This window comes from Lissotriton helveticus, chromosome 8 (genome assembly GCF_964261635.1).
Source record: "Lissotriton helveticus chromosome 8, aLisHel1.1, whole genome shotgun sequence".
NCBI lineage: Eukaryota > Metazoa > Chordata > Amphibia > Caudata > Salamandridae > Lissotriton > Lissotriton helveticus.
Window position 1 is genome coordinate 228419320 of NC_136069.1, and position 540269 is coordinate 228959588.

Sequence of the window (540269 nt, forward strand, 5' to 3'; positions counted from 1 at the left end):
GCCGCCTGAAACTGAACTCAGACAAGACGGAATTCCTCATCCTTGGATCATCACCCTCTGCCTGGGATGACTCCTGGTGGCCCCCGGCCCTGGGCATCGCACCCAAACCAACGGACCACGCACGCAACCTGGGCTTCATCCTAGACTCCTCCCTCTCGATGACCAGACAAGTCAACGCCGTCTCCTCATCGTGCTTCAACAACCTACGCATGCTCCGCAAGATCTTCCGATGGATCCCGACCAAGACCAGGAAGACGGTCACCCAGGCACTCATCACCAGCCGACTGGACTACGGAAACGCCCTCTACGCCGGAACCACAGACAAGATACAGAAAAGACTCCAACGCATCCAGAACGCCTCCGCCCGCCTCATCCTGAACATCCCCCGATGCAGCCACATCTCTGGCCACCTGAAGAACCTGCACTGGCTCCCCGTCAGCAAGAGGATCACGTTCAGGCTCCTCACCCACGCACACAAATCCCTCCACAACCTGGGACCCAAGTACCTCAACGACCGCCTGACCTTCTACACGCCCACCCGCCAGCTACGTTTGACAAGCCTCGCCTTCCCTGCCATTCCACGCATCCGAAGAGCCACCGCTGGTGGCAGATCCTTCTCCTACCTGGCGGCCAAGACATGGAACTCCCTCCCCATCCATCTTCGACTGACCCAGGACCATCTCACCTTCAGGAGACAACTCAAGACCTGGCTGTTCGAGCAATAGCAGACCCCTTCCCCCAAGCGCTTTGAGACCCTTCCTGGTGAGTAGCGCGCTATACAAGTGTTATGATTGATTGATTGATTGATTGTACAGATGATTTCTGACATTGGTCAAGAGACTTAGTGATTTTAGTTGATTTATTGTGCTTTTTACTGTATTGTATATTTATGAATGTGTACATTGTGGACATAATGACATGCATTTTAATAATTTAAATAAATACATATGATTTTTTTCTCATAAAAGGAAGACAGTCATCATTTATAGTATAGCGAAAGACTATTGACAAGGATATTGTTCAGTGCAATTCTGATTGACTTATAACGCAAACGATTAGTGGTTATATAGCATGAGCATAAAAAGGAAATTTGTTTTCTTATTAGCAGTGGCGGCTCCTCCGCTATGCGAAGGAGCTTCGTCACACTACTTTCTCACAGTGCGAGAAGCAGAAACATAAAATGGTAATACGCTTTAGATATTATCATTTTATGTTTAGTTTGCGGGCAGGCGGGTGGGCGGGGCTGCTCTGCTTACGGAGCAGGGCAGGGAAGGAGTTGTTTGCCCACACCTGGGTGCACAATGGCTGTTTGGTTGGCCCTCTCGGGCCGCCCAACCAAGTTGTATGCACTTTCCTCTTCTCCTTGCAGGCTGCATTACAGCCTGTATGGAGAATATGCCCACCCCTCCAGCCCCTAGCTGAGTACTGAGTCACGGTGCTCAGATCAATCACAACACTGCTTTTCAGCATTGTGATTGGCTTAAGGGAGAGAGCCTGGCTGCCTGCTTCCTGTTCCTGTCTGAGTCGGAGGCAGGAAATCAGGAGCAGAGATGACACGGTACCTGGCCGCAGGTAAGTGTTTATTATTATTATTTATCTAGCGCCATGGACCATTGCTTGGAGGTCAGCTCCAAGCCAAGAGAAGCCTACCATTTAAGTTTGATCTGGGTCAATGGGTCCATGCATCCCCCTGTAAAGCCACATAAAGAACTGAAAGCGCCCTATGGCTCAGCCCACGTGTCAAAAACCATTGCAATCCCTAGAACTATATCTTTGTCATTACAGTTTTGTCATGACCATTTGTATGCTTCTGGAAGTTATTGGTGGCATAATGACGAGGTAAAGGATTTCACATCAAGTTTAATTGTGGCTAATCTTTCTTCAGTGCTATTACAGTACCATGCTTTGTCACCAGCCTTTGCTAAACTCAAGGTGTGTTTACTTTCTTCTCATAGGCCCAATTATTTTTGAAACATTTGCTTTTGTTCCTTCTGAGTATATAGCTATTCCCTAATAGAAAAAGAAACTGAGGTACCTACGGCTTCCTTACACATAAATTTGCAAAATGTCATTTATGTACCACAGAAAGATCAAGATCTTCATCTCTATATTTATTATAACGTTTTAAATCAGATTATCAAGGATCAGTATACTATACTTCTCACTAACAACATTTTGGAGACAGCTCAAGGAGAACCAGTCTTCATTAAACTTGATTTGTGAGGTGCTTACCAGCTTTTGTGTATGAAGCAAGACAAAGGGTAGAAAACAGTCTTCCTCACCCCATTTGCGCATTTCAATAGCTTGTTATGTCATTTGGATTGTGCAATGCCCCTTCCATTTTTCAGAGTCTTATGGACACAATATTTTCTGATGTTTTGAATCTATTTGTACTACTCCATCTATATAATATTTTGCTGTTTTCTAGGACTATTTTAGAACATCAAGAACATGTGAGGTTTTTGCTATCATGACTTCAGCAACATCATTTGTCTTTTAAATCTTAAAAGCATGAATCTGAGAATGAAGAGGTGGAGAATCTTTGATATAGATTGAATTCCTCTGGTCTTTCCATACCGACAAATAAAGCATCAGCTATTTTGGAATCCCATTCACCTACTAATTATTAAAACTTTGAAGAGATAATCAGGGACATCACTGATGTTTTTGAAGAAGAACATTGAAAGAAGTTTTTGCTAGGAGGATCAAACTGGAAGAGTTTAACTCAAGCACAAATGTTCCATCTTTTCTGGGCATACAACACTAGTGGAAGAGATGTTGGGACAGTTTTTAATGCAAAGACAAGAAGCTGATGGACAAGAACATCTTGAATGTCATGTATATCATGTTTCCAAAATCTTCAAGGCAGGAATAGTTGTCAAGCTAGATTAGTATTTTTCTTTGCTCGGTATGGTTTTATTTTCACTTATGTTTCTTATTTAAATAATTGTTTGGCTGATGCTGTACCCTTATGCTGAGTCATACTCATTACACAGTTTTGTTCAGCCAGTGATTGTGTGGTCAGAATTGTTCAGTTTTTTTGGACAGAGTTAACCTGTCTCAAGAACAAATGATCTGGATTAATCGAAAGCTTTTTATCTAAACACTTCTTTAGACCAACAAAATGAATTATGTATCTCCAACAAGCTATTTCTAATCTGATTAAGAACAACAGTTAGACGCAGATATGTCATGATTGCCAATTCTGGTCACAAAGGATTTAGGATTACAGTGGATAAAGTTTCACAACCATTTTTGTGGCCAACTGTTTATTCTGATGTTCAAGAATTTGATGTTTCTCGTCCTATTTGTGCTCAACATACAATATTACAGTCAATACCTGTAGCTCTTGAACCTCGGCATATCATTTCTACAGATTTTATAACAGATTTTCTGCCTTCAGAAGGACATCAAGTCATAACTGTGGTAATGGACACCTTTTGACAGATAACTAATGTTCGCCCTTTTCCCTCATTGCCACCAACAGTTGGTCCAATGTTTTTGTCAGACAAAGTTTGTCTTCATGCAATATCTCATACTGTCTTTGCTGACAGAAGACTCATTGTCTTTCATATTTTTGGTGTTTGGACAAAATATCGGATAAGAAATATCGGCATACATAAATATCGTGTGTGCATCCTCTCCAAGGCTGCTGTGTGTGTATACCCCTGACACAAGTGGACACCATGTCTTCTGTGATCATAAAAATTAATGGCGTTGAAGTAGCTATGGTTAGCCCTGGATTGAGTACAAGTGTTGTCAACCTCAAACTTCCTGGGCATAATTACATGGGTTTGAGGGTGTCACAGATATTGTAAGGTTTGGTGTGTGTCATATTCTCCTGGACCAGTACATATGACTTTACTGGGATTTGGACAGGGATTCCGTTAATCTGTATTGGAGTTTTCTACATTATTCCTGAGAGTATGAGGCATCCTGGTTGGCCTCTTCGAAATTGAACATATTAAGTTTCCTGCTGGCTCCATCCGGATGCAAGGACCCCATTTCTTCACCCGGAGGCAGATTTTGTCTTGCTGGAAAGGTTGGCAACTGTACTATTGAAGGACGTTCCTTGAGATCCAAACGACATACAGACAGTTTCCACCACCAGTTGGGCATGGGATAAACTGCAGTGGCTAACCGGCGTTGCCACATTGTACTTGTCTGCCATACCTCTACCTAACCTTCCCTGGCTGCCAATAACAGGAGAAAAGCTGGTGCAGCGCACCTTAGCCAAATTTGATATCACCAAAGTGGAAGATTTATACCTGGAGGGGTATATCTTCTCGGTATCAGAGGACGCCCGTTTCCAAGCAGTCTCCTTCATTGACAACTTTGTGTTGGGGCGAATCCGCTCTGCTCTGCGCGCAACACTGACTACGTACCCCGTTGAGCCAGACTCTTTCACACCACTGACATTGATCATAGAGGGCGAGACTGGTGCCCATCTAATATCTAAACTGTACAAAGCATGCCCTAGCTTGCGGCCAGTGAACGTTGACGGTGTCCGCAAGGTATGGGAAAAAGACCGCAGGCGCACCATTACAGATGAACAATGGGCGAAATGCTGCGCAGTTACTTGGGAAGTTTCTCTTAACAGTAGGCATACACTTCTCCATTTCAAATTCCTATGCCGCATTTACTTTACCCCAGCCAAAGCACATAGATTAGATCCTTTCAAGCCACATAATTGCCCAAAATGCACCGCCCCACACGCAGACTTTGCACACCTCATGTCCAAAACTGCAGACCTACTGGGAAACACAGCGCACTGGGAGGCATGACTAAACTGACACTTATTCCAACACCGGAAGTGGCGCTATTGGGCTACACTGTCAATTTCTCCCAAAAAGTCAGAAAGTCCGCGTCCCTTGGACTATTGCTGGCAAAACGAGAAATTGCTATACTGTGCGGCCGCAAAACAGCTCCCACTCTGCAGGGTTGACTACGCAGTCTGGCATACTGTAATACTTATAGCAAGGTTTGTGCCAGCATTATGCCGAGTTCGTCCCACCCTAAAGATATATGGAGCCCATATCGGACATATGTGGAAATAATACGCAGAACTCAAACTCTCAAATGGAGTGAGGCAAAGTCCCAGAAGGTGTGGGGTGACAAATCTTATTCACTAGATTAGATGTTACATACCTCTAGACGTACGTGCTTTGGCAGTAATAATGCCAGCTTGGCTCTCTATGCATATGACCGCTAAAGGGCAAGGGACAGAGGAAATTACCAGCAGTGGATTGAGGGAGAGGTGGAGGCAGCAGCAGGGACTCTGTTATTAATGATGTACAGATTCTGACGCTATTGTACCTATGGATATGTTAAATTTACAATGCTCAAATGTGCATATGTGATTAATACTTCTATGCCATTTTGTATGACAGTGAACCAACACTTCTGTATCGTTGATATATGGGAACCATTTGAAAATAAAGTTAAAAATAAAAAAGTTTCCTGCTGGCTGTCACTGCCGTTATCCTGTTTTTTGTCGAGTGGCAGTGGTATAACCTGGAGGTTTTTGTATTTGTTGGTGTTGTTGGCAGAATGTTCTGCTCTCTACAAACCCTCTTTCCCCTTCGGCTTGGACACACTTCTCAGTAGACTTTGGTGGACACAAAGGCCCATGTTGGGCCCTCAAGCTCCGACATATGGAGAGAAACCTCTGACCTTGGACCCACACTAGAGGTGCTTTGCCAAGTACTTGATGCTGCCAGCATCAACTCTTTTGGAGATACCCATGGTTGTGAGCCATGTAGTTGTATTTGTAAAGTTAAGAGCACCAGCCTCAAAGGGTTTCTCCAGCACCAGGATCTATAGACATGTGAGTTTCTCTTCTATGCAGCACTAATAGAATATCGCCAAATGTATTGGCTCTATGTCAAAAGTATGTATTTTTCTTCAGTTCAATAAACAGTCCCTTAAACAAAATATTGTGTCAAGAATATTGGGACTTCAAATATTTTATAGTTTTCTTCTTAACACTCTTTATTGACTTATTTTATAAATACAACTTGAGTACACCCGCCCCCCACCGCCTATTCCAAGCAGAACAATTCATCAAAATACAATAATTTGTTTACTGGTAAAAAAATACAAAATGCAGTACATAAATCGGAGACGGTATTAAAACATAACAAGCAAGAGGGCTCCAAATTCATAACCATCACCCTCAATACAGTACTGCAATACATGAATTCAAGAATGGACAGGCCACACTCTTCCGAGCGCCTTACATATGAATCCCTAAAAATATCTGGTAAAAGTGGATTTTTTTGTAGTGGGGTATAAAAATTGAAGCGGCCAATTCCCAGTTTCTTCTGGACCATAGACCAGATTCTATATGCACAAATAAGCATTTTAAACTTGATTCTCTTGAAATATCCAAAGTCTAGTTGCCGCATAAGACAGCCCCTGGTCTTGTCCCCTAACAGTAACTCGTAAATCGTCGGGGAGTCACCGGCTTCTGATCCGCTTTCTTCTTTGCCATATAAGAATATTGCCAGCTGTTGAAATGAGGAGTGACAAAAACTTCAATGTGCTTCTTGGGCGAGAATAGGCCCATAAGAACCTCAAAATCATCTGGTCCAAAACCTTGAGCCAATAGCCCTCAACCTCCAGGGGGATAGCCCTAAAGAAGTAGAAGACTTTAGGTAGAAGCAGCATTTTGACTATGTTACTCCTCCCGATCAGGGTAAGCTTAAGATTATTCATTCTCCCAAAGTCTAGCTTCTTTCTCTTGATCAAAAGGTAAAAATTATTCTGCACAATTTTCTCCGTATCTGAAGCAACATTTACTCCCGGATATACCGCATTTGCCACCACCTGTCTATCATATAATTGTACCTTACTGTTAATAATGATGTGTGCTTTATTTTGATTCAATAGATACCCGAACAGATGACCTAATTTCCTTGCATCCATCTCAATTTCCCTCACAGCACCTTCTGGATCAGAGGTAACAATTGCTAAATCATCAGCGTATGCCAACATTTTGGCTTCCCATTACAGGACACATGCTGGTAGAATTGTTATATTGCCCTTAATTCTCCTTATCAGGGGGTCGATGTAACGAGCGAACAGTAAGGGAGAGCAGGGGCAGCCTTCTCTCGTATCCCGTTGAATCGTCACCGCTTCAGACTTGCCACCCATCAATAAGATCCTAGCCAATGGATTTTGTTAAAGCATTCTAACTGCTTTTATATATCCAGGCCCCAATCACTTTTTTTCCATGACCGCCCACAGATATGGGCAGGAGACTCTATCAAATGCTTTCTCCCCATTGAAATGTATTATTGCCATAGGGTCTCCTGATATCTTGGCCACATCAAATAGGGTAATAACCCTTCAAATATGATCAGTTGTGCCCCAACCAGGGATAAACCGGTGATGTACCGGAGAGACTATCTTCTGTATTAAACCCGCTAATCTCCTAGCCAGAATTTTTGCATACATTTTGGCATCACTATTGACCAAAGTGATTGGCTGATAGGACTCTAATTCCTGCACGGGTTTACCTTTTTTGGGAAACACTATTATGTTTGCAGATGCCCATGATTCAGGTGCATCAGCTCCCCTTTGTGTCTGTAAAAATAATTCCAGCAAAGAGGTTTTAATACAGGATACAAAAACCTCATAAAATTCACCAGGAATCAGATCTGTCCCTACTGCTTTCCCTGCAGGTACCGATGAAATGGCCATAATGACTTCCTCACTCGAGATCGGTTGATCTAAAAGCTCCTGATTTTCTGCAATTAATTCCTCCTGTGTCATTAAATCCCAATACCCCTTCAGTCTCCTTGCCCCCCTTCTCAGTATAAAGTTGCTGATAAAATCTTTGAAAGGTAGAGCACATTCCAACCGGGTCAGAGACCATTCCGCTTAGAGGGTTTCAGAATTTCCTGATCTCTCCTTGCGCTGCCTTCTGTCTTGGGCACACTGACAACAAACGCCTCACCCTTTCATTGAATTCATATGCCTTATTTTTACAGGCCTCGTGTTTTTTGCTGCTTTCTTAGCAGAGATATTTACTATATTGGCTTTAGGGACTGCAATGCTCAATTGAGCCTTTTCAATTTCAAGCCCTCTAGTAATTTGTTCTATCAGCTGCATTTCTGCGACGGCCACCTCATACAAATCTAGCAGATGCTTTTTTTCCTTCTTCTGCTGGGTACAGCTATATCATGAGGTCTCACTCTGAATCTCCGCTTTAAGGGCACCCCAAATGATAGCTATCAGGGCACTCCCTTTATTATCTGATATGAACACCGGGATCCAGTTTTTCATATGATTGACATATTCCTCGTCATACAATAGGGTCCTCTCAAAGGACCAGCTGCAGGCGTATGGAGGTATAGGTCCCACATCAACCTCTAACACCAATAGGTTATGATGGGACATTACCCATGGGTATTTATATATCTGGATTGCCTATACTAACCCATTGGAGATAAAAAAAATAATCCAACCTGGCATGTACCTGGTGGGGGGATGAGAAAAACGTATATCCGGGATCCTGCATTTCCTTCTCAGCCCATACATCGGATAGTCTGTGAGCCAACCCCAAGTTACTCAGTGATCTAAAAACCTTTGGTTTACTGCCTTGGTAGTGCTTACTGCCTGTCTTAATCTCCCATGGATATTAATATTTAAATCTCCACAGACAATAAGTGGAAGCGGCCACCCAATCAGTTCATTATTAAGCCAAACAAACACAGTGGGGTTGTCAACCTAACTGACCCGTTTACAGAGCAGAGGGTAAAAGACCTACTATTGACACAACATTCCACAATGGCCCATCGGCCGTATTTATCTGCCCTGTTACAGGGAAAGTTAAACCTCCCCTTCTGAGCTAAAATGGCAACCCCATGAGTTTGTGTCCCTTGTGTGGTAGTACAAATGAATTTGTAGCCCGCAAGCTCTAGCACAGTGTGTCTAGTCGCCTCGATATGCGTCTGCTGCAAATTTATAATGTCCGCGTTCAAATTTTGTACGTCAACATTAACCCTTTGTTTTTCAAGGGGTTATTTAACCCACATATATTATTTGTAGCAATTCGTAGCTTACTCATCTATACTGTGAGCACAGCCAATCCAAAACGTACCCATACACCTACCCATAACCTTCTCCTCTGCTTGGAATGCCTCCCCCCCACCAATCCAATATCGTTTTTAGTGTTGTTTTTAATATCGTAGTTAAAAATATCGATTTAGGAAATGTTGTATATAATATTGTTTTGAGGTCTAATTAGTATGTAATGTATTGTATTCATTTTTATTATATGTGTTTATGATTTTGTTTATTTATTTATTTATTATGTTTTTACATTTCTAGAACTTAAAAGAAGTTTTTTTAAATGTATTAATGTTTTTAAATAATTATTGAAATATAGTTTTACTAGCAGGATGTTGGGTTATTAGGGGATAAGGGTGGGGAGTGTTAAATAATATAGGTATTTTAGATTAAAGATATGTAAATTAAGTTTTTTGAATTGCAAAATATATTAAATAATATATATGTTAATGGAATGTATTTAACCTTATTCTAATGTACATTTTTCTCTCCATATATATATATATATGTATACACATATGTATGTATATATAATTACTTTAAAACAATTGTATTAAGTAGTATATTTTTTAAGTTTAAATAAACAGAAACGAATATTACATTTGACAAAATATTTAGCCATTTAAAGTATGAATGGTAGGAATTTAAAAAACAAATTGAGATTTGACATCAAATTTATAATATACAGATCACATTTTTGAGTTTAAACTTTTCATATAAATGGGCGGTTTGAGTTCATCCATCGTGATTAATCCATTAAAGGAGTCCCTCGCATGGTCACTTAGTGAGTTCAATGCTGCCTTTTTTCTAAATATTCTTCTGTTTTATATGATTTTATTTCGGTATTGGGACTATATAGCTTTTCTTTAAACCCTTTAAAAGTGCCTGAGATTTTTTGGGGGTTTGTCTGAACTGTTCTTTTTCCATCCCTGATACCTTTGATCGCGTACCTCTGGGCATTGAATTTTAAATAAGAAGCCAGAGATTTTCCGGATTTGTTTGCTTCACACAGGCGAATACTTTTTTGTTTGTTTACCCAGATACCCACTCTTGTGCTAATAATTTTATTATATTCGTATTTTTTATTCTGGATTCCTGTTAGAGTCCCGGGGTTGTTAGTACTGATGTGTGTTTTTCCAGTCTTAAAATATCTTCCACTAGCTTCTGTAATTTCGAGTTAGCCTCCTGGTTCATCTTAGATCTAAGTTTTATAATTACTCCTCTCACAGTTGTTTTAGGGCCTCCCATCTGGAAAGAGGTGTCATTCACTTTGTTCTCAACCAGAAAATTAATGATGGAATCTTCAATAATTTTTTTGTGATCCAATGAGTCTAAGACCTCATCATTAAATCTCCAGAGAGATTCTTTGTTTGTAAGGATGTGTCAGTAAGCGTCAATGTAATGCAGGAGTGGTCGGAGACCACTCTCGGTTCAAAGGTTGATTGGTCGACCCTGCTTATATCATTCCCTGATATCAAAAAGAAATCTATCCTTGAATATGAGTTATGGGGAAACGAGTAAAATGTGTATTTCCTCTCCGTGGGTTTTGCAACCTCCAAGCATCCTAATGCATCCTTTTATAAGACCTTCGAGGAACACATAGGTGAACGTCTGCTACTCCTGCACCAACAGTTTGCAACCTCCGGCTAAATAACTGGCACACCATCGGAAGCCATATCACAGTTATCCCAAAAGAAGGGAAAGATGATTCATTGACAAAAAAACTATGGACTAATTTCGCTAATAAATCTTGACTGCAAGTTGTATGCAATGATTTTATCCTCCAGATTACAAAAATATATAACTAAACTCATCCACCCCTCTCAAACAGGATTTCTAAAAAACAGGTTGTCCAGTGATAATACCAGAATCGTTTTTGCCATGCGATAGAGAAAGCCAAATTACTAAGCTCACTGACGGTCGCAATAACGCTTAAGATGATCATGGCATTATATCATGAACCAAGAGCTCGAGTGAGAGCGGGAGGAATGCTTTCAGAATTTTTCCAGTTAAAACAGGGCACCAGGCAAGGCTGCCCATTATTGCCCTCCTTATTCTTACTAGCGATTGAACCTCTTCTCCAACATCTACGGGCCAATCAATTAATCAATCAGTAATTTTTTAAGCGCGCTACATACCTGTGAGGGTCCCAAGGCACTGGGGGGAGGTGGGGGCTGCTACTGATCGAACAGCCAGGTCTTTAGTGTCCTCTTGAAGGTCAGCAGGCTTTAGGTCTGTCATAGGTTCAGTGGGAGGGTGTTCCAAGACTTGGCGGCGAGGTGGGAGGAGGATCTCCCGCCAGTGGTTGTTCTTCGGATGCGCGGCGTGGGTGAGAGGTCGGCGTAGCGTAGCTGGTGGTTGGGGTGTAGAAGGAGAGCCGTCTGTTGAGGTAGGCTGGGCCGGTCTTGTGGAGTGCCTTGTGTGCGTGGATGAGGAGCTTGAAGGATATCCTCTTGTTGACGGGGAGCCAGTGCAGGTTTCTCAGGTGGGCGGTGATGTGGCCGTGTCGTGGTACATCGAGGATCAGTCGTGCCAAGGCGTTTTGGATGCGTTTTAGTCGATTAATGAGCTTGGCCATGGCTCCCGCATAGAGGGCGTTTCCGTAGTCGAGTCTGCTGCTGACGAGGGCCTGGGTGACTGTCTTTCTTGTATCTGTCGGGATCCATCTGTAGATCTTGCGGAGCATGCGGAGGGTGTTGAAGCAGGAGGAGGAGATGGCGTTGACTTGCTTGGTCATTGAGAGCGTTGAGTCGAGGATGATTCCCAGGTTGCGTGCATGGTTGGTGGGGGTCGGGACTGCCCCCAGTGCCGTTGACCACCATGAGTCGTCCTAGGCTGACGGGTTGGAGCCGAGGATGAGGACCTCCGTCTTGTCCGAGTTCAGCTTTAGACGGCTGATCTTCATCCAGTCGGTGACGGCCTTCATTCCTTCATGGAGGTTGGTTTTGGCGATGATGGGGTCCTTGGTGAGGGAGAGGATTAGTTGAGTGTCATCAGCATAGGAGATTAAGTTGAGGTCGTACTGTCGGGCGACGTGTGCAAGCGGGGCCATGTAAATGTTGAACAGTGTCGGGCTGAGGGAGGATCCTTGAGGTATGCCGCAGATGATCTCGGAGGCTTCGGAACGGAATTGGGGGAGGCGGACGCTCCGGGTTCTGCCGGAGAGGAAGGAGGTGGTCCAATCCAGAGCCTTGTCTCGGATCCCTGCGGCGTGGAGGCATGCACGTAGTGTGCGGTGGCAGACGGTGTCGAAGGTGGCGGAGAGGTCTAGGAGGATGAGTGCTTCAGTCTCCCCGCTGTCTAGCAGGGTCCTGATATTGTCGGTGGCGGCGATGAGGGCGGTCTCGGTGCTGTGGTTGCTGCGGAACCCTGACTGGGAAGGGTCCTGGATTCTGTTCTTTTCGAGGTATCGGGTTAGCTGTCTGTTAACGATTTTCTCGATGACCTAAACCGGGAAGGGGAGCAGAGAGATGGGTCAGAAGTTCTTGAGGTTTCTTAGGTCTGCCTTGGGTTTTTTGAGTAGGGCGTTGATCTCGGCATGCTTCCAGCTCTCTGGGAAGGTTGCGGTCTCAAGGGAGAGATTGATGACGTTGCGTAGGTGGGGTGCGATGGAGCTGCTTGCTTTGTTGAAGACGTGGTGCGGGAATGGGTCTGACGGAGAGCCGGAGTGGATTGTGCTCATGGTCTTGATGGTGTCATTGACGCTCACGCTGGTCCAGGCTAGCAAGGGGACGTGGTCGATAGTGTGCGGACAAATACAAAAAAGCCCTAAAGCGACTAGAGACTATCCTCACAACAAAAATGGGTGCCTCTAATTGACAGGCGATCTGGAACAATCCTGCGATAAAAATAAATACAGAAACTGTATTCTGGAAAGATTGGTCACACAAACGGATCAACTTCCTTAAAGACCTACATAATGAGGCTGGTCCGATTCCATTCTCCACACTTAAAAAAGATAAGGGATTAACCAAGTTAGATTTTTATGACTTCCTGAAACTGAAAGTCCAAATCTCGAAACTTACCTCTAATTTTAACCCCCCCCCCTCACTCCCCTCGAGACTCACCTAATTAGTAGGAGCAGGCCACACAGTCTCTAGGATTTACAAACTTCTGATCAAGAGCCACGCAAACAACATTTGAATAACATGGCAAAGTGGGAAGCAGAACCAAACAGTAAAACAATTACACTGGGCAGGAAGCAAATACACACAATGCCCTTCAAACACAAAACCTCCCCTCCTCTCTCACAAACAAAATTTATGATCATAAACAAGTCATACTGGACCCCCAAGAGTCTAATTAGATTAAAGATAATCCAATCACAACTCTGCTGGAACTGCAACGCCCACACAGGTGACTTATCGCACATGCTTCTGTTATGCCCAATGCTAGAAAAGTTTTGGAATCAAATTTTCAAATGCATTTCACTGACTTTTAACATCCGCCCGGTTAAAGAACTATCTTATATTCTGGCTTGCTTTTTGGACCCTGACTTGACAGGAGAGGATGAACGCTTTCTGCTTGACTTAATGTTAAAACCTGCGTGTAAAATAGTCCTTTGCAATTGGAAGAGCTTTGGGAAAATCACATTCAAGAAATGGCAAGAATGGTTAATTTTTTTATGAGGAGCAGATAATATTGTGCTAAATACCTCTGGAAACCCAGACACAGGAAACTATGGAAGGCGCTTGTTGCTAACCCGAAGGTTTTTAAACCCCCTTGAGCTGCTAGATCAAAATGATCACGCTCCATATCACCTCACACCACTCACTGTCCTTGGAGACCTCGCTCTGGATCTAATTGAAGGCTTCCCCTTTTTTGATCTGACTTTATTCACAACCTCAAGTTCTTTAGCACCGAGCTCTAGCCTACCTCCTCTCAATTTCTCCTCCTGCTGTATCTCTTCGCACTCCACTTTCATTTTCTTATTCTGTTTTTCTAACCTTATTCTACGGGCTTTGTACTGTGCAGAATTCGGCCCTTGCTAGAATTTGATCTACCAGCAATTTCATGGATAATATGCTGTGCATGACGACCGGTCTGATTGTAATATGTTGTCCGTTCCATCACTCGTTTCTTCTAGTATTGGTTACATGAATTACGTGATGTACACACAATACTTCACCTGTTCTTTTTTGTTTTTTGTGTTGTAAGCAAACTCCAAAAAATTCTTTGAATTAAAAAAAAACAAAAAATACTTTTCATATAAAGATTAATAGTTTTGAATAGTGCGTTTTAATTTTTTTTGTTATTTACTGACATGATAGAATGACTAGTAGTAATTTTATATTTGTAAATTTTAGTTTATAATATTTTAGGTGCATATATTTGAATGTGAATTGGATTTATACAATTTTATGATTTTAGTGTCCAACAACTTTTCTCAAATTAGAATCGATTGGGGTGGGATGCACAGCTTAAGTGTAATGAACAGAAGTCAGAGATCCTGCTATTTGGTTAATTCCCTCCCAATTTCAGAGAGCAGCTTTGGCCGCCTAACCTTCCACTGCTCCCCATCACAGGGAAGCCCGTCAAAAATGTGGGGGTATGGTTCGATGAGAGTCTCTCTTTCTCGACACATATTAAGAAGCTGGCTGGTTGCTGTTTCGGGTTTCTTAAAACTCTTAGAAAATTCTTTCCTCTTCTACCTCAGGCAGAGAAGGAAACGGTTACGTGCACACTGATTCTGTCGCGGCTCGATTATGCCAACGCCCTTTATGTTGGTGTTCCAGGCTACCTGTTGAAAAGACTACAGGTGATCCAGAATACGGCAGCCAGACTGCTATTGGGCATTTCGGCTAGGAACAGTGTTCACTGCGATCCCTCCATTGGCTTCCCGTGGTGGACAGAGTTACATTTAAATCATTGGTTCTGGCCCATTGTGCTCTTCACGGGTGCATCCCTCTCTATCTGCAGAGATGGTTCTCTTTTTATGTTCCTTCGGGAGCCTTTCGTTCCATGTCCTTACGCTTTGCCCTCATCCCTCACCTTAAATATCTGAGGCTAGGGGGCAGTTTCTTTGCTGTGAAGGCTGCCGCTGCTTGGAATGCCCTTCCTCTCATCCTGCTGTCCATTCAGGACCCTGTAGCTTTTAAAAGGAAATTTAAGACACACTTCTTTGCCTGATAGTCTCTTTCCATACCCCACTAGGCTTTGTGCCGGGACACTCATGAGTATCTGCGCTCGTTATAAATGTTTGTAACATAACATTATCTGTTGACTGTTTACTGCTGCCATAAGAATTCCTGCCTATTTGCTGACTAAGTGGTTATCCATCTGCCCTTGTTTGCTGAGAACTATTTGTAAACTTGTTCATTTCATTTCTGTCCACATGCTTACATTGCAGAAAAAGAGTATATAAAGACGATGGTCTGTAAGTTCAGGGTACTACCTCCTGCAGCACTTGAAAGTGTTGTGTGGACGTGGTCCCACTCATGAGTGATTAATAAACTTGTTATTTTATTTCAACTCCAGTGCAGATCTCTTTTTGTTAGTCTTTGGAATCCGTGGACGAGAGGGTGACCCTGCACCAGTGTGCTCACTTTTGGGAACATTTCCACAGGTTGTCCTAGAGAAAATGAGCCATGTTAAGCTCTGCCTAGAAGAACTTCAAAGGGATGAGTATGCACCCCAAATCCTTCATTTCCGCCAACCTGAAGACAGTGTTTCAACTCCTGTAGCTGGCTCGTTGAAAAGCCAACTAGTAATACGGACGGCAATGAGACTCTTCAGTAGAGCCCTATGGCAGCTGCTTTTTCCTGATCGCGACCCTGGCAGTTGGTGTGCTGGGGGTGTCGGAGGTCCAACCGCTGTCTTATCAAAGGCAATCTGACAATCTCGTACTACCGCAGTCTTATCGCCTAGCTCTTGGCGGTTGGACAATAACCACAGTTCCGTCGGTTCACGGACCGCCAACCTCATAATAAAGGCCCTTAGTGTAATAAAACGTTGTCACACATATTTTACATTTTAATTTTTTATAATTTTCAATTTATTGTATGGTTTCTTATGCATTTATTAACTTTTTTAAATACATTTTTTCATATTTTTTCATCATTTTGTTATTGGTTTATATTAAATATTTGTGTATATTTTATGCTAATATTTAATTTATAGTTTACAGTTTTGTTAGCATTTTTACAACATTGTTTGACAAGTCCAGCATTTTAAAAAATGTATTACTTTTTATACATTTAATAAACATGTTTACTTTATTTCCCATTGATTTCTATGAGGAGATAGTGTTTTTTTTTTAAGTTTAATTTGGCGGCAAGTTTTTATTAACGCTACCTTCTATTTTGTAGTCTATTTGTGTTATTTTGGGTCATTTTTCCAAGTCACGGTTAGGTGCTGAACTTTGTCTTAACAGGTAAGTCCTTTTTAAAGTATTTTTTAAGGGTTTTGATGGTAAAGTGGATTTTCTATTTTTTTTATTTTTTTTACATAACAAATGAGACAACTTTACATACATTTGGTATATCATATAGTATGGCTTTTGCGGGCACAACTCATTTGCAGTCAGTTTTAAGATACAAATAATAAAAGGGACGTTTTGACACATTAGTACCTCATCATTACTTTACAACCGTATTTCACTAGTCTGAGTCCTCATCCTCCCCTGAAATGCTTGGTGGTTCACAAATATAACCCCGAAATTTGTTCCAAGCCCCCCAGATTTTATCCCACTTCCCTGGGCAGCCACGATGGATGTAGGTAGCCTTCTCTGCCACCATCGCCTCATCCATGTCTCTGCACCATTTTCTGAGTGTTGGCGATACTGCCGAACCCCACAGCATGGCGATTTTGCGCTTCGCTATCAACATCCCCAACATTACCCAGTCTTGTTGCCGGCAATTCAGATCATAGGGTTCCCACACATTCAGTAAACAGCGACGAGGTTCCGGCTGCAAGGAGATATCTATAGTTTGAGAAATCGTGCGCACTACTGCTGTCCAGTATGTTGTCATGTGTCTGCAGTCCCAAATAGTGTGGAAGAACGTTCCCTCCTCCCCGCAGTTACGCAAGCAGAATTTATGTGTGGCTTTCCCTATCTTGTGTAGGGTCGTTCTAGTATAATACGTACGATGTAATATTTTAAGTTGGACCAACTTTAGCCTAGAGGGGATAGCAGTTTCCTGGGATGAGGAGAGGGCCTTCTGCCATTCGGAGTCCTCAAAGGAGCCCACCTCCCTAGACCAGTTCTGTTTTAATATGGACGTCGTGTCTGGGAGGTTGTTAATGAGTTTCCGATAAGTGAAGGAAGTGGCTTTGTCCCGCATGTGTTCTGTCAGAAGTCTATCTTCGAGAGGAGATGATTCCTGTAGGACGGTACCTATCGGTATAACCGACTGTTGCGCATGCTTAATTTGTAAGTATCTGAACCTCTCTGTCTGTGACATCTCATACTGTGTCTGCAGGTGGGTGAATTCTACCACTTTACCCTCCTTCCAGAGATCCCCCACCACCGATATACCAATGGTGTCCCAAGCCTGGAACCCCTTACTGTTACGGAGAAAACCCAACTTGCAGGAATCCCTCAGTGACGTCATTTGAGTGATAGTCCCCGAGCATTGAAGACGCCTGTTGGCCTTGTACCATAACTGTACGGAGTGCTGCGTCGGGCCTATCAGATCTGGAGGCGGGCGGCGGCAGTAAAGATTACCAAGCAGTCCCTTACCTTCCAAAATAGTGTCTGTCAGCAAGATATGCCGGCTCGGTCTGTGGGGCGTGCAACCAGAAGTTAATCTGTGTAAGATGTGCTGCCCAGTAATATATTTTGACATTTGGTAGCGCTATCCCCCCATCATACCAGCTTCTAGTTAACTTATCTTGTGCAATTCGGGGTGGTCTCCCGCTCCACAATAGGTGGGATACTGTTGCAGCTATAGCTTTAAAATATGTTACAGGGACCAGAGACGGGGTGTTTTCAAGCACATACACAAAGCGCGGGAGCGCCATCATTTTATATACTGCCGCCTTACCCAAAAGCATGAGAGGGAGAGTCTGCCACACTTTAACGTCGCGTTTAAACCTCTCCAGAAGGGGGCGGAGGTTTAAATTGTAGAATTCGTCGGGGTCCGGCGTAATAAAGATACCCAAGTATTTGAACGCCGTCGTTGCGGCTCTCAGGGGGCAGCTCAGGGGCAAGACAGGTGGGGGACCAGCAAGGACATAAAGGATGGACTTGGTCCAGTTGATCTTATAACCTGACACTCTGCCAAACTTCTCACAGATGTTTAGTAATTCAAGATTTTTTGGGGGAGGTAAGATATAAAAGGATATCATCCGCGTATAGGGATATACGATCCTCCCACACATCGGTCCAGCAGAGTCCTTTGATAGAGGGTTCCCATCTGATCCAGATCGCAAGTGGCAATGCAAAAAGCAACGGAGACAGTGGGCACACCTGCCTCGTGCCTCAGCCAAGAAGGAAGTCTCGTGAAAAGTGCCCGTTGGCGGCGACATGCGCTAAGGGCTTAGTATATAACAGATGAATCCAGGCGCAAAATTTGGGACCAAATCCAATGTGTTGGAGCACTGCGAATAAATAGGGCCATTCCACTGTCGAACGCCATAGTAGCGTCGAGAGAGAGGATGACTGCAGGTTCCTTGATATGCGTTGTGCGCGCCAGGACCGCGTAAAGCCGGCGGAGGTTAAGGGCCGTGCTCCGATGTGGCATGAATCCCGACTGGTCCAGACTGACTAGAGACGAGAGGTGTGGAGTCAGCCGCATCGCCAGCAGCTTGGCTAGTATCTTAGGTTCCGCGTTAATGAGAGAAATCGGATGGTAGGAGGCGCAGTCCGTCCTCGGTCTACCAGGCTTGTGGATTGCAACAATCGTGGCCAGCCGTTGATCCCTCGGCAGCTCCCCAATCTCAAGGCTGTCAGATAACATACTCAGGAAAAAGGGGGCCGTTGTTTGCACCGTTCTTTTATGCAGTTCAACTGGGAGCCAGTTGGGCCCCAGCGCCTTGCCAGACGCCAGCGATAAGGTAGCTGCCTGTATCTCATCAGTGGTAATGTCCGCCTCCAACAGAAGCACTGCCTCCGGGGAGAGCTTTGGTATTGTGAGATCCTTAATATATTCATATGCCTCCGTGACCTTATAGGACGCCCGGGGAGCATATATTTGTTCATAATGGTCGGCTAAGACATTGACTATATCATCAGGGTCCGAGACCATGGAGCCTGCGGGCGATGCCAGTTGCGCAATGACTTTATTCGCTCTTTCTTTTCTGTCTAGCCAGGCTAGCATCTTCCCTGCCTTATCTCCCATCTCGTATATCCTATGACGAGTGGCTTGGATCTTACTTTGTGCCATTTCTCTTTGGTGAGCCAGAACTTCAGTTTGTTTAAGACGAACCGCACGGGCGGTTCCTGGAGAAGGGTGGGCCTCCTGTTCAGTGATTGCTGTGGCCAGTTCAGCTTCAAGGCTGTCTAATTCCGCCCTCTGTTCCCGCTTATGACCTGTGATTGATGCCATTGCTTGCCCCCGGAGGACCACTTTATATGCCTCCCAGAGCACGCTGGGTGAGTCCACTGAGCCCTGATTTTCTTGAAAAAATTGTTTAGTAGTGCGTGTGAGTGTTGACATGAGAGGTGCCACATGGAGGAAGCCAGCGTGCACCGGGAACATGCGTCTTCTGCAGGTTTGGTGATGGGTATATTTTAACATCATTGGAGAGTGGTCTGATATGCCCCTGGGGCGAATAGTTACCTCTTCTATACCCTGCAAGGCAAGGCATCTGCGGATATCAGAAAATAATCGATGCACGTGAGACAGTTATGTGCTGCGGAGTAGAAAGTGTAGCGTGTCTCGGTCGGGTGCTTGAATCTCCAGCTATCTGTAAGTCCTAGGGCGTCTATCAGACCAAGAAGACGTCGCCCACCCTGCATGTCCGATCTAACGGGGAATCTGTCCTGTATGCCGTCAAGTATATCGTTAAAGTCGCCCCCTATCAGAAGTGTCGCTACCGGTAGTGTCAGCAAAAATGCCGTGAGAGCAGAATGGGCTTGCGTGTGAAGTGCAGGCAGTATGTAAACAGAAACAAGATTAAACAACCGCCCTTCCCATTGACAGGTCAGTGCTGCGAAGCGGCCTTGATCGTCGACTCGTGTTTGCTGTACCACAAGTGGGAAGTTTTTCCTAATAAGAATCCCTGTGCCTCTGGAGCCTGAGGAGAATTCCGCATGTGCTATCATCTTATACCCCCATCTATCCATAGCCTTAACCGCTGATCCCACTAGGTGCGTCTCTTGCAAGAAGACCACTTCAGGGCCACAACGTTTCAAATATTGCAATACAAGAACTCTCTTCACCTTGTCCCCTAACCCACGGACATTCCAGGTAAGTACAGTGAGGGTTGTTAGGGGAGCCTGTAGCTCCTGCGAAGGAGTCTTAGCCATCAGCGAAATTGAGGTGTGTCGAACATCTAGGGTTGCATTTGTCCCGCAGGGCTACAATATCAAACCATATCGCTGCCTCACTAAGATTGTATTCAACCAAACCAAAAAGGAAAACCATATATATAACAGAATCAGCAGAATTGAACGAATCAGTTACCTTCCCATCCCAAGTCCCACCCACCCTCCCTGCCTCCCAGGCTAGCGAACCTACAACTGCCCGCCACCCCAACTTAGAAGAGTGCTTCTTCCCTCCCATAGCTGCAATACTTGCTTATCGGGGAAAGAGTCTTACGAGGCACCAGCCTTTTGGAGTCTCTCAGGCCTGCCCCACTCCAAAACTTCAAGACAGCTATAACATTGATGTCCATATTGCCGCATGAGGTACAGAGAAGTATCCACGGTACGGCCTATCTCATTCCTCTTCCAGGGGTAATTCGCGGTGGGGCTCTTGGCTACCGGAGCCCAGGTCTTCCGGGGTATCTTCTCCCTCTCGGCGGCGGTGTGTCTTGGTCTTCGGTCCGCTCTGTTCCCCGGGCGCCATCCCTCCAGCCAGTCGTGTGCCGCCTCTGGCGAGTCAAAGAACCAGGTCCGTCCATCAGCTGCCACCCTTAGTTTTGCAGGGAAGAGCATGGAGTACGGCAACTCCTGTGCCCGGAGTAATTTTTTAACTTCGAAGAAGCTGCAACGTCTCCTAGATACAGCTGCAGTGTAATCCGGGAAGAATGATATGGAAGAATTCAGTATTCGGATAGGGGGGGAGATCCTCGCCGCTTGCAGAATTGAGTCTCTATCCCTGACGTTAAATAGGCGGGCCAGTACTGGTCTCGGGGGTGCCCCCGGCTTCGGCCTGCCGCCAGGCACTCTATTAGCGCGCTCGACCGAGAAGAAATGGGAAAGTCCCTTAGGCTTCAACCTGGTTTTTATCAACTCTTCCACATATAGATCCATTGCTTGGGCTCCTTCTGATTCCGGAATACCTATAATTCTTATGTTGTTCCGCCTTGCGCGCCCTTCTTGGTCGTCAAGCTTTTCCGCTAGCATCTTGTTTTTCTTTTCCAGGCGCGTCACTGATATTTGAAGTTCTGACGTGTCCTGAACCATGGATTTTGCAACTATCTCCACTTCTTTCACAATGTCCGCCATTTTGTGGAGGTCTGCCCGCAGCAGAGATACGTCCGTGGAGATCGTTCCGACCGTCGCCTGGACATTCGCTAGAGCCTTCATGATGTCATCCAGTGTGATGTGTTCCCTCCGTCTCCCTCCTGCGTTTTGCCATGAGGTGACGTTGTGTTTGACCCTTTTTCGTAAGCGTACTTGTCCAGCTTAGCCTGGACAGCCTGGTTTCAGGGTCCTCTGCCCGCCATATTGACGTGGATCTTAAGGCACGCAGCAGGCGCAGAAGAAGTTGGCCCGCAGGTTAAATTGCTAGAAGTTGTCCAAACTGCTCCGTCGTCAGCGTCCTGCCGTGGCCGGACCCCGGGGTTTATATCCGGGGTGAAAAAGTACTTGGTGGTGTGGGGCCACTGGTCGGTGGAGGGGGGAAACCGGTGGAGTGCTGGAGCACGTATCTCCCTGGTAACTGCGCGGGCGTCACGCCTCAGTCACAAAGGGTCCCACGGTCTGTCTCACTCTGGGCCAGTACTCAGTTCCAAACCTCCCTGAGGAAGAGCAGTTCCAGCAGCACCAACAGTATGAGGTAGGTGCACCCCCTGACTTCAATGCTCCTTTCAATCCAAAAAGGGGTTCCACTCAATCTCAGAAGGCTATATTTCAGGGCCCACACCCTAATAGTTAATATGACGCCACGGGTCAGACTTATGGGGCTGGAGTGTCTCTTGAACAGGGTGATAGCGCAGTCTTGAGCAGTAAAGACGTGTCACAAAGAACCCGGTCCGCACTTGCCAGTCTTATATTGAGCGGGTAGGGAGGATGCGGTGGTTCCACAGATATCGCCGTCTCTCACCCAGGCCTACCTCCCTCGCAGCCGTCAGGCTCGTGCCAGAGTTGGAGAACGTAGCCGGACACAGCTGCAGTACCGTGGGGGGGGGGGTCCGTCACACGCGTTGAGGCCCCCGCAAGTAGGAATGGGGTGGGCACCTCAGGAGGCAGCAAAGGAGGCGGAATCGCCGTTTGTGTGTCCCAAGCGTCTGGCAGGGTTGAGCTCCGCGCCTCCGTATGCCCGCCTCTGGCTGCTGCAACAACTTAAGTCCCCGGTCTGCTGGGCTCTGCTAGGGCGGCGGTATCTTTGGATGACGGCATTGGATTTTTATCGGAGTTCGTCCGATGAGCGCCACTTGAGTTCCGACGTTAGAGGAAGCCCTCAATGGACTCCAATTGCATGGATTTATGCACGGATTTGGTGAAAGGGCTGGAACGGCCTCGGAGCTCCAAGACTAGGTGACCAAATTACTCGACCGGTAGCCACGTCCCCCTAACATGGATTTTTGATGCTTGTTTATCCCCCCCAACTCCCTGAAAACACTTGTAACAACATTAGCCCTGTCCAGATTAGACCACGGTAAAGCTTTGTACATGGGTCCAATCACAGTTTCTGCAGAGGCTACAGCACATCCAAAATGCAGCAGCTAGACTACTGGTGGGTATCCCTAGGTCCTAGCCAGTTTCCTACTGTCTGAGAACCCTGCATTGGCAATGGGCAAGAGGATCAAGCCTAAATCCCAATGCCTAGCTTTTGAGGCAATGCACAGTGCCGGTCTTCAATTCCATAAGAAACACCTGAACTGGTAAGTGCCTCACAGAAATCTAAGATCCGCACATAGCAAACTCCTACAAACTCCCAGGTTCAAGAAAGCTCGATGGAGCGGAAGAAGCTTTTTGTTAGGGACGGTCAAATCATGGAACTCGCTTCCAGCCTGCATAAAGAACAGCCCTATGCTGTTATCTTTTAGGAAATCGATAAAAACCTGGCTTTTTGCCAACTAACGTGGTCATCTACAGTTTCATCAGCACCTTATTGGATTCACTAGTATCAGCGCCTAGACACCCCTGGGAATTCGTGAGCTATATAAATGCACAACTCACATCAAATCAAAGACAAGAAGGGGCCTCTAGGGCAAAGAAAGATCTGTGTCAGAGCAACTACTTGCAGATAAAGCAAGGTAAAGTAAACTCTTCAAATGAGTTGCAACCCATCACCTTATCCCAACACTAAGACCCAGACCACACATATGCTCACAAGACAGTCGCTTGACAAATGTCCACAATCTTTTCCATATTCTACTTCTACAAGGAACTCGATCTCTCACATAAGAGCGACACAATTGGCAGCAGCTGTGCACTGAGATCAAGGTGCATGCTAAATAATTCACCATGGTCCATACTTAATAGGCCGGGCAGCCAGTTCTTAATTTGTAAAATAATAAGTGCCAGGGCTCTGACCACGAGGCCACTGCAGCTTGCACTACCCATCGCCCTTGTCATCGCTGCCAAAACAACTACTAACCATCTCTCTCCCATGTAAATGCAACTGTTCAGATTATTCCAGGTCCCCAAAGCCAAAGGAATAGCTGGAGAGGTAGGTGTTAGCAATTTCTTAATGTATATTGTATTCCTAAACATTCGTTCTTCTGCTCATCTCTAAATTAGATGAGCAGCGCCACCATGTGGTTGACTGTTCGAAGTATGGTGTTGAGAATTAGGTGTCGGTGCCGACCACCGGAAACCAATTAAATGCCGGTGCTGAGCACCGGAAAGCACCGGCTCAAATTAAACACTGCGGGCAGCTATAAATGCATTTGAGCCACTTTCCTGTTAGCCTAGGACCACTCCTCTGTTGGTTCATGACCATATCGCTACTAGAGTTCATATTTCCTCTCATCTCTAAAGGTAATAAGCACTGGCAAAGCCATAAAGTCTGATGTGGTCCTGCATCATTTTGTCAATTCTTGTTTTGTTTTGTCATGGTTTTAGCAAACCTTTATTGCTCGGGAAGTTGGTCGGTGTTCATCAATTTTTTAAAAATGCATAAACGCAAAAATGTTTTTGGTCTAAAAAAAGCACACATTATCATAGTACTCCATGGCACTGAAGCAAATTACTTTGTATGTGGATGTGCTCATTGTGAAAAGACAGCATGTGGTAACTCAGAGTGAAGTCAGCCAATGGCCGAAGTGGGCTTCTGCGTTGCCTCTTGATGCATGCTTGAGTGAGTTGGATAAAAAATGGAAATGGACCAACATCAGAAGAAATGGATGAAGTGTGGCTGAAAACCCCTATAAGATAAGAAGGCAAAAAAGAAAGAAGGCAAGTCATATTAACACAGTGTAGTGATATCCAAACCAATCCATTTGAGCAACATGTGCCCAGTCCACTCAAGGAACATCTACTTGGGTGTTGGATATCCTTTCCATACAGCTCGAGGGACATTCATTCCATGCCACATGAGTCTTTTTAATCAACCCATGGCTGTGCAATCCTCTCTCTCTAAAAGAGGTAGATTCCTACAGCAGTTGTGTTAACCTGCTAAACAAAGCAGGTTGAGCATGAGCAGTAGAGTCAGCATAGGTATGCACAAATCTGTCACACCTTATCAAAAAGCACTGTGCAAACAGGTATTTCTATTCAAATTCGTATAATGGTAAAAACAAAACTACAAGGCCAAGAATGTACAGTGATGTTCACTAAAAAGATGGGACTGGCTGATGGTCTCGCATATGACATAAGGTAACATGACAGCTACGGGTTTGCAACACCTTGCACAATTAATCTCTTTAAAATTCCTGTTTTGGACCTGGCAATGGTGCTCTATAATGTACTATATTTATTAGTAAGGAATATCAAAAAAGGGAGTGAAGAGGTGGTGCAACTCGGCACCGCGGTGGGCTAATCCTCCTCTTATGAAAGCATGAATAATCAACAAAGACCACCTGAAAAAAATATTCAGTACATATTCCGATGTTGTTGGAATATACTCAGTGTGTTAAAATACCCCTCACACACCAAAAGGGCCCTTGGTGTCATGCTTCATCATCGGGGTCTTCCCGCCCCCGCTGCGGGACGGGGCAGTGCTGCGACAAGCGGCTACGCCGGAGCACCTTTTTATTGTGAGTGCTATGTGAGTGATGATGGAGTGAGTGTCAGTGGGGTCAGGAGTGATAAAAAGTGAGATTAAAAGATACCTGGCCTGGTGTTTAGAAAAAATTATTTAATAGGCACTGGCTGGTATCGTTAAAAGGGGTGAGGCGGAGGGCAAGAGCGGGTTACTAGTCTTGCTCTCCTGTGTGGGTCAACATGTTTCGGGCGACATGCCCCTTCGTCAGGACCGGGTATATAGATCCCCCTGTCACTCACTAATGCGCTCCCACAGATAGAGAGTGTTATGTTTGATCAATGTGTATAGATAGACTTTATAGATACACGTGAAAAAGCTAGGTCAGAAATACTGATGATATAAGCCTGAAAGGATAAGAACACAGGTTTTAGAAAGAGCGCGGATCCCAATGCGCTTTACTAGTGAGTACCTGTAAGGAAAGAAAATACATAAAAGGGAGAGAAACACACTTATAGGCTGTTACATGGCACGCCAAAGATTTCTTGGGGGGACCAGGTTTGCCGAATATGGAAAGAAAAATATAAAAAAGGGAGAAATACATTCATGGGCTTTTGCATGGCACGCCAAGGATTTCAAGGGGGGGCCAGGTTGCAAAAAATGGTGATAATGGGAGGGAATAGACACACATGTATACACACACAACAATATAGAGCATCAGAAACTAGCAGGAAGATGCCTATTCAACTAGATACATACTTTTTGAATGAGGAGACAATGCCCCATGAGCCAAGCTGGGCGAAGGGTACAGAGGGTCCAACTGTGGGAAGGAATGGAGAAAAGGCAGAGATAGTATCGCCAGGACCTAGATTAGCTACTTACACTAAATAGATTAGAGTAGTGTATTCCAGGTCAGTTCTATCGGCTGTGCCGTACTTACTCGACCCCCACACCTCAGTGCTTCCTCCTTCGTCAGTGGCTTCCGTGGTAATGGTAAGCCTGGGCGGGGCGGGTCTTTTTATAGTCTGGCAGAGGCTTGTTGATTGAGCCCTGATTGATTAACTCGATACCGATGTGAGCGTTCGGTCGAGTAGTTAGGGCTGGTAACCAGGGTGGCCATTGTTAAATGTCCAAGGTCGGCTGGGCGGAGGTAGATTTTAGGGATTATTGCAAGGATCTGTATGTCTTGTTCTCATGTTAGGTAGCGGTAGGCAGAAGGTGTCGATAAGTGAGTAGGATACACCCTTTGTCCGCGCTGATGAGTGTATCGGCGTCTGTGCCGACACAGGGGCGCATGCGCGGTGATGCTCAGTGTTGAGTATTCACTCGGCGCATGCGCGGTGGTGCTTCGTTTCGAGTCTGTCTCCGCGCATGCGCGGGAGAGAGGCGTTCCTTCGCGCTGCTCGTTCAGGATCCATGGGAGATTCCCTAGTATTGTTCAAAAGCAGGGGGAATGGGACCTCTGAGCTGCTTAAGAAACGCCACATTAAAGACAAACTAAGCTCTTGTTATTATTAAATTGCAGTAGAACAAGGGGAAAGTATCTGTATTTTTGTCTATGCAGGCGTTATTCAACAAAAATAAAATACATATTTACAAATCATGTTCCACTGTGCCAGTCTACAGGTTATTAAGTTGGTTGGAAAATGAAGCCGCTCTTATTAGATAGCAGCTGTTCAGAGGGAATATCTCTGAATTCTCGTTATTGCAGACGTTATACCACACAATAAAGAAAAAATATACATATTTACAAGTCATGTTAACCTGCACCAGCCCGCAGGTTACTGAGTTTGCTGGAAGGAGAAAATGGTGTTGTGTTTTAAATTGACACTGTATTCAAGTCCCGAACTGTAACCAGGCGTTTACTTGGTACCTGGTTGGATCATGCCTTAAATTGCGACCAGGGAATATCATCATTTAATCCTGTTAAGTGGGTGCCCAAGCGGTAGACCCAACGTTGCTCTTTCGCAAGAAGGTCCTTGTCATTTCCGTAGGCTTCTATGACTGTCCATTTCAGGTCATCTACACTGTGACCCATTGTGGCATAGTGGGTGGCCATTCTTGTGGTAGTTTTTTTGCAACGTACGTTGCTGCGATGTTCGCCCATTCGTATTTTGACCGGCCTTGTGGTCATGCCAATATATTCTTTCTTGCACGGGCAAGTGATCAGATAGACCAAGTTCCGGCTGTTGCAGTTAGTAAAGGAACGTTGTTCCCATGTAGACTGGTTGGAAAAAGTTATATTCCGACTTTTTCTTGTGTACTGACAAGATGTGCATGAGCCACACGGGTGGTGCCCGCCAATAGTTGAGATAATTGAGGGTCCCTCGTTAGTGAGTTGTTTCGGTCTCGTGTGGACCAGCAGATCCTTCAGGTTCTTACCTCGCCTGTGTGCAAACATGGGTTTTGGGAAATCTAGTTTCCCGCAATTTAGTATTTTCCAGTGTCTATTCACAATCTTTGTGATCTGGTTCGAATTGGTGTTGTATGTTGTGACACAAATAGGGCGTTGGTCTTGTTCCTTTTCTGCTGTGGGTTCTAATAGGGCATCTCTGTTGTTATTCCGTGCTCTCTTAAAACCCTTGTTGACCACCTTGCTTGGATAGTTCCTGTTACTGAGCTTCGTTTTCAAGTCAGCTGCTTGGGTCTTAAAGTCTTGATTAGCGCTGCAATTACGCCTAAGGCGGAGGAACTGTCCGTAGGGTAAATTGTCGCGTAGATGTCGTGGATGGAAACTACTATATAGCAACAGGCTGTTTTTAGCCGTAGGTTTGAAGTGAGTACACGTTTCTAGATTGCCATTAGAGGGGTAGATATTCAGATCAAGGAAAACTAGGTTTTCTTTTGAGGCTGTGTGGGTGAACTTGAGGAACCGGTCTTGTTGGTTCAGCCAAGTCATGAATTGGACAACAGAGTCTTGATCTCCCCTCCAGATGACTAACACGTCATCTATGTATCTTTTCCATGCGACCACATGGTTCTTGTAAGGGTTCTGGTCGTTCAGGATTCTGGTGGCTTCGAGATGGTGCACATAGAGCCCTGCTAGGCTCGGCGCACAGGTGCTGCCCATGCTCGTGCCGTGTTTTTGTAGATAATATGTGTTTTCATACATGAAAAAATTCTTTTTCAGGGTCATGGAGATGCATTCAAGGACCACCTGTCTCGGGGTGTGGTACGCCCATGGGGTAGAGAACAGAACTTCCTCAATTATTTCGAGAGTCTCTTGGTGGGGGAGACTCGTGTACAGACTCTCTACATCTAGTCCTAAGAGGAGGTCTTGTTCGGGGTCAAAAGATATTTCTTTTACCAACTGTAGGACTGCTTTTGTGTCCTTTAGATAGGTACTCGTCTTCTGTACTATCGGTCTAAGGAAGGCATCGGCAAATTTTGATAAGGGTTCAAGGATTGATTGTATTCCGGATACTATAGGGCGCCCAGGTGGATATGGGGCGTCCTAAAAAACAAATCCTCTTTCACACCTCTAGATTCTATGTTACCAGTTGAACTGTTAACCTTCGAAAAGGCAGTTATGGCAGATCTGGAGAAGCTAACCACTGACGGTGGGGATTTCTTTAACAACACCTCCACAGCTGAGAGAACGGCCCTGCACGAACTGGCAAATAATGAAACTATTGTAATTAAGCCTGCCGACAAAGGCGGGGCTACGGTGATACAAACGTATACCAACTATGATAGGGAGTGCAGGAAACTACTTGAGGACAGACGCAATTATCAAATACTAAGGGAAGACCCGACTGAAGAAGTCAGGATCTGTATCCTCATAATGATTGAAGAAGCAATGGCACACGACTGGCTAACAAAACAAGAGAGCGATTTTCTGATTCAAAAGAATCCAAAAACTCCTTATTTCTACACTATCCCCAAGATTCATAAGGACGCCCCATATCCACCTGGGCGCCCTATAGTATCCGGAATACAATCAATCCTTGAACCCTTATCAAAATTTGCCGATGCCTTCCTTAGACCGATAGTACAGAAGACGAGTACCTATCTAAAGGACACAAAAGCAGTCCTACAGTTGGTAAAAGAAATATCTTTTGACCCCGAACAAGACCTCCTCTTAGGACTAGATGTAGAGAGTCTGTACACGAGTCTCCCCCACCAAGAGACTCTCGAAATAATTGAGGAAGTTCTGTTCTCTACCCCATGGGCGTACCACACCCCGAGACAGGTGGTCCTTGAATGCATCTCCATGACCCTGAAAAATAATTTTTTCATGTATGAAAACACATATTATCTACAAAAACACGGCACGAGCATGGGCAGCACCTGTGCGCCGAGCCTAGCAGGGCTCTATGTGCACCATCTCGAAGCCACCAGAATCCTGAACGACCAGAACCCTTACAAGAACCATGTGGTCGCATGGAAAAGATACATAGATGACGTGTTAGTCATCTGGAGGGGAGATCAAGACTCTGTTGTCCAATTCATGACTTGGCTGAACCAACAAGACCGGTTCCTCAAGTTCACCCACACAGCCTCAAAAGAAAACCTAGTTTTCCTTGATCTGAATATCTACCCCTCTAATGGCAATCTAGAAACGTGTACTCACTTCAAACCTACGGCTAAAAACAGCCTGTTGCTATATAGTAGTTTCCATCCACGACATCTACGCGACAATTTACCCTACGGACAGTTCCTCCGCCTTAGGCGTAATTGCAGCGCTATCCAAGACTTTAAGACCCAAGCAGCTGACTTGAAAACGAAGCTCAGTAACAGGAACTATCCAAGCAAGGTGGTCAACAAGGGTTTTAAGAGAGCACGGAATAACAACAGAGATGCCCTATTAGAACCCACAGCAGAAAAGGAACAAGACCAACGCCCTATTTGTGTCACAACATACAACACCAATTCGAACCAGATCACAAAGATTGTGAATAGACACTGGAAAATACTAAATTGCGGGAAACTAGATTTCCCAAAACCCATGTTTGCACACAGGCGAGGTAAGAACCTGAAGGATCTGCTGGTCCACACGAGACCGAAACAACTCACTAACGAGGGACCCTCAATTATCTCAACTATTGGCGGGCACCACCCGTGTGGCTCATGCACATCTTGTCAGTACACAAGAAAAAGTCGGAATATAACTTTTTCCAACCAGTCTACATGGGAACAACGTTCCTTTACTAACTGCAACAGCCGGAACTTGGTCTATCTGATCACTTGCCCGTGCAAGAAAGAATATATTGGCATGACCACAAGGCCGGTCAAAATACGAATGGGCGAACATCGCAGCAACGTACGTTGCAAAAAAACTACCACAAGAATGGCCACCCACTATGCCACAATGGGTCACAGTGTAGATGACCTGAAATGGACAGTCATAGAAGCCTACGGAAATGACAAGGACCTTCTTGCGAAAGAGCAACGTTGGGTCTACCGCTTGGGCACCCACTTAACAGGATTAAATGATGATATTCCCTGGTCGCAATTTAAGGCATGATCCAACCAGGTACCAAGTAAACGCCTGGTTACAGTTCGGGACTTGAATACAGTGTCAATTTAAAACACAACACCATTTTCTCCTTCCAGCAAACTCAGTAACCTGCGGGCTGGTGCAGGTTAACATGACTTGTAAATATGTATATTTTTTCTTTATTGTGTGGTATAACGTCTGCAATAACGAGAATTCAGAGATATTCCCTCTGAACAGCTGCTATCTAATAAGAGCGGCTTCATTTTCCAACCAACTTAATAACCTGTAGACTGGCACAGTGGAACATGATTTGTAAATATGTATTTTATTTTTGTTGAATAACGCCTGCATAGACAAAAATACAGATACTTTCCCCTTGTTCTACTGCAATTTAATAATAACAAGAGCTTAGTTTGTCTTTAATGTGGCGTTTCTTAAGCAGCTCAGAGGTCCCATTCCCCCTGCTTTTGAACAATACTAGGGAATCTCCCATGGATCCTGAACGAGCAGCGCGAAGGAACGCCTCTCTCCCGCGCATGCGCGGAGACAGACTCTAAACGAAGCACCACCGCGCATGCGCCGAGTGAATACTCAACACTGAGCATCACCGCGCATGCGCCCCTGTGTCGGCACAGACGCCGATACACTCATCAGCGCGGACAAAGGGTGTATCCTACTCACTTATCGACACCTTCTGCCTACCGCTACCTAACATGAGAACAAGACATACAGATCCTTGCAATAATCCCTAAAATCTACCTCCGCCCAGCCGACCTTGGACATTTAACAATGGCCACCCTGGTTACCAGCCCTAACTACTCGACCGAACGCTCACATCGGTATCGAGTTAATCAATCAGGGCTCAATCAACAAGCCTCTGCCAGACTATAAAAAGACCCGCCCCGCCCAGGCTTACCATTACCACGGAAGCCACTGACGAAGGAGGAAGCACTGAGGTGTGGGGGTCGAGTAAGTACGGCACAGCCGATAGAACTGACCTGGAATACACTACTCTAATCTATTTAGTGTAAGTAGCTAATCTAGGTCCTGGCGATACTATCTCTGCCTTTTCTCCATTCCTTCCCACAGTTGGACCCTCTGTACCCTTCGCCCAGCTTGGCTCATGGGGCATTGTCTCCTCATTCAAAAAGTATGTATCTAGTTGAATAGGCATCTTCCTGCTAGTTTCTGATGCTCTATATTGTTGTGTGTGTATACATGTGTGTCTATTCCCTCCCATTATCACCATTTTTTGCAACCTGGCCCCCCTTGAAATCCTTGGCGTGCCATGCAAAAGCCCATGAATGTATTTCTCCCTTTTTTATATTTTTCTTTCCATATTCGGCAAACCTGGTCCCCCCAAGAAATCTTTGGCGTGCCATGTAACAGCCTATAAGTGTGTTTCTCTCCCTTTTATGTATTTTCTTTCCTTACAGGTACTCACTAGTAAAGCGCATTGGGATCCGCGCTCTTTCTAAAACCTGTGTTCTTATCCTTTCAGGCTTATATCATCAGTATTTCTGACCTAGCTTTTTCACGTGTATCTATAAAGTCTATCTATACACATTGATCAAACATAACACTCTCTATCTGTGGGAGCGCATTAGTGAGTGACAGGGGGATCTATATACCCGGTCCTGACGAAGGGGCATGTCGCCCCGAAACATGTTGACCCACACAGGAGAGCAAGACTAGTAACCCGCTCTTGCCCTCCGCCTCACCCCTTTTAACGATACCAGCCAGTGCCTATTAAATAATTTTTTCTAAACACCAGGCCAGGTATCTTTTAATCTCACTTTTTATCACTCCTGACCCCACTGACACTCACTCCATCATCACTCACATAGCACTCACAATAAAAAGGTGCTCCGGCGTAGCCGCTTGTCGCAGCACTGCCCCGTCCCGCAGCGGGGGCGGGAAGACCCCGATGATGAAGCATGACACCAAGGGCCCTTTTGGTGTGTGAGGGGTATTTTAACACACTGAGTATATTCCAACAACATCGGAATATGTACTGAATATTTTTTTCAGGTGGTCTTTGTTGATTATCTATATTTATTAGTGTCTGGGCATCTGCAATGAGTGATTTTTTAAATTCATTTATGTTTATCGTTTTGTAATATTTGAAGTTCATACAATAATGCAATCAGTGGCTTCCTTGAACAAGGAAGTTGTAATTTTAATGCCCTTTGTCTGGTTAAATCATTTAAATGAAGGATTTAAAAACTATACTGTTTGCAGGAATAACAGAGATTTTTGTAAAATGGATAGCAAGTGGCCCCATCATCTGACACTTTGCTGCAGCTCCTTGGGTGCATGAGACATACACATGCACACACACACAAAAGCCTCCTTCACCCCTCCCTTTCCGTTGGGCTTATCCAGTCCTTTGGTCAGTGGCCCTTCATGTGAGAATTGAGAGAAGGCAAAGAGAACTTGAAAGTAATACGTGGGTTGCCTAGCACTGTCTTCTTGCAGGTCTGTTGGACCCACCACCTTGGAGAGGCCACTACCATACCTGCCATCCCACTCTGTTTCTTCACCATGCTCAGCTTAGCAGCTCGAGGCCTGCTTCGGTCCTTGTAGATGTTACTTTTTTTTTGACAATCAGACACCACGTGAAAGGATTCCAGTTCACCACCCCTTCCGCAGCCTCTGTCAAGCAGCCTCTCCATCAGCAACATTAACATGTTACTCTTTTTTTATGTCTTGCCTAGGTAGCGCATGCACTGTCTCTTTGAGACATGCTTTATCTAGAATATGGGCTTTAAGCACTGCCCCTTTTTTTATTGGCTTCTTTTACTGTCCTCCCTAAATGCCTGCTTTTCATTGGTTAAAATGCTTAGTAGTTCCTCTTTTTATACTTTTGTAACCGCCCATGAGGTCTGCCGATGTTACATGTGCTCTTACTCTTCATGTTAATTTAGGATACTTGGAGAGCACTCTTTTTTTGGTTGGCCTGCCTCTGCTTGCGCGTGTTTTGTTTACTTCACGCAGTCTGAAAAGTTCCCACCGATTGATTTGCCTTGCTTGTTTTTTAATGTGAGCTTTTGCTTCTGTAGCACTCACCAGATGGGAGTTCGCCCAATCCTATACACTTCCAATACACTTTTAGGTATTTGTAATTCTGTTTCAAATCGCCATTGTTTACTTTTTCTTCATAGTCGACCGCGGAGAGCTGGGTGGGACTCGAACCCTGTTCCACAGTTCCTAAGCCAGCAACACTGTTTATTACGCCACATCCTCTCTCTATTCAGGACTCAATGATGGTGCATTTTGTTATTGCGGTAAATTCCAGGCTGACAAGCCCTTCTTTTGTGATGCCCTGTAAACAGGGCTGTTAATTTTGGTCAGTTGGGAGGAAGTAGACAGCCTCTCACTTAAAACGAACTGCAGCAGCAGAGCCTGAATCTGAGCCCTGCTTAGCTGCACACAGGCCTCAACCCCCTACCCCTCCCCTCTCAGCTCCAACTTCAGTCTGTGTGTTACGCTCCACTTTCACATTTTGATCACCCCCAGCTCTTATGCAACCAATGCTAGTTTTTAATGCAATTCGACCACTGCTCTCACCCAGTCCCTCTCTTATCCAATCTTCCTTTCTCTTGCACTCCCTACACCCCATGTGCATCAAAGGATAAAACCAAAGTATTCTATGGAGTTAATGACAATGTCCTACAATAAATGTAATCGCTGAGCTGTAAGTAAAGTCCAAAGTGCAAATTAAAGAGTCACCTTTCTTTGTAAAGGCCAGATGTTGCACTTGCGTTCTATCATGACTGAACAATAATTGCCTAAGAGTCCGCCTCTACTGTGTTAATTATTTGCACACAAATCTTTTGATCTTGCCTAACATTTTTTAATTTGATGGTAGCCTTGCATGTCATTTCTGGGCGATTTTGCATAAGGCAAAATTGGAAACACTTCTTTTACTTCCCTTAAATTCAGCCAACCTCGTCTGGTGCGATAATGGATTGTGCCGGTGTGAATTGACGCTTCTAAATTACGCCCGCGCATTCACAAGTAAGCGAACAATCCAAAGAGGGATGTGTGTTTACTTCTGTAATGAGATCATGTTTAAGGAGTCAGCTCTCCCTGTCACTGAACATCAGAAGGACGTGCTCAGCACTTACACGCAGAGTGAGCTTGCTTGTTAAAATATGTTTTAACGAGAGCATGTTGTCATGCAGCACTGTTGCTGGCAGGCTTCTGTTGAACTTGCAGAGCACCGAATGTAGGACCATTTACAATGCCAATAGCTCTAAATCTCGCAAAAGTGAGACCGATTGCATAGAAAATGCTTGAACTTTTAACTGTAGCGGGTGCAGGGCTGATTTGGCCACCTCCCATCACTAGGGTCCAGTGCTACTAAACTAGCTGCATCACTGACAGCTGCATTCCTTCTTGCCATCGCCAGAACATCTTGTACTGTCGAATGACGGACTATGTGAGCTAGTGCTCGACAGGGGCACTGAAGGATCATTGGTCCATTTCCTAATAGACACAGGTATTGCCACCAACGTTGGGTAGAGGATGTGGCGTAACGTCTAGAGCGGGTGACTTTGAAGCTGGGTAACAGGTTTCGAGTCTCAGCAGAAGGCTCACCATTCTGGGATTCTGGGCAAATCACTTACTATCCATGCCTAAAAATGAATATGTCCCTTTGTAATGCAACTGGTACTCATATAAAGAGCTTCAGTACCTTCGGGTCGAGTTCGCGCAATAAGATACTGCAAAAAACTTTATGACTGACATTGATTATGGCAAACTACCCCTCAAACCTGATCTTCCACCAGTTCTACACATATGGCGCCAAATGACCTTTCAAGTGTCAGTGTTTGTCACCATCAGCACACACATATCTCAGGTGCCCTGTTATGAACACCTAAGTAGTTGAAGGTGCTGTTGGCATTGTCTCTCTCTCCTGAGTTTCAGATCAGCCATGAAAGTGGCCTGTTACAAGGACTGTGCAGAAATGTAAATGAGATGTTAGTTGAAGCCCAAGTGGATGTGGAAAATGTCTCTCCCACCTTTTTTCAGGGAAGAAGCAAATGAAAAAACCCAGAGAAATCCACCATTCACACAGATGAAACCATCAAACCTGTGATTCAACAGAGGCATTCCCCAACTCGATGGGTGTCTTCCATTATCCCAGGGCCTAATAGAGAAGTTGAATGGTAATTCTGGGTTGACATGAACCAACTAACTCTGGCTATTCAATGTGGGAGACACTTCTTGCCAAGAATCCTAGACATGATTCATCAGTTAAATTGAGCCTGCTGATTCTCCCACTAGCTTGAATTAGAGGAAGGATCAGGCTACATAACAACCTTTACAACTCATTGTGATTTGTTTCAATACAGGTGCTGTGATTTTGGCATTGCGTCATCTACTGAGGTATTCCAAGAAGAAATATGTCAGATTATCCAGGGAATACCCACTGCTTCAATGACAGTCATAATATAGGGGATGAACTGGAACCTCCCAAGCAAATCTTCTGTGCCACCTTATATCTTTGCCGACAGGTATATCAATTTCACCTCATACACACATGCCCTGCCATTACACAACAAAAAGAAATCGTAGTGAATGGAATATTGTTAGGACAAGAGTCCTGAAGAATGCCTATGTCCTCAGAAGGAGACAATGAGTTAAACCGAGTACGTCTACCCGGGTGCGCTGCGCACAATTCACTGAAGGACACCTTCCTTGTTTAAAACACACTTTTGAACTTAAAGTTGGTTATCAATGTATTTCATATGCAGAAAAGCAAAAATAAACATAAGATATACATAATCATAAATCCAAATGGTTATTCAAACACCAATATTATTATTATTATTATTATTATTATAGCATTTTTACAGTTTCATCGAATACTGCATTAAATCATTCATTGTTAACAATTAACAAGTATTCAAAAATATCAACGGCTTATTCATGATGGAGCCCAATGCATTTCTGGACTTGCCGGTCCCTTCATCAGGGGACAATCTTAGTATGAATCCTTGGCAGATGCAAATCTCTGAAAGCATGAGATGTAGTGAATGACTTCAAACTGCTGTTAATCCACGTAGTCTGCAACAGTGCTCATCTGTTCCCAATAACTCCAATCTCTGTAGTAAGATTCCAATGGTCACCAAAGTTAAATAGTGATTAACAAAGGTCCCAATACTCAGGACCCCGTGTGCCTAATCCTCGATTCTGGGTGCTTTTCTGCATATGAAATACATTGATAACCAACTTTAAGTTCATAAAAAAGTGTGTTTTAAACAAGGAAGGTGTCCTTCAGTGAATAGTGCGCAGCGCACCCGGGTACACGCACTCAATTTAACTCATTGGATTCCTCCACAGGAACTGACAGCGTGTGTTTCGCTGCTGCACCAGAGTTAAACAGAAGTCCAAGTGCGGTATAAATAAGGATTATAGGGCCATATGCATGAACACATTTTCCCATAAGCACAGAATGGGCAAAACCCTTTGATGCATCTGGCCCATAGTGTTTCAACAGGAGTGCACTCCCAACTCTCTAAGTATCTCAGGAGACAGGCACATGTCGGCTTTTTAAGACACAAAGGTTCCTAAAACACCATGTAGTGTCTGCTGTAAGCAAATCTGAAAATCTGGGAGCTTTCGTGTCCAGAATCCTGTCCAGAATTGTTGTTTCAGGTATGCCTTTGTGTCAAATTGTCTGTGCATACTACTACTGCAAAGCACTCAATCCTAACTGCAAAGACAAAGGTGCTATCATCTCTTGCCAGTTTGGAGAATGCAGCTTTCATTATTGGACAAAAAGTCATGTGCTAGATCTGAACCCAGAGTTTCACCCCAACTCAAGGAACTGACATACATTTATAGAATGAAGGAGAGGTAGGGGCATGCAAACCAAGTCCCTGCTTCCAAGTTTGATGGTAATAATCACCACTAACATTTCCACTGAATGGTCTGAGAAATTAGTGTATTCCAATCCATTGATGCAGCTGACCAATAATGACACAAACTGTCCAAAGTAAATCCATGCCCAGGTAATCACAGATATGCTTGTTGAGTAGAAAAGAACAGAAAAGAAAATAGTACGCTGTAAAACTAGAAATGGCCCAACTACCAACAAGAATCCTTTGGGGTTGTATTCTTACCATATATCTGCCTTGACTCAAAGAAATTCCTTGTGTGAGACTTCCTTTTACAATAAGAACTTGTTCAAGAGTTGCAGAAGTCTTGTTATTGGCAGTAACAACATCGTCTGATCTGTCCTGAACACATTCCATATGTACTCCAAGATCTGAGAGAGGAGGAGATAAGACTTTGAATAATTGATCACCCAGCATCCTTCTATATCTGAGGGGCCATCTTAATGCCTTTTAAGGGCTGTGCCAAAGGGGTTACTTGAATCAGAATATCATCAAGCATTGGTGAACTCTGATCCTCCTGACATACATAAGAGCTCTCACTCACGACAAGACCTTTGTGAAAATTCTTGGCGCAGACTTTATGCTAAAACTAAGTACTTGGAATCGCCAGTAAAAACCTCCAAATGCAAACCTGAGGAGAGTGTCTGATTGGAATACTTGAAATTCTAGTTTAATCAAAGAAATCTCACTTTTTTTATCAATAGAATTACTTGATGTGGGAAGTTCATCTTCTAATAGGTTGCCACCATGAACAGGTTTACTCATTTTAAATCTATTACCCCTTTGGAGTCTCCTATTACTAAATTTCTAGGACAGCTTTGGTATACCAACCCAACTCTATCCCTTATGGTACTACTGCAGAAGTGTGGTTTCTGACGTACGGAGCCTCGATGAAAAAGAACCTGGAGGGATTCTATCCAAATTTGCTTTGTACTCCTTCAATTCTACTTCCAGTATTCATTTGTCTGGTACCAATATGTTACAGTGTTTTTGAAAAATATCTAAATGATCTTAACTGGCCTTCATCTTCCTGCACCTGGATTGCCTTGAAGGAGAATGAAAAGAATAACTGTTTTGAGAATTTTTGAGTTGAAAATTAGACTAATTGAAAGAGAACTCCTGTCTTTTAAATCAACCCCTTTCAAAGATCATTCTAGCTCCTTCAAGGATCTGGACTTAAGACAAGTTGAGTATGCTTCTGTTTTATGAATGATTTATATGCCATTAGTCTACTACAAGAGAACGACATTTGAAAAAATATTTCTGTGATGCATCGAATTTGCATCTTCGCAGTGAGATGATGGACACGCAGCTATTACATCTCCTGAGGCCAAATCTGACACACTCAAAGCATTGAAAGTAACATCTGAAAGAAAGTTCACCTGAACCTCCATTTGTGAAAGTAATTAAAAACAGTCCAGACCCTCCTGAAAGATTGATGACAGAGCCTCGAAAGTTTCAACCGAGGGTTGAGAAGCATTGACTACACAGATTTCACCCTTCATGTACACATTTGCAGATGCTCTTAAGCACCTCTTGTTTTCATGTATATGGGATCTGACACTATTACATCCTTTATCTTCAGTGCTGACTGGCCAGTAAGATTAGTCAAAAGGGAATCATTTGTACCATAAGAATAGTCATTGTCGTACCACAATTACCACTATAAAAATAGTAATTACTACCACTATTCCCTCTAACACCATTACTGCCATTACTATCACTGCTGCTATTATCAATACAATTGCTACTATCACCACCACAACCATTAAAGCCATTGCCACCACCACTACTACCAGATTTACTACTTCAACCATTACCATCTCGCCCTTTCACATCCCCTGCTTCACTGCCACACTATTACTAGTGCAATGATTATCACTGAAACCACTTTCAGTCCCATTATTACCACAGACACTACCATAAATACCACCTCAGTTACAACCACCACCATTATTACCTCTACCATTACCCTCAACACCATACCACCATTATCACCATAACCCATATCAAAGCCAATAGACCTGGCTTTAATAAGCAAAATGTTGCCAATGGAGGCATGAACAAATGCTCTTTGAATGTATTACCTGATATATTGGCTTGTTTAACGCTAGACCTGTTGGCTTTGCCAATACGTATTTAAAACGCGTCTTTCAATAAGATATTAGTCATTTTCTGTGTTAAGGTTCTTGTTGTGGCTTTGTTTCCAAAATTGAGAGTAAGAGTGGCATTTGAAATACCTGATAATACCATATTCTCTATCTCAGTGCAATCCCCCCATCTCCCAGTTCACTGATAATAAATAAAATATCAAGACGTGTACATACTTTAGTAACATGTGAGTTATCTAAACCATTCCTTATTCCTGTTTAAGTGATGTCAGAAATTTAGGATCACTAGATCTGTAATCCAGTGTAATTTTAAGACAAGAATGTCACGGTACCTGGTAAATTGGGCTTCAACCTATTGGGTAAGGGGTCCAGGGAAATGTGTATATCAACAAACCTTACCAGATGTGCCCTAAAGAAGCCTTCTTGGTGATTGTTAATGCTATGGATGAAGAAGATGGCCACCTTCATGTCCTTCACTGATTCCCAAGAAATCTTCATTCCACATCCCTTTGTTGCAAACTCCGTCTTGCTCTTGTCGCTTTTTTTGTTTGTTATCAAATACCTTAAGATACTGTTTAGTCCCACGACACCCCTATGTTATAATAATTTGGAATGTTTGATTTCTGTTTTCAGTCGTCTTGTTTACTGTATTTCTTATTTTTACTCCCTAAAGTTGTATATGTGTACTCATTTCTTTCTCATAAAATGCCAAACGTATTTTTGAATTCAAAAAAACTCACTGACTTTATATGTTTATTTATGTATTTATTTATTTAAGAAGTTTTAGATAGCGCTGGCTTCACCCTTAGGTATCAGAGCGCTTTACATTGGAAAGACGATAGTACATGGGTTACAAAACAAATAGTAACGAAATGAAACAGTAAGATATGGTAGACTTAAGGAACAAAGTGAATAACATATCTTGATTATGATCAAAGCGAAAGGATGAAGCTATTTACTAAGCAATATATGAATACAAAAAATTACAAATTATTAAACAGTAAAAAGGAACTAGACTCATTTTTGTCAATACGGCGGATTGCTGGAGGATTGCTGGCACTGGATGGGCTAATGGATGCCCAGTCATCAAAACAGCCCTTAAAGGCTGAATACAAATTTCTTCTGGGTGCAGATAACAAAACAAATGCTCATAGTTCCTTTGTGAGAGCTGAAGGTTTGGAATGTTAAATTAGTTGGTCATGCAAACGGCGTGTAAAACCCATGCTCCTGCAACTGATGTATCTGTAGAGTTGTGCTGTGCCAAATGCCTGGTATGATGGCATGGTGGACTAATGCATCAAATGTAGAATCCTGTGTTTGACCTCGTGGTAACAGGTTCAAATTCCAGCAGGTCCATTCAGCTTTTTATCCTTATGAGGTCAATAAATGAGTACCATTGAGTTGGGTAACAATAAACATCTGTTATTCAGCGCTGAGATACCCTTGGGTGAAGGTGCGCTGTACAAATAGATGTTAATTTTCCATGAATTGTTAGACTTAGGGGCAGGTTTATGAGGCCCTTGCGCCTCTTTGCGCCGCAATTGCGTCACTTTATTTGACGCAATGGCGGTGCAAACAATGCGCCCTATTTACAACGTGACCCATCTAGGAGATGCGTCACATTGTTAACCCCTGCGCCATTAGGAGGCGTTCCTGCGCAGGGGGGCGTTCACTCAGTCACTTTCAGGCCAATGCTGCGTCAAAACTCTGCGCCTGCTTGAAGCAGGCGTAGGTCTTGACGCAGCATTGTGAAGATGGGGCACCCCCGAGCCTTGCTGGAGCTGCGACGCAACTCCAGCAATGCGCCACCGCTAGGGCACAGATGCGTCACGCATCTGTGCCGGTTTTGCCCCATGGTGCGCCGCATTGTAAATGCGGAGCACCATGGGTGGCGGAGCTGTGGCGCACTGTGGCGCACATTAACTGGCGCATCCCTGGGGATGCGCCAGTTAACATAAATCTGCCCCTTAGTTTTTTAAAGACATTGCTAGTGCGAGGAATCCCGCCCCAGTATCTCCTGAGAGGTTGGGGCGGTAGAGCAGCGGTATGGGAGCTTGGAAATGAAACATTACCAGGGCTCAATTGAAATAATTTCTTTATGTATGCAAAGAGCCAGCATAAACCACACTGAACTGAATCTCTAGCGGTAATAATAATAATGATAACAATAAGAACAATGTCAGCATCAACATCAGAAGGATGAAAAGCTATAATTGCACACTGAATAGTGCTCTCAGTATTGACAAAGGAAATTTAAAAGACAGACCAGTTTTTCAACCTGTGGCATGCAGGAATTGGAGTGGGGTTCTAGGGACAGATGTTCAAAGCTTTATTTCATTCGTAAACAGCCCGATTTGCAGAATCAGGCTTTTTGCAAACGTAAAAAGGCATTTTTTTATGCATCAAGGCCTAATTTACGATTTGGTAACCTACTACCGAATCTCAATTTGGGTTTCCGATTCAGTATTATGAAGGGGCGTGTTAAGCACGTCCTTTCCAAATACGAATCACAGTGGTATGTGTTAGTGTTTTTCCGACCGAAATGTGGTCGCAAAACATTCACATTTTACCACCTACTTCACGTAGGTGGTAACCCATTCACAAAGGGGAAGGGATCCCTGAGGGACCTCTTCCCCTTTGTGAATGTTTGTAAGAGCAGGCAGTGGTCCCACAGACAACTACCTTGTCTTAAAAAATGAAAAGAAAACGTTTTGTTTTTCTTTTTGAAATGCATCTTGCTTTCCTTTAAGGAAAACGGGCTGCATAATTTTTTTCTTTTTAAAAACAGACATGGTGGTCTACTGACCCAAGCAGGCCACCATCCCTGTGATTTGTTGCTATTTCCAATGTGTCACAAACCAAGACCTACCTTACGAATATTAATGAGGTAGGTCTATTTGCAACCCACTGGGAATCGCAAAATGTGTAAAGCCCACATTTGTACATGCGTGTTTGTGATTACCAATTAGCGAATCGCAAAAATTAGTTATTTGGTCATCGCAAATTATTACCTATGTAATCTGGCCCTTCGTTCACAAAGTTGTCCTACCAGTTCTTTTCTGCGGGAAGGTGCATAAACGATTGGAGTATGGAACATCAAGAAGGGAGTATCACGGTCACACACTATCATGACTAGAATGTCAAGGACCAAAGTATCAAGAGGTGAAGTCCATAGATTTACTATTTGTGACTGCACATCTATATACATTGAAGATATAAATATATTCAATCAAGGAAGGGGAGACTAAGGGCTTTACAGAAGTCCAGCATACATGCCTAAATTAGGTAAATCAATAAAGGTATGCAGTTCCTATTGTCAAGGTCTATATATGTGAAGTTAGGTATAGAAAATATACACATACTTACCTTACGATTTTTGGTCCTCGATACTTTGGTCTCGATATTGTGTGCCCTCGATATTCCCATCTTACTATTTAAAAAAAAAAACTCACAAAAACAGACAAAGAAACACATTCCTGGAGTACGAGTAAGATTACATTTAAGAATGAGTGGTTGGGCACTGGATGCTGCCTATACAGAGAATTACCATGCTGAACTAGTTGAAGTCAGCTTCTGAGTCCAAACCGTGCCTAAAACATAAACCCTGCAAGATACAGCAGTTCAGAAAGCTAAAAGTGAATCTTATTACTTTAAAGAAAAGAAGCAAGTGTCCACAGAGTTTTGTCAAAACCTAATATTTATAAAACACATCCATTTAATAACTTTTAAAAGCCACCTTCACAACATTCTAACCCCCATCACCAGATATCTTCCATGCCTCTGCCCTGCTCATCCAAGGAGCAAAAATACCTGATCATACTTTTCATTTTTGCTCCTCCTTGCATTGAGTTAAACATCGAGCTTCCATCTCCTGCGTTATCAATAAAGAGCTTCTACACAAAAGCAGTGGCGGCCAGCACAGGTAAGAGCGCTGGGGCAGAAGGGCGGGACAGAGTGGGGTGGGCAGCGAGTCGGCAGACGATGGAATAGATAAAATTAAATAAAAGAATGAATAAAACCACTTACCTTGTGTTCGCCGCATCGCCAACTCAGAGGGTCATGGTTGTAAAATAGGTTGACATGATATAAGCCACAGGCCAAAATGTATTCTGTGAAGTACCTAATGCAAGAAACCCCAGCTCAAGAATCAAAAGATTTTCGAAATCAACGAAAATCAGTGCGTTGGGGCTATAGAATTCAAACATTAATGCCAGGACCAGTTGCACTCTTCTGATAAAATGCTGTGTGCTTCTGCCAGAAATTAAAGTGTTTGGGCCATGGTGGAATAAAGTATGCATCATTCTAGCAAGGTGGTTGGCCAAAGCCTTAGTCAGCACATTGGCTTCCGTATTCATGAGTGAGATTGTGCAATAGGAGTGACAGCACTCCAGCGGCTCCCAAGGTTTGGGCAGGAAAGATATTATGGCCATCTAGATGTCTTTGGACAATGTGCCTGTGTAACTGGCTTCCTCAGGCATATTTAAGAGGAGAGATACTCATGATGAAAACCATTTGAAGAATTTCATAGGAACCCATTGGGATCAGGTGTCTTTCCCATTTGCATATGCAACACTGCCCTTAAGATCACTTCCTCTGACAATGGGAGGTTGAGTTCAGTTCTGTCCTAATCTGACAACTCTGAAAGGGGTACATCCTATATCAACGGAGAAGACAATTCCAGGACCGGCGTGGGGAGAGTATCATAGAGAGAACAATAGTACTCTGCAAACTGCTTTCATATCTGTCCTTACTAATACGGAGGCATCTCTGATACTGGCGACTATCCTAGGAACGTCGTCCCAATGAGGGCGCTTGTATCGGAGCTTGCTTTTTTTGTTTCCGCATTGGTAAATTCGATGTTGAGATGCCATCCATGTACGTCTGGCAGTATTCAGTGCTAGGTGTTCATTGGATTCTTTATCTTTCCCCAATTGTCGTAGTGTTGCAAACCAGCTTTAGTGATATAATCCCTCTCCTTGTTAAGAACCATTCATCAGGTTCTGATTTCCAGCACGCTGGGCTCAGACTGTGTTAAGGGTGTGTGGTAAATAAAATATTACCCTGGCTGAATTTCTAGGCATTAACAATTAGCATGCATCAAGTGAGAAGCAGAGTCCGTGGTATCTGAGTTAAAATGGGCTTTATTCCAATAACTCGAGTCAAAGGGAGAATTAGTTCCATCACCACAGAGGTTCAGGAAGAGTCTTCTAATCATTCAATAACAAAACATCATACATATACTTTTTACTCCTTGTACATAGGGAGCTCGAGGCAGAGCAAGACAGAAAATGAGATAAGAACATGTGGGTGTACACTTGATGAGTCATAGGTGTGTGATAGGTAGGTGTCATAGGTGGGTGGGTACTTAGAGGAGGAGTTGGCATGACCAGCTCGAACTGTGCCCTAATTGTGCAATTTGAGCATGACGTGCAATTGACGTGTAACTGGGAGGAGGCTGACTTTCAACCTAGCAGAGAGATCTCTTATGTCAAGGCGACTTGAGCACGTCTAGTACAACTGATATCTAGAGTCAGGGGATGTATTATCTGAAGAAAAGGTTGTTCGTCACTAAAAGACAGAGAGGGCATATTTATTTGTTCATTGCATGAGGGCTGTGAGCTCTTCTATGGTTGCAAGCACCGTGATTTACTTAAATGGAGTCAGAATGGCTAGGCCCTATCTCCCTCGGATAACAGTTATACATAATACAGTCTTGGCAGGCCTCTTGCTGGGCTTCTCTCGGCTGAGCAAGAAGTATGCGAGGTCAGAGGGACGTAACTGCAGCTTCAGTGTGTCAGGAGTCATGAAACACCCTTATTTCAGAAAAGTGGCTCGGGCTGCGCCACAAAATGGGTTCATTACAATATTTATTTAAAAGTGCACAATGCAATGCAAATACATGGGCCTTATGCTAACTTAATGTTTGGGAGACTTGATGACTGGCATTTCTAATGCAGAACATGTTTGCAGAGGCCTAGTGATTCAGGCCACTACAAGGAAATATGCATGGGTGACATGCACATGACATGTAACATAGGGTATATGTAGAGGACATTTTTGGTCAGGCAAAATATCATTTTCCTCATTCCCTCCTTGTCCCCTACATAACCCTTTAGGATACATCTATATTCATGAGACCGTATAGTTCATCATACAGAATCATTTGTTCATCTTTAACTCTTTGTTTACGTGGATGGGGAATACAGGCAGTGGCACACAGGCCGCAAATCACCGGGCCGCACTGTAAACAGAGACAGCAACCAAATACCATAAGTAGGGCCATTCCTAGGAAGGACATAACTTTCCATCCCCAAGCAGATATTATACCCCAGAGCCAACTGGACCAAGTCCATGTGCCTGGATCTTGATGTATGGCATGAGCAATCTTGTGGAGCCTTGTTATTGCTTCGTACACAGATGGTGCATTATCTGGGATGAAAATGCAACAACTAGATCGGATGACTCTACAGGCTCCGCCCCTATCCGCCAAGATGACGTCTAGAACGAGGCGGTTTTGAAGAACGACAAGTCTAATAGCAGACTGTTCCTGGGTCAAGTTCGCCAGGGCAGATGCAGTTACATTTACAACTGTTTCAAGAGTCCTTGTTAACCTGCTTATCAGTTTACTGTTTTGGACGGGACCTATGAAGAAAAAGAATCCTCTGTTGAAATCTGTATATTGCTCCCAAGCTGTTTCAGTCTGATCGATCCCTGCAGAATCTGTCTCTCTCTTTTGTCTAACATGTTCTAGTCGTGAATCTCTATGATAATTTGATGGGGCTAGAAAAACGGGTGGCAATAAGAATGCTATATAACAAGTCCCACCCCAGTCCAAGGGCAGATGTACATAGGCTGTCTGACCACAAATGAAATAGGTATGGCGTGATGTTTTGAAAGAAGAAAGTCCGTTATCATCAAACTCTACTACAGTGTTACACTTGCTGTGTCCCATATGTACTGAGCCTTTCTTACTAACACATAAATCACCTTTTGCTGGCAGGACTGATATAAACGGTGGACCTGTATTTTGCTTGGGCTGAACGTTTAACATTATAAAATTAACAGATGCATTTCCCTGTTCGTACTCTCATTCTCAAAATCGGTTCCCTTTCTTTGGGGGAATCCGTCTTTGTCTGGAAAGCATGCTTCATTCATTACTTTATTCAGGTTTCCATATATCCAGCCACCTGGATAAGCTATGTACCTTCTATCTATTGAGGTCATTAGAGCAAACCATGCTCCACACGAACCATTGTGTGAGAACGGTAAAGGGTAGAAGGGCAGAACTCCCTTCGTTTCTTGATAAGGAGGCAGTTGGCCACATACCCAGCAATCGGTCGCATTGCTGGTCTGATGAGAATGGTGTAACATTCGAATAAATGTATTGCTACGCAGTGCAAGTCGATATGACAGTTCATGGGGTGGCAGGTCACTAAATGTATGCTCTGCGGAACTGTTACTGGAAGAATGTATATGTGAGGAAATGGGAAAGAAAACATGTAGCAATAAACTAACACCAATTATAACAGTGCACAGAATAAAAAGGATGATCAAAGTAACTATACATCTACTGCGTAATAGCTTGCAGTACTTTTCCTTCTTATCTCTCTTCTTGCTATTCTCATATGTGATCTTATACATGTCAGAATCGAGTCTAACCGATTCACCACCGGGTGGGCTTAAACAATTAAACTACGTCTGACTTACTAGTTCTTAATCTAGACCTATACTCTTGCTGAGGGGTATTTTCTAGCAAAGGTCAGTGTTCTTTATTAAAAGTTTCAAAGTTCCAAAGTTCCAAAGTTCCAAATAGTGATGAAGGTGAGTTCGGCTTTTACGTCCTTCCACCAACTTCGGCGTCTTCCAACGTGGCTCAAGGGGACTTGAACGATCAAAGATCCTGAGGAGTCCAAATTCTCCTGGTGCTATGGCATGTTCCTTGACCTGGGTGTTGTCAGGGAAGGCGGCAGCAACCTGTGAATGAAAAGAGAGTAGTGCAGAAATCAAGGAAGCCAGGTAATCTGTCAGCATGTTACTGTCAACATCAGTAATTTTCTTTGGCATAGGCGTACCTCACATATATCACCACATAATTATGTGGTAAATAAAATATAGTTCATAAGGAGATAGGCCTGTTCTGGAGTGAGCTACCATACGCATGTAAAAGAGGGCAACCGGCAAGGCCACCATCCAATCCACGCCTTTTTCTGTACAGATCTCAGCAACTTTGTCTTAATTGTCTGATTTTGTCTTTCTACAAGGCCTGCGGCTTCTGGGTGTCTGACACAATGGAATTTCCATGTATAACCTAACAGAAGGGACACTTGTTTCATTAATTCAGAAGAAAATGGCTGACTGTTATCAGAATAGATGACACGGGGCAATATCTGGGGAAGAACTCGTGCACTAATTGCCTGGCTGTTGTCACAGCAGTATAACCTGGAACTGGATATGCTTCTGTCCATCTAGGTAGTGCACACATAACTACTAAGACATATTTGTAACCTCTACATCTGTCCATTTGGATATAATCCGTCAGGAGAACTTCAAAGGGTGGTCAGGAGGATGAAATCCACCTTGTTCCACCGGGATGCCTTTACCTGGATTGAACTGACAACAGATCATACATGTTTGTACTTTGTTTCGCTGCTGCACGTAGGTGCTTGTTAAACCAAATATTCTGTAAGCAGTCTATCATCATCTATCATCTTCTCTCCTACGTGTGTTGGACTATGTGCTGGGCTTATCATTACTTGTACCATAGAATCCGAAAGAAACCATGTGCTTTTTCCCTTAGTCATCTAACCTTGGTTAGTCTGGACCCCTCCTTGTTCAGTCCAATTCTTTATCTCATCTGTTGTGGCATGTGTCTGTATGTCGAGTACATCTTGAGTAGGGTCCCTGACTGTCATACTTTATATCAGTAATGGTACCTCTGTCCTTGTCGTGTCTGTTGGTATCTGGGCTGTCTGAGCTGTTCGGTCTGCCAGGTCATTACCCTGGGTAATGGTGTCTGTAACTTTGGTGTGAGCTTTATATTTCAGGATAGAAATGGCTGTAGGTAAATGTATGGCCTCTAAGGGCCTGAATAAGCTGGCCATGCTGAATCATGGTCCCATGGGAGGTAAAAAAAAAAAAAAACCTCTCTCCAAAATCATGAACTATGCCATAGGCATATTGTGAGTCTGTATAAATGTTTACTTTCAAGTGCTTAGCTCTTATGCAGGCTTGTGTCAGAGCAATGAGCTCTGCTGCTTGTGCAGACAGGGTGTCTATTTTCTGTGTCTCTATGACTTCTGTGGTCACGGCATACGCTGCTACTAAGTCTCCTGTACTTGTTCTCATGCATGATCCATCTACATAGAGTGTCAGGTCTGGGTCTAGAAGTGCAATATCTGTCAGGTCTTGTCTTGGTTTATTCATTACTTCCACACAGTCATGTGGTGATGCATTTACTGTACTTGAGGGCAAAAGCGTTCCAGGATTCAGAATATTACAACGTCTGGTCTCTATGTGTGGTTCAAATAATGTCAGTCCATATCCTGTCAGTCTCGCTACAGTCAAATGTAAAAATAAATAAAAATAAAAAACATAAAAAAGCATAAAATGTTTACTGTAACATGGAGTCGCTTAAAACTGGCGCTTGACATAATGCTCTTTCTAATTCCTCAAATGCCAAGGTGTGTTCTTGTGTCCTAGGGAGAACAGTCAAAATGGCTGCCTCCTGTGTAGTTAACTGTATGAGTGGTTTGGCTAGATATGCATACTGGGGAATCCATTGCCTACAGTAAGAAGTGAGGCCAATAAAGGCACGTACTTCCTTTTGTGTCCTGGGCTGTGAAAGGTTAGTAATGAGCTGTATGATTCTTGTGTTAGCTGTCTACCGTGTTAGCTGTATACCTGGTGTAACCTCCTTGGAAAGCAAGTGTTGTACACCACTTGCTTTACACAGAAAGTGCAAGACTGTCAGAGATGCAATGTCACAGTCTGGTTCTGATCTTGCTGTAATTAGAATGTCGTTTATGTACTGTATCAGTGCTGTGTTGGTAGGCATGTAAACACTGTCCAGCCGTTCCTTTAGTGTCTGACTGTAAATGCTAGGGCTCACTGTCATCAATCTAGCCAAAATAAATGACATAGAAATAAACAAATAAAGAAAAATGAATTTTCAATTCAAAAGCTCTGCAGTTTACAAAAAAAAATCCTACTCTAGATCTTGGGAACAGTATGACCATACTACCTACAATATGTTCTCTAAATGTATTTGAATAAAACCAAAGTATTCTTGTCATAGACAGAAGGCTGGAGCCTCTGTGAGAAACAGCCCCTCCCTCTAGAATTATGTTCGCGCTCGGAGTTTTGAATCAACTCCAAGCCGGGCTACACTGAGTTCTACAATTGAATGACTGCCAGATGCTGAACTCATTGCAAGAGCAAGACTCCTGCCAATTATTCTGTTTACACTACTGAGGGACAAACTTATACATTTGCAAGCGTGACTTATCTGAAGTCAATGAAGCTCTCAATGTTGACCGTTTCAGAGGAGCAACTTGGCCCCCCTTTACATAAACATTGTCTCCGTGGCTCGTCAAGTATTTTTATTCTGTTCGCGAAGGAAGCCTGACTTAGCTGGAGAACAGCCAATAATCGTCCGCGGAAAGGAATTGGAGGATGGCCAATATCAACAAGACAGGCACTCCAAGAGAGAAAAAGCCCTCCCTTTACATAAACATCATTTACTGGGAACCAGGCCATCTCGGACGGACTGTGTCTCAAGGTCAAAAAAACACATTCCTTGTACTTCAAAACATATCTGTTCCCAGGCCAGAGCTTTTCTAACTTTAACTGAAGCAAAATTTAAAACGTGGTAAAAAGTAAATTAATAAAGACATATATTTTTCTGTAACTGAGTGACATGCTAGCATTTTAAAATAATTCTGTACTGCTACTTAAAAGCTCCACTTTCTAAAAAACACTTTTGTCTAACTAATTCAGCTAGAATGCAAGACATTTTAAACATGGGCATTTGTTTAGCATGCAAATTAGCACACATAAAAGGGACAATTTGCTTCTGCACACAATGCTAAGCACTTTGCAGTTGAGAGAAAAAAAAAAACGAATTATCATGGACTGTTGCGTTGGGACTGTTCTCTGCATATATCAATGGAGCCTTCTCCACTTAATGTTGATCTGAAACCATCTGTGTAAGTATTGTAGCCCTGAATCAGACATAATAAATCCTATTTTCCAAGTCTTGTTTAATGAACACTGCTCTTACCGTGCAATATATCACCATTCTATCAGCAGCCTGTCAAAGTACATAGGTGAGCCTTGAAACTAAATGAATGCAAACTAAACTAATGTAGGGGACTCTTAGCAATGCACTAACATGGTAGTGTATTGTAGCTATCAAAAAGGGCCACGTTCATTAATTTCACAAATAGCCACTTTCCTAAGTGAGTGGGATAACTGTCACACGCTAAAGGGCAGCTTGCATTGGGAAAAATAATAATTCATATTTTGTAGAAACATCCCTATTTAAACAAAAAACACTGTTGCATTACACTAATTTAAAAGCACATTCTAAGATGGGTCTGTTTCATATTTTCTTTCCAACCGTGAAAACATTGAAGCACTCTTTGTGCAAACCCTTATCTCAATTCGACTGGTCTATTTACAACTATACCGACCTCTGAGCCAAACACATTAAATCAAGCGTTCCAAGGCATTTACCATTCAATCTGCAAACTGAATACGCCCATTGGATAACATGGCAAATCGCACCTCCACACAAAACATGCTTTGTCCACCACTTCCACAGCTCAGATCCCTTTCACATTTGGCATCACAGTAGTCCAAGCTATTCCCTAAATCCTCACAAAAAAGCAACCAAATCCCTCCACTGGAACGGGTACGAATTTCCGCTCAAAAACACGCCCCCCCCAAACACCAAAAAACGCCAAAATCCCTCCACACCTTGTTGATCAGCATGATAAAACAAATACTGCCTACTCAGTACAAGATATTAACTCTTTGGCAGCTGAAGCACAATCTTTCCCCAATGACTGCAGTACATGGGAAAGTCATGAACTCATCTCTCCACGTTATCACATAACACATACGCACATCTTCAAAACATTTTCTCTAAGCACTTGAAAGAGATCCAGCTCTCTCCTGCCTAACGTAACGGCTAGGGACCTGATGATAACATGCTCTGCACAAGCCATAACTACATGGCGCTATTCACAAGCCATATTTACAAGAAACTCAACAAGTCACAAAAATGACACGCTATTCACAAGGCATATTTACAAGGAGCTATACTTAAGAAAATTCAACAAACTACTCACAAGTCTTAATCTCAAGTCGCTATTCACAAGCAACTACAAGCCATTCACAAGGCGTTACACACATGGATGTAACAAACTATTCACAAGTCTTAAGCACAAAGCGCAATTCACAAATAAACCAACTAGTTACTCACAAGGCACTTGCGCAGTCCAGAAGGGACTTGTCTAGATACAAGGAAATGAACGCTTCAGATGCTGTCGGCTTTAATTCTACATACTCTAAAGGGTACAGGTGGTGGCGTTCTCTACCTACTGGGTCTTTCTGAGGTGGTCACTTGAACTAGTTCTTCTGACAGGGTGGGATAAATACCAGTAATGACGGAATTTCTTTCTCTAACAGTCTGTTCTGTCTTGACCTGTTCCCCCTTATCCCGTAGATCTTTTTCTTTGGCTTTATTTTTTCTCTGCTTGTTTTAGTTCTCTCTGCTTTATTGAATTCTTTCTCTGATCTCCTATGTCACTCTTTGCGCCATAACTCAATGGCATCTTCCTGAGAGGGTCTTGACTTCTTTCTCCAAATGGCGTTTAGCCCATGCTTATTATACATAAAATGACCAGGTGTGTCTCTAGGCCGGATATAAACTGTCTATTCTAGTAAACCTCTTCTGGTCCCTATCTGACGTAATTTTGAAAACAGAAACCAATACAATGGAAACACAATACACAAAAATAGACTGTAACAATCAACAATCATTCACACTAAAACAACATAACATTGAAACACTAAAACAGATACAACCTAAACTGATACAGAGAGTTAAACATGTACTTGAAAAACATTTTTGTGCACTGAAAATACAGTACAACCATACCGGTCCCAAAAATTGAGACACGTCTTTACCGGGCCCACGTTTTACTGTGGACACGTCTTGACCGTTCTCATCTAAACGGAGCCCGTCTTGAAACTAGATACATTCCCCATAGTGGTACTCACCGGGAAAGCAGAACTTGAAACTTGAAGGCCTCGGAAACTTGACTTGACTACGCTTGCGCCTTGGAACAGGTGGACCTCTGGAGACCTCGGACCTTGCTCTCTCACGGGCTGGGCCTCTGGTTGAGACGATCCGCGATTCTCACCGCCTCACATGGATGCCTGGTCCCAGTCCGTCCTCCTCCGTGGGCCTGAGGGAGTGGCAGGAAGTCCTGCTGGTGCGCTTTGAAGTCCGTCACGGCTGTAGAAGGGGGCAAAGACTAGACCGACAACTCCGGCGAGTGGGGAAAGGGATATGTACCTATTCGGGCGCCAAATTATGTGGTAAATAAAATATTACCCTGGCTGAATTTCTAGGCATTAACAATTAGCATGCATCAAGTGAGAAGCAGAGTCCGTGGTATCTGAGTTAAAATGGGCTTTATTCCAATAACTCGAGTCAAAGGGAGAATTAGTTCCATCACCACAGAGGTTCAGGAAGAGTCTTCTAATCATTCAATAACAAAACATCATACATATACTTTTTACTCCTTGTACATAGGGAGCTCGAGGCAGAGCAAGACAGAAAATGAGATAAGAACATGTGGGTGTACACTTGATGAGTCATAGGTGTGTGATAGGTAGGTGTCATAGGTGGGTGGGTACTTAGAGGAGGAGTTGGCATGACCAGCTCGAACTGTGCCCTAATTGTGCAATTTGAGCATGACGTGCAATTGACGTGTAACTGGGAGGAGGCTGACTTGCAACCTAGCAGAGAGATCTCTTATGTCAAGGCGACTTGAGCACGTCTAGTACAACTGATATCTAGAGTCAGGGGATGTATTATCTGAAGAAAAGGTTGTTCGTCACTAAAAGACAGAGAGGGCATATTTATTCGTTCATTGCATGAGGGCTGTGAGCTCTTCTATGGTTGCAAGCACCGTGATTTACTTAAATGGAGTCAGAATGGCTAGGCCCTATCTCCCTCGGATAACAGTTATACATAATACAGTCTTGGCAGGCCTCTTGCTGGGCTTCTCTCGGCTGAGCTAGAAGTATGCGAGGTCAGAGGGACGTAACTGCAGCTTCAGTGTGTCAGGAGTCATGAAACACCCTTATTTCAGAAAAGTGGCTCGGGCTGCGCCACAAAATGGGTTCATTACAATATGTATTTAAAAGTGCACAATGCAATGCAAATACATGGGCCTTATGCTAACTTAATGTTTGGGAGACTTGATGACTGGCATTTCTAATGCAGAACATGTTTGCAGAGGCCTAGTGATTCAGGCCACTACAAGGAAATATGCATGGGTGACATGCACATGACATGTAACATAGGGTATATGTAGAGGACATTTTTGGTCAGGCAAAATATCATTTTCCTCAGGTGAATATCCTGGGCCCTGCAGAACCAGTTAAGGATTACCATCAATAACATCCAGGGGCGCAGTGGTGCATGGGCACGCCTGCACTTTGTTCACCTCAGGTCAGTGACAGGAGAGAGGCCTTCTGATATTGGTGGACCTGGGGGTGGATGCTAGACAAAGACAGAGACCCCATTGGCCCATGGTAGGAAGTGGGGGTGCCAAGCAACGGACTAAACCTCACCACTGAATGCCCCTCAACCTGATATGCCTGCGGCCTTTTTGGGGGTGTCTGGGAGAGCGTGGGCCCCAGCACGAAACCTGTCGCTTTTCAGAGAAGATACATGAGGCTATTTTAAGACCCCATTGATGGTTCAACTGCTTAGGGGTGTGAGTCAGAGGAAGGAGACTGTGGGTGTTGCGGGGTGACACCGCTGTCATTGGGTCTCGCTTTGCTGCATACAGACCGCTTGCTGATTCCCACTGCACCCTATCTTGTCTGCATCACCAACCCAACCCTTGGAGACGGTAGGAAGGCCCCTAATGTATGTCTCGCTCACTGCTACCACTCATCTCGCAGCCATTGGGATGCTAGCCTTGTTTGTGGGCCCACCTGAAGTTGCAGGTATCAGTCCGGGGGCCGGGGGCACAAAGAAGTAAGAGCTGCACCGCACTGAGGTGCCTCCTCTTGGACTCATTGGTTCGAGCGATTATCCACCTCCCTCGGCTGTGGCGTTATGCATAATGTGAGACACCAACTGCATCAGTGAGACTGACCATTACTGCTTGTGACGGATACGGTCCTGGGTGGATTTCCATGCACTATCACCTGTCCCTGTTACTCTTGCCTAGTCACCATGTCAACAGCCCACTAAGCCAAGTAGGATTCCTCAATTTAAGACCTGCTCACAAAGTCAACTACGAAGAAAAATGATCAGGCGGGAGAGGGGTCGAAGTTAACAACAGTCCTGGTTGCTACTGTCACAGAGGGTTCTCATGATGACAATGCCCCAGCAACGCAGACATTCTGGGAAAACCTGTTTAGGGCTCTCAGAGAAGACATAGCGTCCCTTAAACAGGAAATAGTGACCAAGATTTAGGACATCAGAAGGGGTATAAGTGAACTGGATCAAAGGACCAACTCCTTGGAGCAAGCCCATGATTCCCACAAAGAAGAATTAGAGGCGCACCGTCGAGAAACTCTTTTCCCTCTGGTAAAACTGCTGACCTTAACTACCAACTGGAAGACCTTGAAAACATATCACAGTGCTACAATATTTGCATCAAGGGCGCCCCACTGCAGTCAGACTCTGGGAAGTTGGAAGACTTTGACCTTCACCTCTTCCGGCAGATGGATCCTGCCCTAGCTGACCAGGACACACAGGGTGGGTCGCCCGGCCCAATCCCCAGAGAAGCCGCAGGATATCCTCATGTTTCTTCATTATTATCGATAGAAGGAGGTCAAATGTCCTCCATGCACAACAGGAATGCCATCGAATTTGATAGTGCAAAGGTGTGGTTATATCAAGGCTTATCTTCAATTACATTGCAGCACCGCAGGGCCCTTCGACCCCTCACCAGTTTCCTTCGCGACAAAGGAATCGGATGTAAATGGGGGCATCCATTTAGCATTACATTTGTATGGAATAATGAAACTCGCAGCCTGCGCACTCTGCAAGAAGCCTGATCACTGTTGAACATGGGAGATTTAAAGAGTGAAGATCCTCCCTCATCTCAGCAGGGATGCCTGGTGTCCCCTTCGATGACACCGCCCAACACCTTCTGCTTGAAAAGGGTTATCGCAAACCTCCTGCACTGAATCGCCATCAGGAATGAGCCGCTCTCCTACATCAGCTTCAAAAGGAAGGACAGTACCTCCGATCTGGATAGTGATTAAAAGGAGCCTGACTTTTTTGTTGACCCCAATCACTTTTGAAGGCTTACGCTTAGTGACTTCTCCCCTCTTCTTCAACAGCCTGAGCGAGCTGGGGACATTATGCCCTTCTACTCTGGCTTTCATACTTGATGGCGCAGATCCTTTTTTCACCCCTACTGGAGGTTAGATATGACTCGTGCCAAAAACATTAAACCTCTGATTTTGAGTTATTATTGTGTTCCCAGGTAGAGAACTCCCCAGGTATATTGTTTCTTGTTTTTTCTTGTTCTTATCCAGGCAGTTTGTATCTGGTCAGGAACCAGACAGACACCATATGATCAGCAGATTACTCTTATATTGCCGACATGAGGCCTAGCACATATCCACGCAGATCGCCTCACACCTTCTACACAATATGGTTAAGGTCTTGAGTCTCAACGTACGTGGCCTTAATGCTCCTGAGAAAAGGCTGGCACTTTTTTGATCCTCAGGGACTTTAACTGTGATGTCTGCCTTCTTCAAGAAACACACCTCTTCAAAGCAGATTGGAAGCGATTGCACTCCAGATGGATCGATCACCAAATATTTTCAACAGGAGTGGGGAAGAAGGTGGGAGTGGCAGAACTGATGGCTACGCACTTTCTGTGGAGGGTGATTCAGACTCAGGCAGAATCCTAGGCCATTTACTTTCTTTACCCATTGACATAAAAGTTTACATCTTTACCCGCAAACATCTATACCCCCAATGATCACCAAGAAACCTTCATTAAAGATGTGGTGGGGTGAGATCAAGCTACACCAGATACAGATATTATGATAGAGGGGGATTTCAACTTGGTCCCTGATGCCTCGCTAGAGAGGTCAACCCAGAGGGTGGGGCAGGCGAGAGCAGTGAACAATTATGACCCTATACATTTTTTAAAGAAATTAGAGCCGATTTAGGGTTTGACAGATGGAATAGTGTCTGTCAGGATGGTGGAGGACATTATCTCCGCCATGATCTCTAACATTACAATGGTGCTCCATCTGCCAGATTTAGAGATGACCTCCATTAGAGTGGTTTCTCATCAATGTACTTTTAGTTTGGTGGGTGGCCACTGTCTGCTTTGATGGCCTTCCACCAATTTTATTTAAAATTTTTTGATTTTCAGTAACAAACTCTCAAATAAGGAAGTTGTTTCTGAAAAACAAACAACTAATGACCCCCACACCGTAGGAGTTTTTTCTCTTTTTTTTCCTGCTCCACGCTGCCAGGATTTTCCTGGCGGCGATGAATAGGAAAAAAACATTACACCATTTACCCAATATAAGGTAGGCAATGTTATGTCCTTCTGCCAAAGGCCCCTGCTCCATTGGGCCGTCAGAGGAAGTATTCTGATGTCAGGGCCAATGGTAACTCTATGAATGGGATACTTAGGGTGGTCAGTGTGAGGGTCTTGGAAGCAGGGTGCTCCATCACATTTACAACAAAATACCCTGCCACACAAACTCTAAATTGGGCCCCTACTTTTTAACAGAAATTAAAGAATAATTTACCAGCATGCACCTAAGGCCCGTGGTGGGATAAGAGGGGATAGTTGCCTTTCCCATTCCCACCCTACTCTTAAAGCCTCCTTCTCCCCTGCTGGACTTTGACTAAAGCGATACAAAAGGGGGTGATGGACGGAGCGTTTGAGCAAATCAAACACTCACCCCCAGTCAAATTATCTGGGTTTAATCCATCACCATTCTTTAGCCCACTCAGCCACCCCCTTTTGTATCGCTTTGGACTTTGACTAGGTTGTCACTCTCCTGGCAGGCATCCTGATTAAAAAGTAGTTTCATATTTTTGTTTCTTTCCTTCCTACCAGCCTCAGTGTAACCATGCCTCATTTAGGCAGTAGTTCACTCTTTCTTGTCCTGCTGCACTTTCTTCTGCAGCTGCTGGGCAGTGATAGGATTATCTGCACCTTCTGACCTTGGGCCATGTGACCAGACTTCTCCCCTTTCTTACAACCAGTCTCCTGCAAGCCTGAGCTTAATGCCACTCTGTCCCATGAAGAGTACAGGGTACATCAAGGGTACTGCTCACTATTTATTTATCACTCCACTCTTACCACCCTTCACAGCTGGGCTGCATCGCTGCTGTTTTATGTCATGTGACACATCTCCACCTTTTTGAGTTCAAAATAGTTGATTGAGTTTTCATAATAAACAATAAACAAGAGACAACACAACAAATAGTACCGTAAAAATACCCAATTACAGTATAAAGATAATGAAACAGCAATTAAATTACAGTAGGTAAAAACAGTCAATATAATGTTCCTAGAAAAACAAATGGGAGGGAGAGGGAGCATATATAAATATATTATTAATAATGTTTAAATAGAACTAAAATAAAGTGAAGATTGAACTATTAAAATAGCAATAAATAACTAGAAACAAATATGCATTTAAGAAGATAAATATATATCAACAGGTTTACAAAACGATTGATAAGAATTATAATTATGAATAATACCATTCAAAGATAGCTGAGCTCCTCTTCTGGTACAAATAACCCATGACCACCAACAACGAACAGATAATAATGAAACATCTTTCCAACAGGTTGTAATAGATTTTAAAACTGCTGATAACAAAAAATTAAAAAGTTTACCTTCTAAGTCATTTACTTTTTGAGAAAGAACAACAGATTTACAGATTAACAGTTTGAATGAAACATCATCATGAATATTAAGTATATTTTTATAATATCCCAAACTTCAGTCCAAAATTTAAAAACAAAAGGACAATCATTAAGCATATGTCGTAATAAACCCGTATGTCAATTACAATGCCAACAACTTGAAGACGGAAGTAGTTTAGCTTGAAATAAACGTAATGGAGTCCATAAACAATTATATAAAATATATGAATTTGTTTGATAGAGTGAAACAGGTAACCAACCAGAAATATTATTAAGCCAAATAACATTCCATGTATCGATAGATAAAGAGGTTGAAAGTTCATTGTTCCAGAATGTTGAGATCACATGAATGTTGGTACCTTGAGAGAAAGTCATTTTTTTTATATAATATAGAAACACCATGAGATAAAGTGGAAACAGTTTGAATATAAATTGATAAATCTGATTTAACATTAGAAGGAATATTATAAGGAAATGAATCTAAAATAGAATTACATAAAAATTCATATTTGAGAAAGTCAGAAGGAGGTAAAAAATATTTTGCAAAGCTTCAAATGATATAAAAGCATTATTGCAATAAACATCTTTAAGGTAAAAAAAATACCAGCTTCAATCCATGAATTCCAAAATCTTAAATTTCTATTAAGTTTTATGCCTTGGTTATAACATAATGACATGCCTTCGGTAGTGGATATGGGTGATTAAAGGATTAAATACAAATCATTTAAAATTAATGTAGTAGACTTTAAAATAACGGCTTTATGAAAAAATTGAGATTTATTAGATAGAGTTAACAAATTGGGTAATAGAAAACGTTAGATTAAAGATTTTTCAATAAGAAGCTAAGTAGGGGGATTACTCAAAAAAGAGTGATTGAACCAAAGAGAGCTTTGTTTTTAAAATAAAAGCTTTATGATAATGAAAAAAAGTCTGGTAAACCAAAACCCCAATTACATTTGGGCATTTTTAATTTTTTATAACTAATTCGAGATGACTTGTTGTTCCAAAGGAATTTTGAGAGGAGTTTATCTCCAACTTTAAAGAAAATTGAGTAGGAATCATGGCAAGGGTATAAAACTTTTTTGGTGTAATAGTCATTTTTATAAAGTCCATTCTACTCCACCATGAAAGATGGAGTGAAGACCTTTCAGATAGTTTATCTTTAATATAATTTAAGATGGAGTCACAGTTCAGCGATATTGTTGTTTTCAGAGATGAAGAAAACATAATACCAAGGTATTTAACTTGATCTTTTTGCCAAAATGATTTAATTCATGGGTAACATATCAGGAGTACAGTAAATATTTAAAGGAAACAATTCTGTTTTATTAGTATTTAACTTGTATCCAGAAACTGTGGAATAAAACGAAATAATTTCTAATAAAGAAGGGAACGAGGATAAAGGATTGCTAATAAATAAAAGTACATCATCAGCATGTGCTAAAAATGTAATAGTAACTTCCTTGATACTGATTCCAGTAATTTTATCACACTTTCTGATGGAAACAAGTAAGGGTCCAATACCAAGATGAAACAAAAGCGGGGAGAGGGGACAGCCTTGTCTTGTACCTCTGAAAAGAGAATTTTTTTTGAAATGTGGCCATTAATAAATAGACGAGCAGTAGGAGTAGAATATAGAGCAGAAATCATACAAATAAACATGTTCCTAAAATTAAATGATAACAAAGTACAAAATAAAAACTGCCAGTGAATTTTATCAAAAGCTTTTTCAGCATCTAAAGCAAGAACTCTTGATGGTAGAGATAGAGTGGGTCCTTGTTCTATAACATGGAGTAAAGTTCTTGTATTAGTGGCAGAATATCTATTCTTCATAAAAGCTGATTGATCCGGATGAATAATAGAGTCTAGCATGGAAGTTAATCTAGTATCAAGTATGTTGGCATACAGTTTACAGTCTTATTTTATTAAGGAGATAGGACGGTAATTTGACACAAGTGTAGGGCCTTTGTTAGGTTTGGGTAATACAATAATTAAAGCCTCTGTAAAAGAACTTCAAGCAATTCCCATATAACCAAAAAAGGTAAAAAGTTTAAATAAATCAGAAATAGGCTGTAGCTGAAATTCTTTATATTTATATGGGAATACCACCTGGTCCTGGGGACTTATTTTTCTTAAGAAATTTTATGGCAAGTAACATTTCATCTTGATTAATAGGAGAATCAAGTTCAGTTTTATCTGATTGGGAAATTTTGGGCAATTCACATCTAGTTAAAAAAGAATCAATTAAAGAGGAATCGTCAAAGTTAGGTTTGTTATATAAAGTACTATAAAAATCTAGAAATTCATTAACAATATCCTTTTAGGATAGAGCAATTTTACCATTAGAGCCATGAATTGAATTTATTTGTGCCATATCTTTTTTAATGCGTAAATAATTGGCTAAAAGTCTTCCTGATCTGTTAGCATTAAAACCAAATTTGGCTTTAGAATTTGAAAGTTGAATACCAGCTCTTCTGCAAAGGGTTGAATTAAACTCATATCTAAGCTTTTGCAATTTGACTCTATATTGAGGATCGTTAGACGTAATAAAAAACCTCTCATATTTTGCAATTTTTTGTATCTAAATTTGTAATATTTGTCTTAAAAGTGTCATATTCATGTGCCATAAGAGAAATAGAAGCACCTCTAATATAAGCTTTAAAAGCTTCCCTACTATTCACCATGGAAACTTCTAGGTTAAGAAGAAAGTAAACATGAATAGCCTTTCAGAGTTTAGGTTTATTTTGTTCATTAAGAAGAATACTAGTATTCATTCGCCATCTGGATTGCATTGTAAAATTTGAATTCAATTTCAAAATAAAAGAAATTAAGGCATGATCCGAAATATCAATATTATCAATAACAGGAGTGACCACAGAGTTAATTAGCTGTCTGGAAATTAATAGATAATCAAGCCTGAGTGAGAATTGTGTGGGTTAGAAAAAAATTTAAACATTTTTTCTGTAGGAAAGTGTAATCGCCAAATATCAACCAGCTTTGTAGTTTGAAGAAATGATTCAAAAGCAAAAAAAGCTTTAGGAGATCAACATTTAGTAAAATATAATCTATCTAATAAAGGATCAGATATAATATTAAAATCTCCTCCAACTATAAGAGGGATGTTACCCAATTTGATAACTTCAGTTGTGAGAGTAGACCAAAAAATAGGATCATCAGCAGTTGGACCATAAACATTTAGTAAAAACATGACCGAATCATGAACTTTAATTTTAGCTATAACATAGCTTCCATCTGCATCTGAACATTTACTCAAAATTTGGCAATGTAGTCTTTTTGCAAAAAGGATAGCAACACCATTTTTTTCTATTTGCAGGAGAAGAGACAATACTATCAACCCATTTTTCTCATATAATTAAGATTTTGTCATCAATATGTGTTGTCTGTATAAAACAAATATCTGCTTTACAACTACCTAAATAATCTTAAATCTTTGTACGCTTAACAGGATGAAATAACCCCTTGACATTTAAAGAAACTATCTTAACATTATGAACATTAGCCATAATAAAAAAGAAAGAAAAAGAAGATAAAGAAGAGGAGAAAAAAAGTAAAGAAAGAATGTGAAAAATAGCAGCTCCAGAAAATGGGAAAAGGAGAGAGTAGGTAAAAAAGAAAACAAACAAAACATGAAAAGAAGTCAAACATTAAACATTAATAACATGAATGAAACACATACACACTTTACAAGCATGACCAAAACCGCTGGAGCCCCGAATGAATATAAACCTTAAATTAGTCAGAAAAATATGTAAAATGTTATCTTAAATCTTCGAGTCTATGGAAAGACTTAGAGAAATTATCTTTCCAAATGCGCATTGTTGATGGGTCAAAAAGACCATATTTAAATCCAAGACTTCTGAGCTGAGGACGAAAAGTAGTAAATTTCCTGAAAATTGAAACAATATCTTTACAAAGTCTTGGTGGATCAAATGTTTTATTTTTATTGACCATCAAAGAAGTAATTTCTCGTGCTGCTTTTCTTATCAGGACCAAATGATGGTGGCGAAGAACTTTAAAAATCATTTGTCGCGGTTTTGTGTGATGAGAATTACGATGAGCTGGAATCCTATGTGCCTTATCAATTTCAATTTTTTTCTGAAAATTTGATGTTTAGAAGGTCAGGAATCAGATTCTCTAAATAAAATCTGCAATTGGAACCTTCAACATCTTCTGGTAAGTTGAAAATGCACAAGTTGTATTGCCTGTTACGATTTCCAAATCCAGAAGGAGGGCAGTCATAGGAGAAATTTTTGCCACAAGTGGAGTAAAAGCATCAATTTTAACTTTATTGTCTTGTATTTTAATTGAATTATCAGAAATTTTCATTGACATACTAGCCATGTCTTTGCGCACATTTTTAATCACTGATGCAATTGTATCCCTGTTAGTACGAAGTACCTGAATTTTGTCAAGAATTAATGACAGAGAAGTTTCACTTGACTCTACCACTTTAGATTTAGCTGGAGGTGAAGACACCTGTTTTATAAGGTGTTTGCACATTGTTATAATCCATTCTCTTGCCTTAAGAATTAAACTTGTAGAGAAATATAAAATTAAGTCAAATGGAATTATTGCTGAGAAAAAGCTTGAAATAATGCCTGGTGCAGCAGCTAAAACAGACTGTCGGAGTGGTTAGGCCAAATTCAGGCCCTCTCTTGAACACTCACTCTGCCCCCCTGACAAACAAACTGGGCATTACCTCAAGGCAGAGCTGGGAGCTGGAACAGGAAGGAGGAAAAAGCCACTTCCAATAACAGAAAGTCTTGAAAACACCTCACAGCAGCACGTTAGTGCTTCTAATCACAGTGACCTCAATTATGAGAAGATTCTGACTAGAATATTGTGCTAATTAGTCGAAACATGGGCAAAAACAAAACAGAGCTCACCGGGAAGCGGCCATCTTGGTTCGCGCACTCGAGCGCCTCCCACATCTCCACCTTTTAGGCAACCCCCATCTCAATCCAGGTTTCCAAACTCTGGCGTCCAATCCAAGGGCCTAAGATGTTAAAGGGGCATCCTGTGCAACCCTTGTTTGGCCCTTTGACTTTAAGTACGTATTGGGGATGTTTGAACGAACACATCCTCCTTTGGTGATTCTTTGTAGATTTTTCCTTAGTGTAACCCACAACCACAGCATATGCTATGATCTAACTGAGGGAGCCATTAGCTTTGTAACAATCAGTAGACTCATACATGGAAAAAATCAGTTTCTTAGAACATTTCCAACAGACTTCTCTTACTTTCGTGTTCCTGATGTCTGACAAATCCAGTCAGACCACGAGGCAGCCTCCCATAGGTTAACTCAACACAAGCAGCCATCGCTCTGCTAACTGAGATTGCCAACATTTTTATGCTTTACATACACAGACAATGGGATCTAAAGTGCATAAATTCAGGAATAATGAGCACACCGTCCATTAACCTCACCCAGATGGGAGGTGCTGGGGATTGGCATGACCTCAAGATCTGAGCTCAACCACAGAGCAAATGTTTAATTGTAATCAGAACCTGCTCTTCAGGTGTTTCTGAGTAGAGCATGCTTCACTAAAAGCCTGATTAGATCTCAGCGGACGGGTTCTCAGTCACAAAGGTGACGAATATCCCACCCGACGAAATATAAATGCCACAGGACATATAATGTATATTTTCGGCGGACGGGATATGCTTCAAAGTTGTGAAGGAGTAACCCATGTGTTGCGATCTAAATCAGGCCCTAAGTGAATTACTATTTGTCCAGTGCAGAATATAGACAGAGAATTCTCTGGACTGTCCACATTACCAACAAACTTTCAATGCACCTAGCTTTGTGAAAGTACAGATAACTCTGAATTCCCATACTGAAACTTTGGTATGTGACATATGTGTTAGATTCTGATTTGATTTCCTATTCCCATCTTGTATGTCAAAAGTCCTAACAGCTAAACTATTTCTCAGTTGTTACTCGTCCAGCACAGCCCTGTCAGTTGCCTATGACCTACTTCTTTGAGGAATGACTCCTTCACAAACATGGATAAGAGTGAGCTGAACACTCAGGGTGAAGGGGTCAGAATGTGGGCTTGCCTTTGATTTGAACAGATCCAGCAGTGAGAGTCAAAAAGAATATTGCATGAAAGGAATAATTGTGCCTATTTTGCCCCTCAGGTGATTGAGCCTATATATATAGGACATTGCCCCTCAATATCACACTGCTATAAAAAAAAACTAAGAATCTAAAATCTAGGACATTAAGGGTAACAACCGTGAGAATAAATCTCAATTATTTCCGAATTAAAAGGAAATAAGAATACCAGTTGTTAAACTTATTGCACACATTCCTCCCCTCTCCTTTTGAGTGTTTGATTTGTTTAATGTATCGCCATAGGTGGCAAGAGTATGCACAGACCTGGGTCCCATGCCCACTGAAACCAAGCTACAACCCCCAATCAGGGCGAAACCGGTCTTGGGTTGCTTATGTTCCAGTTCAGCGAGGATCTGGCCTGGCAGTTCAGAGTTCCTATTGGAGCAGAGTCAACACTGATTTGCATATGGCTAGGTCTAATCTTACGTGGCATGGTGGACAAAAGAACGAGGAGTTGGAACACTACCCTAAGCAATTTCGAGTAGTTTGACAAATTACAAGCATTCCTCTCATCACCTTTTGTGCGTTTTAGGTGTTCAACCCGACATGTAATAACGCAGAAGTTAGACACCTGGATACAGCATGCACACTAGTGGCGTTGCTGTCTTCCCGGCTTACACAGACCTAGAACGAGGCGCTAAAGGCTAGAACCTGGAGTCCCTTGTCCCATTCTTCCCTGATCCTGCACTTCAGTCTGCAAGACATAGATGTTGTCAGGTCATGGGGCAAGAACCTAAAGAGATCTCATCATTGCCCACAATCTAAGATTGCTGATATGAGAGCTAAAATTGCTATTACTCTTTTCCCTGATGTTTGAGCATTTCACCTCAAAATCAAGGCCTTACAGGGTAAGAGCATAAAGGAGTCTTGTTTTTTGCACAATGTAGGAGTGCTTGCGCAAGTACCCTCCTCCACAGCGCAAGCCATAATATATTGAACCTGTTAGAGATAGAGCCCTTAGATTTCAATTGCATAACCCCTCTGAGCCAGGGGGCTTCTTATGAAGTAGACAGTGCTTCAGGTTTCAGCATACAGGGAGCAAGAGACCTGTAAGAGGCATCTTTTTGATGGTATCCTTGCCCTGCCATTTTTGACACAGCTAAGTCCAGGACCCAGTATTGATACACATTTAATCTATTCCAACACAGGGCTCTATTTTGTTTTCATTATACTATTTCATTGGGATTTCAATGATGAAAAGTGCATAAGACATACTGTACATAGCATAAAGTTATGGTGGCAATATAGGATCAGTGCATCTAAAACTGGAGTTCAAGGTTGCAGTAAGTATAGCATGCGAACAAAACATTGCATTATTGAAGCAAACTTCTCCATGGTGGGGAAAAAGGTCACATTAAGAAGGATATTATAGCTATCCAAAGACTGAGGACATAGCTGGCTGTAAGGAATGTTAATATTAATAATAGTCTCAAGACACAGAACTGAATTTATACATAACTGTTGTGGATTTCCACGAAGGCATAATACAACATTATGGTGGGTATTATTCAGCAGGCTAGGCCTAGCCTTTCTGCGAATCAGCACTGCTAGAGAGACAGGCATGGCAGGTCTGGGAAGACCTGTTTTCACTTTAACAGGCAGTCTCTTTACTTCAAACTTCTAAAATTTTAGGACAGTCTAACTGTACAAATGAAAACCACACTGTCTAATTTATGTGGCACGGGACTTGTAAAGAAAAAAAACATTCAGCTTGTTATTACTACAAATGTTCAGAATACTATAGGCACGTTTGCAAGTAGTAATGTAAAGCTGAGTGTAGATGTAAAAAACCTAGTCATTTAGAGGCACTTGTCAGGATGCACTAACCTTGTGCACTGGATCCAACAGGAAAGATGAGTTTTTCCATCTCTCACCACACCCACCAGTGACCACATACACATGCATATGAGGGCCAGTACTAGAAGCGTGGAAAGGGGACTGGACGAAGAGAGAAATAGACTGAGGACACCACCACTCTGACTCATCTCTCCTGTTAGTCAGGAACTTCTGCAGGATACAACGGATATCTACAAAAGAGGGTTTTATCTAGTCATTAGGGTCTCAACCCTTAACTGTAATAGCAAATTAATTTATATTGGCAATATCTCTATGTATCTGACTCTATGTAGTTTGAGATGAATATGGTTCTTCCTGAAGACCAAACACACAAGAATAAGAACCTTAACATGTGCATTGACATACCAACAGGACTCCCTATGGTTGAAATAACTATCTCAAGATTCGTAACTGTATGCTGGATCAAGGTTTGGCAATTGACAAATTGCCTATCTGCACTGCAAATCAAAGAAATTAAGGATTGTTAAATAGTGAATATGTTTTGCATTTATAAAACCACAATTACCTAATTGTAAATCGGTAATCCAATGTATCAAACATTCACAAATTGTGAATAGTTGCAAATCAGTGTTTATGCATTTGCAACCTAATCCCAAGTAGAAGCAGGTGGCAACCAGGTGCAAAGTTTAAAGGGTGGGCTGGAAAGCAGATCCATTTCAGCTAAACAGCTGCAATTTATGCAGTAGAAAGGTGAATAAGGATTCTTCCAGTGCCGCAAAATGGGATGAGACAGGAGTGAATTTTTAGACTCAGGGTCATGATGTTTGATCAGAAAGAAAAGGAGATATATTTAAAGCAGAGGATAAGCAGGCAATCAAGCTATGACCTTATCATAGATTTGAAGCTTATTTTGGTAGGGCAACACCCATACGTTACGCCATTCTAAAACATGTTCAGGTCCTTTATAACCTGCATCTATTGGCTTAATGAAGTGACCCGGGAGTAGCTGCTACTGCAGGGGAGGTTTCTCAAAGTGTTTTTTCTATTTTTGTTTTTGGACCATTTCTAGAAGAAATGTTGAATAAATAAATGCATACATCACTTTTCATGATAATGAGCAACAACTCAAGAACATCCAGCTTGATTATTTTAGGATTGTACAATTCCCTCATTTCATTGAATGTGTGGAAGAGACACATGTTCTTATCAAGTTCAATAAGTCTTTATTCGATTAGTTCATCATAAAAGACATAAAAACAAAATAACATACATATAAAGTTAAACAAATATTAAATCAATTGGAACTAATCAGCTTCTTGTACAGATAAATAAGCAACTTATCAATGGAACTTAATACAGCCGTAAATCATTTTAAAACAAATATATAAATCATTTAGGGTTAATCAGTTTATTAAACAAATATACTAGATTATACATGAAAGCTCTAGAGCAACAGAAGGACAAGTAATTGACAAGAACTAAGCTATCACCAGTTGTGTACTTTTATTATACCTACATCTAAGCACCCAGGCCCAGCCTAGAAATTTAGCAACCCCGACAACAATATGGGAATCTAAATTAGTTCTTAACATTCTAGTGGCTTCCACAGCCATTCGGGTACCTAGATTTCTACAGACCGGTCCACATGTTCTTATCTGTCCAACTTCTGAAACTGAATTTTTGAATTGCGATTTCAAAAATAAGCAGAATCCTAAATGTTTACAGTGTTTATCATCTGAATTTGTCAACCATGCCGTTGTCAGTTTTATTTGTGCTTCTATTAAGATCAGGAAAGATATGTGACATTGATTTGTGCTCCATATGAATCTTTTATTTTAACTTTTTTTGTAAGAATTTTGTGCTGTACGTCTTTTATGGCCTTAAGGCTGAATAAAGTTTTACTTGACTTGACCTGAAGCATCCCTAAATATTGAAGATGTACGCAGAGAGCGTGTTTACTGACAATGTAGCACATTATTTTATTTGTTTAGGCATTGCTGTATGATCACTTGGCTAGGGTTGATTTTGGAGACACATTAGGTATTTAATTTCTAAATATTTATGAATACAATAACACTTACCAGTTTTACACTGAACTAACTGTTTTGCACTGCTACTGTATGTGGCAGTGCATATTCAGTACAATCTTGGATACTTATGCCTTTTGTGAAGGCAATTACACTATGGGCGCAGTTGCGTCAGTCCTTCACTGGTCCACTGTGCAAAAGCCGCGTGAAGACTACCCACCCTATAATGACTTTTTAAGTCATTGGCAGTCACTTCCTTTGCCATTCCCATGGAGGTGCCTAGCCTGGCTTTTTAAATAATTGACAAGCAGTTCCTTTGCCATTCCCACAGCGATGCCTATAAAATAGGCACTGTAATGGGAACGTCAAAGCAAGTTCCAGCACGGCATGGACTCGAAAGCCCATGCCATGCTGGAACTTCTGAGCATGCACACAGGCGGCACATGTTGTGAGCCCCTCTGTGCATTCACAAGGCGTGAGGCACAAGGGGGCCCTTTATTTTCTCTCCGCCACTGTTTTCTTGAAGGAAAGACCTCCATGAAATCAGTGGTGGAGATAAAAGTTGTAATATGGTTGGCGGGACCACAGCAGTCCCGCCAAGCATATGGATGCCTCTTGACCGCTGGGCAACCACCAGGGAATGGCGGTTCCCTGGCGGAGTTGATGGTCCCAGGCCGGCACAATCACTAGGGTTGTAATGTGGTGGTTGCAAGTTCGCCACCACTAGTCTGGCGGTACTCGGACCGCCAGGCTCGTAATCGAGAGGAAATATAACAAAGCACACAACCTAACAAGGGCAGTAGTAGAATGCATTTTAAAACTTTTAAAAAACAGATTCCCCTGCCTTTATATGGTGCTCTACAACACACCCCTGAAAGCTCCTGCAAAATAATTGAATGCTGTTCAATGCTGCATAATATAGAAAATTATAATTGCTACCTATCGATACAGAAAAGAATAGCTCAGATAGTGAGATACATCTCACCCTGGACAGGATGCAACAAGGGCATCCGAAAGAAATCTGTGCAGGGCTTACATTACAATTACTTTTATGCACATAAGAAGTGGGCATAGCCAACACATATATTTTCTCATTTTTTGCAGATAAATTCAGGATAAAAACATGTGTCATTCCCTTTAACAAAAAACATGAGATGTTTTTTAAAGACATAATGAAAATAAAAGGTTAACTCAATACAGTTTTTTCGTGGTTCTTTTTTCCTCTGCTTAATGTAACCCATATGAGAATGATTCGGCCCCTCCCTGTGCCCCTCAACTTCTAGCTCTTCTTAAGTGCACTGACTGTACGACTGGCACAGATATACTATTGCTACTTGATGCCTCCTCACTTTTCTGTAGTGTGTTTCCATATTCTACTGTGCATACATTAGGCCGTCTTCATTCTCAAACCTCAAGTGAGCACTGCTCTGGCAGATGTTCCATTTCACACACTATCACCAATGTGCACTGTTGATTACACCCGTTGTGCAATTATAATTCTAATATGCTCAGTGCTTTTTACCTACACAACTCCTCTCAGGAACATGCTAATTTAGAGCAAACACAAGGAGATGATGGACGGAGCGCTGAAACTTTTCAGGCACTCACCCCCAGTCACAGATCTGGGTTGAATCCATCATCATTCTTTAGCTCACTTCGCCATCTCAATTCAGACCCAGCTAAATGCAAATCAGTCTTGACCCTGTGCATCATGAGAACAGTCCAGCCCGAACTGCCAAGCCAGGTCTTCCTGGAACTGGAACTGGAAATTCAGGAATGATGATGGATTCAACCCAGATCTGTGACTGGGGGTGAGTGTCTGAAAAGTTTCAGCGCTCCGTCCATCATCTCCTTGTGTTTGCCATGCTAATTTAGAACCATAGTCACAATCCTATTTTTTAAAAGTCGCAAATTTGTTTCTGTGGAGTTACTTGTACCTATGGAGCAGATGTAAGGCTTTTTAAGAATTCATACAGAAATCCAGGATTTGACCTGAGGATCCGGTACTTGCCATGTTAAATGTTTCTGCATATAAAAATTAGGTAAGTGCACATGCCTATAAACAGAAATATCGCTCAATGTTCTATTGCACATGAATATGTTTTATTTTTTCTTCAAGGGGAAACAATGTTTCCAGATTGATAGGCTAAGTCCCCTAAACCCAGATCAAGGTGGGGGTTATTTCCTGTCTACTCACACCCCGTAAATGCTTGCCAGAATTACATTTACAAGTGTTTTCAGGTTGAGAAAATACCTGCAAATGGTCAGTGAAAACCTACAAACCTGCAAATCAAGTCAAGTAGAAATGTATTGTCAATTAATACAAATCATTACAGTATAGTGCAAGCAATTAAAATAGCAAATTAACAATTTGTAAAATATAAATATGTGATGTCTATACACTAATTTTAAAGCTTCATTGAGAATTAAATCTCTTTGGCAGACTCTAGAAATATATCTAATAAAATTGTTCAAAACGGAAGCAAAGACATGTCAAAGCCATTTCTAAAATAAAGAAAATACGAACCATGGACCAAAAGACATGCAAGGCGAGGTGAGACCTGTTTTTTACAGAACCTAAATAACAAAGTTATTTCTACTATTCAGCCAAGCACCTATCAAACTGGAGCAAACAAGACATCGAACCATTAACAGACTTTGATGGAGCAATTTGTTTAACTTTATTAAAATTAAATAATGTATCCAAAAGGGTAATCACTTAGGGGCAGATGTACGTACATGGGATTCGTTAAAAGTGGTCTCAATCTGTGCAACAACGTTTAGTGAGTCAAGCTGTATTGTGCAAACTGACATATTTACTAATAGGTTGGTTCACAAAATACTGAATCGCAATGAGTCACAATTGAATCTACCTCATGAATATTAATGAGGTAGGTCACAAATTTCGACCCACTTTTATTATCTGCTATCACAGGAATTGTGACCCACTGAGGTCAGCAGACCACCATACCTGTATTTGCTTTTAAATAAAGCAGTCTTTTTTTTTTTACATGCAACCCTTTTTCCTTACATGCAACCCTTTTTCCTTAAAGGAAAATGGGATGTGTTAAAAATAAGGGAAATTTTTGCAGAATTATTTTTTAGGCGTAGGCAGAGGTCCTACCAATACCCAGGCTATTATACTTCGCTTCCCTTGCAACAAGTCAATCACTGATTTGACACCTTCCTGCTCTTTTGGCAGAGAACCTCTAGTTTAGATTTAGAGGACCCCACTATGACCATTCTAGCTGGTGTAATACTGACATGACACACTGTAAATTAAAGACAGAGCTGCCAATGAGAATGTTGTCATCCACATACTGCAAAATGTTTATATCAAAGGACTCATTTTGGGATCAAGTATGCAAGTTTGTGGGTGTAAACAAACTTTTACAAGGTGGGCCTAACCAAGAACACAATCAAACCTCTGCTTAGACTTCATTTAAACACTCAAATCTGGCTCAGGGCTGAATTTGTGGATGACTAATTTCCATTTACCAGAACAAAATTCGACGATTGCCGGAAATTGAGTGTTGCCTTGGATTATGTTTTTTACATAACTGTGAGCGGTGCTTCGTTTGTGTGATACTTCATCAAGGGACTGGTGTGACCATTGACACTAATTATTTAGACTCCCAAAGCACAACATACCAGTTTGTGTGTATTTCACATCTGCTTTCTAGAAATGTGCCAGTTACCACTTTACAGTGTTTACATTCTACAGGGTGACCCTTGAACATTGGAAAGAGAGATGTCTGACGGGCACCGAGTGTGGGGTGACGTACAGTGATTGGCAGACGCAGGCTGTCCTGTGGGTGTGGTCTACGCTGTTTTGGGCGTGGCTCACGCTCACCTGGATGCATCTGCACGTTGCGTGAAGGGCGTGGTTCACGCGGTTGGGCGTGGTTTAGCGGAGAAGAAGGCGGGAAGTGATTGAGAACAGCCACTGCCTGCGGCGTGTCAAGGAAGAGAACACAGGTGGGTGTGTGCATGGACTCTGAAGGGTACAACTTTTGCTTTGGTGTGCTTATAGATGTTTTCCTGCCAGGTACATTTCTGTGCATATATATATTGTCATTACAATTTTTGGATAAGCGGCAGTGACATTAAGTATATAAAAAGTTTTGAGAGCAGTGTAGTATAGGAAAGTGACAAAGTTTGGGTATGTTAAGGGTAGTGGATAAGTAACAAGTTGTCATTTGCACTGGTGGTAGCTGTGTCGATCTATACCTAGGATGATTTTTTTATCGCTTGCAGTCAGTGGGCACGAGTTTCTCAAGTCATTGAGTCGGCTATGGTAATACGTGACATAGGCATAATGAATTGTCTGCATTTGGGGTTGGTGACAGCCACATTTCCCTCAGCGCATCCTGTCCCCCATATATCCCGCTTAGGTCTCCTAATGTACCGGGTTTATGCGGATCAGTGTAAGGAGTAAAAGTTGAGCCATGGTTTGGGGTTCGTAGCGCTGATTGGATAGCCCCATTAGTTCTGTTTAGCACGGGCTGTGGGGTTAGTTCAGGAAAGGGCAGTTTTCAATCAGATTTCTGTTGGTGTAGGGGCTCGTTGCATAGCAGCGACAGACGTTTACTGAGAGGGCTCCTAACCGCCTGGGCCTTGACAGCTGCTTCCTGGTGCAATTGATGTGCGGCTGCACGTGCTCGATTCCCGCGCTTGGTAGGCGGGGCTTGCGTAGGCGTGCCCAGAAAGTGCACTACTTTGAGCCTCAGCAAGTTTACGCGGTAGGCGGGTTTTCCGCGGGGGCGGGCCTGTTGAAGCTGACACGTGGGTCGCTGGGCGTGGCAGCAGGTAGATCGGCTGTGCATTGTAGCTGATTCAGCATCTTCCTCCCAAACAAACATCAGAGGCTGGTCCTGGGATTGGAGGTAAGAAATCATTCTGCGCGCTTTGAAGCAGAGCATCCATGGCTGCGAATTGCTTTTGTACCCTGTTTGCAAACACTACACTTCATTTTCACATACCAGATGTTGTTCACAGTGCTCACGAGTATGTTTAATCCCCTGATGTTTGCATTTCCTGGTAAAGTTGGCTGCAGTTAACCTGCTTAATTATTGAGCGGCAGTAGCTGTGCTGGTTCTTGCCTGATTTTTAGTACACACACCGTTAGTTATATTTATTCGTATTATTTTATTTTATGTATGCCCAAAATTATGTTTGCAATATTCCGTCGAGTGTTTCCCCTTTGATTTTGGCATCAACCAATGAAAAACACAGCGTCAGTTAGTCTTTTCATGTAGGGTTGGTTAAATACTGCCCTTTTTGTTGGCAGAGGTTCAGTTTAAGCCTGGTAGGATGACATATCCTGTGAACATTTAAGGCTGACAGAACGACCACGCCCTAATTGAATAGGAGGTCTTATAATGTCTGTGCCAAGGGACAATTCTACTGACAGTGGCTATACAAATTATCCATTTTCAAAACTAATATAGATCTAAAAAACCTAACATTTGCATCTAAATTGAACGTACTTAGATGCGTTTTTACATATCTAAAAACCAGTGACCGTGATCGTTTTTAAATCCATGTTCTTTCTACTTTTTCAGCCAAAATGACGGGGCGAGCTCGGGTTCGAGCCAGAGGTCAGAGCCTGTCCCTTGAGGCTGGAGCTGTCGGGATAGCGGGGTCTCCTTCGAAGTCACCGAGAGGGGTTTGTATTACACCTTGGAAATGTCTGCTTTGTTTAAGTTTGTAAAATGTCTATATAGGAAGGATGCTGCCCATTTCTCAAAAAGAAAAGGCTATTCTACCAACCCCCCCCCAAGAACGTGTGATGAACCTTTAAATGCTGTGGCACTGAGACTCTGATAACACTTATTGAGATAGAAAAGGAAAACTGTCCAACACGCTTTTTGTCTTTAAGTTTACATTATTATTCACGTGCGACGGATCTCCGATAAACGAAAGCCACTTCCCATCTTAAAAGGCACATTCTAAAATGCATTTTTTACCTTGTGTCCCGTAGCAGTAGGTTAAAGATTCTATTTTAATTGATTGTTTTTTACTCCAGCATTAAATATATGAACAATTTAGTTATTCCATTTATAAAATAAAACGTGATTGACGTGCAGTTTCATTGTGTATTAAACTGTATAATGGTAAAACAAAACAAGTCCATTTTCAAATGATGTTACTTGTAATGAGATTATATATTACAATATCCATTCTTTAGCTGCCCGGGATTTATCGTGGAAAATAAATGAGATATTAAGTTATAAACAACAGCTTCACTTGTGCCCTCGTTATAAGTGGCACAGATGTCTGTCTGTTGAGTCCGCACTAAAGTTACCAATACCGTGGGTATTGGTAACTCCAGGGGTTAGATTGAACAGTGATTATAAATGGAACTCATTGGTTGCGTTTAGAAATTAGGAATTACTGAGGAAACCGATCCGTTTCTGTTCAATTCAAATTCAATTCAAAAATACTTTATTCGGTTTCCAAGTTCATAGAAAACCATGAAAGTTAATGAAAAGACAATAGCAATGTAAAATTACAATATATACAATAAAAAGTAAAAAATACATTTTAGTTGTTAAAAACAATAAAAAAATACAGTTAAAAAATTCATAGTTATTCAATGTTTTACACAATACATAAGGCCAAAATTTCATGTTCTCATTCCCTTGGTTATAATGTAACAACGTGGATACTATAAATCATGTTAACGAAGGTTTACTCTGTGCCTAACACACAATTTTAGGAAGCGAGCAAGACTCTTTGTATAGGACAAGTCCTCGGCAAATTGTAGAGCTAAAAAGGCTGGACGACAGGTACGCAGAACCATGGTTCTTAAAATTGGGATAATCCAAATCTTTCTAAAGTCGACATAAAATGTACAAAATAATACAATATGTATAGAGGACTGGGGAGAGACATCATCACATGGACAAAATGGGAGATTCCTAGACCAATTATTAACATGTGGGAATGAGACTAAGCGATGGAAGATGGTAAACCTAAGACGGGTCACCAACAGTTTATCATAATTGCTCATCTCAAATGTTAAATAAGGCTGAATACGAAGGGAAGCCTGGGTGTTCAGGGAATGCTGAACCAAGCTTTTACCACTCTCTGCGGTTAGTCTTAACTCCTCAAGATGTGACATACAGATCTTCTTTAGTGTCAGTTTGGAGACTACCGCGATAGACTGGGGAGACAGATAGTATTTCTCTAAACCCAAATCATGAAAAAAAGTTTTCACATAGACTAGCCAATTAATTTTCTGACTATTTTGTAACAGAAGGCAGTCATTAAGGAGATTTCGTGTGATTTCGTTTTTTGGGGAGGTCCACACCGGTACCATAAGAGAATCGGTTGCATTTTGATGACATCTGAGATATATGCCAGACCTAGTTCTCGATGACAGCAGTAAGATGAGGAACTTTGGGGTAACACTAGCAGATACCTCAGAAATGAGTTTTCAATTTTCTGTAATGGTTCCACATTCCTATGACCCCAAACCCCCTCACCATAGCAAGCTACACTTAAACACTTCGCCTGGTAAATTTTTAACATTTCGGGGGGTGACTTTTTACCCAGCCTTTGTGTGAATTTTATCAAGGCTGTTGTTACCCTGAGGAGATCCGTTTCTGATTTCCCCTGTAATTTCTCGTTTGTCGTAGACTTTCACTCAGATACATTGGTGACAGACAGCAGCCAAAATCTTCTTGTAAAAAATAACAGGTCCTTTGTGTTTACTCGGATTCAGAATTCTGATAGGGCGTGGAAACACTGCTCTTGCTAGAGTGCTGCTGCTTTTGTTACAGGGGGTTGATATTGTAGCGCTGCTGCAAAACCGGCCTCCTGTAACAAAAATAAGCATTTACAATGGTCTCGCCTTTGCAAAAGTTAGAGCTATTGGCATTGTAAATGACAACATTTTTATTTATGTGTTGGTTTTGAAAACAGATAAATGGCATTGTCATTTACAATGCCAATAGCTTACTCTCTCGCAAATGCGAGACCTATTGCATTTGCACCCACACACACACACACACCCACACCCACACAGAGCCACACACTCACACACACACACAGAGCCACACACACACAGAGCCACACACACACAGAGCCACACACACACAGAGCCACACGCACATACACCGAGCCCCAGGGCATTATTCCAAGAGCCAATGTAGTTTAAAAATTACTTGTGAAGAAGCATCCGGGGCACCGTAGAGGCGCTGACAGCTCATTTGCTACCGAGCGCCCGGGGGTCCATCACAGGGTGCTGAGGTAAACACCCTGTGTCACGAGGCCGCTAGAGACCTAAAAAAAGCCGCACTCCTCCCAGGCTAGCCCTTTCTGCCAAACACTGAAAACATTTTAAAGCATTTTAGCAGATTATGTCACAAAGAGGTGTGCGGGGGGATGACACTTTTTTGGGTAAACGAGTGCTCGGCTTAAAAGGGAATGAAGAACCTTTGACCATAGATTGGTCATGACCTATATCGGAAAATATATGAAACCGATAGATGCTGCTTGTGGGTAACTCTATGTCACTGAAATACATGATGTTTAATGAACGGAGTGCATCCTGAGGGGGGGGCTCACTGCAATGATTGTCATATGGAGCAGGTTGAGTCCTCATTTGCATAAGGTGGGTGTCTGTGAAGATGACGGGGCAGGACAATGGGTTGGAATGCTACCTGGAGCAATAGCAAGTGTTTTATTGCACGTTCAATTATAAAGGGAATGTGAGGCAAAAAAGGCACTTATTGTGGCACCCTATGCGCAGCATTCATGCCGTTGAGCCATACACTGTATGATACAAGGCATCATAAAATGGGAGTGTTTTGAGAAGCCTAGAACTCATTCACATCTGGAGTATGGAGGGCGCTTAGTCCCATCAAACCAGATACACAGCTTGCACGCTGTGCCAGCAAGTTGGATGTTTGGCAAACAATTCTCACAGTGACATTAAAAATGTGCACAATGGGCAAGAGAGGGCCAGTAGAATAAGAACGTGGCTTTTGATACACAGCCAAACTGGTGCCTAGCATGTTTGAAAATGCAACAGTTCAGAGGGCACTGTGGACAAGACAGTCAATGAAAGAAAGAAAAAAAACAGGCTACTAAAGCAGGTGTACAACGGGTGACACATACTGAAAGCACCATCCAACTAGGGGCACTAGTACACTGCCATCTAACCCTCCAGTGATCATCATTTCATTTCATTTCATCACTACGTCAATGAACGGGCACATAGCACCGATTAATCTGAAGAGCGGTGAGTGACAGGCCCATGTAGTGGGGCGGGGGGGGGCACCAACGAACCGCTGCACAACAAAGTGTCAAAGACTGGTGATACCAAAGAGCGCAACTTAACTGGTCTCACTACGAAAGGTATTGCGATACTAAACTGGATACATAGCAGCCAATACCATGCAGTCAATGAGAGTGCATGGCATGCATTAGGTCACCAATATACCTTAAGCACTTGGGGCACTATAATGACCCTATGTAAGAAAGACCAGCCGGTCCAATCAAACCAGAAGCATGACCGGCAATAAATAAAGGGCGATCATAGCAAAGGCACAACAGGAAAAGCAACACATCAAAACTGAGCTATTCTCGTGGCACGTTCTAAATAGGGGCAGAGTCGCCACCCCTTACAGGCTTTCAGGATGAGGCTGATGACCATAGCACTTCGGAAACCAACGTACGACGAGCAATACAACGCCAATACACTGGGCACTGAAGAATCTAGGCCTCGCCTCCAATCTCAGTAGCTTATGAAGACTTGACATTTCTCGTCACCGCCTTTACCACCACTTCACCAAAAGCCGTCCTTTTTCAGCTTTTAGGAGGAAATAAAGGATTTAAGAGATATACAAATAAATACATATCAAACTGTAAAGAGTTGTGTCTGTCTGATCAGTGGTGCCCCCCCCCTTACTATGGATGCAAGGTCAGCGATATCGGGGTGAAAATAACACAGTGTTCAAATGAATTAAACTAGAAGTGCCTGGAGTGCACGGGGTGCGTGTCGGTGCGCTGTGGAGCCGCAGCGACCGATACCTTCTTCTCCTTCTGGTAATGGCGGCAGGCCAGCTCTTCCGCGAGCGGAGGCGGCTCGAGCCTGCTGACAAGCCCTCCGGGGAATGGTGGTTCTTCCTCCCGGGAGCTCTCCTCCTCCTCGCGCCCATCACCTGCTTCCTCGGCCTAGTCTACACGCGGGCTGCGGGTGGCACCGGGCCCACCTCCGCCCGGCGGACCCTCCATGCCAGGGCCCACCTGTGCCAGGTGCGGCCTAGTTGCTTGAGCCAAGGAGGGCACGGCGGTGCGCAGGGAGCAAGCAGGCTGCGATTGAAAGTATTTTGTTAAATCCCGAGGCCTAGCAGACGAACCGAGCAGGAAGAGGGGCTACAGGGACGGCCGCTGCAGCCCAGCAAGAGCCCAGTGACGTGGTGCCAGTGGAGAGCACTCCGGGAACCACGGCCTTTTTCTTCTTTTATTTTTATTTTTATTTGCAGCCTTGCATTTCTATCTACCCCTCCTTCCTCTCTCCCTCCCTCTCGCTCAGTGCCGAGGCTGAGTCCCTGGCGCAGCTTTGCAACAGAGGCCCTCAGCAACAGGGAGAGTCGATTTACACAGGCAGCAATGCAGCCTCCAGACTCTGCAGCCTGGGCCTACAAACAACAGGCAAACATGGACACGAAGAAATGCCATAGCAAAAATATATAAGTCTAACAGTGGAGCTCTTATGGGCTACCATTTGCACGGCTCCAGGCAAATACCAGATCAGGCATCTTTGGTTGTTAAACGATTGACAGTTATGACCCAAATCAATTAACTCTTGTTTTGTAAAATAGGAAAGCCTTGGCTGCCCCTGCCAGAGCACAATCCCCATACAGAGCAACAACGCCAATGCTCATTTGGTCTCTCAGTCAATGAGGTTTAAACATCTATTTCTTTAATTTTAGTATAATCACGGCACCCGCGCATTACTTTTACAATGTTATAAGTAAAGCGCGAGTGCCACGATTATACTAAAATGAAAGAAATAGATGTTTTTTCTATTTCTTTCATGTTGGTATAATTGCGGCACTCCCGCTTTACTTATAACATTTTAAAAGTAATGCGTGGGTGCCGCGATTATAGTAACATGAAAGAAATAGAAAAACATCTATTTCTTTCATTTCGGTATAATTGCGGAACCCATGCATTACTTTTAAAATGTTATAAGTAAAGCGCGGGTGCCGCGATTATACTAAAATTAAAGAAATAGATGTTTTTTTCTATTTCTTTCATGTTGGTATTATCGCGGCACCCCGGCTTTACTTATATAACATTTTAAATGTAATGCGTGGGTGCCACGATTATACCAACATGAAAGAAATAGAAAAAACATCTGTTTTTTTAATTTTGGTATAATCGCGGCACCAGCGCATTACTTTTAAAATGTTATAAGTAAAGAAAATTATCTTTTAGCCCCGTCCCTTTCAGACTGGGTGCCCCGACTTCCTGCTGGCATAAAAGGTTCCTTATCTTCTTTATGGGGCCATCTGGACAGATAAAGAAGATAAGAAACCTTTTACGCCAGCAGTAAGTCAAGTAAGCCAGTCTGAAAAGGACGGGGCTTAGAGAGAAAGAAGAACGTCACTAAGACCTCTTCTCCAATGGATGGCCACCGTTTAGCATGAACAGTGATGCCAGCCAATGGAGAAGAGGGGTGGGGCTTAAACTCACTAGTGGAAAATACTGAATATCATTAAATCTCGCCAGCTCGACTGCGCAGTCTTTCGCAGGCCGAGACCTAAAAAACGGCCACCACCCACTGCACCACCAAACTCATAATAAGGCCCTAAATCGTCACCACAGTGGAAGCCCAACAGAAGTGAGTTAATTACAAATTGAGGCTTTTAGGTAACACAAAGCATGGTTTTAAAAGTTTCCTTTACTTGGTCAAAATTCGCCATTCACTATTGAAGTATGTATGCACTATTAAAAAATGAATTAAAAAAAAAAACAGAATTGTTTCCTAACAGAAATAATATAAATGTATCTTTTAGTCATAACTAAGTTTCTCTAGACAAAAAAGCTACGGTTATACATCGAAAACATTATTTTCCAATTTTCAAATTTTGTATGCATTAAGCGTTGAGTTTCAATGGATAAAACTTTTCTTTGGACTAAATAACCGACACTCATTTTTTTAACTGCTTATAATTTTGTAGATCGTAAAACAGAACACACAATACAGCAAATTTGCACAAATATTGCACTGCACTATTTTCTTTTCGTAACAATAACAATTATCTCTAACAAACCAATGTGTTCTTTAGCACTGACATTCAATATTTATGTTCAGAACAGAAAATTCGAAATCTACTTACATATGTGTGTTTGTTTATTTATTATTTACTTTAATTTGCAACTTTTTTGACAATGGGCGGGCAATCACACACAATACTGCATCAGTTATTATGCATGTACGCATTGGTCAGGACTATGATGACTTAATTCATTGGCTTATTGTTGCAGGTGACATTATGGTTTTAATCCCTAGTACAAATTACGACCATATCAGCAGGTTGCATTAACCATCCAGTAGTACAATATCCCAATCCTGCCTTTTGTTTAACAATTCATGTGTAACACTGCTTTCTACGATTCAGCTTGGTTCATCAAACACATGTGAAGTAGGTCCCAAATATCCCAGTTTGGGATGCTGAGGGCAACATATGGGACTAAACTTCACATGATTCCCTACGCATTATTCATCTTTAAGCCAGTCTTTGAATCGAGGGGGCCGTGTTCTCCACCATATCATAGCAACTCTCCACTTTCCCAACAGCATGTCAATTGCTTTCCCTTTCCTATATGATTTCAAAATGTTCTTCACATAGACTAGTAGTGCAGTGAAAAGGGTGAATTCCTGTTCATATGGATCATGGATTCATCGTCTCACCACTCACGGCGAATAGGAATTAACCAGTGGCGGCTGGTGACTTTTCAAATTAGTGGGGTGTAAAAGTTGGGATGAGTGAAACTGAATGCTGTTAACCTTAGAAATGCCAACAAACATGTTATTTTCAGCAATTTAAAAAATGGGGCACTAGGAGCTACTAGAATAACATACATTTGTTTTTTATAGTGACAAGTTTCTACCAATACCTCACAAAAATGTACCCACTTGAAATGTGTAAATGTTGGCAGAAGTGTTAACATGTTTCTAAAAAGATGTCTTTTCATATTTCTTTCAAAGAGGCACCTTAAGACTCAGAGAGAATGCATTCAGACAGGCAAGTTAAGGGACAAGGTGCAATTTAGGCTTAATTTATTTACTGACATGCAAGGCTACAAATCCTGTAGTGAACTGAAATGCATACTTTTTAGACACAAACCTCTTATGAGATCGAAGATTCAGCTGTTGCTACTTTCCCTTACTTTTTTAGCTTGCTGAGCCATTGCAGTGTCTTCGCAGAACGCTTGGTCCAAAATGTAGCTGTGTGCCTGATCAAACTCCAACCCTGACACAGCTGTGGTCTGAAATGACCATAGCACGTATGTCTCTTTACACTTGCCCCTTCAAACTGCTGACCCCTAGAATCCGGCAGTGATTTCTGCGGTTGCCAAGAGGCACTTCTACAAGCCTTAGAAGCATACGCTGCCTGTCAGCAGAGTGCCACGCAGTATGGATAAAATCTAAACAGTCCTGGCTGCCTCGCGTTCTTCTCCAGGTTGATAAAATGCGTACCACCACGTGACATAAGAATAACACCTTTCATCGCTGTTAAGAACCTACGGTGAGTCAGCTACATAAAAGATAAGTTATTACAGTACAGCTGTCCACTGCAGACGCGGCGTCACAAATCCCTGTGCGTTCAATGGAAATACCACGTGTGCTTGCATTTTCCAAGGCTGCACAATCAGTGCGTGCCAGGATTAGCTCAAAGTATTCTGCCGCCGCTATCGCTGTAGACGATGAAATAATTCAGTAGTCAGTACTTTGTGAAAGTCTTATCACAGGCCGACAGACAGCAGCTCGCTCGGACACGTCCCCCTGGGATTCGCGCGCCGCTTTGTGTAAATGACTGCACGCAGGTGTCAACCGAAAGTCTCCCGAACGAGCTACCATTGTTCGCCGTCCGCCCAGCAATGTCTCTATACACCACCGACCCACCTAGCCTCCCTCCGGGCCTAGAGCGCACCTGTCCGTGTCACTGGCCTACACCGGCGTCAGCCCAAGAGACGTCGGTCTCCCGTGCTACAGAGAAATCTGGGAGTTCTTCCACCTCTCATAGGGAGGAACCAGTGAGGCAAAACAGTGTTCAATGAGACTATGTGAAAGTGAAACCTGCTCAACTCCCACGTGCCCACTGTGATTCAGAAAAACATGCACTCCCAAACGACATCAGTCGCGGGCCTTGGCCGGCATGACGGGCAGGTGGGGGGGGGGGTGAAAATGAGGTTGTTGCAGGGGGGGGGGGCAGAAACGGGACGTGAGGTGTTAAATCAAATGAAAAAAATATATAAAATAAAACTTACCATCAGCCACCTCAGCTTCTGTCCCGACTCCCGCTCCCTCCTTCCTGCGTTATTCCTGCAGCTCTCGTCATCAGGCAGCCTCCCTCCCCTCCACCAATCACAACACTGCTATGGTACTATGGCAGTGTTGTGATTGGTGAGGTCGCTGCCCCACCCGGGTCATTTTCTCTATGTATGCTGCAGCATACATGGAGAACAGGGAGAGTGGGCAGTCCTGCTTGCGGGCAGGGGGGAGTGGCTTGCCCACTGTTGTTCATACTGACTGTTTGGACGGCCTCAGGCTGCTCAAACAGTCAGTATGAACAACAGTGGGCAAGCCATTCCCCCTGCCCTCGAGCAGGACCGCCCACCCCCAACCAGGAACTTCTGCTTTCTCGCAGTGCGAGAAGGCAGAAACAAATGGTAGGCCCAAACACCCCTATAGAGGTGCCGCCACTGGAATTAACTGAGTGGCAGTGCCACGCCAAGTAAACAAACACTGCAGCAGAGGACAACAACAGCAGCGTAAACTATCACTAATACCAAACCTTACCAAACTGGCTAGGGTGTTGTACACTCTGGGCCAGATTCTGATGAGGTTAGGAATGGCTCCAACCCTCAGTCGGAGCCATTTTAACCTCATCGGACCTGCCCGTTCAGATTCCTTTCCAACCAAGCCATTCCGATGGGCATGGTTAGAAAGAAATCCGACTTGGTATTCCCGTTGGCTTCCGACAGGCTCGGAGAGCCCTTTTACCATTCAGAAACCCTTCAATACTCCCCGGGCGACTCTTTCTGGCTGAGGGAGTAGGATGGCAGTTTTCCATTGCCTTTGCGTGCCGGCCTTTCCGACACAGAAAGGCAGTGGGAAACTGTCTTTGGGGGCCCCCAGCAGGGCCCCATGGGTGCGAGGCCGCCAAATGGTGACTTAGGGGGCAATGATGCCCCCCTGTTGATCCGTGCACCCGGTGGCACACTCAATGTTGGTGTTGAGGTCAGTGTAGGCTGTCTTCAAGTGGATCCCCACCGAAACGAGAATAACAGTCACCCAGGCCCTCATCTCAAGTAGGCTGGACTACGGAAATCCCCTCTACGCAGGAACATCAAACAAGCTCCTGAGACGGCTGCAACGCATCCAGAACACTTCGGCATGACTATTCCTCGACATCCCCCGCCGCAGCCACATCACACCCCACCTGAGAGACCTACACTGGCTCCCTGTCAACAAGAGGATAACCTTCAAGCTCCTCATCCACGCACACAAGCCCCTCCACAACGCCAGACCAGCGTAGCTCAACAGACGACTCAGCTTCTACGGCCCTACCCGCAAGATCCGCTTTGCTGGCCTCGCCCTCGCCACAGTCCGGTGCATCCGAAGAACAACCGCCAGCGGCAGATCCTTCTCCCACCTCACCGCAAAGACCTGGAACATCCTCCCCACCAACCTTTGGCAGACCCAAGACCTCCTGGCCTTCAGAACACTTCTCAAGACCTGGCTCTTCGATCAGTAGCAGCACCCTCCCCCCCAGCGCCTTGAGACCCTCATGGATATGTAGTGCGCTTAACAAATGTCCTGATTGATTGATTGATTGATTGATTATCCCCTTCCCTGAAACCCTAGTTATAATTGTAGTCCTAACCCTGAATATAACCAGGACTCTATACTAACCTTATAGTGGACTGCTTCCTTCCCTTGCACAGCTCTGCCGAGTAGCTGCTGGCTCCGCCGGTGCTGCTGACCCGCTTGTCAGGAGTTTGAGGCCCTCCTCCACCCTCAGGCTCCTGCCTGCGCCTCATCCCTGGTGGTCTAATAGCAGAGCATCACTGCTCTGCTGGTGGGCTGCCCCTTCTGTCTCTCTTTTTTCTGCTTTTTTCCTTTTTTGCTGCTTTTGCCTTTTACTATTCCTTTTGCCCTTTGCTCTCTTGTTTCTCTGCCCTTGCCGCTGCGATCCCCTGAGACCCCGTCCCCTCCAGAGACTCTTCGCACGTTTCCCACCTCCCAGCTGTCCAGTCCCCAGCATGCTACTTAATGGTGGCTGTGCTGTGGGCGCGCCAAAGGCTGGCTAGAAGCAAGCCACTCTGCGCCCGTCCACACCTGGACCGCGGCCAGTGCCATGGACCCTGGTTCTCAGACCTTCCACCGATACAAAGCTAGCACCCTCCTCGCCCTCAACACAGGACGCCACACCGTCTGCCACCTCGTATCACCAAAGGACACCCAAAGACCCTTCTCCTGCCAGAGCTGCAGCCACACCTTTGTCCACGCCAACACACTCGCTCCTCTCACCGACCAACAGCACACCTTACCAGGTGAACTACATCCACTTCAACACGCGCTCCCTCCACAAACACCCCACAGAAATCTGGGACTTCCTCGATGCCGCCTCTCCCGACATCGCCTTCTCAGAAACCAGGACCAAACCCTGCTCTTGTCCAAACATCGCCACCGCCATCCCAGATGGCTACAAAGTCACCCGCAAGGACCCCGACAACCAATGAGGAGGAGGAGGCAATGCCATCATCCACAGGATCACCCTCCACCTGACCACTCACTCAAACGACCCAACGACAAACCATGGAACACCTCTATTTCCAGATCAACCCCAACACCACCCTCCACGGCACCCTCGTCTACAGGCCACCCAACCCCTGCCTGCCCTTCACTGATGATATCATAGACCATGTCACACCCCAGACTCTCGCATCCACTGGTTACATCCTACTTGGTGACCTAAACTTCCACCTGGACTACCCTAGTGACCAGAACACCGCATCCCTTCTAGAGAACCTCATCAACATCGGACTTGAGCAGCTAGTCACCACTTCGACCCACACAGCCGGACACACACTTGACCCTGTCTTCTCTGCCAGCAGGAACATTCCCTACAGCCACACCACCAAATTCCTCTGGACGGATCACCATTGCATGGACTCTGCCTTCGCCACTCCCATCATTCACCACCGCCCCTACTGCCCCTCCCATCGTAGCTGTAACAAGGCCAACGAAGAACATCTCATCGCCTTCGTCAGCTCTACTGCACCACCGACATCAACAGATGCTATCAGCTCAGCACGCAACCTTCACCAATGGATCTCCAACTGCGCCGACACTCTGGCACCCCTCTAGAAGGCACCAGGCAAGCAACAAGCCAAGAAAGCCAGCTGATTCACTACTTCCCTCTACAGATCCAGACGCACCTGCAGACAACTCGAGAAGAGATGAACAGCAGAACCCCATAAACCCATGCAACCTTCTTAACCACCAAGAATGCACCTTCAAAATTGCCGGCAATGCACACCACCTCCTCCTCAAACCAATAAAGAAAACGGCATTCCAAGGCGGAATCAAAGTCAACCCACACAGCAACAAAGAACTCTTCCCCATCTTCAAAGAGTTCACCAGGCCCAACAGCGAGACCACAGACATCCCACTCCCCCAAGACCTCTGCAACAAACTTGGCATCTTCTTCCACCACAAGATCAGGCAAATCTATGACAGCTTCAACAGTCAAGACCCTGCCACAACGGCACGCAACCTTGCCACACCCCAACAGACTCTGCTCAAATGGTCTCCAATTACTACAGATGACACACTCAAGACCATGAAGAGCATCCCCTCCGGAGCCCCATCAGACCCATGCCACTATCACATCTCCTATACAGCAGCCACCTCCTTCACCCCAGAGCTTTGCCACCCCATCAATTGCTCCATTGAAACTGCCACCTTCTCCGACGCCGCCAAGATCAACCCCCCCGCTGAAGAAGCCATCCGCTGACCCGACAGACCTCAAGAATTTCAGGCCAATCTCCCTCCTCCCCTTCCCAGACAAGGTAATTCAGATAGCCATCAACGCCCTACTCTCCGAGTTAATCGAAGAGAACCACACCCTGGACATTTCTTAATCCTGCTTCCAAAGTAACCACAGCACCGAGACTGCACTCCTTGCTGCCACTGATGACATCCACTCCCTCCTTGACCGTGGCAAAATGCAGTCCTCATCCTACTGAACCTCTCAGCCGCTTTCGGTACCATTTCCCACTACACCCTAATAACAAGACTCCACAATGCCGGCATCTCTGACAAGGCCCTGGACTGGATTACTCTTTCCTTACCGGAAAAACACAGTGAGTCAGACTACCTCCGTTCCTCTCAGAGTCTACAGAGATCAGCTGTGGAGTGCCCCAGGGCTCCTCCCTTAACCCCACCCTCTTTAAAGTCTACTTGGAATCCTTCATGGATATCGTCAGAAACCATTGACTCAACATCGTCCCCCATGCAATAACACCCAGCTTATACTCTTCCTAACCAACGAACCCACAGCCACCAGATTCAACTTTCACAGCTGGATGAAGGCTGTTGCCACCTTAATGAAAGACAGCTGCCTCAAGCTCAACTCGGACAAGACAAAAGTACTCATCCTGGGACCTGCCCCCAACAACTCCGGGTGGCCCACAGACTATGCACGTAACCTCAGCATTATACTGGACTCCTCTCTCACAATGAACCGTCAGATCAACGCTGTTTCCTCATCCTGCTTTCACACTCTCCACTTCCTCCGAAAGGCATTCAGAAGGATCTCCACATAATCCAGAAAGGCGGTCACCAACGCACTCATCACCAGTAGATTCAACTATGGCAACGCACTCTATGTCGGCGTCACCAAGAAACAGCCCAGGAATCTTCAGAACATACAAAACGCTGCAGCCGAACTGGCCCTCGACATCCCTCGCTTCAGCCACATAACACAACATGTGATGTGTTCCACATTGCTATATGGTCATAATTTTTATGGACTAATCTTTTCTTTCACATATCTTATCAGATCTTACAGAAACTTACCAATTGAGTATTGTAAGTATTATGTATTTTATTCATTGATCTAAATCAGAGTGCACTCAAATTATAGTTTTTTGCAACAGGAGTAGTATCCGGGATCATTCTTTGGTCCTGAAGAAAAGCCTTGGTGTAGGGCTTGAAACATGTAGGCTGCAGAAATTCATGTAGGTAATTGTTTTTCAAATATTCTCCAATTTTTAATCATACCAGATAGAGGCAAGAATAAAAATGTGTTTCCTAATAAGCCAGGTATTTTTAATTTCTCCACTAAAAAATATCCCCCCACTCTTATGTGTCTCTCCATCGTTCATTGTATATGATCAAAACTGCTCCCACTTATCGATCGGTCATAGCATGCCCCATTCCGCAGTGGAGCGGGAAGAAACCCAATGATGAATAGTGTCACCAAGGGTAAACCCTGGTGGATGAGGGTTATTTAAAGAAAACTGTCTGTTTTCTACTGAACATCAGGAGTGGAAAGATAGTCCCATTAAATGGATGAATTATCCATTGTTGTCAGTCAAATATTTTGGATCTCAGATTGCTTAAGCAGCCACCATGGTGAGGGCCTGGGTTGCTGCTGGTGTACATATACCTTGGTGTTGATATACCTTGAAATGCACAGTTGGCAGGTCTAGGGTTCTGGGAACAGGAGGCCCCATCCTAGGCCCCCCACTACAGCAAGACTTCCCCTGCTTTAATCCACCATTGCACAAGACCTGAAGAGAATGCCCTGCAACTGCACCCGAGCTTAGTGGTCCTCCAGAAGACCGGTGAGGCTTCCAAAACCACACTCACTATCATGATCTCATCCTGCTGAGCGTGGCGGGTCTTTGCTAACCCTCAGTTTGCCCTGGTCTCTGTCCAGCTACTGGAGCAGGGTGCCTGTTCCTCCGACACTTCCATTTAGCATCCTCCAGGTGCAGACACCAGCCAACAACCAATCACGTAGCAGCAACTGCCATCAGCAGCATAATGGACACCTTAGCTGGGGGTGGGAAAGCCCAAGTGGTTTTATGGATGGTTGGGTATGCTTCTTTGAAGAAACCTTTTTCAGCTAATTTAGATTGCTCTACACCAAAACCTCATCATATATGTTGTAAACGGCCCAATCTTGCTGATTGAGAATAGCGGAAGACAGCCTTTACAATATTTAAAGAGTTGTGGAATACTTCAGAAAAGCATTCAAAGTTGTTTCCACACTTCTGTATCTGTCATAATGATGGATTTAGCAGAGACGTAGGTGGACCTGGAAAGGCAGTCATGCAAATTGTTTACCCTAGATCTGTAGTATGCCTCCACTTTATCAAGACATTGTTTCTTTTCTCTGTTTAGGGTGAATGAGTATTTTTAAGTGTATGTTCTATTAAGGGTAATACGGTCCTCCTTGTCTTAGGCTATCCAAGACATAAATGCATTTTCTGCACGTGGCTTTAGGACAATATTGTGAGGTTTAACATAGTTATGTTCCATTGTCAGTATTTTGAATGTGATCTGCAAGACGTTTCAAGTTAGTACTCTGCAGTTGGGCGTGGCATGGCACGGGGTTAATGAATAGCTGTAGGCAAGAAAGGTATAATGCACCAGGTAACACCTGTCAATTTGGCACACATCAGGCCATTTTTTAAAGTTTATTTTGATTACTGTTTTGTTACATGTAATGAATACAGAAATAATTATACCACACGCAGCCTTGCATTGGCACTCTTCTAAGCCTGCAGGTTTGGGAGTCATTGAGAGGTTTAAATAAATATGCTTACAGGATTTCCCATGGCAAAGGCCCACAAAGGTAGCACACTTAATACTTTAGAATGGAAGCTTGATTTAGCTAGTTTTCCGGTTGACTGCAATACAGGCAGCCCCCTCTGAGAAAGATATAACCTCAACACTATTGTGTCCTAGGTCCTAATATACAGAAGGATATGAAGGCGTAGGATGTATGTTCCAATGCTTATTTGTTTTGCCTTCGTTGATTATTATGTTTCTGGTTTTAGAACAATTATGAACATGATATCCATGGTAAAAACTCTCCTCCTGGAAATGGATACCCCAACGGCAGGGGGCATGACAATGGAAACATCAATGGAAATGGACGTGGCAATGGATATCCCAATGGTAATGGACGCGCAAGGCCGCAAAAGACATCAATGCGAAGTAAGTTGACCTACCGTTGCATTTTGATAACACAGTGACAAACAAAAAATGCATTTGAAATGTACTAAACAGTGGAAAAGAAGTAGCTACGGAAATTCTCAGTATCTGTAAATGTGTTTGCTGCAAGAATATTCCTTCATCTCAAAATAATTAAGACTGTATCAATAATGGCATCTAACAGGAAACTTCTAGATTGACTTCAAGATGCTCAGCATTCAAATGCCCATAGTATGTGCCCGATTCACAAAGAGCCTCCGCAGATGTGACAGAGACTCCGCACTCGAGACGGAGACTTCACAATGAGAAACTGCAGCATATAGATTCCCCATGAGTGGGAAAACTCTTTGTGAATCAGGCCGTAAGTCTTCATGTTTTCAACCACTTAGTTGGGCCTTTGTGATCTTGAATGAGGCCACATTAGTGCACTTTGACCAATAGCAATCAAATCTGGTTCTTTTCTGTGATTTGTCATCTCACATGGAGACTACTACACTCGAATGTTCTTACGTAAGTTCAATCTCAACAATACTACCCTAGGGCCAAGCCACAGAGGTCATAAACACAGCCTTACACCACAAATATCTCAATTTATGTCCACCAAGGAGTAGTTCTGACAGGTGCATATTTGTCTGCAATAAATGTTTGGCAATGCCCACGAACTAGTAGGTTTGTGGGAATTCTTAAAATCTGACGCAGTCTTGGAAATTACCAGAGGTTTACTTTATTTCCAGGATGAACTGGCCACTACCAGATTTGGTGGCGATATAGACATGTGATTTCTCCACGGGGAAGAATGTTCTCCATGGAGAGGGAAAAAGTGTGCATTATACTCCTCAAATGTAATTCTATGTTCATTAGAATTAAGCCATGGGCAGAAACATATGGTATTCCCAGTAGTACTCAAGTAAACCTGAACCTGGCCCAGTTTTCCTGATCTTCTACTGGGAATGTATGCAAATTGAAAAAAGTAGTAAATCTGCTACTGTACCTAGATTTACATTTACTGGTTCAGATTTGCTTCTTTATTACTTTAGTACTTTCTTTGTGAATTGATCCCCCAGAGTGTGGAATTACTTCTTTGAGTATCATTAAAGCTGTAGCTAGTAAAGAACATGAAAGTATACAAGCATCTTATCCCATCAAATGCCTTTAATATTGAATTGATGTGGTCCTTTTGAAGGTTTCATTTCATGGCTCTTGAGCCACTCATGAGAAATTACTGACAACATGTACAGAAGGAAGGGATAGGGCTTGTTGTATAGAATTACTGTGCCATTGGTTAAGAGGGAGAGTTATTCTAGCTTCATGGATCTGGAATGGAGTTTTCATTTTTGTACCTTCTAATTTATTTGGTTTGTTCATTGGAGGCCCACTGGTGTCAGTAGAAACATGTGCATTTCTATAGAGAGCCCTAAGAGGCTCAGTTTTCTTGTCATAACTACACACGCCCTATCAGTGCTTAGACACCTGAAGGTAACTTTCTAGTTTTCAAAGCGCAGCCGAGTTGCTGCAGTTAACCTTCAGGATAGAAATCGCTTTGTAGAGGGACAGTATCTAGGAGATGAGGGGCTTATTAAGTGAGGTGCATGTATGAATATGAGCATATAGGCTGCATAAAAAGATACTCACTTCTAGCATTTTGTTTAATTCCAATCCCCAGAGGATGCCATCTCTGTGTATCCATGTGGCCAGAGGCTCAGTGGCCACTGCAAAGAGGTTGGGTTACAGAAGACATCCCTGTCTAGTCCCACGTTTTATGGGAAATGGGTCTGAAAGGTACCCGTTCACTCTGACTCTCACCCACAGTTTGTACAGCGTTTCCACATATGATATGAAGTTCAGGCGGCGGAGAACTTGAACAGAAACGACCACCCTATAGAGTCGAATGCCTTTTCAAAGTCCAGCATTATTAGCACATGAGGACCATTCAATTCTTGAGGCCTGTTACATATAAAGTGCGGCTGTGTGATACAGTGTCTGGTGCCTTGATCTGGCATAAAGCCATTTTGGTCTCGGTGGACCAAAGATGTAATGACCTCCACTAAATGGTCTGTAAGAATCTTAGCAAGGACTATCACCCCTAACTTAATTAGGGAGATTGGATGGTATAATGAGCAATGGTTTGGAGGCTTCCCAGGCTTGGGGAGAATCACACATATGGATCCCAGCAAATCATGTGACACACGTCCAAAATGGGCAGCTTTAATATAAGTGACATGTAAAAGGGGTCTCAGAATGGAGGAGAATTTTTTAAAGAATTACACTTGGAAGCCATTCAACATTTTCCCACTCTTTAGATCTACAATGGCCTTGCTAACCTCTTGTGGGATTATGGGCAACTCGTGTTCTGTAGGCAATAGGCCTCTCAGAAGAAGGTCTGCTAGGAGCAGTCTTCTTTGTTCTTTCTTTAAGGGTGCACAGGCTGCATAAAGTATTTTCTAATAAACAGCAAGAGCATTTGCCACTTGCTTGGCATCAGTAATGTTCGCGCCTGTGTCTCCTTTGATAGATGGGACAAGGCTCAGCATCATTGGTGGTTAGCCAATATAGAAGTTTACTTGGTTTAATGTCATGTTGGTTTATCCTGCTCTGTGAGCCCAACCATATGCACCTAGCCGAGTGAAGCATGGTATCTTGAAAAAAAGCTCTTTTAATAGCCCACGTAGGAGTGAGGGATCACTGGAGCCAAAAGCTTTGCATCCGAGCTGCAGAGTACAATTTTCTAGCACTGTTTCTAGTGTTGTTGTGGCCTGATATGCGTCATTGTCCTTTTTCTAATCACATCTTTAAAGGCTTCCCATAGTGTGAGTGTGGACTCTACTGAGCCCATGCTGCATTTAAAATATTCATCAATGTCGGTCATAAGCGTGGTGATTGTTTTGCAGCCACCAAGGCCTAAATTTGCAGTAGCCCATGGGTTTAGGTTCGGCCCCCTTCAGTTCCAACAGAATCGGTGAGTGATCAAATGCCACCTGGGTTTGCAACCTTATAGCCGAGATGCACGCAAGCTCTGCATTTGGCACAAAGACATAATCAAGCCTAGTAAAATTATTGTGTGCCATTGCGTGAAAGGTACAGCCTGCCTCATCCTGCTTACATGAAAGCCACACATCAGATAGTCCCATAGCAGCCAACCATCCTGGAAGACTAGTGGCTCTATGTGTGGCTGAAGATCGTGAGTATCAGACATCATGATGTCTGTCTATGACTGCATTAAAGTATCCTCTGACGAGCAGAGAGATTTCACGTAAGGAGCCATCAGGAAGGGGTGGAGAAGAAAAGATGCTGACAAGTGTCCATTGTTTACTGTGCATAACACCCGAGACAAGGACGTATCTACCTAAGTCAAGTGCTATGCCACTGAGTGAGTAACTCTAAAGGGGGTTGTCTTGTGAAGCAGGACAGCTATGCTGCATGAGGTAGATGTAAACCCTGCATGACACACTTTGCTGTAGCCTTACCATCCAAGGAATTTACAGTTGTAACCCAATAGTAGAGTTTCTTGAAGGAAAAGGATATTGGAGCATAGTATTTGATGAAATGCATAACGGTTCCTTGAGATTATGCGAACTAGAGTTGGGTGTTCTACCACTGTATGGGGATGTGTACTATTGTTGGATGTAGTACAATAGTGGTATGTGTATCCTTTGAAAACTATAGAAAATAAATCGAACCCAAAAATAATAAAGTACCTCTCCACCCAATTCCCCCACACCTCACACTTCTTTCCCTGAAGCATCTGTTGCCCATGTTATCCAGTACAAGGAACTGGAAAAGACCAGAACAAACTATTGCTTATCATTCCATATGCCAAGGTATACGATAATGAAAGGGGGGAGGCCGGGGAATGGAACAAAACCTTTTTCAGTATTGGAGGGGCAACCTCTCCAGCCCCACATGGTTTGTGTTTGAAGCTGGGTCCACGACAGATGTGAGCCAGCCATTCCTAGTGTGATCCTCTGCTGGTAATGTCAGTAAGTAGTATGTAGGCACCACATAATAGTGCTTTATTCATCGAACAGAAGCACCTGAATTCTCTAACGCACTGTGCAAGGGCTCCCTGTCCTTAACCACCATTCTCTGGGATAATCTCAAAATCTCAAAATCTCCGGCCACCTGACTCGTCTTCATCATGAACTTTGCTGGTGTAGCTGTGCTATACATTCTAGGGGTTTCTGTTGAAAGGGTTCCCCTCGTGGGGTGCTAGGATGCCGGATGCTATTGTTCACCTCGAGCCAGATCCATACTTCTTTGGGACTATAGAAAAATGTGCTTTGCCTTCATGGAAAACTTTGAGACATGCTGAAATTTACAACATGTATATAATTTGCATAGCTTGAAGTTTGTGTTTGACTTTAAGGAAGGATTGACGTTAGCGTTAAACCTTAACCCCTTCGCTGCGGGGGTTATTCCCCCGCTGTGCTGGGGGGAGGGTGGGGCGCACAGCGCCCGCTTGCTCATGACGAGCTCAGCTCGTCATGAGGCACAGCGCTCCAGTGCTCATGACGAGCTGAGCTCGCCTCAGGTGCATTGGCTCCCGTGGAACGCTCAGCACAGCGGGGGAATTCTCCCCGCACCTGAGCATTCCACGGCTCATGACGAGCTGAGCTCGTCATGAGCACCGGAGCGCCGTGGCTCATGACGAGCTCAGCTCGTCATGAGCACCGAAGGTGTTAAGAGTATAGTCATGGAAGAGTATAAATGTTTGCGAACTAAATGTGGAGGCACCCCTCTACCTTGCCGCCTGGAGGACCACGTCGAGGTCCCTGTAGTTAAGGAAGTGGACGATTTAGGGACTTCCGGGGTCTTAGTGAGTGACTCGCTTCACTATAATGCAGGTTGACAAGACCTCAGTTGGGAGCTAGGATTTGACCTAAGTTGTGATGGGAAGGGTCAGCTGAGGGCCCTCAATTCACTCAGGCATATCCAGCATCCAGATATTATTTTGATGGGAGTATCCTTCGATGTTTTTCGTGGTGTGGAGCAATTGTGCCACGTGAGTTTGTACAGCACATATAGCGCTTTCTGCCTCAATAATCCTGCTCTCTGTCGTTGTCACTCTGTCAACCACATTGCGGAGATCCTGCCATAGAAGGGTTAGATCTGTGCTTACTTCTCCAATTTTTGTTTCCAGGAAAGAGCAGGAGTTTTTGATGGCTTGTAGGATGGTGGACATAGTGTCAGGTGGTATTTGTTTCCTCAGTAATTGAAGGAGAGATTGGACTCTGCAGAGCTCGTAGGTTTAGTGACTTAGTCCATAGTCAGTAGCTTGTCAACTCAGGGGTTTTGGCTTATCTTTCTCCATGGTTGAGGCCACTAAGGATTATTTTCATAGAAGTATATCTCGCTGTAGGTCCACATATGTAAAACACAATTAATATTTCTGAGTGGCCTCTGCCACTGGGACCAGTTGGGGGGTTTCCTAGTGTAAAGGAGTCCAAAGGTGAATTATGGGTGAAATAAGCATTTATTATAGTATAGGATGTCATCCACAGGATAAGCAGTTATCAGTAGTAAGGTCTAAGATCAACTGCCTGGATACTCTAAACATCACAACCACAGAATCTGTACAGAGCATTCCAATGCATGTGGCAACCTGGCAACAGGTTGCATAACCAGGATGCCACACATCTCCCTCCTTATAACAAATAAGAATAAACAGAAAACATTACTTTACAAAGTCATTAAAACGAGTAGGTATACGTGTAATTCTTGAAGATCTCCTCGCGATGACAGGACCAACCACAGCCCGATGAGATGAAGTAGCTGTTGAAGGTTTCCTTGAGATGAGAGGGTCAATCACGGGGTGATGAGATGATGTATCTGTAGGTGAAGAACTTGGCACAGGAGATTTGGAATTGTCAACAAAGTCTTTCTTGATCACTACAACCCTGTTCAAGTTCCAAATGCGATGATCATTTGTTTTGACAGCATTGCCTAAAACCTTGATGACTTGAATAGGCTTCAAAAATGAAGCAGATAACATCTTGTTCTTTTTACATGGATTTCTTATGAGAACCCAATCACCCACATGCACCACTGTGTGTTTCACAGAATTCCTCAAATCATGAATCCTTTTCCTAGCTTGTATTTTCTTTTTTTTGAGCCGCTTTCCACTCCCCATTATCAGTTGAACCTTTCAGATGTAAATCATTAACCCAAGGCGGGGTAACCATAGTGTTGGGACACCTACATCTGAAGAGCTCAAAGGGTGTTTTCCCTGTAGTGGCATGTGGTGATAACCTGTAAAGCCTAACCTTTTCAAAAACATCTGATTTCCAATCTGAACCTGCAGATTTAGACATTCTAATTGTCTCCTTGAGCACACGGTTAAATCTCTCCACGGTGCCATTCGTCTCTGGGTGGTACAGAGAAGATTTTTTATGTTTCACACCATGTTTAGACAAGAATAATTCCATCTCCCTAGAGACAAGTTGACTTCCATTGTCCGTCAAAATGATGCTGGGAATACCCTCCCTAGCAAAAAGTTTCTCCAAAAAGAGTATCACATGCTTGGATTCTATGCCACGAGTGATGGCAATCTCTGGCCACCTAGAAAAGAAATCTACCAAAACTAGAACATACCATTCAGACCCTGCAGAGTATATAGGCCCAAGGATGTCCAGGCCAACTTCTTCCCAAGGGCTGTTTGGAAGTGTCCTAATAATCATGGGCTGGATTTTTTGTTTCGCTACCTTTTCACTCAAAGCACACTCCATGCAGTCTCTAACTTTTCTCTCGATTTCCAAATCCATGCTGGGCCACCAGTACGACATCCTCAGATTCTCTTTTGTCTTTGAAATACCCATATGCCCACTATGAGCCAGAGAAATGAGCTCACTTCTAATAGATGCTGGAGGAACCAACCTAGTACCTCTTACAAGTAAACCGTCATGTTCAGATAATTGATCCTTAACATGCCAAAATTTTTCCAAAACGTCACCATCTTTTGGCTTGACCTTCCATCCAATCTTGATCAATCTCAAAATTTCCATAAGGGCCAAATCTTCCCGTGAAGCCTCCAACCATTTGCACTTATCAATGACACTATCACTAACTGAACAAACCATTTCATCTTCACCTTCCAAATCATCCTCCAGATCTAAATCTTCCTGAGAGACAAGACGAGATAAGGCATCAGCTACCTTATTTTCAATACCCGGTAGATATTTATCCTCAAAGTTATAATCTTGTAAACCTACAACCCATCTTGTGATTCTACTGGAAACAGCATCAATCCCTTTGGTTTTTAAGATCTCACATAACGGTTTGTGGTCAGTCCTCACTTCAAAAGTACTACCCCACAAAAAGTTTTTCAATTTCTTTACGGCCCAAACGACTGCTAGCGCTTCACGCTCTACTACAGAATATCTTAGCTCTGGACCCCTCAAACTTCTTGACAAAAACAAAATGACTACCTCTCTCCCTTCAATCTTCTGTGTTAAGACTGCCCCTAACCCTTTTTGACTTGCATCTGTTATTAGAATAGATTTCCTCTCAGGGTCAAAACTATTCAACTTAGGGGCATTGTTCAATTTTCCTTTAAGTGTAATGAATTCTTTTTCACATTCATCACTCCATACAAAGTCAGATCCCTTTTTTAATAACGATCTCATGCTAACACACAACGAAGCAAAACCACATATAAACTTGTTATAGTACTCCGCCATACCTAGAAAGCTAATCAATTCCTCCTTGTTCTTAGGGGAAGACATCTTCATCATAGTGTTAATCAGACCAGCTTTCGGTGAAATACCATCTTCTGAGATTGTGTGCCCCAGATAATCTATGGAGTTTTTCTTAAATTTGCATTTTTCCAATTTTACTGTTAGACCAGATTCACACGAACGTTGCAAAACACCAATCAGTCTCAGATCATGCTCCTTATCACAACTTCCAAAAATCAGGATGTCATCCTGATACACTCTCACACCTTCCAAATTCTTCAAGACACCCTCCAACGCTCTTTGAAAAACTGAGGCAGCTGATACTAGCCCAAATGGAAGCCTCACAAAGCGAAAAGTCCCAAATGGTGTTACAAATGCAGTTAGATCTTTGGAGTCTTCATCAAGTCTTATTTGGTGGTAGGCAGATCTTAAATCCACCGTGCTAAAGACCTTCGCCCCTTTTAATAACATTAACATGTCTGCAATTTTAGGTAAAGGGTAGTGATCTACCACCACATTTTTATTCAACTCTCTAAGGTCTATGCATAAACGAAGAGAGCCATCCGATTTCTTGGCGGCTACAATTGGAGCGACCCATTGGGTAGCTTCAACTTCTTCTATGATATCCTCCTTAACCAATTTCTCCAACTCCATTTTAACTTGATCCCTAACAGTAATGGGTACATTACGTACTTTACAACAAACAGGTACAGCGTCCTTCTTCAACTTAATGTGATGATCATAATTCTTCAAACAACCCAACTTTTCAGTAAAGACAGTGGGAAAATTCTTTTTTAAGTTATCTGAAAAGGACTCATCACAATTCTGGTTTATATTGATCGAATCAGTGTTAATAAAGGGCAAATCCTTTAAGATGATGGGGGGAGAGGAATTCGGATCCAACACTACCCCCAAATCTTTTTGAACAAACCAACTCAAAATATTGTCCCCTTTTTGTGAAATATAGATTTTTGAGTTGGTAAGTCTCTCTTTATAATTAATGTTTCCCAGGAAGTATCCTAAAATTTCTATAGGTTTCCTACCATATGCAAGTGGTTTTATATCTGGACAAAACATCTTAATTTTAACTTGTAAATACTTTAGATACAATTCTTTTGCAACAATGGTGATTTTGGCACCTGAATCAAACAATACTTTAACAGGGGGACCATTGACCAAAATCTCATCAATAGGACAATTCTTTGGTTGTGGACCGAAAACTACCTGAACCAAAACTTGGCCACAATCAACATTCTCATCATAATCATTTGTGTCATCAAAATCATAATAAATCTCATTAACTTTGCCTTTGTACTCCCTCCCTTTGCAAACAGTAGTAAAATGTCCCTTTCTTTTGCACTTGCCACAGGTAGCTTTCCATCCAGGGCATTGTCTATCATTTGCAAAATGTCCTATTTTGCCACATCTAAAGCATTTCACTTGCGTAAAATCAAATTTCTTATCTGGTTTAGCATTGAGAGGTTTGTTAGTGGTTATATCTCTCATACTACTTCTCTGGCTAGCATTTTCTTTAGTTGTATTCGGAGTCTTGACAAGATTAATAGTACTACTGTTCTTACTTTCACCATTCTTCTTTATGACTTCTACACATTTAATAGAATGTTCAATCCTTTTGGCTATGGTAATCACATCATCTAAATCAGGTTCATCTTTTTGCCATAATTCCTCTCTAACACGTTCAATGCTACAACCTAGCATGAACTGATCCCTTATTCTTTCATCAGTAGAGGCAGCAAACTTGCAGGATGATGCTAATTTTCTTAGCGCAGTTATATAATTCGCTATGCTTTCTTCTTCAAGTTGTAATCTGCGACCAAAATGATACCTTTCTAAGATAGTAGAAACTTTCGGAAGGTAATGTTTATCTAACATAGCTATACAAATGTCATATTCATTAAGATTCCTATCTTGTATCTCTGGGAGGTGATCGAATACCTCCTGGCCCTCTGTCCCTAAACAGTGTAATAACAAAGCTGTTTTCCTTTCTGCACTTAAATTGGCCCCACAAACTTTTGCATATCTTTCAAAAACTTTGCACCACTTTTTCCACCTTATGGGAGGATCACCTGGATTTTGCAAAAAGAACGGTGGAGCAGTGACATTCTTCATTATGTGTACAGAAACAATGGTACAGAAAATATACAAGAAAGAGAATGTAAGCAGATTAAGTTAGCATTAAGAAACGTTTTCTCAGACCAAAAACAATGAATTGCTACAGCAATTTTAAACCTGGAAATAAAATGTAGAATTAAGAATGTATTTTTAAAAGAAGATTATCACATTTGAGTTAGAAAAACAAAATGTCTCTCTACTTTTCTTCCTTTTTTAAAAAAAAATAATTACAGTCTCAGTGTCTCTTTTGTTGATTAAAAATATGATGAAATATCCAGTTCAATACCTGTGGTTGCACAAATTTTCCTGAGGGAAAAACAGTTGAAACGCTTGAAAACGAGATAAATGAAAAATGTGACGAATCTGCTGTTTCCTGAAATAAGTAAAAGTTGTTTATAATGAATCTGTGGTCTCGAAGAAAAAAATTGTGGCCGCCGCGTCGTTATGGCAACCGCGTCATGACGCTCCTTCTTGGCGAGCGTGTCATGACGCTCCTTCGTGAAAGCAATTGTTGATGTCTGAAGTGTTGCGGTGGAACTGAGGCGTTCGTGAGTGAGCGAATGTTGCGCTCGAGAAGAAATCACGGTGAGCCTTTTAAAAGATGCGGCTGCCGGGCGGTTGCCTATGTTGGGCTGAGGTTGTTGTTTAAAGGCAGGTTGAATGTAGAAATAAAACGCTGGCAGGTTGAAGTGCGCTACGCTGGATAAGTCAGAAATGCGCTGCGCTCACAAAGCAAGATGTGATGAAAGGAGCGCTTTCAAAGTAAAGATCATAACCAACAAGGTTGTGCACGATGTAGAGCAGTGGGAAAAGAGCGCCTCCAAGACAAAAATCCTCAACAGCGCCGTGCAGACTGCCAAACAACAATCAATAAGTGTTAAAATTGTTAAAAGAAGCAAAGTGCTTTTCAAAGTACGCAATCAGCCCAAAGCAGCTTTCTATATGAAAGTGTGTCCAGGAAATCGGACACAATATAGATCAAAAGGAAATAAAACTCCTTAATCCATTCAGAGTTGAAAATTTAAAATAACAGTACCTTTTATAAGTTTCAAAATGAGGTAAAGGAGATATCCTTGTATCCTTGTTGAGATCCTTTCTTCTATTCTTCACAAATCCCGTCCCGTCGCCGATGTAAAGGAGTCCAAAGGTGAATTATGGGTGAAATAAGTATTTATTATAGTATAGGATGTCATCCACAGGATAAGAATCTTAGCAAGGACTATCACCCCTAACTTAATTAGGGAGATTGGATGGTATAATGAGCAATGGTTTGGAGGCTTCCCAGGCTTGGGGAGAATCACACATATGGATCCCAGCAAATCATGTGACACACGTCCAAAATGGGCAGCTTTAATATAAGTGACATGTAAAAGGGGTCTCAGAATGGAGGAGAATTTTTTAAAGAATTACACTTGGAAGCCATTCAACATTTTCCCACTCTTTAGATCTACAATGGCCTTGCTAACCTCTTGTGGGATTATGGGCAACTCGTGTTCTGTAGGCAATAGGCCTCTCAGAAGAAGGTCTGCTAGGAGCAGTCTTCTTTGTTCTTTCTTTAAGGGTGCACAGGCTGCATAAAGTATTTTCTAATAAACAGCAAGAGCATTTGCCACTTGCTTGGCATCAGTAATGTTCGCGCCTGTGTCTCCTTTGATAGATGGGACAAGGCTCAGCATCATTGGTGGTTAGCCAATATAGAAGTTTACTTGGTTTAATGTCATGTTGGTTTATCCTGCTCTGTGAGCCCAACCATATGCACCTAGCCGAGTGAAGCATGGTATCTTGAAAAAAAGCTCTTTTAATAGCCCACGTAGGAGTGAGGGATCACTGGAGCCAAAAGCTTTGCATCCGAGCTGCAGAGTACAATTTTCTAGCACTGTTTCTAGTGTTGTTGTGGCCTGATATGCGTCATTGTCCTTTTTCTAATCACATCTTTAAAGGCTTCCCATAGTGTGAGTGTGGACTCTACTGAGCCCATGCTGCATTTAAAATATTCATCAATGTCGGTCATAAGCGTGGTGATTGTTTTGCAGCCACCAAGGCCTAAATTTGCAGTAGCCCATGGGTTTAGGTTCGGCCCCCTTCAGTTCCAACAGAATCGGTGAGTGATCAAATGCCACCTGGGTTTGCAACCTTATAGCCGAGATGCACGCAAGCTCTGCATTTGGCACAAAGACATAATCAAGCCTAGTAAAATTATTGTGTGCCATTGCGTGAAAGGTACAGCCTGCCTCATCCTGCTTACATGAAAGCCACACATCAGATAGTCCCATAGCAGCCAACCATCCTGGAAGACTAGTGGCTCTATGTGTGGCTGAAGATCGTGAGTATCAGACATCATGATGTCTGTCTATGACTGCATTAAAGTATCCTCTGACGAGCAGAGAGATTTCACGTAAGGAGCCATCAGGAAGGGGTGGAGAAGAAAAGATGCTGACAAGTGTCCATTGTTTACTGTGCATAACACCCGAGACAAGGACGTATCTACCTAAGTCAAGTGCTATGCCACTGAGTGAGTAACTCTAAAGGGGGTTGTCTTGTGAAGCAGGACAGCTATGCTGCATGAGGTAGATGTAAACCCTGCATGACACACTTTGCTGTAGCCTTACCATCCAAGGAATTTACAGTTGTAACCCAATAGTAGAGTTTCTTGAAGGAAAAGGATATTGGAGCATAGTATTTGATGAAATGCATAACGGTTCCTTGAAATTATGCGAACTAGAGTTGGGTGTTCTACCACTGTATGGGGATGTGTACTATTGTTGGATGTAGTACAATAGTGGTATGTGTATCCTTTGAAAACTATAGAAAATAAATCGAACCCAAAAATAATAAAGTACCTCTCCACCCAATTCCCCCACACCTCACACTTCTTTCCCTGAAGCATCTGTTGCCCATGTTATCCAGTACAAGGAACTGGAAAAGACCAGAACAAACTATTGCTTATCATTCCATATGCCAAGGTATACGATAATGAAAGGGGGGAGGCCGGGGAATGGAACAAAACCTTTTTCAGTATTGGAGGGGCAACCTCTCCAGCCCCACATGGTTTGTGTTTGAAGCTGGGTCCACGACAGATGTGAGCCAGCCATTCCTAGTGTGATCCTCTGCTGGTAATGTCAGTAAGTAGTATGTAGGCACCACATAATAGTGCTTTATTCATCGAACAGAAGCACCTGAATTCTCTAACGCACTGTGCAAGGGCTCCCTGTCCTTAACCACCATTCTCTGGGATAATCTCAAAATCTCAAAATCTCCGGCCACCTGACTCGTCTTCATCATGAACTTTGCTGGTGTAGCTGTGCTATACATTCTAGGGGTTTCTGTTGAAAGGGTTCCCCTCGTGGGGTGCTAGGATGCCGGATGCTATTGTTCACCTCGAGCCAGATCCATACTTCTTTGGGACTATAGAAAAATGTGCTTTGCCTTCATGGAAAACTTTGAGACATGCTGAAATTTACAACATGTATATAATTTGCATAGCTTGAAGTTTGTGTTTGACTTTAAGGAAGGATTGACGTTAGCGTTAAACCTTAACCCCTTCGCTGCGGGGGTTATTCCCCCGCTGTGCTGGGGGGAGGGTGGGGCGCACAGCGCCCGCTTGCTCATGACGAGCTCAGCTCGTCATGAGGCACAGCGCTCCAGTGCTCATGACGAGCTGAGCTCGCCTCAGGTGCATTGGCTCCCGTGGAACGCTCAGCACAGCGGGGGAATTCTCCCCGCACCTGAGCATTCCACGGCTCATGACGAGCTGAGCTCGTCATGAGCACCGGAGCGCCGTGGCTCATGACGAGCTCAGCTCGTCATGAGCACCGAAGGTGTTAAGAGTATAGTCATGGAAGAGTATAAATGTTTGCGAACTAAATGTGGAGGCACCCCTCTACCTTGCCGCCTGGAGGACCACGTCGAGGTCCCTGTAGTTAAGGAAGTGGACGATTTAGGGACTTCCGGGGTCTTAGTGAGTGACTCGCTTCACTATAATGCAGGTTGACAAGACCTCAGTTGGGAGCTAGGATTTGACCTAAGTTGTGATGGGAAGGGTCAGCTGAGGGCCCTCAATTCACTCAGGCATATCCAGCATCCAGATATTATTTTGATGGGAGTATCCTTCGATGTTTTTCGTGGTGTGGAGCAATTGTGCCACGTGAGTTTGTACAGCACATATAGCGCTTTCTGCCTCAATAATCCTGCTCTCTGTCGTTGTCACTCTGTCAACCACATTGCGGAGATCCTGCCATAGAAGGGTTAGATCTGTGCTTACTTCTCCAATTTTTGTTTCCAGGAAAGAGCAGGAGTTTTTGATGGCTTGTAGGATGGTGGACATAGTGTCAGGTGGTATTTGTTTCCTCAGTAATTGAAGGAGAGATTGGACTCTGCAGAGCTCGTAGGTTTAGTGACTTAGTCCATAGTCAGTAGCTTGTCAACTCAGGGGTTTTGGCTTATCTTTCTCCATGGTTGAGGCCACTAAGGATTATTTTCATAGAAGTATATCTCGCTGTAGGTCCACATATGTAAAACACAATTAATATTTCTGAGTGGCCTCTGCCACTGGGACCAGTTGGGGGGTTTCCTAGTGTAAAGGAGTCCAAAGGTGAATTATGGGTGAAATAAGCATTTATTATAGTATAGGATGTCATCCACAGGATAAGCAGTTATCAGTAGTAAGGTCTAAGATCAACTGCCTGGATACTCTAAACATCACAACCACAGAATCTGTACAGAGCATTCCAATGCATGTGGCAACCTGGCAACAGGTTGCATAACCAGGATGCCACACATCTCCCTCCTTATAACAAATAAGAATAAACAGAAAACATTACTTTACAAAGTCATTAAAACGAGTAGGTATACGTGTAATTCTTGAAGATCTCCTCGCGATGACAGGACCAACCACAGCCCGATGAGATGAAGTAGCTGTTGAAGGTTTCCTTGAGATGAGAGGGTCAATCACGGGGTGATGAGATGATGTATCTGTAGGTGAAGAACTTGGCACAGGAGATTTGGAATTGTCAACAAAGTCTTTCTTGATCACTACAACCCTGTTCAAGTTCCAAATGCGATGATCATTTGTTTTGACAGCATTGCCTAAAACCTTGATGACTTGAATAGGCTTCAAAAATGAAGCAGATAACATCTTGTTCTTTTTACATGGATTTCTTATGAGAACCCAATCACCCACATGCACCACTGTGTGTTTCACAGAATTCCTCAAATCATGAATCCTTTTCCTAGCTTGTATTTTCTTTTTTTTGAGCCGCTTTCCACTCCCCATTATCAGTTGAACCTTTCAGATGTAAATCATTAACCCAAGGCGGGGTAACCATAGTGTTGGGACACCTACATCTGAAGAGCTCAAAGGGTGTTTTCCCTGTAGTGGCATGTGGTGATAACCTGTAAAGCCTAACCTTTTCAAAAACATCTGATTTCCAATCTGAACCTGCAGATTTAGACATTCTAATTGTCTCCTTGAGCACACGGTTAAATCTCTCCACGGTGCCATTCGTCTCTGGGTGGTACAGAGAAGATTTTTTATGTTTCACACCATGTTTAGACAAGAATAATTCCATCTCCCTAGAGACAAGTTGACTTCCATTGTCCGTCAAAATGATGCTGGGAATACCCTCCCTAGCAAAAAGTTTCTCCAAAAAGAGTATCACATGCTTGGATTCTATGCCACGAGTGATGGCAATCTCTGGCCACCTAGAAAAGAAATCTACCAAAACTAGAACATACCATTCAGACCCTGCAGAGTATATAGGCCCAAGGATGTCCAGGCCAACTTCTTCCCAAGGGCTGTTTGGAAGTGTCCTAATAATCATGGGCTGGATTTTTTGTTTCGCTACCTTTTCACTCAAAGCACACTCCATGCAGTCTCTAACTTTTCTCTCGATTTCCAAATCCATGCTGGGCCACCAGTACGACATCCTCAGATTCTCTTTTGTCTTTGAAATACCCATATGCCCACTATGAGCCAGAGAAATGAGCTCACTTCTAATAGATGCTGGAGGAACCAACCTAGTACCTCTTACAAGTAAACCGTCATGTTCAGATAATTGATCCTTAACATGCCAAAATTTTTCCAAAACGTCACCATCTTTTGGCTTGACCTTCCATCCAATCTTGATCAATCTCAAAATTTCCATAAGGGCCAAATCTTCCCGTGAAGCCTCCAACCATTTGCACTTATCAATGACACTATCACTAACTGAACAAACCATTTCATCTTCACCTTCCAAATCATCCTCCAGATCTAAATCTTCCTGAGAGACAAGACGAGATAAGGCATCAGCTACCTTATTTTCAATACCCGGTAGATATTTATCCTCAAAGTTATAATCTTGTAAACCTACAACCCATCTTGTGATTCTACTGGAAACAGCATCAATCCCTTTGGTTTTTAAGATCTCACATAACGGTTTGTGGTCAGTCCTCACTTCAAAAGTACTACCCCACAAAAAGTTTTTCAATTTCTTTACGGCCCAAACGACTGCTAGCGCTTCACGCTCTACTACAGAATATCTTAGCTCTGGACCCCTCAAACTTCTTGACAAAAACAAAATGACTACCTCTCTCCCTTCAATCTTCTGTGTTAAGACTGCCCCTAACCCTTTTTGACTTGCATCTGTTATTAGAATAGATTTCCTCTCAGGGTCAAAACTATTCAACTTAGGGGCATTGTTCAATTTTCCTTTAAGTGTAATGAATTCTTTTTCACATTCATCACTCCATACAAAGTCAGATCCCTTTTTTAATAACGATCTCATGCTAACACACAACGAAGCAAAACCACATATAAACTTGTTATAGTACTCCGCCATACCTAGAAAGCTAATCAATTCCTCCTTGTTCTTAGGGGAAGACATCTTCATCATAGTGTTAATCAGACCAGCTTTCGGTGAAATACCATCTTCTGAGATTGTGTGCCCCAGATAATCTATGGAGTTTTTCTTAAATTTGCATTTTTCCAATTTTACTGTTAGACCAGATTCACACGAACGTTGCAAAACACCAATCAGTCTCAGATCATGCTCCTTATCACAACTTCCAAAAATCAGGATGTCATCCTGATACACTCTCACACCTTCCAAATTCTTCAAGACACCCTCCAACGCTCTTTGAAAAACTGAGGCAGCTGATACTAGCCCAAATGGAAGCCTCACAAAGCGAAAAGTCCCAAATGGTGTTACAAATGCAGTTAGATCTTTGGAGTCTTCATCAAGTCTTATTTGGTGGTAGGCAGATCTTAAATCCACCGTGCTAAAGACCTTCGCCCCTTTTAATAACATTAACATGTCTGCAATTTTAGGTAAAGGGTAGTGATCTACCACCACATTTTTATTCAACTCTCTAAGGTCTATGCATAAACGAAGAGAGCCATCCGATTTCTTGGCGGCTACAATTGGAGCGACCCATTGGGTAGCTTCAACTTCTTCTATGATATCCTCCTTAACCAATTTCTCCAACTCCATTTTAACTTGATCCCTAACAGTAATGGGTACATTACGTACTTTACAACAAACAGGTACAGCGTCCTTCTTCAACTTAATGTGATGATCATAATTCTTCAAACAACCCAACTTTTCAGTAAAGACAGTGGGAAAATTCTTTTTTAAGTTATCTGAAAAGGACTCATCACAATTCTGGTTTATATTGATCGAATCAGTGTTAATAAAGGGCAAATCCTTTAAGATGATGGGGGGAGAGGAATTCGGATCCAACACTACCCCCAAATCTTTTTGAACAAACCAACTCAAAATATTGTCCCCTTTTTGTGAAATATAGATTTTTGAGTTGGTAAGTCTCTCTTTATAATTAATGTTTCCCAGGAAGTATCCTAAAATTTCTATAGGTTTCCTACCATATGCAAGTGGTTTTATATCTGGACAAAACATCTTAATTTTAACTTGTAAATACTTTAGATACAATTCTTTTGCAACAATGGTGATTTTGGCACCTGAATCAAACAATACTTTAACAGGGGGACCATTGACCAAAATCTCATCAATAGGACAATTCTTTGGTTGTGGACCGAAAACTACCTGAACCAAAACTTGGCCACAATCAACATTCTCATCATAATCATTTGTGTCATCAAAATCATAATAAATCTCATTAACTTTGCCTTTGTACTCCCTCCCTTTGCAAACAGTAGTAAAATGTCCCTTTCTTTTGCACTTGCCACAGGTAGCTTTCCATCCAGGGCATTGTCTATCATTTGCAAAATGTCCTATTTTGCCACATCTAAAGCATTTCACTTGCGTAAAATCAAATTTCTTATCTGGTTTAGCATTGAGAGGTTTGTTAGTGGTTATATCTCTCATACTACTTCTCTGGCTAGCATTTTCTTTAGTTGTATTCGGAGTCTTGACAAGATTAATAGTACTACTGTTCTTACTTTCACCATTCTTCTTTATGACTTCTACACATTTAATAGAATGTTCAATCCTTTTGGCTATGGTAATCACATCATCTAAATCAGGTTCATCTTTTTGCCATAATTCCTCTCTAACACGTTCAATGCTACAACCTAGCATGAACTGATCCCTTATTCTTTCATCAGTAGAGGCAGCAAACTTGCAGGATGATGCTAATTTTCTTAGCGCAGTTATATAATTCGCTATGCTTTCTTCTTCAAGTTGTAATCTGCGACCAAAATGATACCTTTCTAAGATAGTAGAAACTTTCGGAAGGTAATGTTTATCTAACATAGCTATACAAATGTCATATTCATTAAGATTCCTATCTTGTATCTCTGGGAGGTGATCGAATACCTCCTGGCCCTCTGTCCCTAAACAGTGTAATAACAAAGCTGTTTTCCTTTCTGCACTTAAATTGGCCCCACAAACTTTTGCATATCTTTCAAAAACTTTGCACCACTTTTTCCACCTTATGGGAGGATCACCTGGATTTTGCAAAAAGAACGGTGGAGCAGTGACATTCTTCATTATGTGTACAGAAACAATGGTACAGAAAATATACAAGAAAGAGAATGTAAGCAGATTAAGTTAGCATTAAGAAACGTTTTCTCAGACCAAAAACAATGAATTGCTACAGCAATTTTAAACCTGGAAATAAAATGTAGAATTAAGAATGTATTTTTAAAAGAAGATTATCACATTTGAGTTAGAAAAACAAAATGTCTCTCTACTTTTCTTCCTTTTTAAAAAAAAAATAATTACAGTCTCAGTGTCTCTTTTGTTGATTAAAAATATGATGAAATATCCAGTTCAATACCTGTTGTTGCACAAATTTTCCTGAGGGAAAAACAGTTGAAACGCTTGAAAACGAGATAAATGAAAAATGTGACGAATCTGCTGTTTCCTGAAATAAGTAAAAGTTGTTTATAATGAATCTGTGGTCTCGAAGAAAAAAATTGTGGCCGCCGCGTCGTTATGGCAACCGCGTCATGACGCTCCTTCTTGGCGAGCGTGTCATGACGCTCCTTCGTGAAAGCAATTGTTGATGTCTGAAGTGTTGCGGTGGAACTGAGGCGTTCGTGAGTGAGCGAATGTTGCGCTCGAGAAGAAATCACGGTGAGCCTTTTAAAAGATGCGGCTGCCGGGCGGTTGCCTATGTTGGGCTGAGGTTGTTGTTTAAAGGCAGGTTGAATGTAGAAATAAAACGCTGGCAGGTTGAAGTGCGCTACGCTGGATAAGTCAGAAATGCGCTGCGCTCACAAAGCAAGATGTGATGAAAGGAGCGCTTTCAAAGTAAAGATCATAACCAACAAGGTTGTGCACGATGTAGAGCAGTGGGAAAAGAGCGCCTCCAAGACAAAAATCCTCAACAGCGCCGTGCAGACTGCCAAACAACAATCAATAAGTGTTAAAATTGTTAAAAGAAGCAAAGTGCTTTTCAAAGTACGCAATCAGCCCAAAGCAGCTTTCTATATGAAAGTGTGTCCAGGAAATCGGACACAATATAGATCAAAAGGAAATAAAACTCCTTAATCCATTCAGAGTTGAAAATTTAAAATAACAGTACCTTTTATAAGTTTCAAAATGAGGTAAAGGAGATATCCTTGTATCCTTGTTGAGATCCTTTCTTCTATTCTTCACAAATCCCGTCCCGTCGCCGATGTAAAGGAGTCCAAAGGTGAATTATGGGTGAAATAAGTATTTATTATAGTATAGGATGTCATCCACAGGATAAGCAGTTATCAGTAGGAAGGTCTAAGATCAACTGCCTGGATACTCTAAACATCACAACCACAGAATCTGTACAGAGAATTCCAATGCATGTGGCAACCTGGCAACAGGTTGCATAACCAGGATGCCACACCTAGGTTTGCAAAAAAGAGGGGAATGAAGTAGCAATGGGGTTAGGCGAGAATACTAGGCAAAAAGGTAATGAGTTTTGGTGCCCTGGAACCCCTGGAAACTCAATGGAGCCCACAACACCCGTATTGATCACTAGAGGGCACGTGCAGCTCCAGGGTTGAGGAGTAAGTCTGTAAAAAGTGCAGGACTCTCTTGGTGAGCTGGCAAATGAAGTTATTAGTGGCTGTCGCAGAGAAGGGTGAAACTCAGTGGCAATGGAAGAGGACACCAACAAGGCCAGAAGCAGTTCCAGCAACGCATGCCTCATTCACTTTAAGTGGATACTTGGATGGTCTCCTTCAGAAGGAGACGGGTATGGGCAGTCCAGGCCTGGAAGATCCAATGTTCCCTTTTTTCCTGCCCACAGAGCCACGGTAGTCTCCAGGGGGACGACGCTTTTGCCGCTCATGCCGCTCATGCCAGTTGTCTATCTTTTGGTGGGGCAGTCGACTAACTCCAACGTGCCAACCATCAAACAGGTTTCCTCATCGGGACTCACTTCCAAGGCAAATGTGCTGTTGTGAACATCGTCCCTCTCTCCTGCCGTGGCCCCATCGACTGGCCCAGTCCTCTCCGACTGCCTCAGGTACTTTCAGCATGCAACTCTTCCGTTGCGACCGCCTTTTTTGTCAGTCCGGACCCACGCAGGGAACTGTGGCCCATTGGTGTCATCTGTTGCGATGTCCACTCAGTGGCCATGGCAGCACGGCATCAGATCTTTCTCAGTGAAATTAACTTTTATATGTGGTGAATTATGTTGGATTGCAGGGTTTGGAGTGGGAGATATTTTGGTTGAGTCTGCCATCTCTGACAGATAAGACACCCCCCACTTGTATTACAATTTTGAAGTCTGCATCTACGATGAACAGCTCAATCCCTTTCAGGAGTCTTAAGTTGGATGTTCAGATGTGTACTTGAATGTTGATTTTTTTATATAGAATGATGCCAAGGGATGGTGTTTAGCTGTGTAGCGAGGGAGGGCAACATTTTTATTTTTCCAGATTGGCAGCTGTTTCATCAAAAGATTTCCCAAAAAATAGAAAGTTGCTGACATGCTGTCAAATTGCTTCTTGAAGCTGTTCCCAAAAGATGTAACAATGGAAAGAAAAGCAATTCTTATACTATAAGCAAATTAAAGTACATAAATGTGACTTTTCTGCTTTTTTGTATACTCTGTAACCATATACAAAAACTTGTTTCTTTGTTTTTTTGTCTTCCTAATTCATTTTGAAGTTCAGGGTTTCCTATTGCTTTATTTCTGTCCCACTTTTTTAGGTGCTAAATGTTAGTCTATTCTGTTATTTTAGATGGTCAATCTCTTTTAGTTGTGTGCACCGTCATGATTTTTAATCTGTGAAAACACATCCTTTACTACAGACTAATTGACGAAATCTGTAGTAAAGTACTTGAAAAGTTGTGGAATGCCATTGACATTCTTCTTAACTGAGAAATGATCGGATAATTATTCTCTGTAGTGCATCTTCGCAGATATTAGCTAGAGAATTTTTGTCCAGTGAGTTTGCAAAATTGTCTTGCGGCCCTCGAGTAAACCTGCATTTAGAGAAGCAGTCAAGGGATGGTATTGTGGGGAGAACCATATAAAAGTGCAGGTTTCATAAAGAGGCAACTTTTGAATAGTGAATTTCTAACTCCAAAAAAGGCATTCAAACCCACTCTCGCTTCATGGCTAAACCTTGCCATGCTGAAAAGAAAAAAAATCCTTTTGCAGTCAGACAATCAGATCTCCGCAGGTTTTAGGTGCCAGGTAACAGGATGCATGCTAAGCATTTAGATTTGAAATCAGGTTCAAAATGATGTCTAAAGACTAGTTCGGAAAAAAACTAATGTGCACTTAAATTTGCTGAATCAGAATTTTTTGTTTTACTAATAACTCAGCATACAACACTGTAATTAAAACATTACCTGCACTATATACGATAAAAGGCAATTATAGTTTAAATGTTTAAAACTCTCGCACAGTCTAGTTTAGGAATCTAAATATAGTCAGAGTGGCATCTTACTTACTAAGGGGTAACATTGGCTTGATAGAAGTGTAAACCACTAAATCCTCTCCTAGCGCTGCTTTGTTCAGCAATAGCGAATGCACCCTTTTTAGAGTAGTCGTTCAGACTTCCTAAACCGGACACTAGGCTAGCAGTCAGTGTCCTGTAGACTCAAAATATTTGCCCCTGAGCAACTATAAAACTGTAGGTTTTCACACAATTTCATGAGAAAAATCTCAGAATTGACTTTATCGCTGTTCTCAGTGGCCACAGCCTGTTTAGCTACAATTTACATGAAAAAGTGAGGCAGATAGTACACAAACTGGAAATGTGACAGGGCCCAGTTGCAGACATTTACATAATATTTTTGAGTTGTTAGATTTGAGTGAGTCTGTATTGAATAGTTCCAAAGTGGTCCTACGTTACCAGTATCTGATGTGATCCTTCAAGATATTAAGTCTACCCAGTACTTTTCTATATTTGTACAATAAGTTGAAACATGATCAGAATTTTATTATCTGAGACCTAGGTTCAAATCTTGAATGATGAAGAGATATATTTTGGGATTAGCAATTTGTTTGTGTTAACTGGCATAAAAATGCATCCTGTTTGACCACACATGTGGGAACCTTTTTCTAGCAGATAGAGGAGAAAATTGTATGCACTGTGTGTTTGCCTTTCTAAGGTGATGCAATTGCTTTTTTTGCTTCTATATGTCTAAATGTACAACGTTTGACATATTTACAATATAGTCTCTCATAGCTAGGTCTGGCCAAGAACCATGTGATGAAATAACATTTCACAATATCCAGGAGCCATTTTGAGCTTATGCTCCATACCTCTTTGGTTTTACCCCACAGTTGTGCTTAGAACAGTGAACTTTGTACTCATGATGTAAAGAAATATGGATTTAGATTGGTAAATAGCAAAATTTGTGTGAAGAAATTTGCGTTTTGATTTTTTAAAGATACCATTTCTTTCGTTTTTAATTAAACTGTGTACCTATTAATCTTTCTAACTGATCACTTTTTTTGCTAAGGTTCCTTTTCTGTCGGTGATGGAAGGCGGTCCTTTCAAGAGCGCGGTGGAAAGATCGGTCGCAACCTTCATGATCTTGGGATAAATACGAGAGAAACTATGTCACATGTAAAGGACTCCAAAACAGGTATTGTCATTTAATTTACTATACCAGAGCCGAAGCCATGCAAGTAGTTAAACTTGTCTTGATTATTATGCATAGTTTCTTTTATTGGTGTATGTTATTACTGATTCCACCCTCCTGGTTACTAAGGGGCACATGTACGACTGTTTTTAGCTGTCGCAGATGGAGATTTGGGCCATTTACGACTGCTAAAAAAGGTTGTAGCATGTATCAACCCTATTTTGCTAGTCAGTAACCTGACTCACAACATAGGGATTGTGAGTCCCTATTAGGAAGGGGCAAGGGTGTCCCTTCCTAATAGTGAGTCTCAAGGGCACGTACAATTACTTTACGACCAGAATACAGTCGCAAAACAATCACAATTTATACCCTACTTCAAGTAGGTGGTATGCCACTCACAAATGGGAAGGGGTTCACAGCGGACACCTTTCCCTTAGTGATTGGCAGCAAAAACGTTTTTAAGAGCAGGCAGTAGTCCCACGGACCACTGCGTACTCTTAAAAAATGAAACTGAAACATTTCAATTTTGTTTCTGAAACGCATCCCATTTCCCTTTATGGAAAATGGGGTGCCTTTAAAAAAAAAGTTGCTTTATTCAAAACATTTCACAGATATGGGGGTCTGCTGTGCGCAACAGGCCACCATCCCTGTGTTGTTGCCATTCCCAATGGGTCGCAAATTGCGATCTGTCTCATGGATATTGATAAGGTAGGTCATTTGCAACCCCATTGGGAATTGCAAAATGTGTCTGAGACACATTAGTACATTTCCTTTTGCAACTTGCAAATTGCGAGTTGCTAAAATTTGCAAATTGCGAGTCATTAAAATTCGCAAATTGTACCTGGCAAAAGGACATGGCTGTACATGTGACCCTAGGTGTATATGTTCATGTTTGAGGATTCATAGAACCTGGTATAATTATTACTATTTGCAAACCAAGATGTGTAAATTGCCATATACAGAGGTTTGCAAAAATACCTACTTAATGAATACTGTTAACTAGGTTGCTATTGTAACTTCTTGGGATTGACTGTGAATGCAGGAGCGGTGGTCAGCTAGGAACAGCAGGGCTCTAGTCCAGCATTTGTGTTTTCAAACAGGACACATTTATTTAAAGCAGACTCTGCTGTTCTTAACAAACTGGGTTTCATTACGAAATCTTTTTTCCATTTTGGGGAAACATCGTTTTTGGGGGGGAGAGGCTGGCAGTGATTCCTTGGACCACTTCTTCCGTCTCTCTCTATCCCCTCACCCCCAAGAGGCCACCCAACATAATTCATTAAAAAATTGACCTTTTCGGCTCGAGTGGCAGAGTGGGCAAAGAACAGTGATGGATTAAACCCAGATCTGTTGACTGGGTGTGAGTGTTGGATTGGTTCAGATGCTCTGTCCATCACCACCCCCTTTTGTACCGCTTTGTTCGCCATAAGTTGGCAGGGTATACTCAGACGTTGAGTCCCTTGCTCACTTTGCCACTGGATTCAAGCAAGCCTGGCTGAAGATGACTGAAATGCCAGAAACCGGTCCTAAGAAGCTTGATTACGGTCCAGAGAAGGCATGGCTTGGCAGTTCGGGCTGGACTGTTCCCATGAGGCACATGGTCAGACTGATTTGCATATGGCCATGTCTGAAGTGGGGTGGCAGAGTGGGCTAAAGAACGGTGATGGATTAAACCCAGATCTGTTGACTGGGTGGGAGTGTTTGATTGGTTCAGATGCTCCGTCCATCACCACCCCCTTTTGTACCGTTCTGCTACTGTGAGTCTTTACCCCCAAGAGGTGCCACACCACACCCTGGACCCTTGATTTGTGTGAGAGTGTAGTCCAACCTTCAAACTGCAAGAACTGTCTCCTGGTGCAAATCCAGAGGCTCTTGGCTCTTCCCATTGAAAAAGAACCATACCCAGTCTCCCAGTGAACTTAAGCAGACTTCATTGAGGCCGATGTGGTACCAGCATCCGATTCCAATGGGATTTCCCTGGCTACAAACTCCGGACTTCACTCACATGGTGCTCTTTACATCAGCAATGACCGCCCTGTGTTTCCTTTCAAGGCAAAGCTCCTTCCGGTGACCAGCTTTTCAGACTAACAACGATCTCCTTGTGGTAATTCTCTGACCGGCGGGCAGTTCTTCACACCAACAACGGTCTCCTTGCGGACCTTACAAACATGAAGCTCTAGCATAGGCTCCTTGCATGGAACTGGACTGATGAAGAAGGTAAAGTTTCAACTGGGCTGAACTTAGTCCCAGTTTCCTACCAGCGCGCCATCGTGAACTTTTCACTTTGACCCGGTCTGGCTGCACCAGATATCCACAATTTAGGCTTTGGTTTTCTTGTAGCTATTTTTCCCTAAATTAAAAATCCATATTTCCTGTTCTACTTATTGGATTTTTGTCATTGGTATCATATTATTTATCAAACTGTACTCTCTTTTTCTAAATTGGTTTGGGATTATGCTTGGATTGTGTTTTTGCTTTATTATTCTTTGAGTACTGCATAAATACTTTGTACATTGCCTTAAAGTTAAGTCTGACTGCTTTTGTGCCAGCTACCAGAGGGTTGAGCATAGGTTAATTTAGTGACTTTTGTGGTTCACCTTGATGAGGTTTGTGCTTATTACTAGAGTGGGGCTCTCAATCCTCTCAAATAATGACCCAATTTCTTACAGTGAGCCGCTTCTTTGGGCCCAAACCTTGACTGGGAGGTTGATAGCCTCCTCCCTCTTATAATGAAGATGCTGGCGTTTACCTAGACTTAGAAAATACAGGCAGCCATAGAGCATTCCCTATTGCTCTGGGCCTCCTTCATAAGACGTCTGTTCTTTCACTCTTGTTTCAAATCTGCAAAGCCTTTAGAATTGGCCTTGCCCACCAGTGAGGCAAGATATCACATTTTGAACAAAATTTAGCAATTATAACCTTCAGTCCTAACTCCTCTGTTGCCATTCAATGGAGTGCTCTTGGAGCAATGTTGGTTGCCTGTAAGAATCCCTTCTGTGGTCCAGCTGTCCACATACAAATGTATGACGACACACACCAGCACCTTCTGATCAAAAATGTTTGTCAGACGCTTTTCCAGATGCTTTGGTGGTTCAAACCTCTTCTGACAAACTGAACCGCAATACTTTTCCTGCGGCCATTCCAGACTGCGAGTATGAGAGGCTTGACTATGGGATAAAAAGTGAAGTATTTCTACCAACAGTACTGACAATTTCGGGGCTGCACAAGAGCATGACTGTCATATCAGCAGCAACCTTTGCAGCTGATCCAAGCCCTCCAGATGATGTATTGTTCCTTTCACACAGGGGATTGAGCTAAGAAATGCCAACATCAGCAGCATCTCCAGTACCTGTCATCATCCATTTAAGGTACAGCCTCAAAATCTCTTTGTCAACACCACTTCCTCACCACCACCAGCTTCCATTAGGATTACAACCGACCACTGGGTGATCAGCTCATCCACAAGAGGTACCCTCTTCCCGTGGTCTTTTGTGGGCTGACATATTGTTTCCTGGATTTGATGTTCTCTTTCCCATTTGTTGATCTTGAAGGCAAAAATAATTTCCTTCCTGAACAAAGGGTTGTAGAAGTGGTGGACTTGAAGGATATGAGCTCAAAGTTTTACTCTCTTTACCTCTTGGTTCGAAGAAAAATTAATTCTGAAGACATCTTGGACCTTGGAGCTATGCCTCTTGAATGTGCTCATTCAGCAGAACATGGTTAAAATGTTGGTATTGAGCCAGGTCTTTTAGCCCTCAACCTGGGGTTTGTTGGTGGCCCTGGACCTCTTGGTCACCTACTTTCACTTTTCAATCCCAACTATTGAGTCTCAGCATTATCAGTTTGCTGTTCTACCATTTCATCTGTGCTAGCTCTGGTGACATCTCCACTAATGAGGTTCAGAGTCCCTGTATTTCCAGACTTGAATGACAGGCTGGTGAAGGCTCGGTCACTTGCGCTGGTCACAGAACATATACTATATACCTTGACCTTGATGCACGACTTGGGTTTTCCTGTCAGTGCATACAAATTTCATGTCATTTCCACACAGAGGTTGACAGTTGTAGGCACGCTGCTAGACACAACATTTAAGAATTGTTTTCTTTCTCTTCAATGCATTGCAGATATTTGGGCTATGATTTAAATGTTTCTGGCTCAGACACCGATTCCAGTGCTGACCTCATGCATCATGTTGGTGTCAGGCGGTGGATAAGGTTCCTCTGTGGTGTCTGAGAAAACAGTGACAGTAGTGCAGTGGCATCTCTGGGTGCTGATTTACAACTCTTTTCTTCCAGATCTGTACTGGTGGATGTGTCCCTTAAGCATGGGCGGATTTTGCGAATTGGCAATCCGCGAACTTGCGTATTTACGGATTCGCAATCTGCAAAATCCGCAAACTCTCGCGAATTTTTGTTTGTTTTGTGTTCGTAAGGGTTTCTGCCAGTTCGCGAGGGTTGTGTACCAGTTCGCAATTGCGAACTTACTTGTCGGCTCGCAACGGCTGCGACTATGTTGTTTCTACGTCTGGTTCATCATCACAGGTTCACAGCACCCTATGTTTCACCACTGCCACCCTCTGGTACACCCATGCCACCCTCTGGTACATCGCTGCCACCCTCTGGTTGGTTTATCACTGTAGATTATGGGGGTGAAAAAAAGCAAGCACACCTGCCCTGCTTCAACTGACATGAATTAATTTGGGGTTGATTAATGTGTCACTGAATTTAAACTTCCAGTCTGGCTGGCACCTGCTTCCTTATCTGTAATTTGCTTTCTGTTGCAGTGCAATATTTTTTTCACAGGACCTTTGTGGCCTACTTGTAGCTATTCTCTGAGCCTGCTGTGAGAGTCAGAGCAGGGTCATAGAATAGTTGCAAGTAGGCAACTGAACTCTGAAGGGGCCCCTCAGGAAGCACTACAGGGAATGGTTACTAATGATAAGATTGAACTTTTGCACCTGCTGAGTGCTTTCAGTTTTGTCTGTAATTGCTTTCTGTTGCAGTGTAATTTTTTTAACAGGACCTTTGTTGTATACTTGTAGCTATTCTCTGAGCCTGCTGTGAGGATCAGAGCAGGGTCAGAGAATATTTGCAAGTAGGCAAATGAACTCTGAAGGGGCCCCTCAGGAAGCACTACAGGGAAAGGTTACTAATGATAAGATTGAACTTTTGCACCTGCTGAGTGCTTTCAGTTTTGCAAAAATCCAAATATCCAGCAGCATCCACAAAAAGTAACCCTTCCAGGTCAAGATCCAAATCAAAGTGACCAGCACATGAAGAAAGCACTGGGAGGAGCCTGCTGGACAGGAACAGGAAGTTGGAGACTGTGGGGCACTTCCTTCCTCCCACCCCACCCCCAAAATGGACTCCTTGCAAAGAAAAAGTGCAGGCAAATGTCAACCTGAGGAGTTATTCTGATAAAAATCATAATTTTCAAGATTTATGCTGCCTGCTGGTGGATTTCTTGTGCGAAATTGCAAATTTTGCAATCTCGCAATTGCGAGATTGTCGCTGCCCGCCGCCTCTACGTGTTCGCAAGTGTTTACTCCCGCGAAATTGTATAGTATTCTAGTTGGCAAGTGCGACTAAGCAAAAAATCCACTTCGCACGGATTTTACGAATTTTCGGCAAGTTCGCGAGAGTTTGCGGATTGCGAATTTGCCGAAAATCCGCAAAATCCGTGAGCAGAACGGATTTTACGCCCATGCTTAGTGTCCCTCCAATTGGTTAATGGGTTGCCTTTGAATCCTCTGCAGCTGCAGGCTACTGTAGTTATGAAAGCCTCTTTGTTGGGCTGGGGCATCCATCTAGGCAATACCATTGTACAGGGACTGTGGTCTGGGTTGGAGCAGTGTGTACAAAAACTGTGGTGAGGATGTTGGCAGTACACTTTGCTCTGAAGGCCTTCCACGCTTTCGTCTCAGAAGGATAATTCAGGTGCTGTTGGATAACAACCACTTTCTAATATCACAACAGAAAGGGCAGTCTGAGATCTTGGATCCTGTTTTGGGATGCAATATTGATGGGCTCTGCAACAGGGCATCTTTCCAGTTGTAACCCATCTACTGGGTGTCCTCACTGATATGGTTGATACTCTTACCAATCTCTTCTTAGCGGACAACGAATAGTAATAAAAGAGATGCAAATGATGTTCTCTGATTAGACTGGCCATGCGCCAACCTTTTCTCTACAGTCCTGAACAGGAAGTGCCCTTATTTCGTGCCATACACTTACCTCAGAATGGTTCCCTGGTGAACAAGTCATAAGGCCTATTTTTCAAGTTTTCAATGATCGCGCTTCTCTTATGAGAACTGCAGAATGTGCAGGAGGATAGGCCATGATTGAACAAGGTCAAGAGGATTTGGTACACATTTCTTTTGAAACTCAGCAGACCGTCTAATTTCTGCTCCTGCACAGGGTGGATCTGATCTTGCAGCAGAATAGTCAGATCTTTCATTCCAATCCTCAGACGATGCGAATGGACACCTACAGATTGAGCTAGAGAGCTTCTGTTAACCCCCAGAAGTAGCTGACATCATCTTGGCTACTAGAAAAACTGCCACGAAAAATCCATTTATGCAAGTTGTTGGGGGCGTGGCTAAGCCGCCGTGATGGCCGCGTAGCCTTGCAGCTCCGCTGCTGTTTCCTGTTCCAACGCCCATCCAGGCGTACATGGTGGAGTCCCTGTCCAACAAAGCACTGCGGAAGATGTAGGGGCGACTGGGCGGCCTACGGTGCAAGCATCGGCTCGATTGGGACCCGCAGCGCGGATCGGTACCATACTGCATAGGCGAGGCGAGCCATGGCCGCTGGTGCACTGTGGAGGCGGGAGCTGGATTTGAGCTCTGTCTGGACCTGGCGAGGGGACTGCCGGTACTGCTTCAAGATGAGGATGGGTGGCAACCAGAGATAGGTGAGCGGCTGTGTTGGGGGTTTAAAATTGCTGGGCACAAGAGCGGGGCACAGGCTCTCCCCGGAAGCCCCACAGCGACTGGGGCCACGTGAGGGCTTGGGGACTGGCCGGCCGAGTACTGTAGCGCCCATTAGGACTACCCCCATCGCGGTCTGTGAGCCTGCTCCTGCTTGGGGCGGTGGGACTCCCCTCCCCTGATGCTGCAGTCTGAGATGCATTGTAGGCTCCATTCGGGCAGCAGATTGCTGCGCTACTTGGGTGCACAGCTGGCAGACCGGGTTCCTGGACCACATGTGGGCGCATAAATATGCATAGATGATGCCTCCCTAACGACCAGTGTTCATGCCTGCAACATCCAGAGTGACTGGGTAGGCGTCATATACTGTTCCGGGGCACCCATTAAGTACCAAAGAGGCCGGAAAGAGCCTGTTTATCACACTGGGCACATGGAGAGAAATAGCACTGTTACATTGCCACAGCTGGGGCTACCTGTGTGTAGCACTTCTAAAGGAGGGCCAGGGTAATACCGCGCAGTGGTCCACACCTCCCCACGACCTGGGTCTCACTACAAGGTGTCGAAACTAACTAAGGAGTGGGGCATGGGGGCCAGGATTCCAAACAAAGCACCTTGCCTTTCAAGCCACCGTCCACCAGTACTGAGCCACCGTTGGTTAACATGGCAGAGGGGGGAGAGACACATACCACGGAGTTGACAGGGCCTGACAGCCTGTTGCTAGAGCTGAGAGCGGGCTTCAGGGCACTGGATACTCGATTCGATGCCCTGGATAAAAGGCTGGAATCCATGGGGGCACAACTGGACCAGCAGGAGGGGCGGTTGACGATGGCAGAGGGCAGAATCTCCGATTTGGAAAATAGTGCGGCACAGACAACCAAGAGATGTGAATGCCTGGAAAAACTTCTTACAGCTGTCGCCATCAAGAACAAGGATTTGGAGGCTCGAGGATGGAGGAACAATGTTAGAAACATGGGTGTCCCCGAATCCACCAACACTGGGCGCCTTGACCGTTTTGTCGAATCGCTCTACACTGATCTATTCGGGAGGGAGTCTTTTACAACCATCTTCATGACAGAACATGCGCACCGTATCCTGGGACCACAACCTAACCCAGGCTGCCCACCAAGACCCATTATAGCCCATTTTTTGAACTTCAGAGACAGGGACACTACCCTACAGTTGGCACGAGAGAAGGGCCAACTTGAGTGGCAAGGCTTGAACATCTCCCTATATCTGGACTTCACTGCCATGGTGCAGAAAGCACGCAGGAAATATGTGGTGGTAAAAGTAGCCTTACGTAAGATGGGGCTACGGTACGGTATGCTGTACCCAGCAAGGTTGAAGGCCGACAGACAGTCCCGAGTGTTCGACTCGCCCCATGATGCCCAAGAATTTTGCTAGAAGTACTCCAATGCCAGGAAGAAGCAGGGTGCTCCGTCGCCACAGCAGTCTCAGGACATTCCAGTGCTGGTGCCAGTGCTGATCTCTTCACTACCAGCTAGGCCTATGGTACCCTTTCATACTTGCGCTGACTTGGCTAATAGCAACATAATTGTGCCAGTGCGCACCAGTATTTGGACATGATGGGACACTGCCATGGACCAAAGACATACTAAGCACATGCACTTGTGCCGGGATTCGGGGCAGGGGCAGGGTGTTGCCACCCCACCCCCCAAGTGCAGATGCACCTGTTTCTTTTTTTTTATGTTCATGCTATATTTTGCTTTCATATATGTCAGTATTCTAAACTACTTGTTTGGGATGGGGTTTTCGTTCTAGAGTTGGGTAAGGTGGATGGGTGGGGGAGGGGTGAATTGGTTAGATAGGTTAAAGTTTGCTGGTCTGTTCTTTATTGGAAGTTCTTTGCAGTGCAATCACATAGTGCCAGGTGCCTGGGTGATGAAAATTCCAAACATAGATTATGGTCAATGAGGTAAATGCAGAGGCCAGTGTGGTCGTTAGGGGCCTAAACAATTTGCATAAATGTTAAAAGGTGCCTAATTATATGCAATGCCATTAGGTGGACATTTCCTTTTTACAAGAGATTCATCTTGCTGTACACGCCAACACTTCATTGGCGCATGGTTGGGGGGCACTTAAATATTTCGCTGGATTCAACTCATATGCCAGAGGGGTTGCAGTGTTGATTCATAAGCAGGTGTCATTCCGGGAAGATGAGATATATCAAGATGCGGGAGGGCGATACCTTTTGGTGAAGGGTTGTCTTCTAGAACACTATGTCCTATTTGTTAACATATACGCTCCCAACATTGATGATCCCGACTTTTTTGATACTGTTCATTCCCACATGAAACGTATGGCTGCAGATCACATCTACCTACGGGGGGGATTTTGACTTGTTGCTTAACCCAGAACTGGACAGTACGGCTCACACGCTGGCCACAAAACCTGGGGCAAGAGGGGTAGTTCTGGACACTATAGAAAGGTTTGGATTAGTTGATGTATGGAGATATCTTTGCGCAGACCGCGTAGGGTACACTCACTATTCAGCGCCCCATGACACATGGACACGATTGGATAACTGGTGTCTATCTGCTGGTGCGGTACTGTGGGTTAAGGCGGTTTCTCATTTACCACGCACACTATCAAACTATCATATCATTCTCCCGTGCTAGTTACGTTGAGGATCCCCAGAGCGGGAGGTGGTGAAGCTGCCGTGGCGATTCCCCAATATGGCCCTGAGAACACTGTTTTTGCAGCTGAATTAGGGAAAGCCGTCACTGAGTACTTCCACATTAATGTTGGGTCTGTTAAAACTAATGCCACTCTGGGAGAAGCCTTTAAGGAATAGCTAGGGGGTGGTAGGTGTATTTCAAAGAACCAAACAACAAAAGAAGAGAGGTCCGGTCACGCACAAAGCTACCAGATAATATCTGGTAGCTTTGTGCGTGACCGGACCTCTCTTCTTTTGTTGTTTGATACTTAACTGGGGTGTAAGAGAGTGTCTCTGATTCTCCCTACCTCTCTCGTTGTTGATATATATGTATTTCAAAGAACACCAAAGTGCTCAGAGACCTGCGCCGCATGCTAGCATTGTTGGAAACACAAATTTGTGAGATAGATAGCACTGCAGTTAATGATACAGGAACCCCTGACCTACAGAAATGGGCGGTGCTACTGACTGAGTTCAGGGAGTCTGCAGAGCATGAGGCACAGTTTTTAGGCAAATACGCCATGGTGCATCGCTACGGGGAGGGTGAGAGGCCCAGTAGAACATTTGCTAGGATGATGCAACAATCCTGCAAACCTACATATATCACAGAACTGCTGAGGTTGAGATCAGGAGAGCATAACGGGCACAGTTGGGATCCTATAAGAGGTACTTACATACTATAAAGCTCTATACACCTCCAAAAAAACTGACACACCCTCGAACTACAGTGATTACCTTGATGAGGTATCGCTGGTCTGTATGGAAAGGGCGCACCAGGAGTTCTTGGTGGAACCCTTCACTGAAGATAAGGTGGCGGAGGCTACTAATGCATTGGATGGCTCCAAGGCACCGGGCCTCAATGGGTTTACGGGCTGCTTTTATAAAAGGTATTAGGGCCTACTTACACCTCATCTCATTGACCTGTATCAGGAGGCAATAGAGACAGGAGAGCGCCCACCCACATTACGGGAGGCAGTCCTAATCCTATTGCCTAAACCAGGGAAGCACGCTCGCAAATGTGGCTCGTACTGCCCCCTTTCCCTCCTAAATTTTGACAGTAACATATTAGCTAATATATTAGCCACCAGATTAGCTTTAATTGTGGAAAAGTAGATTTCTCCGGCACAATCGGATTTCATTCCCCATAAATCAACTGCCCTCAATCTGCGTACCCTGTCTGCCCCACTACACAGGATATCACCATCGGTCCTGGCAGCTGCTGTCCTCCTCGATGCAGAAAAAATATTTGACTCGCTTGAGTGGCCCCTTTCTATATGCCACTCTGGCGAGACTTGGTGTGTCGGAGCATTTCCTGGCAGTAATTAGATTGCTATACACCACTCCCACGGCCCGACTTCATCTCAACGGTACCTTAACAAGTACATTCCAACTCTCACGGGGCACGCATCAGGGGTGCCCGTTATCCCCTCTGTTGTTTGTCATAGCACTCGACCTCCTAGTCAGACACCTGTTGGAAAAGCATAGTCACTGTGGGCTCCAATTTAATACTGGCCCTCTATTACTCACGCTATATGCAGACGACATAATCCTATATGTACACAACCCAGACGACAACCTAACCCCCGTGCTCCGGGAAGTGACGAGATATGGTACTAAGTCCGGCCTGTACATAAACTGGGAGAAGTCGGAAGTATTTCAAATGACTGAGGCTAGCTGTAGTAAAGCGGAGGACTATCCGCTGTCATGGTGTAAGGTCTCTGTGAGATATCTAGGTGTCCATATCCACAGGGACCATATTCTTCAATTGAACTGTGGCCCGGTGATTGAAAGATTGAAATGTAATAGAACAATAGCTTAAACTGCCCCTATCAATGGCAGGGAGAATAACTATAATTAAAATTGTGGTATCGCCGCAATTTGTATATCTCTTCCAAAACATCCCTGTTCTGCTCTACAACAGTTTTTTCCCAACCCTACACACACTGCTGCTACGGCTAGTGTGGGGTGGCAAGCAACCCTGCGTTCGCTGGGAAACTTTAATGCTACCATATGAGAGGGGCGGGTTTGGGGTGCCGAACTTTCAGATTTATTACCTAGTGGCGCAGGCAAGATTTGTCCGCCACTGGTATCACACAGATACTGGGATTCTATATCATAGACCTGAGACAGACTTGGCGCTACCGGCGCCACTTCATACCCTACTGCCCTCTGGGTTCCCTCGTGACCCGCAAGAAATCCCGACGCTATCCACAACCAGTTGAGCATGACGCAAACTATTGCGTGTAATGGGTTCCCATATAATGTACTCTCCTGCGCTGGCTCTTGCGGGCAATGGTTGGGTAACCATCCTACAGGAGACATTAGTGAAGCGCACATTGGCTAAATACCATCTCACAACATTTGGAGATCTGTTCCAGAGCAGGCACATATTCACCCGCACAGATGATCCACGTTTTAGAAACACCAACATTATGGACCAATTTGTGCTGCTTAGACTGCAGAGGGCACTGTGCGTATGATTGAGTATCTACCCCTTGAAACCTACTGAATTCCCAATCCTCACAGGGGTAATTAAAGATGGAGACGGGAGTCATTTAATGGCTCGGATGTACAAGGCTGCAATAGCCCTGCTTCTGTGCCATGACACGGAGGTGCGACCCGCATGGGAGCGTGATCGTGGGTACCCACTAACAGATGGGCAGTGGAGTTGGTGCTGTGTACAGATACGTAGAGTGTCCCCTAATCATCGGCACAAGTTACTGCATTTGAAGTTGTATGGAGGATGTATGTGACACCTAGTAAGCTGTATCGCATTGACCCCGCGGATGTATGTGACACCTAGTAAGCTGTATCGCATTGACCCCGCGTGGTCGAGTGCTTGTCCGAAGTGTCATTCTCCGGAGACCGACTCCTCACACATGACATGGACTTGCACCAGATTAGAGCACTATTGAAGGTCGGTCTTTTGGGAAATATCCACGATGTTTGAGATGGAGGTTGCGTCCTCGCCTCCATTGGCACTACTGTGGTACATGCATGACCTCCCCAGATCCAGGCGCCGTTTTGGTGCTATTGCACTTCTAATTGCTAGGCATGAGATTGCCATTAGATGGGCATGCGCGTTCCCCCCCTCACTCCAAACTTGGCTACATAGCATGACCTATTACAACACCACCAGTGACACCTATGCACAGTTACAGCCACCGGCTTCTAGACCAGTAGACATTTGGCTACCGTTCCAAACCTACCTCATGACAACGCTGGATGGTGGTACCACCCCGTCACAGGGGCAGCCCGTGCCCGCTAGCTGTGTTTCCAACAATAATGTAACAGATGTGAATGCACTATTGTAGGATTTGTTATGTGCCTAACTGGTTATTTTGCTTTCTCCCTAATGTACAGTTATGTATTTATTGTTATATGGGTCTTGTTCCATGTGCACTTGGACACTTAACCATGTAAATGCTAGTTTTGCCTTGTTTTTCTCGACTCAAGCACTGCGAAGCCATGTTATTATCCTTAATTTGCAACTGTAAAACTCAATAAAATGTTTTTTAAAGTAATTATGCAAGTTGCTGGAATACGTTTGTGGAGTGTTATGCGAGTAAAAAGGCCTGAGCCTCTGTCAATCCATTCCAAACATGAAGAGGGGAAGGATGGAGTAAGGCCGTCTGGGATCGCGGTCTCCCAAGTATGAAAGGTATACTAAACAAAAGGCCAGCTGGACTAAGAGTATCTGTCTGTGGAGCGAGAAGACCCTTGTTATATACTTGTTACGCTGGGTGCGGGTAATGGCGCGGCAGATATGGGCAACAGCCGAGCTCGGGTCAATGGAGGTTTTATTAAAGTTAACAAATGGTCAGTACAACTCTGTCGAACTGAGGGGGGCCTCCGGGGCGATCTGCTACGGCTCCTTCTCCGACGATGGATCTTCTCCTTCTTACGGAAGACTTCCGGTGTTCGTGGGGAGGGCTCTTCCTCTTCGGAGTCCGTCGCGGCTGGTTCGGGCTCCCCCAAGAAGGGAAACAGAAAACAAGGACTGTGTGAGAGTTCTGTTCACTCAAAGTAACGCGAGGACAGGGAGTGAGGGAGGTTTCACCGGTGCTCAACTTTATAAACAGTGCACTAAGTGAGGGAAAGGGAAAGTGCCCAGGAACAGGGTACCCGGTATCAGGTTTCCCGAGGCTTGGTACCTATTGCACCTTTACTGCCCACCCAGCCCCGCAACCGGTCAAGCACCTGAGTGAGCCACGCACCTCCCCTGGGTGAGTGGCTGGGCGGCTCGTAGGAACGGTGGCCTCCTGGCGTTCCGCCGTCCGTAGCAGGCGCCGACTCTGCTCCTTTCAGGCGATTCTCCTCCTGAACTCCCCCGGCCTCTGATGGTCCTTGCCGCTCTCCATCGTCCTCCGTCTTTTGGGGTGCTCCTTCCGATTTCCCTCGTCTCGCGATCTCTTCCACTCCTGACTCCGTCTCCGTCTCCTGCAACTCCGCACTCCGCACGCTCCTCTCCTCCGACCTCCGGGTGAACAAGCACACCTGCGGCTCTGTGGGCTCGCCTTTTGACGGAAATGCGTAGTAGGCCGGCTCCTCCCACTCAGCCTCCTTCCAGGAATTAAAGGGCCACTCCTCATCGGCCGCCTCAGCAATGCTTGAGTCAATGTCCTGTGGTGAGGAAAGAGAAACAGGGGGGGTGGTAAAAGAGCATGCTCTTTCTCTTCCTTTCGTTTCATAGGGTCCCGGGGGATTCTGGGATGCGTAGGAGGTGGGGACGAGTCGTATGCCTGGGTTCTCCGATACACCCCATTACAATACTGTATGTGTGTCACATGGAGTACTGTGTGGAATTTATATAGTAAATTAAGACAATCCCTAACCCACCAATTTAAGTGACATGCTTCATCATCGCATTGATCTCCATCAGACAATTCTTTATGGGTACGGGTGGGGTGTATTTGAGATGGGTGAACCTCATTGATTTTGAGATGAGGGATCCTATCAAGATAATTAAAATTCCCTATTTATTAGCCTATCCCCATTATCTCTTAATTTTGTATATGGCTCTACAAACTCTAAAAAAGTATTATTGCATTGTATCCAAGGTGTACAGACAGACACTCTGTTGGATTGTTTTGCAAAACTTCCTTGGTTAAGCCTACCTACTGGAGGGTAATGCTTTAGAGCTCATTCATTGGGTTAAGAATCTGTGTCAGAAGAAAAATGTGCTTACCTTTGGTAATGATGTTTCTGATGAATGCTATATTTTCCTGCAGATTTCACACCACCCTCTCTCTTTCATTGAATTAGTGTCATTGTTAATAAGATGAAAGTGTATGCAATGTTGTGACAGTATAGCAGTTGCTTCTGCACTGTCAACAGATCATACACATTCAAGGATGACCACACAGTACAAAAAAACATTATCAAAATGTTATAATAATCATTTTTATCATATTCATAAATTGTGGTTTGATGGTCAATAGCTAGGGGGTTTACAAAACCATGCAATCTGTATGAACAGCTTCTGGATGAAACCTCCAGCAAAACACATGCAGAACAACACGAATTGTGAGGATTCATATCAAATCCTGTTCCGACAAACAGACAAGTTCAATTTGATAAGTCAAAAGAGATTAAACTAAAAGCACATACTTTAACTCTATGTTTACTCAAGTGTTTAACCTATACCTGATAGAGCAATTTCTCAAAAACATAATGTGCTTTAACTTATCAACCGGACCAATGGCCAACACTAGCTTGCACCTAGATATAATATTGAGTGGCCTTCCTTTCATGTGATGAACAATTGCAAATTAATTTCCCATGCTTAAATGTACATCTAACTTGAACAAGTATCATTCAGGTGCCTGTGCTGCAAAAATGTGGAAAGTAGATGAATAATCTGAAGACCTTTTGTCTATTCAATATATAGGGGTAATGATGGGTAACAATGAAGTGTTATTGAACCCCACCTGATTTTCATGGAAACAGTTGGGAATGATACACATTCCCAACTAACTGGTATCGCATGCAAACGCTCTTCCATATTACATCCCCGCTTTCACCAATGCAATTGACCTATTCTAGATAGAGGAGAGTGGCAACAGAACAAAGATTGGCTTGATCCTTTCTTTTTGTGTAATTTACTAGACTAAACTATTCTAATTGTAACCCATTTATTTTACTATTATAGGAACCTCTGGAATTCCATTGAGGCTTGTCACAAATCTCTTTGGCTTGGGATTGCCCAGTCATTGGCACCTGTACCAGTACCATGTGGCCTTCAGTCCAGAACTGGAGTCCAGACGCCTGAAGACAGCTTTGCTTTACAGCCACAGTGAGATCCAAGGAAAAGCAAAAGCATTTGATGGAGCAATTCTTTTCCTTTCTATGAAACTTGAAAAGCAGGTAGGACTCATTTTCTGAAATAGGTCTGCATATTTTTCTGAAATATTTGGCTTTTTAAATTGTTGAATGTGTTAGGAGATGATTAAGTCAATACTGAAGACTACAAAGCACCAGAGACTCAACAGTTGCATGTCAGCAAACTTGTGCACACCTTAACACTGAATTCTCTGATTAAACCATTTTTATTTTTAAAAGTATTTTATTTTGAAAAGAGCTTACTAGGTGTTTTACAGTTTCCCAAAGGTGATGAAACATCTACAGTGCTTGGTTCCTATACTAATATGTAACTTAATTTCCCCATTATCACATTTATCACCCAAAGAAGACAGCAACATGAGTGTAAGGTCAGTGGTGGGCTTCAATCAGCTTTCACAGCACTGAAAAGTTTATTTTCACATTAGAACATTTACAACTGTCTTCTTTGATTGTAATCTTGGTAGACAATGTGTATAGTAAGCTTTAAACCTAACATGGTTTGCAGACACCAATTTCTAGCTGTTGCCCGACATATAAAGTTTACATTTTTTTGAGAGAGCTTTTCCAGTCCACACTCGCCACCTCTGGAACCCTACCATGATCCTCTTCTGTGCCCATTCATAGGCGGAGAGGAAGGCATGCTCGTATTAGTACATGAGCTGCTCCTGCACAAATCCCCAGTTACCTGGTTAGTGGATAAATGTCGACAGTGCACTTCAGTTGGTGTGGGACACTTTTACGTCTGTGCACAGGTACAGAACAGTATAATATGGCACAGCCTATTGAATCTCTTGTTTCAGTTTGTAGTCCCTTTCCCCTTGCTTGGAGGTATATGTGCCATGTAAAGTGCTCTTTTTATTCAACTTCTTTGCTCGAGAGTGGGCCCTTGAAGGGCATCTCGTTGACTTCAGGTGAAGAAATTACTGGAAAAAAATGAGACACAGTTCTACATCACTTACTGTGCGGATTATATTATTTTTCTCATATACACTCATTGTCATAGTATTCACCCTGCATTCCTAATATGACATGCTACATAACCAAGATTCACCTTACCCTGTGAATGGGTGCACCTCCCTACCAACTTAGGTCCTCTTGGGCCGCTTTTCAACTCTTCCCTAGAGTGGGAAGACAGGAGGCAATGAGGATGAATCTAGCTCCTGATTGATTGTGAGGGATACACACTCCTATGTCCTAGACAGGCGCTCTGATTAAATGGGCAAGTTCGGACTCCTTAATGAAATGCTGTGTGCTAGGTTCTGTAGTGTAGTTCCTATATTCCAAATAGGCTCTGCGCATTGGAATAATATAAACAGCAGTGTAGACGTAATACTGAGGTCGACTAGGTCTCTACTGACTATATTAGACTTAATTAGTTTTGCCAGCTAGCTCAGAGGTCACTAGAAACTTTCTCGAATAAACAAGGAGGAGTTTAACTTCCCTGGATAGACGAGAAGGGATTAGCTTCTGACAACCATAAAACATGACAACTTTGCTCCCTCAGAATAAGAGTGTATCTCTAGAGTCGTGTGAAAACAATAGACAGTTATTTCACTCAGTCAATCGTGCGTACTTAGTTTCACCAGAGTGCAGAGAAATAGAGAGACGGGCGTTTTCAATAAAAGGTGTTATTTATTGAGCAGTCTTCTTTCTCATGCAAGAGAAATAAATCGCCACAATTGCAATACTTATCGTAAAGTAAAGTGCGTACAGTAAAAGGAGTATTATAAAATAATACTGTAAAAGCATTGATATGGTTTCTTAGCCATATACTTTAAAATAGATAAAATATATACATACATAAATACATTGACTAACGTACTCAACTGGTGCTTCTAAATACGCCTACCCCAGTGAACTTGACCTAAGCCTAATACGTGGGAAGGAGTAAATAAGTAGCAGTTTAAGTTAAGTTGGGTTTTGCCAAGAATCTGAATCAAGAATTCTCTTTAAGGGTTTAGTCAGCTCCGTACCTGGGTAATAGAAAGCAGGAAGTCTGGTATCTCTTTCTCAGGACTCGATATCCCAGCAACCCGCAAGGGCGGCTGAAAACACCGGTGTTGGATTTTCTCGGCTGGAGAAAAAGACAGCGTCTCTCTCAGTGCATCAAAGGAGAGGGGCGGCGTCCGTGGGCTCTCGCATCAGCTGGGCTCTCGGGCAAGTAGATAGCCGCTCTGCTCCAAACCACCGTGTGTTTGCTTAAGGCTACGTTGGTATATTTATACCTGAAAGGTGCCGAGTTTGACGTAAGGTTGGACATAAGACGTCAATAAAGATGTCACTAAGAACTGGCCGTTCTTTCAGTGCTCACAGGAGTTCTAGGACAAATCAAAACAGAAGCATGGGGATTTCCCAGGTTGCTGGAGGTTTGGTTTGTTTAAAGAACGCGTTGTACTTTCTAGAAGTCTAGGGAAGTAGCCTTGCCGTATTTGGACTGCATGGGCTATTACTAAATATGGATATGATTCTTATGCCTTTATAAGGATATTATTTATTATAGCCATACTAGGGCATAAATTAGGAATATTGAATTAGGATCCTAGATAGAAATACAACACCCACTCCACGATCTAATGTCCCTCATTACTAAAACTAAGCAATAGTAAACATATAATGGTGCATGTGTTTTCCAACCCATCCCAAAATACATACTTTGCATTTGAAATGGTATATGGTAAATACACGAAAATGAGTATTGGTACTGTACGCTTTTCAAGCAGTGGTATCATTCAGTTAAAATGTAAATATATATCAGCTGAACGATTTGCGAAAATTACACATGAAATGGCTCTGAATACAGAAAAGAAGGTCGAGACCATTCCATCACATATTAATACAAATGCTGTACATGTGCTAGAGGCTGAGGTAAAATATTGTCTCTAGAGTTCCTAAAAATAGAAGCTCTGTTCTCTAAGAATAGTTTTACTTTAAGCAGAGTACATGTGCCAGAAAAAGGTTAATATTTTGGAAGTGAAAAAAAAATAAATTCGCTCTCAAGGGGAAAAATAGTTCCAATTGTTTTCAGTAGCTTTTGTTTTTCAAAGCTGAAGGCCGAATTCAGAGTTCAGAGAAAGCTGTGTGCTTGTTGCTTAAAAAGTTATTCTTTCTGTTCAGGGGAGAACATCATTTCAGACAGACTCGCAAAAAATTGGTGTACGACATCAGGTGAAAGTTCGACCAAGTTTGAAAATGCCGAAACAGTGCATGTGTGAGAATGATTGCTATCATCGATGTCAGGATCAGCAATGCTCACAGAAGGTTGTACCTGTGTGATGCTGCTCTCATCTCGTACTCCACTGCCACATACTCGTAGTGGTGAAGTCTCAACGAATGCCGTCATCAGAATGGGTAGCCGCTGGGGACAACACGATGCATGAGCCATTACAGGACCTAGCAAGGTATCTGTATCCATTGGTACTGCTGATGGTAGTGTAAGACAGACGTCCAACACGCATTCTTCTCCGCGTAGCATACATCGAAGCACAGGTAAGATGCAATTTTGCCAGATAGGTCTGAATGAAAGAAACCAGGTCATATTCAGATCTCTTAGCCGGGCTAATCCAAGGACTTTAGTTATGCGGTCCCGGTAGCACATTGCTAGGATCGTTTCTTCCATCGTTGCTGGAGTCTTGTCTGTGGCAATGCTTGCCATATCGGAGCAGAAGAATCAAAAATAAAATTCCTGCTACGAGTCCCAAAAGTAGAGGTAGGCCGCCAAAGACAGAATGGACAAAATTGGGATAGATGCCCAGAACTGTTTAAAAGGGTGTTAACATTCTTGAAAAAATTGTCTTAAATACATGTGCGATGCCACTGGTATCTGACATGTTTAAGATTTGGCTTAACATTTCTACGAAATGCACGGGGCAATTTGTTGATAAAAGTGAATGTATCTCTGCCGTTGTCCTTGCAACTTGCAGATCATATGTTTCTTTGGTTGAGGTCAAAGGCAAAGTTGTCTGTAAAAGAATAGACTTCATTCTGCTTAAAGTATCAATTTGAATAGAAGAGATATTCAAATAAGGCCATATTGCCGCCTCCATGTCTGGAGTGCTGTTTGGATACAATACTTGCATACAGCAAGTGACCATGGAACTAACTCTTACGAGATAGGCTTTCCCTGGCACCTTGCCACACAGCTGTGGTCATTTATTAGAATATAGCTCCCGTTAGAAAGCTGTCTAAAGAATGGATCTATCTGTGTTGCAGGAGTGCCGTGCAGGTAACATGAAAGGTTATTAGAAGACCCTTCGCAGGCTCCATACAAGTTAATACCTTGACACTGAAGTGTACCGCTTAGTGATTTTTTACAATTTTTACCACTAAGAAATACATTCTTTTTCTTTTCACTGTAACATGTGTGTGTATAAGGTAATTTACATGTTGACTTGATGTACCCTTTACCCAACCTTTCATACTGGCCCGCTGGTATATACTCTTGGCAATATTTAAATTGGAAAGTTGTTATCGGGATTGTAATTATTCTGTGTATTATCCATTCAATGACAGGTCTTTCTGACATTGTCAATGGTAATCTCTCAAGTTTTTCAGTGCTCAGAATCATATAGTCTGCTCCTTTTTGTGCCAAACTGATTTGTTTATCAGTAAGGTTAAAGATAGAGAATAATTAATTTGTGTTGATTAAACGCCATGGTACGTAGCCTGAACGCAGATTTTGCAACGTCCAGCCAATCTGTACAATAGAACGTAATTGGGACTGACCATGTTATAACATTAGTAAGTCCTGCTCTATTATATCAATAGCAGATGATACGATACTGTCCAGTGAATATACTCTGGAGGACAGAGTCGTTAACCCATTATCCACAACAGAAATTGATTTTTCCAAATTAATACGATCAATTTCTCGTATTTTTTCTGCTGTTTCAATTTGCATTACTTTCCAAGCTTCGTTGTATGCAGCGTATATACCGGCCGCTATGAAACGTTTTTGACGATGTTTGCGTGGTCCCAGAATGAAATCACGCAAGTCAGCACCGTCTTTAAGTAAAGTCAAGTGTTGCTTAATTTCGGCCAGTGTGGATTTTTGTAGCCATTCGAGGCATAGTTTCCCTACACTGTATGTTGTAACTATCCCTGGATGTTGTCTCTGGGAGTATCTTGGGTCTGGCCTGGTCATTTTGAACCCCTGTATTTTGTTCAGGAATCTATCTTGACAGTTATTTGTGTCTGTGGGCCAGATCAACCATTTCTTCCAATCAGGATGTGTTCTGTTTTGGTATAAAATATGGGATACGTCTATCTCCATATCAGTAGTGCTATCACTATCAGGTATGGGCTTTGGAATAGACGGTTTGTTTAAGTCTTTAATTTTGGCTAGGCCAAGACAGGTTGTCTGTTGAATGGTGTCATTCAAGAATATTATTTGTTCTGGGATCATGCAGGCTCTAAATAATGCTTCTAGGCCTTGGACCTGCCATTCTTTTGTACCCAGATGGTTTTTGTTTCAATGTTGTTTTTCCAGAATTCAAAACCAAATGTAATCATTTTTTCATAAAATGTTTCAGAATAGATCAATTTAGTATTTGTCAGCATTTTTTTCATTCCTGTCTTATTTAACATTTTAAAATAAAACGTTTCTGCATCACTTGTGTTAAACCCTGAGAAGTATGGTGCCCCAGAGTAGGGGGGGAAGCAAGGCTTGGGTCTATCTCCACCGGGGTTACTAAGGGGGAGGACGTCAAGTGAGAGGCCGAATCCTTCAGTAGTGTTTTCAACAAAGGCTTTATTTTAATATAACAACGTCTTTGCCGACTTGTGATCCGTTCTCGGGCAAACGCTGCTGGGTCAAAGGGCGTCTTCCGCGATGAATCCAGCTTGCTTCAGTAAGGTCTCTTCGCTGAGCTCGTCTCTCCTCCTCTCCGGCTCCGGGGCGTGTTGAAAGAGGGAGAGAGAGAGACCGTGTCAGATCACAGTATGAGACCATACAGGTCGGCGGGGCCGGGAGTGAGGGAAACCGGTGAATCAGTGCAGTATATACACGCAGTGAGGGAAGTGCTCGTGTAGGGAGGAGGTTTAGGGGTTGGAGCTTCACACGGGGCTGTACAATCAGTCAGGAGGCTGGGCCCGGCGTTCCACCCAACCCGCCACTCGGCCCCGTAACTGTTGGAGTCACGCCCCTCCCGTGGGAGCGTGGCGGGGCGAAGCGTGAAACCGGTGGCCTCCTGGCTTCAGGTCCGCTTCTCCTTCTCCGCTCTCCGTTGCTTTTCTCAGTTTTCCTTCTCCCGACTTCTCTCCGTACTCCGCACTCAATACTCCTTTCTCCACCTGGGAAACGCCGTCCGCTGCTTCCGGGGCTGGTCTCTCTTTTGAAGTTCCGTTGTGGCTGTAGATGGGAGGGGCTATGTCGTTCCTTGCCTCGTTGTTAAAGGGGCCGCCGCTCATTGTCTCGCTCGGCCAGTATGATTCCGGCTCCTCATTCCAAGGGGGGTCAGGCGGCTGTTGGGAAGCAAAGGAAGTGGGTAATAGGGGGGTGGTGGACCACCAGTCAGTGTTCACTTCCTCTCCTGGAATACTCGCCCTGTCACATATGGGAATCTCTCATAAAACGTTTTTGAGCTGCTTTTAAGGCGGTGTTGTACAATGTTCCCATTGATTATAATTAAAAACATTTCTAGGTTGAGCAGATTGATGCAAATAGTGATGACCAAAATGATTGTAGCAATACATTTCTTCATAATTTGATGAACCCTGTAAATAATCATGTTCTGTGAATTTGGCTGACATTACTAAATCTGACCATAATATTTATATTTTCAAAGTCCCAATCATCAGAAAAAGTACTTGGTGTTACAAAGTCACTTAATGAAACCTTGAACTGATGTGGATATTTCAAGAGCTCAATCGGGCCATAAATTTCATAATCCGTTTTGTCCCATGCTACCCCACCGGGTATTTGATTGACTGTGATGTTCACTGGTGACAGTTCTCTTTTTGTGATGTGAGAGGATGTGTGAGGCTTTAGGACCAAGTTGATGTTCTGACGTGCTGTGTCCATTGTACTATATGTTCCATCAATGAATCTACCCAAACATAAAACCATGATGAGCCAAAGCAGGAGGAAAAGTACACCTAACATAATCCAAAATTCAATCCATGGAAAAATCAGATAGGTTTCTTTGAGTTGATGAAAGAGTTCAGTTACTTTGTCTTTGAAAGTTTTTGTTGCTGGCGTTTCTTCATGTTCACTTGGATCATCAGAAAAGTCATCGAAATTGATGAAGTAGCCAGATGCAGTTCTGTCAATTGTTGGAATTGCTTCCGGATTTTCATTTGCTTTTGGATTTTTCTTTGTTTCACTAGCATAGTCTGAGGCTACATCGTTGTAGACCGGTGTTTCTTGACGAACTGTTGCAATTTGGGTTTCAAGAGGTATAAGTTTCATGTCTTTGTTGCATAGTCCTTTTTTATTCACCGCAGGTTTATCAAATGTGATTAGTCTCTCAGTTTGAACCTCTTGGATTGTAGCAAATTTTGGTAGTCTGCTATTTCTTGGGAGTCCACTGGGCCTACTACTTATTATTGGCCACATGATTGTGGTTTTACCAGGTCGATGGATACAACTCGGTTCTCCTTTTTACCAGCAAGGGGCGGTAGTACAACTGATCTTGTTCGCTGACAGCTAAGACAGGTACTGCTTTTCTGTAAGAAGGCCCAAATTCCTTCTTTACCGCGATCTTCTCTCTGACCAGATCCCCAATCTTTGGAATCCAGACAGGTCTTGCTGGGACAGGTGGTTTTTCTTCAGTGGCTGTTGCTTTAACTTTATGTTGCTCAGGTTTCGTCTTGTTTCATTTAAGTCCTGTAAAACAGCCAAACGGTCTTTGATATCAAAGCATTTTTCTTCTACCACTGAAGTGTGACTATCAAGGTCCTGAATGTGCATTCTAGTACCAAACAATAGTTCGTACGGACTGAGACCTTTTAGAGAATTTCTTGGCAGATTATTAAGACTACGTTGGACACTTGTTAAATGTTGGACCCACCCATCACCCGAACCTAATACCCTCGCCTTTATAGATTGCTTTATGGCCCCGTTTTCTCTTTCCACTACCGCATTTCCCTCAGGATGGAATGGACAAGACTACCGCAATGCAATGCCCATGCTGGTCAAGGCCTCCTTATAAGACCGAGAGCTAAAAGCAGGACCCTGGTCAGAATGTAGCATGCCAATTGCGTATGTGTCGATAAAGACTCGCAAATCTTTTATAACAGTTCTGGCGTCAGCCGAGCGCTGGTGTCTGCATTTCAAGTGAATCTAGTCTTAAATGTTTATGGGGACGCATTTCTCCTGCTGGATTTCTGCGTATAGATAGCTTTATGCTTTCTAACAAAGGGGTCCTAGCAATACTCCGGTCGGTTCATGACTGCGATCTCGGTTGCAGTCTGGACAATCCTTTGCAAATTTGTAATGTTGCAAGTTCATCCCTGGCCACCAGTATTCTGATTGTAATTCTTTTAGAGATTTCGCGATCTCCTGGTGTCTTAGACCCAATCCCATATGTGCGTCTGCTATTAAAAAGACTCTCCTGTTCGTGTTTGGAATTACTCTATCCCCCACTCCAGGGATTTGAGCAAAAGGAACGGAGTTTGCATCAATTATGTATGTATAAGTGAGTGGATAGTTCAGAGGTAATGCTGCATAGTCGCTTTTTAAAGACGCTTTCACCGCTAGCATAGTTTCTCCATCTATGTGTTTTTTAGAACGCTTTTTTGTGGCTACGGAAGCCGGTTGAGCTGCTTCCGCTGTGGCTCTATGAGCCAATGAATTCCCTGCAACGTGAACGCCATCACGTCAATGACTCAGTGTATGTATCACGTGAGTCTTTTGTAGTTCTTTCTGCAAAAGAACTACCTGTTCCCAAAGCTTTTTATGCTTTATTGTGGCACCTGTGTCATCTTTGTTATCGTTTTGAACCCAGTTCTGCAAGTCATTGTTGTAAGATTTGACGCAGTAATGCGAATCACACACTATTAGTGTGGGGAATTCGCGATCGGCATTTTCAAGCGCCATCTTTAAAGATCTTATTTCAGCTCGCTGAGTTGAACATTTTCTGAGTGATTCAGTTTTGGTAATTAATGGTCTGAATTTACCAAAGCGCCAGCGACCTTTAACAATCGCGCACGCTGTGCTGTAGGATTTCTTCTCTACATCGTAGTGTTGTGCAAATCTGTCCATGTGGATTACACATGTGTATTGTTCGAGAGGCAGAATTTCGATTGGCAGAGGATATTCTTCTTCATATTCTAGATTTTCTAGTTTTTTCATTTTCGGGTCAAAATAGTATTTCACATCTTCTGCAGCAAGAGAAATTTCCCATTGTATCCATTTTGGATCTAATGCCACGGCAGTCAAATTGCGTGGGCTTGTTAATGCCTCAAGGGCTGATTCTGCTGTTAAAACAGTTATTCTTTTGCCTTTGGCTTGGGCTCTTTCTTTTGCTACAGCAGTTTGAACCGCAGTTAGAATTTTTTCAGTAGAACTGAATTTCATTTCAGCTTGTGTGTACAAGTGTGATTTGTAAGCTATTGGTACCGTTTCTCCCTCATTAGAGGTCAGGTACATGAATCCGCATCTTCCTGGGATGACTCGGATTACAAGGTTGTGTATGTTTTGGCGAGTTTGCAATTTTGTTTTAGCTAACATGTCTGTTTGCAATGATCTTAAAATTTCTGTGTGTTTCTGAGTCCAATTGAAATCAGGTTTTATTAATTCATAGAGAGGTTTAACTCTCTCTGCATAATTTAGGAATGTATGTTCTTCTGGAATTCAGGAAAACTAGTATTGATTGTAAGTTCTTCAGCGTTTTTGGTGCTTGGAGTACAGCACACTTCTCTTAAGAAGTTGTCTGCTAGGCTTTTGCCTTCACTTGCTAATTCATATCCTAAAAATAGGACAGTTAGATGGGCAATTCGTGACTTTTTAAAGTTGAATTTGTAACCCTCAGCTGCGAACCCAAGTATTATGGTGTTCACTCTTTTCAAGTGAGTATCCAGGTCATCATCTGTGAGATAGATGTCATCGACATAGGATAATGCCTCATCATCATATATTTGTAGTAACTCTGTTACTCTTGCTGAGAATAATCCTGGGCTATTCTTGAATCCCTGTGGGAGTCGACAGAAGTGTTTTGCGACCCCATTATTGAGAAAGCGGTCAAATACCTGCTTTCAGGTGCAATGTTTTGACAAAAGAATCCATTAGAGATGTCTAATGTCGTTTTATATTTTTTACACACGATGTTATTCATTAGCGCTGCATTGTGTGAGTTTGTACTGCAAAGGTTTTGCAACATGAGTTAAGGTGTCTGTAGTCCAAAACTAGACTATATGAATCTTCTGGCTTGGAGACAGGAAACAAAGGATTGTTCATTTGTGAGGTGCATGTTTCAATCACCCCCTGATATTCAAGTTGATCTAAGATCTCCCTGGCTTGCTTTTTAGCTTCTTGTTTAACTGGGTACTGCCTGTGTGCAGTGGGTTGACATTTTAACTGGATTTTGTGAGGAGGAGAGTCCTCATCCCATCCTACATGATTTTTATATAATGCAGGGGCTTGGGCCACTGCCCATTTTCTTGCAAGTGTATATTTTTTATGAATTGGAATAGGATTTGAGAAGGCAGGCATAATCATTTCTTCGCCATGAGGGCACTCCCTGACAAACTCTGGTGGCCAGTCTTTCTCAGCTAATAGGATGGCATAGCCTTTTGAAAGGTTATCCCAAAAGAGACCCCTTACTTTCCTAGTCTTGTCCCCCTCTATACGTAATGTTATTTTGTATATTTTATGAGGTTTGCTAACTCTGGTATCTGCAGTTTCCACTTGAATGTATTCATTCGTGTCCACTGTCTCCGGAAGATTCATCAAGATCTTGCGAGCTATGGTCACTTCTGCTGCGCTGTCTAGCATTGTCTGGGCCCACTCTCCGTTTTTCAGTTGTGTCCTCAGTAACCTCGGCATGTTTTATTATTTTAATACTAGCTACCTTCTTTCTTGAAAATTGTAATTTTTTACTTTGATGAGCAGGTTCCTTGTCTTTGGACTTGACGTGCTCTTCTTTGTGTTCTGACCGTCCTCTTCTTTCCGATTTCTTTGAGGAAGTCTGAAAAGATCGAGAGGGATGTGTATCAATATCTTGATATCTGTCAGGTTTTCTCAATTTATCCCTATCTCTAAGGTTGTATCTTTTCTCAGAGGGCTCCCTCTGGGGAGACTTGTCACCTCGTTCTGGAGATCTATCTCTTCGTTGAGGAGACCTTCCTCTGGATTGGAATCGTTTTTCTTTGGGAGTGGATTGTTTATTTCCATCCCAACTCTTTTCTGGAGTGTTTAGATTATTTTTAATGAATGTTTTTTCATGATTTTCAAGTAGTTGGGGTTTTACTGGTTTCCCACCCAAACTATCTCTACCTAGTTGTTCATAGGAATTTTCTATGATTCTGGCAAGTTCAAAAGGTTGTTCTGCTATATGTTTCTTTCAATTTCTGGAGGTAAGTTATATCCTCCATTGCCAATTGAACTAACTCTCTATATGCCTTTGTTAATTCTTGTATTTTAACTAAGAGTTTTTTGCTTGACATTTTTTCAATGTCTGGATGTGGTGTGTAGCTGGCTAGAACCGGCCACGTTGCTCCTGGTCTACCTAGTGGACCGAGCCCGGTGATGTGATTTTGATGTTTTAGGGCGCCTTTAAACCAGAGCAGGTGCTTTTGGTAATTTAGTGGGATTTCAACCTCCTCAAAAGGAGTGTATTCATCCGGAGGTTCCTCTATTTTATAATAGTGGAATTCGTGTGTTACAGCGTTTGCTGCAGGAAAGTTTATCCATGAGTAGAATACCTCTGTCTACCGATATTCATGGGCCTCTACCACGAATATGACTGTACCACCTTGTGATGTCAGTCCATTTTCTATAAGTTTAATAGTTATAGTTTTCCTTACATTTACCGGAATGATTATAGCATTCGGGTCATTTTCTTGGAGACTTGTGTCATCCGCTAGGAGTTGAGCTGCTATTCTAGCTGCCTCCCTTTCGTCTTCACTTTCTACCATTTTTACTGACAGAAAGTTTTTTGCTGCAGATCAAGTTTCAAGGGAAACAAAGATTAGGTGCACAATATTTTGGAACACTGTATCCTTCAACGTTGACTAAATCAAAAACTAATACGTAGGAATCTCTTCCTACTAAGTTCCGGCGGATTTTAACCTTTTACCCACTCCAGACGTCTATTGGAGTTTTTGAGGGAAAAGGGTCTGTGTGAAAAAGCACGAATGAGTTACTCTAATGTCTTGCGTTAGATTATCGCCTTACCAAACGTTGGGCGCCAAGTAGTGTAGTTCCTATATTCCCAATAGGCTCTGCGCATTGGAATAATATAAACAGCAGTGTAGACGTAGGACTGAGGTCGACTAGGTCTCTACTGACTATATTAGACTTAATTAGTTTTGCCGTCTAGCTCAGAGGTCACTAAAAACTTTCTCGAATAAACAAGGAGGAGTTTAACTTCCCTGGATAGACAAGAAGGGGTTAGCTTTGGACAACCACAAAACATGACAACTTTGCTCCCTCAGAATAAGAGTGTATCTCTAGAGTCATGTGAAAACAATAGACAATTATTTTACTCAGTCAATCGTGCGTACTTAGTTTCACCAGAGTGCAGAGAAATATAGAGACAGGCGTTTTCAATAAAAGGTGTTATTTATTGAGCAGTCTTCTTTCTCATGCAAGAGAAATAAATCGCCACAATTGCAATACTTATAGTAAAGTAAAGTGCGTACAGTAAAAGGAGTATTATAAAATAATACTGTAAAAGCATTGATATGGTTTCTTAGCCATATGATACTTTAAAATAGATAAAATATATACATACATAAATACATTGACTAACGTACTCAACTGGTGCTTCTAAATACGCCTACCCCGGTGTACCTGACCTAAGCCTAATACGTGGGAAGGAGTAAATAAGTAGCAGTTTAAGTTAAGTTGGTTTTTGCCAAGAATCTGAATCAAGAATTCTCTTTAAGGGTTTAGTCAGCTCCGTACCTGGGTAATAGAAAGCAGGAGGTCTGGTATCTCTTTCTCAGGACTCGATATCCCAGCAACCCGCAAGGGCGGCTGAAAACACCGGAGCTGGATCTTCTCGGCTGGAGAAAAAGACAGCGTCTCTCTCAGTGCGTCAAAGGGAAGGGGGGGCGTCCGTGGGCTCTCGCATCAGCTGGGCTCTCGGGCAAGTAGATAGCTGCTCTGCTCCAAACCACTCTGTGTTTGCTTAAGGCAACGTTGGTATATTTATACCTGAAAGGTGCCGGGTTTGACGTAAGGTTGGACATAAGACGTCAATAAAGATGTCACTAAGAACTTGGCGTTCTTTCAGTGCTCACAGGAGTTCTAGGACAAATCCAAACAGAAGCATGGGGATTTCCCAGGTTGCTGGAGGTTTGGTTTGTTTAAAGAACGCATTGTACTTTCTAGGAGTCTAGGGAAGTAGCCTTGCCGTATTTGCACTGCATGGGCTATTACTAAATATGGATATGATTCTTATGCCTTTATAAGGATATTACTTATTATAGCCATACAAGGGCATAAATTAGGAATATTGAATTAGGTTCCTAGATAGAAATACAACAGTTTGCTTAGGTCCTTTCTGGCTGAGGATCTGGGTCCCATTCTAGTCCCCCTTAACCAACCGGCTTGCAGACCTTGTGACTTGACCTCTGTCACCTACTTTTTGTTCTGCGAAGAATACAGTGAATGTGTGCCGTACGTCACCCCACCTTCTTCCAGCAAAATCCAATGTTGCAAGGACACAGTGGAATGTGTGTCAGTGGCTCATGGACGTGGGCCGTTTGATACAAGCATTTCCAGCCATTGGGTGCCCAGGAATTCTATCTCATGTGGCTGGTAGCTGCCTGTCCCAGGATTGAAACCTTCTATCAGAACCTCTGTTATATCCATGTTCCTCATAAATCCCAGTGCCAAGGGCTGTCGACTTGAAGAACTCTCACAGCCCTCTTCAAGTACTGACTGCTATTGACAGGCAATTGACTGACTAAATTTGCCATATAACATTCTACAGTTTGAAGCATTTGTTCTGTAAATATGCTATGTTCACTCTCTTCCTATCTTGTGCACACAATATTGCAGTGTGTTCTGCGTGCTGGTTCCTGGCATGCTTTGAATGGCTTGTTATAATGTCCCCTGATACCCACTCCATACAAGGACACTCTGCCTCAGATTTAATTTTTTCCACCATCTGATGTGTTGGTGTTTCCAGTACAAAGGCTTGAAAAAAAAAGCCAGGATGCGGAGAAGAATTTAGTTGCTGAGAGCAGAAATAATGATGAATGGAATGGTTGCTGGAGAATATTTTTTTGAGTGACTTGTCCCCTTTACAGCCCAGCTGCCCCTTTATATGAGAATCACTTGGGGAGGATTGATGTGGGCGGCAGTTCTCATCTCAAAATAAGCGTTTAAGTACTTTCCTTCCTATAATACGTTGGAATGAACATCACAAGGACTATCAAATGATCATGGCAAATAGAAATGCAGGGGGAGTAAAGCCTGTTGGTGAAAATGCCTTACTGTGTCACCGCAAAGAGAACCAGTGTTCTTCAAGGAATTGTAAATGCACAGCGTCGGCTTGTTAGGCATCTCCAAGCCGAAGGATTGCTGTCTCTTGATTGCCAGTCAGCATGAAATGCATGTCCAGGTATGTCCAGCATTGGCTACAACAATAGTGGGTGGCAAACACTTAATTGGCTGCCAATAAAAAAACACCATTGCAAACTTTATATAATGCATTGAAAGGACTGGTGCTAGCAGGCTGGCATTGCGTTGTCCACCTCACTTGTTAACATTCCCTTAAGGATATTGGGGTAACAAACGCCAGGAAGACAACTGTGGTGTGGAGCAGTTACAAACCTAAAAACCTATAAGCAGTTTGCTAAGCACCCCTAACTAAAGGACACTATCTGCAGAAGAATGGCACTCATCATGAAACATATGTCCAGGGTTACCCAAAACTGGCTGTTCCGATATTAGTTTGTGAATACTTTATTGCATAAGAACAAATACCTGTGAGAAGTGCATATAAAATAATGAACTTGGGGGGAACGGGGTGGGAAAAGAGATGATATCAGGCTGGCCTTGTGCTCTCTGACTCACCATTTACAGGTGGTAAAGGCTTTGGAAATCTGCTACAGAGAATCTTAAGAAACATGTAAAATAAGTGCATAAGTTCTAGATTTCAGAGGATGTGTAAAGGATCCAATTGACATCAAGGGACACGCATCACCGTGCTCCGTGATTGTTCATACCTCAAGAGAATAGAGATTTACATAAGACAAAGGAAAGCATTCGATTGGACGCAGCAGGTTGCAGGGGTGGCCGCCACATACAAAAGGTAGTGGGGCGTGGGAAGAATAAAAAATACGTTTTAAAACCGTACCTTAAGTTGACGCCGCGTCCCGCCTTGCTCTGGGTGCTTCTTCTCCGTGTTCCAGCAGGCACTGGGTCTGCAAAGACTGCCTGTCTAATCGAGCACGGGGATTGGCCTGAACAGGCTAGAAAGATGCCGTGCTCAGACAAGGGAGTCTGTGGGGTTTTCTCCAGCCCGGCTGCTCAATACAGCCAGGCTGGAGAAACCTAAGTGCGCATGTGCGTTTTGGTCGGCCTGAGACTGCCGACCAAACACACATGTGCTTAGAGAATTCACATATCACTCCTCCTACCCCCTCCCATGCCCCACCCCTCCCTGCAGACGCTGCCCGAACCAGCTGCTTAAAAATAAAATAATAATCAAATATTGTTTTATTTTCTTAGCTGCTGGCGCTGCCAATGGGGTGTCGCACCCCCACCATTGCGGAGAAGCCGCTCCTGGCAGGAGGGTTGGTGGTGCCCAGCTAATTAGTGTCACAGATTTGTATACTCAGTCTCTTTCCACAGATTTATCTTTTAGTGTCTAATAAAACACATTCAACATACAGATGGAGGCAAATTGACATGTTTCCTAGAAAGGGAAAAGTTGGAGCATCGCACACGACGACGTAAACCTTTTTTCTCGTTACAGTACTGAGTAATCAACAGGAGCGGATACCATAGCATTTTTTTGTTTATGATTATTAATGAGCTTTCATAGGATACAAGGTGTAACAATAGGAAGCAATCGATTTACATTCCAACATCATGATGCAATGTTCGATATAAACAGATAAACAAATCCCCAACAGCCTTCCGTACCCCCCACTGCTCTCGTGCCAGGTCACACAAACCATGCTAAGGGATATCTAGTGCAAATGGGCTGTGAAGTAGCTTAACTTATTCATCAGTGTGGAGGGAAGAGGAATTCTGGTCCGTATAGTTCCCCTGGGTCAGTACTGTGGCAATCAAATGGGAAAGGACACTGGTATCTACTATAACCATTGGTTATTTTTGACTACCCTCATAAACGCTTAGAATGTTACGTTGCGGTGTATCTTTTTATCCGCCCCTTCTCTCGCGTTATGGCATAGTCATCGGGTAGTCAAAAGAGACGTGCTGTATGCCTGCCTCGCCCGAGGCAACCTCCGGTAGCAGTAGAAGTGTCCAGGGATTTTAGGACAACAGCTGAACAATGTAGCTGGAGCAGTCACGAGGGATGTTAAAAGTCAGTGTCACACCAAACCAAAAATTTATTATAAAAAGGTGGGCACTGATGGTTAAAAAATAAAGGGTATATTGTATAATCGAGTTACTAGATTAAAATATCTTTCTCCAAAATGGTCGACATGTTTCAGCTCACCTGGGCCCAGCCGGGTCTATGGAGCTTTTGTCAGGACAAAACAAGGGGGTGTGTAATACTCACACAACTTGTGTAGTATTCAGGTAGTGTATGGAACTCTCATATTGAAATTCCTTCGTATTGGGTGAATTTCTCCTCATCAGGGTGCTTAGAGTCGTGTTAAGGTCGTGGTTTTGTCCACGTGTAGGAGTCGCTGGCTCCCTGTGCTGACTCTGCCCCACACACTGACTTTTAACATCCCTCGTGACTGCTCCAGCTACATTGTTCAGCTGTTGTCCTAAAATCCCTGGACACTTCTACTTCTACCGGAGGTTGCCTCGGGCGAGGCAGGCATACAGCACGTCTCTTTTGACTACCCGATGACTATGCCATAACGCGAGAGAAGGGGCGGATAAAAAGATACACCGCAACGTAACATTCTAAGCGTTTATGAGGGTAGTCAAAAATAACCAATGGTTATAGTAGATACCAGTGTCCTTTCCCATTTGATTGCCACAGTAGCTTAAATCATAACAGGATTTCTCAGCCGTCCCCCTGCTACAGTGACAATGGGGCTCCTGTGAGCATCATACTGTGGCCTCTGAGGGAATACTGTCTGAGGGTTCTTTTAAATAGACCGCATGGCTGCCCATGCCCTCAAATCATCTTCCAATTTATCATCTCTGCGGACATGTTTCATACGTATCTCCTCAGTAGTTTACCATGCAGAAACATTCTTAAACCAGTCTGAAAGTCTTGGGGATCTGTCCCCAAACATTTTATAGCTATGTGGCGTTTTCTGGGCCTTCTGGACCTTAAATTATACTATCTGGCTGGCATGTTGCAGTACGCCGCAATGTGGTGCGTTTCGTCCCTAAGGGGACTTCGTCAGGGCAAAAAACAGCGAATATTTAGAAATGAACCCAGGACTTGCTAATCCCAACACTAGGTGTCCACGTTGTGGGTCGACGAAATTCTCAATCTAATATAAATCGCAATGTAAGCGTGGTCAAAAAAGAGGGTGAATGGTCACTCATGTAACAACAGCTCAATCTGTCTATAATGTGCGGGAAATGATAGTTTGGGAACTCGGTCCTCGTGTCAACAGGGTGGAAGATAAGTAGATCAGGGGCATAAATATAAATAAATAAACCAATCCCTGGTTGATGGAATAGATGTCACGCCTGGACTGGATAGGTATTAAAAATAGTAACACCCGCTCGGAACAGCCGGGTACAGGAACTGCAATTATGCAAGAAACAGCAAGTGATAGGGCATGTATCAATAATTTTCACCGCTTGAGTAATATTTTCCCCATAATAAGGGAATGTACTAGGTTCAGAGTACCGATCTTCAAAACGCCAGAGGTTCAAAAAGCCAGACTGAACGCAGCGCTAAAATCAGACAGACAGATCAATATAGGTCTGAAACGCGCCACCTGGGTCGACGATTTAGAGTCCCCACTCACGGACGCAGAATGAAAGGGGAGCCTAGCACAAATACGGGAGGTGACCAGCAATGCCAGGTTTAAATAGACGCAATTCTAATATATATGAATAATGTGTACCTGACACCGCTATGCCTACAAAGAGTTTACCCGGGGAGGTCTGTATGATGCTCCCAGTGTGCTGTAGTCCAGATGAATTTTGGCCATGTTAACTGGAAAAGACCACTGCTCCGCCCGTTTTTCGACGTGGTACTAAATAAGATACGCAGAGTAACGCATGTAAATGCCAATATAACAATACGTCATTTTTTACTGGGATTGTTGCCACTGCCCAAGAAGGGAAAACATGCAGTACAAATTTGCCCAGCTGGGGGTTGTACTTGCCTGCAGGCATATGTATAGCAATACACTGGGCAAGCCTGACGCCCCAACACAGACTAAATGGGTGTCTGATCTTCTAGAAGGGACAGTAGCTGAGGAGTGCAGGCTCCAAAAAGCCCATACTGATTAAAACGCAGAGTGAGACCTTGAGATCTGGGGCAGCATGATTACGAAATTATACAGTTGTGAGACTGAGGGAGATGGTGACTCCGATGATAGATCAGCAGATGAAGGCTCAGCTGACCTACCTATGCTGGCTGCATTCCAGTTGCCTCCTGGGTGTCTCGCAGAGACCAATGTCACAACCTTGTTCATCAGCCATACATGATTGGGAGGTCCGGGTAGGACTTATTGGAAGTCATTGGCCAAAGAGTTGCAACCCTCTGTAAGGGTTGTACATCATATATTTGAATGGTTTGGTGTGACGCATCTCCTTTCTGGGATTCTACTACTTTCCTCCCCTCTTCTGCCTCTAGTCCTACCCCACATATAGGAAATGCATATTATTTTGATGGCTGTAATTTCACCCTTGCACGCTGGAGGATTATGAGGACGCTGGAGTTGCACTGTTTGCACTTTATTTTTTCTCTTTTTATTTGCTTCTATTGGCATGGGCTGATTTGACAGACAACCCCTTCAAAGGGTTTCTGTTTCTATGTGTCAAATTTCTGTCTTAGTCAAATCGTGAATGACCTCTATTATCTTGCAAATTTAATAAACAAAGTTTGCAGCGTTTTGTTAACAGTAGGCTAAGTAAAACAAACGTTCTACTAAGTTTCTTGTTAGTATGAGAGGGGATCAGCCCCAGCAGTACCTACTTCATCATAACCTGTATAGTCCACCCACTGGCTCTGTTGGTGTCTCCCAGAAATGCCTACCAGTAGGATGTCCCACACCATGGGTATGAAGTTTGCCTCCAATCCCCCACACTGTGGACAACTATTGCTGCCGGTATCATATATGGTGTGTAGAATTTTTTGGGGAAAGCTAAGTTTGGTGTACATAATTATATTGTAACAATTTAAATCTGGCATTGGAGCTGACCATCCTCACCCCCTCATGTACCCGCACCTAATCTTTCTTGGTCATGGGGCCCTCAAGCACTCCCTCCTACTGAGCCTGAACATGGAGCGCCTTAGTCTGAATGTCATCTTGCAGTGCCTTGTATATATTATAGATCAGTCTGCTTTCCCCTGCCATGTCCAGTAATGTCACCAGTGTTTTGGATTGTCATGGTCTGTCTAGAAAAGTCGGCCAGAGGTCCTGGGGTGTTGCCGAGATCTTTGCATATTTCAGATATTGTCCTGCTCCTAGTGTGAAGGATTCCATAGCGTCGCCTGTGTGATAAGTCATTCAGGAGAGTACAGGTGCCTTTGTGTGTGGCAGCCACTGCCTCTCAATCTCTGCACTGAAAGGGACCATAGCAGCATGTCTCGGGCATGCGCCTCTCTCTGCAGCACTCTTGTTACTTCTCCCTCCCACAATTCACACACCTGGCATACAATGTAAGGTGTGGTCAGGGGCACCCATGCCCCTCCTATCAGCAGGATAGGAAGTGATCCTCCTTCATGAGAGCCTCAAAGGAACTTCTCTCCAGTTATCATCAGGGTCCAACCAGTGGACCGCTTATTGCAAATGGGCAGCCATATAGATTTGTTTCATATGAGGGAACTCTAGCCCCCCTTGACCACAGGTCTATTTAAGTGTGGACAGTCCAACACACTGTCACTTGTTCGAACATAAGAGTTCTACCACTAGGCTGTCCACGATTTTAAAATAATGTCTAATTTTTTTAATCTTTTTAACAATTGCAACCCTGCCCATCAATGATAGAGGGAGTTCTTTTCAGACACAAACTGAGGCTCATAGTCTGGTAAAAACACCTCCCAATGTCCAGGAACCTTTGTTTTGTAGGTGCCAATCTGATTCCCAAGTACCCTACTCCATCCGATTTCAAGGGAAGTCTCACCTGTTGGAGTGCTCCCATTGATAGACCAGCTAGACCCAGTGGAAACAGTTTTGAGTTTGCTGGATTAACATGAAGGCCTGATAATTCACTAAACTACTGCATCACATTGAGGTGAATCGGAACAGAATATTCCAGTTGCCTCAGATAAATCAGAGCAACATTGGCGTAGAGGGAGACCACAAGGGTGTTTTCTCCTAAGGTGATCCTCAGGGGTGGTGAGTCCTGTGTAACCTCTCTTCCATTGGCTCCATTGCAAGTGTGAAAAGGAGGGGCAATAATGGGCACCCCTGCCTTGTTCCCCTCTGTTATAAAAAGAACAGGAGTAATACCCATAAACCAATTGGGATTAGGGTGCTGAGTTTAGAGGTAAGACAATATCCCAGAAGGTGTAAATATAAGGACAATTTACATAGTATGCAGTCAGCATTACATGGAGTACTGAAAGGAGACACCTATTCAATTAGTTTTAGAAAAGTACATTTTTAGTAATTTTATATTTCAGCAAGAATTTTTTCGATACATAAAGTTATATACAGCACATGAACCAAAATTCAGGGTGACAACCCAAAGAAAAACTTGGTGCACTATATGTACAAGTGAGGTGTAGCAACTCAAGTGAAGGCGTGTGCAGTGGCGGACGGCGCAAAGTGAGCAAGGTGAAATATTTACAGTGAGTAGCTCAACAGTGACATGAAATCAGTGACAATCTATAATACAGTCTATAATTTCAAAGTTCAATTGGGGTCACAATAATATGCGCCTGAAATTTGCGCTGGAAGGTCGACGACGTTTCGGTCCTTAGCCAATGTGGACCATCTTCAGGACAGGGTTGTCTCGATTAGGAGTGCTGAGTACGAGGGAATCACGACCGAGATCAGGGAGATCCGGCACGTTACGTCTGGCCGCCCAAGGACTGAATCAGAGGTCTGATGGAATGGGCGTCTCAGGGGATTCGGACAATGGTACGGTATCTGTGGTCAAGGACCTGAATTTTATTATTCCACTCGGCATCCCTCAGTGCCTGTGGTCAATGTGGAGAATTCCGCACCAGGGGACCTGTAAGTTAAGAAGGGTTCCCAGAACGAATAATCGTGGAAACATCAATGTTGGCGAGAAGCAATGGCGGCCAAACTCCTGTTTTTTAGGGAGAAGGCGAGGACCCACTAAATGTAGTCAGATATCGCCGGTCAGCGATCCGGGCGGTTGCTTCACGGCGTTTGCATCCCCTCTGTAGCAAGGAGGCTTCCTTACCCGACCTTACCCTAGCGCATGGGTCCGTGTAAATCTTCCATAGCACCTGCCAGAGGTAGTTCCAATCTAATGAATCAAACGCCTGCTCGATATTCAGATGGTCTAAGGCGTAAATGTCCTTCAGCAGTTACGGGGTGTAATACACGAGCGAGAGTCTTCTCAGATTATGTAGCGTACTTCGCTGTGGAATAAACCTGACTGGTCTGTGTGAATTAAATCTGCAAGATTGAAAAGCAGGCGCATCACCAGTATGCTACTAAACAGCTTAACATCTACATTTAATAATGATATTGGGCTACATGAGGAGGCCCCCATTGAGTCTTTGCTTGGTTTGTGTACCATTACAACTAAAACCTCCCACATTGTATGCAGTAGGTTACCTTTTTGGCTGGCCTCCTTATGGACCTCCAGTAGTTCATGGGCCACCTGGTCAGCATATCGGTGATATAATTCCGCATGCAGCCCATTGCTGCCTGGAGTTTTTGCAGTTTTCATACTCTCGATTGCTTAAAAAAATCTGTTCTCAGGTGATGGGGCTTTCCAGTTTTTCATGGTCTTCTGGGAATAGGCTCGGAAGCGGTATTTCTGCTAGGTACTCTATTACTTGTTCCCCCAAACCCACTCCCCAAGCAGCATAGGTCATGCTCAGATGTTTTGAACACCTCATTAATAGCCTGCTGGGTGCTAACTAGGGAACTTGTATCATTATATAATGTCAATATTGATGCTCCTGTCTGATCAGTCATGCAAGCATCACTCCAGTCTTGTCAACCTTTGCATGTATCCTTTGTCCGTATGTTGTATCGGTATACTTCTTGAGCCGGCACCAATCATCTAGTACCACCTTGTAGTCCTCCCATCATTCTGCCACTGTAGCTAGATGTGCATGCAGCACTTTCTCTATTGCGCCTAACTCGCATTCGTGTTTTTGAATGTCCCTTTCCAGCTGTCGTCTAGTCCCATATGTTGGCTTTAGGCACACCACTCGGAGACCAGTACTACTTTACTTGATTCCCAGTCCAGTGCTCTACTACTTGCCCTACCCTTTTTCTTCTCAAAGTAATGTGATATCACCTTATTAACAGTTGCTTCAAATAGGGGGACTGATAGTGCCTCCGCTCTTAACCTCCACAGTGGAATTGCTGTGTGCCTATGTTGTCCTGCAAATCTCATCAAAACAGGGAATGATCCAACATTTATGGGCTCAAATAGGATATATCCTTAACTCCTTGTGCCAATACATTGGAGACCAAACAATAGTCCAACTGGTTGTGAGTCCCCGACCACAGATGTGTAGCATGAGTTTATTTTCTTTGCCGGGGGGGGGTTTCTCTCCACATATCTAAGAGGTGGAGTCCTTGCATCATGTCCTGTAAGGCCCTTGTCATTTTTGGCTTAGAATGGCGTCTGGGTGGATCTCTGTCAGGTGTTCCATCTAGGACCCAGTTACAGATCCCTGACAATTGATGTCTGCAGAGAGGTACTTTGATGCGGCCGCTGTCACTCCAGCATTGAAGTCTGGACAGTTGATGTGTGGTGTATATACATTTACGAGGGTCACCTCCTGACCATCCAGATCACCATTTAATATCACATATCTACATTCCGGGTCAAGGATATGTCCTCTGTAATGAAAGGGAAACTACGGAGCCATCTATATTAATGTACCATGGGGAAACCCAGGTTAGGATGTGGCATAGAGTTGTCGTCTCCACCTGTAACGAAGTCAAGGAATACAGTCCCCCACACACTTGTTTCCTATAAGAATGGAATGGCCACTTTATAATGTCTCAAATATGCACACACCCTGCTGTGTTTCTTATACTGGGCTATACCCCTAGTCATGAATTTAATTGCATGTTCCACCATTTCCAATCATCTTCAACCATCCCCCCAACCAATAGACATCTGTTACATTCCACCACAGGTCCAATCCCTGTGGGTGCAGCAATCTAGACCACATTGTACAAGAGCAGCATATAATTCCCGAACTCTACAAACCTTTCAAAACAGTATATCCCCCCAATTCCTCCCTCCCCCTGAGCAGCTCAATGCTATTGTCCATTCCAGCAACAGGCCAGTCAGGAACCAGCTTCCATCGCCCCAGCCCCTGCACCATTTATCAGTGAAAGAACAAATTAAGGGCTCCATCATAACCATGGGATATAATGGGATTTATATTTCTGCGGATGGGATATCCATCACCATTGTGATGGTGTAACACATCCCCCAATATCTAAATCGAGCTCTAAGCCTGCTAAAACCTTTGCACTTTGCTAGAGAGCGGACCCCAGTGGAGGTGCAAGGCCAAAGTACTGAAGCTCCCCTTCCTTGTCTGCACCCCTCTCAAACTTTCCTCCTGCTAGCATATTTAGCTATTCAGTTAGTGTGATCCCATTGTATTTTTAGTAGGTTTTCCCACTCTACACCCAGCAACTATATGCACCAGAGTTCCTAGTACCTGACTGTTCATAGTTCAAACAGTGTCAGCTTCAGTTTCAGCCCCATCAGGTAAGCACAACAGATCCTCAGATTGCTACGGCAACTCTGGAAGGAGTCTCTTGAGTCCGGGACAACCGCAGTGTTGCGTAGAGTACCATCTGAATACACCACGATTCCCCATGGTGTCCGCGCATCACCCAAGCTTCTGTGGTTATTCTGCTGTTTTAGGTGGGCTGATTGTCTCCGTGTGCTCAGCCTCATCTAATCTCTGCTTCACTTCCCTCGCCAATATGTCCACCCAATCGCGGGCCTCTCCGAGATTGAAGAAAAAAAGCATCTTCCCTCCATGTAGGACATGCAGTTGTGCAGGAAATATCAAGCTATCCTTCAGATTTAAATCTCTCATCCATTCTTTAACAGATAGGAAAGTTTTCTGTTGTTCCTGGACTTTTTGTGTATAGTCGGGAAAGATTGAAATGGGTTCCCCCTTGAACAACGGTGTACCTTGTAATCTAACATACTGAAGTATAGCGTCTTGATCCCGTAAATTAAACCGGCGGGCAATTATGGTTCTTGGAGGGGCTCTGGGTTTTGTGGGGGTGCCAGTGCCCTGTGGGCTCTCTCAATCGTGGATGCAGGTTATTTGTCATCCAGTCTTCTTAGGTCAACTGCCCTTCAGTTTTCTCGGGGAACCCTACAAATAGTAAATTTTTCCTTTGGACTCTACCTTCTGCATTTTCTATTCGTTCATTGAGTTGGACGGTCAGCTTCTGGAGGGTAGAGACTGTGTCATTAAGGGTATGAACCTCATGCTGTAGGATATCCCCATTCTGCTCTGCAGCAGTGACCCAGCCCGTCACCTTTCCAAGGTCATTATGAAACAGATTGACTTTAATTGCATTGAGTCTAGCTTTGTAAACAGCCCATCTCTGGAGCTCTGTATCGCCATCACTAGATCTGAGAATGTTGGTGCAGTGTTTGGTGCTGCTCTGTCGCCTCTTTCCAGCCCCTTCTCCGTATCTTCCTTGGGTGGACCTTCAGACTGCATGGTATGGGTGTAGTTTACAATTATGTTGGACTTTGCAGGTTTAGTCGCCTTCTCTTTCCCCATTGTACTGGGAAATTCAGCCACCAATCTAAGAGCCACTCGCCTGCACTGCACCGGTGGGGCCTCCTCTTCTCCGGATCTCCCAGACAATCTTTTGGGGGATGGGTTTCTTTAGCTTTAGTCACTCTGGCTCTGACCCCGACCTCCAGGAGCCGAAACTCAGGGGAGCGCTTCTCACAGCAGAAGACTTGGAATCACACTCCATTGAGGGAGAGGGTGCTGTCATACCCCTCTTCAGTACTCAGCAGTAGTCCATGATACCACGGGTATATAGAACTGGCCAGGGGGTCCCCCTGTCCAGACTTCTCTTCAGGCAGGGCTAATAACTCATCAGCGGTCAACCAAATGAATTGTTGTGGGACCCAGCCTGAACATGTCACATCTGCGCCTCTGGCGGTCTCCCATGGGTGCCCCCCTCCAGCCAAGCAGTCTCTGCGCAGCTTACATCCCCTGGAGGGGAGGCCGCATCAGTTATGTGTTTGAGAGTACTGTTATGTGGCTGGTGTTCGGGGATGTGCTGGGGCTTATCAAAGGGGGAAGGTCCCAGCACAGAATCAAGTCGGTATTGCGCGCCATGTCTCAGGGTTTTTTCGTACTGCTAGAAGGGTTGCACTCCCCGTCACAGGGCGAGAGGCTTCAGTCTAGCCCACGGGATGGCGCTGTGCCACAAGCACTCTGACGGCCAGTCCCCACTGTTATCTTCCCTTGGGCAGGTCCCCATGTCCGCAGGAGTCTTGTAGGTGGGCCGAGCCAGCCAGGCATTCAACCAGAGTTCACTGGTTGCCCAGAGTTCACTGGCCACCCAGGTGGCATGGAGATACACTGTCCATTTTTAGGTATGAGATTCTCCGTCTTTAGCTGTTTGGCGGTACAATTTGGGCGCCTCTTAAATCTCAGTCCTTTGGCCCACAATGCAGTGCAGCTTGCCGTCTTTTCTGACAGCGTTATTCCGACACGGGACAGGTGTTTCGGTGTTGCATCTCATAGTGTACATGCAGGGCCTTGTCATGGCCTCCCAGCTCCCTAAGTTGCTGCTAGCAGGGAGTCTACTTCCCCTGCATCGTCCTCCCAGCCCAGCACTGCCCTATGTTGTACTCACATCGTAAGAGCCGCAGCATCCCACCACTGCAGCTGGGGGTCTCAGAGCAGTCAGCAGCAGAATCGCAAGGCTCGATGTGACCCAGTCCGTTTCCCTCATTTTGGTGCAGTCGGGCACATAAGGTGTTTTTTACAGTCTGGTACGGGCCCCCCATACTGCAGACAGCACTGCGGGTATGTGGAGGCAAAGACGACTCCCAATGGGTATGGATTAAATCAGGGTTTTTCTGTTGCTGGCAGGAACGCTGTTAAGGAGCGTTCAATCAGTCATGCTGCTTGGTGCTTGGTCACCCCTCCGCCTATACTATACTATAGCATAATTGTTTTGTGCTGCAATAAAACTAAGGGCCTGATTACAGGTCTGGCAGTCAGAGTACCGCCTGTCTTGCGGGGTGCGAAAGTCTCCTGACTGCCCGATTACGAGTCCGGGCAGTGAGACCGGTACAACCCTGCCGCAGCTGCCAGCTGCCAGTGAGACCGTTCCTTCCCAGTGTTGCAGCGGTGTAGACGCATAAATATGATTGGCGGGACTGCAGTGGTCCGGTCAAGCATATTATGAGTTACCTCTCCGCTGGGGTTTACATGGAGGTTCTCAATCCATGGAAATCCTGGCAGATAGGAAAAAAGGAAGCCCTCAGGGCCCCCTGGTGCCTCTGCGACCTGTGGATGCACACAGGGGGGCAGAACAGGTGCCCCCCTGTGTACATGCACACCAGCTCCTGCACAGCATGGACTTTTCAGTCCATGCAGTGCTGGAACTTTTTGGCGTTCCCATTGCGTTGCCTGTTTCAAAAGGCACTGCCTTGGGAACGCCCAATAAAAGCCTGGCAAACACGAGAAACACTCATAATCTGGAGTGGTCTCACCACGGGTTTGGAGGGGCGGCGGCAGGGCGGACCCGGGGCTGCACTACCAAACTCATAATCGGGCCCTTACTGGAAAACAACAAATTCAATTCTAAAAATGAAATTCTAAAATGTTCAGCTCAAAAAATTATGCTCTGTGACAGTGGAGAAAAGGAAAAGGGAAAAAGAAAAATGATCAAGGACTTGGCAAGGTATAATCAGGGGCGGCTCCGCTTTTGATGTAGAGGAGCGTCGCCCCTCTGCTTTGGGAGTAAAATATGAATGTTTTGCAACTGGAATTCAGTTGCAAAACATTAACCACATCGACGCTGATGACGAGCTCAGCTCGTCATGAGGTACACCTCTCGTACGCTCATGACGAGCTGAGCTTTTAAAAACTTTAGCACACAGCGGGAAAATGCGCCGCAGCGATGCGGTTAAAACATCCCATTCAGATTCGGTATTTGGAAGGGATGTGCTAAGCACTCCCCTTCCAAATACCGAATCCGTGTGTATTCGCAGTTCCAAATTGCAATTCAGTAACATGTTACCAAATCTCAATTTGGGATTCAGACATACTAAAATGCCTTTTTGCGTTCAGCACTTTTGCAACCTCAAAATAGTTTTATACATATGGCCCTTAGTAATTGCAGTGAGTAATTTGTGATTCATGCTTTGTCCACATGCCATCTTTTATTTTACGCAGATATACAGTGTGTTTATCTTATTGTAAAGCTCAGTGAAATGGTAGTTGATTTATTGCTACACTCGCAACAGATTTCACTTCAGTACATTAATAACTCCAGTAAACTGCACACTAATAACATATTTTGCACTCTTTCAATAGGTCACTGAATTTACAACAGTAACAAAAAGTGGTGAGAGTATAAAGATAACTATTACTCTAACCAACCAGCTGCCTTCGGGGTCCCCAGTGTGCATTCAGTTTTTCAATATCATCTTTAAAAAGTAAGTAGTGAATAATGCTGTATTTTCCTTTTTTATTGTTTCCTTTAGCTAGCTTGAATTTGCAGGTAGTGGGTCTACATTCTTTTTATTCACTGCAGTTTTGGGTGATTTAATCGCATGCGCGCTAGCGGTTTTCCTGCTGCGTGCTGAGTTTTTAAATTTACCGCGTTACATGACGAGCTCAGCTCGTCATCAGCGCACGGCACGTTACGCTCATGACGAGCTGAGCTCGTCATCAGCCCCGACGGGGTTAACATTGATGTTGCTCCATATCACTATTGAATGGGTGATCACATTTTCAAATATTTCCAAAGGTTTAAAATGTTCATTAGCTGCTCAGTAAATAGAGGAAAAAGATTAAAAATGCCAAGATGAAGGATGGTTTCCCACAGGCTCAGCAAGAGTGGCACATTTAAAAATAGGAATTAAAGTCAACACTTGTATGTAACGATATATATGTATCATGATGCATATTGACCATAATATTAGCAACCAATGTATTGTCAAGATAAGTTTAAATTTACTATTATTAACAATGCCGTAATTATATTTTGGAGTCGATGTTGCTGTCACCTTTCTGCAGGCCAATACTACTACCATGATATCATGGTGCAACACTGAGTAGGAACTATGTCTGAGAAAGAAAGTAGACTAGATTGATAGTTGAATTTTGCAGAGGGCTAAAGCTGTCCTGAATCCGTGACACATGCTAGTGCTCAATACATATACACTTCCAGCCTGTGGCACAGAGTCGGGGCATTTTAGTGTTGGTTACCCACAGTGCGGGCCAGCGGTAGTATTTTTCTGAACATGTTTTGAGAATATGTCTGAATGTGAGGGAAGTTTGATTTACAGCCCCATAAGCTTCTTTCTGCATGATAGTCAACCCATCATTGCATCTAAAATTGGTTGGATTTATTCACTCCAGTAGGTCAGCATTGACTGTGGATCCACTCACACTCAAGGCTTTTTCAGGACTTCATTCTCAATGACATTGTCAAAGACTGACGTTTCTTCCAACTCACAACAGAGCTGCAAATCATATTGGCATGTGCTGAGACTAGTGTGTGCATATTAAAAAAGGAAATAAATAAATAAATCCCACTATCCTCTCAAATTCTTCCTTCCAACAGTTACTAACATGAGATGAGTCAATCTACATTAGAGAAGCATTCTGTTCACTACTTTATTTCAAGTGTGAAAAAGCCACACACAGGCCCTTCCCTTATGCGGTCAGTCACTGAAAGGACCATATATTCAGAAGGCGACATTCTGTTTCGTTGCCTTGTGAGTGGGTGCCTGCGGGGTCCTGACATTGGCCATGGTTGCCCTTTGATGGAAAAAATATTTTCTTTCTTCTTTCTGAGGACATGTCCTGTGATGGGCCCAGATTTACAAGATTGTACGCAGGCCAATGCTAGGTATGGTATTTGTGTAAGCAAAAGGGGCCAGTCCAAACATTGGAAGTTAGGAAGCAAACTGCTAAGCTCAGTGGATGGTGCTTCAGTGTGCACACAAGTCTCCATGTGCAGTTGAAGAGACAATACAGCACTGATGATACATGGATTTGTGGTTGGCTTGTGGCTCAACGATTAAGCAGCAGGGGAAATTGTCTGTTAGTGGCAGCAAAGATACAGAAGGCCTCACTGTGAGAATGCACAGGGACTGCACTTGCATCTTTTCCTGAAAAAGTCAACTTTTTGCCTCTCAATCGTTCATGCATTACTCTTCCAGAGGCTCCTGCATGGCACTGCTTGGCAAAGGGACCTACATATTCCTGTGTCAGGTAAATGTGTCTAACATGAAGGCTAAGGGAAAACTTATGTGATTTAAATTCCTCGAAGAAAGATTAAGACGGGGATAGCATGTTCGTTACCTAACCCTTCTATACCAGTACCACACGATGAACAGTGTCTGGTAGATGTGACTGTGGCAAGAGCTAAGAAGCTTTCATACCATTAGTTAAGGTTGACATAAAACTTATTATTTACATTGAACATGAATTCTCATAGAAATAGTTTTCTGCACAAAAATAAGAAAAACATCTGAAAGAAAATCAACCTAAAAGTTTGAAAAATATAAAGAAGCGTTGCTATTTGTCCCTTTGCGCAAACACGGCTTAATTTCCTCTGAAACATTAACATATTTACAGCTTGGAGCATGAGAAATAACGCAGTGGGTTGCTTAAGGGTTGTGGTATGTTGTTTTTAGGAGGATAAAACCAACAAGTTGATAAAAAACAATCTTGGTTCATAATTTTATTATTACTGATCTGTTCAGCGAATGAAACATGTCTAAAAATGTTCTAATCTCTTTTAGGGTCTTGAAAATACTGGCCATGTATCAAGTGGGACGAAACTATTACAGTCCAAAAGACCCCGTGGAAATTCCCCAGCACAAGTATGTTGATTTTCGCTATTGTTCTTTATTGGTTTATATGTTTTTTTTTATTAAATTGGTATGCTTGTATAGCTTACAAGGATTTCAAATACACTTAACAGAGCTGCTGTCACCATTTTAACTCATACAATACGAATTGTACATTTTGATACTTTATATATAACCAGCAAGTTAAGTGCAATAGCAATTTAGTACAGGAGCCTCTCGTGCAGGTAAGGATGGTTGGGAGGGTTTGGGGTGGAGTCGACAGACGACGACGACAGAAAATTAAATTTAAAAAAATGTAATCGCTTCTCTTGCGTTCGCCACACTGCTGTGTAATTTGTCGACTCCCTCCTCACCCTGCCCCACTGCTCTTACCTGCACGGGTTGCTCCTGATGTGGTAGATTCATTTTGCGACAGCCCAAGTCTTCTCCTCGGTAACTTTGACAAATATTGACGATTGCATCATGACAAAGTAATAGCATGCTACCTAGTTCATGTGTCTGTAGCCAAAGGCAAGGGTGTGTAACAATGGCGAGTGGTAAAAATGTCATTCCTATCTTCTAAAAAAAAAAAAAGAACATTGCACCTTCCACATCATTAATTAACGCTATTAAAAGTAGATTCTTGGAAGTGGTATTGTTTTAAAGAACAGCTTGGACATCCGCCTAGAAAGATATTGTACACTGTGTGCTTTTGATTAATTTATTTGCTAAGCAATGTCAGTTGTCGGACAAATATGGTATTAGTGCCTTTGAGATAGCAGCAGAAGTTCTGACTGAGTGGTAGAATATTTGTACATCACAACTAAGGCCTCCACAAGTTGCCCAGTATTATGGGGCACAGTGTTATTGATGCTGGGCATATCATTATGACTGGATCCCCTGTCACCTGGAGTATCATGGGTTGATGTGCTACAAGCCCCTATACAACGTGCAACATTGTTGCTACTTCACCGATATTTGAATGTGACGCATGTTTCAGGGCATTTTCAAGGCATGACGTTAATATAATCTCAAAAATATTATGAGGCAAAAATATATTCAAATAGTATTGCGGTGTACGAGAAAATTGTGGTACAAAAAGTATTGATTTTTTAAGTGTTTAATATCTTTTATACATAATCGATTTTGCATTATTTTGTAATGCTTTATGATTGTGTTTGTTGTAAGTTATTAATATGCTAATTTAGTTGTTTGCAATTTTTTAGAAGTTTTATTGTTTTGGTCATATTTTTAAAGTGTTTTTAAGTGTACTTTTTTAACATTATTTACAGTTTGGCTTGTAGAGGAGTAGGATGGGAAGTTATTTATATGTGTATAAATATATATTTAAATTATTTTTACAAAGTGTAAAATGTAATTGTTAATTAAATTATTAGTTGTGTTAATTATTTGTTAATTTAATTCATAATATTCAAAACTTTTTAATTGGTTAATTGTATGTTATGTAATTTTTCAATTCATTATTCATAAAAACAAATTAAAGGTGTGAATGTATTCATTTTAATTGTATAATTATGTTATTAAATATTGAAAATACTTAATGAACACAGTTATGAAATAGTTCTCTTTCGCACAGCCTTTGCAGACTTGTCTGATGGCTGGACATTTGCCTTCGAGGGAAAATGAAAATCCACATCTGGAGCATAGCTTTGCTTTCATGAAAAACAGCGACATGCATGTATCTTGTTTATGCTTGTGATTGCTTTTCACAGTCAATGCATATTCATTGTCTGCAGTGCTTGCTTATATGTCAGCAGCTTGTTGGTCTGCTCATTCTTCTGCTCTGGCAGCCATCAGCTTTTTCTCTAGTCTGTGTGCTTCTCTCAGCATGTGCCTTCTAAACGAATTGTTAGAGCCTGCGGTGTGCAGGGCATGTCATGCGCATATGATACTCAACTACTGTTCTTCTTTGGTCCTCATTCTGACAGGGTGAAGAGTAAATTTGCAAACTTCATGATGGAAGTTGCTGTTTGGATGAGTAACAACTGTCTCCAGTTAAACAGCAACAAGACTGAAATTATGCTATTTGGCAAAGCAACCAATATATGGTCAGCCAACTGGTGGCCCGTACAACTCGGCTCGGCTCCTGCACAGGAAGTAAAAAATCTTGGTGTGAGGTTAGATCAATCTTTATCCATGAAAGAACAAGTTAGCTCCACCTGCGGCATCTGTTTCGATACCATGAGGCTCTGAAAAAAAGCCCTTCCATGACTTTCAGACACCGCTAGGAAGACTCTTGTCCAGGTTCTCATCACCAGTTGCCTGAACTATGGGAAGGCCCTGTTGACAATCTTCTGTCCAAAATGCAGGTGGTCCAGAAAACTGACATGCGGCTAATCTGTGATCTTCCTTCTCACTCCCGTTCCCCTCTGATCCTTTAAAAGCTTCATTGGCTGCCTATTAAGATGCGTGCCATCTTCAAACTGTTGTTTGACACACAAAGCTCTTTTTAAGACTCACCCAGTTTATATGTAATGTAATGTAATGTAATGATGTCTTGTAAAGCGCATGAATCACCCCACGCTGTAGACCGCTGGGGAACCCGTCCTGGCTTTCCCTGTGAGATGGTCCCTACTGGGTATCTCCAAGGTGAAACCAGGCATTCCCGGCGTATGTGGGGGGCCGTTGTGGAGATGAGGCAAGCTAATGCCCAGAGTTGCCGAGTGTGATCCCTGGTTAGAGTAGGCACCGAGGTGAGAATTATCGAGTCCGCTGACCCTGGTCCACGACCCTGCCGCGTCGGGAATTGAACCCTGGTCCCGGGCCATCCTCTGCTGCCGGGTCTGCCGCCTCGAACCAGTGAGCCACAACACTCCACATATATGTCTTCTCTACTAAATCTTAACCTTCCCTCAAGTTGTCTGAGTTCTTCGGAAAAGGCGCTTCTGGTGATCCCTCATATCCATACCTCAAGATCTTTGTCATACACAGCTCCCTATCACTGGAATAAACTCCCTCTTAGCTTTTGCTCTTTCCCAGATTTCCCCTACTTTAAGAAGTGGCTTAAGACTGGGTTGTTTTAAACTCTCTCCTTTTCGCTTCTTGTGCAGTGCAGCGCCGAGATACTCCTTCGGGAGTGAGTTGTTCGCTATATCGAATAACCAAATAATAATCAATCATAATAATCTGAAAGGCAACCATCAATGGGTTTCAGATGCATTACTTCTTCGTCAGTGAAGTGACACAACTTGTACTGTTTAATGAGTGCATGGAGTCTTTCAACAACTTGTCCATTGTTTCACCAACTTGTTGTTATGCTTGGTTGAAGACATACCTTTCATAGTTGACATTCAAAATTGGTTTGAACATGGACTCCAATGCTTCCTTTACCTTTTGGTACAATTTTACAACAGTCTGTGAGGTTTTCTTTAGCACTTCTCTCTCTCCATCACCCGTAAGGTTTTTTAAATATTTGATGATCTACTTGTCATTTTTTTCCTCTAGGGCATCTATGAAGTCATCAAATGTTTTGATACATGTAGTCCACCTGGCACCAATGGTCTGTTTCTTAGAAGTGTTGAAAGGCGGTGGTGGCTTCTGGCACACCGGCTGCATTGCATTTCGCAATCTCCTCTGCTGCCATTGAGAGCACATACTGTTCAGACTGCTTTTCCTAGCACCGTCAACTTCTGCAAGCACCAGCCTTGTGATTAAACTGAGGTAGCACAATGTCAGAAAATGTACTCACTGTGGAGGGCTATTCAATCTTACGTACCTTATTGTTGCCATTGTTGTCTTTGGCTTAGTTTGAATAATAGTTTATTTTGGGGCGCAAAGCGCTGAAACGTCTCTATCGACCACCCCTTCAGCAGTTTTGGCAGGTGTTCTGAACATGCTCCTCTGCAAGACCTTCAATCTTTTCAGCAGCCATGTACGTGCTGGAGCAGGGCTTTGACTGCGCATGTGCCACTTGCAGACAGTTCTACATCTATTCTGGCACATGTGGCATGCACGAGCAGTTTGCCTTATCTTTGCAAACTCTCAGGGAGAGCAGTCTTGTCTTCTCCGGCACGTATACATTACTCATTGCCAGTTGTAGCGTCTTCCCCAGCCCAGGAGCATGCTGATGAACCATGCCACACCAGAGCTGCGGTTAAACGTTAATTTATTCATCAGCATACATTCACACACTGCACATTAAATCATACTTTTCATTAACCACACCCTGACACCTCCCCTCATATTACGTGCCTCCTCTTTAGAGTCTTCACAGAACCAAGAAGGTCCTAGTGCGCAAAACATTAATATGCTACACTTTCTACATAGGGAGCCCTTGAGTGGATGTCAGCACCAATCATAGATTCTGTATAAGGAATTGCCAAGCCGCCACATCCCCATTATGAAGTCTTTTGATGATACGTTGATAGATTAGGGGATAGGGTTCCACATTTATTCTGAAGACGCCTAGCTGTGGAGTCTAAAGAAGATGATCCAGCCAGTCAGTCAAATATCTTTATTTCGGTTAATAAAAACTATAAAAGCAATGCAAAATTCATTATTATACACTTTAAAATTAAACAGAAATAAGATATGCACATGATTGCAGTTCATTTAAACAATCTAAAGCAGTAAAAATCTTTGATACAAAGAGAAAAAGGGACAAGATCAGTGTCATAGATCGATAGGCCCAACCCAATTTCAGACAATCCTCAGTATGTTATATGTCATCCTGGTAATGAATTCTTCTGGGTGAGTCTAATTTTATTTATACGTGCTGCGGCTACCAAAAAACTGGCTACGCTATAAGTAACCTGCATAGAATCAAGCATTTGTAAATGTAGGAGGGCAGACCTCACCTGGACAAATTGATCCAGCCATAACTGTAACGTTTTGGACTGCAGGCATCCAAGCTACAATGGTAGGCCTAAGGCCAGTCTTTTACTGTCATAAATATGAACAGTGTAAATGTACACAGCAGACCACATGTGGCATTTAAAGTTTGTCACTAGTTTGTTTCCTGTACCAATTTACTGTGACCTTACTGAAATGTTCTACATGGTACTCAACACCAGTAAAACCGAGCTGTTGTATGTGGGTCCAAAGTAACTGCTAGTAGTATACTTGGTGAGCCTTATAACATCTAAAGTATAGGTGAGCAAGAACATTGTTCTTTCTTAAAGAAAAAAAATTAGCTACGATAACAAGATGCATAATTGACCCTAGACTTGATTATTCATATTTTTTAATTGTTGTTGCTATCAAACAATTTTTGGACTCTTGCAGAAAATTCTGAATGTTGCAGCACTGGTTGGTGGAGCTAGGAATCGACGAGAGTATACTAGCCCAGCTCTATGCAGACTGCATCAGCTACCTGTGTTGGAAACGGCCACATTTCTGGCACACTGTATGGTGGTCTATCTTAGCTATTTGAAACATTAGAAAGCTAGGCTTAGAATCTATCAACCTTGCCTCGTGCTAAGACCTGTAAAGAAAAAGCAACAGTGGGCCTTTGCTTTTAAAAGGAGTGCCTTTGATTGAAAATAAATGGAAATGTTGGGAGTTTGCTCAATGAATACTCCACCTTTGAATAAAATCCACGAGCTTTGCTCAATTTAGGAAGAGGTTGACCCTTCTATATGGCTGTCTAGGGGTATTCTTCTGATTGTGACATCCCTTATAGGTATCTTAGAGTTCGATTTGGTTTTGAGAAACAGTAAGAAAGTACAGAGGTGAGGAAGGCAAATTGACTGAGAGCTTTGTCCAGGTGCGAAATAGGTCATGGATTAACTTTTAAATCTAAAGGTAAGGAACTTGATTGGAACTCTGCTAACCCACCTAGTGTTTGTGATGGGAAGTGAGCTGACATCAGGGAGTGTGAAAAATACTCTTCTAGCAAACATTAAGGTTTAGCCCAGGAGAGAAGAGTTGCTTGCAAGAGACTGTAGAGAGCTACATAAGACAAGGGACAATTCCTACTGTTACTGAGCAATTGATACCTGACTGTAGTTTTTATAGTGTTGTTAAAGGAGTGCTTGTGCATTTTGATTTCAACTAGTATTTCCAGGTTCCTGGCAGCAGGAAATGGAGTAGAGGCATTTGATGTACCAACAATCTATTGATTGTTGATGCCTTGGGGAACCCGTTTGGATGAAGAAATTAACTCAGTTATAGAATTAGCATAAAGGATCATAGAGCCATTCATTGTCTGCTAGAAGTGAGACAGTGGAGATTGTGACAGTCTGAAAAAGGTGAAGGAAAACATTATATGCAAGTTATCAGCATACAGGTGGTAAGAAAAACAGATGGAGGTTTACTATCACCCGCAGTAAATCTATAGAATGAGAGAAGTGATGGGACAAACATGGAGAATTGGGGGGCGCACCTACCAAAGAGGGATAGATGAGGGCATGTCTGTGCACCATGAGACAGAAAAAGATCGATTGTCGGGGAAGAGGAGACCGGTTCACAGACACTGCTAGCAGTGCCAAAGGAAGCTAGATGGTATGGTCGACTGTATTAAGGGCAGTCTCCTGGCCGAGTAGAATAAGTATAGCTGAACGATGGATGTGGTAGAATGAAGTAATTTATTTATTGATAATGGGAAAACCCAGTCCCAGGTCAATGGAGGATGAAGTAGATTATAGGTGGATTGATAGAAGATACGTCTCTTTAATGCAAGACTTGCAGTGCAGAGGCTTTAAGCCAGGAGCGACTGGCCTTCGGGTTCCTCAAAAGTGGCAATACCATGGTGAACATGAAACTTTGCAGATATAACCTGAATAGAGAAAAATAAATGAGAGAGACATGGGGAGAGAGAGAGGTGTCAACAAACATTGCCTAGGGATTTATAATTTAAGGGCAGCGAAAGAGGGCACAAGAGAATATCTTGTTTATGTTATTGTCCCTACTGATCTTCAAAACACCAAATATTCATTATAATCCAAAAGTGTGTCTGCTGTGACTATACGATTTTATTACTAATAGCCTCGCAGAACCTGAGAAATATGCTGTTGGGTTCATTCTTGTAAACTCGTTTATTTGTGACAAAGCTGCTTCTTAGCAGTATTGGAGTCAAGAGTTTACTAGTATAATGTATTATAATAATCTTTTTCCTGCCACACTCGGCATTTATTCCTTCTATCCTCGTATAAAAGTAACATCAGCTAGGTCAGTAGTGGCACCAAAGGACAGGCAATCAACAAGAAATTTACTTTAAAAATAGGTGAAGCGGGGGCGTGGCTATGATGGCGACCTGAGCGGACGCAGGTCTCTGTGGCTCCCTGCCCCGGCCCTCGCTCAAAGCACCTCACCACGGCCGATCCGGCCCCTATCACCACAGCACTGACCCTCGATTGATCGCCGCAGTGGACTGCACCGGCGACACAGCAGCTGGGCTTATCCGACCAGGAGTGGCCCGGCGGCAAGGTGGATTCGAGACTGCGGCGGGGGAAGATGGCGGATGCCGCGATGTGCCCGCCGGCGCCGCGCTAGCCAGCAGTCGCTGCCTGAGTGGGGCGAGAGCCGATTCGGCTCCCGCGGGTGCCTACCAACGTTCCGGCAGCCCGCTGCCCCCAACCTGGGGTCCGCGATCAGGGGCCCGGCCCTCCCTGCTGCATCCCGACCGAGAGGGGTTGGAGCGTTCCACGGGGCTGTGAAAATCGAGGCCCCGGCTCCCGGGCCTACCGCGGAGTGGGCCCTGTAGATATCAGCGGACAGCGCCCCGACCTGAGTGGCGGCCGGTATTGCTGGCTGGGGCTGGAGAAGTGTACGGCAGCCCGGATCCCGGCCGAGATGAGCTGAGTAGCGGAGCAGCCTCCACAGCGCCAATTCCGGGGACGACGCGAGAGCCGGCGTGAGAAGCGACCGGACGAAGGCCCGGGACACACACAGCGAGACCTGAAGCTGCTGCGACAAGAAGGTTGGAGGTGAGGAGCACTGCGGAGGGTGGCGAGCTGGGGACTCGGGGGGGGCACACTTGTGCCCCCGGCGTACGGCCTAACTGACTCATTGCGGCCTAGACGGCCGGGCACGAGGGGAGATGGCACGGGCGCTCTGCATGCAGATGCTAGGCCCCGGCTGACTGATCGCAACCGCAGCTTTGGTCCCCACGGGCCTTCCGCAGGCGCCGCGCTCCGGGGGACGGCCCATCAGCCCAAGTACGCGGGACGTGAACGACCGGCGGTGACCGCCGACCACCCCGGGCACCGACGCAGCCGCTCCGCCTCGGACATAAGTGGGCAAAGAGGAGGTGGAGACAGGGGGCTCGGCCGGCCGCTCCCCGAAGCGGTGACTCTGGGTGCAGCTGAATCGGGAGGCATGGAGGGAGCAGTATCCAACGGTCCGGACCAGGCTTGCCAGGCGCGGCAGTCGGCCGCCACCGACGAGACAGCCGGGGATTGTGGTGGAGCCCGGGAGGCGGAGAGCCCTCGGCCGGGAGCTGCACCTTGACCATGTCCTCTTCCAATCGCCGGAATGGACGCACAATCACAGACATGCTGGTGAAAGGGGCGGCCAAAGGCGAAAAGAGCCCTGACAAGCAGACACCGTTGGCTCAACCCAAAGATGGCGGCCGGGCGGACGGAGAGGCACCGGCCACGAAGTCCTTTATGGAAGCCCTATTCACATCCCTCAAGGAGGATATTCAGACCCTTAAACAGGAGTTGGCAGGGGGCTACAAGGAGCTGAGAAGAGATATGGACGACATTGGAGAAAGAGTGGCGGAAGTGGAGACAGCGGACATTGCCAGAGGCGAGGAGGTGCATGCTCTGCAACAAGAAATAATTTGACTCCAGGAGCAACAAATGGATCTGCAGGCGCACACAGAGGACCTGGAGAACCGCTCGAGACGCAATAACATACGCGTCCGGAACGTGCCTTCAAAGGCTGAAGGGGGGGATGTGACGACCTACCTACAGGGCCTGTTCCGAGACATACTAGGGGAACCGGAAGACTTCGAAATCAGGATCGATAGAGCACACAGGGTAGGCCTCCCGCGCCGAGCAGCTACCCCCCCGCCGGATATCCTCGCCTACCATCCAGACTTCCCCCAAAAGGAACGCATCTTGAAGGCGGCCCGGCACAAACAACCCCTCACTTATCAAGGCCAAGCGGTGGAACTCTTCCAAGACCTGTCCGCTATCGCCCTCCAGAAACGGCAGGCATTCAAGACAGTTACGGCCTTTCTACAGGAGAAGGGGGTCCCATACTCCTGGGGACACCCATTCCGCATCATTTTTAAATGGAACGGGTCCCTACAACAACTCAGATCTCTGAACGACACCTGCGACCTGCTGGGCATCCCACACGAGGAGGAGGGTCCTGGAGACGACTCGAGTACACCCCGTCACAGTCGGCGCTTCTACCAGGAGTTGGAGGGGGCTGGCAAAAAGTGAGACACAAGCGCCCTAAGAAAAAGGTTAATAAGCCAAACCCCGAGACAGTGGCACTAGAGCACGCGGCCGCCATCCAAGAGGTGTCCAAAGACACAGCCAGCATATCATGAGACACCGTGCTGGGGGCCGGGACGAGCACAGCCGCCAAGCGGCGACGGGGTGGGGCGGGGAGCCGACAGGTTGCCGTTGCCATTGCCTACCCGTCAACTATACACTCTACCACAGGTCCAGCTGGACTATTAACTGGACTTGGGACAATGTTCGCTAATGACTTACTCACAGTTGGGATAGGGGTAAGAGGGGGGGAGGCGGGGGAGGGGGAAATGGGTGTTTGGGAACTAGGGGTGTTGGGGGGGAAGAGGGAAGGGAAGGGGGGTCCTCCTTGTCCATGGGATTCAGAGCTTGCAAGCCAGATCCACAGACCGATCCACGCCAGTCAGGGGAAGACCCGACCGCAGACAACTGCAGGCCAGATGCCGCGCTTAGCTAACCCTGCGACCCACTCACAATGACACATACTTTGACAGTTCTCTCGCTTAACGTGAGAGGTCTCAATAACCCGATAAAGCGCAGAGCAGTGCTTTCCTTCCTGGAACACTCGAAGGCGGACATTTGCCTTTTACAAGAAACACACTTGGTACCAAAGGATCAACATAGACTTAAATCTCGATTCTTTCCCTGGCAGTTTTTCTCGTCTGGCCCCAAAAAGGTAGCAGGAGTTGCAATACTAGTAGCCAAATCCTTTGGGGGGAAGGTCCTGCAGAAGGAGGCTGAGATCAGAGGGAGGTTGCTTGTTCATCGCTTTCAGGTAGTGGGCCAAACGTTGCTGGTGGGCACTGTATACGCTCCCAATGGGGGTCAGGAAAAGTTTTTGCACACTGCCTTAGAAGCAGCCACGGCCACCACGCACCCACATTTACTACTAGGAGTTGACCTCAACCTTGTGTTTCACAACACTGAGGACCGCTCCGGCCAGAGGTCTGGCCAGGTGGGAGCACTGTCGACATCGGGGCACACGCATATCTCGGATTTAGATCTCGTTGACCTGTGGAGGCACGCTCACCCACACACAATGGCGTACACGTACTACTCCGCGGCCCACAAAACGTATGCGCGACTGGATTATTTCTTGTGTTCTTCCCAGCTGACCTCTCAGGCACAGGATGTGGAGATCCTCCCAGCCTCTTTGTCTGATCACTCGCCAGTGGTGGCATCTTTTCACGTCACGGCCACGCCAGGTCCCCAGAGACACTGGAGACTGCGGGATGGCCTCTTGCAGGCCCCGACCACGTGAGAGCAGATCACGACGGCGCTCACTCAGTTTCTGATGTACAACGCCAACGAGGATACGTCTAAAGCCACGCAATGGGCAGCCCTCAAGGCGGTCCTCTGCGGTGAATTCATCTCGATAGCTACGGCCAATAATAAAGAGCGGGCGCAGAAGAGAGCTGAACTCACTCAATGCGTGGCGGAACTGGAGCAGATGCATCAGCGAACCGGGGCGGCTCGGGCGTGGCGCCAATTATGCACCGAAAGGAAAATGCTGGCGGCCCTGGACCAGGACGTTGCGGAATACGCCGCCATGCACCTCAAACACACGTACTACACCGGAGGAGACCGCTGCGGGAAACTGCTGGCGAGTAGACTGCGGGAGCAGCACCAGAGACAGCATATACGATCCCTCCAGCTAGGTCGAAATGCACACATCACTGAAGACGCGGTCATCGCCGCGGCCTTCGGCGACTACTACGCGGCCCTCTACGCTGCTGACCGCCTCGACCCGCAGGTCGGCCTTGACTATTTGCAGGGCGCGGCACTCCCATCCCTGAACGAGGCGCAGGCGGCGTTTCTCGACCGCCCCATAGGCCTGGAGGAGGTCATCTCAGCGATCTCTCGCCTTAAGCTGGGGAAATCCCCAGGTCCGGATGGCTACACGTCAGCATTTTATAAGACCTTCTGCCCGCAGGTGGCCCCCCTGTTACGCGACCTCTTCAACACGTTCGATCAGCCCGGTGCCATTCCCCCTGATCTTCTAGAAGCGGCCATCTCAGTACTCCCCAAACCCGGACAAGACCCCGCCTGCTGCAGCTCGAATCTATGACATAATATCGGAACACACATTATCGTAGTACAAAATTATCGACACTAAAATATCGACATCAAATACATCGTCATCCTATACTTATTTAATCACATACACAAATATCGAAATTAAAATATCGCAATACATAAACATCGATATCAATTATATTGACCACATATATATCGCAATATTTAAATATCGATAATTAAAATTTATAAACAGTACGTTAAAAATATCGAGAGTAAAAATATCGACTACAATAATATCGTTATTTAAGCAATATCGAACAATTTTATTATTATTCTATAACACTTTTAAACATTAAAAAATTACTATTAGCACTACAATTAACATTTTACAACAATTTATAAATAAAAATATTTTCACATTTAAAAATAAATGATTTACACATTTATAAATTATTTCTTTAACATATTATATAAAGGTATGTATGCTCAACATTAATTAGCGTTTACCATATATGGTAATTAATTACACCAACAGTTTTTCAAAAATACAAACCAACGAATCAAAACAGTACAAACATAAACTCACCAATAGCTAACTAATTACTAACTCCAAAACACTATATAAACAATTACATCCAACAAACAAATTACCTGAGAAAAGTAGAAGACAGGAAAGAATACTGTGGATACATTTGACGACGCCTACAAGAAAACTAAGATTCAACCTATTATTAAGAGGATTGAAAGTAAGTAACAACATGTAACTTAATTAAAGGAACTGCTAAAATTACACAGTTAGTAAAAAGGACAAATTACTCATACATATGTATTGTATATTATCTCCTACCACTACAGAAAACTTCACTACTAAAGAACAGAAAAACCTAAGAAGAAAACTACGAAACTACTAACAAAGTAATCATTTTCTATTTTTTCTCGAACAACATTAATTAATTGAAGCTTTAACATTAAAACAGCAAACAGACCTGCTACCAAAAATATGTTTCTAAATATGGATTTTAATGATTAATTTTTTTTTACAGATAAAGACATCAAAGAAAATACAGGCCACAACAGAAAATTTAACAGATTGCCTTACACCTACAACAGCATTAAAACTCTGCATAACAAGCAACTAATACAAAGTAAGTCAATTAAATGATGTGACAAACAGTAACTCCTAAAGAATTAAAAATTGCTAACATATTGTAATAATTTATGCATATATCCTTCTTTTTTTCTAGCACCACTACAACATCCACTAACAACAAATATCAAAGAACAGAATTCAACAAAGATACAACTACCAAAGTAAGTATATCCAAACACTTTTCCAAAAGATAAAATAAGTAAAAGCTTTAACTTATAGGAAAACATGTAAAAGCTACCCAAAAAAATATAACTAAACAATTAACACAAATAAATGTTTTTTTCAAGCAAAGAAACACCAGAAAAGACAGACCACAAGGAAAAGAGTAAAGAACATCAAAATCACAGACTAAACTTCAACCAAAGGTAAGCATGCACAATATAAATATTTATAATTCCCACTTAAAATACATATAACTATAACGATAATAACTATACCATACATTTCTTATAGATTTAAAAAGGAGAAAATGACAGAAGGAGCTGAATTTGTTACCAGTCAAAAAGGGAAACTATTACTCTGCTACATGGGTTATACTTATACCCAAGAGAAACAATTTCGGATGAAAGTAAATTGGAAATGTTGCAAATATTACTCTAACAAATGTTATGGAAGAGCAACAACTAGAGAAGCAACTGTCCTTTACACCAGGGAACACAACCACCCTCCAAATGTAACAGAAATAGAAGTCAGAACAGCATTAGAAAACATTAAAGAAGCTAGTAGAGGTTCCCGAAAACCTTCAAGCCTAATTTTAAAAGAACAAATTCCACATATCCCAAAAACAGCCACTACCCAAATGCCTAATATAATTTCTCTCAAAAGAACAATATCACGTACCAAAAAAGCAACTACTACTACCACTCCACCACCTAAAACATATAGTGATATAAATTTAACTAATGACCAAACTATAACTTTAAACAAAATACCTTTTCATAATTTACGACAATAAAAACAATGAGAAAAGAATAATAATCTTTGGTACTGCTATAAATTTAATAAAACTCCAACAATGCCAAATTTGGATGATGGACGGTACTTTTAACATCTGTCCCAGACCTTTCTACCAACTTTACACAATACATGGCTTATATCAAAACTGTAACATACCTCTACTATATGCACTGCTTCCAAATAAAACTAATTCAACATATATGGATTTATTAAACATTATCAAACAAAAAACAAATGACTATTCCCCTGAAAAAATTATACTGGATTTTGAACAAGCAATGCTCTCAGCTATTTTAAAAATACACCCCCATACTTGTATCCAAGGCTGCTATTATCATTTTAATCAGTGTCTTTGGAGGCATTTACAAAAAACTACTCTAAGCATAGAATATGCTACAAGCTCATCTTTTGCATATCAAATAAAAAAACTGATAGCACTAGCTTACGTCCCTGAAACAGATGTGGCCGAACACTACAACCTTTTAATAGACAGCCAATTTTACAAACAAAATGAAGCAAAGTTAAGTCCTCTCTTAGACTACTTTGAGGACACTTGGATAGGTAGACTCCATAGATCTGGCCACAGGAGAAATCCTAAAATCTTAATACCCTGGTGGAATGTTTACAGAAGCACCTTAAATGGAGAATCTAAAACAAACAACGCAGTTGAAGGTTGGCACAATGCCTTCCTCCAATCAACAGGCCGAACTAAACCAACATTAGAAAAATTCATTACATGCCTCCAAAAAGAGCAAAGTTATCAGGAATTCAGAATGGAGCAATCCATTACTGAACTAACTCCAAAAACATCCAAACAAACAAAACAAATGCACAAATACCTAGAGCAACAAGTAAAGCTGTACCCTAGCACAACAGGCATGGAATACCTCTGTCAGGTTCGGCTTTAGGCTTCCTCGGGGCTGTGTTGAGAGTCCAATACCCGGCCCTACCAAACTACCTCAATGTTCAATATGCATTGACACGAACAATCGAGATAATTCAACGGGGCGCGGGAAAGGAAGGGGACAGCGGGGAGGGAGATCTGTAATGACAAATAACAAAAGATTAGAACACCCTATCTCCCTCACTATATAAAGGGTATTCCACAGTGACCTTCACTAACCAAAGAACCTCCCACTATGTGTGAGTAATACCTGTAAAGGAAAATACACAAGGCTTTAATCCTAGCGGAGAAACTGATGTGGAGGAGGTAAGAGGACTTGTACCCAGCTGCAAGACAAAACATACACTGTATAACGTATACGGGTGAAGGGGAACATGAATAACGGTTGTATAACAGCAAGTACCCTACACATACCCTGCATATTGCTTCATATCTACTGGTATGGGTAAACCACAAGTCCCTCTCTCAAGACCCCACCTGTCTCCTGCAGAAACGAAAACAAGAGAACAATAAATTCTGCTTCATGCGGAACCTCCCCGGAAATCACCAAGAGATAGGCTCCTTTAGAACGGAATGCAGTGTTGTCGTTACACTACTTTGCAGAATTACTTAATGTGCCTTACTTCTTAAAGGAGTCAATGTTTTACTCCTTCAGGGTAAATAAATAGCGAGGCTCAGTGTGCAAGTGAGTCCCATCGCATTTATTTTGAACGAGATATATACACACATATATACACTTAGAGTTGTGTTTGGCAATGAAGCTGCGCAAGGTCTCTGCAGCTCCAACTGCACTTGAAATGCCAAACACGGTTCTGGACCAACAAACAAGGATTGGAAACTTAGTTACACTCAGCCGAGTGAAGCTTCCTTTTTCTGAGACAGCCGGCCGGTGTGCTGTTGAGATCGATAGTACCAACGCCTCACACCGCCACCAGTAAGCCCTTTACTCACGGTTCGGTTGGACTTGGGAAAACAAGTCGGATACTACCCCTGGTCCGGAGCTCCAAAAGACTTCCCAGTATCCACGGAATTATCGGCGTTTCACAGCCGTTGGTTCCGCTCCTTTATTTCCTGGCATGCGCGCGCACTCGGCGTCATACGTGACATACGCGAGGCATGCCGGGAACTGTAGTTTCCTTGCTCCCTGCGACAGTTCGGGAACCGTAAACACCGCGGAACATGACAGTACATCCCCCTTCACAAAGGGGACTGACCCACCCGTGGTTTCGCAGGAAACAAACGATGGAAATGAGCCACCAACCGGGGAGCCCGAACGGCCCTAGCCGGTTCCCAGGAATCCTCCTCAGGTCCAAACCCCTTCCAGGACAGCAAGTATTGCAAGCGACCCCTCACCCATCTAGAGTCCAAGACCTTCCGTACCTCATACTCCTTATCCTGTTGCACCCAGACAGGCAGAGGGGCTCTACGCACCGGACACCTTGAGGGTTTCAAGAGCGACACATGAAAAACCGGATGGATATGCATCTGTGCCGGTAGACGCAGACGCACAGCCACAGGGTTCACATGCTCCACCACTCGGTAGGGACCGATGAACCGAGGGTTAAACACGCTGGGCCGTTTAAACTTGATGTTTCTTGTGGACAACCACACCAGATCCCCCTTCCGATAGACCGGATTGGGTCTCCTGTGTTTGTCGGCCTGGTGTTTGTACTTAGCTTTGGCCTTTGTAAGATTCCTGCGTGTATCCAAAAGAACTTGGCGCACACGCAGCAATCTTTCTTTCACCTCAGGTATTTTCACATTATCGGAAGGTAACAGCATGGGGGTGAACCGGGGGTGATGCCCATAGGAACAATAGAAAGGAGAGTGTAGTGTGGATGCGTGTTGGGTGCTATTGTAGGCCACCTCTGCCACCCACAACAATGTTACCCAAGAGTCGCTGCTTTCCTGTACATAACAACGGAGATACTGTTTTAAGGTTTGATTTAATCTCTCCGTCTGTCCATCCGTTTGCGGATGGAAGCTAGTGGACACGGAAGAGGTGATGCGTAAGGCGGAGCACCATGTTTTCCAGAATCGGGCTGTAAACTGGGCCCCGCGATCAGATACTATATCACGGGGAAGGCCATGTAGCCTTACTACGTTCACCAGTAGGAGGTGAGCTAATTGGCCCGCAGTGGGCACCTGAGCACAGGCGATGAAGTGGCCCATTTTCGTTAGGAAGTCCACCACAACCACAATAGCCGTCTTGCCTTGGTCTTTCGGGAGCCCTACTATGAAGTCCACTGAGAATCTTTCCCACGGAAGGGTAGGAGTGAGTAGCGGTTGTAACAACCCCTGCGGTTGTTGTCGGTTCGATTTCATCTGGTTACAGGTGACACACTCCGCCACCTATTGGCTCAAATCTGGTCTGATGGAAGGCCACCAGAATTGTCTTTGGGTTTTCTCCAACGTTTTGACGAATCCCATATGTCCGGCACAAGGAACTTTGTGGCACCAGGAGAATACGGTCTTCCGCAATGCAGTCGTGGGTACTAGGACTTGTGTTCCTCTCATTGGGATGCCTTGTTTCATCTTTCACTCAGGGTGATGCCGGAGCCATGTGCGCCACACACAGGTTTGGGCTCCTCTCCGAACACCCGATAGGAAATCGTTGGTGTGTGTTACACCTATCACCTGTTCTGGCTCGATGATTGATCGAATGGGTTTCTCCAAAGGGATTAGGTGATTTTCTCTTCTTGTCAGTGCATCAGCCTTTCTGTTATTAGTACCAGGCCTGAACGTAACCACGAAGCGGAATTCCTCGAAGAACAACATCCACCGAAGCTGTCTGGGGGACAGATGTCTTGCGGCTCTTAAAAACTGCAGATTTCGATGATCGGTATACACCGTGATCAAGTGTTTGGCTCCCATCAGCCAGTGTCGCCATGTCAGGAAAGCGTCTCTTATGGCAAGCAGTTCCTTTTCCGCGATAGTATAATTTACTTCCGCAGGACTGAGTTTCCGTGACATGTAGGCAATTGGATGTAGAATACCCGTGGAACCCTCTTTTTGGGACAATACTGCCCCCAGAGCAATCTCAGAGGCATCTGCCTCGACGATGAACGGGATATCAGGATTGGCATGCGTTAACACCGGGGCTGAGGAGAAGGCAGTCTTTAATGCGTTAAACGCAAGCTGTGCTTCCTGATCCCACACGAACTGTGTGTTCTTTTTTGTGAGTCTCGTGAGGGGTGCCACCATTCCTGAGAATCCTGCTATGAATCTTCTGTAAAAGTTGGCAAACCCCAACAGACTCTGTATGTCCTTGACGTTCTTGGGAACTGGCCATTCCACTATGGCTTGCACTTTTCTTTCTGCCATCACTTGTCCTGATGGCGTCAGCATCACACCCAGAAACTCCACTGTTGTTACGTGGAATTCGCATTTGGTGATTTTACAGAAAAGATGGTGTTCCCTTAGCGCCTGTAACACGGATTTGACATGTGTTATGTGCTCCTCTGTTGAATTCGAATAGACTAGAATATCGTCTATGTAAACGACTACGTGACGATCCAAAAAGTCGCGAAGTACTTCGTTGAGAAAGAATTGAAAAGCGGCCGGGGCATTGCAAAGCCCAAAGGGCATCACCAAATACTCGTAGAGTCCATACCGCGTCTTAAAGGCCGTCTTCCACTCATCACCCTGCCTAATGCGTACAAGGTGATATGCCCCACGCAGATCCAACTTCGTATAGATACGCGCTGCACGGACTTGTTCCAGGAGTACTGGGATCAAGGGCAAGGGGTATTGATTTTTTACTGTGATGGCGTTTAAAGCGCGGTAGTCAATGCAGCACCTTTTTTCACCATTTGCTTTAGGTATGAAGAATAAAGGAGACGCTGCAGGGGATCTGGAAGGTCTAATGTGTCCTAGTTCTGGGACACCCCCGCGCCGCACGGCCACCAGCTGCTGTGTGCGCTCACCCTGCCTGACTGCCTCGTTGCTGCCTCGCTGATCCGCGTGACCACGCCCCCCTGCCTTCACGCGGCGGAGCCGTGCTCGCCTGACCGGCCTCGGTAGTTTTTGCCTTTCTGCATTCTTCTCTTAGTTCTGTCAGTTTGTTTTTCCAATCTTTACTGCCTGTATCTTTTTACCCCGTGTTGTAAGTGCCTTCTGGTGCTGCTCTGCCCGTCGTCCCCCCTCCCCGCTTCCCGCCACCGCCGATTGCCCCGCCCCTTTTGCTTTCTGTACCCTCCCCGCTCCCGCCTCCCAGCTGCTCCGCCCCCCCGCGCTCTTGGCCATATATGGCGACCGTGCGACGCAGGTGAGTGTGTCCTAGTTCTGGGACACCCCCGCGCCGCACGGCCACCAGCTGCTGTGTGCGCTCACCCTGCCTGACTGCCTCGTTGCTGCCTCGCTGATCCGCGTGACCACGCCCCCCTGCCTTCGCGCGGCGGAGCCGTGCTCGCCTGACCGTCCTCGGTAGTTTTTGCCTTTCTGCATTCTTCTCTTAGTTCTGTCAGTTTGTTTTTCCAATCTTTACTGCCTGTATCTTTTTACCCCGTGTTGTAAGTGCCTTCTGGTGCTGCTCTGCCCGTCGTCCCCCCTCCCCGCTTCCCGCCACCGCCGATTGCCCCGCCCCTTTTGCTTTCTGTACCCTCCCCGCTCCCGCCTCCCAGCTGCTCCGCCCCCCCGCGCACTTGGCCATATATGGCGACCGTGCGATGCAGGTGAGTGTGTCCTAGTTCTGGGACACCCCCGCGCCGCACGGCCACCAGCTGCTGTGTGCGCTCACCCTGCCTGACTGCCTCGTTGCTGCCTCGCTGATCCGCGTGACCACGCCCCCCTGCCTTCGCGCGGCGGAGCCGTGCTCGCCTGACCGTCCTCGGTAGTTTTTGCCTTTCTGCATTCTTCTCTTAGTTCTGTCAGTTTGTTTTTCCAATCTTTACTGCCTGTATCTTTTTACCCCGTGTTGTAAGTGCCTTCTGGTGCTGCTCTGCCCGTCGTCCCCCCTCCCCGCTTCCCGCCACCGCCGATGGCCCCGCCCCTTTTGCTTTCTATACCCTCCCCGCTCCCGCCTCCCAGCTGCTCCGCCCCCCCGCGCACTTCGCCATATATGGCGACCGTGCGAACGCGCAGCGTTGACACGCAGCGGGCGCGCCGATTGTGCGCCGAAGGCGCGCCAAAGGTAAGCCCGTCTGCGCCCGTCCGCGCCTGGCCCGCGCCCAGCGCCAGGACCCCTGGCCCCCACCGACGGAAGCCGACCCGACGATCCTACAACGCCGCCGAACTCATCGCACTCAACACCAGCGGCATCCCAGGATGCCACCGAGCCACCCCGAAGAACACCCACGGACCCTTCAGCTGCCACGCCTGCAAGTTCACCTGCATCCGGACCTACCCTGCACCAACACCCGCCAAGCCGAACACCAGCAGCAACCACCTCAAGTGCATCCTGCTCAACACCCGCTCCGTCCACAGACACGCAATCGAACTCTGGAACCTCCTCGACACCACAGCCCCTGACGTCGCCTTCCTCACTGAGACCTGGATGAACGCCTCCTCAGCGCCCGACATCGCCATCGCCATCCCAGAGGGCTACAAGATCACACGAAGGGACCGCACCGCCAACCAGACGGGAGGAGGCATCGCCATCATCCACAGAGACACCATCCGCATCACGACCAACACCGACGACACCCTAACCACCGCCGAACACCTGCACTTCCAGATCCACACGGACCCCAGGACAACCCTCAGAGGCACCCTGATCTACCGACCCCCAGGACCACGCACACGATTCAGCGAGGACATCGCCGACTTCATCAGCCCGCATGCCCTCCCCTCCGCCGACTACATCCTCCTGGGGGACCTCAACTTCCACCTGGAGAACAACAGCGACCGCAACACCGCCACCCTGCTCGACAACCTCGCCAACCTCGGACTCAAGCAGCTGGTGACCACCCCCACCCACCTCGCCGGACACACACTCGACGCCGTCTTCTCATCCAGCAAAGACATCGCCTTCAGCCACGCCACAGGACTCCACTGGACGGACCACAGCTGCGTCCACTTCACCTTCAAAAGAACGACGATCCACCACCACCAGCAACAGGTTGCCCGAAGAAGCTGGAACAAGATCACACCCGCCCAGCTCACCGCCTCCCTGAGCCAGCACCCTCCCGCCGGCTCAGCGAACCCCAGCCAGGCCGCCGACAACCTCACCAAGTGGATCAGCAACTGCGCGGACGAACTCGCCCCTCTGAAGACCCCGCCCAGCAGACCCGGCAGCAGAAAAACCCCATGGTTCACCGACGAACTCAAGAGCTCCAAGAAGAACTGCCGAGCCCTCGAGAAAGCGTGGAGAAGGGAACCAACAATGGACAACATGACCAACCTCAAGCTCGCCACCCGGAAACACCACCAACTGATCCGCGCCACCAAGAAAAATGCCTACAAGGACCGGCTAGACAACAACGCACACAACTGCAAGGAACTCTTCAACATCGTGAAAGAGCTCTCCAACCCCAACGCCGGAAACAACGACATCACCCCGTCGCAAGACCTCTGCAACTCCCTCGCCTCATTCTTCCACAACAAGATCGCGGACATACACAACAGTTTCAGCATCCAACCGACGCACGCCACGACCACAGCAACGCCACCCACCACCACCCTCCGCGCCTGGACTCCGATCAGCACCGAAGACACCATCCGCACTATGAACTCCATCCACTCCGGATCTCCAACCAACCCCAGCCCTCATCACGCCTTCAACAAGGCCGACGCTGTCATCGCACCCCACCTGCGGGACATCATCAACACCTCCTTCGACACCGCCACCTTCCCGGAGAGCTGGAAGCACGCGGAACTCAGCGCTCTACTCAAGAAACCTACAGCGGACCCCACCGAACTCAAGAATTACCGTCCCATCTCGCTCCTCCCGTTCCCGGCCAAAGTCATCGAAAAGACCGTCAACAAACAGCTGGCCGCCTTCCTCGAGACGAATGGATCCCTCGACCCCTCACAGTCTGGCTTCCGAGCCAACCACAGCACAGAGACCGCCCTCATCGCTGCCACTGATGACATCCGAACCCTGATGGACAACGGAGAAACAGCGGCCCTCATCCTCCTAGACCTCTCCGCGGCGTTCGACACTGTCTGCCACCGCACCCTAGTACAGCGCCTCGGCAACATCGGAATCCAGGAGAAGGCACTGGAATGGATCACCTCCTTCCTCGACGGAAGAACACAAAGAGTCCGCCTACCACCGTACAAATCAGAGGCCACCAAAGTCATCTGCGGCGTCCCCCAAGGATCCTCGCTGAGCCCCACCCTCTTCAACGTCTACATGAGCCCCCTCGCGGCCATCGCACGCAAACACAACCTCAACATAATCTCCTACGCCGACGACACCCAGCTGATCCTCTCCCTGACCAACGACCCCGCCGCCGCCAGAACCAACCTGCACGAAGGGATGAGAGATGTAGCCGAGTGGATGACTACCAGCCGCCTGAAACTGAACTCAGACAAGACGGAGGTCCTCATCCTGGGCTCCTCGCCCTCCGCCTGGGACGACTCCTGGTGGCCCCCCGCCCTGGGCACCGCACCCAAACCGACGGACCACGCACGCAACCTGGGCTTCATCCTGGACTCCTCCCTCTCCATGACCAGACAAGTCAACGCCGTCTCCTCATCATGCTTCAACATCCTACGCATGCTACGGAAGATCTTCTGGTGGATCCCCACCGAGACCAGGAAGACCGTCACCCAGGCCCTCGTCACCAGCCGACTGGACTACGGCAACGCCGTCTACGCCGGAACCACCGCCAAGCTCCAGAAGAGACTCCAGCGGATACAGAACGCCTCAGCCAGACTCATCCTCGACCTCCCACGAAACAGCCACATCTCCGGACATCTGAGAGACCTGCACTGGCTCCCCGTCAAGAAAAGAATCACCTTCCGTCTCCTCACCCACGCACACAAAGCCCTGCACGACCAAGGCCCGAGCTACCTCAACAACCGAATCAACTTCTACGCTCCCAAACGCCACCTCAGATCAACCAGCCACGCCCTCGCCGATGTCCCACGCATCCGAAGAGCGACAACAGGAGGAAGGTCCTTCTCCTACCTAGCCGCCAAGACCTGGAACTCCCTCCCGACCGACCTGCGCCTGACCCAGGACCACCTCACCTTCAGGAAGAAGCTCAAGACCTGGCTGTTCGAGCAGTAACGGCACCCCCCCTCCTAGCGCCTTGAGACCCTATGGGTGAGTAGTGCGCTATATAAATGTATTGATTGATTGATTGATTAATGAATCCTAGAGCCAAATATTTATCAAGATAGTCTCTCAGGGTAGGGGCGTGGCTACGCAGGCGAACGGAATGGCCGCCTGACTGTAGAGCTCCGCCGGGTGAGAGAGAAACGGGGCCGTTCGCAGGAGATCCGGCGCTGCGCTGGGGTCGACTTCTGCCTGCCAATGATCCCTGCCGCCATCTGATGCCGCCTGCCTAGTCTGGAGAGCGGGGGACGGCGAGAACGGGCGGAACAGCTGAGGGGTGCTGAGGCCGGTGATGCCTCGTGGGCCGTTCCTTTGCAGCGCCGGAGCGACTGGTGAGTTTCCCTGATTGACCCCTCGTTGTCCCCCTCGGCCTTGGGGCCGCTGTTGTGCTCTCCCAGGGCCGCTGCTCGGCCCCGGTGGTGTCCGTTGGTGGAGGCGTGGCCCCTCGGTGCGGGACCGGCACTTGCGGCCTGGTCCGGCCTTGGGAGCCGGGGCCTCGATTTTCGGGGACTGCCCGGGAAGTGCGGCGGCAGGCGGGGAGCGCTGGCGGCGGGCTCCGGGGGTTGGGGGGTGATTGGCGGGGAGTGTGGCCGGGGGGCTCCTAGGCGCTCTGCGGACGGCTACACTTTGCTGCATTCGGTGGGGACCTACCACCTTTGCCCCCACCGCTTCCGTGCACCCCAGACCCGCGCCCGTCCCCCTGCAGGCCCAGACCTTCTACATGCTCCTGCTCTCCTGCTGCTGAGAATGGCCGTGTGTCGGACGCCTGTGCACCATTAAAAGGCCGACGCTTGTTGCGTGACCGGCGCAACATAGCCCATCTGTGCTGCTGCAGCCACGAGGATCTCACTACCTGGTCCCCACGCTACGACCTCATTGGCTACCTGTCACGGCGGGACCCCAGCCCTGCCTGCTGCTGCTGAGTGATCACCACGGCCGTCTGCTGGCCCTACTTCTTGCGCAGGGCCTCTGCCACATTGCTCCGGCCGGATTAATTTCCTGATGACCTGTGTGCGGCTGTCTTGGCGATTCTGAGGCCTCGGCGGCGCGACTTGGCCCTGGCGCTGGGAACCGGCGGGTACCCCTGATTCTCCAGTCCTGTCTTGACCACCTTGTTGTCGGGGTGCCCTGTCGCTGTGCTCGCCCATCTGGCTGCCGTGGTGGTTATAGGGTCCTGTGCCACTGGTGATTTGCCCGCCATTACTTCCAACATGGTGAAGAAGGACGCCACCCAGAAGAGACTTACCTTCAGTTCAGCGCCCCTCCGTACGGCACCGGTTTCGCCGGTGACTGAGGCGGACACCGGTGCCCAGGCGGCGGCAAAAGACACCGCGGGTATGGTCGCTGAGATGCTGGGTGAGATGCGGGCTGGATTCAAGGCCTTGGACTCTCGCTTTGATGCCCTTGACAAGAAAATGGCGGACATGAGCACGACGATCCAAATGCACGATAGACGCCTGGACCTGGCGGAATCCAGAGTTTCTGACATCGAGGACGGAGCTGCGTCGACGCTGAAAAGGTTGGAGCGTGTGGAGAAGATCCTTAAAGACGTTGCAATTAAGAACGAAGATTTAGAAGCGCGCAGTAGGCGCAATAATATCCGAATAATTGGTGTGGCGGAGACGACAGCTACCGGACGCTTTGACACCTTTGTGGAACACCTCCTAATCGAACTTTTTGGCCGCAACACGTTTACAGCTGGCTTCGTGGTGGAGCGCGCACACAGGTCGCTGGGGCCCCGGCCTAATCCGGGCCTGCCTCCCCGACCCATTATAGCCAGGCTCATGAACTTCAGGGACAGAGACGCGGCACTGAAGGCCGCCAGGGAGGCGGGCGAAGTTAGGTGGCAGGGTGACGTGCTTTCTTTCTACCCGGACTTCACGATCATGGTCCAAGATGCGCGCCGGAAGTACACTGGTGTCAAGGCTGCTTTGCGCAAACTGGGGTTACGTTATGGAATGCTGTACCCTGCCAGGCTCAGAGTGGACGTGGATGGCAGGTTCCGCATTTTTGACTCCCCCGCAGAGGCGCAGGAATTTTGCCGCTCCTACAAAAACAGAGGGTCGCCTCGACACTCAGAGGAAGCACAAAAGTCTCCGCCGCACACTGACTCGCAGGCTAGTGCTGACCTGTTCAATGAAACTGGACAGGGTTGACTCATCTCCACCCCATTTTTTCCTGGAAAGGCTATTTACCTCAGTGTTGTGCATCTGACCATGCGGTTCATTGTGTTCCTTTTTTCTTTAGCAGCGCTTTCCATAAATGCTTAACTTTGAACGTTGCCCCGATTTGATTCTCGCATGGCGGAGCGTCGCCTACCCCCATGGCGCGAGCCGTATTGTTCTTTTCTCTTACGTTGTCTTTATTTTACAGGTACATTGTTGGACTACTGTTCTTGTTTGTTGCTTTAGGTTCTCTCCGTAAGGGTGGGAATAGCCTCCTGGGGATTGAGGAGTGGCTGGGTGGTGGGTGGTTGGGATGGGTTTGTTTGCGCTTTGGTTCTGTTGTTTGTGCGCACGCACTATTTTACACATTGGATGATGCCTGTGCTGCGGGTGGGGGCGGCGGTTCTGCACACTCATGTTTTATCATATTTCCATTGCGCTTGAATGGCTAAGGTAGGGCAGTGGTCTGGTCCTTCCAGACTTACTTCCATGTCCTGGAATGTCCGGGGTTTAAATGACACGAGGAAAAGACGGCAAGTTCTAAACTACGCAGCGAGACATGGGGTGGATGTCTTATTCCTACAGGAGACACACCTAGTGGACGCTGACTCTTCCTCCTTTGCAAAAAGCTGGGGTACGCACAGGTTTTTTTCTAGCTATAGCAGATATGCCAGGGGGGTGGCGATCTTGATACATAGGCGCGTCCCTTTTGTGCTCTCGGACAGTGTCTCTGATGTAGAGGGCAGGTATGTTGTAGTTACGGGGGTGCTTCTGGGCTTCAAGGTCACCTTTGTTGGAATATATGGCCCCAATTCGGACTCCCCTGCTTTCTTCCAGGGTCTCCAGGATGTTCTGCTGCGTCTGGACACTGATATGATGATCATGGGAGGTGACTTTAACCTGCTGCTGAACCCTACCAGAGACAGTACCTCCTCTTCCCCGGATTGCAAGCCCCGTTCCCGCGCTGTACTAGCGGATATGTGCGCCCACTACCCACTGATTGACATTGAGGCCCGTTTGCACTCCGGCACACCCGCCTACACCCACCACTCGGGATATCACAACACTAGTACCCGAATAGATTATTGGCTCCTTTCCCCGGGGGTGGCCGGTTGGGTGAGAGACCACTCGACGCTCCCACGCACGCTGTCCGATCACTCTCCCATAGTGCTGACCCTGCTGATCCCCAGGCTGGGAGGGTATGAGAGGCAATGGCGCTTTCCTGGCAAAGCGTTGTCTGATCCGGTCTTCAAGGAAGACATTCGTACTGCCATAGAGGAGTATTTTGAGTTCAATGAGGGCTCGGTGGACACATGGGCTACACTGTGGGAGGGTTTCAAGGCCACTATTAGAGGGGTTTGCATTAACAAACATGTAGGGGCTTTGCGCGACATCCGTGCCTCCCTGACCCGCATTGAGAGGGAGCTTACTGCACTGGACGCGGACACGCTCACTAACACAGACGGTGGGGTGGAGGCGAGACGGCTTGGACTCCTACAAGAGTTCAGAGACGCTGCAGACAGGGAACTGACATATCTCTGCACACAACACTCAGCTAGGCAATATGGTGAAGGTGATAGGCCCGGCAAGCTCTTGGCCTACTTGCTCCGTCCCCCCCGCCAGGCTTCATACATCTCTGACATGGTGGATGATCTGGGAGTTCGTCATCAGACCACCCCTGCCATTTGTGATGCCTTCCTATCCTACTACAAGAAATTGTACACCTCGAGCCTGACGGCTGACTGTCGTGACCCTGGCCCCTATATTAACGAAATCTCCATGGTGTTCCTAGAGAAACATATGCAGGAATTTCTGGCGATGCCTATCGAACCAGACTGCGTTGTGGAAGCCATTGATGCTTTAAAGGGCTCCTCGGCGCCGGGTCTGGATGGCTTCTCGGCCGATTTTTATAAAGAATACAAGGAAGAACTGGTGCCTCGCCTGATAGAAGTGTATGCGGAGGCGCTTGAGTCAGGGATTCTGCCGCCCACGCTGCGGGAGGCAGTTATTATTTTACTTCCCAAACCGGGTCGGGACCCCACCAGATGCGGATCCTACAGGCCCCTTTCCCTACTGAATCTTGACTATAAGATTTTGGCGAAAGTCCTTGCCACCCGACTGTCTTTACTTATGGAATCTATCATTTCGCCAGCCCAGTCCGGATTCGTCCCCCATAGGTCTACCTCCTTTAATCTGCGGACGCTGTTTTCTATTCTTCACAGGATAGACCCGGATACACCGGCAGCTGCGGTGTTTTTGGACGCCGAGAAGGCATTTGACTCCTTAGAATGGTCCTTTTTCTTATCCGTCATGCACCGGATGGGCATGCCGTCCTTGTTTGTCTCCACGGTCGAGCTGCTTTATACTGCCCCCAGAGCAAGACTGCGACTTAATGGCACGCTTTCTGATAGCTTCCCTCTCTCCCGGGGAACCAGACAGGGATGCCCCCTGTCCCCCCTATTGTATATTCTGGCCATGGACCCGTTGGTACGGCACTTTCAGGAGCACCACTTGCACCGCGGGCTCCAGTTCCGGACGGGTCCGTTACTCGTCTCCCTATACGCAGATGATACCATTCTATATGTTAGGTCTCCGGAGACCAACCTGTCGCCCTTGCTGCTTGAGGTGGAACGCTTTGGGAAGTACTCCGGTCTTCGTATTAATTGGCATAAATCTGACATCTTTCCGCTCACCCCCTCCACTGCCCGCTGGGACTGCCCGTTCCCGCTTGAGTGGAATACTGACTCGGTGAAGTATCTGGGTATCCACATACATCTGGACACGGTATCCATGATTCGTCTCAATTACGGACAGGCGTTAGACTTTCTAGAGGATAGTCTCGCGCGTTGGATCCGCCTCCCTCTCTCGATGGCCGGCCGTATCGCCATAATTAAAATGATTATACTTCCCCGTTTTTTGTACTTATTTAACAACATACCGATCCCGCTCACTCGGGTCTTTTTCACCCAGCTGCGCTCTCTGTTGTTGCGTTTAGTGTGGGGGGACAAGAATCCTCGTGTTTCTTGGCGCATCCTGACACTGCCTTATGACCGGGGTGGCTTTGGAGTGCCAGACTTTTATATTTATTACCTAGTCGCGCAATGCGCCTATGCACACCCTTGGTTCCATCCGGACGCTCGGATCCCATATTTGAGACCTGAGGCGGACTTGGTACTACCACTTGCCCTCAACTCGATATTGCCCAAAGGCATACCCAGAGACCCACTTGACATACAAACTGTGTCCACTACATCGTGGGCCTGGATGCAGGTGCGTAGACTGCTCCAGTTGGACGTGCTGTACTCCCCGGCACTTCCGTTGCCGAGCCCACACTGGCTCCCCATCACCGCGGAGGCAGTGGTCTGCCGAACGTTGTCCAAATACCAGCTCGCCACGATAGGGGATCTGTTCCCGGACGGCCATGTTTTTTCGGTATCTGAGGATCCGCGATTTACGGACCGGACGTTCATGGACTCCTTTGTCCTGACTAGGGTGAGGTCCATGCTTAGAGCACAGTTTCCCTCGTTCCCACTACCGCCAGATGAAACGACAGCACTGACTTTTCTACTCCAGTCACAGACGGGAGCCCACATGGTCTCCAGGTTGTATGGACTCTGTGTAGCGGCACTTCCTGCTTCGGATGCGAAAGTTCGTGCGGCATGGGAACTTGATCTGGGTGGCCCCATCACGGACACCCAATGGGACGCCTGTTGCCGCTCCACTAAAGAGGTATCTATCAATAGTAGACACAAGCTGATACATTTTAAATTTTTGAGGCGCCTATACTTCACACCGGCGCTGGCCCACAGAATTGACCCGACCAGACCCCATCACTGCCCTAAATGCAAAGCTCCACATGCCGATTTTGCACATCTCACATGGACCTGTCCGAAAATACACGTCTACTGGCTACAGGTGCACCACATCTTGGGCGACATTTTAGAATGTGAATTGCAACACAAGCCGGAAATTGCACTGCTTGGCTATGTCGCTGAGTTCCCCCGGGCCACGCGTAAGCTTGCTGCCATAGGTTCTTGCTGGCGAAGAGGGAAGTTGCTTTACTTTGGGGGTCCAGACGAATCCCTGATTCCAAGTCCTGGTTGCGCAGCCTTGCCCAATGCAATACCAATAGCGTGGAATACTCCACACAGATACCAACAGCTTCACGCCCTGTCGACATCTGGGGCCCATATCGACAGTATCTTGGCAAGATTACACGGGATGCACACTCCCAAGCTGCTAGCTCTATTGTCCCAGAAGGGGTGGGCTAGGTGGTTTTGGCTACCCTGACGCGCGCTATATATTGCGTTCCACAGTGCTTGGAGTGTACGCTCTCGGAAGAAGGCCTGCGTGAGCAGCTGTTTTTAGATTGTATGCTGGTTGGGGCCGAGATGTTTCCCTCCTCTGTTTCCTTGCATCCCTTGCCCCGGCTGCAATAGTTGCTTCACCCCACTCTTACTTTTGTCGTTTTACCCACCCTCGTCTGCCTACGCCTATACTAATGCCATCTTCCTTGTCAATTGATGTGTTGCTTGCCGCTCTCTCTAGCACGAAGGCTCATTCATTTTTGTTTTGTTTGAAAAAGGTTATATCTCTTTGTGTCATCATTTCGCGAATGCAATTTTCCCCCAGATATGGAAAAAGTGAAAATGTGACTTTAGACTGTGTTACACTACTGGTAAATGTCATTGGTCTAGTCCTCCATTTGCTTCCTTTGTATACTGCTCACTAACGTCTTCAGTGTAAACAGTTTACTGTGTGATTGTACGCCTACACGGACCAATCTGATGCTAATAAAGAGATTTAAAAAAAAAAAAAAAGATAGTCTCTCAGGGTTTCTGTTTCGGGCAACGTAAGAGCGTAGATTCTCCCGTTGGGGATTTCAGAGCCTGGGAGGAGGTCGATGCGACAATCATAGGTTCTGTGAGGTGGGAGCTCTTCTGCTTCTTTATCACTAAAGACCGCCCCAAACTCTGCATAACAGGGAGGCAAGGTCACGTTTTTTTCGGCTGCTGTGGCTATCGTCTGCATGGATGCTAAGGTGGAAGTAGGGTTCCAAGGCTTCATCATACAGCGTTCGCTGCAATATGGAGATAGAAACTGGATCGTTTTAGTGGTCCAACGTATATCAGGGTCATGTTTCTGTAACCATGGGAGACCTAGTATGATTCCATACTGTGGAGCTTCTATGATGTTGTAAACCAGCATTTCATGATGATGGTTATCATAAACCAGTTCATATTCCATCGTGTGATAACGTATGGGACCTGCTTGTAATTCGTTCCCGTCTACAGCGTAGACCGTTTCTGGTGTGTTTTTGTGTACTAGTGTTACTCCTAGTCTCCGTGCTTCAGTGTAATCCATAAAACAGCCCGTAGCACCAGAGTCGACCATCACATGTACGTCTTGTTGTACGCCATCTATCATCATGGTCATTTGTAGAAACAGATGATTCTTCTCTGCTTCCATCCTTGGAGAGAGCGAAGGGATGATATGTGTGCTTGAGGGCTTCCCTTCATTCGCCATCAAGCAGTGTAGTTTCCCGGCTCTTTTTCTGCCACTCCGGCGAGGCTTTGTCCTCCCTTGAATCTGTTGCTTTTTGGTTTCACAGGGCATTCACGCAGGAAGTGGCCTTTCTTTCCACAATAGAGACATAATCCTTGTTTGCGCCTATGGTCTCTCTCACTAGTGGTTAATGAGGCTCGCACGGCCCCTACATCCATTGCTTCGGAAGGAGTAGCCGGTTTTTCTCCGCTACCGGCTTGTTCATAGGGCATCACTGTTTTGTCCTTTTTCTTATGTTCTCCTTTCCTTTCTTTCATACGATGGTCCAAGCGTAAGGCAAGCTCTATCAATGCAGAGCAGGTACGGGGCTGCGGATCGATCTGAGCCAACACGTCCTTCATTTCCTCACTAAGGCCGTGACAGAACAAAGCGGTTCTCTTGGCTTCCGGCCAATCCGTTTCGGCCACGAGTCGTCTGAAGTTGTTGAGATAAGTGACAAGATCGGCATCCCCCTGTTTCAGCTTTAACAGTTCTCTGTCTGCCGTGAAGGTTTCAGCCCTCCTATCAAACGTCTTTTCGAATTCTTCTCTAAAATCGTCCCAGTTATATAGGAGGGGGTCATCCCTTCTGACTTTCGGAACAGCCCACTGAGCAGCTTCCCCTCCTAAATATGATATAAGGAAAGCTACCCTCGCCTGATGTGTGGAAAACATTTTAGGTTTGCACATAAAGTGCATTTGGACCTGCGTCATAAACACCTGCACCTTTTTAATGTCCCCATGGTATCGTTCTGGTGGAGCTAGAGGTATTTGGGCCGGCATTTCTACCACCACAGAAGTGGTAGGGGAAGAGCCACCGGTAGCTCCCGTGGTTGTGGAGGCTAGTGGCAATCTATCCACCCTGGCCCGCAATTGAGCGTTCTCCGCTCTCGAGGCGGCTACCTCTCTATTGGACGCGGCCAACTCCACCTGCACTAAGGCCAAAGCAGCCAGAACATCCTCTAAGGAAGTCATGGCGACACTCAACACAGCCAAGAAGAGGTAAAATCCTTGGGCCGATAATTCTGTCAGGTTCGGCTTTAGGCTTCCTCGGGGCTGTGTTGAGAGTCCAATACCCGGCCCTACCAAACTACCTCAATGTTCAATATGCATTGACACGAACAATCGAGATAATTCAACGGGGCGCGGGAAAGGAAGGGGACAGCGGGGAGGGAGATCTGTAATGACAAATAACAAAAGATTAGAACACCCTATCTCCCTCACTATATAAAGGGTATTCTACAGTGACCTTCACTAACCAAAGAACCTCCCACTATGTGTGAGTAATACCTGTAAAGGAAAATACACAAGGCTTTAATCCTAGCGGAGACACTGATGTGGAGGAGGTAAGAGGACTTGTACCCAGCTGCAAGACAAAACATACACTGTATAACGTATACGGGTGAAGGGGAACATGAATAACGGTTGTATAACAGCAAGTACCCTACACATACCCTGCATATTGCTTCAGATCTACTGGTATGGGTAAACCACAAGTCCCTCTCTCAAGACCCCTCCTGTCTCCTGCAGAAACGAAAACAAGAGAACAATAAATTCTGCTTCATGCGGAACCTCCCCGGAAATCACCAAGAGATAGGCTCCTTTAGAACGGAATGCAGTGTTGTCGTCACACTACTTTGCAGAATTACTTAATGTGCCTTACTTCTTAAAGGAGTCAATGTTTTACTCCTTCAGGGTAAATAAATAGCGAGGCTCAGTGTGCAAGTGAGTCCCATCGCATTTATTTTGAACGAGATATATACAACATATATACACTTAGAGTTGTGTTTGGCAATGAAGCTGCGCAAGGTCTCTGTAGCTCCAACTGCACTTGAAATGCCAAACACGGTTCTGGACCAACAAACAAGGATTGGAAACTTAGTTACACTCAGCCGAGTGAAGCTTCCTTTTTCTGAGACAGCCGGCCGGTGTGCTGTTGGGATCGATAGTACCAACGCCTCACACCGCCACCAGTAAGCCCTTTACTCACGGTTCGGTTGGACTTGGGAAAACAAGTCGGATACTACCCCTGGTCCGGAGCTCCAAAAGACTTCCCAGTATCCACGGAATTATCGGCGTTTCACAGCCGTTGGTTCCGCTCCTTTATTTCCTGGCATGCGCGCGCACTCGGCGTCATACGTGACATACGCGAGGCATGCCGGGAACTGTAGTTTCCTTGCTCCCTGCGACAGTTTGGGAACCGTAAACACCGCGGAACATGACAACCTCAATATAATAGCCAAAACACTACTGTAAACTACTGTAAGCCACAAACAATCTCAATAGAAAAATGTTCTAATACAATAATATTACATTCATATAATGTATTTCGAAAAAAATTAATGTATGGAATATATATTATATAATTAAATATATATACACACATTAATTATGTTTGAAATAAATAAAACTAAACAATAATCATTAAAACATTACCCACCCACAATTATAAAAATTTAAAATAACTTACCAAAGATATTCCAAATGATGTAGAATCCATTTCCACCAAAATAATCCAGTTTCGAATACCAGTTACCCAAAAAAAAATGAAAAAATACAAGTGTCCCAAAATAGATAAATCCATTCCACGAAGCTCTTTCGAAATACCATAAAAAACCCGAAAAATGTAAAAATGTAGAAAAAACGCTCCAGGAAAACCAAAAAATTTGAAGAAGTGTCTACAAACTATTAGTTAATAAAACTAACGAACACTTCTCCCCAAAAAAAAACGCTTCCTTCGGACATCAGGAACTCCTGCAAGTGAAAGACATAAAAGAAATATTCCCACCCACATAAAATAACACATACAGTCCTACTAAAAGTAATAGCAACATAATATTTCGAATAATAAACTTAAACATCGTAACACTAACTCTACACACAAGCCAATACAACACTAAAAAGTACGTTAAATGTACATCCGCAAACACAACATATCATAATCTCCAATACAACACATTTACTTCTAACAACACTAAATACGACCAAACTACTCTCAAAATTAATTTAAAACACAGTTAAAACATATTAAATAAACCTTACCTTCAGAGACGTGAAGTGTTTCCCAACCGCTAGCTGAACTTCCTCAAAATGACACAAAACGACCTAAAGCGGTTACAAAATAAAGGACCCAAAACTAAAGAAAATGATAGAAATTAGACACTTATTATTTAATGCAAGCAAAGTATTTGTTAATTTAATAAACCAAGGAATACTATGAAAAAATAGTAATTTTTTATTTGTATTAAATTACTTAGAAAAAAGTACACAATTTGTAAAATTATAAAAATAAATATTATAAAATACATAATATTTATTATTATAATTGTAAAAATGTTGAAATGGTGTAAAAAATTTTAACAAAATGTTTAACAAAATGGATATAAAAAAATCTATTCTACAATATTTTCTTCAATTAAAAAGTTTGTTACAAAATGTAATATTAATATATTTATATTAATATAAATACTAAACTATTGTTTACTAACAACATGTATTTGAATATATACATTGTATAAGTATTTTTCAAACAGTATATTTTATTTGGATGTATGACGTTACAACTCATACTTTTACAACGCATACCATTACAACGAAATTTTTACAACGCAAAAACTATAACAACGCATGTATTTAAAACGCATGTTTTTACAACGCAGGTACCTTTACAATGCATACCATTACAATGTAAGTATTGGTAAGTATATAATAATTTTTTTAATTTAAATTAATTGAAAATAATATAATTTAATTTAATTTAATGTAATTTAATGTAATTTAATTAAATTAATTTAAATTTAATTTTATTTTAACCCTGTACCCCTGTACCCCAAAAACCCAAAACTGACCCTAAACCCTAAAAATACCCTTTTACCCAAAAACCCCAAACCCAAAACTGACCCAGAACCCTAAAAATACCCCTTTACCCAAAAACCCAAAACTGACCCTGAACCCTAAAAATAACCCTTTACCCAAAAACCCAAAACTGACCCTGAACCCTAAAAATACCCCTTTACCCAAAAACCCAAAACTGACCCTGAACCCTAAAAATACCCCTTTACCCAAAAACTGAAAACTGACCCTGAACCCTAAAAATACCCCTTTACCCAAAACTGAAAACTGACCCTGAACCCTAAAAATACCCCTTTACCCAAAAACTGAAAACTGACCCTGAACCCTAAAAATACCCCTTTACCCAAAATACTGAAAACTGACCCTGAACCCTAAAAATACCCCTTTACCTAAAAACTGAAAACTGACCCTGAACCCTAAAAATACCCCTTTACCCAAAACCCCAAAACTGACCCAGAACCCTAAAAATACCCCTTTACCCAAAAACTGAAAACTGACCCTCAACCCTAAAAATACCCCTTTACCCAAAAACTGAAAAGTGACCCTGAACCCTAAAATTACCCCTTTACCCAAAAACCCAAAACTGACCCTGAACCCTAAAAATACCCCTTTACCCAAAAACTGAAAACTGACCCTGAACCCTAAAAATACCCCTTTACCCAAAAACTGAAAACTGACCCTGAACCCTAAAAATACCCCTTTACCCAAAAACTGAAAACTGACCCTGAACCCTAAAAATACCCCTTTACACAAAAACCCAAAACTGACCCTGAACGCTAAAAATACCCCTTTACCCAAAAACTGAAAACTGACCCTGAACCCTAAAAATACCCCTTTACCCAAAAACCCAAAACTGACCCTGAACCCTAAAAATACCCCTTTACCCAAAAACCCAAAACTGACCCAGAACCCTAAAAATACCCCTTTACCCAAAAACCCAAAACTGACCCTGAACCCTAAAAATACCCCTTTACCCAAAAACTGAAAACTGACCCTGAACCCTAAATATACCCCTTTACCCAAAAACCTAAAACTGACCCTGAACCCTAAAAACACCCCTTTACCCAAAAACTGAAAACTGACCCTGAACCCTAAAAATACCCCTTTACCCCAAAACTGAAAACTGACCCTGGACCCTTAAAAATATCCCTTTAAAAAAACCAAACATATAAAATTTAATTTATAATTATATACTTACCAATACTTACGTTGTAATGGTATGCGTTGTAAAGGTACCTGCGTTGGTAAAAAATGCGTTGTAAATACATGCGTTGTAATAGTTTTTGCCTTGTAAAAATTTCATTGTAATGGTAGTGCGTTGTAAAAGTTGCGTTGTTAATGTTAATGTTAATGTTAATCAGCATTTATTGAGCGCTCGTACGCCCGGAGGCTTCATGGCGCTATAGAAAGGAACCAGGCGCGACAGTCAGTTAGTAGAGCTGGAGCAGCTCAGTAGTGTGCCTGAGAAAAGAGCCAGGTTTTCAGAGAATGTCTAAAGCTGAGGATGCTGTCGCTCAGCTTTAGGTGAAGGGGAAGAGAGTTCCAGAGGACAGCTGCAAGGTGGTCAAAGCAGCTGCCTCCGAGACGCTTCCTTTTGTACGGAGGTACAGTCAGAAGTGATTTATAGGTGGACCGGAGATGGCGGGAAGGACTGTATCTTTTAAATAAGTCTCTAATGAATAAGGGGCCAGTGTCATGTAGAGACCTGAATAGAATGCACCCCGCTTTAAAGGCCACACGTTGCTCAACCGGCAACCAGTGTAGCTGTTTCTGGCCAAGTCTAACTGATTGCCTCCTAGGTATATTCAGAAGGAGCCTGGCTGCTTGGTTCTGAACCAGCTGGAGGCGTTTGAGCTCACCAGTTTGGAGCCCAAGCTAGAGACTGTTAGAGAAGTCCATTCTGGACAGAACCAAGGAGATGACAATCTGTGTGAGGGCTACTGAGGAGAAGAAACGGGCGATTTTTTTTATTTTCTTCAACTGAAAGAAACTGGAGGACACAACTGCTCCAACCTGTTTTTTTAACGAGAGATCCTCACTAATGAAGATACCTAGGCTCTTAACCGAGGGTGACTTAGAAGGAGGAGCGCCCATGCTGGAGGGCCAAAAGCTGGGATTCCAACTAAGTGTGCTCTGTCCAGGCAAGACCAATTCGGTCTTGCCTGGATTGAGTTTTAGATGATTGCAGCTCATCCAACTCAGAATGTGGGACATGGTTCTTTGAAATTCTCCCACAGAGTCCTTGGTGTTCAGAGGAAAGATGAGCTGCAAATCATCGGCGTAGTTGAAAATGGTTGCCTTTGCATTCCGGAGGGAGTACAGAAGGGGGCGTAAGTACAAATTAAAAAGCAGGGGAGATAACGAGGAGCCTTGAGGTACTCCACAGGTAGTGGGTATAGTAGGAGCCGAGAAGGAGCCCAGTCTGACCGATTGTGTTCGGCCAGTGATGAATGAGCGGATCCAGCCCAGCGCAGGGCCCCTAAGACCTGCCTGCTCGACACGGTCGACCAAGATGGTGTGGTCGACCGTGTCGAACGCAGCAGAGAGGTCCAATAGCACCAGAGCCTGATGGATCCCTGCATCCGCGTTCCGCCTCAGAGTGTTCTGCACCGAGAGAATGACCGCCTCGGTAGAATGGCAAGGGCGGAAGCCAGCCTGATAAGGTGCAAGATACTCTGATTTTTCCAAGAAGGTGGAAATGCTGTCACAAACATGGGACTCCAGAAGTTTAGCACAATATGGCAGCAACGATATAGGTCTATAATTGAGCGGATCTAGCGGGTTGGCTCCTACCTTTTTTATAAGGGGGATGAGAAGGGCTTTTTTAAAATTGTTTGGGACTTTGCCCTGTATAAGTGATCCATTCAACATGGAAAGTAAGCGCCCGGGGAGGCTGGTGCCCACTTCTTTCAGAATGTGGGGAGGGCAAATGTTGTCAGGGGAACCAGATTTGATTTTTGTAAGGAGTTTGAGTAAATTGACATTTTCAATAAGGGGATAGGAGTCCAGGGTGACTAAATTATGAAAAGTGTCTGCAAAAAGAAGAGGGGACTGAGTGGTAGGGATACTTTGTTTAATAGTGCAGATTTTGTCAAAGAAAAAGGAATTTAGTGAGTTGCAGAGCTCCTGGGTGGGGACCATCGGGAGAGAGGTTCTATCACTGGTGCTGAGGTTTTCCACAATATTAAACAATTCTCTTGATTTATTTTGAGCCTTGAGAATTTTTTCCGAAAAGTAATCAGTTTTATATTTCAGAATAAGCTTTTGGTAGTCCTTGCGAGCCTTACAGTAGTTAGCTCTGTCTTGTCCTGAGTAGGCTGTTCGCCACTTTCGCTCCATTTGACGAACCTTGAGTTTGAGGGTTTTCAAATGGGGTGTAAACCACCTATGAGCGTCGTTGGGGCGAGAGCAGTTGGTACAAGGAGCATGAACATCAGCTGCCTGAAGTAGCCACTCAGAAAAGGCTTCTTCTGATTCTTCTATGTCCTGATCGAGTGAGGGAGGGGAGGAGGTTAAGGATCCAATAAAAGCGGGGATGTCAACATTCTTCCACATTCTAGTCTTACCTCCTAGCTGGGACAAGGGCTTACTCCTTTTTTCAATGGTCATGGTGAAATTGATCAAAAAATGATCCGACCAAATACAGGGCGTGATGGACTTGATAGCCAGGGAGATGTTTTGAGACCAAATTTGGTCTAGGCTGTGCCCTTTCTCATGAGTAGAGAGGTGAATGTGTTGGATGAGATTCAAGTCTAGAAAGGTCTCTTTCAGCATAGCTGCCTGAGAGTCAGACTCGACCGAGTCCAGCCAGAGGTTGAAGTCTCCCAACAGCACGATTTTGTTGTGGGAAATTATCAAGGGGGAAAGTTGTTCTGCTAGGGATGCAGTGAAAGTGGGCATATTTTGAGGGGGGCGATATATGAGGATCAAAAGTAGTGATCCAGTGTTCATATCCATTTTAAAAATCAAGTTGTCTGATCCTATTAAGTCAAAAGATGGTAAGGAAGAGACTTTGTGGGTGTTGCGAATAATCGCAGCAACCCCTCCGCCCCTTTTGCCAGCTGGCCTATCGACATGCAGTATATAGTAATTCGAGGGAACTGCAGCCAGAATGTCAGGTAGGGATCCCTCATTAAGCCAAGTCTCAGATAGACATAGAAGATCTGGTTGTTCGACCTGAAGCAGGAGAAAGATGTCCAAGTGGTGTTTAACCATGGACCTGGTATTTAAATATAGACACTTGAGGGTAGTCTCAGAGTCATAAGGAGTCAAGGGAGGAGACAGGGATATAGGCTTAGAAGCTTTGTCAAGATAGAGTTCAGGCTTCAAAATGCCATAAGTGGCAGCTCGCTTTAAAGTGTGAGCGGGTGGGGAGTGTCCAGCGCTGTCAGGGGATCTTAATGACAGCAACGAAGCGGAGGAGTATTTGTATTTTAGACCAGGGGTTCTGGCCCCAGGCCCCGGTCTGCCGCGGACGGGCGCAGACGGGCTTGACTTGTGCGCGACTTCGGCGCGCATTCGTCGCGCCCGCTGCGCTCGTCCGCTGCGCTCCTGGATACACATTGTTTATATGACCTGCCTCCCGGGATAACTAGACCGCTAGGTCCGGTCCAGCTACACCCAAGATGGCGGCAAGCCTCACCCTCCACACAAACGGCACCAGCCGCGATGGAACAGGGCGGGCTACAGAAAAATCAACAATGCAATCGGTAGGTGGTAATAACACAATGCTTTTTATGATTTAAAATGAGGATTAAAATTTTCAGTCGCGCTGGCGCTTAAATCGCGCTGGAGCAACAGCAGTGTCTGCCAAGTGACTGCGCTGTAAGAGAAATGATCTGCAGGGTTCCGCGAGGGCCAGGCTGCTGCCACCAGCCAAGCGTTCTCGAGTGGCCCTGATCCAGGAAATGTTTTATGGCCTGCCTCCCGGGATAACTAGACCGCTAGGTCCGGTCCAGCTACACCCAAGATGGCGGCACGCCTCACCCTCCACACTCACGGCACCAGCCGCGATGGAACAGGGCGGGCTACAGAAAAATCAACAATGCAATCAGTAGGTGGTAATAACACAATGCTTTTTATGATTTAAAATGAGGATTAAAATTTTCGGTCGCGCTGGCGCTTAAATCGCGCTGGAGCAACAGCAGTGTCTGCCAAGTGACTGCGCTGTAAGAGAAATGATCTGCAGGGTTCCGCGAGGGCCAGGCTGCTGCCACCAGCCAAGCGTTCTCGAGTGGCCCTGATCCAGGAAATGTTTTATGGCCTGCCTCCCGGGATAACTAGACCGCTAGGTCCGGTCCAGCTACACCCAAGATGGCGGCACGCCTCACCCTCCACACAAACGGCACCAGCCGCGATGGAACAGGGCGGGCTACAGAAAAATCAACAATGCAATCGGTAGGTGGTAATAACACAATGCTTTTTATGATTTAAAATGAGGATTAAAATTTTCAGTCGCGCTGGCGCTTAAATCGCGCTGGAGCAACAGCAGTGTCTGCCAAGTGACTGCGCTGTAAGAGAAATGATCTGCAGGGTTCCGCGAGGGCCAGGCTGCTGCCACCAGCCAAGCGTTCTTGTAATGGTTGTTTCCCATTTTATTTACTTCTAACAATACTTATGTTTATTAAATATGTATTCTTTGAATTAAGTAATATTACCAATATTGTTTGAAATGTTTAATAAAATGTACACAACTTACACAAATATATTAATAAATATAAATGTAAAAAATATATGTTATACTAATGTTTATTGTTGTTCTTTCTCATGTTAATAAAAAAATCAATTTGTTCCAAAAAACACTACAGTATTTAATATTTTACTTCACTAAAATATTTATTTAATGACATTTCAATCTACATAACTTTACTATTCCCACTCCAGTCTACATTAATTTGGTGTAGGTGCTGGACACTAATTAAATATAATTTACTATTCCCACTCCAGTCACCATTAAATTTGGGTAGGTGCTGGACACTAATTAATTATAATTTAATATTCCCACTCCAATCTACATTAACTTGGGGTAGGTGCTGGACACTAATTAAATAAATATTACTATTCCCACTCCAGTCTACATTAATTTGGGGTAGGTGCTGGACACTGCTTAAATATAATTTAATATTCTCACTCCAGTCTACATTAATTAGAGATAGATGGTGGACACTAATTATATATAATGTACTATTCCTACTCCATTCTACATTAATTAGGAATACTTTAGTACACTATTTACATATACAGTTAAATTCCCACTCCAAGGTACATAAAATGCATGTTATATATATGTTTAGTTAAATAAAAATACATACCTTAAACACTATATACAATAATAATGTATTAAAAATAATCTTTTCTAATTAATAAATTTTATTTTCACTATTCAAATGTAGTATAATATACAAAACTGTACAGCAATATAGATTGTTAACAATTTTACTCACTCCATACACTCAACAAACAAATATACTTAATCCAAATGTGTAAATATGAAATAAATTTTAAAAAATTCCAATTATTTATATCAAATAAATTGTTAAACATATTTTAAAGTAGAACAATATTGTAAAATGTAATAGAAAAAATGTCGCAATTTATTTCAATTTTTTTTCGAAATTCGAAATTTTAAATTTGTATTTAATGTACATATTGGTTTAATAAATGTTTTTACATATTTTAAAAATTTATTTTAAAATATTTATATTTAAATTAAAAAATATTGTGATTTATTTATTTAATTTTTTCCAAATAAATTTAAAATTTAAAAAACTTTTTTTAAGCAGAATTATTTAACCATTTTAATTTTTTTCTCCTATTTAAATATATTTATTTATAAACATTTTATATATTATATCAATTTAAAATAATTATTATAAAATAACATCTATTTCAAATATCAAAATTTTTGTAAAATATATTTGAAAACATATATTTTAAATAATTATTTTTTTTTAAATTATAAATTTATAATTTTAAAATGTTTTTTAAATTTTATTATATTTTTTCAATTAAATAAAAAAAAAAACATTTTTAAAACACTCCCCACCCTTATCCCCTATAAACCCAACATCCCGCTCCTAAATTTATATATCAATTAATTAATTTTTATATAAAATTTATGTATACATTTTTATTTTTTTAATATTTTCTAATTAAAATAAAAATTCTGCAATTTTATATTTATAATATATACATTTTTAATACACTCCCCACCCTTATCCCCTATAAACCCAACATCCCGCTCCTAAATTTACATATCAATTAATTAATTTTTATATAAAATTTATTTTTAAATTATTTTTTTTTGTAATATTTTCTAATTAAAATAAAAATTCTGCAATTTTATATTTATAATATATACATTTTTAATACACTCCCCACCCTTATCCCCTATTAACCCAACATCCCGCTCCTAAATTTATATATGTTTATTTTTTTTTTTTATTATATTTTATAGGTACACATTACTATTAATAAATTCTAAATATTATTAATTATTACACAACAATAACACATATTACTACATAATTATTACTATATATTTTATTTCGATATTTTTACTATTTATCGATATTTCTTTACAACGATATTTTTACTTAGATATTTTTGTTATCGATATTTCAGCACACATACTTATTACGATATTTTTGTAATCGATATTTGTGATTCCGATATTTTTCATCATCGATATTTAAACTTCGATATTATGTCACTTCGATATTAAAAGTTCGATATTATGTCTGCGTACCCTGCAGCTCGTGCCGACCGATCTCCTTGTTGAATATCGATCTGAAGCTTTATACCGGCATCCTTGCTAGTCGCCTGGCACCATACATGCAGCAACTAGTGGAGCCCGATCTTCTAACCATTGACGCGGAGAAGGCATTTGATAGGGTGCATTGGCCCTATCTCGACCTGGTACTACAGCGCTTCGGAGTAGGAGAGGCCCTCCGCAACCGTATATTTAATTGTTATCGCCAACCTAACGCGGCGGTTTAGGTTAATGGTCACACCTCTCCGCGGTTTGAAATTGGCAGAGGAACCAGGCAGGGGTGCCCACTTTCGCCCCTCCTGTTTGCGCTCTATATGGAGCCGCTGGAGCAACGGGTGAGACAACACGACCTCATCTCTGGCATTCCCTTTGGCGGAGACACGCACAAGATCAGTCTATACGCTGACGATATCTTATTATCCCTGACCAACCCGATGCAATCCCTCCGGGCTCTCTTTGTAGAGCTCCACACTTTTGCGCTGGCGTCGGGCTTCAGGATCAACGTGGCGAAATCTGAGGCCCTGAACATATCGCTGTCACCGGAGGTTCTGAAGGACGCCAAAGCGGAGTTTGACTTGCAGTGGTCGGACTCCACCATCCCTTACCTGGGAGTCCTGTTAGCACCGACAGTGCAGGCAACGACGGAGGCTAACTAAACTAGACTCGGCATGAAACTCCGAGACAATCTCAGGAGATGGAAACACCTCACTTTGTCCTGGCTGGGCCGAATCGCAGCCGCCAAGATGACCCTGCTGCCCCAGATTCTTTACATATTCCAGACCCTCCCCCTGCGTCCACCACCAGGGTGGCTGCGGAAGACCCAAGCGGATTTAGCACGCTTTGTATGGAACGGTCGACGTCCGCGGTTTAAACATGCGATTGCTGCGCTCCCTCCTGAACACGGTGGTGTGGGCGTGCCAGATCTCACGCTATACTTCCAAGCGACACAGCTGCGTACATTAGTGGAATGGCACCAACTAGAGTCAGGCAAACACTGGCTCTTTCAAGATCAGGCGGTGGCGGGCCGCCCCCTGCAGGGCGTCCCATTCTTGCCACGCGGTCATACGCCTCAATGATCACTCGCACAGTCCTCAGGGTGTGGGACACAGTGGCTGAGACCCGGGGGCTCACTTCCTTCCCCTCACCGATGACTCCGATCTTCGACAATCCTGACTTCACACCTGGCCTAGACCCCAAAGCTCATACTGCCTGGAGGGCGACTCCTTGCAGGGCGGTGGGACACATGTTCGACCTTAAGGGCATCCTCCCTTTCCAAAAGATAAAAGAGAATTATGGCATTCCCGAGACAGACCGCTTGCCTTACCTGCAGGTCCGACACTGGGTTCTGCACCCGTCGATCCAACCCGGGGCACAGCGCCACCTCACCCCCTACGAGAAGTGGCTGCTGACACGCACATCCGACAAAAAGCTGATCTCAGACCTCTACCAGCACCTGCTCCTCACCAACACACATACCTACAATGCAGGGAGGGTCAGATGGGAGAGGGACTTGGGACGCCAACTCACTAGGAAGGAATGGGAGGGGGTGTATTATAGAGCCAGGCACTCGGCGCACCACACAGGACTCACCGAAACCAAAATTGCTACCTACTGGTACCATACACCCGAACGGCTACACAGATGGGACCCCCGGGTTAGCGACCGTTGTTGGAGGGGGTGTGGGGAACTCGGAAAGTTGGAGCACCTGCTCTGGAGCTGTACCCGACTCCAGCCATATTGGACCCCAATCATTGATTTGATAGACTCGCATCTAGACACACAGCTGCCTAGATTCCCCGCTAATGTCCTGCTAGGCCTGCCTAACGCCCTGATGTACCCCTTGAAATCCTGGAGAGGGAGGTTTATTGCGCTAGCATTGGGGGCCGCGGTGCAGAATATTGTGGCTCACTGGAGGGCCGTACAACCCCCGCAACAATTGGGCTGGCTCCATAAGCTATGGGCGATACTGGGTATGGAGAAGCTGTCTCTGGTCAAGGCGGGGAAAGGGGAAGAGTTTGCAGCGCTTTGGCGGCCATTTCTAACCCTGCTGACTGGAGAATTCCGGGAGCTGAGCTGCCCCCGATATCTGCGACTGCTGCGCCTGGCGGACACTCCGCTCCCGGAACCCAAGACACAGACGCGCAAACGCAAAGCCCCGGCAAACACTACATTGGATGGCGCGCTCTAGGAAGGAGACCTCCTATGGTTTCTGTTCTGGCTCAGTGGACAAGGAGGGGGGTGGTTGTGGGAGGAGGGTGGGAGGAGAGGGGTTGTTTTTTTCCTTTGCTGGTTTCTCTGTTCATTCTTGCTTCATTTTCAGCTCCATCTACACCTACATAGCAATCTTTATGACGCGGCCGGCCCGGTTGGGTTGTAGGCGGCATGCTGTGTTAAACTTAGCGGTCACTGCCCCTGATAGTAATGTATACACACTGGAACCGTCTGGGACCGCCTGGTGCCCGGGCTGGTACAGATGGCTGTATGAGGTGCACTGCTCTTTTTTGCTGTTCAATAAAAAAGATTTAATACTAAAAATAGGTGAAGCCCAGGAAACTTCGAATATGTTTTACCATCGTGAGTGGAGACCTGTCTAGTACACTCTATACTTTGACGCGTAGGAATCTGTTTCAGGGTACTAGCATAATCTAGAAAAACATCTCTTTGAAACGTGAAATTCAACTTTCTTGTAAGAATCCTACTTGTTTTTGTGATCAGACCAAATAAGTAAAATGGCACATTAACTAAAATATCATGAAGGTGCAACAAATATCGAACAATTGAAGTACTGGAAAACATTATCCATCTATGTGTGGATATGGTATGAATGCCAGAAAGCATATGTTAGCATTGAGAATGAATAGGTGGAGTGTGTGTCTAGGCCATGAGGTTGGAAGCTGAAAATCTCTGAAGCTTCAGGCCGCAAAGGCCCCAACGCCCCTGAAACCACAAAAACAAACCAAAGAGAAACAGATATCTAAGCGATTAGTGTGAAGGAGTGTTACCCACCGCATGTAAATTGGAAAGGAGGTCTCTGCGACTCTACAAAAAAAGAGAATGGTAATGTAGATGCATGGCAGAATCGGGATGGTGCGGGATGGTGGACAATAGGTGAAGACACAAGGAAGAGCAGAGGAGAACCACTGATGGTGAGGGAACACTGGAGAGAGAGACCAGAGAGATGCCCTCTGAATTTGAAAGAATCAGGAAAAATGTGGTGACTGCTAGGTAGGAGAAGAAACTTGCGGTTGAAACATGTCGCAGTTTAGTAATATTAACGAAAGCCATTAGAAAGGAACACAGGAGTAACAGAATTTGTAACAGATATGGTTTAAAGTACAAGACACCAAACAATGCAGGTACCCGCTCCAATGTGACTGGCACCAAATAGCACAAACACACCTCTGCCATTAGCAGAATCCTCACCATTTAAAATACTTTCAACACACTAGAAATCATATGCCACTGGTGGAAAGGACAGACATGGTCTTCTCTGTTACACACCCGAGTATGTCACAAACCACAAAAAGATATAGGCCCCCTACAGAAGTAAATCTTGCGTGTCAAAAGGACAGTAGCCTAATACTGTGCAACAATTAGTAGAAATAGCTTCGCAGATAGAGGATCTGCACCTCACAAAAGAAGTTACTGGCACTTTCCTCCAAGATACGCAAAAGGAATGGCAAACAGCCAGACAAGACATTAATCAAATGAGGCAGAGAGTGGCCGAACGTGAAGACAAAACAATGAACATTGAGCGTGAATGCAACCACGTGAGACGAGATGAAAGAAGCAGATCATCAAATTGAAAGACTGTTGCAGACCTAAGGAGAATAACGTATGCATCAGAAATGTTTCAGAAGCTGAAGGTGACAGTACGCTGGAATATGTCCAAATTCTATTTTCCCAAATACTAGCTGTGATGGAGGGAGAGAGGGTAAGCAGAGAGACTGCATAGATAGCACGGGCATTGTGGCGAAGATGAGATCATTTCAAGAGAGAGACTACTAAAAATAGCAAGGAAAAAAGACAAGGATCTTTCGAGGAGTCAAGATTATGCCACTGCAGGATGTAGCACTACCTACGCTTGTTAGCAGAAGAAACGTGCACCCATTGGTGTACTCACTGACAAGGAATCACATTCCCTTGCAGAATGTACTTTCAAGCCTTCCCCTTGGAGGAGATGTGGCCTAATGATGAGAGCTGCAAGCTGGGAAACCAGGTTCAGGACCCGGCATCACTCAACATCCTGTGATTCTGGGCAAAATAATTAATCTCCCCATGCCTAAAGAAACATAATCAGGTATTGTGTAATGTAATCTGGTGCTCATGTAAAGCACTCCATCGTCCTTGGGCTGAGGTTGCGCTATATAAACGTGCACAAAAAAGTCAAAGGTTAGAATATTCAGATGACATCAATTAAAGCAGGCCTGGCGCCTTTAGGTGTGAACTCAGCCAAGAGGAAGCAGTACAATCGAATTAACCAGCGAAATACACTTCAAGAAGTGTGAAACATGAGTAGTAGAGACACAAGTTTAGAAGAAAGGAGGAATCCTCAGCAATGGGTAAAGAATAAATGAAGTATCACATGCCCCGCAATCCTACATCAGAAGCAAAAATAAATAAGTGGGGTAATGTGGAGTGGTGTGGCTCACTGGTTAGAGGCGGCAGACCCGGAAGCAGAGGACGGCCTGGGATCAGGGTTCAATTCCCGGCGGGGTCGTGGACCAGGGTCAGTGGACTCGATAATTCTCGCTTCGGTGCCTACTCTAACCAGGGATCACACTCGGCAACTCTGGGCATTAGCTTGCCTCATCTTCACAACGGCCCCCCACATACACCGGGGATGCCTGTTTTCACCTTGGAGATACCCAGCAGGGATCATCTCACAGGGAAAGCCAGGACGGGTTCCCCAGTGTTCTACAGCGCTGGGACGCCCCATTGCTGGGATAGCCATACGCTTTACAAGACAACATTACAACATTACATATATAACTTGCAACATAACCTGCCAAAGTTGCAAATCAAAGCAAGGATAGACCCATTCTTCAGATGTTCAGGATCAGAAATCAGAAGGTCAAAGGGCATGGAGGGGCTGTGGTTTATGCCGTAAGTAAGCCACGGGTTACACTCGTGGAATACATGTCTATTGATGGAGCTATTCTTTTTTAGGTCTCGCACCTGCGAACCGATCGCAAAGCGATCGTCGCTGCAAGACTCTATTGCAATCGTTTTTGCTTTCAAGGAGGTACTGGGAGCGCCAAGAGATGTGCACGCGTCGCCTGCCGTAATCCGATCAGGTAGCGCGCGCGTTCAACATCTCCTGTCTCTCTCAGCACGGGCGTGCTCGTACCCTCCCGCCTAAAGAGCCTCACCGCCTCCGTCGCACCTCTCCGATTAGTTAGTGGTCCCCTGGGAGACGATGCGTGCGCCTGTTTCTCCCCCCTGCCTTTAAACACTCACCGGCTGCAAGGGGGGGCTATTCTGATGGCGGCAGGACATCTGTGGCACTCACGGTGGGGGCAGGCACCGACAATGTGCTTCTCGCCCCCTCTGCTGTCCAACAATGCTTGCTGGTTCCTCTGCCGGGGCTCCCTCCAGTACATGGGAGCCCCGCAAAGCTGTGTCTTCTTTCTGCTGGCGGCCCCGGGCTCTCCACACTCCACGGGAGCCCCGGGCCACGGGAGGACGTCCCTTCTTCTTCCGGGCGGGCGCTGGCCAATCACAGCGCGGCGGCGGCCGTCACTCCACGTTAGCCTCGCTGCCGTGCTCCCTCCCCCCGCTCCTCTGTGGTGTGCGCACACCACTAGTTATGAGCGCAGGCCCCGCCCGGCGGCCACTGCTCCTGGACTGGTGGCCCTCGCTGGACTTCCTGTGCTTTACTTGCGGCGTACATTCTCCTTTAACTAAGGGGTAAGCACTATTTGTTTTTATTTGCTTCATGGCGACAGCTTGTTTTGTAATCCTGCTGCTGTTTTGCTAGTAAACTTATGAGCAATTAGCTTCCCCCACTTTCCAAACGCGAACATTGGTACTAGATGTTTAGCAGACTCTGTCTGGGCCGTTCTTGTTTATTAAGCTGGCAAGATTGTACAGTGCACCCACCTTTCTGAATTGGTGCAAATGTCTTTGTGTACTGTGTGCTTATGTAAAATCTCGTTGCTTCACGCCTGGCTCTGGAATATACCAACAATGATACAAAATGTATTCTTCGGATTTCATCCCGAGCGCAAACACTTCGAAATATCCGCCATGGAGCTCATCTGTTAGCTGGAAATAGAGCATGCCTTATTTATAAACGGCATTGCTACGCCATGTGATCTAACTGTGTGACCCTGGGCAAATCTTCTCCATTCTACCTTCATTTCTCATCGCTGCAGAACATTCAAGTGTTTTGAATCCGGCATATTCTGGAATAAAGCATAGCATATAGGTCTGTGCAGAGTGAAGACCACCGGACCGAGCAATGCTAATAATTAAAACCTGTCTTGTGTGTCTGCCATGCCTGTACAACACTTTACAGTGCAAACACATAAACTCAAAACCAAGCGTGTACAGTTCCTTCGATAGTTCGCGCCCAACGACAGGTTCTTGAGTGTCCTGAGATTCAAACAAAAGTTGTTTGGCATCTTCGCTGGCAGAAACTATTCCCTCTCCAGCCCACACATCGTGACAGCAAAGGCTGGGTGTCTAAGTAGCAACAGTGCACCGCTTTATTTGTAGCCGTCTTCTAGGTGACGGGCACGTGCGGATGACAGCCCACGTTACTTCCTCTGCGCTGCAAACGTTGTGCATTCGCACATGAACAGATTGGGAAGTCAGTCATCAAGGCATATGCCCTGTGTAGTTCACTATAATAATGCACATACAATTAAAGTGACAGCAGTAAATTACTTTTATTATGTCATAAAATAAAATAAATTACGACTCAAACTGCACGCACTATATTGTCCTTGCACGGAAGTGAGGGTAAGTTTGTTTCACTGCGGGCTCGAATCTTTGACCTGATAGTGTCACACAGGTAACTGTAACAGGTGCATTACAACTCTGAGTTATCTGGCCATGTAATCATATCTCTTTCAGTCACACCACAACTCTCCACTGGACGGACCACAGCTGCGTTCACTTTGTCTACAAAAAATCCACAACCCACAACCATCCTCAACCTACTCTGCGAAGAAACTGGAACAAAATCACCATCGACCAGATCTCCTCATCGCTTCTTCAAAACCCTCCTGCCAACTCATCGAACCCCAACCAAGCAGCCATTAACCTCACTCAATGGCTAACCATCAGCACCGACAACCTAGCACCTTTGAAAAAACGTCAAATCAAACTAGGCAGCAAAAACACCCCCTGGTTCAACGATGATCTTAAGAAATCCAAGAAACTCTGTCGCTCCCTTGAGAAGGCTTGGAAAAAAGACCCAAACATCAGCACCAGGGACGCCTTCAAAAACGCCACCCGTTTACACCACCAACTAATCCGGACAGCCAAGAAAGCCGCATTCAAAGACAGACTTGACAACAACGCCCACAACAGCAAGGAATTATTCAACATCGTCAAAGAATTTACCAACCCCACTGCCAACTCCAACGACATCACTCCATCTCAAACCCTTTGCGACTCCTTAGCTTCGTTCTTTCACGACAAAATCGCAGACATCCACAACAGCTTCAACAACCAAACCGGAGAACAACCCTCCCAACCATATGCCGAACCTTCACCCCCCTTGAACATCCTTAATAGCTGGAACCCAATTTCCACGGAGGACACCATCCGCCTGATGAACTCCATCCACTCAGGATCCCCCACCTACCCATGCCCTCACCACATCTTCAACAAAGCAGACTCCATCATAGCACCACACCTCCGAGACGTCATCAACTGCTCCCTAAACACCGCCACCTTCCCGGAAACCTGGAAACACGCCGAACTCAGCGCCCTTCTGAAAAAACCCACAGCTGACCCCACTGAACTCAAAAACTACCGCCCCATCTCGCTCCTTCCATTCCCGGCTAAAGTCATCGAGAAAGCAGTCAACAACCAGCTCGCCGCCTTCCTCGAAACCAACAAATCCCTCGACTCCTCACAATCCGGCTTCCGAGCCAAACACAGCACTGAGACCGCACTCATCGCAGCAACAGACGACATTCGAACTCTACTGGACAATGGAGACACAGTCGCCCTCATCCTCCTCGACCTCTCTGCAGCCTTCGACACAGTCTGTCATAGCACCCTGTTACAACGCCTCGGAAACATCGGAATCCAAGGAAATACTCTAGAATGGATCACCTCGTTCCTGGCCGGAAGAACTCAGAGAGTCCGCCTCCCACCGTTCAAGTCAGAAGCCACTGAAGTCACTTGCGGCGTGCCTCAAGGATCTTCACTCAGCCCCACCCTCTTCAACGTATATATGAGCCCCCTCGCGACCATCGCACGCCAACACAACCTCAATATCATCTCCTACGCTGATGACACTCAACTGATCCTCTCACTCACCAAAGACCCTAACACTGCCAAAAACAACCTACATGAAGGAATGAAAGAAGTAGCAGAGTGGATGAAGCACAGCCGTCTAAAACTGAATTCAGACAAAACAGAAGTCCTTATCTTAGGTACCTCCCCCTCCGCCTGGGACGACTCTTGGTGGCCAGTGGCCCTTGGAAAAGCACCCATCCCAACGGACCACGCACGGAATCTGGGCGTCATCCTGGACTCCTCACTCTCGATGACCAGATCCCCACCGAAACCAGAAAAATGGTCACCCACGCACTGGTTACAAGCCGCCTGGACTACGGAAACACACTATACGCCGGTACTACCGCAAAACTTCAGAAAAAACTACAACGCATTCAGAACGCATCTGCCAGACTCATACTAGACATCCCGCGTAAAGACCACATCTCTGGTCACCTGAAAAACCTCCACTGGCTCCCTGTCAATAAGAGGATAAGATTCCGCCTCCTCACCCACGCACACAAAGCACTTTACGAACTTGGACCCGAATGCCTCAACGCGCGACTCTCCTTCTACCCCCCCCCCCCCGCCAGCTACGCTCCTCCAACCAAGCCCTTGCTGCTGTTCCTCGCATCTACAAAACCACCATGGGAGGAAGATCCTTCTCCTACCTGGCAGCTAAAACCTGGAACTCACTCCCTATTCACCATCGCCTCACTCAAAACCAAATAGCTTTCAGAAAACAACTTAAAACCTGGATATTCGACAAGTAATTCCCCACCCTTTTTCAAGCACCTTGAGACCCTCCGGGTATGTAGTGTGCTATATAAATTATTTGACTTGACTTGACTTGGCCTATTGAAGGTTACAGGGTTTACTTGAATTTAAACCTCTATTTGGAAGGCTAAACAAAGACCCATATGACAGGTGCCCAAACCCAGCGAATTATTTTATTAGCATTGGAACCTGGCATCTGTAATTTGCACCCTACGCCCTGCAGCAGATTTTTCAAAACGCCGAGCTAACTTACTGGGACAAAATTGTTTGACTGTCGGTTTGTATGTCTCGTATGTTAATCCACTCTATTATGTTACTGGGATTGGAGCCTTGACCTACGTATTATACACAGATCTCCGAAACAGGCACTCAACACTGGCTCACTGACGACTCCCTCCCCGACATCCTTGCTGCACTACCTCCTGACTACTTTCTGCTGAATACCAACTGACCTGGAGGCCGCTCCGGTGGAGGGGTGGCAGCGGTAATACGGAAGAATCTTAAGATCATTGCCTCTGCCAATATGACCCTCCCCGATGTGGATAACCTGATCCTCCGTCTTGGGACCGAGGTAGACGCTGTCACCCTTATGGTACTTTACCGTCCCCCCCACCCCATGCCTTCCTTCCCCTCCTCCTTTATTGAACAGTTAACCAATCTTGCCACCTCTTCCCCCCGTACTATCATTGTCGGGGATTTCAATTACTGGTTCCAGAATGAGGATGCCGGCCCCCATGCGACCGAACTCTTCGAGGCCCTCTCGAGCTTGGATTTTACACAACTAGTCAGGTCTGCCACTCATAGCGGTGGCCATATCCTTGACCACATCTGGGCTCACGGGGTCAAGTCCTCCTGCCCATTCATAACACCTTGTGTGTGGTCCGATCACTTCTTAATTGACACCACCTTTTCGGCCGTTGGCCAGATCAGGACCCCACTGCAGGAGGGCGGTACCGCACGCAAGTGGAGAGCCGCCGACTCCTCCAAACTCTTATCTCATCTCTCTCTCACCCGCCCCTTGTTCCCCACAGACTCAAGCACTGACGAGCTTCAGGGGCAAGTTTCTGACTGGCTCACTATAGCCAGCGATACTTTCTCACCTTTAACCAAGTTTCCCCGATCCCGACACTGTCATTCCCATAAATGGTTTACCCCTCACCTTAAGACTTTGCAGTTAGAACTCCGCCGACTCGAGCGCAGGTGGAGGAGAGACTACTGCTTACCTAGCAGAAGTGCATATGTGGCTGCGCGGAACGAGTATAAAACAGCCATTTTCGCCGCCAAAAAAGCTTATGCCTCAGACAAAATTTTATCTGCCCCCTGCAAGTCTAAGGAGATTTTTAAAATCCTCAACGAATTTACCTCCGATCCTAGGACACTTCCGACTCAGGCCTCCACACAAGAATCATGTAACACGCTGAGCACTTTCTTTGTCCAAAAAATTGCCTCGATCAAAGATACCATTCCGACTACCCCCCCTGGCGCCGGCCCCGCTTCTCCCCCCCATAATGCTCTTTCTTTTACACTTTTCCCTCCCTTAAACCCTACCGCTTTGGCCACACTGGCCACCCGCGTTAAATCTGGATCCCCAGACGACTGTTGTCCCCCCACCATATTACGAAATATCTGCCACTCTTTACCTGATTGTATCCTTCCCCTGCTGAATTCTTCTCTGTCGTCCGGTACGGTACCCCGCTCCTTCAAGGAGGCCGTGTTGGTGCCTCTACTGAAGAAGCCTGGGGCTGATCCCGCCGTCCCGGCGAATTACCACCCCATCTCTCTCCTGCCGTTTTTCTCCAAAATTTTGGAAGCCCATGTCACCACCTGCCTCTCACAGTTTATTGAGAACTCCACCTTTCTTGAGACTAACCAGGCCGGCTTCAGACCCGCCCACTCTACGGAGACTGTCATCTTGGCTGTGCTGGATGCCCTGAGAGACGGTGATGACAAGGGTACCCCCCAGGCCCTGGTTTTATTAGATCTGTCGGCTGCCTTCGACACGGTGGACCAAAACATCCTTCTCCACCGTGTCGAGCAAGCTGGCATCCAGGGCCTGGCGTTGGCATGGCTCAAATCCTTCCTGACCGGGAGGTCTCAGACCCTTAGCCTGGGCACTTTTAGAGCTCCTCGGGAGCACTTGCCCTGCGGGGTTCCTCAGGGCTCCTCTCTGTCCCCCCTTCTTTTCAATCTTTATCTTCGACCCCTTCTCTTTTCCTTGAGGCAGTGGGACGTCACCGTTTTCAATTACGCGGACGACCTGCAACTCATCTTCCCTCTTGATTCCCCCTCTGCTATTCCCAACTTTCAGGCAGTTATGTCCCACATCCTATCGTGGATGTGCCAAAATCAGCTTAAGCTGAATCCCGGAAAGACGGAGCTTCTTCTCCCTGGCAAGAGCTCTACCCACTGGGGTCCGCATTTTTGGCCGGCAGAACTTGGCCTTCCCCCCACCCCTGTGGCCTCGGTAAAAAGCCTAGGGATCACTATTGACTCCGGTCTCTCCCTCGGGCCCCAGGTGGGGACAGTTGTCTCCTCCTGCATGTTCCAGCTGCGCAGGATCAGGAAGGTGGCTTATCTCCTCACTCCTGAAGCTCTCCTGCAAGTAATCATGGCCCTTGTCCTCTCCCGCTTAGATTTTTCGAATGCTATCTATCATGGTCTGCCCAAAACATCTCTCTGCAGACTACAATTCATTCAGAATCAAGCGGCGAGATTGGCCTTTGGGATTCCGAAATGGCAATCCGCCAAACCCCTCCTTCTAAAACTGCACTGGCTCCCCGTCATCTCGAGGGCAGCCTTTAAGATCGGCTGCCTCACCTTTAAATCCTTATCTGGTTCCTGTCCTGTTTTTTTGAAATCTCTCATCAGGACCTACAGCCCCTCTCGGAACCTGAGATCCTCTCATCTGCACCTCTTTTTTTTTTTTTTTTTTTTTTTTAGTCCTCATTAGTGCAATTTTATTAGTACGGAGTTGTCGGGGCCCCAAACTCTCTTTGATTTTAGCCTTCACCGTCATATATCCGAGTGTATGTATCTAGACAGTTCCCCTGGAGCGTTTGAAAGAGAGGAGGATTCCCTTATTTCCATTACTTTGTAGAAGGATTTAGTGTAGGGGGGAGAGCTAGCCATTTTGGCTACTCAAACAGGCCTTCTTCCTGATTTTCTATTGCTTACACATAATCATTGGACTTTTGTATTGGTCTCTATGCGCCGTATCAGCCTTAGAAGCAATATCAAAACAAATACAAGAACAGTTAATCAAACAAATTAGTTTAGGCTTATCTGGTAATTTTCCCAGATGTCCCAAAATTTAAGCTTTTTACTTGGGGCTTTTCTTTTATCAAATTTATATATTCTTAAAATCGATGTTAACCAATCACTATGGGATGGAGGGACTGGGTTTACCCAATTCACACAGATTTCTCTCCTTGCCAGCAGTATTAACATGAAAAGTAAATTTTCCTGTGCTATAGAGAGTTTTTCTAAGACATTTGGGTTCCTTACCCCAAATATAATTAAGTCAATACTTACATTTAGATGTCTTCCTAGGACCCCCTCAAGTGTCTTACCCACATCACTCCAGAATCCGTCGAGAAGGGGGCACTGCCGAAACATATGTAAGTCGTTGGCCCTTTCCAATCCACATTTTGGGCAGACTTTCACTACTGTCCCAGCAAATTTCGACAGTTTTTTCGGGGTCCAGTAGGCTCTATGAGAAGTGAACAGATGGTTTCTCTTTAATGCAGCTGATGTTACAATTGTCCAGCATTTATTCATAGATACTTGCCATTGGTTGTTTAACTCCAGCGTCGGCAGATCTTTCCCCCATACTCTCTCCGGAATCCGAAATTCTTCTTCCCCTGCCAGAATCAAGGCCCAGTACCAAAGCGAAATTTCTTTTTTTATAGTCTCATTTTTCTGCATTTCTTTTTCCAAGGTTAGATTGCCCGCTCTAACTTCTTTAAGAGATTTAGCCCAGCTAGATAGTTGATAAAACTTAAATTTTGCTAATAGGCCATTAGTTTTTGAATACAAGGTGTTCCAGTCCAGAAGGATGTTTTCAGACATTAGATGACCCCACTTGGTTATTCCTGCTGATTTTATCGGGAGTGCTAGTTTGTCTTTAAGACACTCTGGGGTGCCAGGGGAGTCCCATATGGGGGCCAAGTCACTGTGGTAAGGAATGTTCAATGTGCATCTTATACCGAACCAAGATTTGGCCGCAAACTTCAGCGTCTTAAGTTTAATTTTTTTGAAAAATTTGGGATGTCCAAATTTATATAGGAAGTGGCTGGTTTTGTTAGTCATTGTTTGGAGGTACGACGGATAAGTTTCAAATGTATTGAGGAGCTTTCTGGTTGACTTAAATTGAAAAGCTCTGCAGTACTCAAAGAGATCCGGGCTTGCGATCCCCCCCTGCACTTTTTTCCTTCTTAGTTTGCTCCAGGCAATTCTGGGGGTTTTTGAAGACCAAATAAAACTTGCGATTTCGCTCTGGATTCTTTTTATTACTTCTTTTTTGAATTCCAGCGGGATGGCACCAAAAGCAAAAGTAAATTTTGGTAGAATTGACATCTTTATTAAGTTCGATTTACCTAGTAGGGTCAAGGGGAGTCCCTCCCATACCTTTAGTAACTTTTTCACTTCCTTTTCTATTCTTTGTATGTTAATGAGGGTCACCCTGTCTAAGTCTTTTACTAAATCTATACCAAGATATCTGATTTTAACCTTATTATAAGGGCTAATTGAACTATCATTCCAACTCATAGTTTCCGTTTTATCTTGGTTGATTTGATAACCAGAAATACTTCCAAAGCTGGTTAAGGCCTCTTCGACTGTTGTTATTGATCCACTGAGGTTGCTTGTGAAAATCATCAAGTCGTCTGCATATAGGGCAATCTTCTTAGTCCAGTTTTGGAAGGAAAAAGGAGATATAGAGGGATCAATTCTGAGATGTTCCGCCATAGGCTCAATATAAAAGTTGAAGAGCAGGGGGGAGAGGGGGCATCCCTGCCTCGTTCCTCTCTTTATCTGTATATTAGAGGTAAGGCTTCCATTAATTAAGATTTGAGCTCTAGGAGAGGAGTATATTTTTGTGACCATGTTCAGGATATTTACCCCTAGATTAAATTTTTTCAGAGCTTCGCATAGATATACCCAGTTAACTCTATCGAACGCTTTGGCGGCGTCGATGGTGATTATTGATAGAGGGATTTTCTCGATGGTGGCGAGATCTATAACTGCGAATAGTTCTTGCGTTAGATCTTGTAATTGTCTTCCGGGTATAAAGCCCTTCTGGTTGTTGTTTATTAGAAGTCCCGCTATTTTTCCGAGTCTCTTTGCCATAATCTGTGTGTAGATCTTGTAGTCACAATTCAAGATCGAGATTGGACGGTAGGATTCGCATTTTTTGGGGCTTTTCCCCTGTTTTAGAAGGATGGTAATTGTCGCTTCATTCCATGAGTCTGGAAGATCCTCTTTTCCTATAAATATTTTGTTCAATAGTGTGGTTAGGGGTAAAAGTAATGCTTCTTTTAGTTTTGTATAAAATTCGTTAGGTAGAGCATCTGGACCTGCCGCTTTGCCTTTCTTAAGGTTTTTTAATATCTCTTCTACTTCCTGGGACGAGATTTCTGCGTTTAGTTCTTCTCTCAACTCTATTGATAAGGTTGGAAGAATTAGGGGATCCAAAAAATGTTTTATTTCTTCCAATTTGGGATTACAGTCCTCGTTGTAAAGATCTGAGAAAAAAGTGTGGAATTCTTGTTTTATTACGGCTTCTTCAGACCCATTCTCCGCTGGGTTTTTGGGGTCGATACAAACAACCTTATTCTTAGCTTGCTCTGTCTTAGTTTTCCAGGCGAGCATCTTGCCACAACCTTCACCATATTCATAGTGGGCGAATTTGCTGGCTTCCCATTTCTCTCGCACTTTGTTTTCTAATATTTCTGTTAAACTATCTTTTTGACTCATCCGGTCCACCTCTAGTTGTTCTTTGTGGGAGGGAGAAGTTGCTGCGGCTATTTGTATATCTAGGATTTTGATTTTTTCTTCCAACGTTAATATTGACTGTTTCATGCTCTTTGATTTATGGGCTGCTAGGCTTAGGATGTGTCCCCTGATCACCGCTTTATAAGCGTCCCAGGTAGTCTGTATCGAAGTACCTTCTTTATTATCCTCAAAGAAAGACTCGGTCCTTACTTTTAGCTGGTCAATGATCTGGGGGTCTAGGAGGATTGTACGGTCCAAAGTCCATCTTGTACTTTCCTTAATAGAGTCTAGTTTCAAGGTGATCAAGACTGCAGAGTGATCCGAAAGGTGGGCAGAGATATGTTCTACTTTAACTGTTTTTTCAACTAGACCACGCTCCAGCAAAAAGAAGTCGATTCTTGATTGGGTTCCGAGTCTTTTGTTTTTGAAAGTGAAATTGTTCTGTTTTTCCCCCTTTAGTTTCCATATATCCACTAGGCCCAGATCTCTTTTGTATACCCCCAACCAATCTCTCATTTTTGGCAAAGTAATTTGTTTTCTAATGGGTCGAGTATTATGTTGAAGTCTCCACCTAAAATTATTGGGGAAGAAGCCGAGAGTAAATGAGAATACAAGGTCTGCAGCGGAACCGGGTCGTCCATGTTTGGACCATAGTAACCTACCACGGTTAACGGATTGTTCCGTATCCTTACTCTAGCCAGGGCCCATCTCCCCTTTGGGTCAATTTCTGAAAATTCCACTTTTACCCTCAGAGATTTTTTAAAGAGAATGGCAATGCCTTTAACAACGCACTCTTGATCAGTGCAGATATATGAGTCTACCCAATGCAATTTTTTCATGATGTCATCCCACTCTTTTTTTTGTAAGTGAGTTTCTTGGAGGATTATGATCTCGCTATCTATTGTTTTTAAATATTCTAATATTCTCCTTCTTCTACTCTTAATTCTTAAACCATTCACGTTCCAGGATATTATTTTGACATGAGTTGTAATTTTATTCATTTTTGAGATTAGTTCGTTCTGTTTTTACGGGGCTCCAAGTACTCCTTCTATTTCTGATTGTTGCTGAGGACGTTTTTTCCTTTTTTTTCCCTATTTTGCTCCCATTTCCCGTGTGTAATTTTTGTTTCATTTTATCTTTTCTATAGTGCAAAAATAAAGTAATACGTTAAAAAATTCCCCCCTTCCCTGGAGAAACCTCCCTTTTACCTTGGGCTTGTTATGGCCCTCTTTTGAGCTCTGTGCTTTATTAACATTTGGGCAAGGCATGTAAAGGTGCAATCTACTTTTTCGTCTGATCACGTAATTGTTCCAGAAAATTTTCGGCTTCTTTGGGGTCTTTTATATTGTGCATTTTATTTCTCCACATTATCCGGAGAGAAGCCGGAAATTTCATCTGAACAGTAGCGCCCAGCGCTTTCAATTCCGGCATCATCTGGCCCAACTCCCACTGCCTGTCTTGCGTAGCTTTTGAGATGTCTGAACGGATCCTGAATGACCAATCATCTTTATTGTATGATCCCGTTTTTATTGCTTCGCTTAGTAGTCTCTCTTTGATTGAGTATGTGCGAAAATTCACCAGGATCTTCCTCGGATTCTTTCTTTCCTTATTTCTTCCAAACGGGTCTCTGTGCACCCTCTGAATATCATCTTCCAGCCCGAGCTCTTTGCACCATGGGAAGAATTCCTCCAGAAGCGCAATGGTGAACCTTTTAATGTCTGTACCTTCTCTGCCTTCCGGAACATTTAAGACTCTGAAGTTGTTTCGTCTGGAGTTATTCTCTAATGATTCCAGCTTATCAGCGAAGGTTTTATCCGCATCTCTCAACGATCTAATTTCTTTTAAGTTGGATTCCACTCTTCTGTTTATAGAGACTACCTCAGCTTCTACTGCAGTTACTCTGTCTCCTAAGGCATTTAGCTTGGAGTCTAGGAGATCACATGCTTCCTGGATCTTATTTTGATTTCCTTCTGAGATCATGAATCTGGATTTCATCTCTTCCATCATTTTTTCTAGGAATAGGTCGGTGGGAGTGGGAGCGGGAATGAGAGTTTTCATCTGACAAGGAGTTTGGGCTACTACTACTGTTTGAGGTACTGTTGAGGTATGAGTCTCTGTTTGGGTTTCTGTTTGAGCTGAGCATTGGTCTAGGTCTTGAGTAAGATGGTCTACATCCCTTGCTAGTGACGTATTTGACATGGTTAAGCTGATTGGGGGCCCTGGTGGATTCCGGGTGTAATTAGTGGAGACTCCTACTTTATTCTGGACTACAGTTTTAGGTTTTTGCTCAGAGTCTCGAGTCTTCTCTCCCTCTTTTTCCTTGTCCAATTTTTGTTCTTGTAATTTGAAGAAGGATCTCAATGAGGGAGTAATTTTGATCCTTGCACAGTCCGGACCCTCCCGTGTATCTGTAGACCCCCCTGTTTTTTTAGTGGTCTTTCCTGCCTTTGTTTGCACTTTAGCGGATTTCTTGGATTTTCTTTTGGTGCTTCTGGGGAGGACAGGGAGTTTGGTGCTCGTGCTCGTGTCTGGGTTAGTATTGAGAAACAGCCTATTTCTTAGGCAATAAGTTGATCTCCCCTTACTCTCTATGATCTGACCCGGCAACTCCAGAATTTCAGCACCCTCTGATCCCCCTTTCTCAATTTGTATACCAGGGCTTGCTCTAGCAGTTTGTTCCTGATTAGCCTTTTCCCAACCCTCTTCGTCCGCCCTCCTCGTGCCCCCCCCACCTTCTGGACTTCTTTCTGGCTTACCCGATTCATATACTGAGAGCACGGCCCCCCGGAGCCCTTCCTCACCGTGTTCACCTCCAGGTAGAATCGCGGGGAGTCCTCTGTTGGTTCCTCCTGTTCCCATTCACTTTTTTCAGCCTCTAACCTGCTCCGTGGTTTTACTGCATTCCCAGCACTGTATGCGCTGTATGTGCTGCCTCTACCTCCCTTGCCCCGGAAGAAGACGGCAACTCTCTGAGCAGCCCTCCGGCAGTTCCTGTTTGCCTCTGATGCCGCCTCCCACCGACCGATGAGTGTATGGAGCAAAGAGCTGGGTTGCTGTAACGGAGATATGCTTTTCCAAGGGATTGAAGCGACAGGAGGTGAGCCTCGTGTGTTTTTTACTAGCATCTCTTCCGTCTCTCCGTCTCTCCACAATCCAAGCACCCTGACCGGCCGTTGCTAAGGAGGGAAATTCAGTGGGGGGTATGAGTCAGAGTCAGAATGCCGCCGGCAGGAAGGTCCGAAAAAAGTCCATGGAAGAACCAAACTCTTGCCCGTCTGCTCTAGAAACCGGGATTGGATGTTTCTTTTCTTTTTTACCGTTCCATACCGAAGCCGACTGATGAATTATATGAAAAAAAGCTCACCGCTGGCAGACTGCACCATTTTCCAGCGTGAGAGTAGCACAGAGCTCACGACCGGGCTCACTGACCGGCCGCCATCTTTCTCCTTCGCTCATCTGCACCTCTTACTCACTCCCCCTGTCAAACTCTGCAGATCCGGAGGCCGGAGATTTGCATTTCTGGCCCCCAAACTCTGGAATTCCTTCCCCCTCTCTCTTAAAACCTCCAATTCCCTTACCCTCTTCCGTAAATCCCTAAAAACTTGGCTCTTCCCTCAATCTGGCTAAACCCTCCCAGTCCCCCAGTTGTCTGCCAGCGCCAGGAAACCCATGGTGTCAGCGCACTTTATAAATTCCCCTTACAATACAATACAATAAAATACAATACAACACACTGAGCTAGCAACATGTATCATGTCCAATGTCTGACTCAAGCCAGGTTCTTCTCCCAGTCCAATGGTGTTCCTCGGACTGGCGCTACTTCAAGGTGACGTGGCGCAGGGGGTGGGACAGTGGTAGGTGAGAACGTCCTTTTATCTCTCACACTTTTAATCACGCGGCGCGTGGTGAGAGGAGGCATTGCTTGTTGGCATAGGTTTACCACAGTGTGTACTGTAGGTGTTTTTTTATATAAACTAGACGGTTCTGCCAACATGTTTCTTCCAAGCTACCGTGCATGGTTTTAATTTATTTTAATTGCAAATATTTCCATATGTAATTACACATGGAAAATGGCTGTCCCAAAGAAGGTTGCATAACCAGTCTGTGCTTCCCAAGGTGCGGGGGAGGGGGTTCAGTATGTTTTTAAATCTCATTTTCAAGTCTGACATAATTAGGCATGCTAATTATCGTAACCACAGTTCTCACATGACAGATTCCAACATGATTCTCAGCTGCACACTGAAAGCACAACAGACGATTCGTCACCGCGTTTGCTGGCACGAGCTCCCAAAATAAAGATCTTGACCCCTGAGCGGGGTCAGGGCTGGTTCCTAATATAGAGCTGCCCGGAATAGTGCCCGCCCATCCGATCTTGCCATGACATGTACTCTGTGAGCAGCGTGGCCTCCGCCGAGCGTGCCTGGCGTCCCGCCACATCCAGGCAGGCAAGGCTAGCTCTTAAAACAATATGCCATCAGTGCTCCACGAGTGAAGCAGCTTTTGGACTCGTCTCTGCAGCTGATTCACTGTTCGTTGAGAAGCCTTCATCGCCGTGACGCAAGTGCACTCATACATTCCCTCTAATACTTCCTGGTCAACAGATGCCGTCTTTATCAGGCTGCTTGGAGCAGTGCATTACAGGCCCGCTCTTATCATTAGAGCTGCAATATTCCAACAAGCATTTGCAATGCAATAGGTCTCGCATTTGCGAGAGTTTAAGCTATTGGCATTGTAAATGACAATGCCTTTCATTTATGTTTTAAAAAGCAACACGTAAATAAATGGCATTACCATTTACAATGCCAATAGCTCAAACTCTCACAACTGCGAGACCTATTGCATTGCAAATGCGTGTTTGTTGTTACTGTCGTTTAGTCTCTCGTAAGATAAGAGTGGAAAATGTTTAAGACACTTTCGGAAACACCAACAGAAAGAGGCAGGGGGGATTCTCATATATAACAAGCTACTATAGAGCAGCTAAACTTCTTTTAATAGAATGGTCCATGACATACTCCATCAGACACTGGGTACAAGATGACCGAGCAGGAATAAGGAGGTGGCTGTGGCAACCAGTGTGCCTACTGGAAAAGGAACTGGACGCAGGGCTGCATTTTCAGATGGGTAAAAATTACAGCCTAGATGTCGGGGATGAATATGCCTCGTTACCTCGCATGCTTTTTTAACGCATGCCATTACAACGCGTTCATTACAACAACTGCGTTATAACATCACATGTCATTAATCTGCAAGTCGGAGCAACGATTTGCTCTAGGGGGGGGCGCTGGATGTTGGAATAGTATAATTTACTATTCCAACTCTAGTCTCTGCAACAGTAGGTAAGGGGTTGGATTTTAAATCCAACACCTTCTGACCCCTAGAGCAAGTCATTTTTCCGACTTGTGGAGTAATGGCATGCGTTGTAATGACCACGTTGTAATGGCATGCGGTGCTCCAGATTTGGGGTAAACGATGTTTACCGTCGCGGACGCAAGAGCTCCTAGTAAGTAATTGATATCTTTCCCATTTCCAGTGGCTGCCTATTCACAACAACCCAGACTTTGCACTGGCAGCAGCTGGAGAAAAGTTAAAAGCATGAAGAGAAGATAAATGGAGAGTTTTGATGCACCTGTATGATGGGACCACTTAAAGACACCTGAGGGAAGTAAACAGGCATTTGATATAAGGGATGTAAACAGGCATTTGATATAGGCGAATACAATTATACTCATATCCAAAAGCACTGGAGACAAATCTTGAAAATATATTAACTGGAAACCCAAAAGAACAACAAAGGTGGAGATATATGACAATCCCGGACACCATGATTGGGAGAGATAGACTCCAAGAATTCTGGGATACAGTATAGCAAGACGTAGTCACCAATAACAAATTAGCCCTCCACAGGAAGTACCATGAAGGGATGATATATGACAATCGGACAGACAGCACAAGATGTCCTCAAAATAGTTACATAGATATTGGAGGGGTTGGGAAGGGGTGGGAACCAGATGCACATTTAGACGACATGTCCCAAAATCACTGCATATTAGAAAGAAGTACTAGCAGGGCTCAGGGAGATAGTGGGGTTCCTGATACCAGATGATCCAGTGATAACAATTTTAGGATTAAGGTCTGATAATTGGAAACCGCCAACGAAAAGGAAATGGAAACTGTCCATTTGCAGGAGGTGGGAGACAAAAATAGCACTAGCCGCGCATTGGAGACCAGAATTTACTGGCATTGAGAATAGACTGGTACACAAAAATATGGGAAACATTGGCAATGGAGAGACTTTCCAATAACTTGGTAAAACACTGAGGCAACTGCATGGAAATTTTGCAGTCAATGTTAATATGCTTGGAAAAGACTCACCGAAAAGTCACATGCCCACTGATAACAAAACCAATCAGAACTTAAGAGTAAGTGAAAAATCATGCAGAGACCTGGAGAGTGAAACAGGATACCCATTAAATGCCACAAAATGTGATAATATGATCTAGAACAACGCTCTCTGGAGGGAAGGGAGAGGCGAGGGATGGGTTCTTTGTAGTTTAGCTGATTAACTGAGTTACCTCCCACATAGAACTCCATTGTTTGATTATGCCAAGGGAGTCGCAGTTCCCAACGAAAACCTTACACACAACATTAAGCATTCAGCAGGTGCACAGCTCCAGCCCCCCGCCCCCTGCACCCAAGGAATTACCTGCTCCAGGGCCCCTCACTAGACAAGACCATTCCGGACCCTGCTTCCTCATCGATCCACTCTGCCTCTCACTCTCAGACTTCTCTTTCTCTCTGTCTGCCTCTTCTGTTCTTCCAATTGTTCTCTGTCTCTTTTTATCTTTTGCTGTCTTTTGTGACTCCTGTTTTATTTTCTGCCACTATTTTCTGTCTCTTTTTCCCTCTGTTGTGCTTTCATTTGTGCCTCTTGTTGGGTTTTATTCACTGTTTTATGTTAACCTTTACCTATCATGCCCTCCTTGGTGCCTCTTGTGTTTTTAACACTATTTTTCTGTCTCTTTGCTCTCAGTTTTACCCTCTGTTGTTACTCTTATGATATTGACCACTGTTTTCTTCATTTGCTCTCTGGTTTGTCTCTTTTGGTATTTTTGACCACTGTTTTCTAGCTCCTGCTCTCTGATGTCCACTATTGTGCTCATTATTTGTGATTGTTCTCTGATGTTTATTATTTGTTTTGTCTCTTTGCGCTCCTCATTTTTTTACTTGTACCTGGTTCTGCTCATCCTGCCTCTATTCCTTTCCCACCACCTTCTTTCTTGCCACTGATTTCCCACCTCCGGTGCCCCTCTTTGCCTCATCCACTGGCCTCTGCAATCCTCCCTCTCCAGGACCTACATAATAGCTGCTGCAGTGCGGATACCCACCTTTGCCTGTTCGCACCCAGTACCAGGATCCTGGTCTATCCACACCCACTGCTACAACACTGCATTCCTACACGCTCTCCACCCTGAATGCTGCTTGATGCACTGCTGCTGTGCAGCACCACACATCGCGGAAAGCTTTTTCTTGCACCCCATGCAAGTTCTCATGCACTCTCCCACACCCCCTCCTACACCAACAGAATCTAGTACACAACTTGAAGGCACTCCCACAGATCAATAACCTCCAACACAGCACACTACACTTGCATGCATGCTCAACACACATTTACTCACAAAACATGCCCCGGAAATATGGGCCTTACTGCACGACCATGCTCTGGACCTGTTCTTTCTCACAAAGACATGTCTGGGTCCAACCTTGCAAAAACAACAATTGATGGACAGAATGCAAAACAATGTCATACATTCACCCCAGTACAGAGATCTGGGCCTAAATCCATCGCTTTTTTTGCAATCCACACCACCCCAGGTCAGACATTGCCATATGCAAATTAGCCTTGACCCTGTGCCTCATGGGAACAGTCCAGCCCGAACTGCCAAGCCATGTCTTTCCTGGACCGGAATCAAGCATCCAAGGACCGGTTTCTAGCTATCATCCTTCATCAGCCTGGATAGCTTGACTCCAGTGGTGTGGAGAGCATGGGACTCACGTCTGAGCATACCCATCCCACTCGGGGTGACAAATGCAAAAACAACAATTGATGGACAGAATGCAGAACAATGTCATACATTCACCCCAGTACAGAGATCTGGGCCTAAATCCATCGCTTTTTTTGCACTCCACACAACCCCAGGTCAGACATGGACATATGCAAATCAGCCTTGACCCTGTGCCTCATGGGAACAGTCCAGCCCGAACTGCCAAGCCATGTCTTTCCTGGACCGGAATCAAGCATCCAAGGACCGGTTTCTGGCTATCAGCCTTCATCAGCCTGGATAGCTTGACTCCAGTGGTGTGGAGAGCATGGGACTCACGTCTGAGCATACCCATCCCACTCGGGGTGACAAATGCAAAAACAACCTTGCAACCAGACATCACTACAGCCATCTCCACCGGGATACTAAATCTCCAGGCAACACAGAGGCGGAGTCACCATCATATTGAAAGACACCATTAATTGCACTGTCTCCTTGTGACGAACCGGGTTTTCAAGTACCCAGCGGCGTCAGGGACACGCCCAAAAGTCCTCTAGGTTCCTTTGCCTTGGTATACAGAGACACGGAATACTTCTAGGTGGCGTCAGAGATCAAATTTATTAGCTGCAGCTAGTAGCAGAAATCCCAGCAACACAACACGGTGTACAACTCAAGAAACTGCTCAATTTTACTAAGGCGAGACATCCCTATTTATACACAAAAAGGTACATTTAAAATGCACGCCCCTGCACCAAAATTTAACCAATAGAAAATACATGACATCACACAGCATCATACAGTAAAGCTCATTTTACAGTGTCCCAACCCACAAGTTAATATTTAGGCATATCTAAATAATAATCTGGAAGGCCCGCACAACCCCTTAATTGAAAGCGTAACCCATGAAATGAAGAAATAGTCAAGAAAAGTAGTTTCAGATAATGTGAAAAAGCAAATAACGATCTTGCAGGGAAATTGGCTTGGCAGGGTCAATTCCAGGTTAAAGGCCAGCTTCTGAAATTAACTCCAGTGCACCAAGAAATCCTTGGTTAATGTGTATGATTCACAATAGGTCAGACTGCTTTGCTCACAGACTAACTTCTAAGGCCTACATAAAAAGTAACACCAGATGGCAGTCACGACACATGGCAAAAACCCATGTTTCAGGAAAGAAAGTCTTAAGAAAAGAAACCATTTAGATATTGTTTAAGATAAGATATGTGCAAGGAAAACTAAAAGTTAACGAGGTCCTGAACAGTGATTGAAAAACTCAGACAACGATCAGCTAGTGAAACAGGTTTTGCAAAAGGTCAGTTTCAGGTGAAAAGGGTTACTCTCTCTCTCTGCAGTCATTCAGAGTCAGAGAAACCCAAATTAATATATGCACGAACTCAGAAGGCAAAGCCACTTGTTTTGGGCCTACTTTACTGGCCTACGTGAGGGCAAAACTAAAATGCAGTCAGGTTTGAGAATTACAGAACCACAGTCCCTCCTTTTGCCATTACATAGGCAATAACCTAAACTCATGTCAATCTGAATCTAGGTTATATCTATTCTCATCAGGTCATCAAGGTGTTGCTGTAACATCATCTTATTATCCTTCACTTCTCTCGGGGCTGGTCTTCTCACACAGATCATAGCACAAAGACTACAAATGGCGGGACCACACTGGATGCATAAACAACACGAGAAAAGGATAGCTAACGCCATCAATCAATCAATCAATCATTGCATTTATATCTCGCACTACTCACCCGGAGGGTCTCAAGGCGCTTCGGGAGGGGGGGTCCGCTACTGCTCAAACAGCCAGGTCTTGAGCTGCTTCCTGAAGGCGAGGTGGTCTTGGGTCAGGCGGAGGTGGGTCGGGAGGGAGTTCCAAGTCTTGGCGGCCAGGTGGGAGAAGGATCTTCCTCCTGTTGTGGCTCTTCGGATGCGAGGGACGGTGGCGAGCGCCTGGTTGGTCGATCGGAGGTGGCGTGTGGGAGCGTAGAAGTTGAGGCGGCTGTTGAGGTAGCTCGGGCCTTGGTCGTGTAGGGCTTTGTGTCGTGGGTGAGGAGACGGAAGGTGATTCTCTTGTTGATGGGGAGCCAGTGCAGGTCTCTCAGATGTCCGGAGATGTGGCTGCATCGGGGGAGGTCGAGGATGAGTCTGGCTGAGGCGTTCTGGATCCGCTGGAGTCTCTTCTGGAGCTTGGCGGTGGTTCCGGCGTAGAGGGCGTTGCCGTAGTCCAGGCGGCTGGTGACGAGGGCCTGGGTGACCGTCTTCCTGGTCTCGGTGGGGATCCACCGGAAGATCTTGCGTAGCATGCGCAGGATGTTGAAACAGGACGAGGAGACGGCGTTGACTTGTCTGGTCATGGAGAGGGAGGAGTCCAGGATGAAGCCCAGGTTGCGTGCGTGGTCTGTTGGTTTGGGTGCGGGGCTCAGGGCGGGTGGCCACCAGGAGTCGTCCCAGGCGGAGGGCGAGGGGCCCAGGATGAGAACTTCCGTCTTCTCTGAGTTCAGTTTCAGACGGCTGGTCATCATCCATTCGGCTACGTGTTTCATCCCTTCGTGTAGGTCGGCTCTGGCGGTGGCGGGGTCGTTGGTCAGGGAGAGGATCAGCTGTGTGTCGTCGGCGTAGGAGATGATGTTGAGGTTGTGTTGGCGTGCGATGGCCGCCAGGGGGCTCATGTAGACATTGAAGAGGATGGGGCTGAGCGAGGAGCCCTGAGGAACACCGCAGATGACTTCCGTGGCCTCTGAACTGAACGGTGGTAGGCGGACTCTCTGAGTCCTTCCAGCGAGGAAGGAGACAATCCATTCCAGTGCCTTCTCCTGGATTCCGGCGTTGCTAAGGCGCTGCACTAGGGTGTGGTGGCAGACGGTGTCGAATGCCGCGGAGAGGTCCAGGAGGATGAGGGCCGCTGTCTCTCCGTTTTCCAGCAGGGCCCGGATGTCATCGGTGGCCGCGATGAGGGCGGTCTCGGTGCTGTGGTTGGCCCTGAAGCCCGACTGAGAGGGGTCGAGGGATCCGTTCGTCTCGAGGAAGGCAGCCAGTTGCTTGTTGACGGTCTTCTCGATGACTTTGGCTGGAAACGGGAGGAGCGAGATGGGGCGGTAGTTCTTGAGTACGGTGGGGTCCGCTGTTGGTTTCTTTAGTAGAGCGCTGAGTTCGGCGTGCTTCCAGCTCTCCGGGAAGGTAGCGGTGTCGAAGGAGGCGTTGATGATGTCCCGCAGGTGGGGTGCGATGACGGAGTCGGCCTTGTTGAAGACGTGGTGAGGGCAGGGGTCGGTTGGGGATCCGGAGTGGATGGAGTTCATCATGCGGATGGTGTCTTCGGTGTTGATTGGAGACCAGGCGCTGAGGGTGGTGGTGGGGGGCGTTGGTGCGGTCGTGGGGAGCGTTGGTTGTGTGCTGAAGCTGTTGTGTATGTCAGCGATCTTGTTGTGGAAGTAGGAGGCAAGGGAGTTGCAGAGGTCTTGCGATGGGGTGATGTTGTTGTTTCCGGCGTTGGGGTTGGAGAGCTCTTTCATGATGTTGAAGAGTTCCTTGCTGTTGTGTGCGTTGTTGTCCAGTCGTTCCTTGAATGCTGTTTTCTTGGTGGCGTGAATCAGTTGATGGTGCTTTCGGGTGGCGAGCTTGAGGGTGGTCATGTTGTCCGGTGTTGGGTCTTTTCTCCAGGCTTTCTCGAGGGCTCGGCAGTTCTTCTTGGAGCTCTTGAGTTCGTCGGTGAACCATGGGGCCTTCTTGCTGTCGGGTCTGCTGGGCGGGGTCCTCAGTGGGGCGCAGCTGCTGATCCACTTCGTGAGGTTGTCGGCGGCCTGGCTGGGGTTCGCTGAGCTGGCGGGAGGGTGCTGGCTCAGGGATGCGGCGAGTTGGTCGGCCGTGATCCTGACGGCAGGCGGACGGCGGGCTGCGGGCAGAGGAAGGCAGCCGCAGGGTGTAGGTGCTGGCAGGCAGGCAGCGGGCAGTAGCAGTGGTTAATGTGTATGATTCACAATAGGTCAGACTGCTTTGCTCACAGACTAACTTCTAAGGCCTACATAAAAAGTAACACCAGATGGCAGTCACGACACATGGCAAAAACCCATGTTTCAGGAAAGAAAGTCTTAAGAAAAGAAACCATTTAGATATTGTTTAAGATAAGATATGTGCAAGGAAAACTAAAAGTTAACGAGGTCCTGAACAGTGATTGAAAAACTCAGACAACGATCAGCTAGTGAAACAGGTTTTGCAAAAGGTCAGTTTCAGGTGAAAAGGGTTACTCTCTCTCTCTGCAGTCATTCAGAGTCAGAGAAACCCAAATTAATATATGCACGAACTCAGAAGGCAAAGCCACTTGTTTTGGGCCTACTTTACTGGCCTACGTGAGGGCAAAACTAAAATGCAGTCAGGTTTGAGAATTACAGAACCACAGTCCCTCCTTTTGCCATTACATAGGCAATAACCTAAACTCATGTCAATCTGAATCTAGGTTATATCTATTCTCATCAGGTCATCAAGGTGTTGCTGTAACATCATCTTATTATCCTTCACTTCTCTCGGGGCTGGTCTTCTCACACAGATCATAGCACAAAGACTACAAATGGCGGGACCACACTGGATGCATAAACAACACGAGAAAAGGATAGCTAACGCCATCAATCAATCAATCAATCATTGCATTTATATCTCGCACTACTCACCCGGAGGGTCTCAAGGCGCTTCGGGAGGGGGGGTCCGCTACTGCTCAAACAGCCAGGTCTTGAGCTGCTTCCTGAAGGCGAGGTGGTCTTGGGTCAGGCGGAGGTGGGTCGGGAGGGAGTTCCAAGTCTTGGCGGCCAGGTGGGAGAAGGATCTTCCTCCTGTTGTGGCTCTTCGGATGCGAGGGACGGTGGCGAGCGCCTGGTTGGTCGATCGGAGGTGGCGTGTGGGAGCGTAGAAGTTGAGGCGGCTGTTGAGGTAGCTCGGGCCTTGGTCGTGTAGGGCTTTGTGTCGTGGGTGAGGAGACGGAAGGTGATTCTCTTGTTGATGGGGAGCCAGTGCAGGTCTCTCAGATGTCCGGAGATGTGGCTGCATCGGGGGAGGTCGAGGATGAGTCTGGCTGAGGCGTTCTGGATCCGCTGGAGTCTCTTCTGGAGCTTGGCGGTGGTTCCGGCGTAGAGGGCGTTGCCGTAGTCCAGGCGGCTGGTGACGAGGGCCTGGGTGACCGTCTTCCTGGTCTCGGTGGGGATCCACCGGAAGATCTTGCGTAGCATGCGCAGGATGTTGAAACAGGACGAGGAGACGGCGTTGACTTGTCTGGTCATGGAGAGGGAGGAGTCCAGGATGAAGCCCAGGTTGCGTGCGTGGTCTGTTGGTTTGGGTGCGGGGCTCAGGGCGGGTGGCCACCAGGAGTCGTCCCAGGCGGAGGGCGAGGGGCCCAGGATGAGAACTTCCGTCTTCTCTGAGTTCAGTTTCAGACGGCTGGTCATCATCCATTCGGCTACGTGTTTCATCCCTTCGTGTAGGTCGGCTCTGGCGGTGGCGGGGTCGTTGGTCAGGGAGAGGATCAGCTGTGTGTCGTCGGCGTAGGAGATGATGTTGAGGTTGTGTTGGCGTGCGATGGCCGCCAGGGGGCTCATGTAGACATTGAAGAGGATGGGGCTGAGCGAGGAGCCCTGAGGAACACCGCAGATGACTTCCGTGGCCTCTGAACTGAACGGTGGTAGGCGGACTCTCTGAGTCCTTCCAGCGAGGAAGGAGACAATCCATTCCAGTGCCTTCTCCTGGATTCCGGCGTTGCTAAGGCGCTGCACTAGGGTGTGGTGGCAGACGGTGTCGAATGCCGCGGAGAGGTCCAGGAGGATGAGGGCCGCTGTCTCTCCGTTTTCCAGCAGGGCCCGGATGTCATCGGTGGCCGCGATGAGGGCGGTCTCGGTGCTGTGGTTGGCCCTGAAGCCCGACTGAGAGGGGTCGAGGGATCCGTTCGTCTCGAGGAAGGCAGCCAGTTGCTTGTTGACGGTCTTCTCGATGACTTTGGCTGGAAACGGGAGGAGCGAGATGGGGCGGTAGTTCTTGAGTACGGTGGGGTCCGCTGTTGGTTTCTTTAGTAGAGCGCTGAGTTCGGCGTGCTTCCAGCTCTCCGGGAAGGTAGCGGTGTCGAAGGAGGCGTTGATGATGTCCCGCAGGTGGGGTGCGATGACGGAGTCGGCCTTGTTGAAGACGTGGTGAGGGCAGGGGTCGGTTGGGGATCCGGAGTGGATGGAGTTCATCATGCGGATGGTGTCTTCGGTGTTGATTGGAGACCAGGCGCTGAGGGTGGTGGTGGGGGGCGTTGGTGCGGTCGTGGGGAGCGTTGGTTGTGTGCTGAAGCTGTTGTGTATGTCAGCGATCTTGTTGTGGAAGTAGGAGGCAAGGGAGTTGCAGAGGTCTTGCGATGGGGTGATGTTGTTGTTTCCGGCGTTGGGGTTGGAGAGCTCTTTCATGATGTTGAAGAGTTCCTTGCTGTTGTGTGCGTTGTTGTCCAGTCGTTCCTTGAATGCTGTTTTCTTGGTGGCGTGAATCAGTTGATGGTGCTTTCGGGTGGCGAGCTTGAGGGTGGTCATGTTGTCCGGTGTTGGGTCTTTTCTCCAGGCTTTCTCGAGGGCTCGGCAGTTCTTCTTGGAGCTCTTGAGTTCGTCGGTGAACCATGGGGCCTTCTTGCTGTCGGGTCTGCTGGGCGGGGTCCTCAGTGGGGCGCAGCTGCTGATCCACTTCGTGAGGTTGTCGGCGGCCTGGCTGGGGTTCGCTGAGCTGGCGGGAGGGTGCTGGCTCAGGGATGCGGCGAGTTGGTCGGCCGTGATCCTGACGGCAGGCGGACGGCGGGCTGCGGGCAGAGGAAGGCAGCCGCAGGGTGTAGGTGCTGGCAGGCAGGCAGCGGGCAGTAGCAGTGGTTAATGTGTATGATTCACAATAGGTCAGACTGCTTTGCTCACAGACTAACTTCTAAGGCCTACATAAAAAGTAACACCAGATGGCAGTCACGACACATGGCAAAAACCCATGTTTCAGGAAAGAAAGTCTTAAGAAAAGAAACCATTTAGATATTGTTTAAGATAAGATATGTGCAAGGAAAACTAAAAGTTAACGAGGTCCTGAACAGTGATTGAAAAACTCAGACAACGATCAGCTAGTGAAACAGGTTTTGCAAAAGGTCAGTTTCAGGTGAAAAGGGTTACTCTCTCTCTCTGCAGTCATTCAGAGTCAGAGAAACCCAAATTAATATATGCACGAACTCAGAAGGCAAAGCCACTTGTTTTGGGCCTACTTTACTGGCCTACGTGAGGGCAAAACTAAAATGCAGTCAGGTTTGAGAATTACAGAACCACAGTCCCTCCTTTTGCCATTACATAGGCAATAACCTAAACTCATGTCAATCTGAATCTAGGTTATATCTATTCTCATCAGGTCATCAAGGTGTTGCTGTAACATCATCTTATTATCCTTCACTTCTCTCGGGGCTGGTCTTCTCACACAGATCATAGCACAAAGACTACAAATGGCGGGACCACACTGGATGCATAAACAACACGAGAAAAGGATAGCTAACGCCATCAATCAATCAATCAATCATTGCATTTATATCTCGCACTACTCACCCGGAGGGTCTCAAGGCGCTTCGGGAGGGGGGGTCCGCTACTGCTCAAACAGCCAGGTCTTGAGCTGCTTCCTGAAGGCGAGGTGGTCTTGGGTCAGGCGGAGGTGGGTCGGGAGGGAGTTCCAAGTCTTGGCGGCCAGGTGGGAGAAGGATCTTCCTCCTGTTGTGGCTCTTCGGATGCGAGGGACGGTGGCGAGCGCCTGGTTGGTCGATCGGAGGTGGCGTGTGGGAGCGTAGAAGTTGAGGCGGCTGTTGAGGTAGCTCGGGCCTTGGTCGTGTAGGGCTTTGTGTCGTGGGTGAGGAGACGGAAGGTGATTCTCTTGTTGATGGGGAGCCAGTGCAGGTCTCTCAGATGTCCGGAGATGTGGCTGCATCGGGGGAGGTCGAGGATGAGTCTGGCTGAGGCGTTCTGGATCCGCTGGAGTCTCTTCTGGAGCTTGGCGGTGGTTCCGGCGTAGAGGGCGTTGCCGTAGTCCAGGCGGCTGGTGACGAGGGCCTGGGTGACCGTCTTCCTGGTCTCGGTGGGGATCCACCGGAAGATCTTGCGTAGCATGCGCAGGATGTTGAAACAGGACGAGGAGACGGCGTTGACTTGTCTGGTCATGGAGAGGGAGGAGTCCAGGATGAAGCCCAGGTTGCGTGCGTGGTCTGTTGGTTTGGGTGCGGGGCTCAGGGCGGGTGGCCACCAGGAGTCGTCCCAGGCGGAGGGCGAGGGGCCCAGGATGAGAACTTCCGTCTTCTCTGAGTTCAGTTTCAGACGGCTGGTCATCATCCATTCGGCTACGTGTTTCATCCCTTCGTGTAGGTCGGCTCTGGCGGTGGCGGGGTCGTTGGTCAGGGAGAGGATCAGCTGTGTGTCGTCGGCGTAGGAGATGATGTTGAGGTTGTGTTGGCGTGCGATGGCCGCCAGGGGGCTCATGTAGACATTGAAGAGGATGGGGCTGAGCGAGGAGCCCTGAGGAACACCGCAGATGACTTCCGTGGCCTCTGAACTGAACGGTGGTAGGCGGACTCTCTGAGTCCTTCCAGCGAGGAAGGAGACAATCCATTCCAGTGCCTTCTCCTGGATTCCGGCGTTGCTAAGGCGCTGCACTAGGGTGTGGTGGCAGACGGTGTCGAATGCCGCGGAGAGGTCCAGGAGGATGAGGGCCGCTGTCTCTCCGTTTTCCAGCAGGGCCCGGATGTCATCGGTGGCCGCGATGAGGGCGGTCTCGGTGCTGTGGTTGGCCCTGAAGCCCGACTGAGAGGGGTCGAGGGATCCGTTCGTCTCGAGGAAGGCAGCCAGTTGCTTGTTGACGGTCTTCTCGATGACTTTGGCTGGAAACGGGAGGAGCGAGATGGGGCGGTAGTTCTTGAGTACGGTGGGGTCCGCTGTTGGTTTCTTTAGTAGAGCGCTGAGTTCGGCGTGCTTCCAGCTCTCCGGGAAGGTAGCGGTGTCGAAGGAGGCGTTGATGATGTCCCGCAGGTGGGGTGCGATGACGGAGTCGGCCTTGTTGAAGACGTGGTGAGGGCAGGGGTCGGTTGGGGATCCGGAGTGGATGGAGTTCATCATGCGGATGGTGTCTTCGGTGTTGATTGGAGACCAGGCGCTGAGGGTGGTGGTGGGGGGCGTTGGTGCGGTCGTGGGGAGCGTTGGTTGTGTGCTGAAGCTGTTGTGTATGTCAGCGATCTTGTTGTGGAAGTAGGAGGCAAGGGAGTTGCAGAGGTCTTGCGATGGGGTGATGTTGTTGTTTCCGGCGTTGGGGTTGGAGAGCTCTTTCATGATGTTGAAGAGTTCCTTGCTGTTGTGTGCGTTGTTGTCCAGTCGTTCCTTGAATGCTGTTTTCTTGGTGGCGTGAATCAGTTGATGGTGCTTTCGGGTGGCGAGCTTGAGGGTGGTCATGTTGTCCGGTGTTGGGTCTTTTCTCCAGGCTTTCTCGAGGGCTCGGCAGTTCTTCTTGGAGCTCTTGAGTTCGTCGGTGAACCATGGGGCCTTCTTGCTGTCGGGTCTGCTGGGCGGGGTCCTCAGTGGGGCGCAGCTGCTGATCCACTTCGTGAGGTTGTCGGCGGCCTGGCTGGGGTTCGCTGAGCTGGCGGGAGGGTGCTGGCTCAGGGATGCGGCGAGTTGGTCGGCCGTGATCTTGTTCCAGCTTCTTCGTGCAACCTGTTGTTGGTGGTGGTGGATTGTGGTCCTTCTGAAGCTGAAGTGGACGCAGCTGTGGTCCGTCCAGTGGAGTCCGGTGGCGTGGCTGAAGACGATGTCCTTGCTGGATGAGAAGACGGCGTCGAGTGTGTGTCCGGCGAGGTGGGTGGGGGTGGTCACCAGCTGCTTGAGTACGAGGTTGGTGAGGTTGTCAAGCAGGGAGGTGGTGTTGCGGTCGTTGTTGTTCTCCAGGTGGAAGTTGAGGTCCCCGCGGAGGATGTAGTCGGCAGAGGGAAGGGCGTGCGGGCTGATGAAGTCGGCGATGTCTTCGCTGAATTGGGTGCGTGGTCCCGGGGGTCGGTAGATCAGGGTGCCTCTGAGGGTGGTCTTGGGGTCGGTGTGTATCTGGAAGTGCAGGTGTTCGGCGGTTGTCAGGGTGAGGTCGGTGTTGGTCGTGATCCGGATGGTGTCTCTGTGGATGATGGCGATGCCTCCTCCTGTCTGGTTGTCGCGGTCTCTTCGGGTGATCTTGTAGCCCTCTGGGATGGCGATGGCGATGTCGGGCGCTGAGGAGTCGTTCATCCAGGTTTCCGTGAGGAAGGCAACGTCAGGAGCTGTGGTGTCGAGGAGGTTCCAAAGTTGAACGGCGTGTCTGTGGACGGAGCGGGTGTTGAGCAGGATGCACTTGAGGTGGCTGCTGCTGGTGTTTAGCTTGGCAGGTGCTGGTGTAGTGCAGGTCCGGATGCAGGTGAACTTGCAGGCGTGGCAGCTGAAGGGTCCGTGGGTGCGTCTCGGGGTTGCTCGGTAACATCCCGGGATTCGGCCGGAGTTGAGTGCGTTGAGGGTGGCGGCGTCGTAGGTCCGGAGGGTGGGCTGGGGTCTGCGAGGGCCAGGGGTCCTGGCGCTGGGCATGGTCCAGGCGCGGACGGGCGCAGACGGGCTTACCTTTGGCGCACCTTCGGCGCTCAATCGGTGCTCCCGCTGCGCGCGTCCGCTGCGCGGTCGCTCCGGGGGCATCATAAATGAGGAGCCGGGAGGGCGGGTGAGCTGGGTGGCGGGATCGGGGCCAATGGGCAGTGGGGGGGGCGGTGACGAGAATGGGCAGTGGCGGGAAAGGGCCGAGGGTGGCTCAGCGGTGGCTGGGTCGTCCGGCGGCTGGGGGAGGGGGGGCACACTAACGGCGGAGCAGGGGGGAGAAGGACACAGAGCAACAAACAGCGACGGCAGGCGGACGGCGGGCTGCGGGCAGAGGAAGGCAGCCGCAGGGTGCAGGTGCTGGCAGGCAGGCAGCGGGCAGTAGCAGTGGTGTGGGGGCGACCTCACCTGAACCAGGCTCAGCGGTCGCTCCCTAGCCCTGCGAGGGTCCCCCTTAAATGAGGAGCCGGGAAGGCGGGTCAGCTGGGTGGCGGGATCGGGGCCAATGGGCAGTGCGGGGGGGCGGTGACGAGAATGGGCAGTGGCGGGAAAGGGCCGAGGGCGGCTCAGCGGTGGCTGGGTCGTCCGGCGGCTGGGGGAGGGGGGGCACACTAACGGCGGAGCAGGGGGGAGAAGGACACAGAGCAACAAACAGCGACGGCAGGCGGACGGCGGGCTGCGGGAAGAGGAAGGCAGCCGCAGGGTGTAGGTGCTGGCAGGCAGGCAGCGGGCAGTAGCAGTGGTGTGGGGGCGACCTCACCTGAACCAGGCTCAGCGGTCGCCATACCAAGGAACGTCAGAATCTTCCATCCCCATTTGGACAACGACTCCCATAACCATCCCATCAACGACCAGTCTCCTTCGTCCACATGAATAGACTCCGAGATCTTATGTAGTCTGGAGATGGCTTGGTACACTGTCGGGGCATTATCTGGTATGGAAACGCAGCAACTAGATCTAATCAATTTGCATACCCCACCTCTATCTGCAAGTATAATATCTAAAACAAAACGGTTCTGTAATGTCATAAGGCGATCCGCTTGAAGCTCAGCTGTAATATTGCTAAGGGCACCTGCAGTCACATTTATAGTGGCCTCAACCACTCTCGTAAGCTGACGAATATTCCTACTATTAGCCATAGGACCCCAAAAGGGTAGGAAACCCTTAAAGAAGTCTCCAGCTTCTTGTGCGACAGTATCTTTCACATCGATTACACCTCTACCATATCTTGTCTTATGGTAATCGAAAACAGCAGTGTATGTAGGGGGAAGCAAAAATACCAAATAACATGTGCCAGAAAAATCAGATGGCAACCATGTGTATGCTCTATCGTGACAAACAAAATACGTGCCTTTAGCTGGCACGAACGGAGGAGATTTCTGGGATGTATAAACGTATGTGTGAACACACACACTCTTACCAAGCTGAGCTCTCGGATTCTGACCATTACCTTGCAAACAAAGATGACCTCGGTGGGGTACAATCCAAATAGGAGGAGACCTTCGCTGCCTTTCTTTCTCCGTCAAGCTAGCACTATATGTCGTCTTATTCCAACCGACATATGCTCGTACCTCATCTCTAGGGATAGCGTTATACGCATTGATATCTCTAATCATATCAACTATTCCCTGTATCAAGGCATTATTACTTGCATTGTCTTTGAAGGAACGTACAGGAGAGGCTTCATTCGCATAGATAAACATTGATTGGAGTGCCCAAACTGACCCGTTAGGCGAAAAAGGCAAAACCAAATATGGCATTCCCTTATCTGTAGTATGTGGCATAAGACCACACACCCAACAATTCGTGGTATTTATGACTAGCTGATGCTGGTGCAACATCTGTATAAACGAATTGTTCACAAATTCCGATCTTCGTGTCTGTTCATGTTCAGGTAACTTATGAAACTCATGTGGAGAAACAGTAGAAAAAGAAAGAGTAGGTTGAGAAGTTGGTGCTGACGTCAATTGTGTAGAAGAAACAAACCAAGAATATAATAGCTAATAGAATACATAAAAGTATTAAAATAGATAAAGCTATACCACACTTAGAGAACAACATTCTATAATATCGGTTTTTCATCTCTTGCTTTTTATTGTCATTCCTCAATACAATCTCCATTTTCTAATGTCGCTCACGCAATTTTGACAGAGTACTTCAGCTGTGAATATTAGCAGGTCATAGGGACACTGCAAGTCATGCAGACCTACTGCCACTACTCAGGTCACAAACTGAACCGTTGGTACTCCTACGTGACCCTGCAACTGGCAAATGGTAACCAATCAAAAATTTAACAGAAAACCATAATACAATTTCAGAAAAAGCAAGAGAAAAAAGAAAAACAAAAGTCAAATGCAAAATACTTGAAGAAATTGTCTCTTTTTGGTCTCAGTGTGCGAAAAAAAATAATGTTCAAAGTCCCTTTATTTATTCTGAGATCGGAGGTTGTAACGTGATTTAGTCGGCACTGTTTGGTCCGTAAACAAAAGTTCAGGTTCGGTAGTGTCCAATCTCAAACGTGGAGGAACAGCTTCTTGCAGCACATTGTCATCCTCGGGTTCTGACCGTGTGCATGTCAAATGAGCATCACTAAAAGGCACAAATGTGGGGACTCGCTCGCAATCTGTATCAGCTATACCATCCCTCACCCACTGATCATACGGTAAAGGCAAAGGGACTTTTTTCGTATGGGTGGCATGCACCCAGTTTTTCTTGCCAGCTACTCTAACAGCAGTTCTAGTGACCAGAAGAACTAAGTAGGGACCAGTCCATCTCGGTTCCAAATTCTTGGTACGCTGGAAGTTCTTGATGAGGACGTATTGACCAGGTTGTATTGAATGTCCTGGATCTGTAGCAGCTGTCGGCAAACTGTCATAGACCTGTTGATGGAGTACACGTAATTTAGCAGTCAAGTCATGTAAGTAATCCACCAACATAGGGTACTCAATACTGCTGTATTCTTTAGGACGAGGCACACCCCAAACATTCGCAGGACGACCAAACATGATTTCATATGGACTAAGTCCCACTCGAGAATGCACAGTCGTCCTTGTTGACAAAAGAGCCAACGGCAAGGCATCCGGCCATGTAAGACCAGTGCTCGCTTGTACCTTAGCTAATTTCAGCTTCAAGGTACCATTGTAACATTCAACAAGTCCAGCAGACTGGGGGTGTTTTGCTGCATGGAACTTCTGATTTATTCCCAATCCAGCACACACTTTCTTCATGATTTGACCCACAAATTCACTCCCATTGTCCGACCATACAATTCTCGGCAAACCATACCTAGGGAAGTACTCTCTCAGCAAAACCTTGGCTGTAGACAAGGCAGTATTATCCTTTAGGGGGTAGGCCTCTATCCACCTGGAAAAGGCACAAACAACCACAAGGACATACTTCAAATTGTTGCATCTCTCCATATGTATATAATCTAGCTGTATCACCTCAAACGGATACGTCGGAGGAGAAAAATGACCAGCTGGAGTTGGCGATCCCTTACCAGGATTATACTTCAAACAAATCATACAATGTTATGTTATGTTATGTTAAGGTGTGCTTATAAAGCGCTCTGTCACCGTGGGTTTCCTGGCGCTAATCTGAAACTGAGGGAGGCAAAGAGAATTAACCGGATTGTGGGAAAAGCCAAGTTTTTAAGGATTTACGAAAATGGATGAGCGAGTTGGAAAATTTAAGCAGGGGAGGAAGAGAGTTCCAGAATTTGGGGGCCAAGAGTGCAAATCTCCGGCCACCGATTCTGCAGAGTTTAACAGAGGGAACAACCAGGAGGCGGAGGTGAGAAGATCTGAGGTTACGTGAAGGGCAGTAGGGACTGATAAGGGATTTCAGGAAGGCGGGGCAGGGGCCGGTTAGGGATTTAACAGTGAGGCAGCCGATCTTGAAGGCTGCCCTCGAAGTGACAGGAAGCCAGTGTAATTTGGTGAGAAGAGGTTTGGCGGATTGCCATTTCGGGATCCCGAAGGCCAGTCTCGCCGCTTGGTTCTGGACGATCTGTAGTCTAGAGAGAAGGACCTTGGCAGACCATGATAAAGAGAGTTCGAGAAATCCAAGCGGGAGAGGACAAGAGCCATGATGACTTGAATCAGGGCTTCGGGAGTCAAGAGATAGGCCACCTTTCTGATCCTGCGCAGCTGATACATGCAGGAAGAGACCACCGTCCCTATTTGGGGTTTAAGGGATAGCTCGGAGTCAATAGTGACCCCGAGACTCTTCATCGAGGCCACAGGAGTGGGAGAGGGGCCAAACTCTGCCGGCCAGAAATGCGGACCCCAGTGGGTGGAGCTCTTACCAGGGAGAAGGAGCTCCGTCTTCCCGGGATTCAATTTAAGTTGGTTCTGGCTCATCCACTGAAGAATGTGGGCCATAACCGCCTGGAAGTTAGAAATAGCAGAAAGAGAGTCAAGAGGAAAGATGAGTTGCAAGTCGTCAGCGTAATTAAAAACGGTGACGTCCCACTGCCTCAGAGAAAAAAGAAGAGGTTGAAGATATAGATTGAAGAGAAGAGGAGATAAGGAGGAGCCTTGGGGGACCCCGCAGAGTGAGCGCTCCCTGGGTGCCCTGAAAGAGCCCAGGCTGACAGTCTGAGACCTCCCGGTCAGGAAGGATTCGACCCATGCCAGCGCCAGGCCCTGGATGCCGGCCTGCTCGACACGATGGAGAAGGATGTTATGGTCCACCGTGTCGAAGGCGGCCGACAGATCTAAAAGGACCAGGGCCTGGGGGGTACCCCTGTCAACGCCGTCTCTAAGAGCATCCAGCACGGCCAGGATCACTACCTCCGTGGAGTGGCCAGGTCTAAAACCGGCCTGGTTGGCTTCAAGGAAGTTGGAGCTCTCGATGAACTGAGAGAGACAGGCGGTGACGTGGGCTTCCAGAATTTTAGAGAAGTGGGGCAGAAGGGAGATATGCCAGTAGTTCGCCAGGGCTGCGGGGTCGGCTCCAGGTTTCTTCAGTAGAGGCACCAGAACGGCTGCCTTGAAAGAGCTAGGCACCGAGCCAGAAGAGAGAGAAAAGTTCAACAGAGGGAGAATACTGTCAGGAAGGGAAAGGCATATGTCCCGTAGTATGGATGGTGGACAGCAATCGTCCGGAGAGCCAGATTTGACCCGAGCGGCCAGTGTGGCCAAAGATTTTGAATCAAGAGGGGGGAGATGGGTGAGAGAAAGTGCATTGGGAGGGGGACAGCCAGAGTCAGTGCCAGGAGAGGTGGCCGGAAAGGTGTCCTTGATCATAACAATTTTCTCTAAGAAAAACGTGCTGAGGGCATTGCATGACTCTTGTGTAGGAGCCTGGGTCGGGAGCGTCCTGGAGTCGGAAGTAAATTCATCAAGGACTCTAAAGATCTCCTTCGATTTACAAGGGGCAGATAAGATTCTTTTAGAGGCATAAGCTGTTTTGGCCGCAGTGATGGCTTTTTTGTATTTATTGCGAGCGGCCACATAGGTGTCTCTGCTCGTGGAGCAGTAGGCTCTTCTCCACTTGCGCTCCAGTTGGCGTAGCTCCAGGTGTTGGATTTTTAGTTGGGGGTCGAACCATTTGTGGGAGTTTCTATGCCGAGAGCGGGGAAACTTGGTTAGCGGAGCAAAGATATCGCTAGCTGACGTGAGCCAGTGGGAGATGTTACCGTCTAGCTCATCGATGCGGATATCGTTCGGGAGGGAGGGACAGGACTGAGCCAGATGGGAGAGAAATTTAGAAGAGTCGACAGCCCTCCATTTGCGGGCGGCACCACCCTCCAGAGGGGGGGCCCTGATGTTACCATCAACGTAGATTATAGTCTCGACCAAGGAGTGGTCAGACCACACACAAGGAGTGATCTGCGGGCAAGAAGACTTCACCCCATGAATCCAGATGTGGTCGAGGATATGGCCACCGCTATGGGTGGGGAACTTAAGAAGTTGTGTGAAATTTAGGCTCGAGAGAGTTTCAAATAGCTCAGTGGCGTGCGGCCCGGCATCCTTGTGTTGGTACCAGTAATTAAAATCGCCAAAAATGGCGACACGAGGGGAGGAAGTGGCGAGATTAGCAAGCTGCTCAGTGAAGGATGAGGGGAAAGAGGGCATAGAGAGAGGGGGGCGGTAGAGTATTATGACAGTGACTGCACCCACCTCAGTTCCCAGGCTGAGAACCAGGATATCCACTTCGGGGAGGATCATGGAGGCGGTAGCGATGATTTTTAAATTCTTGCGTATTACCGCTGCCACCCCACCACCGGGACGGCCTCCAGGGCGGTTAGCATTCAGCAGATAGTAGTCAGGGGGTAATGCCGCCAAGATATCAGGGAGGGAGTCGTCGGTGAGCCATGTTTCTGATAATAAAAGAACATCTGGACTCTCAGCCAGGAGTAGGAGGAAGATGTCAGATTGGTGTCTTACAAGAGAACGGGTGTTTAGGTATAGTATTCGGATGTGTGAATCAATGGGGACGGCAGGAATATGTGGCGCATCCAATCCCAGATGGGAAGGAATATTCCCCGTGATTCCCAGTGTAGAAATGCGAGCTCTGACAGCGCGCGGAAGGGAGCATGGGTGGAATTGTAGGCTCTTTAGGGCAGAGGGAGTGTAAGAAATCGCGGCGGCAGCGTCCCTGGCCCCTGGGCCCGTCCGGCCGCGGACGGGCGCAGACGGGCTTACCTCAGGCGCAACTCCGGCGCGCCTACGGCGCGCCCGCTGCGCTGACGCATGATGGGTGTTTAAATAGGATGATGACGAGGGGGGTGTGGCGAAGATGGATCTCGCCGACCAACCCTACCCAAGATGGAGCCCACGGCCGCTGGGGAGCACCGTTAAGCGGTGAGGCCACAGCGGGTGGCTTGGCAACTAGAGAGGTGACAAGCAAGTTAAAAGGTGAGAGGCACTGCTAGTAGTCAGCAGGACAAAGGTGGGAGTGATTTTTAAAAGTAATGTCAACCGCTCGTAGTCAGCGGGACAGGAGTCAGGAAGCTAGGTTACACTGCTCGCGGTCAGCAGGGTGAGACAGAAAGTTAAAATTAAGTTGCAGTAACGCTCCAACAGTCGCGCGCAAGCCCTCTGCCACCGGGCTGCTTACGATCACTGGAGGAGGAAAGGAGTAGATCCTAAATAGGATGATGACGAGGGGGGTGTGGCGAAGATGGATCTCGCCGACCAACCCTACCCAAGATGGCACCCACGGCCGCTGGGGAGCACCGTTAAGCGGTGAGGCCACAGCGGGTGGCTTGGCAACTAGAGAGGTGACAAGCAAGTTAAAAGGTGAGAGGCACTGCTAGTAGTCAGCAGGACAAAGGTGGGAGTGATTTTTAAAAGTAATGTCAACCGCTCGTAGTCAGCGGGACAGGAGTCAGGAAGCTAGGTTACACTGCTCGCGGTCAGCAGGGTGAGTCAGAAAGTTAAAATTAAGTTGCAGTAACGCTCCAACAGTCGCGCGCAAGCCCTCTGCCACCGGGCTGCTTACGATCACTGGAGGAGGAAAGGAGTAGATCCTAAATAGGATGATGACGAGGGGGGTGTGGCGAAGATGGATCTCGCCGACCAACCCTACCCAAGATGGCGCCCACGGCCGCTGGGGAGCACCGTTAAGCGGTGAGGCCACAGCGGGTGGCTTGGCAACTAGAGAGGTGACAAGCAAGTTAAAAGGTGAGAGGCACTGCTAGTAGTCAGCAGGACAAAGGTGGGAGTGATTTTTAAAAGTAATGTCAACCGCTCGTAGTCAGCGGGACAGGAGTCAGGAAGCTAGGTTACACTGCTCGCGGTCAGCAGGGTGAGACAGAAAGTTAAAATTAAGTTGCAGTAACGCTCCAACAGTCGCGCGCAAGCCCTCTGCCACCGGGCTGCTTACGATCACTGGAGGAGGAAAGGAGTAGATCCTAAATAGGATGATGACGAGGGGGGTGTGGCGAAGATGGATCTCGCCGACCAACCCTACCCAAGATGGCGCCCACGGCCGCTGGGGAGCACCGTTAAGCGGTGAGGCCACAGCGGGTGGCTTGGCAACTAGAGAGGTGACAAGCAAGTTAAAAGGTGAGAGGCACTGCTAGTAGTCAGCAGGACAAAGGTGGGAGTGATTTTTAAAAGTAATGTCAACCGCTCGTAGTCAGCGGGACAGGAGTCAGGAAGCTAGGTTACACTGCTCGCGGTCAGCAGGGTGAGACAGAAAGTTAAAATTAAGTTGCAGTAACGCTCCAACAGTCGCGCGCAAGCCCTCTGCCACCGGGCTGCTTATGATCACTGGAGGAGGAAAGGAGTAGATCCTAAATAGGATGATGACGAGGGGGGTGTGGCGAAGATGGATCTCGCCGACCAACCCTACCCAAGATGGCGCCCACGGCCGCTGGGGAGCACCGTTAAGCGGTGAGGCCACAGCGGGTGGCTTGGCAACTAGAGAGGTGACAAGCAAGTTAAAAGGTGAGAGGCACTGCTAGTAGTCAGCAGGACAAAGGTGGGAGTGATTTTTAAAAGTAATGTCAACCGCTCGTAGTCAGCGGGACAGGAGTCAGGAAGCTAGGTTACACTGCTCGCGGTCAGCAGGGTGAGACAGAAAGTTAAAATTAAGTTGCAGTAACGCTCCAACAGTCGCGCGCAAGCCCTCTGCCACCGGGCTGCTTACGATCCCCGACAATGTTTCCCCACGTTCTCTGCACATTTCGGAATTCCAGCATTCTGCCAAACTGGAGCCAACAACTTGCATATTCCCTTCGAACTAATGTGAGCCATTCCATGAGCCATTGTTACCACTGGGAGCACATACGCATCTGGCAACAGCCATCGCTGGTGTTCTGACAACTCAACCCAACAACCTGTCGAATCCAACATACCCGTAGTTTCTCTCCAAACACTCACTTCTTTCTCAGTCGCTTCAGCCTGAATCATTTTCACACTTTCTATTGTGTCTTCACACATTCCACCAGCCATAACCCAATTAACTGGGCCTGCAACATACATACGGCTCATCATATCTTTCGCCGTTTCCTTCGCAACTTCATCCGCAAACGCATTCCCTCGACCAACATCGTCCACATCTTTCTTATGCGCACTACACTTCATGATTGCAATCTGCTTTGGGAGAGTGAGAGATTCCAAAAGTTCATTCACCAACTGCCCATGCTGTATTTTGGTTCCGTGCGAAGTAAGGAACCCATGCTCTCTCCACAAATGCCCAAAACTATGGGCAACTCCAAACGCGTACTGGCTGTCGGTGTAAACATTCACTCGCTTTCCTTCTGACAACACGCACGCTCTAGTCAATGCAATCAATTCTGCTGCTTGCGCAGAATTCTGTGGTATGCGTGCTGTCTCAACAACTGTATGTAAAGTTGTAATAGCATACGCTGCAGTCGTTTCACCATCCAGAAGCTTAAAACACGAACCATCTACCCATAGGGTACCATCAACATTCGCAAGGGGAGTATCCCTGAGGTCAACTCTAGCTTTCGTTTCTTCCTCTGTACGAAGAAAACAATCATGCTGTTCTTGAGGATCCGTCTCTGTAGAGATCGGTAACAACGTAGCTGGATTCAGCACATTACATCTTTTAATGTGCACATGACTAGCCAACAATGTCAACTCGTAACCTGACAGACGTGCACTAGTAAGGTGCTGTGTCTTAGTCCTGTTTAATAAGGTATCCACTGCATGTGGGACCATCACAATCAACGTGTTGCCCAATACCAAACCAGCAGACGGTCGGATAGAAACAGCCGCTGCAGCTCTCAAACAACTCGGCAACGCCTTAGCAACTGTGTCTAACGTAGAGGAGAAATACGCACATGGACGCTGCTTGTCCCCAAATGGTTGTGTCAACACTGACAACGCACAACCTTCTCTCTCGTGCACGTACAACGTGAAAGGCTTACTATAGCCTGGAGTACCCAACACAGGAGCCGAACACAATGAATCGCGTAGTTCAGAAAAACTTTTCTGACATTCGTCAGACCAAGCAAGAGGATGAGGAGTATCTTTCAGAGTCAATGCTAACAGAGGTTTCGCCAACAGTGAAAAATTGGGGATCCACTGTCTACAATACGATGTAATACCTAAAAAGGCACGCACTTCTCTCTGTGTGGATGGTACATTCATTTGCACAATTGCTTGAATTCGTTCTGGGGTCAATCTCCTTCCCTCCTTCGACAAGAGATGACCTAAGTAGGTCACTTCTTGGCGACAATATTGCAACTTTGAAGGTGACACTTTATGATGAAGGTCAGACAAATACCGCAACAAAGAAAGAGTAGCCTCTTTACAAATCTTTTCGTCATCAGCAGTAATCAACAAATCATCGACGTACTGAATAAGAGTAGCACCAACAGGTAACACAAAACCGTCAAGCTGAGTTTTCAACGCCTGACTATAGATGGAGGGACTTTCACAATAACCTTGGGGAGCTCTCTTAAACCGGAAGCTTCGGCCTCCTAATGAGAAGCCAAAAATATCCCTGCTCTCCTCAGCAATAGGAATACTGAAGAAAGCATTCTTCAAATCGATGACGGAAAACCAAGCTGCCGAAGCAGGAATCAAAGTCAACAAAGCAGTGATATCAGGTACCACAGGAAACTGTGGCACGACTATCTTATTCACCTCTCGAAGGTCGATCACAAACCGGTACACAGGTGGCTGAGAAGCATCAGTATGTTTAAGGATAGGCAAAACAGGACTGTTACAAACATTACCTCTTGTTTCCTCAACTACACCCTTCTCAACCAGATCATAAACAATCGCTAAAAGAGCTCTCTCACCATCATTCGAGATCTTGTATTGGGAAATACGAGGTAGCCTAGCATTTGACTTAAGCGTGACAACATAAGGTGGAATCTGCAAAAGACCAACATCATTTGGACCTATAGCCCAAAGTGTATCAGGAAGCGAACGCAATTCCAGTGGCAAACAATCCTTAGACAAATACATTGGAGAAATCACTTTCTTACCGAGGGTAAGTTGTACTCCTGAAGGAGAACAATGTAATGTCGCATACAATCTTTTCAGCAAGTCCAAACCCAACAGATTCTCACCACAACCAGTCGTTAAAATAAGTGGAGCTTCCAATTCACAAGGGCCAATCGAAAGGGACAAAGGACTAGAAACCGGATTACGAACTGGGGCGCCTGAAAATCCTACTGAAACATTGGTCAAGCCAGACAAAGGTGCACCAGGAAGTTTAGAGTGCATAATAGAACTCTTCATCGCACCAGTATCCAAAAGAAAAGGTTCTACCACACCTGCTGTAACCACTTCAACATAAGGTCCACTCTGGTCTACTGGAACTGACACTACTCCCTCACTTTGTCCTTGGCTGTCCTAGTTAATATTATAACCAGAACTCTCACCTTCGACATAGTAATCCTCAACATAATACTGGGCAGACTGACCACTCGGAACATTCTGTCTGTCAAAATAATTTGCAGAATTCTGTAGGGAAGAGGAACGCTCATTCTGGGGAAACACACCACGTCCCCTACCCCTAGGAGCTTGCTGAAAACTACCACGACCTCTCTGACCAGATACACCATTCGCACGCTGTAACAAAGCCGGGCAACTATTCTTGTAATGACCTACCTCTCTGCAATAAGCACACTGATTAGGGCCAGGAAAGAATCGCTGAACATAAGGCTCAGGCTTCTGTAACAATCTCTGAAATTGTGGAGGTTGCTGAAACTGAGGCTGATTCTGACGAGGCGGATAAGCTTGCTGCAAAAGAACTTTCGTCTTTAACTCTTTAGTTTTCTTCTCCACTTTATCCTTCTCATCTTTATCCCTATTCTTGTAATATTGTGCAGTAGCCAATATCTGGGCCGACGAAGAGACAGCCCATGAACTCTCAGAGTCCTTTAACTTATTAGAAAGTTCAGGAAGCAAATTAAAGACAAATTTATCCACAAACAACCTTTGACCACCCTCCGTACTCATATCCTGACCACTATGATCAATAAACGTCTCTTCAAACCTAGTGAAGAAATCAGATACACTCTCGTCTTTCTTCTGCTTACACGCTGCTAACTTATCCCAATTCACTCGTAAAGCAGGCATCATCGTTTTCATCAGATTAATAGTTCTACCTGGTAATTCTGAAACTAGAGGTTCAGGTTTAGCACCTCCCTCCTGTCTACCATCTGCAGCAACAATATTCGCCCAGGTATCACCTAATTCAGCAGCATGATTCTCATGACGAATCTTCGCCCACAAGGGTTGAGGGACTACATTACCCATCAACATATCAATGTCAGCTAAATTCATAATACACGCTTCAACTGTCTGGGACAACTCCTTGTAATAACCAGCAGGATTCTTACGAGGGTCAGGTAAGGTCTGCTTAAGAGCCAAGACCTCTACTCTCTTCCAAGGGACATGTACCCATACTCGCTGAAAATGAGCCGGAGCGGCCTGAATACCCAAATTTACATTAGCCTGAACTGCTTCTTTCCATACCGGAGGAACTTCTCTCATAGGATACTGTTTCACTTTCCTCCTAACAGAGGAATCAGGTTCATACAATGTCTGAGGCGGAAGTCTAGATCTGAAAGCAAGTATTGTCTCTACGACATCTGTAACATCCGATTCCACTATCATCCCTTTGGCAAAATCTGACTGAACATCGAGCACATCCTGCGGAATCGGACTCAACTCATTATCTTCCCATTCCTGACGCAGAAAAGTACACATTACATCAAAAATATACCTTTGCTTAGGCGGTTCCCACTGAAAGAAAACATCCATAACTGCTGGCAAATTATACCTCGGAGCATTTAAAATCCACCTACGAGCCAACAAATCCAACACTGTCCGTTCTTCAGAACTAGGAAGCTGACTACGACTCTGCTTACGTTCCGAAACAGGGGTCATATTCAGTGACCCAAACAATGGTGACAATAAATTAGAAACAGTTTCTGTCATTCGTTTTCGAACGGAAGGAGAAGAAGTAGACATAAGAACAGGAGAATAAGTATTCTGAGGCAAGGAAGGTGTAGGGACAAGAACAGTAGAAATCGAAGATGCAGAAGCAGAAAGCAAAGGAGTTTGAGGCAAAGCTGATAGCAAGGCTGGCAACCCTAGAATGGGTTGCGCAGGAGAAGGCAAAACCATCTGTGGAGCACCGGGTGGCTGAACAACAGCAGGAGGTTGAACAACAAAGGGTGGAACAACCGGGGGTAATAGAGGCGCAGTAGCACCCTGCACATAGGGAGGAGGCAATCTCAGTAAATGAGAGATCAAAGGATCTTTTTCAGGGTCTTCTCTCACTTTCGTCGGAGAAGACGCCAAGGCTGGATAACATTTATCTATGGCCATGCAACGCTGTCTATCTAAGACTTCACTCGCACGCTCTTCTCCATCTTCCTTAAACTGTCTAGCAGCTTGTAGTACTGACATATTTTTATCTTTCCTATCTCTCTTTGCTTGCTTAATTTCTCTCTGTTTGGCTTCCTTACGCCAAAGGCGGAAAGAGTCAAACATTGCCGGCCGGGCTTTCTTCTTAAATAGCTTAATTTCTAGATTGTCTAAAATCTCTGTTTCAAAACTACCATGTGGGGGCCATTGCAAAACACCATCCTTTTTAGTGTAGCGGACCCATACTTCATTATAAGTAATAGGGCCCACTCCGTGTTTTGAGTACAGTTCATAAGTCGGAGTTCCAACCGGAGGTATCGGACATGAATCTTCCAATCGGGAATCCCTGTTACTACCACAAACAAACCAATTACCAAATTTACCAAGACCAGGCATCTTGCTCACTAGTCTGGTTTCAAACTTCAAAGGGAATAAAAAAATGATACACTCATAAATATACAAGCCCTTCGGCTTTGGGTACTGCAGCAACCAAATAAAAAACAGCCAAATCAAAACCAAGGAACCAGACAAAGTCGTGGTAGCGACCCAATTATACTTAACTAAATATCTGTCACGCCACCAGAAGACCGTCTACCGTCTCGCTTTACAAACATCAATCGGAGGGTCCAAGACAAGGCGACAGTCAGGGCAGCAGTCCTTCGCAGCCGTTGGAAAGCGGGAAGCCTCGCAGAAAAGTCCTTTGGTCCACGTCGACATGCAGGGGTCGATGAAGTGGGGGCCTTCCTCCAGAATTTCCTCACGTGGCTCCTCGCAATCTTCGGGCTTGGACCGGTACCACTGAAGTTGGCCCGCGTTGGCAGCGCCAACTGAAGAACCGGGTTTTCAAGTACCCAGCGGCGTCAGGGACACGCCCAAAAGTCCTCTAGGTTCCCTTGCCTTGGTATACAGAGACACGGAATACTTCTAGGTGGCGTCAGAGATCAAATTTATTAGCTGCAGCTAGTAGCAGAAATCCCAGCAACACAACACGGTGTACAACTCAAAAAACTGCTCAATTTTACTAAGGCGAGACATCCCTATTTATACACAGAAAGGTACATTTAAAATGCACGCCCCTGCACCAAAATTCAACCAATAGAAAATACATGACATCACACAGCATCATACAGTAAAGATCATTTTACAGTGTCCCAACCCACAAGTTAATATTTAGGCATATGTAAATAATAATCTGGAAGGCCCGCACAAACCCTTAATTGAAAGCGTAACCCATGAAATGAAGAAATAGTCAAGAAAAGCAGTTTCAGATAATGTGCAGGATAACAGACGTAAAGAAACTTAAAAGTTAACAAATGTCTTGAATAGTGATTGGAAAAGCAAATAACGATCTTGCAGGGAAATTGGCTTGGCAGGGTCAAATACAGGTTAAAGGCCAGCTTCTGAAATTAACTCCAGTGCACCAAGAAATCCTTGGTTAATGTGTATGATTCACAATAGGTCAGACTGCTTTGCTCACAGACTAACTTCTAAGGCCTACATAAAAAGTAACACCAGATGGCAGTCACGACACATGGCAAAAACCCATGTTTCAGGAAAGAAAGTCTTAAGAAAAGAAACCATTTAGATATTGTTTAAGATAAGATATGTGCAAGGAAAACTAAAAGTTAACGAGGTCCTGAACAGTGATTGAAAAACTCAGACAACGATCAGCTAGTGAAACAGGTTTTGCAAAAGGTCAGTTTCAGGTGAAAAGGGTTACTCTCTCTCTGCAATTCATTCAGAGTCAGAGAAACCCAAATTAATATATGCACGAACTCAGAAGGCAAAGCCACTTGTTTTGGGCCTACTTTACTGGCCTACGTGAGGGCAAAACTAAAATGCAGTCAGGTTTGAGAATTACAGAACCACACTTGGCCACGCCCACCTGCTACATGGACCTTATGTTCAAGCTACGTATCACAGCCAACTTCTCCCTACGTGGAACTCTCATTTACAGACCACCACCCCAGCACCAACTACACCAGCAATATCATGTACTTCGTCACTGTCCTCATCTACTCAAGCACATTCCTCCTCCATCTCAGAGACCTGAACATTCACTTCGAAGACACAAATAAACAATTGGTTCTAGCAATCCCAAAAGGGAAAAACCGCACATCAATAGAAACAACAATATAATTGGTAACAAGTATAAGCGTGAGTATTATTAAACACTGTAAAACATTGGGGTACTAGAATAACTGGGAGCACCTACTACCAAATGGTGCTATCGACAAGTTACAAGAACATGCACATTAACCTCTATAAAAACACAGCTGCAGCACACCCTTATTAGTCACAATAAATTCAATAAAAGCATATATCTTGTGTATATACACAAGATATATGCTTTTGTTGAATTTATTGTGACTAATAAGGGTGTGCTACAACTATGTTTTTATAGAGATTCACTTGGAAGACCACACCAACTTAAACTTCACTGCCCTCATAGAAAGCCTCCGAAATCTCAGCTCCAGCCAGCACATATTTGAACCTATCCATACTGCCAGACACCAATTGGACCCAATTTCACCTTGCTCAGCAGTTTCAAATTGGCAAGCTATTACCAATGACCTGGACAGACCACACCCTTGTCAGTTACAGCATTCCTTACCTGTACCACCACAGACCTACCATCACCGAATCTGTGCACTGGAGCTGGAAAAATATCATAGAACAGGACTGGACCCACATCCTCTGCACACAATGACCCAAGCACTCCAACAGCTTGCCAAATGCCATTAAGAATTTTCAAAGGTGGATAACCACAAGCGCAGACACCCTGACCCTCTCAAGTGCAACCCAGCTGCTAAAGCCCCACCACATGCCAGCTCGTACACATAGGAACTCAGACTCATGAAACAAGACTGCAAGCCACTGGAGCACTGGCGGAGACTGAGCCAAGATGCCACAGACAAATATGTCTTCAAGTCGGTCCTAAAACACTACCACCAGCAGATAGATAACACCTGCTCTTGCTGACCCACTGGCACCAGCACAAACAGCAAAAGGGAAATCTTTGCCATCATAAAATATTTCACTGTGGCTCCTTCCATCTTCAGCATTGTCACCCCTTGCAAGACCTCTGCAACAAGCTCTCGGAATACTTCTGTAACAAAAGCACCTACATATATGGCAGCTTCATCACTGCTGTAACTCAACTTCCCATCAAAGCCAAATAATGAACCTTGAAAATGTGACCCGCCTTCACCACTGTCGAAACCAATACTCCAAAATGACCATCCACTCGGCGGCCAATTCTGACCCTAGCCTACACCACGCCATTGCCTAGGGACTCCTACCAATTTGTGATGCTCTTACACCCAACCTCAATGCCTCCTTTGACTCAGCCACTTTCCTAGACACCTGGAAATACCTCCCACCTCTCCCCTGCTCAAGAAACCTTCCACAGACCCTGTGTTAGAAATGGGGGTCTCTAGTTGGCAGAGGCAGGGACCTTTGTCCAAATAGAGACCCTTTTTTCTAGTCAGGGTAAGGGGGTTACTTGCTTTAAATAACCCCTGCTCACCCCCTGGGTAGCTTGGCACTTGCAGACAGGCTTATCCCAAAGGCAATGTGTACTCAAAACACACAGTAATACAGTGATAACACCACAAATGAACACCACACCAGTTTAGAAAAATTAAAGTATCTTTACCTAAACTCCAGACCAAAATGACAAAAAAACAACATGCATGTAATAAGAATATGACTTTCAAAGGTTTCAAGGAACTGGGTCAATAGACAACTATGGATGCGTGATTCTACACAAAGTACCTGTAGATGCGTAAAAATTCACAAGGCCAAACAGCTGCAGAGAAGGGAAGCATCGAGAAACAAAGAGATGCGTCAGTTCCTGGGTACTTGTGGAGGCAATGTGACACTTCTGCTGCATGAGGCCGGTCTGAAGGGGAAAGTAATGTGTTGACTCCAAGATGGTTCTGGTCCACGGGTGATGTGTCGGGAAAACTTGCCACACAGGTGCGATGCGTAGAAATCCGGGATGCGTCAGCAATCGATCTGGCGGCAGCAAACGGTGCTGCGTTGATTTCTTTAGCCGCGATCCCACAATGCATCGGTTCTTGCAGCCGTGTCAGGTGCTGCGTCATCTCTGCAGCGGAGCGCCATGGAGATTCTTCTCACATGGCGGTGCTGTGTGGGGAAAAACACCTGCAGGAAGGGCAATGTGTCGGTTTCTTCCAGCTCCCAACAGCAGGAACAACCTCCAATGCCCTAGAACTGGAACAGGCACCTCCTGGCAGGTCAGAAATCTCAGGAGCGGAGTTTAGGGGAGCTGGGGGTGAAGTCGTTGTGTCCCTGAGACTTCAGAACAGGAGGACAGCACACACAGATCCTTGGAGATTCTTCTTAAGACAGGTTCACAGCAAAGTTCCAGTCTTTGTCCACTCCTTGGCAGAAACAGCAACTGCAGGCCAACCCCAGACAGTAAAGGGGTAGTACTCCTCCTCACATTCCTCCAGCTCTTCTCCTTGGCAAAGGTTCCTCTTGTAACCAGAAGTGATCTGAAGTTCAGGGGTTTAAAGTCTACTACTTATACACCATTTTCTATTTCTTCTCTTTGCGCAAGGGTCTCTGAACCCAAATCAAACCAGTTCTGTCCTCACTGGTGCAGTATAACCACAGGGTGAGGAGACAGCATTGCGCAAGGGAGACAGTGCCTACTCAGGTGCAAGGAAATCTCCTGTCACTACTCTAAATGCAGCAAAGCCCCATTCAGTTCAGCTCTGAGTCATCCAGGAAGGGCCAGGCACACCTCAACCCCTCACAGTGGCTGTCTACAGTGAATGCACATCCCCAACCGCTGTCAAGCCAAAACCAGACAGTCAATCCACAAACAGGCAGAGGCACAGACAATGGTTAAACGAGAAAATGCCTGCTTTCTAAAAGCGTCATTTTCAAACACACAATATAAAAACCATCTTTATTAAAAGATGTGTTATTAAATTCTGAGTTCAGAGAGCCTAAACTTTATTTCTCTATCTTGTCCCAATGGGAAGTTATACTTGTAAGATGTTACAAAGCAACTCCTATTCTATCCTATGGGACAGATAGCCTTTCAGTAGTGAAAATCGAAATTGCCAGTATTTACCTGGGCGGAGTTCACGGAGTTCCACTATGGGGAACTCCACAAAGTACAAAAAAAGCTCCGCTGTGCTATGCGAAGCTCCGCAAGCTGCGGAGTGAGTTAATTAAATGCTGTTTGTGATGATTTTCAGTGCTAGGTGCTTGTCCGCACTGTGCAATCATCGCGAACGGCACAATGCACAGTGCATTTTTACACGAGCAGCATCTTTCTCGAACAAATGGTTTCTCAACGCTCGTGGTCGCGAGCATACGGGACCACTCGCAATGAGAAATCTAACTGCTGCGTTGCGAAATCTTGCCGAGAGGTTGATTTTCCACGCTCGCGCTCACCAACTTAATGTTGACGATAGCGAATGAGGAAAAAACTTGTGAGAAGTAGATTTTCCTTGCTTGCCAACTTGATGTTGAAGAACACGAGTGTGGAAAAATCTCCGCTATGCGAAGCAGAGTTTTTCTGAACTCTGCAAGCTCCGCGTAACAAGGAGTGTGGAAGACTCCGCAAACTCCGCGAGTAGAGTGGAGTTCACGACCCAGACTTAACCTCATCACTGCGGCGCGAATTCTGCCGCAGTGCTGAACATTCTGATCAATGGCGTGGTCATGACGGCTCCCGGCCGTCATCAGCACACGCCCACCGTGACTCATGACGGCCGGGAGCCGTCATGAGCAAGGAAGAGGTTAAGTATTTCACCATCAGGACATTTCACACACACACACACACCAGTACCTGTACCACCTTTCACATTCACTGCACCCTGCACCTGGTGGTACCTTAGGCCTACCATAGGTATGCCTTACATGTAAGAAAAGGGAAGGTTAGGGCCTGGCAAGTGGGTGCACTTGCCAGGTCGACATGGCAGTTTACAACTGTGCACAGACACAGCAGTTGCAGGTCTGAGATTCCTTTTCAGAGCTACCCATATGGGTGGCACAATCAGTGCTGCAGGCCCACTAGTAACATTTGATTTACAGGCCCTGGCACACTTAGTGCACTTTACTAGGGACTTACCAGTAATTCAAATATGCCAATCGGAGAACCAATTATAATAGCAATTTACACAGGGAACACTTGCACTTTAACACTAATCAGCAGTGGCAAAGTGCCTAAAGCATCTAAGCCAGCAAAAACGAAATCGAGCACAGCATCAAAAATACAGGATGTAGAGGCAAAAAGGCAGTGGAAATCATGCCAAAGATGTCAAGTCTAATACCCTACTACACTTACTAACTATAGAACGATCTCCCTCTAACTGTAGACCCAAGCTCGTAAAGAGACTCATCAACTGGCACTTCATCAACCACATCAACAACCACCAGCACCTCGCCACCATGCAGGCTAGTTTCAGGCCCAACCACAGCCGAGAATAAACACTCATACCCCATACTCATCAGACGTCTACCTGAGACTGGCATCGAAGGACCCACTCGCCACTGGATTTGCTCCTTAATCAATAGAACACAGTCAGTCAGCCTGGCACCATAATCCTTCAAAGCCTGAAGACTTATCCGTTGAGTGTCTCACTGTGCATCTTCAAAGCATACATGATCCCTCTGGTCAATGTGATCCACAACACCAGCATCCTCTTCTACGCTGACAAACCGCAACTCGTTCTCTCTCTCTCTTGAACATGTCCCCCAAAACAAGAATCAAGTTCACCACCTTATCAAAGTCACTAAATAGGTGAAAGCCAACTGTTTCAAGCTCAACCCCGATAGGACAGAAGCAGTGATCTTTGGCAAGCACTTCACCATAGGAGTCGAACTTGTTGCAGCACCCGTACCAGGAAACCCGGGATCATCATCAACCGCATACTGGACATAACTGCACAAGTCAGTGCTATCACTGCATTCGGCTTTCACACTCAGTCGATGCTTGGATCCCAGTTGACGCTAAACCATCACGTTAGCCCTTGTCATCAGGAAACTGGACTACCGAACACCTTCTGTGTCGATATTATCAAACACCTCACCAGAAGACTACAAATCATCCAGAACTTGCCAGCCAGGCTCATCCTCTGTCTCCCACGTAGAAACAACATCACACTGCAATTCAAGGAACTCCACTGGCTCCCGATACACAAATGCACCTAGTTCAGACTCCTCACCTATATATTCAAGACACTGCACAACTTAGTATCTGAACAGCCACATCTCCTTCCACCAACCGCCCACTCAGACACCTACGCTCTGCAGGATTCCTACTCGCACACATCCCACACATACACAGAACTAGATCTGGAGGGTGGTCGTTCTCCATTGCTCGCTTCACTTCAGAGCCTCCTCTTTTTTTCTTGAATTCAGCAAGAAACTCAAGACGTGGTTATTGAATTAACCCCCCTATTCTTAGGAAGGCTAATCACAGATTCCTGTGCAGTGCCAGCATACCTTCACGGGAGATAGTGTGCTTTTACAAATTCGTGTACCACAAACCACTACAGAGAATTATTGCATGAGGCACTTTGTTCCTGCATTTAAACATTAGGAGGAACACACTGAATGAAAATGAGTACATTTTTTACTTAAGACAAACTTTTTCGTAAAACTGCTTTTCACTGACAAAAGTATAGTATAAGGCTGTTTTCGTTGTAAAGGTACAACAGTCTTGTAAAAAGTGGAAGCTAATGGTTAAATAAGTTTCTATCCAGATACTGGATACTCCACTCTTGGGGCCTGATTCACAAAGGTAAACTGAAGGTGAGACTGAAGTCTAACTTTGCGAATTTCGGTATTCACAAAGGGCATTTACAAATAGTAAAGTTAGACTTTTGTCTCACCTTCAGTTTACCTTTGTGAATCAGTTAAACTTCAGACCAAAACGTAAGTTTAACTAAGACAAAAGTCTAACTTTGCTAGACTCCTCTGCCTCAGGCGCAAGGCAAGTGAGCCCTCAGAATTGGACCCTGGGAAATTTCAGAGGAATGACCTGAGGCGAGTCCTCGACAACTACAGGAGAGACATGAGCCACTGATGGACTCTTCCACTGTCTCTGATGGGCTGGGCTTCTCTTCACAAAATGAAAATTCTGCCTAAGTTACTATATATGCAACAGAATACACTGTACAAAGTGCCTAAGGAATTTTTAAAGGCACTGGATGCAGTAACCCGATCCCTGCTTTGGGACCGGGGGGGGGGGGTCATAGCGCCTCAAACACTGACCAGGAGCCCATATGAGGGTAGGGTGGCATTACCTGACCTCCATCTCTATTATTGGGTTGCACAGTTACTTGTTATAAATGACTGGATATTTTCTCCCTTGCCAGGAGCCTGACTGAGTGCAGACATGCATTCTCTAGATGCACATGGGTACTAAAGAAAGCTATAAAAACAATTCAGGCCAGACTGTCGTCAATCCCAAACAGATCTTGTGGTCAACATGTGGGCAATAGCTACTGTGAACATGAGCTTAGGGGGGTGATGGGGTGTGTGGCTGACACTGGAGACTGATGTGAGATTCTGCCATCCTAGGACTGGAGTGTAAGAAACAATGGGACATGATTGGGACAACAAAGTTGGAGGACACTTGGGGGCTGCAGGGTCTCCTCTCTTTAGAGGAGCTGCAAGGTAGTTCAATCTGGCTGCCACTCAGCTCTTTAGATACAGCCCGGTCCAACATTCTCTCTGGGGGTGCAAGAATTTGCTGCACAATGTGGCAGAGGAAATAGCACTAGAGTTCAGATTTTTAGCTGCACTATTGCACAAACAAACCAGTTCCCAAATATATCGGACACTGGTGACTAACAGCCAGCCACCCATCCTTTGAGGCACTATAGGGGAAGGTGGGTAGGGACCTAGAGGGTACTGACTGATGAGGATTTGGGGAGGCGCTTTGCTACCCGAGGTGTCGCCATTAAGTGAAGCTTTAGATTGGTGCAACTAAAAATACCACACCGTGCATACTGTAGTAGAACTAGACTCTTCCACATGGGCAAAGTAGAGGATGATAGATGTTTGCAGGGTTGTGGCCAGAGCTTAATGTTGTTGCATATCCTCTGGGACTGCCCCAGGATATAGACATTCTGGTCACAAGTGGGCCATTGCTTTTTGGCGGTCAGCGAGGAACAGGTGGAATTAACTCAGAAATTGGTTGCGCTGGAATATGGGGAAGAACCAGACTTTGGCCAAATATGTTCTGTAACATTGCTATGATGGTGGCCAGGAGAGCTATTGCTTGGATTTGGGAGAGAAGGAGCCACCTTCTGTGTTGCAGGGGAGGGTGGAACTGGAGTGGTGTAAGCAGGCTGAGCGTCCGGTGTACAAGGCTACGGGTTGTGACAGGAAACTTGATAAAGTGTGGGGGTCAATGGAGGGAATGCAAGGATTTCATTGCTTCTGCTAACATTGAAAGCTCATGATTTACTGTAATACGATGGGTGTGTCATACCAATGTCACTTTGTTATTCCGATTTTTTTGTTCAGTGCAAAAATGCAAAGACCAAAATCTATAAAAAATCTAATATTTAGTATTTGACCTACTTTGGCACACCAATGAGAGTAGAAAGTTCAATATCCCGAAATGTAATGTTTACGCCAAAATCACTGCACATTGAGCATAGTGCACCACACAGACTTCTTCCACAGTCACATGCAAATTGCAATCCTGCTGCCATCTTTTAAGCTGAGCTTTAATTTCCATGCAGTTCTTGATGGATTAATAGGGAACATCTTTAAGCATTGTTAAAACAAGTCACTCCAATACCGCCAAAGATGTGAGTCAACTAGTTCATAACTTTAATGAGTTGCAAATTTTCATTTCATTTTAGATTGACCCTCTGGCCCGGCTTTGCTGTTTCCATCATGCAATTTGAAAACAAGTTGATGCTGAGTGCAGACGTGAGCCACAAAGTCCTTCGCAATGAGACTGTTCTTGAATTCATGGAGGGTCTGTACAGCAAAATGAATGCAGAGCGGTTCATGGAGAACTGCGAAAAGGAGCTGCTGGGGCTGGTTGTTCTGACAAGGTAAACACTTCCTTTTACAGTGTATATGCTAGCACCTCCATAACCTTAAATGAGTTACTGAAACTACAATTTAATATTTCCATAACGTGCAGGAATACCATTAGCGTCAATACCTGATTCTGATTCTGCTAAGTTGTTGCTCTTCTTACCTCACAGCATTAACAATTCTAGTTTTTTACTGCGGTGATGCTGCTTGGGCAGGACGTTGTGGTTCTGGTCTTAAGCTGCTAACACTGTCTCCAGAGGCCCAAGTGAAGTGATGGAATAGTTGACAATGGTCCATCATCTTCTCCATCTTTCTCCTCCACTCTTGGGTTTCCATAGATTCGATGGAGGTGGTCGGGGAATTGGTGGTGCTTGGTGACCAGAAGCTCTGTTGTCCCTGTGTTAAATTAACAGCTGATAGAGAATTGCTCTGCATACTAACAACTCCTTAGAGCCCCTTTCAGCACAGGGTCGACTCGCAACTCTCTTGTTGAGAGCAGAGAGCAAAGACTCAGGCTGGGGTGCGGATGCATGTCCCAGAGCGTTGTGGAGGAGGATAACCGAATGGCAGGTATTTATTTTATAATATTTGAGCGGAGGAGGGGTGTTTCTACCGAGGGTTGTGGTGGAGGGTTCCATAATGTTAGGTTTACCTGGAGGGTAGGGTTGTACATCAAATGTTTTTCATCAGTTTGGAATTTGGGCCAGCTACAGCTTTGAAGTTATCATTGAGTTCCCTATAAAAAAATGGCTGCTATTTTTTTTAGATGGTCCATTTGCTTCAAGCAGTAACTGTTGGAATTATGCGAAGTATGTAAACAGATCGTTTCTACCCTGTATAAAGTTTAATAACTGTAGGTCCATGGATTGGGCAACAGATCTACCAAATGTACAACAGAGCTCTAGTTTGAATTGCACAACATCACAGAGTAAGGGAACGTGTTGTACCTCTAAAGGCACTGACCATGATGCATGGTCTCCAGAAATTATGATAACATGAACACTAATTTGGCTTCTGGAGTCAGCAGTGCTATAAGGATGACAACAAAATGCAAATTGCACTGAGTTATAAAATGTCCCATTCTTGGAGGATCACCAGTAAAACATTCAAGTTCAGCTAAAGGCAGTTGAGTTAGTGCTTCAAAAGAAGGTGCTGTGGTCACAGGATTTATGGTAGGCTGTGCGGTTCCTGGACTGCTGTGCAAAGCTTGTCCTGTGGAAGCTGTGGCTGGGAAAATGTGTGTAGACCTGTCATTAGGTGATGGTGTGGTCGGCCTGCCCATGTGAGGTCCCTACAATGTCCTGCCCTAACCACTGACTTTTCTGCATTTAAATTCTACTATATGTTTTGGTGAGCCTCTATAGCTTGCCCTAAATCTGCAAAGGAGTAAGCACCAGAATCCATGACCCCTAGACAGAGAAAGGACATGGGCTTTCCAATCTGTCAAATCTTAAGTGCCTCTGCAGTAATATTGCAGAGATAGAGGATAGTCCATCTTGGCAACTGAAATCTCCTGGAGCTCTGCGTAATAACAACTCAGAGAGAGATATGGGGGGGCAGCAGAATGTGTAGAGAAAAATTGATGACTGGAACCCTCGTTTCACATGGATCTTCGTCTAAGTTATGTTGCCTTTGAGTGGTGAAAAAAGGATCCCCATAATACTAGGGAGGTATTTTAGTAGGTGATTTGTAAGCTCATTCACTGTAGTCAATAGCATATGCCTATTCATATGCTCACCATAGCTCTAGCTTAAGATTATATATATATATATATATATATATATATATATATATATATATATATATATATATATATATATATATATATCTTCTCAAAGATGCCCTTGCAACAGAGACGCACTCCTCCTGCCAGTGATTTATCACAAACCATTTATTTCAAAGACACAGGAGTGTTTTAACACAGTACCAGAAGCCAAAAACAGTCTTGCAGTAGAAAGATAGCAACTTCATCACAGCAACTCAGTGATAATGGAAATAATGATCCACAACTTCCATAGGACCTGTTACAACACAATCCTATTATATACTTAATATACTTAATGGCTTTTAGAAAATCAAGACTTCCTGTAGATTGTTACATCACAATCCACTAACTTGAAATGTGTTCTCAAAACATCGAACAAGTAATTGAAGACAAAGGGGACCACTTCTGTGAAAATCCAACAGAGATGGAGATGTTTTACACAGTCATTGGGAAGCACTGACAATATAATATGCTGGGCATTTCCCTGTGTACTGTAAGGCCAAACATGGCCCTCATGCAGGAAGTCTTAAGAAATCTCGGGTAACTACCAGATCTCGCTATATTGTGGCTGCCATCTTGGATTGGGAATAAATCCTAAGGTAAACTTCATATGTTTGTCCTCCATGTTGGTACGGGAAACAAACACTGTCGAGTTTATAGATCATCCATAGTCTTTGGTGCTAATATATGCTGTCAACAAGTAAAGAGAAGGACACCATGTACTCTAAATCAATTGGTAATGTCATCTGCCCACGGTAGCCCATGTAATCACCTGTAACATGTCCTCCTCTATGTGTAGTGATTAAAGTTAATGTTATTGTTCTGTCTAAAGAGCGTGTGCACCCAAAGGTTTCATGGTGCTGATGTTACTTATGCGAGAAGAGATGCTTAAAGCTAAAAGCCAAATCTTGTAGCCTACCCAATCCAATCAGGGCCAGTGCTCTATCTGTGCTCTTGTAATAATGACTTGTTTGAACAAAGATGTTTTCAGTGCTGTTCCAAGAGATTCCAGATCAGGTTTAGAGCAAAGGTCAGGCAGGAGAGAATTCCATTTCAACAGAGCGAAACTAGAGAGTCTGCATCTGTCATATCAAACTATTTTAAACCATGGTATTTGCAGCCGATTTTCAGACTGAAGAGTCATTGAGGGAATACATTTGGAGATTCTTTTTTTAAACAACTTCGTGAGCTAAACCATGAATGGCTTTAAAAACAAGATAGCATGTTTTAAAATGTCTTCCCTGTTTTTTTGGCAGCCAATCAAGTTTTTTTCAAGAGGGGGTAGTATGAGACATCGTGGGTAGTTTACATACCATCTAGGCAGCAGCAGTTTGTATCAACTGTAATTTAGCTAGGGAGCCCAAGATAAATGGAGTTGGCATTGTCCAACCGAGATCCGACTACAGGAGACATAATCCTCTTCAATGCTTCCACTGAAAAATAAGCATGTAGTTTCCTAACGGTTCAAAGAATAAAAATCCGCTTTGAAACAACTGTATTAATATGTGGTCTCAAGAATAATACATTGTCTACAGTTACTCTTAAGTCTATCTCTTGTGGCCAGTAATTTTGGATCCAAAACAGCAGACTGTCCTTCAATACTACTATTTCAGTTGTATCAGGGTTCAACTTCAGCTGGTTCTCCCTCATCTATCTGCAGATAAAACTCAGTGTTCTGAAAGTTGCATAAAGATCAGGGGATAATTCGGATGCTTGATGGACTCTGCATTTTACCTCTATCCCTTCAGCTGTAAATAGAGGCAGCTGGACCACTTGTGTTCTATTCTCTAAGTAGGATTCATGCCATATGTAAGGATGTACCAATAAAACCCACAGCTTTGACACTTTGCAATAGCATGTTATGGTCAACAGTGTTGAAAGCTAGGGACAGATATAGCAGTATGGGTGCAGGTGTCAAGCCTGTGTCTAAGTCTGCTCTCAGGATATCAATAACAGACAAAATGGAGAAGTGTGGCTCAATGGTTAGAGCGGCAGACCCTGATGCAGAGGTCTAGCCCGGGACCAGGGTTCAATTCCCCGCCTCGGCGGGTCTTGGGCTCAAAAATTCCACGGACCTGATAATTCTCGCCTCGGTGCCTATTCCAATCATGGAGTCCCACTCTGCAACTCTGGGCAATAGCTTGCTTAATCCCCACAACGCTAAGGATGCCTGGCCTCCACCTTGGGGGTGCCCAGGAGTGGACACCTCACAGGGAAAGCCAGGATGGGTTCCACAGCGGCATTCGTACAAGTGCCTTGAGACCCTTGCGGGTGAGTAGTGCGCTATACAAGTCTCAATTTACATTTTACAAAATGAATCTCTCACTGTTATGGCTAGGGCAAAAGCAAGCTTGTAGGGGGTCCAAATAGTTGTTACTTTGCAGATGGGAACTGAAGTCTTTTGCTACGTTCCCTTACAGTATCTTTCCAGTAGCTTTGCTGTTTTAGAAGAACAGACAGTGATTGTACTCTTAATTTGATAGGGTACATTTTTATGGCAGAATGCTTAGCAGTCATCTCTCTTATGATCTTTTTATTTCACCTTTCTTGAGTGGATCTCATTCTTGAGTGATCTTGTCGATGGGCGAGAGATTTGCATGATTATATTACAAGTACAGTATGCAGGCCAAAGTTACTGATATCCTCCAGGTGCACACAGCTTGTTAACAAGGTCTCAGCCCTATAGGTATCCATACTAGTGTGTCCCAATCTACACCTTTATTATCTTGCATTGCACAATTTACCAAATTGCCCTGATGTGGGGCCTTTGGTTAATATGCTCTTGTGCATCCTACCCCAACTTTGAGCCATAAGAAAGGCAAGTAAAAAAGAGGAAAACTAAAACCAAAAATAAGAAAAAGAATTAAGTGTGACCCAAACTAGTGTATCATGGTGATTGTGTTCCAAAGCAGGCCGAGTGGTGGGATGTATCCGTGGGCGGGAGCTAGGGTCAGTTCTCTCTCACTGTATGCTCGCCAAAAGCACCCCCCTCAGTTAAATGTGAAAAAGGTGAAGTTACATTTTACATACATTATTACATTCCAAAAAGCTCACTTTACATCGTACCAACCCACAAGTTAATTATTAGGAATGTCCCAAATTCGATTACCACAAGCCGGACAAACCCATAATTGAAAGCACTACCCATGTAATGAAAAGTCGTAAAGGAAAGAAACAATTCAGATGTTCAGTAGGATAAGATATGTGCAAGAACACTAAAACTAACGATTTCCTGAACATTGATTGAGAACTTAGACAACGATCAGCTAGAGAAAACTGGCTTCGTAAAGGGTCAGTTTCAGGTGACGGGGTCAGCAGCTTTGCAGCTTACTCGCAAATCGAAAAGGGCCCATTTAAATGCGTACATGAACATCGAGGCCCATGCAACTTCGTTCGTCCGTTTTCCACCTAAGCCTACGTGAGGGCAACATAAAATGGCGTCTTCAGACGATGCAAACAAAATGGAGTCCGGTCCCGAAGACCACGGAACCTCAGAACCAAAAGGTCTCTTATATCAGATGAATCCAAAAAGTTATAAATGTCACTCGAATTTAGTATTTTATGAATATTAACAACTCTCGCTCTTGTGCATCCTACCCCAACTTTGAGCCATAAGAAAGGCAAGTAAAAAAGAGGAAAAGTAAAACCAAAAATAAGAAAAAGAATGAAGTGTGACCCAAACTAGTGTATCATGGTGATTGTGTTCCAAAGCAGGCCGAGTGGTGGGATGTTTCCGTGGGCGGGAGCTAGGGTCAGTTCTCTCTCACTGTATGCTCGCCTAAAGCACCCCCCCTCAGTTAAATGTGAAAAAGGTGAAGTTCTCGCAGGTTGGAGCCACATGCAAATAAGGGCAGAACCTCTGACAGATATTCCACCAGCCGGGACCAGATGTACTCGTACCCCTTTCTTTATCCCTCTGCTATGTCTGTCAACCGCTCCAGTGTTACCGCTCGCCACAATCTAGCGTGCCATTGTGTGATGGATGGGGCCTCCGCCTTTTTCCAGGCTGCTGCAATAGCCATCTTAGCGGCACCTAGGCACAACCACTTGATGGAGCGATCCCCGTACGTTTGCCGTTTCAGAATCGGGTCTTGTATCCCAAGAAGAGTATGGTCTATGGTGTCCGGGATGGGGTATACTAGTATTAGTTTGATCTGTGATAGTATCTCCTTCCAGAATGGTTGAATAGAGGGACAGTCCCATCAGAAGTAAAAACACATTGGAATTTATGAGTTTCCAAAAAGGACAACAATTTATGTTAGAAATAGCTGCAAGAATATCTTCGCAGGTCTTGTCTTTTAATTCATTTTTCCTAAAATTGACACACCCTCTTTGCACTGTGACCTGCATGCTACTACTTTCTCCTTATTTCTTGGCAATCAGTGAGAGCACGTCCAAAACTCATTTCTGCCTGTGAACATGAATAATTAAACCACTTATTGAATTTGGAACAAGGAAGAACCAGGTACAACTTCTAAATAGATGTTAACAGAGTCACCAATACTTTAACAGGAAACAAGAACTGAAGAACCGGGTTTTCTTAGAACCCAGCGGTGCCAGGGACACACCCGAAGTCTTCACCTGTCTTAGACTACAGAGACACGGAATACTTCTGGTTGGCGTCAGAGATCAATTTATTAGCTGCAGCTAGTAACAGTGAACCAAGCAATACAACACGGTGTACGACTCAGGAAACTGCTCAATTTTCATAGAGCGAGACATCACCTTATATTGACAATTGCGACCACTTACGAATGCACACCCACTGCGGCAAATTCTGACCAATAGAATACATTTTACATACATTATTACATTCCAAAAAGCTCACTTTACATCGTACCAACCCACAAGTTAATTATTAGGAATGTCCCAAATTCGATTACCACAAGCCGGACAAACCCATAATTGAAAGCACTACCCATGTAAAGAAAAGTCGTAAAGGAAAGAAACAATTCAGATGTTCAGTAGGATAAGATATGTGCAAGAACACTAAAACTAACGATATCCTGAACATTGATTGAGAACTTAGACAACGATCAGCTAGAGAAAACTGGCTTCGTAAAGGGTCAGTTTCAGGTGACGGGGTCAGCAGCTTTGCAGCTTACTCGCAAATCGAAAAGGGCCCATTTAAATGCGTACATGAACAACGAGGCCCATGCAACTTCGTTCGTTTGTTTTCCACCTAAGCCTACGTGAGGGCAACATAAAATGGCGTCTTCAGACGATGCAAACAAAATGGAGTCCGGTCCCGAACACCACCGAACCTCAGAACCAAAAGGTCTCTTATATCAGATGAATCCAAAAAGTTATAAATGTCACTCGAATTTAGTATTTTATGAATATTAACAACTCTCGCTTCAATCGCCAGAAGCCATGTATGGATACAGTCAACAGTAGGTTCCAGAATTGTAACAATATAGGGTAGAAACATATTGACCATCATATTGTGAATAACTGAAAGAGAATGGCTATTGACTATAGGGCTAACATCAGCAGAAGATAATATTTGCAGGTTTTGGTAGTGTGATTTCTAGATACACAGTTGCCAAGATCTTCTACAACTGGGGTTGTAATTTCAAAATCTTCCTTCACTTCAATGATTAGAAGCATTTATAATGCAGGGATTAGAAGCTAGCATAGAGCCACTTTTTCCTGATCTTTTAGATAACGTCTTATCAGACCCGGGTCTGGTGGCTTAGTGGACTATTGTCTCAACTGTTGGGGTCTGTGTTCGACCTCATGATCAAAGGGTCTAATCCCAGCAGGTCCACTCAGCCTTTCATCAGTCTGAGGTCGATAAAAAGAGTACTATTGTGTAGGGTAACAATAAACATCTGTTATTCAGCACCAAGATACCCTTCGGTGAATGTGCGCTTTATGTTAATTAAAATATCCAAAGAAAGGTGAGATAAACCGTGCATATAGCTTTCAAGACACTTTTCAGATTCAACAATTTTCTCACTGACTTCACGAGCTTAACAGGAGTGAATTGATGAAGAAAGTGGTTGTTTCTTATTGTATGTTGAAGAGAAACGTACGATGCTTTTCTCCAACCAATGATGAGGAGAGGTCTCAAAAATATGAAGATATCATCGGTGGCCCAGCCTCTTCCTAGCTCTGAGGGGTGCAGACAGGCTGGACACAGCCCCTGTTGTCCAAAATGCTCTTTATAGCGCCGCCTCCTCATTTTCCTCCAGCAGGTAGTGAGTCAGACAAAAAATGCAGGGCAGCCTGAGAGGTGTAGTTCTGTCTGCCCTAGAGGATCATTAGTTTGTAGAGTTCCGCGCTACGGCAGCGCAGAGCAACAAGCTTCATAGGCTTCTTCCTTCTTCCCGCTGCAGGCAGGAGGACAAGGATGCAAGGCAGCCTGGGAGTTGTAGTACTGCCCTCTCAGGAGTCCACTGAGACCCAGTGTCCAGTCAGAGCAGTATCTTACAAAGATGAATCTTCGTGTAAAGGTGGGAAAGATAAGGCAATCAGAATGGCACCCCACAGAATGCACTAATGTCTTTACTCTTTTTTGAGTCAAGGAATGACCTCTCCCACTATGTGTGAGTTCTGTTTTTTTCATGCCAGCCCCACAGGCCTTGTTCCAGTCCTGCTTCCCTCCAGAGCCTGGTTCTGAGTGGCTGCAGCACTTCTCCAGTGGGCCTGAAGCTTTAGAAATGCTACAGACTGGAAACAAAGTTTTGTTCATTGTATCTACCGCTGAATGACTGCAGCACTGATACATTTGCTTCAGGGAATAAGTGCTACCTTGATCCAGTGGTTTTGAAACGCTGAGAACTGGAGACAAAATATCACTCGTTTTTGTCTTTACTAAAATGACTCTTTACTGTCGCAGCTTCTGAGAGCATTGAAACAAAGTAGCAGCAGAGCAGCTCTCAGAGCTCGGCTTGAACATGCAACAGGCGGGAATGGGTCGGAAATACTGATACAACATATCCCCTCCCAGCTAGTTTGTCCCCGAGGGCCTTCAGACACCAGCCTTACTTTGTAATAAAAGGCTCCTGCTGCAAGTGGCACTGCAACTGTGCTGTGTTCGGCCTTATAAGCAGGGTTTCCAATGAGATGTGGCCTACCCCTCTGATCGAGGCGGAACTGGCGGAATGTGTGGGCCGACCTCTGGGTTTACTATACATTTTAGAGCATAGAAGTCCTGAAACTTTGGAGTATCTCATATCAAGACCCAGTGAGCTCTTCACCATAAGAACAACTCACCCCCACATTATGCAGCAGGAAGCATGGATGTCGATTCACCAAAAAGCCAGTGGCGTAACATTGGCTCCTGCAGCACCTGCGGTGTGGGGGGTCCACAAGCTTCAGCGGGACCCATCTGGTAAAGCACACGGGCTGCTGGCCCCCAGCCTGAAAGCTTTTGACTGGGTCCTGTTGAAGGGGAGGCCTTCATGCACTTTGCACCATGCAAGGGAGTTGCTCATGTTTCGTTATGCCACAGCAAAAAGCCAGGGGTGGCGGAAGTGACGTCTGACACCCTTTGACCAGAATTACATCACAGGAAGTGACATCACAGGATCCCGATGTCTTTCCAGGACAAAGGGGTAAAGCTGGCATTGGAAAATGCAGATACTAGGTCCTGCTGCGAGGCCCTGCTGCATTGTGTCACATGTTAGTAATACAGTGAGCCCCCTGCCTAGTCTCTTTCTCTAGAGCACAATGCTTTCTGCTAAATGTACATTTTAGTTTTTCTCTCGTTTGAAATTGTTCTGTAAAAAGTTATCACAAATGCAGTTCAAAAATGGCCACCTGTTCACTGATAGGTGGTCATTTCAATGGTCTTTGTAAAACGGTATTACAAAAACATTTTAAAATCCGCTCCTGTCCGTACATGTGTGCCTGCTCATCAGCCATTTCTCAACTGTGTTTGTGATAACATTTTACAAAAAACTATTTCTAATGAACACAAGAAATGGTAAAGGCCAAAGATCAGCAGTCAAAGTTAGACCTATTGGCCTTATCAATGCTTGTTGATTTTTTTGCAGTAAACATCAGTAGGAACCGGGGCTAGAAACAAGAAATAATGTTCCTGAATGGCCATGTAAATGAAATATTTACATTGAGCAGAAGGCATTGGGGTCTGGTGAAACGTCTGGAAAGTTGGGAGCTTTATGATATCAGGCCAGAGAGAGGCCTTGCACTGCATGCACAAGTGAAAGAAGGCTGATCCCTGAAATGAGGGTGTTTGTTAGTTATGTTATGTTAGCAATACTTATAAAACGCAAAACAGCTGCCCCAGCGAAGGGGCGTCCCAGCGCTAGCAGCAACACAACTGACAGGACGGAAAGGCGAGAGGGAGGGACTATGGTGTAGGAAACAGGTATGTTTTAATGGCCTTCCTAAACTCCAGGTAGCTGATCAGGCCCCGGATCTGAGATGGAAGAGAATTCCAAAGAAGGGCGACCCTGTAGCGGAAAGAACGGCCACCAGCACGGGCTCTCTGTTTTCGGGGGACCACTACTAGATGTTGGCCCTGGGAACGAAGATGGCGAGAGGGAACATAGGGCAGAATAAGTTGTGCCAGGATGTCAGGAGACGACAATTTCATGGCTTTAAAGGCGATACAGAGAGCCTTCAATTCAATGTGCCTAGCCACTGGCAGCCAGTGCAGGCGACGAATGGCACCAGACGCTGAGCAAGACCTGCGCAGACCCAGAAGGGTTCTTGCAGCCGCGTTCTGAACCCTTTGAAGCCTCAGAATCTCTGCCTTCTTAGCCCCTAAGTATAATGATGAGGCATAATCGAGTCTAGACAGAACAGAGGCTTGAATGATGATCTGTCGAGTTGGGGCGTCAAAAAACCCCAGAAGAGGACGAAGCCCACGTAGGAGTCCAAAGCAGGTTCCGGCCACCTTTTTAGTTTGGACTCGAAAGTTGAGGGATGAGTCAAGCCACACTCCCAGATTTTTACAGCTTCCTTAGGGGGGGTGGGGGGGGGCGGCCAAGGCTACTCGGCCACCACTGGTTGCTCCACTGACCATGGTCCTTCCCCACCAGTAGTACCTCCGACTTGCTAGCATTAAGTTGGAGGCAGTTGGCGGTCATCCACTCGGAGACTGTCTGCAGGTCGGCCTGAAACTTACAGGCGTCCTGCTTGGTGTTATTGGACAGTGCTACCACCAACTGGGTATCGTCAGCGTAGGAGACCATAGTCAGTCCTTTGCTCTTGGCAACCGTGGCTAAAGGTTGCACATAGAGATTAAAAAGCAGAGGACTGAGGGAAGAACCCTGTGGCACCCTAGCTTGATCGGTTACGATCCTGAGGCGAACGGGGCAACTGCCACCACAAATGGCCTTTCCCGGAGGAAGGAGGCAAGCCACTCCAAAGCCGGTCCAGTGATGCCGGCCACCTCCAGACAGTGCAGTAGAATGGCATGGGACACCATGTCAACCGCGGCGCTAAGATCTAAAAAAATCAGCGCCCACGTTTGGCCGGCGTCCAGAGCGGACCAGAGATCTTCTGTCACAGCCAGGAGGGCAGATTCCGTGCTGTGACCCGGTCGAAAGCCATTCTGGGAAGGGTCAAGCAGATTATTCCTCATCAGGAAGTCCAACAGGAGGGAGTTGACATAGGCCTCAGTGATTTTAGCCGCCCACGGAAGCAGTGAGATAGGGCGGTACAAGAGAGGTTTTTTTAAACAAGGGTACCACCATGGCCTGTTTCCAAGCATTGGGCACAGTGCCTGTGGCAAGCGACCCGTTTATCTCTTGACCCATGACTGGAAGAATGGTAGGGGACAGCTTCCTAAATTGATCAGGTCTGAGCGGGTCAAAAGGGGAGCCAGACTTGACTTTTTTACATAATATACGCAGTTGTTTGGCAGGGATAGGTGCGAAGGTATCAAAGGTGTTGACAATAGGAGAACCTAGAACCGTGTGAGTGTTGCTGGGAGGTAAGGGGAAGGACCTGTAAATGGTATCCACCTTAATAATGAAGAAGGTGGCCAGGTCCTCACACTGCTCATTAGATTGGATAGATGAACCCGAGGTCTGCTGGGTTTGCAGGCTAGACAGAAGTGAAAACACTTTTTTTGCAGGGTTGTCGCTTTCATGGATTTGTTTGCCGAAATAAGTCGCACGGGTCGATTGGATGGCCCTGTGATATTTCTTGATCGCCAACAGGTAGATGACTTTAGCGGCGGGATCAAAATCCCGCCTCCAAGCGCGCTCCAATCTTTTGCAGTTTTTATGGGTCACTGCTAGCTCATCTTTATACCAAGGACTGGATTTGGGTTTGCGACTGGAGGACCATTTCTCAGGGATTAATCTATCTAATGGCTTGCGAATCCACTCAGAGAACACACGACAGGCCTCATTGGTATCTGCCGGGAGAGTAGGGCAGGTAGCCGTGAGGCAGGCATCAAATTGTTCCCAGTTCAATTTATACCATGGGTGTTTAAGTGTACTCGCCCAAACCTCACTTTGTGGAGGAAAAACATTCTGGAGTGACATGGAGACGGGAAAGTGATCTGACCATCCCATGGGGATGGGCAGATGCACTAGAAGTGAGGGAATGGTCGTAAAGACAGGGTCCAGGAGGAGGCCAGCAAAGTGCGTCGGGCCTGACACCAGTTGGACAAGCTGGCAGGTCGCTAAATCAGCTATGAAGTTAGCCATGTCTATGTCTTCATAGTTATCCAAATGCAGGTTCAGATCTCCAGTAATGGTAAAATTAGATGTATTAATTGCAAGTACACTGATAGTCTCTACGAGGGCGGTCGTAAAGTCCTTAGAGGGGCCAGGGGGACGATATACCAGGAGACCAGACATGGTGTAATTAGAACTCAGGGAAATATTGAAAAGAGCAGATTCACAACCTGTGACAGCTTGTTTAACAAAGGTACGGGGGTAACAAGATTTGAAGATCATTGCAATTCCCCCTCCTCTAGCTCCCCTGTTCACAGTAAGGATACAATAGCCAGAGGGAAGGGCAAGAATTGGTTCTGCCGTTGTGGAATCCGAGAGCCAAGTCTCTGTGAGAAAGAGAACGTCGGGGGCTGAGTCCTCTAATAAGTCATGGACATCAGCATGATGTTTAACTAAGGAGCGACAGTTCAGGTTTAAAATGCTGATATGTTTGCTAGGGCGAGGGAGGTGGCGGCCAGGGGGCAAGACATGTGCTGTCCTAAAGCCGCTCAGAGAACAACAAAGCGGGGCCCCATACATATCCCCAAAAGACTGACTGCAGTTACTTACCGAGCTTCTGATAGAAAGAAGGTCATTGTGGGTGTAAGAATGCTTATCCCCAGCGGGGGAGGCAGCATGTCTGGCGTCTGGCGGTGGACTGGCGCGGACGGGCGCAGACGGGCTTGCCTTTGGCGCGCCGCCGGCGCGCCCGCTGCGCACTTCCGCGCCACCAGCCGCTTTTCACTGGGCTGGTGTGAGGGAATTAACAACTAGACCGTCTCCTCACCCAAAATGGCAGGGGAGCACGGCACACCGGAAGTGGGTCCCTACCAGACTCGACTCCCTCCACACAAACAGCCCGCTAATGGCTGGTGGTGGACCGGGGAGGAGCTGGTGGGTTTAAGTCCCAGAAACGGTGAGTGTGCAAATGCACAAATTTTAAAATATATAAAATAGCGAGCATATAGAAGCACAAACACTGGAGCAAGTATTTTTAAAAAGTGACATCAACAGATCAAACAAACACAGAATAAAGCCCCACAGCGTCCTGCAACCGTGCTACTAAATTGCGTCAGTCACATGCTGCAAGCAAGTTGGGCAGTAGGATAACATTTTATTCATTAGAGTGCACATCACATGCACTTAAAAATGTTTTATTTCCCAAAATAAATGCATTCTAAAGTGTGATGCACATTGTAATGAATCAATATTTCCCATCAGCAGAAAGTAGACAGGGCTCATCATAAATCTATTTTGCATCTGTTCCTGATACCTCCAGTGTGATTGATGAGGACAGGTGTTGCAAGAGCCGTTCCAGGGATAGAAAACAGTAAGCCAGGGGTCGCAGCTGCGACCTTGGCAACCCCTAAATGATGTCCATGTAGGCAGGCTCTTATACTAAAAGACTTATGTCTCTCTCCCTTCAGACAACTCACAGCCTTTATGTAGGTAATGGCCTCAAGGGTGTGAGAGACACAAAGAAAAGCCATTGGGCCTGAATTTGGAACAGGTAGTGTTGCACTGGCCCTAAGGCACAACATACATGCTCGAGTCAGGACACTTGGGACTGTCAGAACAAGAATCGTTACAGGTGGTAAGTTTAATTTTTTTGCTCCAGAGTTGAATGGTTCTAAAATCTAAGCTAAACAAATAACAATTTTTCCTATTTGACTTCGTCCTTTTGAAGCATGCTGCTAATGTAACATGCCCTGGCTCAGTTCCACTTTATCTTGCCTTTTCTTCTGGTATCATCCATGTCATTTGTTTGCAGTGTGTCTTTTTTAATAAGTGAAACAATCTACTACATTTAGGTAAAAAGGAAAATATTTTATTTTTATTTTTAGATACAACAACAAAACATACAGAATCGATGACATAGATTGGTCTATAAACCCAACTAAAACATTTAAGAAAAGCGATGGCACCGAAATATCATATGTAGATTACTATAAAAACGTAAGTTGTTAACAGGGAAAGGAGTTCAGAATACTTCTTTTCTTTCCTTTCTTTTTTTACTTGTTTGCTGATGAACACATGAACTCAGTAACCCATAATATGTGTTTTTTTTGTTTGGTAAAATTATGCTCCAAGTCCCTTGTGTACACAATCTTCCAGAAAATGTTAATTTTTTTATAGTTACAATAAAAGTGGACATTCCAGTAAATTACTAGAGCAAGCCAAGGCAAGCCAGAGCGGAGCCAAGGGTCTGCCTTGGCTCTAACAGCTGAGCCATAAAAACGTTTAGCATATATGTCATGTAACAAGCATAATGTAAAGATATGAATACAGTCTCTTCAAAATTGAAACGTTCTACTTCTTTGACATGGGAAAGTGTTTCCCCATAGTACACCACATTACATCACTGCACAAACAAATATGAATTAAAAGTGAGTTTTTAAACATGAACTTAGAAACATTATTTGCTCCCCGCCCAAAGCTATTAGTGAGCTAAGAGGCAAGTCAGTAGTCATGTGAACTCTAAACGTGGTCTAGATTATTATTTTGAAGGAGCAAAATTATAGTCTATTAAACTAAACAGAAGAGGTGCTTGTACAGCGCACATATTGAGCTCAAGTATTCAAAAATGCTCTCATGTGATAAAGAAAGAGGTGGCTCTGTGAAATAAAATGTTTGTCTAGGATCATACAGTTTGTACAAGCCGGGAAACTGGTGTTGATTCCAGGTTATCAGGTTTCACATTTGAAATTCAGCCACCAGGTGTATTTCTCTCTCTCTTTATCTTGCACACTCTCTCCTTTCACACCAAAGGTCACTGTTTTGTCTTTTGTTCGTGGTGCAGGAGGTGAAAAACGAACAAAGACATAGGAAACCCAACTACCAAGCCAAGAATGCATTTATTTGGGGGGTGTCACACCCTCCCCACACCCAAAAGATACGCCCCTGTGGAGAAAGAAAGCTTTTGCAGGCTCTTGCAATCAAGACTTCTAGGATTAGGAAATGTCTGAATCCACGCTGATCACTTCTACATTCACACACACCCACAGTTGCTGATAAGGAAATCCAGGTGGAGGTCTTGGAGGTTATGGCATTCTGTAATGTGGTGATTAACCCACTAGGTTAATGTAGTAGTGTTTCACAATAGAACAGAGTTCATTTCCTTATTTATCCACTCAATTGCAGTTCGGTGTTTGCTGTGTCTTTCATAGGCCACTGCTAGCACATAACCCAAACTTTGTGTGCCCGCACATTTGTTTTGTTTTCCGGCTCTGTTTTCTTATGACCTTCTTGGAGTTGGGAAGCACCAAACCGTGGGTAAGTGGCAAAGGCTGATTTATGCCACTTCACTACAAATGGGAAAATGCAGAGTTAAAGAACCAATAGCAAAGGATTACAAGCTAACAGGAAAGTACGTAGGTTGCCAACAATAACACCTGTGTCCCCACCAGTGGTTAACGTGAAAAAAAGAGAATCTGTGCCAGGGCACTCGTTACGGAGGCCACTACAGCTTGCGCCACACATTGCGCCTGCCAGCTCTGCCAATGACAGTACTAACATAACCTCTCACTTGTATATCTGCAAGTTGACAATTCTGACTATTCTATGCCCCCAAAGCTATAAGAATAGTTTTTTGGGTGGCAGGTAGTAGTCATTTTTAATGTATATTTAATTAATAACCAACTGTTGTTGTGCTAATTTCTAAATTAGATAGACAGCGCCACCATGTGGTAAACTCTCATATGTGTTGGCATTTAAATGGTGCTGCCAAGCCCCGGAAACCACCAGCTTAAATTGAGCACTGGGCCCCACCCTGTAATCTCAAATTCATGTGTGTGTGTGCTGTGATGTAACCCAGAGTCAGCAAGCATCAAGAAAAAGGAAAGCAAGGATTGGGAATCCAAAATTAAAAGAAAAGATGGGAATGCCAACATCATGATTATGGTCTAGTTGAATCCGCAACAGAGGCAGCTCTTCTTAAAAGGCTCATGTGCCGGCCCTTCTGTTTTTATTCTGCCAAGAGTGGATAATAATCTACAATGCACTCTTCATGTAATACAAATAATAACCTCCTTCAGGTCTGGCAACAGTCTCTGTCTGGTGGCTGATGGTTTGTGGCCCTGTAGATTTGTTATGAATCCAGAAAGACACATTTCCTGCTTTGAGTGCTATCCACCAAAAGATTCTAACAGCTGTGATCAGGCAAAAGACATCACCTCAGTCTTGCACTGAACACCCACAAAGCTGCCCTCTGTCGATGGATGGAAGTGTCCCACTAAAAATGGGTAGGCTTTCATTTTTGTGAATACAAATATTAGGATATTCACAAACCGACTTTTAACATCAAAAAATTACATTAAAAAAATAGACAGTGGAATTTTACTTTAGGACCTAAAATAGGCAGTTTGCTTAATTTAGAATCCAATACACCTGTGAGCTAGCAACAGCTTCATATGCTCAGCGTGCACTTTATCAAAAACTACTATATTGATTATTGAAACAGGTCTTAGTAGTTGATACAGAAGATGCGTATGACTCAAGAAGACAGTATGCAGCTAATGTCCGTGTACCTTATGCATTGCTTTGAGTATAAATGCTCCCAATTGTATGTTGGAATACCTGTATGACAATTTAAGTTGCAGGCACTTTCTAAGCATCTTCCATTCTAGTCATACTCTAGTTATATAAAACATGTTAGTAATTAAGATGGTACAACAATGATACGATAAATAGGAAAATTAACACTTCAATGGTTCCAATTCGTAACGATATAAAGACTTTATTTTTTCTTCCTTACTCCATAAGAGAGCTGAAATAAATTACCTTTTTTAAAATATGCACATAAAAGATAACGGCATGATGGGGGCGTGGTCCAACCACCAAAGAGGATGGAAGGCATTTAGCTGAGCTCCTGGTTGGCGGGCATAGAAATCCCCAGCATCCTGCTAACCAGGGCTCAAATCTGTCATTATTCACACAAGCTCAGGCCAGCTTTGGGACGGAACACCTGCGGAGGTCATTTACAGCTGCTAGGCCACAGTGGGAGGGACCTGCATCTCCGGGCCACCCAACCACACTAATGAGGCCTGTTTCATCTCCCAGTCCCATGCACCACTAAAGGTTGGGACGTCTGATCCCATCCGTTCAGCCATGGCGGGAGCAACCTCCATCTCCGGTGGGCCCTGGGCCACGCCGAACACCCATGAGGCCAGTTTCATCCCTGGGTCTGCTCATCACCAGAGGCAGCTTCTGGGTCTCATGAAGCCTGCACCCTCAACACAGGTCGGAGTGGGGATGGCAAGGCGCCTGTGGGGGACGCCTGGCGCCACTCGCTTTCCACCACTCACCAGCTCGGCACATTGACAGCATGCCACAGTGGCTGCATCGGCACCACCCCTATGTCGCCTTGGCTTTGCAGGGCTGAAGAACTAGGACCTAAAACGAGGCCTGTGAGAGCAGTGCCCTTCCCGGCAGTGCATGAGTCCCGTATTAGCCAGGCTGAAAGAGGATCCCCAGTGTGTAAGGACTTGAAGGACAGCTGCTTGGGGACAACTTGGCTTCTTGGACTGAGGCTGGGCCCTGACTGGCTGCCACAGATAAACATGAGGGGGTGAGGCAGAGGTGGGACGAGCCTCCCGGGCCTGCTGGGGCCTCCCCTGACAGAGGTGGGTCTGCCCGCGTGACGTTTGGAAGGAAAATCGCAGGACTGTCCAAGCGAAGTGTTGAAGGTCTGTCCACGCGAAGTGTGGAAGGAAAATCACAGGACTGCAAACTGACTGGGAGGTCCGAGGAGCTCCTCCCTCATGACAACCAGCATTGCCCTGCACCGAGGTCCCAAGAGACATCCCCTCTGACACTGAAACAGTGACTTGTGCAACGGCACTAGGGACTGGGATGAACCACAGGTCACTAACCATCGCCTAACCCATACATAGCTTCTTGGGCTAGCGGACGTGGAGAGACCCTTGATATTACCGGCGTTAGGCTGGATGGCAGCATCGGCCCGCCTGATGCACAGCACACATTAGACTCCCTCGCCCCACCCTTTAGCTCTCTGCAGCTGGGAGGGTCACCTGGGCCTGGACAGAGGGACAGGCACCAACTGCACCTGAGCTGACTGACCCCCATGCCTTCCCACCCTGTGGCTGCCACTCCCTGTGATGATGAGCTGCCAAAAACGGACAAAGGGACACTCCCTGCCGCACTTTTCCACACCTCGGTCCCCAGACCAGACCACAATGACACACTCACAATCATCCCAATCCCAGGAACCCTCTGACAAACTGGACACTATCTTTTAAGCCATAGAAACCTCTCGGTCCTCTGGAGAAACAAAAAGAGGAGCTCTGCATAGAATTTGGCCTGCTACGAGAGATCAGCTGAAACGAGCCTCCAGGGTGACAGATGCTGTCTGCTCCATTAAGGACATTAAAGCTCTGCTGGTGGATCAAGAGAAGTGTACACATGACCTCATCCAAAGCGTTTAGCACCTAGAACACCGAGAGGAAGATGGCGAGGGATGAGCTCAGCGCAATAATATACTGGTTGTTGGACTTCCAGAGGAGCTGATAACTCCCATACGATGGTCACGTTCCTGGGAGAATGGGTGAAATCATTCACTCCAGCTCAAGCACTGTCCCCATACTTCACCCTCGAATGGGCACACTGGGTCCCCACCTGCTGCCCGCTGCTGGGGGTGCAGCCTCGCCCTGTTATCACCTGACTCCTGCCCTACAAGGACAGAGATGCTACCCTCCAGGCAGCCAGGCAGAAGGCTCCCCTTGAATTCAAAAACATTAAGATCTGTGTGTTCCCAGATTACACCATGATGGTACAATGTTAAAGCTCCTCCTTCCTAAGCGTGAAGCCTGAGCTACAAGACTTTAATCTCCAGTACTCCCTACTCTACCCAGGAAAACTGACATTTATCCATGACCAGCACACTTCTTTACAGAGCCCACTTCGGCTTGGGACTGAATCGAGTGCCATCTAGATGGTGGTGCAAGCTCCCCAGTGGAAAAGGACATAGAGGCCTGGACCAAAAGACGGTGAGCCCATAATGGTCGCCCAGAAGACAGATCGTGGGGGCGGAGGGGGCACCAATGCACCCTCACAAGAGGAGCTGACAAGCTATCCACTATAGTAGCGGCGCTCAGGATACGCCAAACCTTGACTCTACCAGATTCTGATTTAGTGAGGATGGTGACACCTCCTGCACTTCAGGCTATACAGGACTATTTACCGGCCCATCAGTCACCCCCCCCCCCCCCCCCCACACACAAAAAGTCTGATTTGACAACCCCCTCTGTCCAGTTCTGCTGTCAATTTCAGGGACGGCTTGACCCAGCGGAAAACTTCTCTAAACAACCTGCTATTTACGCAGCATGGAAGAGCCCCAACACCCTTTTTTTCTCTCACTACAAGTCCATTGCGGTTCTGAGTGGCACCGGGTTGGCACCAGCCTCCTCCGCAGCCCATCATATAAGGATCGTCCACCCAGACTGCTAAAGACATGGACTCTCTGCTTGCCACCCTGCGGCCCTCCTCCATATAATGGTTACTGTTTTCTATCATCCCCTTTTTTATGGGCTGTTCTAATGAAAGACTTTTTAAGTGTGCTGCCAGTTGCTGTGGGTTCTTGATATTACCGAAGTTTCTTAATATGTTTTTTATGGTTGATTTACCCACAACACAGGTAACACAATATGCCACTTTCTGTGGGCTGGAGAGGGTACAGGGAATGTGATCCCACTCATTGGCACACAGCTTCATTGCACTTCCACATTTCAACATTTTATGGTGATCCATCTACACACTAGGTTTCTAACACGGCATGTACTCAGCGCACCGTTGTTACTCCGTGTAGTTTCACATCATACGACAAAATGCGCACATTAGTTTCCTTCAGGAGATCCACCTAACCAACAGGGAGCTTCAACGGCTCAACAAATGCTCGAGGTGTACGATTTATGGTACAACATACTCCACATATGCACGGGCACCCTACTCTCAGTGCATCCAGATACACCTTTCCAGACCCTCACAACAGTTATTTACAAGGAAGTTAGATATGTCTTTGCAGAAGGCCGTCTGGATGGCAATCACGTACTCCTGGGCTTTATTTACTCCTCAAACTTGGAAGAATCCCACTTCTGAGACTACTTGGCCAGGGTCCAAGACCAATGGCTAGGTATCCCCTGGGTGTTGGGAGACACTATAACAGTGTTCTCGACCTTAATCTCGATAGATCCCACCCACCGCTCCATCAAGCCCCCGTGCAACCACTTTCACTGAAATTCACCCAGTGGATCCAACACTGACCCTTATTGGACGCCTGGAGAGCACACAATCAACATCTACGGATATAGTCACACTATTCAACATCCTATGACTTATATGTCCGCCTCAACCTTTTTCGATGTTCCACAACTATACTACAGCGACTAGCACATTCGGACTAACTAGGCTGAGTCATCTCCGATCATGCCGCCCATATCAAAGACAAGGATTGAAATGCACCCCTCCCTCCAGTCCCTACCTGGCAGTTAACCCAAAAAGTTGTGGATGACCCCATTTTCTGCAACACCCATCTCGCCCATATAAGTCATTATTTTGCCCAAAATCTCGCCACGGCCTCCTCACAAGCTATTGAGTGGGACTCCTTTAAGTGTGTCACTAGGTGCATTTGCATTCAGAACATTGTGGGAGTCCACTGAGAGTTAGATAGGGACCTCAAGAACACCGAAAGCAGACCTCAACATCAGGCCCCTTCCGATAATGATGCGCGCCAGGCACTGGTGGCAGCCAAAGCTGGTCAGGCTGCTCTTATAGAGTGCCTTTCCTGCTATAATTTTGCAGCGTATACAGCACAGATACATGTCAGAGCACTAGCCCACCAAGAAACCAACACTCCCGATCACTGAATTAGCCCCAGACACAGGCCCCACTCCATGGGCCCAATATGCCACCCTGCAAGCTTTCTATGACTACTACTCAACACTTAATAGGACACCCCCTACCACAGTCCCCGATGTCATCCAGGTATTCCTGACCCCCCTACCATTGCCTACCATCAGCTCCCTCAAGCGTGAAGACCTCAACAACTTAATTACAGTTTACGAGGTGAAAAAGACGATCCATGACTTGGCTAGAAACAAAACGCTGGGCATGGACGATCTCCATTCAGAGTTCTACGATTGCTTCTCCGCTCACCGCACCCCCAAGTTGGCTAACATGTACAACGAGGCACTCACTACTGATGTGCTCTCGACATCCCTTCTGGAATGCCTCCTTATTTCCCTACTGAAACCGGACAGAGATCCAACTAGCCTGTTCTCTTACTAGTCTGTTGCAATTCTAGGCACGATTACAAAATACTGGGCCAAATACTCGCTGACCGGTACCGCCAGCTACTACCTATCACTGTGCACCCTGATCAAAATGGGTGTGTCCCAGGCCACAATACGTCAAATAACCTCAGGAGGTTTTTTCATGTGATGGATCAGGCATCGCTATGATACCCCCTGGCAGCATGTCTGATACTAGATTTAGAGAACACTTTCGAATTGCTATCCTGGGACTACCTATTTGAGGTGTTATGGGCAGTCGGCCCGGTAGACATCTCCTCCTCCACATGAAGCTGCTATAATCCGCCCCACTCTCCCATGTACGAATCAGCCGCCCTAATCTCAACCTCATTCCCAGTTAGTAGCGGCTCATGTCCGACCTGCCCCCTATCCCCAATTCTATTTGCCATTGCCATGGAGCTATTGGACTCTCTGCCCTCGGTCAGAGGGAGTAAGTACATTAAGCATCCCCCTAGAAGACACTACCCATGCAGTGGTCCTCTGTGCCGATGACGTGCTATTTTATGTTCGGGACACCACAACGAGAACCAAGATGATATACACAACCGTCCAACTGGATGAAATCATGCATTTTCCCCTTGTGGAGCGATGCACCCATCCAGATTGTCTGCAGAGGCTTCATGCATTTGACCTGGATGGAAGCTGCATTCGTTATACTATAATGAGGCCAGCCTTCACAGCCCTCTAATCCAAAACTTGATTCTGGCAGCGCCTGCCCCTAGGCCTCGCAGGTAAAATTGCCCTCACAAAAGTGATCATCCTCCCCCGCTTTTTATACTATTTCATTAATGTTCTGGTTTTTCCCCCTGCCCCAGACAATTCTTCCAGGGCTTAGGTTTGATGCCTGGAGACCTGCTCTGGGATGGCAAATGGTGACAGATAGCTCTTAACAATTAAAGCTGATGGTAAGCAGCGGCGGCCTCAGTGCTCCATCCTTTGATTCATACTACCTTGCGGCGCAACTCTATTGGGTGTCCCACTGGTAAAAATGAATTTGAAACCAGCACTGTGAATGGCCCTCTTGCCCGTGACATTTTTCATCAGCTCATATAACCCACAGTCAAAGTACACCGTCCCCAGTATTTGAATGTCTGGGTGACCCGGAAGTGCCTCACCAGGATCTTCAAATAGATGTGCCACTGCAACCTTATGCTCCTGTCATCCCCCTTCAGGGACTACCAAGGTTTTCAGGGTCTTTCGTATCCAACCACCTTTCTGCTTGGCACACTCACTCCATTAACACCTTCGCCGCTCAGCACATTCCCCTGCTGTGCTGGGGGTATGGTGGATTCAGTGCATTCATGACGAGCTGGGCTCGTCATGAGCGTGTGAGCGCCCTGCTTCATGACGAGCCCAGCTCGTCATGAGCGTGGAAGGGGTTAAAAGCAGATATTAGCAACATTAGGGGCTCTATTGCACACATGGGATGTAGAGCCCTCCACTAATGCCACTATACACACCCTATACACCATGGGGGCAGGGTGTCACCAGGTCACATGGCTCTAAAAAGCCACCAAGGAGCACTTGGGAACCTCCCTGGCACACCTAGGTCAAACATAGGAGGAATACATGACACGGTCCTTAACAACACTGAATGGAACATGGGCCTAGAATGCTATTAAAGTACCTCTCGTAATGAGTGGTTTAAGAATATCCAGTATATGTTACCGCACAGGGTCTATTTATCATCTTCTATAATAAACTGCATATTCCCCACAGCGCATCTTGCATGCCCCGGATGAGAGTCCCCATCATCCGCCCTTCAGCATATGTTATGGCCATGCCCCAACATAACCTACTATTGGCGTGCCATGATACCCTAGCAACTATAACTGAGCTCTCTACATTGAACCCCTGGGAGTTGACTGCCCATGAAGTTTATATGTGGGGAAGAACCACACAGTGTGAGCGCGATTTGCTAATCTTGCCCTTCTGCTAGCTAAGTGATCCCTCACCCTGAACTGCAGAGCCACTCAACCCCCCTTGATCTCGCAATGGCACAGACCGCTTGTCCACTGGGGGGGAAGCGGAGAGTACGCTCTACAATAGGAGGAAGCCCGACATCTCCGTAACCGAACCATCGTAGCAGCCTGCGGAACCAAACTCACCCAGTTTCTGGGATTGACATGAGAAGACCCCTCTCACACATGAGCCGTCTCGCTTCTCTTCTTTGAAGAGTTATCCTCCGCCAGACCAATTACTCCCTCCCAAGCACCTAACTTCTGCCGCGAGTCTCCCTCCTCAATTTTCCCAAGAGGAGGACCCAGTTTACTGAGTAGCTATCCCAGAATCCACCATCTCCAGAGGACCTCCTGCCCACACATAAACCCACCCTGTGCTCCGCCCTTTCATTCTGGCTTGTGCTATTAGCTAGTTAACCCTCAACCTTGTAACTTAACTCACCCTCTTGGCCTTTCTCCCATGTTCAGAGGTCCACAAATATCGTCAAACAGCACAGTGACCACCAGACAAGTTGAACCTGGTCTTAACAAACAAATGTGGACCTCCCACGAATGGTGGCCCCGTGACTGGGGTAGCCTTACTGTTGAAACGTGTATATTTGAATGTTAAACCTATTGTAACGCATAAACTGGCACTGTCGTCTCTTCTAAAAATGCATATGCTGCTTTCTATGCTATTGTTCTTCTCTCTGCTGTGCCAATAAATATTGTTTAAATGTCATAAAATACCTTAATAAAAAGAGTTTAAAAAAGTTAATGGCATGATCCTTCCTTCACCACCCCCTGCAATCTCCACCTCAGTTACTTAAAGCACATGGTAAAACAAATAAGGAAAGAAAAGACTACATCTTGACTGCAAGAACTATTTAGGTAACAGGTTTGGCTTGATAATACTTATGTGAATCTTAAATGTATATCTGCTTCTTTCTAATGGTATGGCTGAGATCCCAGAGAAAATCACTAAGGGCCAAATGTACAAAAAGACTGGTTGCAAAAATGGACACAAACGTTTTGCGACCAGTCAGATTTTCTGATGCAACTTATGTACTAATGTCATTTGACAAAATCACCAGTGGCAGGGGGTCTTAGAATGACCTACCAAATAAATAAATAAATAACTCAACGGTTGTTATTTGTGCCCACCAGCGAGTGGTTAAAACACAGGGATGATGGCCTGCAGGACACAGACCACCATGCCTGTGTTTGCATTCCCATTTTTTTTTAAAGAAACAGTGTATGTGCCTTAAAGAACTGGCCCTGCTTTGTAAAAAAAAAAAAAGTTTCCTATGTGGGAAGATATCGGGCAGGCAGAGGGGGCTGGGGGTCAGTCAGTGGTTCGCTAGACCACTACCGCTCACCCTGATATCGTCTGGCACAATTCTCAAAAGGGGAACGGGTCCCCAAGGTGAAGACCTTTGTTAAAACCTTTCTATCTACTTTGAGATGTCTGTAGCTGGTCAATAGTTTGCAACCGTAATTGCAAAGCATTAACACATACCTCACTAAATCGCTGTTAGGAGGAGAGCCGATGTTATACCCCTTCCTAATTGCCTTTCGGTTTGGGTCGCTAAACTCATTTTATGAGTCAGAAGTGCAATCCCGACTCAAAACATGGAATTTTGTATATTGTTTGAAAATATTTTGCGTTCACAAACCCAGTGATTTTGCAAATAATATGTTTTCTGAACTCACATTGGTTTCGTTCATCTGGCCCTGTAGAATTATTATCTCCATGGTTAATACATGGTTTCTTTTTGTTTTTTAATCCATTGACGCTATGAGCAAATTATAGGATTCAACTTAAATTTCATTCCACCCTTAGAATCGTAATAAAATGGGCAAATGGTAAATTATACAACTTAACTCGTTAATGTAAAACTGTTCATTACAGGTTTCAGGAAGATTTGTCGGCTGAATACACTCACAGCTCCGCTTCTTGTTATAGTAATATTTTAGATTAAGCCTTTGTAAATTCTCGGTTGCATTTGAGGATTAACAGCTTTAAAACTTACTATTTAATATAAAGTCTTAGCTTCTGTCAGTTTTGCATTTTGTAGTTAAATAAAAGTGAACATAGCCAATAGACCAAATTGGCAACTCCTCCCAAATTTGCTCAAAACTATCCATTAGGTGGAACGTTTCTATGGGGGAAACATTAAACTTTTTTACGTTTATGAATACTGGCTACCTCAAGACTTTTTGATAGTGGCATAACATGCAACCAACATTATTGCCTCCAGCAAAATCTTCCAGCGTTACTTGGGAACAAATGAACTTCCCCGACACAACTTGAACTGTAAGAATTATAAATGACAATTGCACAAATTAACATTGAAATAAAACAAAATTGTTTTTGGAGGAAGTGTGATATGTGAAATAAAACTAAATGAATAAATAAAGAAATGATAAAACAAAAAATAAAGGAATAAATGAGTAAAAAAATAAAAGAATATATGAAAATTAAATACATGAAAAATTAATAAAAATGATGAATACATAAATAAAACTAAATGATTTAAATACCAGAGGAAAAAACATTTTACTTCATAGACCGACAGACCATTCCGAGCTGTAGGCCACTGTAAAAAAACATTCTTTGCATTTAGTAACTTGGATACTGTAATGAAACTTGGTTCTGAAAAAGAAAACCCTACTGCTGCATGGAGCAAACATAAACATATGTTTTATAGACTACACTATAGTTTTACAAAAAGTTGTAATATTTTGTGGATTAAATTTGAACATTTGAGTGTTGAGCCTTCTTTATTCAATTTAATAGGAGACCTTTCTGCAAACACTATTAGAAGTTTGTATTGGTGGGAGTGGCGCACTGTCCTAAAAAATCAAGACCAGAAACAATTGAAACCTTGCTCTGTGCTTGCCTGTATAGTAGTATTTAACCTGCATGTAATTGATGTTGTAATAGAACTTAAAGAGGTCAACTACTCTCCCCTCAACCCTCCACATTGGTAAAAAGCCTTTTTCCAAACTTCTATCTAGAAAGACTTGATACTCATAGACCAAGGGTGCTATGTGTAGGTCCAAAAATGCCAGTTTCACACCAAAGTTTCAAGATATCCACGTACAATCTGTTTATGTCCTGTGATCCTAAATTCATTTACATCACCTTGAGTTTTAGTCTCAGTATGGACAGTCCATCAGGCACATATTTCAGTGGGCCAGGTAAGTTTGTAAAAATTTATATATGTGAAATTTGTATAGAGCAAACTTTGTCTAAAATCAGTAGAGCGCTAAAATGGAGACAGTAATGAGCTACTCGCCCTAAAAGCAATATGAGGTTTACTTCTTTCTGTAATTTTTTATAGCAATATGAAGTTGTTGTAACAGATTTAAACCAGCCCATGCTAGTCAGCCAGCTGAAGGTTGGGAAGACAGATGCCCCCAATACAACTCCTCGTACCGTCCACCTGCTTCCAGAGCTGTGTTTCTTAACAGGTAAAAACTAATTTACTCAGTATGTTTTGTGAATTATTGCATCTTCGTGATCCATCAGAGGGTAATACTTGATGTGTCAAACTATCATTCTTTTTGTAGTAAATCTAATTAAAACAGAATCCTTCAGATTTACAACTTTTAGATTCCCACTCTTTTAAATATGTACCTGATTATTTACCCAATGAAACAACTTCTAATTTATCCCTTATTTGAGATACAAGTGCATGTTATGCTTTTTCTAAGATTTTGAATACTTTGCATGATCCACCTGTAATTATGCAGAATCATTGTTATTAAGTTGGAGGCTTGCAACAGGCAAAGTCGTTAGCATCTGTCTATGCAACTGTGTCTAATTTCACACACTTTGCACACTGCGACTCAGTCAGACCTTTCGCACTGCCGCTCTACATTTAGCCTTTACTTTTTTGAGAATCGGTTTCTTTTGAGTTATGATGGGGCTTTGTAAGCGTTTTCCAAAATTGTGAAAGTCAGTGGTTATCAGGACTTGCATCTTTTTGTGATCCCTAAAAACATTGGGATAGTGTTTTCCACTGCTTATAAAAAATGGGAATTTAATGTCCTCCTTTTCCTGATGCAATCATTCATGTTGTCAATCCTTATCTTACTATCTTTCGAAAGATAAGAATTGACAACATGAATGAATGAATCAGGAAAAGAAGGCAATTGAATTCCCATTTTTTAGCACTGAAAAACACTATCCCTATGTTTTTTAGGACATTGATTCTAGAGGTGGCCCTAATTATAGTGATTGTTGTTGCCACAATTCTGATATATTAATTTCAGAAAGCAATGCTTCTTCCAGCTCACAGTAAAGGAGGATGACATCATGTTGATGCCACTCATTTTACCCTAGACTGAGACCGTACTCAGGGTACAGCAATTGTTAGAACTGGCTATTTCTGGTAGGCTAAGGCTGAAGCCAAAGCCAGGTAGAAACCACCATTCTAGTCAGGGCAAGGGAGTCACACGCCAAGATAACCCCTGCTCACCCCCTTGGTAGCTTGGCACGAGCAGTGTGGCTAAACTCGGAGGCAATGTGTAAAAGCATTTGCGCCAGCACACAACAGCAACAACATCCTAGGCACACCACAAAAGGAACTCCACACAAGGTTATATAAAAATAACTTCTGTATTGTCAAAATCACATCAGATAGAAATCACGCATGTACATTGTGCCAACTGGCACGGGCAATATTCACAAGGGATTATTTACAGGACAGGGCCACATGGGCCACTGTCAGAATCAACACTTGTAGAAATAGAAATAGTCAGAAATTAGAATAAAAGGATATAAAATCACTGTAGCAAAAATTAGCAAATATAGATCACATCCAGTAACTACTGGGAACAGGTAAGTACCACCTACGCAACCCTAACCACCTTAGGAGAATGTCACGCAGGGGGACCAGGACCTCACTAGGACCACCTGTACTGGAAAGAACAACCACCTAAGAATAAAATACATTTAGGGGTATCAGCAAGAACACATTACACATGATGCATAAATACATTCAGAGGTGTAGGGAAAGAAAAACACATGATGCATCAAAAACACATTCAGAGGTGCGGGGAAGGAAGACACATGATGCATAGTAACATTCAGAGGTGCCAGAACATAACTCAGTAGCGCAAAAACACATGATGCCCAAAAACATTCAGAGGTGTAAGATCAAGGTGCGTAATCATATTAAATGCATTACATTTCCTAGCACCGTATCACATTGCACAAAACTCACATTAGGCAATTACCATCACATAGATAATCATATTGCGCCTAAATAAAATCACATACCAGCCCCCATATAATAAAGGGACTAAAGAGCCCTGTGTCCAGAATGTCAGGGCGCGCTGCCATGCAGCGCAAGTCAGGGGTGCGCCACGGGTGCAAAACCTAAACGGTGCAGGTGCCCACTACTTGCTGGGCACCTGGGAACATGACAAGACCTAAACGGTGAAGCTACCCACTAATTGCTGGGCAGCTGTGACTCAAAACGGCGACGGGGTCCTCACTGACCCTTAGGCGTAAACTGCGCCCACTGCTGGAGCCACACAGGCTCTGAAAACACTTGTGTCACCTTGTGCAGAACGTTGGAGCCACACAGGCTCTTAAAACACTTGTGTTAAACATAACACTCGCAGGCAGGAGAGGGCGGGCACCGGCAATGTGCCCCGGTGCCCCCTCTAACTAAAAATGGCCCCCAGAGCCTTCTCGGGGCTCTACAACAACCACGTGGACAGGGAGCCTCGGGGCTCTCAACAGAGAAATGCCCCACGAGCCTCTCTGGGCTCGCAACACAATGCCCCCTGGACGTTGGAGCCATCTGCCTCTATCACAATGGTGGGGCGGCCCACTGCCATCTGGGGCCGCCCTAATTCTGCCTCCCGCCGGCACCCCTAGGCTTCTTCTGCTCCCACGGGGAGCGAAAAACAGACATGCCCCACTCTGCCCGGCCCAGCCCTGACTCACCGACTGCTCGCGGTCCTGCTGCGGGGCTCTCCTGCAGTACGGAGGCCTCGCGGCTCGGGCGGCCGGACTTCTCTCTCCCCCCGGGGCTCTCCCTTCACTCAGGAGCCCCGGGGCGGACACGGCAGGCGGCTTCCTTCTTCCGGTCTTCGACGTGCGGTGGGGCGGGCACCGGCAATGTGCCCCGCGCCCCCTCCGCTACTCCTCAGCTCCTCCGGGGCTCCCTCAGCACAGGGGAGCCCCGCGACAGGCCGCAACACCCCGGGCACTTATCCGGTCTCCCTCCATTGCATGGGAGACCGGCCACGAGAAGAGCGAAGGATTCCCCCGGGCAGGGGGAAGCGGAAGTTTACCCCTCAACACCAGGACCGCCGGAGTTCTGGTTACAGACACTCCCCGTCCTCTAGACACAGGAAGATCCTCCTCAAATGACATGTATGTACAGCCTAGGCCCCTGACCTGGCGCTCCCTTAAGGAACCCTCCAGGCCCTGAGACAGGGTTTTGGGCCAACGTGGGACACACCGTCCCACACTCACTCCGCCTCCACTGAGACAGGACGTGAGCCCCTACACCCCTACCATTCTACTGGGACCTAGCTGGGCTACACATGAACCTCTACACCTACACAGGATCATCAGATACACAAGCCACTACTTTTAGAATCACTCCCTAATGCCTCTGCAAGACATCTAGGACACCGCCAGAAATCCACCTTCTTATCCAGTGCCTCTGCAGGACCTCCTGCACACCACGAGAGGTACACCTCACGTGCAAGCTCCTTAAAAAAAACTCACACCAACTCCTCCAGTTCAAGACACCACTCATCCACACACTCCCCCTCCAGACTGGTGAGACAGTTCCTCACTGCCCCTGACTCTCAACCTGTACCCCTCTTACTGAGCACCAGGCACCATACTCTGGGAACTGGTAATGGGACTTCACGCGCTGGACCCATTTAAGCTGCCACCACTGGATCCTACCATACTGGGGAATCCAGACACACACACACTACACTCAGGGGATAACCACCCTCCCAAGCAAGCCATTTATCCTCCACACTCCCTCTCTTCCATCTACCCACACAGGAACAGGAACAGGGATTGGACACTGGACCCAGCAAGGGATTCCTAATCTATGGGAACCTCCCCCTTTACTGGCGTCCCGCCCTGTCATTTTCTCTCATCTGCCACTAAACATAAAGCGCAGGAACACCATCTGAAAATTACACTCTTGAGGAAAAACAAAATCATAAACAATAATCCCAAACATGTGACTATCTAAAAATTGCAGAGTTTTGTAATGTAGCCAGCTGTCGCTGTGGTACTGCGCAAACACAAGTCCTAATCTGCACCGCTGACCAACAATGTTAGAACTGGCTATTTCTGGTAGGCTAAGGCTGACGCCAAAGCCAGGCAGAAACCACCATTCTAGTCAGGGCAAGGGAGTCACACGCCAAGATAACCCCTGCTCACCCCCTTGATAGCTTGGTACGTGGCTAAACTCGGAGGCAATGTGTAAAGCATTTGCGCCAGCACACAACAGCAACAACATCCTAGGCACACCACAAAAGGAACTCCACACAAGGTTATATAAAAATAACTTCTGTATTGTCAAAATCACATCGGATAGAAATCACACATGTACATTGTGCCAACTGGCACGGGCAATATTCACAAGGGACTATTTACAGGACAGGGCCACATGGGCCACTGTCAGAATCAACACTTGTAGAAATAGAAATAGTCAGAAATTAGAATAAAAGGATATAAAATCACTGTAGCAAAAATTTGCAAATATAGATCACATCCAGTAACTACTGGGAACAGGTAAGTACCACCTACGCAACCCTAACCACCTTAGGAGAATGTCACGCAGGGGGACCAGGACCTCACTAGGACCACCTGTACTGGAAAGAACAACCACCTAAGAATAAAATACATTTAGGGGTATCAGCAAGAACACATTACACATGATGCATAAATACATTCAGAGGTGTAGGGAAAGAAAGACACATGATGCATCAAAAACACATTCAGAGGTGCGGGGGAGGAAGACACATGATGCATAGTAACATTCAGAGGTGCCAGAACATAACTCAGTAGCGCAAAAACACATGATGCCCAAAAACATTAGGAGGTGTAAGATCAAGGTGCGTAATCATATTAAGTGCATTACATTTCCTAGCACCATATCACATTGCACAAAACTCACATTAGGCAATTACCATCACATAGATAATCATATTGCGCCTAAATAAAATCACATACCAGCCCCCATCTAATAAAGGGACTAAAGAGCCCTGTGTCCAGAATGTCAGGGCGTGCTGCCATGCAGCGCCAGTCAGGGGTGCGCCACGGGCGCAAAAACTAAACGGTGCCGGTGCCCACTACTTGCTGGGCACCTGGGAACATCACAAGACCTAAACGGTGCAGCTGCCCACTAATTGCTGGGCAGCTGTGACTCAAAACTGCGACGGGGTCCTCACTGACCCTTAGGCGTAAACTGCACCCACTGCTGGAGCCACACAGGCTCTGAAAACACTTGTGTCACCTTGTGCAGAACATTGGAGCCCCACAGGCTCTTAAAACACTTGTGTCCCCCAAGAGCCTCACTGGGCTCTAAACATAACACTCGCAGGCAGGAGGGGGGCGGGCACCGGCAATGTGCCCCGGTGCCCCCTCTAACTAAAAATGGCCCCCAGAGCCTTCTCGGGGCTCTACAACAACCACGTGGACAGGGAGCCTCGGGGCTCTAAACAGAGAAATGCCCCACGAGCCTCTCTGGGCTCGCAACACAATGCCCCCTGGACGTTGGAGCCATCTGGCTCTATCACAATGGTGGGGCGGCCCACTGCCATCCGGGGCCGCCCTAATTCTGCCTCCCGCCGGCACCCCTAGGCTTCTTCTGCTCCCCCGGGGAGCGAAAAACAGACATGCCCCACTCTGCCCGGCCCAGCCCTGACTCACTGACTGCTCGCGGTCCTGCTGCGGGGCTCTCCTGCAGTACGAAAGCCTTGCGGCTCGGGCGGCCGGACTTCTCTCTCCCCCCGGGGCTCTCCCTTCACTCAGGAGCCCCGGGGCGGACACGGCAGGCGGCTTCCTTCTTCCGGTCTTCGACGTGCGGTGGGGGCGGGCACCGGCAATGTGCCCCACGCCCCCTCCGCTACTCCTCAGCTTCTCCGGGGTTCCCTCAGCACAGGGGAGCCCCACGACAGGCCGCAACACCCCGGGCACTTATCCGGTCTCCCTCCATTGCATGGGAGACCGGCCACGAGAAGAACGAAGGATTCCCCTGGGCAGGGAGAAGCGGAAGTTGCCTTAATGAGGCCACGCCCACGTCTTCCCTGAACTTGCCTGACTTCCTGTGGGGGCGGCCAATGGCAGCGCGGCCCCGCAGACGAGCCCCCAGGCTCCGGGTCGCGCTGCTGAGAGCAGGGGAGATTTTTCCTCGCTAAATTCGGGGGAAGGACAATGCCGGATGGGCACCGGCCATTACAAATAAAGCGCTTCCAGCGCTAGTTTGAGAAGAATAAAGCGCTCCCAGGCGCTAGGGGTGAAAAGAGAAGCGCTCCCAGCGCTTAAGGGCAAATAAAGCGCTCCCCAAGCGCTATAAGCAAAATAAAGCGCTCCTAAGTGCTATTGGCCAGCAAAGTCCTTCAGGGGATAGGAAGAAGGTCCACAGGATCCCAGGGCAAAGCAAAGTCCTTCAGGAGTCCAGGGGCTGGGCAGGGCCCAGGGATTCCCCTGGGCCCAAGCAGCAGCACGCCCCTGGCAGATTCAAGTCCAAAAACAAGAACAAATTGTAAGGGGACACAGCCCCTTTTTATACTGTAAATTCCTTTGTCTAGCAGGGTGCAGGCAGTGTGAGAACCAGCTAGAACTGGTTATAGGGAACTTCTTTCAGGGTGAGGGGCATAGGCGACAGTTGCCCAGCAGGAGGTGGAGCCAGCATTGTGGCAGGCAGGCACAGCCCTATTCACTCTTAGGTGCCATCTCCTCCCACTTCCCTGGCAGCAGATGCAGCCTTTCATCCACGGGCTGACTCAGACAACCTCTTGGGGCTCCCCAGCCCCTGTCATCCTCAAACCAGACAGTCAATCCACAAGCAGGCCCAGGCACTCCTGGGCCAGGCTCACCAGCCAATCACACGCCAGGCACAAATTACACAAATATGCCAACTTCTAAAAGTGGCACTTCTACACTAGACACAATCATGCCGCATATACCATTACGCAGCATTCAATCTCACGAGTTCGTACATACCAAACTCGACCCTGCACTCCCCACACATCAGGAACTACCATGGGCATACATATTCCCCATTCATTCCTATGGGAGGGCAGGTCACTCACCACACATACACAGAGAGCTCACGCACTTTACACTGTACCACAGTGAAAAAGTGCGCAGAGGCCTAAAATCACTAACACCAGGTTCTAGAAACAGGCTAGGAAAAAGCAAAAAGTTTCGCGGTGAACCTGCCAAAAGGGCCAGGTCCAACAGCAATGAACCTCTGGCCCCCACACAGCAACATGTAGTGAAAAATGTGCTGAAGCCTTATGAGGTGAGAAGCCCTTCCCCCAGAAGAGCTGTGAAAGTAGGTCAAGGGAGCTTGTGGCTGCCCAAATGGAGATATTAAGTGGCTTACCATGGATCAAGTGGGTAATAGTTGGAGCATTCATTACTGAAAATGGCTTACAGGTTAGCGGTTGTGTATATACTTATTTGATACATGAGAGCACCATAGTAGTACAATTGCAGTAAACCTCTGTGTTTTCTGAAAAGGAAATTCTTCCTATGATGGTGTTTCTAACAGGATACTCAGGATCCCAATGTACACACAGGTAACACAAAACTGTAATGAGGCCTCAAGTCGGAGGTGTCAGTAGATCTGGCTGCCTATGTTACTAACATAAGAGACTAAAAGACATAAGGCAGGCTGTAACAGTAGAAGGGTCAGAGATAAAAATGCTTCACTAAAAAGGGGAAAACCAATCGGCCACCACTCCTGAAATACCCACATTTTTTAACCTTGTCGTGAGGGTAGGATGAATGACAGAATCAAATAAAGAGGGAAGATTTGATGGGATCACACTTAACTCTCTCTTCAAGTATGTTTTTCAGATGTCCACTGCTGTGGCCTGAATAGCTCAGAACCTCTGCCCAGCTGCCAAGATTTCAGCAATTAGGACTTTGGACTTCTTCGGTTTGGCTGAGAGCTATCTAGCAAAAGCGCTGTCAGGGATTTTGTCCAGGAAAGAGGGGAGGGAAATAGGGAACCCTGCTTTACTACTATCTGGTTACTCGCTGCTCTTGCAGCAAACACAGTGAGAAGGAAAAAGATGATGTTTCACAGGAAAGAAACGTCTATGGCCCTTCCGATCCCCCCCTCACTAATGTGTCTATTGACACCCCTGGAATTGCAGATGACGATCTTACCTGCCTCTCTTGGATATCAGCTGACCCAAGTGAGACTGGAAAACGGATGGGTCACTATGGCTTTGCCATCTACCATCTCCCCTCTCACTGTTGTTGGTTGTTCTGCAGATAGCCTCACTCACAGAGAACTTCTGTCCGCACTGACTCTCAGCTCTCATAGAGCCATTGTCAGTTCGGCCACCGGTCTCTGCGCTCGACCACAGTTTAGATTGGGATGGGGTAGATGAGCACACAAGGCCATGGGAGTGGGTGGCAGAACCCCAGGTATTACCATTTTTAATATTAATGTAGCTGTGGGATGGGCAATGCTCAAACAAGTTACATTTGAATAGTTGGGTGAGTGGAGGGAGAGGACTGCCATTTTGAATGGACACATGTTATTTAATTATTTTTTTGAATTTCTTTTTTATTAAACAGTCATTTGCAGCCAAATACAGCATCACAATAGACAATGTTTGTCAATACCTCTTCATCTGCGTAGCACACAGTCTGTAATCAATAAGTTTGTGGCATATAGCACAATTCGCTCAGATTCCTAATTCAAAGCTCACCCTTCCCACCACCCCCTCCTGCCAGTGCCACACTTTTTACCACTTCTTGAGGCATCCCCTGCTTTCATATACTGTCTTTTCGGTAGCACAGCACCAGTCCATATCCACCTTCCATTGTGCCACTGTTGGAGGCTGCACGGCTCCCCAGGCCCGGCAATATTCCTTTTGGCCACCATTGCAGCCACTAGTAGCCATTTTTTTATATTTAGGCCACATTTGTTCCCCCGATATACATAGCACATGCCACCAGACATCAAGAGGCACCTCCTGTCCCACAACTTCTGACATTATCTGCGTTACCTCCCACCAATATTGCTGTTTGATCGGGCATTCCCGTACGATATGAAAGAAAGTACCCCTGTCTTTACATCCCCTCTGACAATTTTCTGTGGGAGTGTGCCCCAGCTTGAACATGAGTACTCTGGTGGAGTAAGACCTGTGTAGGATCCTTAGTTGGATAAGCCTGAACCGTGCCCTGATCGCCACCTCTCTAGGGCTTTGTATCACCTCCACCCAGTCATCATCCTCCAGTAGGCCCACATCAGATTCCCAGGACTCACGTAGTTTCACCAGGAGGTCTGGGCTCAGGTCTAATAGTAATCTATTTTCAAGTGGACAATATTCGGGTATCTGCTCCCCATCCTTGAGGTGTCTACCCAGGGCGTGTCTCAGCTGTAAATACCTGTATTGTTATTTCACTTTTTAATGGTTGGCAAGCGGAGGGAAATGCAGACAATGGTGTAGAAGTGCAGTAGGATGTCAGATTAAAAAATAATTGAGTGGGAGAAGGGTTGGATATCTAAAGAGTGGTTGGGGTGCATGGCAGGGCACCAGTACAAATTAAATGTACTTACAGCACGGCATGAAGAAGCGGAACGAGGCGCAACAATCTGCTTGGCTATACCGTCAATTCACTACCCCTGAACCTCAGATCTGAACTAGGAAAAGGATCTATGGTTCAAACAAGACACAAAAGTGGAGCTTAAAAGTGCTGTAATTCAGCTCAGGGTTATGAGTTGCATTATGGGATAATGCATACTTCACTTTTACTATTTAGAACTCTCAGTGAGAAACATTCCCAACACTTAGAGGGTTTTTTTCCTAACAAATGTTATTGTTTTCTTACACAGAACAACAGAGTGAGGGCCTATTGTTGTGCACAACTGCATTACCTTAATCACCATTGATAGTAACCATGCAATACTCTGTTCACTATTGCAAAATCCTCTTCAATCACGGTTACCCTTTTATGGATGCATCCATTGTTAATACCTCACCGAGACTCAAAACAGCAAGCTGCCTAATCACCAATGTCAGCAATACATGGAAATAGTTGGTAGAAGGTATATCTGCCAACTAATTTTATGACAGAAGAATCCCATTTCCTTCTACAATGCTCCTTCTAAACCCTGCTGTTTCCACTGGGTTAAGGTATTGGATCATATTTCAAGGCCTTGGTATGGTTTTAGCTGATAACTCACCTTAACCGCATGCGTGCGGGCGGAATTCCGCCCGTACGCTGGGTTTTTTAAAATCGCACTTTACGTGACGAGCTGGGCTCGTCATGAGCGTGCGAGGAGGCTACGCCATGACGAGCCCAGCTCGTCATGAGCGTCGAAGGGGTTAATTGTTTCAAATATATCCAGATTGAAAGTGGAGCTTGACAGATTTTGAAAGTTAGAACTAGGGGCCAGATGTAGGAAGCCTAATACCGGTCGGTAACGGCCGAAATTACCGAATTTCGGCCGTTACCGACCGGTATTAGGCATTTGAGATGCAGGGTCCTAATTTAAGGATTCGGTAATTTACCGAATCGGTAATTTAAGGAATCAGTAAATTACCGAATTCTTAAACACCGATTAGCTAAATTACCGAGGGGCAGATGTATCAAAATCCATATTTGCGATTCTCAAATAGCGATTTTTTGAGAATCGCTATTTGAGAATTGCAAAATGGTATGTATCTAAAAAATCGCATTTTTTTTGCGATTTCTTATTATTCTTTATTTGTGAATAGCAAATTGCGAATTCGCAATTAAGGAATAATTTCCCATTCATTTCTATGGGCCAGGAGGCCCATAGGAATGAATGTGAAGTTATTCTCAATTTGCGATTCGCAATTTGAGAATCGCAAATTGAGAATAATTTCAAGGGTGCAAGGGTGTCATAAGGACACCCTGATGCACCACTGAAATGTACATGTGTGCGCCTATGGCGCACATACATGCCCTAGGGGCATGTATGTGCGCCACATGCCACCTTCACAAATGCAAAAAAGTGCATTTGTAAAAGAATTCGCAAATTACCCACACCTTCAAGTTGGTGGTAATTTGCGATTTCTTAATGAGGATTCGCGAAAAAAAATGCTTGATGCATAGCATTTAAGTAATTGCAAAATTGCGATTCCTTAAATGCTTGAGCAAAATAAGGAATCTCAATTTTTGCGATTCCTTATTTTGTCATACGCCGGTTGCGAATCGCAAACGGCTTCTTACATCTGGCCCCGAATCCTTAATGTAGGAAGCACTCAAGAGAGTGCTTTTCACTTGTAAGGATTCGTTATTTACCACCAACTACAAGTTGGTGGTAAATAACGAAAACCGTTAAAAAAGCAATTTTGTGCTTTTTTAACAGTGCCATGTGGCAGACATACACATACATGCCCTTCGGGCATGTATGTGTGCCACATGTGCACCCATTCACTATTCAGGGATGCAACAGGGTGTCAATGTGTTATTTACCACCAACTACAAGTTGGTGGTAAATAACGAAAACCGTTAAAAAAGCAATTTTGTGCTTTTTTAACAGTGCCATGTGGCAGACATACACATACATGCCCTTCGGGCATGTATTTGTGCCACATGTGCACCCATTCACTATTCAGGGATGCAACAGGGTGTCAATGTGACGCCCTGCCACACTTGTAGGTCTTCCCCCTCTTACCCATTCGGTATTTACCGATTAGGTAATTCCCATTCAATCCTATGGGCCTCCAGGCCCATAGGAATAAATGGGGAATGCTGAATCGTTAAATACCAAATCTCTATTTACCGAATTTTACCGATTCCGTAAAAATTACCGAATTAATACCTACATACCATTTACCCATTCTAAAATATCGAATCGGTAAAATTCGGTATTTTAGAATCGGTAAATGGTATTTACCTACATCTGGCCCCTCGGTTTCTTAAAAAGAAGTTGGTGGAATTATAGATGACTTCAGATTCAAAGAAATATTGGGTCTGATTCTCTGAAAAACACACAAAAACATGCATTTTTTTTTTATCAATCAATTCAATCTTTATTTCGTTGCGTTGCAACATAAAAGATACAATAAAATATACAATACATTATAGGACATACAACTATAAAATCTTCATCATAAGGGCACCCTAGTGTTACATTATTTCTACAATTCAACAATCTAACACATTGGCAAATATTTCATCAATAGAGCACATAATATATAACTCAGTTTGGCACAGTATCAATAAATATTAAAATAATTTAAAAAGAGTAGAAAAGTTAAAAAAACATTAAATTGAGTTTACACCAAAATTAAAATGCTATACATTGGCATTATTCATGATTCCGGGGAGTCTAAATTAAAATGGAAGAGATAATTTCCTTCTAACAAAGTAGGTGGACAATAGGAATTTACTAATACCGAACACAATTACTTGGCTGGTGTCCGTAGTTATTTTTTTACATTTCACAGACAGTCCAATGGCCATGCCTAGAAAACTGCTCCAGACAGTTTTCATTGATACCACTGCAGATATCATGAAATTTCTCCCACTGGCTCCTATTCCCAGTCTGAAAATCAACTCAGTGTAGTTGTAAGGACGGGTGAAATTAGTCTACAGTGCAAATGCACACTCCCCAACCTCACCCCCTGCTAAGAAAACATTTTATCCCTTGGAAAAAGCTCATACCTTACACTCCCATCAGATTTGCTGGAGAGTTGCTCCCCTTCCCTGGAAACAATGACACTCCAATCCAGGATAGGAAGGGTTTGAATTGGGGATTGTGAATGCCCATAATTGTACATGTGTGGGCGTTCACAAACTTGCAAGGCATACCATGCCTTGTAACAGCCACTTTCTTACCGCTGCTTGAGATTTACTACTGTACATTGATCCACTATTGTTGTAGAGAAATTCTTTATAGTAAATCCATTTCGTCCTGCCAGATATTCTTTTGTGAATCACTGGCAGACGTAAGTGGAATTATTTTCTACCATAAGCATACGTTTAGGGCCAAAATTAGCTTTGTAAGTTGGGCCTATTGTGTTGCAAAATGAATTCTCACAATTTTTAATGTAAAAGGTATTTCATAGATATTTCTTCTCCCATAAAGTTTCATCATTGTAAATTTTCAGCGTGGCTAATCTTTATCACTAACCATTGAATGTGGCTAACAATAGGATACATTTTTAGAAGTATTCCATGAAACTATGAGAACATATCCCTTTAGTCAGCCTTAATCCATGCCTGTTTACATCTCTCTTCTGTGCCATGATTAGTCCTGGTGTGCCTAGTTTTTATTTTGTGAAATACACATTCTTCAGTATTTATAGTACTGTTTAACCCTCCTGCCCACCGGAGGTAGAACAGCACAGTTGTGCACTCATAGGTGCTCTATTCTATGTGATACTCTACTGAACGTTAAATGTTTTTTATTCACTGGATTCCATGTATTTCTCATTCAAGGTTTAACAAGTCGAGCTCTTTCTGATTTCCGTTTAATGAAGGATCTCTCAATGGAAACCCAACTAAATCCAGACCGCAGACAGCAACGGCTGCTGAGGCTCGCAGACAGTATTCAGAGGTAAACGGTTTAATGCTGCGGTTACACCTGGCGTATCACAGACGTCGAAATCTAAAACTATAGCATACAGTTAACATTCATTTTATGATCTAAACACAGGCCTTTTGTATCTGGTTCACAGTTCTACACAGGAGATGCACGTTTGCTGTGTGCTGAATGTGTGTGTCTTGTGGGATGCAACTACGACAGCCACCATAGCCACGGGGGGTAAAGCAGACTCACGTTTAAAACATGAGTCACCTTGAAACTGAAACCTCTACTTTGAAGAAAAACAACTTGCAACATGGGCACCAAACACATGCCTGCAGGAGTGTGCAAAGCATGTGAATCTACAGTATTAGAAGTTGCAAACCAATTGTTACAGGAAGTAGCATCTTCAATACATTTTCAGTGCTCACATTTCTAGACTCTCTAGCATACTGATAGCACTACTTAACTTGAACATCCATTTTCAGGCAGTTTTTTTTCTACAGAGGTCCCTCTGCCATATAGGGTGATGGATCATGCTTCATGGGCCCCCACCGCTGTTGCTAGCATAGTGACTTCCGCACCTTTCTGGAATGATGGTGCAGCCAAAGGTGTTCCTGTGGTAGAACTTCAGTTGTTTTCCTTACTTAAAATGACTTCATATTATGTCGACAGATTTCAATATTACATCTGATATTGTTGATAGATTTACCATAGTCGCTCCCAAAGAAAATTAGGTTGGGGCTAAATTGCAAATTCAGCGGACATGGAAGATCCTCCAATTAATTTTGGAAAATTCTAAATTCAGATGCAAGTCTATCAGCAGATTTTTACTTATTATATATGGTGGTAGAAATTCCGCTGGTAGATTCTATTCTCCTTAGATAAAGTGGTTTCTTACAGAAGCTAGTATTTTTTTTCTCTATTATTACCAAACTCAAAATCAGACCTTAAGTCTCATTGTTAGAACGGCCAGATGCAGTGATTGAGCTCACTCGTGCTGCATGGAGATCATGCATTATGCATTATTATATTCATGGGAAGCCTGTGCAGTGTTGGGAGGGAGAATCATGGAGAATGGAAGATGGATGACCATGGCCTGGAGCTAGATTTTCAAAGAGCCCCAGTAGTTCAGCGAACATTTGTAGCTGTTTTGTGTGCTCCGAGATCCTGTTAGTATCACAATTAGGTTTGAAAACACTTCTGCCACAAAATCACTAATGTGCCTTGCATGGGGAAAGCTATTAAATATCTTTGAAGCTATCTTTAGATCCTGTAGCAGTTCCATCTTTGTGAAAACAGGCCATTGTAGTCCATCTACAAATCTTTAGCAGATCCAGCGGTACTATTTAGCTTTTGTAAAGTTTATCTACTTCCACAATAGTAGCTGGAAAGGAAGTAAACCAGGTGACATCAACTCCAGTAATTTTCCTGGACCATCATCAAGATGGTATCAGGCCAGACCTTGGCACAGAAAGGGGTCTAGTTACCATACTTGATTAACTGAAAACCACCAAGGACTAGGGAGTTACTCCCATTCTAATCCAACTATGTCTCTTGGTAGCCTTTGATACCGTATCTCAAATGAGCCTAATTTTCCATCTATATGCTACGATATCAGACATAAGACGTAAGCTAGGCTACTTTTCGCTCTCTCCGATCGATTTCTAGCTATCACTTTGCCTCTCTTCCAATCTTCTTTTTACATGCTCACTTGTTGAGTCTGTAATGTCTCCTCTTTCAAACATACCTTATTCAGTCTGTTACTCTGTGAGCTTCTTTCATCAATTCTTAAATGACTATATTCATGGCTTGGGCAAATGATACCTAACTTAACCTAAGATTACTTACCAATCATGACACCACCAAATCCAGCTTCCACCAGAGTCTGGAGAAGGTAGCAGTAAGAATTAACAAAAATGCTCTAAAGGTCAACTCAAGCTAAAATGCATGTACTTTTTTTACAAGGTGCCTCTTACTTTTGGTCTGACATCTAATGGCCTTCAGAGTTACAAAGTCCTCCATCTCACATGGTCTGGAACCCGAGTGTCACATTTGATAGATTTCTTTCTTTGGTCCCTCAGAACAATAACATCTCAGGGATTTTCTTCTTGTCTGTTGAAAAACCTTCTGTCCTTGGTCCCGTTCTTGTGTCAATTCATAGTACTCTATGCTGTCATTGGTTCACACCTGGTGTACTGCAATGCTCTCTGCCTCGGTCCTATCTACTTGACCAGCTGGCTGCTGATTTCCAGAATGCAGTTTATGACATCAATCGCTGTCCTATGAACCCAGCAAGAAACCAGTGTACCAAATAAGCAGAAAGTGATTTGCTGCAGCATTTGTCACAGGCATAGTAGTCTAGACTGTTGGCGCCATGATGATCTTAGGCTGCCACAAATTATCCTTCTCAATCAATATTAATCTAGTTTCAACAATGTAGCATCATAAATTCGCACATAAAAATGCTTTCATTCCAATTTTGAATTTTACATAAAAGTAGAAGTAGTGCTAGGGACTCAAAATGAGATTACTTATGATGTAAAATCCATGTGTAAAGCAAAAGACCAACAAGAGCATTGATGGACAATACCTGAATTCAAGGAATGGACAGCTAGTCTGATCTAGTGTCACAATTTGGTTTAGGGGTTATGTATCCAAGGCATACACCCACCACCCATACTAACTGTCCATTCGATCCTTTAAAGATTTTAGATAGAAATGCTTACCTTGGGTACTAGGAGAGAAACAGGGAGCGTTTGAGACATCAGAGACACTGGTACAAGATGATGCCAACAGCAGCCTTGTATTGTCACAGAAGCACCGCTCACTAATCTTTCTCAAATAAAATCGAGAACAGGGACGTGTTGAAAATTTTGGGATAAATATATAATGCACCACAAATGAATTATTAAGGTTAGCAGCTTACGTCTCAGTCAGCTAAGGAGGACTGTACCTAGCCCTAGTCCAAGTAGGATACATGCCCAAAGCCGTAAGGTGGTGTAGAGGTCAGAAGTTGTTAGAGGAGAGTAGGGAGAGGTCTGTTCTGTTTCTATCCGTCGCACAAGCTCCTATAGAGAAATGGAAGTTGGTGCGGTCGCACCATAATGAGGTGTGCAGAACCGCCGACCTATGGTCAGGTGGTTCACACACCGAAACGGTGTCAGTCGGAATCAACGCCGACCGACATCAAAATCAGGCTCATAGTCTTTTCTTCATGGAGTATATTTCTCTAAATTTCTAAAAGCACATTACTTCCCTACTCTGCTGTTCTTTTTGGACATGACATAACTAACGACTAGTAGTTTTTGGGTATGCAAAGGTCCATATCTCATTTAAGCAAAGATGGACAAGATGCAGAAAAGCAGATTTTAGTCACAGGTTGGGTCACCGTCAGCTTGTTGGCTTGAAACTGTAATCAAAACTCTATAGAGTATTCATTTCATATAGCAATTGTATATGTTCCTATAGCTCAATGAACTGGTCCCGATTGAAATAGAGTATGGAGTATTGAGCCAAAGCAGCCCCCCATCCCAGGGGAGCCCATCCAGCTAATCTTTGAGTAAACATCTTTTTTTTCTTACCTTTAAAGGATCTGTGACTTACATGTAAAATTGAGGTTCAGGTAAGGAGCACACTCTTTTGCAAAACGGAGGCCTTTTGTCTTATTCCACTCTGCCTGTCTATGGGTTATTACAGTGATGTCACCCACACTACCTGTCTCTCGGGACAAATGTGGGCCTAGAGCTTTTCCACTTACAGGGTGTAGTTACCGGATAGGGCCTACTTTAGGTCTTCCTCTTATTCAGAATAGCCCACCCAGAAGCATACACTGGTTGAACTGCTTGGATTCCACTGATCATACGGAGCGACCAAATCTCCAGTTATCCTCAGTGAGGCCAGTGCCAGGGAGGCACCATTAATTGGACATGACACCCAAACTCCCCGGCTTGTGGGGCCCATGGGAAGCAGAAAACAAAATATTCCATTGCAAGTGGAGAGAAGTCAAATTACTCTGTTTGGTCCTGGGTCAGGGAGCAACAACCCATCTGGCCAAGACCCACCACTTCCTCCAATCCTGCATTCAGTAAATAAATACATTAATTAAATTAGATCTGCCTGGTTTGTGATTATGGGAGGCCTGGATGTTCTGCTGCGTAGCATGGCCTGGACTCCCCTCGAGAGCCTATCCCACAGAAGTGTTCCCTGATGAGCCACTAGTATGCCGTGATGCCACATTCGTAGCCCTGTGAAGCTATTAGCAGGACTAAGTGGACACTCAATGTGCCGTGGGTCTTTGCTACGATCATCCCGAGTGGTTTTGCTGGGCTCTGGCTTGGCCTGATGTCTGGTCAAGATGGGCGTTTGTCTGGGGTTGGAGGAATGCAAACTGGCAGCTGTTTGTTGCCTCAGCCATCCCACGAGGCCTGGGAGACTGGGCACAACACGATCACCCACCAGGAATGATGTGTTTATGTGCCTTCATGCTCCATCAGAAGACCCTGAGGTATGGCCAGTGCTGAGAGAAGGCCAAACAGCGGTGATCAGCAGTGGGACTTAGTGCTCCCCCTTCTAAAGATAATGCCCCCTTGTGGGTAAAAGATCAGTCCTTACACCTCTGCAGGCCTTTTTATCCTCACCTTCTGACAGGAACCTAGCTGTGCAGTTCTAGCACAGAAATAGTATCATTCACCGCTTTCACTGCCTTGTTGATCATAGTTCAACTGCTCAGCATCAAATTCTTGCAGATCATCCATTATCAAGAAGTCGTTTTACTTATCAGTACACTGTAATACGTTAGCTGGGCTATGGTAATACCATATTGGTGGGCCTCTCTTAATATGAACTATATGTCCTTGACATGATCATCAATTTTGCTACCGACCCTTTTTGCAAATTCCACAGAATTTCACCTATCTCATCTCACTGACAGGAAACATGTTAGCTCTTAACTAAATGCAGGGTGTGTTTCAATCTACTTGCCCAGGTTTTAAAAGACATCCCCAGCTCAGCCCCATGTTATTTCTCTCATCTCAGATTCCTTATGTTCTTTTTTCCCGGCCTCCTGACTGCATCCAACCTGCCCTCTGCAACCTAGAAGTGCATATATTTTGATGAACAGATCCTTAGGTGGATGCTGTCGTACTTGCCACGTCTGCTGCATTGGTGTTGCAATGATAGTGGGCTGGCACAGGAGGTTGAAAGCAGGTTGTGAGTTGGGGAAGTAGGATATGTTGGGACATTGGGGTGTAAGGTTTGCAAAAGAGATGGCGCTTTTGGTCTGGGTATCCACCATGTACCCTAACCCCCCCAATTCCAATTGTTCCACTCTTTCAGATTGTTCAGTGATCCTGCCATTGTTGAAGTTCTTTTCAACCTACTCTAGCTGTCTAGCCCATTGACTGCACCTCATCGTGCTCCGCTTATTGGACACCTTCTTGGTCTAATGTAGACAGTAAAGGTACGTTGTCTAACCAGATCCATCTGACGAAGCAACAGGGTCATTATTCCCCAGGTCCTGTGCACTTTAAGGGCCACATACTTGTGTTGCAAGACATTAATTGTGTTAATTTAAAACAAAGCTGCCCTGTTTATTATTGACCCGGCAGGTGACATGGCTAGTAACATTAGATGGAACCAGATGCTGGATCTGCCTTGTTTACTCTTCCTCATCCTATGAAAGGCCCGCTACAATTTGTTGACATGTGCCCCGCCAAAAAACTCACATTCAGACATATGACTACCATAATAGAAATACTGTTTCCTACTGTGTCTGTCATCTGTGAAGCCGGTGAACATGGCCAGACTGGGAACCGAAACCGGCCCTGGCAAACAGCTCGGCCCCCCCCCGGGCAGGGGGGTGCTAGTGGAAGCACCACTCCCGTCTCACAGCTGCCGCATTTGTTACAGGGGACCGATATTGCAGCTATGCTGCAAAACTGACCCCTGACAATAACAGCTCCCCAGGGATTCGAAAACGGCCCCCACCCTGGCGGCTCACCGGGGAAACGCCCGGTGCCTTCTACAGCCAGTCTGGCCCTGCCAGCGAAGCATGCTGACACACATTTGTGAATTTTACTGGTACTTCTGGTTTTTGTTCACCTAATTTAATCTGCCACACTTGGTTTTCTTTTTAAAGCTAAAATTTGCTCGAATTTCTGTGTATTGTTGTAGCATCTGATCATTTGCTCTTATTGTCTCCACCCATTTTATTTAACAGCTTTGTCTAAGAACTTTGTAATCATTTTGTATTACCCAGGTCCTACTATACTGTGCTTCAGTTCACAGTATGTCTTTTCACTAGAACATGCTTTCCTTTCAAATATATTACTTGAAACACACATTTGTTTTTGCAGGAACAGAGATGCACGCTTGGAGTTGGAGACTTGGGGAATGCGCCTTGAACCGCAGCTCAATCTGACAGGCCGTGTTGTGCCACCAGAGAAAATCATGTTGCAGGACCATATAGTAAGTGCAAGCTTGAGACTTTCAAAGTGAAAACTTGTTTGAGTGTGTGTATACCTTGTAAATTTGAATAAATGTAGCAGGTTATTAAAGGAAAAACTATTTTTTGTAAATATTCAAGGATTTAGTGATTAGTAGGAGTTTGCACTGGGACTTACTTAAACAAAGTTGAAAAGCTATCCCCTTGCAGAAAAATTCTATTATTTAAAAATGTTAAATGGTACGGACTTCCTTTACATTCAATTCAATTCAAAAGTGCTTTATTCGAGTAATTACTCATAAAAGCAAGACATACAAACATATTAAAAAACGATTAAATATACAAGTAATCAGAAATTACAAAGCACTTACAAATCCATAAGAACAGTTATACAACGATAAACCACAATATTAATAAGCAAATAAGAAGGTGTAAAAGTTCTTTGTTAAAAACTTTTTTTGGGTAACCAATAAGTTAAAAACATTGATATACATTTCGTGGAGACACTAATACAATACATAGGCAAAGAATAGTCAATTCACTAGCAGTCTCTGCCTAATATCGGCAGAGAATAGTTACATAACTAGCAGTCTCTGCCTAATTATCCAAGCCCAGCCAAGGTATTTTGCAGTGGCAATTATAATCCATGTCAGGGAGGTTGAACATAAAATACGCAGCGCAACTCTACTGCATGTGGTACCAAGGTTCCTGCACATAGGTGCCAGCCAGACTCGTCTAGGGTCTCATCTACACCTCCTGTGCAATTTTTTAAGTTGTCATAAGTTATATTTCTTGGTGGCTTCCCGGAGTCTATTAAAAAACAATGCGAAAATTGGTACAACTGATGTTTCTCTGTGATGCACAACAGCAGATTACATCTGTGATATTTATACACACATTTTTTTTAGTTTCAAGTGTAGCGTTACATTATTAGTGCCTGGACTGCTGTGAGTTCTGTTTTAACAACATTGGCTTCCAAGGTGTGGGCAAGTGCTTTGGTCCTCATGAGGGATTTGGAAAGTGATATTTAAAAATTTGGGGTTGGCGGTAAACTCCACTCCGCAGGCAGAGTTTGTGGAGTTTTGCCACTCCGTGCTCTGATTGAATCACAGAGTTTGGCAACAACTCTGCCAACCGCCGGTAAACTCTGGTCTGCCTGCGGGTTGGCAGAGTTGTTGCCAAACTCTGTGCTTCAAGTGGAGCACAGAGTGGCAAAACTCCACAAACTCTCCCAGCGGAGTGGAGTTTACCGCACACCCCCAGTCTTAGCAATCCCACTGTGAGGGACTTACTTGTGTTAACAAGAGGGCTTCTTGGCCCCCAGCAACCCTCAGCAACTAAAGGGACTTCATCCCCCAACCAGTAGTGAGTTTGCAGAGTGGTTGAGAAAGGACTTACTTGTGGCAACAATAGGGGTTCTTGGCCCACAACGACCCTCAGCAGCCAAGGGGACTTCATCCCCCTAACAGTAATGCCCCAGGAGACCCATTAGCAGTGTGGTTGAGAAAGGGGGCAGGGCCTTCAAGAATGTCTTAGCGATCCAGCTATGAGAGACTTACTTATGGGAACAATAGGTGTTCTTGACCCTTAAGGACCCTCAGTTGCCAAGGGGACTCCATTCCCCAACCAGTAGTGCTCTAGGAGGATACTTTGCAGAGTGGTTGAGAAAGGGGGGTGGAGCCTCCCATGACGTCCCAGCAATCCCGCAACAATTGGGGTGCTTGGCCCCCAATGACCCTCAGCAGCCAAGGAGACTTCATTAGGGGTGGCGGAGCACATCTCTGCTTACGGAACTCCACGGAATTTGGCATGGTTTTTCAGCAACTCTACGCATGAACCACCTTTTGTTTTTTATCTGTAATTGACCACCCTGCTTTCATGGTGGTGGCAAATAGAATGCAATGTTTAGAGGCCTGCCCTAAATATGGTGTTCGTTCGAACACAGTTTTGCTGCCTGCCCTTTGATAGCGGTGTCTCCAGCAAAGCATGTCCGATGTCAGTCATCTTGAGACTCCATAATGCTAAAATTAGTTCTTTGGTTATTCAGAGGCTTAAGTTAGCATCTTATTCAGCCAGCAACTTGTTGGCAGGCTCAAGTTAGCTTTTTATTCAGGCTGCATCTTATTCACCGGAAGCATTTTAGATAAAACATATTCCATTTACTGAAGCTGAAACGATTCAAGCAGTTCCACTTATTTAGAATTTGCATTGTCATACTATAAATATTTTTAAAAACTCCAGTCATACCCCTGTAAGATTTACCCAGAACTAAGCATCCCTCTACATTACCTTTATTTAAATTGTTTGAGCTGAATTAATAATCATACTTGCCCTATAGGAAAATCACATTGCCTCACAAATGGTTGTATTGTTTGTCATACACACCACACCTACCTACAAGGTGAATGAGGATTTGGCCTGAGCCAAGCTGCGTTTCCATCAAACCATGTCAATTGTGCCACCCACCAAAAGCTGCATTTCTAGAGAGTTTTAGATGAATAAATAGCCATCTTTTCTCTCATGTAGACTAACTTGGCTCACCAATATTCATATTGATCCTTATAAATTGAACAACCCTCCACACTACCTGCAAGTAAATTGTCTTAGCTGAACAAAATTTGTCACAAATGGCAACAAACCAGTCACCTTTGCCTCAATGCAGTCCTATGCAGAGAAAGAAGATATTATGGCATTCCTGGGCACCCTTATACTGCAGTTAATGTACTTTACCTTTGATCAACCCTTGGAATCCCATAGACCAAGCAGAATTTGATCCTATTTGAAGCCTGGCAAGAACCACCCAAGGCAAATCCTGGCATGCAGCCTCTGAAACCAGCATGCTTGGCAGCTAAACAACATGGACCATTACAAATATGAGAACCACCAGGTCTAGTTAATGGCAGCCTTTCCTATGAAACCATCCCCAAGAGGAAACGATTTCTGGCACTCTAGCCTAGACCGTGGATAGAAAGATGGCAAGTATGGTCTGCTTAAACCAGCAACCATGATAGTCACAATCAACGGCCATACAACAGAATGCAATGAACCTGACGACCTGGGGAAGTTCCTGGAGGAAATTGGTGCTGCAGGATGGTACCAGGAAGAAAAATTACGAACATGGAAAACAAGAGGAATGACGATGTCTGGAGATAGTCGCACTGAGGTGGATGCATGGCAAAAAACAGGCAACTGAACCTCTAAACGGAACAAATCATGCTCGCCAATTAAACCTGGAGATACAATCGAGATGTGAAGGATGGTAATAAGAAATACAAAGGCCTCCCCACCTCCAATCACTTTTGACTCTTAAGTCAAGGAGCCTTTGGTAGGCAGAAGATATGGTGGAGGACTTAGTGATGTACATGAGTTGTCTCAAGAACAGCGGGATGTCCCTGGTGAGACACTTACTCTAATCTGGGTATCCATACCTCCATCTGACAAAGACATGCTCAGGTAAGACTCTGTGATTTGAGATTTTGACTACCCCATAGACGCACCATGAACTACCTGAATCATGCCTACTCGCACAGACTTTGGCCATATTGACCTATACTGAACACCAGGTGTTCCATTGTAAACATGTGCTACAGGGGTCCTGGGGAGTGGGGGGGGGAGTCTATGGTGTAACAGGTCTGATTAGGCCACGTGCAACCCTCAGCATTGACCACCTACCCCGGTATACTGCCTTGATTATTTAACTTTTGTGTCTTGTTCTAAGGGCGTTGTTGCTTCTGATTGTAATGTTACATTGTGGCTACGGCTCTTAAGCGATTTAGTTTTGTCATCACCAATAGCCCCTGGTTTATAGTTTGTTTTGTGGCCAATATTTGATGGACTTAATCACTATTATTATTTAGGATAGGGTATTAGATTTCAATATCCTTAACACTGGTATTACAGATCAATTGTCATACAAGGGATAAGGGACCAAAGTTACTGGGATAAATCTTCTTACAACATACAGGACTGCCCTCCACCACAACCCGTCTACAAGTCTGAATCAATCGGTGTTACCCTACGTAACTGAAGGGTGTTACTTTGACATGTACATGATCAAACAATAACTGTACAAAATCAGCCGAACAGATTCTGACATTGCCTTAAGTGTGATTAATACAGGAATGGCCCACAAATACATATACTACTTGAATGGAGCCTATCAGTTGCATCGGAGTTATCTTACGACAACTACCTGTAGAGATTTATATAGCGATGCAACCGTCTCCCCAATTGTTAGCAGTAGTCTCATTAAACATTAACGACCTAACTCATTACATAAAAAGGCAGAAAATGCTCTCTTTCCTTGGTAACAAGAGACCGGATACAGCGTTGGTGCAAGAGACGCAGCTCACAAAGTCAGAATGCGAAAAGGTGTGAGGAGAGATTGGTGAGGCAGGCTCTCATGCATGTCCCACTGCACCCAACCACCACCTCTAGCCATCAGTCAACAAAAAAGGAGTGGAACATTGTTTCAGAAAAACTTGCCATCTAAACTATACCACACATATAGGGTGGATGAAGGGGGCAGTTATATACTCATCAAATTACAAATTTGAGACTCCTAACTGATAATTTGATATTTATTTATTTATTGATTTGTATAGCGCTGAATCACCCATGAGGGTATCTCGGCGCTGGGGATGGAGGAACATCAGAACAGGAGGGAAGAAATTTAGAAGAGGTGGGTTTTTAACATCTTTCTAAATTGAATCAGATTGTGTCCTGGTCGTAACTGAGGAAGCAGGCTATTCCAGAATCGGGGGGCAAGATAAGAAAATGCCTTGCCACCACTGCAAGCCTTTTTGATTCTGGGAATGGTGAGCAAATGTTCGGTGCTCGACCTGAGAGTTCGTGACGGGATATAGGAGGAGAGCTTGTTGGTGGGGGCCCTTGCCATTACGGGCTTTGTGAATAATACAGCCTATTTTGAACTTTACCCTTTTCTTTATGGGGAGCCAGTGAAGTTGATTGAGTAGGGGTCCAGAGGGTGTTCTAGATGGGGCATTGTTGGTGAGTCGGGCAGCAGTATTCTGCACTACCTGGAGTTTATTAATGGCACTTTCGTTGGCCGAAAACAGGAGGGCATTACAATAGTCAAGCCTACTCAATATTAGGGCCTGCATGAGTGTTTTTTTTGTAGAGGAGGGTAAAAGTGGAAAAATCCTACGCAGGAGGCCAAGAACATAGTAGCAGGAACCTGCGGTGGTGTTGGCATGTGTGTTATGTGTGAGTTTGTGATCAATTCTGACACCTAGGTTCTTAACCACTTCTTTGGGAGTGGGGGCGGTTCCCAGCTCTTCTGGGCACCAAGTAGGTGACCAGAGAGTGGTAGCTCCTCCAAACGACATGATCTCTGATTTGCCCCCGTTGAGTTGCAAAAAGTTGTTACGCATCCAGGCAGCGAAAGATTTCATGCCTTCGGAAAACAACAGATCAATGTTGGGTGTATTTTTTATCAAATGTTAGAAGGAGCTGGGTGTCATCTGCGTATGAGATTGGAGTAAACCCCAAGGATCTCATGAGTCTGGCCAGGGGGATGACATAGATATTGAAAAGGGTAGGGCTTAGGCAGGATCCCTGTGGGACCCCCTTGCTCACTTTGATAGTGGGAGATGTAAAAGATCCCATGGTAACTGTTTGAGTTCTGTCTGTAAGAAAGTTGGTGATCCACCTCAGTGCTGGCCCCTGAATGCCTATGTCTTGGAACCTTTCCAGAAGGATGTGATGTGAAATGGTGTCAAATGCTGCTGACAGGTCAAGCAGCACCAAAAGCGCTGCTTGACCGTTGTCAGCAGCCATGCGTATATTGTCAGTAACCTCAATAAGGGCGGACTCGGTACTATGTTTAGCCCGAAACCCAGATTGAGAAATATCCAGTAGTTGGTGAGTTTCCAGATAATTAGACAAGTGTCTATTAATGTGTTTTTCCATGATTTTAGACTGTAAGGGTAGAAGAGATATGGGTCGATAATTAGTGATTTCGGTGGTTGCGACCTTGGGGTCTTTACGTATGGTTTCTCTAGCTGTCTTTACTCGCGTGCGCACGCTATTGTAGCGCTGGTGCCGAGCTGCTGACATATTTTAACTTTAGCCTGTTTAGAATATTTTATTTTGTATCTGTTATTTGTCCCTGATTTTAATTCTGCTGGCCCTTACCTGCACGATAACTTGGTGAGTTACACCGCTGTTGGGCGGGTCCGCTTCCCGGCATCTCTCCCTGCAGCTGCACCATCCTGGGGGTAGGCGGTGCCGCTTTCCGGCGCATTGTTGCAGCCCACTCGCTCTAGCCGTCACAAGGACGCTAGGCGGGCATAAAAGGAGAGGTAAATGCTTAATGCTCCCTCTCTAGCTGTCTTTACTCGCGTGCGCACGCTATTGTAGCGCTGGTGCCGAGCTGCTGACATATTTTAACTTTAGCCTGTTTAGAATATTTTATTTTGTATCTGTTATTTGTCCCTGATTTTAATTCTGCTGGCCCTTACCTGCACGATAACTTGGTGAGTTACACCGCTGTTGGGCGGGTCCGCTTCCCGGCGTCTCTCCCTGCAGCTGCGCCATCCTGGGGGTAGGCGGTGCCGCTTTCCGGCGCATTGTTGCAGCCCACTCGCTCTAGCCGTCACAAGGACTCTAGGCGGGCATAAAAGGAGAGTCATGTTGACGCGCAGCGGTTACGCGCTGCGGGGACGCCGGACTGACGCCGGAGTTACGCCAGAGTTCAGCCCGTCTGTGCCCGTCCGCGCTGAGGACGCGCTGCAGGACGGGCGGGACCCTGGGACTCCTGTCGGCCCGGTACCGTTACCTCGGGAAAATCTATTGCGTGATCTACTGCGTTACAGACCCTCTGTGCTTCCCTGCCACCATCGGCTGCTCCCTGAGATTCTTCGTCAGACTTGGGTATGTTCCTCATGTAAATCCTGTTGTAATACTACTTCACGGGTGGCTACTAATTTTCTTCCTCCTTCCCATGATGGAGGCAGACCCCCTCAACTTAGGCAGGGCTTTCTGATTAATGCACGTTCCCTCATCAAACACAACATTGAGTTCCATGATTTTGTTAGCGACAGGCAACCGGATTGGGTTTTTGTAACCGAGACATGGGCCTCTGACTCTTCGGGCCATGATCTTCTTCTGGCTATACCGGAAGGATATTCTCTTCATAGGTTAGATAGAGTGCGACGTGGGGGGGGGGCTAGCAGTCCTTTATAAAACCACCCTCTCTTGCACTATCAAACCTCTGTCAATTCCCTCGGATCCCTTTGAGGCTATATACTTTTGCATTATATGTGCTTCTTCGATCTCTTTTACCGGAATTTTGGTATATAGACCCCCGGGACCCAGGGCTAATTTCTGCCCTGAACTATTCAGAATTATGGAACCCTATCTTGGGAGATCTTCCTTTACAGTCCTTGGTGATATGAACTTCCACTTAGATGATCGGTTATCCTTGGAGACATGCTCTTTGGTTAATGCCCTGGACGCAGGTGAGCTGGTCCAAAGGGTGTCCTTCCCGACGCACAAGGCGGGTCACACCCTTGACGGTGTGTTCTCTAATGATTCCAGGCTAACGGTCGGCATTCCTTTGCCGATAGTCTGGTCTGACCATCTGGCAGTACCACTATATCTGAATATGCCCAATATGGAAGGTAACTTGGTTATCACTAAGAAATGCCTTAAAAGAAATTTTGGAAACATTACGAATGAGGGACTTGTACCTTTTGTCCCGACTGTAAATAGGACTTCCCAGATGAAAGTAGATGATGCAGCTCAAGAGCTGGCTGACTCTCTCTCCACAGCGGTGGATGAGCTAGCCCCTGCCTCTTTCAAGTATGTTGCGCGACAAAAACCCACTGCCCCCTGGTTTACGGAAACTTTGAGGCTACTCAGACAGAAATGTAGAAGGAAGGAAAGGTGTTGGCGCAAATCCTGGGATCCAACTGACCGGGAAGTATACAGGCGCCTGATACGAGAGTACAAAAGTAGAGTCATCAAGGAGAAACAGGATTATTTTACCAACTTAATTCGTTCTCCCACTTCTTCTAAAGAGCTCTTTAAGATCGTGAAATCTCTCTGCTCTCTTCAGGCCCCTGACCCCGTGGTAGTCACACAGGAGCTTTGCAACAACATCTCGGACTTCTTTTTTAAAAAAATAGATGATATCTATTTGGCACTGCAAACTCAGAGGAGTGTCCTGAGTGAAGAGGATTCCGCTCGAGTTAGACATCTTGAAGCTGCGGTCGATAACCCTTCCCAGGTGTTTAACCACTTTCCTGAGCTCTCTCTGGAGGGGCTGGACTGCCTGCTGGATGGAATTAAATCTGCCTCTCCCTTAGATCCGGTCCCTCTGAAAGTACTTAAGGCCTGCAGGGATACTATTCTTCCTCCCATGTTGAAAATCATGAATAATGTGATGGAACATGGCATTTTCCCCGCAGCTTGGAAGAAAGCCATAGTAAAACCCCTGCTCAAGAAACCTACCCTGGACCCAGGAATGTTACAGAATTTTAGACCCATATCTCTCCTGCCGGCTCCTGCTAAGATGCTTGAAGCCCACCTAAATCGACATCTCTCTCGCTTTTTGGATGGCTCGGGATTCTTGGATGGGTCTCAGCATGGTTTTAGAAAGCTGCATAGCACTGAGTCTGCCCTGACTATGGTTACGGACAACATACGTAGGAAAGTAGACTTGGGCCATACCACCGTGCTAGTATTGTTAGATCTAACAACAGCTCATGGTCTCCCTGACCCACTCTGTGACTGTCACCGCTTCTAACTTTAGGTCCTGTATGCAACTTGTTGCAGAGTGGATGATTTTCAACTCCCTAAAGTTGAACGGTGACAAAACAGAGGTCCTGGTCTTTGGTAAAGACCAGGACATATGGTCTGGTGCCTGGTGGCCTCCATCTTTAGGCAATTGCCCTACTCCCACTCAATCGGCGAGGAACCTTGGGGTCATCTTTGATACTCGGCTTTCTATGGAAGCCCAGGTTAACAAAACTGTGGCCACCTGTTGGGGTGTTATTAGGACTCTGAAGAGGATCCTTCACTATCTCCCCCTACAGGCACGTAAGCAGGTTGTGGTTGCCCTTGTTGGCTCAAGGCTTGATTATTGTAACTCCCTCTATGCCGGAGCTAACAAGGGCCTCCTACAGCGCCTACAGGTCGTACAGAATGCGGCGGCACGGTTTGTTTTGGCCTTGCCCTGGATGTCGTCTGTGACCATGGCAAGGAAGAGTCTTCATTGGCTCCCTATCACCTCGAGAGTATCTTTTAAACTTCTGTGCCTTACATATCGTGCTCTCATGGCTGGTCCTACTGATGCTCTGGGATCTCGGCTCACTCGATATGTTCCGAGTAGGTGCCTACGCTCTTCTGAGCTTAATCACCTGGTAGTTCCTCGTTCTATGAGGGTTAGATGGGGGAGCAAGGCCTTTTCCATCCTGGCACCCCAAGTATGGAACTCATTTCCCTTTGAGATTAAGTCACAACCCTCATTGGATCTCTTTAGGAAGGCTCTAAAAACGTGGTTTTTTGTTGATGCATATCAGTAAGCTCTTTACATCCGTCGACTCAGCTAGATTATTGGTAGGCGCCTTGACGCCCATGGGGCTAAGTTGCGCATGTGTAAATCCCACTTCATTCATTCATTCATTCATTTGCGCATCTTTCCAAGCTGATGGAAGGCGGCCCTCCCTAAGGGAGCAATTCAGAATAGAGCAGATCGGGAGAGCTAGTTGTTCCGCAAATTTAGCAGAAATCCTGGCCGGGATGGTGTCCAAGGATGAGCCAGATTTCATTGCTTCTATAATGGATATAACTTCTTTCATATGACGCTGGGGAAAGGTGTGGAGTTGGGCAGATGTGGTATAAGTGTCAGGAGGGCAGACCGTGGGGGGAAGGGAAGAAGTGTTAGCAGCAATGATTTTCTGGTAGATGGTCTCAATTTTGAGGATAAGATGCTCCACGACATCATTGCATATGGACTGTGAGGGGGATTTCACAGTGTCACATGCTGATGGGCTAGAGTAGACTTTTACTATTTTAAATAGCTCCCTGGAATTGGATCCAGCCTTCTCCAATTGATGAGTAATGTGCATTTTGCGCGCTGTTTTAATGTTATTGTGGTAAGCTGCTAAGGCGCCTTTCTATTTAGTTCTTTCTTGTTCTAAGTGTGTGAGTCGCCAGGTGCGCTCCAGTTTTTTACATTCACTTTTTTCAATACGTAGGGCCGGGGAGTACCATTCTGTAGTAGTAGTAGAGCGTTTGGGGGGGTGAGTGGCCGGTTTTAAAGGTGCTGCTTCATCTAGTACACTGGAGATAGTGTTGTTAAAATGGCTTAGTTGTTGTTCGACATTGAAATTGCGGGTGTCAATGTCCCATGTCGAAAAAGAAGAGGCAAGGTGAGGAGCTTTGATTTTATGCCAGGGTCTGTACCACCTATCTGTGAGGGGTATGGGAGAAGGTGAGATGGGGGGGCTTGTCAGATGGAAATTAACTACAGAGTGATCCGACCAAGTGAGCGGTAAAGTATCTCTATATTCAATGAATTGACAGTTGGAAAGAATTAAATCAAGGGTGTGTCCTGCTAGATGAATGGGATCGCTGTTGAGCTTGAGAAGCCCCTGGGAAGCCCAGTCCTCTAGACAAGTTTTGGCGTCTAAGTTGTTTAAGTCCTCACTATGAATATTAAAATCTCCTAGAAGTAGGAAATTTCGGGTAGCAGCAATATGGGGGGCGATAAATTCTAAAAGACGACCATTAAAGTTGTTTATTGGTCCCGGGGGCCTATAAACCAGTGCTCCTTTCCAACTCTGTTGGGGGTGTAGTTTAATTTTAAAAATAAGACATTCGAATCATTTCGAACAGAACTGGTCAAGTATGGTAACTGGTATATGTTCTTTATGAATTATGGCTATACCTCCGCCCGCTCGTTCTAGCCTATCAAGTCATTGAATGCGAAAGCTGGGTGGGAGAGCTAGAGCTATCGCAGGAACCGCAGAGGGTTTAATCCAGGTTTCCGTGAGAAATCCCAGATCTGGGTTAGTATCCTCTAAGAGATCCCAGATGGTGGTGGCATGTCGGGGGAGAGATCTAACGTTTGCTAAGAGGCCTATCCACGTAGTATGGTGGGGTGACTCGGCAGGGGGGTTTGTGTAGGGCCGTGTCTCGGCGGTAGAAGGTGATCTGGTATTAATATAATTAGCTGTAGTTTTTATGTTCTGCAAGGGGCTGGGCTGGTACTTACACTTATAGCAAGAAAAAAGGTCCTTCAGGCCATCCTCCGAAGGGACATGATTGGGGGGCCGGTCTAAGCTTCAACAGGAATTCTCTAGTATAGGTGAGCATAGGTAAGGCTCGAGAGGAGCTATCAGGATTATCAGGTTTAAAATGACCAAGGGTCCTGGCTCCTGGCGACGGACAGGCGCGGATGGGCGCAGACTGGCTTGCCTTAGACGCGCCTTTGGCGCACCAGCGGCGAGCCCGCTGCACGCGTCCGCTGCGCGCGTCCACTGCGCGTCTGGGAGTGCATGGGATGATATAGTGGGTGGGCTAACAGCTGCAGGCAGCTGATTGGTCGCTCGGCCAGGAAGTTGTGAATCATTTCCTGTAGATCGGGCCTTTGTCCCGCCTCCCTCCACACAAACCAAACAATTGGTGGTGGACTGGGGAGTATGGACTAACAGTAAAAGTACAGTGAGTGCCTTTTTAAAACAGCGGCGATTTTACCCTTGTGCTTTTTCAAAAAATTCAGCTTGAGCCCTTTCCGGCGCTCCAAGTTATCTCCAGCGCGTCCACTCGCGTCTGGGAGTGCAGGGGATGATATAGTGGGTGGGCTAACAGCTGCAGGCAGCTGATTGGTCGCCCGGCCAGGAAGTTGTGAATCACTTCCTGTAGCTCGGGTCTTTGTCCCGCCTCCCTCCACACAAACCAAACAATTGGTGTTGGACCGGGGAGTATGGACTAACAGTAAAAATACAGTGAGTGCCTTTTTAAAACAGCGGCGATTTTACCCTTGTGCTTTTTTTAAAAAATTCAGCGTGAGCCCTTTCTGGCGCTCCAAGTTATCTCCAGCGCGTCGGAGTCGGTCTGTGCCTTAGATGGGACAAATAAAATCCCTTTTCCAAATTGGCCAGACTAGTAGGGGGGTGGGGGGATTTCAGGGACACTGGACCCGGATCTGGGACTTATGGAACGAGAAAATGAACTTGTCACTTGACTTTATGGCTAGGATAGCAATTTTACATGATACTTAAGCATTCCCATTCTTCCAATCCCATATGAAAAGATGGATATTAACAGCCTTGACTGCAGCCAAAATAAATATGTTAAAATAACTGGAAAACAACCACAATACTGGCAAAAGTGGCTGGAAGATATGTATGAAATAGTGCCATATAAAAAGCTAATATATAAAATTAACGACATACTGTGAGCGTGATGTGTACTTCTGCAAGTGTGTAGGTGAATGTGGGGAGGTTGTTGCAGAGGTGGGTTTAGAGGTAAGAGTAACATTTAGAATGGGATGGTGTAGGGGTAACAATAGTTTTCGGTTCACTGTAGAGTTTAGGGGTATGGGAGGAGGTAGGATGGGTAGTGGGTTTAGGGGCAAGGGTGGTTTTAGGAGCAGGGCAGGATTTAGTGGTATGGGAAGAGACAGGTTTATTGGACGCTTTAGGGGTACAGGAGGAAGTGAAATGGGCATAGGGGTTTGGGGTAAGGGTTGTTTTAGGAACAGCAGATTTAGGGGTAAGGTTAGTTTTAGGTTCATGGAGGGTTTAGGGGTGTGGCAGGAAGTATGATCGGTAGTGGGATTAGGGGCAAGGGTTGTTTTATATACAGGGACTGGTTGAGCAGTGTGGGAAGAGGGAGGTTTAAAGGAGAGCTTAGGTGTATGGGAGGAAGTAGGGTATGTTTGGGAACAAGGGAGGGTTTAGCGTACGGGAATCGGTTGGGACATAGGAGGGGTTTGGTGATATGGAAGGTGCAGAGCTATCTGTATAAGGTGCCATTAATGTTATGTTTGCTGTTTGGGTGGATGCCTGCTAGTCTGTTTCTTGTGTGAGTGTGTGCACGCTCATGCAAGTACTTTTTTGTTTTGATTGTTGAATTTGTGTGTTGTGCTTTGTTTAATGTGTGTATGATTTGTGTTGGAATTAGAGGAGGTAATAAGAATGAGGTTGGGCTTTGGAAAGGGGAAGGAATGGGAAGGGGTGTGGGTAAGGAAAGAAGGGTAGCAGCAGGAATGGATGGAGGTGTGGAAGAATCACTTGTGTCACAATCCTTTCTGTAGAACAGACATGGCAGACTGAATGCCAAACAGAATGATAGTCACTTGAGTAAATTGTTGACCAACACTATGGATGGCATTCCCTTATTCTGTCTGTCCAAAAGAGATGCTTCTGAAACCAGTGTTGCTGACATAGGAGCAGGGGGAGAGGTGCCAGGGACAAACAGAGACCCCAGCCCATCTAGGGACGAGGTGTGGCCTAACCACTGAGGGGTGGGTTTTGGCCAACTTCACATTTGGGGCTATTTACTGGATTTGTAGCCACTTCTGAGCAAAAGGACTGAACACAAGACAATTGAGTTACCAGGGCACAGAGCAGTTGTACATAGCTGCCAATGTTGCCACATCTATATGTGATGTGCTGCTCCAGTCTAGTTATTGTTCCTTGAATTCTGAGACTTGTAGTCTAGCTTTATATTGAAACTACAATTTCCAGAATTCAAAGAAACAATATACTGGGACAGCACATCACAAATGGACCTGGGAAACAAGGCAGTGCTAGACGTATTATCTCAAGCTTGATTTATTTTATCATCCTATCTGGCACCTCTGCCCTATTGACTGAATATTGTAATCACCAATCATTGTCCGAGATTAGAGACCCAAGCGCTATCATAGATAGGGAATAACTCCTAAACTATTTCCAAAGGTATATGTGATTGATTTTATAGAGGGCCTGAATAAAAATACAGATAAAATTATCATTGCCTTTTTCCTGAACTTGGTGACAAATCTTAAGATTAGAGGCTTTGAAGATGCTACTTTCTGATGGCACTTTGTAGACCCTTAAAGTGATACAGAAATACCCAGCCCATGTTAATTAATACATCCTGACTGATATTTGCATATATTGATAAAATGGCTCAATTTGCTTTAGAATGAATTTGCAGTACCTTCCCTTAAACTGTCATTGTTGCGTCCTTTTTTAGTGCCAGCCAATGTCAGCGGCAGATTGGTCCAAAGAAACACGCGGCTCAAGAGTTATTGGTGTGCAGCCGTTGGAGAGGTGGTTGATGGTGTTCGGGAACAGAAATGGAGATTTAGCAGAGAGATTTCTGAACTGCTTGAAAAGAGCTGGTTCTGGGATGGGATTTGACATTGATTACCCAAAAATGTGAGTATACAGGAGTCAGTACTGCAAGGTTGGTTTGCTGTGATATGTATGTCCAAAAGATTAACATGCATAATTTTTAACAAGTTTTCAATTGTCTTTATATATCAGACCTTTGCATAGTCGCTGCTTCATAGTGCTTGGGAAGAAGAAAAAGGAGGGTGACAGATGGGGATACAGAAATGAGAAAGACGATCATCCACACATTAAGTGATGGAAGGCTGTGGTGATCAGTACTGTACGAAAGAGGCTGAGATTCATTCTTTGTGGATGCTAGATTTGCAATCACTTTCCGATCACTCTGGTATTTTGCACTGTACTTTAAGGCAAAGTGGTAATGGAAGCATGGTGCATGTAGAGTCCTGTATCCAATATGTTTGTATCTGCCAAGTTGAATTATAGATTTAGTTTGGGTAGCCATCAGGTGTCGGTCTGAAACACGAACCAACATCAGCTCGCAAAATAGGCTCCAACTGTGTCGTGTCTTGTGTACTCAGTAGAGTGCCTTGAATTCTACCTGTCAAGCCTATCAATGTATGTGAGTTGTAGGCATGTTTCAGGCTCAATGTTTGGGGCAATGTACAGTTTATGCTTGTTAGGTTGGTTGTTGTCTTCAGTGCCACCTTAGTAACCATTGCAAACATGTCAGCGATAACTGGCAATTTTGGACAGGAGAAGCAGAGACCAAGTCCTGCAAAGGACGTGCAATTGTCAGACAACATTTTTCAGACCCAGTTGACATGAGATGGCAGAGATGAGATAGTATCAAGTTAGATTTCCAGGTGGTGTATTTTGAGAGTGTTGGCCGAAGGCTGTGAAGGGAGTCAGGTTAAATTGAAATTATGTTGACTTTGATTCTTCAGCTGATAACATCAAGACCTATGTGCTTTAAAGCATTGATATGAAGCCAATTCTTGTGCATCTAATACGAAGGAGAGTCTATGCATTATGAACTATTTCCAACCTTCTTGGATACTGTGCACTATGGACCTCTGGTCAGTGCAATTACTATACGGCGGCACACTTTTTCAGGAGTCTGGATGTATTTTGCATGTGCTGCACTGCTAGTCCTGTTGTGTTAATATGTTGCCACAAAAGATTCACATGCATAATTTTTAACAAGTTTTCAATTGGCTTTATATATTTGCTTTTTTTTCAAATGTCACTCCTGGATATGCCTTTTGACGTTTCTTGTGTATTTTGCAAGAAGGCCAACTCTGCTTGTCGCAAGACAGTATCCCCAATGGTTTTGTTCCTTTGGAAGTATTGCTAGGGGTTTGGCCTACAGTCATTATCAAAGCCCAATTCCCCAACAACAGGAACCCCTGTCCTTTCAAGTTCAGGGTAGGGGAACCAGCAAACAGTATCCAAACTCAGAGGGACAGCACCTCTCCCAAACGCCTTCCACTCTGGCAGCAGCCTCAGAGCTGATTTTGTTTGCCATCACAGGTCATTGCCCCCCTCTGGGAGGGAGTCAGTCACTTTCTCCAGTCGTGGCAGGCCATAACATCTAACAGGTCAACCCTGAAGATAGGCCAACAGGGCTAGCCTTTCCTTTCTGCCCCACTGCCTCTTCCGCCTAAATGGGAGTGGCTTCTGGAAGACCATGTGTCCATTTTGCAAGAAGACCAAGTTTTTCTGGTGTAGGGAACCACAGAGAGAGTCCCGGCATCAGAGATTGCAACTGGGTGCTACTCCCTTTATGTCCTAGTGCTGAAGGCCTTTCAAGTTAGGCTATCAGGATTTTCAGTTTGCCGTGCTTCCTATCACCATCACCAGTGCACTTTGGGCCTACACAAAGTTGATGGCAGTTGTCACAGCATACATTCGGAGGTCAGAGGTACAAACCTTCTTCTATACAACTGCCTGCTTAAGACAGGCCTGCGACAGTCAGTCATGGATCAACTCCAGACAATGGCGAACCTCCGTACATCCCTATTATTCATAATCAAGGTGCCAAAGTTACACCTTACTTATTTGCAAAGGCGCCCTTTCATCTGAGCTATCCTGAATATGGTACATTTCAGGCTTTCCCTCCAGATCAGCATGTCCAAGATATTCTGACTATCATCCTGATGTTTCAGCAGCAGTCATGGGTCTCAGTGAGGGTGGGTCTGACACTTTTTAAGCCTATTGACCTTCTGCATCCTTTCGTCGACCATGCCAGATGGTGAATGCAGGTCTTCAGTGGGGTTTGAGGTTTCAGTGGGCCCAGCACCATGATTCCATTCAGGTTTCAGAAGAGTCTGCAGAACATCTACAGTGGTGGCTGCTCCACAACAATTGGACCAGTGGCAGACCCCTCTCCCTACCCCTCCCAGAGCTGACAGTGGTGACAGAGGCATCTCTGCAGGGTTGAGAAAATCACCTAGGAGAGGTGGGAATGAGAAAACTACATGTGGTATTGCAACAAACCGGGCAGTGTGGTGTCCTAGTTTCTAGGCCTAAAGGTCTTGCTCCTCTGGAACTGGTTGAATAGTCAGGACATTTCCCTGATCACGCACCACCTTGGCAGGATCTTTAAACACCAGGTTGAAAGAACTCATTAGTGATGCCTTATACAAAGTCGTTGTACGCTGCACGCAGGGACACATTTGTGTCCTGGTGTGCCACCCGTTTTACGGACCTTTGCAGGACAAACTGTGGAATTCTTGTTGTTTGTTGTGTTTTTTGCCAAGCAAGGACTTACAGTGGGTACGTGAAGATTATCTGTACGTTCTTTTTGCCTTTTTAGCTTTAACCAAATGTGAGGAAAGTAGTTTAATCTATAGTGTGGTTGTGAGACCTCACTGTGTAATAAAGGTTGAGTCAGGTTTATTTGATAAACCATAGCCCAGTTCGCGGTAGCTGTGGCTCAGAGAAGTCAGGCTTAATCAAAGGAAGAAATGTGAAGCATTTAGAAGTACCAAAAGAGTTGAATAAGTAGAAAATGTAACAGAATAAAAATCTGACAACTTATAAAAGTAGGTTGTAATTTAATCTTTAAATAGAAACTTCAGTGACAAAGGTCCACTGCAGGGTTGTGGAGATATTACATTGTAAGGAAACAATAAATTACAGGTTTCCATTTAGTGCATTAAATTATTGTAATCTACCACGACCCCGCGGTTTAGGGTTATCCACAATGAGTAACTTGAAATGGCTATATAGGCACTCTTGTGGCAAGCAACTCCACCAGGGAGGCATCACAGGGACCAACAGGGCACAATAAAACAGCTACCGCTGAGTCAAAGCAGTGTCCAGTCCAGTTCTAGGCTCTATGGGGGAACCGCCAGAGACATCAATGGAGTGATTCTCATGCAAGGGGACGCAGGAGGGTTGCTGGAGGATGCTGAGCTGGTGTCGGGTCTTCCGAAGCAACCCCTCAGTACAAGAACACAGTGAGGTGACTTTGGTCACGTGGTTCAATGTCCCTCGAAGTCTGGATGATGGCCAGCCAAAAACCAGTTGCCACTGATTTACTGGTCTCGGGTTACAGCAAAACCAGGTTTTCCCTTCAACTGTGAGTGACTGCCTTGCTGGGTGACCAAAGTGCACTCCTTTCGCTCTCCTGGGTCCAGCAGATGTGGGTGCAACGTTTGAGGGTCAGAACTCGGTCTCCCAGGATGCACATTGATGACAGGCGTTCATGGCTACCAACTCGACAAAGTAGGCTTCTTCAGCTTTTATGACCAGTGGGCTGTAACAGAGAGTCAGCCAATTGACTCTTGAAGTCACCTTCTCTGCCTTGGGGTCTGGGGAGGCTTTTCCTTGAGCAGGACACCACAGCCACTATGCTAGCCCAAAGTGCAGCAGGGCAGTCCTTCTTCGGTCTTCTCTCCAGTACATAAGTGATCTGAGGTCTGGGTGCCAGGTGTTCAACTCGTATGGCCAACTTGTCGTAAGGGGATGTAGCGAGTACTAGCCAATGTCTCCTCCTACCTAGTGATGACTTCCAGCAAAGCGTGGCATCTGGTTGGCCCAGAATGCACCATTCTTGGTGTTTGGAGCTCCATAGCTCATCCCAGAGGTGTGGCTACATGGGGGCTACATGACCATGGAAGGTACAGTTTGGTAACCACTTCTCTCTGTCTGTCCGAGATGCCAGCCTGTCTGCTGAAAGCAAGAGCAGCCTTTCTTGTGTGTGATTAATATTTGTTCTTCAAAGGTGGTTTCCTCTTTGAAGGTTACCTCTGGGGATCGAGTATATACTTTTACTACACGGTTTTTACACCGCAATACCATCATAACGCGGTCATTACATCGATCGCCTTGTTACCACGCAGTGCCATTACAACGCAAGTTGTTAAACGACTTGCGCTAGCTGACACGCTGGACTTAGGAATAGTACTGATGTACTATTCCAACTCCAGTGTGTTCAACACTAGGGGAGGTGTTGGAATAGTAAATCATACTATTCCTTAGCTGGTAAACACGGGGTCGACGTAATGACCGTGTTGTGATGGTATGGTGGTGTAAAACTTGCATAGTAAAGATTGTTTCCCCTGTGGCTCACACCCTGCTAGGCTTCCTGCCTTGGCAGATCCTTTGTGTTCCTCCATGGGTGTAATTTACACCTCCCTCAGGAGGGTAGAAAACTGTCTTGAGGACAACAGCTTGTGTGCAACCATAAACGGTCCCTGGAAAACTTTAGGCAGCAAAGTGGCAACTTTTTAAAGTTGCCATTTGTGCAAACGTTACATTAAATTTGACGTGTGCAACAAGCTGGGTTTAATGCAATGATTCTTTTGATACCTTGTAGTACTATATTTGGTCTTCCCATTCAGGAGAGTACAGCATGTAGCCCTGTACTCTCCAAGGAGGCTACTAACCTTTGTCCAGTAAAAATGACAATGTGGGATTTATACTAACAGAATATGTAAAACATATACAGCACCCTGCCTTAGGGCTCATTAAACCTGCCTTCGGGGTGACATATATATTAAAAAGAAAGGTTTGGGCTTTGGCAAAGTTGAGGTACCATTTTGAAGAACCGGGTTTTAGAACCCAGCGGCACCAGGGACACGCCCAAAGTCTTCGGGTTCTCCTGTCTTGGCAAACAGAGACACGGAATACTTCTAGGTAGCGTCAGAGATCAAATTTATTAGCTGCAGCTAGTAACAGTAATCTCAGCAATACAACACGGTGTACAACTCAAGAAACTGTTCAATTTCATAGAGCAAGACATCACCTTTTATACACAATATTCTCATTATAAATGTACACCCACTGTGCAAAATTCTGACCAATAGGACACATTTTCTAACTGAGTATCACATTAACAAAAACCCAATTTACAGTAACCCAACCCAAAAGTTAATTATTAGGACTGTCCCAAATTCAATCTCCACAAGCCGGACAAACCCATAATTGAAAAGCACAACCCATGTAATGTCAGAACATAAAGGAAACAGTAATAGATGCTGGACAAGATAAAACATGTGCAAGGAAACTAAAGGTTAACGAGGTCCTGAACATTGATTGGCAATCTCAGACAACGATCAGCCAGAGAAATTGGCTTCGTGAAGGGTCAGTTTCAGGTGAAGAGGTCAGCGTCCTGCAGTTCACTCACAAGTCAGAAAAGGGCCTGTTTAATGCATACGTGAACAATGAGGCCCATGCAACTTTGTTTGTTCGGTTACCTCAACGGCCTACGTGAGGGCAACACAAAATGGTGTTATGAGCAACGCAAACAAAATGGAGTCCGGTCCCGAAAACCACGGAACCTCAGCCCCTCCTTTTGCCATTACGTAGGCAATGACCTAAACTCAGATCAATCTGAATCCAGGTTTATATCTATTCTCATCAGGTCTTTAAAGTTTTGCTGTAACATCATCTTATTATCCTTCGCTTCTCTCGGGACTGGTCTTCTCACACAGCTTGTAGCACAAAGACTACAAATGGCGGGACCACACTGGATGCATAAGCAACACGAGAAAAAGATTACTAGAGCCATACCAAGAAACATCAGAATCTTCCATCCCCATTTGGACAGCAGTTCCCAAAACCATCCCATCAATGACCAGTTCCCTTCGTCTACATGTATAGACTCAGCGGACTTATGTAACCTCAAGATGGCTTGTTACACTGTCGGGCGTTATCTGATATGAAAACGCAGCAACTAGACCCGATCAATTTACATACTCCACCTCTATCTGCAAGTATAATATCTAAAGCAAAGCGGTTCTGTAATGTCATAAGGCGATCCGCTTGAAGCTCGGCTGTAATATTGCTAAAGGCACCTGCAGTCTCATTTATAGTGGCCTCGACCACTTTCGTAAGCTGACGAATTGTCCTACCATTAGCCATAGGACCCCAAAAGGGCAGGAAACCCTTGAAGAAGTCTCCAACTTCTTGTGCGGCAATTTCTTTTGCATCGATAACACCTCTACCATATCTTGTCTTATGGTAGTTGAAAGCAGCTGTATACGTAGGGGGAAGCAAAAATACCACATAACATGTGCCTGAAAAATCAGAAGGCAACCATGTATATGCTCTGTCGTGACAAACAAAATACGTGCCTTTGGCTGGCACGAACAGTGGAGATTTCTGGGACGTAAAGACATAGGTGTGAACACACACACTCTTACCAAGCTGAGCTCTCGGATTCTGACCATTACCTTGCAGACAAAGATGACCTCGGTGGAGTACAATCCAAATAGGAGGAGACCTTTTCTGTCTCTCTTTCTCTGTCAGACTAATGCTATATCTCGTCTTGTTCCAACCAACATATGCTCGTACCTCGTCTTTAGGGATAGCATTATATGCATCAATATCTCTGACCATATCTACTATTCCCTGTATCAAGGCAATATTATTCGCATTATCTTTGACAGAACGTACAGGAGATGCTTCATTCGCATAGATAAACATTGACTGGAGTGCCCATACTGACCCATTAGGCGAAAAAGGCAAACCCAAATATGGCATTCCCTTATCAGTCGTATGTGGCATAAGACCACACACCCAATAATTTGTGGTATTTACAACTAGCTGATGCTGATGTAACATCTGTATAAATGAATTGTTCACAAATTCTGATCTTCGTGTCTGTTCATGTTCAGGCAACGTATGAAACTCATGTGGGGAAACAGTAGGAAAAGAAAGAGTAGGTTGGGAGGTAGATGCAAGCGTCTGTTGTGATGCATAGAAAATCCAACCCACACAAACCAACGTAATGTTCAAAAGCATAAGAAAACGCATTATTAAAAAACATTTGCTACGAATCAATGTACACATTTGCACTCTGAAATCAACTCTTTTAACACCCTTGTCGGACTCAAAAGACTCCATCCTCTAACGTGTTGCTCACGGCAATTTTCCTTCTTCACTTTAGTGTGCGTCAAGATCGTAGTAACGACCCTAAACCACAGACCTTGTGTCAATACGCGGCTCACCCCTTAAGAACTTATACCGTCCGGATGGTGACTCGAAAAAGAAAAAGTAAAAAAAAAGTCTCTTGAACTGACAAGGTGTAATTCACTACATAAAAAAATTCAGATTTATTTGTCCATTTCAGACGTCCTTTTTCGATCTCAGATTGTAGCGCTTTTTGCCAGGCACAGTCTGATCCTTAAAGAGGAGTTCTGGATTCGTCGTGTCGAGTCTCAGAGACGGAGGCTCAGCAGCTTGCAGAACATCATCATCCTCGCGTTCCGACAGAGTCCATGTCAAATGTGCATCACTAAAAGGTACGAATCTAGGAACCCTTTCACACTCGGAGTCAGCTATTCCATCCCTCACCCACTTATCATACGGTAAGGGCAACGGAACTTTTTTCGTATGGGTGGCATGCACCCAGTTCTTTTTACCAGCTACTCTAACAGCAGTTCTAGTGACCAGCAATACCAAATAGGGACCAGTCCATCTCGGCTCCAAATTCTTGGATCGCTGAAAATTCTTCGTCAAGATAAAATCACCAGGTTGGATCGTGTGCCCTGGATCTGCAGTAGCTGTCGGCAAACTGTCATAGACCTGTTGGTGGAGAACACGTAATTTAGCAGTCAAGTCATGTAAGTAATCCACCAACATAGGGTACTCAAGGTCACTGTATTTTTTAGGACGAGGCACACCCCAAACATTCGCTGGACGACCAAAAACTATTTCGTGTGGGCTAAGTCCCACACGAGAATGCACTGTCGTCCTTGTTGATAAAAGAGCCAACGGCAAGGCATCCGGCCATGTAAGACCAGTGCTCGCTTGAATCTTAGCGAGTTTCAGCTTTAATGTGCCAGTATAGCATTCGACAAGACCTGCTGACTGGGGGTGATTCGCAGCGTGGAACTTCTGATTTATCCCTAATCCAATACACACTTTCTTCATGACTCGACCCACAAATTCACTCCCATTGTCCGACCATACAATTCTCGGCAAACCAAAACTAGGGAAATACTCTTTGAGCAAAACCTTAGCTGTAGACAAGGCAGTATTATTCTTTTGGGGGTAGGCCTCTATCCATCTGGAAAAGGCGCAAACAACCACAAGGACATACTTCAAATTGTTGCATCTCTCCATGTGAATTTAATCTAGCTGTATCACTTCAAATGGATACGTCGGAGGAGCAAAATGACCAGCTGGAGTTGGAATTCCCTTGCCAGGATTATACTTCAGACAAATCATGCAATGCTTCACAACATTCTCAGCACATTTCGGAATTCCAGCATTCTGCCATACTGGAGCCAACATGTTAGACAGGCGAACCCGGGGGAGGCAGAAGGTGTCTGACTGACCACCCCTAGGTCTACCCCTCCTTCAGAGAAGGGACCGAGCGGTGTCGAGAGGCCTCCGACGGGAGGGCCCTCTCCTAGAATCGTACAGCAGAGTAACCACACCACTACAAATATACACCACACGTAGATAGAGTTTTCAATCTTTATCGGGTAATAAGTATCGTTTCAATATATAGATCTGGAAAGTCTCGTGGCAAGGGGCAAGGTAGCGGGACAGTTTTATAGATGGTCGGTTGCAATGGGACCCTACGCACAGCTCTCAATCCTCGAGCTGGGGGGTTCCGGAAGGTTGGGCCGCGGCAGCGCCAGCAGGCTCCAGGATGGTTCAGCGAGCGTGAACCGCGGCAGCGCCAGCAGGCTCCAAGATGATTCAGCGAGTGTGGACCGCGGCAGCACCAGCAGGCTCCAAGATGATTCAGCGAGTGTGGACCGCGGCAGCGCCAGCAGGCTCCAAGATGATTCAGCGAGTGTGGACCGCGGCAGCGCCAGCAGGTTCCGAGAGGGTTCAGCGAGTGTGGACCGCGGCAGCGCCAGCAGGTTCCGAGAGGGTTCAGCGAGTGTGGACCGCGGCAGCGCCAGCCGGTTCCAAGATGGTTCAGCGAGTGTGGACCGTGGCAGCGCCAGCAGGTTCCAAGATGGTTCAGCGAGTGTGGACCGCGGCAGCGCCCGCAGGTTCCAAGATGGTTTAGCGAGTGTGGACCGCGGCAGCGCCAGCAGGTTCCAAGATGGTTACAGCAAAGATGGACCGCGGCAGCGCCAGCAGGCTCCAAGGTGGTTACAGCAAAGATGGACCGCGGCAGCGCCAGCAGGCTCCAAGGTGGTTACAGCAAAGATGGACCGCGGCAGCACCAGCAGGTTCCCGGTAGCACCGCAAGGGGAGTTCGTCTCAGGGTCAGCCGCGACAGCGTCAGCAGGGCTTCTCGACTCCGGGATACAACTGCCGTCCTACCCCGGGGCTGGCCCAGATATAGGTCTGGAGTCCTTTGATGTCCGGACCCTCTCGCCTGGGGGTCAGAGGGGCCGGGATGATGGTGTCCAGACACCCAGCAGGGGGGTGGAGCCGGAGCCCAGGGAGGCCGGAGGGTGATCGAAACCAGGCATCCGGGGATGGTTGGAGAGCCATCGAAACTCCCCTCTCCTTGTCTCTGGTGGAGTGGCCACTCTACCACCCGGAGGGTTCTTGGTGCCTCGATGGCGGGCTCGCTGGGGCCGTGGCCGCGGCTGGTCCGGGACCACGTGTCTGTGACGTGATGGGCCCAAGATGGCGTCGGGCCTGGAATGAGGGTCCGGGGTGGGCACCGGACCGGTAATGCTGGGGCGGCCCGAGGGTGCCGTGTCAGTGGTTGTGGGCCGCCGGGTGGCGGATCTGGTGGTTTGGAGGGCGTGCAGAGGTGTGCCCGAGGCCGTCCCGGGCTGGATGGAGGGCCGATGTCGTCCGGGGCCCGCCATGAGGAGGGGTAGGACCACGCCACGAGGCCGGGTCCAACACGCGTCCCCCCCAGCTGAAGGCAGGGGAGAGTCACCCATCTTCTTGGGGATTCTCCTCGCCAAGGCGGAAGAATCTGGAGAGGCCGTCAGCGTTGGCGTGGTCGTTGCCAGGGCGATGTTCCACGGTGAAGTTCATCCCTTGGAGGGAGATGGACCAACGTAGCAACTTCGGGTTCTCGCCCCGCATCTGCATCAACCAACGCAGGGGCCGGTGGTCGGTCTGTACTCGGAAGTGGGTGCCGAAGAGGTAGGGCCGGAGCTTCTTTAGGGCCCATACGATGGCGAATGCTTCCCTCTCGATGGTGCTCCATCGTTGTTCTCGGGCCAGCAGGCGCCGGCTGATGAAGGCCACAGGAAGGTCAACTCCGTCAGAGTTCATTTGGGACAGTACGGCCCCAATGCCGTGTTCCGAGGCGTCAGTTTGGACGATGAACTCTCGGCTGTAGTCGGGGGCCTGGAGCACCGGGGCGGTGCACATGGCAGTCTTTAGTGTCTCAAAGGCTACTTGGCACTCGGGGTCCAGTGCACCTTCGGGGGTAGTCTCTTGGAGGTTAGTTCTGTGAGGGCCCCACAATGCTCCCATAGTCCTTTATGAACCGCCGATAGTATCCAGTGAGCCCCAGGAAGGCTCAGACGGCGGTCTGGGTGACGGGGGGCTCCCAGGCCTGGATGGCGTCGATCTTGGGTTGAAGGGGAGCCACTTGGCCGCTCCCCACTTGGTGTCCCAGATAGGTCACGGACCCTTGACCGATCTGGCACTTGCTGGCTTTTATTGTTAGTCCGGCCCGTTGGAGGGCCGTCAGGACCTTCCAGAGGTGGGTCAGGTGCTCGTCCCAACAGAGGCTGTACACCGCAATATCGTCCAGATAGGCGGCACTGAACTCTTCCAGCCCTGCCAGCACCCGATTCACTAGTCTCTGGAAGGTGGCCGGAGAATTCTTCATGCCGAAGGGCATCACGTTGAAGTGGAAGTGGCCATCGGGGGTCGAGAAAGCGGATCGTTCTTGTGTCCCTGGCGTGAGGCCGATTTGCCAGTATCCGGCCGTGAGGTCGAAGGTGCTGAGGTACCTGGCGGCTCCCAGGCGATCGATCAGTTCATCCGCTCAGGGAATGGGATGGGCGTCGGTCCTGGTGATGGCATTCAGTCCCCGGTAGTCGACACAGAACCGCAGCTCCGGGGGCACCCCGGGGGCGGCGGCCTTAGGGACCAGGACGACGGGACTGGCCCATGGACTGTCTGAAGGTTCGACTACCCCTAGGGCTAGCATCTTGGAAACTTCGGCTTGGATGCAGGCCCGGACTCGGTCGGGGACTCGGTAGGCTCGGTGCCGCACGGGCGGACTGTCCCCGGTGTCGACGTCGTGAACACACCACTGGGTGACTCCGGGGGTGAGGGAAAATAGGTTCGCAAATTGACCCAGCAGTTCCTGGCAGTCCTGGCGCTGTTTGGGTGTCAGCGCGGGAGAGAGGGAGACTCCCTCGACGGAGCCATCTTTCTCGGAGGTGCTCAGGAGGTCTGGTAGAGGCTCGGAGTCGTCCTCTGCTCCGTCATCGGTAGCCAACAACAGGCTCAGTTTGGTGCGGACAAAGTGGGGCTTGAGCCGGTTGGCGTGTAGGACCCGGAGGGGGTTCCGGGGGGACTCCATGTCCACTAGGTAGGTGACGGGGCTCTTGCGCTCCAACACTTTGAAGGGCCCCGTCCATCTGTCCTGGAGGGCGCCGGGGTCGACCGGGGACATGACCCAGACCTGCTGGCCAGGCTCGAATTCAATGGACGAGGCATTTTCATCATACCAGCGCTTCATCTCCTCTTGACTGGCCTTCAGGTTGGTTTCGGCCAGTTCCCGGAACTTCCGAGTCTGGTTGCGGAGAGTCAAGAGGTATCGGAAAACATCGGGCGGAGTATCGGAGGCGGCCAGCTCCCAGCCTTCCTTGACCAGGCTGAGGGGGCCTCGCACCGGGTGTCCATATAATAGTTCAAAGGGGCTGAACCCCAGGGACTTCTGGGGTACCTCCCGGTAGGCGAACAGGAGGCATGGCAGCAGAACGTCCCATTTGCGCCGGAGGGGCTCTTCTAGGCCCTTGATCATTCCTTTCAGGGTCCTATTAAATCGCTCCACTAGTCCATTCCCTTGAGGGTGATACGGGGTGGTGAACTTATACGCGACCCCGCACTGTTGCCACAGAGACCGCATATATTTCGATATAAAGTTTGTGCCCCGATCACTGACGACCTCTCGGGGGAAGCCGACACTGGAGAAGATCCCCATTAGCGCCCGACCCACTACGGGGGCTGTGATAGTCCGGAGGGGGATAGCTTCTGGGTAGCGGGTGGCATGGTCCACCAGGACGAGGATGAAGCGGTGCCCCTGGGAGGTTGGAGGATCCAGGGGCCCCACGATGTCGATCCCTACTCGCTCGAAGGGAGTGGTCACCACGGGAAACGGTTGGAGTGGGGCCTTGATTTTCCCCCCACTCTTTCCGCTGGCTTGGCAGGTCGGACAGGTTCGGCAGTGGTTGTACACATCGCGGCGCATCTTCGGCCAATAAAAGTGGGTCACCAGGCGGCTGTAGGTTTTGTCCTGCCCCAGGTGCCCGGCGAGGGGCACATCATGTGCCAGGTTTAAGAGAAAGTCTCTGAAGTGGAGGGGGACGACTAGCACTCGGCCGTCCCCCAGCTCGGCGATATTTTGTTCACTGTACAGGAGGTCCTGGTCCCAATAGACCCAGTGGGACCCCGAGGAGTCTCCTGTGGCTTGCGTGGCGGCTTGTTGTCGGAGTCCCTCAAGGGAAGGACATGTCTTTTGTTCCCGACGGAACTGCTCGCGGGTGGGGCCCCCTTCTTGGCGCCACTGGGCTAGTTCGGGAAGGGGCCCGAGCTCGGGAAGTTCTTCATGGCTGGGGCCCTGCGGCCCCAGTTCGGGTTCGGCCGTGGCAGTGGCGGGGGGCGGAGGTGCCGGCCATTCAGGTTCTTCGGGCAGCTTGTCTTCGGTTGGGACGGCGTCCCGGGTGGACATGGATCGGGTCGTTACGCAAACCCATTCAGGAAGGCCTAGCATCCCCAGATGCTCTCTTCGCTCGATCTGTGCCCAGGGGGAACTTTCCAGGTCGTTCCCTAGGAGGCAGTCCACAGGGGCATCGTCTCGGACGGTGACTTTCAGCAGGCCGGACACTCCTCCCCACTCGAAGGGGATGCGGGCCATCTGGCACAGGCTCTCGGAATTGTCCGCTGACAGGGCACAGAACGTGGGGCAAGATTTGTTCTGGGGTCACCAGATGGCAGCGGACGGCGGTTATGCTGGCCCCCGTGTCACGGAGAGCCTCGGCCCGGCGTCCGTTGATGGTGACCCACTGGCGGTACTTCTGGGTGTTGATCGGAATCTGGTCTCGGGGATCATGTCTTTGTCGCCCAGGGAGGCGAGGCACATGGCCGCGGACTCCCATTCTTCTGGTTCCATAGGGACCTCTTCTTCTTCATCCTTTTCTGCGCTCAGAGCAGCTGCAGTGATTTGTCGACCGGGGGGCCCGGTGGTGCCGGGCCACTGGTTCATGGGGCAGAGAGGATCATTGGCATAGTGACCCAGCCGCTGGCATCTGTGGCACGTAACGTTGGGGCGTGGCCCCAGTCGGGCTGGATGGGCTCCCCTCGGGCTGGAGGCTGGTGTAGCGGAGGTGGGCGAAGACCCCGGCGGAAGGTCTCGACCTCGGCTGGTGCCAGACCCGCCGCCTCGTGGCCGGTGGTTCCCCGGGGACCCTCGTCCGTATTCTCCTGTGGTGTTCCGGTGGACGCGGTTGCTCGCCCACCGATCTGCTTCGACCGCTAGCTTCCGCGGCTCGGTCAACTTGCTGTCGAGGAGGTGCTGTCGTAGTTCAATGAAGCAGTTGTTGGAGAGCTGCTCCCATAACATCAGGTCGACCAACTGCTGGTAGGTAGTGACCTGACTGCCTTTGACCCACCCCTCGAAGGCTCTGCTAAAAAAGTTCACATATTCTACCCAAGTGGTACCGGGGATTTTTTTACAGTCTCGGAACCTCTGCCGGTACATTTCGGGGGTGAGTCCGTAGCGCGTGAGTAGGGCCGTTTTCATGTGTTCATAGGAGGTCATTTCGGTGTCAGGGAGTTCCAGCAGGGCGTCTCTCCCTTCGTTGACGAACTTTCCCCACAGGCCGGCGCCCCAATCCTTCAGGGGCACCGGATGGGCGGTCATGGCCACCTCGTAGGCTTTGAACCATTGTTGGATATCATCGTTCTTGTAGTATTCTTTGACTACATCTTTCGGTAGGTGAACCTTGGTGTCCCCGGGAGGGGCCGCGGTCTTGGCCCCGGCCGCGCTATCTTCGTTGATCTTGGCCTTGATTTCTAGTTCTCTCAGGCCTCGTTCGTGTTCATATGCTAGTCGTTTTTCTTCGAGGTCACGTTGTCTCCGTTTCTCTTCTAGATCCCCCTCCAGCCGTAGTTGCTCGAGGGCTATCTTTTTCTCCGCTAGCTGGAGTTCTCCGTCTAGCCGGAGTCGTGCAAGTTCCACTTCGTGTAGCCGGTTGCGCTCTCGTTCTCGAGCGTCTTCATTGATGAGGTCCGCGTTTAGTGTTGCGGTTCTTTCCCCCGTCGGGGGTGCGCTGGTTTCCTGTTGCCCGTTTGGGCCATTCTCCTCTTGGGGTGGTCTGTCTCGGGTTTCCACCCAGGCTTGTAGGGCCGATTTGAAGTCCTCTTTTGTGCTCAGGCCAGTGGTAGCGATACCCATGTCTTTACAGAATTGTTTTAGTTCTTTGTGGCTGTATTCTTCTATCTTCTCTTTCTGGAATTCGGCAGGTAGGTTGGTTCCTTGGGTCGTCATGGTCTCTGTGTGTTTTTCCGTCGTAGCGGGTAGATCACTCTCTGTACGATTTTGCGTTGGCTCGGATCGCAGCGCCTGCCACCAATGTTAGAAAGGCGAACCCGGGGGAGGCAGAAGGTGTCTGACTGACCACCCCTAGGTCTACCCCTCCTTCAGAGAAGGGACCGAGCGGTGTCGAGAGGCCTCCGACGGGAGGGCCCTCTCCTAGAATCATAAAGCAGAGTAACCACACCATTACAAATATACACCACACGTAGATAGAGTTTTCAATCTTTATCGGGTAATAAGTATCGTTTCAATATATACAGCAGATCCAGAGATCTGGAAAGTCTCGTGGCAAGGGGCAAGGTAGCGGGACAGTCTTATAGATGGTCACTTGCAATGGGACCCTACGCACAGCTCTCAATCCTCGAGCTGGGGGGTTATGGAAGGTTGGGCCGCGGCAGCGCCAGCAGGCTCCAGGATGGTTCAGCGAGCGTGGACCGCGGCAGCGCCAGCAGGCTCCAAGATGATTCAGCGAGTGTGGACCTCGGCAGCGCCAGCAGGCTCCAAGATGATTCAGCGAGTGTGGACCGCGGCAGCGCCAGCAGGTTCCGAGAGGGTTCAGCGAGTGTGGACCGCAGCAGCGCCAGCCGGTTCCAAGATGGTTCAGCGAGTGTGGACCGCGGCAGCGCCAGCAGGTTCCAAGATGGTTCAGCGAGTGTGGACCGCGGCAGCGCCAGCAGGTTCCAAGATGGTTACAGCAAAGATGGACCGCGGCAGCGCCAGCAGGCTCCAAGGTGGTTACAGCAAAGATGGACCGCGGCAGCGCCAGCAGGCTCCAAGGTGGTTACAGCAAAGATGGACCGCGGCAGCGCCAGCAGGTTCCCGGTAGCACCGCAAGGGGAGTTCGTCTCAGGGTCAGCCGCGACAGCGTCAGCAGGGCTTCTCGACTCCGGGATACAACTGCCGTCCTACCCCGGGGCTGGCCCAGATATAGGTCTGGAGTCCTTTGATGTCCGGACCCTCTCGCCTGGGGGTCAGAGGGGCCGGGATGATGGTGTCCAGACACCCAGCAAGGGGGTGGAGCCGGAGCCCAGGGAGGCCGGAGGGTGATCGAAACCAGGCATCCGGGGATGGTTGGAGAGCCATCGAAACTCCCCTCTCCTTGTCTCTGGTGGAGTGGCCACTCTACCACCCGGAGGGTTCTTGGTGCCTCGATGGCGGGCTCGCTGGGGCCGTGGCCGCGGCTGGTCCGGGACCACGTGTCTGTGACGTGATGGGTCCAAGATGGCGTCGGGCCTGGAATGAGGGTCCGGGGTGGGCACCGGACCGGTAATGCTGGGGCGGCCCGAGGGTGCCGTGTCAGTGGTTGTGGGCCGCCGGGTGGCGGATCTGGTGGTTTGGAGGGCGTGCAGAGGTGTGCCCAAGGCCGTCCCGGGCTGGATGGAGGGCCGATGTCGTCCGGGGCCCGCCATGCGGGAGGGGTAGGACCACGCCACGAGGCCGGGTCCAACACAACAACTTACACATCCCTTTCGAACTGATGTGAGCCATTCCATGCGCCATAGTAACCACTGGGAGCACGTACGCATCAGGCAACAACCATCGCTGGGGTTCTGACAACTCAACCCAACAACCTGTCGAATCCAACATACCCGTACTCTCTCTACACGTACTCACTTCTTTTTCCATAGCTTCAGCCTGCATCATCTTCACACTTTCTATTGTGTCTTCACACATTCCACTTTCCACAACCCATCTTGCAGGACCTGCTACATACATACGGCTCATCATGTCTCTCGCCGTTTCCTTCGCAACTTCATCCGCAAATGCATTCCCTTGACCTACATCGTCCACAACTTTCTTATGCGCACTACACTTCACAATTGCAATATGCTTTGGGAGAGCAAGAGATTCCAAAAGTTCATTCACTAACTGCCCATGCTGAATTTTTGTGCCATGGGAAGTAAGGTATCCTCTTTCTCTCCACAAACGTCCAAAACTATGGGCAACACCAAACGCGTACTGGCTATCGGTATAAACATTCACTCGCTTTCCCTCTGACAATACACACGCTCGTGTCAATGCAATCAACTCTGCTGCTTGCGCAGAATTCATTGCTATGCGTGCTGTCTCAACAACTGTATGTAAAGTTGTTACGGCATATGCTACAGACGTTTCACCATTCGGAAGCATAAAACACGAACCATCTGCCCATAAAGTACCATCAACATTCTCAAGAGGAGTATCTTTTAGGTCAACTCTAGCTTTCGTTTCTTCCTCTGTACGAAGAAAACAATCATGCTGTTCCTGAACATCTGTCTCTACAGAAATCGGCAACAACGTAGCTGGATTACATCTTCTAATGTGAACATGGCTAGCCAAAAGTGTCAACTGACAGACGTGCACTAATAAGGTGCTGAGTCTTGGTCCTGTTCAATAAAGTATCCACTGCATGTGGGACCATCACAATCAACGTATTATCCAATACCAAACCAGCAGACAGTCGGATAGCAGCAGCCGCTGCCGCTGTAGCTCTCAAACAGCTCGGCAACGCTTTAGCTACCGGATCTAACGTCGCTGAAAAATACGCACATGGGCGTTGTCTCCAAACTGTTGAGTCAACACCGACAATGCACAACCTTCTCTCTCGTGAACGTACAACGTGAAAGGATAACTGTAGTCAGGAGTACCCAATACCGGAGCCGAACACGATGCATCACGTAATTCAGAAAAACTTTCCTGACACTCATCAGACCAAGGGAGAGGATGCGGAGTATCTTTAAGAGTCAGCGCGGTACAAAAGGGGGTGGTGATGGATGGAGCATCTGAACCAATCAAACACTCACACCCAGTCATCAGATCTGAGTTTAATCCATCACCGTTCTTTAGCCCACTCTGCCACCCCAGTTCAGACATGGCCATATGCAAATCAGTCTGACCCTGTGCCTCATGGGAACAGTCCAGCCCGAACTGCCAAGCCATGCCTTCGCTGGACTGGAAACAAGCTTCCGAGGCCTGGCTTCTGGCATTCAAGCCGTCTTCAGCCCGGCTTGCTTGAATCCAGTGGCAAAGTGAGCAAGGGACTCACGTCTGAGCATACCCTGCCACACTTATGGCAGCCAAAGCGGTACAAAAGGGGGTAGTGATGGAAGGAGCATCTGAACCAATCAAACACTCACACCCAGTCAAAAGATCTGGGTTTGATCCATCACCGTTCTTTAGCCCACTCTGCCACCCCAGTTCAGACATGGCTATATGCAAATCAGTCTGACCCTGTACCTCATGGGAACAGTCCAGCCCGAACTGCCAAGCCATGCCTTCCCTGGACCGGAAACAGGCTTCCGAGGACCGGTTTCTGGCATTCCAGCCGTCTTCAGCCCGGTTTGCTTGAATCCAGTGGCAAAGTGAGCAAGGGACTCACGTCTGAGCATACCCTGCCACACTTATGGCGGCCAAAGCGGTACAAATGGGGTTAGTGATGGACGGAGAATCTGAACCAATCAAACACTCACACCCAGTCAAAAGATCTGGGTTTGATCCATCACCGTTCTTTAGCCCACTCTGCCACCCCAGTTCAGACATGGCTATATGCAAATCAGTCTGACCCTGTGCCTCATGGGAACAATCCAGCCCGAACTGCCAAGCCATGCCTTCCCTGTTCCGGAAACAAGCTTCCGAGGACCGGTTTCTGGCATTCCAGCCGTCTTCAGCCCGGCTTGCTTGAATCCAGTGGCAAAGTGAGCAAGGGACTCACGTCTGCGCATACCCTGCCACACTTATGGCGGCCAAAGCGGTGCAAAAGGGGGTGGTGATGAAAGGAGCATCTGAACCAATCAAACACTCACACCCAGTCAAAAGATCTGGGTTTGATCCATCACCGTTCTTTAGCCCACTCTGCCACCCCAGTTCAGACATGGCTATATGCAAATCAGTCTGACCCTGTGCCTCATGGGAACAGTCCAGCCCGAACTGCCAAGCCATGCCTTCCTTGGACCGGAAACAAGCTTCCGAGGACCGGTTTCTGGCATTCCAGCTGTCTTCAGCCCGGCTTTAAGAGTCAGCGCCAACAGAGGTTTCACTAGCAGGGAACAATTAGGGATCCATTGTCTACAATATGAGGTGATACCTAACAAAGCAGGCACTTCTCTCTGTGTGGATGGTACACTCATTTGCGCAATCGTTTAAATTCGTTCTGGGGTCAACCTTCTTCCCTCCTTCGACAAGAGATGACCTAAGTAGGTTACTTCTTGTCGGCAATACTGTAACTTGGAAGGTGACACTTTATGATGAAGGTCAGACAAATGTCGTAACAAAGAAAGAGTAGCCTCTTTACAAATCTCTTCGTCATCAGCGGCAACCAACAGATCATCAACGTACTGGATAAGAGTAGCACCAGTAGGCAACACAAAGTTATCAAGCTGAGTTTTCAACGCCTGACTATAGATGGAGGGACTTTCACAATAACCTTGGGGAGCTCTCTTAAACCGGAAGCTTTGTCCTCCTAAAGAGAAGCCAAAAATATCCCTACTCTCCTCAGCAATCGGAATGCTAAAGAAAGCATTCTTCAGGTCAATAACAGAAAACCAGGCTGCCGAGGCAGGAATCAGAGTCAACAAAGCAGTGATATCAGGGACAACAGGAAACTGTGGCACCACAATCTTGTTTACCTCTCGAAGGTCAATCACAAACCGGTACACAGGTGGCTGAGAAGCATCAGTATGCTTAAGGACAGGCAAAACCGGACTATTACACACATTACCTCTCGTTTCCTCAACTACACCCTTCTCAACCAGATCATAGACAATCGCTAATAGAGCTCTCTCACCATCACTAGATATTTTATACTGTGGGATTCGAGGTAGCCTAGCATTCGATTTGAGGGTGACAACATAAGGTGGAATCTGCAAAAGACCAACATCATTAGGACCTGTAGCCCAAAGTGTATCAGGAAGAGAACGCAATTCCAGTGGAAGACAATCTTTAGACAAATACATCGGGGAAATCACTTTCTTACCTAGGGTAAGATGTACTCCCAAAGGAGAACAATGTAATGTCGCATACAATCTTTTCAGCAAGTCCAAACCCAACAGATTCTCATTAGAACCAGTCGTAAAAATAAGAGGAGCTTCCAATTCACAAGGGCCAATAGAAAGGGGCAAAGGATTAGAAATCGGGTTACAAACTGGGGCGCCTGAAAATCCTACGGAAACATTGGTCAAGCCAGACAAAGGTGCGCCAGGAAGTTTAGAGTGCATAATAGAACTCTTTGTCGCACCAGGATCCAAAAGAAAACGTTCTGTCACACCTGATGTAGTCACTTCAACATAAGGTTCACTCTGGTCTACTGGAACTGACACTACTCCCTCCCTGGCTGTCCTAACTATCATTATAACCAGCACTCTCACTATCGACATAATAATCATCAACATAGTACTGTGCAGACTGACCACTCGGAACATTCTGTCTGTCAAAATAATTAGCAGAATTCTGAAGGGAAGAGGAACGCTCATTCTGGGGTAACACACCACGTCCCCTACCCCTAGGAGCTTACTGGAAACCACCACGACCTCTCTGACCAGATACGCCATTCGCACGCTGTAACAAAGCCGGGCAACTATTCTTAAAATGACCTTCCTCTCTGCAATAAGCACACTGATTAGGACCAGGAAAGAATCGCGGAGCATAAGGCTCAGGTTTCTGTAACAATCTCTGAAACTGTGGAGGTTGCTGAAACTGAGGCTGATTCTGACGAGGCGGATAAGCTTGCTGCAAAAGAACCTTCGTCTTTAAATCTTTAGTTTTCTTCTCTGCTTTATCCTTCTCATCGTTATCCCTATTCTCATAATATTGTGCAGTAGCCAATATCTGGGCCGACGAAGAAACAGCCCATGAACTCTCAGAGCCCTTTAACTTATTGGAAAGTTCGGGAAGCAAATTAAAGACAAATTTGTCCACGAACAACCTTTGACCACCTTCCATACTCATGTCCTGACCACTATGATCGATTAACGTCTCTTCAAACCTAGTGAAGAAATCAGGCACACTATCGTCTTTCTTTTGTTTGCATGCTGCTAACTTGTCCCAATTCACTCGTAAAGCAGGCATCATAGTTTTCATTAGATTAATAATTCTACCAGGTAATTCTGCAACTAAGGGCTCAGGTTTGGCACCTCCAACCTGTCGACCATCTGCAGCAACAATATTAGCCCACGTATCTCCTAATTCTGCCGCATGATTCTCATGACAAATCTTCGCCCACAAAGGTTGAGGAACTACATTACCCATTAACACATCTATGTCAGCTAAATTCATAATACACGCTTCAACTGTCTGGGCCACAACTCCTTGTAATAACCAGCAGGATTCTTACGAGGGTCAGGTAAGGTCTGCTTAAGAGCTAAGACCTCTGCTCTCTTCCAAGGAACATGTACCCATACTCGCTAAAAACGGGCTTCTGCAGCCTGAATACCCTGATTAACATTAGCAGCAACTGCCTCTCTCCATACAGGGGGAACTTCTCTCATAGGACACTGCTTCACTTTCCTCCTAACAGAAGGATCAGGTTCGTACAATGGCTGAGACCGGAGTCTAGTTCTGAAGGCAAGTATCGTCTCTACAGCATCAGTAACATCAGATTCCACTATCGTCCCTTTAGCAAACTCTGACTGAACATCAAGCACTTCCTGCGGAATCGGACCCAACTCATTTTCTTCCCATTCCTGCTGCAGAAAAGCACACATTACATCAAAAACATACCTTTGCTTAGGCGGCTCCCACTGAAAGAAAACATCCATAACTGCTGGCAAATTATACCTGGAAGCATTTAAAATCCATCTACGAGCCAACAGATCCAACACTGCTCGCTCTGCGGAACTAGGAAGCTGACTACGACTCTGCTTACGTTCCGAAACAGGGGTCATACTCAGTGGCCCAAACAATGGAGACAACAGATTAACAACAGTTCCTGTCATTCGTTTTCGAGAAGAAGTAGAAGAAGTAGGCGTAAAAACAGGAAAGTTAAAATCTTGAGACAAAGTAGGAACAAGAGCAGTAGGAGTCTGAGATGCAGAAGCAGAAGGCAAAGGAGTTTGAGGCAAAGCTGGAAGCAAAGCTTGCGACCCTAGAGTGGGTTGCGCAGTAGGAGGCAAAACCATCTGTGGAGCACCAGGTGGCTGAACAACAGCAGGAGGTTGAACAACAAAGGTTAGAACAACCGGGGGGTAATGGAGGCACAGTAGCACCCTGCACATAAGGGGGTGGCAATCTCAGTAAATGAGACATCAAAGGATCTTTTTCAGGGTCTCCCGTCACTTTCGGAGGAGAAGACGGCAAGGCCGGATAATATTTATCTATGGCCATGCAACGCTGTCTATCTGAGACTTCACTCGCACGCTCTTCTCCATCTTCCCTAAACTGCCTAGCAGCTTGTAGTACTGACATATTCTTATCTTTCCTATCTCTCTTTGCTTGCTTAATTTCTCGCTGCTTGGCTTCCTTTCGCCAAAGGCGGAAAAAGTCAAACATTGCCGGCTGGGCTTTCTTCTTAAATAGCGCAATTTCCAGATTATCTAAAACATTTACTTCAAAACTACCATGTTGGGGCCATCGTAAAACACCATCTTTCCTTGTATAGCGGACCCACACTTCATTATAAGTGATAGGACCCACTCCGTGTTTTGAATAGAGCTTATAAGTCGGAGTTCCAACCGGAGGTATCGGACACGAATCCTCCAATCGGGAATCCCTGTTGCAACCACAACTAAACCATTTCCTAATTTTGCTAAGACCAGGCATCTTATAGCTCACTAATCTAGCTTCAAACTTCAAGGGGTTATCAACTATCGATACACTCGTAAATAGCGACCCACTTATACTTAACCAAATATCTGTCACGCCACCAGAAGACCGTATCGTCTCGCTTTACAAAGGATCAATCAAGGGTCCAAGACAGGGCGACAGTCGGGGCAGCAGTCCTTCGTAGCCGTTGGAAAGCGGGAAGCCTCCCAGAAAAGACCTTCGGTCCACGTCGACATGCAGGGGTCAATGAAGTGGCGGCCTTCCTACAGAATTTCCTCACGTGGCTCCTCACGATCCTCAGGCTTGGACCGGTACCGCTAAAGTCGCCCCACCGTTGGGCGCCAACTGAAGAACCGGGTTTTAGAACCCAGCGGCGCCAGGGACATGCCCAAAGTCTTCGGGTTCTCCTGTCTTGGCAAACAGAGACACGGAATACTTCTAGGTGGCGTCAGAGATCAAATTTATTAGATGCAGCTAGTAACAGTAAGCTCAGCAATACAACACGGTGTACAACTCAAGAAACTGTTCAATTTCATAGAGCAAGACATCACCTTTTATACACAATATTCTCATTATAAATGTACACCCACTGCGCAAAATTCTGACCAATAGGACACATTTTCTAACTGAGTATCACATTAACAAAAACCCAATTTACAGTAACCCAACCCAAAAGTTAATTATTAGGACTGTCCCAAATTCAATCTCCACAAGCCGGACAAACCCATAATTGAAAAGCACAACCCATGTAATGTCAGAACATAAAGGAAACAGTAATAGATGCTGGACAAGATAAAACATGTGCAAGGAAACTAAAGGTTAACGAAATCCTGAACATTGATTGGCAATCTTAGACAACGATCAGCCAGACAAATTGGCTTCATGAAGGGTCAGTTTCAGGTGAAGAGGTCAGCGTCCTGCAGTTCACTCACAAGTCAGAAAAGGGCCTGTTTAATGCATACATGAACAATGAGGCCCATGCAACTTTGTTCATTCGGTTGCCTCCACGGCCTACGTGAGGGCAACACAAAATGGAGTTATAAGCAACGCAAACAAAATGGAGTCCGGTCCCGAAAACCACGGAACCTCAATTTTAAAACTGCTCTGTCAGCCTTTAATGTTGGCTGGAGTCATGCTTTGCTTTGTCACACTGGCCGTGGCACAATAAGTGCTACAGCCCATAAAGGAAACTTTAACTTACTGGCCCAGGGTACCCTTGGTACCATATATTAGGGACTTATATGTCAGATTACATTTGCCAATTGTGGGTAAGTCAATTAGACATTTTAAAAAGAGTAAGAGCTCTAGCACTGACAAATGGTTGGCACTTACAGAGTTGAAAAACCAGCAGCATCAGGGCAAAAACTTGGGGGTAATCATGAAAAAAGGGGCATTTTCTTACAACGACCTACCGGTCTTGTTCAAATCTCCTGCTATGATGTGATTTCTAAAAGGTTTAATCCGTGTTTCCTCCTAAACCCTTTGTGATGCCACAGTGGGACCTTAGTTGAGTCCTTAGTTTTCCTTTGTGCACCACTTTTGAGCCGTAGCGCGTCTGGCCTCAACTTCCGGTTGAAGGTCAGCTCTCTATGGGGTTTCTTGGGTGTATAAACGCAAGGCAATGCAGCAGGGTCTTAGGACAGGCCCCTGCAGCCCCCACGATGCGGGGGTCCCCTCAGCGCAGCGCTTCAGCCGGAGAGCTCCTGATAAAGTCCAGAGGGGGGCCCTCCACTTACCTTGCAGGGGGGGCCCCTCAAGTTTCGTTACGCCACTGCAGTGCAGAAAGGGACTTTGCCCAGATGGATAGTCCTCTGCATTAAGATCTGCTATGCGTTGGTCAAGGAGCAGCCTCCAGAAGAATTGAGGGCCAATTCCATCAGGAATACCAACTTGCTACCACTAAGTTGGCATGCGGAGCCTGTCCTGGATATTTGTCAGACCACAACGTGAGCATCAGAGCACACATTCAAGAAGCAGTACTGCCTTGACATCCAGATCTGAAAATAAGAGCGTTTTATCCATTCAGTTCTGAAGGACTTTTTGGCCTTGGTCCATCGATAGACCTACCACGCTGGAAGGTACTGCTACTGCTTGGTATCAATTCTAAAGATGAAGATTCTGCTGTTAGAAGTATCCATCAAGAGAACAAGCTGCTTCCCTTCGGTAATGCTCTTTCTGGTGGATACTCTAGCCCTCTCGCCTCCCTGTTCTGCAGAATGGCTTCTTTTCCATCTAAAAACGTTCCAAATGAAAGACCTCCACACGTTCACAAATAATTGTTTTTTTGGGCTTCTTGTCCAAAGGCGCGGATAGTGTCCAGAATACAATTAACATCAACACTCTTGAGTGGCACCTATATGTGGTTTGGTCATCACTTCTGAGGCAAGGCAGGGTCTACGCAGAGCTGTGTGATGCCACCTACCGGTGCACAGGGGCTATGCTGAAAAATCTTCTGGATCCAGTCTGGCACCTCAAGATATTCCGAAGATGAGGAATCTGCAATTAGATAGTGTCTACCCTTGATTTTTAAAGTACATAAATTATTGCTCTAGGTCCACAAGAAATATCTAGAAGACCCTGAATAACTAGTATTCTAGGCATGCAATAGCTTCCTGCACATTTGTGGTTTCCAAATGGGAAGTACCACGGTGAAAACCTGGATCACTGGCAGTCCCTTGATTGCTTTTAACCCAGTGGGTCGGGAAAAAACTGGTGTCAGCATTCCTGAAAGAAAAAGCTGAAAGGAGAGGTTCCAATAATCTCTGGCAGGGAGGTGGGAAATTTCTGGGCAGTGGACCTGGGACATTTCATCTCCACATGAAATCCAGACACATTCTCAACTTGGAGTAGGTGAAACAGAGTGATTTATAGGGAAAACCATTCAGCCATTGATGTGATAATATCTCCTAATGATATTTTCATGCCTCCCACTCCAAAGATGGAATATAGTGGTACACATGCAGTCCTATTAATATGCTTTATGACAACAAATCAGGCACCTAAAACCTAAATAAGTGAATCCTTGTCTCAGTAATGCAGAGTTCTTACCTCCCCCCAATGAGAAATCTCAGCTGCCACTGACTACATGTGAGGCATGGACCCTCAATATTTTGGTACATCAGAGAGATGCAGTTAGATGCAAACTCAAAACCAGCATTTACGTACATTTTAAGAATAGTTGGTCTCACTTCTTATTTTGAATCCTGTGAACTCTGTTTTGTGACTTGGACTACCATCCCCTAAGTAACTGGACTCGTATTGCTTTGGGAACTAGTCTTTACTACTACTAAATTAAATCTTACTTTTGCCTTGGGTTATTTTGTTAATTTTTAGGTAGTAGTTTTTTTAATTAATTTACTTTTTGGGGAACTCTATGTGGATTTTCATCGGCCTGGTCTCATACCCATTACATAGACCAGTTATGTACACTGTGCTGCTAGGAAACTTGGGCAAAGCATAGATATATCTAGCATACTTGAAACATTGTACCATTAAGTCTGGCTTCTTTACCTGATTGACTGAATATTATAAATACAAGCCATGGTAAAAGACTTAAGACTTAAGTGTTTCTGATTGTAGCTAAAGCTGCCTGAACCATTCCTTATAGAACATCATTGGAAGTAGCACCTGTGTCATTTGTACTTAAGCACCCACCTGCATGAATTGCATTTTCCAGCATTTATTCTTTTATACATTTTTCATAGATTCATACGTTATTTGAAAAAGTTGAGTCTCACAGCAGATGATGCTGAGAAGCGTAGGTGCAATAGACAATAAAAGTGAAATAGAGGAGGTAAATGTAAATGTAAATGTAGTTGAGCTTATATAGCGCACAGCTACCCGCAGTGGGTTTCCCGGCGCTTGCTTAGGGAACCCTTCCTGGTATTCCCCTGTGAGATAGCAGGGTATCCACAAGGTGAAAGTCAGGCATCCCGCCGCGAGGGGCCGTTGTGGAGATTAAGCAAGCTATTGCCCAGAGTCGCAGAGTGTGAACCCGTGAGTCGAGGAGGCACCGGGGCGAGAATTATCGAGTCCGTGGAATTTTTTAGCCCAAGACCCCGCCGAGGCGGGGAATTGAACCCTGGTCCAGGACCGATCTCAGCTTCCGGGTCTGCTGCCTCTAACCCCTGAGCCACACTTCTCCAGCCAGGACAAATTGGGAGGACAAGATAGATGTTCAAGGGGAAGGAAAGAAAAGGCTTCAGAGAGGAGTGGATGGCTAGGGATAGACCAGTGCTTCTTGACCCTTTGAGGGTGTCAGAGGCGTCTGCTACATCCCTCAAGATCATTCTGAAGGAGTTACCCCCATGTGATGAGGGTTGAGGTTAGGATCTGGTTCAGGCCCCTCTAATAGCTGTGCAGGGGGTATCCCGACAACCTCCCTTCAAGAGGGCATGGGGATCTGGAATATGATAAGTAATCTATGCTTTTCCTTGATGATGACTCAGGATGGAAGACTGGCACATTACTGTTTCCTTCCCTCTTAAGTCAAGAATTAGGAGCTAACTGGAGGGATAGCATTTCCTCAGATCATAGACATATACTGGCACTCGAGAAAACAACAATGATGAAACACCAAAGTGCATGTTGAAACTCTTCCCAGAAGCTATTGCTGCATCCATCTGTTCGTGTTGTACAAGTGCAGTAAATACAGCTTAGCAGACCCTCACTTTATATTTTGGAAAAGTGGTTCCTAAAAAGTATGATTTTCCACCCAAGTGGGTTAACTGACTTTTTAGGTTAGTGCTGTTTCTATGTTTAGAGTTACATTTTTTGATTGACTTAACAGGTAAGGGTGATCTTGGCTTTTGTTCTTATTCTTGCATCACTTTCTGTTATATTTTCCAGGTGGTGACCCTACTGAAAGTGATCCAGTATCTGTGCAGCAGCGAATGAATGATGATCTTGGTCCTCCATGTTCCCACAACTGGAAACATTGGAGGCTACTGAGGTTCAGGATAGTACTTGGGTACTGACAAGCTGTTACAGTGGCTCTTCTGAAGACGTAGAGATTTCTGCTGGGCTGTAGTCCACCAGGGCAGCAGAATGCATGGCTCTGCTGCGGATACCTAAATGACACAATTAGTCTCTAGGAGTTGGTGTATTTTGTATGATCACCTGTGGGCATAGATGGTGGTTTCCCCTTTGCTGTCAGGCAGGAAATGAGATGAAAGGCTATTGTTGCTATCTCTGCAGCATGGAGCAAAATGGACGTGCCGAGCCTCTTGCACTAGTAGTACTGGTTGGATGTAGAAGTGTGTGATGTCTCGGACTCCAAGGCTGAAGGGTTGCAGTGGAAAGCAGAGCATCACAGTGGAAGGGTGATCCTATCCTCCCCTGGTGTCCGTCTTGGGAGAAGCATGAGGACTGGCTGTCGGTATAAAGAAGGAGAGAGCAGGTCCACAGTTCTCTCCCTTTTCTCCATCACCCAGGTGGGTCTTCGTAGACAGCCATGTGCTAGAAAGACATCCCTGCTCATTCAAGAGGCCACTACATTTAACTACAAGCAACCCCCATCCCTGAGGAGAATGTCTTCAGGACTGTCAGATCGAATAGACGACGAAAGGAAGAAATCAAGGCCTAGTACTTATTTTCCAATGTCCCTTTCCAGTTTTGAAAATGAGCCTGTGTCGTGGCCTCATCCAGAAAACAGTTTCTACTATGAGGGCAGTAGTGACCCTTCCAACATAGAAGACAGAATGAGTTCCACCCTAGTTTTCTATAAAGCCTCTCCCGCATACCTAAGATCCAGTCGACCTGCTACAGGCCAGACAGTTTTGGATGCTTTACTTCCTCCACAGCTGGCTGTAGATTCCTAACACTGGTGAAACCTGTTATCCTGGCCATCCATTGATCAGAGCGTGTATCCATCTGACGCACCTTGTGTTGCTTTCTTTTGTCGACAGTGCTTGGTGTCCTAAGATAATAGGTTCTCCTCTCCCACTCATTGGAAGGCCTTTCTGAGCCTAGGGGGCTGTGACAGGGCTGGTAAGAACCAGAGGTTCCAAGAGTGGCTAACTCTAGCTTCCATGGTACTTAGGCCTCACTGTCACTTCCATCCTGTATGAGGAGCCGGGATGGGCACCTTTGGAATTGGGCCCAAAATGGCTGCGTCTTTCCAGTATTTTGTGAGCAAAGAGGAACGAGGAGTTCTGTAACTTGCTCTAGTTCTTCTAATTCTTGGAGCTTCACTACATCCTTTCTCTATGTTAAAAACAGGTTGGTGACAGTTAGATGTTGGTGCATTCTGGGTCCGTCCATCAGCATTCACGTAACAAGCCCTGGTTGCCACCCTGTGACCTCTCCTGGAGTGGTGACGCCTTTTTAGCTTTAACCAAATGTGAGAAAATTAGTTTAATCTATAGTGTGGTTGTGAGACCTCACTGTGTAATAAAGGTTGAGTCAAGTTTATTTGATAAACCATAGCCCAGTTCGGGGTAGCTTTGGCTCAGAGCACTCAGACTTAATCAAAGGAAGAAATGTGAAGCATTTGGAAGTACCAAAAGAGTTGAATAAGTAGAAAATGTAACAGAATAAAAATCTGACAACTTAAAAAGTTAGGCTGTAATTTAATCTTTAAATAGAAACCTCAGTGACAAAGGTCCACTGCAGGGTTGCGGAGATATTACATTTTAAGGAAACAATAAATTACAGGTTTCCATTTAGTGAATTAAATTATTGTAATCTACCACGACCCCGCGGTTTAGGGTTATCCACAATGAGTACCTTGAAATGGCTATATAGGCACTCTTGTGGCATGCAACTCCACCAGGGAGGCATCACAGGGACCAACAGGGCACAATAAAACAGCTACTGCTGAGACAAAGCAGTGTCCAGTCCAGTTCTAGGCTCTATGGGGGAACCGCCAGAGACATCAATGGAGTGATTCTCATGCAAGGGGACGCAGGAGGGTTGCTGGAGGATGCTGAGCTGGTGTCGGGTCTTTCGAAGCCACCCCTCAGTACAAGAACACAGTGAGGTGACTTTGGTCACGTGGTTCAATGTCCCTCGAAGTCTGGATGATGGCCAGCCAAAAACCAGTTGCCACTGATTTACTGGTCTCGGGTTACAGCAAAACCAGGTTTTCCCTTTAACTGTGAGTGACTTCCTTGCTGGGTGACCAAAGTGCACTCCTTTCGCTCTCCTGGGTCCAGCAGAAATAGGTGCAACTTTTGAGGGTCAGAACTCGGTCTCCCAGGATGCACATTGATGACAGGCGTTCATGGCCACCAACTCGACAAAGTAGGTTTCTTCAGCTTTTATGACCAGTGGGCTGTAACAGAGAGTCAGCCAATTGACTCTTGAAGTTACCTTCTCTGCCTTGGGGTCTGGGGCGGCTTTTCCTTGAGCAGGACACCACAGCCACTATGCTAGCCCAAAGTGCAGCAGGGCAGTCCTTCTTCGGTCTTCTCTCCAGTACATAAGTGATCTGAGGTCTGGGTGCCAGGTGTTAAACTCGTATGGCCAACTCTTGTCGTAAGGGGATGTAGCGAGTACTAGCCAATGTCTCCTCCTACCTAGTGATGACTTCCAGCAAAGCATGGCATCTGGTTGGCCCAGAATGCACCATTCTTGGTGTGTGGAGCTCCCTAGCTCATCCCAGAGGTGTGGCTACATGGGGGCTACATGATCATGGAAGATACAGTTTGGTAACCGCTTCTCCCTGTCTGTCCGAGATGCCAGCCTGTCTGCTGAAAACAAGAGCAGCCTTTCTTGTGTGTGATTAATATTTGTTCTTCAAAGGTAGTTTCCTCTTTGAAGGTTACCTCGGGGATCTAGTATATACTTTTACTACACGGTTTTTTACACCGCAATACCATTACAACGCGGTCATTACATCGAGCGCCATGTTACCACGCAGTGCCATTACTAGCAAGTTGTTAAACGACTTGAGCTAGCTGACGCGCTGGACTTAGGAAAAGTACTGATGTACTATTCCAACTCCAGTGTGTTCAACACTAGGGGAGGTGTTGGAATAGTAAATCATACTATTCCTTAGCTAGTGCACCATCTAGCGCAAGTCGTGGTAACGACTTGCGCTGTAATGGCACTGCGTGGTAACAACGCGGTCGACGTAATGACCGTGTTGTGATGGTATGGTGGTGTAAAAACCGCGTAAAGATTGTTTCCCCTGGGGATCACACCCTGCTTGGCTTCCTGCCTTGGCAGATCCTTTGTGTTCCTCCATGGGTGTAATTTACACCTCCCTTAGGAGGGTAGAAAACTATCTTGAGGACAACAGCTTGTGTGCAACCATAAACGGTTCCTGGAAAACTTTGGGCAGCAAAGTGGCAACTTTTTAAAGTTGCCATTTGTGCAAAAGTTACATTAAATTTGACGTGTGCAACAAGCCGGGTTTAATGCAATGATTCTTTTGATACCTTGTAGTACTATATTTGGTCTTCCTATTCAGGAGAGTACAGCATGTAACCCTGTACTCTCCAAGGAGGCTACTAACCTTTGTCCAGTAAAAATGACAATGTGGGATTTTTATTGTCAGAATATGTAAAACATATGCCCTGCTTTTTAATATACAGCACCCTGCATTAGGGCTCGTTAGACCTGCCTTCGGGGTGACATATATATTACAAAGAAAGGTTTGGGCTTTGGCAAAGTTGAGGTACCATTTTAAAACTGCTCTGTCAGCCTTTAATGGTGGCTGGGAGTCATGCTTTGCTTTGTCACACTGGCCGTGGCACAATAAGTGCGACAGCCCATAAAGGAAACTTTAACTTACTGGCCCAGGGTACCCTTGGTACCATATACTAGGGACTTATATGTCAGATAACATTTGCCAATTGTGGGTAAGTCAATTAGACATTTTAAAAAGAGTAAGAGCTCTAGCACTGACACCTGGTTGGCACTTACAGAGTTGAAAAACCAGCAGCATCAGGACAAAAACTTGGGGGTAATCACGAAAAAAGAGGCCTTTTCTTACACCGACCTACTGGTCTTGTTCAAGTCTCCTGCTATGATGTGATTTCTAAAAGGTTTAATCCGTGTTTCCTCCTAAACCCTTTGTGATGCCACAGTGGGACCTTAGTTGAGTCCTTAGTTTTCCTTTGTGCACCACTTTTGAGCCGTAGCGCGTCTGGCCTCAACTCTTGGGTGTATAAACGCAAGGCAATGCAGCAGGGTCTTAGCACAGGCCCCTGCAGCCCCCATGATGCGGGGCCCCCTCAGCGCAGCGCTTCAGCCGGAGAGCTCCTGATAAAGTCCAGAGGGGGCCCCTCCACTTTCCTTGCAGGGGGGCCCCCTCAAGTTTCGTTACGCCACTGCAGTCCAGAAAAGGACTTTGCCCAGATGGTTAGTCCTCTGCATTAAGATCTGCTATACGTTGGTCAAGAAGCAGCCTCCAGAAGAATTGAGGGCCAATTCCATCAGGAACACCAACTTGCTACCACTAAGTTGGCATGCGGGGCCTGTCCTGGATATTTGTCAGACCACACCGTGAGCATCAGAGCACACATTCACGAAGCAGTACTCCCTTGACATCCAGATCTGAAAATAAGAGAATTTTATCCATTCAGTCCTGAAGGACTTTTTGGCCTTGGTCCATCGATAGGCCTACCACGCTGGAAGGTACTGGTACTGCTTTGGTATCAATTCTAAAGATGAAGATTCTGCTGTTAGAAGTATCCATCAAGAGAACAAGCTGCTTCCCTTCGGTAATGCTCTTTCTGGTGGATACTCTAGCCGCCCTCTCGCCTCCCTGTTCTGCGGAATGGCTTCTTTTCCATCTAAAAACTTTCCAAATGAAATACCTCCACACGTTCACAAATAATTGTTTTTTTGGGCTTCTTGTCCAAAGGCGCCTATAGTGTCCAGAATAGAATTAACATCAACACTCTTGAGTGGCACCTATATGTGGTTTGGTCATCACTTCTGAGGCAAGGCAGGGTCTACGCAGAGCTGCGTGATGCCACCTACCGGTGCACAGGGGCTATGCTGAAAAATCTTCTGGATCCAGTCTGGCACCTCAAGATATTCCGAAGGTGAGGAATCTGCAATTAGATAGTGTCTACCCTTGTTTTCTAAAGTACATAAATTATTGCTCTAGGTCCACAAGAAATATCTAGAAGCACCTGAATAACTAGTATTCTAAGCATGCAACAGCTTCCTGCACATTTGTGGTTTCCAAATGGGAAGTACCACGGTGAAAACCTGGATCACTGGCAGTCCCTTGATTGCTTTTAACCCAGTGGGTCGGGAAAAAACTGGTGTCAGCATTCCTGCAAGAAAAAGCTGAAAGGAGAGGTTCCAATAATCTCTGGCAGGGAGGTGGGAAATTTCTGGGCAGTGGACCTGGTACATTTCATCTACACATGAAATCCAGACACATTCTCTACTTGGAGTAGGTGAAACAGAGTGATTTATAGGGAAAACCATTCAGCCATTGATGGTGATATCTCCTAATGATATTCTCATGCCTCCCACTCCAAAGATGGAATATAGTGGTACACATGCAGTCCTATTAATATGCTTTATGACAACAAATCAGGCACCTAAAACCTAAATAAGTGAATCCTTGTCTCAGTAATGCAGAGTTCTTAACTCCCCCCAATGAGAAATCTCATCTGCCACTGACCACATGTGAGGCATGGACCCTCAATATTTTGGTACATCAGAGAGATGCAGTTAGATGCAAACTCAAAACCAGCATTTACGTACATTTTAAGACTAGTTGGTCTTACTTCTTATTTTGAATCCTGTGAACTCTGTTTTGTGACTTGGACTACCATCCCCTAAGTAACTGGACTCGTATTGCTTTGGGAACTAGTCTCTACTACTACTAAATTAAATCTTACTTTTGCCTTGGGTTATTTTGTTATATTTTAGGTAGTAGTTTTTTTAATTACTTTACTTTTTGGGGAAATGTATGTGGATTTTCATCTGCCTGGTCTCATACCCATTACATTAACCAGTTATGTACACTGTGCTGCTAGGAAACTTGGGCAAAGCATAGATATATCTAGCATACTTGAAACATTATACCATTAAGCCTGGCTTCTTTACCTGATTGACTGAATATTATAAATACAAGCCATGGTAAAAGACTTGAGACTTAAGTGTTTCTGATTGTAGCTGAAGCTGCCTGAACCATTCCTTACAGAACACCATTGGAAGTAGCACCTGTGTCATTTGTACTTAAGCACCCACCTGCATGAATTGCATTTTCCAGCATTTATTCTTTTAATACATTTTTCATAGATTCATACGTTATTTGAAAAAGTTGAGTCTGACAGCAGATGATGCTGAGAAGCGTAGGTGCAATAGACAATAAAAGTGAAATAGAGGAGGTACAGCCAGGACAAATTGGGAGGACAAGATAGATGCTCAAGGGGAAGGAAAGAAAAGGCTTAAGAGAGGAGTGGATGGCTAGGGGTAGACCAGTGCTTCTTGACCCTTTGAGGGTGTCAGAGGCGTCGGCTACATCCCTCAAGATTATTCTGAAGGAGTTACCCATGTGATGAGGGTTGAGGTTAGGATCTGGTTCAGGCCCCTCTAATAGCTGTGCAGGGGTATCCAGACAACCTCCCTTCAAGAGAGCATGGGGATCTGGAATATGATAAGTAATCTATGCTTTTCCTTGATGATGACTCAGGATGGAAGACTGGCACACTACTGTTTCCTTCCCTCTTAAGTCAAGAATTAGGAGCTAACTGGAGGGATAGCACTTCCTCAGAGCATAGACATATACTGGCACTCGAGAAAACAGCAATGATGAAACACCAGAGTGCATGTTGAACCTCTTCCCAGAAGCTTTTGCTGCATCCGTCTGTTCGTGTTGTACAAGTGCAGTAAATACAGCTTAGCAGACCCTCACTTTATATTTTGGAAAAGTGGTTCCTAAAAAGTATGATTTTCCACCCAAGTGGGTTAACTGACTTTTTAGGTTAGTGCTGTTTCTATGTTTAGAGTTACATTTTTTGATTGACTTAACAGGTAAGGGTGATCTTGGCTTTTGTTCTTATTCTTGCATCACTTTCTGTTATATTTTCCAGGTGGTGACCCTACTGAAAGGGATCCAGTATCTGTGCAGCAGCGAATGAATGATGATCTTGGTCCTCCATGTTCCCACAACTGGAAACATTGGAGGCTACTGAGGTTCAGGATAGTACTTGGGTACTGACAAGCCGTTACAGTGGCTCTTCTGAAGACGTAGAGATTTCTGCTGGGCTGTAGTCCACCAGGGCAGCAGAATGCATGGCTCCACTGCGGATACCTAAATGACACAATTAGTCTCTAGGAGTTGGTGTATTTTGTATGATCACCTGTGGGCATAGATGGTGGTTTCCCCTTTGCTGTCAGGCAGGAAATGAGATGAAAGGCTATTGTTGCTATCTCTGCAGCCTGGAGCAAAATGGACGTGCCGAGCCTCTTGCACTAGTAGTACTGGTTGGATGTAGAAGTGTGTGATGTCTCGGACTCCAAGGCTGAAGGGTTGCAGTGGAAAGCAGAGCATCACAGTGGAAGGGTGATCCTATCCTCCCCTGGTGTCCGTCTTGGGAGAAGCATGAGGACTGGCTGTCGGTATAAAGAAGGAGAGAGCAGGTCCACAGTTCTCTCCCTTTTCTCCATCACCCAGGTGGGTCTTCGTAGACAGCCATGTGCTAGAAAGACATCCCTGCTCATTCAAGAGGCCACTTCATTTAACTACAAGCAACCCCCATCCCTTGAGGAGAATGTCTTCAGGACTGTCAGATCGAATAGACGACGAAAGGAAGAAATCAAGGCCTAGTACTTATTTTCCAATGTCCCTTTCCAGTTTTGAAAACGAGCCTGTGTCGAGGCCTCATCCAGAAAACAGTTTCTACTATGAGGGCAGTAGTGACCCTTCCAACATAGAAGACAAAATGAGTTCCACCCTAGTTTTCTATAAAGCCTCTCCCGCATACCTAAGATCCAGTCGACCTGCTACAGGCCAGACAGTTGGATGCTTTACTTCCTCCACAGCTGGCTGTAGATTCCTAACACTGGTGAAACCTGTTATCCTGGCCATCCATTGATCAGAGCGTGTATCCATCTGACGCACCTTGTGTTGCTTTCTTTTGACGGCAGTGCTTGGTTTCCTAAGATAATAGGTTCTCCTCTCCCACTCATTGGAAGGCCTTCCTGAGCCTAGGGGGCTGTGACAGGGCTGGTAAGAACCAGAGGTTCCCAGAGTGGCTAACTCTAGCTTCCATGGTACTTAATCCTCACTGTGATTACCATCCTGTATGAGGAGCCGGGATGGGCACCTTTGGAATTGGGCCCAAAATGGCTGCGTCCTTCCAGTATTTTGTGAGCAAAGAGGAACGAGGAGTTCTGTAACTTGCTCTAGTTCTTCTAATTCTTGGAGCTTCACTACATCCTTTCTCTATGTTAAAACAGGTTGGTGACAGTTAGATTTGGGTGCATTCTGGGTCCGTCCATCAGCATTCACGTAACAAGCCCTGGTTGCCACTCTATGGCCTCTCCTGGAGTGGTGACCCACTGGAGAGGGTAAGTGTACAATAAAATTGCACCCACTAGAATGAGGTGTTGCAGGAAAACTGCATGAAAATGAGGGAGGTCGGGGCTCTCCTCTAAAGATAAGTCTAAGGATCTGTAAAATCATCTCTTATGGGTTACACCCTCACCTCGTACACCTGCAAAGTGTGTTGCATTTGTTTATATAATAATAAATAAGGGGTTTCATTGTGCAGTAAATGTATGTTAAAATATGCTACATTTTGTGTTCTTGCAGTAATTCACTGGTAGGCATTATCTCTCTTTATGCAGTATACAAGTGGAGGATCATCCCACGGGCTTCCTGCGAGCTTTCCAGCAACATGTAAATCCAGAATTACAATTGGTATGTGCAGAACATTATCATGTCTTTTTGGATAAACTTGATTATACAGTTGTTTGCCTTGGCTAAGAGGAAGTGTATAAAATTATGGCTCAGGCAGCAGCCTTGCAACATTTATAGGCATTATTCCTCACTGCAGCGACACTTCACAAACATTTTGTAACACCCTGTGTTTTAGAACTATGTGCCTTGCCTCTGAATGACAGTTGTTGATTCACACAAAACTATATGCCCAGATGCCTTGGCATGCATGCTTGTGCCATAATTTTGAATGATCACAGGATATATGCACTCAATAGGGAAACTGACTGCATACACTGAATATTTTCATTAGAAATCTAGCAGCATTTTCTTTGCATATTGAAACATTAGTATTGGCAGCAAGACATATTCAGCACTACCCTGCAGTGCTGCCATGCTTGATACAACACAATTGTAGCACTTCCATGCAGGACTCCTATGCTTGGTATACCACATTTGTAGCGCTTCTCTGGAGGCCTGCCATGCCTTGTATAAGGGAGCTGCCACACTTTCTACATGGCTTCCATGCTTGGTATTAGAGACCTGTTTTATATTTAATGATGTGGGGGATACCTTATACACCCCTGCTCACATCCTTTTTTGTTATTAACCTTACACCTACCCACGTTTTAATAAGCCTATCCTGGATAAGAGGTCATTTTAGATCATTGTTTCACACGGATCCCAGACAATCTCTTCGGTCTGAGAGACTACCTCCTGCTGGAGGTTAAGAACCGATGATGATGCTAACAGTTATTAGTACAACATTGGTGAAAATATGACATTGACCAAAAATAGCTGTTGAGGGTCCCAAAGAATTTTCCAAAGAGATCCTCCTGCAAGATCTGATCCCGCTCCCTCTGATATTTTGGTATATGCGTCTGGAAACAGAGTGGGGGGTTAGACATTTCTTGCTTCTCTCTCTCCCTCTTTTGATAGCTATAGATGGTATCAGAGAGCTGCAGCACTCTCTGCACAGTGGTGAGTGCAAAATGAAGACCCCCCCTGCAGAATGTGAAAAGGGCCCAATAGTCTCCCATATCTCACGGATATTCATTGGTCTTGGGGTAAAAGAGCCACCCCAGAAGGGTTGATGGGCCTCTAAAGGGTTGGGGCCTCCACTACACCACTGGGGCTGCAGGGCCTGTCGTCATGCTCATCTCTGCTTATCGATTCAGAAAAGGGGGTGGTGATGAACAGAGTGTCTGAATTAAGCAGACCACTCTTACCCAGTCCAAAGATCAGGGCTTGATCCATCACCGTTATTTAGCTCACTGCCCCATCCCAGCTCAGAACCTGGCTACATGCAAATTAGTCTGTCCCTGGCCCAGTGCATCATGGGAACAGGGCAGACCAAACTACCAAGCCAATTCTTCACCAGAAAGGAGACAAGCTTCCGGGGACCGGTTTCTGCCATTTCAGGCGTCGTCGGCCCGGCTTGCTTGAATCCTGATGGAGCAGTGAGTAAGGGACTCATGTCTGAGTATACCCTTCCACGCTTATGGTGGACAAAATGATTCAGAAAAGGGGGTGGTGATGAACAGAGTGTCTGAATTAAGCAGACCACTCTTACCCAGTCCAAAGATCAGGGCTTGATCCCCCCCCCCTTTTCTGAATCATCTCTGCTTATCGGCTGCATTTTAAATGCAACGGTATAACGACTTCTGATAGAGACTTGTAGTTGCAATTTCCTCACCTTTTGAAATATTCCCCTGGTGTCAAAGTGGAACCGGAACTTTTCAGCAGCGCCTCTGTGTGCCTGTGGGTGGCACCATGCGGCTCTGCACTGATGCTGTTCTACCCTGCAAATGACATGCAGAGCCTATATAGGTGCCACTCCAATACACGGACATCAGCTCCTTTCTTTCTGTGCTACCAGATTCGGATCCGGCGCTTTTGTCTCTCAGAGACATTAACCTCAGTTTTTTTGTAGCAGTCTAAGTGGCAGTCCAAGGTCAGGTCCTGTTCCCACTCCAGGAGTCGCCGAAGATGTTCCAGAGGCCAGTCTTCTTTGAAATCTACATCTTCGGGTGAGTCAAAGAAGAAGCATAAAAAATTGAAGCGGGACTCTGCAAACTATCGCCACTCGTACTTGCTTCAACAGGTGGTTGGTGGGGGCTCCATGGCTTTAGATCTCGCTCCCTGGACTGCCACACTTAAGAGCCCATCCCACAACTGGTTCCGCAGCAACCCGAATTTCCAGGGCCATCTGCCACTTCACAATAGATCGAACAGTTCACCTCAGCCATGCTCTAGCTCAGCGTTCTCCAAAGTTAGTCCTGGAGGGCCGGATCCATGCCAGATTTTTAAGACAACTACATTTATGTAAATGGGGATATGCTAAAAATCTGGCATAGCTCCGGTCCTCCGGACCGACTTTGGAGAACCCTGCTGTAGCTCCATGGATGTTTGCCGACTGCCTCTGACATGCCTTCGAGTGCCAAGGAGTTGAGAAGCCTTCTATATGAAGTTCTGCTGTCAGGTTCACCCTCTACACCAGTTGGCCCATCCAAGACCCTCATAACACCCCCAGCTCTGATCATGACTCCGCCTCCACTGGCACAGTCCACACTATCCCTGGATCTTGAATGCCAGTGCCGAATCCATTGACACGGGATGAGTAGATACCCATAGTACTCTCCGACTTCAATTTGGTGCTGGTCTGACTTTGACAATTGAGGCGCGGCATCCCCCACTTGATCTGCTGCTTCCACAACTGAGAACATACATCCTCCACTCCCTTTTGGGCACGGAGTTAGACAATGATTATGATGTGGGTGATGAATTGGCACGGCCCTATCAAGATGACAGTTGATATGATGGCTTGCAGGAGGCTAGTGGACTCGATGTCTCCACTGAAACAGGTCTTCACTCACCTCCTTGGTCCAGCCACCGAAGAATCTGCTTCCTACACCATGTTGCCAAAACAATTAAGTAACCAATTCACCATCAACTTCGCCTGGACTCCTAATGGGATGGGACGGGGACTGAAAACTGCAGCCTGATGCTTCACGCTGGTCTATGAAAGCAGGAGACACATTCGTCACCCGGACAACTGAAAGGCTGGGTTGCAGCTCCAGCATTGCTGTCACTCTCTATGTTCCGCGGGAAGGTTGAGATGGCTGGATAGTTGCTACAGCTATAACCATAGCCGTTACGTCAAGGTAGGGGAGCCTTCAGACTAATGCAGATGCTCATGTGAAGTACGGCGTGGTTGTTGGAGGAGTGCGATACACTCACTGAGATAGCAGTTAAGTAGGCGCAGTGCTGCACTTAATGGTGGATCCCTGACAGGCACTGGATAGAGCGGGTGATACGCAGAGGGCATTAGGGTGAGGTCTGCAGAGGCAGCAGCCGGTGCAGTGGAAGGTAAGCACCCTACCTTAGTTCTTTTTTACACTTATAAGTTGTGTGGTGGAGGACCAGAGATATGGCTCACCAATTTGGGCTAGTCCTCGAGGTACCGCGGGTGCCAATGTCCTCACAATAGCCGCTCTTGAGAATCTGACATTGCGCATAGTATCTGGGCAGCTACAGGGGAAATGGGCACAGCTATGCCCTCTTGGGATTGTCTGGGGTATTACCTTGCCATTTTGGAGGGGGATGCCAGTGGATTTAAGGCTGATGCTGGAAGCGAAATGCCCTCAGCTGCCGGAGCTTTCAATTTAGGTAGCCAACTTCTCCAGGCTCGAATCCATGCCCCTATGCAATCTCCAATGGTTTGGGGCAATATGCAAGCACACCTAGTTGAGTAATGCCTTCTGCAGCTGACTTTTCGTCGATTGGCAAATGAAATCCATCACAGCTGGTAGTTAAATTAACAAACAGTGGATGGGCAAATACAAAAGTGTGTCAGAACATGAGGTATGCACTTCTTTAACAAATTATTACTAGATTCTTAACAAAGTTGTATGTGGTTTATTTGGTGTTTTGATCAAGTCGCATTTCTCAAATATGTTAACTCTTGCTGTATTGGACATAGAAATTTCCTGTGTTAGGCAAAATGTTGATAATTAGTTTCAACTTTCTAAAGCTAAAACATCCGCCTCAGGAAACAAGTTAATAATATTTCTAAAACGTGCAGATAACTAGGTAACTCTACTAGGTAACACCAGGTGTTCGCTCTTTTGGGGCGAAACCAAGGGGGCACTGCCTTTACCCATCATTTTGCCTAGGCTTTAGGAACACTTTAAGAGGGACACTGGTTCACGTATCAAATGTCATTCGTTCTTATAAAAAAAGAGTGTGAGACTTGCATAAACAGGGCGAGTAGTCAGTCTGGTGGTGTTTTTGGCAGGCTTCACATTTTGGCTTGTGAGTCCCTTTGAGCAGGAGGCAGGATGCGTGGCAGTGACCTCTGACTTGTCAAACATGTCTGACAGGGATTTTTGTTTAACAGCGGGGACTGGAGAAATGCTATAAATGTGAAATTACGGGTTTACGCCCCTTGCCAGCTTTATGAGGGGGTGTTTCGAGGTGCTTGCTATGTTGTTAGGGGGGTCTGCCTTTCACTATGGTTTCACTGTGCTGCTGTTCTTGGCTGCGAGGTTTCAGTCTCTAGTATGGCTACCTCCCTTCTGCTCTGTCTAACAAGCATTGCTAGCTGTGAATTCCAGCAACGGGTGAGGCAGGGACACCGGTCTCTTCAGCCTTATGGCGAGGGCATTGGAGACTACCTGCATGGCCTTCCATTCCTCTTCACATGGCTCCCCTGTGATGCAGGCGCAAACTGGAGCCCCTTGACTGATTGAAAGGGAGGGGGAGGGAGGGAGAGCTGTGGGGTTGAGGAGCAGGGAAAATATGAGAATGAAAGCAAAACCAGTGTGGTGCTCATGAAAGTGCACTGCGCTGATAGAAATACCTCATACTGCAGTACAACTCCCCCTCTGTGACCGAGGGGGAGGGAAAGCAGAGACTGTGGAGTGGAGGAGCATATAAAACACACAATAAAAGCAACAAAAACAAGGAAACAGAAACTCACAAATCACGAATACCATGGTTTGAAACCACCACCGAAGAAGAAGAGCAGGCCAGATCAAAGAGTAACCTACAAAAGCAAAACAACACGCAAGAGTGAGAGCATCGCCCTCCCCTTTCAGTGTCTACAGACAACAAGCGGTCGCGATTGTCCCGGCAGCTTCGAAAGTGAATGCGCGCACATCGCACTGAGTGAACAAAGGACATCGTTGTGCATGAAGTAGGATAAACTCAATAAAGAAAATAGTGCTCACAACACGAAAATAACACGTACCGTGTACGAAACGAAGTAAAGGGGCCAGTAGCCATGCGAGGGTACAAATGAAGACAAGGTGGTACTAAGGATGGACTAACAAGCTTATTAAGGAATCAGAAGCCAGCCTTTACGAAGGACAAAGGCACAAGCCAATGAAAAATATGGGCAGGGAGAGGGCAGAGCTTCTCTTCAGTACTCTACTACAGCAGTTCGCCAGAGCAGCGCTTGTGCGCTGGCTCAGGCTTGACCTAAAAAGGAAGTTGACTAATGGTTCATGATTACATAAATCAAAATGCAAAACAACATGTCCCTATCTTTAATGTACCTAACTCAAATCAAGGGATAAATGTCCAGTTAAAAACAAGCAGTGTTCAAAGCCAATACTTTTCGCCTATTTTCCGTGTCATGGCTCCGCATAACTTTAAGTTATGTTGTACAGCAGCTAGAGCCTGCAACCCGATTCTTTCTGCCTCATCATTGTTTTGATCCTCAATTGCCCCCTTCTCATTTGTTATTCTCTCTTTTCATTCACCCCAGCTTTCTGCAGTTCTTTCCCAAGGACTTTACTGTAGTGTGTGTTTCCCCCATTAGCACTTTGGCGTTCTTACAGCCCAGGTGATATATCTACCACAAGATTTCAGAGGATGCGTGTTTTGTTCAGTGTTGCCAATTTTACCTCAGCTTTGCACCACTCGGTACCACTTGCACCTCTTTTCACCTGCTGCGTGGTGTACAGGCTGGGAAACATGAGCTATTTAGCGCCTTTTTAAGTTTGAAAACACAGCCAGTGCAAGGACTGTCTACCCCAAACATACTACGTTTTATTACAGAAATATGTTTAGATAGTCTCCCAAAAATATTTTTGAGAGAATTTATGTACGTTTGTGGCAACCCAAATAATAAAATAATTACCATATTTACATAGCACCAGCTTCCATTTGATTGTTATGTAGGCACTGATGACAAATACTAATTATTACCTAACTCAATAGTACTCTTTTTATCGACTGCAAAAGAATGAAAGACTGAATTTGGAACCTGTTATTTCTACAATGGATGCATTATACTGCTAAGCTATTTTACCAGTGTCCAAGCTGAGAAATCACCTCCACTCTACAAATGTGCTTCATAGAAGAATGCTATTGATGTCATACACTTTGGCCCTCATTATGATGAGTCTCGGAAAGCATTGCGGTTTCTGTTTCGGCAGCCACATTACCATGCAGGCGGTCGAAAGTGAAAGCAGCCGGTAATTCCGACTGGATTCTGACGGGCTCTAGGAGCCTGTTGGCCAGTCAGAGGCCTGCCCGTAATCCCTGTGGATGGCATTTCTGTTGTAGGGATTACAATGTCGATTTACGACAGGCTTTGCAGGTCGGGCTTTCCAACATGGAAAGCCTGTTGAAAAGCGACATTGGGGACCCTAGCAGGGCCCCCTGCACCCTGTGGCTTCGGTTAGGGGCTTCGGGGGCACCTAGGGTGCCCCCGTGTTAATCCCAGCACAGTGTGGCAGGCACACTGAGGTGCTTGCCACGAGGTGCAAGGATGAACAGATTCTCCCATTTCTCTATGGGAGCTTGTGCTACGGCCGATTTACAGCCGTAGCACAAGCATCCATAGACAATTGGGAGAATGCGACCAAATTGTAATCGTGGTGTTGGAACCGCCGACCAGAGGTCAGTCAGTCCCAAGACCGCAACGGTGTCTAATTAGGCCCTTAAAGACTGAATACGATTTCTATTCTGTAGAAATAAATGATGGCTCTGGCTCATTATAGAAACAATACTCGTTCCATGGGCTTTCATTTTTAAAACCACCTAATCTGGTACTTTGTTCAAATTGCTTGGGACTGTCATATCTAGTTTCGAGAGAGTACCAAATCAATAGTGCATCATTGGCAGGTACCAGGGTTCTGAGGGGCCCACTGCATCCCTACTATGGCTGTTTTTTTACTGCCAGGCCATGGGATAGTAGGTTCTTTTGTTTCTTACTAGCATTAGGGCCTATGGCAGCCTTTTACGTCACTGAATCACTTGTGAACCTATCTTCAGATTTTATAGCTCGAGGATGAATATAGATCCTTATCTTGACGACTGACTTTTCACATAGTATATGCACTATCGAAGAGTGCATATCTCTGCAGTGTGTATTCAACTCCCTTGTGTAGCTTAACCCACCCCCCTTCTCTCACAGTCTATTGTTGGTGCTCCATACGCACTGTCTGTTGTTGCTCCCTTAGGCTTCCTTGTGTTTGCTTCCCACCCTTCTCCTGGTGTCCGTTCTTGCTGCTCTTTCCCTCGTGTGGCTTGTGTTTTTCATTGTCTTGTTTTAATGCCCCCTTCAGCCCTCCCGTCCACCACAAAATAAAAAAACTAACAAAGCCAAATAGCTCTTGCATAGCAATTTGACTTTTTAACATGTTTTTTAAAGATGTTGCACAGCAACGTGGGCTGCTGTGCAATATGGCTTAAAGTAAACAGAAAAAGGCCTAGGTTGTGGCCAACCCTGGCATTGATATAGCACATTTTATTTACTTTAAGCCATACTGCCCCGCATCCTGCACATCTGTGCAACATTTCTAAAAAAACATTGACAATGGCTATAGGTCTCCCATAGGTGAAATCTATTGACATTGCCAATGCTTATTCACCTTTTGTCTATAAAGGAAATCACTTGCCCCATGGCAAAATCCTTTTCCATACACTCCTGCCAGTTTTGGGGGTATTCTGCTCCCTTTTTGGCATTTGAAGGGATTAACTCCTGCCTTGTCTATGAGTAAGTATTCAACCTCTTCAAGAGATGGATGGTTCAGAGGGAGCCTGTGAACACTAAAAACATGCAAGTTTGTGGTTGTGTAAAAACTCACCAGGCATTTTGGGCCCACCTGCTCCCATCCACTCCCCTCTTCTGAGAATACATTTATTTACATGAATATCTTCCTAGGAATAAATCCTTTTATGAGTGCAGACTCAACTTTTACGAATACAAAAAGTGTTTTTACACTCGTTAAAAATGTTGTTGGCATGTTTAGGCAAACTCACAAAGAGACATAAGTGCATCAGCCGATTCTCAGGAAAGGTTTTTCAACATGCCTCACCTTCGCTTTCCCACATTTGGCCTTGTCTTTAGTATGCTAAATTGTTAATTGCTTGTGACATGCAGTGGCATCGCTTGTGTTGGCTGCTCTGATGATGACCCGATAGCCTTGATACCACCTTTAGTGAATCAAAGCATGGTCAACTGACAAAATATTGGGAATATAAATATCGAGTGACACAGATATTGTTTCAAAAATAGTGTTGGAGAAAATATTGTGGTCCTATACTTATAATGGAAACTACAAAAATATCGTCAACAAGAAACATGTAAAAATATTGATTTCTTAATTGATATCGATTTTAAAGTGATGTATTTAGTTTAGTAATTAAAAAAATATATATGTTTAAGTAATAACTTTTTTAATTATATGTATTAATATTTTTTAAGTATATAGATATGTATATATGTGTGTGTGTACATTTATATATATATGTGTGTCTGTGTATATTCATTTATATATATGTACATATTTTCTCCACATTAAATAACCAATATATAATTCATTTAAAATAATTTAGTTTAAAATATTAGCAGTAAAATAAATTACAAATTAACAAGCATATACAACCAGCACAAATATTTAACCTAATTAAAATATACAAATTAAAATTTTTACATTGGTTTTATGTATTTATAGTCTTCACTACATTCACAAATAAAAACATTTTAACATATATTAAAAATACATTTACACATTTATAACAATACAAGAAAAAAACAAAATATAAAGTGAAAAACGATATATATAAACAATGATTAACTAAACTACTATAGTAAATAGAAAATAATAAACATTTCTGTAAAAATAATATAAGCATTTCTTTACCAAAAATATTAAACATAAAAAACAATACTAAATTAAAGGGGTTTAGATTTACTATTCCCACTCCAGTTTAGACAACAGTAGGTAAAGCATTGAAAATAGGAGGGGTTACATTTAGTATTCCCACACCAGTCTAAGCAGCAGTAGGGAAAGCGTTCGACTTCGAAGGGGTTTGGTTTACTATTCGAACTTCAGTCTAAGCTACGGTAGGGAAAGCGTTGGTTTGCAGATGGGTTACATTTACTATCCCCACTCCAGTCTAAGCAACAGTTCAGAAAACGCTGGATTTTGGAAGTGTTAGATTTGCTAATCCCACTCTCGTCCAAGCAGCAGTAGGGAAAGCGTTGGACTTTGGAATGGTTTTGTTTGCTACTCTCATTACAGTCTAAACAACTGTAGGGAGAGTTGGACTTAAGAAAGGTTAGATTAACTATTCCCACTTGAGTGTAAGGAACAGTAGGGAAAGTGTACTTTGGAAGGGATTTCCACTCCCTTCCAAGCAACATTACCAGAGGACACTGGACATAAAAGGGGTTAGATTTACTATTTCCACTCCAGTGTTAGATGCACTAGGTAAAGTGCTGGACTTCTAAAAGGAATTACATATAAGAATACATGTCCTAATCATTTGCGTAAAGTATTCCAATACCTATTTAAAAAAATGATTAACTATAGTACATGGAAATAATAGTAAATATAATATTTCTTAACAGAAATATGAACACTTTTTAAAATATAACAAAGAAAAACACTACAATAAATTGTCAAAATGTTAAAATACCTACTTATTAAATGTAAATGAATACAAAAAAAGCTAAGTATAAAAACAGAAATCATTCCGCGGGCAAACTTTCAAAAATACTTTACAACTTGAATAATTGATAACTCAAATAAAATACAGTAATTAACAAAATAAGTATAACAGTAAAATTATAGAGTCAATTATCAGTTGATTCATTGCATATACAAATTAATAGACACAATATTATAACTTTGGCAAGACAATACTTTGTGGTCGGGAAACATGGCGGCAGTAGGCTGACTGCCGTAGTGCTCTGCTCTGATCCCCGCATGAGTGCCACGGCTTTTTCTTCGTTCTTCTTCGCTCCAGCCTGAAAGCATGTCGTTTCGGAAAAGAAGTGCGGTTTAGCATTTTGGAAAAACCGCAATAATTTTCGTCAGGTTACCTGTGCATTCTGTCCACAAAGCTTCCGCATAACACAACTCCGGCTCCGCCTTGATGTGTGTGATTCCTGGCGCGGAGGCGGAGAGCACCGAGACCGTGACTGAGACCGAGTCCGAGTGCAGGGAACACCCAGCGAGAAAGCAGCGGGTGCTGCGTTGGAGTCAGGCCGCCCTGGAGCTCCGCAGGGCTAGACACGTACGGAGCCTCCGTAAGGACTCCCACACAAGTAAAAACAGCGAGAGAGTGTCTGTTGCCAGCGCTGGCGTTTGCTTTGAATCCAGTCTCCTAGAAACGGGGACAGACGTAGGATTACCCAAAAGTGGGCTGCTGGAGGAAGATGCTTGCATAACAGAGGTAAAGGGGAAGAAAGGTGGGAGTAAGTCGAAAGTTTTTGAAGTTTCCCCCACGCACATGAAAGCAGCTGAGGCTACTAAAGAAAGTCGAAGCCAAAGTAAGGGTTCCACTAAAGGCCTGGGGAAGGTTAAGTGTCCCCGTAAAAAGAAGGGCAAAGGTGGGGAGTCATCTTCAGCGGAGAAGGTTTCAAGGGGAACGTCAGAAGCCTTAGAACCCTCGGAAACGTCAGTAGCTTTAGTGGAGTCTGGTTTTGGGGTGCCCTCTCAAGTCTTTACTCGACTACCCTCCAGTTTAAATTCAGAGAAAACATCCTCATACCTCTCTGTAGAGGTAAAGCCCAAGAGGGGGAGAAAGTGCAGTAAGGCGGTCAAACCTCCTCCTGTTCCTACCTCAAAGATTACTCCCTCTCTGCGCTCTTACTTTAAAGTGGTCCCGCAGGTGCTGGAAATAGGTCAAGACTGCCTGCTGAGGGATAGTAATCCTACTGAGCCGTTGTCTGAGAACAGTATAATGTCATCACTGGAGCAAGACCTGGGGCAAGATCTAGAGCAAGAACTTCCTAGTGGATCAGCGGGGCAGTCGCTGGTCTCTGATTCCGATGCTATACTACACCTCGATGTGGGGGTAGGGGAGGGTCAAACAGTTCCATTACCTTCAGACTTATTTAGTAGTCAAGTGGTAGCTTCAGGACCAGTTTATGAAGTTGATGTAACGGGGGCTATCTCATCTCAAACCGTAGCTGTGTCCCCCTCACCCTTACCCTCACCCTCCCAAGATGAAATTAGGGGCAAAGACCATTTAACAACAACAGACTTGGAGAATATTAATGTTAAGAACAGTGTGGAAGCAGATACGATACTACCTCCTGGTTCTCTTCTGGCCCCTAGCTCCATTGATGGAGGTGTGTTTCTGAGGAAAATGGAGCCCTGGATCCTAGCTCCACTCCCATTTCTGTGGCCTAATTACAGTTGATGTTTGCAGCACTATCAGCCGAGATCAAGCGAGGCTTTGAGGAGTCTGCTTCTAATCAAAGAGACATAAGAAGCTTTTGCGAGTCCCTCGACGAAAAGATTGTTGGACTCTCTGTAAGAACTCAAGCCTTAGAAGAGACTGTGGGGCAAATATCTATGCGCGCCGAAAGCGTTCAGGATGATATTCTGAAGCTAAAGAGAGAAGATACGGCTTTATCAGAGAGAATGGAGGTAGTGGAGAACAATGCCAGACGATGCAATATCCGTATCCTAAATGTCCCGGAAGGGAGCGAAGGAACAGACATCAAGGGCTTTATTATCTCGCTGCTAAAAGAGTCTCTCAACCTGCAACATTCTAACGAGGATCTCGCAATGGATATGCAGCGCATCCACGGGGACCCATTTAGGAGTAATCCGCAGAGAACTAAGCCAAGGAAAATCCTTGTGAATTTCCACACGTACACTCTGAAAGAGCAAATCTTGAACCTTGCCTTAAAACAAAAATCATTAGCAGGCAAGGGGTTCAACTTCCAGGTACGCTCGGACCTGTCCAGATTCACTCTCGATAAACAGTGGGAGCTGGGAAGGAGAATGGATGCTTTTCGTAGGTTGGGCGCCACGGTGCAGATGGGTTTCCCTGCATCTCTTAAAATAATGCATGATAACAAAATGCATAATATACGATCGGTCTAGGCTGCTGATGAACAGTTATTTTCTTTGGGTAGCAAGAAGGGGAAAGGACCAGCTGATTAGGATAAGTAAGCGGCTTATCATGCATGGCTAATAGGATAATCCACTTTTACAGGATTCATAAGTCCTCCCCCTTGTATCTTATACTATAACAGGTTTTGACTTAGGAGGTTACTTCTAGCTAAGGTCTTGTAAGGTCTTGTAAGGAATTGCACCAAAATTTCAAGGATGAAATAATGTATCACGTGCAAAAAATAAAAAAAATAAAAATAAAAAATAAGAAAAAAAAGGGAACGAATAAGAACACAATAAAATAAAATTTAGAGGCACTTATGGGGGGGTTTGGGAAGAGTCGGGGCACTTACTTCCGGTACTCCGGATAGTGAGTACAAGGGTTTCTCATGGGAGGGAGGGAGTTTTGGGGGGCACAGGGGGGTGAAGGGACGGAATGAAAAAGCAAAAAAATATTTATTCTCAATTGAGCTCCAATCAAAATATATTAGGGAGTTTAATTCTAAATTGCAGATAAATAGGGTATTGTATAATTTGGCAGTAATCTCTACTAATATTTATTCCCAGGGCTATGCGAAAGCTTAATATCTTCTCCTGGAATGTTAATGGTCTCCGCACCAAACCTCGAGCAAATAAAATTCTTCAGTATTTGCGGGATGTTGATGCGGGTATCATTATATTACAGGAGACACATTTAATTGAGAGGGAAATGCTTGAGCTAGTTAAGAAGAATAGGTGGTTGGACACTTCAGTCTCCACCTCCCAATCGCTGAATATAAGGGGCTTGTCTATCCTGTTCAGAAAACCTATGAACATGAAAATTATACAGCAAAAGGCGGACACTGGAGGGAGATGGGCTATTGTAGCGGTCGAGATAGGTGGCGCAGTTTTAACACTAGTTGGCTATTATGGGCCGAATCGCGATGACCCAACGGCACTAGAATCTTTATTTTTACATCTTTTACAATTCCCAGAGCCAGTTATAATTACAGGCGATTTTAACATCGTGTTGAATCCTGTACTGGACAAGTCCCCAACAAGTAGACAGCAGCCTCTTTCAAAATCTAGAAACTGCTTACTTGGGTGCATGAACCAATATGGCTATGTCGATATTTGGAGGGTAAGAGCAGGGCAGAGGCAGGGATTTTCATTCAGGAATCTTAAATATCGACATCGGTCGAGGATAGATTTTATCTTAGTTAGCCGTGACCTGGTTAACTCTGTTAAGAACGTAGACTATGCTCCTTCGCATCTCTCCGACCATTCTGCTATGAAGCTGGAACTTGAGTGGGGGGATAGGCTTCCCACTAGGACGTGGTCTTTTGATAGATCTCTCCTTACTTCATCGGAGGATATAGAGTTTATACAATCAGAAGCTCGGGCATTCTTTACAACTAATACTGGTACAGCATCACTTGGTGTTGTTTGGGACGCCTTCAAATGTACATTAAGAGGAATGATAAAGAATAAGACTATATACAGAAGAAGGCAGTATATGGAAGAGGTGTCTTCTATCGAAGAGAATATGACAGCAGCCCAGATAGATATTGAAAATTGTAGGGTTGACAACAATCATGATCTTTCCCTGAAACATGCAAAATTGGTAGAATTGAAAAACAAATTGACATCTGTTTTAGACAAGCGTATTTTGCAGAGGTGGGAGGCGAGCAAATTATCTCATTTTCAATATGGGGAGGGGGCCGGCAGGTTGCTGGCTTGGAAAGCAAAATCCGATCGGGTGCGAAATCATATTGACTCGGTTACAACAGACAGAGGCACCTTCACAAAAGATGATGACATAAGGGAAACTTTTAAGGATTTCTTCCGGGCAATATATCAGGAAGACCTTAGTGTTACATCAGAAAATATTGTAAGCTGGCTAGAAGATATCTCTCTACCATCTCTGACGGTCGCACAGAGTACATTCTTAGACAAAGAAATAACCAAGACTGAAGTAGAGCAGGCCATACAGGGTGCTAAGGGAGGCAAGGCTGCAGGAACTGACGGCTTACCGTCTGAAATCTACAAAAACTTGCAATTATAGGTATCTCCCGTTCTGGTGGCTATGTTTAATAAGATACTGAGGGAAGGAGAGGCCCCTCCAGCCTCCTGGGATAACGCCTCCATAACACTCATCTTGAAGCCAGGAAAGCCCCCATCCGACTGTGGCTCTTATCGGCCAATATCAATTTTAAATGCTGATTACAAGATTTTTGCAGCAATATTGGCCAAAAGGCTCGGTCAGGTAGCCCCGGATATACTACATCCCAATCAAAAAGGTTTTGTAAAGGGGAGGCAGATATACGAGCTCACGTATGATCTTGTAGGCACCATAGATGTGGCGACGAAGGAAGCTTTGCCCCTCTCAGTTCTCACGTTGGACGCAACCAAGGCCTTCGACAGGGTGAATTGGCTATACCTGTCGGAGGCCTTGTTGAAATTCAATGTGGGGGACAAGTTCCGCAGAGCAATAGAACTACTCTACAGAAGCCCTTCGGCCTCAATTTTGATCAACGGGGGCTTATCTGAGCCATTTAGGGTAACGAGGGGTTCGAGACAGGGTTGTCCCTGTCTCCCCTGCTATTCGACTTATATATAGAGCCATTTGCGCAGAAACTAAGAGAAAACACACTAATTAAACCTTTTGTTTATTGCGATTGGGTTAAAAAAGTGGCGCTCTACGCAGACGATATTATGATTTTTTCACCAGACATTAATACTGCGTTTCCAGTGGTTATAGATTTAGCCCTGGAATTCGGTAAGGTTTCAGGTTATGAGATGAATGCCACCAAAACCGAGTCAATGTCATGGAATGTCAACTTAAATACCCACAGTGAAACATCAAGAGCTAACTTGCGATACCTGGGGATTAATGTAGACAAAAATATAAATTTGATTGCCTCCTTAAACTTTGCAAAAGTAGCAGCGCAGTGTCGAAAACTGATGAGAGCTTGGGCACATCTCCCTCTTACCATTTTGGGGAAGGTGAATCTCGTAAAAATGTCTATATTGCCAAAGGTTTCTTTTTTATTTAATTCAATTCCGCTGTTTTTTTACCCTAAATTAATTTCAAAGCTGCAGAGCGAGATCTCTTCTTTCATTTGGCACAACAAGAATCCAAGAATCGCTTGGAAACTGATAAGGCGTCGCAGGGAGAAGGGTGGGTTGGTGGGCCCAGACCTTCAGGCTTACGCATGGGCATTTCAGTTATCGCATGCACGAATGCTTTTGAAAACACCAACTGTGACTGGCGTGGGCCTTATGTTTTCCACCTTGCTGAGCTGTGAGGGAGTGGGGCAGGGCAGTTTCTTGTTTAAATTCGGAGACCCCAAATATTTAAAAAAAATAAAGCTGAAGGTACTACAGGGGATGGCCAATATGTGGTATAGATTGAGGCACTGGATTAAACTAGGTTATCACTCAAATAGAGCTCCAATATGGGATTTACCTGCCCCTCCAGCCTGGGCCGAAGATGCATTAGCTTTACCACTTAAAGAGGCTGGAATTGTATCCTGGGGTGACTTGTTTTCTGATGGTTCTCTACTTCCATGGAATTACTTGGTCAACAAAGTCGGGCCGAGATTCTCAAGATTCAAATATTTACAAATCTCAAGTTGGTTTCAGACATCCCGCTCACAGTCTTTGCGGAACAGCAGTTTTCCCATAGGGGGAGGGAGTGAATTAGAGGCATGCCTGATGGACAAACCCCCTATAAAGAAGGAGATCTCACTCTGGTATAACATGATTCTAGAGGAAGCAGATGGCAAATTTTGTCTTCCAACGCAATTGTGGGCTGAGTCGATGCCAGGAAAAGACGTGGAAGAACTCTGGATTACTTCATGCAGGGTGCTGTGGGATCTGGTTAAGCCAGCCTGGCTCCGAAGGAGCCACTTATTTACATTGCACAGGGCTTATTATTCCCCGCAGAGGCTGTCAAAATTTTCCCTGACAGGTCCGGTCTCTTGCCCAAGATGTGGTCTGGAGGCGGCGTCGGACATTCATATGTTCTTTGGATGTCCGCAAATTACTCCTTTCTGGGATTCCATAAGTAACAAACTGTCCTCTGTACTGGATCTTCAGATCTCCATAGATTTGGGCTTAGTCATCTTTGGTCTCAGTGGGAAGTCCCGCAGCGCTGCCTCTAACCTGGTGTTCTATTCCATTTTGGCGGCTCGCAGGGAAATTTGCAGTCATTGGAAGGACACCTTTTACGAATGGCGTTCTTCAATTCTCCAGATTTCAAAACTCGATCTGGCAAGGGGAGGGAATCAGGGAAAGAGAGCCTTTTGGAATCAGCTGGTGTGGTTACGATGAACCTGGGGGGGTTTTTTGTGGGGGGTTTTTTCCCCCAGGTCCAATGATTAATGCAGACATGGCTCACCTTCTGGTTCTGCTACAGTACGTAGTGGTGCTTTTGGGGCCCTGGTACCTCGGGACTATTGATCAACAAACAGCCCTTACGTCAGAGTCTCATGGCTTGCCAGCAGTTACTGTTGGGATTTGGTCGCCATACCTCCTGCGCTATGCCTGCCAGCTGACGCTGTGACAGTACAAAGGCACTGCCTGATTTTCTGCTCTGTGGCAGCTTTTGTTTTGATAGATTGGAGCCATGTACGCAAATGAGGATAAAAAAAAATATATATATATTATAACTTTGAAATATTTCCAAAATATTCCACTACAAAAAAAATTAAATAGCACATTCATAATAGACAAAATTAAAATATACTTTAAAAAACACTTAAAAATTAAACATGAAAAAATAAGTAATATACATAATTATTATTCAATTAAATAGGTCATTATCAAAAAAAGTTTATATTAAAATTAAATTAATTTTATTTTAATTAATTTCCCACCCTATCACCCTTCAAACACAGCAACCTGCTACTAAAATATAACTTACTATTACAAATAATAAAATCCAAATTAAATGAAATCACCAAATTAAAATAAAAAAATAACAATGAAACCAGTAACCTGAATATTAGTCAATAAATAATTGATTTACAAAAAAATAACTAATTTCAATTAAGTTTATATTACTTATAATTGACTTAACTTCTTACCCAACAACCCGCTACTGCACTGCATTTTAAACAATTGAGAACAATTATACTAACAATACTAACATCTAAAATGTATATATTAACTAAACTTTAAAATTAATTTAAAAAAAACATTTGTTAAACTATAGTAAAGAAAACAATATTAAGAACAACTATATTCTTGAAAACGATATTATATGCCATAAAAATAATATTCTTCTCAGTGATATTCTATCCTACAGTATTTTGAAAGTAACAATATTTATGCCCCACGATATGTAAAACTGGATGTTTTGTCCAAACACCCCCACACCACAGTTACAGACAGACTACACGAATTACAGGTGAATTTTTTTTTAGATGCAAGTATACTAACAGTTTTTTTTAAGTATGGGGAACGCTGTTCTTGATAGATCCTGTCTAATTTGCCCTCTACGTCCATGTGCAAAATTTAATTTTCGAATCATCTGTTAGTTTTGCATGCAGGGTTACTCATTCATTTGTCCCTGCATCAAGTAGGATTTCATAAAAGAGCTTTATGGATTGGGCTTCACGTCAATAAAAGATACTACCCTCCTTTGCTCACTGATTGCAATGTAAAAAAATTGGCATGTGAATGTTTTCGGTACTGGAACGGTTATTGAGGAATTGTGTCAATGCTGACAATCCATTTACATTACTTCACTGACACCCCTTCTCGTGTTCGTATCGTTATGGTAGGTGTCACAGGCCCTCACCCTTTACAGTTGAACATTTTCAACCTTCGTGTTGGCAGGAGGCAACATGAATCACTGTTCAATCTAAATAAGGCTATTTGACTTCCCACCGACTCGCCACTCTTGCAGTTTCAATGTCTAATTTTCTCCTCTTGCTTGAATTCTCCTCCTTCTTACTAGAGCCAAGAAGCGACTATTGCGCCGCTATATCATGTCACGTAAATGTTAAATTTACCACACCTCTATTGCTTCCGGCACCCAGCTTCATTAAATTTAGCTTCCTAGGTAATTACAGGTCTGTATTTAGATTTGTTGCTGGAGCTATTTTCTTGGGATTTTGTGCACCCGTTCTTAAAAACCAATAAACATGTTTTAAAAGGGAGGTATTTGAACATTTCCCGTTTCAAGGCAGGGAAGGCCTCTCAGGCTATACATGTTTGGCAGTAGTACCTTAGAAGTGGCTTTAAGCATCTGCTACTTAGTGAAAAAGTTCGACGTGGGTTTGTCTTTTAATTGTTTCCGCTTGCACGCTGGTCTGATAGTGCCACCTGCTGGCCTGTCGCAGGTTAAAATTATCTCCCATCTCCCACTCACCTGGCTGGCTGGATGTTGGTACTCGGACAGAGCCGGTAGTCTGATCGAAGGTGCTGCTAACTAGCACCTTGGTTTAGAGATAAAAAGGAAGCGAGCACAGAGAACACCGATATATTTTTAATTTGTCAAAAAATTAACTTAAAAAAAGTAGGAAGCTCCTGTTAGGGAATTCCGTGCATGAGCACATGATTATAGTTTAATGTGCACGCATTTTCCTGAATCTACTTGTAATAAATGATATCCAGCATTGTAAGGGTCTCCTCTCTACAGAGTGAGACGTGAATGCAGTGACCTGATCACTGGTGTACCCGACAGGTTTAGGGCCGGGGGCGTGAGTTAGGATTAGATGCATTCTCCTGTTAACCCCCTTAGCAGTGCTGTATGCGGCCTAGGGGGTGGGATACCTTGCAGGCAGCAGAGAAGCATTTTTGATAACTGGCTAGCTGCCAGCATTTCAAAAGTGCACACTACCCGACTTGGAGTCTTGGGGGCTTATTACGAGTCTGGTGGTCCACAGACCACCTTATTATGACTAGGGCGGTCCGGCCGCTCTGGGACCACAGCCACCCCGGCGGTGTTGCTGCGGTTTTGAAGCCGCAATATGCATCAAGCATATTACGAGTTTCCTCACAGCTGTACTTTTTATGGCGGTGAGACCGCCATGAAAAGTGCAACGTGAGGAACAGGGCCCCCTTGTGCCTCTGCACCATGTAGATGCACACAGGGGCACAACATGTGCCCTCCTATGTGCATGCTCCCCAGTACCAGCGCGGCATGGTATTCAGCAGTCCATGACACTCAGTTTGTTTTTTGACGTTCTTCATGCACCACCATGGAAACGCCAAAAATTCTCCCGCCAGACAGGAGAAATCTACTGATCTGGTGGGCGGTTCAAAAATGGGTTTGAAGTTGCGGCTGCGGCAAACCGCCAAACTCATAATAAGGCCCTTGGTGCTGCTCTTAAAAGCAGCCTCACCAGACTAGTCTTCAAAGGTGTGCTCAAGCGTTTCATTAAGATTGTGGTAGAGGGAAGGATCCTTATATCCTTTGGTAAGGAGGTCTAAATATTTGAGGCCTGGACTTAAAAAAAGAGACCTTGAAGAATACACCAGGTTTTTATGGATTTAAATTCTGTATTATCTGCTTGGTGTTCTACTAGTTGTATGCAGGGAGAGACAGCCACCATTGAGGTTTGAGGAGAGAGAGAGAGTTTGGCAGATGGTTGGATGAGGTGTTTTAAGCTTGCTGGAGTCTGGATGTTCTGAAGGTAAAAGCAAGTTTGTCAAGACACACTGTTGGTGGTGGTGAAACAACCCATTGGGGCGCGTCTATAGAAGATCCTGCCTTGGAAGGCTCCATTCGAGCCGGACACAGACTGAGGAGGAACCCAGGAGATGCACAGGTGTTATATAGCTTTGGCCACTGTGGGTGATCTCTCTTAATAGTCCTCAGAGGGATGGCCTCTGGGTACCGTGTGGCATGATCCACCAGAACCAGGATAAACCTGTGACCAGCTGTAGTTGGTGGATCCAAGGGCCCCACAATGTCGATGCCCACCCTTTCGAAGGGGGTGCTAACGACATGAAGTGGTTCCAGGGGAGCTTTCAGCTTTGCCCCTGTTTTCCCACTGGCTTGGCAAGATACACATGTCCGACAGTATGTGTCGGATGCCACCCTCATCTGAGGCCAGTAAAAGTGGGGGACAAGCCAGGCAAAGGTCTTGTCCTGTCCTAAGTGTCCTGCCAAGGGTATCTCATGAGCCAATTCTAGAAGAAAGGCTCGGTAACGTTGCAGGACAACCAAGGCCTGTGATGAACCGTGCACGGGTGCCTTAGGTTCCCTGTAGAGGAGTCCATCCTCCCAGTAAATATGGTAATTCCCAGTAACGTTCCCTGCTGCCTGGGCTTCGGCCTGTCACCTCAGTCCCTCAAGGGTAGGGCACTCCTTCTGGCCCTTACAAAACTCCTCCCTGGTAGGCCCTCCTTCCACATGTCACTCAGCAGGGATAGGTAGGTTCTCCAGGGAGACAACTTCCCCCTCCACGGACTCCTGGTCCACCACCGCAGGTGGCCTATCTGTCTCATGGGGGGTGGAAGCCGAGGCAGGCTTCTCCTGTCCTTGGTTCTTTCCCTTTCTGGCAGCTGGCTGGGCCTTTGTTCCAGGCTCCAGTCCAAGCGAACTCTCCCTCCGGGTAGTCGCGGACCTTGTGCTAGCACAGGCCCAGTCAGGTGTACCCAGCATCTCAGAATGAGTCCGGTATTCCATCTCCTTCCAAGCATTGTGCTCCATATCATTCCCCAGCAGAAAATCGACTGGCACGGCAGGGCTTACGGCAACTCGAAGTGAACCTGCTACCCCTTCCCACTCAAATGGAATCTCGGCCACAGGGTAGTGGCCCAATCTGCCGTCAGCCATCGCGGCGGGGTGGAGTACATGTGGAATCACCTGCTCTGGAGACACCAGTTGACTCCTTACCATAGTCATACTGGCTCCTGTGTCTCTCAGAGCCTCCCCTCTCTGGCCATTGAGGGTGACCCACTGCCCATACTTTGTAGTATTTGAGGGCACCTGGATCTTAGGAACCATCTCCCGATCTCCCAGGGACACTAAGGTGACACCCGCCCACTCCCCCCCTTATCTAAGGGCAACTCCTCCCCGAGCACTACACTAGCTACTCCCGGGGCCTTTCCTCCAGTGGGAGGGGGTGGTCTCTTTGGGCACTTGACATCTCCCTTATAGTGTCCAACGCCACCACACTCAAAGCAGTGGACAACCCTTGGCTGCTGACTTTGGCCAGGATGAGGGTTTCTGGGCGGGTTAGCCTTAGGGGTGAATCCTGTTCCCTTTCCCTGGAAACTGTTTTGGGGGCCTTTTGAGAACTCCCTCTTTTTGTCTCCCCCCTCTTTCTTCTGGGGAGCGCCCTGTCCGGTCTTTTGGGAATCCCCTCCAGTCCCCTTTGAGGACACCCGGGTACTAGCCCAGATGTCCGCCTCCTCAGCAAGCTTCCGGGGGCTGGTCAGCTTGCTGTCCACTAGGTGTTGTCCCAGCTCGGGAAAACATTTCTCGAGTAGGTGCTCCTTGAGAATAAGGTCATACAACCCCTCATAGTCCTTCACCTCGCTGCCTTGTACCCATCCCTCTAATGCCTTCTTTGCGTAGTCCAAGAAATCCACCCAATTCTGTGTGCCTAGTTTGTGACTACCCCTAAACTTCTGCCGATACTTCTCTGGGGTCAGTCCAAACTTCTTGATCAGCGCCACTTTCATGGTGGGGTAGTGGTTCTGCTCTCCCTGCTCTAGGGCCAAGAGTGTATCCCTTCCTGCAGGAGGCATGTATTTATACAAGCCACCCCCCAAGTGTTTCTCCAGTATCCCATGGGCTCTTAAGGAGACCTCATAGACGGCCAGCCACTTGGCGATGTCATCCCCTGTGCTATAGCTGGCAACTACGTCCTTTGGTAAATAGGGTCTGGGTTCCCTGGTTGTATCTTTGGATTCGCTGCCACCATTAAGAGTATGGGGAGTCCCTGCCTGTGGGGCCTTGAGATCTAACTCTCTGAGTTTCAACTCATGAGCCATCTTCTGCTCCTCCCTCTCCTTTTCCAACGGGGCTAACTCCCACTTCAGCTGTCTTTTCTCCCTCCTGTCCGCTAGTTCGGCTTCAGTCAAACTTCTCACGGAAACACTGCTGCCCTCCCTTGAGAGTGTTCTGGGACCTGTCAGTAGGTTCTCCCTCTCAGGTTGATACAACACATCTATCCCGATGACAGTGTCCCGGTCTGTCTCCTCCTCCTCCTTCCCATTTGGGTGAGCTGCCACCCACGCCCTCAAGCTGGTTTGGATTTCCCCCTTTTTAGCACCACGCTTGAAGAACACTCCCATATTTTGACAAAACTCTCGAAGTTGAGCCACAGTATAGGTCTCTAACTCTTCCAGAGCAAATTCCATTTTGCCAATGAGTCAGGGACAGCCACTCGGAAGAAATTAGTTGAGAGGGTAATTAGAAGCTACCTCCACCCACCACCAGGAGTAAATTTGGAAAAACAAAAATATAATTAGGGAGTCCGCTAGGAGAAAACTCCAGATGTAGGTCTGTGGAGTACACTACGTTACTATTGAGTGGACGCAAGCACAGTTCTCATCCCACCGCTGGACACCAATTATATTGGACCTGGGGTTACCAGCCCCAAAGGATAGCCTGACACAGAGTATGAAGGACCTTCCAGAGACAAAAGTGTTAAGCTTGCGTTTCACCCATATAGTATCCCAGCGTCCATCCAATCAAAAATGACACTACACCAATTTGGAAAAATAAGGTTCACGTTTATAAAAGCTTTTGTATACTCTCACTTATCTCATCTGATTGTTTTGACACTTCTCACATTAAACATTTTTCTTTTTCTAATGACTTTCAGCTACACATTGTTTCTCAACTCAAAGGTTTCAATACAGCATTATGGTTTCTATAAAAACTTCCTTTGGTTAAACTGACTTGGTACGATATGAAGCAGAGTCTGTCACCTACAAAGGGAAGGAATCACAAGAATATTCACAGGCGTCCAGTTGATAAGTTAAATACTACAATCTGATTCACCAAAGTACATCAAGTTATTGACACATAGAACTCAGAGTATTCTTCCCCTTCCACCTCTGTAAAAGAAAAGGTTAAGCAACAAACCCAGTCAACATTGGTATTAAAAGGGTTCAATTGGCTTCTTCTGCTTTGTCAACCCCCCTTCGCTTTTCTTGACCCCTTATAGCCCGAGTCCTGGTGACTTCCTGGGCTCAATCTTCTCGGTTTCGCCAATTCCGTGCTTCCAGTACAAAAAGGGGGGCGGGTCTCCCCTCCAGGTCCCTCGGATGTCAATCCCCGGACCCACAGCAATCCCCTGCTCCCTCCTTACTTGTACCAACAGGGTTTCAGTTACTTCCGCCGTCACTGCGCAGTTGCAGCTACCCGGCACTCGCCACAGGTCTCTCTCACCCAGCGGCGCCTCCCTCGATGGCCAGGCCGAATGTCAGCCAAGCCGGCACTGAGGGGAGGCCGCCCTGGATTAGTGGCGCCGCCGGTTCCTCCTCCGTCGAGCTCCCACTCACGTCGTCTTCCTCAACCCCTCAGCAGATCGCGCCACTGGGCAGGCGCGGGGGAGCAGTGGCCCCAGTCGGTTGCCGCCCCTTCTTCCAGACGAACAGCAACACGCCTCCAGTCCTGCGCGCCAGCAGACACTTCCCAGCTAATACTCCGCCCCTTCTTCCAGACGAAGGAACACCGTACTGAGCCTGCGCGGATTCGCGCCACCTCAGCCTCAACCTGGCTCCCGCTCCGTCACGCTACCTCAGCCGCCCACAACGGCACCTTCTCCCACAGTCAAACCCGGGTGGAGATAAAGGAGTCGCACACCAGCAGTCACGAACCTCCCCAACAGGATCTCCCCGAGCAGAGAAGGGTTTCCCCTGCGACGCTTCTGTGTGCCGGTAAGGGTTCCCGGTAGGTCTGGCACAGGCAGCAGGTGGATGCAAGGAGGAAGGGAGGAGGCAGAAGGGATAGGTAACTCCCTCGATCCTTCCGATAGCCTTGCAGTTTCTCTCAAGACTTTGGCCAGTTCTCCAAGGCTGGTCAGCAGGGCTGTCTTCCACTCCCCTCCTCAAAGTCTCTCAAACCCACCCCAATCTAGGGGTCGGACCTTTTTACTCAAGCAGACTTCCTGTCCTGGTTCAACAGGTCTACAGTCCAACTGGGTTAGGTCTGCAGGGAAAGGGGGGGTGGTGAATCCAGTAAGGAGGCTACCCTTAAAAAGAAGTCCACCCTCTGATTGCCCTACCCCACCTAGCGCCACAGCCTGCACACCAGCTGACCCTTTCTGAATGGCACCTCTAAAATGGCCGCCCTGGTACTGACCCTTTTATAGGTTAACCCCAGGCTTCCGGAACCTGCAGGAAGGTTCTGGAGTTTTCCTGTATTGTTCTATGGGTCCACTCCCTAAGGTAAACAGTTATGGCAGTTACTAGCCACCATTTTGTGTAACTAAACTTGCCCTTGGAAAAGGAGGGATTTCTAGGCCTATGAGGAATTATAAGGTCAAGGAGTACCTAGCCCCTGGGACAACACCAAAAAAAAAAATTCCAGTGGACATAAAAATGAAAGGAATTGAGGGGCAAAAAGAGGACAAAAAAATAAATAAATAATAGGAGGGACCACCCAAAGGGCTGACAGGTCTAACACCCATCTAATAACATGTGCCAAAGATATGGAATAGGCGCTGAGTAGGGAAAATTCTAAGTGCAATGCCTGGATGGAAGTTGTTTGACTCGTGAATACTATCTTACGTAGGAGCCTCCCGAGAATAAGATTAAAATAGACCACTTCAAGCACATAAGAGAGGATATGGGGTATCTTCGCCAGATAAATATCTAAAATAGTTTTAAAATGTCTCCTACCCATAGAGTAATAAAGTGTTGTTAAGGCACCTATGTGAGATGTTGCCTTGAGCCCTATATGGGAAAAGTGAGAGGTGCTTTCTAGGGTCTGGGAAAAGGCCCTCCCTAAATATGTATATGTTGTTTTCCACCTCCACGGGCCTTCTACTCAACTTACAATCAAAGGGACAGTATGGTCTCTTTCCTCTTAAAGTTACCATCTTGCTTTCAGTAATGTTTATTGTTAGAACTTGGTGGTCTGTAGTTGGCTGAGGTAGGTACCTTAGTCCTAATAGGGACCCTTGCTTCTAGTCAGGGTAAGGAGAGACATACTCTTAGATAACCCCTGCTCACCTCCCGGTAGCGTGGCACGAGCAACCAGCCTTATCTCCAAGGCAATGTGTAAAGTATTTGCAACCACACTCCCAGTAACACAGTGATAACACCACAAATGGACACCACTTTGGCTTCATAAAAATAGCGGTATCTTTATAAAAAGGAATACAATGAGACCAAACGATAGAAATCCAACATATGCGTATTCATAATATTTCACTTTGCTGGTTATTAGGCCAGCAATCTCTTGTAGGTTCTTGCGGTATTAATGAGCAATTCAAGATCTCTAATGCAGTCCTAATGCAGTACTAGGCGGTTCGGAATGCAGTTCGTAATGTAGTACGAAGACAGTCCTGAATGCAAGAATCAGGCAGTTCGAAATGCAACAATAATGCAGTAAGAAATGCACAAATCAGGCAGTTCGTATTGCAAGAATAATGCAGTCAATGATGCATAAATCAGGCAGTTTGTAATGCAAGAATAATGCGGTCAATAATGCATAAATCAGGCAGTTCGTAATGCAAGAATAATGTGGTCAATAATCTGCACGGTCAACTCGGGCACCAACTCGGGCACCACTAGGCCCCAACAACAGAGACAACGGTCATACGCTTACAAGGGCGGTCCCAGTACTACTGGGCAGGTACGGGCTGCTTGGGGACTCAGCGCGTCAAACACGGAGCAGCAGGAGAGAGCTCGGAGCACTCCTGTACTCCCCTGCACGCCTCACCAGGCTACACACGCTTGCGGCTCCCGACCGGAGTCCAAGCCTTACCTGGGGGTTGCTCTGCCTCGCTCTCTCCCTCTGCTCATCGGACGTCCTACTAGGTGATCCCGATCACGTTGCAGCTCTGTTGCTAGGCGACGCTGTAGCGGGACGTGTTAGAGGACTGCCTTCTCCTTCGCTGGTGATCTTGGGCAGATTCCTTTCGACGAACAACGATCACGATCCCTTTCACCTCATAGCTTCCTTAGCTTCAAGAAATCCTTTAGCACATTGTGGCTCAGGCCGACGGCGGCGATCTTTCCTCACAGCCTCAGTTACGATGATGGCTCAGGCCACAAACATCTATGCAGCTGCGTGGATGATGTTTCAGGCTGCAGGGGCAATGCGGTCAGGGGGCACCTCGTAAACGCACCACGGATCACACAGCAGTCTCAGGCGTGCAAAGAGCACACACACACAGTGTCACTGAGACACAGTCCTTAGGTTCAAGCAAGCTTTTAGCACGTTGGGGCTCGGGTCGGCGGCGGTGATCTTTCCTCACAGCCTCAGTTACGATGACGGCTTGGGCCACAAACAGCTATGCAGCAGCGTGGTGTTGAAAATGGCAATGTATATGTACATAAGCGGCGTTCATTTGTGTTCACTGTACCCCTTGTTGTAAGCAGAACGGATATCGCTAAACCCTGACTGTATTATCCCGCCAGCATAGACCCATGCACACGTACACGACAGCCATTTTAGGCACCATGGCCTCTCTGCCCATTTGTTCCCGGCACCCCTCCCCGCGCGCACTGCTCATGCATCGGCCACAAGACCCTCTCCCTCTGCGTGACCCTGCTCTAGAAGTAGCCCTCCTGCTTGACCCACACCCCCCATTTCCTCCCAAGAACACCCTTCCCCTCAGCTGACGACCCCCCCCCCCCCCGGCTGCACTTGGCCTCTCGACCCGGTCCCAAGTCCTAAGACCAAGCCTCGTGAATGTACACCACCCCCCCCTTTTCCTGCCCAGCATAACAAAACCGTGGTACACCAGCCGAAGTGCCCGATCTTATCGCCTGCCCAACCTTTGATCTGATCATCCCCTCCTGCCCTCGTGTCCTGTAGGAATGTTCGGCTGAGAGATCACAATCTCTTGTTACATTCAGGAGGGGAGGATGACATCTGACCGACTGGTATGGGAATAGGCCTGAAGCTGGGATTCCAAGCATGTTTTTTCCTACTTCAAAGTGTCTTTATTGTAATAAGGAATGTTTGTGCATCATAAACATGTGTATAAAAGACTAAGCCTCAGAGAAAAGTGGATAGGGAGTGGGGTGGGTGGGAGGAGGGAGCACCTCCTGAAGACACTATGCGAGTGTCCGAAATGACAGGCTCTCCTCATGAAAAATAAAACTCTGTTCTTGTTTTCCTGCTTCCAGCGCCCGTCTCTTTATTTGGTAATTGTTCAAGATGGGAACTAAGAGGCGTCCTGCGCCAGCAGCCTGGGCATCAGGTGCGTTATGGGCTGACTTTTCCACAGTGGATGATGTTTCACGCTACGGGGCAGTGTTGTCACGGGGCACCTCGTAAACAGCACCACGGACCACACGGCAGTCTCAGGCGTGCAAAGAGCACACGCACACGGCGTCGCTGAGACACACTTGGAAACTTTTATGTTCCTGAGTTTCCACAGCGGGGGACCAGCTCTCCTCGGGCCTTTGGAAATAAATTACTTCGGGACACAGCACACAACAAAGTCCTCTCAAGCAGGGGGATACAACACACAGCAAAGTCCCTTAACCTCTCCTCAGTCAAATCAGCAAACTGCAGGCCAGCCCCAGAACACACAGCAAGGGTATTCCTTTTCTTCAGTCTCTTCAGCTGTTCTTCTTTGGCAGAGGTACCTCTTGAACACAAAGTAGTTTCAATCCTGTTTCAATCTGGATTTCAGTCTTGAGTTCAGGGGTTTCAGCTCTTACACTTATACCCCTAAATGCCTTTGAAGTCTTTACGTTCAGGGGCCTCTAACCTCGGTCCAAACCAGACCTGGGTGTCTTCCTGCCAGTGCACACCCTCTTCCTTTGATATTCAGGGTCTGGGGCCCAGACGCTCAGCAGGAGGTGGAGTCATCCTTTTGTGGCAGCAACACAGCCCTCTTCACATCCAGGGGGCTACTCCTTCCCCCCATCAAATGCAGGCCAGCCTGTTGCTGTCTCACCTTCTCCTCCCTGGGGTCAGGACACTTCCCTGTCACATCCAAACCCAGATGGTCAATACACAAACAGACAGAGGCACACAGGATGGTTTTAGACGAGAAACCAGCCACTTTTAAAAACGTGGTTTCTAAGGACACAATTAAAAAACCATCTTCACAAACATGTGTTATTCAGTTCTGAGTTCAGGCACACTAAACTCGACCTCTCCATCTTATGCCTATGGGAAGATATGCTGGAAACATGGGACACAGCATTCTCCTTGATGGCCTTGCGAATTTGGCATTATTTCTCTGTCTGGACATGGTACATACCTCAGTACATGTCCTACCTTTCACATACACTGCACCCTGCCCAAGGGGGGTACCTTGGGCCTACTATAGGGGTGTCTGATGTGCATATAAAGGTAAGGTAAGGCCTGGCAAGTAGGTGTACTTATCAGAACAACAAGGCAGCTACCAAACTGCGCGCATTTGCATTACCAGCCATGGTACATATAGTGCACTTTACTAGGGACTTTACTAGTAAGTGCACTTTACTAGGGACTTTACTAGTAAGACAAACATAACAATTATGGACAATCAATTACCATAACACTTTATACAGGGGACACTTGAACTTTGACACTGATCAGCAGTGGCAAAGTGCCTAAAGCATCTAAGTCGGCAACATTATGTCAGAAAAAGGTCTAGAAGGAAGGCAAACAGTTTAAGGAACTTTTGCCAGAAAGGGCCAAGTCCAATATTTATTTTCCAAAAATTACCCTCTGTATTCTTAAAAAGCACAACCAGGTTTCACGGAAGACCAATGAGTGTAAGGTCGAAAACGACCACGTCATCGGTGTACATTAAAACAAATATGTTTTAAAGCGCGATTTTTTGAGGGGGGATTATTTATATTATTACAACAGGCAGGTAAATAACTAAGAAATAAGGAAAGCAAAAGTGGAGCTAAAACACATTCATGTTTCAGACCATTTTGACTTAAAAGCTTAGTAAGAAAAGAGTGTCCCAAAAAACTATTTTGAGTACAAATGGAGCAAAAAACAATGAGTATATGACCCCGCTCAGGTCAGTATAAAAAGCCCTCACTCACCACCCTGGCTGGTGACATGCTTCATCATAGGGCCCCACTGGAGAGGCCGAGTGCCTCCCCAGTGTGCTTCAACGCCAGATCTACTGCGGAGCAGGTTTTTGTGAAATAGACGTGAAGTGAGTGATTTATAGGTGATAGTGATAATAAAAAATGTCTTAAGTGTCTCAAAAAAATATATTTTATTGTTTGATCACTTGGACAGATTAACATATATAATATTATATGTTATATATTCTTCTAATGTGTAAACGTTTGGATTTTGTCATTTCTCTCCCTAAGGGTGTGCCAATTACGCCACCACCCCGCTCCCGAGATTCATGGTGTGAAACTAACTCACCATTCAAGTGAGACATTTTATTCTCGACCTCTGTGTCTTTTTAGTTGGGTCACTGGCCATTATGGTCCATTGATCCTTCATTTTATACGGGCTAGCATCAAAGCAAGGGCTACTCGACATCTGCTGACCACCTGTAGTCCACTGCACCCCTTCAAATAGCGTAATCTCTCCCCAGGAACATGGTATGGTGTTAACAATATTGCTATACCGCCACCCACTGTCCTATCACTACAACTGGAGCACTGTAGATATACCTATGAGCATAGAACATCTTTTCATCGTTTGTTGTCTTACCCCATTAGGGCTCTGCACCAGGTAGATGTGTGAAGTACAATAATTAGTCTTAATAAGGCACCAGAGATCTCTAATCTCACCAGTTTCATCGGGTGAGTCTATCAACCTTATCAAAAGCAGTAGAGCAGTCGGCAAACAGACAGTATACCACTTGCAATTTGGTCACCACATACTTATCAATTACAGTTTGCATTACTGCAACATTATCAGTCACAGAATGTTTAGTACTGAAGCCAGCTTAGACTGTTGGTATCGCACCCTTCGAAAAAAGCTGAGTCCTTGAGATGGTCCAGAACGCTTGAGGCGAAGATCTTCCGTTTGCATCGAGCAGTGCAGTTTGATGATAATTATGGGGAGAAAGGCAGGAACTTTTTTGTTGAGGGGGACTACTGCACTCTCAGACTATGAACATGGAATTTGGCCCGTTACATAACAGTAGGAGAAAAGTGGAGTGAGTAACCCAGGGGTGGCTCCACCATTAGGGGGGAGGAGCGTCGCCCCACTGCTTTCTCGCAGTGCGAGAAGCAGAAACATAAAATGGTATTTTAAATACCATTATATGTTTCTGCTTCTCGCACTGCAAAAAGCAGAAGGCAGGGTATGCCTGGTTGGGGGCGGGTGGGAGGGTATGCCTGGTTGGGGGCGGGTGGGAGTGTATGCCTGGTTGGGGGCAGGCGTGTGGGCGGGTCAGGGAGGAGTGGCTCTGGGGCTGACCAAACCAGTTATGCGCACACACACTGAAATTCTTGAGTTATGGTTAAGATCATAATCCCATCAACATCTTAGAAGATTAACAGCACCTGTAATTACATCTGTTTCGGTATGGGTAAGTTCATTAGTATTGCATTTGTTGGGAGAGTTATGGTTTGCATTGTTGATGTGTGAGTTGTTGATTGTGCTCCTAACCATGCCTTGCAAATTTCAGTGGTCTTTCAGTTTTAGTTCGTAACCATATCTGCACTTTAACTGTGTTTTGTTAGATGGATATACGATTCGAAAAATCTTTATTTCGATCACATGATCATAAAAGATATACATTACACATATAGAAAGTTTAAAAACGCATTAAACAACATTAGTGATCAGAAGTTTTGTTAAAAAGAATACAAAAACGGGATGTGCCAATAATTCAAATCTGTCCCGAGTCTCCAAGTCTCTTTATACAACGTGATCGAGCGTACCACATTGAAGTTAAAAATTTGGATAATGCAAAAACAATAGTGGGAGTTAAATCTGACTTTAAGACTCTGTACGCTGGTAAAAAAGTTCTGAACCCCAAGTTTCTGAGCAGGGGGACTAGCCAGTAGTTCCTGCTCCTCTCATAGGCCCGGCAAAAGAAAACCACATGAACATTGTTTTCCTTTGGGTGGGCACATGCCGGGCAAATTTCTGAAGAGGAGCGACAAGACCATGATGCTGTGAATGAAGCCAGAGGGAGAGTTCCATATCTCCATTGGAGGAATAATTTTCTGGTTAGTGCCGGAGTCATGGCATCTAGGACACTTTCTAGTTGGTAAGAATCTTTGGTTTTTATAAACTGGTTTGATAATGATCCCTCATGGGTACCTTCAGCCGTTCTAAGGAGCATGTCATCGTAATAAGCTCTCGCGAGTACCTTTTTGGGGATCTTAGTACAAGTATTTGCTGGGTCCAGCCATAGTTCAGAGAGTCCAATTGCCTCAAAAGTTCCCTTGATGTAAGTCAGCCAGGGTGTTCTTGTGGCGTTGGGTAACTGTAAAAATTCCTGTAACTCAGCTCTGTAATTTGAAAGGTCTGGACTGCTCCATAGACGCCGCCAGAAAGCTAAGGGTTTGAGCCCCAGCTCCTCCGTTATTGGTCGAAGGCCCATATCCAGCCTGAGAGGGAGTAAAGGAGTACTCTGTGGAAGGGCAACAATCTGTCTCAGAAATTTGTTCTCAATAATTAATAGTTTATATGATGGAATATGGCCCCACAGCTCGCCCCCGTACGTTACACCCCCCCGGGCCTGTGCTTTGTAGATGTGAATAATGGGGGTAAGTGGCCGGTAGGGAGATTTGTTCACTAGTCTCATAGTACCACCCACCAACTGTGCCAATTTGATGTTGACTTTTGACTGGTGGGCCGACCACGTTAAGTTTTCATTAAGAATGATCCCCAAGTATTCAATTGTCTGTACCCGTTCCAGTTGAACTGTTCCCAACTTGGGCGGTGGGCGGTTGCGGGGCTTAGGATTGAGAATCATATATTTTGTTTTCTGTGGGTTAATTTCGAGTCCCCGCTCTGAGCAGAACTGCATAAACCATCCAAGACATGTTGTAAGCCCATTGGGGATTTGGACAGCAGCAGGGTGTCATCAGCAAACATAATTGCGGGCACCCTGCTGCCAGTCAATTTTGGGGCATCAGTGTTGGGAATCCTGGTCAGGTGAGCAATTACCCCGTTCACGAAGAGGCAAAACAGGGTCGGTGCAAGCACACAACCCTGTCTCACCCCTCTGCGAACGGGGAACCTTTCGGTAAGATTGCCACCTCTGCCACACCTAACGCGGGCATAGTTGTTATGGTGTAATCTCATCAGGATTGCCAAGATGTCTCCCGGGACGTTCATCTCCTCCAAAACTTTCCACAGTTTTGCTCTAGGTACCAAATCGAAGGCGGCACGCAGGTCTACAAAAATAGTATACAAGGTGCCGCCCTCAATAAGTGCTGTCCTCCAATATAAAAGGTTCAGTCTAAAGATTTGATCTATTGTGGAGACCCCCTGTCTAAAACCCGCCTGGTAGGGAATCAGGATACTCGTCTCCTCTATCCAGTTCTGTAGCCGGTCCAGGATCAGTCTTCCAAAAAGCTTTTGGGATATATCAATGAGACTGATCGGACGATAGTTGGCTGGGAGCAGTCGGGAACCCTTTTTAAAAATAGGAACCACTTCTGCTCCCAGCCAAGTATCCGGCACCTCCATTCCCCCCAGGACAGCGTTAAATATCATCGTGAGGTAAGGGGCCCATATCCCTGGTTCCTGCTTAAATAGGTCCCCGGGTACCCCATCAAGGCCAGGGGCTTTCCCTGCAGCCAACCCAGCTATAGCCACCCTCACCTCTTTTTCAGTGATGGGTCTCCAGTTGGGTCTGGCACTATCGTGCTGTTTGTTACGTTTGGAGACCCTTCCTCCAATGAATACAATGCCTGAAAGTGACTCTGCCATAGGCTGGGAGCTATGTTAGGCTCTATTGCTGAAGATAAGTCCTCTGATCCGTTGGACACTATTCGCCAGAATTTACGCGAGTCTCTAATGGCAAGTGACATTACAAGGTTTTCCCAATATTGTTGATCCCACTCGGCCCTAGCTTTCACCAAAAGCTTCCTATAGGACCTTCTCATCGATTGAATTTCCTCCCTGCTTTTGCGCCCCTTAATTGCGAGTAGCAATTTGGTTTTTGAATCCCTGCAGGAGGCATTATACCAGGTCCTCTTAACTATTGGTCCTTTTTTTGCCCCTGCTTTTCAAAATAAATCCTGCTCCAGGGAACTAATTAGTTCTGCATGGGTCTGGGCCAACATTTCTCTATTTGCCCCTTCTCCAACATTCGTCCCTATCTGGAAAGCCCTCTCTAAGAGCGGGATAATTCTTGCATATAGTTTTGATAACTTCTCAACGCTAGTAGCCAGTTTCTCCCACCTGACTTTTCTCCGGTTGTTTTCTAGTAGAAGACCTGACTTGTCTTTGTTTGGACCAAGCAGCATATCTTCCTTCCCCGGTAAGGCATAAAAAACTTCCAGGGCGTTGTGGTCACTATCCCATCTCTCAATGACTTTAAAGTCAACTATTTGTGGCCACATTGATAGTTTGACGAGGATATAGTCCAGTCTAGATTCGCTACCAGATTTGTTGTAGGTGCAGATACTTGGCGTGTCTGATTTGCAACGCCCGTTACAGGCCCTCAGACCCTGATTTAGGGTAAGGGCTGTTATCTGCAGGGCAAGGGGAGACCAGGCTCTGGGAGGGGGCGCCACCGTTGCCGGGACAAGCCAACAAGAATCTTCCTCGAGGGAGGGGCCATCTCGTAGGCCTGATAGTGGTTCGAACTGGGAGTTTAGATCACCTCCCACCAGGCAGTGAAGTTCCCATGGGATGCCATCTAGGAACGCAGAGAGTTCCTCTATAGTGTTGGATTCTCTTGACATGGGTACCGGTCTTGAATACAATGACCAGTTTGATAGAATTTGGCCACTCTAATAGGATGGCTAGAATATCATCGGAGTCTGTCTCCAGGCAGCTAGCCTGGCATCCTAGGTCTGATGCTACCCAAGTTGCCAGTCCTCCAGATGGCCTGCCCCTTCCCCCCCACTTGGCGGGTTTAGAGAATATTGCATATCCCTGAAATGGGAGTTCCTCACGGGCCCAAGTCTCCTGGAAGAGTAGTATATTTTTTGTATTAATGAAAGCAACCCACTCAGGACAATCAATTTTACTGGCCAATCCAGCGACATTCCATGAAATCAGAGTCATGGGATATAAATTAGTGATAGATGGATCTTTACGGTAGTGGTGGCACCGCTAGTCTCCAGGGTAACCGTCTGGGGAGGGGGCGAAAGCCTCAGAGTGAATCTTGTGTTGGTGTAAGTCTCATTTAAGTCCACTAAACTAGGCTCCAGAGCTAGACTCGGTGTCAATTCTTTTTGAGCCCTTGTGTGTGGTGTTTGTTCCGGGGTTGTGCCATTCCCTATCCAATGGGGTACGGGAAGTTCACTCCCCTGAATCTCAGAGCGTCAATCCACCATTTCCAGGCTGCTGTATCTATTGTGGGTGGGAAAGTGGGCTGGGTAGTGCATTCTGTGAGGCCCCGGAATCCCTCTCGTAATTCCTCGGCCCCGCCCCTCCTCCTGGTAATGGTCTCCCAACCCTCCTCCTCCCCATACGGTAAGAAGTGGTCAAAAGGTCTTCCCCTATGATGTAATGGTACACTTCTCTCCCTGCGACAGCTCTCCCAATCATCCAGCAACTCTTGATGTTGCCCCCATCTCTGATCCTCCAAATTATATAAACTTGAGGGATAAAAGAATGAGAGGGGAAGGGCTTGGATGTTACTGCCTTGGTCGTCAGAAGCCCAGTCACAAATGTAAGCAGCTGTGCCCGGCTCTCTGAAAGTGACCAAAATACAGTCTCCCCTAATTGATTTTCTAGAATATCCCACCCATGGAACCCGCCTCACCATGGAAATGTCGCTGGTTGTACCTCTCGGAAGTGGTCTATATATGGATAACCAGCTAATAACCTTGTTCCTAAGTGAAGAAGTTGATACAGTTGCCATGGATTTTAGTTCGGGTACCCCTGCCAGAATCAATGTGTAGGGGGATACCTCCGGAGGGAGGTTGACAGGTTTGGGTTTTGTAATGAGATGGTGTTTTCCTCCTGGGAATGTTGAATCACCCTTAGTGTCAGTCGGGATAGGGGCAGAATCTTTGGATGTGGGACTAGTAATTGGGGCTAAATTTGATATCAGCTGAGTTTTTGAAGGAGCAGTATTTATGGAGGGGCCAGTCGGGAGTTGCGATGTCTTGTTTAGGTTGGATTGTGGATTTTGAGAATCAATAGTAATTAGCTTTTTATTTGAGGCTGAGGTAGATTCACTAACCTTTTTGGACTTTGGATCAGGCCCCCCTTTGACTCCTTTGGCTCCATTTAGTTCGGGTTTCATCGAGTCAGCTAATTGAACAGTAGATTTTTCAATATTGACTAACCTAGCTTCGATCTTAATCAGGCGAGCTTCGAGCGGGCTCAATAAGGATCTAAAGAGTGTGCCAATATCCGCCAGTGTGATATCATCACTGGAATTGTCCACTAAGACGGAATTTGTAGCTGCTAAAACGTCCGTCTGACTGTGAACTAAGGGGGAAATTGTTATACCAGGCTTCTCTAAGTTAATATCTGTGGTGCCTCCTTTCGCCCCGTTTTCCCTCGGTGGATTGGATTTTGTTGTCTTTATCCCATTTCCTACTTTGTTCTGTCCCCCCCCCTCTTCTTTTTTTGTATTGCGCCTTCCCTGGCCCCCCTGTCTCTATCGGAGCTAGACTCTTTGTCGTTGGCTGGCGCTGTGTTAAATTCAAGTAACGGGGGCGGGATTCCAGGTGAAACTTGAAGTGTTTGAATATTAGGGAGGGCCATTAAGCTCAAATCGTCGAGGTCACTAGGGGCCTCGATTGTAAAGTCTGGGTCAGTTATTAGGACACTGGGTGGTTGAATTTCTCCCGGATCCCTCATTGCACTGTTTGTAGGTTCTAGCCTCCCCTTCGGTGTTTTGGCTTGTGCCAGTGGCCCCAATGAGGATCTCCTAACCCAGTCTATTTCCTGAAAAATTCGTCTCTCCAGAACCTCTATCTCCTCCACCAAAAGTGATCCGGCTTTGACAAAGTAGTTGTCAATGGTGCCATTGCCGGCTCCTGCCGCGGCTAGAGATGATTTGCTCCTTGTTTCTCTTGTACACATTGCTCCGTATGTTAAGAGAGATAATGCCAGGGGGGGACCCGGACCGGACTCAACCGTACTCGAACGGCCTCAAACAGCCCGCTCTTTGCCCGGTCTTCGCCCCGAGCTCCGCCCCGCGCGCGTCCCGCGTCGCCGGGGTGCTTACGCCAGTAAAGTGCGTGAGGACAGAGGGTGTGGCCGCCGGGGGAAGAGGCACCAGCTGTGCAAAGTGGAGAATGCTGGTCCTCGCAGTCCCCCGGTAGGCTCCTGACGCTGTAAGCACGCTAGAGTCCTCCACCTGGGCTGCGTCTTACTGGGAGCGCGTTGAGTAACCGCCGACTGCAGAACCGCTCACACCAGATAGAGAAGCCTCAGGGAGCAAGCTGGGAACAGTGGTCCAGGAACAATCCTCGTGAGTAGCAGAGTCTGTGAATGAGCGGCACCCGCGGAGCGGGTGTCGCGAAAAGTATTAAGGGCTTGAGACAGAGGGTGTGGCCGCCGGGGGAAGAGGCACCAGCTGTGCAAAGTGGAAAATGCTGGTCCTCGCAGTCCCCCGGTAGGCTCCTGACGCTGTAAGCACGCTAGAGTCCTCCACCTGGGCTGTGTCTTACTGGGAGCGCGTTGAGTAACCGCCGACTGCGGAACCGCTCACACCAGATAGAGAAGCCTCAGGGAGCAAGCTGGGAACAGTGGTCCAGGAACAATCCTCGTGAGTAGCAGAGTCTGTGAATGAGCGGCACCCGCGGAGCGGGTGTCGCGAAAGGTATTAAGGGCTTGAGACAGAGGGTGTGGCCGCCAGGGGGAGAGGCACCAGCTGTGCAAAGTGGAGAATGCTGGTCCTCGCAGTCCCCCGGTAGGCTCCTGACGCTGTAAGCACGCTAGAGTCCTCCACCTGGGCTGTGTCTTACTGGGAGCGCGTTGAGTAACCGCCGACTGCGGAACCGCTCACACCAGATAAAGAAGCCTCAGGGAGCAAGCTGGGAACAGTAGTCCAGGAACAATCCTCATGAGTAGCAGAGTCTGTGAATGAGCGGCACCCCCATATATCTGCTTCTGTTTCATGGGAAGTGAAGAGTCCATTGAACCAGAACACATACTTTATACGTTTCCATGCCCTAGTGGATGAACTGAACATATTTTTGTTATGCACCCCTTAGTAGTAGTAATGTTTATTTTGGGATCAAGCCCATAGAACATGTCATACAATAAAAAGATAAAAACCTCAAATACATTCTTAATTAAAATAAAAGGTACATTGCACCTATCTAGCGCCTTGCTACCTTTGGGTGAATGTGTTGCGCTCTATAAGAATCCTTTTCATTTCATTAATTTCATTTCATTAATTTCATTTCAATCGTTCATTCATCACTCTAAAATACAAAGGGGCAGATTTACAATAACTGGCGCATCCTTGCATATCAGCAGAGATGCACCACTTATTGTGTGCCATGCCTCCGCCACCATGGATGCACCGCATTTACAATGCAGCGCACCATGGGGCAAAAACAGCACAGCTGTGTGACACATCTGTGCCGTAAAAGCGGTGCATTGCTGGAGTTGCGTCGCAAGCGTGACGCAGCTCCAGCAATGCTCTGGGGGCCCCTATTTTTACAATGCTGCGTCAATCCTTACCCCTGCTTCAAGCAGGCGCAGGGTTTTGACGCAGCATGCCCAAAAGTGACTGAGTGAAATCTTGTAGATTTCACTCAGCCACTTTTAGGAGGCGTTCCTGTGCTGGAACGACCCCCCTGCCCAGGAACGCCTCCTTCTGGCGCAGGGCTTTACAACGTGACGCATCTCCCAGATGTAAGTACCCCGCACCATGGCGCATCTTTTGCGCCGCCGCTGTGTTACAAAAGTGATGCAATGGCGGCGTAAAAGGGGCGCAAGGGGCTTGTAAATCTGCCCCTATATTTGTTACAGTACAAAATTGGAAGAATATGGACAAATGCTTCAATTTACTACAATCATGTTGACCAGCAATACATAGTATGATAGACAATTTAAAGAGCTAGAACGAAATTCTCACTGATTTCCTAAATTGTCAGATGACTTGTAGGTAGCTACTGAGGCCTAGTGCAATCGGAATACTATAATCTGCCCATAAAATTCGGTTAGCTTCTCTCAAGTGTTTTGTGTCCAAGGAAATGAAATAGGTCTGAACCAGGGCCTTCTAGGTTTAGCATAAGCTGAGCAGAAGAAAAATAAATGTTTAACTTCTTCTATGCTATTGTTACAAAATGGGCCGTTTGTCATTTAGGATGATTGGGTTCCCAATTATGAGCAAAATTGTTCAATAGCAAACTTAATAAATAACCACCTGTATTTAGTTTTCTCTGTTTGAAATTATAACTATTTTTGGCCTTTGAATAAACCATATTTTCTGATTCCTTCACAGGTGTTCTGTATCCTACCATCAAACCAGAAAGATTGCTACGATGCCATTAAAAAGTATCTCAGCCTTGACAGCCCTGTCCCAAGTCAGTGTGTTGTGACCAGGACCTTGAGCAAGCAACAGATGATGATGAGCGTCGCTACCAAAGTTGTCATGCAGATGATGGTCAAAATAGGAGGGGAGCTGTGGGCAGTGGAAATACCGGTAAGTACTTCAGCAACGAAAGTCATTTGCGGTTTTATTCTACAGGATGTGAAGAGAGCAACAGAGAGAACTTTTATTATTTCACTGAAAGATGTCAGTGCATGTGTGCATGTTTGTGTCTGCGTGTATCTACACACACACACACACTACAACCGTGCCCGCGCACACATATGCTACCTCTTATGCAGTCTTCTGTGTGTCTGGCTTTGTCCCCTCTTGGTTTTGCCTAAAGCTGCCAGTCTTAAGTTCCTTACATTCCCTCTATAGCTGAAGAATAGTGCCTGCTTTGCAGTTCTTATTGCTTTTATTCAGCATGGTGGCTGTGCTTCATTTTGGGTTTATCAAAGGTTTTCTCATTTTAGCTATTAAGTCCCTCTGCTTCACTGTATATACAAACTTCAAAAAGGGAATTTTCTTCCTGAGATATCTCTGTTCTTGATTACCTTAATCTTATTTGTTGTATGTATGGTCCTAACTAACAGCTTTGCTGGCAGGGACTTAGTGCATTTCTGTGCATCTTTGGTTCTGTACATGCCCGGGTAGTGAAAATAAACATACAGGCCAGCCAAGTTCTAAACCGCCTAACGATGGTGGAACTCCCAAAGCGAGGAACGTCATAATGGATTCTGGGGAAATTTAAAGACCCATGATCAGAATGTTCCTGCCTAAACCTAGAGTTTATTCTGCGTATGGGGTGTTTTTCATAAGCTAAATATTTACTGCCTAACAGTGTGTGTTGTCAAAGCACAAAATACAGGACAAGTAGACTGGGGTCGGACTGGTATAGGACAGAGATAATAATCTCTATATCCCTACAGGTACCAGAAATAGATGGGAGGAAAGGAACTCTTTTGGACACTGTTCTTTCAGGAAGGTGGAGCGGCGGCGAGGATAGAGGTTACGGGACAAGCATTAACCCAATAATAATAGCACACCATGTTCCACCCGGTAGACTTGTACTGCAAGGCTTGCATCCAGGCACTTGAACGTGACTCTGATGGACACAAACCTCTGCCCAGGATTCTGTTGAGCATGTATTTGCTCACCTTGTACAAAGGTCTGGAAGCTCTTAAGCTTCCCTTACTGGGGTGATTGCCTGAGGAAGGCTTCGGAAAAGGCGCTAACTGCTTCTGATTTACCTTTAGCCCTCAGGTGTCTATTCCGTTTTGCCTTCTCTGTGAGCTATTCTATATTATCCTTCATACCTTCATGAAGGATTCAGTTCATCTGGACCATTCTAGTGTCAAGACTTGCAAAGACATTTGTTTCTCGGTCAGAAATTGGGATTCCTTGCCCAGTTTCTCAAGTCTTGAACCACAGTTAGGTCCTCACAAGCTCCTTTGTTGGCAACCTTATGTTAAGATTGTGAGTGACAAGCCAGAGGGACCTGATCCATGTTTTCAATTAAACATTTCCCTTTATTTTATTTTTTTACAAAAACACTCCTAAAAAGGAAGACATAGGAAGTTGCTAGCACTTTCTTTAGGCCAACTTAGAATTGCATTTAGTGGTAAAAGCCTCTTGACAGATGAGCTGAGCGACAGCCTATCCTGGCTGTTTTCTCAGCTGTCCAAGTGCTAGTAATCGGTGCTGGCAAGCTGGTCATGGAACTTCCTGAAGCCCGCTTTCCCTCTTCCACTTGAAGCGAAGCATCCCAGTAGAGACCACCTCTTTCAAAAGCAGAATGTCAAAAAGAAAAAGAAAAGCACTGTGAATTTTATATGGCTTCTAATCCTCCAACTACAAAGTCCTGGTCAAAACAATCGCACCCTAGTTCTCTGACCAGATTAGCAGTGAACGGAACGTTCTTGCCACCTCTATTGAAGGCTGCTGCTGGTTTGGAAAAGGGTAGTCTTGGGCCAATGTTCTGAAGTGTCAGATGAGGCTTCTGTCCTTTGTGCTGTCAGAAAACTGCAGTTTTTAATTAATGAGAATTCATCTGATGTCCTGCACTGCCATGACTATGGATGAAGCAGTTCTTCCGTGAGTAACTCAAAGAACAGCATCAATAAAGCATTCCCTAAATCCATTACAGGGTGTGCTCTCTTTTAATTCATGGTCCCTTACTCTGCCCAGCGTATATCTTGATAGTGCTGAAAAACAACCACATGATTCTAGAGAGAATGTTCAGTAAATGCTCCAGAGCCATGGACGGTGGCCTTGAAAGATTTTTTCTTTAAAGCATGTCTTGTATCAGGCTGAAACTTTTTAGGATGCTCTCTCTCCAAAAATGTGTAGGGTATGTTCTTGTTGTTCATGACCTATGAACCTGCTGCAGGTTAACATGATTACCTACCTCTTTGTTTAGGTCTGCTCTGCTTTTCCAGCAGGCCTCTGCAAAGCCTTGGAGCTTGATTGAGCGCTAATCCAGAACTTCACCCAACTCATCTGTAAACACTTCACTTGAGCGAGAGTGACACCAATAGTACCAAGCCCTTGACCGCATCTTTCCCCAAACACTTTGCCTGCTGCTGTCTGAGACCATCATTCTTAAAGCCAACATATTTTGTGGTGTAGAGAGAGAGGCATGAGCCCCTGATACCAGAGCCTTCCCAGCAAGGGCTTAGGTGTAGAGCCACAGGGCATCGTATCTGACCATAATATGCTGCCCACAGCTTTGTCTTGCAGTGCGGAAGGCAGGTGAATAGGGACTAATTCTAGTCAAATTGGCGTGTCAATTTATTTTAAGAAGAAAGAACCTTTGTTGACAAGGAAAGTTCCTGCTCCCCTGTTTAGGCAAACATGGAAATTTTCTCTCTCTCTCTCTCCGGGGTTTGAACTCACTATTACAGTGTTAAGACCTTGTACTAACTTGTAATGGGAAAAAATCAACTATGAATACTGCAGTCACTGCAGAGGTACATTTAAGCTTATGATGTACAAGCTTTTCCGTGTAGCAACAGTCCTGACTTACTGCTTCTTTCAGGGTGTTCTTCTCCTTTCATGAATGCATGATAACCAAACCATTAGCCTTTTAGATAACACCTTACTAACGTCATCCAAAAAGCAAGACCTGCTAATGTGATCCACAAAGCTGCCACTGTGGTTGTACTTCACAGATGTCCAAAAACCAATGCTGGGTGAAGTCAATGCAATGCCTGTGATCAAACATTTGTAGCTCGGCCAGTTCTGGACATTGCAGCAACTGTGTCTAAGTAGTTTCATGCTTGAGATTCTACTCCTGCTTTTGAGGAAACAGGAAATAGGACATTGGTGCAGTAATGTCTTCTCGCAGTAGACCTGTTCACTTACTGGTTCATTCAGATCTCACAATAGTGCTTAAACAGTCTCAAACAGTGTGCATGCCTGTTTCAGCTGCAGTGGTGATGTGTAACTTATTTGTACATTTTTGCTACTCTCTTTTTGTTGGCTGTGACTTTGGGGGCAAACCTGAGAAGATGTAAAAAATAAAATGCTGATACAGCACAAATACCATATGATTGCCTTATTTTCCATATTTTTCAGGCAATTTTCAAATTGGGCAGTAAACATTCAGTGCAGATACTATTAGCATTTGAGGGGCTTATTTTTGAGCCCCTGTGTCACTTTTGCACTGCCGTTGCGTTACTTTATGTGACACAGCAGCCGTGTAAACTGTGCGCCACGTTATTGTTATTGTTATTTCCGGTTTATATAGCGCCAACTCACCGGCAGGTCTCAAGGCGCTTATGACGAAAGGCACAACCACTTAATTGGCAGGATGAAGAAAATACCAGAGTAGTTAGACTGAGCTCAACGCCTCCCTAAATAAAATTGTTTTTAGGGTTTTCCTGAAACGAAAGAGGTTACCTTCTTTACGGAGGGGCTCGGGTAGTTTGTTCCAGATTTTAGGTATCAAAACAGAGAAAGATCTCCCGCCTTTTGTGGCCAATCTGAACCGGGGGCAAACCAGCAACTGTGCATCTGAAGACCTAAGTCTTCGTTCAGGTTTGTACACCTCCAGCCGTTCCTTAATATAAGGCAGGTGCTTGCCCATAGATTGCCTTATGGGCTATACATAGGCTTTTGAAATCAGACCTTTGCCTAATAGGCAGCCAATGGAGGCTCTGTAGCAACGGAGAGGCATGGGATCTTCTTGGGAGCCTGAAAATAAGTCGTGCAGCGTCATTTAGGACCACCTGCAATCTGTTGATCAGGGTTTTTGGATGACCTAAATAGAGCGCATTTCCGTAGTCCAGCCTCGAAATTATTGTAGCAGAAACTACAATGCGAAGCATGGACCGGGAAAGAAGGGGGACTAATTTGCGCAGCTGTCTGACTAGACCGGTACAGGTCCACACTATGGAGGAAATCTGACTGACCATTGACAGTTCGCTGTCAATCTTGATACCCAGGCTTTTCACCTTATCAGCTGGTTTAGGGGTCGGACCTAGTTCTTGGGGTCAGTACAAGTCGCTCCATGGGGAGCATGTAGATGATACCACTAAAACCTCTGTTTTTTCAGGATTAATCTTCAGAAGGTTCTTGGTCTTCCAACTGACTATATATCTAAGAACATCCTGTGCATGGTTCTGCGCCGGCACTGTGTTATCTATGCTCAATAACAACTGGGTGTCGTCAGCATAGTTAAATACACGACAACCCATCTTTGCCAGGGAGTTAATCAATGGTTGCAGGTACAGGTTGAATAGGAGTGGTGACAGTGCGGAGCCTTGAGGGACCCCGCATGTCAAGTTCCCCACCTCCGATACCTTATCCCCCAGCTGAATCCTCTGTGTCCTCCCTAACAGAAAGGATTCCAGCCACAGGTAGGCTATGTCCCGAATCCCGAAATTGGCCAGTCTATCCAAGAGCAGGCTATGGCTGACAGTATCGAACGCCGCTGATAGATCTAAAAGTATCAGGGCACTCGGCTTCTTACTGTCAGCCATCCCTCTGAGCTCATCCAGCACCGAGAGCATCACCAACTCGGTGCTGTGATGTGCACAAAACCCCGCCTGCAGCTCATGGAGAAGGTGGTGTGACTCCAGGAACGAGGCCAGGGATTTCAGCACATGTTGTTCAAGGATTTTGGACAAGAACGGGAGTTGGGAGATGGGCCTATAATTCTTCAAAGTCTTAGGATCGACTCCTGATTTCTTTATTAAAGGCGTCACTCGAGCGTCTTTGAAGCTGGCTGGTAACCGCCCTGTTTCTAATGAATTGTTCAGAAGAGAGAGGATATGGTCTTCTAGAGTAGGGCGTGCTAGGCGAAAAACACTAGGGGGGCAGGGGTCGGCTGGAGATCCTGATTTGATTTTGCTCATGAGTTGCTCGAGACTCATCGCGTCAATCAGTGGAAAATTTGAAATATGGGCTTCCGCAGGGATCTGGGCAACCTGTGACTTGATGGATCCAGTCACGGTACTATTCCTAATATCCCGTAAGATGGTATCTACCTTCTCCAGAAAGTAGTTTTGGAAGGTGTTACAGCTAATTGTTGTTTCCATATTTTCGTTTTTTTTGCTCAATTCAGTTAATATTTTGAAAGTTTTCCTTCTGGACATTTTCAGCCTGCTTTATGCGATTTTCATAGTATTTTGCTTTAGTGTCCAGGATGAGCTTTTTATAGATATTGCTCTCGACCTTCCTCATCTTTTTTCCTCCTCCAGTTTCTTTCTGCATTACGGAGCTTCTTTTTGTGCTCCCTCAAGTCAGGTGTAAACCATGGGGCTCCCTTTACAGCTCCTTTAACTCTTTGTTGCTTCTCTGGTGCAATCAGATCAATCGCTCTGGTCAGACTGCACACAATGTCCCTATACTCCTGATCGACATCAGAATTGGGGGCTATTGGTTGAACAAGTTCCGAAAGGGTTGATGTCAGAGTTTGTGAGTCAACTTTCTTCCATTGACGGACCTTCTTCATTTTAGGTGGTAATTGCATCGGCTTCGCGTTGATAGGAACGTCACAATAGATTAAGTGATGATCCGACCAGATACAGGGTGAAACCCTCAAAAGGGCTACCTTGGAATCTAGAGTCCAGATAAGATCAAGGATATGTCCTTTTATATGTGTAGGGGTTTCTACCAACTGTCTAAAGCCCAGTGAGGACATGGTAGTCTCCAAGAAGCGAGCTGCTGGTTCTTTTATTTCCTTATCCCAGTGTAAGTTAAAATCTCCAGTTACTACTATATTTTTATATCGTGAACAGATATCAGATATAGTAGACATGAATAATTCATTAAAAACAGGGGTATAGTTAGGTGGGCGATAAACTGTGAGGATCACCAGACACAGATTATCAAACATAATCTTTACTGCGAGCATGTCGGCTAAATCCACAGTTTCTGCCAGTACTGTGGTTACTATTAAGGATTTCTTAAATAGAATTGCTAATCCCCCCCCTCTGCGTTATCAGTACGATTATGCCATACTATATCATACTCACTCGGGACGGCTGCTATGATATCAGGTAGTGAGTTGTCCCCGAGCCAGGTCTCGGAGAGGGTTAAGACGTCAATATCTTCGTTTTGGAGCAGGGTAAAGATCTTCAAATTATGTCTATGCAAAGACCGTGTATTTAAACAGGTCAGCTTCACGGAGCATAACTGAGATACAGGTCTCCCTATAGGTGGTTTTAAAATGGACATATCGTCCAGTATGGCCATAATGGCTGGGTCCAAAGACTGTCCCCCCTTATCTAGTTGATGTAGCTCTTCCGAGGAAAAGATACTCCGCCGACCAGAAGTCCGGGCCCCCGCGCCCGTCCGTGCGCAGACGGGCTGGACTCTGGCGTGACTCCGGCGTGCTCACGCTGCGCGCTCACGCTGCGCGTCAGCATTGCCGCCTTAAATACCTGTCAGTGAAACACTAGCGCGGCAACAAAGATGGCGCCGCCGAGCGTCCCGTAGTTCCCCTAAGATGGCCGCCGGTGAAAAGGGGTGGAAAAGGACCCGCAAAATGCGGTGCTTTCATCAAATTTTATCGTGCAAGTGAGTGGGATTAGCCGAGTTAAAATCAGGGGAAAATAACCAAGAAAGTAAAATGAAATACAAAACGGGTATTTAAAAATGCTCCTCTAGCCAACACGATGTTTCTTCTTAAGCGCAATCTCTCTAAGCGCTGCAATATTAGGTAGCGCGCCCTGTCTGGTCAAGGCAGAACCCTTGATTTGCCCGCCCTAAATACCTGTCAGTGAAACACTAGTGTGGCAACAAAGATGGCGCCGCCGAGCGTCCCGTAGTTCCCCTAAGATGGCCGCCGGTGAGAAGGGGTGGAAAAGGACCCGCAAAATGCGGTGCTTTCATCAAATTTTATCGTGCAAGTGAGTGGGATTATCCGAGTTAAAATCAGGGGAAAATAACCAAGAAAGTAAAATGAAATACAAAACGGGTATTTAAAAATGCTCCTCTAGCCAACACGATGTTTCTTCTTAAGCGCAATCTCTCTAAGCGCTGCAATATTAGGTAGCGCGCCCTGTCTGGTCAAGGCAGAACCCTTGATTTGCCCGCCCTAAATACCTGTCAGTGAAACACTAGCGCGGCAACAAAGATGGCGCCGCCGAGCATCCCGTAGTTCCCCTAAGATGGCCGCCAGTGAGAAGGGGTGGAAAAGGACCCGCAAAATGCGGTGCTTTCATCAAATTTTATCGTGCAAGTGAGTGGGATTAGCCGAGTTAAAATCAGGGGAAAATAACCAAGAAAGTAAAATGAAATACAAAACGGGTATTTAAAAATGCTCCTCTAGCCAACACTATGTTTCTTCTTAAGCGCAATCTCTCTAAGCACTGCAATATTAGGTAGCGCGCCCTGTCTGGTCAAGGCAGAACCCTTGATTTGCCCGCCCTAAATACCTGTCAGTGAAACACTAGCGCGGCAACAAAGATGGCGCCGCCGAGCGTCCCGTAGTTCCCCTAAGATGGCCGCCGGTGAGAAGGGGTGGAAAAGGACCCGCAAAATGCGGTGCTTTCATCAAATTTTATCGTGCAAGTGAGTGGGATTAGCCGAGTTAAAATCAGGGGAAAATAACCAAGAAAGTAAAATGAAATACAAAACGGGTATTTAAAAATGCTCCTCTAGCCAACACGATGTTTCTTCTTAAGCGCAATCTCTCTAAGCGCTGCAATATTAGGTAGCGCGCCCTGTCTGGTCAAGGCAGAACCCTTGATTTGCCCGCCCTAAATACCTGTCAGTGAAACACTAGCGTGGCAACAAAGATGGCGCCGCCGAGCGTCCCTTAGTTCCCCTAAGATGGCCGCCGGTGAGAAGGGGTGGAAAAGGACCCGCAAAATGCGGTGCTTTCATCAAATTTTATCGTGCAAGTGAGTGGGATTAGCCGAGTTAAAATCAGGGGAAAATAACCAAGAAAGTAAAATGAAATACAAAACGGGTATTTAAAAATGCTCCTCTAGCCAACACGATGTTTCTTCTTAAGCGCAATCTCTCTAAGCGCTGCAATATTAGGCCTAGGCAGATGTACCATTTTGTACAGCCCTGCGCCACATTATACCTTTGTCAGGTATAATGTATACAGCGTGGGCGTTTCCTCGCAAGTAAGCCTTGTAGAAGTTGCGCAGTGAAATCTTGGAGATTTACTGCGCCACTTCTAGGATGCCAATTCGTCAAAACCTTGCGCTTGCCTCATGGCAGGCGTAAAGGTGATGCAGTGGCATAGGCACAGGCCTATTCCATGCATTGCTGGAGTTGCGTAATTCTTATGATGCTACTCCAGCAATGTGTGGGTTTTCCACCAATAGATGCATCAGGATTTCTGACGCATCTGTGTTGCCTTGCGACATGAAGCGCAATACATTAAATAAGGTGCACCCATTGTGTTGCAAGGATGGCACAGAGAGAAACTGACACATCAATGCCAATGCGTCAGTTTATCATAAATGAGGCCCTGAGTGTCTTTGTGCTCTGTATTTTGCACCAGCCTATAATTAGAGTTGTTAGTCCACTTGCAGTAGAAGAAAAGATCTAAACATATATTTTGCTATCTTTCTTGTTTTCCAGTTGAAATCACTGATGGTGGTTGGTATTGATGTCAACAAGGATGCGCTTAACAAGGGAAACTCAGTTGTTGGATTTGTATCCAGCACAAATCCTAAGCTGACCAGGTAAGCCTTTTTTGGTCGATAAACATAAACTTTGTTAATTTGGTTTTGATATGGAGATGCATGGCAATCCAAATCGCATCTGTGGTCCATAGTGGACACTTTGAGGTCTCCAAATTTTAAAAAATTGCCTCTTTGAAATAATAATCTTGCAGTTTGTTATTAATAAACGTTTTCTGTTTCATTGTACTTAAACACTATTAGAACATTGGAATGTTGGGAGCTCCATTGTAGACAATAGAATGCTCCATGCTTATATGGGCCGGTAAGGGCCCGCAGAGCAACATTCCAATGTTTTACAAAGGCCTCTTGGAGCTCGAGAGGATTTAAATCCCCTTGAGCTTCAAGAGGCCTTTGTTTTATTTGTTATAACATTCTGCCCTCTAGCGGCAGAATGTTCTAATAGCCTTATTGTCCTTCGTAGCAGGGCTATACCGGCTATTAAAGTCCCGGTCCATTGTTAAAGTCCCTCACCTTCGGCTCGGGCCTTTAACGCAGGAGCGGGCCTATAATTGCTGGTATAGCCCGCTAAGGAGGGATATAAGGCTATATTGAATCTAAAGCCTAAACAATATTGTCCATTCAATAGCCCAGCTAGTTGTGCAAAGAACGCGAAATCATAAAAATATACCAAGCAGCCCACAGAGCTCACAAACTCCACACCAATACAGCAAAGTCAGATTACTACTTCAAACCCCTACTAGAGTGCAACTACTCTTGCAAAGCACTTTACAAAGCAGTTAAACATCAGTCTCTTCTTCAGCAATTAGCCCATTCACTGTAAAACGTCATGAGCATTCAATCCCTGACCATCCAGCTCATAGTCACTATTATCAACTCCATAAAAGCTGGCAAGTATTGTCACAACGCCATTGAGGCTTTCTTTGATAATCTGATAAGATATAAGATAGAGCACCTATACGTTGGACCGGGGGCAGTGTTAGCCTCAAGAGTGCATGAGGTAATGCGCCCAAACAGAATCTAAATTGTCATTAAAACAAGTAGCCTAATCAGTTAAACAAGACTTCTTGAGTCAAACAGAAACCATGAGGGTTTATTGATAGATCAATAGTTATTACAGACAGGACCAGACTGGAAACCAAAAACTGCCCTGGCAAAGTGCTCGGCCATCCCCCTGCGGGGTTGTGGGGCGGACGAGCTATTTGCCAGGGCCGGTATTAGCTGATTTTGTTACAGGGGCCGATATTGCAGATATGCTGCAAAAAAGCCCTGTAACAAAAACGGCCCACCAGGGGCCCAAAACCAGCCCCCATCCTGGTGGCCCACCGGGGAAATGCCCGGTGCCAGCTACGGCCAATCCCGCCCTGATTACAGAAAGTAAAATGCAAATAATCATTCATTGGCAAATAGGGAATTAGCATAATGCTCAGTCAGATACAGCATGAGGTGACGCGGGTCATCCTAAATAAAATTTAGTGTGAAGATCTGCTCCTCAAGAATGAGAGAAATGCTCTCTTAGACAGACTAGGCAAATCCCCAAAATATAGGTCTGGCTTTTTCTCCAAAATGAGTCTATTTTTATGTAGGAAAACACATAGCAAAATTCACAGTCAGCATTAGATGAGCAAATTTTACATAGGCTCAGCGAACCACAATTCAGAATAAAATACGATAATACATAACACCATCCCCTAAATAAATAACATTTAGTCCCTTCTTGACCTAAGGCCATCGGATGTGACAGTACAAACCTAGCTACACACAACACAATGACAGACTTATGAAATGAATAAACCCACTGAGTTGTAGGCAGAAAGGACCTTGGACACAGTTACATTTGGAGGTAAAGCTTCCTCTGGAGCTTACCAAGAACATGTCATCACACAACATTTCATCAGTTCGTTTTTTGCTGCTTGTGGAAAGAAAAGAAATGGAAATACAACATGTTGAGTATCAGAATAACGTCAGGCCAGTGTTCTCCAAGTATGGCCAAGCTTAGAAAAAAAGTTCTGTAAAATGCAACAAAGGTTTTGTGATGGAAAATGTCCATGACACCAGGCAAACATTATTTGTTCATTAGAAATATTTTTTACAGCGTCATACCCTGTCCCATCATGAAATACATTTTCTCTTGAGACCCACACTCCTACCCTCATCATGGCCAGCCTCACTCCTAAATGGGACCCACCCACCATCTCGTAGTGTTCAGAAAAGATAAATTCAGCCTTAACACACCCTTCACTTATCACCCTTTTAGTGTTCATGTCAACCTTGGACACAGCATCCTCCACTTCCACATCAAATCATGAGCCTGGTTGGGCTTGACCCCTAGTCAGCACTGAAAAGAACTTTTAAGTAGTCAATGGCACTCTACGGATATGAAGAATAGAGATGCTAGTCTCTTGGTTCTGCTGAACATGTCAGCTGCTTGAACACATATTATCCAAAAACCTTCACTGCCATATCCTTTCTGTTGAGCCGAGAATCGTTTGTCCAAATGGAAACCTCAATATCATCCACCATCTCAGTCCCTACTTGCCTCTAGGCTGTTCTGCATACACATGGACTTCATGGTATCAACCATGCCCAACAAGACAATATGCATAGGACACGCAGCTCTTCCGTAATGTGTGTCACCGTACAACCATATCAATTACCACTGAACATGCCAGAACACAAACCATCCTACATCTTGACAGACATAAACCAGAGAGGGACCCATCAGGACTTTGTGGTCCAGGGCTAAATTCCTTCTCACTTTGTCCTCATTAGGAAAACACACTCCGGGGGGGAAAGCCTTCTCTTATCTGACCCCTTTATTTTGGAATCATCTACTCACCCATTTACGGAATTCACGGACCATCTACATTCCAGAAAGCTTCTCTAAACTGAGATTTTCAGATAATTAAGACTTCAAGCCATTGGTTCACTGCTGCGCTGAGATGCTCCTTCTGGGGGGATTCATGCACATTATAAATTATATTAACATAACAAGAAATTATATTAACATGTTTCATTACATAACTGTTAGGTGCAGACGTTTGCAAGTTGTTTTTGTTTAAAGAAGTCTTGGGTTTCCAGATTATGTGTGGCTCATCCTTTAGCCTGTAAACAACCAAAGGGGGGAGTGAGAAGCTAAGAAGCTAAGAAGCTAAATAGGGGCAACCCTCAGTCTCCCTGAATATGTCCAATAACTGCACAAGAAAGGGTTAACCTATCAATCTGTGATTTCTTTAAGTTTAACACTGCACCTAATGTAGCTCATAGTTGTTAAAACCTCACTTTAAGATCATCAGTACGCTTACTCTCTACTCCATAGAATATATTATCAAAGAATCAACAAATTAGTGTAGTAAATCAAAAAAGTAAACGTAACAAAGTATTTGATGATTAAAAACAAAAAAACAGAAACAATGAAAAAGCCTAGTAAAAATGTAAATAAAAATTGCTAGCCATATATCTCTCAAAAGTAAAATCTCACTTAAAAACACTAAACATCTGAACTTCGTACCTTGAGGAGTACTGTGTCTAGGGTCTTGACCCATGATGCTTTTTGGTATGGAAAATGGTACATCCAAAACCCTAAGGAAAAATTAATTGTGCAAGCTTTCCCAGAAAGATGTTTGGCAACTGATAGCTTTAGGTCCTTTGTATGAGTATTGGGCTTGTGGTATATTCACAGAATCATCCATGACCTCTGACCCACAAGATGTTATCTAAATGAACAATATAAACCATGAATATATATTTTTTGTATGCAACATCGCTAGTGTGAATTTCTCTTCTTAAGCAAGTGATAATGTATCCGCAATCCCCCTTTGCAGTGTCGAAAATAGAAAAAGGTAGTAAAAGGATGATTATTGCCCTTTATTCTCCAGACTTGCAAACAGAATCACTCTAATCCCATCTCAGCCAATCTCCCTCAAAGAGAAGTGGTCTGGGAAGGGAAGAGAGCAAAGGTTTGCCTTACTGAAGAAGAGTTTCTTGAAGCAGCTGATTCACCCCATGCTCTGTAGGTACAGAGATGAGGAAGGAGAACTGGGAGTAATGAAGATCACCCTTAAGAAATCAGAGCATTACTTGCCATGAGCGGATGTATGAAACATTACAACGCATGCTTTTACATCGCATGCCTTTACAACGCAAGTATTACAACGCAGTCCATTACAACGCATAGTGCTTTGGGGTGCTGGATAGTGAATAGTTTAATTTACTATTCCAACTCCAGTCCCCGTGGACACTAGGGAAGGTTATTGGATAGTAAATTAACCTATTCCCTATCCTAGAGCGCCCCCCAGAGCAATGCGTTGTAATAGTTTGCGTTGTAATGGTTGCGTTGTAAAGGCTCTGCGATGTAAAAGTTGCGTTGTAAAGGTTGTTTACCGCCATGAGCATGTACACAGAGCCCCACAATTTGCATATACCTTTACCGAGTAACAAGATCTATAGTTCTCTTGCCAGTCCTAAAATGCCGCGTTTCAGGTGATTACCTTACTATTTTATTTGTGCAGTATCCTTAAAATGTTTTGAAGAAACAACCTTATTGATTTGATTACATATATGTAAAAGTTAAATTCTTTCTATATTCTCTTTGCAGATGGTTCTCCCGCTGCATTATTCAGAGTTCTAACACAGACATCGCAGATTGTTTAAAAGTCTGCATGAAAGGTACAGTATTCAAGTAAAACCATGCCTAGTCGGCTGATGATACACAATTCGTAGTGGCCATAATTACGTGGCCTGGATTAGGGAGAAAGAATGTATTTATTGCACCTGGTATGCACACGAAAAAAGAGTGTGTTTTTGGTTTCTAGATCTCCTTCTAACAAATCATAAGGAATTTTTTTATTTGATGAAACCTAACATCAATGTGGGAACAACATATAAGTGAGATTATGCAGAGGACAAATAGAATGTCCAAGTGGTTTCACACTTTCTCTTGGTATATTATTGGGAAGTACATGTGCATGCTCCTTACAGGATGTATGACGTTACATCGCGGTCACAGTGATCGCTCGCTGTAACATCGCATCTATGACATCGCCCCGTCCATTACATCGTGCACAAACACATCGCAGACTTTTGCAACGCGACTGCGTTGCTTCCCATTGGCCCGAACATCACCCCGCAGAACATCACATCGCAGTGCAAAACAACGCGGTTTACCTTATAACTTGCACACAGCTTGTCAGTGTTCGATACCAATCTCGAACCTTGTTTCCCAGCACCAAAGTCTGCCGCGCTAGCCGTCAGACCACATCCTCTCCCCTTTTGTCCGGCGCTGCAGTTTTCATGATACATATTATTTGCTTTCGGAACATCTATTTAAGTCGCCTGTCATCGAAACATATAACACGTCTGTCCATAAAACTTTCTCACAACTTATATTTGCTATCGATTTTTTATGGCCATAAAACGTGCACACAGCTTGTCAGTGCTCGATAATATTAAAGTCGCACCCTAACATATATTGATACTTTGGCATTGCTAGCGATACAGTAAAGTCGGCTGTCACCCAAACATCTATTCACACGTTGGCACGGACAGTTCAGGGAGGCTGTTGAAAATAGAGCCTGTAATTTCATAGCTGTGAGATATGCTGTATGGAGAATGCAAGTTTTGAAAACTTGAAGCATGCATTGCAGGGAGTACTGCAGCATTGCATAAAATTCTTGACAGCGAAGACAGTTTGAAGCTCCTGGTGCCAACTCTGTCTAACGATTAGCAATGATACCCCCACGTAGGTTTGGAAGCCCCTACAGAGCCAGATTATATGCCACCTTCCGTGACCAATGGTATTGAAGATTTGCAGTGTGGTGTGAAGCAGGGGTTCCTGATGAAGGCTCTGCAAGGTTTGCTGTATTGCTATTCGTATACTGCCATATGTAATGAACCTGCCTGTGGGAAGCCTGCACCGGACACTCACAGTTAGAAGTCCAGAAGGAGAACTTTTTGGAACAGATCTCCCTCATGGACAAACCGATGGTGTCACAGCATACAGGGTCGCAGAGGGAGTCAAGAATTCGAGCATGGTAAGTGCAGAGCATAAGTGGGTGCAGCCTTGATGCATTTTAAGGAGCTTCACAGATCGCTATGCACCACGTCCAAGAGGGAGGCACAGATGGTATGCCCTTTGATATAGGAAAATAGAGCAGTGTGTAATGCTATGGTTTATCTGGGCCGCTGTGATGCCCGTCTTAGCCAAGTAGTGTCCTGATAGCCGCCCACTAGGCGGGCCATTGCAACTGTGTCTTGCAATAATAGGCCCAAAAGTCAACATGCATCCGTTCATGCATCCATCCACCTCATCCATCATGCATCCACCCATCATTCATGCATCCATCCACCCACCCATCATTCATGCATCCATCCACCCAACAAGCATTCATGCATGCATCCATCCATCATTCAACATGCATCCATCCATGCATCCAACCACCACCCAGCCACCCACACATCATTCATGCACCCCCATCCATCCCTCCACCCATCCACCCATCCATCATGCATCCTTCATTCATTCATTCATTCATTCACCCATCCATCATGCATCGATGCATCCATCCAGCCATTCATCCACCATCCATCCCTCCACCCATCCATCATGCATCCTCCATTCATTCATGCATCTATTCATGCATCCATCCAGCCATCCATCCATCCACCCACCCATCCATCATGCATCCTTCATTCATGCATCCATCCAGCCATCCATCCATCCACCCACCCACCCACCCATCCATCATGCATTCACCCATCATTCATTCATGCATCCATCCACCCACTTGTGAGAGCCATCGTTTATCAAATATTTACATCTGCGACATTATCCACTGTTTATGAAATATTAGCATATAAAAACATAGCCACTGTTTCATACATATCCAACATAGCCACTATTTATTAAATATTAACATCTGCGCTGTAAATGACTTGGTAGGAGACTCGAACTTTGGTTGACAGCACCAAAGTCGGCAGAGCTAGCCGTCAGACCACATCGTCTTCCTGTCATCGATGCGTTATTAATAATCATGAAATCATTGCTTATTAAATATTGGCACCAGTTTCTTAAATATTTACATCTGCACGGCTGATGGCAAATGTTTCTGTTTATTAAATATTGGCACCTATTTACATATGCGAGGCTGAGCAAATGAATACGCTTTCGCATAGGCAGTGTATACCCACTGTTTATTAGCAAATGAATTCGCTTTCGCATAGGCAGTGTATACCCACTGTTTATTAGCAAATGAATTCGCTTTCGCATAGGCAGTGTATACCCACTGTTTACTAGCAAATGTATTCGCTTTCCCTGCGAGCCAATATTAACATCAGCGCTGTTTTACTGTCATCTGCTGTACCTTTTCTATTTACATACCTTGGCACACCTTGGCATCCCTAGCGATGTAATCGCTAGCGATGTCTATGCTATTGCGATGTAGTACCATGCGTCCGGATGACATGCGTTGTCATGCCGGCCGCGATGTAATGGTCGCGTTGCGATGGCAGCGCGATGCGATACATCCGATGTAACGGGTGTTCCCCTCCTTACAATATGGCCTTTGTGACCTGAAGGAATAGTATTTACCTTCCCCCTATGTTTATTCCATCTTCCTGCACCTCTAACTCCCAAACCAGTTGCTTTCCAGGTGAGATGGAGCCAGTCAGTCATCAGAGTAGCTTCATTAAAGAGCGGAACCTTTAACAGAGGCCCTAGTCTGGAAAAATCCTATGTCCAAGGATAGTCCACACTAAAAGGCATCAAGGACAAGGAGAGACGACAGAGCAGACATCCCTAATTGGATCCCAGTGTCAGGTCTGACCTCCCCAGTACACTCTATTATGAAGATGGTGTTCCCTGAGATGATCTAGATAGGAATTTTTCCAAGCAGTATGTCTTCCTCTTGGATTGATTTCTCCACTGGGGGAGAAGGGGGCCTTATAAAGGCCCTTCTTAAGGCTCTCATCCTGCTCTTCAAGGCTCCTGTCCACATGCACTGTAGTCCTGGATTCCTCATGCTGCCAGTCTGAAACCTCAATGGTTCTTAAGTAAACTGGAGTTCCCTGACATTGCTTTGCGATAACTGCCAAGTTTGCTCTGCTGTAAATTCTGCACTAAAATTCTATCATGCCTCCAGTCGCACATCATCAAGAGACTAAAGGCGTTCTGTTTTTCGTTTGCTTACCCACGGAGGAGTGGTCCACTCGGGGCTCTAGGAACCCTGATGCCCAGCGTGGGAAGGAACCCGGGCCTCTCTGGCCCTTTAAATCAATATTGTGCCCCGGGATCCATCTAGGCTCTGAAAATAATTGGGGCCTTGTTGGAGCCCTCAGGCTCTAGGAATAACGATGCCCAGGACGTTGGAGCGGACTGGCGCCCAGAACCAAGTCTGCCCACCATTGGAGCGGCCCACTGCAAGACGGGGCCGCTCTCATGGGCAAATAGACTTGTGCCTCGATCAGGCACACCACCTGATCTCGCTGCCCCCCCCGCCCTGCCTCACTCACCGGGGCATCCAGGGGCTGTACACGGCACTCTCCTCTTGAGTGTGGCGGGGGCCGGCTTCTCTTCTCGCCAGTACTCTGCCTCACTAGTGGCACAGTGGCTCCCTCCAGCTCACTGGAGCCCTGAGCAGCATCCGGACATCGCTCGGCCGGCTTCTTCCATTGCAGGCCTTCCCTTCCGTCCCGGAAACCCCGCCATCAAAGGCACAGACTTGCCTGCCTTCCGGGTCGCGCTGGGCAGCGGCCCGGGAGGGATTTGATGTGCAGCTTGAGTTGCGGTGGTGATTCCATTTCTTCTTGGGGCAAATGAGGGGTAGGCTCCCTCTGAATTGAAAATAGAAAGCGGGGTGGGCACCCGCGTAATTACAAAATAAAAATAAGGGCAAAGTCGCGGGGTGGGCACCTGCGCAATTTAAGTAAACATCGGCACGGCGGCCATAATGCAGGGTAGGCACCTGCTTAAGAGAAGCAACAGAAAACAAACGGACAAAATGCGGGGTGGGCACCTGTTCCCTTAAATAAAAGGGCAAGCGGCCATAAGGCAGGGTGGGCACCGGCAAGGACTGCTAAATGAAAGAAAAGGCGGACATAATGCATGGAAAGCAACCCAGGCACTTAAGGTACAGCAAAGTCTGCATAGAAGCGCTCCCAGGTGCTAGGTGTCCACAAAGTCCAGGGAAAGTCTTTCAGGGCGCAGGGGGGCAAAGGCTGGGCCCAGGGGCCAGCTCACAGGGCCCTCCAGCAGGGAGGCAGTCCCCAGTGGCGGTACCTCCTGGGGTCCAGCAGCAGCAGCAGGCCCCCCCACAAGTTAGGAGCAAGAGAGAACATTTCACATGGGGTCACAGCCCCTTCTTATACACCATTTCCCTTTGCCAGCGCCAGGATGCCTCTCGAGGTGATAGCGTGCTTTATAAGTGTAATAAATAAATAAAGTGCGCAGAAGCCAAAAACAACTAACACCAGGTCACATTTAAAAGCAAAAAGTTTAAGGGTGAACCTGCCAAAAAGGCCAAGTCCAACAGTTACCGAAAGTAACTAACTTGTTCTTCTAATGAATCAAATATCACAAATTAAATTCCATCTTAAATTCTGCACTAGCTGCCTGTCAGCAAGTGGATTATTTTTAAATTCCTTGTGCATAGCTGTCATGACTGTTGCTACTGCACTTGGCAAATATTGCTCCCTGAGGTATTGTACATACTAGGTGCAATAAATGCCTCTGCCCTTCTCCCATCCAGGCCACATAATTATGGCCACTGTCATAACAGTTTCAAATTTCACACACTCAGCACTTAACAGAGTCCCAGTTGGCATCTCCAAATTGTAAAACAGTGGTCTGATCTAGATTTCATGAAATTAATGTTGTAACAGGCTAAATGGTATACAAGAGTGATTTTACTTGTATGTTTTTTATTAGCTACTACAGCACTACGTTTTCTAAATATTTTGTTTATCCGAACTGCAATTTTAGTCAATTTTAGATCAATGTCTTCTGTTTCTTTGCATGGTCATGTTTGTATTCAGATGAATACTTTTCATTAAGAAGTAATCAGTTGATTATTAGTGTTTTTAGTATGAACATTTGATCATTTGCCTCAAACTGCCCTTTCTTGTCTCCAATTTTAATATCCATTCCAAAATGTATTTAAAAAATCCTCCATATTGTTAATTTTTATTGCAGGGGCAATTCAAAGGTGGCAAAAGTGCAACAATGATTTACCTGCTAGGATTGTCGTGTACCGTGATGGGGTCGGAGATGGTCAGCTGAGAATGGTGGTTGACTATGAAGTTCCACAGCTTTTGAATAGTTTCAAAGAAACCAGCATTGAATACAGGTACTTTTCACATTCCTTTTCCTTATTCACACTTTATATCACTCTCAAATACAACTTCTTTGAATTGCTAACTATTGAAAAATGGCTGAAAACATGTATGGACATTTTATTTTTCTTTATTATACAAACTTGTTTATGACAAGTTTGCGATACAAAAGCAAAAAGAAAAATATTGTTGTGTTTGGTATGCATTTTGTATCCATTGTGACTAGTAGACATGGCCAGAGTTAGAGTTCCTAAGATGAGGGAGAGGGGGCCCCAACTAGGGTGGCCAATTATTATATCCACTTTCCATGTTGTTAATGGTGCATGAAGATGCTCTTCGAGTTTCCCATGGATACACAGACTCACATGTATGTATGTCCTTCCTAGCTGTGTCTGAATGAGAGCTGGAGTTGAAAACAGGCATGTCTTTTCCGTAGCTCCTGCATCAACTATAACTTGGGTACTAGCGGGTGATGGCAGCTTCCCCTTTAACTTCTTCAACTAGGTGTCACAGGAGAACTAAGAATCAAAGTTACTCGCTTTCCGAAAGCGAGTGTGGTGGGTTGCAATTTCTGTACGTGCCCCTTCATTATTTTCATCTGTGCTCTTATTGCAGCTTTTGCCTTGTTCCCGCCCTCCTTCTTTGGACAGTTGCCTTAATTTTATGATAATTAGAGCAGTACATGCAGCTTGTGCGCCAGTGCTGAAAGTGAAGCCTATCTTTGGGGATAGGGAAGGATGGAAACTAGACCTACGGTGCCTAAGGAATGGCAGGCTTCAAACTGTACATTCAGGAAAATGTGGGTACATGGGAGTCAGTGGTCATATTATGGGAGGCCTATAAAGCAGTTCTGCGGGGTCAGTCCATGTTGCTGATAGCAGGAGAAACAAGCATTTGCAATGCAATCGGTCTCGATTTTGGGACCTTGCATGTATTTAGCTATGCAGCGCAATAGCCTGGGTGCTGAAACATCTACTGTTCTTGAACATGGAGGGAAAGTAAGCACCAAACTGACACACCAGGTATGGGAATATATGGAGAGAAATGGTGCCTTTCAGCTGGAAATAGTATAGTAGAAAGCTCTGTTTTTAATATAAAATCAGGGCCTTCTGTGGTCATAACACTGAAAATACAAGATATGAAAAAATATCATTGTCTATGGGTGGTCGTGGAAGACAATTTCTCTGGACTGGAATCTAGAGAATGCTAAAGTGATTCTCATATTTTACTGACCTCTGCTGTTAGTTTTCTATCAAGAAAGTTAAATAGAGGCAGTTGCCAGAAAAATTTAAAAAAGAAAGTCCCTAAGCACAAAGCAATTCCGGTATTGTACTGACCTCTACTGGTCGTTTTCTATCAAGACAGTTAAATAGAGGCAGTTAAACAAGCAGAAAGCAATTCTGGTATTTTACTGACCCCCTAGTTGTCTGGAAGGGTCAACCAAACAGTTTGGCAGCTTTTATGGGATGGGGGACGGTGAAGATAGCGCTCACCAAACTCAAAATGGGATGGTTTGATGGTGACCTTGCCCTTCCTGTTGTGAAGAAGTACATTTGGGCCTCCCAACTGATACTTATTAATGAGTGGGCCTTCACCTGCCAAAAAGAGCCCTCAATCATGGTGGATCATAGGGCATTGTGTACTCGGGGCTACCAGAATGCATTACGATCCAGGAGGGGGTGCAGTTCTCTTCCGGCTTTGACGAGGGTTATGGCCTCCATCTCGTGGGTGGGTAATAGGTTACTATATGCTAGGTTGGCTGGGAAGGCTCACAACGATGACACCACTATGGGACTGCGATATGCTGGCTGAGGTGGGGAGACTCCGAGGCTTCTCTAGTTGGGACTTGATCGTAATTTTCACTTTCGGAGATCTGTGGAAGTGGGAGTGTCTCTGGCCTCCCAGGAGCCATTATGGGACGGGTATGAGATGGCACCCACAGACGTTTTTCGGTACCACCAGCTGCGTCACGCACTGATTATTCACATGGACCAGGCCCTGGAGGATGCCTCGCCACTAGAGGATAATTGTTGACAGAACCAATGCACATAAAGCGATCTCCCTAACTCCTTATTAAAATTAAAAGAGGCCGGTATAGGGGAACTAGGGTAGGAGGAATGGGAAGAGGCGATTGGATCACCCAGAGAAGTGGCCATTAGAGCGCCTTTCTGGCTGGCATAGTTGCGTATCTAGCAAGTCCAGTAGGGGATGTGGGCTGCAGAAGGGTTTTCTGCATACCCTTTTGGACTGTCCATGGTTGGAGGGCTTTTGGACGGGGGAAAAGGAGAATCTCCAGCAAGGGGCTAGCCTATACACAGAAACCTCAGTCAAGACTATTGTATTTAACGTTAGTGGGGAAGAGATTCCCAGCAAATATCCCACCTTGGGGTTTGCAGTGAATAAGCTTAATGTGGTTTGCAAGTGGGGAGTGACTGATCCACTCAGTGTGGCGCAATGGCAAATGGACATGGATTGGTGCAGGGCGGGAGAACGGCAGGTTTATGAAGGTAGGGGATGCCCCCATAAGTGGGAGAAGGTATGGAGACTGTGAGAAAGCTGTCTGCCTCACTGATGGCCTGTTGGGACTGGAGTAACTATGTCTACAGGGCTGAACATCTTGGGTGACGTGTACCCTTTGTCTGTGAGGGGGGACTTTCGAGTTGGAGGGCAATACCGGGTAGTTTAACTGCTATGCTGTTGTTATCCTGCGAGATACATTGTACTGACAGTGGTTTTGGTTGTGTGTTTCTACAAAATTAAATTATATTTTTTTTAAATAAGCCCTACAAGTGGAGAGAAAGGTAAACATTTCCTTTTACTAGATGTCTCAATACGGGTGAAGCTCGTGTATTTCTACTACTTACCGTGGCAGCTGTTTCAACTAGGGTATACACCACGTGCATGCAACTTGTTCTACACTGTCAGATGATTACAGCAAGGCTTAGTGAACAGATGCTAAATATAAGAAAACCAAGCATTCTCCTAGGCCTTAAAATAGAGTCCTTGTAATAAAGAAATTCATGTAAAAGTTAGGGCCTGCAATCTAAGCAGTCGATTGGTCAGATACTCTACTTTAATTCCCACCTTTCATTTTATGCTTTGTTAATTTCTGGTTTCTCCTGTTAAACACCAGCAATATTGAAGTGTTCCTTTTCAGGAGGCTTCCATGTGAACCAGAAGAACCTACAGAGTAGGTATCTATAGCTCAGATGAGTTGTTAAAAATGACACCTACTTTGTGCAGATAAAGGTGCTACACTTCGTGGCTTTATAAGAGCACCGAAAATAGATAAATCAACCAACATTATTAGATGTGTCAAACGTGCCACAGAAATGTTGTTCTAAATCATCTTGTGGTATGGACGAATAAAAGAACATAACTAGGTTTCCTGAATCAAAGAAGGGTAGTATTTGAATTGCATATTCCAGAGGCAATCATTTATTTAATTTTTTTGAAATGTTGGAACCCCAGATCATTAGCGAGACATACAGTGCCTGGCCAGCACAAATCTATCCCTCAATATTTATAACATCTCCTATTTGTAGATAAATGCAAGGCTATATTCGCAATGATAAATGAAAACTAAGTGCTTATTATCCAATGTTGATGGCTCAGTGTACAACCATATACTAGGGCTGAAAATAAAAAGTACAATTTGTCCATTTGTGGACTTTTTCTTTGTGTAATTTCTGAAAAGGGTGAAACGGTTTCTTGTACATCATGATGCAATCCTGTTACTTTCGCCCGTAGCCGAAGGCTGACGCGGATCTTCCAAAGAATGTTGAGTTGAACTTGCTGATGGCAGAAGGGCCATTGATGACAGTGACTGGGCTTGTAGGACATCTTATAGAACAACACTGGCTGAACTTGACATCATGGGTTGGGTTGTTGGCATTAAAACTTGAGGGCGCTCATATTGGGTCGCAGCATCAAGGGAATCCAAGACTGCAGAAGCGGTCTGAGTCTTGCCAGAGCAGGTGATGGAACAGGTGTTAAAGGAGCTAGTATCTCATTATATACTGTATCTTTTAGAATCAAGAGCTGCATGGCAGTGCAGTATGATTACTGTAGTCTTATTGATCAAATCACATCTCTCATATTGAATGCAACTATTAGTGACAACTCCAATGGAACATCCAAACAGGTAGTATTAAAAGAAACAGTTCGTTAACCAAAACCAATGTTTCACTCGAGGTGTTTGGAACTTGCAAAATGATAAAGTCCACTTTGAAGTTATTGCATTCAATACTTCTTCTCCGAGGAAAAATAACATATTTTCATGGCATTGCTGTTCAGTTAGACCGATGTGATTTCTACTCGCCTGGGGATTCATGCTTATCTTATTTCTTTACTAGAAGAAAAAGGAGAATTACACAACCAAATAACAATTTTGTATTTGAAAATCAAATCCTTTCTAGAAACCTGAAACCAGTGAGCGGAAAAATGAAGGACTCAGTCCACAAATTACTTTATAATCAGTCAGTAAGTCAAATGCAGAGTTTTAGAAGACTTTAGGGTTTGTTGAGTAAAAATTAGTATGCAACAGTTCAGCGAAAATGGATGGAAACTGCATCCGCAAGAGTATTTGGATTTCAGATGCAAAATGGTCTGTCTGCAAGGCAAAGGTTTCTGCTGCTGATGGTTAAGATATCTCTTTCTGTTTTAATATTTCAACAAGCATATTTAAATTATCAAAGTACATACTTACAATACTTAATTTTACGCATGAAACACTTCAAAAAACGTTCTTCAAGGAGGATACAATGTAATACCACAACATCTCACAGTTTTCAGAATAGTTAACACGTAGGTGAATCCAGATATCATGCCACAACAGCTGTTATGTGTTCTTATTCGGGCCAAATTTTGAGGGGTGTGGGGTTAGGATTGAAATGCAACCATGTGACCAGCAATTTGCAGGCAAAACCTGCCTTCATAGTGCTACAATCTCCGTGCAGAGTGAAGGAATCTTAGAGAAGTGAGCTTCCTAGAGGATAGGAGCATCCAGATGTCTTTCGGAATGTTGGCTAGTCTTTTATCCAACAAACGGGAATTTCCATTCATGATAAAAGGAGGCATCATGTATTTATTCAATACCATCCCAATCGTGTATGTTTTTGGCAGTCTCAGAAATGAAAGGCAGTAATTTGCAAGGAGAGTATTCCATGTAAGAGCCAGGTAATGTGTGGATCTTCTGCCGATAAAATGTGTTGCTTTCGATTTCCTCATTGCTTGAATTTGGCCAATCTTTTCTGGGTTGATGTCAAATTGGAAGGATCAAACGCAGCACTCCCGTGTATCAGCTGCCGGGGCAATTTGCTAACTTTAGAGGTTTGTAATGCTTTAATTGTACTCATCTGAGCTCGTACTTGTAAAAGACCCAATTGTTTTTTGAGTTGATGAAATTATGGTGGACATTGTGTATACTAAATTTTGAAAGAGTCTGAAAGCCATTATTGATAACTTTAAATGTGAACTGCATTATTTTGTCAGTTTTCCCAGTTCTATCTGCAGCTTCCCTTTCTGAATATGCCTATTCTTCTTTAGTAGTAGCATGTATTAGAGTGAACACAAATCATTTATTTTTTACTGGATGGGGATCCATTAGATAAACATTGGATTCCATATCTTCTCTCATTTTATACAGGTGTTCTTTAATAACAGTTAAAGTAGAATGAGTTAATCATCGCTAGCAGAATTCACCCATGCTATATGTGGTTACTGATATGGCATTACATGTATATTGGGTATCTGGACTGTTTGCTAAGGGACCAGTAGCTTTAGAAAGGAACTGATTCATGCATACATCAGTATTTATTGGCCATAGAGCAAACCCATCTGTACCTAATGCAGTCATATTATAAGTCCTATTTGAATTATAGTATACAATTCAGCATCATTAATATTTTTTGCCTCCAACCTGGAAACTGTGTCAAAATATTGTTTGCAAATGATGGTGTTTTTAAATCTTTAGTGGATGCAAACCCCATGCACATTGTCTGCTGGAGGGTGTTTGTAGTAATCAAATGTTTTTGAAGATTTTATTGTCTTTGTATGTGCATACGTACATATGCGTTAAAATAAGGGAACCTTTTCTAGATTTATCAGTACTGTTTGTTTATAAGCACATTATCCTCATTTGAAACTGCCCAAATGTCAGACAATGTGGTGAATGTGCTGAGCACCTAGATGAACTATAGTTTAGATTTGTATTCCATGTCAAGAGTGAGGGTCCAGGTCAAGAGTGAGGGGGGTCCCTGGGTAGAGCTCTGCTCTTTTCCTGGAACCAAGCTAAGCTTCATCTACACGATGGCAGTGAGTTGTTTCTGGGGTTCCTGTTTCGGCCCAGGGGTTGATTTTTGTCACACTAAGGCAAACCTTTAAAGAGGGAGAAATACATTATCAAGGCCTGTGGTTTGTGTAACGAACAATAAATATTTTTTGATGACCCACACAAATAGTGCATGTACTGTCTATTTCCCAAACAAGGGACCAATTTATGAATGCTATATGATTTTTCCTGTTAGTGAAAGGAGAATTGACATTTCTCCAAGACAAAAAAAGGTTACCTGCTCTAATGTGGATACCATATTATTAGGCTATGAAACTGTGTTAAGCGCATTGTAAAGCACTTCTATGAAGGAGGCACAAGAAGAAGCATCTAGAGTTCCTTTAGTGAATTTTCAAAAAAAGTACTTGGACACATAACCTCTATGATCCCAAGATTTCATATCGAGAAAAGATGTTGTAAAATCTTCAGAGCACTCAGTGCAGAAATGTAGCTCCTCAGACACTGACAACTTTCCTGCCTAAATTATCTTTAACAAGAGGCTTCTCCTCCATTTCGAGAAGAAACCGTCAGTAAATACTTCTGCTGATGTGCCGATTGTGTTCACATCTGCCGGTTCTCCATTAGCACCTGCGGCCACAGGTCCATCAGCTCCTTTCAACCAACTGTCCTCCTTGCCTTTGCCACCGATGGCACATTCAGCAGTCTCTTGGTTGGCAGTCTTGCAACTGATGAATGCTCTGTTGAATCCATCCAAACACCTAGCTGCTTATCCAGTGATGATGGGCGCCTCGTCTGCAATCAACTTGTCGATGGCTCTTTCAGTGTTGCAACCATTCAGCATTTCAGTGGCTATTCCACCAGCCCTGTCAGTACATTGTCACTTCTTCCATCAGCACCCTCATTCAGTGTAATATTGCCATTCTCACTTTACTGCAAATGCAGGTCGATTTTCATGCAATTCACCGTTGAATTTCTTTGACGTTTAGTAAGAGGCTGAGAACAGTGATCATGAGATAGCCTCTGACACAGCCTGCGCCCTGCTCAACTGACTGTATAGTATATTCCAAATTATAACCAAGGTCAAGACAAAGAATATGCACCACAGGGGGTGATGACTATCAACCAAAGTAATGAACAAGTTGTGCAAACCCTCAAGAAGTACCCTGGCCACTGATGCGATCCTCCTAAGCGCAACTTTGTGGAGGATTACTCGAGGTACTAGTGGCCCTAATATTGCTCTAGGAGTTACCTTAGCGAACTCCTATGGTGCATGTTCCTGTTGACCTCTTCGTAGTATATGATGGCTGTCTTCCACAATCAAGACCTCATGTTGTGATTCCTTCATCAGGCCTCCTTCTGCCACTGTAGCCCTCGCCAACACCACACCACACCATTTTCATTTATGACCCAGGGTATGGGTGAGAAGAAAGTGGAAGAGATAAGCAAAGAGGAAGAAGAAGGTGAGACATATTGCGTGAGGAAAATAAAGAGACTGACCACGCTTGTCAGGAATGGCAGAAATGTGTACTCCTGCAAGATGGTCAGCAAGCACGTCCTGAGACAGATTCCCTATCAGATGACATTTCCGCTTCTACTCATTGAACAGGCAGATACAATTGAGTTCACATAACCAATGACATCAATTAAAAAACAACACGTTCTTTATGATTTTAAGGAGCAGCTTAGGAAGTCTGTGAAAATAGATCCCATTCTGGACTATGTTTAAAGGGGGAGCTGAAAATTGAGGAAAGACCCATCTAAACTCCAACCAGTAGTTGCCCACCAGGCGAAGTATATGACTTCACACTCAGCAGCAGTATGCCTATCTCCACTCCAAACTAGATTCAATAATCACTATAGTGACCCAATGGAGATCAAGAAACCTGTGTACGTTTTCTGTCAACCACTTCCATGAAAGCTGTTAACTCTATTGTTCATGGTGGATGTTATCGCCATCCGCTGTGGAATTATATTTCTCCCAACATCCACTTCATAACTAAAGAAAAGTGCAGTGAAGCGAAGGAGACAAATTAATGAATGTCTCCAAAGTTGGGTTCTTTCAACTGGCTGAAGATGATGGTAAGTGATCAAATTGGCCAGCATATCCCCCTTGGCATCTTCCTTGCACATAGGTCATGTTATATCAGCAAGGAGGGAGGGTTCCTTTCCAAAGTTTGTTTGATGAGTTGGTCTGTGCGGTAGACACCTTTCCCGGAAACTGATGTTTGCTTTAAAGTGGAGTACGTTTGTGTGCGTTGCATGCCTTGCACCAGCTTGGTAATGGTGCCTTGCATGGAATGTATTTTCAGTGTAGAGATTAGGTTATGCATTTTGGATAGGGTGACCCTATATTGATATCTTTCAGCCCAGTAATAAACAAATCTGCATAACTCATGGCAGCCATGTTTCAGCAAGACAGGATAGTGAAGCCAACAAGTGTACTTCCAAGTCTGATACATCATCGTTGAGCTGCTACTAAGCCTTTCAATTCTGGATCCAAAAGCTCAAAGTTTGATAACTTGGTCACTTTTTTTGATTGTCATAATCCCCCAGTGAAGGCATGGCTGAACATAGTAGCTGGTCAGGGCTCCAGAAGTGCTAGATGCCTTAGCCACAAGACCAAGCGCCAACTTATTTCTTCACTGCAGAAATCTCTGCGCAGGTTGAAGGTCGAAATCATGCCCACCAATTGTGAAAGCTTCCTTTTCCCAGTCGAAAACACTACTAAGCCGAAAAGCTTCTGATGTTGGAGCATCCACTCCTGGCTTTCCTATAGCCTGAATCTTCAAGGCAGGCTTCTAGGCACCATGACTCTTCTCTGGGCCATCAGGTCTCTCTAAATCAACTACAGTCCACTCACTACTAGCCATCTGAGTTTCCTTCAGAGGAGGAATGTCTTCTGCCTTTTGTATACCTCTAGGAGCAACAGAATGCAAGCCAAATTATAAATTCAGAGCAGTTCCAGTCCTTTGATTTGGTCAGGAGTCATTCAACTTCTTCAATCAGCAGTCAGCTGATTGTTTTTATTTGAGGATGTTCTTCCAGGTCTAGCAGTGTTCTGTTGGAGGTGGTGGTGTGGTGTCATAATTTTTTGCGTGAATCAACCAGTGATTGGAGAATTCTTTACTCCTAATCCTGGTTACTTTTCACATTGAAATCTAGTCTTCCTTTGCAGAGATTCCTTTCTCCCTTTATTGTAAATTTGCCTAGAGTCCCTCATTTAAAATGACCCTAGTGGCACCCCCTTTGTATGAGCCAGTTATTTCATTTTGGACACACCCATATGAAAATGAGGGAGCAGTCCGCTCCCCTTGCGCTGGATCGAAATTTCCCTAAATCTGTGGCTACAGATGAATGTATGGGAGTGCTCTGGGACTAAATGATGTATGTTCCCTAGATCCCCGTTTAAGATTCCACTTGAAAGGAAAGGTTTGTATGTGTTTGTTCCATTTCATTGACTTATCTTTCTTAAGTGGTCATTTTTACATCACATCAGTCTGCTTGCCCCCAGAAGCAGTTGTATTGTCTGCTGGAAAGGCGGCTAATCACACTGTAATCTGTGATGCTAACTACAGCCACTGGAGTGCCAATAGCCAGCCAAACTGGGTTTAATTCCAGTTTGTGTTAACACAACATAAACTCCACTTTTGCAAAGTTCATTTTCCATTACATTTGTCAAAAAATGTGAACATTCATTATTGAATTAAATGTTCAACATAAAATGAGAAATAACTGGATACATCTTCTGCTATTTTCCTAAGCGGGGTTATGAAATTTGTTCTTCATTCACAATCATCTCTTTCATTGAAAATGTTATTTGGCCCACACAGTGACAAACAGCTTTTGCCAACTTTTCACTATGGGGACAATTTAAAAAAAGGTTGTTGTATATCCCATTTTTATACCAACTGTACTTCATTATAAATGTTAGAGAAAGAATCTAAAAAGACTTGGGGCCATATGCAGGAAACCAAATTGCGATCGCAAATGCTGAAATTCACAGAATTTCAGTGTTTGCAATCGCAATTTGGGCAGTGTGCTATGTAGCACACAAAAACCCACACGCAAAATAAGGAATCCCAAAATTTGCGATTCGTTATTTTGCTAATGCATTTAAGGAATCCCAAATTGCTATTCCTTAAATGCAATGTAGGAAGCACCCAAGTTGTGCGATTTTGACTTAAGGAATCGCAAATTACCACCAACTTCAGGTTGGTGGTAATTTGCGATTTCTTTGAAAAATTCACTTATTTGCATTTTTCAAAGTGCCATGTGGCGCACATACATGCCCTTAGCGCATGTATGTGCGCCAAATGTGCACACATGTTTATTTCATGAGTGCAAAAGGGTGTTCTATTGACACCCTTGCTACCTTGAAATTGCATTCTCAATTTGTGATTCTCTAATTGAGAATCGCAAATTGAGACTGTCTTCCCATTCATTCCTATGGGCCTTCTAGCCCATAGGAATGAATGGCAAGGTATTCCTTATTTGCGAATCTCAATTTGCGATTCGCAAATAAGGAATTTGTGTGATTCGCAAAATATTTTGCTAATCCTAGCTACATTGTGTTTTGCGATTTTCTAATTGCTATTCCCTAAAAATCAGAATTTGAGAATCGCAAAACACATTTTACCTTCATATGGCCCTTGGTCATAATGGTCTAACTGTAGACTAGCACCAACATCTTGTATTTGGAATCAAAGCATGTCCCTTAGAAAACCCTCCAGGACTATCTTGCCCCAGCCAATTCTTCGACCCTGCTCCTTAGATATAAGTGGCTCCTTATACAGGATAACATTCTTTTCCCCCAACTTAGGCCAGCTAAATTCTGCCTTAGGCAGGTTTTGATTGCTGTGACCAATCCAGTCTGTCTTGAATCTAAATAAAAGGGGCAGCAAACAGGCCACTCCCTAAATAAAGTCAATACTGGAATTCAAACCTCTTCCCTTGAAATCCAGCACCAACTCTGGGGAGTTATACGCAGAATTAGACAGGATGTTAAAAAGGTTGTATTCTGATATTCAAAAATTGAAACTATCACAATGGCTGGAGTGAACAAAATGGACCCAGTCAGTGTCCTCATAGCAGGCTTTTTTTTTCTTGTCAGGGACACAAAGTGAGCAGGGATGAATGTTAAAATCCCCAGCTGACAGTATTCAGGGGGGAAAATACTGGGCCTGAAACAAGCCTTCCAAAAGAATTTTTCAATCAGTCTCCAAAGGATCAACAAAGGAAGGAGAGTTGTAAATATTAATAATTAAAACACTTATGTTTTGAGAAAAAGTTAAAGGAACAGCTAAAGCATTGGATGGTAAGGAGGGGATTTGCTCTACTACACAACCCAGGCTTAAACTCACACAAGTCGCCAGCCAACCCTTAGCTCTGCTGTGTTCTGAAGGCTTGGCCATATTCCAGGTAAGTATCCCAAGCAAATTAAGAGGCCTCGCAGAGACCTCAGCCCCGCTAGTGTCCATCTGACTGCATGTCTTAGTGGAAAAACTCAATCCCGCTCATCAAGCGGAGTTTAAGGGGCATATCTATTTGTGAGATGGGCTTCTGGGTTAATGGTCAACTGAGGGGTGGGCAGGGGCTCTACTCTTATAAGGGGGCACACATGTTACCCTTTGACCAGGTTGATCTCCTCAGGGATGAAAGAAACCTAATGGGCGGAGTATAATGTCCGACTTTAATGAAGAGTTGTGACTCATATTAAGCAGAATCTGGCCCACCCACTAATGGTTCCCAAAATTAATTACAGTACAATCTCCAGAGCCTACTTTATAAGTGACACCAATCCAGCCAACCCTGCGTACCATAATCACCTCTTTCTACAGCAAACAGCATGAAAGGCTAGAGTGGCACATGAGCTAACGCACAACTTTTTTAAAAATTCGAGTAGTCTCAGCACTACTCCTTTTGAGTAAGGGAACATTAACCAGCACGCAGACATAGGGTGTTGCCGTAGAGGGGCAGCTGTAGGGTCAGTTTAGATGGGGAGACGTTAACAGAGGACAACTTTCTAGAGGGGCAATGCTGAATAAAAGAATTACAGCAGGGGTTAGCTGACCCATCTCCAGGGATCTGCCCCTCCAGGGTAGGAAGTTGGGGGGTGATAACCGTAGGCTTACAGCTGTGGCTTGAAGGTAAGTAGGAGCCTTGAGCAACTTAAGAAGGTAGGTATGAAGGGGGCACAACACAGCTGACATTGCCTGAGAAATTAGCAGGAGTGGATACCGAAGTGCAGTTTGGATTGGGGAGGGAGGTGACCATGCTACTAAAGGGTTTGAGACCTATGAGGAGTGTCTACTAGTTAAGGGTGTCGTTTGAAGGATAAATCTAGCGTCAGCCATCTCTACACATTTAACTACAACCCGCTATCTTTTTATAGTCTTTCTTCAAGCAAATTAACAGCATCAGTCAACCCTCGTTCTACCTTTCCTAATCAATCCTCTAATCTAGCCAAGTAGTTAGCAAGAGAAGACACAGCTTCAGTCATAGCATCAGAAATTATACGAGCAATATCCATGGAGGAGTACAGAGGGCCCACAAAAGAAGCCACAACAGACTTCCAAGGGGCAGGCTTCTTCGACTTATTTTCTGGTTGCTTGTTCCACAAAGGTAGCAGGGAAGAGGCAGTGGTTCCTTTCTTCGCTTTACAAAACCAGATGTGAATGGAATGACTGGTTGGGCAACAACTGAGAGTGGTAGAGCAAAGAGACAATAACCTCAGATCGGGAAACCGTCGGTGGTTAGGACCAGCACCCAATTGAAGTGATGTCTGTGCTGGTAAGGATGCACAAGGGCCATTTGCACACTCTTCTGCAACTGGAGCATTCAAAGCAAATATGACCAGCTGGCCTTTCACCTACATTGTCGAGGAAATTTAAAATGATATGCTGGGCTCTGGGTCTTTTATCCACTGTAGAGTCTACATTTCCCTTTCGCTTACTTATCTCAGGAAATGGACAGAAAAGGATATTTGGGCATGTGAGAAAGATCCTCAGGACCTGCCAGAGCTACTACAAAAGTAAAGACATCCTTGAGGGAAAAATTAGTACTCACAGTCAACACAGGAGTTAGCGAGGGGGGCTTAGCCCTGTCTTGTCCGGGCACAGACCGGCCCGCTCTTGGCCCAGGGACGTCCCATACTACAGGAGCACAGAGCAGTTCCTATCCTGGCACCTCCGACCGCGTTCTAGTGGGCGGGCACTCTTGGTGGTGGAGCAAGACAGTGGCATAGGTAGACATTTTTCTGCCCATGGCGGTCCCTGCATCGGCCACCCATGGCGGCCGTATGTAAGGGGGATGTTAGCAACTCCTGCGGCGGCCGCCCCACGACAGCTGCAGGCAAGGGGGGAGGCCACCACCGCCTGCAAAACTTGAGGTCGCCTGGGGCGAACCTCCCCCCCACGCCTCTTGCTATGCCACTGGAGCAAGAGCAGGTGCAACTGAGACCTGTGGTCAACGGCCCCATGTGCTCCTTGTTCTCCTTCCCTGCACTGCGGAGCACGGAGCAGTCCTTGTCCTGGTGCCTCCAGGTGCGTTGAGGTAGTGAACAGGCACTCCTGGTGATGGAGCAGGAGCAGGTGAGGCTGAAGCTTGTGGTCAATGGCCCAGAGTACTCCTCATTCTCCTTCCCCACGCTGTGTAAGCATAGAGCAGGTCTTATCCTGGCACCTCCATTAGAGGGCGGGCACTCTGGGTGACGGAGAAAGACCAGGTGCCACTGGAAACTGTGGTCAACGGCCCCCGTATGCTCCTCCTTCTCCTTCCCTGCGCTGCAGGAGCTTAGAGCAGTTCTTATCCTGGCACCTCTGAACGCATTGAGGTAGTGGGCGGGCACTACTAGTGATGGAGCAAGAGCAGGTGCGGAACGGACCTGTGGTCAATGGGCTCATATGTGCTCCTCATTCTCCTTCTCCCCCTTTTATACACTCCGAACCAAGCTCTGTTGGTTTACAGAACCTACATGGGCGTAATTTAGCTTGGAATGCCCATCGCATGGGCACGGCCCAACGGGTTGCTTCTTAGGTTGGGGAAAGGCAACCAAAACGTGAGCCATACCGAATCTTAGTCTGGTTAAGACAAACCTATGTGCAGGTCTAGTTACCATGCTCAAATATAGCTGTGGTAAATCACCTTCAATGTATTTATTATAAAGACAGACTGTGGTAAGACGACAGTTAGCTTCCAGACGTTTCTGTGCTCTGTACTGCAGAAAGATGTTTTTCATGTCTACTTTAGGGATATTCCCTGCAGAACATGGTTCAGCCAGTACATTGATCCCAAAAATATCCCTGAAGCTGTCTAGAACATACTTAAGCCAGGGTATCTTGGTATAGTTGTCTAAATCAAGGCAATCCTTAATTACGCTTTGATTAAAGGCCGTTTCATCCTTCCCCCAAATCGCACGCCATATCATCAGGGGTCTCAACGAAATGAGGTCGCCTAAATAGGCGACACCCAGTTCTCTATGAGTCAATTCGTTTGGGGCTGAGGTAGGTAGGCAAAGAAGTTTTTTGAGGAAGTTGTTTTCTTCTCTTTGCACGACATCTACATTAGTGTAACCCCATATCCCGGCACCGTATAATGCAATTGAGACACTCCTGGCCTTGTAAATTGACATCATGTCTCTAATCCATCTATCGCCGATCTTAGATGCGAACTTAAAGATACCGTGGGCACTCTTTTCCATTTTTGTCCTAACATTTGAAAGTTCTTGGGACCAGCTATTATTATGCGTAAAGGTAACACCCAAGTAACAAACCGTTTCCACCTGCTGCACTTTTACCCCTTCAATAAAAAAGGCGTTCCTCTTGTTACATTTAGCCCCACAAGTCATAACAAGAGTTTTACTCTTATTATTCAACAACTTTCTTTCCCTAATAAAATGAGAGAACTTATCCATCAGGCGTTGTAGACCTATAGGGGTCCTCGAGAGAAGCACAGCGTCATCTGCGTAAAGCAGTACTGGCACGCCTGATCCGTTGACCCGTGGGACATCTGCTTGGACTTTTTTCCAGAACAGCATCCATGGCGTTAACAAAAAGGGTAAACAACAGGGGGGCAAGAACGCAGCCCTGCCGAATACCACGTTTTACGTTAAAATTTGGGGTGCACTCTCCGTTTACCCCGTAGCGCACACACGTTTGCATCTTTTCATAAAGTCTAGCTAAGAAAAAGATAATGGGTTCCGGTGCACCCATTTCTAATAAGACTGGCCACAGGATTGAATGGTCTACTAGGTCAAATGCTCTACTCAAGTCGGCAAAGCAGAGGTACAAAGTACCCTGCTTTGCCGTAGTGTACTTGCCAATTAGGAGTTCTAGATTCAGGCACAGATCCAGTGTCCCTCGGCCCTTTCTAAAGCCATACTGTGAGCTTGCGAGGATCCCTTCATCCTCAGCCCAAGCTTCCAGCCTGGACAGTAACACTCTGCTCATAACTTTCATCGACGAGTCTAACAGACTGATCGGGCGGTAGTTACTTGCTGCAGACCTGTCCCCCTTTTTATAAATAGGGACAATAATAGAGTCTGCCCAGGTAGGCGGAATCATAGTTACCACAGCCGCGTTAAGAACCAGAGTGAGGATAGGTCCCCACATTTGCGGAATGGCCCTATACACATCGATGGGGACTCCATCAGGCCCTTGTGCCTTGCCCCCCTTGCTGGCCCCAATACTACTTTCAACTTCTCCCAATGAGATATCCAATGGGGTATAGGCCAATGGCTTAGTTCTTCCACAATAGAGCCATTAGCATTAAATATAGCCGAGAAATGAGACACCCAAGCCTCACTGCTGACATTAGATACAAGGTGTGGGGCTTTGTCGTCCTTTAGAAAGGGTGAATTAACCATTGACCAAAACAGGCAGCTATCTGAGGTTTCTGCAGCACGGGATAGATTATCCCATGCTTCCTGTTGCAGCTCCCTCTTCCTTTTAGAAAGTGCCATTTTATAATCCTTTCTCAGGAGTGAAACTTCATTTTGATCCCTCGGTCTTAATGATAAGGCACGTTTGAGTTGTACATGGAGTGCTGTACATACATGATCAAACCAGCCCTTATTGCGTGTGGTGTTATTTGTTCTGCGTCCTGTAAATATGGTATTAATAATTTTACTGATATTAACAAAATTATTTATAATGACAACAGGCACACTACCTGCTGACAAAATACCCTCAATGTCTGTCAAAGATTTAGAAATAATTACAGGTAAGTCTGCACTGGATTTTTCGCCTCTCCATCTCAACCTTATCCCATTAGATCTGTGCGGCTCAATGCTAACTAGGGTTCTTAGCACATCCTGACTTCTGCACTGAAAGAATTCAATTCTCAATACAATGCAATTATGGTCGCTTAAACTAGAATCCTCAATTACCAGGGTACTACAATGTGGTATGATGTTTGAAGAGACCATGATATGGTCTATATTAGAATTAGAGTTCCTTCCGGTAAAAGTAGGTATGATGTGGCCACTATTGTTCAACACTGGCTCTAGTAGCTCTAAATCAAAGGTCGCCATAATATTGTTAATGGCCGCCCCATAGGTATTGTGTGGGAAGTGATATGTATTTTCGCCACTATTATTTAACATCCCACATGCCCTAGTGGACGATAGTGGACAGGTTGGTGAATTAAAATCACCTAACCAGATATAGGTAAAAATACATTTGTCTTCATTTACAAGCTTCATGAGAGTATTGCCCAATTCCTCGATAACCTTGTGCCGTACGTTATCAAAAATGTTGTTATAAAAATTAATCAAAAGCAGATCTAAGCCTTCTTTTTGATGTACCCATAAAATTTGGGAATGACTTCCTACAGTTATGTGTTTAACAACAGTCAACAATAAGTCCACAGATAATAGTAGGAGCAAGCCACCCTTTGCCCGACCATACCGTGACTCCAAAGCCTCTAAGCTATAACACACATAGCCATCTAAGCTAGGTTTAGTGGTACACCAAGTTTCTTGGAAGCATAATATATCGTATGACCTGATCAAGTCCAACCAACCCAGCCTTTCACCTTTAGAAGCCCAACCGGCTATGTTCCAGCTAATAATAGTTGTACCCTCAATGGAACAGCTAATAGGTTGATTCATAACATTACCATGATTGTCGGCATCTGGACGGGGTACAGCCACAGCTGGTCCAACATTAGTAACCTTAATACATTCAAAAGACTGAACATTCGCCAAACTCTTTACAACAAATGCAGGTTCAACCCTGTTACAAAAATGCATGTCACAATTCGCTGTTCGTGGCTGCTCAGGTTCTAAACTTGTTCCGGTGAAGTTAACAGCCTGGTTATTTACCGTTAAACACGGACAAGGCCTACCACCCTTAGGCAGTCAGTCATTTAGATCCAGTATACTTGGTGTACCCAAAACCTGATATCTATTCTGAGTTGGAATTTCAAAAGTTGGAATACTTGATGTACCCAGGACCTGATATCTATTTTGACTTAAGATTTCAGGGGGTGTACAGTTATTGGCATTGGAGACCCCACAACGGTTAATAGAATGAGGCCCCTTACTGAGATGGTTATAAAAATAACCCAAAGGGTGCACACGTACACCGGTCTCCCCTGGTGTTAAAGAGGCTGCTCTGAGTAACACGGTTGCGACATGTTGAGGGTGCTTAAAATTGACAATGACGCAACCTCCCCTACAAGTTTTCGTGGCATTTCCTATCCAGGATACCCTTCTGGTTGTAAGTATTTGGTCGGAGTAAGTTGTAGGGAACCCGCAATACCTGCTTAACCAAGACACAGTTTTATTTTTGAGTCAGTCGTGTGATTCCTGGGGGGAATAGATAGAGTTAGGTTCCAGAGGCGGGACGTTAGAGAGGACAACAACATAAGGTACACAGTCTGGTGGGAGGTTAGTAGAACGAGTTCTTCTGGGTGGTAGAACTGGACCAGGGGCTGGGGCTGGGGGTGGGCGTGGTGCTGGTCCCCCCACCACCGTAGCTGCTGGGACCACTTTGTCTTTTACTTGCTGTCCACCCAGTGAGTCTGATCCACCAGAATCGCGAATACCAGACCCTCCCTCAGACTGCTTCTGTACAACGCTGCCAGATGAGACACCCCTCTCTATCGCCCTAAGGCTCTCATTATTGCAGGTAAGGGTACCCAATAGGCCACCTAATCTGGACACTTCAGCTGTCAATAGTTCTATATTATCTACTAAAGGCTTAACAACCATTTTAAACTTAGCTTCTATCATGTTAGCTAATAAATCATATTGTTCTGAGTTTATATTAGCTCCAGTATTACTAGACATAGTCATAGTCTCCTTATGTCGGGCCAGGCTCTTAGGTACAGATTCAGGTCTTTTCTTATGGAAAGTCCCCCTCTCCCCCCCCCCCCCCCCCCGCTTGGTCTGTACCTTTCTGCAGGCCCTTACAGCTCTCTTAGCTGGAGAACTCCGTGTTGAGGTATCAGAGGGGACATCAAGCAAATCCTTAGTTGGTACGTCCTGGAGTGGGGCCAATACAACCGGTAGATCCTCTGCTAGAACATCAGTTAAGCAAGGGGTGACCAGAGACGATACAGTACTATCAACAGATTGCATAAGGAGTGGTGCCGGAGGGCTTTCCAGGCCCAATGACTTCCTTCGATCATTGTTAATTTTACTTACAACTTTGACAAGATAATTGTCCATAGTGGATTTCTTTTTGGACATTGTTAAAGTTCTCCGAATGGTAACAGAGGAAAAGGTACAAGCGATAAACTCAAGGCTCGTTGATTAATCTCAGCACAAGGCATACGTCATCCTGGTATCTTGAACATTAAAAAATATATAGTCAAAATAGCTTACTCAGGGGGTAGTGTGGCAGCAATCAAGGGGGGTTGCCCATCCCGTCCCTTGTCGTCCCCGGACGGCCACAGACGGCCCGCCCTCTGCCCGGGCTCAGCCCGACGACGCCCGCGCGCGTCCCGTGGGGCGGGAGGCGTTCAATGGTCTTATGGCGCCTCCGGGCGCATGGTGAGTCGTCACGCCCTCCCTAGGGCTTCTGGGAGCAGTAGTCCGCTGGCCGGGACTGCCACGGGCGGTGGCCGGTAAGAGGTGAGCTGAGGCTTTCGCCTGGTGCCGTTTCCCTCACGGCGGCGTCAGGCTCCAAAGAGTGTCCCCTCTACAGTCATATGAGGAGGGTATAAATAAACACTCCAGACCACATATGAAATGTAATATCTTCCACGCCACTTGAGCATTTCCTGTGTCAGTTCACCATAGCCTTTATAGAAATTGAAATCATCCAAATAAGTTTAACCAATTTCACATCATCTGTTGAAGGGAAAAAATACATTCTACAAAACTGAGTAGCAGTCTCAGTGCAGGGATGTCAGCAAAACCAATCCAAGGTGAGTTGAGGGTAACTAGAAAAATAAGTAATTTCTTTCATTCACTCTGTGGGGAAATTAGGCAGACCTAACGACACAAGTGAGAGACGGTGCAAGTATAGAGCTGATAGTTCATTCTAGCAGTGATTGTTGCTCCAAGGAATGATGTGTTTTGACACCATCCATTGTCCATTTTGAAATGATTCATATTTATTTATAGATAATGGATCTGTAGGAAGATACAAGCTTCAATCAGAAATACAATAGCTAATATAAGTCACTTATTATTTTGTGTTACTTTGACCACTGTATTATCTTTGATGTAGTAGCATGTCGTGTGCCATCAAATAAAAAAAGTTGTTTATTTTATTTTTTGATAATCCAGATGTGTAAACTGCTAACATTTCTTTTTTTCTTTTCAGTCCAAAATTATCTGTGATTGTAGTCAGAAAAAGATGTATACCCCGATTCTTTGCAGAATCAAACAGAGAATTGCAGAACCCTCCACTTGGCACTATTGTTGACAGTGAAGCAACTCGCCCTGAATGGTAAGTAGAGCTATAACACTATGAAATCCTGAGCATTTTTAAGCATCTTCTGAGAACAGCAGCCAGCAAAGATAGTATTATGTATCAATCAATCAGTGTTTGTTAAGCATGCCTTCTCACCCATGAGGGTCTCAAGGCACTGGGAGGGTGGCTTGAAGGGGAGGGGGGCTGCAGGTCCTGATGGGTGCTGAGGTCCAGTCGAAGAGCCATGTCTTGAGATCCTTCCTGAACTGAATCAGTGACAGGGATAGCCTGAGGTGGAGAGGCTGGGTGTTCCAGGTTTTGGCGGTGAGATAGGAGAAGGATCTTCCTTCGGTCGTGGTCTTGTGTATCTGAGGGACGGTGGCCAGGGACAGTTCAGCTGAGTGGAGGTTTCTTATGGCTACGTGGAATGAGAGGTGGTGATGCAGATATGCTGGTCCGGTGTTGTGGAAGGCTTTGTAGTTGAGTGTGTGGAGCTTGAACGTGACTCTTTTGTTGACTGGGAGCCAGTGGAGTTCTCACTGGTGTTCAGAGATGTGGCTGCAGCATGGGATGTTGAAGACCAGTCTGACTATCGCGTTCGGAACATTCTGTAGTTTTCTGAGGAGTTTCTAGGTGACACTTGCTTAGAGTGTGTTGTCGTAGTCAAGTGTGCTGCTGATGAGTGCAAGAGTGACTGTCTTTCTGGCCTCAGAAGAGATCCATCTGAAGGTCTTTTGAAGCAGGCTAAGAGTGTGGAAACATGATGAAGAGATTGCATTGATCTGGTGGTTCATCGTGAGTGAGGAGTCCAGTATGATGCCGAGGAATGGTGTGTAGTCCATGGGTGTGGGGGTGTTCTAACACAGCGGGCCACCAGGAGTCTTCCCAAGCAGAGGTGTACGGCCCCAGGGTGTGGACTTCTTTCTGTCCGAGTTGAGCTTGAGGCAGCTGCCTCTCTTCTCATGTTTCATAACTTTATGATTGGATTCAATGCACACTGATTTAATTTGTAGAAGTAGTTAGTTTTACTTGCAGATCTGATGTGTGAACAGTGTTCATATGGGTATGGAAGGAGTGGAAGAGGTGCAGAATCTAAGACATATGCTTGATAAGAGTGCATTGATTCAAAGGAGATGTACAGAAGACATGTAGTGCTCCTACTGAGAAAATCACTTTTGTAGTTTACGTAGCCTACATATTGTTATGAAAATTAATTGAGACATTCTTATTCTATCCTTACCAATTATGAGATTACGATTACTATATTTGGGATGTGTACGTAAGGTATCAGGACTTTAAAGCAAGTTTCTTTGAATCTAGATCGCAGGGGCGTTGGTGAGGCTAAGTAATATCTATGAATAAACTATACTGTGAGACAGATGACCACATTCTGGCGATATCACAATGCAAAGCAATAATTTATCTTGAGAGAGCTGTAGCCGAAGAGGGCTTCATGAGGTTGAATAGCCATTGGATGGTGTACTTGTGAAGTTGTTGGGTTTTGGTTGGAAAGCTCTGAGTGGAAGATATTTAAAATTGTGCCCAAGGAAGTTCCTTTGCCAGTGGAATACTTCTAGTACATTCACCCAGAAAAGATTTCTTTGTTCACAATTAGACACTTTTTTTGACCTCTGATTCCTCCAGCGGGGCAAGACTGCACACTGTAGCCAAAAAGGGCTTCACAAGGCCAGATACGTTCCCTGTGAGGTCTGGCTGAATCTGATTTGCTGCTGCAGAAAAGCTCAAATCGGGAGAAAACTAAACCTTCTGGTCAGCAGCCACGCACCTTGATCGTATTGGTTACACAGGTTTCTCCTGTCCTCCTGAGGTCTTCAGGCGAAAAAGGTTTTAAAGCCTCAGGTTTTCAGGGATTATAGGAGAAGTCCACCCAGACCCAGCAAAGGGTTCCTGGACCTCAGGAACAACACTTGGGGTCCAGGACTCACTCCAGCAGAGACCATCAGCAGACTCCAGGCCAGGCTCAGCTGGAACTAACTGTAGGCTGGGCAGTTGCATGAAAGGTACCTTGTTATGTCCCTGTAGATTGAACTGAAGGTCAGCCTTATGACCCTTGGGTCCACATCTTTGTCCTGGTTTGAAGACAGAGTAGTCTCAGTCCTTTAGGACTCGTCTTGGGTTTTCAACAGTACAATCAGTCCTCTTCTGATCTTCTCAGGTCTAGTGGTGTTTTGAGGAGGGTGCTGCGGATGCCTCATTTATGCTTGGCACCAGCTTGTGAGTCAAGGTAATTCCTGGCTCTTCCCTAACCAATAGAGTAAAAGTTCCCAGGGTATACCACGCCTGCTTTTCTAGCATTTCCAGTGTGAAGCTAATGTAAACAATCCCACATTGCCCCCTCTGCCTTAGTCCAAAATGGTGAAACCCTTCTCCCCTTGTGCATTGCTTATGTGCCCTCTCCAGAATTTGGCCAGGGAAATTAGCAACCCGTTCTCAGTGGTCACTTCAAACCAATCCTGGGGCCAGCTCCTCCCCACTGGGATTGGAACCTGGCGGATTGGGGTAAAAAGGGAAGGGGTCTATCCAGGTGTCACCTGGCATCTGCCTGTGACAGTGCAGGCCTCTTTGAAGTAAATTAAGTTCCTGGGCACTGCCTAAATTGCCATTCTAACATAGGGACAGAAACACCTCACTTCTCCCAGGCTTTCGTCTCTGCCTTGTAAGTAGGTTGCACACCTCATTCAGATAGCTTGAGCACTCGTAGGGCTGCAGCTGGAGGCTAATACAAATTAACTTCTGGAGGCTTTTGACAGGGGGGAGGTAACTTTCTAAAAGTACCTTTTCCTTTAATATATATATTAAAAAATCCCTCTTCACTAGTGAGTTGGGCTTTGGATAAATAATACAAAGAGTCGAGCATGAAATTGGTAGGTGTTTCCTAGCCAAAGATAGCATTATTAGATTTAATATTGCATCCAAGTGTTTCCATGGAACAGCCAGCCGTGCTACTGGGAAAATAGCTTTAAGGTGCTATTCACTGTAAGGGCATGTTTAACATTATCTTTCTACATGTCCTACTTTTAAATACCATGAACCCTACCCTTATGGGCTATAAGGCCAACGTATGGGTGACTTATCAGTATTTAAAAGGAATGTTTAGATCTGTCAAAAGGGTTTATTATGACAGGTCGAATTGCAGTTGTTAATCTGCTCCAGTCAGGCTACATTGGTAGGCCTGAAGCCATGTTTTACACTGTTACTGTAGTCCGGGCTGTAGCAGACAGAGGGCATTCCCCCAGTGGGCCGCCAGGGGGCTGTTTTTGGACCCCTGGGGCCATTTTTGTTTCTGGGGGCTGGTTTTGCAGCATAGCTGCAATATCAGCCCCCTGCAACTTAAGCGGCAGGAGTGAGATGGGAGTGGTGCTTTCCACTAGCACCCCTCTCCCCCCAGGGGCCGGCTGAACTGTGTGCCAGGGCTGGTTTCTGTTACCAGCCCAGCCCTGCCTGTAGTAGATGGCACAATAGGTGCTGAAGTCTGCTATTGGCATTGCACTTACACTTTGTACCATATACTACAGACTTACTGGAAAGTCATATATGCCAATTATAGTTTAGCCAATTCAACCATGTTTAAAGAGGCGAGCATGCACTTTACTTGTGGCCAGAAGTAGTAAAGTGCACAGAGTTCTTTATCCAACAACAGATAGGGCAACAATCTGGAGGTTACCATGCAAAAGATGATAATTTCCTACTCAAATGGATGCGAAATCATACTGAAAAATAGAGGAGGGAAAAAAGGAGGAAGGTAAGTTGTGGCAACATTATACCCTCATCTTTTGAGTGCCTTATCACTCGCTGCATTATTAACCCCAATTGTTCTGTCCGCATAGCAGTGATCTGCTGCCTTCCTCCAAACATAGCACCTGCTTCCTGGACGTATTTCCTGAAGTAGTTTCTCATCTACAGAAAAAAGCCACCAAATGTATGAGTATGGGAGACTTTTGCCTGTGGCTAGACAAACCTGATATCAAATTGTCTATCAACCTCCTCATTAATATGCAGGCTTACAGCTGTAACCAAGTGCTAAGTGGCCCCACAAACAAAGTCGCACCTTCTTCACATACGACCCCACAGGCCACGTGACCATTCCAGTGCAGGTTGTTGTCATTTTTAATGAAAAGGGAAGGCCTAGAAATGCTGTCAGTCATCCCGGCTCCACCATCATTACATAACAGACAGGACTATTATTGTACTGCCTTTTCCTCTGCATATGTAGATGGGGATTAATGTCTTTCACTTTGGTTGCAAATACCTAAAAATGCGGAAGTTCTCTGCAGGGTCATGCCCTTGTATGGTGGATAGTAAAAAGAGAACACATATAGATAGATTTCTTCGAAGACACAAGCTACTTTTTGCATTTTGAGATGCCCTTTGCAGTGCGCATCCATGTGCATTAAATTCTGTGTTACTCTGTGCCCTGCCACTGATGATAAGGTGTATCCCAGTGAGAATCTTTTGAGTTGAGCACTCCCTGCTGAGCTTTGTTTGTAAGCTGCCAGTGACTTATTTCAATCCCATTAGAGCTCACTCTCTCCTTGAACCTTTCAATTTACAAATTGAATTCCAGTGAGTGATGTTTGGAGGAGCTAAGATAAATGTTATCAAAATGTGGTAGAAAGAGCTGCATAGAAACACAAAATGGTGTGGCAATTACTTGCTTAATCCATTCTAAATATTCCCTGCAGCTGTTTCCATTTCCACCATGTTCTCCCATTTTCTCTGATGACACCCCCACCTTGGAAACTGCATTGAAATATTTTTCTGTAATGCTTTCCTCACTATGGGGCATTTTTACTATGTTGGACGGACTTGCGTCTACCTGACACCGTATCGATGTGCGAACCACCCGACCAAGGGCCGGAGGTTCCCCATACCTTTTTACGATGTGACCGCACATGGTGCGGTCGCATACTCCCATTTCCCTATGGGAGCTTGTGCTCCGGCCGTAGGACAAGCTCCCGTAGTGAAATGGGAGTTTGTGCAAATCCCTGCACCGTGCGGCAGATACCTCACGGCGCCTGCCACACAGTGCAGAGATTTACAGGGGGGCACCATAGGTGCCTCCTTGGCCCGCAATCGGAGGCCACAGGAAGAAGGGGGCCCTGGTAGGGCCCCCAAAAGTTGCTTTTCAACAGGCATTCCATGACAGAAAGCCCAGCATGGAAAGCCTGTCGGAAACCGACATCTTAATTCCAACGGCGGAAATGCCGTCCTATAGGAATTATGTGCCGGTCCCGACGGGCTCCTTCAGCCCGTCGAAATCCAGCCGGAATGACCAGCCGGTTTCATTTTCGAAGCTGGCATTGTAATGCTGCGGTCGAAATGGAACTCTATGATGTGAGTCAGAAAGCCTCCAACCTGAGGTCGGAGGCTTTCTGACTCACATCGTAATGAGGCCCTTAACGTGCAATAGTGGTCCAATTTGGTGTAGTTAGATATGATCTGTGTGACGTCCTGTCATAGTTATTTCTATAAATGAAGAATAATGCTATAGATGAATTTAGTGTTTGATGCACAAACTGCAGTAAAGAAATGAAACACCATAAAGTGTCAGTAGCTCTTTTGCTTCCCTTTTTGTCTTTATTTATAGTTGTAGTCAAAGCCTGCTCATACTTTCTTGTCGATTTGAGAATAAATCCTAGTCTAAAGTCTATATGTGACCCACAACAACATTCAAGACTCGATTCTCAAAATGTTGACTTGCATTCCTAAATAGACTTTACCACTTTTGCTTTTCTTTGTGCTGACTCAAGGATTTACTCATAGAAAAGGTTTTGTGTGTCAGGAGGAGGATGGGTAATGGACGTTAGAGGGCAGACATGCCCATTAAGTTTGTGAATAATTCTCAAACTCATCTCCATCTCCTTCTCATCCTGATACAGGTTGTAGCTTTGCTCTTGTCAGGGGTTGCATATGTTGGTGAGGCTTTTATTCCTGCATGTATAAAAGTATTTTCACTAGAGAGGGAAAGATGACAACTGTATTAAACACTGCTGATTTTTTCCTGCAAAAATATTGTTCATATTTTTGCAAATTGAATTTGCTGAAGTTTTTTCAGGAGTACATCTAAAAACCTGGGAACATCAGACGTTTACTAACATGTATAACTTGGAAATCTTCGATGAAAAAGAATGTCAGATATGCAGATCCAGGCAAGGTCTGAAGCTTTATCTGAGCATCGGGTTCTTTTTTTCTAATGTGCTCTGTCTCTTCTGATTGATTTTTCTATTCCTGTGAGTAGTTGTGCTGTGTGCTTGTTAAGAGTTGCAGAATAATTGGTCTCTCTCTCTCTCTCTCTCTCTCTCTGTCTCTCTCTCTCTCTTTCTTTCTTGTAGGTATGACTTTTACCTCATCAGTCAAGTTGCTCGGCAAGGAACAGTTAATCCAACATACTACAATGTAGTCTATGATGACAACGGACTGAAGCCTGACCACATGCAGAGACTCACCTACAAGATGTGCCATCTGTACTATAATTGGCCAGTGAGTACTTTACAGGTTTATGAATAGCTTCCTCTTGTATCCTGGCCTGATGTGAAGTGATGTGTTGTGATCTGATGAGAATGGTATTTATCTTGTCCTAAATCAAGGCCACTGTATTATGCAACTGGGGAGGACCAAATTATGCAGAAGAGTTGACTAAATGATGAAGTCCGAAAAAGGCAAAATATGCAAAGTAATAAATATTGAGAAGCAGTATTACTTCAATGTTTGACATTTTTGCGCATGTTAATACTGTATGGGCAAGGTCACACCTCATTATTAACAGTTTAACACCGATATAAGCATAACAAAAGGTATGCCACTGTGCGACAACAAGTATGATATTGTTTTAGTAACTTTTGATCTGTTTGAGCTAAAAAAAAAATTACATCTGCAAATTATACAAACGATGATAGAATGTGTGGTAACTACAGCAAATCCAGAATTGTGTGGAAAATGCAGTGGCTGGAGAATCAAATAAATCCAGTGGCCCGGCTTATATCCTTTTGTGGAGAAGTGTGGCTCAATGGTTAGAGCGGCAGACCCTGATGCAGAGGTCTAGCCCGGGACCAGGGTTCAATCCCCCTCCTCGGCGGGTCTGGGGCTCCAAATTCCACGGACCTGATAATTCTCGCCTCGGTGCCTGTTCCAATCATGGAGTCCCACTCTGCAACTCTGGGCAATAGCTTGCTTAATCTCCACAACGGCCCCCACAACTCTAAGGATGCCTGGCCTCCACCTTGGGGGTGCCCAGGAGTGGGCACCTCACAGGGAAAGCCAGGATGGGTTCCACAGCGGTATTCGTACAGGCGCCTTGAGATCCTTGCGGGGGAGTAGTGCGCTATACTAAGTATCAATTTACATTTACCTGCCATGTCTTTGTCCCACTTTGAGCTGCTTTTTAATTAATTTAGACTTGCACAACTCTAACTGCAATGATTTTTAAAACATCATGAACATAAAGGTCTGGGAAAACAAAAGCAGAATTTAGAACACTTCTACATTTGCAATAAACATGCATCATAATTAAGGATGTCAGCAGGGCTGTTAACCAGGTGCCTGCATCATAGCTCATTGAGGTGCATTGTTTATAGAAACTGGCAGCAGATGATTTTTGCCTATTTAATACCTTTTCTTGCAACTGGAGGTCATGTTTAGTTAGAACATATCTTGGAACATGCATGCTTTTCTGACACTCTTAAGTTCTACATGGTCATTTTTTTGGACCTTGACAAAGATAGCTTATTTAGAGTCAGAAAAATATGCTTTGAGCTCTTTTTGTGCCCCCTGGTAACTCTTAAATGTGGGCGAACGCGTCCTTCAACCCCACATTGATGGCCCTACACTCCCACTCTGACATTGAAGAAGGCTTATGCTGGAGGGTGGTCCTTTCTCCACTCGGCTCCAAAACTGGAATGATCTTTCTCAAGCCCAGAAAGTTTAGACTAATATTGCTTTTAGATGCTCTGAACACTTAAAAACTTTATTATGATACTAATCCTGTCTTGACCGGGTGCCAAACCTCCTCTTCTGGTCTCTTTAGTGACATGAAGCTGCTAGGTCTCCATACCCTTTCAAAATAAAAGAAAACAGTGACTATCCTTATGAATCATGGGTCTCTCATTCTGCTTTTAATCCCGTCATAAAAACCTGGTTGCCTAATTGTGCCTACAATGTATACATTCTTTTACTTGGCAGCCAGAAGTTATCAATAAAGAGAACCAGTAATAATTACAGTTAAAGGCTGACAAGACATATCTTGAGCCTATCTTATTCTTCTGTACTAGCAGAAGAATATGAGTTGGTTACGATGGGGTACAACTTCAGTGCAGAGTCTACTTTGAGCAATTGACCAATGCATGAGAATATCTCTGGAGCACAGCATTTAAGCCCTGCAGCACAATGATTTAGACAACAGAATGGGCCCAAACTAATACTTTTTTGCAGCTGGCTTTGCCAATGTGAAATAACATAGTGTGCTAAAGGATGTTTGTGTGTCCTTCCGTGTGGTATGCTCCCAGAAATAGCTGGTAAAAGCACTATATAATATGTTGTCATTTCACTTTTAGCCTCACTCATTCCTTGTGTGTGGGGACACTACCAATTAGTGGATGTTAACATAAAGTGACTAGGAAAAGGAAAATGAAGTCTATAGAAAATCCCCTTTCTTCTTTCCCATGTGCATGTAACGCGCATGTATTCATCCCTTGTCTGCCTCGCATCTCTGCTTCAGTTTTTAGCCGATTTAGTGCTTAAGGCTACACAAGGCAGCTAACACTCAAATGTGTCAACAGCTGTTGCTTTCCACTCATGCTACTACAGAACAAAGCATACACTTCAAAAGGAGATTTGGTACGAGACATTAATTAGACCATTTTAAGAAGTCTGTTTACACCAGTTGCTGGAAGAAATTAATAGCCTGGGGTGGAATGAGCAAGACAGAACATTTAAACGTCAAGATGTTTGATTGTTTTTTCTTTGGCATGTCAAGGCCTTGCAGTGGGCACTATTAAAGGTTACTTGCCAGTTCTTTGATCTTTTTACATTTGCCGGACCAACCATCCCAGCATTACCCATTGCGATGTGGTATGATAAAGGTTTGACACACATAATCACTCCCGAGTCATTTGTCATGCCACAGTGTGGCCTTTACTTGGTCTTTTCGCATGTGTATTTACCATGCAAAAGTTCCCAAATTAGACATCAGCACACTGGCACAATCAATTATTTTGTAATCCGCATCAGAGGGCGTGGAAAGAGTAAAGCAAGAAACTAACTTCGACACGCAGGTGTGGCCTTTTTTTGAAACGTTAAATGGGTTTAGAAAACAATAAGAAATCAGTATTAGGAAACATCATATTTAGGATGTCCCTTCCAAATACCAATTCCTTATGGTGTGTATTAATATTAAGCAACAGAAAACCTGTCGGATAACATTAATAATTTACAACCAACTCAAAGGAGATGGGTAACCCATTTGAAATTGAAAGGGGTGCCCAGGGGTTCCCTTCCCCATTGTAAATGTTGCCAAAAACGCTTTTTGGGGTACCCCTGTTAACTCCTATAAAAGGTTTGTTTAACTTTTCAATTTTTTTTAACGCAACCAGTTTTCCTTTAACCACTTCCCTGCAGGGCTAATTCCCCCGCTGAGCTGGGGGGCGGGGGCGCGCACAGCACCGCTGTGCTGGTGACGAGCTCAGCTCCTCACGCAGCACGGTGGCGCTGTGCTCATGACGAGCTGAGCTCATCACGGCCACGCCCGTTTCTTTTGAACGCTCAGCACAGCGGGGAATTAGCCCGGCGTGTGAGCGCCGCGGCCGTTATGACGAGCTCAGTTCGTCATGAGCACACGGCCACCGTGGCTAATGACGAGCTGAGCTCGTCATGCGTATGGGAGGGGTTAAGGAAAACAGGCTGCATTTAAAAAATCTAAAAAAATCTTGCTTTATGGTGTTCGGCTGACCCCTGCAGTTCATCATCCTTGTGAATGTGTCCAGTTGTAGTTTGCAGCAATTAGCATCTACCTCGTGGATAATGATGAGGTGGGTCGAATTGCAATCCACTGTGAGTCTGTATTTGCTAAACATATCAATTAGCACCTAGCTCCATTCACAAATTCAAAAACGTTTCCATAAATGTCTGTGCACATTTTGTGACAATTTTTACTGAATCAATAGTTCCATCAACTTTAGCCTTTTTCAAATCTCACAGGGGTCATTCTATCTCTGAAGCAGGCATTGTGACATGGATTGTGAAGTACATCCAGACTTCTTGTGCTATGGCCAAGGGGCCACCCAGGATCTTGTTGGGGGGAAACATCCTGTATATGCATATCTGCCAAGTTACTACTTAGACAGTGCAAAACACCTTCAGGAAGCATTATCATGTAGATGTTTTAGCACGTCAACGGATTTGGTTGGCCAAGCTCCCATAAGAACACTCTTTCAATCATCTGCAGCAACGGCTTGCTAGACGCCGCTTTGGGGAGGAACTGCTTGATGTCTATGCAGAGCATGTGTATCTACAGCCACACATGCTACAAATTCAAAACGTTACACAGTAACCATCTGTTTGTAGCCTAGTTTCTAGTGCTGTAAATTCACATGTTCCCACCATCCTCTCCCTGAAGCCAGCGAAGATCAAAAATGTTTCTGTGTCTCTTTCACTTCCTTTATGGTGCACAGCACACTCTGTCATAGACAATGCTCACCACTTACACAACTTGCCCACCAAGCAGAAAACACCACGTACACTATTTGCCTGCTGAGCAGAAATCAATCTGAGTTGGAGCCAGTGTGCTGGTGCATTCTTGACCAAGGATGGGGCCACAACAGATCTTGTGACATCTTTGTGAAAAAAAAGTTGCAATGGTCCAAACCCACCACTAGGTGGCAGGAGTATGCAGAGCATCTGAATCTACAGCACTACATGCCACAAATAAATAGTTACACGATAACATTTTCCATGTATAGTCTTTCCCTCTCTTTTGAAATATTTGCACTTTTGTTGTTGTATTTTGACAAATAAATACGATCCACAGGAATGCTGTGTGGGTGGCACCTCTTTCCCCCATATTATGGTGTACTACCTGGAGGAAGTCTGATGATATATACATATATACACAATTACATTTCAGCTATGGCTACAAACAGAAAAAAGAAAACACAAGGAGATGATGGACGGAGCGCTGAAACTTTTCAGACACTGCCCCCCCCCAGCCACAAATCTGGGTTCAATCCATCATCATTCTTTAGTTAACTTCACCACCTCAGTTCAGACCCAACTATATGCAAATCATTCTTGACCCTGTGCCTCATGGGAACAGTCCAGACCGGCCCTGAACTGCCAAGCCAGGTCTTCCCTGAACCAGAAACAAGCATCCTGGGACCGGTTTCTAGGTAACACCCTTCATCAGCCAGGCTAGCTTGAATCCAGTGGCAAAGTGAGCAAGGGATCCACGTCTAGGCATACCCTGCCAACTTCTGGCGAACAAAGCAAACACAAGGAGATGATGGACAGAGCGCTGAAACTTTTTAGACACTCACCCCCAGTCACAGATCTGGGTTTAATCCATCATCATTCTTTAGGTCACTTTGCCACCTCAGTTCAGACCCAGCTATATGCAAATCAGTTTTAACCCTGTGCCTCATGCGAACCGTCCAGCCTGAACTGCCAAGCCAGGTCTTTCCTAAACCAGAAACAAGCATCCTGGGACCAGTTTCTGGGTGACACCCTTCATCAGTCAGGCTAGCTTGAATCCAGTGGCAAAGTGAGCAAGGGTCCCAAGTCTGGGCATACCCTGCCAACTTAGGGCAAACAAAGCAAACACAGGAGAGTGTCTGGGTAACACCCTTCATCAACTAGGCTAGCTTGGGACAAAGGCCCTGTTTACGCCTTTTGTTTCAATTTACTATGATTAGTTCTGTTCCTCTTCCCTCCTTGAAAGGGAGATGTGTTATAATCTCAAAACTGGTTTTCTTACCTCCCTTCCTGAGTCTTTTGGAATGCTCCTCAAGTAGACTTTTAGAATGTTGGTATTAGGCATTTAGTGAAAAGAGACGAATTTGTATATTCCTGAACACAAAAAGAAATTGTGGACTTTGCATAAGTTCAGATTCTGATCTAGGGTGCAAACCTAGTGCTGGTCTCAAGGCTGTTGCATGACTGCTCAACCTAATGCTTCAAGTTCTCCGGTAAGTCTTAAGTCCAAGCCCAAACGTAAGTACAAGAAAGTAACTTACTCCCAAGAGAAGGCACGAGGTCATTCCATGTCAGTCATACACCTTCGAGGTCACCAGTCATGGAAACTATTTTTCAGCTGGTCCTGATTTGCCCTGAATTTCGAGGGATGTTGTCGACCCCTCAGCATATCTAGGCAAGAAGGTCTTGGTGCATATTTCCTATGCGCTTATTGCTCTTTCTGACGTGCCTTTGGGCCCACAGAACCGCAAGGGCCCATAGTCTAGTTGCCACCGTTGGGTCTACCCCAGAGCCGTCGGTGACCTGTTAGCGGGGCTTTACCAACTCTGGTACAGGCTTTTTTACTTTGGTCCTTGGATTCATAATGGTTTCTTCTACACCAATGCTGGTTCCGCTGTTTCCAGAAAATGACTGGGTGCCTTTGTAAAAGTCAGACCCTGATCCAGCTTTGGCTCCAGCCTGATCTATATCATGCTAAAAAATTACAAAAGCGCAACCTGTCATCTTGCAGTCTTACTCTAACCCAGTGCCTCTGCCACATTGAACCTACTAGCAGAGGCTTCTTTATATTTTTGGTTCAGACTGATCCAATACAAGTGTAGGCGGTATCTCAATATGTTAATGATGTAGGTGATGACTTGTTTCCTCTTTACTATACTGATGATGCCTAATACATTGATTTACAGAATACCAGCAGGCTTGATACCTTTCCTGAGGCAGAACTTGACTCACCATTTAGATCTCCAATGGAAGGGAAAGCCGCATTTGCGGTTGTGGTCCAGAGGTCAACTGAGGCACTATAATTATAGCTGCCCTCAGCGGTGACCAAACCAAATGGCTTAGTAGAGATCTTTTAGCCTGGGCCAGCTGATTCTGAGGCTTTGCTTCCCTTTAATGCTGCACTTACTGATACTTTGCTGGCTACTTAGACGAAGCCTTGTTCTGGCTTGCAAGTAGGCAGGTAGCCAGACATCACAGACTATTGCCTGGTGATCCAGACGTTCTCATCAAGCACCCTTTTCAGAGAACCTTATTATGCAGGCCTCGACCAGTAAAGTGAATCGTGGCTCAATTCCAACTACTCTGGAAAGAGAATTCATGGATATTTAGACTTTTGGCAAACACGTATTTTCCTCTGCAAGTCTACCAATTGCAGTCAGTAACTGCTGTTTGTTTGCTCTGTCTCTACAAACAGGCCCTCTGAGACATGGCAAGTGAAGTCACGTTGGCGGTCCCAGAAGTCCTTATGGCTTCTTTGGCTTGGACTATTTATGATGGACAGGGCATGGGCAAATATGTTATCCATGCAGGCCTAGAGAGTGCAGTCAGTACTAGTGTCATACATCATCAGCATACATGGATGCATTCCTCAGGAGGATTTTCCACTGATGTAAAGGCCTCTCTCATGCTTATGCTCTTTTTGCCCACATTTTCGATGAGAAGGCAGACTCTGCAAAAGATCATTCTAAGGAAAGTAGAGCTACTGCATGCTTTTTGGGGCTGCTGATTGCTAATACACAGTGTATGCATCAATTGATGATAGTCTAAGGGCTATTCTAGAGGTATATAGTGGTGTATTGGAAAAAAACAACCTTCTCAAGCAGTACAGCAGGCACTCTCATCCTTTCGAGGCCATGGGCAGGCTCTGGCTTGCAGCATGCAGGCCAGCAGGGATATCCATACTCAGATTTCTCTTCCTCTGCTACAGCAGGCACAAAACCACTCAAGTCCATTAGTTGTGCATGCCCAACCAATGGTGGTAAGTTTCAACATTTTCTCTTTTGCTGGTGATCAATCCCATCAGACAGGTGGATCTTACAAATCGTTGATATGGCTAAGGTCTTCCTTTTCTTTCTGTCCCACTAGTCCTACAACAGAGAGAGTTTCCAACAAGCATCTGCCCGTTTTGTTAAAGGAGGTGTGGCTATTGCTCTCCACTGGTGCCATTGAGAAGGTTTCAGACCAAGTGATAAGAGAGTGGTTTTTACACTCACTGTTCCCACATTCTGAAGAAACATGGAGGCCTCAGTCCTATTCTGGAACCCCAGCCTCTGAATTCCTTCCTACAAAAGGACCAATTCGAAATGTTCACACTGGCTCAGATCTGTCTGCTCTGGACCAAGGTGCCTTGATGGTGTTCTTGGGCCAGCAGACGGGGTATTCTCATATACTGGTCCTGCAGTCTCACAGATGTTATTTATAGTTTAAGGTAGGCAAGGAACACTATCAGTTTGCTGTGCTCCCTTTCAGCCTCTTCAGCTCACGTTTGGTATTCACAAAAGTGATACAGTGGTTGCGGCCCATCTTCAGAGGTCAAGAATTATCAGTATTCTTGTACCTCGATTACTGGCTGTTAAAGGCGGGCTCGCCACTCCGAGTCCTGGGCCAACTCACGACAATGGTGAATCTCATGACAATGTTGGAATTAACTATCTATGAGCCATAGCTCCACCTACTCCACAGAGACTTCCATTCATTGGTGTAATCCAGGACTTTGGATTTCAGGGCTGTCCCTCTGATGCAATGAGTCCTGGACATTCAGACTATGATCACAATATTTCAGACTCGATCTTAGAACACAGGGGAGCATCTCTGAAGATTCTTGGCCTTTTAGCCTTTTGCATTCTCCTCGTCAGCTATGCCAGGTGGCACATGTGGGCATTGTAGTCGAATTTTAAGTGCTGATGGGCCCTGCTTCAAGGCAATCTGGCCATTGTCATACAGGTCTCGTGATATGTAGTGGTGACAGCTTGAAAGCTAATAGTCCAGCGCAAGACCCCTCTCTCTTATCTGCACTGAGCTGATGATGGTGAAGGTGACAATGATGGAGGGAGCTTCTATGCTGTGATTGGGAGGTCCATCAAGAGGAGGTGGAGATCAGGGAACTATGATTTAAGTTGGGGGGCCAGCTCCACATCAGTCTGCTTTAGATGCCGTCTGTCTGGCTTTGAATTCCTTTCTGAAATCTATTAAGGGGAAGCTGGTGCAGATTCTGGCGAACAACACCACTGCCATATAGTACTGCAACAAGTATGGCAGAGTGGAGTAGTGAGTCCTGTGTCAGGAAGCTCAATGCCTTTGGCGGTGACTGGAGCATCAGGGCATTCTCCTAATCACGAACCACCAGGCAGGATAACTCAATGCAGAGCAGAAGAGATCAACAAATAGTGTCTGGGCAATCAATAATGGAGTCTATACGGAGCTGACACATCTACTCTTTCAGTCGTGGGGAGAGCTTGGCTAGGCGTTGCAACCACTGTCAAAACATGGAATGACAGATGTTGGAGATTGCACAGTTTCACTTGTTAGGAGATGCATTCCAACTGGGACTGAACACAGGACTCCCATACACCTTCACACTCCTGCCTAGAGTTTTGAAGAAGATCAGAAACAACAGGCACAAGTCATCCCACTGGCTCCAGATCGGGCCAGGAGAGTGTGGTACCCGGTCCTTCTATTCTCCAATCAGGCTACCATTTCATGAAGACCTCCTGTCTCAGTATTAAGGAAAGAGTCTGCCACTCATATCTATGCAACCTACACCTAGATGCTTGGAGATTGAGCGGTGGAAATTGTCTTTGTTTGATCTTCTGCCTGAAGTGGTTGATGTTATCCTTGCCCCATGGCACCTGTCCACGAAATCCATTGCTGCCAGGCATGGGGACAAATGTTTGGTCTGGTGTAACATTTGCCGGACTGACCCCTTTACAAGCAGAGCTGTCAGACATTATTTTTGTTTATTTTATCCTTGGCCAGCAGGGTCTCTCATTGGGCACTATTAAAGTTTATTTGTTGGCCCTTTTGACCTTTCTGTATTTGCCGGATGAACTGTCCTTGTTTAAATCACCTGTGTGAAGAGATTTCTAGCAGGTTTGACACACATTTCCTTCAATACCATTTGTGGTGCCACAAGGGGCCCATAATCTTGACATTTCTCATGTGTACATCCTTCGAACCAATGCTTTCCGCATCTCTTGATCTGGAAGAACATCTTCCTCATTGCGACCAGTTCAGCTATTCGCATGAGTAAGCTTCAGGTACTTTCAGAGCAAGCACATACACCATTTTCTTTCCCCAGACAAAATGGTGCTGAGGTCTCTGCCTTCCTACGAAAGTTGTGACTCACCTCCATTTTGTGTAATCCATCAAGTTACTAGTGTTCTTTGCTCACCCCTTGAATGAGGGGGGAGGCTCTATTGGCAGGACCTTAAAGGGCTTAAGGTCATGCACTGATCTCACTAAAGACCATTGATCAAGTTTTTGGGAGTTTCTCTGGAACTAAGAAAGGGATGGAGGTGCAGAAGAGGTCCTGCATTAATATCTGCCATGCACTGGTCAAGAAGCAGCCTGCAGAAGGTCTGAAAGCCTAGTCTACCAGGGCTAAGCCTGCAATCACTGCATGGGTATGCAGACTACTTGTTTTTGACATCTGCAAGGCTGCGTCTTGGGTGTCTTGTGAAACTGACATTTCGCCTGCTCAGTCTTTTTGGCCTGAGTCTACTTCACAGAACCTCTACCTGGAGAGGTACACTTTTGGTATCTTTTCTAAGGTGAGTTTGTGGTTTGAAAAGAGTACCTTTACCTACGGAAACACTCTTTATAGGAAAAATACTGTCTAACCACAGATTCCTCTCCGCGCTCCAAACTCTTCGTTCTGTGGAGTAGCTTATTTATAACATCTACAAAGGTCCCAGGCTATTATTCAGCACACTGGTACCAGCAATTGTTCACGTTTAAAGTCCGAGGGCGAGGGTCCCGGGTTACGGTTCTTACCTCTTGCTAGGAAACGACCGACACCCAACACCTTTTCGAGCGAGGGACGAACTACAGGAGACAGAGTAAAGGAAAGCACGTCACGGAGGTCAGCCACACCCACCTCTCATGTTTTGCCACAGCAAGGCGAGAGGGCTTAGAAAGGTGGAGCTGACCCCGGAACCAGTGGTTCACAACCACTGAAAAGAGACCTTGCCCAGGAAGGAGCGTTGTTAACCGGAGGAGGTGACAGGAGTCAAGCGGAGGTGGAAGAGATCGAAGACCGCTGGAGCGGAGGTGGTGTCCACCGGAGGAGGCTGGAGAGCGGCCGCAACTCAGGAGAGTTGCGGCGGAGCTGGTGAGTGACACGGTTCCAGGGAAGGTGGGGGTGGGTCCTAGGGAGGAGGGAGGTGGGTAGACGACGGCCGCGGGGCTTGTGGGATCCTGCTAGTCTAACGGGCATGAGTCTTCCTTTATCCTGGCATGTATTTCACTGCACGTCCTTGGCCTCTAGTTCTTTTCTTTTTGTTTTCTTTCCCCTTATGCTGTAAATAGACCACCACCCAGAGATTCCCTCATCATATACGTGGTGATACCTTGGTCACGCTGTAAACAGACCACCATCTACAGATTCCCTGAATAGTATTCTGGTGAACACGTGGGTCCATGAATCACTAGCGGACACACGATACCACTATCACTGGTGAAGGTGACGGGTAGCGTTATTCCTGCTTAGCTAAAACAACTTTATCACTGACGGCCTCCATTTCTGTCACTCTCCCTCTATGAGCCTCCGGCAGGAATCAACCATGACGGAGGACCCGAAGCAAACACCGCTTTGCACCAGCTCTGAGGCGGAAGAAGAGGATCAGACCTGCCACAGTCCCCACCCTAGGACAGAGGAAGTGAAACCGGAAGAGGAGAGAGAAACCATCCCTGTAGTAAAACCCAAGAGTGTACCTCCTGACAATAAAACTCTATTGTTTGGAAAGTATATTCAGCCTCTGCATCTGTATATCCGACCTGCCCGCCCACAGGTGGTGTCAGAAGTGTGATCTGGCAGAGACATGGAGGCTGCACTAGCCAAGATGGCTGAAAACCAGGAACACCTGGGAAAGGCGATGGAACGGTTCCTTACAGTGGTGGAAGAGGATCGAGGCAAGATACAGCAGGTACTGACAGGACAAAGTCAGTCGCACGGGGCAGCCATGGACAAAATTACTGAGGTCCTGGGTCATCAGAGAGGGGACCCACCACTCTTCCATCCATGGTTCTACAATGAGATCTAAGCGGAGAAGACCCGGATTTTTCCTTTAATAACTTTGAACGTATAGCTACGGCAGCAGCCTGGCCCGCAGACAAGTGGGGTCAATATCTGGGGCCCCTCCTTTCAGGTGACCTCCAAGCGGCATACCAAGCTGCCACAGTACAAGGAGTAGTACCCTATGCTGATATCAAACAATGTATTTTGGAGCAGTTAGGAGTGGATGACGAGTCCTATAGGATAAAGTTGCGACAAATAAAAGAAGGACCACAAGAAACCCCGAGGGCTCTGTATTTTAGGGTGAAAGACATGACCGACCATTGGCTGAAACCTGCCACTACTGATAAGGATGGTATAATGGCCAAGATATATGTGGAACAATATCTGTCCTCTCTTCACCCTCATATACAGAGGTGGGTACGACGGCAGGCCCACCTCACTTTGGAAATAGCAGTGGAAATAGCCAGCGCCTACAGTCGTGCCCAAAAAAAACAGAGAGGGAGAGATGACCTCACCTGGAAATCAGGAGGGTCTGGAACCCATAAACCACCCTGTCCTCCTGTTGTGAAGAAACCTGAGCCCGTTACGATCATTCCCGGGACCCCGGTATTTATACCTTCCGTTCCAGGGCCTTAATGTTTCAATTGTGGAGGAATAGGACACATCACCAGGTTCTGCCCCCAAAAGGAAGAACCCATGGAGATAGGGATGGCTCGCAATTATTAGTGTTCCCACTCTGAGAAGAAACTACCCCGTACCACTGTAAAGTGACTGTGAATGGACAATCAGCCATGGCCTTGGCTGATACAGGTTGTCGCAAGAGTGTTGTCAGACCACAGGATCTGGAACCTTGGATAAGACCTATAGATGGGACCGTGGCTATTCGATGTGTCCATGGAGATACTAAGCAATACCCTACTGCCAATGTACGTATGCAACTCCAGAATTCTAAAGGTGGGACTTATCCCCAATTTACCGGAGCAAATAATCCTTGGGAATGACTATCCGAATTAGCCCTAAATGTTAAAAAATAGCCCGGCAAAAGACAAAGAATGGTAGACCACGGCTCCCTTTTCTAAAGAGGAAGATCCGGAGTGGCCAACCTCAAAAGTCCAGAGAAGTAGAAGACAAAGAAGAGCAGAAAAAGGGAAATCCCCCACGGTGTTGCCGGTCTTGCAGGAAGAAAATCCATGGGAAACTGACCGAAGTTTTCATGCCGCACAAATAGAGGATCCCGTTCTACAGGAGGCAAGGAACACAGTCTTAGAGAACGAAGATTCCCTACATGTAGGTCCCTATTTTTTTTTTTGAAAAAGGGTTGTTATACCGAAAGGGAAGCCCCACACAAATTCCCCAGTTGTTGATCCCCTGACCCTTTCGTGAAAATGTGTTGTTTTTGGCCCATAGCCACCTGTTAAGGGGACATTTCGGAACCGAGAAAACGGAGAAACAGATTACAGAACGCTTTTACTGGCCTGGTATTTACCAACAGGTGAAAAGGTATTGCAGAGAATGCCCCGAATGTCAGAAGAATAGTAGATATCGAACTACACCTGTTCCTCTTCGTCCTTTACCCATCATAGACGAGCCCTTCTGTAGAGTCGGAATGAATATTATAGGCCCTCTATTACCGTCCCGAAGTGGGTGTCTCTATGTGCTTGTCATTGTTGATCACGCCACCCGGTTTCCGAAAGCTATAGCCTTACGTCGCCCAGATGCTAACAATATTGCTAAGACTACGATAAGTGTGTTTTCACGAGTGGGGTTCCCAAAAGAGATCTTAACTGATTAAGGGACACGGTTTGTGTCCAAACTCCAAAGTCATGAAACAGGTGTGTGCACAGTTAGGGATCAACCAGATAAGGACCGCAGCCTACCATCCCCAGACCGATGGACTGGTCGAACGGTACAATGCCACCTTCAAAACCACTCTTAAGAAACTCTTTGACTTTGAAACAAGAAAATGGGAGGATATGTTACCCCTGGCCTTGTTTGTTGTGCGGTGTAAAGTGCAGAAAAGCACAGGTTATTCCCCGTTTTAGCTCCTATATGGGCGTCAGCCAAGGACATTGCTGGAAATGGCACAAGAGAAATGGGAATCGGAACCAGACAATACCAAGCCCCTGGTGGACTATGTGTCCAATTTAAAAACACGTATAGGTCAGATACGTACTATTGTCCGTAGCAACCTAGATGAAGCCCAAGGGGCCCAAAAGGGGCAATGTGATAAAAAAGGTAAAGAGAGATCCTTCAAGGTAGGAGACCCAGTACTGCTAACTACTACTACTGGGACAATGGCAGGGACCATACACAGTGATGGAAAGAGTAACGCCTGTGACTTATCACATCGAAACCGACCCGTCACGGGGCATCTCACAGATCTTCCACATTAATCTGTTGAAGAGATGGGAGGGTCCCCTACCGGCGGTTGTTGCCAAAGCGGAAGTCCTGGTTCCTTTATTTGTCTAGCCTATGGATCCCGCCCTTCCTCCTGAACTGCGGCAGGAGCTCTCAGATGAGCTTCTTCCCCTCCAAGGCGACTTCTCCCTGTCTCCAGGGAGAACGACCTTGTTGGAACATGCCATCAAGACCCCCCCCCCTGGCAAAAGAGTATGTCTTAGACCATATAGGGTGCCCGAGGCCCGTCGAATCACCATTAGTGAGGAAATCCAAAAGATGTTGCAAATGGACATCATTGAACCATCCATAAGCGAATGGAATTCGCCTATTGTTCTTGTGCCGAAGCCGGATGGCTCGGTACGCTTCTGTATTGATTTCAGAGAAGTGAATAAAATATCCGAATTCAACACATATCCCCTTCCAAGAGTAAACAAAATGGTTCAAAGGATAGGACGAGCAACGTACATCAGCACCCTTGACCTCTGTAAAGGGTATTGGTAGATACCCTTACACAAACAGGATAAAGAAAAAACAGCATTTTCCACTCCCGATGGTCTATATCAATTCAAGGTGTTACCCTTCGGGTTGCATGGGGCTCCAGCTACTTTTCAAAGAGCCATGAATCTAATCTTACGACCTCACGAGACGTACGCCGGAGCATACGTTGACGACATAGTCATTTATAGTCTCAGGTGATACAGGCTTTAGGATCCCATGGACTCAAGATCAATCCCACCAAGAGCCGTCTAGCGGCACAAACAGTATGGTACCTAGGCTACCTATTGGGCGAGGGAGTCATTAGACCCCAGGATACCAAACTGTCTGCCATCTCCCAAATTCTGATACCCCAAACAAAGAAAGATCTTTATGGCTTTTTAGGGTACTCAGTTACTACCGATGCTTCATTCCCAATTTTTCTCAAGTAGCGGCTCCCCTCACTAATCTTTTACAGAAAACTGTGAACACTGAGTCTAAATTGAGGAACCCTTCTCCTGACGTTTTACAGGCCTTTGAGACCCTAAAGAAGTCCCTCACTTCTGATACTGTACTGGCCAGTCCTGATTACTCTCTTCCATTCATTTTACAAACCGATGTGTGGGAACAGGGACTAGGAGCTATTTTATCGCAGGTATCTAACCAAGGTGATGCGATACCTATAGTGTACATTAGTAGGAAACTATTTCCTAGGGAACGGAATTATGCCATTATTGAGAAAGAGGCTCTAGCGATGAAATGGGGAATAGAAACCCTGCAGTATTACCTTGAGGGGAGAGAATTCACCTTATATACTGAGCATGCCCCCCCTTAGAGTGGCTCTCACGGAATATGGGTAACAAAGGGTGATGAGATGGTCTCTGGCCTTACAGCCCTATAGATTTCAGACTAAACATCGTAAGGGAGCAGAACAAGGGAATGTGGACTTCCTGTTAAGATATCCCCAAGAACCAACCCCTAGTAGTAAGACATCATGGGAAAGGGGATGTAAGGGGGAGGGTCCCGACTTACGGTTGTTACCTCTTGTTAGGAAACGACCGACACCCAACACCTTTCAGAGCGAGGGACGAACTACAGGAGACAGAGTAAAGGAAAGCACGTCACGGAGGTCAGCCACACCCACCTCTCGTGTTTTCCCACAGCGAGGCAAGGGGGCGGAGAAAGGCGGAGCTGACCCCGGAACCAGTGGTTCACAACCACTGAAAAGAGACCTGGCCCAGGAAGGAGCGTCGTTGACCGGAGGAGGTAACAGGAGTCAAGCTGAGAGCAGTGCGGAACGAGGCGACGAAGATAGGAGCGGAGCTGAGGTGGAGGAGACCACTGGAGCGGAGTGGTGGTGTCCACCGGAGGAGGCTGGAGAGCGGCCGCAACTCAGGAGAGCTGCGGTGAAGCCGGTGAGTGACGGGGTTCCAGGGAAGGTGGGGGTGGATACTAGGGAGGAGGGAGGTGGGTAGTCGACGGCCGCGGGGCGGGTTTAAGGGATCACGCTAGTCTAACGGGGACGAGTCTTCCTTTTTCCTGGCACGTATTTCACTGCACGTGCTTGGCCTCTGGTTCTTTTCTTTTCGTTTTCTTTCCCCCTTACGCTGTAAATAGACCGCCACCCAAAGATTCCCTGATCATATACGTGGTGATACCTTGGTCATGCTGTAAACAGACCGCCATCTACAGATTCCCTGAATAGTATGCTGGTGAACACGTGGGTCCATGAATCACTAGCGGACACACGATACCACTATCACTGGTGAAGGTGACGGGTAGCGTTATTCCTGCCTAGCTAATAGAACCGTATCACTGACGGCCTCCATTTCTCTCATTCTCCCTTTATGAGCCTCCAGAAGGAATCAACCAACACGGACGACCCAAAGCCAACACCGCTTAGCGCCAGCTCTGAGGAGGAAGAAGAGGATCAGACCCACCACAGTCCCCATCCTAGGACAGAGGAAGCGAAACCGGAAGAGGAGAGAGAAACCATCCCTGTAGTAAAACCCAAGAGTGTACCTCCTGACAAAAAAACTCTATCGTTTGGAAAGTATATTCAGCCTCCGCGTCTGTATATCCAACCTGCCCTCTCACAGGCGCAGGAAGGGAAAAGACAAAAAACTGGCATTAGAGCACAGGGGTGGTGCTTAAATGCGACATTGTTTCCTGGCTTCCTAGGCAGTGTGGCGTTGGCATGGAGCTGCATGGTGCCACCTAGCTGTAAGCAGGGGCAATATTGTGAGAAGTTCTAATGATCCAGTTTGGCACCTTAAGAGTATTTTATTCTAACGTGAGGAGTATGCAGTTGGATTGAGAATCCACCAGCAATAGCATTGCCAAAGGTAACTATCTAGTTCATGTATACAGCACTCAAGTGGTATCTCATCCTGCAAAGCAATCAATCAATCAATCAGAGTACTTATAAAGCACGCTACTTACCCGTGAGGGTCTCAAGGCGCTATGTGGAGGGGGGGGAGGGGTGCTGCTACTGCACGAAGAGCCAGGTCTTGAGGAGTCTTCTGAAGGCAAGTAGGTCTTGGGTCTGCCGTATGTGGGTAGGGAGGGTGTTCCAGGTCTTGTCGGCAAGGTAGGAGAAGGATCTGCCGCCGGAGGTCGTTCGTTGGATGCGGGGGACAGCGGCAAGGGCGAGGCTGGTGGAGCGGAGCTGGTGGCTGTGGGTTTAGAAGCTGAGTTTGCTGTTCAGGTAGGCTGGTCCGGCATTGTGGAGTGCTTTGTGTGCGTGGGTAAGGAGCTTGAAGGTGATCCTCTTGTCGACGGGGAGCCAGTGTAGGTCTCTCAGGTGGGGGGTGATGTGGCTGTGGCGAGGGATGTTGACGATCAGTCGAGCGGAGGCGTTTTGGATGCGTTGTAGTCATCGTAGGTGTTTGGCTGGAATTCCTGCGTAGAGTGCGTTGCCGTAGTCCAGTCTTGTGCTGACGAGGGCCTGTGTCACCGTTCTTCTTGTTTCGGTCGGGATCCACTTGTAGATCCTGTGGAGCATGCGGAGGGTGTTGTAGCAGGAGGAGGAGACAGCGTTGACCTGCTTAGCCATGGAGAGGGAGGAGTCGAGGATGAATCCTAGGTTGCGTGCATGGTCAGTGGGTGTTGGTGCTGTTCCCAGTGTGGTCAGCAACCAGGAGTCATCCCAGGCTGAGGGGGTGGGTCTGAGGATGAGGACCTCCGTCTTGTCCAAGTTCAGCTTCAGACAGCTGCTCCTCATCCAGTCAGCGACGGCCTTTATTCCCTCGTGGAGGTTGGTTTTGGCAGTGTGTGGGTCCTTGGTGAGAGAGAGGATGAGCTGGGTGTCGTCAGCGTAGGAGATGATGTTGAGATTGTGATGGCGGGCCACTTGTGCGAGGGGGGCCATGTAGACGTTGAACAGCGTCGGCTGAGAGATGAGCCCTGGGGGACGCCGCAGATGATGTCGGTGGCATCGGATCGGAAGGGTGGGAGGCGGACGCTCTGGGTTCTGCCGGAGAGGAAGGATGTGGTCCAGTCAAGGGCCTTCTCTTGGATTCCGGCTTCTAGGAGGCGTGTCTTCAGAGTGCGATGGCAGACCGTGTCGAAGGCGGTGGACAGGTCCAGGAGGATGAGGGCTGATGTTTCGCCGTTGTCTAGTTTGCGCCCGATGTCGTCTGTGGCGCGATGAGGGTTGTCTCAGTGCTGTGGTTTCATCTGAATCCGGAGTGGGATGGGTCCAAGATGTTGTTGTCTTCCAGGTGGCGGACCAATTGCATGTTGACGATTTTCTCGATGACCTTTGCCGAGAACGGGAGCAGGGAGATGGGTCGCGGAAGTTTTTGAGGTCCTTGGGGTCCGCCTTGGGCTTCTTGAGGAGGGCGTTGATTTTGGCGTGCTTCCAGCTTTCCCGGAATGTCGCTGTTTCGAAGGAGATGTTGATGACCTTCCGTAGTTGGGGTGCAATGGCTGCATCTGCTTTGTTGAGTACGTGGTGTGGGCACGGGTCTGACGGAGATCCTCACTGGATAGAGTTCATGACCTTGCGTGTCTTGTCGTCGTTGACGTTGGACCAGGAGGTCAGGCGGTTGGTGGTGGTAGTGTTCACAGGGGAGGTGGAGTCTGGCGTAGTCGGGGAGGTCGTGATGTTGAAGCTGTTGTGGATGTCAGTGATCTTGCGGGGAAAGAAGATGGCTAGTGAGTCGCACAGTTCTTGTGAGGGTGGGATGACGTTGGCGTTGGTGCAGGAGTGGGAGAGTTCCTTTACGATGCTGAAGAGCTCCTTGCTGTCGTGTGCGTTGTTATCCAAGCGGCCTTTGAAGGAGGATCTCTTGGCTAATCTGATGAGGTGGTGATGTCTGCGGGTGGCGTCCTTGTGGGCTGCGTGGTTGTCCGGTGTGCGTTCGTGGAGCCATATCTTCTCCAGTTTCCGGCATGCGCGTTTGGAGGTCTGGTGCTCGTCGGTGAACCAGGTGGCTCTCTTGCTGGCGTGGCTGTTGGAGGGATTCTTGAGCGGGGCGAGGGTGTTGGCGCAGTCGTCGATCCACTGTCTGAGGTTGCAGGCTGCGGTGTCTGGGTTGGTGGGGTCGGCGGGTGGGTTCTGGGCGAGGGTGGTGATCAGCTGGTCTTCGGTGTCTTTGCTCCAGCAGCGGCGAGGCAGCTGTTGGGTGCAGTGGTGCGTGGTTGGTTTCTTGAAGGTGAAATGGATGCAGCGGTGGTCGGTCCAGTGGAGTTCGGTGGTGTGGTCGAAGGCGACGTGGATGCCTGTGGAGAAGACGGGGTCCAGCGTGTGGCAGGTGGGGTGGGTGGGTGCGGTGACGAGTTGTCTGAGTCCAAGGTTGTCGAGGTTGTCGATCAGGGTGGCGGAGTTGGCATAGTTGTTGTTGGCGAGGTGGAAGTTCAGGTCCCCGAGGAGGATGTAGTCCGTGGAGGCGAGAGCGTGGGTGCTGGCGAGGTCGGCGATGGAGTTGCTGAACTGAGCCCGGGATCCGGGGGGTCTGTAGATGAGTGTTCCTCTGAGGGTGGTGTTGGGGTCAGTGGGGATCCGGAAGTGGAGGTGTTCGGTGGTGTTCAGGGTGTCGTCTGTGTGGGTGGCGACCTTGAGGGTGGACTTGTGGACGATGGCTATTCCTCCGCCGATTCCGTTAGCGCGATCCCTGCGGGGGATCTTGTAGCCGTCCGGGATGGCTATGGCGATGTCGGGCGCCGAGGAGTCGTTCCACCAGGTCTAAGTCAGGTAGGCCATGTCTGGGGCAGAGGTGTTGAGCACATCCCAGAGCTCAACGGTGTGTTTGCGTGCGGAGCGGGTGTTGAGGAGTATGCAGCGCAGGTGGTTGAGTCCAATCCTTGGAGGTTTGGCGGCCTGGAAGCAGGTGTGGTTTCGGCCAGCGTTGAGTGCGCGTAGGGTGCTAGCGTCATAGTGGAGTCTGGTGTCGTGGCGTTCGCGGGGTCCAGGGGTTCTGGCGCTGGGCACGGTCCAGGCGTGGACGGGCGCAAACGGGCTTGCCTTAGGCGCACCTTCGGCGTGCCAGCGGCACACCCGCTGCGCGCGTCCGCTGCGCGGCTGTGCAGCGTCAAGCATATATGCAGAAGTGGAAGGGAGGAGCAGCTTAGAGGCGGGAGCAGTGAGTGGGTAGGGGGTGGGGCCGCAAGGGGCACTACGGCGGGGAAACAGTGGTACAGAAAGCAAAATGGGGCACAAGGGGAGGCAACGAGTGGCACAGAGCAGGAAACGAGGCACGAAGAGGGGGAAACAGTGGTACAGAAGGCAAAATGAGGCACATGGGGGGGGACGAGTGGCACATAGCAGAAAATGAGGCACAAAGAGGGGGAAACAGTGGTACAGAAGGCAAAATGGGGCACAAGGGGGGGGACGAGTGGCACAGGGCAGAAAATGAGGCACAAGAGGGGGAGGCAGTGGCACAGAAAGCAAAAAGGACGGAGGACACTTACCAGCGGCAGTGGCAGCGGCAGCGCGGGCACACAGTCAGAGCTGCGTGGAGGGGGAGTGACCTACCAGGAGGGTCAGGGGTCGCTCACCTCACCGCGCAGCGTCCGGCATATATGGGGAGGTGGGAGGGAGGTACAGCTGGGAGGCAGGAGTAGCGGTTGGGCAGTGAGCAGTCAGGGGGGCAGGGCTGTAGGGGGCACAGCGGAGTGGGAAACGAGTGCAACAGAAGACAAGAGGGGCACAAAAAAACGAGTGGAACAGAGGGCAGAAGGGCACAAAAAATGAGGTTAAAACGAGTGGGGCACAGAGGGCAGAAGGGCACAAAAAACGAGTGGAACAGAGGGCAGAGGGGCACAAAAAACGAGTGGAACAGTGGGCAGAAGGGCACAAAAAACGAAGGAAAAACAAGTGGAACAGAGGGCAGAAAGGCACAAAAAACGAGGGAAAAACGTGTGGAACAGAGGGCAGAAAGGCACAAAAAACGAAGGAAAAACGAGTGGAACAGAGGGCAGTGGAAGGGCGAGATTTTGATCGATACCTTAGCACTATTGATCTAAACCTCGATCTGGTCGACTGAACCTTTGTTGCCTGTCTTTAAGGTCGAAGTACATCCATTTCCAAGTTAGTTCACCCAATAAAGGACTCTGCTCCCAAAGATCACAAACAACTTCTAGCTTTCAAAAGTTTATTGTAAGGATATGATAAGCTGCAAATACAGGCATCTCAGAATGAGATTCACGAGATACACAGGTCCAATTACATACATGTGCTCTCGGAAAGCCCTCAGACGAGCAACGGAAATCACTAACACAAGTTCTAAGAATAATAAAGCTATCAGCATTGACGCATATCTCTCCTTCATTTAAGTTGGAGGAAACCGCACAGGTTAGGCTGTCCCTACCCTGCTCTAGATGGTATCCCTACTTAACCAAGTCCCAACCTAACAAAGGTGTCAGCAGTGGATGACCCCCAAGGGAAGTCACTCACTCTAAGTCTCTTGGTGAAAACCTATAGTTCTCCAGTCATGACCCCTCTCTGCCTACCCATCCGCTCTCTAAAGGGTCCTCAGGTATCTGCTCTAACTCCACCCAGGGGTGCTGTCCCTAATACAAAACAGTCAACAACATTTGAGACGCCCCTTTCGAGACGCCCCTCACGTGGTGTAGCTTCTGGCTTTTTCCATGATGCTTTGTATTGGGCCTCATACGTTAGAGTTGACCTTGCTTCTCAGACTCTTCTCCGGCCCGCTGATACCCCTCAAACATTCCGGAACCCTCCTCCATGTCTGGGCCGTCTACTGAACAGACCTCTATTCATTCATTTATAATTGGATCCCCCCTTTTCCTTTGCAGACAGATATCTGCAGCCAAGAACCCAACTCTCATAGACTTCCAAAAAGGCCTGCAACATTTCTCAGCCCAGACATGTACGTGTAAATCAATGTTAAAACATTTCAGGCCTACAATATTTCTCATAATTATTATGGCATTCAACTTCTTCATTAATTAAAGCATGTTAATACTCTTATTCTATTATTCAGTAAACATTTTTATAAATCCTGGCCCATTTAATGCAATGACCAAAACATTAATACAATCTGTGTCGTGAAAAGAAACACCTTCCCTTTCCCTCCAGCTCTGGCCCTGAGGCCTACCACATTCTGCGTTTAACCACCTACCATCTTACATTTTAACAGCTACACGACATGGATTCAGGAATAATCACATCTAATAAAATCATATAGTGTCACACATTTCTGTATTAGTTCCACTTCTACTTAAATCTCTATATTAGCTATACGTTTAGAATATAATTGCAGATACTATTAGCACTCATGGCATTTCTCCTCATGATTTGTGCTTACTACAGGTAAGTGTGATGTACTCATACATTTAGGTCAGTTTGCGCTCTCTCAGTTCCCCCCTTTGATGACCTCTCGGGGTCATCACTAACATTTAAACTGCAGTTATTGGTAGCATAACTTGCCTCTGCGCTTCCAGAGCCCTCAGACTCCTGTACTGATTATCTTGTATGGCAGCCAATCTCTGCAGCTGCTCTCTTTGGGCTCTTTCTGACCTTCTTGCTCTGTACCATTTGAATACCCTCACCAATCCCCACAATATGATCCCACAGATCAATATTATGATGACAGGTTTTAGAATATACCACACAAAGCTTTTGCCTAAGGTGGAAATCCACCCACCAACTGCACTCATTCCGTGGCCCACCTTTTCCCAGACATTTTCTCTACTCAAGTCTTCGATCTCCTTGTGAATATCAGTTATGTTCCTAATAACCTTCCCAAGGGGTTTTGAATTGTCTGGAATGTAAGTGCAACATTCCTGGACCTTCAAAGCCTTACAGACTCCGCCCTCTTTTGCTAGTAGGACATCTAATGCAAGACGGTTCTGAAGAACCATAGCCCTTATCGATTGCATCTCTCCTTCTACCAGCATTAAGGACTGAGCAGTGCTGGCAGACAACCTGTCGACGACTGTTGCCAGCCGTCTAATTTTAACATCATTAAGGATTAGACCTAAAAGAGGGAACATAGCTCCGAAGACATCTCCAACCATTTCGGCATCTCCTACATCTCTCCTTCCCCTCGAAGATGTCTTGCCCTCAATGATCACTAAGTCTTGTGCATGATATATTTTGGGGAAGACAATTGCTAAGTAACATGATCCATACCAGTTGTCAGGTAGTCTCACGTAGGCATTTCTTCCACATACAAAATACACATTTGGAATCACTTGCATTCCCTTCAGGAAATCTTTAGTATAGTACTCTATATTGAAAGCATGTTCACAGTCAACTTCTCCAACGTATACATTTTCATAATACGTTTTGGCTCGGTGAAGACATAGCTTTCCTCTCTGCGTTTTATCTAAAGCTATTGGACCACTACTACCCTTTCTCTTGTGTGCCTTCTCTTCCTCGGTCCAATCTGTTTTCCATTGTCCTGATTTTTTCAAAATCTTTTGTCTCCTGTAACGATCATCCACCTGCCCTATGAACTTCTTCTCGACTTCTGACACCTTGCATGTCAGGTTATTTCTACGGGCATGTGAAGTGTCTAAGGTAATCCAAGGAATGAAGAACTTGGCCAATCTGTCTTCACTCTTCCAGTAATCCCATTTGTTCATCTGCTTATAATTTGGGACTTCTGGCAACACTGAATCATAATTGGAGAAATAGTATTCAAAACTATCTCTCTCATAAAATATACTAAGCAATAAGCTACATGTAATGCCATATGTCAGCGGGAGGTGATGATATCGAATTCCTTCGTCTACAGACGCCGGCAACTGCATGCAGACGTAGCAATCCTTAACCTCCATGGCATCCACGTATTCATATAAGAGTTTAGCATAAGCATTTGACCTAAAGTCTCCTTGGGACTCATCTACGTGTAACCTGCGGGCTTCTGCAGCTAATAACGCTTTCTCTTGAGTGTTTTCCCCTTTTTCACCAGCAACAGTGGGTGTAAGCGTTTCTACAGATTTCACATCAGTTACCTTTGCCTCTTCCTCATGTCCCTTTACATAAGAAATTGTTACCACTAAAGCTATTAATATTATCACTCCTACTATTAGTGTACCTATTATACATTTAGCTCTGCGGTTCTGGGTGCCGGCCTCCATTTCGTCAGACAATATGGCTCTCTCTTATCTTAGCCAAAAGTTCTTTTCCTCTCGTTCCTTTACAGTCTCTTTTTAATCCCTTTTGTCTTTAGAATCCACACAACTGGAAGCTGACAACCTTCTTCGCAAAAGTCCTTTAACAGTTCAAACAAGACAACCCTAGCCCTTCTCCATCAACTCAAGGGAAGTTCCCTAATATTCTCTGCTTCCTGGGCGCTAGGTAATCTTCTTTTTCTGGTTGCTTTATTTACAAAGTCCTTAACAGTCTACTATCAGATTTGTTGTTGCAGCTTCAATAGCATAGTTCAATATTTCCAAGCGAAGATTGTGCTCTTCATGTGCTGTTATCGTTGTACCAAAGTCGGGGAATTGCAATTCTGAAAGAAACATGTGTTTTAACTTGCTGAGGCGGGGAGGTCTGGGGAGCATGAATGTTAGTGACCCTTCTTGTTCGACACCGGGTACCAACAGTCGTATTTCCACGGTGATAATGGGCTCAGAACTGGACACCACCACCGCTCGGATCCTCCCTGTCTCCGGTTTCACAGACATTTGTCGCCAGATATGTCCACTCAGGTGTGGAGTATCTTCTGTTAGGCACACGCACTCTTCTTGATCTTCTTCGGTCTGGTGCTTCAGCGCCCTGAGCACCTTCTTCCGGATCTGAGTCTTCTGATATCGGAGGAAGGGTTACTTCTGGAGTTGACCTCAGGCTAGAACTCCTTCTTTGCGGCCAATTAGCTTCTCCACGTGCCCTTCTACTCCTTCTCCTTCTTGTCTGTTCTCTCTCTCTCTCAGACCGGTCAGTGTCTGACTCGTACTCCCAGCTACTTTCTCCTTCTGTAGCGTCGTCTGTTTCACTGTTGTACTGACCGTCCTCAGCTTGGTCAGACTCTTCCCCTGCTTCCGCTGGCACCTCTACAGCTTGGCTAGCCCCCTCTATGGCTTCTCGGTCCTCTGCTGGACGTCTATCCGAGAGAGGAGCTGTGTCTTCCAGAGGTGCTGGAACCCTTCGCGTATGTGACGCGTGGATCCAATTGGGCAGGCCTCCCACCTTCACAGCTGTGTTCGTGATCAGGATGATCTGGAAGGGCCCACGCCAACGAACATCCAGACAGCTTCTTCTCACGTGTTTTTTCACCAGGACCCAGTCCCCAGGATACAGGTCATGGCACGGGCCCTGGCACGATGGAACCTCGGCAGCCTGCACCTGAAGGGACACAGAACGAATGGCGTCAGACAGCCCCTTACAATAGTCCAGGATCATATCATCTGTGATATTTAACAGTGCAGCAGTTGGGACAGATGGCAGCCTCATTGCTCTCCCCATTAACACCTCATGTGGTGACAACCCTGTTCTTCTGTCTGGGGTACTACGAAGGCTCATGAGGACCAATGGCAGGGCGTCAGGCCAACTCAGGGTCGTTGAGGAGCACACTTTCGCTATCCTGGCCTTGATCGTGCCATTGATCTGCTCCACAATCCCTGAGGCTTCCGGTCGGTAACTGCAATGCAACTTCTGATCAATATTTAGCGCTACACAAATCATCTTCACAAGCTCGCTGTTAAAATGCGTTCCCCTATCTGATTCCAAAAAGGCCGGCACCCCGAAGCGCGGGATGAGTTCCCTAAGCAGTAACTTGGCCACGGTGAGGGTGTCGCACCTACGTGTAGGGTATGCCTCAACCCATCTGGAGAACACACAAACAACCACCAGGACATAGCGGAGGCGGTTACACCTTGGCATTTCAATGAAATCTATCTGCATTCGGTTGAATGGACCTCCAGACCTTCCTATGTGGCTCAGTGCAACTGGTGTTCTTTTTCCTACGTTCAGCTGCTGACAGGTCACACAACGCTGGCACACTGCTTCTGCTGCTATTCTAAACTTAGGATTGTACCAAGTCTGTCTAAACACTCTCAGCATAGCATCTCTCCCTAAGTGTACGGGACCATGTATGAGTCTGGCCATTGGACTCACCATCTCATTGGGCAACACTGCTCTGCCATCTGCTGAGACCCAAAAATGGGACTCACCCATTACACATCCTGCCTTTTCCCATGTTTCCTTTTCAATATCAGGAGCATTTTCTTGCATGTTTGACAGTTCATCCCAAGTATCAACAGTTTCCAATATCATGGCTAATTCAGTTCTTACATTTATTCCGCCCACTTCCACCTCTGTGAAAGAGTACCCTTGCTCCGCGCAATACCGCGCAACTTCATCTGCATATCTATTGCCTTTTGAAACAAAGTCCTCATTTCTGGTATGTGCGGTGCACTTTACAACTGCGATACCTGCTGGGCATTGCAACGCCTCTAACAACAGGCGCACAAACTCTCCATTGCGAATGGGAGAGCCTGAAGAGGTCATGAACCCTCTTTGAGACCATAACTGCCCGTAATCATGAACTACCCCATAACCATATTGGCTGTCTGTGTATATGGTGACTCGAATTTGATTGCTTGCTAAGCAAGCACGTGTCAGGGCAATAATCTCGGCTACCTGAGCGGAGTGTACTCCTTCCAGGCACCCAGCTTCCACAACTCCAGTAATTGTACAAACAGCGTAAGCTGCTCTCAACTGCCCAACTTCGTCTCTTACACATGAGCCATCGACAAAGAAAATTTCGTCTGGGTCGGTCAGTGGCTCATCTACGATGTCGGGTCTGGGTTTGGTGCATAGTTCAGTCACATCGAGGCAGTCATGGTCTGTACATTCATCATCATCCTCGATATCATTTGGAAGTGGCATCAAGGTGGCAGGGTTCAAAACAGAGCATCTCTTGAGGGTCACATTCTCTGCAGCAAGAATAACTTGCTCATAGCGCGTGAGCCTGCTGTTGGTCAGATGCTGTGTTTTGGTCCTGGTCATCAACAGTTCAACAGAATGGGGCACGCACACCTCTAACGGGTGCCCCATGACGATATTTTCACATCTTTCAATGCTGACACCCGTTGCAGCAACGGATTTGAGACATCCGGGCAACGCTGCGGCTACTGGGTCTAAAGTAGCCGAGAAATAAGCAACTGGTCTACGGGCATTCCCATGGATTTGGACTAACACAGACAACGCACAACCTTCTCTCTCACAACAGTAAAGAAAAAATTGTTTATTGTAATCAGGCATTCCCAATGCTGGAGCACGACACAGGTCCTCTCGCAGCTGTAAGAATGCCATCAAACAGTCTTTGTCCCATGGTACCGGATCGCTCACCTCCTTGTGCGTCAGTTTTTGCAAGGGTTTTGCTTTCAGTGAAAAGTTCGCGATCCACTGTCGGCAATAACCCACCATCCCTAGAAACATCCTGACCTCTCTCTGTGTCTTAGGCGCATTCATTTTCATGATCGCCTCTATCCTGTCTGGTGACACCTTTCGTTTGCCTTTCTCTATTCTGTGTCCTAAGTACTGCACTTCTGTCAGGCAGTACTGCAATTTTCCCGGGGACACCTTGTGCCCATTGGCAGCTAGGTGATTTAACAAAGCAATGGAGTCCTCCCTGCAAGCTTCTTCTGTTTCTGACGCCACGAGGAGGTCGTCTATGTACTGGACCAGAACTGACTTCTGGGGCAGCACTAGACTTTCAAGATTTTTCTTCAAAAGCTGGTTAAAGATCGATGGACTCTCTGTATACCCCTGAGGGATACGACACCATGTTAGGACGCGATTTTCCAGCTTAAATGCGAAAAGAAAATGGCTTTCTTCGTCCAGAGGGATCGAAAAGAAAGCCTGACAAAGATCGATCACTGTGAACCACTCTGCTTGAAATGGAATCTGAAACAGTATCACTGATGGATTCGGTACCACTGGACAACACGAAACGACTATGTTATTAATCTTTCGAAGGTCCTGCACTATCCGAAATTTCCCATTTGGTTTCTGCAGACCCATAATCGGGGAGTTGCATGGACTACCCACGATTTCTTTCAGTATTCCCTGTTTAATCATGGACTCGATCACGGGTTTTATGCCTGCAATCGTTTCTGGAGTCAATTTATATTGGGGTGTTCTTGGGAACTCAGCATGCGGTTTCACTACAATTTTCACTGGGTCCACCCCTTTGACCAAACCTATCTCTTCCCCAGTGAAATCCCATACTTCTGGTGCCACTGTCTCCCTCAAGTCCCAGGGGAGCTCATCTACTGTCAAAGTAGGGTACAGCTCCACGCATATTCTTGAGTTTGCAACTTTGAAATCTGCGTCATCATCATTGGTCAATACCTCCACTCCCTGAGGTGTACAGTATATTGTACAATTCAATTTACACAACAGGTCTCTCCCTAGCAGACACACAGGGCTTGAATCGCAAACCACAAATTGGTGTTCATCGCTGTACTTCCCTATTTTCACCTGTACCGGTTCTGTCAATTGGCTGGTTATTCTCCTATTTGCGACCCCTACCACTTGTATGGTCTCTCCAGACATGGGCAGGTCTGGAACTGCAGCTGATCTGATCGTGGACCTAGTGGCTCCTGTGTCCACCAGAAATGTCGTAGGGCACCCTGCTACTTCTGCTTCGACATAGGGTCCCCTCTGGTCCACCTCTAAGGCTGCCCCAAGGGTGCAGTCTTCTCTTTCCACTCTCCGTCCGGTTAATGGGTCCACATAATAGCACTCTTCACCTTCCACAAACAGGGGCATTTGTCTATAGGTCTTACCCACAGTCCCTACTCGAGGAGGCTGCGGGAACTGGGCTCGGGGAGGAGCCCCCCCCCCTTTGAGCACCTTTCCTTGGTATGGCGTCACCCCTTTTGTAGGTGCGCTCTGGACCTCTTCCTCCTCTATCTCTTGTTCTCCTATCTCCACATTGTAGGGACACTCGCGTTTCCAATGCCCCACCTCGTTACACTGGTGGCACCTAGTCGTTTTCTTCAAGGCAGCTATGTCTATTCTGGGTCTAAAGGTAGAACTCTCCTCATTGCCTTTGTTCTGACTGTACTGCTTCTTTCCTCCTGTACCTGTTCCTTGCTGCTGTTGCTGCGGTCCCCCCTTTCCTGCTGCCTGCATCTGTACCACCATCAACTTTTCTTTTAGTTTCTTAGCCTTGGAGTCTATCTCATCACAGCAGTACCTGGCATATCTCAGTATTTCATCTAGGGGTTTACTTTGCCAACAAATCGAGTGTTGCTGGATCATTAAACTAATATCCGGTCTCAGTCCCAGGACGAACTTGGACACAAATTGCCCTATGTCCTTTGGATCCATTACATCCAAGCCGCTATACTGTTTAAACGCCTTCAGCAATCTCTCGTAATATTCGTGGACTGTCTCTTTGGGTTCCTGTCTGGTTCGGTCTATTCTGACCCAATCTATGTCTTGCATTGGCACTTTCTCTTTCAGCCAAGTCATCACTCTCTCGAATTTTGCCATCACAATCTCGGACGGCCCATTAGTCTTAGCATCTCTCTCTGGCTCCGTTGTGGGCCACTCAGCGCTAACCTTGCATGCTGTCCACAGATCTCCTGGTACTACAATGTCAAACAGCGTGTTCAGATCTATCCATAGGACCTTTGAGATTTTTACAAACCTCTCGACTTGCTTGTACCACTCCACTGGGTTTTCCCGCAATTTGGGGAAGGAGGTGGTAAAAGCAGCTAAATCTCCCCTACTCCAAGGGACATGCACATAGTTCCCATTTGCGACTTCCCGCAAAGGGTATGCCTCTATTCCCTGCAGTCCTGGTGTCATACCAAGCGTGCTTCTCCTGCCGGTCCCTTTCTTGGACCACCTCTCTTCCCACTTATCTAGTGCCCTCCATGTCCTTATTCCAGCGATCAGTTCCCTTATGTGCGTTTTCAGCCCAATCGTTCTCCTCTCATCTAGGTCTCGATCTGTGTAATGTAGCCTGTGGTTACCCTGTAATGCTTTGGTTCTTGACAGATCCACCATATATTTGCCTGCTAGTTCGACTAACTTCTCATGGACTGCTCTCGCCTTTCGAGTGATGTCCTTTGCCATATACAGTATTTCATCCTGTTCATACATTTCCATTCTTTCTAAAGGCAGGGTACCATCTACCATGTCATCCAGGTCTGACCTTAAGCTGGCGACATCAAGTCTCTTGGCTTTTATTTCAGCTCGCAATATGTCTTTTGAAGGGGGCTCACTGGTCTCCCTACCATCCCAACTTCGAGCTCTGCGTTTGGGCTCGGGAGAGTTAATGGGTGCCCTCCCTTGCTCCCATCTCTCCAGGTCCCATGCTCGGCCATCCGATCTTGGAAGGTGATGGAACACGGGCCTGTTACCCCTGCTCTTGCTCTGCCCACTCTCTTCTTCTTCTCTCCTCTCACCGTACACCTCTCTGTTATTTTCCCTCTGGTCGCTACTCTCCCTTTGTCTCGTATCGCTCAGTATCCGATACGATCCTTCCTGGTTCCCCATATTCCCTGGGCTGCGCTCATTTCCGTCATCACAGGGTCTATGGTGCGACCTCTCACAACTCCCATTCAGTTCTCTGGTGCCAGGCACACAGTGTGGACACTTAAAGCTGTTTCTGTACTCTTGTGCTCTCCTCTCCCCTTCACTGAGTATTGGGCGCGCCACCCCTCCACTCCCGGGGCCCCCGTTTTCCAGGTCTGTTCTATCTCCACTCCGGGCCCAATGGGTGACTCCCCTACTATCTCTCTCTCTACAGTCCCACTCCGGGCTACTCTCCCCAGCCCCGCAGTGAGTCCGAGCTCGGCTGTCCTGACTTTCCCTTTCAGCTTCCGCAGCTATGATGTTCTTTTGAGCCTTCACTGCCTCATCCCACTGCTTCATGTACTCATTTAGCTCTTGAAAGGATTTTCGTCCAGATCCCCTCAGATCCACTGGCCATCTAGGGCCCCCAGGATCTCCTCCTGGATCCCCTGCCGTGTGCATCGGGGTGCTCCACTCTCTGGGTATCGGCATCTGACTTGGGGAATTGATCGTATCGTTCCTTCTTGCCTTCTCTGCTCTTTCTCTGTCCTTCCGTACCCGTTCTTCCCCTCTTGCTCTCTCTTGGTCATATATCGATATTATAGGACCTATGGTAACAGGTACCTGTAGTGCATCTGGTAATGTGTAGGATGTGGCGCTTTCCGTTTCCGGCGCTCTTTGTACCACAAACCTACCGACCACCTGTTGCACCTGACTAGGCTGGGACAACTCTTTCTTTGCCTCAGGATCCCACTCTGAACTGGGAAGCGGTCTATGCTCTCCTGCATTGCCCCCCTTTTCTCCTTCTGTATTCTCGACCTCTCCCCCTGCTCTATTATACGGGGGTGGCCTGTCTGTCAATAATCTGTTTATCAGGCTGTCCTCTGTTTCGCTCTCATCATCTTCTTCCAGGGGACTTTTATTTACGGGCACCTCTAACACTGGGTACAGTTTATTTACTTCCAAGTTATGCACTCTCCATCTTTTAGCATCCGCATCCCACCTGGCATCCTGCACTGCCCTTACCGATCGTTTCACCCTTTCTTGTCGTCTGTTCATATTCTTTTCATGCGCTGCCCTAATCCATGCTTCAAGGGCTTCAAACTGGGTCGGTCTAGGCAAGGGTCTCATTGAGGTCATGACTGATTTTAATCGATGTAACACCTCTAATCTGAACGTCCCGTACTTCGGGAACGTCAGTTCCTCATTTCCTTCCGTAATCTTACTCCACTCTGATATCCAGAGGATCGTATGCAACCCAACATTCACTGCCATGTAACGAGCTGGCGTACCCTCCGGCGGGGCTTCTTCCCCTTCATACGACCCCCGCTTCTCTTTTTTAAACACCGCTTTCAACCATTTAAAACACTTCATAATTATGCGCACAATATCCAGCCTCGCTACTCTGTTTACTTCCTGATGACAATCCACCAATCCTGTCGCGGCTTTGCTGACTTGGCCTATCGCAGCGCGGTCTTTCTCCGGTCGGCCAATCACGTCGCGACCCTGTCTGACGTCTTTGCTAGCTGGCCTATCACAGCGCGGTCTTTCTCCGGTCGGCCAATCACGTCGCGACACTTTCTGACGTCACTTTTCTCCGCTTCGCAGCAGCACCCCTCCTTTCTCAACTCGTCTCCCGGTTATGCATGCGTCCCATTCATACACCGAAAAATGACTACTTCCGACCAAGCGGTCACTTCTCTCGACTGTACGTCCACAGTCTATATGTAATTGTCAACATAACTGACGAAATGTCTATCGTCTCTCTGATAGGTTGCTTACACACACAGTAACTTCCGACCAGCGTCCGTTACTCACGCACTCACTCTTACGTTCCCCCTATCTCGGTCTTTCGGGTGATCAATGGTACCTCATGACCCCCTTCACACTAGTTGACAATTACTCTGGGTGTCCGATACACCCGAACCACTTAAGCTCTCCTTGAACTTAAGATTTCCACCGGTTGCGCGCGCTCACAACCTGTTCCACAGTCACTCTACAGGCATTCAACTCCGCCAGACATTACAACATAGATACAATACAAAACACCGCAATCTAACACGCATAACCCTTTATACTCACTCTCGACCGATACTGCTGCTTTTTCTGTCTCACGTCATCCGGATCTTCTTCGGCGGGCTGTTCTTCCGATCATCGATTTCTATGGGCCTTGGGGTAAGCTAACCTGGCCTAGGTTACCGTCCTCAAGAAGGCAACCATCCTCTATAGCTACCAACTGGAAGGGCGAGATTTTGATCGATACCTTAGCACTATTGATCTAAACCTCGATCTGGTCGACTGAACCTTTGTTGCCTGTCTTTAAGGTCGAAGTACATCCATTTCCAAGTTAGTTCACCCAATAAAGGACTCTGCTCCCAAAGATCACAAACAACTTCTAGCTTTCAAAAGTTTATTGTAAGGATATGATAAGCTGCAAATACAGGCATCTCAGAATGAGATTCACGAGATACACAGGTCCAATTACATACATGTGCTCTCGGAAAGCCCTCAGACGAGCAACGGAAATCACTAACACAAGTTCTAAGAATAATAAAGCTATCAGCATTGACGCATATCTCTCCTTCATTTAAGTTGGAGGAAACCGCACAGGTTAGGCTGTCCCTACCCTGCTCTAGATGGTATCCCTACTTAACCAAGTCCCAACCTAACAAAGGTGTCAGCAGTGGATGACCCCCAAGGGAAGTCACTCACTCTAAGTCTCTTGGTGAAAACCTATAGTTCTCCAGTCATGACCCCTCTCTGCCTACCCATCCGCTCTCTAAAGGGTCCTCAGGTATCTGCTCTAACTCCACCCAGGGGTGCTGTCCCTAATACAAAACAGTCAACAACATTTGAGACGCCCCTTTCGAGACGCCCCTCACGTGGTGTAGCTTCTGGCTTTTTCCATGATGCTTTGTATTGGGCCTCATACGTTAGAGTTGACCTTGCTTCTCAGACTCTTCTCCGGCCCGCTGATACCCCTCAAACATTCCGGAACCCTCCTCCATGTCTGGGCCGTCTACTGAACAGACCTCTATTCATTCATTTATAATTGGATCCCCCCTTTTCCTTTGCAGACAGATATCTGCAGCCAAGAACCCAACTCTCATAGACTTCCAAAAAGGCCTGCAACATTTCTCAGCCCAGACATGTACGTGTAAATCAATGTTAAAACATTTCAGGCCTACAATATTTCTCATAATTATTATGGCATTCAACTTCTTCATTAATTAAAGCATGTTAATACTCTTATTCTATTATTCAGTAAACATTTTTATAAATCCTGGCCCATTTAATGCAATGACCAAAACATTAATACAATCTGTGTCGTGAAAAGAAACACCTTCCCTTTCCCTCCAGCTCTGGCCCTGAGGCCTACCACATTCTGCGTTTAACCACCTACCATCTTACATTTTAACAGCTACACGACATGGATTCAGGAATAATCACATCTAATAAAATCATATAGTGTCACACATTTCTGTATTAGTTCCACTTCTACTTAAATCTCTATATTAGCTATACGTTTAGAATATAATTGCAGATACTATTAGCACTCATGGCATTTCTCCTCATGATTTGTGCTTACTACAGGTAAGTGTGATGTACTCATACATTTAGGTCAGTTTGCGCTCTCTCAGCAGTTAGGCACAAAAAACGAGGGAAAAACAGGTGGAACAGAGGTCAGAAAGGCAAAACAACGAGGGAAAAACGGGTGGAACAGAGGGCAGAAAACGAGGCACAATAGGGGGAGACAGTGGCACAGAAAGCAAAAGGGATGGAGGACACTTACCAGCGGCAGTGGCAGCGGCAAAGCCTGGAAGCCATCTTGCATAACCCACATGTCTAAATGGATGAGGACGTTTTCTAGTCATCAATGTAATCAATATGAACATTCTGTTTTCAGGAAAAAGCAAGACCATACCCACCTGACCTGCATTCCCAATAAATACCCAAATCACTTTGCAGTTCAGAAAATGCAATTTCACATGGCCTGTATTTTTTTCACTGGTAGATTTTTATTTCCTTCACTTATAAATGTTAGTGGACAGTCAAAGTGCATTTTACAAGATCAGTGTTGCATCCCTATATAGGCTTCAATGTATAACGCTAAAAAGTAATTCTGAAATTGATAGTATGGCTAGAACCAGGGCTACCAGCAGCATTCAAATGAGCAGCAGTAGCCACAAATAATCATTTTAATCCTATGAAACCTACATTGGTGAGAGCCAAACTCATTGAGCATTGGCAAGATTTGAGTTACTCAATATTGCACAATAAGGCTCTTGCACAGTGCTGTTCTTACAGTGCTAGCCTTACAGAAGACAAAAGATGACTTAATGCACTTAAAATAGGTCCATGCCTGTATGCACATTTCAGTAACTTTAAACCACAGAGATGTTTAAAATCTGGATTACAGCCTCAGACCTTAAGCAAATGTATGAAAAGTATTTTTTGGCAAGTACAAAGCAGTAGCAGATTATATTCGTTTTTGTAATGTGACGGTATGCCACTTGTATCCTAAGAGCTTGCCTTGTCCTCTCACTTTGTGTCTAAATCTTAAGAAAACTGGAAAGGTATTTGATGGATATTTTTAGAGTAAAATGTGTTGGAACACTTACATCAGCAGAAAAATTGTGTCTACTGAGCTATTAGGATTGGGACTGTGCAACACAAATATTTTGCACCATTACTCCTGTCTGCTATGTTTTGCATATAAGAAAGATGTTTGGAAAATATGGAAAATGGGTTCCTGGAGACTAGGAGCCATATTACATTAGTGCCCTTGGGGTGCAACAGGTGTTTGCGCCCGCTTTGTGCACCCCGAGGCACTTTGCTATTACAGAAGGGGCCACAAATGCTTGTGCGCGCCCCTTCTGTAATACAGGTAGCACTGTCGCACATGTAGCACCAGCACTATCATTATAGGGTGTTCCCTCATTTGCATGTGGGCATGGCCCCATGCGAATGAGGGACTTACTTTGCCTCAAAAAGGTGTTGCACTGTCAGTGTACCCCCTGGGGGCAGCCCTATCAAGAGATGAAAGGTGTCACATGGAACCCCCTCGGACATCCCCCGCAGGCTGGTGCAATCACTTGTGGCACCCCCCTACAGGAGGATCTCTAATCTCTATTGAAAGTGCAGGTGGATGCTGCCTGCGCAAAGAAGCGTGGAACAGCTTTAAAATAATAGCTGTGTATTTCTCTTAAATGTGCTGCCCTGGGGACAGTGTGAGTTTGCTGGTGCCCTAAAGGCAGCACATTCTTCCTAAGTTTGGCGTAATAACCGCTAAACTTTGGAACAGCCTCCCAATGGATCTTAGATTTATCTCCTCCGGATCATTGTTCCGTAGCAAACTGAAAACCTGTCTGTTCACTATCTCGTAAGTTGCAATGTTTCTTTCTAGCTGGCAGTCTACAGCGCCGGGACACCCCCGTTGGGGGTAGCCATGCGCTTTATAAGCTTCATAATAATAATAATAAATAAGGTGTACTTTCCTGGTTTCCACTCGGTGCACCTGCTTTAAGGTGCACTGTGGGGTAGACAGGAAAAGTACACCCTGTCTATAATAGGGCCCTAGTTGAGCATCACTGTAGATAGCTGTTGGCAGGACTTCTTGCTCAGGACGTACATAACCTCAATGCAAACAATGGTTCTGTGCCTGGCAACATCTCCTAGTTGTTTGGTCTAACTCTGCTCTCAACCTATGACCCTGCTCGCAGGCCGGTCGCTCTCCCACGCTGCTGCACGGCTCTGCCTGCATTGTTTTTGCATAATCTTGTATTTTTCCACTGTGCCTAACTTGCTTTCTTGCCCAGACTTGTTTTTATTCCCCTGTGCCTGTACTTGTTTTCTTGCCCAGACTTGTTTTTATTCCCCTGTGCCTGTACTTGTTTTCTTGCCCAGACTTGTTTTTATTCCCCTGTGCCTGTACTTGCTTTCATGCCCAGACTTGTTTTTATTCCCCTGTGCCTGTACTTGCTTTCTTGCCCAGACTTGCTTTTATTCCCCTGTGCCTAACTTGGTTTCTTGCCTAGACTTGTTTTTTCTTCCTGTGCCCAGTTCTCCCGCGGCCCCCGCCCGTTTTTCCCACCACTGCGTCCATGCAGCCCCGCCCACCTGCAATCCCATTCGCCGCCCCGCTCCCGCCTCCAAGCTGCTCCTCCCTCTCACATCCCCTCATGTGGAAGCCGCGCAGCGGTGAAAGGAGCGACCTATGACCCTGCTCGCAGGCAGGTCGCTCCCCACGCTGCTGCACGGCTCTGCCTGCATTGCTTTTGCCTAATCTTGTATTTTTCCCCTGTGCCTAAATTGCTTTCTTGCCCAGACTTGTTTTTATTCCCCTGTGCCTGTACTTGCTTTCTTGCCCAGACTTGTTTTTATTTCCCTGTGCCTGTATTTGTATACTTGCCTAAACTTCTTTTTCCTTCCTGTGCCCAGTTCTCCCGTGGCCCCCGCCCGTTTTTCCCGCCGCTGCCTCCCTGCGGCCTCGCCCACCTGCAATCCCATTTGCCGCCCCGCTCCCGCCTCCCAGCTGCTCCTCCCTCCCACATCCCCTCCTTGGAAAGCCGCTGGCGCACCTAAGGCAAGCCCGTCTTTGCCCGTCCGTGCATGGACCGTGCTCAGCACCAGGATCCCTGGACACCACGAACGCCACGACACCCGACACCGCTACGATACCAGAACCCTCCACGCGCTCAATATCGGACGATCACACACCTGCTTCCTGGCCGTCCCGAAGCGCACCCATGGAGCTTTCACCTGCCGGAACTGCACCTTCACAAGCATCCGTCCCACCATGCTGCCGACCAGGAAAGAACCCAACCACCTCAGATGCATCCTTCTCAACACCCGCTCTGCCCGAGAAAATGCCGTTGAACTCTGGGACCTACTCAACTCAAACTCCCCAGACATCGCCTTCCTGACGGAGACCTGGCTGAACCCCGCCTCGGTACCCAACATAGCCATAGCCATCCTGGAAGGCCACAAGATCACCCGCAAAGACCGCACCAACAGAGCGGGAGGAGGAATCTCCATCGTCGACAGGAACACTCTCAGAGTCTCGACCAACACCGATGACACCCTCAGCACCGCCGAACACCTGCACTTCCAGATCCACACAGACCCCAACACCACCCTCAGAGGAACCCTCATCTACAGACCGCCCGGACCCCGACCACAGTTCAGCGACTCCATCGCCGACTTCGTCAGCATGCACGCCCTCGCCTCCACTGACTACATCCTCCTCGGGGACCTGAACTTCCACCTCGAGAACAATGACGACACCAACTCCACCACCCTGATCGACAACCTAGCCAACCTCAGACTCAGACAACTCGTCACATCACCCACCCACTCCGCCGGTCACACGCTTGACCCCATCTTCTCCGCAAGCCCCCACGTCTCCTTTAACCATACCACCGAACTCCACTGGACCGACCACCGCTGCATCCACTTCACCTTCAAGAAACGCACCACCTCACCCAACAGATGCCTCACCGCTGCTGGAGCAAAGTCACCGAGACCAGCTAACCACCACCCTCACCCAGAGCCCACCCGCCGACCATACCGACCCCGACACCGCCGTCCGCAACCTCAGACAGTGGATCAACGACTGCGCCAACACCCTCGCCCCGATCAAGAAACCCCCCAACAATCATACCAACAAGAAAGCCAGCTGGTTCACTGAAGACCTCCGGGCAGCCAAGCAAACCTGCCGAAAGCTGGAAAAGATCTGGCTCCGTGAACGAACACCGGACAGCCACGCCGCCCACAAGAATGCCACCCGCAGACACCGTAAACAGATAATGGGTAAGCCACTTGACCCTTGTAGGTATGGACAATGAACGATTCAAAGTAGGGAAAACTACAAGGGATTTATCTTGTTTACTGAGTTGAATGAATTTGATGGCATAAGTCAATGAAGTTAGTTCAAAATAATCTAACTAATATGTATCAATACAGTAACAATTGTATTCAATAGAAGAAGCATTCAATGTTGAAAACAGAGAGAACAAAACAAGAACACACGGGCAAGTAATCAAGTCTGGAAAGATATTTATATGGAGTTAATCAAAAAACAATTTCATGGGGAATCAGAAACAAAATGAATGAGCACAGTAAAGTTATGAACAGATGTACGCGTGGGTCAGCAAATCAGTACATAACAATTCATCAACTCCTTTCTTTAGAAGAGGGTGATCAAGTCATTTGATGAACAAAGGTACACTCTTGAAGCGATGTTTTAGCTTAGATGATGATATGGTCGACGTTTCGGTCTCGAATGCTGTTGTCTATGAGACCATCATCAGGACTAATATTTATGCACAATAGTTGCCCCTTAGCATTATGGCAAGAAGTAATTGGGCCAGACGATCAATGAGAGGACTGGGATACCGCAAGAGTATCTACTGGAATAGATAATCAATATCAAGGCGTCTGGGGGATACTTGCTTGATTCAATCAATGAAACCCATAGTTTTGCCGATTTGTGGTTTATCAATATGCGAGCAGTGCTTCGGGAAGGCAAATCATCCGGATCAGTATGAGCCGCAGGCACCATCACCTCATCAGATCCGCCAAAAGGGCCTCCTTCAGAGACCGCCTAGACAACAACGCGCACAACAGCAAAGAGCTCTTCAACATCGTGAAGGAACCCCAGCTCCAACACCGACATCCCACCCACGCAAGACCTGTGCGACTCGCTGGCCACCTTCTTCCACCGCAAGATCACATCCACGACAGTTTCAACGCCCCGACCGCCCCGACAACCACTGAGACCTCCGCCCCCACGACCACCATCCGCACCAACCGCCTGCTCTACTGGACCAACATCAACGACGATGACACCATCAAGATCATGAACACCATCCACTCCGGATCTCCGTCAGATCCATGCCCACACCACATCTTCAACAAAGCCAGCACATCCATCGCACCCCATCTCCAGAAAGTCATCAACACCTCCTTCAAGATGGCAACCTTCCCGGAGAGCTGGAAGCACGCTGAGATCAACGCCTTACTCAAGAAATCCAAGGCGGACCCCAAGGACCTCAAGAACTTCCAGCCCATCTCCCTGCTCCCGTTCCCGGCAAAGGTCATCGAGAAGACCGTCAACGAACAACTGACCCGCTACCTCGAGGAGAACAACATCCTGGACCCTTCCCAGTCCGGGTTCTGCAGCAACCACAGCACCGAGACTGCCCTCATCGCCGCCACCGATGACATCAAGTCCCTGCTGGACAACAGAGAAACGGCGGCCCTCATCCTCTTGGACCTGTCAGCCGCCTTCGACACAGTCTGTCACCACACACTACGAACACGCCTCCACAACGCTGGGATCCAAGAGAAGGCCCTGGACTGGACCACCTCCTTCCTCTCCGGCAGAACACAGAGCATCCGCCTTCCCCCCTTCCACTCCGAAGCCACTGAGATCATCTGTGGCGTACCCCAGGGCTCATCCCTCAGCCCAACTCTGTTTAACATCTACATGGCACCGCTCGCCCACGTCGCCCGTCGGCACGACCTCAACATCCTCTCCTATGCCGATGACACCCAGCTGATGCTCTCCCTCACCAAGGACCCCCACACCGCCAAAACCAACCTTCACGAAGGAATGAAGGCCGTTGCTGAATGGATGAGGAACAGCCGACTGAAGCTGAACTCGGACAAGACGGAGGTCCTCATCCTCGGATCCAACCCTTCGGCCTGGGACGACTCCTGGTGGCCGACCGCACTGGGAACCGCTCCAACACCCACCAACCATGCACGCAACCTAGGGGTCATCTTCGACTCCACCCTCTCCATGACTAAACAGGTCAACGCCGTCTCCTCCTCCTGCTTCAACACCCTCTGCATGCTCCGTAGGAGCTACAAGTGGATCCCCACTGAAACGAGAAGAACAGTCACCCAGGCCCTTGTCAGCAGCAGGTTGGACTATGGAAACGCCCTCTACGCAGGAGCCTCGGCCAATCTCCTGAGACGGCTCCAAACGCATCCAGAACGCCTCTGCACGCCTGATCCTCGACATCCCTCACCGCAGCCACATCACACCCCACCGGAGAGACCTGCACTGGCTCCTGGTCCTCAAGAGGATAACCTTCAAGCTACTCACCCATGCACACAAGGCACTCCACAACACCGGACCAACGTACCTCAACAGACGACTCAGCTTCTACACCCCCACCCGCCAACTCCGCTCCGCCAACCTCGCCCTCGCTACAGTCCCCCGCTTCCGAAGAGCGACCTCAGGTGGCAGATCGTTCTCCCACACCGCCACCAAGACCTGGAACACCCTACCCATCCACCTACGGCAGACCCAAGACCTGCTGACCTTCAGAAAACTCCTCAAGACCTGGCTTTTCGAGCAGTAGCAGCATTCCCCACCCCAGTGCCTTGAGACCCTCACAGGTGAGTACTGCGCTTTACAAATGATATGATTGATTGATTGAATAATTTTTCAATCTGCTATTGCGTACCCCTCTGTTTCTTTTGTTCTCCCTCTCTTTTCTTGCCCCATACTATACTATGTCTTCTCCATTTAAAGTTGCTTCTGCTTACCTCTTGGTTACCCTCTGTGTCAAGCTCCGCTCTTTTTAGTGTGTTTACAAACTCCTGTAAGTGCTACCTCTCTACCATTCTAGTAGCGATCAAGTAGTGTTTATCATCCATCATTCATCAGTGACCTTGTCTTCATTCGGTTGGCTTCTCTAGGAAGCATCCTTTTACATCACAGCAGTTCCAGGTGTTTTTTTTTTCTTCAGCTAATGGGTTCCAGGCTTGATGCCTGGTATGATTGGGACTAGCTACCGCCTTTCCCACTGCGGGAGACTAAGTCACAATGCCAGTGGCAGTACATCACAGTCTTGTATATCTATTGGTACTGTAAAAGTATTGTATTATATTTTGTTACTGATGGATACATCTTGCTGCAGATTCCTCACCTTAGAATACTCCCAAGATGCCAGACTGGATTTCAAAAAGTTTCCTCTAGCAATTCTTCTGCAAGCCCCTAGGTGGCGCTGTGCAGCTCCTTCTTGATTTCGTACCACCTCTTGAAAGATCGAAACCACATCTAAATGCCACTCCTGAGCACTGGCGCCAGCTCATTCCTTTCTGCATCTTACGACAAGAACCCAGAGGTCTGCCCCCAATTTCGTTGGCCTTGCGAGGACTTCGGAATATAGGGCAAAACCCTTTGCCATAAGGAAAAATGTCTCCTCCTAAAACTATAGGTTTCAAACCCTGCTGTAACTGTAGAACATACATATTGTAAAACACACAAAATGTGATAGGAGTAATGCTTGCATTTAATCTAATCACTGGCAGGTGCTCGAGTAGCATTCCAACCCATTGCTCTTTTGCCCACCATGCCACCTCAGTTTATACCTGGCCATATGAAAATCAGTCTTGAGGCTGCTCCAGTAAGGACAGTTCAGCCCAAACTGCCAGGCTACGTGAATCAGAACACAAGCATTCCTCCCATCACATTTTGTGTGTTTGATGTAACACCCCAAGTGGACAAGTATATGCTCAGACGTGTCCCTTGGTCACCGTGGCACCGGAACCAAGTCACTTGCGACTGATGAGACACAATCAGGGCGAAACCGGTTTTGAACTGCATCTGTTCTGTGGTGGCATTGTGAGCAAAAGAATGATGGGTTTGGATGGTACCCCAAGCATTGCCAGTGCTTCGACAATTTGCAAGCATTCCTACCAACACCTTTTTTTTGTTTGATAATGATGTCAGTCATGAACGTGAATGAGCTGTGCCGCTGGTGCTTAGGCTCGGGATAAAACTCTTAGTCATGTGAAAAGTGTGCCATTTGGCACAGTTGTTTTTAAGCTCATTGACTTCACATGAGTAGTAGGTTTTGCATTTGAAAAAGAAAATGTATTCTTTCTTTTGGTGCTTGTATGTCTCTTTGCAGATTTTCCATGGTTTATTAACAGGTTTGTCATTCACAGTCTTCTTCAAACACAAATGAGGGTCATTTAGAGATTGGCAGGATGGAGAACTATCATAAACCAAAGGTTTTCCTGCCCAAACTCGCAGCTCTCCCACCTCGTTTAAAGGTGGCACCACAGGGCAACCATCTTTCATGCATTGGGAGTTCACCCTGATTATGGTGGCCCTCCTGATGCACTTTTCCCAGCTCGCGTCTGCTGCCCATGCATGGTACACCCAGGTAAAACAAGTTGTTTCCACTTGCAGGGAGAAAACATCCTCCACATCCGAGCCACTGTCATTTTGTTTTTCAGAAACAAACCTCCATTTTGGGGATTTGTTCTTGAAAAGCGAAGTTAGATGCCATGCTTGTGACACCAACACGGTGGCCTTGTCAGCATTCTGCTTGATGAAAGTTCATCCACAACATTGGCAGATACAGTAATGGCAGAGGGATTTCAGGCACAGCAGCTGTATCATCATCTCTGCACAAAATTGCATGTGCCTGCAATCTTTGCTTGCTGTTTGAACCACTTTGCTTCGTGCAGCAAAACGTAGCATCGCCTGAACACCGGTCTTATTATCACAAAGACATCTGCATTCAGCGTTGTTTGTAGGCTGCAGTTATTTTGTCTGTGTTCAGGGGATGAGAGTCTTTTATGCAGTAAAATGTAATTTAATATTCTTGTATGGCTAGTTTACTGTAGCACTGCTGCACCAGGCTACCTCTTAATGAACAAAAGGGATAGCATGTTAACTAACCTTGAATGTCCATGAGTGTATAACATGCTCTGATCTATGCCTCTTTTATTCTTTAGGGTGTGATCCGTGTGCCTGCGCCATGCCAGTATGCCTACAAACTCACATTCCTGGTGGGACAAAGCATACACAAAGAGCCAAACTTGGAATTGTCAGACACCTTGTTTTATCTGTGAACATGTATAGATCTCTATATGTACATGTACCATATATTTTAATGAACAATTGGAAGACTGTGGAATTTTTATCTCATTTATGAGAAGCAAAAATGAAAGCTATTTTATTCTGACTGTAAAGTATTGGAGAAAGCAAGATCAGTAGCGCAGGCTCCGTTAATGATCTGGAATAACTTCCCAAAAATTGTGAAGCAACAGTATGGATAAAAAGGCCTAGACCCTCAGATACGGGTGGACCTACAAGAAGAGTAGGTTCCCTTCTGCGTGACTTACCTGGCAACACACAGAGACTGTAAAGAGTGGATTGTATCTGCCTCATTAACAAAGTTAAAGTGTGCTTTTAGATTCCATGTTTTTATGAATGTTTTTCAAGAAATAATTTTTATAAGGAATATTTTTTTATGAAAATAAAGTTCCCTGGAATGGAATTTTCGGCTTGCTATTCTGTTTCTGTATAATAGTTGTACATTAAATGTATCTTATACAGTCTTCAGTACAATATAGTTCAGATGCAATATAAAAGACAGCACATTGTAGTGCACAATTTTAGCAGGCCTCTATTGGGACATATGTTATGCACTGTAATGTTTAAGTAATGCAGCGGCCTTTACTCCTCCCCCATCCTTATCAACTTTTCTTATAATCAGGTGATGCGGTCATGGTAACATCACCATCTACATAGCACCCATGGAGTAAATAAACACAGAAGCAGCGGTCTGGTCCTTCAATACAAGGGGTGTAGAGAGGCAAGGCACCTATCAGAGTGAAAGAATATTACTAAAGGTTAGGATCAATAATACAGGGTGGAACAAAAGCCCTAAGGGCTGACTGCAAGTAAACTGTGAAACGCATTTGCAGGGATCAAGATTCAAAGTGATAAAAGCTTTATCACACCCAGTACGTGCAAGGTGTGACAAAGATTACACCCTTCATTAAATTTCAGCTGGAGTTTAACAAGTGGAAAATCCTGGTGCCAGACTGGATCCAGAAACTTTCAGTAGCTCCTGCATGCCAGCAGGTGGAGCCATTGGCATCTTGTGACTGTGCACTGCTTTCCAACATGATGACAGTGAGTGGCATGTAGATGTCATGTCTCACACTTGTGTCATTTCCTTATGTCCTGCACTCATCGCAGATCCGGACCTCTGTATCTACCATTTTCGGATTTTTTTACCAATATTTTTTTTTTCAAAACTCCCATTGACAATGTTCAGGAATCCCACAAAATGACAGGTATAAATTATGTTGCAACCATATTTCAGTCAAAGCCTGGCAAGATGTTTTTCTATGGTGCCTATGCTCTAGACACAACTCCAAAATCCTGTGACAAATGCTTTCAAATGCATCCTAAGGCCATCAGGGGACAGGAAGCTAAACTTTGCTTTGATGAATACAAGAATTGGTGACTGTCCTATTCCATGTTGTGAAGTTGTTCTTGATCTCTTTCCAGATGACTATTTTCAGGTGAGTCCAGAACAAAGTCAAAGGAAGGGAGCGGTTGTCAAGGCTCTATTGAAGAAGCCTAACTTGGACCCCGCTGACCTTGCCAACTTTAGGCCTATTTCCCTGCTCCCCGGCCTTAGCAAGGTGGCGGAGAAGTTGGTGAATCGTCGCCTCTCGGGCTTCCTGGAGTCCAACTCCCTTCTGAGTGACTCCCAGACGGGTTTTCGCCCCGGTCAGGGGACTGATACCGCCCTGCTGGCAGTCGTGGAGAATGCCAGGTGCATTTTGGATTCAGGGGGATCGGTGGCAGTGATCCTCCTGGACCTCAGTGCGGCATTTGACACCGTAGACCATCAGGTGCTTCTCCAACGGCTGGCGGGGGTGGGGGTCTCTGGGACGGCCCTGAAGTGGTTTGCGTCCTTTTTGGATGGCCGGACGTTTGAGGTGTGGGAAGGCCACGAGAAATCATCATCGGTCCCTCTCCAGTGTGGTGTGCCACAGGGCTCATCGTTGAGCCCTACCTTATTTAACATTTATATGGCCCCCCTGGAGTGTTTGATTCTGCCCCTGGGTATCAAGATTATCAGCTATGCTGATGATACCCAGTTGGTGGTAGGGCTTCCCCAGTCGGCTTACCATCCCGACCGGCTGCACACATGTTTGGACAAGATCTTCACGTGGATGTGTAGCTCAGCTCTCAAGCTTAACGGCTCCAAAACGGAACTGATGATGTTGGGGAATTCCCCTCCCTCCTTATCTCCGAGCAGCTGGCCTAGTTGCCTGGGAGCGGCTCCCACCCCCAAACAGGAGATCAAGAGCCTGGGGGTGTGGTTGGAGCAGGACCTTTCTTTTAAGACACACGCTAAAAAGACCGCAGGCGTGTGCTTTGGGCTGCTCCGATCAGCCCGGAAGATCCTACCTCTCCTCCCAGTGGCCTCTAGGAGGTTACTCATCCAGGGGCTTATCATCTCTCGGCTGGACTTTAGTAACGCGTTGTTTCTGGGGGCTCCAGAGTCCACCCTAAATAAACTGCAGCAAGTGCAGAATGCGGCCGCTAGGCTCCTGATGGATCTTCCCAGGCGTCAGTCTGCCCGACCTGCGCTGAAGGCGCTGCACTGGCTCCCTGTTAGGGAGAGGGTGAAATTTAAGGCACTCTGTATGGCCCATAAAATCTTGCAGGGGAAAGGTCCACCTATCCTACGGGACATGGTTCATTCATATAAGGCTTCCCGTCCCCTCCGCTCAGACCATTAACACCTGCTGCAGGTCATGAGGGTAAGGAAGGTAAGAACTGGTGGCAGAAGATTTTCCATCAACGTGGCCATCTTGTGGAATTCCCTTCCTCTGCACTTGCGCTCGGAATCAAGCTTTTTACGCTTTCGCAAGCTGTTAAAAACCCATCTGTTTCCTGCTTAATTCCTGTGTTGCATCTGATGGCGTCTCTTTCTGGATAAGCGCGGGGATGCCCAAGGGTAACCAGGCGCGGTATAAAACTGATTAATAATAATAATAATAATAACATGAAAATGAAAATTCCAAGCAAGGGTCCTCACCCAGTGCCACTGCCACTCTGGGAAAAGACCCACAGATTTAATTCTGGAGCTGATGTGTTTGGGCCATATGTCGACTCTGCAGCAGATTGTGACCTCCAAGGAGGACATGCAGCAACTTTTCAAAATGATTCTGGATCTCTTTGGGACATCAAAGCTCCACTGGGTGCTCCAGCACTGACTGGCCCCATTTGGACTCTGCATGATAACTCCTCCATTATCCAGCATGTGGCCTGATGCCTTTCCAGCATTTCCCACTGATTATTCCAGTATCAACGCCTGTCCAGACTCCGGTTCCATAGGCTAGGTTGTGTGACCTGTTGCACTATGCGGTAACCAGGGCACAAGGCTGGTTGAGGATAGCTCTTACTTTGTGTTCTTGCCTCAAGGGCAATATTTTTTGCGCTCTTTTGCTCTGGCTTGGATGGTCTCCAAGGACTCGAGAATGGTCCACATAATGAAGATGATGACACCGATAATTTGCTCCCTCACTCATTACGCTGATCCTGGATTATACCTCAACCCTTTGACACGTCACCTGGCTTGAATTCCAACTTAGGGGCTCTTGCTGAGGAAAGCGCTTCTTGTGCAGTGGAAGTTAGCAGAGGTGCCAGATCCACAGTTGCCCACTGTGGAGACTAAAGCTTACCTTTTGACGAGATATTGCTGCCTGGGTCTCCGAATTTGGAACCCTTGCTTCATTTTAACAATTCCTTAACTGAGTCCTTGTCAGTTCTTTGCTCAGCCCTGCCAGCGGCTTGTCCCATTGCTCAGTGACACAGAGTTGTGCAAGGCGATCAGACCTTTATGACTCCGCTTCCGACTCACTGTGAGTCGCATGGCATAACCCTCTACAAGTAATGTGAATCCAATCACATTCCCACTCTGTCATGTTACAGGAATCCAAAGTCAGTTCCCTCCATGAGTACGATAGTGTTGTTTTATCTAGCCTTACAATCTGATCATTAAATTCTGTTTGTCTCTTGGGTTGTTACACCCATGTCCTCTGAGATGAGGGGAGAGAGATTTTTCCCATTCCTGCCGGAGGCTTTTCCGACTTGCTTTGCCCAAACTGTACAATATGGCCAGGACACAGCAAGTCACATTCTGAGGTCCAGTCGGGACACTGTGACCTGTGTTGTCCGAGCTTTAGAGACCGCAGTCATCATCCAATGCCACTCTTGGGCACTCACCAGTGAGCTTTTCTGGAATGTCCATGATTCTCTTATTGACATGCCCTTCCACAGGTGGCATTGCAACAAAACAAACAGGGCAATGAGGGGTCTGGACCCTATACCAGGAGGGACTATGCCTCTGGAAACATCTGGACTATCAAGGGAATTTTCTGGTGGTGAACCACCTGGCAGGATCTATGAATGCCAGGACAGAAGAGCTCAGTTGTCGACGCTTAACAGTTCACTAGTTACAGTTACACCCGGTGGTGACTCAAGGCCTCTTCTTCAAATGGTAAGAACCTAGGATTGATCTATTTGTCACCACTAGAATGTGTAATGTCAGTAGTTCTGCTCACTGGAGATTCCAAGGCGTCTCGTGCATTCTTCCTAGAGTTGAAGACAGGATGCCTGTATGTCGTTCCTCCAATAACACTACTAACCGATATCTGAAGTAGATCAGGAACAACTGGGCTCAGGTCATTCTAGTCGCTTTTAATTGGGTATGTCGATTTCGGTATTCGGAACTCCTGGAGGGGCATCCGTTCTCCGATCAGGCTCCTCCTCCAGGAGGACTTTCTCTCTCAACAACAGGGCAAGGTTCTGCTCCCAGGCTTTTGCAATCTCCACCTCATGCATTAAGTTTGAGGGTAACATGAACATCTTCAATTTTCCTTCAGAGGTGGTTGATGTCATAATGGTAGCCAGGCGTCCCTTGACATAAAACTGTATATGCCTGTCGGGACAAATTTGTTATTTGGTGCGGCACATAACAGATTGACCCTCTCGAGGTCAAGTTATCTGATGTTGGGAACAGTTATGGGTTACCTTTTGGCTCTTTTTGCCCTTTTACCGTTGCCACACCAGCCCTCATTATTTAGATCACCAGTTGTGATGCTTTTTTTGAAAGGTATCCAACACTTGCTCCCCAGCCTCTCTGTAATAAAGCTCCAACTTGCAGTTGACTAGCAGAAGGTTTATTTAAGCATTACATAGAGAAATGCTGCATCTACCCACCAGCTCCGGATCCTCTCTTAATAATCAATCCATTGACCCTGCAGCTCCATAGAAATCTCTCACTCACATTCCAGATGCCCGCTTTCCAAGATATTGCACATCTTTCCCTTTCTATATATAACTAAACAAACACTAATACAAAGTAGAAAAGGACATAAATCATAAAGTACTAATCCTAATTTCTTTAACACTTTTTACTGTGCTTTTTTGTGTATACCATACATTGGACTGTGTTTCTGTGTGCTGCAGAAAGCAGAGGCAATATTTAGTAATACTGTCAAGCATACTGCCATAAACGTGGATTAACATCAATTCAGCTCCGTATTATATGGATGATCTGTAGATTAATATTTCAATATCATTGGATAGATAGTGTGAACACAAAAAAAATACGGATCCATGGACACATGTTAAGAGAAAAAATAAAAACCCTAATAACATTTGATAGAACTAGTCTGCATCTGTCTTCATAGTTCAAGGGTAGTTGTGCAGTACCTTACACTATAACAGCATGGGTTCCGGACTGCTATGTGGGACACCTAGTGGATGTCTCTGGTTCTGGGGTATGGGGGTGATCTCTGTCACGCATGCCGGTCTGGAGTTCTGCCAGGAGGGCGTTCCACGCAACCGCTATGGAATACTTTCACAGTTCCCTTAGCATCTTCTCGGTGTATGGCCCTGCTTCAGCCTGTGCCCATGCACTCCTGGAGAGTGCCCACTTGGACAGGATGAAGGGATTAGGAGATTTCCATTTTCGTAATCTGATGCTTAGCAAGCTGTGTTGCCAGGTCTATGAACCAAGCAGTGGCTCTGTTTCTCTTGGTGCGGTGCAGCTGGCCTAATAGGCAAGCTCTCTAGTTATGCAGTGTTGTGTACCCCGTGCATCTGCTAGGTGGGGTGTGATCTTATGCCAGTACTTGGCAAGCGACGGGCACGGCCAGAGTATGTGCAGTTAGTCTGCATCTATTGTGTGACTGTGTTGACAGGCTGTGTCGGTGCGCTAGAAGTATCCATACATTTTTTGAGGAATTAGGTATGCCCTGTGCAGCACATAGCATTGTATATAGCGAAAGCAGGCATTACAAGGTACAAGGGTAGGATGCTCTACAATGTGCTGACACTCTGTGCGTGCTCGACCCAGGTTGGTGTTCAAGTACCTACGTAATGCGACATGGGAGGTAGTAGGGCGAGAACAAAGGACCATCTTCCAGCACGTGCATGTATTGTATTGTTAGGTGCATATCTGGTTACTGCTGCATGTCACCCCAGTGGGCTGCCAGTGACCAAGGTATAGTGAAGGAATTCTCCTGTGGGTAGTCTGGTGTCTACTATAAGCTCCTATCTATCTCCTCTAGACTACACAGTAATAAGCCTTTTAGGATTGAACCTTTACCTAGTTCTAGTCCTGGACGCAGAAGGAGGGTTTCCCTGACTTCATCTTTAGACTGATACAATATGAATGAATATTCATAAGACTTCTTGGAAACTAGGCTGGGGTTACACCACCTTCCTACACCACCTTCCTCGACATATCTACGTACACGGTTCATCCCATACATCATCCTCCTATCCAACAATGGCTAATACAAGAAACAAGGGCCAAAAGAACCCTAGATACTTTCTGTATAAATACAGCACCTCTTACTAGTGTTAGTTAGAGGGAACCGAGACTTCCAGGCCGACACACTGACCAGAGATGCTGAGGCTCCTGCATGCAGATGCTCAAGCTGGCAGCGGTCTAAACATCCCTTGTGGGGTGTCCAACTCGAGACCAGGATGGGGTCCTACACTCTTTTGCTTCAGGTAATAGGGTAAGACTAGACCTAAAGGGATTCTTGGCTTCACAACTACTCACATGCTAGGTACACTTAGGTACATCTAGATAGGCATCGTAGGAGTATGCGCACTTTCTTTTATCATGCATTTCATATCCATGTATGTGTTCATGACTATTGCAAAATGGTAGAACTGTACTATCCTTTTATATTCACTGTACTCCTGATCATATATCTCTGCTACTGTCTAACGGTTGTTGCAGCATATATATTTTACACTAGAAGAACAACTGTGCAACAAATACTTATTGTAACACACCCAACAGTTTTTTCCTGTGTAACTCTCTGGGAGATACTAAGTGAGCACGAGTGACTGGGGCAAAAGGTAGTACATTGTTTCCACGATCCTGGGGGATCATGGTTGTCATATTCTAAGGTTGCCAGAAACTATTATCCACACGATAAGATGAGATTCTAGTGGCACTGTGAGCTAGCTAATACAAACAGGATAACATATTCAGCGGGGGTGCTCAGAGTCAGTCTGCCACCAATCCTACAGTTTATGTTTTCCAAATGCGTAATATAACTACACTACATAAGTTGGCCCATCTTAACCCTGGCTGTCTGGTTTGTATACTTTAATTGGACCAGGCGAATTAACTGTGCCCTCAGGCTGCAGCGAGGGAGCACCTTGAATAGGTAAACCCACTCCAGAGAGTCGAAGGCCTTCTACAGGTCAAGCACTAGTTCGGCCCAGCTATGGGGGTGAATCCAAGGACCCAAAAAAACCTTTGGAAGTTGGCGTTCCGGTCCGGTACAAATCCTTTTTGTTCTGGGTGCACCATCTACAGAACCAGAGGGGCTACCTGTCAGCTAATATTTTAACTTAGACTTGTAATCCATGTTGAGAAGTGCTAGTGCCCTGTAAGAGTCCAGCTCCTCTGTATCTCTGCCTGGTTTCCGCAATGATGTAAGGAGAGCCTCGCACAGTGACGGTGGCGTATAATGCTTTCAATTTTGGGGCCAATAGCTTGGTGTGTGTTTTGTAGAATTCCAGCGACAGTACATCTGGGCCAAGAGTTTTTCCAGTGGCTAGTGCCCTGATGGCCTCCAGAACCTCGTGAAGGGTAAATCCCTGTTGAGTTCCTCCTACTGATCAGGTGTTGCACTGGGAGCATCACAGGCTCCAGGAAGGCCTGGATGTCTTCCGATGTAGCCTTCAGCGTAGATTTATATTGGGATTGATATTATTGCATGAATGCTTCTTCTATCGTCCTTTGTGCATGCACACAAACTCCCGAGGGCTGGCATATAGATAATATGGGTCCCTTGGGTTGCTCCTGATGGATCATCCACTGCGGCAGCTTTCCTTCCTTATTAGAATCTGAGTGCAACTGAGCAGTGTGGGCCACATAATTGAGGCTGTGCACTATTCCAGCAGTGCCAGGTGCTCCTGTCCCGCCTGCCACAACTGCTCGCTCTCAGACCGGGTTTCCAGGGCTCGCTCCTCTAATCATAGCAGCCTCTGTTCTAATCCTGCGTTATCTTTATGCAGCGTGCTTCTCATGTTTGGGTTGTTCCCTAAGCATTGTCCCCTGATCGCCACCTTGAAAGCATCTCACTTGATCAGCCCGGACATCGAGGTGCCCGTGTTAATGCAATCGTCCAGGGTGGCTCGGAGGGGTGGGTCATCTAAAGCGTCTGCCTGGAGTTGCCACATGGGAATGGGAGGAGGCTTATGATCCCAGCGTATTTGCAATTCTTGTGCGTTATGCCTAAGTAATCCACGTATACGATGCGAGTCAATATGTCCACTGTGGTGACAAGCTGTTCTGTGCATATGTGCAGGTTGTGTGGATGTGAGTAAATTGAGTAGACTCTAGTGTGTTTCTTGTGGTGGCACCAGACGTCCGTCAAGTGTTGTAGCCAGTCTGTCAGGGACTGAGCATAGGAGGGAGGGGAATGATCTGTCTAGGCTCACATTGAGAACACTTAAAATCACCCCTTTTCACCCATAGGATCCTCTCCAGAAGCCAGGACTCCCGATAAGCCATGTAGGAAGCGCACTAGGTCATGGTTAGGCGCGTTAATTGTGCAGAGTAGCAGCTGCTGACTTTATAGACAGTCTTTAACAAATACATATCGTCCCCCAGGGTCCACAACAATAGGGTCAGCCACAATGGGAAACCTGCATTTATTCACACAAGCGCTTCTCCAGCGTACGTGGAATAGTTGGTGGAGTAGACTTGCCCTCTCCTCCTTTTTTGTAGGTGTAGGGCTTCTGTTGGTGTGAGGTGGGATTCTTGGAGGAAGGTCATCTGGACTTTCCATGGAGTGCACACCCCTTCCAGCAGGTATGCAGTCTATGCGTACCTGTGTCGCAGGAAAATACAGATCAGTGTAACCCATTTTCCATGTACATATTTAAACAAAGTCCCTTAATCTAAAATCTAAAATACCTGCTAAAAAAACATATATGTATTCAACCATATATGCTGAAAAAACATGAGGGATATACCTGGGTGCAGAAAAGGCTAGTTTGCAATATTGCAGCAGTAAGGATGGGCCCAAACATGTCTTGCAACATATGAGTGAGGGGTATTGCCCCTAATGTAATTAGGGGATGAGATTTTGAGGATAAAAGGAGTGCACTGGGGTTTAGATTAAGGGATTTTTTTTCAAAAATGTTAATGTATATTTAGTTTTTCTAATATGTAAAGAGTGATATATATATATATATATATATATATATATATATATATATATATATATATATATATATATATTTCTCTATCTTTCAGAATTGGTATACTATATATATATATATACTGGTTCCTAAGGCAAGTGGTGTGAACCATTTCGTTGTCCACCGAAATGCTGTGTCACAGATTAAAATATATATATATATATTTGAATGCATTTTGTATCACTGTGAATTTTGAAAGTTTTTATATTGATTATTTTCATCTCTGCATTATTGTGAAATGTAAATGATTGCAGTTGGATGCGTAATAAGCAATAGACTTTTTAAATGTTGGTTGTGTGTTTATATGCATAGATGCTTGCTGTGGTAAATTATTAATGTATGAAACGAAGAAAAAGTTTTGTAAATACCTTCAGTGTAATTCCAGTTTGTTCCAGAAGAGGTTTTGAGTTAGGTCTATTTGATTTAGGTGCACAAACGGGAGTTTCGATTGTTATTGTGTATACCACCCTGTCCCTTTTGGCAGTCTAGGGTGACTCTCATAGTCTTTGTTTGGGCTCGGGCTCCTGTCAAGAATCGGAAGTGAAGCAATAAATGTGCCATTATGCACACACAGGTGGCCTGGGTGCAGGAGGCGAAATTCTATTTTGCCAAAAATAGCAAGAGGTCATGGTCGAAAGATAAGCCCTGCTCTGATTTCAAACTGTGGGGCTGCTTGCAATCTCGTTCAAGAAGATGTTCCTCTGGAAAGTCTCACTCCAGCTTAAAGTTTTCAGTTAAGTCAAATTCAAGGATGTACCCTAAGCACAAGACATCTAAGCAAGACTCAACCTCAAGCAGCCACTCAAAATCAGGTGAAACGGGCAAATTCTGCAGGCGGTCACAGACCCTCAGCAAATAGTAGGCCATGCTGTATCTCCTTTAGATGCTTTCTGCTCCTTCTGGAATCTCTTCAGGCCTTATGGAGCCATAAGGGTTCCAGTGGTACTTTGCCCGTCAGGCCCTGCCTTGACACCCATTGACCTCACGGGACCCATTTTGGGCCTGTACCAACACTAGATCACTCTGACAACTCGGCCTCTAGGGTCCAAACTTCCCTTCCGTGTCTGCAATGATGCGAACTCCACCAGCTGATGACAAGGACACAACCTGAGCCATCTTCAGCCATCTCAAGGCACATGTCATACTTCTAAATTTCAAAAGTACAACCAGTCAGTATGATACAACTCCAGAGACTGAGTGGGATTTGCCATAAGCCAGCTACATTGGCTCCCTGTGTCTAAAAGAATTGGGTTTAACGCCTTGTGTTTTTGCCGTTGAATACTCAATAAACAAGGCCCTAGCTACTTGCATCCTTTGATTCAAGCATATGATCAGGAGTGCCAATGGAATATTTGCATTTGCAAGTAAATTAGGTAGTAGAAGGCCTAAAGAAATGCTTAAGATTTTTGAAGCTAGGTGTCTCTCGGCTGCCCTCTACGGAGCAGGGGTATGGGGGGTATCCAGGGTAGAATCCCTACAGGTAGAAGAGAATATGTTCCTGAAAAAATTGCTGTGTCTCCCGACCTCTACTGCTAATAGTTTGGTCCATAAAGAACTAGGAATACACCATATAAACGATCTATTACTGTTGAGACCTTTGATGTTGTGGCGTTCAGTCTGGATGAAAGACGAAACCTCATTTAATAGGGCCATCATTGAGGATTGTTTACGCCTAGACTATTTTCTTAAAATCCCATGGATCAAGTACACAATTGATTCTTTCTCTAGTGTATTTGGGCTTAACGTTACATTAGATCACTGTTCTGCCTCGGATCTCTCTAAGGAGAGTCTGAAATCAATTTTCTTAAATCATTGTGCAGAAAGACGAGCTACGGATGATCTTAAACTTTCCACTTGTATACGTTATAACCATTTGAATGAATTTGTGGGCCTACACCCTTACCTCATCCAGGTGACTAAAGGGCAACACCGGTTTGTTCTCACCAGGATGAGGATGGGTACGGTCCACCTATTGGTTGCATTCCCTGAGATTAAGAAGCGCCCTACTGGTCCATGTCGGTGCGACAATATTTCGGAACAAAGCACAGAGCACTTTCTACTTATATGTAACCTGTATAGCGAATGTCGTAAATTCTTTTTAAAACCTTTATTTATTAAATTTGGAGCAAGAACTGTTAAAGCGGCAATGAAATTACTTTTTAACTTGCATCACCCTGACATCTGTTTTTACACGGCTAGTTTTTTACTTAGGGCCATCAGCTATAGGAAAAGCATGATTTTTTAAACATATTTATCAAATTTCTTATTCCATCTTATTTATTGGAAAATTTTTAAGTGTGTCATTTGATTGTTATATGTATCTTACTGTATTTGTAGCTGATTGCGATCGTCAAAGTGTATTTTCTTTTAATATGTATTGTATGTATGTACTTTTATGGACATGATTTACATGCTTCCGAATAAAGTTTTTGAATTGAATTGAATTGATTCAAGCATATATCCCAGGGCGGAATCTTATATCTTCTGAGGTAAAGCTTGCTGGAATCCCTAAGATCAGGAAATCCAGAATGGAAGCTAGAGCCTTCTCCTATCTGGCTGCAAAAATGTGGAACTCTCTCCCGTATGCTCTTGGAGCATCTCCCTCGGAAACAGACTTCAGAAGTAGACTTAAAACATGGCTGTTGCGCAACTCGATCTAATCTCTTTCCAGGGGATCTCCTCTGCTCGACATACTGGTCTAGCGCAGGGACACACTGCTGTGGGGTAACCAAGTGCTTTATAAATCACATTATTATTATTATAAGTTCCACCAAAGGAATACAATGCCTCTTTTGTAGTAGCTGTGTACAGGGCAGCTAAAAAGTTAGATTTACAGTCACCTACTTTTGAAACTAAGGCACGTTTATTGACTGAGATGCTTTAGCTAGAACTTGCTTCTTCTAAGATACTATTGCAATTCAATGAGGCCATCAAGGATGCTCTCAGTGTCACTCTTTTGACAAGCAAAATCACTTCTAATACCTTGCAGAAGAACCCTATAGATGTAGCCAAAACCTATTGATGTCTTCAGAAAGAGAATTTTCTCTTCAGCTAGTTTTCCCCTATATCTTTGAAAGCTGTGGGCTTTCTGGGCAGTTGCACCCATGTGTTATCGGACTTGCCCAATGAGATATACTTGGCTGTCCTAGAAGACCTTGAAGCCTTGCTCAAGTGATACATGATTGCCAGCATAAAGTGAAGTATGTCTTGCATGCTGGCTTTGACACCACACACCGAGTTAGCATACCTATTTGCATAAGAGCTGTGCTTACAAGGCACACCTGGATAAGATCAACCAGTTTTTCAGAAGATGTCTAAGTGTCTTTCATTTACCAACTTGCTTCTTAATCCTCCCAGACCTATCCTCAGACTTGGATACGATCAAACATGACTGCCTCCTTGATTTACTTGAACAAAGAATGGGATTAACAGGCGTTGTCATAAATCAATTTGCTTCATTTCCACACAACAGAACTCAAAAGAATCAAGGTTTACCAATCCCTGTCCACAACCACTCCGGTCACTTTAGAGGTCCCTCAGGTGTCCACCTTATCTCCTACTCTCTTTAACCTGTTCATGGAGCCTTTAACTGAAATTCTGAAATTTTACATTGTACAATATCACATATATGCAGATGACACCCAACTACACCTAAAAATCTCCTCCCCTGAAGAGATCTGTTTCCTCAACACAACTCTTCTAAAAACCCAAAACAGCCTGACCAGAAACCACCTCAAACTCAACTCACTCAAAACTGGATTCCTCTTAATTGCCCCACCAAAATGATCCCACGACATCAGAGATTGGATGAAACATTTAACAGCCTTCAACTTTCACACATCATAGATTCCACAAGATCACTTTGAATAACACTTGACAGGAATCTCAGCATGCAAGAACACATCAGCTCAGAGTAGCAAACTTTCAAATAAACAGTCTAAGAAAAATAAAACCCTTTCTCCCCTTCGACAATCTTAAATCAGCTGTGCAAGCTCTATTGATTCCCTGATTAGACTTTGGAAGTGCAACCTATGTGATCTGCTGGGATCCAAGCTGGCTCAAATGAGGGCATCGCTCTGCTCTGCTGCAAGACTCCTCACTGGAATTAAAAGGAACATTCACATCACTCCAGAACTGAAAGCAATAAAGGGACTCCCTTTTGAGGCAAGGATACAGCTGAAAATTGCTTGCATGACCCATAAAGCCCTGCACTTAAACACACTGAGGTACCTAGCTAATTAACTGGAACTGTCTGGTCGTAGCAGATCGCCTAGAAGCCACCAGCACCTTACTGTTGAAACCTCAAAAATTTCAGAAAAAGAAAACCTACAACCGAGTTTTCTCCTGATTAACCCCTAGAATCTGGAACCCTCTGACCCCTGAAGTCAAACTGAATTTTAATGAACAAAACTCTACCCTAATTCCACTAACTCATTTATCTGGATTCTGAGTTGATGCAGTTCTCCAACCAAGGTTTCAAATCGCCATCTATATCCTGGTCTCTAACTCACTGTCCTCCTGATTTGCAACAGGTATTGTCAGCATTTATGTTTCTTGATTGTCTTGTTTTTTCTACTTACTGAAACATTTGTAAAGCACTCTGATACCATTCTAGGGTAAAGTTTGCGCTTTTTATAACTGCATAACAGAATAAATAAATAACCAATTTATGGATCCAGGATGTTTGGAGAGAAGTCTGATCCAGCGCTTGAATAATATAAGGACAGTTGAGGCACAGCACACTCCAGGGAATTTTTGTCTCCTGCCAATCAGTTCAACAACAGTACACAAAATATAGAGGTTCTTCCTGGGGGTAGTGTACAGACAGTGCCAGCCCACCCAAATATGCAGCAACAGCAGACCCCTGGCTGGATTTAGAGTGAATCAGAAAGGGTACTCTATCGTCGTAATTTAGAGGTTGGCGGACTTTCAGTGTGTCATCAGTGGAGACAGCTCCACCTCTGCTATTGACGTACACCTCCAGCAGCCCGACAGAGAAAGGGCCATAGGAGGTTTGGATATTTGTGACCCACCCTATTTATAGTGGTTCAACAAATGGCAAGTTTTTACCTCTGCTTACAGCCATCCAAAATATGGGTAAGTTAAAGTAAAAACATTTCAATGACCTACACACCATAGGAGGAATCTCCCATGGGGCGGATGGCATTTCTTTTTTTCCCCAAAAAATAAATCCCCACTTTGGGACTTATTTATTTATTTTGAAATAAAAAAAAGAAATTGTAAGAGTGCCATATGAATCTGTCATGTTGACAAAGCCAAATGGCACACTTTCAAGGCACTGATAGGAGCCTCTGTGATGGAGGTACCTGCCATTGTAAGAGGGAGATCAAACATCTTGAAATTTGGGGAGCGGTTACTCCGTCAATGTGACGACATAGATACTATGTTGCCCTGACAGAGTAACTGAACTCTAAATCAAAACCCCCATTATTTTCAGGGCTGAGATCATAGCGGCATCCGGGGCCATTCCCTGCAGTGCAAAGCGCTGTCCCTTAACTCCTCTTTCCAAGCTGCAGTAGCTGCCAAGACCCTTTAACTTGCCCTCACATGCCCACGCTCTGCCAGTTGAAGGAAGATTGCAATATTTCCTCCTTAAGTGGATATCCTTCACATTCGACAGGTGAGTCTTGCACATAAATATTAAGGGCTATGTCCTGCCTTTCATTTCTTCCTCACCCGGTTGGCCCCCTACTTTAGAGCAATTATTAGCTGGTCATTGTGCTAACATGCTTCAATAAGTCAACATTTTGCCAGCCAAGGGTGCAATCGAAGAGGTGCAGAGTGCAGAGCCCAAGGTGCTTTTCACGCAACTTCTTCTTACCGAAGAAGAACAGAGGCCTCTGGCTTATAAAGGACTGTGCCCACTGAATGCCTTTTAGAAAAAAGACAAATACAAAATGCTCACCCGTGTCAGATTCTCTTTCATCAGGACCCAGGGTACTGGTAGTTGTCCCTGGACCTGCAGGTATTTCTATATCCCCATTTTGAAGATCCCAGCCATTATCTGCAGTTCATTGTGAGGTTCAAGCACTTCCAACTTACTGTGTTCTCCTTCGGCCTTACCTCAGTTACTTGGTGTTCATGATAGTGAAGGCGGTGGGCGCTGCCCATCTTTGGGGGTTTGTGTATTCCCATATCTTGATGAATGGCTATTCAGGGTGGGTTCACCACACTCAGTCGTCGGCCACCACCAAAACAATGGCTAAACTTCAGACAACTTTGGGGTTTCTATATCTAAGCCGCAGACCCCCTAAAACCCGGCCAGAGGATTTACTTCACTGGGGCTGACATTTGGGATAAGATCCTGATGTTTCAGGCTCAATCTTGGGTTCCAGTGAGGATGACTTAAAGGGTTCCTGGACTTATAGCCTTGTGCATCCTCCTGGTCCCATACACCAGATGGCAAATGCATTCCCTGTAGTGGAACCTTTTGTTTTAATGGGTCCTGCAACTTGGCTGCCTCTGCATCTCCAATGTGAGAAGAGGGCTCAGGATCTTTTTGTGGTGACAAACAAGCGCCAACCTGCTCTGTGGAAGGCCACTACCTTTCTCCACACAGACTTGTAATAGATGTTTCTCTGCTGGGTTGTGGGTGTCATCTGGTGGGGGAGGGGGCAGATCAGAAGCCTCTGTTCTTTGGCTGAGAGCCAACTCCATATCAATCTGCTGAAATGCTGGGTAACCCGTCTGGCTCTGAAAGCCTTCCTGTCATCCATCAAGGCGAGGCTAGTAGAAGACCCCACGCATAGTATGACCACAATGTTATGTTAAAGGTATTTGTAAAGCACTTGTTTACCCAGATGTGTCTTGGCGCTGTTTCAAATACACTGGGCTAAGCAGTTCTTGGGTGAATAAACACGTAAATCTTAGTTGTTAAAAAGCCAGGTATTCAGTGCTTTCCAGAAGAGCAGGAGATCAGATATGGATATTATATTTAATATTTAAAGGAATGATATTCCATGTTTTCGAACATTGACACAAAGCTTCTTCCACCCCTAAAGCATCTGAAATTAGGAACACTCACATTTCTTGCATTAAGAGAGCACAGCTGTCTAATTGGACAATACCATTTGAATAATTTTTTGCAGATATTCTGGGCCTCAGTCATAGAGTGCCATGTGGGTAATACACATCACTTTAAAGATGATTCTCTGTTTGACAGGTCGCCAATGTAGCTGACATAGTGCCTGTCTAAATGCTGCAGCATTTTGGAGGCCCTGGAGTTTGTTTATTTGTTGCTGCTGCATGCTCAGGGAAAGACCATTACCCTAGTCAAGCTTAGACATGACTAGAGCCGTCAACTTTTCTATAGTGACTCAGGTAGTTAAGGGAGAATTTTCTTTACTGTTCTGATGGTATATAAAGAAGAGGAAATGGTAGCATTAACTTGGTCACCATATGTCAGTGTACTGTCTACAAAAATTCCTAGATTTCTTGGTTGGTATTGGCAGATTACCTAGCTCTTGAGGCCACCAGGTCAGGAACTAGAAGGCAGTTTCTCTGCCAAAAAGGATGACCTCTGTTTTTCCATAGTTTAAATTGAGGCAGTTCATGCTCATCCAATCACTGACTGGCTTCATACAGTTGCTAAATCTTATGTTGGTATTGTCATTGTCGCTAGCTACGGAGACCACGATTTGGGTGCCATCGGCATAAGAAGTAAGAGAAAAACCATAGGATGTGATAAGGCTGGCCAGTGATATTATGTACACGTTAAACAACTTTGGATTTAAATAAGTTCCTTGAGGGACATCACAGGGAAATGAAAAAGGGTCTGAATTGAAATCTCCAGATGAGACTGTTTGTTCTCTCTCTCTGTGATTGGAATCAAAGTAACCATTTGATTACTTTGATTCCAATCTTCGAGAGATGTGGTTCTGCAAAAAGCTGGATGGAGTAAGGTCCTTGATTTTCTGCAGGAATAACTACTTCTCCGGCAGTGGCTGGGTCAGCAAAACATCTTCCTGACAGCCAATCATCTAGAAGGATCAGTGAATGCCAGGGCAGGCGAGGGATGTCGGGTGTAAGATCACGAGTGGCAACCCCATAACGAGGTAGCAACTGGCATTGTTGATTAGTGGGGCATGCTCTGACTAGACACCATCAAGAACACAGTGTCAAACCTACTGCACATTGGAGTTTTCTCCGGAAACTCCAATGTACGGGGGTGAAGATGCTGAACTTTGGCCATTGCTGGGAGGGGCCCAAAGATATAAAGATGGACAGGGCCAAGTCATCTTATTTGCAAGGGATTGGGTCAGGAAAGTCTGGTAACCAAAATCCTAAGTATGAACAGTTGCCCTCCATTCCGGCTACTACTTCAGGAGGACGTCATATCTCTGCACAGGAGAGCATCCTTCACCCAAGTCTTCGAAACCTGCACCTTCTTGCATGGAGATTTGAGCTGTGTGAAGAAAGCATACCATTTGCCTTGGAGAAAATTGTTGCCTGGTGAGTTGCTCGTCATACCGACCCTCTTCACACCAAACATTTGGATGTATTATTGCTTGTTCTTTCATTGGCCCATCAAGGCCTTGTAGTGGACAGGGATGTATGACGGTACAACGCGTACCGTTTCAACGCGTGCCTTTACAACGTGTCTTTAACAACGCAAGTCGTTACAACGACTTGCGTTGTTGGGCACGGATAGTGAAGAGTATAATTTACTATTCTAACACCAGTCCCCATGGATAGTAGGGAAGGTGTTGGAATAGTAAATATACTATTCTTTATCCTTTAGCGCCCTCCAGCGCAAGTCGTGGTAACGACTTGCGTTGTAAAGGACGCGTCGTAAAAGCACTGCGGGGTAACATCCGCGTTGAAAAGGATGTTCCCCAGTGGACAGAGGTATGGGTTATTAGTCGGCCCTTTCCGCCTTTCTATGTTTACCTGATCACCTGCTGCAATGTGTTTTATCAAAGGTCTGACTTACATTTCCCTCAATGCCATTGATCATGCCACAATGGTACATAAACTTAGTAGAAGTATTTTCTATGGGCACGCCTTTTGAACAGATGTACAGGTGCCCTCTTTGACTACTAACACTGAAAACTGTTTTCCTGATTGACACCACATCTGCATGCTACATGAGTGAACTGCAGGCACTCAGTGCAACCACCCTACACCACCTTGTTCTCTGATAAATTAGTGCTGAGGACAAGGGCAGCCTTCTTACCCAAAGTTGTGACTCCTTTTCATGTTGACAATTCTATCTCTTTGACATGTGTTTTTTGAGCCACCTCACCCTTCTAAGGATGAGGAGCAACTCTATAGAATGAATCCTAAAGGGCTTTGAGTTTCTACATTGACCTCATCAAAGAACTTTGTGTTTCTACATTGACCTCACCAAAGAACTTTGTGTGGATGATCAGCTCTTTGTGGGATTTGCTGGTGCAAAGAAAAGGAAGGCGGTGCAGAAAAGTACCCTGTCAAAATGGATAGTCCTTTGCATCAAAATCTGCAAAGCACTGTCAAAGAAGCAACCCCTTGTAGACCTGTTGATTATTTTATAATGACCAAGTCTGCTTAGGTGGCATTGGCAAGGGCTGTGCCAGTTTTGGACATCTGCCAGGCTGGGATGTGGACATTGGTGCATATGTTAATGAAACAATACTGCTTTGCTAGTCGGGTCCGGTGAAAGGGCCATTTAGCCCACTCGATCCTTCAAGACTTCTTGTCTTAGTCCATTTCCCAGACACCTCATCTTTGTGAGCTACTGGTGTGGTATCTGTTCTAAAGTTGAGGAATCTGCAGTTAGGAATATGAATCAGGACAAGACCTTGCTTGTCTTCAGTAATGTTCTTTCTTTTGGGTACTCTCTCTAAATGCAGATTCCTCTCTGCCATTCACCTCCCCGTTCTGTGGAGTGGTCTACAGGACATCATAATAAGGTTCCAAGTTAGAGTTTGGCACACTGTCATCTGCAATTTGTTTAAGGTTCACTGTGCCTAAAGGCTCTGAAGGAAATAATTAGGAAATAGGAAATATCAGTGTCCAGGGAAGGCACTCATCTGCCAGTTGCGGCCGGCATGGCTCGTGGGTTGGGAGGGGGGGGGGGGTAGGGGAAGGTGCAGGTGGCCACGGGGGAGATGGATGGTTGTGAGGGATGGGGGGTCGTGGGAGGGGTCTTTATTAAATAAAGTTAAAACTTACCTTTAGGCCGGGTCCCACGTCTTCTCTGCTTCTGCCCTCCTGCGTCTGACAGGAACAGGAAGCAGGCAGCCAGGCTCCTTCTAATCTAATCACAGTGATGCAATGCAGCATTGTGATTGGTCTCAGCGCCATGACATGGCGCTCAGCTAAGGGCTGGAGGGGTGGGCATGTTCTCCATGCAGGCTGCAATGCAGCCTGCATGGAGAAGGGGTAAGTGCGCATGACTGGTTTGGGAGGCCCGAGAGGGCCGACCAAACAGTCATTGTGCACTCAGGAGTGAGCAAACCACTCCTCCCCTGCCCTGCTCTGTAAGCAGAGCAGAGCAGCCCTGCCCACCCACCTACCTGCAAAAGAAATATAAAATGGTAATAACTAAAAGTTATTACCATTTTATGTTTTTGCTTCTCGCACTGAGATAAAGCAGTGGGGTGATGCTCCTCCGCCATATCGAAGGAGCCGCCACTGTCGTCTGCTTGTCTGAGGGCAGTATACGGAGTCACCACAGGGCCACATGGTAAAACTTCTTTATATTTGGGGTCATTACTGTCAAATTCTCTGGATCCAGTCTGGGGCTTGTCAATATTCTAAAGATGAGAAATCTGTGGTGAGATAAGAGTGTCTACCAGAAAGACCGTCACCCTAGGTATATATTCATCCATCATTGTGTGCTCTAAAGGTTCCATGGAAGAAGCAGTCCGCCTTCTGTGGGACTCTGGAAACAGCCGTTACAATGCAGTCATTACAAAACACTACCCCTACCACGCAGCTGTTACAAAGTAACTGCCATTACAACGCACGCCCTTACAATGCATGCCATTACATCACATACCATTACAACGCATTATAAGGTAACTAATGGCTTTTTTTAGTTTTAGGGTGGGTATTGGTTTTGGGGTACATAGAGATAGTGTTTTTACCCCTACACTATCCAACTCTTTCCCTACTATTGCACTCACTGGAGTGGGAATAGTAATTTTTACCCCCACACTATCCAACACTTACCCCACTGTTGCCCCAAAAGTATTATGCGTTGTAATGGTATGCGTTGAAATGGTATGGGTTTTAATGGTATGCGTTGTAATGATAGTTTCTAAAAATGTGTTGTAATGGCATGCGTTGTATAATGATGCGTTGTAATGGTAGTTGTGATGTAAAAACTGCGTTGTAAACTCATGCCTTGTAATTGTTTGCGTTGTAACCTCATATATTTGTGGGACTCTGTGCCCTTTATGCATTTATGCCCCCACCACTACTTCGCTGGGTTCTGACGAAGGACAGCAATGACCGGGGTCAAAATGCTCTGATCCTGATTGCAGTGTAGGTGAGCGGGTGAAATAGGGTGGTGATGAGGTGATTTAAAACAAGTCTAAGGGAGCCTAGAGAACGTTAATGGAGTGGTGGTCCCTTGACATAATAAATACAAAGGAGCTATCTGAGGTTATAATGTACCCTAATAGCTATAGTATAAGTGAAGTAGGGTAAGGTAGGGGTTGGAATGGAAGTCACCACAGATTCCCTAGGCAGGGCAATAGCACCAATGTGGCTCTTAGAAGGCACATTTGGATAAGGTCCACAGACCTCTCCGGTGATGTCCAATCCACATTAATGGGCATGCCTTTCAATTGGTCTCGCCTTTTTGAAGAGAAGGCAGACTCAGCACTTGCACGCTTTAAGGATAGTAAGGCCACAGGCTGCTCCTTGGGCCTGTGCTCCCCAACACGTCAGCCACACCAACAGTTTTGCCCCCTTTGGGGCTATGGTAGGAACTACCAATATTGACATCAGGTTCAGCCAGCGCAGCAAACCCTTCAGCCTTTTTGTGGCTGAGGCCACTGTACTCACAGAGCTCATGGACAACACTGGCAGTGTGCAGCGTGGTCTTCTGATTCTCCTGCTGCACATAGCCACCCTGGGGAGATAGGATCTGACTATTCTGTGATGGTGGCAAGCAGTAACTTTAGACAAGTGGGTCTTACAGATTGTCCTGCGTGGTTATGCCGCACCATTGCTTTGCACCCTGCAGCACCTTCCGCCATCCTCAGAATGACTGATGGATGACCGCTTGTCCCTCTTGCAGCAGGAAGTGCAAGCCTGTCTGTCAAAAACAGCATTGTAGAGTGTGCCAGCATCAAAAGTAGGATTTGGTTGTTACTCCCACTACTTTCTGTTGCTTAAGAAGGACTGACTCTTTTGTCCTGTTTTAGATCTTCTCTCTGTCAATGCCTTCATGTGGAAGGACACATTCAAGATGCTCACCCTGGCCCAGGTCTTGTCTGCCCTGGACCCTGGAGACTGGATTGGTAACATTGGACCTGCAGGACGCTTATTTCCACATCCCTGTCCTGCAGGCTCACAGACTCTTGAGCATTTTCAGTTCACTGTGCTCCCATTTGGCTTCACCAGTGCCTCTCCGGTATTCACAAAAGAGATGGCAATAGTTGCAGCACATCTTTGGAGGTCAGGGGTTCCAGTCTTCCCCTAGCTCAATGCGGTCTCACCTCATGAAATCGTTATCCACGTCCAGAGTACGCTGAAGCTCCTTGTTTGTTGGGTTTACTATAAACATGCTGAAGTTGTACCTGACTCTTTCACAGACCACAGGGAGCCATTCTGCACACGGTGCCATTTCATAGCTTCCCACCTAGAATGAAGAGTCTAGAACATTCGGACTACGATTTCGATGTTTCAGCCTCTGTCATGTATTTCATTGAGGAAGACTCAGAGGCTGTTTGGAGTGATGACTTCCTGCATCCTGTTGGTCAAGCATGCCAGGAAATTCGATCTGAAGTTCCAGTGGACACAACATGAAAGGAGCCAGTCAAATTGCATCCAGATTTCAGAGGGGACTGCAAAAGACCTGCAGTGGAAGTTGCTGGACCACAATGTTGTCATTGGCAGGCCCTCCGCATTTTCCACCCATAGCTAACTGGGTGACAGATGAATCGCCTATGTGTTGGGGCATCCGCTTGGTAGAGGTAGAGATCCTGGTTCCTCATAAACCTTCTGGAGTTGCAGGCTATCTGCTTGAAATGGGAGGCCTTCGTACTATCCATCAAAGGGAGGCTGGTGCAGGTGCTCATGGACAACACCATCTCTATGTGGTATTGCAACAAATAGGGTAGTGTGGGATTGTGCCATGAGGCACTACACCTCTGGAAATGGCTAAACCATCATATGATTTTCCCGGTGGTACACCACCTGACAGATCTCTCAATACCAGGGCAGACAAACTCAGATGCCAACACCTGGCAGATCACGAATGGCAGTTGCATCCAGAGGAGGCTCAAGATCTCTTCCGCAAATTGGGAGAACCATGGTCTGATCTTTTCGTCACCACAGACAATGCTCAATGTCAGCACTTTGCACATTAGAGTGCCCAATGTGTGTGTGTCTCTCTCTCTCTCTCTCTCTCTCTCTCTCTCTCTCTCTCTCTGACTCGTCAGACGCGGCCGCTCCACCTGAAGCTGCCGGCCCGACCCAAGTGCGGTATTGTTACCTGACCTGAGCTTCACTCGACTGAATTATCCACTCCCCCAGCGCCCGACCGTAACTCTAGAATTGCATAACGGCCTATACTAAATATTTTCATTCCCTGCCTTGATTAGAGCTAAGCTGCACCGGACCTCAACCACTTACTCCCATAGCGCCTGGTTTCAATAGTTAACTACTCATCCCCATAGCGCTCCAAGTCCTCCATAGTTGCACTGTCTGTCTCGCAGCGTAGCGCTTTTTGCCACTTGCACCAATTAGCATAATCACACAGCGCTAGCCTCCATAACGTGCTGTAACGCTGAGCTCTGTCTGCTTGCCTTGCCTTCCATTTATTTGACTGTCTGTGCCCGATTTTGTTGATCAGTCTGTGCGTGTCATTTATACTGTGTGCCCCCATCACTGCATTGGTTTTTGGCCGACTGCCATCTTGTTTAGTCTCTTGTTGTTGTTGTTGTGAAGCCTTCCCTCCCCGGATATCCACCCCGCCTCCCGCCTCCCAGCTGCTCCACCCCCGCCCCTCCCCCTCCACTATCCATATATGACCGATGCCAATACGCGCAGCGTTCACGCGCAGCGGACACGCCCCATGCGCGCCGAAGGTGCGCCAAAGGTAAGCCCGTCTACGCCCGTCCGCGCCTGGACCGCACCCAGCGCCCGTCCCCCTGCTCTATGCCGCTCCAAACCCCCCAGAGTAACTTATGATGCCGCTACTCTCCTCGCCCTCAACCCCGGACGCACCCCACTTTGCTGCGCAGCAACCCCAGGACGTACCCACGGCCCATTCTCTTGCCTCTCCTGTAAGTTCAACTGCTTCAGGACCCTCACCAAACACACTTCCTCCACACTCAGCTCCGAACCCAACGACTTGAAATGCATCCTACTGAACACCCGCTCGGTCCACAGACATGCAACCGAACTCTGGGACCTAATGGACACCGCGTCACCTGACATCGCTTTCCTCACTGAAACATGGATGAATGCATCCTCTGCCCCTGACATCGCCATAGCCATACCGGACTCTTACAAGATCATTCGGAAAGACCGCACCGATCAAACTGGAGGAGGCATCGCCATCGTCCATAGAAACACCATCAAAATTACAACCTGCTCTGACGACAATCTTGCATCCGCCGAACACCTCCACTTTCAGATCCACACCGACCCCAGGACCACACTTAGAGGAACCCTCGTTTACAGACCCCCAGGCTCCCGATCTCAATTCAGCGACATCATCACTGACTTCATCACCCCGCACGCCCTCGCCTCAGAGAACTACATTCTTCTAGGAGACCTCAACTATCACCTTGACAACATTCTCGACAACAACACCACCACCCTCCTGGACAACATGGCCAATCTCGGACTCAAACAACTTGTTAACACCCCCACTCACACAGCCGGACACACGCTCGACCCTATTTTCACCTCCAGCAAACACATCTCCTTCGATCTCACTACAGCTCTCCACTGGACGGATCACAGCTGTGTTCACTTCAGCTACAAAACAACCCTGACCCACAACCGTCCACAACCCATTCCCCGAAGAAAATGGAACAAAATCACCACTGACCAACTCCTCACATCACTCAGCCAAAATACTCCCACCCTAGCAACGGACCCAGACCAAGCGGCCACCAACCTCAGGCAATGGATTACCCACAGTGCAGACGAACTAGCACCCCTGAAAAAACACCCGTTGAAATCATCCAGCAAAAAGGCTCCCTGGTTCAATGATGACCTTAAAAAATCCAAGAAGACATGCCGCACCCTGGAGAAGAATTGGAGAAAAGAACCAACCTCAGACAACATGACCTCCCTCAAGACAGCCACCCGCAAACACCACCAACTGATTCGATCCGCCAAGAAATCAGCATTTAAGGACCGTCTCGACAACAACTCCCATAACAGCAAGGAACTCTTCAATATCGTCAAAGAATTCACCAACCCTCCCGCAGCATCCAACGACATCACTAACTCCCAAGACCTCTGCGATGCGTTATCCTCCTTCTTCTACAACAAAATTGCCGACATCCACAACCGCTTCAAGAATACTCCCAATGAACAACTCACCCCACCCCCTTCAGATCCCACCCCTCCAACTAACTACCTTAACTCCTGGAACCCAGTCACCATTGAAGACACCATTCGCCTCATGAACTCAATCCACTCTGGCTCACCTTCTGACCCCTGTCCCCACTACAACTTCAACAAAGCTGACTCCATCATCGCCCCACAACTCCGCGACGTCATCAACTGCTCCTTCAACTCCGCCACCTTTCCAGAAATATGGAAACACGCCGAACTCAGCGCCCTTCTGAAAAAACCAACAGCAGACCCCTCAGAACTGAAAAACTACCGACCCATTTCCCTCCTCCCTTTCCCGGCCAAAGTCATCGAGAAAGCCGTCAATAGCCAACTCGCAGCCTTCCTTGAATCCAACAACTCCCTGGATCCCTCACAGCACGGCTTTCGAGCCAAACACAGCACCGAAACCGCCCTCATTGCGGCGACCGACGACATCCGAGCACTCCTAGACAACGGTGAAACAGTGGCCCTCATTCTACGCGACCTCTCCGCCGCCTTCGACACTGTCTGTCATAACACCCTCATACAACGCCTCAACAACATCGGCATTCAAGGTAAAGCCTTGGACTGGATCATCTCGTTCCTAGCCGGAAGAACCCAGAGAGTCCGACTCCCCCCTTTCTACTCAGAGTCCACCGAAGTCATCTGCGGCGTACCTCAAGGCTCCTCACTCAGTCCCACCCTCTTCAACGTCTACATGAGTCCCCTCACCTCCATCGCACGTCAACACAACCTCAACATCATCTCCTACGCCGACGACACCCAGCTAATCCTTTCCCTCACCAAAGACCCCAACACCGCCAAAAACAACCTTCACGAAGGTATGAAAGAAGTAGCCGAATGGATGAAACAGAGCCGCTTAAAACTCAACTCAGACAAAACGGAGGTGCTCATCCTAGGATCCTCCCCCTCAGCTTGGGATGACTCCTGTGGCCTTCCGCTTTGGGATCAGCGCCCACACCCACAAACCATGCACGTAACCTTGGCTTCATTCTAAATTCCTCTCTATCAATGTCCAGACAAGTCAACGCCGTATCGTCCTCCTGCTTCAACGTCCTTCGCATTCTCAAAAAGATCTTCCGCTGGATTCCCCTCGAAACAAGGAAAACTGTCACCCATGCACTGGTCACGAGTCGACTTGACTATGGCAACACACTCTACGCCGGAATTGCAACAAAATTGCAGAAAAAGCTCCAGCGCATCCAAAACGCATCAGCGAGACTCATATTAGACCTACCGCGCCAAGAGCACATCACCGGTCACCTAAAAAACCTCCACTGGCTTCCCGTCAACAAAAGAATTACTTTCCGCCTTCTTACCCACGCACACAAGGCCCTTTATAAGCTAGGACCCGAATGCCTCAACACTCGACTGTCCTTCTACTATCCCACCCGCCAACTAAGATCATCCAATCAAGCCCTCGCCGCAGTCCCGCGCATCCAAAAAACCACCATGGGTGGCAGATCCTTCTCCTTCCTGGCTGCCAAGACCTGGAACTCACTCCCCACCCACCTCCGCCTTACTCAGAATCACATCTCCTTCAGAAAAGAACTGAAAACATGGCTATTCGACAAACAATGAATCCCTCCCTCTAGCGCCTTGAGACCCTCTGGGTGAGTAGTGCGCTTTATAAATGCCTGAACTTGAACTTGAACTTGAACTTGAACTCTCTCTCTCTCTCTCTCTCTCTCTCTCCGTCTCTCTCTCTCTCTCTCTCTCTCTCTCTCTCAGAGACTCAGGACTCCTATACACCTTTCTGCTGATACATCTCTTGACCCAAGTTCTGAAGAAGGTCAGGGACAACCGGGCCCAAGTCATCCTAGTGGAACTGGATTGGCTGGATTGGGTACGGACAGTGTGATATCCAGAACCGATGGGAATACGCATCTATCCTCCAATCAGGCTGCTGCCACAGGAGGATCTTCTGTTGCAGTAGCAGAGCAGGGTCCTGCACCCAGGCCTGCACAATCATCATCTCCATGTTTGGAGATTGAGTGGTGACAGCAGATTGCCTTCGATCTTCTTCCCGAGGATGTCGTTGTCATCTTGGCAGCCCAGCCTCAATCAACACAATCAGTATATGCCTGCTTTTGGGACAAGTTTATGGTTTGGTGCCATACTCAGCAGATTGACCGATTTCAAACCAGGTCTTCTTAAGTATTCTTTTTGTGATGTCCCTTGCCCAGCAAGGGCTTACTTTTGGCACAGTTAAAGGGTACCTGTCTCCTTTTTCATCCTTTATGCGGTCGCCAGATCAGCCTTGTATGTTTAAATCACCTTTTGTAATGCATTTTTTGAAGGGTTTGCAATATTTGTTCCCACCCTCTCCCTTTATCATGCCTCAGTGAGACCTAAGCCCTCTCCATCAACCCACCAAAAACTACTTTCTTCCCATAAAAGCAGGTCTTGAGATCCCGAGCTTCCTGTCTTCCGAAATTGATGACACCTTTTCACATCAGGCAAACCATCACCCTAACAGCGTTCTTCGCTCCACCTCACCTCTCTAAGGAGGAGGAGAGACTTCCCCATCTGGATCCTAAAAGGGGTCTTATGCATCAGTTGTACCAGGGAACATTGTGTGGATGATCAGCTCTTCGTGGGATTTGCATGAACGAAGGACAGTAAAGCAATGCAGAAGAGAATCATCTCTCTGTGGATTGTGCTCTGAATTAATATCTACTTCGCATTAGCCAAGAAGCTGCGACCGGAATGTTTCAGGCACTGAGCCACGCTTCTCAGTGGAGAAGCGTGGCTCAGTGGTTAGAGGCGGCAGACCCGGAAGCTGAGATCGGCCGTGGACCAGGGTTCGATTCCCTGCCTCGGCGGGACTCGGGCTCAAAAATTCCACGGACTCGACAATTCTCGCTCCGGTGCCTACTCGACTCACGGGGTCACACTCTGCGACTCTGGGCAATAGCTTGCTTAATCTCCACTACGGCCCCTCGCGGCGGGATGCCTAGCTTTCAACTTGTGGATACCCTGCCAGGGTATCTCACAGGGGAATACCAGGACGGGTTCCCTAAGCAAGCGCCTTGATGCCTTCGGGTGATACGTGCGCTATATAAGTCGCAATACATTTACATTTACATTTACATCATTCCGCCAGACCCAAGGCTGTTACCACTGTGTTGGCGCGCAGGATGGAGATTCTGGATATCTAACAGGTTGCTACATGGGCATGACTCCATACATTCATGAATCACTACACTGCAGTTAGAAGTACCTATCAGAAGAATAAGCTACTTTCCTTTGGTAACGCTCTTTCTGGAATCTACCTAACCACAGATTTGTCACCAACCCACCCATCCTCCCCAGGGTTCTTTTGCACCTAAAAAGATCCCAAGTAGGGAGATCTTTACACTGGTCAAAGACAATTTGCTGTTGGTCTCTGCATCTGTGGTTTCAGACAGCCTAGAAAGCAACTGACCCTTTTATCTTTGCATACAATGTCTTCTTTTTGGTGTACTGCAGGTGGTAGGACAAAGTTCCATAGACCCCAACATGGGATTGAGTATATGGAAGTTTTCTTACATGATAAAAACAGAAGAGGCAGACATATTTAGCATTACAGAATAGAATCAGCAGTCAAGTTACTAACTTTTGATAATAGCGAGACATAGAGTAGCACAGGTTATCCTCAAAGAGGGAACAAGGACGGCTCTTCTCAGCTCATCCCTTAAATCAGATTATTTTGTCCCTCCAAGAGGTGTCTGTAAAATTATCTGCAGAGGCAAGGAAATGCCCAAAAGGAGATAATTGCAGGGGGGGGGGGATTCCTCTCCTACTGCTCACAGAGTGTAGTTATGATTTCTGCCGGATACAAGCAGACTACAGTCGACCTCAGAAATTAGGATGTCTCTTAAAATGTCCTGAAGAAGCTGATATGTGTCTAAGGAGCTGGATTGAGATTCAAGTCACTATAGCAGCTACTACCATCAATCACTTTATATACTACCCCTCTAAACAACAGCAACAAGTGCCAACAAAATTAGACTGAGACAAAATATAGGCCCGGGCAGTAAAATAAACATGGGCTGCATTATTGAGCTAGATTGCTAAAAAAGTGGACCACATTTGCAAATCAATCTAGTTTCAAATATGTAAAGACAGTATTTTGCAAGCATGGGAGAGTGCATGCATTTGTGCTCGCATTTGTAAATAACAAAGACCCCCTGAATACTGGATCAAGGAATTCCTAGGACAGGGAATAAGCAATGTGAGTAAATATATTTCCTAGGCAATTAATAAATCATAATTAAAGTGTACCATGGAGTGTTCAACAGCAACAATAAGTAAACAAAAAAAACATATGTTTAAAAAGACCACAGTATTTTTAATTTATTTGTATATGATGTATTCAATACAGTGTACTGAAAAAGAAGAGTAATCATAACAATACATAACAATACACAGGAAATTACATTAAGAGGGCAAGAGGTAAAAATACACAATATATTTGCAGTTATCACAATAATAAAAACACAGTAGTAATTATCAGTAAATTGTCGACTCGCGTTTCGGCGTATCAAGACGCCTTCTTCAGGAAATTACTACACCTGTATAAAAAAGACATAATATAAAAAAGACATTTGTATAAAAAAATATATAATACATGTATACCATACATTAAATCACAGTACTCATGTTTTCCTAATTCTACTAATGTATAGTAGTTGTAAGTGGTATTTACAGACTTTCGAAAATGCCGTCATAGGAGCAAATGTTTCACACAATAGTCCTAAGAGATCAGCTGATTCGAGGACAGTTGGGTTACAAATCCAACCACGAATATTTCTATATCTATAGAAAAAAGAATAAAGAATACAGACCAAATCTCAGTTACTGGTGCTAAGAATAGAGACCAAATCTCAGTTACTAGCATTAGAGCGTATGTATTACAGAACTGAGATCGAGAGGCAATTATCAACCTCAACATCATCACCAACTGCAGGACCCTCAACTTATGAGGGAACCCGCAACCGGCAATACTGGAAACAGGGGATGTGATTCCTATCTTCAATCTGTCCAAAGTTGACCTTGATGGACCTAGTATTAGCCTATTATCTAAGGGTCTATCATATGTTCCACATGCTTTTGCCAACAAATTCGAAACTTACCAAGATATCATTTCCTTTTTTCGTAGGATCAGATTAAAAAAGTTTTTTAATGCAAATGAGGAGACAAATATAGATGCAAATTCAATGACCCCTTTTAGACTTCCTTCTACCTTTAGCCCATCTTTAGAACAGCTAGGTCCGGAGGTAGCTGCATTCAAACTAGTCGTACTACAGAGATTGGAGCAAGCATTTCGATTTGTTCCAAAACCTCTATACAACCTTGACGCAGACGAACATAGAGCCTTGAGATCTATGGCCAATAATAAAGATCTAGTGATTAAAAGCTGCGATAAAGGAGGAGGCATCGTAGTTTTAGATGTAGATAACTATGAAAACAAAATGAAAATTATGCTGAACGACATTAATTTTTATCAGCCCATACTAATCAACCCCTTAGAAACAATCTCACAAAAAATACGAGATCTAACACATCAAGCTCTACTAGATGGTGATATTACCATAAAGGAATTTGAATTCCTAAACCATCACCAAGGCAAAACCGCATATATTTACGGTATGCCTAAAGTGCACAAAAGCACTATAGATCCCCCTTACAGACTTATAGTCTCCACCATTGGCACTAATACAGAGCCCTTATCGAAATTCATAGATTACATCCTACGCCCCCATATCCCTAAGATTAATTCTTATATTAGGGATACGGGAGAGATGATCAACAAAGTGGAAAATATGAACTACCGTGCTGGAATAGATCTTTTAGTAATGTTAGATGTAGAGTCTTTATATAATAACATCCCCCTCGAAGGTGCCATGGAAGCTACCAATTGGTTTATTGATAGATACTGTATAGCATGTCCTAAATCTTTCATCTTAGACTGCCTCAATATAGTGCTCACTGACAATATTCTTGAATTTGGTCATTCTCTATTTCGCCAGGTTAGAGGCGTCAGTATGGGCGCATCAGTTGCACCATCTGTCGCCAATATATATATGGCGTCCTTGGAAGATCGCTATATATACAATGAAATTGCCCCTTTCTATGAGTCAGTTCTCCACTGGTCCAGATACATCGATGACATCTTTTTTATCTGGACCAGTGGAAGAGATTCCTTAGAGGAATTTCTGAGGTGGTTGAATGCTATTGACTCAAATCTGAAATTCACAGCCCAAATCAATACAGATTAAGTTGAGTTCCTAGATATCTATATTCTACACCATGAAGGTAAACTTAAGGTTGACCTCTATGTTAAACCAACTGCAAGGAACACACTCTTGCACTTCAAGAGCTTTCACCCGAGAAACCAAAGGCAAAGTATTCCCTTCTCTCAATTTCTTCGTGTGAGAAGAAATTGCTCAGACCTGTCAGATTACGATAAACAAGGAGCTATCATGAGAAAGAAATTCCTTGATAGAGGATATCCACATCGATTGATCAGGGACTCCTTCAAACGAGCTAGATTCTTCGATGGAGATTACCTTCTCAGGACTAAAGAAACTCCCCCTAATACTCAACTTGTATGCGTGACCAGACATTCCACCGTAGGTGCTAAAATCAAACAAATTATTAATGGTAACTGGCACATTCTGAACAGCAACCCCAATGATAACATCAAATTGTCGAAACCTTTGTTCGCCCATCGGCGTAACAAGAACATTAAAGATTTAGTTGTACGGTCTCGATTTCCAGACAAAACCAAGACTAATGGTTTCATACAGAAATCAATAGACAGCACCACCCCAGTGAGGGGTACTATAAGATGCTCTACATGTAAATCATGTGATACCATCCTAAAAGGTGAAAGTTTCACGCATAATGGTCACACAAGCAAAGCCACAGGCATGTGGAACTGTAAGACATCGAACATCATCTACTTCATCCTATGCCCCTGTGCGTTAGGATATGTAGGAGAAACTTCTCGTTCCATTCAGACAAGACTGACAGAACATCGTTCAGCAATTAGGACTAGAACGATCTTGGCACCGATGGTAAAACATTTCCTAGAAATGGAACACAAGCCAGAAGACTTCCAATGGAGGATATTAGAAAAAATCAGAACCTCAGGTCTCAAAATCCGCAAGAAATGCGAAGTATTCTGGATTTTCTCCTTAGACACCCACAAAAATTGGTTGAACAGTGATACCCCCTGGGAGAACGCTATTGGCTGACTGTGTAACACCAGTCATGCAATAGATCAGTGTTGTTAGACTAAGTATTGTAGATCTGACTTACAAGCCATCTGCTCACATTAAAGTGTTTCTCTTTTAGTTTTTATTTATTTTTGAGGTAAGTGTTTATAATCTGCCTCTACACTTGACTACGAATAAGGAAATCCCTTTGATACAATTGGATCAAATATAAAGCTATAAGAAGAGACATATAAGCTTTTTGTGTCTCTCTCTTGTTTATTAGTAAAAACCTTCCCCCCTCCCTTCCCTTTTTTCATGTTCATTATTTCAAATACGTACTATATTCTATGCTGCAAATTATATTTATATTTTGAATCTAAAAATTCCCCCTAACATAAAAATTTGGACGCTTATCTAAATGATTAAACCCGCTTTAATTGCTATATACACTACGTAACACTTATTGATATATATGCATCGCAGTGCTGATTGGATTCGACAAAGACGTCACCGGTTCCACCCATAACTAACCAATAGACATAGAAAGTGGACTATAAAATTGATGACACGACCCGGATCTGGCTAATATACCACTTCCGTTCGTGACATCAGACGCGGGAGCCTTAGTCGATAGTAGCTCCGTTTCAGAATCCAGACCACCCATCAGGTAATAAGAGAAAGATGCCTGGCTGTATCTGTAAAGATGCCTGGCTGTATCTTTAAATACGTGACGCAGATGGAATATTTAGAGTATATGAGAGAGATGCCCTGTATTTATAAAAAACGGGCTCACCGTATGACATCGATCTCAGTTCTGTAATACATACGCTCTAATTCTAGTAACTGAGATTTGGTCTCTATTCTTAGCACCAGTAACTGAGATTTGGTCTGTATTCTTTATTCTTTTTTCTATAGATACAGAAATATTCGTGGTTGGATTTGTAACCCAACTATCCTCGAATCAGCTGATCTCTTAGGACTATCATGTGAAACATTTGCTCGTATGACGGCATTTTCGAAAGTCTGTAAATACCACTTACAACTACTATATACGTGCATGCTCACATGTTCAAGGTAATAATTTAGTAACCCCAACATAAATGTTGAGCACTCTAGCGTTTTGTTATATAAAAGCTGTAGTAGTTTAACCCTTTACCTAATATGAGGTTCAAAATAACTACGCTATCTAAATGAAAAAATGAGGAATTTAACTGTTTATTTAAAGAATGAGTCAATCTCATCCTTTGAGTTATGATATGTCTGCAAATCCTTAACTTGTCTACCATACATGAGCCCTAATATAATTACTTAACTTGAATGTATAAATGAGGAATCCTACATTTTTTAATTTAAGAACTAGTCACCTCTTAACCTCTCATAAACCTCTCATAAACTTAACTACTTCATTGGGTAATAGTTGATGTCATTATTCCCTTTAGAATTTTTTGTACTTCTTTATCATCATTTTCCTGAATTATCGAGTCATCTGACGAAATACTTGAAGAGATCACACACTAATACTACTGCCATACCTTAGTATTTCAAGTAAGTCCTACACACGACATGGTAATATGTGTAGATGTATAGACTTAGTGATTATCCCCATATCATTTTATTGTATTTTAACTATTTGATTTTGGACATTTTAGAACCATATGTATGTACAACTGATCCTTCTGAGATAGGTCCAAACTACTCAGCAGAGCCATCCATGCCTTGCTGAATACTACTGTTTTAAGTAAGTCGACTCTGATCTTCTGTCGCCACACTTTTTCACCTTTCAATTATCATTCCCATGTTTCACTCAACAAGGAACTATAACAGTTAATCTTAAATCAGACTATGTAAAGTAGTATATATTTGAGGGTCTCTATCTTGTCTACCGCCCCCTCCTCTTGCTCTTTATAAACTTTAATACCCATTCCAGATAGGCATGATATCAAACATACGAATCTATTAGTTTAACTCATTGTATATAGATTTGATACTTAACGTATTAGCCCATTCCAAGTGTAATAGTTACATTTGTGGAAGAATAGGTCCCTTTATCAGTTTGGTTTAACACAGTCTTTTTGGCAAAGCAATAAGTTACTCAGTCTAGACAGGTTTATATCTATGCATTCGCACCACGTTATCATAAAGTGGATGGAGTTGTTCTCATTAGTAGAATTAGGAAAACATGAGTACTGTGATTTAATGGATGGTATACATGTATTATATATTTTTTTATACAAATGTCTTTTTTATATTATGTCTTTTTATACAGGTGTAGTAATTTCCTGAAGAAGGCGTCTTGATACGCCGAAACGCGCGTCGACAATTTACTGATAATTACTGCTGTGTTTTTATTATTGTGATAACTGCAAATATATTGTGTATTTTTAACTCTTGCCCTCTTAATGTAATTTCCTGTGTATTGTTATGTATTGTTATGATTATTCTTCTTTTTCAGTACACTGTATTGAATACATCATATACAAATAAATTAAAAATACTGTGGTCTTTTTAAACATATGTTTTTTTTGTTTACTTATTGTTGCTGTTGAACACTCCATGGTACACTTTAATTATGATTTATTAATTGCCTAGGAAATATATTTACTCACATTGCATTTGTGTTTGCTGCAGGCAATGTTCATGGTGATATCAGGGAAATCAACATTGAAACCAGCCCACCTGACCTTAAACAGGCCCACAAACTGCTAAAAAAAAAGCTAACATACTGATCTGTCAGACCAGCCCTTCGGGCTGTGCCAGGTTGCCCTAGAGCCCAGTCCGACCCTGCCTGCCAAGCTCCATCATGGTCCATGTGTCCTCCCCATTGTTCACCCTGTATTCTGCCTTCATATGTTCCTCTTTACCACAAGGCTACTTCTAACAATTGTGGCTTGCCACATTCACCCCATGGTGACAAAACATGCCATTGTATTTTAACGGAGTGGGGCAGGGTTTCTCTCCCAGTTCTACTAGGTCCTTGTAGTTATGCCATTGTGAGAACTGGTACGTCCCTCCTAGTGCACACAAGGAACGTGTGTAGGGGGAGTCTAAAGTGGAATTGTGGCAGGGGGTGTTATTCAGGAGCACAGAGGCCACCACCATCTTAGGGCACTGCTCCTTGATCTTAACCAAAGAAATAACTTGTATCCTCATGTAGGGGTCGATTCCGATCCTGTAAAAAGCTGTCCGAATCGTCGTATGGAGCATTTTTTTCTGTACGATTCGTACCCGTAACCGTCCCTGTACGAACGACATAGTACGATCCACACCCAATGCAGCTATCCGTACGAATCGTACCAGGGACCATACGAATAGAATTCCCGTACGAATCGCCCTCGCAACCCGCAGTACACAACGTTTGTACGGTTCACGGCTGCTTTTTACGACCCGGCAAGTACGATCCGTGTTCGGTACGCTCCGTACGACCCTTTTTCTACAGGAGCTGGAAACTGCCGTAAAAGCAGAGTTCGCCCCGAAACAGGTACGGAACGCCCCCCCCCCCCGGGTACGGCGCGTACACCCCATGATCGCATTGGTACGGCGCGTACCCCTGCCTGGCCTCTGCTCCATGGTTTACCCCCTCATTAAGATTAATACGCCAAGAGTGTAAAAAAACTGAAAGGCTCTGGCGAAGAAAATATGACTCTGAGGATAAACAAAGATATAAAGATATGATCAAAACGTATCATAAACAGATTGCCGAGAGTAAGCAAAGCTATCTGGAACATAGAATAGACGAAGCCAGTAATACTAGTAAGGAGCTTTCTAAAATAGTTAGGGAGTTCACCTCACCGGCTGCCTGTTCTTCTGCCCACTCACATTCTGAAGAGTGGATAAAACAGCTTGCAGTCTTTTTTGCTAAAAAAATTAAGACTATTCAGGAGTCTTTTCCGGCTGTAGACCCCACACTGCCAGTATATAGCTCTACTTTTACCTCCTTGAGTGAGGATACTATGCCCTTCCTTTCGACATTTCCTCAAATGACCTGTTTAACCTCGTTTGATCTTTTATCTCGACTGCAGTCAGGTTCGCCTATGGACCCCTGTCCGGCTAAATTCTTGGGCAGAGTAGCTGCAGCTGTAAATAGTTTGTTGAACCCTCTGATGAACATGTCTTTGTCTACGGGAGTGGTTCCCTTGGCATGGAAGCATGCACTGATTTTGCCTCTAATCAAAAAGCCAAATTTAGATCCCTTGACGCATGCTAATTACAGACCGATATCCCTTCTCCCTGCTCTAGCTAAGGTTGTTGAAAAACACGTGCAGCTCTCGATTACCAACTATATCGAGAGCAACAACCTTCTTCATGACACACAGTCGGGGTTTCGTGCTAATTATAGCACAGAGACAGCCCTTCTGGAGGTCACTGAAGCTATCAGGGAGACGCTCGATCTTGGAGGTAAGGCTGTACTAGTCATGCTGGATCTGTCGGCGGCTTTCGACACCGTCCCGCATGACGGTCTCCTTTTAAGACTCCAGGAGATCGGGTTTCGCGGGACGGTGTTGGACTGGTTTAGATCTTTTTTATCTGACCGCCGACAGGTGATCTGGGCACCACCGTTCTCCGCTGAAATGCCGTCGCTAGGGGTGGGGGTTCCTCAAGGATCCATTCTGAGCCCCATCCTTTTTAATATCTATATGGCCCCTCTGGCGGCGGTGGCGGAGGCTTTTGGTGCCCAGGTCATATCCTACGCTGACGACACCCAGCTCCTGTTTACTTGCAGGAAGGGAGAGGCGTTTGATGGGGCAAGAATCAGGGACTGCCTTGACTCCGTTTTTTCGTGGTTTCAACAACACAGCCTTAAATGCAACTCAGACAAGTCTGAGTTGCTTTTTTTTGGCTGTGCTCCGGATCCATGCTGGAAATCTTGGTGGCCTCGAGACATGTTTCCTCCAGACGCGGTGTCAATGCAGGCCAAAAATCTGGGTGTGATCTGTGACGTTGATCTGTCATTTAGATCCCAGATTAATGCACTATCAGGGAAATGTTTTAGCATCCTGCGGATGCTCAGAAAATTTTTACCGTTGCTGTCACTGCAATATAAGAAAATAGTGGTGCAGGCATTAGTTGGATCACGTTTTGACTATGCTAATGCACTCTATGCGGGCCTGCCGAAGTATTTGGTGGCAAGATTGCAGATAGTCCAAAACTCTGCTGCAAGGGCAATTTTTGGCCTTCCACGCAGAGCCAGAGCCTCTGGTTTGCTTAAAGAGTTACATTGGCTACCGATTTCTAAAAGAGTTATTTTTAAAACTTTGACTCTGGCTTTTAAAGCCCTGCATTCTGTAGGCCCTTTGTACATCAAGAAGAGACTGGCCTTTTATGTTCCAAAGAGGGTGTTGCGATCAGCTTCATCTGCCACGATTGTGGTCCCTTCTATTAAATGCGCTCGGATGGGTGGTCGGTCCTTCCGCTATCTAGCGGCCCTCCATTGGAATGGGCTTCCGATCTCTTTACGGAAAGCCAATAGTCTCCTGACGTTTAGAAAAGAACTAAAGACGTGGCTCTTTTCTGCGTGATCGCCACGACTTTCTGAGCTGCGGTTTGGATTGACTGGTCTCTGATCTCTTTGCTAAAGCGCCGGGACACCCGTTTGGGTAGCCGTGCGCTATAAAAGAGTGGGTACATAGCATAACATAACATCATGGGGGGGTACGTACCCCATGTACGCTGGGTGTACGGCACGTACCCCCATGATCGTAGGGGTACGCGCCGTACCCCTGTGATCATGGGATGTACGCGTCGTACGGTGTGTATATGATTGTGCGCTTTTCCGTACAAATCGCCCTTACCTGACGTGGACCGTACGACTCGCGTCCCGGTACCCCGGTCGGGATCGTAATCGTCGGGTCGTACGGCGTCTGTAAGAGTCGTACGGAAACGGCTCCGGATGCGAGTCGTACGGACGGTGATTTTTAAAGGATCGAAATCGACCCCTAAATGTCTAAGCAACTTTTTTGACATCAATCAACATCTGAGCATGCTTTTGAATTTAGAAAGCTGCGGGTGTTTAATACGGCCTAACATACTGTGGAGGGTATTATAATCGAAAAACCGATATACACGCTCATCTGCGATTGAGCGCCACCGGTCTTTGCATTGATAGCAAGCATAGAGATCCCAATCCATAATGGTGGGTCACGTCCCCTCGCGAGAGGAGGCGCGTCACAGGTAGTATTCCGGCAATGGAGACTGGGTTAAGAGAAGGCTTGAGAGTATTCACGGTAACTGGTGGAGGTAACGCACATGGTCTTTTCAAAATCGGTAAGGAGAGAGGGGGGCCCCCTAAATGCAACTTGGCTACAACAGCATTGTTGGATTAGTGGAACGCGTTGATATACGCTAACAATACGTGCTTTTTATATGTCCTTGTTTTTAGTTATAAAACGAAACGAGACCTGAGACCACCCACTATAGGGGCTGAGTCTATATTTTAATTGCAACCTCATGGCCGGTAGGAGTCACTGTGGCTGTGTCAGGGTAAATATGGAGCTATGTGACGTATTTCTGTACATTTGGTGTATCATGCTTTGTTATACATGAGTTTGTAAGGGCATGTGGTAAAGGAATTTTAATTTTTGTTTGTTTTCCGACAGTCATGAAGAATGGTGTGTCCAGCATTTGATGCAGTGGTAAAAATTACTAGCCCTGAAGAAATTGCCCTAAAATTTATAAGGCAATGAAACATGTTGGCATATGGTAGTAGGCTATATAATCTATAGCCACTTCCTGCTTTTTTTAATTGATAGGCTGCACTGAGAAGGAGAATAAAGATTGCATATGTGTGCAGACCCTATCTCATCGCATTACACTGTTTGTTTTGTCTTGTGTGTGTTGCACTTTCTTTCACTGCACTACAAATTGCACTTTAAAATGCACTTACACATTGTTTTGGACACTTTAATTTAAAGCTTGATGACCACCGATGATGATAACAGGGCAACACTGGTGAGTACCTACCAGGTTTCCCGTTGGTGGTGCGCCCGTGAAGGGTCATCTCGCTCAATCACATTTTTTTCACCAAACACTGTGTTGTTGGTTGTTGATGAATTTTTTCTTGACTGTATTAAAAGGGATGGAGGCCTTTTAATTTTGGCATGACAACACTGTACTCTCTACCCCAAGGTTTCAAAAAAGAAGGGGAGGGTGTTGTTAAAATATTGCAACTAGAGATACATTGATTGAACAGTATATATTGACTAAGTGGACCAGGTCATTATTGTTTGAATTGATAGAGAGCGGGCCTACACCTGGAGACAGGGAGGCACTTCTAAAACTAAGTGGGGGCCCATGACAGTGAGTGAAAGTCTAAAAATAAGTATAGTTGCCAAAATACATTTATTAAAATAGGCATTTATATGATATTAAAATTACAAGAATGGTGAAAAAAGGGGGGTTATTGCGCCCTCAATGTAGTGGTTAAGGTTGTCGACATGTTTCTGCCTTAGTGGCCCAAAGGGTCCGCAGCATTCATCAGGACGGGAAAATGAAAAAGTGGGCTACTATCTTACCAAAATATTAGTATGAAGTTACCACTGGGTAGTTTGACCTGTGTCACATTCTACCTGAGATGATTTCCTGAAACCTGTAAACATAATGAAAAAGAGAGATTGCCATCAAAACTTTCGGTCAAAGAGAACGATTGCCCAACATGCATCACTTATACATATAGTGGCTTTTATTTCAACATCTGATGTAAGATAGCTCCTCATTCCCTTCTGTCTTCAGGTTCCATGCATCCATTGGATTACACAGAACTTGTCTCCAAAGGTTCCGAAAATGATTATCAAAAGTAATTTTAGGTGCAATCGTCAGAGCAAGAAGTTACTCACTTTCTTTCTGGTGGGTTGTGGACCACAAACTCACGCCACATCTAATCAACACTAGCAGTAAACATGGCAATGGGTAATTACCCGACAACTATTACAGTAGTTTTTCTATTCCCACAACAATTGGCTGTGTTACCAGGGACTTCTTCCTATATACATTTAATGAATTCATTGAAATCAAGACAATGTCAGCACATCCCCTTTTTTTTACAAAGGCTCCAACCAAACTACTGGGATTTGTAACTTACCCACTGTATCAGATGTGCTATTAGATACATTTTAGGATTTGAAAGGCATGTTTCCAGCAGAAATGCTACAACTGATGAAGGAGAAACACAGGGCCTTTGTACCTCAAAACAGAATTGTTTTTGCCATTGCAAGAGTGCAAAACAATGCCCAATGAAAACTACATACTAGCTTGACTATTTGATGTTTGTGTCTCTATTACCTAACTGTCAAAATTGTAAGCACTTGCTAAGGTGTTAAATGTTAGTATTAAACATAATACAAATAACTAATATTTACATATTTGTCTCCAAAGGAGAGAGAAAAGAAGAATATCATAGCTTTTTAGAATTGTGTATAGCCCATATACATTCCTTAAACTGCTTCCAAGTGCTGTGTAAGAATAGAAATAGAAAAGAAGCGACAGGAGAAAGGGAAGATGAGGAGAGAAAAAGGGCAATGTTGGGGCATTCTGGAGGGGAACATAGTTTACAATGCGGTGAAAACACCGCGTTGCCTTTACAACGATGCCATTACAACGCAAGTCGTTACTACGACTTGCGCTGGATGGCGCTGTTGTATAAGGAATATTGCAATTTTATATTCCAACACCTTCCCTACTGTTACGTGGACTGGTGTTATAATATAAAATTATAATATTCCACAATCCACGCCCTACAACGCAAGTCGTTGTAACGACTTGCGTTGTAATGGCAGTGTTGTCATGTACCGCGATCTAAAAGATCGCGTTGTACTGACATACATCCATTCTGGAAGATTATGTGGTACATGTGCTGTCCTAAGGCTGCTACCAAGCAGAAAAGGGAAATGAGGGGGGGGGGGGTGAGGAGTATATGAAGAGGAGGGCATTACAGCATGTTGGATGCTTGTTTAATGGTTATACTGCCCCAAGATGACTTCAAAGTGCAAAATGGGGAAAAGAACGGGGAATATGGGGTCGTGAGCGAGAGGTAGGTGAGGAAACCTAGACTTATATTGTTTCATAATAAGAATAACAGTTCACCTTCCACTCTGTCTCTTACCAGTTTCCTGTGTAGCTCTTTGAAGCAGCCTTTAGGCGGAATAAGAGTTTTTCAAGTATCCAACCAGCCAGCCAGATTGTTCCCCTCTTTCTCTACCTCTCATTCTGTTCCCTTTCAGCACCTTAAAGAAGCTTTATTGTAACCTTTTTCTTTTATACAAGCAACTTGCCAAAAAATTCCCTTATTCTTCCACTCATTTTACTTGTACACTTCGTGAAACATCTGCTCTTATGCAGCCCTTTAAAGCAACCTTTCAATGTACATAACCAAGTTTTATTACAAAATATAAAGCTTGATATTTTCATGAGCCTTTCTTGCAACTCTGAAAAGGGAGCACCATATTGTACTTCGGGGGCTGCTACCTGCTTGAAGTTCCTTTTTAAATGTTTACATTGACAGTGTTTAATATGTGCATTGAGGAAAATGATAGACTGGCAGAACATTAGTCCATCCCTTCCAACAATCATAATTACTTTGAAGTTCATGTAAACAAAACACTCCTCATTCAAGTTTCTTTAATTGTAGTCCTAGCACTTGTTTTGCTGCCCCTGCGGAATGATCCATGATTAGAGGACCTGTTTGTTATCTGAAACGGAGGTCGAAGTGGATACTTTGAAATGTGCCTCATGGAAGGCAAAGATAATGGCTGTCAGTGGAAAGTTTGCAGAAATGAAAACGCCTTCTCCTAAAATGTGTGTTTAAATCTTGTCCAAGATTTAAATACACGCATATGTCAGGAGAAGATATATTCATTTCTGCAGACTTTCTTACACACTCTGGCAAAAAAGACGCCTCTAGAGGGCTTACAGGCTCAACCCACTAGAGCTGAGGCTGCTATCACTGTGCTAGTTTGCAAAGTACCTCTCCTGAAAATGTGTAACCTGGCTACGTGGGGGGTGGTACACACATTCACAAAGCATTACTGCCTCGACAGCCAGGTTTGTGGAGAGGGGCAATTTGCCCATTCGGTCCTGCCCATATCTCTTGGAGTAAGTGGTTACAAGTGTCCTATCCTTTTTGATGAAATTTACCCAGTTCACATATCCACCACCTGAGGGGATCTGGGGGGGACTGACATGGTATCAGTATGCAAGGTGAGAAATCTAGCTGGGTCACTTACCTAAGAGGAGCCGACTCCCTACCGATAAGAAACTCACCATGGAAAACTTCCTACAGACGCCTATGAGAACCACTGGACAAGTGCTTGACCCCTTCTGACCCACCTTAAAACCGAACTACTGTACGAACTACCGAACAAAAAAAATGCGTCGAACAATAAAAAGCTACACCACTGCCAATGCGCTCGCTGATGCTGTGGGACCTACCCTGTAATCTCTCTCTCTCTTTACTTATTCACTCATTTCTTTTCTCCTACTCCACTTACAGCCTACCATCACTGTATAGCCCAGCAAAAAAAGGGGGCTACCCAAATAACTTACTATGTACCACTTACCCTGTAAAGCATAGGATGGCTACCCATACAACATTTTTCCCTGTGTATTGTGTGTATGTGTATAAATACAGATTATTTTAATAAATAAATAAATAAATAAATAAACATAAGTATCCGTCAGAAGAGCAAGTTACTTACCTTCAGGAATGCTCCTTCTGGTAAATACTCAATCTAACTGCAAATTCCTCACAGACCCTCCCACCTCCTCAATCTGTGAACGGGCCTCTTTTTCCATCCACAAGAGTCCCAATCAATAGATCTACGCACAGTTCGTGCCAATATGCTGATAGGTTCTGTGTCTGAGAGTGCGAACAGCCTAAGAAGGCAGCTGATGTCAGCACACATGGGTGGAATTGTATGCGGCCCAGTTTGTTACTTCCAGCGCAGAACGAAGTTGGTACTGTTGGTGCAAGCCAGCCAAAGTGTCACGCCACTGCCTCACCCGATGCGGATTGCCACAGCGTTCTCAGAATGGCAGGGAATAATGTGCACGAGCTCCTTACAGGCACTTGCCTCACACTGGCCTGTCCGCCGGTATAATCTCCTGCATCTCCATACTTTTCCTGGGGAAATAGTTAGGCTAGGGGGCCCTCTGGCATCTCAATGACAATTACCAGACATAATCGTTTTTTCCAAATCCTGTAGTAATGGTTTATGGGATAAAACTTCAGAATCCAAGATGATGGCCACCCATAGATTATTGCTAAGTCTTCCCAACCCATCATGACGCCATCCATTCTCATGTCATTTATTGATTTTGGGGGTATAAAAGGAACTCGAAATTCTTTACCTTTTTCCACAAAAGCAATTATAAGAGGTGTTTTCCTCTTTCCATGTGTGCTGTAGAATGCAGCACACATAAAAAGATAAAAAATTAGGAGAATCAAAAGTATTTCTCCTTGTTGCGCCTGCTTAAGCCTCTCCTGAGGAGATGTAGTATTCTGATGCATTCCTAGGTTTACGAAACAAAGTAAATCTGGGAATGCAGCAGAATCCATGGGTGTTGCGCTGGAACACCCACAGCAACACCCATGGCACACCCCATTCACTCAAAATGCGGCGTAAAAAGGGGCCATATTTACAAGTCCATGAAAAGCCACGCAGAGTGGCTTTACGTGGCCTTGTAAATATGGAGCACCAGAGTGTCAGTCAATCACATGTTTGTTAAGCGTGACTACTCACCCGTAAGGGTCTCAAGGCGCTAGGGAAGAGGGAGGTGCAGGTTCCAGTCCATCAAGGAGGGGATCTATTGAAGAGTCAAGTTTTGAGGTTTCTCGTGAAGATGGGGAGAGATGTTGTCTGTCTGAGGTGGAGCGGTAGGGCGTTCCAGGCTCTGGCGAGGAAGGAGAAGGAGCGGTCTCCCGATCTGGTCTTTCTGGCTCAGGGAACCACGTCGTAGGAGAGCTGAGCTGATCATCTGGTTCTTTGGGATGCGTGGTAGTTTAGCCGGCTGTTCAGGTATGCTGGTCCGGTGTTGTGGAGGGCTTTGTGTGCATGGGTGAGGATCTTGAAGGTGATTCTAGTCTCGATGGGGAGCTAGTGGAGTGTGCGCAGGTGCTGGGAGATGTGGCAGTGTCTTCGCAAGTTGAGGACCAGTCTTACGGCGGCATTCTGGATGTTTTGTAGCTTCCGTTGAGGTTTTTGTTTATTCCGGCAGAGTGCTTTGCCGTAGTCGAGTTTGCTGGTGACGAAGGTGTGAGTGACGATTTTGCTGTGCTCGAAGGGGATCCATTTGAAGGTCTTATGTCAGAGGCAGCGGGTGTGGAAGCAGGAGTATGCAACGGAGTTGATCTGGCGGTCTATTTTGAGCTCGGAGTCCAGGATGATACCCAGGTTTTGTGCATGATCTGTGGGGGTGGGTGGGCTTCCGAGGGCGGGCGGCTACCAGATGTCGTTCCAGGCATCTGGGTGTTAGCCCATGGTGAGTACTGCTGTTTTGTCTGTGTTGAGTTGTAGACAGCTGCTTTTCATATATTTGGTGAGAGCCTTCTTGAAAGTTGTGTTTGGCTGTCTTGGGTTCCCTGGATAGGGAGAGAATAAGTTGGGTGTCTGCGTGTGAAACAATGTTGAGTCCATAGGTTCTGACGACGGGGGCGAGCGGAGCGGCGTTTGCTGGAGGTGGTGGCAGCACCTCGATATTTCGCTCTGTGAAGGCGAGCAGATTGCGAGGGCTCTCCTCTGCTCCCTTCTAGCTCCCACCAATTTACCGAGTCTCTTATGATTACCTGCATTTAATTTTTAAAAACTGTGTGTTATAACCCCTGTGCCTTTTTAAACTTTTAAATACTGTTACCTGCTGTAGCGCTTGACATTTGGACCCCCTGTGCCCCGTTCCACCGCGGCTGGTGCCGATTGTTGTGGAGGGCTAGACGGGCGCCATCTTGAGTTAGGCTCGGACCCGGCTGGACCCGAGTTAGCGGTCCAGCGGAGGGAGGGGCTGTGACTATAAATAGAATACGAGTAGGTGGGTCTGAGCGTTTGCTGGAGGTGGTGGCAGCACCTCGATATTTCGCTCTGTGAAGGCGAGCAGATTGCGAGGGCTCTCCTCTGCTCCCTTCTAGCTCCCACCAATTTACCGAGTCTCTTATGATTACCTGCATTTAATTTTTAAAAACTGTGTGTTATAACCCCTGTGCCTTTTTAAATTTTTAAATACTGTTACCTGCTGTAGCGCTTGACATTTGGACCCCCTGTGCCCCGTTCCACCGCGGCTGGTGCCGATTGTTGTGGAGGGCTAGACGGGCGCCATCTTGAGTTAGGCTCGGACCCGGCTGGACCCGAGTTAGCGGTCTAGCGGAGGGAGGGGCTGTGACTATAAATAAACATGCACTTTAAGATGCGCAGCGGACACGCGCAGCGGGCGCGCCGTCTGCGCGCCGAAGGAGCGCCAAAGGAGGGCCCGTCTGTGCCCGTCCGTGCCTCGGACGGGCCTAGGGCCAACCCCCTTACCAACACTCCTTGGCGCCCTGTTAACACACCCATTCGGTACTCTCGTGCTCTCCTTATGACGCTGAAAGCCTGCTCCTGTCTGTGCAATGCCTCATGGGAGGTGGCAAACAGTGCATCCCGGGTCTGCCAGGTGTGTAAATACCGTTTTCAGCCCACGCCTAACCCTTTGCCTCCCCGCCCTGTGGCCTCTTCACTGGTCCACGCCGGTTTGATTAATGCTAGGTCACTGGTCAAACATGCAGCAGACATTTTTGAGCTGCTGAGTGACAATCAGCTGGATCTCCTTTTCATAACGGAAACCTGGCTCAAGGATACCTGCGCCCCCTCTGTTGAATTGGCCGTTCCACGCGGTTTTAAAATTGTCAGATCTGACCGCCTTCTAGGTCGAGGTGGGGGGATAGCAGTTGTCTTTAGAGAACAGTGGACCTTTTCTTATGACTCCCAACTACAATTGCCTGAAGCCGAGATGCTCCATTTTTCCTTATTCTTTAACGCCCACTCTTCCATAGGCGGCACGCTGGTCTATCGCCCTCCAGGCCACGTTGGTAACTTTGTGCAGGTCTTAGAAGAATTGATAGTCCCTCTGATTTTATGCCATTCCCGGTATCTTCTCCTAGGGGATTTTAATATTAATGTTGATAGCCCAGACCTACCAGAGGCAGCTCGCCTTGCAGAAGCTCTCTCTATGGCCCAACTAAGGCAATGGGTAGCTGCCCCAACCCACTTAGGAGGTCATATTCTTGATCTGGTATGCTCTAATTTTGATATCACTATGACTCATCCTGAGCCAGTAACCTGGTCGGACCATAAGCTTATCAGATTCTCTTGGCCTCTGATAACTGCTGCTGTGATCCACCCCCAAATTGCCCATACACAGAAGATTAATCTCAACACCCTCTCTGAGGGTCTTGCTGCTTCTCGCCCTTCGCTACCTTCTGATATCGAGGTCGCAGCCAACGCATTTAACTCATGGGTGGAATGCGCAACCGCTGCATCTATTAATAGTAGCCGGGTCTGCAGACTCCGTTCTACCCCCTCCAAACCCTGGTTTTCCCCTGCTCTCCGAGACCTTAAATCAGACTGTAAAAAGCTGGAGAGGCTGTGGAGACAAGCCTATCTTCCCGAGGCAAAAAAGGATCTGCGGGTTGCACAAAAAAAGTATTATGCTGCCATCAGATCGGCCAAACGCAGCTATTTTGCAGGACGCATTAATAAAGCAACCACAACAACAGTAAGGAAATCTTTACGATTGTAAAAAGTTTTGTGTCCCCCTGTGCATCACAACCTTTGTTGCCTGCTTCGAAGGAATGGTGCGAAGAACTATCTGAGTTTTTTATTGAAAAAATCGCTAAAATTCAGGAGGACCTACAAAATGTGTGTAATGGCCCCACACCATCTCTAACCACTCTGCGTCCTTCAATGCCCCCACGTACTGAGCAATTGGTTACGTTTACTCCCCAACTAAAATCTGACATCACTTCTATTGTGGCTGCTCTAAAATCAGGATCTCCCTCTGACCCTTGCCCGGCTAGAGTATTTGCGGGATTAGCGGAAACATTGGGAAATGAGGTTACTCAGCTGATCAACCTTTCGCTCCGTACAGCTACTGTCCCTGCTTGCTGGAAGCAAGCCAAACTGCTTCCATTGCTTAAAAAAAATGGATTAGATCCGGCCACGCCGTCTAATTACCGGCCTATATCTCTGCTCCCAGCTCTTGCAAAGATTTGCGAAAAGACTGTCTTTAAGCAGCTGGATAAATTCGTTGAGTCAACTGAGGCCCTACATCCAGCTCAATCCGGATTCCGGGCCTCCTATAGTACCGAGACGGCCTTGGTCGAAATCTCAGAAGCTATTCGGGAGTGCCTTGACGGAGGTGGCAGAGCGGCTCTGATTTTATTGGACCTCTCTGCTGCCTTAGATACGGTGCCTCACTCCCTACTACTCGCCAGATTAGCAGATATCGGTGTCACTGGTCCAGCATTTGACTGGCTGACTTCTTACTTGAATAATCGTACCCAACAGATCTGGCTGCCCCCATTTGCCTCCACCCCTAAGCAACTTTCCACAGGTGTTCCCCAGGGGTCCATTTTAAGCCCCTTGCTTTTTAATATTTATCTTACTCCGCTGATTTACCTCGCTGAACAACTAGGGGCAAAAATTATGGCATACGCCGACGATACGCAGCTTTTGTTCACCTGGCCTAAAGATAATTTAGATACGTCGGATGCCCAACTTTGTTTGTCCTCTGTTTTTCAATGGCTGGCACACGCACAATTAAAGTGCAACGAGAGTAAATCCGAGGTTCTGCTGTACGGCTCTTTTCCTGAGGATTTTAGTGAGCGTCTCTGGCCTGCTGACCTCCCCCCCCCCAAAAGCCGCATCTGGCCCAGTGAAAAACTTGGGAGTCTGGTTTGGTAAGAACCTTAAGTTCGAGGACCATATAAAGAAACTCACGGGGGTTTGTTTTGCCACCCTAAAAACCCTACGTAGGTTCTTCCCTCTCCTTCCACAAGAAGCAAAAGAGACAGTCATCCGTGCCTTAATTCTCTCCAGGCTAGACTACTCGAACGGACTGTTCTGTGGATTGCCGGCATACCTGATTCACCGCCTTCAGGTCATTCAGAACGCCGCCGCCAGGCTCCTGTTTAATGCACCTAGGCGCTCCAGTGCCCGTCCCCGGCTTTGTGCTCTCCACTGGCTTCCGGTCGCCCACAGGATTTTGTTTAAAATTCTAGTGCTGGCCTACCGAGCCATCCATCAAACTGGCCCTGTCTATCTGAGAAAAAGGTTCTGTTTGTATGTTCCTAACCGCCCTCTACGATCGGCCAACATGTGCCAGATGTCTGTCCCCAAATTTAAATATTGCAGACTTGGCGGCCAATCAATCTCGGTAAAAGCAGCAAAATCCTGGAATGCCCTTCCCCTCCACTTAAAAACTGCACCGTCTCTTAATGTTTTTAAGAAAGGACTAAAAACTCACCTTTTTAATATTAAAGCTTAATTTTTTTTCTGCTTCGTTTCTTAAAATTTGTCCTTTCCCAGTCTGCTCCGCCTTTACCGCGCCAGGATACTATTTTTTAGTAATAGAGCGCGTTATAAAAGCCTTTAATAATAATAAATAATAATAATAATGTAGACGTTGAAGAGCGTTGGGCTGAGGGAGGACCCCTGGGGGACTCTGCAGGTGGTTGGTGTAGGGTCCGAGAGGAAAGGAGGGAGTCTGACCAGTTGCGTTCTACCGGAGAGAAAAGAGCGGATCCCGTCGAAGGCCTTGTCCCGGATCCCTGCGTCATGGAGTCTGCATGTTAGGGTGCAGTGGGAGACTGTGTCAAAGTCTGCTGAGAGGTCGAGGAGGATGAGGGCAACTGTTTCTCGTTTGTCCAGTAGGGAGCGGATGTCATCTGTTGCGGCGAGGAGGGCGGTTTCTGTGCTGTGGTTTTTTCTGAAGCCGGATTGAGACGAGACGAGGATGTTGTGCTCTTCGATGAAGGTGGCGAGTTGGCTGTTTTTTTTTTTTTTTTGTTGAAATTTATTTTATTGTTGCATCAAGGCATATAGGTACAGTGTAACTGATCTGCTGACGTGGCCTCAACATTCAGCCACGAACAGTCAGGCGTGCAACGTTTTTTAGTATCTACATAACTGGCGCTAACATACATTTCCTTGAATGATCAATGTAGATCGTGCAAACATGTCCGCAGGTCGGGAAACAGTGAATCTATATCGCCAATGGGGCGGTGGATAATAGCGGGTATATAGGATCCCACCTTGAGAGCGTTGGATCAAGGTCTGCACTGTCCATACAGTGGTGGCACCTGATAACGAGGGGGACAAAAACCGTGGGTGGGAAGCTTATAGGCGCTAGCAGGGTCTAGGCAAGGGGATACTGGCGACGGGCGTCAGGGGGGGGGCCTCGGAGCTAGTTGGTCTACGCACCATGAGAGGGGGAGGGAGGGGAACAAGAGGGGTGAGCAGGGGGTGAGTACCCTCGGGGATGTGGGCAACAAGGTGGGTGGCGAGGCATACGAGAGTTTGATCAGGATGTAGAGGGTGCCGGGAGACGGTCCTGGGACGGTTGGTACCATGTAGAGGCTATTGATTCTCTTGGGTAGGGGGGGGGGGAGGAGTAGGCTGGCCTTCTGCATATGTGGACTGTCGGAAGCTGTGGAGGAGCATGGCCCAGTCCATGGACAAGGGAACCTTACGCGCACCCCTGGCTTCTTCCTCTCTAAGGGCATCCTCTTCCGCCGCCGCCCATTTACCGACCGCGCCCCTCCATGCCGCTACAGGGGGACCTTCCGGGGAGCGCCAGCGCATGGTTATACATCTGTTTGCCAACAGGAGTGCTAGTGATACGAAACGCCTGCGCACTGGGTCTCTCTTGGGAACATGAAAGATGCCTAGTGCACTGGACTCCCAGGTAGCTAGTGTAGTGAGACCCGTGAGGTCCGCCAGAGTGTCATGTACCGCCCGCCAAAAGGGGTGAAGGTTGGGGCAACTCCAGAACATGTGCCGAAAGTCCGCCGTAGGAGAGCAGCATCTGGGGCATAGGAATGTAGTGGAGGGATAGAACTTCTGCAGGCGCGCTGGGGTGAGGTATGCCCTGTGTAGGATGTAGTATTGGATGTTCTTGAAGCGGGCGTTTCTAGAGACTCGTTTAGGGGCCTCCAGTGCTTTAGTCCATTCAGAATCGTGTAGTGCGCGACCTATGTCCTCCTCCCATGTGGCTCTCAAAGTCGTAAGGGGAGTATGTGAGAGTTCCCGGATGGACTTATATAACCAGGTGATTAAGTGGCGTCCCACCCCCATTTGTAGGATTGTGTGTATTACTGGATGCGTGTCTGGCTCGCCGGTGCAGAGATTGAAATGGGGCCGGTATCCGTCAAGCAGCTGTCTATATCTGAGGAATTGGCCTGAGGGGAGTCCGTATTCAGCGGTCAGGCGGTCCAGCGATTTTAGCTGGCCTTCCTCGTAGAGTGATTCCAAATCCGTGATGCCACAGAGAGACCACTCGGTGAGCAGTGGAGCGGTGAAGTAAGAGTCCTGTCTGGGGCCGCCTATCAGTGGCAGTAGCGGGGAGTACGGAGGTCTATTAGGGGACAGCCGGTGGATTCGCATCATGCACCGGCGCGCCATCGCCACTTGAAGGGGATATGTGCGCCGGGGCCTGGTGCCCGGGAGGAGGAGGCGGGTGAGTTCTGGGGTTGTGATTCTGCCGGCCGAAGTGACAGTCTCCTGAGGGTAACGGTCCGCCGTCCAGTAAGACAGCCATTGGAGTTGTGCCGCGAGGAAATACGCCTCGAAGGATGGAGCTCCGAGTCCACCCTGCGTCGTGGGAAGTTGGAGGGTTTTCAGGGCAACTCGGTGACGGCCCCCGCCCCAAATGAGGGTTCCTAAGAGGGAATCGACAGCGCGGAAGAAGGACCTGGGTGGTATAACCGGTAGGTTCGTGAAGTGGTAGAGGAGTCGGGGAAGCATCACCATTTTAGCTAGGGCTATCCGTCCTATCGGGGCCAGGGGGAGTCTATTCCAAAAGGCGACAGTCGGGCGCAGACTAGCTAGCACTGCGTGGTGATTACCCGTCAGCATGGCCGCCGGAGAATGGTATAAGCGGACACCGAGGTAACGGGGGGCCTCCGCGGACCATGAGAGTGTATGTGGACCGAGTTCGACCTCCCGGGGGGGTAGGCTCGGGTGTAGGGGGTAGACTGTGGACTTGTCCCAGTTCACCTGTAGGCCTGAGGCGTCTGCAAAATCCACCAGTGTCGCTCCTATGGGGGCCAGGTCCGTTTCGATGTCCCGGACATATATGAGGAGATCGTCCGCGTACATGGACACGCAATGCATGTCGTCCGCGAGGGGAATGCCCCAGTTTACACCCTCCAGGCGCAGCCGAACCGCCAGCGGCTCGACCGCTAACGCAAATAAGAGCGGCGACAGGGGGCACCCCTGTCTTGTGCCCCGCCGAACTCCGAATGCTGGTGATATATGTTTCCCGATCCGTACTCGGGCGGTGAGATCGGTATACAGGAGGCGTGTGTACGCCATGAGTGTCGGACCGATATTAAGGCGCCGCAGGACAGAGAAGAGATAGGGCCAAGTGAGGGTGTCAAATGCCTTTTCTAGGTCCATAATGAGACAGGCGGCGCGAGGAAATCGGTCACGCACCTGATCCTGGACATGGAAGACACGACGGAGATTCTGGGAGGTGTTTCTTCCCGGCACGAAGCCGCATTGGTCGGGGTGGACCAGTGGGCGAATGACCTGCGCATATCGGTCCGCCAGGATTTTCCCCAGGACTTTACAGTCGGCAGACAGGAGCGTGATGGGGCGATACGACCCCAAGTGGAGAGGGTCTCTGTGGGGCTTGGGAAAGGTGACGATCACGGACTCTCGCAGTGACTGCGGCAGCCTGCCTAGATGAAGAGACTCCCCAAACATCCGCGACAGATGAGGGACCACCAGGGGGGAAAACGTCGAGTAGTATTCCAGTGGGAAGCCGTCCAACCCCGGCGCTTTGTTACGAGACATGGCCCGTATCGCCTGGGTGATGTCAGATGGGGCGATCTTGGCGTCGAGGGAGCGTTTGTCGGCGTCCGATATTGTGGAAAGAGTCAGAGGGTCTAGAAAATTGTCTACAGAAGATAGGGAGTACTGGGTCGGGGTCCCGTACACTCGTGTATAATGATGCTGGAACGCCAGGAGAATCTCGGCCTGTGAGCGCACCAACACACCGTCCGGGTTGATAATATCTGTGATTGGCTTAAGTTCGGTGTCCTGCTTCGCCATCCAAGCCAACAGCGCCCCCGTTTTGTCCCTATCCTTATGCATCCTAGTGGCGTAAGCCCTGAAATTATACTTCCGAAGATCGGCGCAGGCGGTCTGATATTCCGTCTTAGCCTCGGCCGTGAGCACAGCGTGCTCTTCCGAGTCGTCGAGTCGTTTAGTGAGGGTGGCTAATGTCTGCTCCGAGGTCTGGAGCGTCCGTTCTAGGGTGCGGCGAACCCCCACCACCTGTTTGATGCATTCTCCCCTAGCCACCACCTTAAACGCGTCCCATTCCACTAGTACCGACGACGCCGTGTTCGCGTTATGTGCGAAGTAGTCCCGTATGCAAGTTTTATGCGTGTCTCTGAATACTGGGTCGGTCAGGCAATCCCGAGGAAGGCGCCAGGTGGGGACCGGTGGGTGGGGGGGGCGCCAAGTTAGTCGCACAATGTGAGCGTCGTGATCCGAGAGGATCCGGCCCAGATAGTCCGTGGACGTGATCTTAGGAAGAATTGGTGCAGAACAGAGGAAGCGGTCTAGGCGGACCCGGAGGTTGTGTGGGATCGAGTGGAAGGAGTAAATGCGAGCCAGTGGGTGGAGGTGTCGCCATGCGTCAGTGAGCGCCCAGTGTGTGACCCAGGTCCTAAAGAGTTCCGCCTGTCGGGGGGCCGGGGAATGTGCGGGAGGAGGATGTGAGCGGTCCAGGGTGGTGTCCAGTGTACAGTTAAAGTCGCCCCCTAGTATCCATGGGACTGTGGTGAACTGGGCCAAAATGCCCGTGAGGTGATCCCAGAATTTATCCTGGTCCGTATTAGGGGCGTAAATGCTGCCAAGGAGTATTCCCTGCCCGTCAAGTATTCCCTCCAGAAGCGCATACCTCCCCTCCTTGTCCACCACCCGTCGGAGCACCCGGAAGGGAGTACCCGGTCTGACCCAGATCAATGCTCCGCGTGCAAACGCTGAGTATTGCGTGGCACAGAGGGTCCCACGCCATTTAGATTGCAGGCGAGTGAGTTCGGTAGCATTTATGTGTGTCTCCTGAAGGAGTGCGATATTGGCTGACATGCGTCTAATGTAAGCGTACACAGAGTATCGTTTGCTAGGTGTGTGCAGGCCTCGTACATTCAAAGTAAGGATGTTAATGTCTGATCGTGGGACTGCCATACCTGGGGTGTCGTGGTA

General features: G+C 45.7%; 1 protein-coding gene and 1 long non-coding RNA gene across 2 annotated transcripts; both read left to right on the top strand.

Moving 5' to 3' along the window:
• Positions 1–73062: 73062 nt before the first annotated feature.
• On the top strand, positions 73063–486513 carry PIWIL4 (piwi like RNA-mediated gene silencing 4). The gene is made up of 21 exons (XM_078655965.1): positions 73063–73972; positions 74651–74754; positions 90411–90570; positions 113732–113857; positions 129608–129822; positions 157965–158086; positions 160406–160486; positions 259481–259678; positions 273917–274028; positions 286683–286812; positions 299999–300116; positions 306440–306551; positions 320743–320927; positions 357502–357574; positions 396561–396761; positions 405696–405799; positions 410355–410425; positions 415944–416097; positions 436148–436273; positions 442591–442738; positions 486049–486513. The coding sequence occupies exons 2-21, from the start codon at positions 74656–74658 to the stop codon at positions 486163–486165; spliced, it is 2652 nt and encodes an 883-aa protein (XP_078512091.1). The 5' UTR covers positions 73063–73972; positions 74651–74655; the 3' UTR covers positions 486166–486513.
• On the top strand, positions 172600–173334 carry LOC144771572 (uncharacterized). The gene is made up of 4 exons (XR_013599355.1): positions 172600–172773; positions 172902–173003; positions 173103–173169; positions 173296–173334. It is a non-coding gene; the product is annotated as an uncharacterized LOC144771572 (long non-coding RNA).
• Positions 486514–540269: the final 53756 nt, after the last annotated feature.

Coding starts and splice junctions, on each gene's coding strand:
- PIWIL4 (XM_078655965.1), top strand. CDS start 74,656: ATGACGGGGCGAGCTCGGGTTCGAGCCAGAGGTCAGAGCCTGTCCCTT. Junction 410,426..415,943: donor TTTAAAAGTCTGCATGAAAG/GTACAGTATTCA, acceptor TTTTTATTGCAG/GGGCAATTCAAAGGTGGCAA. Junction 436,274..442,590: donor GAAGCAACTCGCCCTGAATG/GTAAGTAGAGCT, acceptor TCTTTCTTGTAG/GTATGACTTTTACCTCATCA.